The 576,716-nt window shown below is 39.8% G+C and overlaps 1 protein-coding gene across 7 annotated transcripts; it reads right to left on the bottom strand.

The window, feature by feature from the left end:
* Positions 1-138,405: 138,405 nt before the first annotated feature.
* LCLAT1 (lysocardiolipin acyltransferase 1) lies at positions 138,406-565,279 on the bottom strand. Of its 7 annotated transcripts, none has more exons than XM_049904968.1 (7): positions 564,912-565,108; positions 443,119-443,218; positions 409,973-410,141; positions 343,806-344,004; positions 294,122-294,268; positions 288,787-288,903; positions 138,406-142,715 (listed from the first exon to the last, which is right to left on the bottom strand). In XM_049904968.1, exons 3-7 carry the CDS (start codon positions 410,135-410,137, stop codon positions 142,213-142,215), a joined length of 1,131 nt encoding a protein of 376 aa, XP_049760925.1. In that variant the 5' UTR covers positions 410,138-410,141; positions 443,119-443,218; positions 564,912-565,108; the 3' UTR covers positions 138,406-142,212. The 7 variants fall into 7 exon arrangements, with proteins under 7 accessions (XP_049760925.1, XP_049760922.1, XP_049760924.1 ...); XM_049904972.1 differs by lacking the exons at positions 443,119-443,218; positions 564,912-565,108 and adding exons at positions 205,299-205,344; positions 565,115-565,279 and having other exon boundaries at positions 142,641-142,715; XM_049904965.1 differs by lacking the exons at positions 443,119-443,218; positions 564,912-565,108 and adding an exon at positions 565,115-565,279.
* Between the last annotated feature and the right edge of the window lie 11,437 nt (positions 565,280-576,716).

Genomic DNA, 576,716 nt, shown 5'->3' with positions numbered 1-576,716 from the left:
TTAATATTGCTACTCCTGCTATTTTTTGATTGTTGTTTGCTTGATATATTTTTTTTCCATTCTTTGAGTTTTAGTTTGTTTGTGTCTCTTAGACTAAGATGTGTCTCTTGTAGGCAGCATAGAGATGGATTTTTTTTTTTTTATTAATCCATTCTGCCACTCTGTGTCTCTTTATTGGTGCATTTAGTCCATTTACATTCAGGGTAATTATGGATAGGTATGAATTTAGTGCCACCATTTTGATGTCCTTTTGTGTGTGTTGTTGAGCCTTTCTTTCTCCCACTTAATTTTTTGTGCTAGGTAGTTTATCTTCATATATTGTCTTTACTTCATATTCATTGTTGTTGATTTTGTTTCTGCTGAGTCTCTATTTTTTTCTTGTATTTTATTTTGTTGTGTAGGATAGTTTGTCTCCTCTGTGGTTACCTTAATATCTATCCCTATTTTTCTAAATTTAACCTAACTTTTATTTCTTTGTGTTGCTTTGTCTTTCTCTCCATGTGAAAGATCTATGACTCCATTTCTTAGCCTCTCTTTACTGTTTTAATGTTGTCTTCTTTTACATAATAGCATCACTTTGTCCCTGTTTGGAGTGTTTTTTTATCTTGATTTATTTTTGTGATTTCCCTGTCTGGGTTAACATCTCATTGCTCTGTCCATTGTTCTAGTCTTGGGTTGCTACCTGATATTATTGATTTTCTAACCTAAGAACTCCCTTTTGTATTTCTTGTAGTTTTGGTTTGGTTTTTATGAATTCCCTAAACTTCTGTTTATCTGGAAATGTCCTAATTTCGCCTTTATGTGTGAGAGACAGTTTTGCTGGATACATGAGTCTTAGCTGCAATTTTTTTCCCTCAATGCTTAACATAAGTCATCCCATTTCCTCCTTGCCTGCAGGGTTTCTGCCGAGTAGTCCGAGCTTATTCTTCTTGGCTCTCCTTTGTATGTGACTCATCCCTAGGTGCTCTTAAAATTCTCTTTTTATCTTTGGTTTTGGCAAGTTTGATTATAACATGTCTTGGTGATGTTCTTTTAAAATCTACCTTATGTGGAGTTCAGTGAGCATCTTGGCTAGATATCCTCTCATATTTCACAATATCAGGCAAGTTTTCTGCCAACAAATCTTAAACAGTTTTCCCTGTATTTTCTGTTATCCCTCCCTGTTCTGGTATTCCAGTCACTCATAGGTTATTTCTCTTGATGGTTCTTAAGGTTCCTTCCTTTTTTTTGAATTTTTTAATCTGATTTTTCTTCAGATATATTGGTGCCAAGTGCTTTATCTTCAAGTTCAGAAATTCTGCCTTCCACTTGCTCAATTCTCCTCTGACTTTCTATTGAGTTGTCTACTTCTGTAATTTTATTTGTAATCTTCTGAATTTCTGATTGCTGTCTGTCTATGGATTTTTCCAGCTTATTAAATTTTTCATTATATTCCTGAATAAAAAAATAACCTTTCTAATTTCTTCAATTGATTTATCTGTGTGTTCCTTGGCTTGTTCTGCATATTGCCTCATTTCCTTCCTGATGTCGTGAAGGGTTCTGTATATTAATCTTTTGTACTCTGCATCTGGTAATTCCAGGAAGGCACTTTCATCCAGAATATCCCTTGGTTCTTTGTTTTGAGAGCTTGTTGCAGTGATCATGGTCTGTTTCTTTATGTGACTTGATATTCACTGACGTCTCTGAGCCATCTATAAGTTATTATATTAGTTTATGTTGCCTTACTGTATCTTAGCTTCTTGCTTTGTTTTGTTTTGATATGCACAAGTGGGTTGCTTGAGGGAGCTATCTTGATTATTTTCACCTTTGCAGCTCTGAGGTCCTCTCCCCAGATGGCTAGAGCTGTTATCAGTTATATCAGTCTAGGAGTCTATTCACTTTTCTTGTATGAATTCAGTTCATGTGTCCAGGTAGCCGACCATCAAGTGTGTGGTACAGGCTCTGTCCTGCAGTCTTAGAGGGGCAGGGGTGATTGGTTTAGGTACTGGTTTCGGGTTACAGCATGGGATCATACTCTGAACAAGGCAGGGGGCTGAAAATCATTCCCCACATGTCTCTGAGGAAAGCGTGTCCCTGTATCCTAGAGAATACAGGTAGGTGGCTTCTGCAGATAGACTATGGGCACCCATTGTCAATGGTTTTGGTGGTAAGGACTGGGAGGTACCAGTTATCCTTGGACCCCTGTCATGGGTGGCTGCATGACCTGAGTGGAGCCACCAGTCCTTAGGGCCCTGATGTGGGTTAGTGAGGATCCAGTTTAATAGGCAAAGCAGTGTCAAACATCAAACACCTACCTCTCCACCGCACAGCTGAAACAGTTGCAGTTTGCCAGCAAGGGCCTATTCTCCTGAAATAGGCCCACACAGGTCCGTGCACGGGGGAAAGGTACTCAAAGTCCATGGGCCGTTTATTCCTGGACAAGAGCTGCTTCTGTCCTAACCTCCACTGGTTAGCGGAGCTAGCAACTTGTCTTTTTCCCCTGTTGTGAATTTATTCCTTCTCCAAGTCCAGGGGCATGGCTCAGCACACTCAAATGGGGCCATCTCAGGCCCTGGAAAAATCAACAGCCACTGAAGCCAGCTTGGAGGCGGGCGGCACGGTAAATATATTTAGGTACTTAGCTTTTGCTGAAAGCACTGTTCTTCTCTGGTTCTGGAGGTGTGATTAGTCTGGCTGCTTCTCCCTGAGGAAACTGCAGCTGAACGCTAGTACCAGCCCACCACAGCTCTTCTCAGGAATGGTGCCTGAGGGCTCCCGGCGATTCAGGTCTGGTAACTCCTCTCTGCTTCTGAACCGTCTCTTCCTCACCCTGCCTCTCAGTTTGTTTTCTAACTTTGTCTTCGAATTTCAGGGCTCCTAGCTTGTCATAAATATAATTGTTTTACTTGTTTTTTCGGGTCTTTGTTGTAAAAGGGCTCACCAGAAAAGGCTGTCTATTATGCCATCTTGGTGCCACCACTCTCTTTTGATTTCTTCACCACTGCTTCTATGAGTGTTGATGGTGGATCCAAGTAAAATGAAATCCTTGACTACCTAAATCTTTTCTTCATTTATCATGATGTTGCTTATTGGTCCAGTTGTGAGGATTTTTGTTTTCTTTATGTTGAGGTGCAATCCATACTGAAGGCTGTGGTCTTCGATCTTCGTCGGTAAGTGCTTTAAGCCTTCTTCACTTTCAGCAAGCAACGTTGTGTCATCTGCATAACGCATGTTGTTAATGAATATTCATCCAATCCTGATGCCCTGTTTTCCTTCATATAGTCCACTTCTCAGATTATTTGCTCAGCATACAGAATAAATAGGTATGGTGAAAGGATACAACTCTGATGTACGCCTTTCCTGACTTTAAACTATGCAGTATCCCTTTGTTCTGTTCTAACAACTGCCTCTGGATCCATGTACAGATCTCTTATGAGCACAATTAAGTGTTCCAGAATTTCCATTCTCCACAATGTTATCCATACTTTGCTATGATCCACACAGTCGAATGCCTCAGCATAGTTAGTAAAACACAGGTAAACATATTTTTGGTATTCTCTGCTTTCAGCCAGGATCCCTCTGACATCAGCAATGATATGCCTGTTTCTGTGTCCTCTTGCAAATCTGGCTTGAATTTCTGGTAGTACTCTGTTGATATACTGCTGCAGCACTTTTGAATGATATTCAGCAAAATTTTGCTTGCATGTCATATTAATGATATTGCTAGATAATTTCCACATTAGGTTGGATCAGTTTTCTTGGAAATAGGAATAAATGTGGATCTTTTCCAGTCACTTGGCCAGGTAGCTGTCTTCCAAATTTCTTGGCATAGATGAGTGAGCACTTCCAGCACTGCACCCATTTGTTGAAACGGCTCAGTTTGTATTCCTTCAATTCCCAGAGCCTTGTTTTTTGCCTATGCCTTCAGTACAGCTTGGACTTCTTCCTTCAGTACCATCGGTTCCTGATCATATGCTACTTCCTAAAATCATTGAATATCGACCAATTCTTTTTGAAATAGTGACTCTGTTTATTTCTTCCATCTTCTTTTGATGCTTCCTGCATCATTTAATATTTTCCCAGTAGAATCCTTCTGTATTGCAACTCAAGGTTTGAATTTTTTCTTCAGTTCTTTCAGCTTGAGAAATGCTGAGCATGTTCTTCCCTTTTGGTTTTCTATCTCCAGGTCTTTGCACATGTCATCATAATACTTTACTTTGTCTTCTCCAGCCACCCTTTGAAATCTTGTGTTCAGCCCTTTTAGTTCATCATTTTTTCCTTTTTGCTTTAGCTACTCGACTTCAAGACCAAGTTTCAGAGTCTCTTCTAACATCCATTTAGGTCTTTCCCTCCTGTCTTTTTAATGATCTCTTGCTTTCTTCATGTTTGATGTCGTTGATGTCAGTCCACAACTCATCTGGCCTTTGGTCATTAGTGTTCAATGCATTAAATCTATTCTTGAGATGGTCTCTAAATTCAGGTGGGATATACTCAAGGTCATACTTTGGCTCCCATCAATTTGTTCTAATTTTCTTCAGTTTTTACGTGAACTTGTATATGAATAATTGATGGTCTGATTTGCAGTTGGCCCCGGCCTCGTTTCTGACTGATGATATTGAACTTTTCCATTATCTCTTTCCACAGATGTAGTTGATTTGATTCCTGTGCATTCCATCTGGCAAGGTTCATGTGTATAGTCACCATTTGTTTTGGTGAAAAAAGGTATTTGGAATGAAGAAGTCATTGGCCTTGCAAAAGTCAATCATGGGATCTCCACCAAGGCCATATTATCCAACTACTGATCCTTCTTTTTTTCCAACTTTTGCATTTCAATCACCAGTAATTATCACTGCATCTTGATTGCATGTTCGATCAATTTCAGACTGCAGAAGTTAGTAAAAATCTTCAATTTCTTCATCTCTGGCTGTAGTGGTTGGTGCATAGATTTGAATAATAGTCGTATTAACTGGTCTTCCTTGTAGGAGTATGGATATTATCTTATCACTGACAGCATTGTATTTCAGGATAGATCTTGAAATGTTCTTTTTGATGATGAATGCAATGCCATTCCTCTTCAAGTTAGCATTCCCAGCATAGTAGACCATATGGTTGTCCGATTCAAAATGACCAGTATCAGTCCATTTCAGTTCACCAATGCTTAGGATGTAGATCTTTGTGCATTCTATCTATTTCATTTTTATGATTTCTAATTTTCCTAGGTTCATACTTCCATGTTCCTATTATTAATGGATATTTGCAGCTGTTTCTTCTCATTTTTAGTCATGCCACATCAGCAAATGAAGGTCTCAAAAGCTGGACTCCACCCACATCATTAAGGTCGACTCTACTTTGAGGAAGCAGCTCTTCCCCAGTCATGTTTTTGAGTGCCTTTCAACTTGAGGAGCTCATCTTCCTGCACTATATGAGATGACGTTCTGCTGCTATTCATAAGGTTTTCACTGGCTAATTCTTTTCAGAAGTAGACTGCCAGGTCCTTCTTCCTAGTCTGTCTTAGTCTGGAAGCTCAGCTGAAACCTGTCCCCCATGGATGACCATGCTGGTATTTGAATACCATTGCCATAGCTTCCAGCATCACAGCAACACAGAAGCCTCTGCACTACGACAAACCGACAGATGCTTAGGGGCATTAGCCATTACAGTTGCATTCTAATGGCATTAGCCATTAGAGAAAAGCAAATCAAAACTATAAGAAGATACCATCTCACTCCAACTAACCCAAAAAACACAAAATAATAAATATTGGAGAGGTTGTAAAAAGATTGCAATGCTTATGCACTGCTGGTGGGAACGTAAAATGGTACAACCACTCTGGAAAATGATTTGGTGCTTCCTTAAAAGCTAGAAATAGAAGTACCATATGATCCAGCAATCTCACTTCTAGAAATGTGTCCTAGAGAAATAAGAGCCATCACACGAATAGACATATGCACACCCATGTTCATTGCAATTATTCACAATAGCAAAAAAAGACGGAAATAACCTAGGTGCCCATCAACAGACGAATGGATAAACAAATTATGGTACATACACACAATGTAATATTATGCAATGATAAACAACAATGATGAATTCATGAAATATCTCACAACATGGATAAATCTGGAGGGCACTGTGCTAAGTGAAATTAGTCAGTCACAAAAGGACATATATTGTATGAGACCACTATTATAAGAACTTAAGAAAAAGTTTAAACACAGAAAAAAGCATTCTTTGACGGTTATGAGGGTGGGGAGGGGAGGAGAGGGGAATTCACTAACTAGATAGTAGACAACAAGCTACTTCAGTGAAAGGAAGCACAACACAATACAGGTGGAGTCAGCACAACTGTATTGCAAAAGCTAAGAAGTTTCCTGGACACATCCAAACACTTTGAGGGACAGAGTAGCTGGGGCTGGGGCCTGATGACCATAGTTTTGGGGAACATCTATGTCAATTGGCATAACAGAGTTTATTAAAAGAATGTTCTGCATCCCACTTTGGAGAGTGGCGTGTGGGATCTTAAAAGCTTGCGAGCAGCCATCTAAGATGCATCAGCTGGTTCCATCCCACTTGGAGCAAAGGAGAATGAAGACACACCAAAGACACAGGTAAATATTAGCCCAAGAGACTAGTGGTCCCTATAAACCAGAGACTCTACCAGCCTGAGATCAGAAGAACTAGATGGTGCCCAGCTACCACCAATGACTGCCCTGACAGGGAATACAACAAAGAATCCCAAATGAAGTGGAAGAAAAGTGTGCAGCAAAACTCAGATTCACATAAAAAGACCAGACTTACTGGTCTGACAGAGACTGGAGGAACCCCTGAAACTATGGCCCCTGGATACTCTGTTAACCCAGAACTGAAATCATTCCTGAAGCCCACTCTTCAAAGATTAGATATGAGTATAAAACAAAAAATAATACATGTGAGAAGTGTGCTTCTTAGTTCAATCAGATACACGAAACCAAAAGGGTAGCTGCATTCCAGAGACAGGATGAGAAGGCAGGGAGGGACAGGAACTAGTTAAATGGACACAGGAAACCCAGGGTGGAAAGGGGAAGTGTGTTGTCATATTGTGGGGACTGCAACTAATGTTACCAAAAAAAGTGTATAAATTTTTGTGTGAGAAATTAACTTGAGCTGTAAATTTCACCTAAAGCACAATACAAGAAAAAGAAAAAAATAATTATATGGACAAAGAAACTAGAATACCCACAACAATTTTGAAAAAGAAGAGCAGAGTTGGAGGACTCACACTACTTGATTCCAAGAATCACAACAAAGCTGAAGTAATCAAGGCAACATGGTTTTGGAGAAAGGATAGGTATGTATAGAGCAGTTGTACATAATAAATAGTTCAGGAAGAGGTTTACACATTGTCTTAGGCCTAGTTCTCTAGAGAAGCAAAACCAGGGAAGTGTATAAATATATATGCATTTATACAGAGAGAGGGAAACCCTGGGGGCATAGTGGTTAAGTGTTACAGCTGCTAACCAAATGGTTGGCAGTTCAAATCCACCAGGTGCTCCTTGGAAACTTTATGGGGCAGTTGTACTCTGTCCTATAGGGTTGCTGTGAGTCAGAATTAACTCGACGGCACTGGGTGTGGTTGTTTTTTATACAGAGAGAGAGAAAGGAAGGTTTATCTCAGGGAAATGGCTCATGTGGTTGTAGAGTCTATCAACTCCCAAGTCCGTGGGTCAGTAGTCAGGCTTGACTACAGCCCGTGAATCAGTATACAGTCACACATCTAGCCATTTCTACTTCCAAGCAAAAGAACAACGAGCTGTATGCTCAAAGTTCTGCCCATTTGCTAGAATTTCCCTTCACCACGGCCCTTCAGGGAGGTCCCAGAAAAGGATTGCAATGCCACTGCTGTCCATTTTTGAGTCGTGCCTGCATATCATGAAGAATCATCTGGAGAGGAACAGCCAAGACGGTGGAATAGCCAGATGCTCCCGTTTACCCCTCTTACAACAAAGACCCAAAAAGACAAATGAAATGATTATATTTATGACAAGCTAGAAGCCCTGAACATCAAAGGCAAAGTTAGAAAATGGACTGAGCGGCAGGGGGAGGGAGAGACAGTTCAGAAGTGGAGAGGAGTTACCAGATCTGAATTGCTGGGAGCCCTCAGGCACCATTCCCAGGAGCGGCTGCAGTGGGATGCCAATAGCATTCAGTCACGGTTTCCTCAGGGAGAGCAGCCAGACAGACAGACTACTCACACCTCAGGAACCAGAGAAGAATGGTGCTTTCCGCAAAAGCTAAGTACTTGCATAGATTTTACCAAGCCCTCCTCCCCCAACCCGGTTTCAGAGGTTGTTGATTTCCCTGAGCCTGAGGTAGGCTCTGTGGAGCACTGGGAGCCATTCTCCCAGCCTTGGAGAAGGAATAAATTCACAACTGCAGGAAAAGATAATTTGCCAGCTCCGTTAACCTGAGGACCTCTGGACAGAAGCAGCTCCTCTCCAGGCATAAACATTCTGTGGACTTTGAATACCCTTCCACCCTGCATGGACTTGTATGGGCCTATTTCAGGAGAATAGGCCCATGTTAGCAGACTGCAACTGTTTCAGCTGTGTGGTGGAGAGGGGGTGTTTGATGTTTGACACTGCTTTGCCTATTAAACAGTGTCCTCACAAACCCACACCAGGGGTCTGAGGACTGGTGGCTCCACTCAGGTCACTTAGCCACCCATGACAGGGGTCCAAGGATAAATGGTACCACCCAGTCCTTACAACCAAAAGCATTGGGGGACCATGGCCCTTCTGCAGAACCCACCCTCCTATATGCTCTAGGGAAGAGGGACACGCTTTCCTCAGAGACACTTGGGGAATGATTCTCAGCCCTCTGCCTTGTTCAGAGCAAGACCCCCTGCTGCAACCAGATACCAGTACTTACACCAATCACCTCTGCACCTCTAAGACTGTAGGACAGAACCTGTACCACACACTTGATGATCAGCTACCTAGGCACCTGAGCTGAATCCGTACAAGAAAAGCAAATGGACACCTAGGCTGATATACCTGATGAAGCTCTAGCCATCTGGTGACAGTACCTCAGAGCTTCAAAGGCAAAAATAATCAAGCTAGCTCCCTCAAGCAACCCATTTGTGCATATCAAAACAAAACAAAGCAAGAAGGTACAACACAGCTAGCAAACATAAAATAAACCTTATACATGGCTCAAAGACAACAGTCAATATCAAATTGCATGAAGAAGCAGACCACGGTCTTTTCAGCAGATCTCAAAACAAAGAATCAAGGGATCTTCTGGATGGATGCAAAATACAAAAGATTAATATAGAGAACTCTTCAAGAAATCAGGAAGGACATCAGGCAATACATAGAACAAGCCAAGGAACACACAGATAAAGTAGTTGAAGAACTTAAAAAGGCTATTCAAGAACATAATGAAAAATTTAATAAGCTGCGAGAATCCATGGGGACACAGCAATCAGAAATTCAGAAGATTAACAATAAAATTACAGAATTAGACAACTTAATAGAAAGCCAGAGGAGAAAATTGAGCAAGGGCAAGGCAGAATTGGTGAGACTGAAAATAAAGTGCTTGGCGCCAATATATCTGAAGAAAAATCAGATAAAAAAATTAAAAAAAAATGAAGAAACCTTAAGAATCATGTGGGACTTTATCAAGAGAAATAACCTACGAGTAATTGGAATACCAGAACATGGGGGTTTTACAGGAAATACAGAGAGAATTGTTGAATATTTGTTGGCAGAAAAGCCCCTGATATTGTGAAAGATGTGAAGATCCCTATCCAAGATCCCCAACGAACTCCACATAAGATAGGTTTTAAAAGAAAGTCACCAAGGCATATAATCAAACTTGCCAAAACCAAAGATAGAGTTTTAAGAGCAGCTAGGGATAAATGAAAAGCCACCAACAAAGAAGAGCCAATAAGAATAAGCTCGGACAACTTGGCAGAAACCATGCAGGCAAGAAGGTAATAGGATGACTTATATAAAGCATCGAAGGAAAAAACCTGCCAGCCAAGAATCATATATCCAGCAAAACTGTCTCTCAAATATGAAGGTGAAATTAGAACATTTCCAGATAAACAGAAATTTAGGGAATTCGTAAAAACCAAACCAAAACTACAAGAAATATTAAAAGAAGTTCCTTGAATAGAAAATCAATAATATGAGGTATCAACCCAAGACGAAAACACTGGACAGAGCAATCAGATGTCAACCCAGACAAGTAAATCGCACAAATAAATCAAGATAAAAAACAGGGAAATAGCAATGTTATTATGTAAAAGAAGACAACATTAAAATAATAAAGAGGGACTAAGAAATGCAGTCATAGATCTTTCACATGGAGAGGGAGCAAGGCAATATAAAGAAATAAAAGTTAGGTTAAAATTTAGAAAAATAGGGATAAATATTAAGATAACCACAAAGGAGGCAAACTATCCTATACAACAAAATAAAATACAAAAAAAAAATAGAGACCCAGAAACAAAATCAACAAAAAATAAAAGGACAAGACAATATATAAACTACTGAGCACAAAAAATTAAGTGGGAAAAAGAGAGTCTCAACAACACACACAAAAAGACATCAAAATGATCGCAATAAATTCATACCTATCCATAATTAGGCTGAATGTAAATGGACTAAATGCACCAATAAAGAGACAGAGAGTGGCAGAATGGATTAAAAAAAAAAAAAAAAAAAAAAACATGATCCATCTCTATGTTGCCTACAAGAGACACATCTTAGTCTAAGAGACACAAACAAACTAAAACTCAAAGAATGGAAAAAATATATATCAAGCAAAAAACAATCAAAAAATAGCAGGAGTAGCAATATTAATTTCTAATAAAATAGACTTTAAAGTTAAATCCATCATAAAGGATAAGGAAGGATACTATGTAATGATTAAAGGGACAATACACCAAGAAGATATAACCATATTAAATATTTATGCACCCAATGACAGGGCTCCAAGATATATAAAACAAACACTATCAGCATTGAAAAGCGAGATAGACAGCTCCACAATAATAGTAGGAGACTTCCACACACCACTTTCAGTGAAGGACAGGACATCCACAAAGAAACTCAATAAAGACACAGAAGATCTAAATGCCACAATCAACCAACCTGACCTCGTAGACATATAGAGAACACTCCACCCAACAGCAGCCAAGTATAATTTCTTTTCCAGTGCACATGGAACATTATATAGAGTACACCACATATTAGGTCATAAAGCAAGCCTTAGCAGAATCCAAAACATCAAAATATTACAAAGCATCTTCTCTGACCATAAAGTCATAAAAGTAGAAATCAATATCAGTAAAAGCAGGGGGAAAAAAACCCAAATACTTGGAAACTGAACAATACCTGCTCAAAAAACTACTGGGTTATAGAAGACATGAAGGATGGAATAAAGAAATTCATAGAATTCAATGAGAATGAAAATCCTTCCTATCAGAACTTTTGGGACACAGTGAAAGCAGTGCTCAGAGGTCATTTTATATCAATAAATGCACACATACAAAGAGAAGAAAGGGCCAAAATCAAAGACTTATCCCTACAACTTGAACAAATAGAGAGCAACAAAAGAAACCCTAAGGCAACAGAAGACGGCAAATAATAAAAATCAGAGCAGAACTAAAAGAAATAGAAAACAGAAAAACAATTGAAGAATTAACAAGACCAAAAGCTGGTTCTTTGAAAAAATTAACAAAATTGATAAACCATTGGCTAAACTGACAAAAGAAAAACAGGACAGTAAGCAAATAACCCAAATAAGAAATGAGATGGGCAATATCACAACAGACCCAACTGAAATTAAAAAAAAAAAATCATATTACTACCAAAAATTGTACTCTAACAAATTTGAAAACCTAGAAGTAATGGGGGAATTTCTAGAAACACACTGCCTACCTAAAGTAACACCAACAGAGCTAGAACAATTAAATAGACCCATAACAAAAGAAGAGATTGAAAAGGTAATCAAAAAACTGTCAACAACGACAAAAAAGTCTTGGCCCCTACGGCTAAATTGCAGAGTTCTGCCAAAGTTTCAGACAAAAGTTAACACCACTACTACTAAAGGTACTTCAGAGCATAGAAAAGGATGGCATACTCCCAAACTCATTCTATGAAGCCAACATATCCCTAATACCAAAACCAGGTAAAGACATCACAAAATAAACAAAATTAGAGACCTATATCCCTCATGAACTTAGATTCAAAGATCCTCAACAAAATCTAGCCAAAAGAATTCAACAACATATCAAAAAAATAATTCACCACGACCAAGTGGGATTTATACCAGGTATGCAAGGCAGGCTGGTTTAATATTAGAAAAACCATTAATGTAATCCACCATACAAATAAAACAAAAGACAAAAACCACATGATCTTATCAATTGATGCAGAAAAGGCATTTGACAAAGTCCAACACCCATTTATGATAAAAACTCTCACCAAAATAGGAATTGAAGGAAAATTCCTCAACACAATAAAGTTTTTTATACAAAGCCAACAGCCAACATCACTCTAAATGGAGAGAGACTGAAAACATTTCCCTTGAGAACAAGAACCAGACAAGGATGCCCTTTATCACGGCTCTTATTCAACATTGTGCTAGAGGTCCTAGCCAGAGCAATTAGGCTAGACAAAGAAATAAAGGGCATCCAGATTAGCAAGGAGGAAGTAAAATTATCTCTATTTGCAGATGACATGATCTTATACACAGAAAACCCTAAGGAATCCTCCGGAAAACTACTGAAACTAATAGAAGAGTTTGGCAGAGTCTCAGGTTATAAGATAAACATACAAAAATCAGTTGGATTCCTCTACATCAACAAAAAGAACATCGAAGAAGAAATAACCAAATCAATACCATTCACAGTAGCCCCCAAGAAGATAAAATACTTAGGAATAAATCTTACCAAAGATGTAAAAGACCTATACAAAGAAAACTACAAAGCACTACCATAAGAAATTAAAAAGGACATACTTAAGTGGAAAAACATACCTTGCTCATGGATAGGAAGACTTAACATAGTAAAAATGTCTATTCTACCAAAAGCCATCTATACATACAATGCACTTCTGATCCAAATTCCAATGTCATTTTTTAATGTGATAGAGAAACAAATCACCAACTTCATATGGAAGGGAAAGAAGCCTCGGATAAGCAAAGCATTACTGAAAAAGAAGAAGAAAGTGGGAGGCCTCACTCTACCTGATTTCAGAACCTATTATACAGCCACAGTAGTCAAAACAGCCTGGTACTGGTACAACAACAGGCACATAGAACAATGGAACAGAATTGAGAACCCAGATATAAATCCATCCACCTATGAGCAGCTGATATTTGACAAAAGCCCAGGGTCAGTTAATTGGGGAAAAGATAGTCTTTTTAACAAATGGTGCTGGCATAACTGAATATCCATTTGCAAAAAAATGAAACAGGACCCATACCTCACACCATGCACAAAAACTAACTCCAAGTGGATCAAAGACCTAAACATAAAGACTAAAACGATAAAGATCATGGAAGAAAAAATAGGGACAACCTTAGGAGCCCTAATACAAGGCATAAACAGAATACAAAACATTACCAAAAATGACGAAGAGAGACCAGATAACTGGGAGCTCCTAAAAATCAACCACCTATGCTCATCTAAAGACTTCACTAAAAGAGTAAAAAGACCACCTACAGACTGGGAAAGAATTTTCAGCTATGACATCTCCAACCAGCGCCTGGTCTCTAAAATCTATATGATTCTGTCAAAACTCAACCACAAAAAGACAAACAACCCAATCAAAAAGTGGGCAAAGGATATGAACACGCACTTCACTAAAGAAGATATTCAGGCAGCTAACAGATACATGAGAAAACGCTCTCGATCATTAGCCATTAGAGAAATGCAAATTAAAACTACGATGAGATTCCATCTCACACCAGCAAGGCTGGCTTTAATCCAAAAAACACAAAATAATAAATGTTGGAGAGGCTGTGGAAAGATTGGAACTCTTATACACTGCTGGTGGGAATGTAAAATGGTACAACCACTTTGGAAATCTATCTGGCGTTATCTTAAACAGTTAGAAATAGAACTACCATACAACCCAGAAATCCCACTCCTGGGAATATACCCTAGAGATACAAGAGCCTTCACACAAACAGATATATGCACACCCATGTTTATTGCAGCTCTGTTTACAATAGCAAAAAGCTGGAAGCAACCAAGGTGTCCATCAACGGATGAATCGTTAAATAAATTGTGGTATATTCACACAATGGAATACTATGCATCGATAAAGAACAGTGATGAATCTGTGAGACATTTCATAATATGGAGGAACCTGGAAGGCATTATGCTGAGCGAAATGAGTCAGAGGCAAAAGGACAAATATTGTACAAGACCACTATTATAAGATCTTGAGAAATAGTATAAACTGAGAAGAACACATACTTTTGTGGTTACGAGGTGGGGAGGGGGGGTGGGAGAGGGTTTTTTACTGATTACTTAGTAGATAAGAACTGCTTTAGGTGAAGGGAAGGACAATACTCAATACATGGAAGGTCAGCTCAACTGGACTGGACCAAAAGCAAAGAAGTTTCCAGGATAAACTGAATGCTTCAAATGTCAGTGCAGCAAGGGCGGGGGTTTGGGGCCCATGGTTTGCGGGGACTTCTAAGTCAATTGGCAAAATAATTCTATTATGAAAACATTCTGCATCCCACTTTGAAATGTGGTGTCTGGGGTCTTAAATGCTAACAAGCGGCCATCTAAGATGCAGCAATTGGTCTCAAACCACCTGGATCAAAGGAGAATGAAGAACACCAAGGTCACACGACAACTAAGAGCCCAAGAGACAGAAAGGGCCACATGAATCAGAGACCTACATCATCCTGAGACCAGAAGAACTAGTTGGTGCCCGGCCACAATCGATGACTGCCCTGACAGGGAGCACAACAGAGAACCCCTGAGGGAGCAGGAGGTCAGTGGGATGCAGACCCCAAATTCTCACAAAAAGACCATACTTAATGGTCTGACTCAGACTAGAGGAATCCCGGCAGTCATGGTCCCCAAACCTTCTGTTGGCCCAGGACAGGAACCATTCCCGAAGACAACTCAGCAGACATGAAAGGGACTGGACAGTGGGGAGGAGAGAGATGCTGATGAAGAGTGAGCTATTTATATCAGGTGGACACTTGAGACTGTGTTGGCATCTCCTGTCTGGAGGGGGGATGGGAGGATAGAGAGAGTTGGAAGCTGGCAAAATTGTCACGAAAGGAGAGACTGGAAGGGCTGACTCATTAGGGGGAGAGCAAGTGGGAGTACGGAGTAAAGTGTGTATAAACGTATATGTGACAGTCTGACTTGATTTGTAAACGTTCACTTGAAGCTCAATAAAAGTTAACAAAAAAATAATAATAATTCACAATGACTAAGCAGGATTCATACCAGCTATGCGGGGATGGTTCAACCTTAGAAAAACAACTGATATAATCCATCATATAAATAAAACAAAAGACAATAATCACATGATCTTAGCAATTGATGCAGAAAAGTTATTTGACAAAGTTCAACACCCACTCATGATAAAAACTCAGCAAAATAGGAATAGAAGGAAAATTTCTCAACATAATAAAAGGCATTTCTATAAGGCAACAGCCAACATCATCCTAAATGGAGAGAGTCTGAAAGCATTCCCCTTGAGGCTGGGAACCAGACAAGGATGCCCTTTATCACCACTCTTATTCAGCACTTTGTTGGAGGTCCTAGCCAGAGCAATTTGCTAGATAAAGAAATAAAGGGCATCCAGATTGGCAAGAAAGAAGTAAAAGTATCTCTGTCTGCAGATGACAGGATCTTATACACAGAAAACCCTAAGGAATCGTCCAGAAAACTACTGAAACTAATACAAGAATTCAGCAGAGTATCAGGATACAAGATAAACATTCAAAAATCAATTGGATTCCTCTACACCAACAAAGAGAACATCCAAGAGGAAATCACCAAATCAATACCATTTACAGTAGCCTTCAAGAAGATAAAATACTTAGGAATAAATCTTACCAGAGATGTAAAAGACCTATACAAAGGTAACTACAAAATACTTCTGCAAGAAACCAAAAGAGACCTACATAATTGGAAAAACATACTTTGCTCATGGATAGGAAGACTTAACATTGTAAAAATGTCTATTCTACCAAAAGCCATCTATAGATTTAATGCAATTCCAATCCAAATTCCAATGACATTCTTTAATGAGATAGAGAAAAAAATCACTAACTTCATATGAAAGGTAAAGAATCCCTGGATAAGTAAAGCATTACTGAAAAAGAACAAAGTGGGAGGCCTCACTCTACCTGTTTTTAGAACCTATTATACAGCCACAGTAGTCAAAACAGCCTGGTACTGGTACAACAACAGATACATAGACCAATGGAATAGAATTGAGAATCCAGACATAAATCCATCCACATGTGATCAGTTGATATTTGACAAAGGCCCCAAAGCAGTTAAATGGGGAAAAGCAGTCTTTTAACAAATGGTGCTGGCGTAACTGGATATCCATCTGCAAAAAAATGAAACAAGACCAATACCTCACACCATGCACAAAAACTAACTCAAAATGGAGCAAAGGCCTAAATATAAAATCTGGAATGATAAAGATCATGGTTGAAAAAATAGGGACAACTTTAGAAGCCCTAATACATGGCATACATAGTATCTAAAACATTACAAACAATGCAGAAAAGAAACTAGATAACTGGGAGCTCCTAAAAATCAAACACCTATGCTCATCCAAAGACTTCACCAAAGAAGTAAAAAGATTACCTACAGACCGGGAAAAAGTTTTTAGCTATGACATTTCTGATCAGCACCTGATCTATAAAATCTAAATGATACCACAAAAACTCATCTACAAAAAAAGAAACAACCCAATTAAAAAATGGGTAAAGGTTATGAACAGGCACGTCACAAACGAAGACATTCAGGTAGCTAACAGATACATGAGGAAATGCTCACAATCATTAGCCATTAGAGAAATGCAAATCAAAACTACAATGAGATTCCATCCCACTCCCCAAGGCTGGCATTAATCCAAAAAACACAATATAATAAATGTTGAAAAGGATGTGGAGAGACTAGAACACTTGTACACTGCTGGTGGGAATGTCAAATGGTACAACCACTTTGGAAATCGATTTGGCATTTCCTTAAAAAGCCAGAAATATAACTATCATATAATCCAGCAATCCTACTCTTTGGAATATATCCTAGAGAAATAAGCCTTTACACGAACAGACATATGCACACCCATGTTCGTTGCATTACTGTTTACAATAGCAAAAAAATGGAAGCAACCAAGGTGCCCATCAATGGATGAATGGATAAATAAATTTTGGGATACTCACACAATGGAATACTATGCATCAATAAGAACAATGATAAAACCATGAATCATTTCATAGCATTGAGGAATCTGGAAGGCATCATGCTGAGTGATATTAGTCAGTTGCAAAAGGACAAATATTGTATAAGACCACTATTATAATAACTCGAGAAATAGTTTAAACAGAGAAGAAAATGTTCTTTAATGGTTATGAGAGTGGGGAGGGAGGGAGAGGATTATTCACTAATTAGATAGTAGATAAGAACTTTTTTAGGTGAAGGGAAAGACAACACACAATACAGGAGAGGTCAGCACAACTGGACTAAACCAAAAGCAAAGAAGTTTCCTGAATAAACTGAACACTTCGAAAGCCAGTGTAGCAGGGGGAGGGGTGTGGGGACCATGGTTTCAGGGGACATCTAAGTCAATTGGCATAATAAAATCTATTAAGAAATCATTCTGCATCCCACTTTGGAGAGTGGCATCTGGGGTCTTAAATGCTAGCAAGCAGCCATCTAAGATGCATCAATTGGTCTCAACTCAGCTGGAGTAAAGGAGAATGAAGAACACCAAAGACACAAGGTAATTATGACCCCAAGAGACAGAAAGGCCCACATAAACCAAAGACTACATCAGCCTGAGACCAGAAGAACTAGACAGTGCCTGGCTACAATGGATGACTGCTCTGACAGGGAACACAGCAGAGAACCCCTGAGGGAGCAGGAGAGCAGTGGGATGCAGACCTAAAATTCTCATAAAAAGACCAGACTTAATGGTCTGACTGAGACTAGATGGACCGCGGTGGTCACGGTCCCCAGACCTTCTGTTAGCCCAAGACAGGAACCATTCCCAAAGCCAACTCTCCAGACAGGGATTGGACTGGACAATGGGATAGAAAATGATACTGGTGAAGAATGAACTTCTTTGAGCAAGTAGACACATGAGACTATGTTGGCATCTCCTATCTGGAGGGGAGATGAGAGGGCAGAGGGGATTTGAAGATGGTGGAATGGACAGGAAAATAGACAGTGGAGGGAAGGAGTGTGTTGTCTCATTAGCGGGAGAGCAATTAGGAGTATATACCAAGGTGTATATAAATTTTGATACAAGAGACTGGCTTGACACGTAAACTTTCACTTAAAGCACAATAAAAATAAAAAAAAAAAGTCACATAATCCCTGTTCTTTTTTTTTTTTTTTTTAAAAAGAACCACCTGAAAACCTGGCAGGAATTCTCTCTTCTTCAGTCAACTGATCTTAAGGAACTTGTCATGAGGCTATAGGTGCAGATCGTGAGAGGGCAGGTAATGTAATAGGAGTGGAGACCATGAGCATTTGGACCAGTTCCTCAGGCAACTTGTTCCTTCAGGTCTTTCTCTGGCCCTATTTCACATACACTACTTCCATTTAATGATGGACCACTGCTATGCACATCCGACTTTATGGCTTTCTGGGTCAGACAACATTTAGTTCATGATGGGTAGCTCAGGCTGCGTGGCAACTTTGTGGCCGGTGATTAAGTGTTCAGTCTCTACTAAGGCTCAGTACCAAGCCAAAAGCTGTTTATCAAAGGGAGAGTAGTTATCTATAGAGAATGGCAGGGCTTTGCTAGAAAATCCTAAGGGTCTGAGCTGTGTTTCATAATGTGGGCCTGGCAAAGGCTCCAAACAGCATCTCTACCTGCTACTGACACTTCAAACACCATTGAATCAGCTGGATCATACACCCATATGACAGAGTTGCTTGCACAGAAAGCCTGAACCTGTTGCAGAGCCTTCCCTTGTTTTGGGCCCTACTCAAAACTGGCAGCTTTTTGAGTCACTGGATAAATAAGCCAGAGTAGCACATCCAAATGAGGAATACGTTGCCTCCGAAATGCAGAGGTCCACCAGGTGTTGTGTCTCCTTTTTAGTTGTGGGAGGGGCCAGATGCAATAACTTATCCCTCACTTTAGAAGGAATACTTGACTTTCCCCACACTACTGGGTCCTGAGAAATTACACTAAGGCAGAATGCACCTGGATGTTTGTGGGATTCATTTCCCACCCTCTAGCATGCAAATGTTTTACCAATAAGTCCAGAGTCATTGACATTTCTTCCTTACTAGGTTCAATCAGCATAATGTCTTCAATGAAATGGACCAGTGTGATATCTTGTTGAAGCAAAAGGCAATCAAGTGTCCTACAGACTGAATTATGATATAGGGCTAAAAAGTTGATATACCCCTGAGGTAGAACACTGAAGGTGTATTACTGGCCTTACCAGATGAAGGCAAACTGCTTCTGGTGTTCCTTTGAAACCAGAATTGAGAAAAAGGCATTGGCCAGATCAATAGTTGTGTACCAGGTGCCAGGAGACGTATTAATTTGTTCAAGCAATGAAATCACATCTGGAACAACAGCTGCAATTGGAGCCACCACCTGCTTAAGTTTTCGATAGTCCACTGTCATTCTCCAAGATCCATTTATTTTTTGCACAGGCCAAATACGTAAAATGAATAGGAATGTGGTGGGAATTACCACCCCTGCATCCTTCAAGTTCTTGATGGTAGCAATAATCTCTACAATACCTCCAGGAATGCAGTATTGCTTCAGTTCACTATTTTCCTAGGTAGGGGCAGTTCTAATGGCTTCCACTTGGTTTTTCCTACCATAACAGTCCTTACTCCACTTGTCAGGGATCCAATGTGTGGGTTCCACCAGTTAATGAGTATATCCATTCCAATTACGCATGCTGGAACTGGAAAAAATCACTACAGAATGGGATTGGGGACCCACTGGATGAATTGTGAGATAAAACTGAGCTAAGACTCCATTAATAATCTGACCTTCATACACACCCAGTCTGACTGGTGGCCTACAATGACATTTTGGGTCTCTTGGAATTAGTGTCAATTCAGAGCCAGTATCCAGCAATTCTGATTATTTTATTTTCCCCAATCAGCAGTCACTTTCATAAAAGGCCATAATTCCCTTTGGGGAAGGCTTGGAGAAAGATTAACAGCATAAAATTTTGACAGTGTTATGGGGTCCTTCTTCAAGGGGACCTGGCTCTCTGATCATTCAAGGGGTTGTGGGTCTGTAAACTGACTCAGGTCTGGGAATTGAGGGGCTGTGACTCTCTATTTTGGTGATTTGAGTTAGACTGCTGTTCACTTGGCCGAGAATTCTTCCACTTGTAAAGATCAAGTAAATATTTAGTAGATTTCCTATCTGTTTCACTCCTAGGGCCACCATGACTAAGTAGCCAATACCATAAGTTCATATGAGTCAGACTACTCAAGATTACTGCTTTGACTCTGTTGTCCTTTACAGTAACCATAGCCACCTTGTCTTTGTTGATTGAGTGCTGCCACTTTGTCACTACAACCACAAGATCTAATCAGCCCCATTGTAGTTAGGTGTCTTAATTTGGTTATGGCAGTTCCCACTGTCAAATCTGACTTACATAAAATAGCAATCATATCAGTCTTGAAGGATGCTGGAGCTCCCTTCACAAATGTGTTCCTCGCTGTTGTGGCAAAAGGTGTGTCTTCTGGGCACTCCATGTGTGGGTCTGTGGATCTAACCTGATAAATCCACTCTAACATGCCATTTTCCTTAAAGCATTTGGACACCTTCTTCTACAGTATGCCAAGGCAGGTCTGGTACTTCAACTTGATTTAGTGTTGGCCGCCTCGTAATCCATGCTTAAGCAAATCAACCAAATAAACGATTAGATCCTTTCCTAATCTCTCAAGCTGAAACATTGAATGAAGAATCTGTGCTTAGTGGGCCCATACCAAAAATTCAAACTGATCCAACTTTATTTTCCTTGCACCATTGTTCCGCATCCTTAATAACCATTCCTACACATATTCCCCAGATTTCTATTTGTACATATTAAAAAAGTCAAGCAGTTCTTGTGGAATGTAGTGTACCTTTCCTTGGTCACACTTTGTACGTCACCTTTTGGGGCTTGCTGGACTGAAGTTAGTTATAGATCTTGTCAAAGCTAAATAACATGCAAAGTAAATTATTTTAGAGGTTTTATTGAAGCACACAAGACACAACTTATAAATTGGGGAAGCACTGAACTCACAGAGTGAAGGCAAGTCTCACAAGTGAAATCAATGTTCCAAAGAATGGGAAACAGTATTAAGAAATTATACACTCAAAAAAAGGCACTAAATCATGGGTAGGGCAGATACAGGAAAATCAGTGAATATTGTAATAATCACACCTTGACTGGACATACAGCATACAGTTATGGTAAAAGTTATACATATTATAAGTAGCTTAAGTAAAGAAACCACAATGAGTTTGTATTTTGTCTCTGATTAGTTGATACCTTATAAGAAACCATAACTGAAGTCTAATTGCCTGATTATCTTGTAATAAAACACAAGTTGTGTTAAAAGTTTCCTTAGAACAAATTATAATATCCAATAAACATGTTTTTCAGAGACAGAAAAGTAGATTCCTGACAATGGTCAAGAGACAAGATGGACTCTTAACTTTATGTTAAGTTACAGGATGAAGTTAGAGTTCTAGCCATAAGTCACAGTTTTTCCACAAACTAAGTGCCCCAAATTTTATGCTGTTACTCAATCTAGAAGCAAAAATGGGTGGCGGGGTTGTATTCTGAGAACATTCAGCAATGTCCTGTCAGGCACTTACCTCAGGCAATGCCCCAGGCGATGACTCAGACATTGCCCCAGATGATATCTCAGTAAAAGGCTCTTCAGACACAGCTGGGTTAATCTCATCATATGGGGGTAGAGGGGATAATGGTTTTACTGGAAAACGGTGGCTTAGCAGACAAAGGTAGAGTGATCTCTTCAGATGGGAGTGAGACAACTGGTTCTGTTGGCAGGAATGATTCAACAAAATTTAGGGGCTAAGTGTCCCCAGCTTCTTGATTATCTGTCCATATGTCCCCATTCCAAATATCAGGATCCCATTTCTTCCCAGTCCGTGCCCTCACTTTAACTTCAGACGACACTGGATGTTGGGAATTCAATTGATGTTGTAATTCAGCCACTTTTATGATAAGACTCTGGGTTTGGTTTTCAGTAATATCAGCTCTATTATTACAAGAAATAAAGTTTTCTTTCAGGGCACAAGTGGCAAATTTGAGATCATTTATGTGATGCTTGAATTGTGACTCTGAAGCCCTAAACTCATTTTCTTCTTTCACGAGTTTGTCTAGTGAAAGTAGGACCAACCAACCAGCTTCCTTTTACTTTTCATTTTGATAAAATTGTAGAAAAGTATCAAACATGAGATCATCCAGAGCCTTGCCTCTCACCAATGTTTGATCTATTGGTGGTGATATTTTGCGTATTTTTATTGCCATCTCACGCCATGGATTAACAGTGCCCTCTTTGGTACTGGAAGCAGAGTCATTAACACCTTTAAGACTAACCAGACTTGAGATCCAATTTAGAAAACTCATCTTTACAGTTTTGTTTCTCCAGAACCACTCTTGGTAGTAAATGTCTTAGGTTGGGCTCTCTAGAGAAGCAAAAACAGGAAAGCATATACAAATACATATATATACGGAAACCCTGGCGGTGTAGTGGTTAAGCGCTATGGTTGCTAACCAAAGTGTCGGCAGTTCAAATCCGCCAGATGCTCCTTGGAAACTATGGGGCAGTTGTACTCTTTCCTATAGGGTCACTATGAGTCCAAATCAACTCTACAGCACTGGGTTTGGGTTTTTTTTGTATATATACATATATAGAGAGACAGAGAAATTTATCTTAAGGAAATGGTTCATGTGGCTGTAGAAACTGGCAAGTCTCAAGTTCATTGATCAGGCATGAGGCAGGAGGTTTCTACTGACCACGTAGCTGCACGGGCTGATGAACCAAGATTGGCAGGTAAGTCAGCAGGCTGCTGGTTCACAGGGTGCAGAGGCCAATGAGTCCCAAGATTGACAGGCAATACAGTGGCTGCTGGTGCAAGTCCCAAGAACTGGAGGTCAGATGATGACAAGCTGGATGCAGGATCTAGAGCAAGCAAAAGCCAGTGAGCTTTCCCAGAACATCCATATATATTGGATGCAGGCTACACCCCTGAGGAAACACCCCTTACAACTGACTGGGTGATCACATCAGATCACATCATGGAAGGGATTACATTATATCACAAAATGAAGGATAACCACATCATTATGTAACTGGCAAACTATATCATTACATAACTGCCACACCACTGAGAATCATGGCTCAGCCAAGCTGACACACAACCTTAACCATCACACACATATATAGTTGTCTCAGACTGGATTCCCCAGAGAAGCAAAACCAGTAAAATGTATAAATACATATATAGGGAGATTTACAACAAAGAAATGGCTCACCTGGTTGTAGAGGCTGGAAATTCCCAAGTCCATGGGTCAGACTGGAGGCTTCTCCTGATTCACAGGCTGCAGAGACCAATGAATCCTAAGCTTGGCAGGCAGGGTGACAGGTAAGCTGCTAGTTTAAGCCCCAAGAACTGGAGGTTAGACAAACAGGAGCCAGCTGCAGGATCCAGAGAAGCAAAAGTCCATGAACCTTGTCAGAAACCACACCCATATTGGATGCAGACCGCACTACCCCAAGGAAACTCCCTTTCAATTGATGGGCTACTCACAGTAGACCTCATCATGGAGGTGATCACATTGTATCAAATGTCATCATGGAAGTGATCACATCATCATAAGACTGCCAAACTACATCATGACTGCCAAACTACATCATAACTGCCAAACCACGGAGAATCAGGGCCCAGCCAAGTTTTCACACAACCTTAATGACCGTAATAGTCTTTTTTTGTTGTTGTTTACAAAAGTACAAATGCAAATCAATGGAGAGAGGACAGTCTTTTCAATAAATGGTGCTGAAACAACTGGATATTCATACATTTAAAAAAGGACTCATCGCTCCATATTTTGTACAAAAATTACCTCAAAATGATTCATAGACCTAAAGTTAAAACCCCAAATTATAAAACTTTGAAATGAAAATACTTATGACTTTCAGTTAGACAAAAATTTCTTAAACTGACTATCAAAAGCATGATCCAGAAAAAAATTGGTAAACTGTATTTCATCAAAATTAATAACTTCTGCTCTTTGAAAGACACTGATAAAAGAATAAAAAGACAAGCCACAGATTGCAGAAAATACTTACAAATCACATATCCAAAACCAATTTGTATCTAGAGTATATAAAGAACTCTCAAAACTCAATAATAAGAAAACAAGTAATCCAGCTTTTTGAAAAAGGGAATGAGGGGTGGGGGGCAAAACATTTGACACAAGTAGATATGCAGATGGCAAATAACTACTTGAAAAGATGTTCAACATCATTTATTAGAGAAGTGAATTAAAATCATAATGAGATACCACTATTAGAATGACTAGAATCATTCTGCCAATATCAAGTACTGGCGAAAACAAAAAGCAACTAAAATACTCATTCTGTGCCAGTAGGAATGCAAAATGCCCCAGCCACTTTGGAACATGGTGTGCCATTTCCTACAAACTTAAACATACATCTAACATATGACCCAGTCATTCTACTTTTAGGTATTTATCAAAGGGAAATCAAAATTTATGTTCACACAAACACATATATGTGATTGTCCGTATATGAATGCCTACATATAGGTTTATTCATAACCACCAAAACTGGAAACAATCCAAATGTCTCTCAATGGGGGGCTAAAAAAAAAAAATGGCAGACAAATTGTGATGTATCCATAAAGTACCATTCAGCAACAAAAAGAAAAAACTACTGATCCACGCAACAAAATGGATGAATGAATCTCAAAAGCATTATGCGTGGCTGCCAGGGGCTGGGTGTCAGGCAAGGGGTTGATCACAAAAGGGGACGTGGGAATATTTTGATGTGATGGAACTGTTCTATATCTTGATTGGGGTGGTGATTACACTACTGTATTCATTTTTCAAAACTCTTAAGAGTAAAGAGGCTGAATTTTACTTAGTAAACTAAACTTTAATTAAAAAAAAATAGTGAGAAAAACTCTAATATCTATTTATGTTCTAGGACCTGCCCATGGCCACACACATTTAGCATATAGGGGATATAACCAGGATTTCAACTTGTCTGTTAGACTTCAAGGAGCCCTGGTGGTGCAGTGGTTAAACGTTCAGCTGCTAAAACATCAGGAGTTCGATTCCACCAGCCCCTCCTTGGGGCAGTTCTCTTCTGTTCTGTATGGTCGCTATGGGTTGGAATCAAGTTGATGGCAATGAGTTTGGTTAGACTTCAAAGCCCATGTTTATTTTACATTACCCTTCCACTTTTTTTTTTAAGGAAAATAAAATTTCACTTGTATTGAGTTTTACAGTTGAGAAAGCACTTTTGCATGGCTCAGATCATTTGATCCTCACAAAAACCCTATGCACCCACCTCGACCGGGTGATTAAATGGTTATGTGCTCTACTACTAGCTGAAAGGTTAGCAGTTCCTGTCCACCAAGAAGCACCTAGGAATACAAACCTGGCAATCTGATTATGAAAAGTCACAGCCTTGAAAACCCTTTGGAAAAGTCCTACTCGGCACACATGGGGTCTCCATGAATTGGAATTGACTCGACAGCTACTACCAACAATGACATACAACAGACTCATAAACTGAGGCTCAGCGAGGCTAAGAGAACTGCCCACAGTCCCCCACCTAGTCAGTGGCAGACCTGGATCTTCTCACTCCAGTGCTTTCCTGCCCCACAGATATAAACCTCGAGGGCATTGTCTCCGGTGATAAATGTGGTACGTCTGCCCTCTGCAGCTTCCTTGAAGCCACAGAGCAAATTGTTTGCTCTGACCTGAGCTCCCAGCCCCTAGCCTTGGGAGTTGGGGGAGGAGGCTCTGGGACCTTTCCCTCTGCCCTCATCCAATTTCCCTTGCACTACACAAGCGTTCAGAGAATTTGGAAATAAAAAACCAAATGACCAAATCTGCAGCTTCCTCTGTGCTTTTTTTCTCTCTCTCCTCTGTCTGTCGCTTTCTGTCTGTCTAGCCATTATGCTAGACAGGCCTGAATCCACCAAAGAGAATCAAGGAGCAGTCGTTGTTGAACCAAGTGCCTGCCTTTCCCTGGGTAGGAGCACATGTGTGTGTGCGTGTGCATGAATGAGTGTGTTTGTGTGTGGATATGTGTGCACGTGTGTTTATACAGAAGCATGACGGAGACAGAAGCAGAGGCAGAGAAATGACTAGGAATAAGAAATCATTTTTCTTGAAGAGAAAGAACCTGAAATTACATCCGTTCAAAAATATCCTGCTTCACAGATGAACATAGCCATGTGAGTAGATGTGTCACTGAAAGATAACTTTCAAAACACGGGGGATGATCCAACAGGCAAGATAAGTGTGGCATAGTGAACATTTCCACATTTTTTCATCCATCAAAGATTCTGCTTCTAGATATGGCTGGCATCCGTCTCTCTCCCAACCTCACAGCTCCTTCCTACAGAATCAAAGCCTCTTTTCAAATTTATAATTCCTGACAGGGACAGATGACACAGTAAACAAGGTAAGCACGAGCTTACTTGTGCTTACTTACTAATCCTTAGTGAACAACTTCACATGGGTGTCACATCAAAGATAAAATTGGTGTGAAATTGTTCCCTTCAGATGATCTGATAAGCACCATGCTTACCCTGCCTATTGGATAATCCGCCCCTGTTTCAAAACAAATCTGGGAAGAGTCACTCAAAGAAGCTGTCACTGCTGACTCTCTCCCCTCGTTCCATGCACCCCACTCTGCGGGGGCTCCTGCGCCTTCCACCTCCAGACCACAGTCAGGGGGATGAGTGGGGAGGGAGAGCTTGCCCGTCTCCACCCTGAGCACATGGACAGGCGGGGGGGCAGGGGGCAGGGGAGCAGGAGCAATGGTGTTCCTTGAAAGGGCTGCAGGGCAGGGAGTCCGGGTGACCAGGTGTCTCCCCATAGGAAGAGCCAGAGAGGCCATTTCTCTCTGTTATAGTGGAGCAGGAGTTTAGAACAGGAGGCCAACTACACAGAAGCATATTTTCCAAGTGTGATGTTTGGAAGCAGGCAACTGGAGCTAAGTACAGCGTAGACAGAGTCCCTGGGTGGCACAAATGGTTAAGCACTAAACTACTAGTCAAAAGGTTGGTGATTCAAGCCCACCAGGAGATGTCTTGGAAGACAGGCCTTGTGATCTGCTTCTGAAAGGTCACAGCCTTGGAAGCCTTATGGAGTAGTTCTACTCTGCACACATGGGATCACCATGAGTCACTACCGACTCAACAGCAACTAACAGTAACGACAACACCACAGCACAGACACCTACCAGCCAGAATGGGGTAGCATAAACAATGGGGAGGTAGAGGGGCCATAGCACTGTGCACCAGCTGAGTATCAGCTCCTCTTAGACCAACACACGATAGGTCCTTCGCACAGCCCTCTGAGGTAGGTATCATCACCCCATTTTATGGAGGGGAAGACTGAAGACAGGAGTGATTCCATTATTTATCCAGGTTCCCACAATTGGTCATGGCAGAGCTGGGCTTTGTCTCTTCCCAGGGTGTCAAGGAAGGTCACCCTGCTCCCCAGCTCCTCCACATGAAGGACGCTAGGAGGAGTCCTGTCAGCACCCCATCCAACCCTGTTAGTCCCAGAAGCCTCAGCCAGCTATGGTTACTAAAGGGGCAGCTCGTGGGTCTTAATGCCTGTGGGAGCCAAGAGTGGTTGGGTTGGTCCTCAAGGAGGACACATTGGGGCCATTCCCCAGCTCTGGACTTCTCTGAGTCTAACAGCCCCTCACCTCTCACTCACGTGGAGGCTCCTCCATGCTTCAAGGTGAGGCCTAGCATGTGTTCCTCCAACTCTGCCACAGAACTGGGACACCCCTCTTAACTGGCCTAACCAGTGTCACCTTTTGCTTGTAGGCTCTGGGCTCTGCTGACATATTTCTTAACATCTCCTAGGCCTTTGGAGTCAGGGAGGCCTGGGTTCAAATGCCATTTTTGCCACCCACCCCTGGGCTAAAACCAAAGTGTGGGCAGAGCTGGTTCCATCTGGATGCTCTGGGGGAGAATTTGCTCCTGGCCTTTCCCAGCTTCTGGAGACCACCTGCCTTCCTTGGCTGCTGGCCCACATCACTCCCACCTCTGCTTCTGTTGACTCATCTTCTGACTCTGGCCTTCCTGCCTCCCTCTTATAAGGACCCTTGTGATTACACGGGGCCCACCAAGATATCCAGAATAATCTCCCAATCTCAAGATTTTTAACTTAATCAGTCTGCAAAATCCTTTTGCCGTGTCAGGTAACATATTCATAGGCTCCAGTGATTAGGATGTGGACATCTTTGGAAGGAAAAAGACAGTTTCCATCAAATTGACTCTGACGCATGTTGCCCCCATGTGTGTCAGAGTAGAGCTGTGCTCCACAGGGTTTTCAATGGCTGATTTTTGGAAGTAGATTGCCAGACCTTTCTTCCAAGGTGCCTCTGGGTGGACTTGGACCTCTGACCTTTCAGTGTAAGCAGAGCATGTTAACCTTTTGCACCAGGAGGGGACTTTATTCAGCTCACCACACCTCCATTTCTTCACTTATAAAAAGGGAGTTGGGAGGGGGGCTAATACATTACTAAGTGCCCAGCACAGTTTCTGGAATAAAGATGAAAACTAGGTCCTGAAAAAGCGGTCCCTGCCCTTCTCCCCTTCTGGGTCAAGTTCATTCTGGAATGGCCAGGGCCGGCTCTCAGTGGGACTTAAAGAATCTGTTGACATAAACACCCAATGATGACGGATGGTCTGACCTTCCAAATGCCCAGGCAGGGTTGTTTGCAAACACAAAGTCTTCTAGGCAACAGTGGGAGGGATTTGAGCAGAAACAACCAACAGTGTGTTCACAGACATAAATTCCAAGTTATTTGTGCTGGGAAATGGAACAGAAAATAGTTCCATCCACATTCCTCATGTCGGAACTACTCTCCCCGGTCAGCCTGAGCAGTGACCTGTTCCAGCATCTGGGCCTCCCTGGAGGCAGAGATGAGGCTATCTATGAGGAAGCAGAGCAGCCCCAGAGCTGGGCCCCTGTCTCTCTGCCTGCACCTGGCAGGAGTTGGAGCAGAAGGTGGTGAGTCGAGGAGCTGAGATTGGAAGACACTATTCTCTGGGAAGGAAGTCAGACTACTGACAGGGTTGTATTCTTAGTGAGGAGGAATGGGTGCAGATTGGGGGCCAGTTCCTCCAGGAAGCCCTCCCTGATACTCCTCCCGCCACAGGAGTTCCATCTGGCACATTTTAAAACCATTTTGATCCTATACCATTATTAGTAAAACATCTGTCAGCATGCCCCCAATAAATGTATATTTATTTCTAAGTTATCGGGCATGAATTATTGTACAAATATATTATGTCCATTAAAACTTAAAAAATATATAAACCTATTAAAATAAGAAGATATAAGAGATACGAATAGAAGTTCAGCATTTCATTCCTGTATCAGAACAAATGAATCCGTGGGCAAAGCTCACTTTGGAGACCGCTATGGTATAAACTACACTGGCATTCATTGCTCTTCTTTTTGTCTTAAATCATGCTTATTCATTTGTTCAATTTGTTCAATTCAGTTGTTCAATTCAGTGGGCAGGGCTGGTATCTTGTTTCTCTAACTGGAGAAGTTGCTGAAGACTAAGAGCATTTATGCCTTGCACTGTGCAACGTGTATGATAAGCAGCTTCTTGTTGTTGCTAGGTGATGTACTCTGTCTTATACGGTTGCTATGAGTCAGAATTGACTCAACAGCACTGGGTTACTGGGTAGGTGATGTTGAGTCAGTTCCCACTCACAGCCACCCTGTGTACAACAGGCCCAGTCCTGTACCATCCTTACGATCTTTGTTATGTTTGAAGCTATTGTTGCAGCCACTGTGTCAATCCATCTCACTGAAGGTCTTCCCCTGTTTCGATGACGCTCTACTTTACCAAACATAATGTCCTTCTCCAGGGACTGGTCCCTCCTGATAACATGTCCAAAGTGTGTGAGACATAGTCTCGCCATCCTTGCTTCTAAGGAACATTCTCATTGTACTTTTTCCAAGACAGATTTGCCATTCTTTTGGCAGTCCATTGTATATCTAATATTCTTCGCCAACACCACAGTTCAAAGGTGTTAATTCTTTTTCAGTCTTCCTTATTCATTGTCCAGTGTTTGCATGCATATGAGGCAATTAAAAACACCATGGCTTGGGTCAGGCGCACCTTAGTCTTCAAGGTGACATCTTTGCTTTTCAACACTTTAAAGAGGTCTTTTGCAGCAGATTTGCCCAATGCAACACAGCTGGTACCTAATACCCAAAATACAGTCATTTAATAAACATTTTTTGCACACCTACTGTTCACTCAGCTTTGGGGCAGGCGCTGGGTTTTCAGAGAACAAGACATGGTCCCCACCTTTGTGAAGCTGACCATCCCGGGTACGAGGCAAGCATGCACTCCCTGCATTGCTACTTGGTGTCAGGACCTCAGGGCAGAGGAATGTCCACCCTTCGGGGATACTGAGGAAGGGGCACTAATCTCTTTATGGTGCAAGAGGGAACTCCACAGACAAGCGGTGTTTGGTTGGACTTGAGGGACGGCTAGGCCATATGAGGCAGGTGAGCAAAAGGAGAGCATCTAAGCACAGGAGGATTACCGGCAAATGCCTGGGGGCATAAAGAAGCCTGGCATCTGGGGTGTGGTCATTGGGCAGTTGTGGTAGAACTCATGGGGAATAGGAGGGAAGGGAATGATGAGCAAAGAACCCGGGAAGCTGAGCACAGATGGGCCGTGAAAGTTTCTGGGTAGGAGAAGTTTATGGCCAGTCCTGCCTCTGTGGCTTTCGCACCCTCCAGGACATGGGAGGGTCCTTTGCTCCAGGCATCTTCAGGCCAGGGGAGGAAGGGGGCCAGAGGCTGGTGAGGAGGCCACTTGGACTGTATAGGAAAAGGCTCTCCCTCCCTTCTCCATCTCTACTACCAAAGGAAACAGATGGGCCAGACCACACCCAGAGCATCTGAGTGAGTCTGACCCACTGCCCTGCCAAAAAAAAAAAAAAAGCCCCACTCAAATTCCTTGTGATCCACTGGAGGACCCAGGCTCTGCTCTGCATGGGGGATTTGCTTCAGAGCCAGCACCCCTCCTCTACCTCACTCTCAGGTAAGGACATGGCCCGGAACCCCACTCCTGCTTCTTAAGGTAGGAGGCTTGCATTCTGACAGCTTGAGGCTTAGATCCCTGGGCAAACACCAGGCTCTTGGAGAGCTCCAAGATGAACCGGTCACATCTGCTTTCAGGTGAAGGAGCTTTAAATACTTTCCTGAGACTCAACCTCACAGGCCAGGGAAAGGAAGACATGAAGGCAGTGGCCCTTTGAAGTCAGAGGTGAGGGCTGTCCACAGGAAAAATTCCATAACAGCATGACAAAAACCAAAACCTGTTGCCATTGAGTCAATTTTGACTCATAGCGACCCTATGGGACAGAGTAGAACTACCCCCTAAGGTTTCCAAGGGGCGCCTAGTAGATTCTAACTGCCAACCTTTTGGTTAGCAGCTGTAGCTCTTAACCATGATGTCACCAGGGTTTTCAGGACAACAAGGGCCACCAAAATAATCTCCCATATTGACATTGGCCTGAAGAATTCACAAGCCCAACAATCTGCCTGGGGCCCCAGACCCTCCTGCTTCTAGACCTCAGTGTGGGGAGGGTATGGAGAGGAGCTGACTATAGAGGCTGGAAAAAGTCAAGAGAAAGGCCTGTTGTTCACCCCCAGATTTAAGGAGCAGTCACATAGTCTGATAGGGTTGCTATGAGTCAGAATCCACTCAATGGCAAGTTTGGCTTGGTTTTCACATAACCTGAAGAAGCAGGGAGAGGGCAGGAGTGAAGCCCCAGAGGGCTGGTCAGAATCAACAGTTTGCTCTGTGTCTTCGGCGAGGTGAGGTTGCAGAGAGTAGGCCTACTAAGACAGGGAGCAAAGGCCCTGAGTTTGGAGGGTGTCTGTTTGAGAAATAATGAAGAGGCTGGTGTGGTTAGAAGAGAAGCAAGTAAAAGAGAAATAGATCGTTGTAACAGGGTGGGTGTGGAACCTAGGGGCTTACTAAGACAAGGAACAGAGGGGCCCCCAAGTCTGCAAACAAAGTAACAAGAAGTGGGCCAGGGCACAGAAACAAACCCATTCCCCAGAACAATGGGGTAGGGTATCTAAAAATAGCCCGCAAACTTCTTTAAAGTTGCCTTTCAGAAGCAGCTGGAGAAAACCAGGCCCAGGGACATGTGCAGAACATCCACCTGTGACTGCTGCATGACCCTCCACCAGGGGCAGTGAGGGGCTACACCTCCAGCCACAGAATCGAACCAGGGGAGCAAGAGACTGCACAGGTGCGACACCCTATAATAAGTCCTGCTACGAATCCCAGAGACCTCCGGGACAGGAGCCATCTTGGAAAGCTGCTGCATGCTCACTTTAGTTAACATATCCTTGCCTGTACCTATGAATAAACATGAATCTTTTCCCACCCAAGAACTTTAAAAACTCAGGCCCATCTTTTGTTTTCTGAGATGGGGGTATGCATTGCTCTAGGTCCACCTCATCTCTGCTTGCAATCATTGCTCATGTGGAAAACTACATGCCTTATCTGCTCATTCTTGACCGGTGAGAAGCAAGAACCTTATTCCAATAACACCACCACATTTGCAGGTGATCCAAACAAAGCTGAAGTTTGGGGAGGGAACATCTTGTGTGAGAGAAATTCGTAGCAGAATTCACTAATCCATGCAAGCTTCAGAAACACAAGATGGAAAGGCCCATTCTTGGTGAACTTCAGGACACCCCCAACCTGTAGAGCCCCAGGGCGAACTTGTCCTTGGGAGTGGCTTACTTCTTCACCCCAACTCTGGGTGGTGCTGGGCAGGGAATGGTGTCATCAGGGTCAGACTGCCCACCAGGAATGGGATGCACCCAGAACCACCTTAGGAAGGCCCACCACTCACCATTGTAACGAAGGCCTGGAGGGGAGAGATCCTGAAGCCTTCCTTCAGGAGCTACTACACAGCCCAGGGGGTTCACTAAGTCCAGGGGTGGGACTGGGGAAGGAGGAAGGGGTCCCACCCAAAAATCCCAGCTCAGGTTGGGTCAAGGTGGAGGAGCAGGGGTAATGGCTGCTGATGTTGGTTCTGCCACAGGCCGCTGTGACGGGCTTCTGGCTCCTTCTCTGAGCATTGAGGAGTGGGGGCTGTATGCTCTCCAGGGTCCCTTTCAGCTTTCAGCTTCTTGGCTCTGTCTAGGCTCATCCAGGCCCTGCCTTGCCCTTTCCCATCCTCCAGCCTGAGCCAAGTACCAGGTAAATGGTAACGCTACCCAAGAGGTGATTGGGCACCATGTAGGGTTTCTGAGAAATTGCAAAGAACTGGCAGTTTCCTTCCTGAGCAGTAGGGGGGGCAAGGGTGAACCTTGCTCCACTACCCCAGGCTCAGGGAGAAAGCCCCACCTCCTCCTTGTCAGTCTTGGCCTCTGGAGGCGGGGGGTGCGGAAGGGGAGGTAGCAGGCATCCGGTGAATGAGTCTGAAAACAAATGATCCAAGGGAGGAAAAAATAAGCCACTCATCCCAAAATAGCTCTCCAAAGCTCTTCGGGCTTCCTAATCCCATCCCTCGGCTTTGCAATAGAGACGCTCTTGTTTTGAGAGAGCCAGCCACTGGGGGAGTGAGTTTGCAGTGGGCACATGAGGACAGACTTGGGTCAGCAGTAAGGGTTCTGGTCTTGGGGCTGTTGGGAGAATGTCACTAAAAACAAAATCTGCTCCCAACCCAGAAAACCTCCGCACAAAAACAAGAGAAATGAAAGTTTTATTATTGAATGAGCATTAAACCAGAATGTGATGCACCACAAGCAATCCACGAAAGCAAAAAAGAGAAAGAAGTCATCTCCTTTACAAAGCCGAGTGGATACACCCTTTGCATTCATGTTTTCAAGATAAAATGAGTAATTTTCTAGTATTTTTATGGCCGGGGATCCACTTCCAATTTGGGGCCTAGGCCCTCTGATGTCATGTAAATCTTCCAGGCAACTGGAAGGTAGGGGAGGATTATAGGAGCTCTGGTGCTCCAATGATTAGGTGCTTGGCTGCTAACGAAAAAGTTGGTGGTTCAAACCCACCAACTCTACTGGAGAAAAACCTGGCAAACTGCTTCCATAAAGATTACAACCTAGGAAACCCACCAACTCTACTGGAGAAAAACCTGGCAAACTGCTTCCATAAAGATTACAACCTAGCAAACCCTATGGGACAGTTCTACATTGTCACATGGGCTCACTATAAGTCGGAATCAACTCAACTGCTCCCAACAACAGTGGAGGATTACCTGAAATTACATTTCAAAGACTGTCTACCCGTCCCTTGAGTTATCACCTTAGATTTATATACTTGTCAAAGATACAAAAAATTTACAATTACGAGTTATCTAAAGTCAATTCTGAAAGAAAAGGTGAGGAGGGGAGCCTCTTCCCTTATTTTCAACATGGAGAACAGAAGCTTTTATTTTCAATTTGTGTTTATCCTTACAGGACAATGGATAAAACCAAATGGACCTGGGATGGAAACGCCAGACTTCCTTTGAGGCTTTCCCTAGTTGAGGGACTGGCACCAAGGCAGACTGAGGGCCAGAGCCATTTAGGCCATACTCCAGGTGAAGCCTCTGCCAAGACTTCCCCCAACTCCATCGCAGTTCCCCGCCCCTCCACCCCACAGCCCACCAAGCCACAGCTTCTAACTGCAGTTTGGCCCGACCATGCTGTGGCCATAACCACAGTTTGAATTTGGTGCCAGAATCCTGCACATGAGCAAACCAAGATTTTGGCACATGCGCAGGACCTGAAGAGCTGTGTCCTCAGTCTGTCCTTGGACCTGAACATCGCCTTCATGATTCAACTGCTGGAGCTCCAGATGTGGACATGGGAGGGCTAAGGGTGGAGAGTTCTGGGCAACAAACCCAACCCCCAGAAGCCATTGAAAATAAAAAGCACTCCAACCCCCTCAGACAGCAAGCATGTGGCCTTATGGTCGCCAGACCCCACGTTGCTCCTTGTCTACGCAGACAATAAATTTCCATTTTCTGTTTCCCTTACAACTGGTGGTGTGGCATCTGTCTTATTTTGATTGGCTAATAGGGCAGGACAAGAACCCTCATTTGGTTACACAGGTAGAATAGCTGTAGAGAATCGAAGTTCCTTCCTGCAAGAGAAGCCTTTTGTCTTCGTTATCTAGTGCTGCTATGACAGAAATACTACGAGTGGATGGCTTCAACAAAGAGAAGATTATTTTCTCACAGTAAAGTAGGCTAAAAGTCCAAATTCAGGGTGTCGGCTCCAGGGGAAGTTTTTCTCTCTCTGTTGTCCTTCTCATCAATCTTCCCCCAGACTAGAAGCTTCTCTGCACAGGGACCCCAAGTCCAAAGTGCTCTGCTCCTGGCACTGCTTTCTTGGTGGTATGAGGCCTCCCTGTCTCACTGCTCACTTCTTTCTTTTGTATCTCAAGAGATTGCCTCAAAGCACTATCCAATCTTGTAGGATGAGTCCTGCCTCACTAACACAACCGCTGCCTATCCTTCCTCATTAACATCATAGAGGCAGGATTTAGAACACATAGGAAAATCACAAAATACTGGGAATTATGGCCCAGCCCAATCAATACACACTTTTTTGGGGGGACATAATTCAACCCATGACAACTTTCTCTCCTGCCAGTCACCAGAACTTAGCAGAGGAGGCCTGCTGCCCATGTGTGTCAGAGTAGAGCGGTGCTCCACAGGGTTTTCAGTGGCTGATTTTTTGGAGGTCTTTCTTCCGAGGCGCCTTTCTGTAGACTCTAGACCAAATTAACTGTTTGCACCGCCCATGGACTTCATTGTACCAGCTACTCCAGAAGAAAATACTAACAATAGCAATAATAAGCAGTAATAATTTGAATGGCTAACATCTATTGTGCTAGGAGCAGTGTTAATGGATTTACATTAGAGGGCTGTGGGGACCATAAATGAAATTCAAGGGTCTGTGAACTTGGATGGGGAAAAATTTACATCTTATTTTCACTAACCTTCAACAGAAATTTAGCTTTTCCTGCTATCATGAATGTAGACAACAAATCTTTGACACTTCAGCAGCACCTGGGTTTTTTCACCACTAGAAACCACAGACACATTGATATCACACTACACTTGTTGCAGATCTCTTTTATTGTTTTGGCTTGTCTTAGTCATCTAGTGCTGTTATCACAGAAACACCACAAGGGGGTGGCTTTAACAAACAGAAATGTATTTTCCCACAGTTTAAAAACCAAAAACCAAACCCATTGCTGTTGAGTCGATTCCGACTCGCAGCGACCCACAGGACAGAGTAGAACTGCCCCATAATGTTTCCAAGAAGCGCCTGGTGGATCCAAACTGCCGACATTTTGGTTAACAGCTGTAGGTCTTGACCACTATGCCAGGGTTTCCTCCCACAGTTTCGGAGGCTAAAAATCTGAGTCCAGGGTGCCAGCTGTAGGGGAAGGTTTTCACTCTGTTAGATCTGGAGGAAGGCCCTTGTTTCTTCTGAGCTTCTGCTGCTGGGCAAACTTCATGTGGCTTGGGTCTCTCTTCCCCCATTGCTTATTTATTGCTTGTTTAAGCTCTTTTATATCTCAAAAGAGATTGACTCAAGACACACCCTTACACTAATCCTGCATCATTAACATAACAAAGATAACCAGATAACCTATTCTCCAATGGGATTATAGCCACAGGCATAGAGGTTAAGATTTACAATATGTATTCTTTGGGGACATAATTCAATCCATAACACAGCTCATCACTACTTAGGAATTGTAGGATGGTTAGACCTGTCAGGAGATGTGTTTAATGTGTTGACAAAGAAGAACATGCAATATGCTATCACACATTTGAGATTTTAGTAAATATTTTGTTAACTGTATTTCGGTGCAATTGGTTTCTTTTGCAATCCTGTACTATATTTTATGCATTTAAAAATACTGCAGGGAGGGAATTTTATAAGCTTCACCAGGCCGTCTTAACAAAGTTCATGCCGTGTTTTACCTTTGTAACCTCGAGTGATCTTCTCAACCAGCTGGTGGTGGGGCCGAGCTGAAAGGACCTGCCTATTCCTGCAAAAGTTTTTTGGGTACAGATCCCTTAGTTCAAACAAGAAGTTTATCAGGAAGTTCAACACGTCACTATATGTTAAAAAGCCTAAATGCACAGAGAAACACCAAAAATTAGGGTAAAGAATATGTTTATTGTGAGTAGATAGGATTCCAATCAGGCAGTGTCAAACTAAAAGTATCAGGAAGGATGTCTGAAGAGAGGTCCGTGAAAGCAGGTTGTGTAGGCAGGGTCTGGGCAGGGCTGGGAAACCCTGGTGGCGTAGTGGTTAAGATCTAGGCTGCTAACCAAAAGGTTGGCCGTTTGAATCCACCAGGTGCTCCTTGGAAGCCCTATGGGGCAGTTCTACTCTGTCCTATAGAGTTGCTATGAGTCAGAATCAACTAGACTGGCAGTGGGTTGGGCAGGGCGGACTCCTGAAGGTCACTGTAAATCCCTTCCATGTTGGTTTCTCAGGATTCAGACTCAGAGCACGTGCAGGGCCTCAGGGTCAGTCAGTTGTAGAAAGAGAGTCACTAAGAACATGCCCTATATCCTAAAAAACAGCTTCCAGTCAGACCCTGAATTCCTGCTTCTCAAAACTGGCTGCACTTAGGTGATTCTCCAAAAGCCCAACGCCTAAGGCAAAAGGTCTTTGCTAAACTGCTTACTAGGCTATTGTTTGACCTGAAGGTGACTCCAGGAAAACCAGTTCCTTCAAGATTCAAGATTCAAAAGGACACCTAAGGACAAATGGCCTGGGTGGGTCATCCTGACTCCATGAATGCAGAAATCTGGATTCCAGGAGAATTAAAACTCTTATATATAAAGATGGAGATGCTCCGGTTGAATTTTTTTTTTTTTTTGGTGGGGGTGATCCTTAGAGCTGTCTTGCCCTCTGTATCCACCCCTTTCCATCAGATTAGACCCCTTCCCTAAAGCTCCATGGATGTCTGGGTTTCCACAGAGCACATTTGCAAACCATCCTAATCCAAACCCTCCCCTCTCTGGGCACCAGAGGGCAGGTCCGAATCCAGATCACACCTCTTTGGTGGCACTGCCTCCCACTCTGCCTGCCCATTGGAGACCTAGGCCCAAAGGCCTCAGTACTGATGGTCTGGGGCAAGGGTGGGGGCAGAGGGATGTCATTTATAAACCCAGAGTGAGGCCTCCCTCATGTGAAAAAGACCAGAATTGACAGGGGTTCCTAGTCCAGAGCACTCTTCACCAGCAATTCGGGAGTTAAAAAATCACCTCCAAAGTCAGAGATTCAAATACCATTTCCACCACTTACTAGCCACAGGGTTCAGCTTTCTTGTGTTAATCAGGAATAGTAATAGAATCACCTTCAAAGTCTGTTTTGAGGATGAAGTGAAATAATGCATGAAAGGAGTTTAGAAGACACATAAACTCCGTAAATTGCTGCTGCTACCTGGCCCTTTCTCTGGGAAAGTGGTTTGTACCTGCTGGAGCCTCCGCCTTCCTATCCTCCCCTCTGGGATATCAACTTGGCAGGGGTGACTTCGGAGCTAACAGAGGCTAAACCTTGTTTTCACCCTCCAGGCTTGAAACAACCCTCCATCCTTTCCAAATGTGTCATTTGGCATTCCTGGGGCGGGTGCAGCAGCAGCTCACCCAGGCAGCACACACTGTAGCTATTATCTAATCATCTAATAATTAGCTTGACATTTATAAAGTGCCTCAAGGGACTTGGGATGACAGTGCTGTTTTCAAATGAGAAGATAATGCAATTGTGCACCTGTGCCAGGCAAGATGCTAGCAGAAGGGAAAAGTGACCCAAGGTTTCCAATGTCCTCAACAGTCCTTAGTGTGCTTAAAGTAGAGACAGATTACTGGCAAGCTTATGAAGCATAATCTTCAGGAACCCTCAATTGCACAGTCACATGTTTCTGTAAAATTTGCAAAAGTAATATGTTTGTGATTTTTTTCCCTAAAGAAATTGTATAAGCTTCAGGTTCTACAAAACCTAATCTCCCTCTGGGGTGAAGCCAAAATTGTCTCTTGGGCCTGCCCTGCCTGAAAGCTGACAGCTCCTACTGTTGCCTCTAAAGACTGGCAAAATGGATCTGGGGGTGCAAATCATTGGAGGGGGGGTCACTGGTGATTTGTTGGAACAGAATGGAGCCCGGGACTTGGCAGTCATCAAGGAGTCAGAGTTCCAGGCTTTGCCACCTACTGGCTGGGAAACTTGGATGCAGTCCTGTAATCTCAGCCTAGGATTCCTCCTCAGTAAAATGGAATTGGTGGGGGCAGTGGTGTGGAAGAATTTTCACCTTCCATGTGGGAGACCTGGGTTTGAGTCCAGGCCAATGCACCCCACACACAATCACCATCTGTTTATCAGTGGAGTCTTGTGTGTTTCAGTCAAGTTTCATCAGAGCTTCTAGACTAAGACAGATTAGCAAGAAAGGTCTGATGATCTACTTCCCAAAATCAGCTAAAGAAAACCTATCAATCACAATGGTTCAATCCCTAATTGATGAGAGATGGCACAGGACTGGGCAGGGTTTCGTTCCATTGCATATAGGGTTGCCATGAGTCAGGGGCTGACTCAGTGGGTGACTCAACAGGTAACTAACAAAAACAAAATGAAATTGAGAGACTTGACCCACAGCCCAAGGTCATTGATCCGATATTCATCAAGGTGTTGAGATGGTGATGTCAATGATGATTGGGGAAAAAAAAAAACAAAATCACAAAACGTTGAGTGAGGGATTAAAAGGCCAGAGGTGAACTTCCCAAATCCCTGCCTCAGCCCCTGGCAAGTCATGGAACAAGGTTCCTTGACTAAGAAACAAAATGGGGAAACACAAAATATTCCCCTCACCATCCTTAGTTAGCAACCATTAGCAGGAAGAGAGGGGTTGGGGAGGGAAAGGCAGCATCTGCTCTGAACACTTGCAGCATCTCGATTCTCCAACTTCTACGGGCTTGGACCTCTTGGAGTAGCTGCCAGAACTGATGACCAGGGAGAAGCATGTGGTGTCAACCAGGACATGGTGGAGAGAGCGAGAAGTGAAAGAAAATCTCCCACAGCAACAAGGATAGACTCCATCATTATTTCTGTCAATGGCAGAGCCATTGAACACTTCTCTCCCATTTCCCCATATCTAATCATTTGTTCCACCACTCATCTGTCAGCTTGTCATACTGTGGTGGCTTGTGCGTTACTGTGATGCTGGAAGCTATGCCACTAGTATACCAAATACCAGCAGGATCACCCACGGTAGACAGGTTTCAGCAGAGCTTCCAGACTAAAACAGTCCACGAAGAGGGACATGGCGATCTACCTCTAAAAAAGAAATTGGCCAGTGAAAACCTTATGAATAGCACCAGAGCATTGTCTGGTATAGTGCAGGAAGATGAGCCCCTCAGGTTGGAAGGCACTCAAAATACGACTGGGGGAGGACTGCCTCCTTAGAGTTGACCTTAATGACATAAGGATGTCACACAACTGGGCAGTGTTTTGTTCTGTTTGAAAGCACCTAATAACAACAACAATCCATTGTTAGGAGCCCTGGTGGTGCAGTGGTTAAGAGCTCAGATGCTAACCAAAATGTCGGCAATTGGAATCCACCAGCTGCTCCTTGGAAACCCTATGGGGCAGTTCTACTCTGTCCTGTAGGGTCACTGTGAGTCAGAATCCACTCCACAAAAAACAGCTGTTAAGATTACTAGTGGTGCAGCAGTTAAGCACATGGCTACAATCGAAAGGCTAGTGGTTTGAACTCAACTGTTACTGTTGAGGGCACGGAGGCCCTCCGGACTTAGTGGGTCCTTGTCTGTCTCTTCTAAGAATACAAAGAGGAGTCAATTTTGGATTTAACTCTAACAGGTTTATTTTACTTGTGACAAGTAAAAGGAGTCAGAGAGGGCTCATGCCACTCCAAAAGTCTGAAGTGGAAAAGGGGAGCAAGGCTAGGGCTTATATAGGTTGGGTGGAGACAATAATGAATGTTTAGTGGGTTTCTTTCAAGGGAAGAGTACTCCTCAGAATGGCAGTGCATACTAACAAGGTTGCACGCTCATCTGGAACCCTGCTGATATTCGAGATGGGGTCCTCTCAGCAGCCCTTGATGGGATCCTCTTGGCAGCCCTTGGCATCACTTATTATGGGATACAGTGCAAGTGCACTACATCGCCCTCTTTGGAAGGCTAAGGAAGGTCAAACAGCAGTCACACTTTGGTCCTCTGCACATGTGGAGCCTATAAATGGGGAAGGGACTAGAAAAACAGAAAAAAGGAGGTAGTAATTCATGGGTTGTTTCAACCTTATTTCATGTTGGCAGAGTGTGATTCCTGTTTACTCAACTTTTAGATGGTAATCTTTTAACAGCTCCTTTGTTCTGCCATCCCAGTTAACCCTATCTGTCTCACAACTAGTGGCTCTGTGTGAGAAAGACCTAGCAATCTGCCTCTGTAAAGATTACAGCCAAGAAAACCCTATGATGCAGTTCTACTCTGCCACCAGGGGTCGCTAGAGTCGGAATCAACTCAATGGCACCTAACAACAACAACAACAATCAGTTGTTAAATCCTAAAATCCCCACCCTCAATATCTGATGTTTTGTCCTCTCCTCTCTAGTCCTACACCCAAAAACTAAACCCACTGCCATTGAGCCAATTCCAACTCATAGCAAGCCTATAGGACAAGACGGCACTGCCCCACAGGGTTTCCAAGGCTGTAAATTTGAACCGCCAACCTTTTCATTAGCAGCCGAGCTCTTTTTTTTTAAATTGTACTTTAGATGAAGGTTTACAGAACAAACTAGTTTCTCATTCAACAGTTAGTACATATATTGTTTTATGATATTGGTTAACCACCCCATGACCCGTCAACACTCTACCTTCTCAAACTTAGGTTCCCTATTACCAGCTTTCTTGTACCCTCCTGCCTCCTAGTCCTTGGCTCTGGGTGGTATGGCCCTTTAGTCTTGTTTTGTTTTATGGGCCTGTCCAGTCTTCGGCTGAAGGGCGAACCACAGGAGTGACTTCATTACTGAGCTGAAAGGGTCTCTGGGGACCATACTCTCAGGATTTCTCCAGTCTCTGTCAGGCCAGCAAGACTGGTCTTTCTTTTGCTTTTTTTTAAAATAATTTTTATTGTGCTTTCAGTGAAAGTTTACAAATCAAGTCAGTCTCTCACATATAAACTTGTATACACCTTACTACATACTCTCACTTACTCTCCCCCAATGAGTCAGCCCGCTCCCTCCTTCCAGACTCTCCTTTCGTGACCGTTTTGCCAGTTTCTAACCCCCTATACCCTCCCATCTCCCCTCCAGACAGGAGATGCCAACACAGTCTCAAGTGTCCACCTCATGCAAGTAGCTCACTCCTCATCAGCATCTCTGTCCAACCCATTGTCCAGTCCAATCCATGTCTGATGAGGTGGCTTCGGGAATGGTTCCTGTCCTGGGCCAACAGAAGATTTGGGGACCATGACCACCAGGATTCTTCTAGTCTTAGTCAGGACATTAATTCTGGTCTTTTTGTGAGAATTTAGGGTTTGCATCCCACTGTTCTCCTGCTCCCTCAGGGGTTCTCTGTTGTGCTCCCTGTCAGAGCAGTCATCGATTGTGGCCGGGCACCATCTAGTTCTTCTGGTCTCAGGTTGATGTACTCTCTAGTTCATGCAGCCCTTTCTGTCTCTTGGGCTCATAATTACCTTGTGACCTTGTGTTCTTCATTCTCCTTTGATCCAGGTGGGTTGAGACTCATTGATGCATCTTAGATGGCCGTTTGTAGAGTTTAAGACCCCAGATGCCACAGTTCAAAGTGGGATGCAGAATGTTTTCTTAATAGAATTTATTTTGCCAGGTGACTTAGATGTCCCCTGAAGCCATAGTCCCCAAACCCCTGCCCTTGCTCTGCTGACCTTCGAAACTTTCAGTTTATTCAGGAAACTTCTTTGCTTTTGGTCCAGTCCAGTTGTGCTGACCTCCTCTGTATTGAGTGTTGTCCTTCCCTTCACCTAAAGTAGTTCTTATTGACTATCTAATTGGTAAATAACCCTCTTCCACTCTCCCTCCCTCCCCCTCTGGTAACCACAAAAGAATGTGTTCTTCTCAGTTTAAACTATTTCTCAAGATCTTATAATAGTGGCCTTATACAATATTTGTCCTTTTGCATCTAATTTCACTCAGCATAATGCCTTCCAGTTTCCTCCATGTTATGAAATGTTTCACACGTTCATCACTGCTCTTTATCAATGCGTAGTGTTCCATTGTGTGAATGTACCATAATATATTTATCCATTCGTCCGTTGATGGACACCTTGGTTGCTTCCATCTTTTTGCTATTGTAGACAGTGCTGCGATAAACATGGGTGTGCGTATATCTGTTTGTTTAAAGGCTCTTATTTCTCTAGGATATATTTTGAGGAGTGGGATTTCTGGGTCGTATGGTGTTCTATTTCTATCTTTTTTAAGGAAATGCCAGATCGATTTCCAAAGTGGTTGTACCATTTTACATTCCCACCACCAGTGTAGAAGTGTTCCAATCTCTCCACAGCCTCTCCAACATTTCTTATTTTGTGTTTTTTAGATTAATGCCAGCCTTGTTGGAGTGAGACGGAATCTCATCGTAGTTTTAATTTGCATTTCTCTAAAGGCTAATGATTGAGAGCATTTCCTCATGTACCTGTTAGCTGCCTGAATATCTCCTTTAGTGAAGTGCATGTTCATCTCCTCTGCACAATTTTTAATTGGGTTGTTTGTCTTTTTGTGGTTGAGTTTAGCAGAATCATATAGCTGAAAATTTTTTCCCAGCCTCTAGGAGGTCTTTTTACTCTTTTGGTGAAGTCTTTAGATGAGCATGGGTGTTTGATTTTTAGGAGCTCCCAGTTATCTGGTTTCTCTTCGTCATTTTTAGTAATGTTTTGTATTCTGTTTATGCCTTGTATTAGGGCTCCTAAGGTTGTCCCTATTTTTTCTTCCATGATCTTTATCATTTTAGACTTTATGTTTAGGTCTTTGATCCATTTTGAGTTAGTTTTTGTGCATGCAGTGAGGTATGGGTCCTTTTTAACTTTTTTGCAGATGGATATCCAGTTATGCCAGCACCATTTGTTAAAAAGGCTATCATTTCCCCAATTAACTGTCACTGGGCCTTTGTCAAATATCAGCTGCTCATATATGGATGGATTTATATCTGGGCTCTCAATTCTGCTCCATTGGTCTGTGTGTCTGTTGCTATACCATTACCAAGCTGTTTTGACTACTGTGGCTGTATAATATGTTCTAAAATCAGGTAGAGTGAGGAGGCCTCCCACTTTGTTCTTCTTTTTCAGTAATGCTTTACTTATCCGGGGATTCTTTCCCTTCCATATGAAGTTGGTGATTTGTTTCTCCATCACATTAAAAAATGTTGTCGGAATTTGGATTGGAAGTGCATTGTATATATAGATGGCTTTTGGTAGAATAGACATTTTTATTATGTTAAATCTTCCTATCCAAGAGCAAGGTATGTTTTTCCACTTGTGTAGGTCCCTTTTAGTTTCTTGCAGTAGTAAAAGCTTTGTAGTTTTCATTGTATAGATCTTTTATATCTTTGCTAAGATTTATTCCTAAGCATTTTATCTTCTTGGGGACTACTGTGAATGGTATTGATTTGGTGATTTCCTCTTTGATGCTCTTTTTGTTGATGTAGAGGAATCCAACTGATTTTTGTAGGCTTATCTTGTAACCTAAAACTCTGCGGAACTCTTCTATTAGTTTCAGTAGTTTTCTTGAGAATTCCTTAGGGTTTTCTGTGTATAAGATCATGTCATCCACAAATAGAGATAATTTTACTTCTTCCTTGCCAATCCGGATGCCCTTTATTTCTTCATCTAGCCTAATTGCTCTGGCTAGGACCTCCAACAGAATGCTGAATAAGAGTGGTGATAAAGGGCATCCTTGTGTGGTTCCTGTTCTCAAGAGGAATGCTTTCAGACTGTCTCCATTTAGGATGATGTTGGCTCTTGGCTTTGTATAAATGCCCTTTATTATGCTGAGGAATTTTCTTCCTATTCCTATTTTGCTTAGAGTTTTTATCACGAATGGGTGTTGGACTTTGTCAAATTCCTTTTCTGCATCAATTGATAAGATCATGTGGTTTTTGTCTTTTCTCTTATTTATATGGTGGATTACATTAATTGTTTTTCTAATATTGAACCAACCTTGCATACCTGGTATAAATCCCACTTTGTTGTGGTGGATTTTTTTTTTTTTTTTTGATATGTCGTTGAATTCTATTGGCTAGAATTTTGTTGAGGATTTTTGCATCTATGTTCATGTGGGATATAGGTCTGTAATTTTCTTTTCTTGTGGTGTCTTTACCTGGTTTTGGTATCAGGGATATGCTGGCTTCATAGAATGAGTTAGTATTCCATCCTTTTCTATGCTTTGAAATACCTTTAGTAGTAGTGGTGTTAATTCTTCTTTGAAAGTTTGGTAGAACTCTGCAGTGAAGCCATCCGGGCCAGGGTTTTTTTTGTTGGGAGTTTTTTTTTAATTACATTTTCAATCTCTTCTTTTGTTATGGGTCTATTTAGTTGTTCTACCTCTGTTTGTGTTAGTTTAGGTAGGTAGTGTGTTTCTAGGAATTCATCCATTTCTTTTAAGTTTACCAATTTGTTAGAGTATAATTTTTCATACTAATCTGATATGATTATTTTAATTTCATTTGGGTCTGTTGTGATATGGCCCATCTCATTTCTTATTTGGGTTATTTGTTTCCTTTCCTGTGTTTCTTTAGTTAGTCTGGCCAATGGTTTATCAATTTTGTTAATTTTTTCAAAGAATCAGCTCTTGGCTTTGTTAATTCTTTCAATTGTTTTTCTGTTCTCTAATTCATTTAATTCTGCTCTAATTTTTATTATTTGTTTTCTTCTGGTGCCTGATGGGTTCTTTTGTTGCTCATTTTCTATTTGTTCAAGTTGTAGGGACAGTTCTCTGATTTTGGCTCTTTCTTCTTTAGGTATGTGTGCATGTATTGATATAAACTGACCTCTGAGCACTGCCTTTGCTGTGTCCCAGAGGTTTTGATAGGAAGTGTTTTCAGTTTCCTTGCATTCTATCAATTTCTTTATTCCCTCCTTAATGTCTTCTGTAGCCCAGTCTTTTTTGAGCAGGGTATTGTTCAGTTTCCAAGTATTTGATTTCTTTTCCCTGATTTTTCTGTTATTGATTTCTACTTTTATGGCCTTATGGTCTGAGAAGATGCTTTGTAATATTTTGATGTGTTGGATTCTTCAAAGGTTTTATGACCTAATATGTGATCTCTTCTAGAGAATGTTCCTTGTGCACTAGAAAAAAAAATTATACTTTGTAGCTGTTGGGTGGAGTGTTCTGTATAAGTTTATGAGGTCAAGTTGGTTGATTGTAGCAATAAGATTGTCCGTGTCTCTATTGAGCTTCTTACTGGAAGTTCTATCCTCCTCTGAAAGTGGTGTGTTGAAGTCTCCTGCTATGATTGTGGATGTGTCTATCTCACTTTTCAACTCTCTTAAAGTTTGTTTTATGTATCTTGCAGCCCTGTCATTGGGTGCAAAAATATTTAATATGGGTATATCTTCCTGGTAAATTGTCCCTTTAATCATTATGCAGTGTTCTTCTTTATCCTTTGTGGGGGATTTAACTTTAAAGTCTATTTTGTCAGAAATTAATACTGCCACTCTTGCTTTTTTTGATTGTTGTTTGCTTGATATATTTTTTTCCATCCTTTGAGTTTTAGTTTGTTTGTGTGTCTAAGTCGAAGGTGTGTCTCTTGTAGGCAGCATATAGATGGATCATGTTTCTTTATCCAGTCTGAGACTCTCTGTCTCTTTATTGGTGCATTTAGTCCATTTACATTCAGCGTAATTATGGGTAAGTATGAGTTTAGTGCTTTCATTTTGATGCCTTTTTGTGTGTGTTGTTGACAATTTCATTTTTCCCCTTTTTTGCGCTGAGAAGTTTTCTTTGTAAATCCTGTGTTCCTCATTTTCATAGTAGTTGAATTTATTTTTTCTGAGTCATTATGCTTTTCTTGGTTTTTATTTTGAAGTATGGAATTGTTAGACCTCTTTGTAGTTACCTTAATATTTAACCCTATTTTTCTAAGTGAAAACCTAACTTGTGTCATCCTGTATGGTCTTGTTTTCCTCTCCATATGGAAGATCTATGTCTCCTGTATTTAGTCCCTCTTTTTTGATTATTGTAATCTTTTACATAATGACTTCAATGATTCCCTGTTTTGAGCATTTTTTTCTTTTTTAAATTGAACTTATTTTGTTTTTGTGATTTCCCTGTTTGAGTTGATATCAGGATGTTCTGTTCTGTGACCTTGTGTTGTGTTGGTATCTGATATTATCGATTTTCTGACCAAAGAATTTCCTTTAGTAATTCTTGTAGTTTTGGTTTGGTTTTTGAAAATTCTCTAAGCTTGTGTTTATCTGTAAATGTTTTAATTTCACCTTCATATTTGAGAGAGAGTTTTGCTGGATATGTGATCCTCGGCTGGCAGTTTTTCTCCTTCACTGTTCTATATATGTCATCCCATTGCCTTCTTGACTGCATGGTTTCTGCCGAGTAGTCTGAACGTATTGATTCTCCTTTGTAGGTGACTTTTCTTTTATCCCTGGCTGCTTTTAAAATTTTCTCTTTATCTTTGATTTTGGCATGTTTGATGATAATATGCTTTGGTGATTTTCTTTTTGGATCAATCTTGTTTGGGGTTTGATGAGCATCTTGGATAGATATCCTTTCATCTTTCATGATGCCAGGGAAGTTTTCTGCCAAAAGATCTTCAGCTATTCTCTCTGTATTTTCTGTCATCCCTCCCTGTTTTGGAACTCCAATCACACACAAGTTATTCTTCTTGATAGGGTCCCACATGTTTCTTAGGGCTTCTTCATTTTTTTTAATTCTTTTATCTGATTTTTCAACTATATTGGTTTCAATTGCCTTATCCTCCATCTCCCCCACTCTGCATTCCAATTGCTTGATTCTGCTCCTCTGACTTCCTATTGAATTGTCTAATTCTGTAATTTTACTGTTAATCTTTTGGATTTCTGAATGCTGTCTCTCTGTGGATTCTCACAGTGTATTAATTTTTCCACTATGTTCTTGAATAATCTTTTTGATTTCTTTAACTGCTTTATCAGCGTGTTCCTTGGCTTTTTCTGTAGCTTGCCTTATTTCATTTCTGAGGTCATCCTTGATGCCTTGAAGCATTCTGTATATTAGTTTTTTATATTTTGCATCTGGGAATTCCAGGATTGTATCTTCATGTGGGAAAGATCTGGATTCTTTAATTTGGGGATTTGTAGAAGGAATCATGGTCTGCTTCTTTATGTGATTTGATATGGACTGCTGTCTCCGAGCCATCTATAAGATATTGTAATGATTTATTTTATATTTGCTCAGTGAGTCTTATCTTCTTGTTTTGTTTTGTTTCAATATACCCAGATGGGCTACTAGATTGTGCTGTCTTGATTGTTGTTGCCTTTCAATCACTTGTGTCCTACTACCAGCTGGTTTAAGCTGTTACCAGATATATAAGCCTAAGGGTCCATTCACTATTCTTCAATTGAACCAGTTTAGGCATCCTGATTTTGGGTTAGCAAATGTGCGGTGTAGGCTGTCACCTATTAACTTAAAGGAGTAGTGGTGATAGTTGTATGCACCAGATTCTAATAGGGGCAGGGGGTCACACTCTGAGGAGGGCAGGATGTTGACAGCCTTCCCCCACATGCCAGTGAGGTAGGTGTGTCTCTATTCCTAGAGCACTTTGGTGGGTGGGCTCTGCAGCTGTACCTTAGGCACCCAATGCTTGTACCTCTAAAGATTGGTAGTCGTCACTATCCTCAGACCCCTTTAGGAGGTGGGTAGGTGGTTTGGGTGTGGTAGGTGGTTTGGGTGGAGCTTCAGCCCTCAGTTCCCTGCTGTGGATCAGTGAGGGCTCTGTTTACTAGGTAGAAAGGTATCGGACCTCGAAAACTTGTCTTTCCACTGCTCGCTAAAACATTTGCAATCAGATCTCTATCAGAATTGCCTTTGCATTATAATAGCTACCTTGTTCCCTGTAGGGATGAAAGCCAAAGACTGTGGATCTCTTATTCTTGGCTGGAGCCGGTTCAGTATTTTTATTCCAGTTTAAGGAAGTCAAGGAAGGATTTTCCCCCCTGGGCTGTTAATTGCTTCTTCTCTCAGGCCAGGAGAATGGGTTATGAAAAAAAAAACCTGCAGAGCGCTTCACTCCCTGGCCCAGGAAATTCCTATGTTAATGAAGCCACCTGGGGCAGGGAGGGGAGGGAGGGATCAGATAGATAGGAGAGAGTAGCCTGCAGCAACATAGACAAAGTTATTTATCTTGCTTGGTGATGACTGTTTTATCTGAGGTTCCAGAGGGGTGTGTAGGGTGTGTGGGCTCGCTGGGTCGAGATTGTCCCCGAGCGTCAGGCCTGAGGTCCTGTGCTTGGCCATCTCAGGAAGCCATGATCCGCTCCTCCACTCCTAGTCCAAAGCCCAGCGCCAAGGTTTTCTGGCCGGGATGCTGCACCTCCAGCTCCAAAACCAGTCGCTGCTTCCCCGTGATTTCTCCTCCTGTCAGCCGCATTGTTGTGCAGCCTGCGTGAGCTGACTGGGTTTCCACCGAGGTTACTTCAGGGGGCTAGGGCTGTGTCCCGTGCTTCTGCCATCTCAGAAAGCTGTGCTCAGCTCCTTTGCGCTTAGTCCAAAGCCTGGCGCCAAGGTTTTCTGGCTGGGACACTGGCTCCGGGCTCTGAAAACTGCCACTGCTTCCTCATGGTTGCTCGTTCTTTTGTTAGCCACGTCAGTGTGCAGCCTGCTTGTGCTGGCTGAGTCTCTACTGAGGTTACTCAGGGAGGTTAGGGGTTCGGGCGGCATGCCGTGCTTGCCCCGTCTCTGTAAACCGCAATCAGCCCCACCACTCTGGCACCAGGGAACCGTGAGGGCTCAAGGCTGTGGTGCAGAACGCCGGTTCCAGAAGCGGTCGCTGCCTCAGGGCACAGTTTTTCACTCCCCTGACACTCAGGTCAACTCCTTAGTTCTGTGTTTGACATCAGGGTTCGTAGATTGTCATATATGTGTTCTATTCACTTGTTTTTCTGAGTCTTTGTTGCAAGAGGGATCCGCGGTAGTTTCTACCCAGTCAGCCATCTTGGCACCGCCTTCTGCATCACCTGGTCTTTCTTTTTGAGTTAGAATTTTGTTCTACACTTTTCTCCAGCTCTGTCCAGGGACCCTCGTTTGTGATCCCTGTCAGAGCAGTCAGTCGTGGCAGCTGGGCACCATCTTGTACTGAACTCAATTTGGTGGAGGCCGTGGTAGATGTGGCCCATTAGTCCTTCGGACTAATCTTTCCATTGAATATTTAGTTTTCTTCATTCTTCCTTGCTCCTGAAGGGGTAGGATCAGTGGAGTATCCTAGTTAGCCACTCAAAGGCTTTTAAGACCCCAGATGCTACTCACCAAAGCAGAATGTAGAACATTTTCTTTATAGACTATGTTATGCCAATTGAGCTGGATGTCCCCAAAACCATGGTCCCCACAGCAATTTGGGCCCTCAGAGAGTTTGGATGTGTCTATGGAGCTTCCATTACCTTACCAACACTGTAAATCTTAATGGAAGTGGGCTGCCACATCTTTCTCCTGCAGAGTCACCGGTGGGTTTGAACCAAAGAACTTTTGGTTAGCAGCCAAGCACTTTAACCACTGCACCACGATAACTCGCTTCTACTCCTATAGGCCATCATTTATTTCTGATCTGGACTATAGCCAAAGACATCTAACACAGGGCTTTCAACCAAATGGCTACAGGTCTGTCAAGAGTTGCAGCTCCTCAGTCCTTGGGGTAGCCAGAGATCCCTGGGGAGGCTGGAGCCTCTAGAGGACATTTTGCAGCCTCAGGAAGTCTCATTTGTTAATCCCAGTGTGCAGTTCAAATGTAATCACTTTTATGTATGTTTGGATATTCTGTAAAGTTGCTGTGAATTCTGAAGTAGCAAACACTGAACCATTGCTCCCAGGAGAAATACAGGGTTATGTTTCTGTGAGCCTCTGGTCACAACATTTTCATCAATCAATACATAACTTTGTTTTATGTGTGTTTCTGTTTAAAGACACCTTATTTAATATATTTTTGGTTCATTAGCATTGAACTTCTGCCTGAACGAAGCTTATTGTCATGGATTGAATTATGTCCCCCCAAAAATGTGTGAATCAACTTGGCTAGGACATGATTCCCAGTATTCTGTGGTAGTCCTCTGTTTTGTGAATGTAATTTTATGTTAAAGAGGATTAGGGTGGGATTATAACACCCTTACCAGGTCACATCCCTTATCCAATGTAAAAGGAGTTTCCCTGGGGTGTGGCCTGCACCACCTTTTGTCTGTCAAGAGATAAAAGGAAAGGGAAGCAAGCAGAGAGTTGGGGATCTCACACCACGAAAAAAGCAATGCTTGGAGCAGAGAGCATCCTTTGGATTCAGAGTCCCTGTGCAGAGAAGCTCCTGGTCTGGGGGAAGATTGATGAGACGGCTGACAGACAAAGCCTTCCCCTGGAGCTGACACCCTGAATTTGGACTTTTAGGCTATTTTACTGTGAGAAAATAAACTTCTCTTTGTTACAGCCATCCACTTGTGGTATTTCTGTTATAGGAGCACTAGATGACTAAGACACTTATCTAATACATGTATTTTCTTTGCAAGGTGCCTTACAACCTTCTTGTACTTTGGAACACTAGACAGCAGGTCAGCACTATACTTCAGCAAAATCACCAACAAAAAATACACAAATGTGAAAAACATGGTACTGAATAGACTGCAAAAAGGACACTTTTTTTTTTTTTACAATCTGAGGCTGAAATAGGAAGGTAGAGCATTACCTTGTTCGACCTCCAGTGGGAGCCTCAGATTTTTTGCTGCTTTGCACACGTCCATGAATGACAGCAAAAGGGCTGCAAGTATTGATTTTGGGATTACAAGTAAATTTTAGCGAGTAGGTGACTTTGAAATATGGAATCTATGAATAATGAGGATTGATTGCATCTGAAAAACTTGGGGGCACACTGATCTCCCAGTGCCCCTCTCTCCCCACTCAGAACCATCCTAGGCGATGTGGGCAGATTCATTTTCATAGAGTCCAACTGCAACAGGGTAACTCACCTTCTCACAGTCACCACTGAATACAGAATGTTGATCAAGATTCTTCACGTTATATACTTCTAAGCTCTCTTAAGTCTTCCAATGGATACTATATGATATGGTCAAGCTGTACTACAGCTCTACTCCCCATGCCTTTGAATTCACAGTTCCTTGCCTTAGCTTATGCTCTTTCCTCTCCTGCAATGCTCTCCCAGCTTCTCTTTTTAATATTTTACACTTATGAAGACCCACCTTAAATGCCACCACCACTATGAAACCTTTCCTGAGTTCTTACACTAGAGACGCTCTGAATCCCAAATGCAAACTCTTCTTGCCATTTATTCCTGCTGGCATTTATTTTATTTGTGTCCTTGTCTCATTCCTCCTGCTAGGATACAAAGCAGAGGAATACGCTTTTATCACTCTATGTACCCCATCAACTGTCCCAGCACCTGGCAAACAGAAGATGCTCAGCCTGTGTTCATTGACTTGAACTGAGATGAACAATAACAAGTCTTATGACTGGTCAGTCCTTTGCTCAGAGCAGGTGCTGACAGTGCCAGGGTCAGTGGCTTAAGTCTCATGTGGATCACAGAACTTTGCTGCATTCCATGGCCATCACCTGCTTGTCACCAGGTATCCATTGTCACCAGTGGGCATACTGTAGGACAGATAGAAGGGAGGGTGGTTGGTTCAGTCCACCCCCATCACCACTAAGCATAGGCTTTCTCTACCAGGTCATCTTCCTCATCGAAGTCCACACTTTGGCTGCAGTAGAAGAGCCTACCCTACCCCATGGGCCCTCATGAAGCAGCCCAGTCCTCCAACCGGAATTAAGAAGGCTTTCAGAGAAACTACTGCCCACAGGCAGAGATTGATATCTGCTTCACCCTTTTCCAGGCATAAGTTGTCAGATGCAGTGAGTGGTGGGGACAGTCTTGTAGAACAACGAGGCATCTTTTCCATAAGTGTGAGGTTTCTACCTAGCCAGCCAATTCTCAGTAATGGAGAAAGCATAAAACTGTCTTAATTTCCTAGGGCTGCTGTAATAAAGTACCACAAGTTAGAGTCCTGGAGGCTAGGAGTCCAAAGGGGTACCAGCCATGTTGATTCCTTCTAAGGCTCTGAGGGACATCTGTCCCATGCCTCTCTCCTAGCTTCTGGTGATAACTACGGATGCTTGGCATGTAGCTCACTCCTATCTCTGCCTTCATCTTCACATGGCCACCTTCCTTTTATGTCTCTCTATATCTATTCTCCTCTTTCGCGAGGACACTACTCATACTGGATTCGAGCTCATCCTACTCTCCAGTATGACCTCATTTTAACCGATAACATTTTCAAAGGCCCTATTTCCAAACAACATCATATTCATAGGTACTAGGGTTAGGACTTCAAGAAGTCTTTTTGGGGGACAAGATTCAATCCATAACACTAACAAACTACTATTTACTGAGAACCTCCAAAGTGCCAGGCTTTACAGTTGTCCTCATCTAACCCACTCAGTCTTCTAGGAGGTAGGTATGAAAATCGCTTCACAAGACCACTGATTGTCTCGGCCATGTTCCTTCCACTGTCACACAGCCGCACTGCAGAGACTTCTTTCTGAAAGCCCTCAATTCTGGGGTGTCTGTAGCCAGTTATTTGAATCATCTTGCTCTTCTACAAACCTAGACGTCTGTGTTTTCTCTTGGCTTTCTACCCCACACAGAGTTAGAGTTTTCCCTAAACTCCTCTTGGTCACCAGGTATGCAGGGCTCTTCCATTTGTTTCTCTGGGTTCTTCCCCAGCCCACCTGTCAGGTGTAACCCTCACTGCTCTTCATGTTTGTCCAACTGCCTGGGACCCCTGACCTTGACACTAAGCCAGCAACAGGTCCAAACCCAGCCACTCACATGAAAGTTCCTGAAAACCACATCCTGGCTAAAGGGGCAGGCAAGAAGATCTAACCTTCTCACAGTACGGTACTACAAGTTGAGGAAATCTGTGAGGAAACATAGCCTTGAAGGACAACAATGAAGAACTGTCCCGTTCCTTCGCCTTGGACAGTAGTTCTCAAACTCCAGAGCGTCCAAGTATCACCTGCAGTGCTTGTTAAACAAGCAGATTCCAGGGTCCCCCTCCTACCACCCTGACAAAATTCTCAGTCAGTGGCTTCTCAATCAGTCTGCACTTTTAAAAAAGGCCCTAATTGCAGATGCAGGTTTTGCACAGACTTTACTTTTAGAAACAGTGTCCTGACAATCTCAGCGGATTTCACCTTAACCCTCCCCAGAAAATTCCAGTTGGCTTGGAAGATGATGTACCAGCATATGGGCAGGAATTTGCAGAAAAAAGCTGTGTTTCTGCCTAAAATTTCAAATCAAACACAGCACTTTGAAAAAATATATAAGAATAAGGGATTATCAAAACTGGAAAGTGATTGAAAGGAAGACCATCTGGGCCAACCAAAGCAGCTTTGGGGAACCCAAATAAATTACTTGAACCCAAGAACATTCTCCTAGAAAGTCAAAATACATAGAAAACATAAAATGTAGTCCTAAAAAAAAGTCTTGAAGTTGTAAAAACAAATTATTTATAAAAAATATAACCAAGGCAGCCTGTTTGACAGAAAAACACAGCAAACTGCTCTCTAATACGTGACAAGAGAGAAGTTACTCTGAAGATACCGAAGATATAGGTGGCCAAATGCTGAATGGCCAGGGAATAAATCCATTGCTGTTGAGTCATAGCAACCCTATTAGGTGATAACCCATTGCTGTCGAGTGGATTTCAACTCATAGCAACCATATACATAGACCTGTCTGATAAAGCAGCTGATGGATCCGAACTGTGGACCTTTTGGTTAGTAACCCAGCTCTTGCTGACACTGTTCCCTCCAAAGACACGTGGGACTTGCTGGTTTGCATCTCCTTGAGATCTCAGTGAACTGGATCACAACACAGCTTCAGGGGGGATGCTGTGAACCAGGGCGGGGAAGCAGTTAGAGAAGAAACATGTTTTTAACTTTTGTGTGAGGCATTATTTTTAACAAGGATAAATTATCTGTCAGGGAAAGAAATGCAAAAGGCTCAATGAGATCCTTTTAAAGGTGCATCGAATACACATCTTGGCCACAGGCGATTGGCCAAGTGTTAAAACGATCACTGAGCTGAAGCCATGTATCACCACCCGTGATATCCTTTGGGATACAATAATAAACCAAAACCAAATACGTTGCCATCGAATTGATTCCGACTCACAGCGTTTCCAAGGAGCTGCTATTGAATTCAGGCTCCACAATAGTAAAGTTTTATATTAAGTGAGTAATGCGTGTTGCACTTTCGTTGTTAAATGTTCAGTGGTTTCATTTTTAGTGCAGGGACAGTAAAGTCTGAGCGCTGACCACCGTGAAATGCTCCTGCCATCTCACTATGCTGCCCATTCGCAATACTCACTACACGCTCATCCTCACCAAGGTCAGCTCCCTCTGCCAAAACAGGCTGCTCTCATCAACAGCGTAGTTCCAGGTGACTAATGTGTTCCTCTCTCTTGAACTGTAACTGACTAAAATACTCACTCTTCAACTCCCAAATGTGAACAAGTCTCAACCAGGACTTCTTAAAGACTCGTGGTATATTCAGTTAAATAACTGAATAGTAAGTGTAGCTTGTCTCGTTTAATTTGTTTAGTATTATGAATGCCTATTATACCAAAGAATTTTACAAAGATCAGAATCGTAATATAACCTATTCTTGATTAGTCTGTCTTGTCTTATTACTTTATTGTCATAAACAGCACTACAGACACAACAGTCAAATTTGCCCTTCAAAATAAGTTCACCATGTGGGTGCTCGGGGAAGGAAGGGCACTGGGTGAAGCCTCAGTGTCAGAGTCTGTGTGCTGCGCTTGGGAGCACAGAGCCTCAATGTCTACCATGCTGTCTGGCACTGAGTAGGCCTTCAGCACATATTTGCCGAATGAATGAATGAATGAATGAAGAGGTGAGCAGCAGGACAAGCCAGAGTCAGGCTAAGAGGAGTTGGCACTAGGAGACCATACCTGCACTAGGTAAGGTGAGGCATGTGGGGCAGACCTAGAGCCAGTAATGGGACTAAATTCATCCTGTTAAGAAGCCACTGCATGTACAGAGAAGATGAGACAGTAAGGAGGCTGCAGCAGGGAGGTGGGCAGTGGGTGTCCTGGCAGGTGGGCTGAACAGAGCAGTAGAACTACATCAGGAGACACTGGAGGATGACACGGGGACTCCACACCCCAGCCAGGGTCAGTCATAGGAGAACCAAGACTGGGGCAGGATGTCAAGGCCCAGAAAGTTCAGAGGTTCCTAGGACTAAAGCCTGTTAGTGGACCTAAGATCAAGTTCAGGGAAGGACTCTAGTCAGATTTGCTCAAGGATAAATCCCCTGAGCCAATGGACTTTAAATTCTCCCCAGCTTAGGGCAGAATCTACCCAGAGATGGTGGCAGGGATGAGCCCACATAGAGGTCATCAGGTGGCCCCAGGGAAGGTGTGTAGGAGGCTGTAAAAGCATGAAGCCCATGGGCCATTGCACTCAGCAGAGAAGGGTTACAGAACTAATTCAAGCTTCAATTTGAATATGTAATCAGCTGCCCTGGGCCCTGAATACATCAACTGACCAACAATGATTTTGTGAGGCCTACTATATGCCTAGCATTGTGCTTCACCTTTTTAGGGATTCAAGGCACAAAAAAAAATTTTGGGGGGGTGAAAATATACACAACAAAACATATGCCATTTCAACAATCTCTACATGTACTATTCAGTGACATTGATGGCATTCTTCAAGTTGTACAACCATTCTAGCAGTCCTTTTCCAAATCATTCCACCACCATTAACACAAACTCAGTGCTCCCTAAGGAAAAACTCCCCCATTCCCTCTCCCTCCCACCCCTTTTAACCACTAATAGTCTTTGGTTTCTATATATTGATTTATTTTGTGTAAGTGGGATCATGCAGTATTTGTCCTCTTGTGACTGACTTATTTTCCCCAGCCTGATGTTTTGAAGGTTCATCCATGTTGTGGCATGCATCAGGACTTCTTTTCTCTCTACGGCTGAGTAGTAATTCATTACATATTTATATGTATGTAATTTTTTTTATTTTTATATATACATACCATATTTTATTTATTCATTCATGTTTGATGGACATTTCTGTTGCTTCCACATTTTGACTATCATGAAAAAGTGCTGCGGTGAGCACTGGGGTACAGATTTCTGTTTGTGTTCCTGCTGTCACTTCTTCTGGGTATATACCTAGGATTGGGATTGCTGGTTCAAATGGTAGTCTCAGTTCAGCTTTTCGAGGGACCACCAAATTGTTTTCCACAATGACTGTACCATTTTACATTCCCACCAGCAATGGATGAGGGTTCTAGTTTCTCCACAACCTCACCAACACCTACTATTTCCCTTTTTATTTTTTTGGATCATTTCCATCCTAATGGGGGTGAGGTGGTATCTCATTGTGGTTTTGATTTGCATCTCCTAATGGCTAATGGTGTTGGAGAAGAATACTGAATATGTCATGCACTGTCAGAAGAACAGACAAATCTGTCTCGGAAGAAGTGCAACCAGAATGCTCCTGGGAACAAGAATGGTAAGACTACGTCTCACGTACTTTGGAGATGTTGTCAGGAGGGTTCAATCTCTGGAGAAGGACATCACACTTGGTAAAGTAGAGGGTCAGCAAAAAAGAGGAAGACCCTCAATGAGATGGATGACACAGTGGCTGCAACAATGGGCTCAAGCATAACAACGATTGTGAGGATGATGCAGGACCAGGCAGTGTTTTGTTCTGTTGTATACAGGGTTGCTATGAGTTGGAATCGACTCAGCAGCACCTAACAACAACAACAATGGCTAATGGTGGAGCTTTGGTGGTGCAGTGGTTAGTGTTGAGGCTGCTAACCAAAGGCAAGGCAGTTTGAATCCACAAGCTGCTCCTTGGAAACTCTATGGGACAGTTCTACCTTCCTACGGGGTCACTATAGGTTGGAATCAACTCAACGGCACTTTTTTTTTTTTTTAATGGCTGAGGAGGAGCTCTGGTGGCATAGTGGTTAAGTGATTGGCTGCTAACTAAAAGGTCAGTGGTTTGAACCCACCAGCCAACTCCATGAGAGGAAGACATGGCGATCTGTTTTCCTAAAGATTATAGCCTTGGAAACCGCATGGGGCAGTTCTACTCTGTGTTGTTATTAGTTGGAATCCACTTGAGAGCAATGAGTTTGGCTTTTGGAAAGGCTAATGAAGGTCCTTGCGTGGCACAATGGTTTACACTCATCTACTAGCCAAAAGGTTGGCAGTTTGAAACACACTCAGAGGCACTACGGGAGAAAGGCCTTGTGTCTGCTTCTGTAAAGATTACAGCAAAGAAAACTCTATGGAGCTCAGTTTTATTCTGACACACGTGGGGCTGTATGTGTTGGAATCGATTTTACAGCAAAGGGTTTGGTTTGGAATGGCTAGTGATGTTGGATTGACACAGTGGCTGCAACAATGGGCTCAAGCATAGCAACAATTGTGAGGAAGGCGCAGGACCGGGCAGCATCTTGTTCTGTTGTACTTAGGATTGCTATGAGTCAGAACTGACTTGAAGCACCTGATAACAACAATGGTGTTGAGCATCTTTTCACATGCATATTGGCCACTCGAATATCCTCTTTGGTAAAATGTCTGTTCAAGTTCTTCGCCCATGTTTTGACTGGGTTGTTTGTCTTTTGTTGTTGTTAAAACAATTATTGAACAGTTGAGTATATACGAAATATGAATACTGTGTTACTCTAAGCAGGAAGAAAGTGCTGTAGTTGAGCATGTGCAGCAATGGTCAGGGAAGGCTTCCTGGAGGAGGTGAGACATGTAGGGTGTAGGTGATGACTAGATAGAGAAAAGAGAGCATTTACCACAAATGTTATTGCAATTCTGACTGTTTAGAACCAAGTAAGACAATTTACTAAACTACAAGACAGCTGAGAGAAGGTAGAGGGAATTAACTCTTGCCATATGGTGTTACTACATGTCCATCTTTCAGGTGAAGACCCTGAGGGGCAGCAAGGTTCCATGAATTGGCCAAGGACACAGTGTTAGCCAGTGGTAGAGTCTGGTAGGTATGGGCATGGCCTCCAATATGCCCTGCACCCCACTCTCTTTGATAGCACAAAGAAAACCAGTACAGTTGCCATTGAGTCAACTCCAATTCATGGGAACCCCACGTGTGTTGGAATAGAACTCTGCTCCAAAGAGTTTTCGAAGGCTGATTTTTCAGAACTAGATCTCCAGGCCTTTTTTCTGAGATGCCTCTGGGTGGATTCAAGTAACCAACCTTTCGGTTAGCAGCTGAGCACGTTAACTGTTTGCAACAGCCTGGGACTCCATAGCACAAAGAGCTGCCCTTCTTTCTCCTGCTAATTGGAGAGTTGGGTTTGGCTACCTATTGAACTTGATTTGTTTGGGGTTTTTCTTTGTTTTCTTTTGTTTGGAGTGGGGGGTTAGTGAAGGAGGGAAAGAGGAAGGAACATTTTTTTTTTTTCCCCTCCAGTGGTGGGACCAGTTTTGCCCTTAATTGCAGCAAAAAGCCCCTCTCCTGGGCCATTCGGCTGATGAGGACTCTCTCTGGCTCTCTATTGTCCACCATAATGGCATAAGTGTCAAGGTCAGAGAATAGGACATATTTTATTTAATGGTCTGTTGACTGGATTAGTAATTTTAAATATTTAGAAATACAGTGTGTGGCTTCCATTTGCCCTGGGCCCTACAAATATTGGGGTGTTCTGGTGGGGGCAGCAGCTGTCTCAAGGTGCAAATTGCTGCAGTAGCTGGCATGGAGAAGCACTGCATGCCCATCTTTGGCCAGCAGATCCCCCTCGGGACACAGTGTCCAAGGTGCCCCCAGCACGTGGGCCTAAGAGCAACATATCACTGTCGTCATCTCATCTCTGATTCAGACCCAGCTCACTTACTCCCAAGACTTTGTTCTCCTTACAGCTGCATTTCTCCCAAAGAAAGTGAATTCCTACTTTGTTTTGCTTTTTACTTTATGTAAAAAGAGTGAAGTAAGGGAAAAAACATCCAAGTCACCCACACCCTTCAGGAAACCAGAGCACGCTGCCCTCATCTTGCAGCAGTCGCTGAGCAACTGTGGGATCAATGTCTGTTTCCATGGAGATGTCACTTCAACACCATTCTCCAGGCAGAGCAGATAAGTGCATCTGGGGGGAATGAACATGCTGGGCTATGCCAGACAATAAGAAAACCTGTGGCCATGAGCAAAAAACTATAATCAAAGTGAAATGTTTATGAGAGAGAGCACTAGAATGAGAAAGAGGGAAGATGAGCCCTGGATGGGGCCTTGGGGGGATCACCAGCCAGAAGCAGACCAAGGTGAACATTACCTGGCCCACTTCTCTCACAGCACAAATGAGGACAGGGTCACTGAAAGAGGCCTCAGAGCTCCTGCCCAATCTCATACAATGGTTCACAGGCCAAGCTGGGGCCAGAACCCAAGCTTTGTGCCGCCCTGCCTAGGATTTGTCCCACTTTGAAGAAGGCACTAAGGAGCAATTACTCTTTCTCTTGTTAAACTATCAGCTGCCATCTAGTCATAGTGACCCCATGTGTGTCAGAGCAGAACTGTGCTCCATAGGGTTTTCAATGGCTAATTTTTTGGAAGTAGATTGCCTGGCCTTTCTTCCAAGGTGCCTCTGGGTGGACTCAAGTCTCCAACCTTTCAGTTAGCAGCTGAGCACATTAATTAACCATTTATATCACCCAGGGCCTTCTGTTAGTTCCACACAAAGATGACTCTTTCTCCTTTTGCTCTATCCCTTGCTTTGGCACTGTTTTTCCAGGGATGGCGATTCCCATCACCTAAGGTGAACCCTGTCACTCTAAGTTGTGGCTCTTTGAACTGGAGATGGTGGAGGGGAATTGAAGGAGACTAATGTTTTCTGAGCACTTTTTATGTGCCAGGCATATAACAAGGAACTGAGGTTCGAAGCGGTGAAACGGCTTATTCAATATGATGATAATAAAGATAACAAACACTTAAAAATCACATTGTCTTAAGCTCCATGCAAATATTAATTCATTTCATCCTCACACCAAATCTGTGAGGTGGTGCCATTATTCATTAGTAAGTGGCAGAGCCAGGCTTTGTAGCCTGGGTACCCTTTCCACTGTAGCACATTGACCACACCATCAGCCCTAAGGATGGTGTCTCAGGAAGCATGAGGTCAAGCACACAGGAGTGAGATGCTGGATTGGATTGAAATGGGATGCCGAGTGGGCCTTTTCTTGGGTCCCAGAATTGCAGCTGGGGGCCAAAGTTGAAAGTAAAGGTGCTGAGGACCCCATGTTCTGAGTTCAGCATACCACCTGCCATGGTGTCAGCCCCCCTTAGGACTCATGGAGAAAGGCCTTCCTCCAAACATCCACACTCCACCGGCCCACCCACAGATGGTTAGTATGGAAGAGGCCTTTGGCCTTCTGGGGCAGGCAGAGCGCGTGGTGAGAGGCTATTCCCCTGCAGTCTGGTGAGGGGCTCGGAGACTCACTTGTTCCTGGAGTGTCTGCCACAAAGAAAGCAGGTGGCTCATTCACAGGCGAGCACAATGTTTGCTGAGCCACGGACCTGGAGCTGACTGTGGGGTCGCTGCTGGAGAATGTATCTGTGTTCCGGGAGCATGTGTCTGACATATGTCCTCCTTCACTGTGGGAAAGAAAACGGTATGTGGCAGGTTCCCCTCAGACCCCAAGACCGGTGCCTACTACTGGTCTATAGATTTGTGAAGGTGAGGCCTGTGATATGGCCTTTGCCAGCAGGGCTTAGAGTCCCAAGGTGGAGTTCATGCCAGTGCTCATGGTCCTCAGAGAGTGCAGATAAACACCTAGAGGGCCCCAGGGGTCTACATAAAGAGCACAGAGGTTAGCAAAGGGGCAGGGGACATAGAGACACCTGAGACAAGTAATGGGGTGCCCAATCCGGAGTGGGGTTTGTGGTACATGCATTGCTGGCAGGGCCGATGGTAGGCACAGCTGCCTTCTGAAAGGGTTTGGGCCTTAGCTACAGTGGGGACTGGGAGGAATCAAGCACAGCCCCAGAAAACGTTGTGTCCCCTCTATGCAGAGCCCACCACATCATCAGCAACCACAAGCACTGGCCAGAACAACCAGAACCAGAGTGAAGCCAGGGACACCCTCCTCACCACTAGAGAGGGCTGGTCACATGACCAGAATCTCCTTGCCCTCCTGGTAGCCCTGGCCAGTAATGCCTGAGAGTAAGTCCTGTGGGATTAGGGTCTGAAGGGCAGAAGGGTGTTCAAAGAGAGAAAGAAAGGTGGAAGAGTATAAGGAGCAAACCCCTCCCCAATTTTCCAAATAACTAAGGCATACACAGTCCATCAGGCATGGGAAAGGGAGTTGAGCTCTAGATTAAGTCTGAGAGTAAAGTTTTAAAATAAACAGAATTGAGTCTAACACTAAGATGAATAAGAAAGACCAAAGAAGAGTTGACGCCTTTGAATTGTGGTGTTGGCGAGGAATATTGAATATACCATGGACTGCCAAAAGAATGAACAAATCTGTCTTGGAAGAAGTGTGGCCAGAATGCTCCTTAGAGGCAAGGATGGCGAGACTGTGTCTTACATACTTTGGACATGTTGTCAGGAGGGATCAGTACCTGGAGAAGGACATCATGCTTGGCAGAGTACAGGGTCAGCAGAAAAGAGGGAGACCCTCAACGAGGTGGACTGACACAGTGGCTGCAACAATGAGCTCAAGCATAACAACAATTGTAAGGATGGCGCAGGACTGGGCAGTGTTTCATTCTGTTGTGCATAGGGTCGCTGTGAGTCGGAAACGACTCGACGGCACCTAACAACAACGACAACTAAAATGAGACTGCTGTAGCAGTTAAAAGCCAAAACAAGACCTGTTGCTGTCGAGTTGATTCTGATTTATGGTGACCCCATGTTTTACAGAGTAGAACTGCTCCACAGGGCTTTCTTGGCTGTATCTTTTCACCAGGCCATTGTTAATTCCATGGAGCTGCTGGGTGGGTTCAAACTGCCAACCTTTAGCTTAGTAGTCAAGTGCAAACCATATTTGCATCACCAGGGATCCCTACTAATCCCAAGTGCCCGGAAAGTAAGGCCAAGATATCAATGAGAGACACACTGCTAACCAAAGAGAAAGAGGGTTTGATGAAGCCTAGGGGTGGGCAAATAATTACAGTCCGTGGGCCAGATCTGGATACCCTGGTGGCATAATGGTTAAGTGCTACGGCTGCTAACCAAAGGGTTGGCAGTTCAAATCCGCCAGGCACTCCTTGGAAACTCCAATGCGCAGCTCTACTCTGTCCTATAGGGTTGCTATGAGTCGGAATCGACTCAATGGCACTGGGTTTGGTTTTTTGGTTTGGGCCAGATCTGACATTTGGCCTGTTTTGGTACAGCCCACAGACTAAGAATGCTTATTACATTTTTAAAGGTTTATGAAACAAAAACAAACAAAACATGAAAAAGACCTATGTGGCCCTGAAATGTTTACTATCTGTCTCTTAATAGAAAAAGTTTGTCAGCCCCATTTGTAGCCTAATTGGGGAAGGGCGCAGCAATTGGAAAAGTAACACTTTTATGCTTTAAATTCTATATAAGCTGTTCTGTTACTTGCTTCTTTCTCTCAACATTGTGTTTTTAAGACTCAGCCTTGTTAAGAGTAGTACAGTTAATTTTTTTTTTTTTACTGATGTGTAGTATACTGTTTATGAATATCCTAATTTATCCATATTCTTGGTTATGAAGATTTAGGTTGGTTCCAATTTTTTTTGCAATAATGTTGCTAGGACCATTCCTGTTCATGTCTTCTTGTGCCCATGTGGTAAAGTTTCTTTGGGATAGATATATTTAGAAGTGGAATTGCTGAGTCAGAGCATATGCACAGCTTCAACTTTATATAGTGCCAAATTGCTCTCCAAAAATGTTGTATCAATTATACTCCCACCATTAATGCTTTTGAGTTGTTTTTGCTTCACATTTTCATTCACACTTGGTAGTATCACACTTTTTAATTTTTTGCTAATATAATGGTGAATACAGTCATGCATCACTTAACATCCATGATACATTCTGTGAAATAGGACATTATGTGATTTGGACTTTGTGTGGACATCATATTATATACTTTTTAAAGCTGTATGAGATACCTTTTGTTTCACTTCCAAATCAATACTTCTCCTTTGCTTCTTGCTGCTGCTATCACTATCACTGGTTTTCCTGCATTTGAGAGCCATGATGCATTTCACAGTGATATGTTCAAAAGAAAATTAAATAGAGAGATAACGGTACAACACTCAAGAGACACGAGATACACGAGATTGGATGTTGCTGCCCATAAGTCAAAGCGTACACTGTTATACAGTAAACTTTCTATTTGTAAGTAGGAAAGTTCACATCAAAATAACAATGCAAAGTACAGTACAGGACATTCATAAGCCAGTAACATAGGTGTTTATTATGACTATCAAGACATATATGTTATAGGTCATATATGTACTCTACCATAATACGTAGTGGTTAGGTGCTACAGTTGGTAACCAAAGGGTCAGCAGTTCGAATCTGCCGGTGCTCCTTGGAAACTCTATGGGCAGTTCTACTCTGCTCTACGGGGTCACTATGAATCGGAATCAACTCGAAGGCAATGGGGTGGGTTACCATAATACATCTGGCAGCATAATCACTTTGTATGGAAGAGATATGAGATACAGGTGTTGCATGTGGGAAGGTGTTGAGTTTGATACATGCATCGGTTATGTCTGCTACATCCCATTCTTCAATTTCTGAATTCTATTATAACCTTATAGGACCACAAATGTATAAGCAGTTGGACATTCCCGAAATGGATATTATGCAGTGTACCTCCTTGTGGTATTAATTGGCATTCCTCTGAATATAAAGAAGCTCAGTGGTTTTACACACACACACTGCTTATGACAATCTGCGTTTCCTCTTCGTACCTTTGCTCATTTGAAGTGGGAGGTATATTTCTCTTGGAGTCCCAGTGCAGTACAAACATTTAATGCACTTGGCTGCAAATTGAAAGGTTGGCGGTTCAAGTCCACCCAAACATGCCTCAGAAGAAAGCCGTGGTGATCTACTTCCAAAAAATCAACCATTGGAAATCCTAAGGAGCATAGTTCTACTCTGACATACATAAGGTCGCCAAGAGTTGGAATCAACTTGATAGTGATTGGTTTTCTATGTTTTCCTTATTGATTTATGGAACTTCTTTATGTAGTCTGGATATTAATTCTTTTTTTGGTTTCAAGGGTTGTAAATATCTTCTTCCAATGTGTGCCTTGCGCTTTGATTTGACTGTGGTGTTTTTTGATCAACAGAAATGTTTTATTTTAATGTTGTCAAAATTCTCAGTTTTTCTCTAAAGTTTGTACTCTCTGTGTCTTGTTCAAAACGTTCTTTTCTGTCTCAATTTCATATAAAATTATAACAAATTTTTAAGTTCTGCTTCTCACATTTGGATCTTCAAACCATCTAGAAATTATTTTTTGTGTGACAGAGAATAAATATTTTTTTCCATTCAGATAACCAAATGTGTTGGTGCTATTTCTTGCCTAGTTCACCTTTTGCCACCTATTTATAATGACACTTCTGAAATATATCAAGTTTTCAGTTGACTATTGATCTATCCATGTGCCAATACCACACTGATGTAATTACTATAACAGTGTAAGTGTTGATGTCTCGTTAGAAGAGCTCACTCATTTTTCTTCCAAGTGTCTTTGCAATTTTCAGCTCTTTGTTCATCCAATTAGAGTCTAGAATTGTCAGGTTTATTGAAAAAAGTGGAATTTTTCCTAGAATTATATTGAAAATATAATTAATTAGGAGATAATTAACATTCTTATGATATTGTCTTCTCCCACCTATGAATATGGTACATCTGTCCACTTATTTATGTCTTCTTTGGACCTTTCAAAAACATCTTATGCTTTTTATTAAGGTCTGGAAAAACTTTGGTTAGATTTATTTCCAGTTACCTTACTTTTATGCCATATGTAACAGAGAATGGATAACTATCCACCACAAATCTGTACATACTCTTCCATAGTGTGAAGTTGTTGGTGGAGGCAGCTGCACAGCCAAGGGCTGAATACTGCAACCTTCCTGGGTCAGAATCAACTTGACAGCATACAACAACACCAGGCAACCTAGTAGGTCATGTGACCAGTGCTCCCAATGTAATGTGATCAGAAGTGATATGTCTGAGTTTTTAAGACAAAAGTGTCCTCCCCGCCGTCCCCTCAACTGTCTGCCGGCTGGATACAGGGGACTCCAAGGTGCAATGGTGGGTGGAACCACAAGGTAGAAGGAGAGAAGCCCAAGTCTCTGAATCAACAACAGCCAAGAACACTCACTTTGAACTAAAATATGAACACTTAAGTCACTGAGAGTTAGAAGTTTGTCACAACAGTTGGTATTATCCTAACTAATAAACACTATTTGGGTAAGGTTTTAGCTCTTTTTAAATTAACTTTTCTACTCAGTGTTGCTGATGAAATATACATATAGTTGTTGTTGTTAGGGGTCACTGAGTTGGTTCTGATCATAGTGACCCTATGTAGTACAGAAGGAAACATGCCTGGTCTTTGCCATGCTCACAATCGTTATTACACTTAAGCCCATTGTTGCAGCCACTGTGTCAATCCATCTCGTTGAGGGTCTTCCTCTTTTTCACTGATCCTGTACTCTACCAAGCATGGTGTCCTTCTCCAGGGACTGATCCCTCCTGATAACACGTCCAAAGTACGTAAGACATAGTCTTGCCATCCTTGCTTCTAAGGATGAACTGGTATGGCAAAAGAATACAACCCCGATGCACAGCTTTCCTGACTTTAAACCACACAGTATCCCCTTGTACTGTTCGAATGACTTCCTCTTGGTTTATGTATAGGTTCCTTGTGAGCACAATTAAGTGTTCCGGAATTCCCATTCTTCACAATGTTATCCATACTTTCTTATGATCCACACAATCAAATGCCTTTGCATAGTCAATAAAACACAGGCAGATATCTCTCTGGTATTCTCTGCTTTCAGCCAAGATTCATCTGACATCAGTAATTATGTCCCTCATTCCACGTCCTCTTCTGAATCTAGCTTAAATTTCTGGCCATTCCCTGTCCATGTACTCCTGCAACCATTTCTGAATTATCTTTAGCAAAATTTTACTTGCATGTGATATTAATGATATTGTTAAGTAATTTCTGCATTCTGTTGCATCACCTTTCTTTGGAATGGGCACAAATATGGCCTAAAATATGAGTGACCGGATGCCACTAGAGAGCAGGAAAAAAAATCCCAACCATTTCCAGGACCAGTATTTTTTTTTTTTTTTTTTTTAAGAAAAAGCTTTAGGCCTCTGGGGGAAAGGCAGGAAACCTAGAGCCCAGGCAAAAATTCACTACTTCTGGAGGAAGGTAGAAGCAAAAGCCACTTGCCATTAGGAGATAGGTACAAAACCCTTCTGTTCTCTACCTAGTCCTGGTGAGTGGCAAGAAATCCATTCAGGCCCAGGATGCTGTACTGATACAAAACAGAGGTTTGCTATCACTGGAGTTTGGGTGTTGTGGTGAGGCAGGAAACTCTTTCCCACCCAAGACTCTATGACAGATACAAGGCAGAGTTCAACTGCCATAAAAGGGAGGGAAAGGAATAATGGGGCCCAGATTCACAGAATCTATTTAAGACTAACAATCAGGAGAACCAAGAATCCCACCTGCCCCCAACATGAGCCTCACACTGAGTAGTGAGCAGTAGCATCACTCATTGAGGAGTAATGAGGAGCTCCTCTACTACTTGAGGAGAGTGTAGAGAAAATCCTCTCTGTGGGCATGCAGGACCTTCTGAAAGATGATGGAGAAATAGGAACACTGAGAAAAACCTTCTGAAGCTGCAGATCATATACTAAATGTAAGGTAGCTGCAATTCACCACTGGAGGAATTCGAAGTCTGTATTGCACTAAACTATAACAACTACAAAAGTAAAACCCAGGGCAACTCCTGACTATAATTCAACCCCCCATGCTTTTAGCTGACATAGAAGAGGAGTCATACTCATTTTCTAGTGCAAACACTATTTATCTCAGTCTCTACTGTTCTTTAACGCACGATGTCTGGTAACTCAATCAAAAATTGCAAACACACTTGCTCAAAATTATAAGACACACAAAAAAGCAAGGAAATCAACCTACTGACAAGAGATAAAGCAATTCACAGAATCAGATTCAGAAATGGCATAGATGTTGGAGCTATCAGAGGTTTAAAAATAATTATGATTAATACGTTAAAAGATCTAGTGGAAAAGGTGGACTACATACATGAACAGATAGGGAATTGTAGCAGAGAGATGGGAATTATAAAAGAATGTCAAATAGAAAAGCTAAAATAAAAGGTGGAGATAAAGAATTCCTTTGATGGGCTTACAACCAGACTGGGCACAACTGAGGAAATAAACTATAAACTAAAAGATAGATCAACAGAAGTTATCCAAACTGAAACAAAGAAATGGGAACAACAACGGATGAGAGCATCTATGATCTCTGGGGCAATATCAGTATCAGTGGTCTCACATTGCAATCTGAGTATGAAAAGAGAACAGAGCAGAAGATATAATGTTCAAGGATTTCCCAAAATTAATAAAATGCAACAAACCACAGTTCCACAAATTTCAGAGAACCCCAAATAGGATTAATTGAAACAAAGGCACACAATAGTCAAACTGCTAACAAAGAGAAAGAAAAATCTTGAAGGCAGCTGGGCAGGGTGGGGAGACATAGATACAAGAATTAGAATTACAGGAAATTTCTCACTATGAACTATGCAAACCAGAAGATAGTGCAGCATCCTTTTAAGTACTGGGGTAAAAAAACTTGTCAGCTTATAATTTTATACCCAGTGAAAATATCTTGTGGAAACAAAGACAAAATAAAGACTTTTTCAGACAAACAAAAGCTGAGAGAATTCTTTACCTGCGGGACTGCACTACAAAAAAAAAATTTTTAAAGATTTTTAGGCAAAGTAATACGATATCATGGAAATTTAGATCTCAAAATGAAGAGTGCTAGAAATAGTAAGACTGATGGTAAATATAAAAAGACTTTTGTTCTTATTTTTAATCTCTTTACAAGAACTAAAATGTATAACAACAAATAATGAAATGGACAGGAGGGAGGAAATGGGAATACACTGTTGTGAGCCTCTTACACTGTATGTGTAATAGTATAATATTTTAGGGAAGCTGATTACCGTAAACCTTAGAACAATCACTACAAAATAACAAAAATGGAGAGTTGAGTGGTGGTGACAAAACAAAACATAAATAATAAATAGCCTGACAACATATAGTATTATTTTTAAGTGTAGCAGAGAGGTAAAAAGATTGAAAGTAGAGTAAGTTTGTTGACTGCCTCAGCTGTAATATCTGGTCATAAAAGATATTTCAAACCTGACAAATCAGGCAATGGATGTATGTGCATATTTAACATGGAAAAAAGACACATTAGTTCACCAATATAGGGTAGTAGAGGAAATACAGGAGAATAGGGATGAAGAGAAACTATGCCAATTTTATTCTTGTTCATAGATGGAAACTGATATATTCTGTCTAAATAAAGCCAAAGGTACTATACAAAGTTTTAATCATAAAGGTAAAAACTAGAACAAAACCACCTTCCTAATACAAGAAGAACTACCCAGGAGAAAAAAGGCCAAAAAATAAATAAAGAACTAAAAGAAAGAAGAGCACTTGTGGTAAAGTGGATAAAGAGCTCAGCTGCTAATCAAAAGGTCAGTGGTTCACCAGCTGCTCTGTGGGAGACAGATGTGGCTGTTTGCTCTGTTAAGATTACAACCTTGGAAACCCTATGAGGCAATTCTATTTTGATCTATAGGGTCGCTATGAGTCAGAATTGACTTGACAACAATGGGTTTGGTTTTTTGGCTTAAAAGAAAGAAAGTAAAGGCAAGAAACACTCTGAAAGACTAAAAGAAAAGGTAAAAACAAAAAAAAAACAATGTATAATTATATGACAAAACTCAACACAAATATATTTGTCGTTACCATGAATGTAAATAGGTTAAATTCACCTCTTCAAAAAAGTTTCGGACTGGCCCACAAAGCAAATCCCAACTCTGTGCTCTATACAAAAGACACACCTAAAGAAAAGTGATTCAGAAGTCTGAAAATAAAAGAATGGGCAAAAGTATGGCACACAAACACAAATAAGAGGAAATCAAGAGTCATAAAGTTAACGTAAGGAAAGGAAGAATCCAGAACAGAACATTAAACAAGGCAAAAAAAAAAAAAAGTCACTTCATAGACCAAGGAAACTGTGGTGGCATAGGGGTTAAGAACTATAGCTGCTAACCAAAAGGTGAGCAGTTGGAATCCACCAGTCGCTCCTTGGAAGCCCTATGGGATAGTCTACTCTGTCCTGTAGGGTCGCTATGAGTTGGAATCGACTTGATGGCAACAAGTTTGGTTTTTATAGACCAAATTTGTAATTCACTCAGAAGTAAGAATTATGAATGTATATATGCCAGTTAACATAGTAGTGGACCATACAGTATATATCAGAAGAAATAGACAAATATACACATTGGGAGATTTTAGTTTGTCTCTCTTAGCCCTGGGCAGATCAAGAAAACAAAACAAAAACAGAAATAGGTAAAGTCACAGTCAACCTAGTAAAATAATACAGCTGTTATGGTGGATACATCTTCAAACTCTGTACCCTAATAATAGAGAATGCACTTTTTTTTTCCAATGCCCAAATGAGTATGAAAATTGACCATATATTAAGTCACAAAGAAATCTCAATCATTAGTATAATGATTTTATTGAATCATGATGCAATACAAACTAGAAATTAACTATATCAGAAAAATCACTTTCCTCTGGCAATTAATGAACTCTCTTGCAAACCACTTTTAGGTCAAATAGTACATACAAACAGAAATAGAATTTCTAAAAAACAATGATAAAGCACACATATTAAATTCAATGGGTATATAAATAGTATTCCGAGTAAAATTAATAATCCTTGATGGCTATATCAGTAAAAAGATTTAAAAGAGATGTATTAAGATTCAGCTCAGGAAAATTAAAAAAAATAATAATAAGTTAATTAGAAGGAAGGAATAAAGCAGGAAGTAATTAATTCAATGATAGAAAAACAGTAGGACTAATGAATAAATCCAAAAGTGTGTTTTTAGAAAAGCACATATAAAATACATAAAATATTTAGCTAACCTAACTGAGAAATAAAAAAGGAGAAAACACAAAAACAAACAAAAATAAATAGGGGGAATAAATATAGGAAGAAGAGAAATTGGAATGATGTAAAAGTACTTTGATCAAGTATTAAGTAAATATACTGTCAATATCTTTTTCAACTACATAAATGTCTACTACACATACATGTGGACCTCACTGGATGGAATACACAGGAATCAAATTGACTACATCTGTGGAAAGAGATGATGGAAAAGCTCAGACCATCAATAGTTCATACGCAACTTCAAGTTGAAGCTGGTCCACAAAAGCCAAATCACGACCTTGACTATATCCCACCTGAATTTAGAGACCATCTCAAGAATGGATTTGATGCATTGAACACCATATCTGAAATTGACCAAATCTGCAATCAAAATGCACTGATAATTACATTGATAATTGGAATGCAAACGTTGGAAACAAAGAAGAAGGATCTATATTCGGAAGATATGGCCTTGGTGATAAAAACGATGCCAGAAATCAAACGATAGAATTTTGCAAGACCAACGACTTCTTCACTGAAGATACCTTTTTCAACAACATAAACAGCGACTATACAAATGCATCTCCTGGATGGAAAACACAAGAATCAAATTGACAAATCTGTGGAAAGAGATGATGGAAAAGCTCAACATCATCAGTCAGAACAAGGCCAGGGGCTGACTGCAGAACAGACCATCAGTTGCTCATATGCAAGTTTAAGTTGAAGCTGAAGAAAATTAAAACAAGTCCATGAGGACCAAAATACAGCCTTGAGTATATCCCACCTGAAGTTAGAGGCCAACTCAAGAACAGATTTGATGCACTGAACACTAATGACTGAAGACCAGATGAGTTGTGGGATGACATCGAGGACATCAGGAGGTAGCATATGACCAAGAATTGATGACATTGAAGGAAGAAGTCCAAGCTGCACTGAAGGCAGTAAGGAAAAACAAGGGTCCAGGAATTGACGGAAGACCAATTGACATGTTTCAACAAATGGATGCAGCACTGGAGGTGCTCACTCGTCTATGCCAAGAAATGTGGAAGACAGCTGCCTGGCCAACTGACTGGAAGAGATTGATATTTGTGCCCATTCCAAAGAAAGATGATGCAACAGAATGTGAAAATTATCAAACAATATCATTAATACCACATGCAAGTAAACTTTTGCTAAAAGATAATTAAAAAATGGTTGCAGCAGTACATTGACAGGGAACTGCCAGAAATTCAAGCCGGATTCAAGGAGAATGTGGAATGAGGGATATCATTGTGGATGTCAGATGGATCTTGGTTGAAAGCAGAGAGTACCAGAGAGATGTTTACCTGCGTTTTATTGACTGTGCAAAGGCATTCAACTGTGTGGTTCATAAGAAAGTATGGATAACATTGTGAAGAATGGGAATTCCCGAACACTTAATTGTGCTCATGAAGAACCTGTATATAGACCAAGAAGCAGATGTTCTAAAAGAACAAGGGGATGCTGAGTCATTTAAAATCAGAAAAGGTGTGTGTCAGGATTGTATCCTTTCACTGTAGTTATTCAATCTGTACACAGAGCAAATAATCCATAAACTGGACTATATGAAGAAAAACGTGGCGTCAGGATTGGAGGAAGACTCTTTAACAACTTATGGTATGCGGATGACAAAACCTTGCTTGCTGAAAGAGAATGTGAAGCACTTACTGATGAAGATCAAAGACTACAGCTTTCAGTATAGATTACACCTCAACATAAAGAAAACAAAAATTCTCACAACTGGACCAATAAGCAACATCATGATAAACGGAGAAAAGATTGAAGCAGCAGTTAAGAAATCAAACAACATAGTACATTGGGCAAATCTGCTGCAAAAACCCTTTTTAAGTGTTGAAAAGCAAATATGTCACTTTGAGGACTAAGGTACCCCTGACCCAAGCCATGGTACTTTCAATCACCTCACATGCATGTGAAAGCTGGACAATGAATAAGGAAGACCAAAGAAGAATTGATGTTTTGAATTATGGTGTTGGCAAAAAATATTGAATATACCATGGACTGCCAGAAGAATGGACAAATCTGTCTTGGAAGAAGTACAGCCAGAATCCTCCTTAGAAAAGAAGAAGGCAAGACTTCATCTCACATACTTTGGATATGTTATCAGGAGGGGCCAGTCTGGAGAAGGACATCATGCTTGGTGTAGTAGAAGGTCAGGGAAAAAGAGGAAGACCCTCAATGAGATGGATTTACACAGGGGCTGCAAAAATGGTCTCAAACAATGATTGTGAAAATAATGCAAGACCATGCAGTGATTCATGCTGTTGTACATAGGGTTGCTATGAGTCGGTACTGACTTGATAGCTCCTAACAACAGCAACAAACTACTGTGAATAATGAGAATCAACTGTGTCTTAAAACTTGATGCAATGGAAGTCAACTCGAGCTTAGAGTGCTTGTATGAGTAACTGGTAAAGTCAAGACTGCAGCCTAGTCTTGTGACCCCATGTCAGGGCTGTTCTACCATGTGCACACCTTTCTGCCTCCCCTAGGAACCTTAGCCAAAGGCTGGGGGGCCTGGGCCTGCATAGAGTCTGCAGGAGGGGAGACTGGCAGGAAAGGATGTGTCTGGATTCATAAAACAGTAAAACAAATCACCCGCAGTTAGCTGAAGGGCCCAAAAGGTCCAGCCAGGCAGGGCCTCCTTTTTTATGGAAGCCCCAGCCCTGCCCACCAGAATCAGCCAATCCACCTAGAAATGGAGGAAGACCCTGGCCTGCTCACAGTGCACCAAACACCACAGCTCTCTGGCACTCCATGACCCTAACCTCTCTCCTCTCCCTGTCCACTTAGCCATGACTGCCTCCACCATCTGGCCAGGTCCTCACTCCGGCACAACACACAACTCCCACTTCAAACCATTAGGTCCAGATGGCTATAGTGCAGCCTGTGTCTCCTCAAGAACCTGACAAGACACTCTTGATTGGAAGGGTTTTAGCAGGTCCTCAAACCTGAGCATGGAGTCCATACAACAACAGCACCCAGCCCCATAGGGGTGAAAACCAAGGCCATGTGAGCAGATACAGAAAGATACCCACCATGTGTTGCTGAGCTAGAGTGAGTTGTACAACGATAGAATAGTATGATCCATTTTCTAAACTTTGCTCATTGTGTGTATGCACGTGTGTGTATATTTGAGAGAAAAGAGAGACAGAAAGAGACACAGAGGATGAAGGTGAGGAAGAGAGACAGAGAAGGATAGAGAAGGAAAGAGAGAATACAGCGAAATAAAAGCATAGTGAACATAAATTTTCCTATCACCCCCGACTCCTGTTTCCAGCCTGTCTCCAGGAGACAAGCTCTATTATCAGTGTCTTGTAACTGGGTTTTTTTTTTGTGTGTGTGTTTGTGTGTGTATTCTTATCCTTCCAAAGATACTCCATATTCAGAATAGCATATATACATGTATAAATAGGTTACACAAACACAATCACACATTATGTTGTATTTTAATGCCAAATGGAGCCATTTGTTATTTACTCATTCAACCATTCATTTAGAATGTCCTAGATGATGATACAACAACAAGCAAAAACAAACCCCATCCTACTCTACCAGAGTCCAATGGCAGTGGATGCAATCTCCAAATGAAAGTATAATTAGAAACTGAGATCGAATGAGATAATAAGTGTAAGAGGCTGAACTGTGAGGCCCTGCACAGTGACAGCCGTCTGTCATTGTTTCACGCACAGTCGCTGGCAAGCTGGGCATCTGCCTGTGGACACATCCTTTCACAGGTTTCCCATCAGGCACCAGGGCTGTGACTCACTGTCCACCTCCTCAAGCCCCCTTCTCATTCCAGCCTCCTCCACCATCCGCTGCAAAAGGCCCACATGACTCACAGCCCCCCCACGCAGCCCCAGGATGGCTTCAGAGGAACAAGAGACACAATTATTCCATGTGACTCAGGCAGAGGGAGGAACAGCCTGCCTGGCTCGTGCCCACTGCTTCTTGTGTGCCTGAAAACCGGCAGTGGCAATTCCTCTGGCCTCGGAGTGACGCATCTATTTGTGTAAGGGGTGTGCTGATGGAGGAGGGCCTGCCCCTCTGAGCAGGGTCCTCAGAACACAAGACAAGGTTAGGTCCCAAAGCAGGAGTTGAGCTTGTCAGGGGAGCAGTGAGGAACCACGTTTAGCTCTACCTCTTGTCTCCCAAGGCTCGCTATGGTCCACCTGTCCCTGGCTGTCCTCTCTCTGCAGAGAATCCCAGCTCTCCTCAGTTCCCAGTCTTCTGGCGTGTGGGGACCAGCCAGCATATCCATGCATTTGTACAGGGCTGCCGCTCCCCAGCATCTCAGACACCACACGTTGATGAGTGCGCCCTTCTCTGCCACACTCCACCTCCTTGAGTCATTCCACCTTTCAACCCGTCTCTCGTCTTAAAATTCTGGACTTCACCTTAACTCCTCCCTTCCCCTCCCTCACCTAATTCACTGCCAAATCCAGTCATACTTCTGAAATCCCCCCAGTCTGTGCCTTCCTTCCATTCCCCTGCTTCTCCCTTCTCCTAGGTCCTCCTTCCTCCCCCAGGGACCCCTTCAGGCACCTCCCCACTGGCCTTGCTGACTCCACGCCAGGTATAGACTTCTCCTTACTGCAGTGACATCACTGGGGGGCAGGGCAGCAGGCGGTGCAGACTGTACCAGGTGAGATATTCAGAGGGGGTGATACCAAAATGTCTATAAAAATATCCGTGTAGTTATTATAACAAAAAATTTTTTTTCGTAAGCTCAGCTTGCATGTATCAGTACACCTACAAGGCTAAAACTCTATGGTAATTTACCTTTTGAACCTTTTAATACGCTCTGGTCTGAGCTGTCATATTACTCAATTACGATGATACTTCAAATCACGTGGTTTCATCTGCACCTGCTACAAGCACCAGCTGTTGTTTTTGTTGCTGCCAGTGTTTTTATTGTCCATGATTTTGTCAAATTTTCTGATGTTTTAGCTACAATATTGTGATACATAGTATTTGTGAACCTATATCAATAACTTTTTTGAGAATGAAGTGGTAACTAAAGGAACTGTGATTTACAAGTAACATTAATACAAAAATATTCCTAAGGATTCTGTATGGTCTGGTATGGGAGGAGGCCCATGTGGGGGTGGGGGATAGGGGGGAGGCGTGAAACCATGAGTTACTGCACTGGGTGACACCAACCCTAATGACACCACTGCCTCTCTGCCCTGAAGATATTTTCCTAAACCCAAATTCATGGCAATCTTCACCCACCCCCGCCCACCACTTGGCTCAGCAGCAGAGACCTCAAACTCACAGGTCCATGGAGGGCAGGCAGGTGAGAGAAATGAGGGAAGCAGACTGAGGGTGAGTTAATAAAGGGCCACAATCCTGTGTGGGGGCAGCCACCACTGTGCCACAGCTAAGTGTAGCCACAAGAGAATGAAGGCCTCAAATGGCCAGACCTTCCACATTTTCACAGGATACAAGGATTAAGCTTTATTTTTGAGATCTCTTAATTTATAAAAATTGGTAATTAATTCACATTTGAAACACTCTGTGAACAATGTCCTTATTCCTGCCATTTCAGGTCTTCCCCAGTTTGGGTCCCACCTACACTTCCAGTACCATCTCCCACAGCAGCACTCCTCCCTGTTTCTAGCTAAAGCCTTCCCAGACTCTAGTACAAGAGGCCGTTTGCTGCTCCCAGAACACATCTTGCATGCACACAGTCATGCTTTGCTTATGTTGTGCCCTTCAACATCCATTGAAATCCCACCCACCTATGAAGGACCACCTCACTGCCACCTCTTCCAAAGACTTTCCCTTCTCCCCCGGTCACAACCACTCTGTCCCTCTCCACCTTTGTGTTTCCCCAGTACATTGCACTGCTATCCTACAACAGGACACCGTCTGACTTGCATTCCCATCAGCTGTGTGCATGCCCAGGACTGGAGGCTCTAAGATACAGAAGCTGGGTCTGATTCACAGAGCCTGCATGTGGTCGCATCCCAGAGACAACTGAGGAATTGTACTAATTAAATGTGAGGAAAGTGGGCCAATGCCACAAGAGAGTGGAGGTTTGGAAACTTGGGGTGTACATGTCCCAAACCCACTCACCCCGAGTCTACCTCCTCGCACTAGCTTCCTGGCTGCATACTGATTTTCCTGGTACCTCCAGCCACAGCTCTAGCCCCGCATGTCATGCCATGGTGAGCAGCACCCTGCGGAAGTTCTGAGTCACTGTCTGAGCTTTGGCCTAATGCATTTTGCAGGTGTTGTCATTAGTAATCTGGCCCATTTCTTGCTTTTCAGTTCCCCCTATTTGTGGCTAAAAACATCTGTATGGAAGTGGGCCTCACCAAAGTGTTTGCAGCGCCTCCTCACCCTCCCTCTGCACCTGAAGTCAGGTCGCCTTCCTTCCGGCTGTTTTTGTCTGTTTGCTGTGGAAATGGCTGGATTCATGGTCCGGGAGGGAGCAGGTGTGGGGGCACTGGGAGAGCAAATGAGTCCATGTGTGTGGATGAGCCTAAGGAGTGGGGAGTGGGGTGGGCCAGCCAAGGGAGGTTGTGGAGCACCATAAAATGCACCTGGTTTTCTGTGAGTGTGAGCTGGATGCAGAATGGCCTCTAGATGTGGAGTGGTCCCCAAAAGTCTGAAGCTGAGCTTTTAACAGTGTCTCTGTGGGGAACCAGAGAGTCCTCAGGAGGAGACAGCTTGGTTTTTTTTGCCCACAGCCTACTGCTCATGGTCCCCACCACTGCACACAGCCACTAGGCCTTGTCCCTGCTGTTCACAGGGACTGAGGCCATTTAAACAGCAGCATCTGAAAGGGCATGGAGCTCCCCACCTGGGCAATTTCTTGTGTGGGCCTCTTTCACCCCCATGTTTAGTTAAGATTTAGATGAGAAGGATTGCTGTGAGGACCCAGTGAGCTAAGTATGCGGGAGGGATTGATGGACACTGTGGAGCACAATGCAAATGTAAATTATTAATTCACCAGTTATTATTAGTGGTGGAATTAATGGGCCAAAAAGTGATCAAGAAGAGAAAGACAGGAAACCAAAGTCTCAGAGAAGAAACTAGTGTACAGGGCTAATAGCTTACATGAGCCACAGCTTAATCTACCCTGAGACAAAAAGAACTGCATGGTGATGGCTACTATTACTGACCATTTTGATTAGGGACACATTAGATGAACCCTGTTAAACAGGAGAAAAACATGGAACAGAACTCAAATTCTTAAAAAGTCCAGACTTAATGGACCAGTTGTGACTACAGGACTTCTGGAGATTATGGCCCTGAGATACTTATTAAATCTTAAACCAGAACTATCCCCTGAGGTCACCTTTTAGAGAAATAACAGATTGGCACACAAAATAATGTTACCCATGAGTACGATGCTCCATTAAAAAAAAAAAAAAAATCTATACAAGACCAAAAGGTCAACAATTGCTCTAAAGCAAAGAAGAAAAGATAAGGGGGCAGGGAAACTAGAGTAATGGAAATGGAATAACCAGAACTCAGTTAAAGAGAAGGTTGGCATACATGAAAAATGTAACTAATGTCACTGAACAATTTGTGTATAAATTGTCAAATGGAACCTAATCTGCTGTGTAAACTTTCACCGAAAACACAATAAAATATTATTAAAAAGAAGAGAAAGACATAACCTAGTGTGTGCAGAGCATGGTACTAAGCTCTGCAGGAGATGTAAGTGCAACCCAGAGGTCGTGTTCGTAAAGTGCTTACAATCCACTAAACAACAGCAACAACAAAAAACCCAAATGAGTTGCCATGGAGCCAATTCCAACTCATGGCGACCCAGCATGTTTCAGAGTAGAACTACTCTCCCTAGGGTTTTCGGTGGCTGTAATCTTATAGAAGTAGATCACCAGGTATGTCTTCTGCAGCACTACTTGGTGAATTCAAACCATCAACCTTTTGATTAGTGTCTTAGTTATTTAGTGCTGCTATAACGGAAATACCATATGTGGATGGCTTTAACAGAAATTTATTCTCTCACAGTCTATAAGGCTAGAAGTCTAAATCAGGGTGCCAGCTCCAAGAGAAGTCTTTCTCTCTCTGTTGGTTCTGGGGGATGGTCCTTGTCATCAATCTTGCCCTGGTCTAGGGGCTTCTCAGCACTGGGACACTGGGTTCAAAGGACATGCTCCCCTCCTGGTTCTTCATTCTTGGTGGCATGAGGTCCCTCTCCTCTTGTTAGGGGACTCTGGAGGCTGAAGACACTGAAGACACCTAATTAATTAGTACTCCACCAGATATCAGGCCACTCCCAGTCACCTCCCCACCACGTCATTCACTGCCTCTGAGTTGTTTTTCAGACCCTCCAGAGAGCCCTGGAAGAGTCCAGACCTAACTGGCTCAGAGTAGCCTGACATGCGCAGAGCAGACCTCGATGACCGACAAATGACCCTGGGCTGCTACACAGGTTCAATAACCCAAGAGAAATGTCAAGGAACCAAAAGGCTCATGCCAAGTAACCAAAATCACCGGAAATGCATCATCGACAATAGTTGAGCCCATTTCAAAAGTGTTTGGTCCATCAGCCACTTCTGTGCCAAGTCTTAGCCCTGCCTGAAAATATATAATCAGTAGAAACTACAAATAGTAAAACCTCTGATCCTGCCTACCATTTCCCTCCACCTCTAAATGAATATAAGTATAAATTGTACATGGCTCACACAGATCAGGGTACTCAATCTGAGGTCGATACCTCTGAGTTCCTGCTTGCTAGCCTGCAAAATAAACTCTTTCTTCCTCTCAAAACCAGCATCTGAGAGATTTTGGCTTCTTGCACGCTTTCACTCTCTGCTCGATTCCCTCTTTTATATCACAAAAGAATTGACTCAAGATACTAACCTAATCCTGTAGATTAAGGCCTGCCTCAATAACATAACTGCCTCTAATCCTGTCTCGTTAACATCATAGAGATAGGATTTACAACCCTTAGGAAAATCACCTCAGATGACAAAATTGTAGACAATCACACAATACTAGGAACCATGGCCTAGACAAGTTGACACACATTTTTGGGGGAGGACACAATTCAGTTAATAACATTCCATCCTTTGGACCCAAAAACTTCATGTCCCTGCCTCGTGTAACACATTCACCCCATCATATCATAGCAAAAGTCTAAAATCAACTCAAAGTCCAAAATCTAAAAATTCTTCTTTATCTGTGATTGTGGATCCAAGTAAAACAAAATCCTGACAATGTCAGTATGTTTTCCGTTTATCATGATGTTGCTTAATGGTCCAGTTGTGAGGATTTTTGTTTTATTTACGTTGAGGTGTAATCTATACTGAAGGCTGTAGTCTTCGATCTTCATCAGTAAGTGCTTCAAACTCTCTTCCCTTTCAGCAAGCAATGTTTTGTCATCTGCATACTTGAAGCTGCCTCTTCAAAAATGCCTGGCCCATGGCTTCATATTTGTGGTAGCTGATGGGAGTCCAACTTTGTTGAATAGCCACAGACAGGAACTAGCCATTGATGAAGGAGATTGCTAATAAAACTGGGAGTCTCCCATTTCTGGGCCAAGAGGCTATTTCATTTGCTGACAGGAAATCACAACCCAGTCATGGACAAGGAAGAACTCAGATTCCATGAGTGGTGTGATTGTTAAGGTTGTGTAAAAACATGCCTGGGCCACTATCCTCAGTGGTTTGGCAATTATGATGTAGTTTGGCAGTTGTATAATGATGTAATCACCTCCATGATGAGATCTGATATAATATGATCACCTCCGTAACAGGATCTGGTGTGAGTAGCCAGTCAGTTGAAAGAGAGTTTCCTTGGGGGTGTGGACTGCATCCAGTATCGGTGGACTTGCTGGCAAGGCTCATGGGCTTTTGCTTGCTCTGGATCCTGCATCTGGCTCCTGTTCATCTGACCTCTCGTTCTTGGGACTTTACCTAGCAGCTTATCTGCTGTCTTGCTTGCTGATCTTGGGATTTGTCCATCTCCACAGCCTGTGGGCCAGAGGCCTGCTGTCTGACTTGCTGATCCTGGATTCCCTAGCCCCTGCAGCTATGTGAGTCAGGAGAAGTCTCCAGCCTGACCCATAGACTTGGAACTTTCCAGCCTCTAGAACTGCATGAGCTGTTTCCTTGATATAAATCTCTCTCTCTATATATACTTATATGCTTTTCTGGTATTTCTGCTCTAGAGACCCCAACCTCAGACATTGGGAACCAGGAGTGGTTCCAGAGAAACAAAATTGAAACCATGAGTTTTCTAAATTGGTTCTCAAGTCTGGTTAGTCTTCAAGATGTTGATGACTTTGCTTCTAGTAGTAAAGAGAGCACTGCTAATCCATGGCATGAGATGGCAATAGAAAATGCAAAATATCACCACCAATAGATTAGGTATTAGTGAGAGGAGAGGCTATGGGTGATAGCATGTTTGACACTTTTTTACAATTTTGTCAGAATGAGAAATATCAGGAAGCTGGTTGGCTACTCCTACTTTCACTAGACAAGGTAGTGAAAGAAAGAGATGAGCTCAGGGCTTCATAGTCAAAGCTCAAGCATCACATAAACTACCTCAGAGATTCTACTTGTACCTTGAAAGAAAGTCTTATTTCTTGCAGCTGTAGAGTTGATATTGCCAAAAAACAAAACCAGAGTCCTATCATAAAGTGGCTGAATTACAACACCAACTGAATTATCAACCTCAAGTGGTGTCTGAAGTTAAAGGAGGGCATTGATTGGGAAGAAATGGGATCCTGAAGCCTAGAATCGGGAAATACGAGCAGAAAATCAGGAAGCTGGGGACACTGAGCCCCTAAATTCTGTTGAATCACTCCTGCCAATAGAACCAGCCTTCTACTCCCATCTGAAGAGATTACTCCACCTTTGTCTGCTAAACCACTCTTCCCAGTAAAGTCATTAGCCCCTCCACCCCCATCTGATGAGATTAACCCAGTTGTGTCTGAAGAGCCTTTGTCCGAGTCATTGCCTAGGGCATTGCCTAAGGCAGATGACTTACAAGGAAATGCTGAATGTTCTCAAAACACATTCCCACCACCCATTTTGGCTTCTAAATCTATAACTAAAGTCCCAACCCATTGCCGTTGAGTTAATTCTGACTCATAGAGACTCTACAGGACAGAGTAGAACTGCCCCATAGTGTTTCCAAGGAGTGGCTGGTGGATTTGAACTGCCAACCATTTTGTTAGCCCAGTTCTTAACCACTGCACCAGTAGGGCCCCAGACTTAAGGCCCAGTGAGCTCCAAAAGGTAAAGTACAAAGTGTGACCCAGGAGGAGATATGCCATAATCCAAAAGAACTGCTTGACTTTTCTAATATGTACAAACAGAAACCTAGGGAATATGTGTGGGAATGGCTATTAAGGGTGTGGGATAATGTTGCAAGGAACATAAAGGTGGTTCAACCTGAGTTTATTGATATAGGCCACCAAGTCACCATGCAGCCTGAGCTGCCCATCATGAATTGTGTGTAGTCTGAACTATAGAGCTATAAAGTTGGATGTGCACAGCAGCACTCTATCATTATATGGAAGTAGTATATAAGAGATTGGGCCCAAGTAAAGCTCATGAGGAAGTGGTCCAAATGCCCGTGGTCTCCACTCCTATCACATTACCTTCCATCTCCCAGTCTGCACCTATGGCCTCATGGGGAGTTCCTTATGATCAGTTGACTGAGGAAGAGAAAATTAGTGCCTGGTTTACAGATGGCTCTGCATTATATGCAAGCAGCACTTGAAAGTGGATGGTGACAGCACTACAGCCCCTTTCTGGGAACTCCCTGAAGGACAGTGGTGAAGGGATATCTCCTCAATGGGCAGAACTTTGAGCAATGTACCTGGTTTTTCACTTTGCTTGGAAGCAGAAATGGCCAGAAGTGTCATTGTACACTGATTCATGGGCTGTGGCCAGTGGTCTGGCTGGATGGTCAAAGGCTTGGAAGGAACATGATTGGAAAATCGAAGACAAGAAGTTACGGTGAAGAGGTATGTGGATATACTTCTCTGAATGGGCCAAAATTGAAGATATTTGTGTTTCATGTCAATGCTCACCAAAGGATGACCTTGGCAAAGGAAGATTTTAACAATCCAGTGGGTAGGATGACATGTCCTATGGAAACCAGTGATCCTCTTTCCTCAGCCACTCCTGTCATTGCCCAATGGGCTCATGAACAAAGTGGTCATGGTGGCAGGGATGGAGGTTATGCAGAGGCCAAGACTGAATTCCCAATATGGTATCATTCTTTGAGGTGATCAGCCAGCAATCTGGTGGCAAGATCATTACATTGGACCGCTTCCGTCATGGAAAGGGCAGTGTTTTGTTCTTACTGGAATAGACATTTACTCTGGATATGGATTTGTCTTCCCTGCATGCAATACTTCTGCCACAACTACCATCTATGGACTTAAAGAATGCCTTATCCACCATCATATATCCCACACAGCATCACCTCAGATCAAGGGACTCACTTCACAGCAAATGAAATGTGGCAATGGGCCCATTGTCATAGAATTCAATGGTCTTACCATGTTCCTCACCATTTTGAAGCAGCTGTTTTGATAGAATGATGGAATGGCCTTCTAAAGACACAATTACAGTGCCAGCTAGGTGGGAATCCCTTACAGAGCAGGGGCAACGTTCTCCAGGAGGCTGTATATGCTCTAAACTAGTGCCTAATATATGGTGCTGTTTCTCCCATAGCCAGAATTGATGGGTTCAGGAATCAAGGGATTGAAATGGGAGTGGCATCATTCTCTATTACCCCTAGTGACCCACTCACTAAATTTTTGCATCTGTCCCTGTGACCCTATGCTCTGTGGGTCTAGCAGTCTTAGTTCCAAAGGGAAGAATGCTCCCACTTGATTCCATTGAACTGGAAGCTAAGAATGCCACCTGGCCACTTTGTACTCCTTATGCCTCTGGATCAACAGACAGAGAAGGGAGTTACCATACTGGCTGATGTGATCAATCCCAATTACCAGGAGGAAATCAGATTGATATTATATAATGAAAGTAAAGAAGAGTATGTGTGGAATGCAGGAGATCCCTTTGGGTGTCTCTTAGTACTACCATGCGCTGTGATTAAAGTCAATGGAAAACTACAGCAACCCAATTCCAAAATGATTCCTAATGGCCTAGGCCCTTCAGGAATGAAGGCTTGGGTTATCACACCGGGCAAAGAACCACGATCAGCTGAGGTGCCTGCTGAGGGCAAAGGGAAAACGGAATGGGTGGTGGAATTAGGTAGTTCTAAATACCAGTTATGACCATGCGACCAGTTGCAGAAAGAAACAAGGATTGTAATTGTTACAAGTATTTCTTCATAGTATATGTGCATCAAGTATTTTTGTTTTCTTCACTTATAAAGTATAAGATGTAGATCCCAACAAAGACTCTCGTACAGAGTGGAGAAAAACGCAAAACAGAATTCAAATTCAGAAAAAAAGACCAGAGTTACTGGTCTGACAGAAACTGAAGGAACCCTCAAAACTATGGTTCCCCGGGCACTCTGCTAACCCAGAACTGAAACCATTCCTGAAGCTCGCTTTTCAGGCAAAGATTAGACAGGCTTATAAAACAAAAAATTAACACAATCAAATATATGACACCAAATGGGCAACTCTTGTCCATAAGCAGGATGAGAAGGCAGAAAGGAACAAGAACTGGACAAATGGATACAGGGAACCTGGGGTGGAAAGGGGGAGCGTGATGTCACGTTGTGGGGATTGCAACTAATGTCACAAAACAATTTGTCTATAAATTTTTGAATGAGAAAAAAAGCGCCAAATTCTCTCACCTCTCCATAAATTCATGTTAGGTGCAAGTATTACTTTATAATTGTCTTTATTCAGAGATTATATATGGCTTAAGATGTGAATAGGTGTCAAATTGACAAGTGGTGGACTGTGATAGTTAAGACTGTATTTCAACTTGTCTGAGCCATCATCTTCAGTGGTTTGGCAGTTATGATGCAATTTGGCAGTCTGTGGTGCAGTGGTTAACAGCTACGGCTGCTCATCAAAAAGATTGGCAGTTCAAATCCACCAGGTGCTCCTTGGAAACCCTAAGGGGAAGTTCTACTCTGTCCTATAGGATCACTGTGAGTCAGAATTGACTTGATGGCAACGGATTTTTTTTTTTTTTTTGGTATAATGATGTAATTGCTTCCATGATGAGATTCGATATAACATGATCACATCCATGATGGGATCGGCTGTGAGTAGCCAATCAGTTGACAGGGAGCTTCCTTGGGGCTGTGACCTGCATTCAATATAGGTGAACTTTCTGGCAAGGTTCGCGGGCTTTTGCTTGCTCTAGATCCTGCATCTGGTTCCTGTTCATCTGACCTCTAGTTCTTGGGACTTTACCTAGCAGCTTACCTGCTGTCTTGTCTGCTGATCTTGGGATGGCCAGCCCCTGTGGCTAGGTGAGTCAGCAGAAGCCTCCAGCCTGATCCACGGACTTGGGACTTTTCAGCCTCTGCAATTGTGTGATCCATTTCCTTGATTATATATATATATATCTCGATGGCACTGGGTCTGGGTTATATATATATATATAAAATACATATATATATATATATATATATATGCTTTTTAGCACAATCTCCCATACCCTCAGAGAAGCCAAGTACACTGGGGTCTATATCCCCAGGTAGAGTTGTGTATGGCCAAGATTCTGGGAAGTGAGCACACTGCCCAGAGGAATTGGGGAGATCATCGGCCACCTCTTCCTCCTTCCCACCATTTGCACATTTGTTGCCAGGTGGACTTTTTCATGTCTGGGGCCTCTCTCCAGTTCAAATGAACCAAGCCCATAAATTGAAAGAACTGCACCCCTGCACTGGACCTTTAGCTGCCTGTCCCAGAATTCAATTTCTGGAATGATACCAAGGGTTGATTGTCCAACAACATAGGAACCTCAAATAAACGCAGCCATTCCTTATTTTTCTCAATGGAGAGCCAATGTTTGCTTTCTAGGAGCATTCAGAGTTTTGAGTCTGGCTTACTGTTTGGCATAATGGATTCCACGATTTTATTCTTCATCATGGAAAGTAGCCTTTACTTTTCAGGCTCTGGGGGATATGTTTTTAGAACATATGGATTTGTTAAACAAGTCCACACCCACCTTATCCAACCATACCTTTCATGACTTTTTTTTTCCACATCAACCATCAACTCCCTTGTCCTTCATCTTTCTCATTGCTAAAGCCTTAACGTCTCTGGTTGAGAAGATACTGATTGGAAGTTCTCTGTGAACATATTCTCTCAGGCTACCTGGATGGCCTTCGGATATCCCTCTTTATTCTGTCTCCACAGTTCTATCCACAGGACAGTCAGGGTGGGAATGAGACAGACTCCCAGCCAGAGGTGCCATGGCAGTTTGGAGGGGCAAAACACCTGGCACATGGTAGAAGCACCATGAAATCTACTGAGGTGTATAGCCGCAGGCAGACAGTTTATCGTCAGCTCTGACTTTCACTAATAATAATGACTGAGGAAGAGGAGGAAGAGGAGGGAAGAGGAAGAGAACAATAGAGGTGCATAAGAAAGAAAAGGTATTGCCAGAGGCTGGGAAAAAAAAGTAGGAGAGAGAGATGACAGAGAAGAAGAGAGGGAGGGAGAAGAGAGAGAGAAAGGAGAGAAACAAACTAAACATAAGAACATAAAGAAGAGGAAGACAAAGAAAAGGTTCCTAGCTTTATCTGCAGGGGCAGAGGAGTCCCACAAGGCACTCCTATATCAACAAGCTCCCTGAATTCCAAGTATTTGCTAAATGGCAAGAAAATTCCCAACCTTGTCCCTCCTTTAGCCCAACAACGAAACTTCGGGCCCTGGGAATGTGAGAGGGAAATTCAGAACTCTCCACTTTTGCCAGAAGAGGGGTTGGTGAGATTTAGGGTGGTGGGGACTTGGCCTAGTTCCCCCCACCCCCACCCCACCACCAATCACTAGATCTTTAAGGTCATTCTGATGGCGAGAGGTTGTGATCAACCCTCCGGCTCACAGGGCCAGATCCTAATCAACCCTTCCATTTGTAGATGGCTTTCAAGGCATGTCCACATTTATCACTTTTGGTGATTCACCCTGGGAAGTGGGTGTCATTGCCCCATTTTGCAGGTGACAAAGCTGAAGCTCCTTAAGGTTAACCAATTTGCTTGAGTCCCCAATGCTGCCTGCACTGGTTTTTCTCTCCTGTCTCCTTAGTGCATAGCTGAACTATTTCTCCATTACGAACTCTGCAATGACCAGGATATGTCATGCTCAAAGTGGCTAAAATTAGGTGTTGGTCTATGGCATGACAAAATTGATGCCTTCTAATCATCAAGGCCTAAATGATTCTTACACTGGTTCCTGGAGGTACTCTAGCTCCACGGAGACATTGGCTTCTGTCTTCTGGCTCCGTGCCTCGTCCCTCCCTGGAGAATTTTGGAGGAACCTGGAGCCTGGTACATGCCTATCTGATCAAGAGGAAGCAGGATATGTCCTAGGCTCTGAACCTTGGGATTTCATAACAGGCAGAGTCAGCACTTTGTGTGGTAATTTTTGTCTCAGAGTTTCCCTCACTCCATGGTCCAGGTGAATTCATTCCCCACTGATCTGGGGATTTTTGCATTAGGTGTCTTGGGATCTTGGATTCTGCTGAGGGGCTTTCTCCTCTGGTTTGGGCTGTGTGGGCTGGAGGCCCTGGAGCTTTGGCTACCAAAGTGCCAGGATCTTTTTATATTTGGATCTTCATGACACCAAAGTTTCTACCAGAGGTAATCCCATACCACAATGTAATAATCATAGCTTTCTCCCTTGTATTTCTACTGTGGTTATAGCCAACGAGGCGTTTTAACCTCTGCCATCTCTCTGAGCCTCACATCAGCCATTTGAAGTGTTTATGCCTCTATAAACTTACCCTTCCACTAGATGAATGCCATTTCCACAACTTATACTCTATCTCCCCATACCACTTCTCTGCCTGGAAAACAACTCTTCATCTTTCACGACACAACCCATTATCCCATCTACTTTTGCCTCCCAGGAGCACTGCAGACAAGAATAGTTACTCTCCACTTTGTGACCCCACAGCCTCTCGTCTCCTAGAGCTCTACTTCACTTACCAATCGGCATTTGTGGAAGCTTGTCTCTAGAGATGTCCCGAGCAATTCTATCCTTCCTACACATACTTGCATCCCTGTTACTCCCTCTATCAAGAGATAGAGTCTGTGTCTGCTCCCTTGAGTCTTGGACACTGTGCCAGCTCTGGATTTGGCCTTTAAGAAAACTGGTATCTTTCATTTCCTGCCTCTTGGAATATTTGTTTCAGGGACCCTTCTTCTCAGAATCCAGCCACCATGTTGTGAGAAGCCCAGGCTACATAGCAAGGCCACATCTAGGCATTCCTGTTGACAGCCACAGTTCAACTCTCTGCTGACAACCACCATCAACTGCTAGCTATCTTGGACGTTCAGCCCAGACAACAACACAGAGAGCAGAAGAACCACCAAGCTGAGCCCAGGCAATCCATGAAATCATAAGAGACAGTAAAATGACTATTGTTTGAAGCCACTAAGTTTCGGGGTAATTTGTTAGGAGCAATAGATAACTGAAAGAACATCCCGGTCGCTCCTACTAGACTATAAACTCCTCGAGGACAGGAGCCAGGCTTGTGGTAATATTTGCATTCCCAGCACCTCAAACAATCGCCTAGTTTAGTGGTTAAGAGCTCAGAGTCTGTGTTCAAAGAGCTCTGGTGTTTAGTCTAAGCTCCACCATTTACCAGTTATGTGGCTGTGCCAGTCAGGTTTCAGTAAGGGAAACAGAGACACTATGAGTATTATGGGGCCAAGGGGTTTATTCTAGAAATTAGAACTTAAACATATGTGAGAAGAGCTGGGGAAATGAAGGTCTGGAAAGGGGAGTCAGAGAATCAGAGACAGGCACTACCCAGTGGTCTTGAAGCAGACAAGTCAGAGCTTGCTGAGAAATCTGAGATGCCAGCATGCTCAGCAACTGCAGTGGGACCAAAAAGGGAACCTCATGGAAAGGCTTATTGAAAATCATTCTTTCTCTGGTTACCACCTCTGTGGGCCCACAGTCAGTCTTGTGGTTGAGGGTCTGGGGCTTCTATTGGTCACCAGGGCTAGCCATCAGGAAGGCAAGCTAATGGTGAAACAGAGGAGAACGAGGACAAACTGGAATCTCCCAGACAGCTTTGCATCTGTCCAACCATATGTATCCGTGATAAACTTCAGCAAGTAATGGCCACCGCTCTGCTTCCACCTTCCAAATCTCACACAAGTTGCATTTCTGGTCAACTCTATATCGTTCCTATAACCTGGAACAATATGAGGAAGGGGATTCTGGAAAATGTAGTTCTCAACCAAGTTGATATAGCACCATCTAGCACAGTGGTCTTCAGTAAATTACTTTCCCCTATGCCTCAATTTCTTTATCAGTAAAATGGGGAAACAATATTTATTGAACTCAGGATAGTTGAAAAGATTAAATGCACCAAAACAAACAAACAAAAACCCAAACCCAGTGCTGTCGAGTAAATTCCGACTCATAGCGACCCTATAGGACAGAGTAGAACTGCCTTATAGAGTTTCCAGGGAGTGTCTGGCGGATTTGAACTCCTGACCCTTTGGTTAGCAGCCATAGCACTTAACTGCTATGCCACCAGGGTTTCCGATTAAATGCACAGTCTGGAAAGTTCCAAGCTTTCAACGCATGTTGGCTATCTTAATTATTATAGAAAAAAAATTAGAAAGATCCTGTAAATGCTTGTTGGATGCATGAATTGGAGCTCTTTCGAGAGTTCTGAAGGGGCAGGAAGTATGTCATGAGCCAGAATTTTAAGACCAAGCTGTAGACATATAGACCTCTTGAGGAAAGCTTGAGACCAGAGTAGATATCATCTGAGCAGTGTGCACTGAGAGTCAGGTCAGGCTTGGAATTTCAGTCCCATGTCACTTGACACCATCAATTCAGCTCCTCCAAGTCCAGATAAAGGCTACCCAGGAGGCCACGATATCCAAGAATCATAAAATGAGTTCTAGTCCCAGATCTGCCACACTCACTGTGCAAATTCAGGTAAGTCCTTTATCTACCACAGACCTCTGCTTTCCCATCTGTGTCATGAAGCAGCTGGACAAGATGATCTAAGGGATTTCCCCTGCACTGCCCTTCCACAGTGTCCTCTTCATGGAGGTGACAAATAGAGCCACAGGCCCCTCTGGATGGGCTGATCATTACACCTACTGCTCAAAATGAGATCATTGCATAGAAGACTTAAACCAAACTAATCTATACGATGCATCCATTTGAAATTTTATTTGTATGAATAAATCTGAAATGCAAGATGGTTAACCTAGAGCCCATGTTAGCCATCCAAAGTTAGGGGCAAGAAGTGATATTTTTTCATCACCTACCATGTATTGTATGATTTGCATCCATCATTTTATCATCTTTATAATGCCCCTGAGCTGGTATTATCATCTCCATTTCCAGTTGAGGAAACCGAGGCTCAGGAAGGTGAAGCACTCTGTCCAATCTCAAGCAGCAAGCCAAACATGACACTGGAGTTGAGCACAGATTGGTTTGTGCCCGGAGCCTGTGCTCTGTCCATGACATCAGTCTGCACTTAAGAAAGTTCAGCGTTCAACAGACTCTTGTCTCTGTTGAAATTGAAGTTTTACTGACCACGCAGGGCAAGTGATGTTGGCCACAAGAGGTTAAGTTATGGTGTGTGGGGGGGGGTGTAAATGAGGGCAGAGAAGCAGAGCCCAGGAATAGCTCATCTATTGATAAATGAGCAGCAGTATTAGGGCTCCACAGAAGGGGGAGGAGCCCTTCACCTTCTATCTTTAATGGCTTCAGGAAGAATAGGGGGTAGGGGGCCAGCCCTGAAGCTGTCTCTACCACTACCCTGTGGCCTCCCTGAACGGTTTGTTCTATCTGTAACGGTAAGTCGTTTTTCTTTTTTTCTTTGAGCTTTAGGTGTAAGTGTACAGCTCAAGTTAATTTCTCATTCAAAAATTTATACACATATTGTTTTGTGACATTGGTTGTAATCCCCACAGTGTGACAACATGGTCCCTCTTTCCACCCAGTGTTCCTATGCTCGTTCATCCAGTTCCTGTCCCTTCCTGCCTTCTCATCCTGCTTTTGGACAGGAGGTGCCCATTTGGTCTCGTATATTCGATTGTGTTAATTTTTTGCTTTATAAGCCTGTCTAATCTTTGTCTGAAATGCAAGCTTCTGGAATTGTTTCAATTTTGGGTTAGCAAAGTGTCCAGAGGCCATAGTTTGGGGGCTTCCTCCACTCCCTGTCAGACCACTAAGTCTGATCTTTTTTCATGAATTTGAATTTTGCATTTTTCTCCCGCTCTGTTTAGGACTCTCTGTTGTGGTCACTGCCAGAGTGGTAATTGGTGGTAGCTGAGCACCATCTAGTTCATCTGGACTCAGGCTAGTGGAGTCTCTGGTTCTTGTGATCCTTTAGTCCTTTGGGCTAATATTTTCCCTGTGTCTTTGGATTTCTTCATCCTCCTTTGCTCCATATGGGATGGGGCAATATAGTATTTTAGATGTCTGTTCCCAAGCTTTTAAGACCCCCAGATGTTACTCACTAAGTGGGATGTAGAATATTTTCTTTATGAATTATGTTATACCAATTGACCTAGATGTCCCCCAAGACTATGGTTCCTAATCTCCAGACCCCAGCCCTAGTCACTCAGTCCCTCAAAGTGTCTGGATGTGTCTAGGAAACTTGTATGCTTTTGCTTTGGTCCAGTTGTGCTGACTTCCCCTATAGTGTGTTGTCCTTCCCTTCATCAAAGCTGACACTTGACTACTACCTAGTTAGTGATTTCTCCTTCCTCCTCCCTCCCCACCTTCCTGACCATCAAAGAATGCTTTTCTCTGTGTGTGAAACTTTTCTTGAGTCCTTATAATCATGGTCTCATACGACATTTGTCCTTTTGTGACTGACTTATGTCACTCAGCATAATGCCCTCCAGATTCATCCCTGTTGTGAGATGTTTTGTAAATTCATCATCATTCTTTATTGCTGCATAGTATTCCATTGTGTGTATGCACAATAATTTGTTTATCCATTCATCTGCTGATGGGCATTTAGGTTGTTTCCATCTTTTTGCTGTTGTGAACAGTGCTGTAATGAAAATGGGTGTGCTTATGTCTGTCTGACGGCTTTTGTTTCTCAGGGGTGCATTACTAGGAGTGGGATTGCTGTATCCTATAGTATTTTTATTTCTAGATTTTAAGGGGGCACGATATAATTTTCCAAAGTGATTGTATCTTTTTATATTCTCACCAGCAGTGTGTAAGAGTTCCAATCTCCCTACAACCTCTCCAAAATTTGCTATTTTGTGTTTTTTGAATTAGTGACTGAATTGTCAGGGTGAGATGGATATCTCAATGTAATTGTGATTTGCGTCTCTTCAATGGTTAACCAACTTATGCAGTCTGAAGTTGATTGAACATGCAATCAGGATGCATTGAAAATTACTGGTGATTGGAATGCAAAATTTGGAAACAAAGAAGAAGGATCAGTTGTTGGAAATAGGGCCTTGGTGATAGCTGGAGATCACATGATAGAATTTTGCAAGACCAATGACTTCGTCATTGCAAATACCTTTTTCTCACCAATATAAACAGGGACTATACACATCGACCTCACCAGATAGGACACACAGGAATCAAATTGACTTCATCTGTGGGAAGAGGCTATGGAAAAGCTCAATAGCATCAGTCAGAAAAAGGCCAGTGGCCGACTGCCAATCAGACCACCAATTACTCATATGCAAATTCAAGTAGAAACTGAAGAAAATTAGAACAAGTCCTTCCAGAGCCAAAATATGACCTTGAGTATATCCCACCTGAATTTAGAGACCACCTCAAAGATAGATTTGACACATTGAACACCAATGACTGAAGACCAGACAAATTGTGGAATGACATCATACATGAAAAAAGCAAAAGGTCTAACACCCTGCCCCCAAAATGACTGGATTATAGAAAACATTAGGGATGGAATAAAGAAATTCATAGAATCCAGTGAGAATGAAAACACTTCCTATCAGAACCTTTGGGATACAGCAAAAGCAGAGCTCAGAGGTCAACTTGTATCAGTTAATGCACACATACATAAAGAAGAAAGGGCCAAAATAAAAAAAATTACCCCTACAACTCAAACTAACAGAAAGACAGCAACAAAAGAAATACTCAGGCACTGAAGAAAGCAAATTATAAAAATTGGAGCAGAATTAAAAGGAATAGAGAACGGAAAAACAACTGAAAGGGTTAACAAGACCAAAAGTCATTCTTTGAAAAAATCAACAAAATTGATAAACTACTGGCCAAACTGACAAAAGAAAAACAGAAGAGGCAAAAAACCTGAATAAGAAATGAGATGGGAGATATTACAATAGACCTAACTGAAATTAAAAGAATCATACAGATTATGATGAAAAATTGTACTCTAAAAATTTGAAAACCTAGAAGAAACGGATGAACTCCTAGAAACACACTACCTACCTAAACTAACACAAACAGAGGTAGAAAAACTAAAAAAACCCATTGCAAAAGAAGAGATTGAAAAGGTAATTTAAAAACTCCCAACAAAAAAGAGCCCGGCCCTGACAGCTTCACTGCAGAGTTTTACCAAACTTTCAGAGAAGAGTTAACACCACTACTACTAAAGGTATTTAAGAGCATAGAAAAGGACGGAATACTCCCAAACTCATTCTATGAAGCCAGCATATCCCTAATACCAAAACCAGGTAAAGATAATCACAAAAAAAGAAAACTACAGACATACATACCTCATGAACATAGATGCAAAAATCCACAACAAAACTCTAGCCAACAGAATTCAACAATATATCAAAGAAATAATTCACTATGACCAAGTGGGATTCATACCAGGTATGCAGGAATGGTTCAACATTAGAAAAACAATTAATATAATCCATCACATACATAAAGCAAAAGACAAGAGCCACATGATCTTATCAATTGATGCAGAGAAGGCATTTGACAAAGTCCAACACCCATTCATGAAAAAAACTCTCAGCAAAATAGGAATAGAAGGAAAATTTCTCAACGTAATAAAAGGCATTTATACAAAGCCAATAGCAAACATCATCCTAAATGGAGAGTCTAAAAGCATTCCCTTGGGAAGAGGAACCAGACAAGGATGCCTATTATCACCACTCTTCTTTAACATTGTGTTGGAGGTCCTAGCCAGAGCTATTAGCCTAGAAAAAGAAAGAAGGTGCATCCCGATTGGTAAGGAAGAAGTAAAAGTATCTCTATCTGCAGATGACATGATCTTATACACAGAAAACCCTAAAGAATCTTCAAGAAAACTACTGAAACTAACAGAAGAGTTCAGCAGCATATCAGGATACAAGATAAACATTCAAAAATCAGTTGAAGTCCTCTACACCAATAAAAACAACATGGAAGAGGAAACCACCAAATCAATACCATTTACACTAGCCTCCAAGAAGATAAAATACTTAGGAATAAATCTAACCAGAGATGTAAAAGACCTATACAAAGAAAACTACAAGACACTACTGCAAGAAAGCAAAAGAGACCTATATAAGTGGAAAAACATACCTTGTTCATGGAAAGAAAGACTCAACATTGCAAAAATGTCAATTATACCAAAAGCAATTTATAAATACAATGCAGTTCCAATCCCAATTCCAATGACATTTTTTAATGAGATGGAGAAACAAGCCACCAACTTCATATGGAAAGGGAATAGGCCCTGGATAAGTAAAGCCTTACTGAAAAAGAAGAACAAAGTGGGAGGACTCACACTACCTGATTTTAAAACCTATAATACCGCCACAGTACTCAAAACAGCCTGGTACTGGTACAACAACAGATACATAGACCAATGCAACAGAATCGAGAATCCAGGCATAAATCTATCCACATATGAGGAGCTGATACTTGACAAAGGCCCAAAGTCAGTTAAATGGGAAAAAGACAGTCTCTTTAACGAATGGTGCTGGCATAACTGTATATCCATCTGCAAAAAAATGAAACAAGACCCATACCTCACGCCATGCACAACGACGAATTCAAAATGGATCAAAGACCTAAATATAAATTATGAAACAAGAAAGCTCATGGAACAAAAAACAGAGACAATGCTAGGAGCCTTAATACATGGCAAAAACAGTGTACAAAACATTACTAATAACGCACAAACACCAGAAGAGAAACTAGATAACTGGGAGCTCCTAAAAATCAAACACCTATGCTCATCCAACGACTCCACCAAAAGAGTAAAAAGATTACCTACAGACTGGGAAAAAGTTTTTAGCTATGACATTTCCCATCACCGTTTGATCTCTAAAATCTATATGATACTGCAAAAACTCAACAACAAAAAGACAAAAAACCCAATTAAAAAACGGGCAAAAGATATGAACAGGCACTTCAGCAAAGAAGACATTCAGGCAGCTGACAGATACATGAGGAAATGTTCACAATCATTAGCCATTACAGAAGTGCAAATCAAAACTGCAATGAGATACCATCTCACTCCAACAAGGTTGGCATTAATCCAAAAAACACAAAATAAGAAATGTTGGAGAGGTTGTGGAGAGACTGGAACACTTATACACCGCTGGTGGGAATGTAAAATGATACAACTACTTTGGAATTCGATTTGGCACTTCCTTAAAAAGCTAGAAACAGAACTACCGTATGATCCAGCAATTCCACTTCTTGGAATATATCCTAGAGAAATGAGAGCCTTTACACGAACAGATATATGCACACCCACGTTCACTGTAGCACTGTTTACAAAAGCAAAAAGATAGAAGCAACCAAGGTACCCACCAACGGATGAATGGATAAATAAATTATGGCATATTCATACAATGGAATACCACACATGGATAAAGAACAATGATGAATCCATGAAACATTTCATAACATGGAGGAATCTGGAAGGTATTATGCTGAATAGAATTAGTCAGTTGTAAAAGGACAAATACTATATGTGACAACTATTATAAGAAACTCGCAGAAAAAAAATTCTTTGATGGTTACAGGGTGGGGAGGGAGGGAGGAAGAGGGGTATTCACTAATCAGATAGGAGACAAGAACTATTTTAGGTGAAGGGAAAGACAACACACAATACAGGCGAGGTCAGCACAACTGGACTAAACCAAAAGCAAAGAAGTTTCCTGAATAAACTGAATGCTTCAGAGGCCAGAGTAGCAAGGGCAGGGGTCTGGGGACTATAGTTTCAGGGGGCATCTAGGTCATTTGGCATAATAAAATCTATTAAGAAAACATTCTGGATCCCACTTTGGTGTGTGGCATCTGGGGTCTTAAATGCTAGCAAGCGGCCATCTAAGATGCATCAATTTGTTTTAACCCACCTGGAACAAAGGAGAATGAAGAACACCAAAGACACAAGGTAATTATGAGTACAAGAGACAGAATGGGCCACATAAGTCAGAGACTACATCAGCCTAAGACCAGAAGAACTAGATAACACCCAGCTACAAGCGATGACTGCCCTGACAGGGAACACAACAGAGAATCCCTGATGGAATAGGAGAACAGGGGATGGAGACCTCAAATTCTCTTAAAAAGACTGGACTTAATGGTCTGACTGAGACTAGAAGGACTCCAGAGGTCATGATTCCCAGACCTTCTGTTAGCCCAAGACTGGAACCATTCCCAAAGCCGACTCTTCAGACAGGGATTGGACTAGAGTGTAAGATAGAAAATGATACTGGTGAGGAGTGAGCTTCTTGCCTCAAGAAGACACATGAGACTATGCGGGCAGCTCCTGTCTGGAAGGGAGATGAGAAGGCAGAGCAGGACAGAAGCTGCCTGAATGGACACAGGGAATACAGGGCAGAGAGAAGGAGTGTGCTATCTCATTAGAGGAAGAGTAACTTGTAGTATGTAGCAAGGTGCATATAACTTTTTGTATGATAGACTGACTTGATTTGTAAACTTTCACTTAAAACACACTCACACGAAAAAAGCAAGAGGTCATTAAAAAGACGGAAAGAAAGAAAAGACCAAAGCAAAAGGAAGAAACAGTGAAGTAAAAGAACTGAAGATTTCAAAGGGCAGCTTGAGAAGACAAGGTAAAGTATTATAATGACACGTACAAATAGCTGGTGATAAAAAACCAAAAGGTAAGACCAGGATCAGCATTTCTCAAGCTGAAAGAACTGAAGAAAATATTGAAGTCTTGAGTTGCAGTAGTGAAGGATTCTATGGGGAAAATATTAAACGACTCAGGAAGCATTATAAGAAGATGGAAGGAATACACAGAGTCATGATACCAAAAAGAACTCATCCACATTCAACTATTTCAGGAGGTAGCATATGCTCAGGAACCAACGGTACTGAACAAAGTCCAAGCTGCACTGAAGGCATTGGCGAAAAACAAGGCTCTGGGAATTGACGGAATATCAATTGAGATGTTTCAACAAACAGTTGCAGCCCTGGAAGTGCTTATTCGTCTATGTTAAGAAATTTGGATGACAGCCACCTGGCCAACCGACTGAAAGAGATCATATTTATGCCTATTTCCAAGAAAGGTGATCCAAGAGAATGCAGAAATTATTGAACAATATCATTAATATCACATGTAAGTAAAATTTTGCTGAAGATCATTCAAAAGCAGCTGCAGCAGTACATCAACAGGGAACTGCCGGAAATTCAGGCTGGATTCATAAGAGAATATGGAACGAGGGATATCATTGCTGATGTCAGATGGATCTTGGCTGAAAGCAGAGAATACCAGAAAGATGTTTACCTGTGTTTTATTGACTATGAAAAGGCATTGGATTGTGTGGATCATAACAAATTATGAACAACATTGTAAAGAATGGGAATTCCAGAAGACTTAATCATGCTCATGAGGAACATGTACATAGATCAAGAGGCAGTTGTTCGGACAGAACAAGGAAATACTGCGTGGTTTGAAGTCAGAAAAGGTGTGCATCAGGGTGGTATCCTTTCACCATACCTATTCAATCTGTATGCTGAGCAAATAATCTGAGAAGCTGGACTATATGAAAAAGAATGGGGCATCAGGATTGGTGGAAGACTTATTAACAACCTGCATTATGCAGATGGCACAACCTTGTTTGCTGCAAGTGAAGAGGACTTGAAGCACTTACTGATGAAGATCAAAGACCACAGCATATGGATGGATTGCACCTCAACATAAAAAAACAAAAATCCTCACAACTGGACCAATAAGCAACATTATGAGAACTGGAGAAAAGATTGAAATTGTCAAAGATTTCATTTTACTTGGATCCACAGTCAACACCCACGGAGGCAACAGTTGGGAAATCAAAAGGCACATTACATTGGGCAAATCTGCTGCAAAAGACCTCTTTAAAGTATTGAAAAGCAAAAATGTCACCTTGAAAACTAAGGCGCACCTGACCGAAGTCATGGTATTTTTCAGCTGCATTATATGCACGTGAAAGCTGGACAATGAATAAGGAAGACTGAAGAAAAATTGACACGTTTTATTGTATTGTTGGTGAAGAATATTGAATATACCATGGACTGCCAAAAGAAGGAACAAATCTGTCTTGGAAGAAGTACAACCAGAATGCTTCTTAGAAGCAAGGATGGTGAGACTACGTCTTATATACTTTGGACATGTTTTCAGGAGAGATCAGTCCTTGGAGAAGGACATCATGCTTGGTAAAGTATAGGGTCAACGAAAAAGAGGAAGACCCTCAATGACATGGATTGACACAGCGGCTGCAACAATGGGCTCAAGCATAACGATTGTGGGCATGGCACAGGACTGGGCCATGTTCGGTTCTGTTGTGCATAGGGTCACTACGAGTCGGAACAGATTCGATGGCACCTAACAACAACAATAATGGCTAATGATCATGAGCGTATTCTTATATGTCTGTTAGCCATCTGAACATCATCTTTGGTGAAGTCCTTTGCCCATTTTCTAATTGAATTATTTGTCTTCTTGTTTTTGAGGTGTTGAAATATCTTGTAGCTTTTACAGATTAGACCCCTGTCAGATATGTTGCAGCCAAATTTTTTTTCCCAGCCTGTAGGTTCTCTTTTTTACTCTTTTGGTGAGCATAAGTGTTTATTTATTTATTTAATGAAAACCAAAGATTTGTTTGGGAAAGGTCACAATGCAACAGTAGTTGGAGAATATCACTGGAAACCAAGAATGTAACAATAGTGGTATTGGGCAAAATGTGTTAACAAAGTAAAATATGTTTGCAACTGTGTAGCAAACTTGAATGAATTTAAAACTGCCGGAAAATGCGACTATCATACAATGCTAGTATTTACACAACTAATTAACATTGTTGGGGGAAAAGTGAATTTTGAGAAAACAGCACACATGTCTTTTAGGAAGTTGAGTGAGTTGCATCAAGTTTTATGAAAATGTGTGGTTCTAGAAAATAGTAGGCAGAAATCTTTGGCTAATTACCAGATACATAATGTTAATTTATTTCATCTCTCTCCTCACCCCCTTCCCTTTTTATTCCCCCTTCTCTGGATCTGTAAGTCGCCCTGTGGCACAATTATTAAGCACTTGTGGCTGGTAGTTCAAACCCACCTAGTGACCCTATGGTAGAAAAGACCTGGCAATCTGCTCCCATAAAGGTTACAGCCTAGACAACACCATGAGGCAGTTCTACTCTGTCATATGGGGTGCTGTGAGCTGGAGTGGACACAAGAGCACCTAACAACAACCACATGGACCTACATTATGATACAAGTAATTTAAGTTCCTCAACACTCTATCAGGACAAGGGTTATCCATGCCCCAGACTTTTCCTACTATCTCATTGTTACCTCTTCACCTACTGACACAAGGAACCCGGGTGGCACAATGGTTAAGCGCTTAACTGCTAACCAAAAGGTCCACCATCTGAACCCACCACCTACTCCATGGGAGAAAGATGTGGCAATCTGCTTCTATAAAGATTCACAGTCTTAAAAGCCCTACGGGGCAGTTCTACTCTGTCACGTGCAGTCACTATGAGTCAAAAATTGACTGAACCTAACAACAACAGCCTACTGACACACATGTTAAAGTTTTGTCCTCCTCTATCTCATTTTATCTGAGGCCAAACAATCCTTTTTCTAGTATTAACTCTGATTTTTGTGGCACATGTTTTTGAAATCCAAAGGCTGGATTCAATTCCCAGCTCTGCTGTGTAGTAGAAATGGACTCATAGCAAATCACAAATCCTTACTGCATTTATTTCCTCCAGTTAAGTGGAAATGATACAACGACGTTAACACCAAAGAGCTGTGGTAAAGATGACATGAGAAGGTAGATATGGAAAAAGTTTTCTGCCTATTAAATGTCAGTATTAATAGTGTGCTACCATGCTCAGCAATGGATGTCCATTACACATGATTCTAATTTGAAAATTTCAGGCATAGTAGTTAGTTAATAAATGAAATTCTTGTCAAACTTGAGAAGTTACATGTAGGCTTCCAGGACATTTTTACAGTGTTAATACAGATCCACAACACCTTCAGCATACCTGTGGAAAACAAAATGCAATAATCATGGTTACAGAAGACTGCCCGACACTTGCTTTGCTAGGTTTGGTTAATTTCTAGACTTATGAGTCAGCTTCCTCAAGGTAGAGAGTAGAAAACTGTTCAAGAACTTCCAATCAGAAGTGAAAAACTTCAGAATGTAGGCCCATCCAAAATTAATTTTGTCACGGAGGGTAGTATTGGCAGGGACAATGAATTATGATGGCAGCAGGGACCGCAAGTCCCTGAAACAGACTTATCTTCACTGAGGCAACAACGTCTATGGCGGCTTCTGATGTTGCTCCACAGGGTGGTAGCTGCATCAGTAATACCTCATTAGGTGAACTCTGCAGTAAAGATTTTGGCAATATTCCTGGAAAGTTAGCCTGAAGCTTAGTTCTCTCATGCCAAAATTTTTGTGAGCTACCTAATATTCTTTTTTTTTTTTTAATTTTTATTGTGCTTTAAGTGAAAGTTTACAAAACAAGTAATTCTCTCATACAAAAAATTATACACACTTTGCTATATACTCTGAGTTGCTCTCCTTCTAATGAGACAGCATACTCCTTCCCTCCATTCGCTATTTTTGTGTCCATTCGGCCAGCTTCTGACCCCTCTCATCTCTTCTCCAGACAGGAGCTGCCCAAATAGTGTCATGTGCCTACTTGATCCAAGAAGTTCACTCTTCACCAGTATCACTTTCTATCCCATAGTCCAGTCCAAGACCTGTCTGAAGAGTGGGCTTTGGGAATGGTTCCTGTCTTGGGCTAACAGAAGGTCTGGGGACCGTGACACCTGGGGTCCTTCTACTCTCAGTCAGATCATTAAGTCTGGTCTTTTTATAAGAATCTGGGGTCTGCATCCCACTGCTCTCCTGCTCCCTCAGGGGTTCTCCGTTGTGTTCCCTGTCAGGACAGTCATTGGTTGTAGCCAGGCACCATCCAGTTCTTCTGGTCTCAGGCTGATGTAGTCCCTGGTTTATGTGGCTCTTTCTGTCTCTTGGAGTCATAATTACCTTGTGTCTTTCGTGTTCTTCATTCTCCTTTGTTCCAGGTGGATTGACACCAACTGATACATCTTAGATGGCCACTTGCCAGCATTTAAGACCCCAGATACCACTCTCCAAAGTGGGATCCAGAATGTTTTCTTAATAGATTTTATTATGCCAATTGACTTAGATGTCCCCTGCAACCATGGTCCCCACATCCCTTTCCCTGCTACGCTGGCCTTTGAGGCATTCAGTTTATTCAGGAAACTTCTTCGCTTTTGGTTTAGTTCACTTGTGCTGACCTCTCCTGTATTGTGTGTTGTCTTTCCCTTCACCTAAAATAGTTCTTGTCTACTATCTCATTAGTGAATAACCCTCTCCCTCTCTCCCTCCCCACTCTCGTAACCATCAAAGAATATTTTCTTCTCTGTTTAAGCTATTTTTTGAGTTCTTAAAATAGTGGTCTCATACAATATTTCTCCTCTTGCGCCTGACTAATTTCACTCAGCATAATGCCTTCTAGATTCCTCCATGTCATGAAATGTTTCACAGATTCATCACTGTTCTGTATTGATGAGTAGTATTCCATTGTGTGAGTATACCATAATTTATTTATCCATTCATCCATTGATGGGCACCTTGGTTGCTTCCATCTTTTTGCCATTGTAAACTCTGCTGCAATGAACATGGGTGTGCATATATCTCTTAGTGTAAAGGCTCTTATTTCTCTAGGATATATTCTAAGGAGTGGGGTTGCTGGATTGTATGGTAGTTCTATTTCTAGCTTTTTAAGGAAGCACCAGATCAATTTTCAAAGTGCTTGTGCCATTTTACATTCCCACTAGCAGTGTATAAGTGTTCCAGTCTCTCCACAACCTCTCCAAAATATCGTACTTTGGGTTTTTTGGATTAATGCCAGCCTTGTTGGAGATGGAATCTCATTGTAGTTTTGATTTGCATTTCTTTAATGACTAATGATCATGAGCATTTCCTCATCTATCTGTTAGCTACCTGAATGTCTTCTTTAGTGAAGTGCCTGTTCATATCTTTTGCCTGTCTTTTAATTGGATTATTTGTCTTTTTGTACTTGAGTTGTTGCAGTATCATGTAGTTTTTAGAGATCAGGCGGTGATCGGAAATGTCACAGCTAAAAACTTTTTCCCAGTCTGTAGGTAATCTTTTTACTCTTTTGGTGGAGTCTTTGGATGAGCATAGGTGTTTGATTTTTAGGAGCTCCCAGTAATCTAGTTTCTCTTCTGCATTGTTAGTCATGTCTTGTGTATTGTTTATGCCATGTATTAGGGCTCCTAGCTTTGTCCCTATTTTTTCTTCCATGATCTTTATTGATTTAGAATTTATATTTAGGTATTTGATCCATTTTGAGTTGGTTTTTGTGTGCAGTGTAAGGTATGGGTCTTGTTTCATTTTTTTGCAGATGGATTCCCAGTTACGCCAGCACCGTTTGTTAAAGAGACTATCTTTTCCCCCATTTAACGGACTTTGGGCCTTTGTCAAATATCAGCTGCTCATATATGGATGGATTTTGGTCTGGATTCTCAATTCTGTTCCATTGGTCTATGTATCTGTTGTTGTACTAGTATCAGGCTGTTTTGACTACTGTGGCAGTATAATAGATTCTAAAATCAGGTAGAGTGAGGCCTCCCACTTTGTTCTTCTTTTTCAGCTATGTTTTACTTATCTGGGGTCTCTTTCCCTTCCATATGAAGTTGGCGATTTATTTCTCTGTCTCATTAAAAAAAGTCATTGGAATTTGGATCAAAATTGTGTTGTATCTATAGATGGCTTTTGGTAAAATAGACATTTTTAAAATGTTAAGTCTTCCTATGCATAAGCAAGGTATGTTTTGCCACTTATGTAGGTCTCTTTTGGTTTCTTGCAGTAGTGTTTTGTAATTTTGTTTGTATAAGTCTTTTACATCTGTGGTAAGATTTATTTCTAAGTGTTTTGTCTTCTTGGGGGTTAGTGTAAATGGTATTGATTTGGTGCCTTCCTCTTCGATGTTCTTTTTGTTGGTGTAGAGGAATCCAGCTGATTTTTGTATGTTCATCTTGTATCCTGATCCTCTGCTGAACTCTTCTATTACTTTCAGTAGTTTTCTTGAGGATTCCTTAGGGTTTTCTGTGTATACGATCATGACATCTGCAAATAGAGATACTTTTACTTCTTCCTTACCAATTGGGATGCCCTTTATTTCTTTATCTAGCCTAATTGCTCTGGCTAGGACCTCTAGCACAATGTTGAATAAGAGTGGTGATAAAGGGCATCCTTGTGTGGTTCCCGATCTCAAGAGGAATGCTTTCAGGCTCTCTCCATTTAGGATGATGTTGGCTATTGGCTTTGTATAAATGCCATTTATTATGTTCAGAAATTTTCCTTCTATTCCTATCTTGCCGAGAATTTTTATCACGAATGGATGTTGGACTTTGTCAAATGTCTTATCTGCATCAATTGATAAGATCATGTGATTCTTGTCTTTTGTTTTATCTATATGATGGATTACATTAATTGTTTTTCTAATGTTGAACAATACCTGCATACCTGGTATGAATCCTATTTGGTCATGGTGAAATTTTTTTTTTAATAATTTTTATTGTGCTTTAAGTGAAAGTTTCAAATCAAGTCAGTCTCTCACATAAAAACCCATATACACCTTGCTACATATTCCCATTTACTCTCCCCCTGCATGAGACAGTCCGCTCCCTCCTTCCACTCTCTCTTTTCATGTCCATTTTGTCAGCTTCTAAGCCCCTCTACCCTCCCATCTCCCCTCCAGGCAGGAGATGCCAACATGGTCTCAAGTGTCCACCTGATCCAAGTAGCTCATGCCTCACTAGCATCTCTCTATTGTCCAGTGTAATCCACGTCTAACATGTTGGCTTCAAGAATGGTTCCTGTTGTGGACCAATAGAAGGTCTGGGGGCCATGACCACCGGGGGCCTTCCAGTCTCAGTCAGACCATTAAGTCTGGTCTTTTTATGTGAATTTAGGGTCTGCACACCACTGCTCCCTTGCTCCCTCAGGGGTTCTCTGTTGTGTTCCCTGTCAGGGCAGTCATTGGTTGTAGCCAGGCACCATCTAGTTCTTCTGGTCTCAGGATGATGTAATCTCTGGTTCATGCAGCCCTTTCTGTCTCTTGGGCTCATTATTATCTTGTGTCCTTGTTGTTCTTCATTCTCCTTTGATCCAGGTGGGTTGAGACTCACTGATGCATCTTAGATGGCCGCTTGTTAGTGTTTAAGACTGCAAATGCCACTCTTCAAAGTGGGATGCAGAATGTTTTCTTAATAGATTTTATTATGTGAATTGACTTAGATGTCCCCTGATACCATGGTTCCCAAACCCCTGCCCCTGCTTCGCTGACCTTCAAAGCATTCAGTTTATTCAGGAAACTGCTTTGCTTTGGTTTAGTCCAGTTGTGCTGACCTCCACTGTGTTGAGTGTTGTCCTTCCCTTCACCTAAAGTAGTTCTTGTCTACTATCTATTTAGTAAATACCCTTCTCCCACAATTCCTCCCTCCCGCCTCTTGTAACCCCAAAACAGTGTGTTCTTCTCAGTTTAAACTATTTCTCAAGATCTTATAATAGTGGTCTTATACAATATTTGCCCTTTTGCAGTTGACTAATATCACTCAGGATAATGCCTTCCAGGTTTCTGATTCATCACTGTTCTTTATTTATGCGTAGTATTCCATTGTGTGACTATACCATAATTTATTAATCCTTTCATTCGTTGATGGGCACCTTGGTTGCTTTCATCTTTTTGCTATTGTAAACAGTGTTGCAATAAACATGGGTGTGCATATATCTGTTCATGTAAAGGCACTTATTTCTCTAGGATATATTCCAAGGAGTGGGATCGCTGGATTGTTAAAGAAGCGCCAAATCAATTTCCAAATTGGTTGTACCCTTCTACATTCCCATCAGCAGTGTATAAATGTTCCAATCTCTCCACAGCCTCTCCAACATTTATTGTTTTGTGTTTTTTGGATTAATGCCAGATGGATTCTTATTGTAGTTTTGATTTGCATTTCTCTAATGGCTAATGATCAAGAGCATTTCCTCATGTATCTGTTAGCCGTCTGAATGTCTTCTCTAGTGAAATGCCTGTTCATATCCTTTGCCCAATTTTTAATTGGGCTGTTTGTCTTTTTGTGGTTGAGTTTTAGCAGAATCATGTAGATTTTAGAGATCAGACACTGGTCAGAGATGTCGTAGCTGAAAATTTTCTCCCAGTCTGTACATGGTCTTTTTACTCTTTTGGTGAAGTCTTTAGATGAGCATAGGTGTTTGATTTTAGGAGCTCCCAGTTACCTGGTTTCTCTTCCGCATTTTTACTAATGTTTTGTATTCTGTTTATGCCATGTATTAGGGCTCCTAAAGGTTGTCCCTATTTTTTCTTCCATGATCTTTATCGTTTTAGACTTTATGTTTAGGTCTTTGATTCATTTGGATTTAGTTTTTTGCATGGCGTGAGGTATGGGTCCTGTTTCATTTTTTGCAGATGGAAATCCAGTTATGCCAGCACCATTTGTTAAAAAGATTATCTTTTCCTTAATTAACTGACACTGGGCCTTTGACAAATATCAGCTGCTCATACGTGGAAGGATTCTTATCTGGATTCTCAATTCTGTTCCATTGGTCTATGTGTCTGTTGTTGTACCAGTACTAGGCTATTTTGACTACTGTGGCAGTATAATAGGTTCTAAAATCAGGTAGAGTGAGTCCTCCCACTTTGTTCTTCTTTTGCAATACAGCTTTACTTACCTGGGGCTTCTTTCCCTTCCATATGAAGTTGATGATTTGTTTCTCCATCTCATTAATAAATGTCATCAGAATTTGGATCAGAACTGCATTGAATATATAGATGGCTTTTGGTAGTACAGACATTTTTACAATGTTAAGTCTTCCTATCCATGAACAAGGTATGTTTTTCCACTTATGTATGCCCCTTTTGATTTCTTGCAGTAGTACCTTGTAGTTTTCTCTGTATAGGTCTTTTACATCTTTGGTAAGATTTATTCCTAAGTATTTTATCTTCTTGGGGGCTACTGTGAATGGTATTGACTTGGTGATTTCCACTTCTATGTTCTCTTAGTTGCTACAGAGGAATCCAACTGATTTTTGTATGTTTATCTTGCAACCTGATACTCTGCTGAACTCTTCTATTAGTTTCAGTAGGTTTCTTGAGGTTTCCTTAGGATTTTCTGTGTATAAGACCGTGTCATCTGCAAATAGAGATACTTTTACTTCTTCCTTGCCAATCTGGATGCCCTTTATTTCTTTGTCTAGCCTAATTGTTCTGGCTAGAACCTCCAACACAATGTTGAATAAGAGCAGTGATAAAGGGCATCCTTGTCTGGTTCCCGTTCTTGAGGGAAATGCTTTCAGGCTCTCTCCATTTAGGATGATGTTGGCTGTTGGCTTTGTATAAATGCCCTTTATTATTTTGAGGGATTTTCCTTCTGTTCCTATTTTGCTGAGAGTTTTTATCATGAATGGGTGTTGGGCTTTGTCAAATGCCTTTTCTGCATCAATTGATAAGGTCATGTGGTTCTTGTCTTTTGTTTTATTTATGTGGTGGATTACATTAATTGTTTTTCTAATATTGAACCATTCTTGCATACTTGGTATAAATCCCACTTGGCTGTGGTGGATTATTTTTTTGATGTGTTGTTGAATTGTTGGCTAGAATTTTGTTATGAATTTTTGCATCTATGTTCATGAGGGATATAGGTCTCTAATTTTCTTTTTTTGTGCTGTCTGTAGCTGGTTTTTGTATCAGAGTTATGTTGGCTTCATAGAATGAATTAGGGCGTATTCCATCCTTTTCTACGCTTTGAAATACCTTTAGTATTAGTCGTGTTAACTCTTCTCTGAAAGTTTGGTAGGACTCTGTAGTGAAGCCGTCAGGGCCAGGGTTTTTTTTTTGTTGGGAGTGTTTTGACTACCTTTTGAATCTGTTTTTTTTTTGTTGTTCTTGTTATGGGTGTATTTAGTTGTTGTACCTCTGTTTGTATTAGTTTAGGTAGGTAGTGTGTTTCTAGGAATTCTTCCATTTCTTCTAGGTTTTCAAATTTGTAGGAGTACAATTTTTTGTGATACTCTGATATGCTTCTTTTAATTTCAGTTGGGTCTGTTTTGATATGGCCCATCTCAGTTCTTATCCATGTTATTTGCTCCTTTTCCTGTATTTCTTTAGTTAGTCTGGCCAATGATTTATCAATTTTGTTAATTTTTTCAAAGAACCAGCTTTTGCCATTGTTAACTCTTTCAATTGTTTTTCTGGTCTCTAGTTCATTTAATTCTGCTCTGATTTTTATTATTTATTTTCTTCTGCTGCCTGTGGGTTTCTTTTGTTGCTCTCTTTCTATTTGTTCAATTTGTTAGGGAAAGTTCTTTGATTTTGGCTCTTTCTTCTTTATGTATGTGTGCATTGATTGATATAAATTGACCTCTAAGCACTGCTTTCACTGTGTCCCAAAGGTTTTGATAGGAAGTGATTTCAGTCTCATTCAATTCTATGAATTTCTTTATTCCCTCCTTAATGTCTTCTATAACCCAGTCTTTTTTGAGCAGGGTATTGTTCAAAAAAAAAAAAAAATTTTTTTTTTTTTATTGTTCAGTTTCCAAGTATTTGATTTCTTTTCCCTGGTTTTTCTGTTATTAATTTCTACTTTTATGGCCTTATGGTCTGAGAAGATGCTTTGTAATATTTCAATGTTTTGGATTCTGCAAAGGCTTGTTTTATGACCTAATATGTGATCTATTTTTAAGACTGTTCCATGTGCACTAGAAAAGAAAGTATACTTTGCAGCTGTTGGGTGGAGTGTTCTGTATAAGTCTATGAGGTCAAGTTGGTTGATTGTAGTGATTAGATCTTCCGCGTCTCTATTGAGCTTCTTACTGGATGTCCTGTCTTTCACCAAAAGTGGTGTACTGAAGTCTCCTAGTATAATTGTGGAGGTGTCTATCTCATTTTTCAATTCTGTTAAAGTTTGTTTTATGTATCTTGCAGCCGTGTCACTGGGTGCATAAATATTTAATATGGTTGTATGTTCCTGGTAAATTGTCCCTTTAATCATTATGTAGTGTCCTTCTTTATCCTTTGTGGTGGATTTAACTTTAATGTCTATTTTGTCAGAAATTAATATTGCCACTCCTGCTTTTTTTGATTGTTGTTTGCTTGATACATTTTTTTCCATCCTTTGAGTTTTAGTTTGTGTCTCTAAGTCTAAGGTGTGTCTCTTGTAGGCAGCATATAGACGGATCGTGTTTTTTTAATCCACTTTGCAACTCTCTGTCTCTTTATTGGTGCATTTAGTCCATTTACATTCAGCGTAATTATAGATAAGTATGAGTTTAGAGTTGTCATTTTGATACCTTTTTTTGTGTGTTGTTGACAATGTCATTTTTCCACTTACTTTTTTGTGCTGAGAAGTTTTTCTTTGTAGATTGTGTGTTTTTGATTTTCATAGTAGTTGAATTTATTCTTGCTGAGTCATTATGTTTATCTTGGTTTTTATTTTGAAGTATGGAATTGTTAGACCTCTTTGTGGTTACCTTAATATTTACCCTCATTTGACTAAGTAAAAACCTAACTTGTGTCACTCTATATCGCCTTGTTTTCCTGTCCATATGGAAGATCTATGCCTCCTGTATTTAGTCCCTCTTTTTTGATTATTGTAGTCTTTTACATAACGGCTTCAATGATTCCCTGTTTTGAGCAATTTTTAAGAAAATTAATCTTATTTTCTTTTTGTGATTTCCCTATCTGAGTTGACATCAGGATGTTATGTTCTGTAACCTTCTGTTGAGTTAGTATCTGGTATTATTGATTTTCTGACTGAAGAATTTTCTTTAGTAATTCTTGTAGTTTTGGTTTGTTTTTTGGAAATTCTCTAAGTTTGTGTTTATCTGTAAATGTCTTAATTTCACCTTCATATTTGTGAGATAGTTTTGCTGCATATAGGATTCTTGGTTGGCAGTTTTTCTCCTTCAGTGCTCTATATATGTCATCCCATTGCCTTCTTGCCTGCATGGTTTCTGCTGAATAGTCCGAACTTATTGATTCTCCTTCGTAGGTGACTTTTTGTTCATCCTTGGCTGCTTTTAAAATTTTCTCTTTATCTCTGGTTTTGGCAAGTTTGGTGATAATATGTCTTGGTGATTTTCTTTTGGCATCTACCTTGTATGGGGTTTTATAAGCATTTTGGATAGATATCCTTTCATCTTTCACGATGCCAGGGACGTTTTCTGCCAACAGATCTTCAGCTATTCTCTCTGTATTTTCTGTTATCCCTCCCTGTTCTGGAACTCCAATCACACGCAAATTATTCTTCTTGATAGAGTCCCACATGATTCTTAGGGTTTCTTCATTTTTTTAAATTCTTTTATCTGATTTTTCTTCAAATATATTGGTGTCACTTGCCTTATCCTCCAACTCCCAAACTCTGCATTTTAATTCCTCAATTCTGCTCCACTGACTTCCTATTAAGTTGTCTAGTTCTGTAATTTTATTGTTAGTCTTTTGAATTTCTGAATGCTGTGTAAGGATTCTTGCATCTTATTAAATTTTTCACTATGTTCTTGAATAATCTTTTTGATTTCTTCAACTGCTTTATCTGTGTGTTCCTTGGCTTTTACTGTAGATTGCCTTATTTCATTTCTGAGGTCATCCCTGATGTCTTGAAGCATTCCGTATGTTAGTTTTTTATATTCTTCGTCTGGCAATTCCAGGAATGTATCTATATCTGGGAATCATTTAGATTCTTTGATTTGGGGGTTTGTAGAAGCAATCATGGTTTGTTTCTTTATGTGTTTTGATATGGACTGCTGTCTCCGAGCCATCTATAAGATATTGTAACAGTTTCTTTTATGTTTGCTCACTGAGTCTTATCTTCTCATTTTGTTTTGTTTCAATACACCCAGAGGGGCTCCTAGATTGGGCTATCTTGATTGTTGTAGCCTTTGAATCATTTATGTCCTGTTACCAGCTGGTCGGAGCTGTTACCAGGTATATGAGTCTATCAGTCCATTCACTATTCTTGAATAGAATCAGTTCAGGTGTCCTGATGGTAGGTCACCTAGTGTGTGGCGTAGGCGCTCACCTATTAACTTAGAGGAGTAGAGGTGATGGTTGTATGGGCCAGTTTCTAGTAGCCGCAGGCAGTCACACTCCAAGGAGGGTAGGATGCTGACAGCCTTCCCCCAAGTACCAGTGAAGTTGGTGTTCTCTATTCTTTAGAGAACTCTGGTAGGTGGGGTCTGCAGCTGTACCTTAGGCACCCAATGCTTGTACCTCTAAAGATTGGTAGGCATCACTATCCTCAGACCCCTTTTGCAGGTTTCTAGGTGGTGTGGGTGGAGCCTCAGCCCTCAGTTCCCTGGTGTGGATCAGTGAGGGCTCTGTTTAATAGGTAGAGAGGTATCTGACCTCCAGAACTTGCCTTTCCACTGCTCAGCTAAAACAATTACAGTCAGATCTCTATTTGAATTGCCTTTGGATTATAATAGCCACCTGGTTCCCTGTATGGATGAAAACCAAAGACTGTGGGTCTCTTATGCCTAGATGGAGCTGGTTCTGTATTGTTATTCCAGTTTAGGGAAGTCAGTGAAGGATTTTTCCCTTGATTGTTAAATGCTGCTTTTCTCAGGTGGGAGAATGGGTTAGAAAAGAAACCCCCCTGCCACCCCCTCCCGGCGCAGTGCACTTCACTCTCTGGCCTAGGGAATTCCAATGTTAATGAAGCCATCTGGGGCAAGGAGGGGAGGGATCAGATAGATAGAGAATCTCAGCAAGATAGACAAAGTAACTTATCTTCTTTGGTGAAGACTGTTTTTTCTGAGTTTCCAGAGGGGTGTGTAGCCTGTGTGCGCTGGCTGGATCCCCACTGAGATGGCCATGAAGGGTTAGGGCTACATTCTGTTTGCGCCATCTCAGGAAGCCACAACCAGCCCCTACAAGCTTAATCCAAAGCCCAGCAGCAAGGTTTCCTGGCTGGGACACTGCACTCCAGGCTCCAAAACCAGTTGATGTTTCCCCGTGGTTTCTCCTCCTGTGAGGCGCAGCAGTGTGCAGCCTGCCTGTGCTGTCTGGGTCTTCACCGAGCTTACTCTGGGGGGTTAGGGCTGCGTCCTGTGCTTGCACCATCTCAGAAAGCTGTGATCAGGTCCTCTGCACTTAGTCCAAAGCACAGTGGCTAGGTTTCCTTGCTGGGATGCTGCACTCCAGGCTCCAAAACCAGTGGCTGCTTCCCCGTGGTTTCTCGTTCGCCTGTCAGCCCTGTCAGTGTTCAGCCTGCGTGCGGTGGCTGGATCTCCACGGAGGTTGGTCCCAGGGGTTAGAGCTGCGTCTGGTGCTTGCCCCGTCTCAGTAAGCCGCAATCAGCCCCACCACTCTGGCACCAGGGAACCGTGAGGCCTCAAGGCTGCGGCAGGGCATGGCAGCTCCGAAAGTGGTCGCAGATTCAGGGCGTGGCTTTTCGTTCCCCTGTCACTCAGGTCAACTCCTTAGCTCTGTGTTTGATGGTCAGGTTTGTAGATTGTCCTGTATATAATCGATTCACTTGTTTTTTCAAGTCTTTGCTGCAAGAGGGATAAGCAAAAGCTTCTACCTAGTCAGCCATCTTGATCCCGCCTCTGCACGGTGAATTATTTTTTTGATATGTTGTTGAACTCTACTGGCTAGAATTTTGTTGAGGATTTTTGCATCTAAGTTCATGAGGGATGTATGTCTGTAATTTTTTTTTTTTTTTTTGTGGTGTCTTTACCTGGTTTTGGTATCAAGGATATGGTGGCTTCATAGAATGAGTTTGGGAGTATTCCATCCTTTTCTATGCTCTGAAATACCTTTAGTAGTAGTGGTGTTAACTCTTCTCTGAAAGTTTGTTAGAAGTGAAGCCATCGGGGCCAGGGCTTTTTTTTTGTTGTTGTTGGGAGTTTGTTCATTACCTTTTCAATCTCTTCTTTTATTACGGGTCTATTTAGTTGTTCTACCTCTGTTTGTGTTAGTTTAAGTAGGTAGTGTGTTTCTAGGAATTCATCCATTTCTCCTAGGTTTTCCAATTTGTTACAGTACAATTTTTCATAGTAATCTATGGGTCTCTTGTAATATCGCCCATCTCATTTCTTATTCAGGTTATTTGCTTCCTCTCCTGTTTTTCTTTTGTCAGTTTGGCCAATGGTTTATCAATTTTGTTGAGTTTTTCAAAGAACCAGCTTTTGGTCTTGTTAATTCTTTCAATTGTTTTTTTTGTTTTCTATTTCATTTAGTCTGCTCTAATTTTTATTATTTACTTTCTTCTAATATATTTTTTTTAATGCCTGAGGGTTTCTTTTGTTGCTCTCTATTTGTTCAAGTTGTAGGGATAGTTCTTTGCTTTTGGCCCTTTCTTCTTTTTGGATGTGTGCATTTATTGATATAAAGTGATCTCTGAGCACTGCTTTCTCTATGTCCCAAAGGTTCTGATAGGAAGTGATTTTATTGTCATTGGATTCTATGAATTTCTTTATTCCACCCTTAATGTCTTCTTTTTTTGTAATCCAGTCTTTTTTGAGCAGGGTATTGTTCAGTTTCCAAGTGTCTGATTTCTGTTCCCTGCTTTTTCTGGTATTGATTTCTGCTTTTATGACCTTATGGTCAGAGAAGATGCTTTGTAATATGTCAATGTTTTGGATTCTGCTAAGGCTTGCTTTATGATCTAATATGTGGTCTATTCTACAGAATGTTCCACGTGCACTAGAAAAGAAAGTACACTTGGTTGCTGTTGGATGGAGTGTTCTGTATATGTCTACTAGGTCAGGTTGGTTGATTGTGGCATTTAGATCTTCCGTGCCTTTATTGAGCTTCTTTCTGGATGTCCTGTCCTTCACTGAAAGTGGTGTGTTTAAAGTCTCCTACTATTATCTTGGAGCTATCTATCTCACTTTTCAATGCTGATAGTTTGTTTTACGTATCTTGCAGCCCTGTCATTGGGTGCATAAATATTTAATATGGTTATATCTTCTTGGTGTATTGTCCCTTTAATCATTATATAGTGTCCTTCCTTATCTTTTATGATGGATTTAACCTTAAGGTCTATTTTGTCAGAAATTAATATTGCCACTCCTGGTCTTTCTTGATTGTTTTTTTCCTGATATTTTTTTTCCATTCTTTAGTTTTAGTTTGTTTGTGTCTCTATGTCTAACATGTGTCTCTTGTAGGCAGCACATAGACGGATTGTGTTTTTTTATCCATCCTGCCACTCTCTGTCTTTTTTTTGGTGCATTTAGTCATTTACATTCAGCATAATTATGGATAGCTATGAACTTTTTTTTTATGAATTTAGTTCTATCATTTTGATGTCTTTTTTTGTGTGTTGTTAACAGTTTCTTTTTCCCACTTAATTTTATGTTCTGAGTAGATTATCTTTATGTATAGTCCTTTCCTCATATTCGTTGTTGTTGATTTTGTTTCTGCTGAGTCTCTATTTTTTTCTTGTATTTATTTTGATGTGTCAGATAGTTTGCCTCCTTTGTGGTTACCTTATTACTTACCCCTATTTTTCTAAATTTAAACCTAAGTTTTGTTTCTTTGCAGCGCCTTATCTTCATTTCCATATGGAAGATCTATGACTACATTCTTAGTCCCTCTTTATTGTTTTAATGTTGTCTTCTTTTACATAATAACATCACTGTTACCCTCTTGTGAGTATTTTTTTAATGTTGACTTATTTTTTTGATTTCCCTGTCTTAGTTGACTTCTGATTGCTCTGCCCAGTGTTCTAGTCTTGGGTTGATACCTGATATTATTGATTTCCTAAAGAAATAACTCCCTTTAGTATTTCTTGTAGTTTTGATTTGGGTTTTACAAATTCCCTAAACTTCTTTTTGTCTGGAAATGTCCTAATTTCACCTTCATATTTGAGAAGCAATTGTGCTGGATATATGATTCTTGGCTCACAATTTTTTTCCTTCAATATTTTATATAAGTCAGCCCATTGCCTTCTTGTTTGTATGGTTTCTGCCGAGTAGTTGGAATTTATTCTTATTGGCTCTCCATCGTAGGTGACTTTTCCTTTATCCCTAGCTGCTCTTAATAGTCTCTCATTATCTTTGGTTTTGGCAAGTTTGATTAGGTCTTGGTGACTTTCTTTTAACATCTACCTTATGTGGAGTTCGATGAGTATCTTGGATAGATATCTTCTCATCTTTCACAATATCAGGGAAGTTTTCTGCCAACAAATCTTCAACAATTCTCTCTATATTTTCTGTTATCCCTCCCTATTCTGCTACTCCATTCACTTGTAGGTTATTTCTCTTGATAGTGTCCCGCATGGTTCTTAAGGTTTCTTCATTTTTTTAAGTTCTTTTACCTGATTTTTCTTCAAATATATTAGTGCCAAACGCTTTATCTTCAAGTTCAGAAATTCTGCCTTCCACTTGCTCAATTCTGCTCCTCTGACTGTCAAGTTGTCTACTTTTGTAATTTTATTGTTAATCTTCTGAATTCTGATTGCTGTCTCTCTATGGATTCTTGCAGCTTATTAAATTTTTCATTATGTTTTTGAAGAACCTTTTGAATTTTTTCAACTGCTTTGTCTGTGTGTTCCTTGGCTTGTTCCGTGTATTGCCTGATCTCCTTCCAGATATTTCGAAGAGTTCTGTATATTAATCTTTTGTATTCTGCATCTGGTAATTCCAGGGAGGAACCTTCATCCAGAAGATCCCTTGATTCTTTGTTTTGAGAACTTGTTGAAGTGATCATGGTCTGCTTCTTAATGTGATTTGATATTGACTGTTGTCTCTATACGATCTGTAAGCTATTGTATTAATTTATTTTATGTTTGCTTACTGTATCCTAGCTTATTGCTTTGTTTTGTTTTGATATGTCCAAATAGGTTGCTTGAGTGAGCTAGCTTGATTATTTTTGCCTTTGAAGCTCTAATGTTCTGTCACCAGGTGGCTAGAGCTGTTATCACGTATATCAGCCTAGAAGTGTATTCATTTTTCTTGTGTGGATTCAGCTCAGGTGTCCACGTTGTTGGTCATCAAGTGTGTGGCACAGGCTCCTACAGTCTTAGAGGGGCAGGGTCATTAGTGTAGTTACCAGTATCTGGTTACAGCAAGAGGTCACACTCTGAACAAGGCAGGGTCTGACAACCGTCCCTTGAGTGTCTGTGAGGAAAGTGTGTCCCTGTTCCCTGGAGTGCACAGATGGGTGGGTTCTGCAGATGGATCTTGGGCACTCATTGCTTTTGGTTGTAAGGACTGGGAGGTACCAGTTATCCCTGGACCCCTGTCGTGGGTGGCTGGGTAACCTGAGTGGAGCCACCAGTCCTTAGGCCCCTGATGTGGGTAGGTGAGGACCCTGTTTAATAGGTAAAGGGGTGTCAAACATCAAACACCCACTTCTCCACCGCAAAGCTGAAACAGCTGCAGTCTGCCAACGAGTGCCTATTCTCCTGAAATAGGCCCACACAGGTCCACGCAGGGGAGAAAATGTGTTCAAAGTCCACAGATCATTTATGCCTGGACAGGAGCTTCCTCTATCCTGAACTTCCCAGGTTAGTGGAGCTGACAGATTTTCTTTTCCCCAGTTGTGAATTTATTCCTTCTCCAAGGCCAGGAGAATGGCTCAGGGAGTGCAACAGGACCTATTTCAGGCCGAGGGAAATTGACAGCCACTGAAGCTTGCTTGTGGGCTGGGGGTGCAGTAAAATATACGCAAGTACTTTGCTTTTGCTGACAGTGCTGTTCTTCTCTCGTGCTGGAGGTGTGAGTGGGCTGTGTGGCTGGCTGTTTCTCTCTGAGGAAGCTGCGGCTGAACGCTACCACCAGCCCACCGCAGCCTGAGGGTTCTCGGCGATTCGGGTCCGGCAACTCCTCTCCACTTCTGAACCTGTTTCTCCCTCCCCCTACTGCTCAGTCCATTTTCTAACTTGGCCTTTGATGTTCTGGTCTTCTAACTTGCCATATATGTAATCATTTCATTTGTCTTTTTTTTTTGGTCTTTGTTTTAAGAGGGTTCACCGAAAGCGTCTGACTACTCCACCGTCTTGGCCCTGCCCTCAGTGTTTAATTTTTGGGAACTTCTAGTTGTCTAGTTTCTTTTCTGGTGTTTGTGTATTGTTAGTTATGGTTTGTATCCTATTTATGTCATATATTAGGGCCCCTAGTGTGGTTCCTACTTTTTCTTCCGTGACCTTTATCATTTCAAGTTTTACATTTAGTTCTTCGATGCATTTTGAGTTAGTTTTTGTGTATGGCGTGAGGTATGGATCTTGTTTCTTTCTTTTCCCTTCTTTTTTTTTTTTAACAGATGGACATCTAGTTACACCCTCACCATTTAAAGAGACTGTCTTTTCCCCATTTAACAGACTTTGGCCCTTTGTCAAATATCAGCTGCTCATAGATGGATGGATTTATGTCTGGGTTCTCAATTCTGTTCCATTGATCTATGTGTCTGTTGTTGTACCCGTACCCGGCTGTTTTGACTCCTGAGGCTGTAGTATAGGCTCTAAACCAGATAGTGTGAGACCTCCCACTTTGTTCTTTTTTGGTATTGCTTTACTTATTTGGGGCCTCTTTCCTTTCCACACAAAGTTGGTGATTTGTTTCTCCATTGAAGAATGCTGTTGGAATTTGGATGAGGATTGCATTGTATATGTAGATTGCTTTTGGTAGGATTGACATTTTCACAATGTTGAGTCTTTCTATCCATGAGTGTGGTATGTTTTTCTACTTACATAAGTCTCTTTTGGTTTCTTGCAGTACTGTTTTGTAGTTTTCTTTGTATAGGTCTTTTATGTTCCCGGTTAGATTTTTCACTAAGTACTTTATCTTCTTGGGGCTATTGTAAATGGTATTGATTTAGTGATTTCCTTTTCGAAGTTCTCTTTGTTGGTGTAGAGGAATCCAGCTGATTTTTGTATGTTAATCTTGTATCCTGCTACTTTTGTAATCTTCTGTTAGTTCCAGTAGCTTTCTTGTGGGTTCTTTGAGGTTTTCTGTGTGTAAGATCGTATCATCTGTAAACAGGGATAGTTTTACCTCTTCCTTACCAATTTCGATGGCCTTTATTTCTTTTTCTTGCCTTATTGCTCTAGCTAGAACTTCCAGCACAATGTTGAATAAGAATGGTGATAAAGGACATCGTCGTCGGGTTCCTATTCTCAAGGAGGAATGCTTTCGGTTTCTCTCTGTTTAGCATGATGTTGGCTGTTGGCTTTGTATAAATACCCTTCATTATGTCAAGAAATTCCCCTTTTATTCCTATTTTGCTGAAAGTTTTTATCAGGAATGAGTGTTGGACTTTGTCAAATGTCTTTTCTGCATCTATTGATAAGATCATGTGATTGTTTTGTTTATGTGGTGGATTACACTGATTGATTTTCTAATGTTCAACCATCCTGCATACCTAGTACAAATCTCACTTGGTCTTGTTGTATTATTATTTGATATACTATTGAATTCTTTTGGCTAGAATTTTGTTGAGAATTTTTGCATCTATGTTCATGAGGGATATTGGTTTGTAGTTTTCTTTTTTATGGTATCTTTGTCTGGCTTTGGTGTCAGGGTTATGCTGGTTTGATAGACTGAGTCCAGGAGTATTCCTTCCTTTTCTATGCTCTGAAATAGCTTGAGTACTATTGGTGCTAACTCTTCTCTGAAAGTTTGGTAGAATTCTCCAGTGTAGCCATACAGACGACAGCTTTTTTTGTTGTTGTTGGGAGTTTTTTTTTTTTTGCAATTATTATCTCTTCAATCTGTTCTTTTTTTTATGGATCTGTTCAGTTTTTCTACCTCAGTTTGTGTTAGTTTGGGTAGCCAGTGTGTTTCTAGAAATTTGTCCATTTCCTCTAGGTTTTCAAATTTGTTGAAGTACAATTTTTCATAGTATTCTGTTATGATCCTTTTTATTTCAGTTGGGTCTGTTGTGATATCACCCATCTCTTTTCTTATTCGTGTTATTTGCTTCCTTTCCTGTTTTTCTTTTGTCTGTTTGACCAGTGATTTTTCAGTCTTTTCTTTTTTTTTTTTTTTTTCAAATAACCAGCTTCTGGGCTTATTGATTCTTCCTATTGTTTTTCTATTCTCTATTTCACTTATTTCTGCTTTAATCTTTATTATTTCCTTTCTCCTGCTGTCTGAAAGTGTCTTTGCTGCTCTTTATTTGTTCGAGTTGTAGTGCTCATGTTTTGATTTTGGTCCTTTCTTCTTTTTTGATGTGTGCATTTACTGCTATAAATAGATCTCCAAACATTGCTTTTGCTGTGTCCCAAAGGTTTTGGTAAGATATGTTTTCATTTTCATTTGATTCTATAATTTTTTTTTTTATTCCATCCTTGATTTCCTTTATTGCCCAGTGGTTTTAAGTAAGGCGTTTTTTTCCCCTTGCTCCTTCTGTTACTGATTTCTACTTCTATGGCATTATGATCAGAGAAGATGCTTTGTATTATTTTGACGTTTTGGATTTTGGTAAGGCTTGCTTTGTGACCTAAAATGTGACCTATTCTGGAGAATGTTCCATGTATATTGGAAAAGAATGTATACTTGGCTGCTGTTGGGTGGAGTGTTCTGTATATGTCTATGAGATTCAGCTAGCAGGACACCAGTTATCCAGCGATCTGTAATTCCCCATTTCTGCTGTTTTTGAATTGTCTCTCCTTCCACCAGCCACTCAGTGCAATTCTTCAGCTTTACCTTTGATGATTAGGGTTCCTAGATTGTCATATATGTCCAATTCACTTGTTTTTTTCTGAACTTTGTCGTAAGAGGGACGACACAAAGCATCTGACTATTCTGCCATCTTGATGCTGCTTCTTCTGTAATGAAAAGTTTTGCAGATGTGGAACACTTCTTTCCCCTTAAATTTTCCAAGGCAGCTTGGAATTACAAAAATACTAGCCACAGTGTGTCAACAATCATGGATGCGTGGAGGCCAGCTGTGGGTACGAGGGCTGAGTCTGGGCCTGAGGGTTCTGCTGACAGCATGTGTCTTTACGAGGTCTGCACCTGGTAGGTATTTGACATATAGCCAAGTGTTGGTTGGATGGTTTGGGTGGATGGATGAAATCATCAGGCCACAAAACAAAGGATGGAGTCCATCCATGTCTTCATCATTTCTTTGGCCCCCTGCAAGAACTTGGGCCTCTGATAGACTGTGATCCCACATGGAATGAAGTCAGGAGTCTGAGTGCCCAGGTTCTGCACTACTGCCTCTTGGCTAAGCCTGCATCCCTGATGCCTCCTGGGCCCTCTGAGGCCATCTGGAATCAGCCCCAAAGAGCAGGATATTTAAGCTCACTGTAAGGTGGGGTGAGAAAGATGGTTCTAGTGGCACCATTTCACATTTAGCCAAAGAAGGGAGTTACGGGAGTGGGTAAATGAGGAAAGGGGAATGCTGCAACAGCATGGGGCTTTGCAGGTATTACAACCCTTTAGTGGAGCCCTGGAGCAAAATCTACCTGAAATCCAGCCTCAGCTGTAACTCTGCCAATTAGTAACTCTGTGACCTTGTCCAAGTCACTTAACCCATCTAACCTCAGTTTCCTCCGCTGTAAAATGGGAATAGCAATAGTACCTATCTTCAGTAGACTTACTTGGTGGCCTCAATGAACCATGCTACTACCCTGTGTAGTCCCCTCCCACACTGACTCTGGGTGTGCCCCTGTGACAAGCTTTGGCCAAAGGCATATGGGTAAGTGTGATGCAAGTGGAGGTTAGGTGAGCACTTGCATGTTGGGGGTTGTCCTCTTGGAACATTTCTTAGAATACGGCCCCATGCTGTAAGAGGGCCCAAGAAACCACATGGAAAGGCCCATGTGGAGAATGAAGGTTCTGGTCAAGAGCCTCAGTTGAGCTCTCAGCTATCAGTCATCACTACCTACCAACCATGTCACCAAGGCCATTTTGGACCTTCCAGCTATTCCACATTCCCACTCAAAACCACATGTGCAAGATGAAATACCCAGTCAACTCACAGAATCATAAGAGATAATACATGGTTGTTATTTTAAGTAACTACATCTTTGTTACACAGCAATAGAAAACCCAAATGGCATCTGATGCAGTTATAGTGAAGATCGAAAAGATGACTCATGTAAAACATGCAGCACCCCCATGTCAGGTGTAGAGCAAACACTACATAAATGTAGCTATTATGTGTATTGTGGCCATTTGACAGTCACATCAAGCCATGGAATATTAACCCTTATTGCTAGCCCTACACAAATGTGAATAACTAATAGGCATGACAGTTTGTAGTTTACAAAGCATTTTCTCATATTTTACCCATATCATGACAACATGAACCCCAAAAGGGTTAAGTGTCATGCCCAAGATTACTCAGCTCCTAAGTGACTGAGCCACGATTCAAACCCACATCTCTATATTCTAAATATAATCCATTTAGTCCAAACACATGCCCTCACATGCAGCAATGATTTAGCCTTGGGTAGAAATGGAGCAGCATGGAGATTTCATGGTTCCCTAGAAAAGACAACTTGAGATTGTTTCCTAACTGTGTGATCTTAAGCAAAATACTTAAAGTAAGCTTCAGGTTCCACATCTGAGAAATGGAGGCAATGCCCTTGGCCCTGCTTTCTTCCATCACAGAATGTCATAGTCTCAAAGGAAAGAATGGGTGAAAAAGCATAGTGGATTTTAATCAGATTTTTGCAAGATTACCTGGACAGGCTCTGACCTCTCACAGTGGGTCTGCATTCTACACAGGAGAACAGAGGCACACATGAGGCCTTTGTGCCCTGCCCCTGATCCCTGGTGGGGGTGCTATTAGCCTCAGTCATTGGCCAAGGAGGGGGTGCTATTAGCCTCAGTCATTGGCCAAGGAGGGGGTGCTATTAGCCTCAGTCATTGGCCAGGCCTATTCTGGCCCTGAGCCCTGTGCAGGAGGAGTGGTGGGCAGAAGTGGTCCTTTGTCCTACCTAACAACATTCCCATTTGGACACTGTACAGGCCCCAGTCATTGCTCATACCCCTTGACCTTCTTTTCATCTGGCCGAGAAAGATGACTCATGAGTCCAGCCTTTCCCACCTACGTAATTTCCTTTCCAATCTCAATAAGAAGATTGTCAGGATGTTTCCCAAAAAGTGCATGGGGAGCACATGGCTTGGTTAAATGACATTCTCCTACAGTGGAAAAAAATGATGATATCTCAGGCCTCAGCCTGCAAGGGCATGTGAGTAAAGACACGAAGGAAATGAATGAGCCATCTATGTAGGCAGCTGGGGAAAGAGTGTTCTCTGCAGAAGGAACCACAAGGACAAAGGATCTTGAGACAGGAGTGTAACACTTCCCCCAGCTCTTCCAAAGGTTACCATTTTACATGACCAGAATACAGGTATCAAACCCAAGAAATTAACATTGACATAATAATACTGAGTTGTAGAATGTATTCACATTTTGCCAGGATCCAATTCAGGATCCCACATTGGATTTGGTTGTCATATTTCCTAGGTCTCCCCAATCTGTAACAGTTCCTCAGTCTTTCCTTGTCTTTCATGACCTTGAGATTTTAAAAAACCAGCCAGTTCTTTTGTAAAATATCCCTCAGTTTGGGGTTGTCTGATGTTTTCTCATGATTAGATTGAGGCTGAGCGTGATGTGGGGCACACGATGTTGATATGTCTTGTATTTAGTGATGTTAACCTTGCTCACTTGGTTATGGTAGTGTTTGCCAGACTTGTCCACTATAATTAATAATTATAGTCACAATTAATTATTAATCAATAACTAACTTTGAGACTAAGCAGGTATCCTGTTTTTCACTATATATTTTTACTTACTAAATTTTAGCATCAATGATTCTTTTTTAAATATTTTGTTGTATTTTTGTGATAATATACACAGCAAATCATGCTTCCTTTCAACAATTTCTATAGTGTTCAGTGACATTGGTTACATTCTTCACATTGTATCAACATTCTCATTATTTGTTCTAGTTGTTGCATTCCCATTAACTTAGTCTCACTGCCCCCCAAACTTCTCATCTATGTTTTAAAGTAACTGTTGTCCATTTGGTCTCACACAGATGATATTTTAAAAGGATGATACTCTGTACTTTTTAAAAATTTTTATTACTGTGCTTTAGATGCAGGTTTACAGAGCAAATTATTTTCTCATTAAGCAACTTATACACATATTGTTTTGTGACATTGGTTGCCAGCCCATGGCTGTTACTGTAAGGGAAAGTGATACTTTTCCGTTTATGTATGTATTCAATTACTTATTTTTATCAGTAAGAACTCATGGATATTTATTTTATTCTATGGGTTATAATCTATATCTCATTATTTATTTGTTACTCAAATCGGTCCAACTCCTTTAAGTTGGGTCACATATCTCTTCGCGTTCCACTTGGGAGCTTTGTAAAATACTGACACCTGGGCTTCAAAATCAGAAAATCTGATGTAGTTGGTATACTGGGGTTTGGATCTTGGATATTTTTATGGATCTCCAGGTGGTTCTATTGTGTAGCCAGGATTGAGATTCATCGATGTAGCTGAATGTCCTCAATTTATAGATGTGGCTCACTCAGAGGAGGGAAGGGGCGTACTCAGAGTTACAGCTCTTGAGTTGTCAGGGGAGCCTGAGCCACATGACTGTCTCCTGAGTCCAGGCCTAGGTCTCCCCACTCCTGTCCCTTCCATAGCCCTGGCTGACAAGTCATATGCCAGAGAAAACAGACATTTTGACAGGGGTTTTAAAGTGTGATCGAGGAACTCATGCTGGTCTCCAAGGTCCTTTCAAGGGGCCCATGAGGTCAAAACTATTTTCACAATAAATTAAGATGCTATTTGCCTAGGGAGAATTGAGTTAATGTTAATGGCGGTGGAATGATTTGGAAAAGGATAGAAAGAATGGTGGCACAACTTAAAGAATGTAATCAATGTCACTGAATTGTGTACATAAAAATTGTTGTGATTGCATTTGTTTTGTTATGCATATTTTCACAATAATAAAGAAAGATGCTATTTGCCTTTTTTGCTCTCATTCTTTTACAAGCATACGGTGGAGTTTTCTGGAAGCTATATGCTCTGTGATGTTGCAACAGATCGACTGCAGAAACAGATATATAATTTATGTTAACATGTAGTAAGTTTATTATTTGCTAATGAATTAATAAACATTTAGAATATTTCTTGCAGTTAAATTTTTTTAAATTGTACTTTAGATGAAGGTTTACAGAACAAACTAGCTTCTCATTAAACAGTACACATTGTTTTATGACATTGGGTAACAACCCCACGACACGTCAACACTTTCTCTTCTTGACCTTGGGTTCCTTATTACCAGCTTTCTTGTCCTGTCCTGCCTTCTAGTCCCTGCCCCTGGGCTGGTGTGTCCCTTTAGTCTCATTTGTTTTATGGGGCTGTCTAATCTTTGGCCGAAGGGTAAACCTCAGGAGTGACTTCATTACTGAGCTAAAAGTGTGTCCAAGGGGCCATACTCTCGGGGTTTCTCCAGTCTCAGGCCAGTAAGTCTGGTCTTTGTTTTCTGAGTTAGAATTTTGTTCTACATTTTTCTCCAGCTCTGTCAGGGACCTTCTATTGTGATCCCTGTCAGAGTAGTCAGTCAGTGGTGGTAGCCAGGAACCATCTAGTTGTACTGGACTCGATCTTGGGGAGGCTGTGGTAGTTGTGGTCCATTAGTCCCTAGGACTATCTTTCCCTTGTGTCTTCAGTTTTCTTCATTTTCCCTTGCTCCTGACAGGGTGAGACCAGTGGAATATCTTAGATGGCTGCTTACAGGCTTTTAAGATCTCAGACGCTACTTACCAAAGTAGAATGTAGAACATTTTATTTATAAATGATGTTATGCCAGTTGAGCTAGATGTTCCCCAAGACCATGGTTCCCACAGCCCTCAGCCCAGTAATTCGGTCCCTCAGGGAGTTTGGATATGGCTATGAAGCTTACATGACCTTGCCTTGTACAAGCTGTTCTGGCTTCCCCAGCATTGTGTACTGTCTTACCAAAGTTACCACTTATCCATTGTCTATTTAGTGTTTTTTAGTGTTTTTCCATCCCCACCCCTCCCCTCCCTCGTAACCATAAATGATTGTTCTTCTTGTGTAAAACTTTTCATGAGTTTTTATACTAGTGTCTCATACGATATTTTTCCTTTTGTAATTGACCTATTTCACTCAGCATAATGCCCTCCAGGTTCATCCATGTTGTGAGATATTTCACAGATTAATCATTGTTCTTTGTCGTTTAGTAGTACTACATTGTGTGCATGTACCATAGTTTGTTTATCCATTCTTCTGTTGATGGACGTCTAGGTTGTTTCCATCTCTTTGCTATTGTGAACAATGCCGCAATGAACATGGGTGTGTATGTCTTTTTGTGTGATGGCTCTTATTTCTCTAGAATATATTCCTAGGGGTGGGACTGCTGGATCATATGGTATTTCTATTTCTAGCATTCTAAAGAAGTGGCCTATCATTTTCCAAAATGGTTGTACTATTTTGCATTCCCACCAGCAGTGCATAAGAGTTCCAATCTTCCCATAGCCTCTCCAACATTTGGTATTTTCTATTTTTTTGATTCGTGCCAGTAAGGTTGGGGAAGATGGTATCTCATTGTGGTTTTGATTTGCATTTCTCTAATGGCTAGTGATCACAAGCATTTCCTCATGTGTCTGTTAGCCACTTGAATGCCTTCTTTGGTAAAGTGTCTGTTCATTTCCTTTGCCCATTTTTTAATTGGATTGTCTTTTCTATTTCTTTATCTTTGGCCTAAGCAGTTGGTGTGTAAATTTAAATAACAGTCGTATTAACTGGTCTTCCTCATAGGCATATGGATATTATCCTATCTCTGACAGCGTTGTACTTCAGGATAGATCTTGAAAAATTATTTTTGACAATGAACACAACACCATTCCTCTTCAAGCTGTCATTCCCAGCATAGTAGACTATATGATTGCCCAATTCAAAATGGCCAATATCAGTCCATTTCAGCTCACTAATGCCTAGGATATCGATGTTTATGCATTCCATTTCATTTTTGATGATTTCCAATTTTCCTAGATTCATACTTTGTACATTCCGGGTTCTGATTATTAATGGATGTGTGCAGCTGTTTCTTCCAATTTTGAGCCACGCCACATCAGCAAATGAAGGTCCTAAAAGCTTTACTCTATCCACGTCATTAAGGTTGACTCTACTTTGAGGAGGCAGCTCTTTCCCAGTCATCTTTTGAGTGCCTTCCAACCTGGGGGGCTCATCTTCTAGCACTATATCAGACAATGTTCCACTGCTATTCGTAAGTTTTTCACTGGCTAATGCTATTCAGAAGTAGACTGCTGGGTCCTTCTTCCTAGTCTGTCTTAGTCTGGAAGCTCAGCTGAAACCTGTCCTTCATGGGTGACCCTGCTGGTACCTGAATACCAGTGGCATAGCTTCCTGCATCACAACATGCAAGCCCTCACAGTACAAGCTGACAGACACGGCGGGGGGGGGGGCTTGATTTGACACACTGAACACTAGTGACAGAAGACCAGACGAGTTGTGGAATGACATCAAGGACATCATACATGAAAGCAAGAGGTCATTGAAAAGACAGGAAAGAAAGAAAAGACCAAGATGGATGTCAGAGGAGACTCTGAAACTTGCTCACGAATGTCAAGCAGCTAAAGCAAAAGGAAGAAATGATGAAGTAAAAGAACTGAACAGAAGATTTCAATGGGCAGCTTGAGAAGACAAAGTAAAGTATTATAATGACATGTGCAAAGAGCTGGAGATGGAAAACCAAAAGGGAAGAACATGCTCGGCGTTTCTCAAGCTGAAAGAACTGAAGAAAAAATTCAAGCCTTGACTTGCAGCAGTGAAGGATTCTATGGGGAAAATATTAAACGACGCAGGAAGCATCAAAAGAAGATGGAAGGAATATACAGAGTCATTATACGAAAAAGAATTAGTCGATGTTCAACCATTTCCAGAGGTAGCATATGACCAGGAACCGATGGTACTGAAGGAAGAAGTCCAAGCTGCTCTGAAGGCATTGGCAAAAAACAAGGCTCCAGGAATTGATGGAGTATCAATTGAGATGTTTCAACAAACAGATGCAACGCTGGAGGTGCCCACTCGTCTATGCCAGGAAATATGTAAGACAGCTTCCTGGCCAACTGACTGGAAGAGATCCATATTTATACCTATTCCCAAGAAAGGTGATCCAACCGAATGTGGAAATTATAGAACAATATCGTTAATACCACATGCAAGCAAAATTTTGCTGAAGATCATTCAAAAACAGCTGCAGCAGTATATCGACAGGGAACTGCCAGAAATTCAAGTTGGTTTCAGAAGAGGACGTGGAATCAGGAATATCAATGCTGATGTCAGATGGATCTTGGCTGAAAGCAGAGAATACCAGGATATTTACCTGTGTTTTATCGACTGTGCAAAGGCTTTGGATTGTGTGGATCATAACAAATTATGGATAACACTGTGAAGAATGGGAATTCCAGAACACTTAATTGTGCTCATGAGGAATCTTTACATAGATCAAGAGGCAGTTGTTTGGACTGAACAAGGGGATACGGATTGGTTTAAAGTCAGGAAAGGTGTACATCAGGGTTGTATCCTTCCACCATACCTATTCAATCTGTATGCTGAGCAAATAATACGAGAAGCTGGACTATATGAAGAATGAGGCATCAGGATTGGAGGAAGACTCATTAACAACCTGCGTTATGCAGATGACACAACCTCACTTGCTGAAAGTAAAGGGGACTTGAAGCACTTACTAATGACGATCAGAGACCACAGCCTTCAGTATGGATTGCACCTCAACATAAAGAAAACAAAAATCCTCAAAACTGGACCAATGAGCAACATCACGATACACGGAGAAAAGATTGAAGTTGTCAAGGATTTCATTTTACTTGGATCCACAATCAACAGCCATGGAAGCAGCAGTCAAGAAATCAAACGACACATTGCATTGGGTAAATGTGGAGAAAAGGACTTCTTTAAAGTGTTGAAAAGCAAAGATGTCACCTTGAAGACTAAAGTGTGTCTGACCCAAGCCATGGTATTTTCAATCTCATCATATGCATGTGAAAGCTGGCCAGTGAATAAGGAAGACCGAAGAAGAATTGACAACTTTGAATTGTGGTGTTGGGGAAGAATATTGAATGGACTGCCAAAAGAACGAACAAAATCTGTCTTGGAGGAAGTGCAACCAGAATGCTCCTTAGAAACAAAGATGGTGAGACTGCGTCTTACATACTTTGGACATGTTGTTGGGAGGGATCAGTCCCTGGAGAAGGACATCATGCTTGGCGAAGTACAGGGTCAGTGGAAAAGAGGAAGACCCTCAGTGAAGTGGATTGCCACAGTGGCTGCAACAACGAGCTCAAGCATAACAATGATTGTAAGGATGGCACAGGACTGGGCAGTGTTTCGTTCTGTTGTGCCTAGGGTTGCTTCGAGTTGGAAACTAACCTGGATGGCACCTAACAACAATTAATTTCTCTTTTTTTATAGAGGTTTTGGACTTTTCTGTAGATTTTAGAGATTAGACCTTTGATTTGTAACAGCCAAATTCCACCCCCCCTGCCCCCCACCGTAGGTTCTCTTTTTATTCTTTTGGTGAAATCTGTGGATGCGCACAAGTGTTAAATTTTTAGAAGATTCCGGCTATCTAGCTTATATTCTGGAGCTTGTGTGTTGTTAGCTATGGTTTGTATCCTGTTAATGCCATGTATTAGGGCCTCTAGTGTTGATCCTATTTTTCTTTTATGATCTTTACAGTTTTTGGTTTTATATTTAGCTCTTTGATCCATTTTGAATTAGTTTTTGTGTATGGTGTGAGGTATGGGTCTCCTGTTTCACGTTTTTTTTTTTTTTTGCAGATAGACATCCAGTTTTTCCAGCACCATTTGTTAAAAAGACTGTCTTTTCCTCATTTGATGGAATTTGGGCCCTTGCCGAAGATCAGGTGACCATGGGTGGATGGATTTACATCTGTGTTCTCAATTCTGTTCCATTGATTAATTGTATCTGTCATTGTGCCAGTACCAGGCTGTTTTGACTACCATAGCCGTATAGTAGGTTCTGAGGGCAGGTAGTGCAAGTCCTCCTACTTTATTCTTCTTCAGTAGTGCCTTACTTATCTGGGGCCTCTTCCCTTTCCACATAAAGTGAATGATTAGTTTTTCCATCTCTTTAAAGAATGTTGTTGGTGTCTGGATCAGGATTGCATTCTATTTGTAAATTGTTTTGGGTAGAATTGTCATTTTCACATGTTGAGTCTACCTGTCCATGAGCATAGTGTGTTTTTCCATTTATGTAGATCTCTTTTGGTTTCTTGCAGTTGTGTTTTTTAACTTTCTTTGTATAGTTCATGCACATCCCTGGTTAGATCAATTCCTAAGTATTTTATTTTTTTTAGGGGCTATTATAAATGGCCTTATTTTCCTTTTCTGGTGTATAGGAATCCAACTGATTTCTGTATGTTAATCTTGTATCCTGCTACTTTTGTAATCTATTAGTTCCTGTAGTTTTCTCATGGAGTCTTTTAGGTTTTCTATGTATAGTATCATATCATTTGCAATAGGGAGTTTTACTTCTTCCTTACCAATTTGGATGTCATTTCTTTTTCTTGTCTTATTGCTCTAGCTAGAGCTTCCAGCACAATGTTAAATAGGAGTGGTTATAACGGGCATCCTTGTCTTGTTCCTGTTTTCAGCCCCTATCCATTAACAGTGAAGTTGGCTGTTGGTTTTTTATAGATGCCCTTTATTATGTTGAAGAATTTCCCTTCTATGCCTATTTTATTGAGAGTTTTTATCAGGAATGGGTGTTTGACTGTCAAATGGCTTTTATGCGTTGATTGAGATGATCACGTGATTCTTTTATGTGGTGGATTATGTTGACTGATTTTCTAATCTTGCAGTAAATATTGATGGATATAATCCACTTAAAAACCTTTTCGGGTTCTCAATCTTTTTTTTTTTTAATTTTTATTGTTTTAGGTGGAAGTTTACATAGCAAATTAGTTTCCCATTCGATAGTTTGTACATAAGGTGTTCCATGACATTGGTTGCATTCCCCACAATGTGTTAGCACTCTCCCCATTTCTGCTCTGGGTTCCTGCCTGTTTCCTTTCATCTGGATTTTTTACCCCTTTCTGCCTTCTCATCTTTGCTTTTGGGCAAATGTTGTCCATTTGATTTCATATAATTGATTGTTCTAACGAACATGTTCCTCTTGGGTGTAATTGGTTATAGGCTTGTCTACTGTTTGGCTGAAAGGTGGTCTCTGGGAATGGCTTCAGTTCTAGGTCATAAGAGTGTATCTTAGGGTCATAGTCTTGGGAGTTTCTCCATTCTCAGACCAGTAGGTACGGTCTTTTATGTGAATTTGATTTTTTGTTCTGTAATTTTTCTCCCACTCAGTCTGGGACAGTGTTTTGTAATTCCAGCCAGGGTGGTCAGTATTCAATACTTTTTAAGAGTGTAAAGGGGTTCCTGGAGAAAAAAGTTTGAGAACCACTCTTCTAGAATATTCTTATCAAATGGGGTAAAAAACAACTTAAAAAAACAAACTACCACCTACCACCCTCACCCCCTACCTTTCACAGTGGACCCATTTCCGCCTCAACTGCTGACAGCAGTTTCCTCTCACTTTGAGGTAAACAGGCTCCCAATCTCTGATGACTTCCACAAAAGTAAACATAGAAGGACTGCCCAGTACTGTAGTGTTATGCAAATAATTCACACTTTCTACATTTGCTTGCCGACTGCACCCTCCCCTCTGTGAGGTATTTTCTTAAGCACCAGCTGGTTAAGCCAATTTTTTCTTTTTTTTTACACATTGCTGTAAAAAAATTAGCCTGGTGTGTTTACAAAAAATACTTTGGGTGGGGGAAGGGTTTGACTGGCAAGCAAACGTAGAAGGTGCATGTTATTTGTGTAAAAAGCAGTGCCCTTCACACACTCTGTGAATGGATATATCAAAAATAAACTTCAATATTTTATATATTTATGAAAAACAGTAGGCAACTAAATATCTGATAAGAACATTAGGTTTGGAAGGGGCAGTTATACAAATGTAATTCTCTAGTTGTCCAGTTGTCGCTGGATCTCATGGATGTTGTTGTTCTTAGTTGCCATCGAACTGATGCCAACGCACGGTGACCCCATGTGTGCAGAGTAGAACTGCTCCATAGGGTTTTCAAGGCTGCGACTTTTTGGAAGCAGATCACCAGGCCTGTCTTCCAAGGGGCCTCTGGGTGGATTTGAAATGCTAACCTTTCAGCTATTAGTCGAGAGCACTTACCATGCATGCCACCCAGGGACACAGGTCTGCCAAGTGAGAGCCTGGAAGGAGGCTCCAGAGGCTCAGCCAGGTGTTCTTGCAGGCGGCAAGCTTTTGAGAATCATTCCTGGAAACTAGTGTTCTCCAGCCTGCTGTGCCCCAGGGAATCACCTGGGGAGGGTTAACTCAACACTGAGGACTTTGCCCCTCTCCGTAGGCTGAAGGTAGAGGGGGGAAGAAAATGCCTACAGTTTTAAAAAGCATCCAGGTAATTTCCATGTGCAGCCAGGGCTGAGGACTACAATTCCACACCAGGCCTTCCCAGGTCTGGTACAGCTTCTGGCTAGGACCTGCTACTACGTAATTCACAGGGACCAGTGCCAAAGGAAAATGAGGCTGATTCGAAATTATTAAGAATTTCAAGACAGCAGGAGCAGAGCATTAAACCAAATGTGGGGCCCATCTGAGCACAGGGCCAGGTGAGTGCACATACAAGCCCAAAGTGGGCCCTGCCTCTGCCATTATTTCCCCAGTGAGTCCCTGTATGGCTCCCATGCAGCCAGCTGTGCAGTGTCACCTGCTGACCTCTCATCCTTGGTGACTCTTCCCAGTAGACTCATGGCTGGTCTACAAGGCCACCAGCTCTCCAGTAACGTGAACCCACTGGATGAATGGCCACCTCTAAAGGAAGAAGTAGAAAGGATCTTCTTGGCAGTTTGCACTTCTGACCTCCTTTTCTGAGTGATCTCATGCTTCCTCCAAACCCCTTCTGTGCTGTCATCTGGCTGAAGGCCAGCCGCACATCTGTCACTGTGCCCTCCCATCCTCAAGCAGTCCATCCCTCTCCCCGCTGTGTGTGTGCCCACAGGGAGCAATCAGAGAAACCAAATCTGCTGCTCGATTACCTGGCAAGCACTGGCCACAAATGAGTATTTACCCCTCTTGGTTGAGATCTGAGTTGAGTCAGTCCATGGGATGAAAAATTTCCATCATTAGTAAGTAAATAGTTACAGGGGGCAGACTGGTCATTTGTCATAATGGTTTCTAAGAATTATACTACCAGCTATTGTCCACAACCCCTACTGAGCCGCTGGACAGTAGACACAGCGGTTCAAGGCTGGGGCCCTCTGCCCACCAGCTGTGTTCTGGGAGAAGCCTCTAGCACTACCCACACCTACCTCTGGCACCATATTCAGGGCTCTGCCTTGGCACAGGACATAGTCTCTTATTTCTTCTCTTCGTTTTTGTCTGGTTGACTCCCCACCCGGAAGGGCCCTCTTCTTGGCCTGGTCCCCTGACAAGCAGGTCAGCTCATTTCCTGTCTTCCCAGGGGCCTGGCTTCTTGAACTGTTCCCTCTGCTCCATGTTATACAGCCCTGCAGGCCAAGACACCACTCTCCTGTCTGCTTAGTCTTAGCTCCTGACTAAGGCTGGGTGGCCCAGGCACCCCCTTACCTTGGAGAAAGCAGACAGGTACAGCATTACTCACACCTGTTCAGAAGGGGGCACTGTCTCAGTAATAAAAGCAGTGGAAACCATGGCAGCTACCATTTATTGCACTTCTATTATGTGCAGACACAGCAAAAGTAACATCACCCACATTATTTCATTTAATCTTTACAACCACCACAGAGGTATGACTTTAATCCCCATTTTTCAGAGAGGTCAAGCAGCCTGCCCAGGGTCACACAGCTGGCAAGCGGGATGGGCACCACCCACACCCAGGTGTGTCTGGTGCCAAAGCCCTCAATATTTCCACCGTGCCACACTGCCTCTCCAGGGGTGCTAATGCCCAGTCACTGTCGTTGCTTGGGTGCGAACTGAGGGCAGGCTCAGCAGGAAGCCTTTTATACCTGGCTAAATAAATGATGGCAGAAGGATGGAAATTCAGGTCTTACTCAGTATTACCTCCACCCTCAGATTTGAGACATCTCAGTTGTCATGGGCTCCTGAAAGCTTTCCTTGGGCTCTGGTCTGATGCTGAGCTCCTGCACAGCACCCATCACAGAAGCTGTCATCCTTTGTTTAACATGTGCTGTCAGTGGCCTGTTTACCACTGTATCCTCAAGGACCTAGCACAGTGCCTGGTATATAGGAGGTGCTTCATAAACAATGTTTGGGGAAGGAGAGAAGCGTGTGTGGTTGTGTGTTCACACATGTGCCCGGGAGGATGAGGAAGAAAGCTTAATTATCTTTGCTTCTTCCCACCTGGGGCCCTGAATTTAGTAAGTGGTTAATAAATGTTTACTGAATTAAATCCCTCCTAATCCACCTCAGGTCTTCCAGAACATCTGGGACCAAATGCACATTCTGTAGATGAGGAGATAGAGGCTAGAGAGTGAAAGTGGCTTCTCCAAGGTCTTAGAAGGGTGGACACATTGCAGCCCACTAGAATCACCTGGGAGCATTTAAACGTCCTGGTGTTCAGGCTGCACACGTGACCAGTTAAAGTGGGATGTCAGGGTGGGTATGGGGCCTGGCGCTGGCTAGTTTACAGCTTCACAGGTAATCCCATGTGCACCTGGTTTACAGCCTGCACCGACAGAGAGGTAAGGGCAGAGTCTACCCTCGTGGCCAGGCCAGAGAGAATGCTTCTGCATCCAGGACCCTGCTGCTCTTCAGAAGCAGGGTATCTGTGAGGTCATGGCAAGGGGGCTTCGAGGGAGAGTTTGCAGGAGGAGGCACCTCTGGAGAGACCCCACTGGTGGGAGAAGAGCCCAGTGTACTTAATGCGTGTTTATCTGGTACTCTTCTTGGCCCTTTATGGTGCCGGGGAAGAATATTGAATATACATGACTGCTAGAAGGACAAACAAATCAGTCCTGGAGGTAGCACAGCCAGAATATTCCTTAGAAGTGAGGATGGACTTTGTCTTGATTACTTTGGACACATAATCAGGAGGGACCAATCCCTGGAGAAGGACATCATGCTTAGTAAAATACAGTGTTAACCAAAAAAGAGGGAGACCCTCAATGAGATGGATTGACACAGGGGTTTCAACAGTGGGCTCAAACATAGTAATTTAATTGTGAGGATGGCGTAGGATCAGGAAATGTTTTGTTCTGTTGTACATGGGGTCACTATGAGCTGACTTGAAGGCATCTGACAACAACAGAAACCTGGCCCTGTTGAAGGCCTGGCACTCTGGCTGGAAGGCCCAGGCCTGGTTGAGGGGCAGAAGTTTGCCCTGAGAGGGTCCCTGAGCCCCCAAATGGTCCCCTGGCAGATGGCAATGATGGGATGGCCCTTTCCCCGTGTACTGGTCACCTGACCGGCCACTCAGCCATTCATGGATCTTAAAATCTCTTGAGGCCAATTACCTGGGAGCAATTTCTCTTAACACTGGACTACTCAAAGCTTCCACAAAGAGGAGTGATGTCCTCTCATGTACCTGTTGTGAAATACAGGTACTTCAGGGCTCTGCTTATCCATCTCCCACCTACTGCCCAATGAGACATCATATCACTTCCTCAGTAAATATCTTAGTGTGATTCTCTACAGCATATGAACTCCTTCAGAACAGAATCACAATACCAATCATACCTAAAAATGAATTCCTTAATATTATCAAATATACAGTCAGTGTAACCCACTGTCTCATAATGCTTTTTTAAAATCTGTTTATTCAAATAAGGACCCAAACAGAGTTTACACATTGCATTTGATTAATGTAACTCTGCAGTCACATTTAGTCTATAGTTTCATCATTTGGGAGCTAGCAAACTTCTATAGAGAGAAGCTTTCTGTCTTCAACTATTTACCTTGAGATACAGTTCTTCCAGGAAAAGGTTAAATGCTAACCCTTTGGTTGCCAGTTTCCAGAATTATGAGTTGGTTATCTAGCATCTTCTAAATGTGTCAATTATTAACTCATGGCTTTTATCATATTTGGCACATTTGTATACATTCCAGTTATCATTCTCATTAATGCTCAAGTTATCACTCTTTAGACAGTGGGAGCCTCTTTAAATTGGCTCCTGATCCTTTTGACATGACCTCAATTGTCTTTGAAAGCTTCCTTGCTTTTTGGTATCACATGATGTCTAGGCTCACCTTCTACCTGTCCTGCCCCAGATCTGAAATCAATCATTTGTCCAAGAACCTCTGGTTCATTCTGGTGGAAAATGATTTTCCATGATCTAATCGGGCACCAGGGTGCTCCCTGCTACTGGGTTGGTCATTGTTTCTGAGCATTTTTTATGGACAGAGCTAGCAAGTACTTTGTAAAAGAGAAAATATATCATGAATTCATACTGATATTTTGAATTCCAATTTACGATTTCAAGAATTTTTACTTAACGTCTTTAATTTATATACACATGTATGTATAATTTTTTACACTAAAAATCTTGGTTCCTAGCAACAGTATCATAATTGTTCAAATGCTTTATCTTATACTACAACAAATGTAATAGTTTCAGAAAATAAACCAAGAATATTATTAACAATATGACAAAAACTAACATTTTTTTTTTTTTTGTCTTTTGGTAATTCTTTTTGTGTCTAGGTTTGTACTATTAAAGATATACGTTATAACCACCTGAAATAATGTCGCACGCTTGACACAAGTTAGGGTTGTTTCATTTTCTTTTTGGTTTTCAGAGATTGCTTTCTCCATTTTTTAATTTCGTAATTATGTAAAACATGAACTTGGTTCCAAAGTCAACTGTATAAAATAAAATACATCCAGAGAAGTCTCTTTGTCCCATCTATCCTGTTCCTGCCCTCCTCTTGTATGCAGCCATTTTACTTTTATGATTAATATTTTTAAATTATTTTAACTAGTCTTTAATATAAGCATATGAGTGAATCTGTATGCCCCCCACCTTCTTAGATAAAAGACAGCGTAAGTATAGATGCTATTCCCCACCTTTCTTTCTAAGATTATATCCTGGGTATCACTCCCATAGCAGTTATGTGCAGATGTCCATCATTGCTCTGCACAACTGCACAGAACCCAATCCCCCAATTCCCCAATCCCCTGCCATCGAGTCAATTACGATCTGTAGCAAACCCTATAGGACACAGAAGAACTGCCGCATAGGGTTTCCAAGGCTGTAATCTTTATGGAATCAGACTGCCGCATCTTTCTCCCGTGGAGCAGCTGGTGGGTTCAAACCACAGACCTTTTGGTTAGCAGCTGAGAGCTTAATCATTGTGCCATCAGGGCTCCTTACTCCCCTAATTACAACATGGAGTATTCCACCTCTCCTCTACAGATGGGCGTTGGGTTGTTTCCAGAGTTTTATTTTTACAAATAGATCCACAATGAATAGCTGTGTGTACATATCTTGCAATTTTTTTCCAGTATTTGTGATACAGATTTCTAGAAGTGGGACTGTAGTTAAAGAGTAAATGCATAACAATTATTTTTTGGAACTAGATCACCAGGCCTTTCTTCTGAGGTGCCTCTGGGTGGACTTAACCTCCAACCTTTTTGATAGCACCTTAATGGTTTGTCCCACCCAGGGACTGCACAGTATTTATACTTCAACCGATTTCCCTTGATAGGAAAAAAGGTTTCAGTACTGCTTACGTCTCAGTGATCCTTGTGGTGGCAGTGACTGAAGAATTCATATGGACCCGGTTGTTGAGGAGACTGTGCACACACAACTATGGAGACTCCTTTGGTTTCCAGATATCCCCTGGTGTTGATGGAGAAGCTGTTGAGCCTCTTAGCATCTCACAGGGGTCAGGCAGCCTCTCTGGAAATCATGCTGATTTTCCCCAAACTTTGCTGGGAGGCTTGGGAAGTTGAATAGTTGTCAACAGTGGACATTTCATCCTATTCCCTGTAACAGTCCTTGATTTTTATCATAAAATTCATCTCTCTCCTGCCTTCGGTCCCTAGAGTCCAGGAGAAGACCCCATCTGTCTTCAAATACCCTGCTGGTATTTCAAATACCTTGCTGGTATCATATTTCCAGCATCATCACCCATGGTAGACAGGTTTCAGTAGAGCTTCCAGACTAATACAGACAAAGAAAAATGCCTGGTGATCTACTTCTGAAAATTAGCCAATGAAAACCTTATGGATGATGAAAGACCACTGTCTAACTCAGTTGCTTTGGACACATCAACAGGAGGGATCAACTGTTGAAGAAGGACATCATGTTTAGTGAAGCAGAGGGCCAACGAGAGCGAGGAGACCTTCAGTCAGATGACTGACACAATAGCCACAATGGTAGACTAGCAATTGGGATGATGACATAGGATCAGGCAACATTTTGTTCTGTTTTACGTAAGGTCGCTATGAGCTGCCTCAATGACAGCTAACAATAAGTGGTAAGATGGTAGGTGGGGGCGGGGGCATAGAGTCCCATTTACCTCTAGCAGCTGGCAGTGCTGATAATTCCCCGAAGAACCCCACACTTCTGGAATTATCCACCAAATTGCCTTCAACAGCAGGGCTGAACTGAGAGGTGGATGAAAATCAAGTTTTGATGACACTTGTGGAACCCTGAATCCAACTGTGACCTCTGGACGGTTTTAGTTACGCCATCCCTCCCACTCCCCGCCCCCACACATTTGCGAAAGAAAGGGTCCTACCTGATCAGCACTCCCTAAATTCTACATATTGTAAGGCTATAACAACGTTGGAAACCAAGTAGCACCATAACCTGTAGTTCTCCTCATTCCTGTGAAAATAGAAACGGAACACACATGTGAACCCTACTCAATTCACTTCATTTTATTCTGGGATGTGTATTACAGATAATACAACTCACAAACATACCAGTGGACACTGAAAACTAAGGCCATTCTGTGAGTTATTTTTTAAATTGGTGTTTTGCACATAATGCTTTTTTAAAAAATTAATTACCAAAACCAAGATTCTCTTATGAAATAAAAAATTAAGGTAGGTACAAGACAACTTTAGGGCCGTATCTGATCTGAAGCTCATCATGTGACAAAAATACCTTTGCTCTCTACAGCACGCATAAAGGTACAAGGCGAGCACTACCTCAGTGTCAAGCTCTCGTCTCCCTGTTTTCACCAAGTAGTGTTTACCCAGTACAGTCACCAGTGCTTACAAGCCATTTCCCTCCCAGTGAGTAGCAAAAAGTGACTTTTCCTAAGACACGCATTGCAGAATTCTTGGAACATGACAAGAAAGGGACCCGTAACTAAGGCACTGGAAGCACGTTATTTATATAAAGAAATGTAAACAATTTAAAACGAACAGGCTCCCTCCCTTACTCTTTACTGTAAAGGGGCACAAGGGCATAGTGGTTGAGCCAGAGCTTGAAGACAGGTGGAACATTCTCCCTCTTCAGAACTCAGTCTTGCCGAGTGCTCCAATATAAGATTTCTGAATGGTGCTCTTGAAGTAACTAATTTCAGTGACTCAAATGGCAGCTGCTACTTCCCCTTAATATGCACTGTAACAGCATAAAAACCAAGGAAGGGTTTCATTAGGAGCCTGAAATACGGGCTATGACATTTATTTTTTAGTCCTTTGCTATGTTTGTCTAATGAATTTTAAATTACTTTGGCTTGTTTCATCAAAGATGTCTGGTGAAAGAACTTGTTACCATAACAGGGCCCTTTCTTGTAGGTTCATATTTTAAGTATAATGGTTCATGTCCTATATAAACCACACTTGCTTTATTAAAACTTTACAGAATGGTAAATTAAAGATTTAACAATTGAACCTATTGCACTGTAAAAATTTCAAAGTCCATTGAGTTTGCCTTCAAAGGACTGAAAGAGCAGTAAGCAGGGATTGAGTTTCTGGCTATAGCTGGACCAGAGGTGGCTCTGGTTCTGCAGGGATGGGGAGAGAAGGTGCAGAAAGGGTAATTCCTAAGGACAATCACATTGGAAAGCTAACGTAATTCTTACTTGACATTTTGGCATCAATTTAATATAGCTCTCAGTTCTAAATCATTAACTGTGTATTTCTTTTAAAAGTTATTTATTCAAATAAAATTACAAAAAGTCTTTAACGCAAATACATGTGTAGAGAAATGCACAGTTTTGATTTAAAAGGAAGCCTGATCGCAAAAAGCTAAAACAAAACAAAACTGCCAAGAGGGACTTTTCTTTTTGATATTATCATTTCTAATTCTTAAAGCAAGTACAATGTCGGTATTAACCAGTTTTAGTACCTTATAATCATGAATTCCAGGTAGGTCAAATTAAGTTTGCATTCATGTTTCTAATTAGCAAAAAAAAAAAAAATCAAATCCCTTTAAAGATCTCAGAGGGTACAGGCAGGCACACCACCAGTGGAAGGTACAGCTTGAACAATGAGCCTTGTGACTTTGGAGGGAGGGCAGTAATCCACTGCAGCTTGGACCGGCTGCATTATAAACCCATTTGGGGTAGAAGGCACAGCTTTTTTCTTTTACCCAGGACAAATGTGATCCTAATTGTCAAACTATTTGTGTTTCCAAATATAACAAAAGGAAGTCTGAGAGAAACCTAAATTAGAAGCCTCTTTTATTAATGGAGGAAAAAAAAAAAAAAGTAGGGTAAAAACCCTTAAAAACCATGAGGTTAAACAGCTGGGTCTGGAGCAGATGTGCACAATAACTAATTAGTAACTCTCAGCAGGATTAAAAAATTAATCCAGGATTAAAAAATCGATGGCATTGGGTTTGATTGGGAGCAGGATTAAAAACAGCTTCTGAGGGGCAGTTAAATACAGGCTGGTGAGTTTCAGTAGGGGCACCAGTTAATACCCTTCTAATAAAAATGATGTGTCAACATTGTTCCGTCCCAACCAGTACTTTCTACAAGAATCTGCTCTGTAAGTTTAGCTCATGACATGTTTACTTTTCATGGCAATGTACGATTCAACTGTTGGGTAAAAGTCATTGTCAAGCAAAAATGACGTGTAATTAAAGAGAAGGCATTCATGCCAGAAGAGTACAGAAAGTAATAAGTAGCTTTTGAGGCTGACTGAACACAGCAATAAAGCTGACACGTTTGCTAACAGCTAACGACTTTTAATTGCCTCACATTTTCTGCTCCTCTAACCAGCATCCCTGTGATTGAAGTAAAAAGTAGGGCCTGGTTCCAATACAGTGGAAACAGTGAGGATGTATTTCTTTTGCCTCAGAAGGAGACTGATGCTGTTGGTTTGCTAGATTTTCCATTGACTCCAACTGACAGGGATATTTAGGTGAACAATTGGTCGAAAGTGGGTTTAAATATTAATATTGAAAGAAGATGCCTGGGGTTAAAAGACAGAGTGAGAGATACCTTGCTACTATTAAAAATGATTCATTTCTGTCCATCAGTTCGGTTTTAAGAGTAAACCCTGCTGAGGCTCCAGGGAATAGATAAACCATTACCGCCCTGTCACAAGCAATTTTGCTGTTGTTGTTTTAATAGCAGACGTTGGATACCCAACACATGTAGAAGACATAATAACCTTCCTTTTTTGATAGGTCTTAAAGAAATATTTCAAAAGACACACAACTTCAAAAGACAGTTTCTGACTGCATTAACAGAATATTCTTCTAAGCTTTCCTTTAAAAAAGTATGTGACTTCATGTTTACCATTTTTAATGCAAAAAAAGTTACACCTGCCAAGTTATAAGCAAACCAGCACTAAGCATGCAAGATTAAGTATGTGGGAAGAACAAAACCCTATTAATTCCTATCTTTAAAATTCAAGCTAAGGTTTCCAAGTGGAGAGCCTGTGGTTTCTCCCTGAGACACATCCAGGTCTTATTTTCCATGTGAAGAAAGGGCACAGGTTGTCTTCTGATGCCTGGGTCAGCATAAGGCTAAATGCCAAGATTTTAAGAACGATGAAGGGGCTCCTATCATAATGCCTGATTAGACATTTTGGCTTTCTGGTCTTCAGGAAGAAGGATGGAATGGGTTTGACTGGCATAGAAAAGAGTATGGGCCGTGCAGAGAGTGAGTCCTGGGCACCCTGTGCCATGGCTGCCAGGAGAAAGGGTGCTCACGTTGGTGAGGTGACCTGGGGCAGTCATGTACCGGCTCTTGATCTTGGCCCATGCTCAAAAGGTCCAGGTCTGCCTTCTCATCTAGGAGTTTGGCAGGTAATCAGATTGGGCCTGTAAGAAAAACTTGCGTGTACCTCTCTGTTACAAGCCTGATGATTGCTTAAAACTCTGGCTCGAGTTGCTTGACAGTGATAGCTCCCTGCTAAGCAGTATCGAAATTACATTCAGAGATTTAAAAAAAAACAAACTGTGTGTGTAGCAATATTTTTTCTCACAAAATATCTTTAACAAATAAGGACAGTAGTATGAAATACCTGACATCATCATGCAAAAATGCATCTCAGCTTACAAAAGCTTAGAACTTTTCCAAAATTTCCCCTAGGTTTTTTACATTGCCAACCATATAATCTCACTTATTTTTCTTTGAATTTAAATGTGGTTGCTTGTGTAAAAAACGGTAACATGCAAGTTCAATGACCTCTAGTCCTCCAAATATTCTCTCCTGCAGCACAAAAATTATAATGGTGATTATAAAATACCACCGAATCAGACTGTACAGATAGATGAGCAGGCACATGGAAGGGCTGAACAGGGTCCAGTACAGTATGGACAGCAATTTGACCACAAGGACCCTGAGCTCAGACTTACAAGGAGGAATTACACTCCGCCCAGTGAAGTAAAAATTCTTCTCCCCTTGATAGAAGGAACGGAGCCTCTCTTCTTTCTCTTCCCACCGCTTGTGGCACCAGAGCTGAAGGTCCTCCTTGGATGTAGGGAGGGTGTCGATTGGGTATCGGCGGACATGAAAGTGAATTTCCTTGGGAAAGTTGCCATTGAGGAGGTGCTTCTCTGTCTGAGGAATGCTGTGAGGATATGCCACAGTGATGTCATGGACAGCATCAAGGTTCTTACCTAGGTTTTGGGAAAGATAAAAATACAGATGTAGCAATGATCACTTGAGGTGGTGATGCTGATTCACACCGCAAGACAGAGCCCCAAACGCTAAAAATCAGGACACAGTGAACCACGATGAACAAACAAGGGCTATAAATACTGGTGCTCCTGGGCACTTGGATCAATATTTACCAGTCATTTTCAGTTTTTTCCTTTTTCTGCTTGCTGATTACCACAAAGACCTTTAGAAAGAAATTCTCTTCATTCGCAGAAACAGTAACCTGCCATTCTAAAACTCACTAGACAAGCACGTTCAGTCAGATTTAACTAGCAATCAAAGAGCACAGGACTAGCCCTTTTGTACCAACAGGATTCACTGTTGATAGCCCTTATTAATACTCCCTCCTCTCCAAATAAAAAGAACAAACCTCACCTTTAACCCATTACTACTACCATGGCAACTACTAGAAAGAAAAACTCCAGAATCAGACTTGATAAATTGGACAGAAACACATGATAACTTTCCTTTTTTTAAAACATATAAATTTGAAGTCTGAGTAAAACCCTAATCTGGTAAACCACCATCCTTAGCAACCTCATGAATAATTATTTTGGGGGTTAAGTGTTTTCAGCAAAGCCATATGCCAGATGCTGGAGATAGATGAGTAAAACAGAGTCCTTAACCTCGAGAGGATCACAACATAGCCAGGGAGACATGCATGTATAATGCCCTAACTAGCACCACAAGGGAACATATAAGGGACTATATGGGCACCAAGAAGGAAGTGGCCTCTGCTGCCTGAGGGGAAGGGGGCAAAAGAGGAGAGGAAGCTAGCTGCAAGGCAGTGGCCGAGCATTGCAGGCAGAGCACAGCCGGGACAGGTCATACAAGGAGGCTGGAGGTATATGGTAAAAGCCTTCACACTGTCATATTTCAGAACATAACTCTATTCTGTAGATGGTGAATCACCTTACACACTGGAGAGCCATTTAAGGATTTTAAACAAAGAAAGAACCAGAATGTTTCATTTTAGCAAGGATTACCTTTATGGGCTCCCTGGAGGCACAAATGATTAAGTGTTGGACTATTAGCTGAGAGGCTGGCAGTTTGAACTCATCCAGAGGCACCTCAGAAGACAGGCCTAGCAATCTTTTTCTCAAATGTCACAGCCTTGAAAACCCTGTGGAGTTCTATCTGTACACATGGGGTCACTGTGAGTGGTAACTGACTGGACAGCAACTAACAACAACAATCCTGGGGAAGTGAAAAGAATGGTTTGAAGAGGACCTGAGATGAGACAGAGTTGTTGCAGTTACTGCCACAGAGTTGGCCCCTGACTTACGGCAAGCTCATGCATAGTGAGATTGGACTGTTGCGATATGTAAGATTTTCACCGGCTGATTTTTCAGAAGTATTTTGCCAGGCCTTTCATCCTAGTCTGAAAGCCTCACTGAAACCTGTCCAGCATCATATCAACACGCAAACCTCCACCAATGGATGGGTGGCAGCTGCACTTTAGGCACAATGGCCAGGAATCAAACCCAGGTGTCCAGCACAGAAGGCGAGAATTCTACCACTGAACCGATACTGTCCCCAAGACAGAGCTAGGGTGAGTAACTGCATCACTACTGCAATATTGCAGGCAAGAAATGAAGAGGTGGTAGGAGCCAAAGGGAGAGACGTGCGCAGAAAAATTAAAAGGAAGGAGTGACATGACATAGTAGTCAACTGGATGTGGAAGGCTGAGGAGGACAGAGCAGGAAGGAATGAGCCCAGGTGTTTCTGGCTCAGGAGACTGAGTGGATTAGAAATGGAAAAGGATTTTAGATCTGGAAGGGACTATGGGGACTATTTAATCAAACCCTGCATATGAAGGCCCAGAGAAGTTGAGTATTTTGCCGAAGGGCATGCAGTGTGTTGATGCCTAGTCTGAATGTTGCTGTCTTCCATACCATGTTATCTTCAGTGGGAGACTTTTGATGTGGACTTTGATCTGTTACAGAACTACACGATATTGATGAAACTAATCTGTGGTGACAAAAATCAGAATAGTGGTTGCCTGTGGAGGTGGGAACTGACTGGAAGGGGGAATGAGGAAAACATCTGGGTGACATATGTTCTATATCTTGATTAGAGCGTGCATTACATGGTATTTACATTTGTCAAAATCATTAAAATGTACATTTAAAATCTGTGCATTTCACTCTATTTAAATTTTACCTCAGTAGTAATAACAATAAAGATCAGATCCAAGTCTCCCACCACACCCCATGTTGTACCCTTTCCAGTGAACCTATTAGGTTACACTCTTCCTTTTTAATGATTCTTTATGTCTTTTGTAAAAGGCTTATTGTCAGTCCCCAACACCTTGTGATTTACTTTAGGGTAATGACAATGTTTTGGTTTGGCTTCATAACTGTCTTGTAAAATAATCAGCACTTAATAACAGCTAAGATATAAAAAATAAAAATACCTACATCAGCAAGGCTTAGATTCAAATCTGAAGGGAAAGCTGAGAGGGCAGAGGGCAGAGGGCAGAGGAGGTGCACATGAAAGGCTGATGGGAGAAAGCTTTAGTAGCTGTATTGGAACATCTAGCAGAGAAGAGGCTGGGCCTATTTGGCTCCAAAGGAGAGACACGGGTCCAGTGATTGATTAGTAGCCACAGGGAAAAGCTTTCTAGCAGAGCTGTCAAGAGGTAACGCGTTCACCCTTTGAGAAAAGGCTGGTTGGCCACTTGCCTGGCATGCTCTGACAGGCATTTGTACACAGGAAAGTGGGTTGTCTGAACAAGCATCCAAAAAAGACTTACTCTTTCACTGATGCACCGAGCATGATTCACCTCTTAAACTGGTAGACCCTGCTAACTCATCTGCATTAAAAATGAAGCAACCTTTTCTCTATTGTCATTAGTCACTACTATCCTGCTCCACTAGAGAAAATTTTTCTTTGACTATACAAGCTAGTTTAATATTTTATTATACCCTCTATCCCCAGACCTCAGAGCCCCCATTCATTTATGCCCATGACCCCCATCACAATCCTTGTTCCAGTTGCCATACATCGACTCCATCTACCCCTTTCCCACTTCCTCTCACAATGGAGAAAATGATGTCTTCACCTTTTGTTACCTGTCATGGCAATTTTCCTCTGTGATTCCAGTGAGTTCACATTTCATTTACCTTCAAAACTCCTCTGCAATCAATATTCCTGCTTCCACCTTCTGCCCAAACCCTCCTGCTCAATCCAGGTCAATCAACATCACTTTTTCCACAGCCTTGACTAATCTCATTTCCCCATGTACTTTCTATCATCTTTCTACTTAGCCATTCTATACGGATTTCACATTTAATCTTAAAATCTGCTCACATGTCCCAGGCACTGTCCCACAAGTGGTTCTTAATGCTTATTAATTAAACACACACACATACACACACACAAACTAAATCAGCTGTTGTTGAGTCGATTCCAACTCATGGCGACCTCTTGTGTGTCAGTGTAGAAATGTACTTCACAGGGCTTTCAATGGCTGATTTTTCAGAAGTAGGCAGCCAAGTCTTCCAAGTTGCCTATGGGTGGACCTGAACCACTGACCTTTTGGTTAGCAGCCAAGCACTTAACTGTTTGTGCCATTCATGTATAACCTCATGTCAGTGGAACAAAATGATTCCCATTCCTTTACCATCCCCATGTTTGGTTGCAGACTGGACTATTGTGATCCTTAGGGTTTTCACTGGCTTACTTTTGGAAGTAGAATGCCAGGCCTTTCTTCCTAGTCTGGCTTAGTCTGCTCAGCATCACAGCAACACACAAATCTCCACTGACAAGTGGGTGTTGGCTGCATATGAGGTGCATGAACTGAAAATGGAACCTGGGTCTCCCTCATGGAGGTGAGAAGTCTACCACTGAATCACCAATGCCTACAGAGCTATATTTTAAGAAAGAGTACTGAAAGAAGTTCCTACAAAGGATTTATACTGCCTCAATATCTTTTGCTCTATAAATCAGTAAACTTTTAAATATGCAGACTATGATGGTTTCCATCAGTAAAGTCCATTTTAGAAAGATCTCAATGCTTTTTTGATCTCTTCAGACTACTGCTTTTTAGATGGCTTAAATTACAAAAGGAGATGTTATCCATTCACTTGTAACCTTCCTGTATATGGGGCCTAGAAAGTGGATTTGTTCTGTTTCAGATACTGTCTACTGGGAACATCCATACTTTATTATTTTATAAAGCTAGTACTCAATGTAGAATAGCCACACCCACTTAGACATACAGTTGTTTCTTTTTTCCCTGAAAGAATAGAAAAAACACATACTTAATACATTATATGCAAAAACCCAAACCAAACCCATTGCTGTTGGGTTGGTTCCGACTCACAGTGACCCTATAGGACAGAGCTGAATTGCCTTACAGGGTTTCCAAGGCTGTAAATCTTTATGGAATCAGACTGCCACATCTTTCTCCCGAGGAGCCCCTGGTGGGTTTGAACCTCCAACCTTTCGGTTAGCGGCCAAGTGCTTTAACCACCACATCACCAGGGCTCCTCTAATATTGCAAACCTAGGGTAAATTTTTAGTCTCAGACTGAGAATGAGAGAATTTTGAATACTTTACTCATGTTTAAGTAACCAAACCCCAAAAACCAAGCCCAGTGCTGTCGAGTTGATTCCGAATCATAGAGACCCTATAGGACAGAGGAGAACTGCCCCACAGAGTTTCCAAGGAGCGCCTGGCAGATTCGAACCGCCGACCGTTTGATTAGCAGCCATAGCACTTAACCACTACGCCATCAGGGTTTCCTTAATAACCAACAGAAGTTTAAAAGGTATGACTGGATTTTACAAATGCAATATCCAGAAGGAAGTGTCTCTAAGCACATCAAGTAGAGCCCATGGTTAGAAGCATCCTGCCCAACACAGTGTACAAGCTCAGTGGGAATGGGAGGGTGCCACCTCCTTATACACTGGTATGTTTAACCCGTTACAGTCGAGTTGATTCCAACTCATAGCAATCCTATAGTGACCCTATGTATGGTATGTTTAAAGAATGTTTAGAAGGACTAAATAAGGCCTTCGTCATCTCAAAATACACATTAGAGCAAGAAATCCTGGTTTGCCCATGGTTGCTGAAGTATCATATCCAGTTATGTAATTCAGTGGCAGAATAAACCAAAACAAGATTTTTTTTAAACTCAAAGTGATCTTTAATAGAAGCTATAGCTGAAATTTTCCCTTTCTTTCCTGACTCCATAAGCAAATATATTCAGAATATATAAAAATACAATTTATTTTAGATTTCATTTTAATACATTTAAAACAAAAAGAAAGGCTACTACATAAGTCTATTTTCTTTTAGCCAGATCTAAATCTATAAATCTAACTATGTATATTACAAAAACCCCCCAAAAAACAAACCCATTGCTATCGAATCGATTCCAACTCATAGCAACAGTATCAGACAGAGTAGAACTGCCCCACAGGGTTTCCAAGGAGTGGCTGGTGGATTTGAACTGCTGACTTTTTGGTTAGCAGCTGGCATCTTAACCACTGTGCCACCAGGGCTCCTAATTCTACATATATTAGAAAGTCTTAAAGTGGCCTGTCATCTAAGTTGAGTTTGCATTAAAAGAAAATGCTGAGGCTGCTGATTTTGTGCTTTGTTTTTCACACTAAAAAAAAAAAAAAAAAAATTACCCACAAGGCTAAAAGTTGCATTTAGGAACTAAGTAATCATTTATTCATTCACTGTGCCATGTTGGAAGTAATATGCAGTAGTACATGGCTGATGATAAGCAGGACAAATCGACACTAGTCAGTACACTTCGAAGAATGGTTTTGAATGGGCTGATGTGGATATATTTAGACTAAAAATACCAATAAATAAGGCACCTTTCAGCTTCAAAATAAAGGGCATGCATGAATCATTAAAAACCAATTGGTATTAAAGCTCAAACAGTATCACTTTCTTTGTTAGCGAAAATACTACTGTTTCCTACTAGGAACATTACTCATTTTTTCTTCTGTGTAAGTCTTTTTAATGCTCAAGGAACAAAGAAAGGTAGTAATCAGACAGCTTTTCACTGGAGTCGCAGCTCTGCCTCTTATCAGCTGTGTGACCTTGGCATGTTCTTAATCACAATCCTCCTCTGTATATGTAGACAATAACAGGAACTCAGGCTTTTGTGAACATCAATTGGATAAGGGCTGTAAAGTGCTTAGAGAAGTTTGTGGCACATGTATTTTCCATTCCCCTAGGTGGGATAATCACCTATAGCACTTGAAGTGAGTTTCAGTTTAGGATGCTACCCTTTAACCTCCTTCTTTCTCTGGATTTCTCCTTGCTTTATATTCCTCTCCATCCCCATTAGCTCATTCCTCAGACATTTTAAGCTAAGTATGGATATTAAATCCATGGATGGCATTCAGAATTAGGAGCTGATGATCTATGTTCTAGCATCATCACCCTCCTGCCTTGTCTTTTTTTTTTTTTTATGAGTCAAAGTTAGTACCTAAGCTTTTCCTAATAAAGTATCACCCTTGACTTAATATCAAACTTTCAGCGGGAAAGAGAACTAAAAATGGTATCCTTGTGGACAATCTTGCCTATCCAACCTGAATTCAGGTGGTTATAGATAATGTCATGGACACATATGTTCACACTCCTATCTGAAACAATCCTGTTGAATTTTCCATATTTTGTATAAATGGGTAAATCTTATCTGATGGGCACTGGTTCTCTAGATCTTCAAAACAAGTTAAAGTTTCTAGATGAAATGAAAACAGGTCAACATTTCCAGAATTTAACAACATTGGTACATTAACAGATCATGACATGAACAGCAAGATCTGAATAATAGTAAGTACTCACTGAAGCCTGAGAATAAACTGTCAAATTTAAATCACAGTTCATAGAACTCTGTGAAATAAAAAATGAATAAACCCAAGTGCTCATTTACAAATAGTACCTCTCTAACCCACTGCTGTAGAGTCAATTCTGACCCATAGTGACCCTGTAGGACAGAGTGGAACTGCCCCATAGGGTTTCTGAGGCTGTAATCTTTATGGAAGCAGACTGCCACATCTTTTTCCCACGGAGCAGCTGGTGGGCTCAAACTGCTGACCTTTCGGTTGGCAGCTGGGCTCTTAACCACTATACAGCCAGGGCTCCTTAGTACTTATCTATTATATCTTTATTTCACAAATAATGTCTAAAATTCAAAACCAAGTCAAGTCAAGGCTGATTCCAAGGTTCTTCAGTGAAAAAGTCTGAAATTTGCAGAATATTTTGTTTTTGTTGTGGTGGAAATATACATAATAAAACATATGCCAACTCAACAATTTCTATATGTACCATTCAGTGACACTGATTCCATTCTTCAAGTTGTGCATCCTGTTCCAAATCATTCCACCATTATGAACATAAACTTAATGCCCCCTAAGCAAAAAGTCGCTGCAGAGTATTTTTGATGCTCATAATGAATCAAAAGAAGAGTAAAAAATGATTTTGCTACTACATTGGGCTTTGCAGCAAGGGTTATAAACAATGACGTCTCCTGAACAAGGCAAGATCTTGTTACAAGGAGATTTTACAAATATTAATAGCATGGCACCTCAGCATCCTGAGCAGTTCTTTTGGAAGAAACACTAAGTCTGTGGTAGTGCATGCTATGGTTTATTCTCTAACAATCAGTCCACTCTTCTCCCATAGTATAGAAGCAAAGATGTTTAGAGAATTGACCCTGGCCTTTTCTTGGGGTGGGCTCTGATTCATTTAAGCCAATCACGGCAATCCCATTATCAGGGATTGATTCAGGAATGGGTATGTGACTCACTTCAGGGCAGTAAGATATGAGGGGTTATTTCCTTGCTCCTAAGACAGAGCCACAAGAAACCACCTATAGAATAAAGCTGATACCAGAAAGGTCAGAATGGAGAGATGGAGGGCACTCCAGGAACTTGTTGCAATGGTTGGGTGTCAAAATCCAACCTTGAAACATGTCCCACTGCTAGACTCTAGTTGTGTGTGCCACTACATTTCCTTACATTTCAACCTGGTTTGATTCAGATTTTCTGCCACAAGCAGCCAAAAATATTCTGATACAGTGGTGTATCAACTGGTATGAGTTAATCATCACTACTGTTTAAACAGAAATGTCATTTTTGGCACTTCCTTTTCTTGAGGAGGCTATTTCCTTATAGTGGTATATTTACCTTTTACTATTAGACTAATGGCACACAGTCTTTGATTTATACATATGTGCACCCTACAGGAACCATTTCTTACATATCATTTAAGTGATTCGTACTTTACCTCAAAGGCTATTTTGGCTCATGAGAACACAAGTACTTTTTTTTACAATAAATTAATGCCATTCATCCTGAAGAGTCAATGCTTCAAAACAGAGTGTCTTCTCAGGTGAACAGTCAGAGCTTATGAGGAATTCAAGATATTCCTGCATGTGAACCTTCAGGATTATGTGAAAAAAAAGTACAAGGTGTTTATTCTTTGGTTCTCATTTATAATCTTTTCAGAAGTAATTTTAAATTAATGTTTTCACAGGCTGACTTTTTTCAGGTGATAGTTTATTTCTTTGAATTAAATTTAAAAAACCTTTTTCCTTGTTTCAAAAATAATACAGACCTCTATAGATAAATGAAGAAAATGTAGGTAAGCCCACAGAAGAAAGAAATCAGTAATCATACATTTGGTTATCATTTTGGCAAATATTCTTCTATTCTTTTTTTTCAAGATAGATGTGATACACACACACATGTAAAACACATCTGGAGCTGGATATACATAAATAAAAATATATGTTGAAAAAAGGAGATGTGTGTGTATACATTTCAACTTTAAAAATGGGATCATATTACATCATTAAATGCAAGAGGAAAAACAATAAAAAATATATTGGACTTCACCAAAATTAAAAACTTTTGTGCAAAGGACTTTATCAACAAAGAGATGAGAGGCGGGGCCAAGATGGTGGAGTAGTCAGACGCTTCCAGTGATCCCTCTTACAATAAAGATGTGAAAAAACAAGTGAAACGATTATATTTATGATAAGCTAGGAGCTCTGAATATCAAAGACACAGTTAGAAAATGGACTGAGTAGCACGCAGAGGGAGAGACAGCTCAGAAGCAGAAGGAATTATTGGACCTGAATCACTGGACTCCTTCAGGCACCAACCCCAGGAGCGGCTGTGGCAGGCTGGTGGTAGCGTTCGGTTGCAGTTTCTTCAGGGAGAAACAGCCAGCTGTACAGCCTACTCACACCTCCGGAACCAGAGAAGAATGGCGCTCTCAGAAAAACCTAAGTACTTGTGTATCTTTTACCGTGCCCCCACCCCCAAGCCAACTTCAGTGGCTGTTGATTTCCCTAGGCCTGAGATAGGTCCTGCTTAGTGCCCTGAGCCATTCTCCCACCCTTGGAGAAGGAATAAATTCACACCTGGGAGAAAAGATAATCTGCCAGCTCTACAAAGCTGTGGAGCTCAGGACAGAGGCGGCTCCTGTCCAGGCTCCATGGACTGAATACCTTTCCCCCCTGCATGGACCTGTGTGGGCCCCTATCAGGAGAATAGGCCCTTGCTGGCAGACTGTAACTGTTTCAGCTGTGCGGTGAAGAGGTGCGTGTTTAATGTTTGACACTGCTTTGCTTATTAAACAGGGTCTTCACTTACCCACATTAGGGGCTTAAGGAGTGGTGGCTCTGCTCAGGTTACCCAGCTACCTGTGACAGGGGCCCAAAGACAACTGGTACCTCTGAGTTCTTAAAACCAATAGCATTGGGTGCCCATTGTCTGTCTGCAGAAACCCCCACCTGTACACTTTAGGGAACAGGGATGCGCTTTTCTCACAGACACTCGGGGGCCAGCTGTCAGGCCCCCACCCTGTTCAGAGCATGACCTCCTGCTGCAACCAGATACTAGTACCTACACCAATCACCCCTACCGCTCTAAGACTGTAGGACAGAGCCTGAACACACATTTGATGACCAGCTACCTGGACACCTGAGCTGAATCCATACAAGAAATGAATGGACTGGGCTGATATACCTGATAACAGTTCTAGCCATCTGGTGACAGAATGTCAGAGCTTCAAGGTGAAAATAATCAAGCTAGCTCACTCAAGCAACCCATTTGGGCGTATCAAAATAAAACAAAGCAAGAAGCTAGGATACAATAAACAAATATAAAATAAACTAATACAATAATTTATAGATGGCTCAGAGACAACAGTCAATATCAAATCACCTAAAGAAGCAGACCATGATCATTTCAACAAGCTCTCAGAACAAAGAATCAAGGGATCTTCTGGATGAAGGTGCTTTCCTAGAATTACAGGATGCAGAATACAAAAGATTAATATACAGAACTCTTCAAGACATCAGGAACGAGATTAAGAAGGAGATCAGGCAATACGTAGAACAAGCCAAGGAATACACAGATAAAGAAGTTGAAAAAATTACAAAGGTTATTCAAGAACATGATGAAAAATTTAACAAGCTGCAAGAATCCATAGAAAGACAGCAATCAGAAATTCAGAAGATTAACAATAAAATTACAAAATTAGACAACTCAATACAAAGTCAGAGGCGCAGAATTGAGCAAGTGGAAGGCAGAACTGGTGAGACTAAAGAGGAAGCACTTGGAACCAACATATCTGAAGAAAAATCAGATAAAAGAACTTCAAAAAATGCAGAAACCTTAAGAATCAAGTGGGACCCTATCAAGAGAAATAACCTATGAGTGATTGGTGTGCCAGAACAGGGAGAGATAACAGAAAATACAGAAAGAATTGTTAAAGATTTGCTGGCAGAAAATTTCTCTGATATCATGAAAGATGAGAAGGTATCTATCCAACATGCTCATGGAACTCTGCAAAAGCTAGATCTCAAAAGAAAGTCACCAAGACATATTATAATCAAACTTGCCAAAACCAAAGATAAAGAGAATTTTAAGAGCAGCTAGGGATAAAGGAAAAGTCACCTACAAAGGACAGCCAATAAGAATAAGCTCGGACTACTTGGCAGAAACCATGCAGACAAGAAGGCAATGGGATGACTTATATAAAGCACCGAAGGAAAAAAATTGCAGCCAAGAATCAGATATCCAGCAAAACTGTCTCTCAAATATGAAGATGAAATTAGGACATTTCCAGATAAATAGAAGTTTACAGAATTCATAAAAACCAAAACAAAACTACAAGAAATACTAAAGGGAGTTCTTTGGTTAGAAAATCAACACTATCAGGTATCAACCCAAGACCAGAACACCGGACAGAGAAATCAGATGTCTACCCAGATAGGGAAATCATAAAAATACATCAAGGAAAGAAAAAAACAAACCAAAAAAGAAATACTCGAAACAGAGAATCAGTGATGTCATTATGTAAAAGAAGACAACATTGAAACAATAAAGAGGGATTAAGAAATATAGTCAAAGGTCATTCATATGGAGAGGAACACAAGGCGGTGTAAAGAAATAAAAGTTAAGTTTAAACTTAAAAAAATAAGGGTAAATATTAAGGTAACCATAAAGGAGCCTAACAATAGTATTCATCAAAATAAAATACAAGAAAAAAATAGAGACTCAATAGAAACAAAATCAACAACAACGAATAAGAGGAAAAGAGAATATATAAAGATATGCTACTCAGCACAAAAAATTAAGTGGGAAAAAGAAACTGTCAACAACACACAAAAAAAGACATCAAAATGACAGCATTAAACGCATACCCATCCATAATTATGCTGAATGAAAACGGACTAAAAGCACCAATAGACAGAGAGTGGAGGAATAGATTAAAAAACACATTCCGTCTATATACTGCCTATAAGAGACACACCTTAGGCTTAGAGACAAAGACAAACTAAAACTCGAAGGATGGAAAAAAATATATCAAGCAAACAATAATCAAAAAGAGCAGGAGTGGCAATATTAATTTCTGACAAAACAGAATTTAAAGTTAAATCCACCACAAAGGATAAGGAAGGGCACTATATAATGATTAAACAGAAAATATACCACAAGGATATAACCATATTAAATATTTATGCACCCAATGACAGGGCTGCAAGATACATAAAGCAAACTCTAACAACACTGAAAAGTGAGATAGACAGTTCAACAATTATGGGAGGAGACTTTAACACACCACTTTCATTAAAGGACAGAACATCCAGAAAGAAGCTCAATAAAGACACCAAAGATCTAAATGTCACAAGCAACTGACTTGATCTCATGGACATATACAGAACACGCCACCCAACAGCAGCCATGTATACTTTCTTTTCTAGTGCACATGGAACGTTCTCTAGAACAGACCATGTATTAGGTCATAAAGCAAGCCTTAGCAGAGCCAAAAACATTGAAAAATTACCAAGCATCTTCTCTGACCATAAGGCCACAAAAGTAGAAATCAATAACAGAAAAAAGCAGGGAAAAGAAATCAAACACATGGGAACTGAAAAATACCCTGTTCAAAAATGACTTGGTTATAGAAGACATTAAGGATGGAATAAAGAAATTCATAGAATCCAGTAAGAACAAAAACATTTCCTATCAGAACCTTTGGGACACAGCGAAAGCAGTGCCCAGAGGTCAATTTATATCAATAAATGCACACATCCAAAAAGAAGAATGGGCCAAAATCAAAGAACTATCCCTACAACTTGAACAAATAGAAAGAGGGCAACAAAAGAAACCCTCAGGCACCAGGAGAAAGGAAATAATAAAAATCAGAGCAGATTTAAATGAAGTAGAAAATAGAAAAACAATTGAAAGAGTTAGCAAGATCAAAGGCTGGTTCTTTGAAAAAATTAACAAAATTGATAAATGACTTGCCAAACTGACAAAAAGAAAACAGCAGAGGAAGTAAATAACCAGAAAAAGAAATGAGATGGGCGATATTACAACAGACCCAACTGAAATTAAAAGAATCATATCAGATTACTATGAAAAATTGTACTATAACAAATTGGAAAACCTAGAAGAAATGGATGAATTCCTAGAAACACACTACCTACCTAAACTAACACAAACAAAGGTAGAACTAAATAGTCCCATAATAAAAGAAGAGATTGAAAAGGTAATCAAATAATTCCCAGCAAAAAAAAAAAAAAAAAAGCCCTGGCCCTGATGGCTTCACTGCAGAGTTCTACCAAACTATCAGAGAAGTGTTAACACCACTACTACTAAAGGTATTTCAGAGCACAGAAAAGGATATAATACTCCCAAACTCTTTCTATGAAGCCAGCATATCCCCGATACCAAAACCAGGTAAAGACACCACAAAAAAAAAAAAAAAAAAGAAAATTAGAGATCTATATTCCTCATGAATTTAGATAAAAAATTCTCAACAAAATTCTAGCCAATAGAATTCAACAACGTATCAAAAAAAAAAAAAAAATTCACCATGACCAAGTGGGATTCATACCAGGTACGCAGGGAATATTCAATATTAGAAAAACAACTAATGTAATCCATCGTATAAACAAAAAACAGGAACCACATGATTTTATCAATTGATGCAGAAAAGGCATTTGACAAAGTTCAACACCCATTCATGATAAAAACTCTCAGCAAAATAGGAATAGAAAGAAAATTCCTTAACAAAATAAAGGGCATTTATACAAAGACAAACCAATATCACCCTTAAAGGAGAGAGTCTGAAAGCATTCCCCCTGAAAATGGGAACCTGACAAGGATGCCTTTTATCACCAGTCTTATTCAACATTGTGCTGGAGGTCCTAGCCAGAGCAGTTAGGCTAGATAAAGACACAACGGGCATCCAAATTGGTAAGGAAGAAGTAAAAGTATCTCTATTTGCAGATGACATGATCTTATACACAGAAAACCCGTAGGAATCCTCAAGAAAACTACTGAAACTAATAGAAGAGTTCAGCAGAGCATCAGGATACAAGATAAACATACAAAAATCTGTTGGATTCCTCTATACCAACAAAAGGAACACTGAGGAGGAAATCACCAAATCTGTATCATTTACAGTAACCCCCAAGAAGATAAAATACTTAGGAATAAATCTTACCAGAGATATAAAAGATCTGTACAAAGAAAACTACAAGACATTACTGCAAGAAATCAAAAGAGACCTACATAAGTAGAAAAATATACCTTCCACATGGATGGGAAGACTCAAAATTGTAAAAATGTCTATTCTGCCAAAAGTGACCTACAGAAAAAATGTAATTGTGATCCAAATTCTAACAACATTTTTAAAAATAGGATGCAGAAAAAAATCAACAACTTCATATGGAAGGGAAAGAGGACCCAGGTAAGTAAAGCATTATTGAAAAAGAAGAAGAAAGCGGGAGGCCTTACTCTGCCACAGTAGTAAAAACAACCTCGTAGTGTACAACAAAAGATACATAAACCAATGGAACAGAATTGAGAATCCAGACCTAAATCCATCTGCATATGAGCAGGTGATATTTGACAAAGGCCCAAAGTAAGTTAAACGGGAAAAGATAGTCTCTTTAACAAACGGTGCTGGCATAACTGGATATCCATCTGCAAAAAAATGAAACCAGACCCACACCTCACACCATGCACAAAAACCAACTCAAAATGGATCGACGACCTAGATATAAAATCTAAAAGATAAAGATCATGGAAGAAAAAATAGGGACAACGCTAGGAGCCCTAATACAGGGCATAAACCGTATACAAAACATTACTAACGTTGCAAAAGAGAAACTACATAACTGGGAGTTTCTAAAAATCAAACACCTATGCTCATCCAAAGATTTCACCAAATGAGTAAAAAGATTACCTACAGAGTGGGAAAAAGTTTTTAGCTATGACATTTCCGATCAGCATCTGATCTCTAAAATCTACATGATACTGGAACAACTCAACTACAAAAAGACAAATAACCCAATTAAAAAATGGGCAAGAGATATGAACAGGCACTTCACTAAAGAAGACATTCACGTAGCTAACAGATACATGAGTAAATACTTACGATCATTAGCCATTAGAGAAATACAAACCAAAACTACAATGAGGTTCCAATCTCACTCCAGTAAGGCTGGCATTAATCCAAAAAACCCAAAGAAAGAAATGTTGGAGAGGTTATGGAGAGACTGGAGCACTTATACACTGCTGGTGGGAATGTAAAATGGTACAACCACTTTAAAAAGCTAGAAATAGAACTACCATACAATCCAGCAATCCTACTCCTTGGAATATATCCTAGAGAAATAAGAGCCTTTACACAAACAGATATATGCACATCTATGTTCACTGCAGCACTGTTTACAATAGCAAAAAGATGGAAGCAACCAAGGTGCCCATCAATGGATGAATGGATAAATATATTATGGTATATTCACACAATGGAATACTACACATCAATAAAGAACAATGATGAATCTGTGAAACATTTCATAACATGGAGGAATCTGGAAGGCATGATGCTGAGTGAAATTAGTCAGTTGCCAAAGGATAAATATTGTATGAAACCAGTATTATAAGAACTCTAGGAATAGTTTAAAGAGAAGAAAATATCCTTTGATGGTTAAGAGAGTTGGGAGGGAAGGAGAGGGTTTTCACTACTTAGATAGTAGATGAGAACTATTTTAGGTGAAGGGAAAGACAACACACAGTACAGGTGAAGTCAGCGCAACCGGACTAAACCAAAAGCATAGAAGTTTCCTAAATAAACTTGAGGCTTCGAAGACCAGCATAGCAGGGGCAGGGTTTTGGGGACCATGGTTTCAGGCAGCATCTAGGTCAATTGGCATAATAAAATCTGTTAGGAAAACACTCTGAATCCCCCTTTGGAGTATTGTGTCTGGGATCTCAAACGCTAGCAAGTGGCAATCCAAGATGCATCAATTGGTCTCAACTCACCTGCAGCAAAGCAGAATGAAGAACAAAGACACAAGGTAATTATAAGCCCAAGTGACAGAAAGGGACACATAAACCTGAGACTACATTAGCCTGAGACCAGAAGAACTAGATGGTGCCCGGCTACAACTGATGACTGCCCTGACAGGGAACATAACAGAGAACCCATGAGGGGATGCAGACCCCAAATTCTCGTAAAAGACCAGACTTAATGGTCTGACTGAGACTAGATGGACCCCAGAGGTCATGGTCCCCAGACCTTCTGTTAGCCCAAGACAGGAACCATTCCCAAAGCCAACTCTTCAGACAGGGATTGGACTGGACTGGACTATTAGGCATAGAAAGTGATACTGATGAAGAGTGTGCTTTTTGGATCAAGCAGACACATGAGGCTATGTGGGCATCTCGTGCCTGGAGCGGAGATGAGAGGGCAGAGGGGTCAGAAGCTTGCCGAACGAACACGAAAAGAGAGAGTGGAGGGAAGGAGTGTGCTGTCTCGTTAGGCAGAGAGCAACTAGGAGTATCTAGCAAAGTGTATATAGTTTTGTATGAGACTGAGTTGATTTGTGAACTTTCACTTAAAGCACAATAAAAATTAAAAAAAAATGAAAAATCCTTCGTTTTTAGATATTTATGTTGTTCCCATATAAGCAACACTTTAATCATTCCCATATAAACAACACTTTAATCAATATCATTGTAGTTAATGACAATGATTTTTTAGGATAAATATAATAAGCCAAATTGCTGGAGATATATATATATTCGGATCTGAGTCACGGCACCAGGAAATCCTGGTGGCGTAGCGATTAACAGCTACTGCTGCTAATCAAAAGGTCGGCAGTTTGAATCCACCACGTGTTCCTTGGAAACTCTGTGGGGCAGTTCTACTCTGTCTCATAGGGTAGCTGTCAGTCAGAATCGACTCAATGGTAGTAGGTTTATTAGGGTTTTGCTACCTGAGCCCCAGAAAGGTCAATTTCTGCTCAAATAAGAAATGTACAACATTGTTTGCTATCTTACACTTTTACTAATGCTTAGGAGTGTAATTTTTAGAAAGTTGGCAAAGAGTATCATTTAAAACATTTTTGCTTTTGATTAGATAAAACAAGTTTATTGGATATATCCATATGCTAATATCCTTTTCATATTTTGAAAATTCAGTTGTCTACCTCTTACAGATTTTGAAGAGCTCCTAATAAAGATATTTACCCACTATCATAAAAAAAAAAATACACGTAAATTTTTTCTAGTAATTTTATCACCTGGCCACTATAATGTTTATTTTGTTGGATTTGCTCCACTGTGATCATAATTTCATTTTCTTTGCCCATTTCCTATAGGATCTCTCTATTGCCTTTATTTACGGCATGTTTTTGTGTGTGTATGTATGCACGTGTGTTCAAATTCATTTATCTTTATGTTGTAGATTTTGAATCACTATTATCTCCCCTTCCCCTAGATTGTATACGTATGTTGTATTTTCTTGCAAGATAAAAAATATTTTTCCACTTAGGTTTATAATCCAGCTTGACTTTCTTTCAAACAGGCAATTAGTTTTCTACAATCCTCTATTAAATAACCCCTCTTTTCTTCACTAAACTGAAATATCAACTTGGTCATATATTAGATTCTCAAATATATAGACAGATAGTCTCCCTTCTCCTTCTGCAACACTGATCTGTGTTTATTCCTGCTCCAAGACCATACTGATTTCCTTTGCAACTTAATATCTGATAAAACAAGTCTGCCTCTATGTTCTTTTTTATACTATATGTGGCTTGTTCTGGCAACTACTTTGCAATATATACTTTAAGAACATTTAATTCAATTCCAAAACAAACACCACTCCCCCCAAACACAACCTGAAATTGCATGAGTACGATATTTATAATTTTGGAAGAATGGACATATTTTTATAATGTCTTTTCACTCAAGAAAAAGATATGTTTTTCCATTTGTTCCAGTCTTATTTTTTGTCTTCCAATAAGATTTTAGAGTTTTCTTCATATAAGTTCTACGGCTTTCTTATAAAATTCATTTCTAAATAATTCCATAACGTTTGTCAGTATTGTGAACAACTACATGTTCCTATTTCTGCTTTTAGGCATTCACTGCTAGAATAGAAAAAATCTATTGTTTGTTGTATTTTTACCTTACATGTATCCATATTAACAAATTTTCTTATTAATTCCAGTTGATTTTTTTACTACATTTCCTTTGACTTTCCAGATCTAATTAGCAGCAAAAACAGTTTTATTCTTAATTTTCCAGTTTTTAAGGAGTTATTTTCTTATTGCTATCATCAGCATTTAATTAATAATAAAAATGATAGCTCTTGAATTTACTTGAAATTTGATTTTTAGTGCTTTAGCATATAAGGTGGTATGTAACATTTTTGTTGTTAGGTGGCATCGAGTTTATTCTGACTCACAGAGACTTTGTGCACAAAAGAATGAAACACTGCCCGATCCCACACCATCCTCACAATTATTGCTATGCTTCAGAGCCCACTGTTGCAGCCACTGTTGTCAACCCATCTTGCTGAGGGTCTTCTTCTCCTTCGCTGAACCTCTACCAAGCATGATATCCTTTTCCAGGGACTGGTCCCTCCTGAAAAGATGTCTAAAGTATGTGAAATGAAGTCTTGCCATCCTTGCTTCTAAGAAACATTCTGGCTGTACTTCTTCCAAGACAGATTTGTTCGTTCTTCTGGCAGTCCATGGTATGTTCAATATTCTTCGCCAACACCATAATTCAAAGGTGTCAATTCTTTTCTGGTTTTCCTTATTCATCACCCAGCTTTTGTATGCATATGAGGATACTGAAAATATCATGGTTTGGATCAGGCGCACTTAGTCTCTAAACTGACATCCTTGCTTTTTAACACTTTAAAGAGGTCTTTTGCAGCAGATTTGCCTAATGCAATGTGTTCTTTGATTTCCTGAAAGCTGATTCCATGGGCGTTGATTGTGGATCCAAATAAATTGAAATCCTTGACAATTTCAATCTTTTCTCTGTTTATCATGATGTTGCTTATTGGTCTAGTTATGAAGATTTTTGTTTTTTATTATGTTGAGATGTAATCCATACTGAAGGCTGTACTTTGATCTTCATCAGTATGTGTTTCAAGTCCTCTTCACTTTCAGCAAGCAAGGTTGCGTCATCTGCATAATGCAGGTTGTTAATGTGTCTTCCTCCAATCTTGATGCCCCATTCTTCTTCATATAGTCCAGCTTCTTGGATTATTTGCTCAGCATACAGATTGAATAAGTATGGTGAAAGGATACAACCCTGACACACACATTTCCTGACCTTAAGCCATGCAGTATCCCCTTGTTCTGTTTGAATGACTGCCTCCATCTATGTAGAGGTTCCTCAAGAGCACAGTTAAGTGTTCTGGAATTCCCATTCTTTGCAATATTATCCATCAATTGTTATGATTCACACAGCCAAATGCCTTTGCATAGTCAATATAACACAGGTAAACATCTTCCTGGTATTCTCTGCTTTCAGCCAGGATCCATCTGACACCAGCAATGATATCCCTAGTTCCATATCCTCTTCTGATTCCAACAAGAACTTCTGGAGTTTTGGTAAAATAGTATTATATTTAAGTAGTTAATGTCTATTCTTATTTATCCTACAGTTTTTATTAGGAATGGGTTAAGGTTATTGAATATCTTTTCAGCATCTACTTCCAAAAAATCAGCCACTGTAAACTCTATGGAGCACAGTTCAACTCTGACACACATGGGGTCACCATGAGTTGGACTCTACTCCACAGCAACTGGTTTATGCTCCCCTTCCCCCAGATCTTATTATTTACTAAGTGGCAGGAAAATCAAAACACAGTATTGTAAAAATTGAAATTTTTACAAGCTATATTTTCTCATTGAAATTTGACACAAATAGAAATAAATAAAAAACACTTCTAAGATAATCCTTGGATAAAAGGTGAAATTAAAAAGAAAAGCGATAACTAAAATGCAATGAAAAAAAAAAAGAATATGAGACATAGTGAAGGCTGTACTCAAGAGAAAAATTTATGAGCCTAAATGCTTCATTATTAAAGAGGAAAAAGCAAGAATAGAGAAACTACTCACCTTGCATGTTAGGAACTAAAAAAAAAAAAAAACAAAAGGAAATATGAAGACAAAATTACTAAAGATAAAAAGCAGTCATTATGGTGGGGCCAAGATGGCTGACTAACTAGAAGCTACCATGGATCCCTTTTGCAACAAAGACTCAGAAAAACAAGTGACTTGATCACATACATGACAATCTATGAACCCTGACCATCAAACACAGAACTAAGGAGTTGACCTGAGCAACAAGGGCGTGAAAAGCCACGCCCTGAAGCAGCGACTCTTTCTGGAACCAGCGTCCTGCGCCACAGCCTTGAGCCCTCGCGGTTCCCTGGTGCCAGAGTGGTGGGGCTGATTGTGGCTTATGGAGACAGGGCAAGCACAGGATGCAACCCTAACCCCTAACCCCCTGGAATAACCTTGGTAGAGACTCAGCCAGTGCAAGCAGGCTGCACACTGATGATGCTGACAAGAGAACGAGCAACCACGAGGAAGCCACGACTGTTTTCGGAGCATGGAGCCAGCGTCCCAGTCAGAAAACCTTGGTGCCGTGCTTTAGACTAAGCACAGAGGAGCGGAGCACGGCTTCCTGAGACGGTGGAAGCACAGGACACAGCCCTAGCCCCCTGAAGTAACCTTAGTGGAAACCCAGCCAGCGCACGCAGGCTGCAAAACGATGTGGCTGACAGGAGGAGAAATCACGGGGAAAAAGTGACTGGTTTTGGAGCCTGGACTGCAGTGTCCCAGCCAGAAAACCTTGGCGCTGGGCTTTGGACTAGGAGCGGAGGGGCTGATCATGGCTTCCTAAGACAGCGAAAGCACAGGACCACAGGCCTGACCCTCAGGGTCAATCTCCACCCAGACAGCTCACACAGCCTACACGCCCCTCCAGAACCTCAGATAAAACAGTCATCACCAAGCAAGATAAGTAAATTTGTCTATATTACTGCAGGCTACTCTCTTCTATCTGTCTGATCGTTCCCCTTCCTGCCCCAGGCGGCTTCATTAACATTGGAATTTCCTGGGCCAGGGAGTGAAGTGCTTTGTGTGTGTGTGTGGGGGGGGGTTCCTAACCCATTCTTCTGGCCTGAGAGAAGCAGCAATTAACAACCCAAGGGAGAAAAACCCTTCCCCGACTTCCCTAAACTGGAATAAAAATATGGAACCAGCTCCTGCCAAGCATGAGATCCACAGTATTTGGCTTTCATCCCTACAGGGAACAGAGTGGCTATTATAATGCAAAGGCAATGCTGATAGAGATCTGACTGTAATTGTTTTAGTGGAGCAATGGAAAGACAAGTTTTCGAGGTCTGATGCCTCTCTACCTATTAAAGAGAGTCCTCACTGATCTGCAGTGTGGAACTGAGGGCTGAAGCTCCACCCAAACCACCTAGCCACCTCCTAAAGGGGTCTGAGGATAGTGACGGTACCAATCTTTAGAGGTACAAGCATTGGGTGCCTAAGGTACAGCTGCAGAGCCCGCTCACCAAAGTGCTTTAGGAATAGAGGCACACCTACCTCACTGGCACATGGAGGATGGCTGTAGGCATCCTGCCGTCCTCAGAGTGTGACCCCCTGCCACTACTAGAATCTGGTGCACACAACTATCACCACTACTCCTCTAAGTTAATAGGTGACAGTCTACACAACACACTTGGTGACCCAAAATCAGAACACCTAAGCTGGTTCTATTCAAGAATAGTGAATGGGCCCCTACGCATATATATCTGGTAACAGCTCAAACCAGCTGGTAATAGGACAGAAGTAATTGAAAGGCTACAACAATCAAGACAGCACAGTCTAGTACCCCATCTGGGTATATTGAAACAAAACAAAAAGACTCACTGAGCAAATATAAAATAAATCATTACAATATCTTATAGGCTCGGAGACAGCAGTCCATATCAAATCACATAAAGAAGCAGACCATGATTCCTTCTACAAATCCTCAAATTAAAGAATCCAGATCTTTCCCAAATGAAGATACAATCCTGGAATTCCCAGATGCAAAATATAAAAAACTAATATACAGAATGCTTCAAGGCATCAAGGATGACCTCAGAAATGAAATAAGGCCATCTATAGAAAAAGCCAAGGAACACACTGATAAAGCAGTTGAAGAAATCAAAAAGATTATTCAAGAACATAGTGGAAAAATCAATAAGCTCCAAGAATCCACACAGAGACAGCATTCAGCAATCCAAAAGATTAACAGTAAAATTACAGAATTAGACAACTCAATAGCAAGTCAGAGTAGCAGAATCGAGGAATTGGAATGCAGAGTGGGGGAGATGGAGGATGAGGCAATTGAAACCAATATAGTTGAAAAATCAGATAAAAGAATTAAAAAAAAATGAAGAAGCCCTAAGAAACATGTGGGACCCTATCAAGAAGAATAACTTGTGTGTGATTGGAGTTCCAAAACAGGGAGGGATGACAGAAAATACAGAGAGAATAGTTGAAGATCTGTTGGCAGAAAACTTCCCTGGCATCATGAAAGATGAAAGGATATCTATCCAAGATGCTCATCAAACCCCAAACAAGATTGATCCAAAAAGAAAATCACCAAGGCATATTATCACCAAACATGCCAAAACCAAAGATAAAGAGAAAATTTTAAAAGCAACCAGGGATAAAAGAAAAGTCACCTACAAAGGAGAATCAATAAGTTCAGACTACTTGGCAGAAACCATGCAGTCAAGAAAGCAATGGGATGACATATACAGAGCACTGAAGGAGAAAAACTGCCAGCCAAGGATCATATATCCAGCAAAACTCTCTCTCAAATATGAAGGTGAAATTAAAACATTTACAGATAAACACAAGCTTAGAGAATTTTCAAAAACCAAACCAAAACTACAAGAATTACTAAAGGAAATTGTTTGGTCAGAAAATCAATAATATCAGATACCAACACAACACAAGGTCACAGAACAGAACATCCTGATATCAACTCAAATAGGGAAATCACAAAAACAATACAAGTTTAATTTAAAAAAGAAAAAAACGCTCAAAACAGGGACTCATTGAAGTCATTATGTAAAAGATTACAATAATCAAAAAAGAGGGACTAAATACGGGAGGCATAGATCTTCCATATGGAGAGGAAAACAAGACCATACAAGATGATACAAGTTAGGTTTTCACTTAGAAAAATAGGGGTAAATATTAAGGTAACCACAAAGAGGTCTAACAATTCCATAATTCAAAATAAAAACCAGGAAAAACATAACGACTCAGCAAACATAAATTTGACTAGTATGAAAATGAGGAACACAGAATTTACAAAGAAAAACTTCTCAGGACAAAAAAGGGGAAAAATGAAATTGTGAACAACACACACAAAAGGCATCAAAATGAAAGCACTAAACTCATACTTATCCACAATTATGCTGAATGTAAATGGACTAAATGCACCAATAAAGAGACAGAGAGTCTCAGACTGGATAAAGAAACACGATCCGTCTATATGCTGCCTACAAGAGACACACCTTAGACTTAGACACACAAACAAACTAAAACTCAAAGGATGGAAAAAAATATATCAAGCAAACAACAATCAAAAAAGAGCAGGAGTGGCAATATTTAATTTCTGACAAAATAGACTTTAAAGTTAAATCCACCACAAAGGATAAAGAAGGACACTACATAATGATTAAAGGGACAATTTACCAGGAACATACAACCACATTAAACATTTATGCACCCAATGACAGGGCTGCAAGATACATAAAACAAACTTTAACAGAATTGAAAAGTGAGATAGACACTGCCACAATTATAGTAGGAGACTTCAACACACCACTTTCGGAGGAGGATAGGACTTCCAGTAAGAAGCTCAATAGAGACATGGAAAATCTAATTGCTACAATCAGCCAACTTGACCTCAGAGACTTATACAGAACACTCCACCCAACAGCTGCAAAGTATACTTTTTTTTCTAGTGCACATGCAACGTTCTCTAAAATAGATCACATATTAGGTCATAAAAAAAACCTTATCAGAATCCAAAACATCAAAATATTACAAAGCATCTTCTCAGACCATAAGGGCATAAGAGTAGAAACCAGTAAGAGAAAAATCAGGGAAAAGAAATCAAATACTTGGAAACTGAACAATACCCTGCTGAAAAAAGACTGGGTTATAGAAGACATTAAGGAGGAAATAAAGAAATTCATAGAATGCAAGGAGACTGAAAACACTTCCTATCAAAACCTCTGGGACACAGCAAAAGCAGCGCTCAGAGGTCAATTTATATCGATAAATGCACACATACATAAAGAAGAAAGAGCCAAAATCAGAAAACTGTCCCTTCAACTTGAACAAATAGAAAGCGAGCAATCAAAGAATCCGTCAGGCACCAAAAGAAAACGAATAATAAAAATTAGAACAGAATTAAATGAATTAGAGAACAGAAAAACAATTGAAAGAATTAAAAAAGCCAAAAGCTGGTTCTTTGAAAAAATTAACAAAGCTGATAAACCACTGGACAGACTGACTAAAGAAATACAGGAAAGGAAACAAATAACCCAAATATGAAATGAGATGGGCTATATCACAACAGACCCAACGGAAATTAAAAGAATCATATCAGATTACTACCGAAAAATTGTACTCTAACAAATTTGAAAACCTAGAAGAAATGGATGAATTCTTAGAAACACACTACCTACCTAAACTAACACAATCAAAGTAGAACTAAATAGACCCATAACAAAAGAAGGGATTGAAAAGGTAATAAAAAAATTCCCGATAAAAAAAAGCCCTGGTCCAGACGGCTTTACTGCAGAGTTCGACCAAACTTTCAGAGAAGAATTAACACCACTACTACTAAAGGTATTTCAAAGCATACAAAAGGATGGAATACTACCTAACTCATTCTATGAAGCCAGCATATCCCTGATACCAAAACCAGGTTAAAGACACCACAAAAAAAGAAAATTACAGAACTATATCCCACATGAACATAGATGTAAAAATCCTCAACAAAATTCTAGCCAATAGAATTGAACAACATATCAAAAAAATAATCCACCACGACCAAGCGGGATTTATACCAGGTATGCAAGGTTGGTTCAACATTAAAAAAACAATTAATGTAATCTAGCATATAAATAAAACAAAAGACGAAAACCACATGATCTTATCAATTGGTACAGGAAAGGCATTTGACAAAGTCCAACACCCATTCATGATAAAAACTCTCATCGAGTTAGGAATAGAAGGAAAATTCCTCAACATAATAAAGGGCATTTATTCAAAGCCAACAGCCAACACCATCCTAAATGGAGAGCCTGAAAGCATTTCCCTTGAGAACGGGAAGCAGACAAGGATGCCCTTTATCACCACTCTTATTCAACATTGTGTTGGAGGTCCTAGCCAGAGCAATTAGGCTAGACAAAGAAATAAAGAACATCAGGATTGGCAAGGAAGAAGTAAAATTATCTCTATCTGCACATGACAGGATCTTATACACAGAAAACCCTAAGGAAACCTCAAGAAAACTACAGAAACTAACAGAAGAGTTCGGCAGAGTTTCAGGTTACAAGATAAACATAAAAAAATCACTTGGATTCCTCTACATCAACAAAAAGAACACTGAAGAGGAAATCACTAAATCAATACCATTCACAGTAGCCCCCAAGAAGATAAAATACTTAGGAATAAATCTTACCAAAGATGTAAAAGACGTATACAAAGAAAACTACAAAGTACTACTACAAGAAACTAAAAGGGACCTACATAAGTGGAAAAACATACCTTGCTCATGGATAGGAAGACTTAACATTGTAAAAAGTTCTATTCTACCAAAAGCCATCTATATGTACAATGGCACTTCCGATTCAAATTCCCACGACATTTTTTAATATGGAGAAACAAATCACCAACTTCATTTGGGAGGGAAAGAAGCCCCGGATAAGTAAAGCATTACTGAAAAAGAAGAACAAAGTGGGAGGCCTCACTCTACCTGATTTTAGAACATATACAGCCACAGTAGTCAAAACAGCCTGGTACTGGTACAACAACAGGCACATAGACCAATGGAACAGAATTGAGAACCCAGATATAAATCCATCCACATATGAGCAGCTGATATTTGACAAAGGCCCAGTGTCAGTTAATTAGGAAAAAGATAGTCTTTTTAACAAATGGTGCTGCCGTAACTGGATTTCCATCTGCAAAAAAATGAAAACAGGACCCATACCTCACATCATGCACAAAAACTAACTCCAAGTGGATCAAAGACCTAAACATAAAGACTAAAACGATAAAGATCATGGAAGAAAAAATAGGGATAACGTTAGGAGCCCTAATACAAGGCATAAGCAGAATACAAAACATTACTAAAAAAGACGAAGAGAAACCAGATAACTGGGAGCTCCTAAAAATCAAACACCTGTGGTCACCTACAGACTTCAACAAAAGAGTAAAAAGACCTCCTACAGGCTGGGAAAAAATTTTCAGCTATGACATCTCCGACCAGCACCTGATCTCTAAAATCTATATGATTCTGTTAAAACTCAACCACGAAAAGACAAACAACCCAATTAAAAATTGGGCAAAGGAGATGAACTTGCACTTCACTAAAGAAGATATTCAAGTGGCTAACAGATACATGAGGAAATGCTCTCGATCATTAGCCATTAGAGAAATGCAAATTAAAAGTACGATGAGATTCCATCTCACTCCAACAAGGCTGGCATTAATCGAAAAAACATAAACTAATAAATGTTGGAGAGGCTGTGGAGAGACTGGAACACTTACACACTTCTGGCGGGAATGTAAAATCGTACAACCACTTTGGAAATCGATCTGGCGTTTCTTTAAAAAGCCAGAAATAGAACTACCATACCCAGTGACCCAGTGCCATCGAGTCGATTCCGACTCATAGCGACCCTATAGGACAGAGTAGAACTGCCCCATAGAGTTTCCAAGAAGCGCCTGGCAGATTCGAACTGCCAACCATTTGGTTAGCAGCCATACCATATGACCCAGAAATCCCACTCCTTGGAATATATCCTAGGGAAATAAGAGCCTTTACATGAACAGATATATGCACACCCATGTTTACTGCAGCACTGTTCACAATACAAAAAGCTGGAAGCAACCAAGGTGTCTATCAATGGAAGAATGGATAAATAAATTATGGTATATTCACACAATGGAATACTAGGCATCAATAAAGAACAGTGATGAATCTGTGAAACATTTCATAACATGAAGGAAGCTGGCAGGCATTATGCTGAGTGAAATTAGTCAGATGCAGAAGCACAAATATTACATAAGGCCACTATTATAAGATCTTGAGAAATAGTATAAACTGAGAAGAACACATTCTTTTGCGGTTACGAGAGGCGGACGGAGGGAGGGTGGAAGAGGGTTATTTACCAGTTAGACAGTAGATAAGAACTACTTTAGTTGTAGGGAAGGACAACACTCAATACAGGGGAGGTCAGCACAACTGGACTGGACCAAAAGCAAAGAAGTTTCCTGAATAAACTGAATGCTTCGAAGGTCAGTGGAGTAGCAGCGGGGGTTTGGGGACTATGGCTTCAGGGGACATCTAAGTCAATTGGCAAAATAAATTCTATTAAGAAAACATTCCGCATCCCACTTTGAAGTGTGGCGTCTGGGATCTTAAATGCTAACAAGCAGCCATCTAAGATGCACCAATGAGTCTCAATCCACCTGGATCAAAGGAGAATGAAGAACACCAAGGTCACAAGGTAATTATGAGCCCAAGAGACAGAAAAGGCTACGTGAACTAGAGAGTACATCATCCTGAGACCAGAAGAACTAGATGGTGCCCAGCAACAACCGATGACTGCTCTGGCAGGGAGCACAACAGAGACTCCCTGAGGGAACAGGAAAACAGTGGGATGCAGACCCCAAATTCTCATAAAAAGACCAGACGGCACTGGGTTAATGGTCTGACTAAGACTAGAAGAATCCCGGCGGTTGTGGTCCCCAAAGCTTCTGTTGGCCCAGGACAGGAACCAGTCCCGAAGCCAACTTATCAGACACGGATTGGACTGGACAATGGGTTGGCGAGAGATGCTGATGAGGAGTGAGCTACTTGCATCAGGTAGACACTTGAGACTATATTGGCATCTCCTGTCTGGAGGGGAGATGGGAGGGTAGAGGGGGTTAGAAACTGGCAAAATGGTCATGAAAGGAGAGACTGGAACGAGGGAGCGGGTTGACTCATTAGGGGGAGAGTTAGTGGGAGTATGTAGTAAGGTGTACTTAAGTTTATATGTGAGAGACTGACTTGAGTTGTAAACTTTCAGTTAAAGCACAATAAAAATTATTCAAAAAAAGCAGTCATTAATAAAAGAAACCTGAAAAACAGTAGAAAGAAAAAATAAATGTAAAAGCGATTTGACTAGATGAATAAAATACTGTATATACCTAATGGAAAAAAAGAGGGCAGAAGTATCTAAGATAACAGATAGTAAAGGAAACAAATCATAAATATGACTACCTACTATTGCTACTACACAGACACAGAGATTATACTGGGTTATGTCTTAGTGAGTTATTTTATAATTTACTCTCTAATTTATTTACTTTTTTTTCTGTATATTTACTTGTGGTATAAAATACAATTCTTGCCAGATATTTTATACTTTCCCAGATATACTAAAGATGGCAATACATATGCTTGATAAAAATTTGTGTTTAATTAAAAAATTGTGTCAAGCATTGGTATTAAAGTCTGTCTATTTTTTTAAATTTTCTTTAGAAATGCAAGCTGTTACACCATTAGTGTATAACAGGGACAATGGGCAGAGGTGCTAATTTTATAGGCAGAGCAACCTGGCAGCTGCACTCACATGCCATGTCTCTCCTCAATGCCACTGATTTCAGTGTATAAATTAGAAATCAAAACCGGAGAGTGATGAATAAAACAACATTGCCACTAAGGGAAAAGAGTAAGGGTATGAACTCCAAATAATTTTTATTCTCAGGGCCTGTTAAGCATAGCTGCCACTTAAAACATTGTGCATGAGTGTTGTATTATTTATGACACAGAATTATTTTGGCTATTGTTTCAAAAATTCTTCCTATTTTTCTTTATTCTCATTGTAACTCTTTCATAAAAGAAAGATGTGCTAAAATGATGTTAGGAGAGCAGATATTAAAAATCAGTGTGAAAAATAAGAGCAGTAACAAAATATAATTTATCTTATTATTGGGCTCAACAAATCTGTTTAGATGTGCCAGCATCCCTGGACATGAATCAGTAATGGATTAAAAGATTAGAAATGACAGCATGAGTACAATTTGCTGTTGTTTGAAATAGATCAGAGACAGCACATTATTATGGTCTCTATGCTCCGATGCCAAGAATGAGGAGGGCTAATGATGCACTAGTGCAATACTGTTTAATGAGTGCCAACTATGCCAGGGGCGCTGCTCACTCAAAAAACAACAACAAAAAAAAAACGTTGCTGTGGAGTCAATTCTGACACATAGTGACCCTACAGGACAAAGCAGAACTGCCCCTGTAGAGCTTCCAAGGCTGTATGTAATCTTTACATGACCTGAGCCGCGATATTTTCTATTGCCTTATATGCACGTGAAAGCTGGACCATGACTAAGGAAGACCAAAGAGGAATTGATGCCTTTGAATTATGGTAGTGGCAAAGACCACGGACTGCCAGAAAGAACGAACAAGTCTGTCTTGGAAGAAGTACAGCCAGAATGCTCCTTAGAAGGGAGGATGGTGAGACTTCATCTCAGGTACTTTGGACAGGTCCTGGAGAAGGACATCATGCTTGGTAAAGTAGACAGTCAGTGAAAAAGAAGATGGACTGACACAGTGGCTGCAACGATGGGCTTAAACATAGCAACAATTGTGAGATGGCACAGGACTAGGCAGTGTTTCTTTCTGTTGTGCATAGGGTTGCTATGAGTCAGAACCAACTGGACGGCACCTAACAACAACAACAACCTTTACAAAGCTGACTGCCACATCCTTCTTATGCAAAGCTGTAGGTGGGTTCAAACCACCAATCTTTCCCAATTCCGTTAGCAACCAAGCTCTTAACTATTGTGCCACCGGGGCTCCTTATCATTCACTCAACAAGTATCTCTTGTGTACCTACACAATGTGCCAGACACAGCTGTAGGCATTTGGGATACACCGATGAACAAAAGAAAGATACCTGTCCCTGTAGGCTTACCTGTTCAGAGCAGAGTCACTTTTGAATGTATAACAATCCTTGAGATACTATCCTTATTTTACAGTTGTAGAAATTGAGGTACAGAGAAGTTAACTTATTTGTTGAACATCAATTTGCAATCAGTTCCTTCTGTCTCCAAAGCCTCTCCATTATGCTATTCTAGCTTCTGAAAACCACATATGGAGTCAGACTGACCTGGTTTTGAATTCAGGCACAGTGACTTACTAATCATGTGACCTTCCACAAGTTACTAATACTCCCTGGGCCTCATGTTCCTCATCTGCAATATGGGAATGATGCTTACATTGGGGGCTACAAAAAATACATATAGATTGCCTAGCAAATTCCAGGTATTCACCAAAGATCATTGGGTATAAGATAAAGAAATCAGAAAAACAAACAAATAAGCGCTAACCCCTTCAAGAGAAAAAAAAAAAATAATAAAAGTGTATGTCATCCAGTTTGAAAAGGAAGTCTACAGTAACTTAGTAAAGAAGTCAATTTTATGCAGCAGAAGACCTTGGTGTTTACATTTCAAGTTTCTTTTAATCTTGTATTACATTATTTTCATCCTTTAAGCACATCAGGCATATACTCTGATTAATAGTTTTACTATAGTTTTATAGATGGTATAAATGATTGGATCATATGTAAATTTCTTTTCAGTTAATCACTCCCAGGCAAAGCTTAATTAAACCCCAAGCCAGGCCCCACAACTTTGTGGTAGGTATCTGAACTACAACAGAGTGTCTAAATCCTGATGTAAACAAAAAAAAAAAATTATGGTGATAACAATGTGGCTTAAATTGTAAAAACACGCCCTAAAGAAAGGTCTAATGTGACTGCACTCCCTACGTGATTTTGCATATAAAAGAGAAAGTTCTCTGCCATTTTCTCCTTTGAGAGAAGAAGTCTGGCTGGGGATGGGTTCTTTGTGGGGTCAAGTTCTTTCTTTTCTTCAGGAGTAAGACAACTGGAGAGTAGAAGGTGAATGTCATTGGTGGTGACAGCAGTTACGTAGTATCCTTGTCCCTGGCTCTGCATCGGGAACTACAATGGTCACAAGGCAGCTGCTAAACTGCCTAGGCTGTGCTCTACCTTCTGGTCTAGTCTTCTTAAACTATCCAAGAATAACGTAGCCTTATATTCTTTTCTTTTTTAAAAAGAATTTTATTGTACTTTGAAAGTTTCAGCTCAAGTTAATTTCTCGTACAAAAATTTATACACATATTGTCATGTGACACTAGCTGCAATCCCAATAATGTGACAGCATACTTCCCCTTTCCACCCAAGGTTTCTCATGTCCATCCAACCTGCTCCTGTCCCTTCCAGCTTTCTCATCCTGCTTCCGGACAGGAGCCGCCCATTTGATTGTGTGTATCTACTTGAACTAAGAAGTATGCTCTAATCTTTGTCTGAAGAGTGGGCTTCAAGAATGGTTTTAGTTCTGGGTTAACAAAGTATCTGGGAGCCAAGGCTTCGGGGGTTCCTCCAGTCTCGGTCAGACCATTAAGTCTGCTTTTTTTTTTTTTTAACGTGAATTTGGGTTCTGCTCCACACTTTTCTCCCTCTCCTTTAGGGACTCTCTGTTGTGTTCCCTGTCAGGGTGGTCATTTAGTGGTAGCCGGACAGCATCTAATTTTTCTGGTCTCAGGCTGATGGAGTCTGGTTTATGTGGCTCTTTTGTCTCTTGGGCTAATATTTTCCTTGTGCCTTTGGTGTTCTTCATTCTCCTTTGCTCCAAGTGGGTTGGGACCAATTGACGCATCTTAGATGGCTGCTCATAAGCTTTTAAGACCCCAGATGCCACTCGCCAAAGTGGGATGCAGAACATTTTCTTAATAAACTTTGTTATGCCAATTGACATAGATGTTCCCTGAAGCCGTGGTCCCCAGACCCCTCCCCCTTCTACTCTGTCCCTCAAAGTGTTTGGTTGTGTTCAGGAAACTTCTTAAGCTTTTGGTTTAGTCCAATGGTGCAGACTTCCCCTGTATTGTGTGTTGTCCTTCCCTTCACCTAAGATGATTCTTGTCTACTATCTAGTTAGTGAATTCCCTTCTCCTTCACTCTCCACTCTTGTAACCAACAAAGAATGTTTTCTTCTGTGTTTAAACCTTTTCTTCAGTTCTTATAGTAGTGGTCTCATACAATATTTGTCCTTTTGCGATTGACTAATTTCACTCAGCATGATGCCCTCCAGATTCATCAATGTTGTGAGATGTTATGTGGATTCATCACTGTTCTTTACTGTTGCTTAGTATTTCATTGTATGTTCCATGTTTATCCATTCATCTGTTGATGGGCACCTAGTTTCCATCTTTTTGCTATTGTCAACAGTGCTGCGATGAACACGGGTGTGTGTATATCTATTCATGTTACAGCCCTTATTTCTTTAATATATATTCCAAGGAGTGGGATTGCTGGACCTTATGGTGCTTCTATTTCCAGCTTTTTAAGGAAGCTCATGTCGTTTTCCAAAGTGGTTGTACCATTTTACATTCCCATCAGCAGTGCGTAAGTGTTCCAGTCTCTCCACAACCTTTCCAATATTTACTACTTTGTGTTTTTTGTATTAGTGCTAGCCTTGCTGGGGTGAGATGGTATCTCACTGCAGTTTTGATTTGCATTTCTCTAATGGCTAATGATCATGAGCATTTCATCATGTATCTGTTAGCTGCCTGAATGCCTTCTTTGGTGAAGTGCTTGTTCATATCATTTGCCCATTTTTTAACTGGGTTGTCTTTCTGTTGTTGAGGTGTTGCAGTATCTTGTAGATTTTAGAGATTAGACCCTTACTGGATAAGTCGTAGCCAAAAATTTTTTCCCAGTCTGTAGGTTGTGTTTTTACTCTTTTGGTGAAGTCTTTGGATGAGGTAAGTGTTTGATTTCAAGGAGCTCCCAGTTATCTAGTTTCTTTTCTGGTGTTTGTGCACTGTCACTTATGGTTTGTATACTGTTTAGGCTATGTATTAGGGGCTCCTAGTATCACCACTATTTTTTCTTGCATGATCTTTATCGTTTTAGATTTTATATTTAAGTATTTGATCTATTTTGAGTTAGTTTTTGTGCATGGTGTAAGGTATGGGTCTTTTTTCATTTTTTTGCAGATGTGTATCCAGTTATGCCAGTACCATTGTTAAAGAGACTGTCTTTTCCCATTTAAAAGACTTTGGGCCTTTGTCAAATTTCAGCTGTTTGTAGGTGGATGACTTTACCCCTGGATTCTCAATTCTGTTCCACTGGTCTATGTACCTGTTGTTGTAGTACGAGGCTGTTTTGACTACCACGGATGTATAATAGGTTCTAAAATCAGGCAGTGTGAGGCCCCCACTTTGTTCTTCAGTATTGCTTCATTTATCTGGGTTTTCTTCCCTTTCCATATGAAGTTGGTATTTGATTCTCTATCTCATTTAAAAATGTCATAGGAATTTGGGTTGGGACTGTATTGTATCTGTAGATCACTTTGGGTAGAACTGACATCTTCACGATGTTGGGTCTTCCTATCCATGAGAATGGAATGTTTTTCCATCCGTGCAAGTCTCTTTTGGTTTCTTGCAGTAGCGTCATGTAGTTTTCTTCGTATAGGTCTTTTACATCTCTGGCTAGGTTTATTCCTAAGTATTTTAGCTTCTTGGGGGCTATCGTAAATGGTACTGATTTGGTGATTTCCTCTGAGTTCTCTTTGTTGGTGGAGAGGAATCCAACTGATTTTTGTGTGTTTATCTTATATCCTGATACTTTGCTGAAATCTTCTGTTAGTTCCAGTAGTTCTCTTGTGGATTCTCTGGGGTTTTCTGTGTATAAGATCATATCATCTGTGAATAGGGATACTTTTATTGCCTTCCTTACCAATTTGGATGCCCTTTATTTCTTTTTTGTGCCTTACTGCTCTAGCTAGGACCTCCAGCACAATGTTGAATAGGAGTAGTGATAAAGGGCATCCTTGTCTCGTTCCCATTCTCAAGGAGAAATGCTTTCAGACTCTCTCCGTTTAGGATGATGTTGGCTGTTGGCTTTGTATAAATGCCCTTTATTATGTTGAAGAATTTTTCTTTTATTTCCATTTTGCTTAGAGTTTTTATTATGAATGGGTGTTGGACTTTCTCAAATGCCTTTTCTGCACTGATTGATAAGCTCATGTGGGTCTTATCTTTTATTTATGTGATGGAGTACACTGATTGTTTTTCTAACATTGAACCATCCCCGTATACCTGGTATGAATCCCACTTGGTCAGGATGAATTATTTTTTGATAGGCTGTTGAACTCCATTTACTAGAATTTTGTTGAGGATTTTTGCATCAACATTCATGAGGGATATTAGTCTGCAATTTTCTTTTTTTGTAGCATCTTTACTTGGTTTTGGTATCAGGGTTATGCTGGCTTCACTGAAGGAGTCTGGGAGTACTCTATCCTTTTCTATGCTCTGAAATACCTTTAGTAGTACTTGTGTTAACTCTTCTCTGAAAGTTTGGTAGAATTCTCCAGTGAAGCTATCAGGGCCAAGGCTTTTTTTCTGTTGGGAGTTTTTTAAATTACCTTTTCAATCTCTTTTTTTATAGGTTTATTTAGTTTTTATACTTTGATTTCTGTTAGTTTAAGAGATAGTGTTTCTAGAAATTTGCCCATTTCCTCTAGGTTTTCAAATTTGTTCAAGTAAAATTTTTCACAGTTTTTCATATAATTTTGTTATGATTCTTTTAATTTTAGTTGGGTCTGTTGTAATATCACCCATCTCATTTCCTATTTGGGTTGTTTCCTCTTCTGGTTTTCTTTTGTCAGTTTGGCCAACGGTTTATCGATTTTGTTGATTTTTTCAAAGAACCAGATTTTGATCTTATTAACTCTTTCAGGTGTCTTCTAGTCTCTGTTTCATTTAATTCTACTCTAATTTTTATTATTTCCTTTCTTCTCTTGCCCAAGGGCTTCTTTTGCTACTCTCTATTTGTTCGAGTCGTAGGGTTAATGTTTTGATTTTGGCCCTTTTGTCTTTTTAGATGTTTGCTTTTATTGCTATAAACTGACCTCTGAGCACTGTTTTGGCTGTGTCCCAAAGTTTTCTGGTAAGATGTGTTTTCATTCTCATTTGATTCTCTGAATTTCGTTATTGCGTCCTTGATTTCTTCTATAACCCAGTATTTTTTGAGCAACGTGTTGGTCAGTTTCCATATATTTGATTTTTTTTTCCCTTGCTTTTTCTGTTACCGATTTCTGCTTTTACAGCTTTACGGTCAGAAAAGATGCTTTGTAATATTTCAATGTTTTGGATTCTGTTAAGACTTGCTTTGTGGCCTAATATGTGGTCTACTCTGGACAATGTTCCACGTGTGCTGGAAAAGAAAGTATACTTGGCTGTTGTTGGGTGGAGTGTTCTGTAAATGTCTATGAGATCAAGTAGGTTGACTGTGGCATTTAGATTTTCCGTGTCTTTATTGAGCTTCTTTCTGGGTGTTCTGTTCTTCACCGAAAGTGATATCTCGAAGTCTCCTGATACTATTTTGGAGCTGTCTATTTCGCTTTTCAATGCTGTCAGAATTTGTTTGATGTACTTTGGAGCCCTGTTGTTGGGTGCGTAAATATGTATTATGGTTACGTCCTCCTGGTGTACGGACCCTTTAATCGTTATATAGTGTCCTTCCTTATCCTTTGTGGTGGATTTTAAAGTCTATTTTGTCAGAGATTAATATGGCCACTTCTGCTTTTTTTGATTGTCATTTGCTTGATATATTGTTTTCCATCCTTTGAGTTTTAGTTTGTTTGTATCTTTGAGTCTAAGGTGGGCCCCTTATAGGCAGCATATAGACGATCATGTTTTTTAAAAATCCATTCTGCCACTCTCTCTTTATTGGTGCATTTAGTCCATTTAAATTTAGTGTAATTACTGACAGGAATGAGTTTAGTGCTGTCATTTTGGTGTATCTTTTTTTTTTTTTTTTTGTGGTGCTGACAGCTTCTTTGTTCCACTTAATTTTCTGTGCTGTGTCGTTTTTAAGTATTTTCTTTTCATCTTTTTTGTTGTTGTTGATTTTGTATTTGCTGAGTCTTTATATATTTTTCTTCTTTTTTATTTTGATGTGTAGATTTGTTAGTTTCCTTTGTGGTTACCTTAAAATTTACCTCTATTTTTCTAAGTTTAAACCAATCTTCTGTTTTTTGGTATTGCCTTAACTTCCTCTCCATATGAAAGGTCTATGACTACACTATTTAGTCCCTCTGTTTTAATGCTGTCATCTTTTACATATTGACATCTCTGTTTCCCTATCTGCAGTGTTTTAGCTTTGAGTTATATTTGTGACTTCCCTATTGGGGTTGATACCTGGTTGTACTGTCCTGTGTTCCAGTCTTGGGTTGTTATCTGATATTATTGTTTCTCTAGCTGAAGGACTCTCTTTAGTATTTCTTGTAATTTTGGTTTGGTTTTTATAAGTTCCTTTAATTTCTGCTTCTGTAAAGGCCCTAATTTTGTCTTCACATTTGAGAAACAGCTCCGCTGAACAGATAATTCTTGGCTGACAATTTTTCTTCCTTCAAGGCTTTTTATATGTCATCCCATTTTCTTCTTGCCTAAATGGTTTCTTCTGAGTAGTCAAAGTTTATTCTTATTGACTCTCTTTTGTAGGTTACTTTTTGTTTATCCCTAGCCATTTTTAAGATTCTCTAACTTTGGTTTTGGCAAGTTTGATTATGTCTTGGTGACCTTCTTTTGGTATCTACCCAGTGTCGGGTTTGATAAGCTTCTTAGGTATCTTCTCGGCTTTAAAATATCAGGGAAGTGAGGGGGGGCCAAGATGGCTGACTAGGTAGACGCTACCTCAGATCCCTCTTGCAACAAAGACTTGGAAAAACAAGTGAATCGATCACATACATGACAATCTACAAACCCTGACCAACAAACACAGATTTAAAGAGTTGACCTGAGTGACAGAGACAGAGAACGAACAACTACGGGGAAGCAATGACTGTTTTCGGAGCCTGGAGCCAGCGTCCCAGTCAGGTAACCTTGGCGCCGGGCTTAGGTTTGGGCACAGAGGAGCTGAAAACAACATCTTATGAGGGCACAAACACGGGGCGCAGCCCTACCCCCCTGAACTGACCCCGGAAGGGGGCCCAGACGGTCCGCGTGGGCGGCGTGGTGATCCGGCTGGTGGGAGATGTCCCCGGGAGGCAGCGACTGGTTTTGGAGCCGGGAGTGCAGCGTCCCACCCGGGGAACCTTGGTGCCGGGCTTTGGACTGGGCACAGGGGAGCTGAACACGGCATCCGGCCATGGCACAAACACTGGGTGCAGCACTACCCCCCTGAACTGACCCTGGGAGGGGGCCCAGCCGGTCCGTGTGGGCGGCGCGGCGATGCAAGTGGCGGGAGAACTCCCTGGGAGGCAGTGACTGATTTTGGAGCCGGGAGGGCAGCATCCCAGCAGGGGAACCTTGATGCTGGGCTTTGGACTGGCAGCGGAGGATCTGACCATGGCTTGAGCGGGCCAGACCCTCGGGGGCAATCTCTACACAGTCAGCACACATAGGCGACATGCCCCTCGGGAATCTCAGATAGTCATCCCAAGCAAGATACGCAGCTTTGGCTGTATTCTGGGGTGCTACTCTCTCCTGTTTTTCTGAACCCTCCCCTCCCCTTCCCAGGCGGCTTCATTAACATTGGAATTTCCTGAGCCCAAGGGAGAACGGCTCTGGCTCCGTGGCTTTGCTTTTCCCCTTTTTTTTTTTTTTGGTCTTTTCCTAACCCATTCTTCTAGACTGAGAGAAGCAACCACAAAAAACCCAGGGACCAAAAACCCTTCCCTATTTGGACTAAAAACACAGAATCAGCTTCAACCAAGCATATATGATCCATATCTCAGGCTTTCATCCCTACATGGAACAAGGTGGCTGTTATAACGCAAAGACATTTCTGATAAGGATCTGACTGCATTTTTTTTTAGTGGATTTACTGGAAAGACAAGTTTCCCAGGTCTGATATCTCTGCTTATTCAACAGAGCCCTAACTGACCCGCAACAGGGAACTGAGGGCTGAAGCTCCCCCCAGACCACCTAGCCTCTTGCCTTAGGGGTCTAAGGAGGGTGACACCTACCAATCTGTAGAGGTACTTGCATTGAGGGCCTAAGGTAAAGCTGCAGAGCCCTCCCACCAAGGTGCTTTAGGAATAGAGACACACCTACCGCACTGACACTTGGGGAAAGCCTGTCAGCATCCTGCCCCCCCTGTAGTGTGAAGCCCAGCTGCTAACAGAATCTGGTGCACACAACTATCACCACTACTTCTCGAGGTGGATAGGTGTTAGGGTGCAGCACACACTTGATGACCCAAAATCAGATTCTGCTCAAGAATAGTGAATAGACTCAGGCATATATATCTGGCAACAGCCCAAACGAGCTGGTAATAGGTCATAAGAAAGTCAAGGGCTACAACAAACAAGACAGCACAATCTAGTAGCCCATCCACGTATATTGAAAGAAAACAAAACAAGATAAGACTCAGTGAGCAATTATAGAATAAACCACTACTATATCTTTTTTTTTTATATCTTAGTGATGGCTCAGAGACAGCAGTCGATATCGAACCACATAAAGAAGCAGACCATGACAGCTTCTACAACCCCCCAAACAAAAGAATCAAAATCTTTCCCAAAGGAAGATACAATCCTGGAATTATCAGATACAGAATATAAAAAACTAATTTACAGAATGCTTCAAGACATCAGAAACGAAATAAGGCAAACTGCAGAAAAAGCCAAGGAACACACTGATAAGACAGTTGAAGAACTCAAAAAGATTATTCAAGAACATAGTGGAAAAATTAATGAGTTGCAAGAATCCACAGAGAGACAGCATGCAGAAGTCCAAAAGATTAACAATAAAATTACAGAATTAGACAACGCAATAGGAAGTCAGAGGAGCAGACTCGAGCAATTAGAATGCAGACTGGGACATCTGGAGGACCAGGGAATTAACACCAACATAGCTGAAAAAAAATCAGATAAAAGAATTAAAAAAAATGAAGAAACCCTAAGAATCATGTGGGACTCTATCAAGAAGGATAACTTGAGTGTGATTGGAGTCCCAGAACAGGGAGAGAGGACAGAAAACACAGAGAAAATAGTTGAAGATCTGCTGACAGAAAACTTCCCTGACATCATGAAAGACGAAAGGATATCTATCCAAGATGCTCATCGAACCCCATTTAAGATTGATCCAAAAAGAAAAACACCAAGACATATTATCATCAAACTTGCCAAAACCAAAGATAAAGAGGAAATTTTAAAAGCAGCCAGGGAGAAAAGAAAGGTTTCCTTCAAGGGAGAATCAATAAGAATTAGTTCAGACTACTCAGCAGAAACCATGCAGGCAAGAAGGCAATGGGATGACATATATAGAGCACTGAAGGAGAAAAACTGCCAGCCAAGGATCATATATCCAGCAAAACTCTCTCTGAAATATGAAGGCAAAATTAAGATATTTACAGATAAACACAAGCTTAGAGAATTTGCAAAAACCAGACCAAAGCTACAAGAAATACTAAAGGAAATTGTTTGGTCAGAAAACCAATAATATCAGATACCAGCACAAGGTCACAGAACAGAACATCCTGATATCAACTCAAATAGGGAAATCACAAAAACAAATTAAGATTAATTAAAAAAAAATGCTCAAAACAGGGAATCACTGAAGTCAATATGTAAAAGATCACAATAATCAAAAAGAGGGACTAACTACAGGTGGCATAGAATTGCCATATGGAGAGGGATACAAGGTGATATAGGACAATACAAGTTAGGTTTTTACTTAGAAAAATAGGGGTAAATATTAAGGTAACCACAAAGAGGTACAACAACTCCATAACTCAAAATAAAAACCAAGAAAAACGTTTTTAACGACTCAGCAAACATAAAGTCAAATACTATGAAAATGAGGATCTCACAATTTACAACGAAAAACGTCTCAGCACAAAAAAGTAAGTGGAAAAATGAAATTGTCACACACACATAAAAAGGCATCAAAATGACAACACTAAACACATACTTATCTATAATTACGCTGAATGTAAATGAACTAAATGCACCAATAAAGAGACAGAGAGTCTCGGACTGGATAAAGAAACACCATCCATCTATATGCTGCCTAGAAGAGACACACCTTAGACTTAGAGACACAAACAAACTAAAACTCAAAGGATGGAAAAAAATATATCAAGCAAACAATAAGTAAAAAAGAAGAGGAGTAGCAATATTAATTTCTGACAAAATAGACTTTAAACTTAAATCCACCACAAAGGATAAAGAAGGACACTACATAATGATAAAAGGGACAATTGATCAGGAAGACATAACCATATTAAATATTTATGCACCCAATGACAGGGCTGCAAGATACATAAATCACATTTTAACAGAACTGAAAAGTGAGATAGACACCTCCACAATTATAATAGGAGACTTCAACACACCACTTTCAGAGAAGGACAGGACATCCAGTAAGAAGCTCAATAGAGACACGGAAGACCTAATTACAACAATCAACCAACTTGACCTCATTGAGTTATACAGAACTCTCCACCCAACTGCTCCAAAAAAAAATAATAGGAGACTTCAACACACCACTTTCAGAGAAGGACAGGACATCCAGTAAGAAGCTCAATAGAGACACGGAAGACCTAATTACAACAATCAACCAACTTGACCTCATTGAGTTATACAGAACTCTCCACCCAAGTGCTCCAAAGTATACCTTTTTTTCTAGCGCACACAGAACATTCTCTAGAATAAACCACATATTAGGTCATAAAACAAACCTTTGCAGAGTCCAAAACATCGAAATATTACAAAGCATCTTCTCAGACCACAAGGCCAAAAAAGTGGAAATCAGTAACTGAAAAATTAGGGAAAAGAAATCAAATACTTGGAAAATGAACAATACCCTCCTGAAAAAAGACTGGGTTATAGAAGACATCAAGGAGGGAATAAGGAAATTCATAGAATGCAACGAGAATGAAAATACTTCCTATCAAAACTTCTGGGACACAGCAAAAGCAGTACTCAGAGGCCAATTTATATCGATAAATGCACACATACAAAAAGAAGAAAGAGCCAAAATCAGAGAACTGTCTCTACAACTTGAACAAATAGAAAGTGAGCAAGAAAAGAATCCATCAGGCACCAGAAGAAAACAAATAATAAAAATTAGAGCTGAACTAAATGAATTAGAGGACAGAAAAACAATTGAAAGAATTAACAAAGCCAAAAGCTGGTTCTTTGAAAAAATTAACGAAATTGATAAACCGTTGGCTAGACTGACTAAAGAAATACAGGAAACAAATAACCCGAATAAGAAATGAGAAGGGCCACATCACAACAGACCCAACTGAAATTAAAAGAATCATATCAGATTATTACGAAAAATTGTACTCTAACAAATTTGCAAACCTAGAAGAAATGGATGAATTCCTAGAAAAACACTACCTACCTAAACTAACACAATCAGAATTAGAACAACTAAATAGACCCATAACAAAAAAAAAGATTGAAACGGTAATCAAAAAACTTCCAACAAAAAAAAGCCCTGGCCCGGATGGCTTTACTGCAGAGTTCTACCAAACTTTCAGAGAAGAGTTAACACCACTTCTACTAAAGGTATTTCAAAGCATAGAAAATGACGGAATACTACCCAACTCATTTCATGAAGCCACCATCTCCCTGATACCAAAACCAGGAAAAGACATCACAAAAAAAGAAAATTACAGACCTATGTCCCTCATGAACATAGATGCAAAAATCCTCAACAAAATTCTAGCCAATAGAATTCAACAACATATCAAAAAAATAATTCACCATGACCAAGTGGGACTTATACCAGGTATGCAAGGCTGGTTTAATATTAGAAAAACTGTTAATGTAACCACCATATAAATAAAACAAAAGACAAAAACCACATGATCTTATCAATTGATGCAGAAAAGGCATTTGACAAAATCCAACACCGATGTATGATAAAAACTCTCACCAACATAGGAATTGAAGGAAAATTCCTCAACATAATAAAGGGCATCTTATGCAAAGCCAACAGCCAAAATCACTCTAAATGAGAGAGCCTGAAAGCATTTCCCTTGAGAACGGGAACCAGACAAGGATGCCCTTTATCACCACTCTTATTCAACATTGTGCTAGAGGTCCTAGCCAGAGCAATTAGGCTAGACAAAGAAATAAAGGGCATCCGGATTGGCAAAGAGGAAGTAAAATTATCTCTATTTGCAGATGACATGATCTTATACACAGAAAACCGTAAGGAATCCTCCAGAAAACTACTGAAACTAATAGAAGTGTTTGGCAGAGTCTCAGGTTATAAGATAAACATACAAAAATCAGTTGGATTCCTCTACATCAACAAAAAGAACATCGAAGAGGAAATCACCAAATCAATACCATTCACAGGAGCCCCCAAGAGGATAAAATACTTAGGAATAAATCTTACCAAGGATGTAAAAGACCTATACAAACAAAACTACAAAGCTCTACTACAAGAAATTCAAAAGGACGTACTTAAGTGGAAAAACATACCTTGCTCATGGATAGGAAGACTTAACATAGTAAAAATGTCTATTCTACCAAAAGCCGTCTATACATACAATGCACTTCCGATCCAAATTCCAATGTCATTTTTTAATGTGATAGAGAAACAAATCACCAACTTCATATGGAAGGGCAAGAAGCCTCGGATAAGCAAAGCATTACTGAAAAAGAAGAAGAAAGTGGGAGGCCTCACTCTACCTGATTTCAGAAGCTATTATACAGCCACAGTAGTCAAAACAGCGTGGTAGTGGTACAACAGATACATAGACTAGTGGAACAGAATTGAGAACCCAGATATAAATCCATCCACATATGAGCAGCTGATATTTGACAAAGGCCCACAGTCAGTTAATTGGGGAAAAGATAGTCTTTTTAACAAATGGTGCTGGCATAACTGGATATCCATTTGCAAAAAAACGAAATAGGACCCATACCTCACACCAAGCACAAAAACTAACTCCAAGTGGATCAAAGACCTAAACATAAAGACTAAAATGATAAAGATCATGGAAGAAAAAATAGGGACAACCTTAGGAGCCCTAATACAAGGCATAAACAGAATACAAAACATTACCAAAAATGACGAAGAGAAACCAGATAACTGGGAGCTCCTAAAAATCAAACACCTATGCTCATCTAAAGACTTCACCAAAAGAGAAAAAAGACCACCTACAGACTGGGAAAGAATTTTCAGCTATGACATCTCCGACCAGCGCCTGATCTCTAAAATCTATATGATTTTGTCAAAACTCAACCACAAAAAGACAAACAACCCAATCAAGAAGTGGGCAAAGGATATGAACACACACTTCACTAAAGAAGATATTCAGGCAGCTAACAGACACATGAGAAAATGTTCTCGATCATTAGCCATTAGAGAAATGCAAATGAAAACTACGATGAGATTCCATCTCACTCCAACAAGGCTGGCATTAATCCAAAAAACACAAAATAATAAATGTTGGAGAGGCTGCGGAGAGATTGGAACTCTTATACATTGCTGGTGGGAATGTAAAATGGTACAAGCACTTTGGAAATCTATCTGGCGTTATCTTAAACAGTTAGAAATAGAACTACCATACAACCCAGAAATCCCACTCCTCGGAATATACCCTAGAGAAATAAGAGCCTTCACACAAACAGATATATGCACACCCATGTTTATTGCAGCTCTGTTTACAATAGGAAAAAGCTGGAAGCAACCAAGGTGTCCATCAACGGATGAATGGTTAAATAAATTGTGGTATATTCACACAATGGAATACTACAGATCGATAAAGAACAGTGACGAATCTGTGAAACATTTCATAACATGGAGGAACCTGGAAGGCATTATGTTGAGCGAAATTAGTCAGAGGCAAAAGGACAAATATTGTATAAGACCACTATTATAAGATCTTTAGAAATAGTATAAACTGAGAAGAACACATACTTTTGTGGTTACGAGGGGGGGGGGCGGGAGGGAGGATGGGAGAGGGTTTTTTACTCATTAATTAGTAGATAAGAACTGCTTTAGGTGAAGGGAAGGACAATACTCAATACATGGAAGGTCAGCTCAATTGGACTGGACCAAAAGCAGAGAAGTTTCCGGGACAAACCGAATGCTTCAAAGGTCAGCGAACCAAGGGTGGGGGTTTGGGGACCATGGTTTATGGGGACTTCTAAGTCAATTGACAAAATAATTTTATTATGAAAACATTCTGCATCCCACTTTGAAATGTGGCGTCTGGGGTCTTAAATGCTAACAAGCGGCCATCTAAGATGCAGCAATTGGGCTCAACCCACCTGGAGCAAAGGAGAATGAAGAACACCAAGGCCACACAACAACTAAGAGCCCAAGAGACAGAAAGGGCCACATGAACCAGAGACCTACATCATCCTGAGACCAGAAGAACTAGTTGGTGCCCAGACAGAATCGATGACTGCCCTGACAGGGAGCACAACAGAGAACCCCTGAGGTAGCAGGAGATCAGTGGGATGCAGACTCCAAATTCTCACAAAAAGACCATACTTAATGGTCTGACTGTGACTAGAGGAATCCCGGCAGTCATGGTCCCCAAACCTTCTGTTGGCCCAGGACAGGAACCATTCCCGAAGACAACTCAGCAGACATGAAAGGGACTGGACAGTGGGTAGGAGAGAGATGGTGATGAAGAGTGAGCTAATTATATCAGATGGACACTTGAGACTGTGTTGGAGTCTCCTGTCTGGAGGGGGGATGGGAGGATAGAGAAAGTTGGAAGCTGGCAAAATTGTTACGAAAGGAGAGACTGGAAGGGCTGACTCATTAGGGGGAGAGCAAGTGGGAGTATGGAGTAAGATGTATATAAACTTATATGTGACAGTCTGACTTGATTTGTAAATGTTCACTTGAAGCTCAATAAAAGTTAATAAAAAAAAAATATATCAGGGAAGTTCTCTGCCATCAAATCTTCAACAATTCTCTCTGTATTTTCTGTTCCCCCCACCTTGTTCTGGTACTCTAATCACTGTAGGTTATTCCTCTTGATAGAGTCCCACAGAATTCTTAGGTTTCCTGCATTTTTAAAAATTCTTTTATCTGACTTCCCTCAAATAAATTGGTATCAAGCACTTTATCTTCAATCTCAGTAATTCTGAATTTCATTGCCTCAATTCTGCTCCTATGACTTTGTATTGAATTGTCTAATTCTGGAATTTTATTGTTAATCTTTTGGATTTCTGTTTGCTGTCTCTCTATGGCTTACTGGAGCCTGTTAAATTCATCATTATGCTGTTGTACAACCATCATAAGTTCCTCTATTGCTTTATGTGTGTGTTCCTTGGCTTGGTCTGAGTTTTGCCTGATCTTCTTCGTAATCTCTTGAAGAGCTCTGTATATTAATCTTTTGAATTCTACCTCTGCTAATTCCAAGATCTTCTCTTCTTCCAGGAGGTTTCCTTGTTCTTTGTTTTGGTTGCTTCCTGAATCATCACAGTCTGCCTCTTTATGTGATTTGATGTTGACTGTTGTCTCAGCCATCGTAAGTTATTATATTTATTTATTGTATGTATGTTTACTATGTCCTAGCTTCTTTTGTTTTGTTTTGGTATGCCCTAATGTGAGCTACTTTGGTTATTGGTGTCTTTGTAACTCTCATGTCCTCTCACCAGGTGGTTAAAGCTGCTATTAGGTGTGTGAGCCCAGGAGTCCACTTACTTTTCTTGTGTGGATTTAGCTCAGGTGTCCGGGTTGTTGGTCACCGAGTGTATCATGCAGGCTCTCACCCACAGCCCCAGATGGGCACGGCTATGAAGGGATGATTGGAGCAGCCACAGATATCTGCCTTCAGTAGGGCTTATGTGCTGAGGAAGTTAGGGGGCTCATGGCTGCCCCTGAGTGCCCAGGTGGAAGGCATGTCCCTGTCCCCTAGAGCACGTAGGTGGATGGGTTTTGCAGCTAGGCTTTGGGTGACCAGTGCTGTTGGCTGTAAGGGCTGGGAGGCATCACTTATTCTCAGACTCACATCATGGGTGGCGAGGTGGAATGGGTGAAGCCACCAGTCCTCTCAGACCCCTGATGTGGGTTGGTGAGGACCTTGCTTAATGGGCAGGGCAGTGTCAAATGTCACAAACCTGCCACTCCCCCTTAGCTACTGTAGTTGAAAATAGGCTTCAGGTATATACCCAGTAGTACTATGCTAATGAGGGCCTACACTGTTGAATGGGCTCACACAGGTCTGTGCAGGGGTAAAAGGCATTCGATGTCCGTTGACCCCTTATGCCTGTGCCTAGGCAAAGGGGAAGTGCCTGCCCTGAGTTCCCGCCTTGGGGGGCGTGGTGAAAAAGCCACGAGACTGGTTTGGGTACAGTTAGTCCATAGCTCCCAGCTTAGGGAAGCTGACAGTTTTTTTGTTTGTTCACTTGCCCCCCACCCCCAAGCCAGGAGATTGGCTCGTGTGCAACAGGTCCACTTCCAGCCTAGGGGGTGTGGCAACCACTGAACACTGCTAGACCAGCAGCAGAGCACAGCGGGGAGGAGGTAGGTGAGGGAAAGAGAGGCATATCAATCTTTTGGAAGTCCCAGAGGGGAAAGGGTTATTTTGATCACACACAGTAGGTTAGATGCTTGCATTTAACGTTCACAGATCCAGCGGGGCTTCCCCGATTCTGGAGGCTTGTGCAGACTCTCTGCTGCTTGGTTTCTCCTGAAACAATAAAACGTGTCCTGAGCGCTACTGCTTGCCGTAACCCTTGTGTGCCAAACGATCCAGGCTGCAGGGTGCCAGGTAGGTCAGGTCTGGCACTTCCTCGCTACTTCTGAACTGTCTCTCCCTCCCCCTGCTGCTCAGTCCAACTCAACTTTGTTCTTGATGCTCAGGGCTCCTAGGTAGTCATACATAATCTATTCACTTGTTGTTCTGGGCGTTTGTTTTAAGAGGGACCACAGGAAGCATCTATTTCACCATCTTGGCCCTGCATCCCTAAGTAGCCTTATTTTCAACTGGCACAGTGGCTAAGAGCTCAGGTGCTCACCAAAAGGTCAGCAGTTTGAATTTACCAGATGCTCCTTGGAAACCGTATGGGACAGTTATACTCTGACCACAGGGTTGCTATGAGTCAGAATCAACTGGATGGCAACAGGTTTGGTTTTGTTTTCAATTACTCAGAAATTAGAATTCCCATTCAGTAAGCTTGACCTCAGTTGGACTGAGAATTGAAGATCTTATTAAAACAAGATTTTCTTCATCAGCCAGGAGAAATCCAACCACAGCTGTATGTTTTCTCACATAGGGGCTTGTTAATCCAAAAGACTCTCAGGTTAATGGAAGGCATAAAAACAAAAAAGCCAAACCCAGTGCCGTGGAGTTGATTCTGACTCGTAGCGACCCTATAGGACAGAGTGGAACCGCCCCTTAGAGTTTCCAAGGAGCGCCTGGTGGACTTGAACTGCCCACCCTTTGGTTAGCAGCTGTAGCACTTAACCACTATGCCACCAGGGTTTCCATGGAAGGCATACAGGGAGATATTTCTATGCAGGAAAATGAAGAACAGTTTCCCTACTTCTCTCCACCACCATCTGCTTATACCACCCCTGTCCAAACGATCAAATAAATATTCCACCAGGGTATACGTTTCATGGTCTTCGCACTCTTTAATTGAAACAGTCATCATTCACTTTCTTTTATCTTGGCACTTTACATTTTACCTTACAAACTGAATAAAGCAAAGTCAGGTGGTGGTGATGGTGGTAAAGAGTATGGATCAGCACAGGGAATACTCAAAACTTCAAACAGTGAATTCCCCAGTGTAGGTCTTTGGTATGTCTAGTTCTTCATTTGTGAAAAGGTGCCACTGTGGGAGTGAATGGGTAATGTGATGGACCTGGAAATTCTTTTCTATTGAGAGGATGTAGAGTCAGGGTACGTGTACCTTAACTGAAAAGCAAATGTCTCAGGTTCTTCCAAGATGCAAAAGAACAGTAGACTCTACTCTCCAAGAATATATGGGATGTCTTCAGAAGTTTAAAAAAAAAAAAATTAGAAAAAGAAAATGTGCTTTATGTAGCTCAGAAACAAGTATTTTCAAAGAACAGAGTAGATGTACTGATAATAACATACACCATTTTGATACTTCTGGTCAAAATAGGTTATATTTTCCTGCTTTTTCTTTTCTTTTTTTATTATATGTGGACAAAATTCAAAGATAGATGCTAACATTACTCCATACTGGAAACAACCAAAGCACTCTGTCTTTTAAAATAAACAAAATACCATACAGATGGCAGTCTACATTTGCAGATTTTAGTTCCTGGTTTTGAATAGCTGTGGCCTGCTGTATAGGAGATAACTCATTATTTTCTTGTATTCTGAGGAGTCTAGAATGGATTGCTAATACAAGGGAGGGTACACTACATAACAATGTTCTTTCTCTGTATTTTATTCCTTGGATTGGACAGAAGCACAAGAAAAGAAGGACTCTTCTAAATATTTTCCAAACTTCACCAACTAGAAATTCCTCAGTGTTGACAAACTTCTCAAAGCAAATCTCCCTAAAAGCATCTATGGACACTGTGGTAGAGGGTATTAGAGATTAATTTATTTTCTAGTAATTTTTGTCAACTTTCAGAAAAAAGCAGAGGCCAGGGCTGATAATGTAGCCCAATTATTTATAAATAACTCTGCTACATTTTAGCAGTAGGAGGGGTGGAGTCAGGGTTTGGGGAACCCGTGAGGTAAACCAAGTGTTAAGCAGTAGATGATGTCTACTTTGCAAATATTCACAAGGAGGCAGAAAATAGAGGGAAAAAGTGCTTCCATCTAGGAATAATTTCTTATGGACTGGCACAAAAACAGTCTCATTAGATTAGTAAGAGTTGAACTCTCTGTTTAATTTCAGTTAGAAACATAGTGAGAGCCAACATCTGGATGAGTGGCTACCTGTCCTCTCCTATTCTACGAACAGTTAAGAACTGAAATACTAACAAGGCAGTACGAAAGGGAACAGAATTTAAGCTGGGAGAATAACATACATTAGGGAAGCAAATCAGTATACATTAAGAAATATCAAATAGTCAAAGAGTGTTTCTTTTGGTCTTGATTTTTGAGAAGGAGTGGGTAAACAAACTGGTATATTTCATACAATAGAATACCAATCAAAAACATCATGCTAAGCACAAGAAACCAGACACAAAGGCCACATATTGTATAATTCCATTTATATGAAAATCTAAAAAATGCAAAACTATAGCGATAGCTGCTAACCAAAAGGTTGGCAGTTCGAATCAACTAGCCACTCCTTGGAAACCCTGTGGGGCAGTTCTACTCTGTCCTATAGGGTTTCTACGAGTCGGAATCAACTCCACGGCACCAGGTTTGGTTTGTTTTCTACAGTGACAGAAAGAAGACCAATGGTTTTCCAGGTACGGGGGTTCAGGGGACAGGCTTGATTGCAAAGGGACATGAGAAAACTTTTGGGGTGACAGGAATACTCTATCATGGTGGTAGTTACATGACTCTAATCATTTATCAAAACTCATCTGACTGTACACTTAAAATGAGTAAATTTTAAAGTAAGTAAAATACACCTCTAAAAGCTGTTCCCCTGTGTGTCTGTCAGTTTGTCCTACTGTGGGGGCTTGTGTGTTGCTGTGAGGCTGGAAACTATGCCACCAGTATTCAAGTACAGCAAGGTCACCCATGGGGGACAGGTTTCAGCTAAGCTTCCAGACTAAGACAGACTAGGAAGAAGGACCTGGTGTTCTACTTCTGAAAAAAATTAGCCAGTAAAAACCTTATGAATAGCAGTGGAACACTGTCTGCTACAGTGACAGAAGATGAGCCCCTCAGGTTGGAAGGTACTCAAAATGCAACTGGGGAAGAGCTGCCTCCTCAAAGTAGAGTAGACCTTAATGACGTGGATAGAGTTGAACTTCTGGGACCTTCATTTGCTGATGTGGCATGACTCAAAACAAGAACAGCTGCAAATATCCATTAATAACTGGAACATGAAATGTACAAAGTATGAATCTAGGAAAATTGGAAATTGTCCAAAGTGAAATGGAACAGGTAAACATCGATATCCTAGGCATTAGTAAGCTGAAATGGATTGGTATTAGCTATTTTGAATCAGACAATCATATGGTCTGCTATGCCAGGAATGCAAACTGAAGAGGAATGGCGTTCCATTCATCATCAAAAAGAACATTTCATCATCTATCCTGAAGTACAGCGCTGTTAGTGATAGGATAATAATGAAAAACTGAAGATTTTCACCAATTTCTGCCGTCTGAATCTGATCAAACATGCAATCAGGATGCATTGATAATTACTGGTGATTAGAATGCAAAAGTTGGAAACAAAGAAGAGTAATCGGTAGTTAGAAAATATGGCCTTGGAGATAGAAATGATTCTGGAGATCACATGAAAGAACTTCACAAGGCCAATGATTTCTTTATTGCAAATATCTTTTTTCAACAACATAAACAGCAACTATACATGTCGACCTCACTGGATAGAATACACAGGAATCAAATCGACTATAGCTAAATCAACTACATCTGTGGAAAGAGACAATAGAAAATTTCAATATCAACAGTCAGAACTTGGCTCATGTGCAAGTTCAAGTTGAAGCTGAAGAAAATGAGAACAAGTCCATGACAGCCAAAGAATGACCTTGAGTATATCCCACCTGAATTTAGAGACCATCTCAAGAACAGATTTGACTCACTGAAGGCTAATGACTGAAGACCAGATGAGTTGTGGAATGACATCAAGGACATTATACTTGACAAAAGCAAGAAGTCATTAGAAACAGAAAAGACCAAAATGGATGTCAGAAGTAACTCTGAAACTTGCTGTTGTACGTAGAGTAGCTAAAGCAAATGGAAGAAATGATGAAGTAAAAGAGCTGAACAGAAGAAATCAAAGGTGTGTGTCAGGGTTGTAGCCTTTCACCATACTTATTCAATCTGTATGCTGAACAAATAATCCAAGAAGCTGAACTATATGAAGAAGAACAGGGCATCAAGATTGGAGAAGACTCATTAACAGCCTGCATTATGCAGATGACACAATCTTCCTTGCTGGAAGTGAAGAGGACTTGAAGCACTTATTGATGAAGACCAAAGACCACAGCCTTCAGTATGGATTATACCTCAACATAAAGAAAACAAAAATCCTCATAACTGGAGCAATAAGCAACATCATGATAAATGGAGAAAAGACTGAAGTTGTCAAGGATTTCATTTTACTTGGATCCACAATCAACACCCATGGAAGCAGCAGTCAAGAAATCAAAGGACACGTTGCATTGGGCAAATATGCTGCAAAAGACCTCTTTAAAGTGTTAAAAAGCAAAGATGCCACTTTAAAGACTAAGATGCACCTGACCCAAGCCATGGTGTTTTCAATGGCCTCATATGCAATTGAAAGCTGGGCAGTGAATAAGGAAGAACGAAGAAGAACTGACGCCTTTGAATTGTGGTGCTGGTGAAGAATACTGAATATATCTCGGACTGTCAAAAAAAAAAACGAACAAATCTGTCTTAGAAGAAGTACAGCCAGAATGCTCCTTAGAAGTGAGGATGCGGAGACTTTGTCTCACATACTTTGAACATGTTATCAGGAAGGATCAGTCCCTGGACAAGGCCATCATGCTTGGTAAAGTAGAGGGTCAGTGAGAAAGGGGAAGACCCTCAACATGATGGATTGATACAGTGGCTGCAACTATGGGCCCAAGCATAACAGTGATCACATGGGGATGATGCAGGACCAGGCAGTGCTTGGTCTGTTGTACATAGGGTCGCTAAGAGTTGGAAGTGACTCAGGGCACCTAACAACAACGACAAAAGCTATTGTTTTAAAGCATCTCAAATATTGTTTTAATTAAAAAAATTAAAGGGATGCAATAAATTTGTAATATTCGCAGTAGTATAAATGAAATGACTTGATGGCAATGGGTTGGATTGGTTGTTGGTTATAAATGAAAAAGCTTTACGAAAGGTCACTTGAAGTCTCATCAAACCAAAATATTAGAAAATAAAGCACTTAATGTTAGAAACAAAAAATGCATTTGTATCTACTCATTTTTAGTAATATTTTTTGGTATCAGCACTTTATTCAAAACAGAATGGTTTCCTATTCATTCAAATAAACATAAACATGCCTACAAGCTTTGCATAATTGTTTTACAGCATTTTTTCCTTTCCTGGCTAATGTACTATCAGACATACATATAATTCCCTAATTAAGGGGTAATTCTAAGTTCAACCTTACCTTTTAAAATTTCTACTGCCCTAATTTCTGTCACGGTCATGAATAATACCTACAATGGTTTTTTGCCATTATCTAGAAAGGAAACAAGTTTATTCAATACCTCTCTGAAGCAGTTTCAGAACATTCAATTAGAATTGTCAAAGAAATGAGTAAAGATAAGAAAAATGGGTGACAATATGTGCCTTGGGATCAATATTTTATAAGCAGGTATCTCTAATCTATTAGATTACCACAATGGTAGCAAGACTCCAGGTTTATCAAACAAAGCAAACACACACACACACCTTGCAATGTTTCATATAAAACTCAGAGTCAATATGACAATGATGGTGTGGCATCTAATCTGTTTAACAGTTCTGACTCGGAGGATATACATTTTTGCTTTTAATCAATGCTGTGATACAGGAATTAACAAAACATTTGGGGACTGGTTTAACATATCCACTGTAACCACCTCCTGCCAAATACTCCTTCCACAACTACCAGAAACAACAAAAACCTAAACAACAAATGCACCCTCACGCACCTCATTAAACCACACTATTCTCTATCCGCTCTGCACATGGTACGGCAGCCTGTGCCAAAATCACCTCTGCACAGCTTCTAATCACTCATGTACAGTACTCTGTAGTCTAGCAACCTTTCCTTGTTTCCAAAACAGAGAAGGGTCTCTATTCACTCCTTTATACAAGCTGATCAATGATAATGCTTTGGTGTGAACAGATTTCAAAGTCTTAACTATTCAACTGGATAAGTCTTAAGACGTAACAGAAAGTTATCTGATTTAGTCCTCTTCATGCATGTTTTGCAACATATAATATACCTTTTATAGCAAAAATTCTCCACCACAGACACATAAACCAAATTAAACAAACTGAGTTTGAATGTTCAGTTCCCAGGGTTTTACACCCTTTTACTGCACACATTTATTTATATTGCCCCTCTGGCTGCTGAAGGCACTTCAGTTTGCTGCATCTCCTCCTTCCCAGAAACTCATTAAACCCGTTGGATGGGTACACATTTTGGTGGGAGGATTTGATTTTGTTGGCTGGGAATGGATACTAGGTGGGAGTCCATGGTAAATTCCTGACCATTAGCCAAAAGTGCCAATTACATATATTTCCTTAGTCCATTCTGTTTCCCATTCGCCTGTATTTGAGCATTTCATGCCTTTGCTTTTCTCTTCAAACTCCAACACCTCCCACCATCCTTCATCCTATTTTTCTGAGAAAAGTGGATCCTAAGAAACCTCCACAAGCTCTTGCCATGCCATCTACATATCTACCTGGTTTCTCTTCTTTATATGGATGATATGTCCACATTCATATTTAGAGCCAAACCCTCCACTGAGGTGCTCTTCCTATCCTTTCTTGTCCACTCAATGATACTGCTCTGGCAACTTCCCCTCTCTCCTGCATCATCCATTTCCCCTTTTAGTTAATCATTTCTGTCTTGCCAACCAGCATGCTATAATGCCTCCCATCATTCCCTCTTTACCCACATCACCTTCCAGCTACCACTCATTTCTCTGCTTACCTGTTCAGCCAAAATTCTTGAGTTCTCTACACTACTCTCTTCAGTCGTTCCACTTCTCTCTTGAACCCATAACAGTCAAGCTTTTCCCCCATCACCCTACCAAAACTGCTTTTATAAACCTGATACACTACATGCAAGCAAATTCAATGACTTCCTCTCTCCTTGAAACACTTTTTAAACCTGGATTCCTGGTAACATGACTCTCCTGGTTTTTCTCCAACCTCACCAAGCCACTCTCAAGTCTCCTTTGCAGGTCGCTCCTCAGCTCTCTGATCTCCAAATATTGGAGTGTCCTAGGGCTTGGATTTTACTCTTCTCTATCTACACTCATTCCCTACATGATCTCTTCCAGTCTTAAAGCTTTAAGTCCCAAATATGTGCTGATGTCCCCCAGTTTTGTTATCCTCAGCCTGTGTCTCTCTCTTCCAGACTCATATTTAACTACGACCTTGACATTAACTCTTGTATGTCTAGTGAGTTTCTCAAACTTAACATTGTCTAAACTGAACTTCCTGATCTTTCCCCTAAAACCTGTGCTTCTCAGTCTTTGTCTCAGTTGAAGGCAAAACCGTCCTTCCTCTAGCTCAGGATAAAAGTCTTGTAGTCATCTTTCATTCCTCTCCTTCTCTTATATTTCATATCTAATCCATCACAAAATGCTGTTGCTTCTACCTTCAAAATAATATCCAGAACCCAATTATTTCTTACAACTCACCAATTCCACCTCCAACTACCACAATAATCTCACCTGGATTATTGCAAATACCTATCTAAGTGGTCTCCCTATTTGCCCACTCTTCCTCCTACAAACTTTTCTCAGTATAACAGCCAGAGTAATCCTTTTATAGTGCAGGTCAATACAGTGTAACAACCCCCTGTCCCCCCCGCCCCATGACTGCCATCTCAGTCAGAGAGAATGCCAGTAGATAAAGCCTGACAGAGCCCTACACGATCTGGCAACCTGTTACCTTTCTGACCTCATTTCCTACTACTATTCACCTAGCTCACTCTGCTCCATCTGTGCTCCCATTTCAGGATCTTTGGTGTTCCCACTCATGGAGATGTTCTTCTTCCAAAGGCTTACCTTCTCAAGATTACCCTATTTAAAATGACAGGGTTCCCTCTTCCATGATTTATTTTTCTCCAAAGACCTTATCAACCTCTGACGTACTATGTATTTTACTTATGTGTTTACTGTTTCCAACCTGCAAAAATGTAAGTAACACAAGGGCAGGGATTTTTTTTCTCTTTTATTCACTGGTATATCCACATTTTCTTCAATGTGCTCAGTAAATACCTGCTGAATGCATAAATTAAGCAAAAAGGGGAAACTGAGCTGAGCTTCCCTCTCTAGGATTGTTTCTGCTTGAGTAAGAACCTGAGCATAGAGCCTGTCTAATAGCCTGCAATAGAAAGGGGCACTACAGGAGACTGTAGCTGGAGAATAATTGTGATTAACGATCCTCCAGGCCATAAGGAGAGAAAGTGGCCAGAAATTCATGCTTCTGCCCTTCTGTGTGCCTCAGACATTCTCTGTTAAGCCCTAGATACCCTGCAGTTCTCCATTCTCTCTATGCAATCTCTGCTACATATTGCTAAAACACTGCTCTTCATGTGTTATCAGGCAATCTGAAATAATAAGAGCTTTCGGACCACAAGCTGGGAAGTCAAGGTCACATGTGTGTGGTGGTAACAATAAGTCAATGGAGCTAATTACCAATACTAGGACATCTACAGGGTGCTATAACAATGGGAAGCTAGGGATCTGTCTACAGTGGATAGGGGCCTGTTGTAGGTTTTAAGAGCTAAGTGAATTTCATATCATATATTTCCCTCCTTCTCTTCTACACTTAAGCCCACTGATGAATATTTCTTTGTTTATGGTTTATTTGACAATATTAAGTATGGAATGCTATTTTTAAATTTCAAGCCTTCTTTCCTGAAATTCTGGAAGGTACTCCTCTATGCTTTCTGTATAAGAACAGAACTTCATTAAACATGCTGGGATGCAGCCTCTGCATTAATTGAGGTATTATACTAGAAATGTTGGTTTCCTAATCAATTATCAAGAATATATCTTTACCAGGATTGCTTCAACAAACTCCCAAAACAATGAATCAAGGACTCTCCTGGATGAAGATGTATTCCTGGAATGACCAGATGTAGAATACAAAAGATTAATATACAGACCTGTTCAAGACATCAGGAACGACATTAGGAACGAGATCAGGCAAAACGCAGAACAGGCGTAAGGAAGACACAGATAAAACAGTTGAAGTTATTAAAAAGATCATTCAAGAACATAATGAAAAATTTAATAAGCTGCAAGAATCCACAGAGAGACAGCAATAATAAATTCAGAGGATTAACAACAAAATTACAGAATTAGACAACTCAATACAAAGTCAGAGGAGCAGAACTGAGCAAGTGGAAGGCAGAATTAGTGAGATGGAAGATAAAATACTTGGCAACAATATAGTTGAAGAAAATTCAGATAAAACCAAAAACCAAACCCAGTGTCATCGAGTCTATTCTGACCCATAGCGACCCTATAGGACAGAGTAGAACTGCCCCATGGAGTTTCCAAGGAGCACCTGGCAGATTCAAACTGCCGACTCTTTGGCTAGCAGCCATAGCATTTAACCACTAAGCCACAAAAGAATTTAAAAAAGTGAAGAACCGTTAGAGTCCCATGTGGGACTCTATCAAGAAGAATAACTTGTGAGTGATTGGAATACCAGAACAGGGAGGGATAACAGGAAATACAGAGAGAACTGTTGAAGATTTGTTGGCAGAAAACTTCCCTGATATCGTGAAAGATGAAAGGGTATCTATCCAAGATGCTCACTGAACCCCACACAAGGCAGATCTCAAAAGAAAGTCACCAAGACATATTATAATCAAACTTGCCAAAACCAAATATAAGGAGAAAATTTTAAGAGCAGCCAGGGATAAGTGCAAAGTCACCTACAAAGGAGAATCAATAAGAATAAGTGCGGACTACTCAGCAGAAACCATGCAGGCAAGAAGGCAATGAAATGACATATATAAAGCACTGAAGGAGAAAAATTGCCAGTCAAGACTCATATATCCAGCAAAGCTGTCTCTCAAATATGAAGGTGAAATTAAGACATTTCCAGATAAACAGAAGCTTAGGGAATTTGCAAAAACCAAACCAAAACTACAAGAAATACTAAAGGGAATTCTCTGGTTAGAAAATCAATAATATCAGATATCAACCCTACACCAGAACACAGGACAGAGCAACCAGGGATCAACCCAGATAGGGAATTCACAAAACTAAATCAAGATTTAAAAAAAATGCCCCCAACAGGGAATCAGTGATATCATTATGTAAAAGATGACAACATTAAATCAATAAAGAGGGACTAGATAAAGTAGGCATAGATCTTCCATATGGAGAGGAAATCAAGGTGATATATAGGGAGATACAAGTTAGGTATAAACTTAGAAAAAAAGGGGCAAATATTAAGGTAACCACAAAGAAGACTAACAATTCTACACATCAAAACAAAAAACAAGAAAAACATAAACACTCAACAAAAACAAAATCAACTACAATGAAAAAGAGGAACACACAATTTACAAAGAAAAACTACCCAGTACAAAAAAATAAGTGGAAAAACGAAACTGTCAACAACATACAAAAAAAGGCACGAAAATGACAGCACTAAACTCGTACCTATCTATTATAACAATGAATGTAAATAGACCAAGTGCACCAATAAAGAGACAGAGAGCTGCAGGATGGATAAAAAAACATGATGCATCTACATGCTGCCTACAAGAGACACACCTTAGACTTAAAGACAAACAATCTAACTCTAAGGATGGAAAAAAATGTATCAAACAACAATCAAAAAAGAGCAGGAGTGGTTATACTAATTTCTGACAAAACAGCCTCCGAACTTAAATCTACCACAAAGGATAAGGAAGGACACTATATAATGATTTAAGGGACATTATATGAGGAGGGTATTACTATATTAAATATTTAGGCACCCAATGACAGGGCTTCAAGATACATAAAACAAACTCTAACAGCACTGAAAAGTAAGAAAAACAGCTCCGCAATAGTAGGAGACTTCGACATACCATATTCAATGAAGGACAGGACATCCAGGAAGAAGCTCAGTAAAGACAAGGAAGAGCTAAATGTCACAACTAACCAATGTGACCTCACAGACATACACAGAACTCTCCACCCAACAGCAGCCAAGTATACTTTGTTTTCAAATGCACATGGAACATTCTCTAGAATAGACCACATATTAGGTCATAAAGCAAGCCTTAACAGAATCCAAAACATGGAAAAACTTCAAATCATCTTCTCTGACCATAAAGCCATAAAACTAGAAGTCAGTTACAAAAAAATCAGGGAAAACAAATTAAACACATGGAAACTTAACAACACTTTGCTCAAAAACGACTGGATTATAAAACAAATTAAAGACAGAATAAATTCATAGAATCCAACGAGAATGAAAACACTTCCTATTAGAACCTTTGGGACACAGCTAAAGCAGTGCTCAGAGGTCAATTTGTATCAATAAAGGCACACATACAAAAAGAAGAAAGGGCCAAAAGGAAGAATTACCTCTACAACTTGAACAAACAGAAAGACAGCAACAAAAGAAACCTTCAGGTACCAGAAGAAAGCAAATAATAAAAATTAGAGCATAATTAAATGAAACAGAAAAACAACTGAAAGAGTTAACAAGACCAAAAGCTGGTTCTTTGAAAAGATTAACAAAATCAATAAACCACTGGACAGACTGACAACAGAAAAACAGGAGACGAAGCACATAACCTGAATAAGAAACAAAATGGGTGATATCACAACAGGCCCAACTGAAATTAAAAGAATCATAACAGAGTACTACGAAAAGTTGTACTTTTAACAAATTAAAAAATCTAAAGGAAATGGACAAATTTCTAGAAACACATTACCTATCTAAACTAACACAAAAGCAGAACAACTAAATAAACCCATAACAAAAGAAGGGATTGAAAAAGTAATTTAAAAACTCCCAACAAAGAAAAGCCCTGGCCCAGATGGCTTCACTGGAGAGTTCTACAAAACTTTCACAGAAGAGTTAGCACCACCACTACTAAAGATATTTCAGAGCATAGAAAAGGATGGAATACTCCCAAACTCATTCTGTGAAGCCAGCATAACCCTGATACCAAAATGAGGTAAAGACTCCACAAATGAAATTACAGACCAATATCCCTCATGAACTTAGATGCAAAAATCTTCAACAAAATTCTAGCCAATAGAATTCAACAACATATCAAAAACATAATTGACCATAACCAAGTGGAATTCATACCAGGTATTCAGGGATGGTTCAACATAGGAAAAAAAAATAAATGTAATCTACTACATAAATAAAACAGAAGACAAGAACCACATGATCTTATCAATTGATGCAGAAAAGGCACTTGAGAAAGTCCAACACCAATTCACGATAAAAACTCTCAGCAAAATAGGAATAGAAGGAAAATTCCTCAAAATAATAAAGGGCATTAATACAAAGTCACCAGTCAACCTCATCCTAAATGGAGAGAGACTGAAAGCACTCCACTTGAGAACAGGAACCAGACAAGGATGTGCTTTATCACTGCTCTTATTCAACATTGTGCTGGAGGTAAAATAGGCTAGATAAAGAAATAAAGGGCATCCAAAGTGGCAAAAAAGAAGTAAAAGTATCTCTGTTTGCACTAAAGAATCCTGAAGAAAACTACTGAAACTAATAGAAGAGTTCAGCAGGGTATCAGGATACAAGATAAACATGCATAAATCAGTTGGATTCCTCTACACCAACGGAGAGCGCTGAAGAAGGAATCACCAAAACAATACCATTTACCAGCGCCCCAAGAAGATAAAATACTTAGGAATAAATCTAACCAGAGACGTAAAAGACCTACACAAAGAAAACTGTAAGACGCTACTGCAAGAAACCAAAAGAGACCTACATAAGTTGAAAGACATACCTTGCTCATGGATAGGAAGACTTAAGAGCATAAAACATCTATTCTACCAAAAGCATCTATAGATTTAATGCAATTCCAAACCATATTCCAATGACATTCTTTAATGAGATGGAGAAACAAATCACTAACTTCACATGGAAGCGAAAGAGGCCCCAGATAAGCAAAGCATTACTGAAAAAGAAGAACAGAGTGGGGGGCCTCACTCTACTTCATTTTAGAACCTATTATACCGCCACAGTAGTCAAAACAGCCTGGTACTGGTACAACAACAGATACATAGACCAGTGGAATATAACTGAGAATCCAGACATAAATCCATCTACATATGAGCAGCTGATACTCGACAAAGGCCCCAAAACTGTTAAATGGGGAAAAGACAGTCTTTTTAACAAATGGTGCTGGCATAACCAGATATCCATCTGCAAAAAAAAAAAAAAAAAAAAGAAACAGGACCCATACCTCACTCCATACACAAAAACGAGCTCAAAATGGACCAAAGACCTAAATATAAAATCTAAAACGATAAAGATCATGGAAGAAAAAATAGGGACACACTAGGAGCTGTAATGCATAGCATCAACAGTATACAACACATTACTAAAAATATACAAACACCAGAAAAGAAATTAGATAACTGGGAGTTTCTAAAAGTCAAATACCTATGCTCATCCAAAGACTTGACCAATAGAATAAAAAGATTACCTACCGATTTGGGAAAAGTTTTTAGCTATGACATTTCTGATCAGTGTTTGATCTCTAAAATCTACATGTTACTGCAAAAACTCAGCTACAAAAAGACAAATAGCCCAATTAAAAAATGGGCAAAGAATATGAACAGACACTTCACTAGACATTCAGGTAGCTAACAGATACATATGAAATGCTCACGATAATTAGAGAAATATAAATCAAAACTACAATGAGATTCCATCTCACTCCAACAAGGCTGACATTAATCCTAAAAACACAAAATAAGAAATGCTGGACAGTTTGTGGAGAGACTGGAACACTTATATACTGCTAGTGGGAATGAAAAATGGTACAACCACCTTAGAAATCGATTTGGTGCTTCCTTAAAAAGCTAGAAATAGAACTACCACATGATCCAGCAATCCCACTCCTTGGATTATATCCTAGAGAAATAAAAGCCTTTACACAAACGGATATATGCACACCCATGTTCACTGCAGCACTGTTTACAGTAGCAAAAAGACAGAAGCAACCAAGGTGCCCATCAACAGATGAATGGATAAGTAAATATGGTATATTCACAAGATGGAATACCATGCATCGATAAAGAACAATGATGAATCTGTGAAACATTTCTTAACATGGAGGAATCTGGAAGGCATTATGCTGAGTGAAATTAGTCAGCTGCAAAAGGACAAATATTGTATGAGACCACTATTATAAGAACTGAAGAAATAGCTTAAACAGAAGAAACTATTTTTTGACGGTTACGAGAGGGGAGAGGGAAGGAGAGAGGGAAAGAGGTATTCACTAATTAGATAGTAGACAAGAACTAATTTAGGTGAAGGGAAAGACAACACACAATACAGGAGAGGTCAGCACAACTGGACTAAGCCAAACGTGAAGATGTTTCCTGAATAAACCGAAGGTTTCGAAGACCAGAGTAGCAGAGGTGGGGGTTTAGTTCAATTGGCATGATAAAATCTATTGAGAAAACACTCTGCATCCCATTTTGGAGAGTGGCGTCTGGGGTCTTAAAGCCTAGCAAGTGGCCACCTAAGATGCATCAATTGGTCTCAACTCATGGAACAAAGGAGAGTGAAGAACACTAAAGACACAAGGTAATTATGAGCCCAAGAGACAGAAAGGGACACATAAATCAGAGACTACATCAGCCTGAGACCAGAAGAACTAGATTGCTCCCGGGTACAACCTATGACTGCCGTGACAGGGAACACAACAGAGAATCCCTGAAGGAGCAGGAGAATAGTGGGATGCAGACTTCAAATTCTTATAAAAAGACCAGACTTAATGGTCTGACTGAGAGCAGAAGGACCCCAGAAGTCATGGTCCCCAGACCTTCTGTTAGCCCAAGTACAGGAGCCATTCCCAAAGCCAACTCTTCAGACAGGGAGTGGACTGGAGTATAAGATAGAAAATGATGCTGGTGAGGAGTGAGCCTCTTGGATCAAGTAGACAGATGAGACTACGTGGAGAGCTCCTGTGTGGAGGGGAGATGTGAAGGCTGAGGGGGACAGAAGCTGGATGAACGGACATGGAAATACAGGGTGAAGAGAAGGAGTGTGCTGTCTCATTAGGTGGAGAGCAACGAGGAGTATATAGCAAGGTGTGTATAAGTTTTTGTGTGAGAGACTGACTTGATTTGTAAACTTACACTTAAAGCACAATAAAAATTAAAAAAAAATGTCTTTAAACAGAACCAACAACTTCCTCACAGCAAAGCCTATAATTCTCTACTGTACTATTTTTTTTTTCTTCCTACCCATAAAACACATTGGATTCCCATTAGCCTGAAAAAAATCTCTTCGAGCTGGCATTTCCACCAGTGCAGACATTATTCTGAAACCAGTAATTGCCACCTTACTTACCCGACACTCCCATGTTGACTCTGACCTCTTCCCAGGAGGAGCTCTTCTGCAAATGACCACAGTATTTCAACGGAGTTAGAGATTACCATCCTATTAGTTCATGTGGCCTCCTAATTGGTTCTTCAGCCACCCACCTATCTCTGGTGACCCAGCGAGGTAACCCCTTTTCTGCTGCTATGGTGCTTCCCGTCCCTCAAACCATGCCCAGACCTGTCAGAATCTTTTCCTGACTTGGCCTGTGATCCCTCAAATTCAAGTCCTCACTCCAAGACACCTTCTTTCTATCAGACTTGGCCAATATCACTGTTGTCAAACAGAGCAGTTCAAGTGGGCAAACAAGGGTGAGGACAGACAGGGAAGGCAGTGCTGGCCTCTTGGAACAGTAACTTCTAAGAACCAGATGACCAAGGAGACAAGGCTGGAACTGGGACCTCAAAAGCCCAGCATGCTAGAATCCCTTTCTTTTCCCCCTCATCCTCAACAGAGTGTATACATACACACACACATGCACATACTCACCTGAGACTTCCTAAAACTGGAGCTAAATTATGATCAGGGCAAATCATTTAGTTTGCTTCATCACGGACTTTTCTTGATATATAAAATGACAGTATTTTCAGGATTTTTTGGCTGTAGCAAATTAGAATGTATGCTTTGGCTCTATCTGATCAATTCATGTAGTTTTAGTCATATTCACATGCAGACAGCAATACAAACTTTCTCATGCACACATAGTGGTGGAAGAGAAAACTAAAATGACAAGAAAACAAAAAAGCTGGACAAAAAGGGCTGAAGAAAAAGGCCAAAAGTATGTGAACAGGTGGTGAGGTCAAACTTTAACAAAGTGAAGGAGGAATGTTGGGGGGAAAGATGACCAAGAAAGAAATAAGTAAAACGACTCAAAACAAAATTAAATTCAATATTGAGTGTCTATGAAGTACTCAGCATTGAGAAATAGAAGAAAACCAAAAGGACGGTAAAGGGGGAGGAAACGCTAACGATTGAGCAGAAGAAATAATAATAATAATAAAAGGACAAGTTACATTCATGTTCACGGAGGCCCTTAAGTCAGAATATTTATCCATGATCCACTTGTTTCTAATAATGCTGAACTTCTGGTAAAACAGAAAAAGCATACTAAGTGTGCTGAACCAAGCTGTTGGAGTAAAAATCAATTCCCAAACCCAAGTAACACAAGAATGTTCTAAGAGTCAACATTTTAATATAAACCAGAATCAGGGTATTGTTTCCAATGATGGCCTGTTACAGCACCGTGATACTCTTGAATTTAGCAGAGTGGCATCAGACCCACATTTACATAACTATTCAAACAACAAGTTCTTAAATACCTGAGAAATCTGTGAATGTAAATATGATCTTAATATTCCTAATCCTCTGGTGTTAAAAACAATTTCCACCAGACCTTGACACTCAAGTAGATAACACATGTTAAATCAAATCAGTCTGTACTTGAGGAGCTATCTTAATCAGAGAGATTTAATGAAAAACCTTAGCTTAGATGAACACTCTAATTATGACAGGCTAATATTTGTCCACAAAGAAGAATTTGTTTCAGGATTAGTCAGAGACCAGGAGAAGCCAGAGACACCAATTTAATAACTGAATGGCTAATTAAATGAAAAGGGAATTCTAATTATAATGCATTGCTTTGCTGTGCATATGATTTATTTAGCACAATTGCTTTTCACTGGGTTCATTAAGGAAACTTAAATAAAATGCAATTACTTAAACAGAGAAAGAAAAAAGATTTGGTAAATCAAAATTTTATATTTAAAACGGAGAGTCAAATGTAACAAAAAGTCTAATGGATTAAAAAAAAAAAACACCACCTGCTTCAGAAGGTATAACTCTGTTAAATTAGTGGATGCAGAAACTGTATACTTGTCTTATTATCTTTCATTTCCCTTATTACAAAGATGTACATCCATCAAATCAAAAGTACTACCAAGAGTCTATTAAATGCTTACTATATTTTTTTATAACATAATTACGATGCTAACTACAGGTCCTGTGCAAGCTGCAGCTACTAGGGGAGATTCAATGGCATGGAAGCAATTGTGCCTTCTGGAAGTTTATATTTTAATTGAAATACAAGATATAAACATGTACCAGGTAGTGTGATGGTTAATATTGTGTGTCAACTTGGCTGGGCCATGATTCTCAGTGTTTATATGTAATCACTCCTATGATTTGAATTTGCCTTGAGGGAGTTTCCTTGGCCGTGTGGCCTGCATCCAAATATAAGCAGACGTTTGTCTTTTTTGCTCACTCTGGATCCTTCGCTGCCTCTTGTTTGTCTGACCTGCGGCTCTTGGGGCTTGAGCTATCAGCTTATCTGCAGATCTTGGAATTCCTCAATCTTCACAGCCTGAGAGCAGAAGCTCTGCTCTCCAACCTGCCAATCTTGGGTTCACCAGCCCCTGCGGCTATGTGAATTGACAGAAGCCTCTATTCTGATACAAGGATTCGGGATATTTCAGCCTCTACAATCGCGTGAGCTGTTTCCTTGATATAAATCTCTCTCTGTATATATTTATATGCTTTACTGTTTTTGCTTCTCTAGAGAACCCAGCCTAAGACAAGTAGTAATACAGGGAAGGAATAGAAGTTAAATCAAAATTTTAAGAGAAGGGAAGTGAGTGTAATAGAAAATGAGTACTATGAATGAGTTCAAAGGAGGAGAAGATAACCACGGGACAAAATGTGTAATCAGTTCTGAAAACAAGAAAGCTAGTTCTGATATAACACATGCATGAGCTAGCTCCTTGAGATTTAGAAGAAACTGGGTCTTCAATATTGAAAATAGATGGATTAAAGACTTAAATGTAAAAGGTAGAGTTATATAATTAATAGATTAAAATGGAGAATATTTTTCTTACCTAGTGGCAAGGAAGGTTTTCTTAAAACAATAAAAAACCCCCACACTTTAGAAGCATAAATCACAAGAAAAAAATTATGAACTTGATTATGTTAGGGATTTTTGTTCAACAGATACATAATGGAGTATGATAACACATCTGCAATCTCTAAAACCGAATAATGAATTAATACCTAGAATCTAAAAAGAAAAAGTATGAGTCAACAACAGTCACTATTTAGTAATCGCAAAAGAAAAATAGTAAGAAGTTATAAACAAGCAATTAATAGAAGAGGAAACCCAGAAAACTAACAAGCATATGCAATTCATTTGTAATCAGAAAAAAGCAAATTAAAGTAACAATAAGGTGTCACTTCACACCTATTTGGCTGGCTAAAAGTAGAAAGCTGGAGAAGACCAATTGTTGGTAGGGATGAGAGGATACTGGTACCCTCTTGCATGTATTTCCAGTGGGAGTGTAGAGGGGAGTAAATATTTCGGGAAGCCCTGGTGGTGCAGCGGTTAGGTGCTTGGCAACTAACCGAAAAGCCAGGGGTTTGAACTCACCAGCCGCTCCACTGGAGAAAGATATGGCAGTCTGTTTCCGTAAAGATTTATTGCCTTGGAAACCCTATGGGGCAGTTGTACTCTGTCCTATAGAGTTGCTATGAGTCAGAATCAACTCACTGGCAATGCGTTTGGTTTTGGGTTTTAACCATTCTGGAGTGCAATCTGGAGCTAGTCAAAGTTAGAATGTTGTTGTTTGTTGCTGTGACTCAACTTCAACTCTTGGAGACCCCATGTGTGCCGAGTAGAACCGCTCTATTAGGGTTTTCAAGGCTGTGACCTCTCAGAAGCAGATCACCAGGACTGTCTTCTGAGGTGTCTCTGGGTGGATTCAAACTGCCAACCTTTCAACTAGTTTAACTGTCTGTGCCTCCCAGGAACGCCGAAGTAAGGAGACTCAAGCCTAAACCAAAAACCCAAAACAAACCAGCTGCTGTCAATTTCACCAACTCTACTCTTGGGTATATAACCTAAAGAAATTTCCACACGTTTTTCTCCCAGAGCTGCTGGTACATTAGCAGCCGAGCACTTAACTGCTGCATTACCAGGGTGCCTCACTCAAATAATAGCATGTTATTATTTAGAAGAGAAGAATAACAACAACAAAAAAAAAACTTTGAAGTGGGATTTAAAAGTCAGCCTCCATTGCCATGGAACACTATAATTTCAATGCATATTACAGGATGAAGGAGAAGAGGTTTGTTTTGGCCAGTAGAACCTATTCTAAGCTGGAGTACTGTAAACTCTGTGGACAAGATTATTTAGATTGCTTTGGTTTCTATGTACATCAGTTTAGTTTTGGGTTGTAGGTCAACTGAAACCTGTCAAAATATTTCTAAATTTAGGAAAGCCTTTGCTGAGACCTCTCAGCTCCCTACAATTCTCACATATAAATCTAAGACAGATCTTGAGCTGTGTTAATCTATGAAGGATTTACACTATATAGAAGAGACCATTGTTTCTTTTTTTAAAGTTTTTAGTTTGAAATACTTTAGACTTATAAAAATGTTGCAAAATGGCAAAAGAATTTCAGTGAACTTTTCATCCAGCTTCCCAAATGTTAACATATTACACAGCCATAGTACAATTAAACCAGGGCTTTGAGCCCCTGCTGAGAACTTGCATTTCCATCCCAGATATACTGACTCAGAATCTACGGTTTGACAAGATCCCCAGGTGATTCTTATCTATGATAAATTTTGAGAACCACTGATCTACTAGTGGTTTGCAGAACTGGTCCCTAACCAGCAGCCTGGGAACTTGTTAGAAATGCAAATTCTCAGCAGGGGTTTGAACCAGAACCAACTGAATTAAATAAAACCAGAGATTAACAGATACTTCACTATTAGCTAATCTACAGATTCCATTCAAATTTTGCCAATAATCCCACTAATGTGCTTTTTCTGGTCCAATATCCAATTCAGCAACCTGCATTGTTATTTTGTGGAATGTCTCTTAATTTTGGTTTGTCTGATGTTTTCTTGCAATTAAATTCAAGTGATACATTTTTGGCACAAGATAACTCAGTAGTGATGTGCCTTTCTCAGTCATCATATCAACATCTATTATCTCTTTAATACAAATTGATGTAAGTTGATGCAACTTAGGATGGGCAATGTATACATGACTACTGTTTGTATTAATCCTTGATAACATCCCATAACATTCAAATATGTTTAATTTTATCCCAAAGTCATCAGAACTGTGGTATTTGATAATTATGTTCACAATGTCTTCATTCTCTAAATCCGAGTTCTTTGTATGGGTTTCTCTTATAGTACTTAATCACTTTTCTAGTTCATATTAAGTGTTTATGTCAAAATAGTGTTTCTTGGAATAGATTATATATTCCTCAAGGAAAGGCTGAATGTCTTTCTCGCCTTTATATCCTCCACATTGTTTGGAACATATTGTTCATGCAAATACATTTTAGAGGACTGATTCCTCTGTATTAAGAAGACTAAGGAGAGGTGGAGAAGAAAGAAACACACTGAATGTCAAACCATTGTGCCATCAGGGCTCTTTTCATACTACAAAATAATATTAGGAAAGAGAAGAAATTATAAATCAAATTTTGTTTAGCACCACTTATTTCTGTTTTCTTGTATGTTATTACTTTTTTGGAGGGGAGTTTCCACTTATTTTTAATTTTTTTATTGTGCATTTGGTGAAAGTTTACGTAGCAGATTAGTTTCCCATGCGATGGTTTGTACATAAAGTGTTCCAAGACGCTGGTTTCATTCCAGATGATGTGTCAGCACTTTCCCCGTTCCCATCCTAGGTTCCCTGTTTCCCTTCATCCTGATTTTCCACCCCTTCCTGCCTTCTCATCTTTGCTTTGGGGCAAATGTTCTCCTTTTGATCTCGTATAACGCATTGTTCTAAGGAGCACATTCCTCTAGGGTGTTACTGTTTATTTTATGGGCCTGTCTAAAGGTTGACTGAAAGGTGGTCTCTGGGAATGGCTTCAGTTTCACTCAGAAGGGTGTTGGGGGTTCCTCTAGTCACTGTAAGGCCAGTAAGTCTGTTCTTTTTTGTGAATTCGATTTTTTGTTCTACAATTTTTCTCCAGCTCTGTCTGGGACCCTCTGTTGTGATCCTAGTCAGAGTGGTAGGAAGTGCTAGCTGGGCACCATCTGGCTCTTCTGATGTCAAGGTCATGTAGGCTGTGGTTCATTTGATCCATTAGTCTTATGGACTAATTGCTCCCTTGAATCTTTGGTTTTCTTCACTCTTCTTTGTTCCAGACAGGAAGAGACCAATGGTTGGATCTTGGATGGCTGCTCCCAAGCTTTTAAGACCTTAGATGCTACTCATCAAAGTAGGATGCCTAACTTTGTTTTTATGAACAATATTGTGCCAAATGACACTGATGTCTCCGGTGTCTTGGGTCTGTGGTCCTTGCTGTCAAGCCTAGGAACTCTGTCCTGCGAGATGTTTGATAATGTCTAAGAGGTTTCCCTGTCTGTGCCCCTGTGTGCTCTACTGTCTATATTAACATATAAGGAGCACTTACAGTTATGTATGTAGAAATATCCACCACGAAACTTATATCTGCAGGTGAGCATGTTCCCTTACACCCTACCACATCTCTTGGCATATCCAGCTACCTATGAATCCATTTGTAAATAAGCGTTTGTTAATACTATTGTTGTAGGATTGTCTATCCTATAGTAATTAGCATTGTTGCTTTTGTTCTTGCTTTCCTCTCAGTTTCCTCCCATGCCTTGGTCATGTTTTGCTCACTTTTCCCATATTGTGTATTGCTTTTCTCTTCACCAATATTAATATGTGTCTTCTACGAATTTGGTAATTTTCCCTCCCTTCCCTCCCATACCTGGTAACCATCAAAGATTTTTTTTTCCTAAGCGTAAACCTTTTTTGTTCTTTATAATAGTGGTCTCATACAATATTTGTCCTTTTGCGACTGACTTATTTCACTCAGCATAATGTCCTCCAGATACATCCATGTTTTATGGGTTTGTCATTATTGTTTATTGTTGCATAGTATTCCACTGTGTATGTACCATACTTTGTTAACCAATTCATCTGCTCATGGGCACTCAGGTTGTTTCCATCTTTTTGCTATTGTGAATAATGCTGCAACGAACGTGGATGTGCATATGTCTATTCATGTCATGGTTCTTAATTCCTTTAGGGTATATACCTAGAAGTGAAATTGTTGGGTCATATGGTATTCCTAGTTCTAGCTTTTCAAGGAAGTGCCAAATCGTTTTTGATAGTGGTTGTACCAGTTTACATTCCCAACAGCAGTGTGTAAGAGATTCAATCTCCCAACAACCTCTCCAACATTTGTTATCTTCTGTTTTTTGATTAGTACCAGTAATTGTGGGCTGAGATGGTTATCTCATCATAGATTTGATTTGCATCTCTCTAATGGCTAATGATCATGAACATTTCTTCATGTGTTTGTTAATTGTCTAAATGTCTTGTTTGGTGAACTGTCTGTTCATATTCTTTGCCCATTTTTTAACTGGATTGTCTTTTTGTCGTTGAGGTGTTGAAGTTCTCTGTAAATTTTAGAGATTAGATCCTTGTTGGGTATGTTGTAGCCAAAATTTTTATTCCCAATCTATAGGTTCTCTTTTTACTCTTTTGGATAAGTCCTTTGATAAGCACAAGTGTATAATTTTTAGAAGGTCCCATTTATCTAGTTCATTTGCTGTTTGTACATTTTTAGTTATGTTTCGTATCTATTTATGCCATATATTAGAGCCCCTAGCATTGTCCCTATTTCTTCTCCCATGATCTTTATCATTTTAGGTTTTATATTTAGATCTTTGATCCATTTTGAGTTAATTTTTGTGTATAGTGTGAGATATGGGTTCTGTTTCATTTTTTTTTTTTTACAAGTGGACATCCAGTTTTGCCAACACCATTTGTTAAAGACTGTTTTCCCTATTTACTGGACTTTGGCCCTTTGTCAAAGATCAGCTGTCCATACGTGAATACATTTACATTAGGGTTCTCAATTCTTTCCCATTGATCTATGCATCTGTTGTTGTACCAGTACCATGCTGTTTTGACTACCATGGCTACATAGTAGGATCTAAGATCAGGTAGTGTGAGTCCTCCTACTTCGTTCTTCTTCAATAATGCTTTACTTATCTGGGGCCACTTTCCTTTCCATATAAAACTGGTAGTAAGTTTTTCCATCTTGTTAAAGAATGCTGTTGGAATTTGGGTTGGGATTGCATTATATATGTAGATCATTTTGGGTAGTATTGATATTTTCACAAGGTTGAGTCTGCCAATCCATGATCATGGTATGTTTTTCCATTTATGTAGGTCTCTTTTGGTTTCTTGCAGTAGTGTTTTGTAGTTTTCTTTGTATGGGTCTTTTATGTCCCTGGCTAGATTTATTACTAAGTATTTTATCTTTTGGGGGGCTATTGTAAAATGGATTGTTTTCCTGATTTCCTTTTCTAAGTTCTCTTTGTTGGTCTAGAGGAATCCTACTGATCTGTGTATGTTGATCTGGTATCCTGCTACTTTGCTGAATCCTTCTATTAGTTCCAGTAGCTTTCTTGTGGAATCTTTGGGGTTTTCTACATGTAGGATCATATCATCTGTGAATATGGACAATTTTACTTCTTCCTTACTAATTTGGATGCCCTTTATTTCCTTTTCTCGCCTTACTGCTCTAGCTAGGACTTCCAGCACAATGTTGAATGAGAGTGATGATAAAGGACATCCTTGTCTGATTCCTGTTCTCAAGGGGAATGCTTTCAGTCTCTTTGCAATATGGATTAAGCAATAAGCATTAAGAATAATGCTGGCTGTGGGTATTGTATAAATGCCCTTATTATGTTCAGGAATTCCCTTCTATTCCTATTTTGCTAAGTGTTTTTATCAAGAATGGGCGTTGGACTTTATCAAATGCCTTTTCATCATTGCTTGAAATGATCAGTGACTCTTTTGTTATATTTAAGTGGTGGATTACACCACTGATTGATTTCCTAATATTGAACCATCTTCACATACCTTGTATGAGTCCCACTTGATCTTGATGTACTATTTTTTTTTTTTTAACTATGTGTTGAATTCCATTGGCTAGAATTTTGTTGAGAATTTTTGTACCTGTATTCATGAAGGATATTGGTCTGTGATTTTCTTTTTTTTGTGGTGTCTTTGCCTGGCTTTGGTATCAGAGTTATGTTGGCTTCATAGAATGAGTTCAGGAGTATTCCTTTTCTACACTATGAAATAATTTGAGTGGTACCAGTGAATGTTTGGTAGAATTCTCAAGTGAAGCAGTCTAGGCCAGGGCTTTTGTTGTTGGGAGTTTTTTTTTTTTTTTTTAAATTCCTCTTCAATCTCTTCTTTTGTTATGGGTCTATTCAGTTTTCTACCTCAATTTGTGTTAGTTTAGGTAGGTAGTATGTTTTCTAGAAATCTGTCTGTTTCCTCTAGGCTTTCAAATTTGTTGGAGTACAATTTTTCATGGTATTCTGTTATGATTCTTTTTATTTCAATTGGTTCTGTTATCATGTCACCCATCCCATTTCTTATTTGGGTTATTTGCTTCCTCTCCTACTTTTCTTTTGTCAATTTGGCCAATGGTTTGTCAATTTTATTGATCCTTTCAAAGAACCAACTTCTGGTCTTGTTGGTTCTTTTTCTGTTCTCTATTTCATTTATTTCTGCTTTAACCTTTATTATTTCCTTTCTTCTGGTGACTGTGGGCTTCTTTTGCTGCTCTTGTTTGAGTTGCAGGGTTAATGTTTTGATTTTGGCCCTTTCTTCTTTTTCAGTGTATGTTCACTGCTATAATTGACCCGAGCACTGCTTTTGCTGTGTCTCCAAGGTTTTGTTAAGATGTGTTTTCATTTTCTTCTAGGAATTTTTTAATTCCATCTTTGATTTCTTCTATTACCTAGTGGTTTTGAAGCAAGGTGTTACTCAGTTCCCATGTATATGATTTTTTCCCCTTGCTATTTCTGTTATTGACTTCTATTTTTATGGCGTTGTGATCAGAAAAATACGTTTTGTATTATTTTGATGTTTTGGATTTTGGTAAGGCTTGCTTTGTGAGCTAAAATGTGGTCTATTCTGGAGAATATTCCATGTGTGTTGGAAAAGAATGTATACTTTGCTGCTGTTGGGTGGAGTGTTCTATAGTGTCAATGAGGTTGAGTTGGTTGACTGGCATTTAGATTTTCTGTATGTTTGCTGAGTTTCTTTCTAGATGTTCTGCCCTTCAAAGCAGTGTGTTGAAGTCTCCTACTATTATTGTGGAACTGTCTCTTTTCAGTGCTGTTAGAGTTTGTTTTGTGTATTTTGAAGCCCTGTCATTGGGTGTGTATATATTTGTTATGGTTACGTCTTCCTGATGGACTGACCATTTGGTCATTATATAATGTCCTTCCTCATCTTTTATGGTATATTTTGCTTTAAAGCTTACTTTATCAGAGATTAATATTGCCACTCCTGCTTTTTTGTTTATTGTTTGCTCGAATACATAATTTTACATTCTTTGAGTTTTAGTTTACATCTTTGCATCTAAGGTATGTCTCTTGTAGAAAGCATATTGATGGGTCATGTTTTTCATCCATTCTGCCACTTTGTCTCTTTACTTGTGTGTTTAAGCCATTTACATTCAGTGTGATTACTGATACGTATAAGATTACTACTGTCATTTTGTGATACTATTTTTTTTTTTGGTGTTGAGGGTTTCTTTGTTCCACTTAATATTCTGTGCTTATTTCTTTTTGTGGATTTTCTTTTCACTACTTTCGTTGCTGTTGATTTTATGTTCATTGAATCTTTTTATTTTGATGAGTAGGCTTGTTAGCATTCTTTGTGGTTACTGTGAAATTTACCTTTATTATTCTAAGTTTAAACCAGTCTTTTATTTCTTGATACCACTTTGACTTCATCTCCGTATGAAAGCTTTATACCTACACTGTTTATTCCCTCTTTTTTGTTTTGACATTGTCATCATTTACAGATTGATGTCTCTGGTTCCCTGTTTTCAGTCTTCTAGCTTTGTTTTATTTTTGAGGATTCTTTATCTGGGTTATTATCTGGCTGATGTTGTCCTGTGTCCTAATCTCAGGTTGCTGTCTGATGTTGCTGGTTCTCTGTCTGAAGGACTCCCTTTAATAATTCTTGTGTTTGGTCTGGTTTTTACAAATTCCCTTAATTTCTGTTTATCTGGAAATGTCCAATTTTTCCATTGTATTGAGAGACAGTTTTACTGTACATATAATTCTTGGTTGGCGATTTTTTCTTTCAAGTTTTTATATATGTCATCCCATTGCCTTCTTGCCTGAATGGTTTCTGCTGAGTAGTCAGAAGTTTGTCTTATTGGTTTCCCCTTTTAGATGACTTTTTGTCTTTCTCAAGCTGCTCTCAGGATTCTTTCTTTCTTTTGGTTTTAGCAAGTTTGATTACGTTATGTTTTGGTGACTTTCTTCTGGGGTTTATCCTCTATGGGGTTCGCTGAGCTTCTTGGATGGATATCTTCTCGTTCTCTCACAATATTTGGGAAGTTTTCTGCCAGCCAATCTTTGACAATTCTGTGTTTATCCATTGTCTCCTTCTGTTCTGGAACTTTAATCATGTGCAAATTTTCCTTCTTGAGAGTGTCCCACATAATTCTTAGGCTGTCTTCATTTTTCCTTATCCTTCTTCCTGATTTTTCCTGAAATAAATTGGTGTCAAGGAATTTGTCTCCAAATTCTCTAAGTATACCCTTCATTGTTTCAATTCTGTTCTTATGTCCATCTATCGAGTTGTCCATTTCTGAAATTTTATTGTTAATCTTTTGGATTTTGAGTTTTTTTTATGGCTTCTAATTGTCTGTTTTTTCATTTTTTTCTTGTATTGTCTCCTCAATTCATTCATTGCTTTGTCTGTGTTTTCCTTGGTTTTGTGTTTTCCTTGATCTTTTGGAGAACCCTATATATTATTAGTCTTCTGAGTTCTTTATTGAGTAGTTCCAATCCCACTGTTTCCTCTGGAAGGTTTTCTGGTTCATTATTTAGGTCACTTGCTGGAGCCACATTTCCCTGCTTCTTTATGTGATTTGATATTTTCTGTTGTCTTTGAAGCCTCAAGAAGTTATTTATTTATCGTATGTTTGTTTTATACACCCTGAATTTTTGGTTTTGTTTTGATATATTCGAGTGGGCTGGGCACGTGTGCTACTCTGGTTCTAAATCTGGCTGCATTGAAGCTCTCACCTCCTGTCTCCAGGTGGGTGGGGCAGCCACTGGGTGTGTTAGCACGGGTCTCTGATCACTGCTCTTGCAGAGCTATTGAGGATGTAGCTGGCATTTCTGGTGAGGTGATGTATTTGTACAGCTGATCACCTAGGCATGGGTGAAAGCGGTATTCTACCCATTCACTGAACTGAGTGCTGTGTGGGTGATCTGTCAACTGCCAGGTGGTTGGGATGAGGGTGCTTGGGTTATTGGTCACTGGGTGGGTGGTTTGAAACCTCTCACCAACAGTCCTGGGCAGGGCTGCACGGGAGAATTTGGGGTGTGCACTAGCCTCCAGTTACAGGCGGATGAAGTTAGGGGCGAGGGAGGGGGGATATCGCCTTTCCACGGATGCCTGGTAGGAGGGCATGCCCCTATTCACTAAAGTGCATCATGGAGAAGGTTGTGCAGCTGGTCCTTGGGCCCCTGGTGCACTGGCTGTAGACAATAGGAGGCACTGCTGGCCCTATGGTCCCTGGCATAGGTGACTGGATGGAGTGGGAGGCACTGCTGGCCCTCAAGCTGTTGGCACAGGTGGCTGGACGGAGTGGAGGAAACTGTTGGCCCTCAGGCCCTGTCATGGGTGGCCAGAAGAAGGGGGCACCACTGGACTGAAGGCCCCCTTGCTGGTGGCTGGAGGGAACCGGAGGCACAGCTGGCCCTCAGGCCCTTGGCGTGGGCAGCTGGAAGGAGTGGGAGGCACCACTGGCCCTCAGGCCCTAGGCACAAGTGGCCGGAAGGAGTAGGGGGCACCACTGGACTTCAGGCCCCCAGTGCTGATGGCTGGAAGGAGTAGGGGGCACTGCCGGACTTCAGGCCCACAGTGCAGGTGACTGAAGGGAATAGCAGGCACTTTAGGTCCATGGGCCCCTGACACCAGTGGCTGAGCAAAGGGGTAGGCACCTCCAGTATATGGGCTCCCAGTTTAGGGGGCAGGGCGGTGGTAGTGCCACCAAAATGCGATCGCGTGTGGGGAGGGGAATGGGAAGGAGAATGGGGGGACCCCACAGGCCACAAACTGCATGGGGCGCTGGAGTGGGTGTGGCGGGTGGGGTACATGCACTTAACTTTTGCAGGGCAGGAAGCACTCCAGCCTGGCTCTGGATGGGACTGCAGAGTTGCTACTGCTTGGCTGCACTAGTTGATGGGGTTTTGGCTGGGAATGCTGCTTGCTTTGTCTCAATAGGTCTGTGCTGTACAGGTTTGGCTAAGCAGGGCTCCAGCAGTCCGTAATCCTCTGTAGCCATTGTTTTTATACTGTCTCTTCTTCTACTTGGTGCGCGATCCAAATCTTCAGCCTTGTCTTTGATGCTCAGGGTTCCAAAGTTGTCATCTATATCTGATTCCCTTGTTTATTCAGTCTTTATTGTAAAAGGGACATTATGAAGTGTCTCACTAGTCCACCACCTTGGACCACCTCCTATTTTCTTGTATGTTATTACTTTGGCATCCTACTCTTAGAAAATTTAAATTAGATAATAAGCCTATTTTATACATATAAAAAGCTTAAAATATTACAAGAGCACTTCTCGGAACTTTAGGACTTCAAAAGATAAGTTAAAGCATCAAAGTCTGGGCACCACAAAGGCCCGTATCTTCAGATCTTAGGATTTTAAGTTCAGTACAGTTAATCTCTATTTATAGTTTCCCTAGAGTGCTATTCTATTTCTGAGAAATTTTATAATAACAAATATAGTTACTAAAAATAATCTCTCTAAAATTACAGCAACTGTATGAAAGATGTCACATTCTGTAGTCTCAACATTAAAAAAAAGAACAGGACTACCAAGTTGAAATGCCCACAAATTGCCTAGAAGTTTTATAAACAAAGACAACTAAAGATTCCAGAAATCATCAAATCTTAGAAAAGGAAGAGACTGAAGAAGTCATCTAGTTCTATCCTGTTCATCAATTTTCCCATCTTTTTTTTTTTTTTATCCCCTACAGCTGGTAGTACAGAAGCCAAGGACAGAGAATGTTTCTAGGAGGAGGGAGTGTCCACCAGGGGCAAAGGTTGGTGGGAAGGCAAGTAAAAAGAAGAGACCAAACCAAACCAACCCCTTTGCCACTGAGTTGATTCCAACTCACAGCAACCCTATAGGACAGAGTAGAACTGCCCCATAGGGTTTCCAAAGAGCAGCTGGTGGTTTCGAACTGCTGACCTTTTGGTTAGCAGCCGTTGCTCTTAACCACTGCGCAATAAGGGTGCCAAAAAAAAAAAAAAAAAATAGGTGGTGGGGGGAGGGACAAGACCTGGATTTTACAACAAGGCAGTTGCTTAAGGAACTGTTCAGGTTCAGTGAAACACAAGGGGTGGAAGACTGACTACAGAGGGTTGTGAAGTTATTAGGAAATGCGGATGTGGTAACAGAACGTGAACAGCTCTTCCAAGAAGCTTATGTTTAAAGGGGAAGAAAGAGGTAGAGCAGAAGCTGGAGTAGGGGTATGGTGGTGCATAAAGTTAAAAAAAAAGTCTGTAGTTGCACACTTTTTTTTCCTTCTTTTTCATTTGTAAAGACATTTGAACAATTTATAGTATGAAGAGAAGGAGCATTAGTAAGGTAGAGCTTAATGATATATTAAAAAAAAAAAAAGGCATAAAGCAGGGTCACTCATGGAGGACAGGTTTCAGTTGAGCTTCCAGACTAATACAGACTAGGAAGAAGGACCCGACAGTCTACTTCTGAAAAGCATTAGCCAGTGAAAACCTTATGAATAGCAGCGGAACGTTGTCTGATATAGTGCTGGAAGATGAGCCGCCCAGGTTGGAAGGCACTCAAAAGATGACTGCGGAAGAGCTGCCTCCTCAAAGTAGAGTCGACCTTAATGACGTGGATGGAGTAAAGCTTCCGGGACCTTCATATGCTGATGTGGCATGACTCAAAATGAGAAGAAACAGCTGCAAACATCCAATAATAATCAGAAACTGGAATGCACGAAGTATGAATCTAGGAAAATTGGAAATCATCAAAAATGAAATGGAACGCATAAACATTGATATCCTGAAATGGACTGGTATTGGCCATTTTGAATCAGACAATCATGTAGTCTACTATGCTGGGAATGACAATTCGAAGAGGAATGGTGCTGCATTCATCGTCAAAAAGAACGTTTCAAGATCGATCCTGAAGTACAGCGCTGTCAGTGATAGGATAATATCCATATGCCTACAAGGAAGACCAGTTTATACGACTATTATTCAAATTTAGGCAACAACCACTGGGGCCAAAGATGAAGAAATAGAAGAAGATTTTTATCAGCTGCTGCAGTCTGAAATTGATCGAACACGCAATCAAGATGCATTGATAATTACTGGCGATTGGAATGTGAAAGTTGGAAACGAAGAAGGATCAGTAGTTGGAAAATATGGCCTTGGTGATAGAAACAATGCTGGAGACCGAATGATAGAATTTTGCAAAACCAACAACTTCTTCACTGCAAATATCTTCTTTCACCAACTTAAACGGTGACTATAGACATGGACCTTGCCAGATGGAACACACAGAAATCAAACTGACTACATCTGTGGAAAGAGACGATGGAAAAGCTCAAATCATCAGTCAGAACAAGGCCAGGGGCCAACTGTAGAACAGACCATCAATTGTTCAAGCTGAAACTGAAGAAAATCAGAGCAAGTCCACGAAAGCCAAAATATAACCCTTAGTATATCCCACCTGAATTCAGAGACCATCTCAAGAATAGAGGTGAGGCATTGAACACTAGTGACCAAAGACCAGATGAGTTGTGGAATGACATCAAGGACATCATCCATGAAGAAAGCAAGAGGTCACTGAAAAGACAGGAAAGAAAGAAAAGACCAAGATGGATGTCAGAGGAGACTCTGAAACTTGCTCTTGAGTGTCGAGCAGCTAAAGCAAAGGAAGAATTGATGAAGTAAAAGAACTGAAGATTTCAAAGGGCCTCTAGAGAAGACAAAGTAAGGTATTATAATGACATTTGCAAACAGCTGGAGATGGAAAACCAAAAGGGAAGAACATGTTCGGTTTTTCTCAAGCTAAAGAACTGAAGAAAAAATTCAAGCCTCGAGTTGCAATAGTGAAGGATTCCATGGGGAAAATATTAAATGATGCAGGAAGCATCAAAAGGAGATGGAAGGAATAGACAGAGTCATTATACCAAAAAGAATTAGTCAATACTCAACCATTTCAAGAGGTGGCATATGATCAGGAACTGACGGTACTGAAGGAAGAAGTCCAAGCTACTCTGAAGGCATTGGCGAAAAACAAGGCTCCAGAAACTGATGGAATATCAGTTGAGATGTTTCAATTAACAGATGCAGCGCTGGAGATGCTCACTCGTCTATGACAAGAAATATGGAAGACAGCTTCCTGGCCAACTGACTGGAAAAGATCCATATTTATGCCTATTCCCAAGAAAGGTGATCCAACCAAATGCAGAAATTATAGAACAATATCGTTAATATCACATGCAAGCAAGTTTTTGCTGAAGATCATTCAAAAACGGCTGCGGCAGTATGTCGACAGGGAACTGCCAGAAATTCAGGCTGGTTTCAGAAGAGGATGTGGAACCAGGGATATCATTGCTGATGTCAGGTGGATCCTGGCTGAAAGCAGAGAATACCAGAAGGATGTTTACCTGTGTTTTATTGACTATGCAAAGGCATTCGACTGTGTGGATCATAAACTATGGATAACACTGCGAACAATGGGAATTCCAGAACACTTAATTGTGCTCTTAAGGAAACTTTACATAGATCAAGAGGCAGTTGTTCAGACAGAACAAGGGGATACTAATTGGTTTAAAGTCAGGAAAGGTGTGCGTCAGGGTTGTATTCTTTCACCATACCTATTTAATCCGTATGCTGAAGAAATAATCCGAGAACCTGGACTATATGAAGAACAGGGCATCAGGATTGGAGGAAGACTCATTAACAACCTGTGTTATGCAGATGACACAACCTTCCTTGCTGAAAGGGAAGAGGACTTGAAGCACTTACTAATGAAGATCAAAGACCACAGCCTTTAGTATGGATTACACCTCAACATAAAGAAAACAAAAATCCTCACAACTGGACCAACGAGCAACATCATGATAAACGGAGAAAAGATTGAAGTTGTCAAGGATTTCATTTTACTTGGATCCACAATCAACAGCCATGGAAGCAGCAGCCAAGAAATCAAAAGACGCATTGCATTGTGGAAATCTGCTGCAAAGGACCTCTTCAAAGTGTTCAAGAGCAAAGATGTCACCCTGAGGACTAAGGTGCATCTGACCCGAGCCATGGTATTTTCAATTGCTTCATATGCATGTGAAAGCTGGACAATGAATAAGGAAGACCGAAGAAGAGTTGACGCCTTTGAATTGTGGTGTTGGCGAAGAATGTTGAATATACCATGGACTGCCAAAAGAACGAACAAATCTGTCTTGGAAGAAGTGTGGCCAGAACGCTCCTTATAGACAAGGATGACGAGACTGCATCTTACATACTTTGGACATGTTGTCAGGAGGGATGAGTCCCTGGAGAAGGACATCATGCTTGGCAGAGTACAGGGTCAGCGGAAAAGAGGAAGGCCCTCAACGAGGTGGATTGACACGGTGGCTACAACAATGAGCTCAAGCATAACAACGAGTGTGAGGATGGCGCAGGACTGGGCAGTGTTTCGTTCTGTTCTGCATAGGGTCACTATGAGTCGGAACCGACTCAACGGCACCTAAGAATAACAACAACAACAAAGACATTTGAACAACTTACAGTATGAAGAGAAGGAGCATTAGTAAGATAGAGCGTAATGATACATTAATTAAAAAAAAAAAGGCATAAAGTTTAGAGTGAGGTTTCCTGAAGGGCCAAGAGGGTATAGGATCCAGTGCAGAGGTGAGAAAAATGTTGTTTTGGGCGGAAGGACAATCTTTGATTATTACAGAAAGAAATAATGCAGATTCAGGTAAATCTGTAGATTTGATGAAAGTAAGATGAAAGGGTTCAAGTTTGATGGTTTCTAATTTCTTTATAAAAGTAGCTGAAAGGAATGGTGGTAGGGCTGGAGTTTTGAGGACAAGGAGGGAGGCTTGAAACTGCTGCTGTAGAGAATGGGAAAGCTGACTAGGGAAGAGAAAAATCATCAGCCAGCGTGGAGGGTCCCGTTGAGATTGGGAACCAAGAATTTATGTTGGCAGTAATCTGCATGGTTTGGGAATTTTCTTCAGCTGAGTACAAAGACAGTGCAGGTACACAGAAGGCAGATAGCTGGCAAGACACAAGACTTTACCTCTGCCAGGTTCGTGCCACTCAAGGGCAATAGGGATAAGGTGTTGAGGACAGTGGCAAGAGTATGGTTGAAAGGATGGACGACAGAATATAACTGGATGGGAGAAAAGGGTGAAGGGAGGAGGAGGCTTATGTTTAGAAAAACAATAAGGCATTACAGGAACAGAGAACAGAATGATCTTGACGAGAGTGAAGAACAGCTGTACGAGGAATAACTTACTGACAGTAGACAACATAAGAGATTGTGGTCAGAGAGTTAGACCTTTGAACTTAACATTTCCACTTAATAGGTGGAGCGGCTCCAAAAGACAATACCCAAAGTATGAGAAATTTTACAATAACAAATACATTATATGGATAATGAGATCAAGGAACTGGGCTGAATGAGTCATCCATGTAAACAGTGAAGTTACCTAAAAGGACCGATACACCAGACATGTGACAGAAGATGGAGCCATGTGTAAACTCCCCAGTGAAACAAGGCAAAAGAAATAGAGAAGGGTTGACTGACAGCTGAGAGGTGTAAAGTCTGCTATATGTGGGTGGCAGAAGTCTCAAAGAAAACAGGATTTTTTTTAAACTCCAGGGTGGATAACTCATAGGTAAATTAAGAACACTGTAAAGTAGCGACATATTAGATAATGAACAGCCTTCTCTCGAGAGAGTAACAATGAAGAAGCACAGGGTCAGGAGATAGCTATGTTTCAATGAAGCAATAAGGCAGACAGAATGGCCAATGGAGAGATGGCTATTTAAAAAATGAGCCAATCACACTGTTGGTGAAGATAATTTACTTACCACCTATTTCTCTTACAGAGATTGTAACATGGCTGTTACAAAGTCACTCTGATATCTAAGACTTTACCTTTATTCCTGTCCTTTAAGGAAATCAAGCGTTTCTGAAATCCTGTGATACTGGTTCCTTATCAGCAATTGGTTCTTCCTTTGGCAAACTTTAGCAATCCCCCAGTTCACAAGCACCAAGTAACACTGTCGGAAAGATCACTGATGCTTCATGATGTGCTTGAGAGGCAAAGAACAAAATGGAGACATGAAATCTTTACATTAGAGTCTAGAATACAGCCATTTTTTATGGATTCTAATTATTATGGAGGTCTGATGATACTAAAGAAGATAAAAGTCAGACTACCTACCATTACAGAAATTTTGCATCAGCAACTATGACAAATTTCTGCCACCTTGGAAGGATAACAAACTAGAAAATTACAGCAAGAAATCCAGAGAACCTTACAGGATGTTGTTAGAGTATGGCAATATGCCATCAAGCTCTACACCATATGAAGCAGTGATCTTTAACCTTCTTTAAAGCTGTGGCATCTGTATCTGCCAAACACGTATCTTGAATAGATTCATTATATCACCAAAGAGCCCTCCTTAATAACAGTCATTCTAGATGTGAAGTAGCTAGCCTTAATAATTATCAACTGCAACAACAACAAACCTATTTTTGCCAAATGAACTGAGGACCAAATAAAAAAAGAAGAGCAGGGTAGCCAGGTTTATAAGGTAGAAAGGAGAGGATCATGTATGAACTCCAATATAAAGTGGTGTGTCTTAATAGAACTGTAGTTAAAATGCTGACAGGATCACAGAAAGCTTCATGGAGATGGGTATAACTAGCAATGACCCTTCATTTCTCATCTCAAATAGACCTACCTAATAATTTTAGCAAGAAAAAAACCAAAAACAAAACTATAATCCCAAGTGGCAACCACACAAACACCATACAACACATTGTAGGGTAATGCTATTCAGCTATATGCATCCTCTCCTAATGGAATCAGCTTTGCTCTTCCCTGAAGCATACTGGGGATGAACTCGGGATGGACTCAGGCTAAGGTACAACGCTGGGAGTGGCGTGACCGGGCCAGTGGCCAGGGCCAAGGAATGCCTTAGCAACAGGATGGAAAACATCTGGGCCTGGACGTGAAGTCCCTGGGAACACTGACTGCCCAAGGATGTGGGAGAAAAACAATGAGCCTTGGTCCCTGCTGGAATGGTATATAAGCTTGTGTCCCTTGCTACGTGGTTGTGGAGTGCTAAACTGGTCCAGCTACCACCCTGGGCCACGGTCCTGTAAGTAAGCTTCCCAAATAAGCCACACATACATTATGATTGCTGGTTCCAGAGTCTTTCTTCAGTCTCTTGGAGATGCAGCTGACCTTGGGTTCAGGTGCCGCTGGGTTGTTACCCAACATGCATGTACCATAAATACGAACTGAAAAGGTACAATGGGTAGGAACTTAACAGTATAGGGAGAAACTGACCTCGAAATAAATGGCAGTGGGCTTGGAAAAATTTATTTCTCCTTTTCTCTGCAATTTATTCACTTCACTTGATAATACGCTGGCCTTCTCAGGACAACTTCAACAGCAAGACCCAGAAGTTGAGGGTTTTATCTCTTCTGACCACCCTTCCTCAAGATGAGTGTAATGTTTTAGCAATATCTTGCCAAAGACTGCACTGACAGTCGATATGGAAAAACCTGACATGAGTAGATGGACAAGTATCACCGAAACAAGGAAAAAAAAAAAAAAAGGACAGCTCAAGTGCATGCTCTATAAGCCTTGGGTAAGGGGCAATGGCAAAGCATACAACTGTTATGTGGTTATACAGAAGACTGTTTTTAGATTGCACTTCAATGAAATAATAAAGCACATGATCCTGTAGTTTACAACAGGAACAAAACAAAAAATCTTTTATTAATGTTTTAGGTGAATGTTTTCAGCACAAATTAGTTTCCCTCTCAAAAATTTCTACACAAAATATTTTGTGACATTGATTTCAATCCCCGTAATGTGTCAGCACTCTCCTCCTTTCCCTTTACACCCCGCGTTCCCCCTGTCCATTCTTTGTCCATGTTTCCTGTCCCCTCCTGCCTTCTCATCTTTGCTTTCGGGCAGGTGTTGCCCATTTTGTCTCATAAACTAAGAAGCACGTTCCTCACGTGTGTTCTTGTTTTATAGGCCTGTCTAATCTTCGGCTGTAAGGTGGACTTTGGGAGTGGCTTCAGTTCTGAGTTAACAGGCTGCCGGGGCCATAGTCTCAGGGGCTCTTCCAGTCTCTGCCAGATCAGTAAGTTTGGCCTTTTTATGTGAATTTGAATTTTATTCTATATTTTTCTCCTGCTCTGTTTGGAATCCTCTATTCTGATCCTTGTCAGAGCAGTTGGTGGTGGTAGCCCTCCAGATTCATCCATGTTGTGAGATGTTTCCCAAATTCATCATTGTTCTTTATTATTGTGGAGTATTCAATTGTGTGTATATACCATAGTTTGTTCATCCATTCATCTGTTGACGGATACTTATGTTGTTTCCATCTTCTTGCTGTTGTGAATGCTGCTGCAATGAACATGGGTGTGCATATGTTTATTTGTGTGATGGATCTTATTTCTCTAAGATATATTCCTAGGAGTGAGACTGCTGGATCATATGGTATTTCTAACTTTTAAGGAGGCACCATATTGTTTTCCAAAGTAGTTGTACCATTTTACATTCCCACCAGCAGTGCATAACAGTTCTAATCTCCCTGCAACTTCTCCAACTTTTGTTATTTTCTGTTTTGATTTGTGCTAGTAACATCAGGGTGAGATGGTATCTTGTAGTTTTGATTTGCATTTCTCTAATGGCTAGTGATTGTGATCTGTTAGCCACCTGAATGTCATCTTTGGTGAAGTGTCTGTTCATATCCTTTGTCCATTTTTAATTGGATTATTTGTCTGTTACTGAGGTATTGAAGTATCTTATAGATTTTAGAGATTAGATTTTATTGGGTATGTCTTAGCCAAAATTTTTTCCCCAGTGTGTAGGTTCTCTTTCAACTCCTTTGGTGAAGTCTTTTGATGAGTGTGTTTAATTTTTAGGAGCACCCAGTTATCTAGTTTATCTTCTCGTGTTTGTGCATTGTTATGGTTTGTATTGAATTTATGCCATGTATTAGGGTCCCCAGAGTTGTCCCTATTTTCTTTTCCATGATCTTTATTGTTTTAGGTTTTATATTTAGGTCTTTGATGCATTTTGAGTTAGTTTTTGTGTATGGTGTGAGGTATAGGTCCTGTTTTATTTTTTACAAATGGACAAGCAGTTTTGCCAGCACCATTTGTTAAAAAGGCTGTCTTTTCCCCATTTAATGGACTTTCATTCTTTGTCAAAGATCAGGGGACCATAGGTAGATGGATTTACATCTGGGTCCTTGATTCTGTTCCATTGGTCAATGTGTCTGTTGTACCAGTACCAGACTGTTTTCACTACCATGGCAGTGTAGTACATTCTCAGATCAGGTCGTGTGAGGACAGAAACAAAACTTGAGTTATGATTGCTATCTGTGTCTTTATATCCCAAATGGCAAAAGAGTCCTTAGAAACATCTGAGTAAGTTCTAATTTAGCTCCTCAAATGAGTAATGCCAAATAAAGTTCTATAAATGCAAATTAAGATCTAAATATGAAATTTTATTTTACTAATATGGTATAATATCGTTCTAATTAATACATCTGTTGACTAATTTAGCTGTATCTTAAATTTGTATGAGCTAACATTTTAGGTAAAAACTCAAAGAGCTAATTAGAGTATAAAAGAAAATGAACTGGCACATATGGCAGAAAAATGGTCAGCAGAACACAAAGTTTTGAATTATTAAAAATTCTGAAGTCATATAAAAGAGGACGGCCCTTATAAAAGAATAGAAATCTTCAATTTATGGAAATAAGCTATGAGCTATTTAATAGGTAATAGGGCTCAAGGCTGAACAAAGTGAAGAATTCTCAGATGTGCTCCATCATACTTTGCTATGACTAACATTTCCATTTTCTGTAATTTCTGCCTCTTTGATGTTTTCATCAGGTATATTCCTCTCCCAGCCAAACCTTGCAGGAACAATAGTATAAGATGCTGAAGTGGGTACACAAAGTTCTTTCAGCGTAGCATAGTGACTCAGTGAGTGAGAAACAAACAAAACCGAAATTTAAAACAGAAGCCTAACCTAGGGGGTTTATGGTACATTTTGGCATTAGCATCCTACTGTTAAAAAAGTCAAGATAAAAGCTGCATAATAGGCAAAGCTGGACATGAGAGAGGTTCTGCTTGGAGTGAGTTCTTAATGGCTAGAAGAATACAAATAAATAAACTAAATAATAAGCCACCAAGTTAGAACGATCACTTACAAATAAAACATATCTCAGATATTATGAAAGACAGTTACACGTACACATAAAATAATATTCTCCTAGTTGATGTCTGTGGGTTGTTAGCCTGGCAAAGAATTCTGACAAACTTTGTCTTCTTATAGAGGTACCTGCTATCTTATATAATTTGGTCGTAGATGATTGGCTTCATTCATTAATTTATTCTTTCAGTATTTACTGGAACAATATAGCAGCACTGCCCCAGCAAAGAAAAATGGAGAGAGAGAGAGTGATAGAGGAGGGGAGAGAGAGAGAGACGGAGAAGGAAGAGAGAGAGAGAGAGAAGCATGGAGGAAGAGGAGGGGGAGGGAGAGACGGAGAGAGAGACAGCGAGCAATGGTGAAGGAGGAGAGGGAGACAAAGGCAGGTAAAAGCAGTGACTGACAGACACATGATTCTTGCCCTAAAGTAACTCGAAATCTTGTAAAAAAAAAAGATAAAATGTATTTATAAATTATATGTGATTTCTAACAGTAGTCCAAGTGCAGAAGGCTGAGGGGGACTGACAGCACTTCCAACTGAAGAGATCAAAAATGACCTATCTGAGCTGGACATAAAAGAATAGGTAGAAATTGATCAAAGGCAGAAGGAGACCTAGGTGTTGCAGGTGGTGGGGCAGAGAATGTGCAGGGAATGTGAAGTCATCCACTTTGAATAGAGCTTAGAGCAGCAGCAGGAGCTCAGACTGGGCCTGGACCCTGAGATCAAATAGTTTAGCAATGCTTTCACTTGATTTTGGTCAGGTTCCTTTTCTTCTTTCCACAGCAACTATTCCAAACTCTCATCAATCAGCTCCACTTCCTACCCACCCTACCATCATCATCATGAGATTACTTAACCTCTAATATGACAGAGAGAAGAGCTCCTTCCATCAAAGCATCTCTGGCTTTCTCATCATGTACTCCCCAAACCAAAATGTATATTGATACTCAACCGTGCCTCCTGCATCAGAAAACGAGAACTCCCCTTAAATTTGTTTCTGCTCCTATCCCCGCCCGATTTCTCAGAAATTTTGCTCCATCATAAATCCTTCACCTTCAACTTTTCCTCTGTTGAATCTTCTTAGCCTTTAAAGATACTCAAATCCTGTATTCATCTTTTGGTGTACAGAATTTAACATTACCTAAAATAACGTGGTCTTGCCCTTGTTTCTTGAGCAATAACTCTAAACCTCAGGAGTTTCCTGAGTAATTGAGGTATCCTGGTAAATCTAAACACCACCTGATAATTTCAGCTAATGAGCAGGGGCTGGCCAGACCAGAAAGACCAGCTGGTATCAACTCCCTGCAGGAGGCATGGGTTACACTATCATTCATATGCAATGAGGCTTCAATCATGACTATATTTATGACTTAGGCCAATAAAGGCTCTGGCGGTGAGGCACTCTCTTTGAGATTCAGAAGCTCCTCATTGAGAACCCTCGCAGATCCCACTCATGCTTCTCTTCCTTTCGACAATCCAGATTAGTAACCTTTTGCTATAATAAACCTGTAATTTTAAGTACAGTACTTTCTGTGAGTTCTGTGAGTTGTTCCAGTAGATTATCAAACCCAAAGAAGTAGTGGGAGCCAGCAGATGAAAGTGAGGGAGCCCAGGGAGTTCAAGCCCTTGAACTTGCAACTGGCATGCTGAAGGGGTAACGGGAAAACTCCACATCTGTGGCCAGGAGGTCAAAAATAAATGTGTTATGTAGACTCCCAAGTTTGTGGCTGGTGTCTGCCTATTTTACTATCTGAAAGGCAGCATCCTTTTAAATTGTGAGCTCTCACCTAACTCCGGGTGGCAGATTCAGAGAAATAGGAAAGTGGAGATTTGATTAATCTTCACATTTTGGGGACTGGATTTATGTTGATTCTTATCCACGGAATTTATGATGTGGCCTTCCTTCCGTCCTATAGGATCGGTATGAGTTGGAATCGACTCGAGGGCACTGGGTTTTGGGTTTTTCCTTCTGTTGGTTACCCCAGCATTCTCCTCTTGATCAGCAAAATCATGCAGGAGTCATTTGAACTTGCTATCTCCTCATACTCACATCAGTCTTTACTCCACCCCAATATGGTTTCTGTCAACCTCATTCCAGTGAAACTACTGTATCTAAGGTCACCAGGTACATTATAATGCTACACTCAAAGGACTCTTCTCAGATTTTATTTCCAAAGATTCTATTGGCACTCCAAATTCTAGACAAGTTGCTAACGTTTTAGAGAATGTATATGCATTAAAGTCCATGAGCCTTCAACCTTGCAAACTACTGCTGAAAAATATCTGCAAATATAAAATTATGACCATTTACATCTGTAAGTAGAAAAGGGAAGATTTTAAAAAGCCTCAAAGCCATTTGTGAAAGCACACATAAGACATTTTTCCAGTGATTCTTTCCTTGGAAACATCTTTATAATTAGGAAGAATTATACTCTTTTCCTACTTGCTATATGCCATCATACAGTCTGTAAATACCTCATCTGTGGATCAAAGGATATGCAAAAACCATGAGGTGTAATTACTTTTACTGAATTTTCCTTTAAATTGCATATAATGCAGAAATCTCAAAATAAGACACTATTCTGGGATAACTATAATGATGATAGATCTTACTTTATTTGATAATAGTAGTAAATTCCTTAGAAAGATAATAAACTTTCATAGAACACTAAGAAGGGAATGAATCATTTGCTATTCTTAGAGTATTTATAAAGTCATAAATACTACCTTCACAACTCCCATTATTCTGATTCTTTTATTTTCTACTTTCTTAAGAGTGAAACTTCATGACAACTAAGACTACCCCTCTAACTTTAGATCTTACGATTTAAAAAAATGAACTCTGGGCTCCAGTAAGGGCAGTCTATGTACCCGCCAACACAGCAACCTATCTCCACTGCTGGACCTCCAACTCTGTACTCTCCCAATTTCTTTACCAGTTCAAACCCTACCACTTCTCAAGGTCCAATTCGCCTGAACTCTCTCTCTCCCTCTGCTACCCTACCATGGCCCTTCTCTATGCTGCACTCCTATAGTTCTTGTCTGGCACCTGATTTTACACGAACTTTCCAAATGTATGCACAGGGATATGCTCATCGTAACTTTTTATTCTGATGTTGCCTCCAGCATGTCTTGATAACTTGGTATTAATTATAAGACACAGGCCTTGCCTAAGATTCAGATTGCATGCATTTACAAAAAAGCCATTGTCTTCAGAATATTTAAATAAAAACAACTTTAATAAACACGACATTAAATAATCCTTTCTGGGCAAGATTTTTTATGTTTCCGTTTGCCTAAACTCTATTCACATCTGTTAAGTCTGAACAAAAATCAGTTTTTCCTATCAAGTCTTTCCTAACTATTTTCAGTTCTTATCAACGTCCATCCCTAAAGTATTAAAATATAAGCCTTCAATATGACTGATTTAGCAACACAAGAGGTGGCTACATTCTACCTGAATTACTAAGGAAACTAATATTGGAACCAAAATATTGAAAGATTATTTTTTACTGAAGAAAGGTTGTTAGTAACTTTTATAACTCAAATTAATTGGTAAACTAATTGGAAACCTCATTTGGAGTTAATATTATGTATGATTCCATTGTGGTTGTAAAGATATTGATGTGGATAGAAACAAGTGAAGTTCATGACTGAGAAAAGAATTTTCAATTCCTTTTAGATAATAGATAAGTAATTATGTACTCACACCAGAAAGAATATGAAGTTCCTCTCCTAAATGGAAGCATCTCACAGTCAAGTGGTATATCTTTTACAATAATGATGTCTAAGACCAGTCTGCAAAAATAGGAAGAGCTTGTTGTCCAGCTTTGAGGAATGCTGGTTAAATTAACTCAGTTGGATCTGTTACACAAGAGTAGTGATAACTGTGCCTAGAAAAGGCATTGACTAACTTGTCTTTTTCTGCTGTAAGTTAGCTAATTACTGTTAAAAATAACCAAACACTCAATGCAATGAGAAAACTACAGAATGACCCCTTACGACTTACTTACAGAAAGGTCACTGCCAAGGTTGGTTTAGAGTGGCTTCTCTTGGCTTGGATAACAATTACATATACATTCCCCCAAGTCCTATGCACACATATACTCTATTATCTGACTTTGGCAGGTAATAATTTTATTATTTTATCTTCTGCTATAGGTCATTTCAAATTCTATGAGGAAACAGGGACAATGCAACTAATAAATTAGTAATAAAAGATTCTAAAACTTTTGTACAACAATCTTAAATCGTCTGTCAGAGTTACCACATGGAACCCCAAATTACTTTTATTTCAGACTACATTTACACAATGCAAAGTTCATCTGCAGAATTAAGAGATTTGGAGCTTATTTATCACTTCAAAGAAAGCAGCTGTTCACCTACAGACAAGACAAAAAACTCTCAACATAAATTTCACACATTTAACATCTAAGAAATTGTATAAACCAAAAAACCCAAACCCGCTGCCCTCAAGTCGATTCCAACTCATACCCACCCTATAAGACAGAGTAGAACTGCCCCATAGAGTTTCCAAGGAGCGCCCAGTGGATTTGAACTGCTGGCCTTTTGGTTAGCAGCTGTTGCTCTTACCACTACACCACCAGGATTTCCAATTTGTATACTGCCCTCACATTATCAAAGGCTAGTTGTTTAAAAGTTTACAATATGCAAGTTATATGAATTCTTTTAAAATATGTCATGTGGTTCTATATAATAATAATAAACAAGGAACAAATATTTACCTAAGAATACCCAGGTGTTAGAGAAAAGTATTTTAGTTACCACAATCAGGTATGAGACATGAGCAATAAAGAAAATGGTTATCTTCAAAGTGAAGAACAGCAAAAACATGAGGCTTGCTGTCAAGAGATTTAAGAGAGCAATTTTTTTCAAGTAAAATATTAGAGCGAAAAGAATCCAACACATGGTAGATTACTGTTTGTTAGTTTATTAAAACCAAATGAAATTATGATTGGGGAGGTAGTTCATAAAATGAAGCTCAAGGAATGTAAAATGGTGGTTTGATTATTTTTACTTCTCTTTCAATCAGTGTTCCCTATGAAAAAAGGGGGACTGAGCCACAATGAAAAATATTTTCATTAAGTTACTGTTGTTGTTAGGTGCCATCAAGTCCGGTCTGACTCATATCGACCCTATGTAAAACAGAAGGAGGCTGCCTGGTCCTGAACCATCCTCACAATTGTTATGTTTGAGCCCACTGTTGCAGCCACTGTATAAATCCATCTCATCATGGGTCTTCCTCTTTTTTGCTGACCTTCTACTTTAGCAAGCATGATGTCCTTCTCTAGGGACTGGTCCCTCCTGACAACATGTCCAAAGTACATGAGACTAAGTCTTGCCATCCTAGTTTCCAAGGAGTATTCTGGCTGTATTTCTTCCAAGGCAGATTTATTCATTTTTCTGGCAGTCTGTGGCATATTCAATATTCTTCATCAACACCATAATTCAAAGTTATCAATTCTTCTTTGATCTTTCTTATTCATTGTGCAGCTTTCACATGCATACGAGGCTACTGAAAATATCATGGCTTGGGCCAGGCACACCTTACTCCTGAAAGTGAAACTTTTTGTTCTTGAACACTTTAAAGGGATCTTTTGCAGCAGATTTGCCCAACGCAATGCCTTGTTTGATTTCCTGACTGCTGTTTCCATGGATGTTGATTGTGGATCCAAGTAAAATGAAATGCCTGACAATATCAATCTTCTCTCCCTCATGATGTTGCTTATTGGTCCAGCTGTGGGGATTTTTGTTCTCTTTATGTTGAAGTGTAATCCATACCAAAGACTGCAGTCTTTGATCTTCATCAGTAAGTGCTTCAAGTCCTCTTCGCTATCAGCAAGGTTGCGTCACCTGCATATTGCAGGTTGTTAATGAGTCTTCCACCAATCCTGATAACATATTCTTCTTGATATAGTCCAGCTTCTTGGATTGTCTCCTCAGCATACAGACTAAGTATGGTGAAAGGATGCAACCCTGACACACGCCTTTCCTGATTTTAAATCATGCAGTGTTCCCTTGCTCTGTCTGAATGACTGCCTCTTGGTCTATGTGCAGGTTCTGCATGAGCACAATTAAGTGTTCTGCAATTCCTGTTCTTCACAATGTTATACATATGTTATGATCCACACAGTTGAATGTCTGCATAAAAAAAAAAAAACAACCCACAGATAAACATCTTTCTGGTATTCTCTGCTTTCAGCCAAGATCCATCTGACATCAGTGATGATATCCCTCGTTCCATACCCTCTTCTGAATCCGGTCTGAATTTCTGGCAGTTCCCTGTTGACGTACTGCTGCAACCGCTTTTGAATGATATTCAGCAAAATTTTACCTGTGTGTGATATAAATGATATCGTTCGATCATTTCTGCATTTTGTTAGACAGCCTTTCTTTGGAATGGGCACAAATATGAATCTCTTCCAGTGGGTTGGCCGGACAGCTGTCTTCCAAATTTCTTGACACAGGCGAGTGAGTACTTCCAGCGCTGCATCCATTTGTTGAAACAACTGAAATGGTATTCCTCAATTCCTGAAGCCTTGTTTTTTGTTAATGCCTTCAGTACAGCTTGGACTTCTTCCGTCAACACTATCGATTCTTAGTCATATGCTACCTCCTGAAATGGGTGAATGTCAGCCAATTCTTTTTGATACAGTGACTCTGTGTACTTGCTACATCTGCTTTTTGTTTTTAATAATTTTTATTGTGCTTTAAGTGAAAGTTTACAAATCAAGTCAGTCTCTCACACAAAAACCCATACATACCTTGCTACACGCTCCCAATTACTCTCCCCCTAACGAGACAGCCCCCTCTCTCCCTCCACTCTCTCTTTTCGTGTCCATTTTGCCAGCTTCTAACCCCCTCCACCTTCTCATCTCCCCTCCAGGCAGAAGATGTCAACATAGTCTCAAGTGTCCACTTGATCCAAGAAGCTCATTCCTCACCAGCATCCCTCTCCAACCCATTGTCCAGTCCAATCCATGTCTGAAGAGTTGGCTGCGGGAATGGTTCCTGTCCTGGGCCAACAGAAGGTCTGGGGGCCATGACCATCGGGGTCCTTCCAGTCTCAGTCAGACCATTAACTCTGGTCTTATGAGAATTTGGGGTCTGCATCCCACTGCTCTCCTGCTCCCTCAGGGGTTCTCTGTTGTGTTCTCTGTCAGGGCAGTCATCGGTTGTAGCCGGGCAACATCTAGTTCTTCTGGTCTCAGGATGATGTAGTCTCTGGTTCATGTGGCCCTTTCTGTCTCTTGGGCGCATAATCGCCTTGTGTCCTTGGTGTTCTTCATTGTCCTTTGATCCAGGTGGTTGAGACCAATTGATGCATCTTATATGGCTGCTTGCTAGTGTTTAAGACCCCAGACATCACTGTTCAAAGTGGGATGCAGAAGGCTTTCTTAATAGAATTTATTATGCCAATTGACTTAGATGTCCCCTGAAACCATGGTCCCCAGACCCCTGCCCCTGCTATGCTGGCCTTTGAAGCGTTCAATTTATTCAGGAAACTTCTTTGCTTTTGGTTTAGTCCAATTGTGCTGATCTTCACTGTATTGTGTGCTGTCTTTCCCTTCACCTGAAGTAGTTCATATCTACTATCTAATTAGTGAATGCCCCTCTCCCACCCTCCCTCCCTCCCCCCTCTCGCAACCACAAAAGAATGTTTTCTTCTCAGTTTAAACTATTTCTCAAGTTCTTAGAATAGTGGTCTTATACACCATTTGTCCTTTTGCAACTGACTAATTTCACTCGGCATAATGACTTCCAGGTTCGTCCATGTTAGGAAATGTTTCACAGAATCCTCACTGTTCTTCATCGATGCATAGTATTACATTGTCTGAATATACCATAATTTATTTATCCATTCATCCATTCATGGGCACCTTGGTTGCTTCCATCTTTTTGCTATTGTAAACAGTGGTGCAATCAACATGGGTGTGCATATATCTGTTTGTGTAAAGGCTCTTATTTCTCTAGGATATATTCCCAGGCGTGAGATTGCTGAATTGTACGGTAGTTCTATTTCTAGCTTCTTAAGGAAGCACCAAATCGACTTCCAAAGTGGTTTACCTTTTACATTCCCACCACCAGTGTAGAAGTGTTCCAATCTCTCCACATCCTCTCCAACATTTATTATTTTGTGTGTTTTGGATTAATGCCAGCCTTCTTGGAGTGAGATGAAATCGCATTGTAGTTTTGATCTGCATTTCTCTAATGGCTAATGATCGTGAACATTTCCTCATATATCTGTTAGCTACCTGAATGTCTTCTTTAGTGAAGTGTCTAGTCATATCTTTTGCCCATTTTTTAATTGGGTTATTTGTCTTTTTGCAGTTGAGCTTTTGCAGTATCATGTAGATTTCAGAGATCATGCACTGATCAGAAATGTCATAGCTAAAAACTTCTTCCAGTCTATAGGTAATCTTTTTACTCTTTTGGTGAAGTCTTTGGATGAGCAGAGGTGTTTGATTTTCAGCAGCTCCCAGTTATCTAGTTTTTTTTCCTACATTTGTTATAATATTTTGTATACTGTTTATGCCATGTATTAGGGCTCCTAACGTTGTCCCTAGTTTTTCTTCCATGATTTTATCATTTTAGATTTTATATTTAGGTCCTTGATCCATTTTGAGTTAGTTTTTGTATCCAGTTATGCCAGCACCATTTGTTAAAAAGACTGTCTTTTCCCCATTTAACTGATTTGGGGCCTTTGTCAAATATCAATTGCTCATATGTGGATGGATTTATGTCTGGATTCTCAATTCTGTTCAACTGGTCTATGTATCTGTTGTTGTACCAGTACCAGGCTGTTTTGACTACTGTGGCGGTGTAATAGGTTCTAAAATCAGGTAAAGTAAGGCCTCCCACTTTGTTCTTCTTTTTCAGTAATGCCTTATTTATCCGGGTCCTCTTTCCCTTCCATATGAAATTGGTGATTTGTTTCTCCATCTCATTAAAGAATGTCATTGGGATTTGGATCGGAATTGCATTAAATGTATAGATCGCTTTTGGTAGAATAGACATTTTTATAATGTTAAGTCTTCCTATCCATGAGCAAGTATGTTCTTCCACTTATGTAAGTCCCTTTTGGTTTCTTGCAGAAGTGTACTGTAGTTTTCTTTGTATAAGTCTTTTACATCTCTGGTAAGATTTATTCCTAAGTATTTTATCTTCTTTGGGGCTACTGTAAATGGCAATGATTTGGTGATTTCCTCTTCGATGTTCTTTTTGTTGGTGTAGAGGAATCCAACTGATTTTTGTATGTTTATCTTGTATCCCATACTCTACTGAACTCTTCTATTAGTTTCAGTAGTTTTCTGGAGGATTCCTTAGGGTTTTCTGGGTATAAGATCTGCAAATAGAGATACTTTTACTTCTTCCTTGCCAATCTGGATGCCCTTTATTTCTTCATCTAGCCTAATTGCTAGGGTAGGACTTCCAGCACAATGGTGAATAAGAGCGGTGATAAAGGGCATCTTTGTCTGGTTCCTGATCTCAACGGGAATGTTTTCAGGCTCTCTCCATTTAGGGTGATGTTGGCTGTTGGCTTTGTATAACTGTCCTTTATTATGCTGAGAAATTTTCCTTCTATTCCTATTTTGCTGAGAGTTTTTATCATTAATCAGTGTTTAACTTTGTCAAATGCCTTTTCTGCATCAATTGATAAAATCATGTGATTCTTGTCTTTTGTTTCATTTGTGTGGTGGATTACATTAATTGTTTGTCTAATGTTGAACCATCCCTGCATACCTGGTATGAATCCCACTTGGTCATGGTGAATTATTTTGTTGATATGTTGTTGAATTCTATTGGCTAGAATTTTGTTGAGAATTTTTGCATCTACATTCGTGAGGGGTCAAAAAAAAAAGGGGTATAGGTCTATAATTTTCTTGTGGTGTCTTTACCTGGTTTTGGTATCAGGGATATGGTGGCTTCATAGAATGAGTTTGGTAGTATTCTGTCCTTTTCTACGCTCTGAAATACCTTTAGTAGTAGTAGTGTTGACTCTTCTCTGAAAGTTTCATGGAACTCCTCAGTGAAGCCATCCCTCCCAGGGCTTTTTTTTTTTTGTTGGGAGTTTTTTGATTACCTTTTCAATCTCTTCTTTTGTTATGGGTCTATTTAGTTGTTCCACCTCTGTTTGTGTTAGTTTAGGTAGGTAGTATGTTTCTAGGAATTCAACCATTTCTTTTAGGTTTTCAAGTTTGTTTGAGTATAGTTTTTCATAGTAATCTGATATGATTCTTTTAATTTCTGTTGGGTCTGTTGTAATATCGCCCATCTCATTTCTTATTCAGGTTATGTGCTTTCCCTCCTGTTTTTCTTTTATCAGTTTGGCCAGTGGTTTATCAATTTTGTTGATTTTTTTTTTTTTTTAAAAAAAAACAGCTTTTGTTCTTGTTTATTCTTTCAATTGTTTTTCTGTTTTCTATTTCATTTAGTTCAGCTCTCATTTTTATTATTTGTTTTCTTCTGGTGCCTGTGGGTTTCTTTTGTTGCTCTCTTTCTATTTGTTCAAGTTGTAGGGATAATTCTTTGATTTTGGCCCTTTCTTCTTTTTGCATGTGTGCATTTATTGATATAAACTGGCCTCTGAGCACTGCTTTTGCTGTGTCCCAAAGGTTCTTATAGAAAGTGTTTTCATTCTCATTAGATCCTATGAAATTTCCTTATTCCATCCTTAATGTTTTCTATAGTCCAGTCTTTTTTGAGCAGGGTATTGTTCAGCTTTCAAGTGTTTGATACCTTTTCCCTGCTTTTCCTGTTATTGATTTCCACTTTTATGGCCTTATGGTCAGAGAAGATGTTTTGTAATATTTTGATGTTTTAGATTCTGCTAAGGCTTGCTTTATGACCAAATAATGCTATATCTACTTTTGATACTCCCTGTAGTATCAATATTTTGCCCATAGAATCCTTCAGAATTGCAACTCGAGAATCGAATTTTTTTTCTTCAGTTCTTTCAGCTTGGGAAATGCCGAGTATGTTTTTCCTTTTTGGTTTTCTATCACCAGGTCTTTGCACATGTCATTGTAATATTTTACTTTGTCTTCTCGAGCTGCCCTTTGAAATCTTCTGCTCAGCTCTTTGACTTTATCATTTCTTCCATTCGCTTTAGCTACTCTATGTTCAAGAGCAAGTTTTAGAATCTCTTCTGACATCCATTTTGGTCTTTTCTTTCTTTCCTGTCTTTTTAATGACCTTTTGCTTTCTTCATGTACAGGATGTTCTTCCCACAACTTACGTGTCAAATCTATTCTTGAGATGGTCTCCAAATTTAGGTGGGATATACTCAAGGTCATATTTTGGCTCTCCTGGACTTGTTTTGATTTTCTTCAGCTTTAACTTGACTTCGCATATGAACAACTGATAGTCTGTTCCACAGTCAGTCTCTGGCCTTGTTCTGACTGATGATATCGAGCTTTTCCATCGTAGTTGTAGCTGATTTCATTCCTGTGTTTTCTGTTTCTGGACCTCGGTGAGCTCCACGTGTATAGTCACCGTTTATGTTGCTGAAAAAAGGTATCTGCAATGAAGAAGTTGTTGGTCTTGCAAAAATCTACCATGTGATCTCTGGCATTGTTTCTATCACCAAGGCCATATTTTCCAACTACCAAACCTTCTTCTTTGTTTACAACTTCTGCGTTCCAATCACCAGTAATTATCAATGCATCTTGATTACCAGTTCGACCAATTTCACACTGCAGAAGTTGGTAAAAATGTTCAGTTTCCTCATCTTTAGCATTAGTGGTTGGTGTGTAAATTTGAGTAATAGTCATATTAAGTGGTCTTCCTTGTAGGCGTGTGGATATTATCCTATCACTGACAGTGCTGTACTTCAGGATAGATCTTAAAATGTTCTTTTTGACGACGAATGTGATGCCATTTCACTTCAATTTGTCATTTACGGCATAGTAGACCATATGATTAACTGTCTGATTGAGCGTGGCCAATACCAGTCCATTTCAGCTCACTAATACCTAGGATATCGATCTTTATGTGTTCCGTTTCATCTGTGGCAACTTCTAGTTTTCCCAGGTTCATACTTCATACATTCCAGGTTCCAATTATTAATGGATGTTTGCAGTTGTTTCTTCTCACTTTATTACCATAAAATAAAGCATATACAATAGACATTCTGTGTGTATATGCATTTTCTGACAGATTCCCAAAGTCAGTAATCTCACCAAGTAGGAGGATACCTGGGATTTACTTCATGTGGTCAAATGTAATACTCTTGTCCAGGAGAGAATGGAAGTCATCGAGGACATGTATGCTTCATTCTCCTATATCACTTGGTTAGGAGAAAGCCAGTGAATTAGAATGTTACTGAAATTCTTTCAACGTCTTATGCTTCATGCACTAGAGGAGCTAGCTTATGGCAACTTTACCAGGACCAGTTTTGCTCAGCCCGTACTCTATGACAAAGTAAGTTTGGGTGCTTTTGGCAATCTAATGACAAGTACAGACTGCCTGTGTTACAAAATACACAGTAATAATCGATGCAGAATAAAATGGAGAAAACTCATCTGCCATTCAGACAATTTTCAACCTTAATAAGCTAATAATTTCTGGATTTAGTTTCATGTTCTTGTGGGACTTTGTTTCATGATCAGAATGCTATTTTTAAAAAGTAAAGGCACATCAACTTATTTTACATGTGCATGTCACACACACACACACACAAAGTCGGTATTGTTATAACAATAGCTTTGCAATGCTCAAAACAAAATCAATTTATTAAGAAATAATAAAACAAGAAAAATAACTGAGAAACAATTCAGAAAGAATATTGCAAATAAGGGAGAAAAATTTAAAGCTAAAAGAGAGAAGGCACAACCTTCATAAATAATGAAATGGACACATGCCTTGAACAGAGGAGAGTTTTTTGGACAATCACCCAAAGAAATATAACACATCCACAACGAAGTTATATGGTGTATAAATCCAAAAGGCAGGCATAAGTTCCTGTTGAGATGAAATTTCTGGATTCAAGGATCCACAGGGTTTAGATTCAAGCTAAGGACTCACCTTCAGTGAGAATAAATTTTGATTTTCATATGAACAGGAAGCTAAAGTATATTGTCACATATGTTTTCCATACTCATCTGAAACTCTTTTACATTTTGTTTCAGTTCAAGCAACTTTATGATTTAGTGCATATCTGTCACACAGTGAGTTAACAGTGATGGCATAGCTACTCTTGCCATCTGCTGTTGTTTCAGATTTCTCATACTCGCCCTCGGTTGGAAAACTGACAGAACATTTCAATGTATGTAACAATATTCTTTACAGTCAACCTACAGTCTACGGAAAGTTATCAATTAAAGGCAATTCCACACAACTTACTTACAAAGCTTCTTCCACAATTCTGAATTTTAAAATAAACAATTTATAAGTGTCGGTAAACAGTATTTTTCATCAGTGTGCCACCCTTAAGAAAATAAAAACATTATAGAAGGGCATCAATATTTAGGCACAGATGCACCCTTTAAATGAGTAAAACACAACACATATATATGCTGTTGTTAGGTGTGTCAAGTTGGTTCTGACTCACAGCGACCTTATGTACAACCAAATAAAACACTGCCAGGTACAAATTATATGTATATAATTTGCAATCATCCACGAAAATGATCATCTTCAAACCAATAACAGGATAAATACTTTGAGAATTTTTAATTTAATGGTCCGGTAAGACATGTACTCATTATAGCCCAGGTCTGCCTTTCACAATGGCAGGCGTTTACCATAGCTGACGGGTATTTGAGATATAGTATACAGCCCCAGGACAACATTCTTCTTTCGAAGTCAAGTGGTACAGAGAGGCACAAGCCTACAATGAGTGTATCTTTAGCACTATCTCAGAGTTTGAAATTCACTAAACAGAAATACTAATAAGCCATAGAAACATTTAATTAATAATCGCATTTCCATACTGACTTTTACATGGTCAAATGCTAAGACCTGTTCATTTAAGTTACAAGTAACATGTTCCTGTATTTCCCTTCTAATAGTGGTACCATCAGTATGACCTGAAATAGCCTAGTTTACACAAAGCTTGCTAAGAACAAAACAGCAACTCCCTGTTAAACTTTCAGAACAATAAGCACAAGAGGCCAACTGTCCAATATTAACCCTTGCACCAGAACCTTGAGCCCAAAGGTCAGAAAACAGTTCATTAATGTAGTAAAAATCACTCTCCCAGGTGGACACTTAACAGGATACTGAGATATGCTAACACTATAATGAGGTTAGGACTGTATTGCGCTTGTGTAGTACATTAGAAAATATAGAAACCTATAATTGTATAACTTGTTAAGAACTTCTTTCTCAGAGTATAAAAGATCTGACCTGTGTAACCCAAGCCAGGCAGAATCTGAGGACTGCATTCCTCTCTGCCTCAGCTTGTGCACAAAAAAGTGCACAGCTTGGAATAAATCCTCTCTTTGTTCTTCACTCTGGTGTTGTCTTTATTGATGAAGGCCACACCAGGCCTAAACCCAGAACTTGAGCAGGGTTAACAATAGCGCATTATAATCTGAAAAAAATCACCCTTACTTTTGTGTGTGTGTGTTAGAACTGTTTTCTTTTCTTGTACTTTAAGTGAAAGTTTACAAATCAAGTCAGTCTCTCACACAAAAACTTATATACACCTTGCTACATACTCCCAATTGCTCTCCCCCTAATGAGACACATCGCTTCCTCCCTCCACTCTCTCTTTTCGTGTCCATTTTGCCAGCTTCCAACCCCCTCTACCCTCTCATCTCCCCTCCAGGCAGGAGATGTCAACACCGTCTCATGTGTCCACCTGATCCAAGAAGCTCACTCCTCATCAGCATCCCTCTCCAACCAGATTGTCCAGTCCAATCCCTGTCTGAAGAGTTGGCTTTGGGAATGGTTCCTGTCCTGGGCGAAGAGAAGGTCTGGGGGCCATGACCAGCAGGGTCCTTCTAGTCTCAGTCAGACCATTAAGTCTGGTCTTTTTATGAGAATTTTAGGTCTGCATCCCACTGCTCTCCTGCTCCCTCAGGGGTTCTCTGTTGTGTTCCCTGTCAGGGGAGTCATTGGTTGTAGCTGGGCACCATCTAGTTCTTCTGGTCTCAGGCTGATGTCTCTGGTTTATGTGGCCCTTTCTGTCTCTTGGGCTTGTAATTACCTTGTGTCCTTGGTGTTCTTCATTCTCCGTTGCCCCAGGTGGGCTGAGACCAATTGATGCATTTTAGATAGCCGCTTGCTAGCGTTTAAGACCGCAGACGCCATGCTCCAAAGTGGGATGCAGAATGTTTTCTAAATAGATTTTATTATGCCAATTGACTTAGATGTCCCCTAAAACCATGGTCCCCAAACCCCCACCACTGCTACACTGGCCTTCGAAGAATTCAGTTTATTCAGGAAACTTCTTTGCTTTTGGTTTAGTCCAGTTGTGCAGAATCAGCCTTACCTTTATCCTTCAGTAGTTAAAAAAGAGGAGACCGTCTTAGGATAGCTTTTATTATTAGCTGTGGATCTGCCTCACATGGCCTTCTGGTACTTCCATAAATCTGACTTCTGTTGCCATGAAGGGGTCCATGTGAATTAATATCAGCTCAGTGTCTGATCTCTAGACTGGAGGTAATAGCGGGCATTACTAATAGAGGTGCTAAGTAAGTAAGCACATGAGGGGCATAAATGTACATAAGGTGCTGAACACAGGTCATCTATGAATTGTAGAAAACAATAAATTTACTGGTACTTACAATATTCCTGGGACTGTACTAGGGCCTTAGATAGAAAAATAAATAAGGTATAGTAGCTACTCTAAAGGACCTCACTGTTTAGTGGGGGGAGGTAAGACTAAAAAACATCATTGGTTATGAAACAGTATGAAAAAAGTGATTAAGACAAATGCACAGAGTATGATGAGAGCAGGAAGAGGGGACCCCAACAGCCTGGAGAGGTCGTGAAATTGTTAAAAGTGAAAAAGCCTCTTGAATTGTCTTGAAGGACCAACAGAAGCGTACCAGATGACTAGGAACTTTTTAGGGGAAGGAACTTCATGACAAGCGGGATGGTAACATTTAAATGTGAGTGTATTCCATGTGGCTGACATGAAGAGAAGATATGAAGTCATGGCAAGAAATAAGAGCAGAAAGGTCACACAGACAGGGACCTGAGCTTTGGACAAGGGTCCACTTATTATGTGCACTGTATTTTTAAGTCTTGTGGAAGACTCAAGAACACATAAACCCCAACTGTTTTCTAAGGAATATACTGGCCAGTCTCAGTTTAGAGGTAGGGTAGCCTTAGATTCACGCATGAAATTTCTTTTGACTCTTCAACTTCCTTAAGAGAATGTCAATCCTACTCCCAGTTCCATCTACTATTAAACTTGGATTTGCACTCAATGTATGACACAAAATTATCCGTGGAACAGATGATTTTACAAGGAGTAATCAAACTCAGTGTGAAGCAATTCCCATCCAAATCTCCAGGAGTGAAATATTATTTATGGAGAATGGTTTGGAGAACTTTCAGCCTATTCATATCTTTTGAGCTGAGACACTGTAAACTAATATGTAGTCCAAATATTTTGATCTCTTGTTGGGACTGCTTTTACTGTTCTTTCTCATAACATCAGACAACACAAACAGGCATTATGAGACTATGTGGAATGGACCTAAAAGTTTTGTTATATTCAATTTAAAGACGTTGCTGAGGATCCTGGTCATGATGTTGCACAATGTCCTCTTTGTGAGGTGCCATGGGAGATATTTCTCTCATGTCTTTCACAAATTCTCATGTTTTTTCTGAGCATGTGGATTGCTTTCATCTTATAGACCTTGTCAGTGATACCATTCAGTTTCCCTTGGTAGAACCTGCCAGAAAACTCAGGCACAATTTTTGGACTAATATTTTATAGAAATACAGAATCTGACGACATATGTTTTATGTACTAACCTCACACCTAGTTTTTAAAATTTTTCCCTTTACCTCAGTTTATTTCTTAGTTATGTTTTGGTACTGCTGTGATTATGCTGTACATATTTATGTTTGCCACTTTAAATCTTCACTGGAACACAGCAGGATACAAAATTTTATCAACCATTAGTTGATCTGTGTGAAGATTATATATGCCTGTTTCTGTACTGAATGCTAAGGATAAGAGCAGTCAATAGGATAGATTTGATTCTTATGATCAGGAAACTGAGAATTAATGGACAAAACAGACAAACAAATGGTTATAATACAGTAGGAAAAACACTTATAAAATAGAGTACAGAAGAAAAAGCATTCATATCAGGAACAAAGAGTAAGGAACCTAGCCAAGTCTAAGATGCTGCTGCTGTTGTTTTTAGGCACCACTGAACTGATTTCAATTCATGGTTATCCCATATGACACAGCAGAACTGCCCCTTAGGGTTTTTTTTTTTAATTGTACTTTAGATGAAGGTTTACAGAACTAGTTTGTCATCAGTTAGTACACACATTGTTCTATGGCACTGGTTAACAACCCCACGATATATCAATACTCTCCCTTCTCAATCCTGGGTTCCCTATTACCAGCTTTCCTGTTCCCTTCTGCCTTCCAGGCCCTGCCCCAGGGCTGGTACACCTGAAGTAGTGAAAATGCATTTTCTTTAGTGTTTTAATATTAGAGAAAATATATTTTCTCATTTGTTTTAGCATAGCTGTAAGCTGTAATTAATCTCTAGTCCTTAGAAAATGGTACAGGCTCTGTTCAAAATATAACTGAGCAACCTGTTCCACTCTTAAACATAACAAACACCCTAATACCTTACAACATGTTTTCCCCTATTCAAAATAGATAATTAAGAACTTGACATGACTAATGCCATAATAATACTCTAAGTAATCTCTAAACATTTTTTTAATTACACCAGCTACACCGGTCTCTTCCAAAGGGGTGCGGAGCTATCTCAGCTCCTGTGGCCTTAGTCTCTTTTCTTCTTTGTTCTCTTGAAAAATGGCCTTCAGTCTGCAAACCGACAGGAAGGCTTTCTTTCTTGCTCCCTATCCACAGTAGACTTGGCAAAACAGCTCCACTAGCTGGAAGATTCTTATGAGAGTTTTTCAGCCTGTTACAAATATACTAATTAGAGTACAGATGCCTGACATGTTTATCTTTAGTTTAACAAAGAGTTTTTGTAGTTGTTTTGTGATGTGTAAGACCATCTGTAGACTACCGCTCAAAACATCAGGTAACCCTGATCTTTCCCATATAAAGCCCTCCCATCAACCCTTTAGGGCAGACAGAATTTGAAAAGAATTTGACCCCCTCTGGTGTAGTGGTTAAGTGCTATGGCTGCTAACCAAAGGGTCGGCAGTTCGAATCCACCAAGCGCTCCCTGGAAACTCTATGGGGCAGTTCTACTCTGTCCAATAGGGTCGCTATGGGTCAGAATTGACTCGACGGCAATGGGTTTGGTTTTTTTTTTTTTGGTCTCTTGAATACTGGTATTCAATAGAACCTTCTTACTGCTTACCTCCTCCTGTCTCAGTACTAACTCTGCAACAGGCGGCTCGAACCCACAATTTACAGTAACATACCCCTTCAGTCTTGTTTTGTTCCATGGGCCTGTTCAATCTTCAGCTGAACGATGAACCTCAGGAGTGACCTCATTACTGAGCCATGAGGGTGTCTGGGGACCATACTCTCAGGGTTTCTCCAGTCTCTGTCAGGTCAGCAAGTCTGGTCTTTCTCTTTGAGTTAGAATTTTGTTCTAAATTTCTCTCCAGCTCTGTCCAGGACCCTCTATTGTGATCCCTGTCAGAGCAGTCAGTTGTGGTAGCTGGGCACCATCTAGTTTTATTGGGCTCAGTCTGATTGAGGCCGTGGTAGATGTGGTCCATTAGTCCTTTGAACTTATCTTTCCCCTTAGGGTTTTCTTGACTGTAATCTTTACAGAAGCAGATGCCAGGTCTTTCTCCTGCAGAGCTGCTGGTTGGGTTCAAACTGCCACCCTTTCAGTTAGCAGCCGAGTTCTTAACTGTTTGTGCCACCAGGGCTCCTTTAAGTATATGATACTTGGAAAGAATTCCTGGAAGAACAGTTACCTACTCTGAGGAAGATACACTATGGCTATAGTGTAAAAGGCTCAGAATACTGTGCACTCTGGCAAAGAAAAGCAGTTCACTAATGCTAGACCAAATGACATGGTGTGGAGATAGGAGACAAGGTCAGAGAGGTAAGCAAAAAAAAAAAACAAAACAGGTAAATCATGGTTAAAAAAAAAAAATAGATTCAACCTTGGAGCACTGTGAAAACAAAAAATCGTTTAGGCCAAGAAAAATAAGAAAAAGATGGATAGGTATTCACTGGATTTAAAGATAAAGTCTTCACCCTTAATGATCTAGATGACATGGCCTTTTCCATCCTTTTAAGAAGATAAGATGTTTTATAATAGCCATTAATATAAGGTTCACTGTACTGAATCCCATTAGAGAGAAACAAAGATATTCAATCCAGATGGCTGCCAGCTGGCGGAACTAGGGATGGACCCTTGGAAGCAGATCCTTAAAGGAAGAATAGTATTTGAAGAGGTTACGGATGAGAGACAGGCACTGTAGGTTCTAGCCTGGACAGATATAAGCAGAGGCAAAATTCAGAAAGCATAAAGCGAAGTCAGGAATGACCAATTAATCCAAACAAGTGGGCTCTCATTACGTGAAGGGGAGTTGCGAGTGGTAAAACGTAAAAGTAGATTGGAGCCATATTATAGAAAGTCTTGACCAAGGTGTATGGAAGTAAAACAAATATCTAAATGCCTTTCCTCCCTGGAAAATGTCTATGTATTCTTCAATTCTCATCTCATATGCTACCTCTTCAGTAGTCTCTATAGACAACATAGGCTCTCCTTTCTTTTTTTTTTTCATTAACTTTTATTAAACTTCAAGTGAACGTTTACAAATCCAATCAGTTTGTCACATATAAGATTACATACATCTCACTCCCTACTCCCACTTGCTCTCCCCCTCTTGAGTCAGCCCTTTCAGTCTCTCCTTTCGTGACAATTTTGCCGGTTTCCCTCTCTCTCTATCCTCCCATCCCCCCTCCAGACAAGAGTTGCCAACACAATCTCAAGTGTCCACCTGATATAATTAGTTCACTCTTCATCAGCGTCTCTCTCCCACCCGCTGACCAGTCCCTTTCATGTCTGATGAGTTTCTTCGGGGATGGTTCCTGTCCTGTGCCAACAGAAGGTCTGGGGACCATGGCTGCCGGGATTCCTCTAGTCTCGGTCAGACCATTAAGTTTGGTCTTTTTATGAGAATTTGGGGTCTGCATCCCACTGATCTCCTGCTCCCTCAGGGGTCCTCTGCTGTGCTCCCTGTCAGGGCAGTCATCTATTGTGGCCGGGCACCAACTAGTTCTTCTGGTCTCAGGATGATGTAGGTCTCTGGTTCATGTGGCCCCTTCTGTCTCCTGGGCTCTTAGTTGTCGTGTGGCCTTGGTGTTCTTCATTTTCCTTTGATCCAGGTGGGTTGAGACCAATTGATGCATCTTAGATGGCCGCTTGTTAGTATTTAAGACCCCAGACGCCACATTTCAAAGTGGGATGCATAATGATTTCATAATAGAATTATTTTGCCAATTGACTTAGAAGTCCCTGCAAACCATGTTCCCCAGACCCCCGCCCTTACTCTGCTGACCTTTGAAGCATTCATTTTATCCCGGAAACTTCTTTGCTTTTGGTCCAGTCCAGTGGAGCTGACCTTCCATTTATTGAGTGTTGTCCTTCCGATCACCTAAAGCAGTTATTATCTACTGATTAATCAATAAAAAACCCTCTCCCACCCTCCCTCCCTCCCCACCTCGTAACCACAAAAGTATGTGTTCTTCTCAGGTTTACTATTTCTCAAGATCTTATAATAGTGGTCTTATACAATATTTGTCCTTTTGCCTCTGACTCATTTCGCTCAGCATAATGCCTTCCAGGTTCCTCCATGTTATGAAATGTTTCACAGATTCGTCACTGTTCTTTATCGATGCGTAGTATTCCATTGTGTGAATATACCACAATTTATTTACCCATTCATCCATTGACGGACACCTTGGTTGCTTCCAACTTTTTGCTATTGTAAACAGAGCTGCAATAAACATGGGTGTGCATATATCTGTTTGTGTGAAGGCTCTTGTATCTCTAGGGTATATTCCGAGGAGTGGGATTTCTGGGTTGTATGGTAGTTCTATTTCTAACTGTTTAAGATAACGTCAGATAGATTTCCAAAGTGGTTGTACCATTTTACATTCCCACCAGCAGTATATAAGAGTTCCAATCTCTCCACAGCCTCTCCAACATTTATTATTTTGTGTTTTCTGGATTAATGCCAGCCTTGTTGGAGTGAGATGGAATCTCATCGTAGTTTTAATTTGCATTTCTCTAATGGCTAATGATCGAGAGCATTTTCTCATGTATCTGTTGGCTGCCTGAATATCTTCTTTAGTGAAATGTGTGTTCATATCCTTTGCCCACTTTTTGATTGGGTTGTTTGTCTTTTTGTGGTTGAGTTTTGACAGAATCATGTAGATTTTAGAGATCAGGCGCTGGTCGGAGATGTCATAGCTGAAAATTCTTTCCCAGTCTGCACGTGGTCTTTTTACTCTTTTGGTGAAGTCTTTAGATGAGCATAGGTGTTTGATTTTTAGGAGCTCCCAGTTATCGGGTTTCTCTTCATCATTTTTGGTAATGTTTTGTATTCTGTTGATGCCTTGTATTAGGGCTCCTAGGGTTGTCCCAATTTTTTCTTCCATGATCTTTATCGTTTTAGTCTTTATGTTTAGGTCTTTGATCCACTTGGAGTTAGTTTTTGTGCATGGTGTAAGGTGTGGGTCCTGTTTCATTTTTTTGCAAATGGATATCCAATTATGCCAGCACCATTTGTTAAAAAGGCTATCTTTTCCCCAATTAATTGACACTGGTCCTTTGTCAAATATCAGCTGCTCATACGTGGATGGATCTATGTCTGGGTTCTCAATTCTGTTCCATTGGTCTATGTGCCTGTTGTTGTACCAGTACCAGGCTGTTTTGACTACTGTGGCTGTATAATAGGTTCTGAAATCAGGTAGAGTGAGGCCTCCCACTTTCTTCTTCTTTTTCAGTAGTGCTTTGCTTATCCGGGCCTTCTTTCCCTTCCATATGAAATTGGTGATTTGTTTCTCTATCCCCTTAAAATATGACATTGGAATTTGGATCAGAAGTGCGTTAAATGTATAGATGGCTTTTGGTAGAATAGACATTTTTACTATGTTAAGTCTTCCTATCCATGAGCAAGGTATGTTTTTCCACTTAAGTATGTCCTTTTGAATTTCTTGTAGTAGAGCTTTGTAGTTTTCTTTGTATAGGTCTTTTACATCCTTGGTAAGATTTATTCCTAAGTATTTTATCTTCTTGGGGGCTACTGTGAATGGTATTGATTTGGTTATTTCCTCTTCGGTGTTCTTTTTGTTGATGTAGAGGAATCCAAGTGATTTTTGTATGTTTATTTTATAACCTGAGACTCTGCCAAACTCTTCTATTAGTTTCAGTAGTTTTCTGGAGGATTCCTTAGGGTTTTCTGTGTATATAATCATGTCATCTGCAAATAGTGATAACTTTACTTCTTCCTGGCCAATCCGGATACCTTTTATTTCTTTGTCTAGCCTAATTGCCCTGGCTAGGAGTTCCAGCACGATGTTGAATAAGAGCTGTGATAAAGGGCATCCTTGTCTGGTTCCCGTTCTCAAGGGAAATGCTTTCAGGTTCTTTCCATTTAGAGTGATATTGGCTGTTGGCTTTGCATAGATGCCCTTTATTATGTTGAGGAATTTTCCTTCAATTCCTATTTTGGTAAGAGTTTTTATCATAAATTGGTGCTGGACTTTGTCAAATGCCTTTTCTGCATCAATTGATAAGATCATGTGGTTTTTGTCTTTTGTTTTATTTATGTGTTGGATTACATTAATGGTTTTTCTGATATTAAACCAGCCTTGCATACCTGGTATAAATCCCACTTGATCATGGTGAATTATTTTTTTGATGTGTTGTTGGATTCTATTGGCTAGAATTTTGTTGAGGATTTTTGCATCTATGTTCATGAGGGATATAGGTCTATAATTTTCTTTTTTTGTAATGTCTTTACTTGGTTTGGTATCAGGGAGATGGTGGCTTCAGAGAATGAGTTGGGTAGTATTCCGTCCTTTTCTGTGCTTTGGAATACCTTCAGAAGTAGTGGTGTTAATTCTTCTCTGAAAGTTTGGTAGAACTCTGCAGTGAAGCCGACCGGGCCAGGGCTTTTTTTTGTTGGGAGTTTTTTGATTACCATTTCAATCTCTTTTTTTGTTATGGGTCTATTTAGTTGTTCTACTTCTGAATGTGTTAGTTTAGGTAGGTAGTGTTTTTCCAAGAATTCATCCATTTCTTCTAGGTTTTCAAATTTGTTAGAGTACAATTTTTCATAATAATCTGAAATGATTCTTTTAATTTCATTTGGTTCTGTTGTGATGTGGTCCTTCTCGTTTCTTATTCGGGTTATTTGTTTCCTTTCCTGTATTTCTTTAGTCAGTCTAGCCAATGGTTTATCAATTTTGTTAATTTTTTCAAAGAACCAGCTTTTGGCTTTGTTAATTCTTTCAACTGTTTTTCTGTTCTCTAATTCATTTAGTTCAGCTCTAATTATTATTTGTTTTCTTCTGGTGCCTGATGGATTCTTTTGTTGCTCACTTTCTTTTTGTTCAAGTTGTAGGGACAGTTCTCTGATTTTGGCTCTTTCTTCTTTTTGTATGTGTGCATTTATCGATATAAATTGGCCTCTGAGCACTGCTTTTGCTGTGTCCCAGAGGTTTTGATAGGAAGTATTTTCATTCTCGTTGCTTTCTATGAATTTCCTTATTCCCTCCTTGATGTCTTCTATAACCCAGTCTTTTTTCAGTAGGGTATTGTTCATTTTCCAAGAATTCGATTTCTTTTCCCTAGTTTTTCTGTTATTGATCTCTAGTTTTATTGCCTTGTGGTCTGAGAAGATGCTTTGTAATATTTCGATGTTTTGGACTCTGCAAAGGTTTGTTTTATGACCTAATATGTGGTCTATTCTAGAGAATGTTCCATGTGTGCTAGAAAAAAAAGTATATTTTGCAGCAGTTGGGTGGAGAGTTCTGTATAAGTCAATGAGGTCAAGTTGGTTGATTGTTGTAAGTAGGTCTTCCGTGTCTCTATTGAGCTTCTTACTGGATGTCCTGTCCTTCTCTGAAAGTGGTGTGTTGAAGTCTCCTACTATAATTGTGGAGGTATCTATCTCACTTTTCAATTCTGTTAAAATTTGATTTATGTATCTTGCAGCCCTGTCACTGGGTGCATAAATATTTAATATGGTTATGTCTTCCTGATCGATTGTCCCTTTTATCATTATATAGTGTCCTTCTTTATCCTTTGTGGTGGATTTAAGTCTAAAGTCTATTTTGTCAGAAATTAATATTGCTACTCCTCTTCTTTTTTGCTTATTGTTTGCTTGATATATTTTTTTCCATCCTTTGAGTTTTAGTTTGTTTGTGTCTCTAAGTCTAAGGTGTGTCTCTTGTAGGCAGCATATAGATGGATCGTGTTTCTTTATCCAGTCCGTGACTCTCTGTCTCTTTGTTGGTGCATTTAGTTCATTTACATTCAGGGTAATTATAGATAAATAAGTTTTTAGTGCTGTCATTTTGATGCCTTTTTATGTGTGTTGTTGACAATTTCATTTTTCCACATTTTTGTGTTGAGATGTTTTTCTTAGTAAATTGTGAGATCCTCATTTTCATAGTGTTTGACTTTATGTTAGTTGAGTCGTTTCATTTTTTTTTGGCTTTTATCTTGAGTTATAGAGTTGTTATACATTTTTGTGGTTACCTTATTATTTACCCCTATTTTTCTAAGTAAAAACCTAACTTGTATTGTTCTATATCGCCTTGTATCACTCTCCATATGGCAGTTCTATGCCACCTGTATTTAGTCCCTCTTTTTGATTATTGTGATCTTTTACCTATTGACTTCCATGATTCTCTGTTATGTGTATTGTTTTTTTTTTTTTTTAATTAATCTTAATTTGTCTGTTTTTGTGATTTCCCTATTTGAGTTGATATCAGGATGTTCTGTTTTGTGACCTTGTGTTGTCCTGATACGTGATATTATTGGTTCTCTGACCAAACAATACCCTTCAGTATTTCTTGTAGCTTTGGTTTGGTTTTTGCAAATTCTCTAAACTTGTGTTTATCTGTAAATATCTTAATTTCGCCTTCATATTTCGAGAGAGTTTTGCTGGATATATGATCCTTGGCTGGCAGTTTTTCTCCTTCAGTGTTCTGTATATGTCGTCCCATTCCCCTCTTGCCTGCATGGTTTCTGCTGAGTAGTCTGAACTTATTCTTATTGATTCTCCCTTGAAGGAAACCTTTCTTTTCTCCCTGGCTGCTTTTAAAATTTTCTCTTTATCTTTGGTTTTGGCGAGTTTGATGATAATATGTCTTGGTGTTTTTCTTTTTGGATCTATCTTAAATGGGGTTCGATGAGCATCTTGGATAGATATCCTTTCGTTTCTCATGATGTCAGGGAAGTTTTCTGCCAGCAGCTCTTCAACTATTTTCTCTGTGTTTTCTGTCCCCCCTCCCTGTTCTGGGACTCCAATCACCCGCAGGTTATCCTTCTTGATAGAGTCCCACATGATTCTTAGGGTTTCTTCATTTTTTTTAATTCTTTTATCTGATTTTTTTTCAGCTATGTTGGTGTTGATTCCCTGGTCCTCCAGATGTCCCAGTCTGCATTCTAATTGCTCGAGTCTGCTCCTCTGACTTCCTATTGCATTGTCTAATTCTGTAATATTATTGTTAGTTTTTTGGATTTCTACATGCTGTCTCTCAATGGATTCTTGCAACTTATTAATTTTTCCACTATGTTCTTGAATAATCTTTTTGAGTTCTTCAACAGTTTTATCAGTGTGTTCCTTGGCTGTTTCTGCAGTTTGCCTTATTTCAGTTGTGATATCTTGAAGCATTCTGTAAATTAGTTTTTTATATTCTGTATCTGATAATTCTAGGATTGTATCTTCATTTGGGAAAGATTTTGATTCTTTTGTTTGGAGGGTTGGAGAAGCTGTCATGGTCTGCTTCTTTAAGTGGTTTGATATGGATTGTTGTCTCCGAGCTATCTCTAGAAAACTAGTTTTTCCAGAAAATCCGCTAAAAAAAAAAATGCAGTCAGATCCCTATCAGAGTTCTCCCTCTGGCTCAGGCTATTCGGATGTTAATGAAGCCGCCTGGGGAGGGTAGAGGAGGGGACAGAGAGATAGGAGAGTAGCACCTCAGAATATAGCCAGAGTTGCTTGTCTTGCTTGGAATGACTATTATATCTGAGATTCCCGTGGGGCGTGTCGCCTATGTGTGCTGGCTGTGTGGAGATTGCCCCCGGGGGGTCTGGCCCGCTGGAGTCATGGTCAGATCCTCTGCTTCCAGCCCCATGCCCAGCGTCAAGGCTCCCCTGCTGGGACGGTGCACTCTCGACTCCAAAATCAGTCGCTGCCTCCCGGGGACTTCTCGTCCCGCCAGCCGCGTTGCCGTGTCGCCCCCGAGAACCGGTTGGGCCCCCTCCCGGGGTTAGTTCAGGTGGGTGGAGCAGCTCCCCGTGGTTGTGCCGTGACCAAATGTCCCGGCTGGGACGCTGTTCTCCCCGCTCCAATACCAGTCGCTGCCTCCCGGGGACTTCTCCTACCGGCTGCGTCCCACGCCGCCCGCCCGAACCAGCTGGGCCCCCTCCCGGGGTTAGTTCAGGGGGGTGGAGCAGCTCTCCGTGTTTATGCCGTACCTGCGTCCAGTCCAAATCCCGGCAGAATGGTTCCCTGGCTGGGACGCTGCTCTCCCCGTTCCAAGACCAGACACTGCCTCCCGGGGACTTCTCCTACTGGCTGCGTCCCACGCCGCCCACGGAACCAGCTGGTCCCCCTCCCGGGGTTAGTTCAGGGGGGTGGAGCAGCGCTCTGTGCTTGTGCCGTACCTGACTGGTACACTGGCTTCAGGCTCTGAAAACAATCGCTGCTTCCCCGTATTAGTTCGTTCTCCGTCTCTAAATCTGTGTTTGTTGTTCAGGGTGCGTAGATTGTTATGTATGTGATCGATTCACTTGTTTTTCCGTGTCTTTGTTGTAAGAGGGATCCGAGGTAGCGTCTGCCTAGTCCGTCATCTTGGCTCCGCCTCCCTCTCCTTTCTTGATGTACTTAAAAAAAAAAAATTTTTTTTTTTTGTACTTAAGATATATTCTATTCATGTCTCTCATGATATTGCATTATAATTATGTTTTCTTGGGTTGTATCTTGTTATTTCAGCAAGATGAACAATACAGGTGTCTAACAAATTTTTCCCTGAACAAATGGCAATATATATGATTGCATGAAAGTTATACTTTATGAAGACTGGCTGTTAGTAGTATGCAATTATGGAGTAGCAAAGGAGAAACCAGAGGCATACCAGTCACAAAGTCAGAAATAGTGAAAAGGAGTAGTAGTAACAGAAATCCAGGCCACTGTAGTCACTATGGAAATACAGGAAGGTGGGGGAGACTATGAAATGTTTCCAAGGCAATATTAATAGAACTCAGTGACTGACTGACATTGGACAGGGCATAAGATTTTTGAAAACCTTTAAATAATTTATACCTTTTGACTTAGTTACTATACTTAGAAATTTATCCTGTGGAAATAATCACAGATTTATGCATACTTTGGGAACCTGGTGGTGAGGGGCTAAGAGCTTGGCTGCTAACCAAAAGGTTGGCAATTTGAATCCACCTGGCTCCTTGGAAACCCCATAGGGGTGTTCTACTCTGTCCTGTAGGGTCACTATGAGTCGGGAATTGACTCGATGGCAACGGGTACAGGTTTTTGGCATTATTTATAAGGATGAAAATTAAAAACAACTCTGTACAATAGCAGTTAAATAAAGAGTGGTCTTTCTATCTGATAGAATACCATGTACATATTAACATATCATATATATAGTGTACATGTAGAAACACAGAAAAATATACATGTCAAAAGATGGGCATTGGATATTTCTGAGAGGTGGTTGGCAAGGCTATGAATGCTTTTATTTTCTTAATTAATTTTCCATATTTTTTAAAATAAAATATTCTGATTTTATAATAAAAAACAAATGTTATTATCTTTCTCTCACAGAGAAGTGAGCTAGTGTTGAGAAAAAAATCAAGTCATCAGGCTATACATTTTAGACTTAGTGGCAAAAAAAAGAGGAAAAAGATAGACCTACAATTTGAAAAGGACAGATTTTTTTGTTTGCGTGCTTTAAGAATTAGAAAAATGGAGCAAGTTTGCAGGAAAGAGCTGGCAAATATAGGGATCAGAAAAACAAAAACAGGTGTTTACAAAAAGAAAATCCTTTTTATGTTTTTCTGTTTTAACAAAACTCACAGTATAGCCAATGAAATCAGGGAGAAGGCTTAGAAAAAGAAAACAACAACAACAAGAAGTTACAAAGAATTTATTTTTGTAGCATTTGGAATAGAAAATCTGTAAGTTTATTACCCAGTGGGAAGAACACACGGGGTTTGGCATGAAACAGACCTGTCTTTAAATCATGGTCACTCCACCCAGCAGCCCTGTGACCCTGGGCTAGTTGCTACTGTTAGCCAGTCTCCTCGGGTGTAACACAAGGCAAACTACCACCTGGGAAAAGTGGTATGTATGAAAGTGGCTAGTGGGGTAGCTATGATCCTAGGACCCCACTACCAGACTTCCAGATCCAGCAGGTCTGAGCCTAGATCTGAATACCTGTATTTTAAGGTGCTAGGTGCCATGGGTGTTTCTACTGCATAGGCAGGGCAAAGACAAACGTGCCTAACTCAATGCCTGGCGTATGCTAGGTACTTGGTAAATGACAGATGGTTGTTTTATGCATAAAATATGGGGTTTCTATCGTTTTTCATTAAGGCTGTCATAATTTTGTTCATTAAACACAATGAGAAGATCTGTCCTAAATAAGCAGCTCAGATTTTCCGCTACATGAGAGAGAGAAGTGAGAGAATGATAAAATGAGCAAAGAAACAACGTAAAAGCCACTTGTGATCTTGGCATTTAAAGATTCAGCATAAGAAATCCCAAAGGCACTTGACATGTGGTCATATGTAATTTTGCTGAGGAACATCTAATCATTTCTGCTTCATGATGTGTAGGGCAAAGTCACTTAGTTTATCTGTGAATTTACTCATGATCTGCGTCTAAATCACGTTCATGTTTTGTTGTACTGTATCACCATAAATAGATAAAAGCTTTGTTTCTTTGTAAAAAGATCTCAAAATAAAGTCAACTGCTGTACTATAGCGATATTTACAAATGTGGCGAAATGGTAAAAGGTCTCAGCAAATGTCAAAGGTCTACTGCACAATTACATTTTTTTGGCATAAGGAAAGGCCTTATCCTATTTCATAAGTAGTTTCTAGCAATAAAAAGCCACATGAAAAGGTCAGAATTCATGGGGTATAATGCCCCCAGTATTTCAAGTTTGTCTATCTGCCTTTCTTCCTCGCCTTCTGAAACATGCTGGCTTGTTAGGAAGGGTAAAATGCAATCTTGGGTGAGGTCCGAAGACTAAGATAAATAAATGTGAACCACAGACAGTGCTGGCTACTGCCTGGCATCTTTAGTCCCCCACTGTACACAGCTACTGTAGGTGAGAAACAGACTGGATTGCAGATAGGGAGTAATACACTTAGTAAATTAAAATGGTCTAACAGCACTGCAGAAGACTGAGCTGTCAATGACTTCTTTTGCTTCCTAGGTAACTACCAACTTTTTCAGGGCAAATGATAACTACTGTGGACCAAAATGAGGGAGCCACACATAACTATGAGGTACTGTATGTGTAAACTGGTGTTAAGTCAGCGAGTCTCCATCCCTGGAAGAGTTCTGTGCAGGCTTACTGATCCAAACTATCTACCAGTTGCCATTTAGTGGATTCCTATCCATGGTGACCACGTGTTGCAGAGTGGAACTGCTCCATAGGGTTTTCAAGGCTGTGACCTTTTGCAAGCAGATCACCAGGCTTTTCTTTCACGGTGCCTCTGTTGTAGTTAGGTGCCGTCGGGTCAGTTCTGACTCAGTGACCCTATATACCACAAAACAAAACACTGCCTGGTCCTGTGCCGTGGTCACAATTGTTGTTATGCTTGAGCCCATTGTTGCAGCCACTGTGTCAATCCATCTCATCGAGGGTCTTCCTCTTTTCTGCTGACCCTCTACTTTACCAAGCATGATGTTCTTCTCCAGGGACTGATCCCTCCTGACAACATGTCCAAAGTATGTAAGACACAGTCTCGTCATCCTTGCTTCTACAGGGCATTCTGGTTGTACTTCTTCCAAGACAGATTTGTTCGTTCTTTTGGCAGTCCGTGGTATATTCAGTATTCTTTGCCAATACCACAATTTGAAGGTGTCAAGCCTTCTTCAGTCTTCCTTATTCACTGTCCAACTTTGATATGCATATGATGTGACTGAAAATATCCACGGCTGGGGTCAGGTGCATCTTAAGTCTTCAAGGTGACATCTTTGCTTTTCAAAACTTTAAAGAGGCCCTTTGCAGCAGATTTGCCCAATGCAGTGCATCTTTCAATTTCTTGACTGTTGCTTCCATGGGTGCTGATTGTGGATCTAAGTAAAACGAAATCCTTGACAACTTCAATCTTTTCTCCATTTATTATGATGTGGTTTATTGGTCCAGTTGTGAGGATTTTAGTTTTCTTTATGTTGAGGTGTAACCCATACTGAAGGCTGTGGTCTTTGATCTTTATCAGTAGGTGCTTCAAGTACTCTTCGCTTTTAGCAAGCAGGGTTGTGTCATCTGCATAATGCAGTTTGTTAATGAGTCTTCCTTAAATCCCAATGCCTCGATCTTCTTCATATATCAGATTATCTCCTCAGCAAAGGTGCCTCTGAGCGGGTTTAAATTGCCAACCTTTCAGTTAGTAGTTGAGTGCTTAACTGTTTGTGCCACCCAGAGACTCCAAATTATCTATTGGGATTTTTTTTTTCTTTAGTGGTTGACCCTGTATACCCCAATTAGTGGAAAGACAGCATCCTTCATATTTGGAATTCAGGCATCTGGGCTAAATATGGATTGTTTTACCTTGAATTCTAAAACATTTTATTTCAAGCCTGAAACTTAAATGTACCTATGTGATGTTTTAGAGTGTTAACACATGAACTGATTTGCTTGAAAGACTTGGTTTAGAAACTGACAACTTAATAACATGATTATTTGGGGGCAGGAATTAAGTTTTTTAATGATAATGGCTCAAAATAATCTTTTAAAATATTGTCTATCACTCTACAACACAAGTATCCAGCCCAATCAGGCTGGTTTTCCTAGATGACTGCTCAGGCCCACACTGGTCCAAACTGTGTGGCCCTTCCTTTCTTGTAATCTTCCTATTCTGCCCTTTGCCATCATCCTTTTTTTTTGGCCCGTCCAAGTCATAGACAATCTCTGATCCAAATGAAATTCAGCTTCTTGATGAAGCCTTACCCCAGTATTTCAACACTCCATGTTGAACACTCCATTTACTTTACTGAACACTCCTGTAATTATTCTGTATAACATCTACATGCTATATACCATAAAAATGAGTACTTTTGTATTTCCTTATATAATTCCCTAGGGTTTTTCATGTGTGTTATTCTCATCTATCCACGAAGACCATAAACTTCTTAAGTGAAGGTCGTATTTTGAATGAGACACATCCTCACAAATATACCCCACCTCCAACTACTTGAACCTAATTTCAAGTTGTTTCAAATGTGCACACTTGTGCCGCCTAATGGTGAAAGTAATTATTGCATGGTTACAAATGGGTTAATGGCTTATTAACCAAAACAAACAAACTCATTGCCCTTGAGTCAATTCTGACTCATATGAACCCTATAGGACAGAGCAAAATTTCCCCACTGGGTTCCCAAGGAGCACCTGGTGGATTCAAACTGCTGCCCTTCTGGTTAGCAGCCATAGCACTTAACCACTATGCCATCAGGGTTTCCATGGCTTATAAAGCAACAAAAGGTATCACAAAATCAAGTAACAGTTGGACCAAATCATTGTTGATTTGCAATCAAAGAAGAATAAGGCTATTATTGTTAAAAATGATGACGCACTGGAGATGATAAATATACATAATTGTTGGTGCAATAAGGACTTAAATGTTTAAAACTACAAGGTAAATTTACTGTAGCTGTTGGAGCCCTGGTGGTGCAGTGGTTAAGAGCTTGGCTGCTAACCAAAAGGTCAGCAGTTTGAATTCACCAGTGGCTCCCTGGAAACCCTTTGGGGCAGTTTTCCTCTGTCTTACAGGGTCGCTATGAGTCGACCCTCTAAGATTCTCTTTACCTGTGATCCTAGATAAAACTTTTCCTCTCTCTAGCTGCCCTAACTCTCCAACTGATGTGTTCTTAGCTTGCTCCACCCGTCATCTCAGCAGCATAACCACCACCTACCTGCCTTGGGATTACCATCTCTCCATCTCTGGCCACCTGGCCTATTTTTTTCCTTTCTTTTAAATTTCTTCCTTGAAGAAAATCACCCAGCTCACTGCTGTTATGGTTTGGAAGCTTTGTTGACTAAAATTACACTATAAACATAAAAGGCAACAAGTTATAGTAAAAACAACATGGGCTATTCAGTCAGACAAACTATTTCAGTAATTCTGATGAGCTTCTTTACCTCAATTTCTTCTAAGTTTAAATCTTAACAATGGTAACCACTCTTTAGAACTGTAGTGAGGATTAACTGACCTCATCCATGTAAAGCACTTAGCATAATGCCTGTTATTTAGTAGATGCTCAATAAATGTTAGCTGCTACTGTTACTATAATTATCAGCATCATCATATTTCTTATTTTTATAGTATACAGGTCCCACTCTATTTTCCCAACTGAAACAAATTCAAATTCATCTAACTCTTTTTTTAGTCATATACAGACGGGGAAAACCAGTTGCCAGTTCTGGCAGGAAAAATTACATATTGTGGTTGTCACTATGAGTTGGAAGCGACTCAATGACAACAACTTTTGGTTTTGACTAGTATTCTGGGTGATAACTAAGCAATATACATTCCTCAAAGTAATGAGTCAGTTCAATACTACGATATTTCCCAAATTTCAGAACAGAGAGTTCTATACATACATCCTTATCCACTGTATAGTTATCTCTCAATTATGCTGCTTACATTTAGAGGAAGATCTTTATTAAGAAAACAATGTGTTCCAACAGCATATTTGTGTTGTTAGAAACTTCATCACCAGAGATATCCGGCAGATAAATATGCTCTATGATGTCAGAAATACCTTTAAATAAATCAGTAAATACTATAAAATATCAGATTATAGAAGGAAGTATAAAGCATATATTGGTGAATGAGAAGTAGGAGTCTAAACTGGATGCAGTAAGTGGTACCATATTAAAAAACAAAAAAATCTACCCTACTCCGTAGAGATTGAACTGTGTTCTCCATGAGCTTATATGGGTAGATGGCTATTCACTATACATATACGATATGACAATCAAGTCCGCAAGTCCGCTTCATGTTATTTATAACTGCAGAATTTCAAAAGCAAACCAAACTATGGGGACAACGTATTTAGTTTACCATATGTGATGCACTGAATTGCATCTCCCCCAAAATTTGTGTTATAAATCCTAACCCCTATATTTGTGAATGTGATCCCATTTGGGAACAGGGTTTTCTTATGTTAATGAGGCCATGTCAGTGGAGGCTGTGTTTTAAGCCAATCGCTTTTGCGACAGACACAGAGAAGCAAGCAGAGACAGATGGGGGAAGACAGATGCCACGCCTCATGGAGACTGCCAAGGAACCAAGGATCAGAAGCTGAAAAAAGATAACGACATTCCCCCAGAGCCAACAGAGAGAAAAAGTCTTTCCCTAGAGCCCGTGTCCTGAATTCAGATGTCTAGCCTCCTAAACTGAGTAAATAAATTTGCTTGTTAAAGCCACCAATCTGTGGTATTTCTGTTACAGCAGCATTAGATTACTAAGACACCATACCAGTGTGACTGATTATGAATATTTCTTCAAAATTATGATTACCTAGTTGGGAAGGTTCATTAGCTAGGTTGTATCTTAAAGCACATCAAACCTAAAAGGAACAAAAGTGGTGCCATGTAAGGAAAGAAGTAAAAAATTTACACTTATATAATGGTTCAAGAACTTTCACATTAGGCACAAGCAGTTTTATGACAACTTAGCAACTACCAGATGAACGTGATAATTTGTCACAGATGTCACCATTACACAATACACTTGTTAGAAATCAGAGTGGAGAGAAGAACCACTTGAACAAGATTATTCTGCTAGGTAACTATGGACTGTGAATTGTTCTTATAAAATTAATAAAACTTCAGCAATGTTTCTGGATAATTTCTCCTTCATATATAGCCATATGTGTGTTTATCTTTATGTATACTTACGTCTACAGACATATAAAACATAAATATGCAGAGCTATGATAAAAAGTACAATTGTGAGTAAGACCATGTAAACTGAGGAACTTCACTGAAGTAAAAATGCCTGCTTTAGAGTTTGAGGCCCTACTCCATCTTGCTTTTCTTTTAATATATATAAACTCCTGACTTATTCTTTAAGGGCTGTGACTAAATGCAAAGTAGAGAAAGTTTTCTCATTTTCTCTGTGGTTAGGCTGAGAGAATAACAATACACTGTTTCACATGAGTTACCAAGGCCTTTCCTTAAACAATGCCTCAGGAAGAAGGCCTTGGTGCTGACTCTTATCTAGGTCTCCTAGACAACTGCTGACAAAAAAATTTCACTTAAGCAAGCTGTTTTTAAGACAGAAATGTCCTGTAACTACCTCACAGCCCCCACTTCTTGTAATTTACCTTGTGTTAATCTAAGTTTGTAATGTCTAATCAAAATAGCACATCTCAACTTTTCTGTTTTCACCTTTTAAAAGGTCTCCACAGCTTGGCCATTTTGGAAGCATTTGTTCACTCTGTAAAATCAGATGTTTCTCCAGTTCAGACTGTTATCAAACCTTCAAAAAATCTCCTGCCTTTACTTTAACAGAATAGGCATTTATTACTCTTAGACATTTCTTGGGGACCCAGATGGGACCCAAAGGAGAATTTGCCTTCGTAATAACCAAGATTCCAGGTATTTTGGGGTAATAGCACCGAGCTGGATCATTTTGGGGCCTTCCATCTCCATGGCGGATTTGGGAGTGCAACAAGGTAAAGCCCTCTCGGGTCCGAGCTTTGGCTCTTTTTACATAGATGCTCCCTCCTCAGATTTATTGTAGGATTTGTTGTTTATATGTCTGTCTCTTTGTTCACAGGTGAATTTGGATATACTGACCAAGATGTTGGTTCAGGTATCTAACTTTATCACTGCCTAGGAATCTCAGCCTTGTAAACATTTGGCTGACTCTGGGAAGCTGTTATCAAACAATATCATTAATATCACATGCAAGCAAAATTTTGCTGAAGATCATTCAAAAGCTGCTGCAACAGTATACTGACGGGGAACTGCCAGAAATTCAGGCCGGATTCAGAAGAGGACATGGAACCAGGGATATCATTACTGATGTCAGATGGATCCTGGCTGAAAGCAGAGAATACCAGAAGGATGTTTACCTGTGTTTTATTAACTATGCAAAGGCATTTGACTGTGTGAATGATAACAAATTATGGATATCATTGCGAAGAACGGGAATTCCAGAACATTTAATTGTGCTCATGAGGAACCTGTACATAGATCAAGAGGCAGTTGTTCAGATAGAACAAGTGGATACTGAGTGGTTTAAAGTAAGGAAAGGTGTATGTCAGTATTGTATCCTTTCACCGTACTTATTCAGTCAGTATACTGAGCAAATAATCTGAGCAGCTGGAGTATATATAGAATGGGAAATCAGGATTGCAAGATAACTCATTAACAGCCTGAGTTGCCCAAATGACACAACCTTGTTTGCTAAAAGTGAAGAGGACTTGAAGCACTTACTGATTAAGATCAAAGGCCACAGCCTTCAGTATGGATTACACTTCAACATAAAGAAAACAAAAATCCTCACAACTGGACCAATAAGCCACATCATGATAACTGGAGAAAAGACTGAAGTTGTCAAGGATTTCATTTTACTTGGATCCACAATCAACACCCACGGAAGGAGCAGTCAAGAAATCAAAAGACGCATCGTACTGGGCAAATCTGCTGCAAAGGACCTCTTCAAAGTGTTGAAAAACAAAGGTGTCACCTTGAAGACTAAGGTGCACCTGACCCATGCCATGGGTATTTTCAATCGCATCATCTGCATGTGAAAGCTGGACAATGAATAAGGAAGAATTAGGCACCTGTACAAAACCAACAGCCAACATCATTCTTAATGGAGAGAAGCTGAAAGTATTCGCCTTTGAGAACATGAAAAAGACAAGGTTGCCCTTTATCACCACTCATATTTAACACTGTGCTGGAAGTCCTAGCTAGAGCAATACAACAAGAAAAGGAAGTAAAAGGCATCCAAATTGGTAAGTAAGAAGTAAAACTATCCCTATTTGCAGATGATATGATATTACACACAGAAAGCCCAAAACACTCCAGGAGAACACTACTAGAATTAATAGAAAGATTCAAAAGTGTAGCAGGATGCAAGACAAATGTAAAAAACCAGGTGGACTCCTATACATCAATAAAAAAAGAAGAAACTGACAAAAAGGAAATCAGGGAAACAATACCATTTATGATAACCCCTAAAAAATGAAGTACTTAGGAATAAATTCAACCACGGATGTAAAACACCTATACAAAGAAAACTACAAAATACTACTGCAAGAAACCAAGAGATCTGCATAAATGGAAAACCATACCGTGCTCGTGGATAGGTAGACTCAACATTGTGAAAATGTCAATTCTACTCAAAAAAAAGCAGTCTACAAATACAATGCAATCCCGATCCAAATACAAACAGCATTCTTTAAAGAGATGGAAAAACTAATCAGTAACTTCACAGGGAAAGGGAAGAGGCTCCAGATAAGTAAAGCACTATTGAAAAAGAATAAAGTAGGAGGACTCACACTACCTGACCTCAGAACCTACTATACAGCTATTAGTCAAAACAGCCTGGTACTGGTACAACGACAGATACATTGACCAATGTAAATTTAGCTATGACGAATCCAACAAAGGTCTAATTTCTAAACTTTGTAAGAAAACCCAACACTTCTACAACAAAAAGACAAATAATCCAATTTAAAAATGGGCAAAGGAAATGAACAAGACACTTCACCAAAGAAGACACTCAAGCGGCTAACAGACACATGAGGAAACGCTCACCATCTCTAGCCATTAGAGAAATGCAAATCAAAACCACAATGTGATACAATCTCACCCCAGCATTACTGGCACAAAAAAGCAGAAAATAACAAATGTTGGAGAGGCTGCGGGGAGACTGGAATTCTTGTGCATTGTGGGTGAGGATGTAAAATGGTACAATCACTTTGGAAAATGATACAGTCCCTCTTTAAAAAGCTAGAAATAGAAATACCATCCCAGAAAAACCCAGTGTTGTCGAGAAATACCATATGATCTAGCAATTCCACTCCTAGGAATATATCCTAGAGAAATAAGATCCATCACATGAATACACATGTGCATACCCACGTTCATTGCAGCATTTTCCACAACAGCAAAAAGATGCAAATAACCTAGATGACCCTCAACAGATGAATGGATAAACAAACTATGGTACATACACACAATGGAATACTAAATGGTGATAAAGAAAACCAATGAATCTGTGAAGCACCTCATAACATGGATGAATCTGCAGGGCTTTATGCTGAGTGAAATAAGTTAATCATAAAAAGACAGATATTGTGTGACAACACTACTACAAAAATTCACGAAAAGGTTTATACACAAAAAGAAACAATCTTTGATAGTTACGGGGGCGGGGAGGTAGGGATTAAAAAACACTAAATAGGCAGTAGATGGTTGGTAACTTTGGTGAAGTGTAAGACAGTACGCAATACTGGAGAAGCCAGCATGACTTGTCCAGGGCAAGGTCACGGATAATCCATGAACACATCCAAATTCCCTGAGGGACCGAATTGCTGGGATGGGGGGGGCTGTGGGGACCATGGTCTCAGGGAACGTCTAGCTCAACTGGCATAACATAGTTTATAAAAAAAAATGTTCTACATCCTCCTTTGGTCAGTAGCGTCTAGGGTCTTAAAAGCGGTGAGTGGCCATCAAACATACTCCACTGGCCTCACCCCACCTAGACCAAAGGAGAATTAAGAAAACCAAAGACACAGGGAAAAATCAGTCCAAGGACCAATGGACTACAACTACCACAGCATTCACCAAACTGAGTCCAGGGCAACTAGATGGTGCCCAGCTACCACCACTGACTGCTCTGACAGTGATCACAATGGAGGGTTCTGGATAGAGTTGGAGAAAAATATAGATTATAATCCTTTTGTGTGTGTGTGTGTGTGTGTGTGTGTGTGTGTGTGTGTGTGCTTTAGGTGAAAGCTTACAGCTCAAGTTAATATCTCATACAAAAATTTATTTATATGAGATCCTAGCTGCAATCCTCACAATGTGACAGCACACTTCACCTTTCCATCCCAGGTTTCCCCTGTGCATTCAACCAGCTCCTATTCCTTTTGGCCCTCCCATGCTGCCTCTGGACAGAAGCCATTCATCTAGTCTTGTGCATTTACTTGAACTAAGATGTACGTTCCTCACAAATATTATTTTATGTTTTACAGTCCAATCTTTGAAGAGTTGTCTTTGGGAATGAGCTCAGTTCTGGGTTAAGAGAGACTCCAGGGGGTATGTCTTCTGGGGTTCCTCTAGTATCAGTCAGACCATTAAGTGTAGTCTTTCTACATGAATCTGAGTTCTGTACATTTTTCTCCTGCTCCGTCAGGAATTCTATGTTATATTACCGGTCATGGTGCTCATTGGTGGTAGCCAAGCACCATCTAATTCTTCTAGTCTCGGGCTGATGAAGTCTCTGGTTTATGTGGCCCTTTTGTCTTTTGGGCTAATATTTTCCTTGTGTCTTTGGTGTTCTTGATTCTCCTTTGCTCCACGTGGGTTAGGACCAACTAATGCATCTTAGATGGCCATTTGCTAGCTTTTTAGATCCCAGATGCCACTCACCAAAGTGGGATGCTAAACATTTTAATTAACTTTATTATACCAATTGACCTAGATGTCACATGAAACCATGGTCCCCAGAACCCTGGCCCTGCAATTCTGTCCCTCAAAGTGTTTGGTTATGTTCAGGAAACTTCTTAGCTTTTAGTTTAGTCCAGTGGTGCTGACTTACCCTGTATTGTGTATTGTTCCTCCCTTCACCTAAGACGATTCTTCTCTACTATCTAGTTAGTGAATTCTTCTCTCCCTCCCTCCCTAGTCTCCTGTCTTAGTTATTTAGTGCTGCCATAACAGAAATACCACATGTGGATGGCTTTAACAAAGAGAAATTTATTTTCTCACAGTCGGTGGGTTATAAGTCCGAATTCAGGGCATTGGCTCCAGGTGAAGGCTTTCTCTCTCTGTTGGCTCTGGAGGAAGGTCCTTGTTCTCAATCTTCTCGTGGTCAAGGAGCTTCTCAGGCTCAGGGACCCCAGGTACAAAGGACACACTCTGCTCCTGGTGCTGCTTTCTTGGTGGTATGAGGTCCCCAACTGTCTGCTTGCTTCCCTTTCATCTCTTGAGGTGACCTGAGTAAGGATGGTGTTACAATCCCACCCTAATCCTCTCAACACAAAATTACAATCACATAATGGAGGCTGACCACTTGATACTGGGAAGCATGGCCTAACCAAGTTGATACACACAATTTTGGGGGGACATAATTCAATCCATGATATCCCACCCTTTGGCCCCCACAAAATTACATCTTTGTAACATGCAGAACATATTCACCCCATCATATCATAGCAAAAGTCTTAACTCTAAGTCCAAAATCCAAAAATTCCTCTTCATCTGTGAACTCTAGAATACAAGTTATCTGTTTCCATAGGTACAACGACAGAACAGGCACAAGCTAGACATTTCCATTACAAATGGGAGAAACTGGAGGGAAAGAAAGCATAACATGCACCAAGCAAGTCAGCACAATGAACACATTACACTAGCCCTCAAAGCTTTGAAAATAATATTCTGTTCTCTGAGACAATTTACACAATGGGCCCTGATTTCCAGATTCTAGGTATTGGCCACACTCTCCAAATTCTGAGTGGAGGCCCCTCGGCCCTGGGCTTCAACTCTGCCTTCCAGGCCCACTTGGGACAGCTACTCTGCTCCCTCGTCTTTAGGTACACAATTCTCCTAGTCCATCTGAGCGGCAATTCCACCCTTAGAAACACCAGAGGTTCTACCCTTTGAAACCCCTGAGGTCCTGGCCATACCTTTTGAGACTGAGGCAGCTCAACTTCTTATGTTCCTTGTCTCTTCACCTTCTGTTTCCTGGTTTCTTGGCCTCTCAGCTACTCTGGCCTCATGCCCCCATCCGCACTTCTGGGATAAGTGTTCCAAAGCTCTGTGGCTCCACTGATAAGTTCCTAGAGGTACCCCACTCCGCCAGGAAGCATCCTGCACACAGACCCTCAGCTCTGTGGCTCTGTGTGTTGGCAGGCCTAGCTTCACCGATAACTGCCCGGAGGCACCGCATTCTGCCAGGAGGCCTCCTGCGCACAGGCACTCAGCTCTCTTACTCTGTGGGTTGGTCTCCTGCTGGTCTCCTGCTTCTGCTGCTGCTGGTACTCTGCTGTTGCTGCTTCTCTGCCACTGCAGGTTCTCTGTTGTGTTAATAAATGGTAATAGGGAAAAACTGGTAATAGGGAACTCAAGGCTGAGAAGGGGAGAGTGTTGACATGTTGTGGGGTTGGTATCCTATGTAACAAAATAGTATGTGTACTAATTGTTGAATGAGAAGTTAGTTTGTTCTGTAAAGGTTCATCTAAAGTACAATAATAAAAAAAAAGGAGAAGAAAAAAAGCAAAGCTTCTGACTTTCAAAATTAATTACCAGGTAGCTGAACAAGCTGTTTCTCCCAAATCTGTCTATTGGTGGGTTTAATTGTTATGAAAAAAAAAAAAAAAATAGAGCCATTAATAAACACTTTTTTTAATGACCCCCAAGCGTCTGTCAGTTTGCCATACTGTGGGGGCTTGCACGTTGCCATGATGCTGCCATCAGTATTCAAATACCAGCAAGGTCACCCATGGGGACAGGTTTCAGATGAGCTTCCACACTAAGAAAGACTAGGAAAAGGACCTGGTGGTCTACTTCTGAAGAAAATTAGCCAACAAAAACCTTATAAATAGCAGAACACTGGTTAGGTGATGGAAAAGGAGGCCCTCAGGTTGGAAGGTACTCAAAATATGACTGGGAAAGAGCTGTCTCCTAAAAGTAGAGTTCACCTTAACAATGTGGATGGAGCTGAGCTTTGGGGATCCTCATTTGCTGATGTAGCAATGACTTGAAATGAGAAGAAACAGCTGCAAACATCCATTAATAATAGGAAGGTAGAATGTATGAAGTATGAATCTAGGAAAATTGGAAATCATCAAAAATGAAACGGCACACATAAACATTTATATTCTAGGTTTTAATGTGCTGAAATGGACATGTACTGGTCATTTTGAAACAATCATATGGTCTGATATGCTGGGAATAACAAGTTGATGGGAAATGGCACCGCATTCATCATCAAAAAGAACATTTCAAGATCTATCCTGAAGTACAACATTGTCAGTGACAGGATAAAACCCATACACCTGCAACAAAGACCAGTTATTACAACTATTATTCAAATTTACACCTAACACTAAGGCCAACGATGAAGAAATTGAAGATTTTTACAAATTCCTACAGTGTGAAATTGATCAAACATGCAATCAGGATGCATTGATAATTACTGGCAATTGGAGTTCAAAAGTTGGAAGGATTGGTAGTTGGAAAATATACCCTTGGTGATTGAAATGGTGCCAGATAGCAGCATGATAGAATTTCACAATACCAACGACCTCTTCATTGCAAATACCTTTTAACAACATGAACAGCAACTATACACATGGACTTCACCAGATGGAATACACAGGAATCAAATTGACTACATCTATGGAAAGAAATGATGGAAAAGCTCAGTATCATCAGCCAGAACAAGGCTAGGGACAGACCATCAATTGCTTACATGAAAATTCAATATGAAGTTGAAGAAAATTAGAACAAGTCCACGAGAGCCAAAGTACAACTTTGAGTGTATGCCATCTGAATTTACAGACCACCTCAAGAATAGATCTGATGCACTGAACACTAATAACCGAAGACCAGATGAGTTGTAGGATGACATCAAGGACATTATACATAAAGAAACCACGAAGTCATTAAAAAGACAGTAAAGAAAGAAAAGATGAAAATGGGTGTCAGAAGAGACTCTGAACCTTGCTCTTGAACATACTGTAGCTAAAGCGAAAGGAAGAAATGAAGTCAAAGAGCTGAACAGAAGATTTCAAAGGGGTGGCTCAAGAAGACAAAGTATTATAATGACATGCAAAGACCTGGGGATAGAAAACCAAAAGGGAAGAACACGCTCAGCATTTTTCAAGCTGAAAGAACTGAGGAAAAAAATTCAAGTCTTGAATTGCAATATTGAAAGATTTTATGGGGAAAATACTAAAATGACACAGGAGCATCAAAAGAAGATGGAAGTAATACACAAAGTCACTGTACCAAAAAGAACTGGTCAACTTCAACCATTTCAGGAGGCAGCATATGATCAAAAACTGATGGTACTAAAGGAAGAGGTCCAAGCTGCACTGAAAACATTGGTGAAAACAAGGCTCCAGGGATTGATGGAATTATCAGTTGAGATGTTTCAACGAACACATGCACTGCTGGAAGTGCTCACTTTTCTGTGCTAAGAAATTTGGAAGACAGCTACATGGCCAACCAACTGGAAGAGATCCATATTTGTGCCCATTACAAAGAATGGTGATCCAACTGAATGTTGAAATTATTGAACAGTATCAATATCACAGACAAGTAAAATTTTGACGAAGATCATTCAAAAGCAGTTGCAGCAATAATATATCTACAGGGAACTCCCAGAAATTCAAGCCGATTCAAAAGAGGATATGGAATAAGGTATATCACTGCTGATGTCATATGGATCATGGCTGAAAGTAGAGAATACCAGAAAGATGTTTGTTTACCAGTGTTTTATTGACAAAACCAAGGCATTCGACTGTGTGGATCATACCAAATTATGAATAACATTGGGAAGAATGGGAATTCCAGAACACTTAATTGTGTTCACAAGGAACCTGTCCATGGATGCAGAGGCAGTCATTCAAACAGAAGAAGGATATACAGCGTGGTTTACAGTCAGGCAAGGCGTGCATCAGGGTTGTATCCTTTCACCATTCTTATTCAATCTGTATGCTGAGCAAATAATCCAAGAACCTGGACTATATGAAGAAGAATGCAGCATTAGGATCGAAGGCAGGCTCATTAACATCCTGGGATATGCAGATGACACAGCTTTATGTGCTGAAAGTGAAGAGGACTTGAAGCATTTACTGATGATGAAGATCAAAGACTATAGCCCTCAGTATGGATTACACATTAACATAAAAAAACAAACAAAAATCCTCACAACTGGACCACTAAGCAACAAGATGATAAACAGAGAAAAGATTGAAGTTGTAAAGGATTTCATTTAACTTGGATCCACAACACATGTGTGTGGAAGGAACAATCAAGAAATCAAAGGACACATTGCATTAGGCAAATCTGCTGCAAAAGCTCTCTTTAAAGTGTTAAAAATGTGCCACTTTAAGGACTAAGATGTGCCTGTCCCAAGCCATGACCTTTTCAATCACCTCGTATGCATGTGAAAGATGGACAATGAATAAGGAAGATTGAAGAAGAATCCACACCTTTGAATTATGCTGTTGGTGAAGAATACCATGGACTGCCAGAAGGACAAACAAATCTGTCTCGGAAGAAGCACAGCCAGAATGCTCCTTAGAAGCAAGGATGGCGAGACTTCATCTGACATACTTTGGATATGTTATCAGCAGGCACAGTCCCTGGAGAAAGATATCATGCTTGGTAAAGCAGAGGGTCAGTAAAAAAGAGGAAGACCCTCAATGAGATGGAATGACACAGTGGCTGCAAGGATGCGCTAGAGCCCAGGGATTGTGAAGATGGCACAGGACTGGTCAGTGTTTCCTTCCACATAGAGAGGGTTGCTATGAGTTGGAATCGACTGGACAGCACTTAACAACAACAACAACAGGAGGCTGATCTAAAGTTCATGCTTAAAAATAACTACAAGCAGAATATAGCTGGAAGCAATTTAGAATCTCAGTGATGCTAAGAAACTAAATTACTTATGTTGTATAGTATTATATAAGCCTGATTCTAGAGCAGGTCCCACAAATTGCTAGATTTCTGTTGTTTTATTAATTTTTTTTTTATTAAATTAGATTATGATAGTTCTTCAAAGAACTTACTCTAATTAATTTAATGATAAATAAATAGTCCTAATATTCTCAGGAATTAATAAAAGTAAATCCATCCCAGTAAAGTTTTTATGTTTTATAACAGATAAACATAAAATAATTTCCAAAATCTTTTTGGACAACTTAAGCTGAATTAAATATATAAACTATGTTTGGTTAGGAAAAAAAAAAAGTAATTATGTCCTAAAATGAAAGATACTGGTTGTTCCAAAATAAGGAAAAAAAATTAAATATAAAAATAAAAACCGGTCACAGGAAAATGTGTATGTTTGCATACAATAATAAATGTGTCTGCCAATAAGAATTATCCTATGAAAAACATATAACAAAGAGTATAGAAAGTTTGTTAAAAATATTTCTTTTAAATATTATTGTGCTTTAGACGAAAGTTTACAGCACCAAGTAGTTTCTCATTCAAAAATTTATACACAAATGTTTTGTGACATTGGTTCTAATCCTGGAAATGTATCAACACTCTCCCCATTTCCCTTTACACCACAGGTTCCCCGTGTCCATTCATCCAGTTTTCCTGTCTCTTCCTGCCTTTTTGTCTTTGCTTTTGGGCAAGTGCTGCCCATTTCGTCTTGCATACTTGAATGAACTGAGAAGCACATTTCTCACATGTGTTATTGTTTGCTTTATAGGACTGTCTAATCTTTGGCTGAAAGATGGGCTTTGGGAGTTCAGTTCTGAGTCCGCAGGGTGTCCGGGGGCCATCGTCTTGGGGGTTCCTGCAGTCTCTATCAGACCAGTAAGCCTGGTCTTTTTTTTTTTTGGGAATTTCATATTTGTTCTACATTTTTCTCCTGCTCTATCCAGGACTCACTATTATGATCCCTGTCAGTGTGGTCAGTGGTGGTAGCCAGGTACCATTTAGTTCTTCTGGGCTTGGGCTGGTAGAGGTTCTGGTTCATGTGGTCCCTCAGTCCTTTGGACTAACATTTTCCTTGTGTCTTTGGTTTTATTCATTCTCCTTTGCTCCAAACATGGCCATTCACAAGCTTTTAAGACCCCAGATGCTACTCATCAAAGAATGATGTAGAGCTTTTTTTTATGAACTATTATTATGCCAATTGATCTAGATGTCCCCTGAGATTACACCCCTAGTGCTAAGCCCAGTAATTTGGTCCTTCAAGGTGTCTGTATGTGTCTAAGAAGCTTCTATGACTTTGCCTTTGTCAAGATGTGCTGATTTCCCCTATATTGTGTGTTGTCTTTCCCTCCACCAAAGTTAACACTTGTTCCTGAATATCCATCTGCAAAAAATGAAACAAGACCCATATCTCACACCATGCACAAAAGCTAATTCAAAATGATCAAAGACTTAACGGTGAAATCTAAAACTATAAAGACCATGGAAGAAAAAAAATAGGGACAACTCTGAGTCATAATACATGGTATAAACAGTATACAAAACATTACTAACAACGCTCAAACACCAGAAGAGAAATAACTGGGAGCTCCTAAAAATCAAACACTTATACTCATCCAAAGACTTCACTGAAAGAGTAAAAAGACTACCTACAGACTGGGAAAAAGGTTTTAGCTATGACATTTCCGATCACCATTCGATCTCTAAAATCTACATGATACTGCAAAACCTCAACAACAAAAAGACAAATAACCCAATTAAAAAACAGGCAAAGGATATGAACAGGCTCTTCACCAAAGAACACATGCAGGCAGCTAATGGATACATGAGGAAATGCTCATGATCATTAGCCATTACAGAAATGCAAATCAAAGCTACAATGAGATACCATCTCACTCCATCAAGGCTGGTATTAATTCAAAAAACCCAAAATAAGAAATGTTGGAGAGGTTGTGGAAAGACTGGAACACTTATACACTGCTGTTAGGAATGTAAAATGGTACAATCACTTCGGAAATCAATTTGGCACTTCCTTAAAAAGCTAGAAGTAGAAGTTCCATAAGATCCAGCAATCCCAGTCCTTGGAATATATCCTAGAGAAATAAGAGTCTTTCCGTGAACCGATATATGCACACCCATGTTTGCTGCGGCACTGTTTACAATAGCAAAAAGATGGAAGCAACCAAGGTGCCTGTCAATGGATGAATGGACAATGGAATAAATAAACTATGGTATATTCACACTATGGAATACTACCCATAGATAAAGAACAATAATGAATCCGTTAAACATTTCATAACATGGAGGAATCTGGAAGGCATGCTGAGTGAAATTAGTCAGTTGCAAAAGGACAAATATTATATGATACCACTATTATAAGAACTCAAGAAATAGTTAAAACACAGAAGAAAATATTCTTTGATGGTTACAAAGGTGGGGAGGGAGGAAGGGAGGGGGTATTCACTAATTAGGTAGTAGATAAGAACTATTTTAGGTGAAAGGAAAGACAACATGCAATACAGGAGAGGTCACCACAAGTGGACTAAACCAAAAGCAAAGAAGTTCCCTGAATAAACCGAATGCTTCGAAGACCATTGTAGCAGGGGCGGGGGTCTAGGGACCATGGTTTCAGAGGTCATCTAGGTCAATTGGCATAATAAGATCTATTAAGAAAACATTCTGCATCTCACTTTGGTGAGTGGCATCGGGGGTCTTAAATGCTAGCAAGCAGCCATCTAAGATGCATCAATTGGTCTGAACCAACCTGGAGCAAAGGAGAATGAAGAACACCAAAGACACAAGGTAATTTATGAGCTTGAGAGACAGAAAGGGCCGCATAAATCAGAGACTACATCAGCCTAAGACCGGAAGAACTAGATGGTGCACAGCTACAAGCGATGACTGCCCTGACAGGGAACACAACAGAGAATCCCTGATAGAGCAGGAAAACAGTGGGATGCAGACCTCAAATTCTCGTAAAAACACCAGACTTCACGGTCTGGGACTAGAAGGACCCAGAGGTCATGATCCCCTAACCTTCTGTTAGCCCATGACTGGAACCATTCCCAAAGCTGACTCTTCAGATAGGGATTGGACTGGACTATAAGATAGGAAATGCTACTGCTGAGGAGTGATGAGTTTCTTGGCTCAAGTAGACGCATGGTGATTAATTTTTCCATCTTGTTACAGAATGTTGCTGGCATTTGGATTGGGATGGCATCATATATGTAGGTTGCTTTGGGTACAACTGAGATTTTCACAATGCCGAGTCTTCCTATCAATGAGCAGGGTATATTTCTCCATTCATGTAGTCTCTTGCTTTGTTGAGGTAGTGTTTTGCAGTTTTCTTTGTATAGATCTTTTATGTCCCTGGTTAGATTTATTCCTAAGTATTTTATCTCTTTAGGGGTTATTATAAATGATAGTTTTCCTAATTTCTTTTTCTAAGTTCTCTGTGTTGGTATATAGGAATCCAACTGATTTTTGTGTGCTTATCATATATCCTGTTACTCTGCTGAATCTTTCTCAAACTACTTTCAGTAGTTTTCTTGTGGAATCTTTTGAGTTCTCTAAAACCCAGTGCCGTCGAATCGATTCCAACTCATAGAGACCCTGTAGGATGGAGTAGGACTGCCCCACAGTTTCTCTGTGACGTCATATGTGAGTAGCGATAGTTTTACTTTTTCCTTTCCAGTTTGGATGCCCTTTACTTCTTTTTCTTGCCTTACTGCTCTAGCTAGGACCTCCAGCACAATGTTAAACAGGAGTGGTGATCATGGGCATCCTAGTCTTGTTCCCGTTTTCAGGGGGAATGCTTTTGGCTTCTCTCCATTGAGAATGATGTGGGCTGTTGGCTTTGTACAGATACCCTTTATTATGTTGAGGAATTTCCACTCTATTCCTATCTTATTGAGAGTTTTTATCAGGAATGGGTGTTAGACTTTATCGAATGTCTTTTCTGCGTTGACTGACATGATCATGTGATTCTTTTCTTTTGTTCTCCTTACGTGGTGGATTACATTGACTGATTTTCTATGTTGAACCATCCTTGCATACCAGGTATGAACCACTTGGTAATAGTGTATAATTTTTTAGCTATGATGCTGAATTCTACTGGCTATAATTTTGCTGAGAATTTTTGCATCTATATTCATGAAAGATATTGGTCTGTAATTTTCTTTTTTTGTGGTGTCTTTGTCTGGTTTTGCTATCAGGGTTATGCTGGTGTCTTAGTTGTCTAGGGTTGCTATAAAAAGTGATACCACAAATGGACGGCTTTAACAAAGAAAAGTTTATTTCCTCACTTTAAAGTAGGCTAAAAGTCCAAATTCAGGGCATCAGCTTTAGGCCAAGGCAATCTTCCCCCAGACTAGGAGCTTCTCCAGCAGGAACCCGGGTCCAAAGGACATGCTCTGCTCCAAGCACTGCTTTCTTGGTGGTATGAGGTCCCCCTGTCTCTCTGCTCACTTCTCTCTTTTATATTTTAAGAGATTGCTTTAAGACACAATCCAATCTCGTAAATTGAGTCCTGCCTCACTAACACAACTGCAGCCCATTCTCCCTCATTAACATCATAGAGGCAGGATTTTCAACATATAGGAAAATTACACAATACTGGGAATCATAGCCCAGCCAAATTGATACACACATTTTGGGGAGGACACAATTCAATCCATGACATCCAGCTTCATAGAACAGTAGGGAGTATTCCTTCCTTTTCTATGTTCTGAAATAGTGTGAGTAGTAATGGTGTGAGCTCTTCTCTCAATGTTTGGTAGAATTCTCCAGTGAAGCCGTCCACGCCACACTTCTTTCTGTTGCAAGTTTTTTTTTATTACCACTTCAATCTCTTCTCTTGTTATAGGTCTGTTCAGATTTTCTATCTCAGTTTGTGTTAGCTTAGGGAAGTACTGTGTTTCTATAAATTTGTTCATTTCTTCAGGTTTTCATATTTGTTTGGGTACAATTTTCCATATTATTCTGTTACGACCCTTTTTATTTCATATGGGTCTACTGCGCTGTTAAAAGATTTTTGTTTAATATAGTCAAAGATCTAATTTATTACAACTAAAAGTTTAATGAGTTAAATCATAAGAATTTTTAAAAACCTTAATATCAAATAATATAGAAACAATGAATTAGGCTTCTCACTGTTAAATAAGAAAATTTCCTTTAATTACTAAGCTAAAGTGTTAATTATTCTTTATGCAATCCGTCTTAAAAACAAGGGCTCAGTTTCTCATTAAAATAAAATTCCTGAGCTAAAACCAAGCTATGCGGTTTTAAAAACTGAGGTTTTTACCTTTAAAATCTTTGCTTTAAATAACCTAAGTATTGTTTCTTGTTATCTATAATAAACTCCTGACAACTTTAAAACTTCATAGATAGCTGCACAGGATTCGTTTTGTTTTATATATTAAAAACAAAAACAAAAAAAGTGTCAAATTTTCTTTAAATTAAAAAATATATATGAATAACAGTTACATAATACTAAACAAACAAGCACATGATAGTCTGTCTTAATTTTATTATTTCAATTGCTAACTTGGTCATCTTAATTTCTTTAAATCTAGCATCATCAAGCCAATGGTTTCTCTAGAGAAATTAACTTTGTTTTAGATGCGTGGATTTATGATAATCTTAGTAAAGATAAATCTTACTATGCTGATTTGCTGAGAATGCTTGTACATGGTATTTCAACAGAAAATGGACTATATCAACTTATAAAAAGGACTATAATATTTCAGACATAGATTCTATTGGACTAGATCAGGACTTTCTTAGAATTCTTGTGTAAAAATTGATGAAGTTTTTCAATTTGCTGCTAATACAGAATAATATGGAGCCTAGAGTATCTACATTAGACTTTGTAAATGAATTACCATGGTTTTTATGATGATATTGCTGATGTCCCATGTTCTATTTTTTAGATAGATGAAACCATTTTTATTTTCTTTTCCCTCTTTTAATATAAAAATCAGTTATTTCAGTAACTAATAACATGTTGGTTACAAAATATCCTATAAATTAAAAGATGTTATAACACATATTTAAGTTATAATTAAGTATATTCAGAATGTTTTAAATGATTCCACTTATAGACTCCAGGAATGAAATACTGAAGTGACTACAATGAGAAAAATAGTTCTTCACGTAAAACAGCCCTGTCTTATGTTACCTCTAAACTAAAAAACAAACCCACTGCCATCAAGTCGATTCTGACTCATGCTGACCCTATACTAACTCTAATATTGTTAAACATTATCAATCTTTAATCCAGTACTGTAATTAGTTATCTAGTGATGCTGTAACAGAAACACCACAAACGGATGGCTTCAACAAAGAGAAATTTATTCTCTCACAGTCTAGTAGGCTATAAGTTCAAATTCAGAGCTCCAGCTCCAGGGGAAAGCTTTCTCTCCCTGGCAGCTCTGGAGGAAGATCCTCGTCATCAGCCTTCCCATCTGGGATCATCTCAGCACAGTAACCTCAGGTCCAAAGGACACACTCTGCTTCCAGCACGGCTTTCTTGGTGGTATGAGGTCGCCACGTCTCTCTTTTCACTTTTCTTTTTTATATCACAAAAGAGATTAGCTTAAGACACTACCTAATCTTGTAAACCGCATCAATATAATCTCTCCACAGCCTCTCCAACATTTATTATTTTGTGTGTTTTGGATTAATGCCAGCCTTGTTGGAGTGAGATGAAATCTCATGAGATGAAATCTCATTGCAGTTTTGATCTGCATTTCTCTAATGGCTAATGATCGTGAACATTTCCTCACATATCTGTTAGCTACCTGAATGTTTTCTCTAGTGAAGTGTCTATTCATATCTTTTGCCCATTTTTTAATTGGGTTATTTGTCTTTTTGCAGTTGAGTTTTTGGAGTATTATGTACATTTTACAGATCAAGCGCTGATCAAAAATGTCATAGCTAAAAACTCTTTCCCAGTCTGTAGGTGGTCTTTTTACTCTTTTGGTGAAGTCTTTGGATGAGCACAAATGCTTGATTTTTAGGAGCTCCCAGTTATATAGTTTTTCTTCTATGTGCTTTATAATGTTTTCTATACTGTTTATGCCATGTATTAGGGCTCCTAACATTGTGCCTAGTTTTTCTTCCACCATCTTTATCATTTAGATTTTATATTTAGGTCTTTGATCCATTTTGAGTTAGTTTTTGTGCATGCAGTGAGGTATGGGTCTTGTTTTATTTTTTTGCAGATGGATATCCAGTTATGCCAGCACCATTTGTTAAAAAGACTGCCTTTTCCCCATTTAACTGTATTGGGGCCTTTGTCAAATATCAGCAGCTCATATGTGGATGGATTTATGTCTGGATTCTCAATTCTGTTCCATTGGTCCATGTATCTGTTGTTGTACCAGTACCAGGCTGCTTTGACTACTGTGGCGGTATAATAGGTTCTAAAATCAGGTAAAGTAAGGCCTCCTACTTTGTTATTTTTCAATAATGCCTTATTTATCTGGGGCTTCTTTCCCTTCCATATGAAATTGGTGATTTGTTTTTCCATCTCATTAAAGAATGTCATTGGGATTTGGATCGGAATTGCATTAAATGTATAGATCGCTTTTGGTAGAATAGACATTTTTATAATGTTAAGTCTTCCTATCCATGAGCAAGTATGTTCCTCCACTTATGCAAGTCACTCTCTTTTGGTTTCTTGCAGAAGTGTACTGTAGTTTTCTTTGTATAAGTATTTTACACCTCCGGTAAGATTTACTCCTAAGTACTGTACCTTCTTTGGGGCTACTATAAATGGCATTGATTTGATGATTCCCTCGTCGATGTTCTTTTTGTTGGTGTAGAGGAATCCATCTGATTTTTGTATGTTTATCTTGTATCCCCATACTCTGCTGAACTCTTCTATTAGTTTCAGTAGTTTTCTTGAGGGTTCCTTAGGGTTTTCTGTGTATAAGACCATGTCATCTGCAAATAGAGATACTTTTACTTCTTCCTTGCCAATCTGGATGCCCTTTATTTCTTCATCTAGTCTACTTGCTCTGGCTAGGACTTCCAGTACCAGGTTGAATAAGAGTGGTGATAAAGGGCATCCTTGTCTGGTTCTTGATCTCAATGGGAATGTTTCCAGGCTCTCTCCATTTAGAGAGATGTTGGCTATTGACTTTGTATAAATGTCCTTTGTTATGCTGAGAAATTTTCCTTCTATTCGTATTATGCTGAGAGTTTTTATCATGAATGAGTGTTGAACTTTGTCAAATGCCTTTTCTGCATCAATTGATAAAATCATGTGATTCTTTTGATTTACATGTGTGGTGGATTACATTAGTTGTTTTTCTAATGTTGAACCATCCCTGCATACCTGGTATGAATCCCACTTGGTCATGGTGAATTATTTTGTTGATACATTGTTGAATTCTATTGGCTAGAATTTTGTTGAGGATTTTTGCATCTACATTCATGAGGGATACGAGTCTATAATTTTCTTTTCTTGTGGTGTCTTTACCTGGTTTTGGTATTAGGGATATGGTGGCTTCATAGAATGAATTTGGTAGTATTCCATCCTTTTCTATGCTCTGAAATACCTTCAGTAGTAGTGGTGTTAACTCTTCTCTGAAAGTTTGGTAGAGCTCTGCAGTGAAGCCGACTGGACCAGGGCTTTTTTTTGTTGGGAGTTTTTTGATTTCCTTTTCAATCTCTTTTTTTGTTAAGGGTCTATTTAGCTGTTCTACCTCTGTTTATGTTAGTTTAGGTAGGTAGTATGTTTCTAGGAATTCATCCATTTCTTCTACGTTTTCAAATTTGTTTTGGCATAGATTTTCATAGTAATCTGATATGATTCTTTAAATTTCAGTTGGGTCTGTGTAATATCACCCATCTCATTTCCTGTTTGGGTTATTTGCTTCCTCTCCTGTTTTTCTTTTGTCAGTCTGGCCACCGGTTTATCAATTTTGTTGAGTTTTTCAAAAAACCAGCTTTTGTTCTTGTTAATTTTTTAATTGTTTTTCTGTTTTCTATTTCATTTAATTCAGCTCTGATTTTTATTATTTGTTTTCTTTTGGTGCCTGTGGGTTTCTTTTGTTGGTCTCTTTCTATTTCTTCAAGTTGTAGGGATAGTTCTTTGATTTTGGCCCTTTCTTCTTTTTGGATGTGTGCATTTATTGATATAAACTGGCCTCTGAGCACTGCTTTTGCTATGTCCCAAAGGTTCTGATAGGAAGGGTTTTCATTCTCATTGGATTCTATGAATTTCTTTATTCCATCCTTAATGTCTTCTATAATCCAGTCTTTTTTGAGCAGGGTATTCTTCAGTTTTCAAGTGTTTGATTTCTGTTCCCTGCTTTTCCTGTTATTGCTTTCCACTTTTATGGCCTTATGGTCAGAGAAGATGCTTTGTAATATTTCAATGTTTTGGATTCTGCTAAGGCTTGCTTTATGACCTAATATGTGGTCTATTCTAGAGAATGTTCTACATGCACTAGAAAAGAAAGTATACTTGGTTGCTGTTGGGTGCAGTGTTCTGTGTATGTCTACGAGGTCAAGTTGGTTGACTGTGGCATTTAGATCTTCTGTGTCTTTATTGAGCTTCTTTCTGGATGTCCTGTCCTTCACCAAAAGTGGTGTGTCTCCTACTCTTATTGTGGAGCTGTCTATATCACTTTTCAATGCTGATAGAGTTTATGTATCTTGCAGCCCTGTCATTCGGTGCATAAATACTTAATATGGTTATATCTTCTTGGTGTATTGTCCCTTTAATCATGATATAGTGTCCTTCCTTATCCTTTCTGATGGATTTAACTTTAAAGCCCATTTTGTAAGAAATTAATATTGCCACTCCTGCTCTTTTTTGATTGTTGTTTGCTTGATATATTTTTTTCCACCCTTTGAGTTTTAGTTTGTGTCTCTAAGTCTAAGGTATGTCTCTTGTAGGCAGCATATAGACGGATCTTGTTTTTTCATCCATTTTGCCACTCTCTGTCTCTTTATTGGTGCATTTAGTCCATTCACATTCAGGGTAATTAAGGACAGGTATGAATTTAGTGCTATCATTTTGATGTCTTTTTTTGTGTGTTGACAGCTTCTTTTTCCCACTTGATTTTATGTGCTGAGTAGATTTTCTTTATATGTTGTCCTTTCCTCGTATTTGTTGTTGTGGATTTTGTTTCTGCTGTGTATTTTTCCCTTGTATTTTATTTTGATGAGTAGGATAGTTTGTCTCCTTTGTGGTTACCTTATTATTTACCCCTGTCTTTCTAAATTTATAACTAACTTTCATTTCTTTGTATCGCCGTATCTTCCCCTCTCCATATGGAAGGTGTATGATTACATTTCTTAGTCCCTCTTTATTATTTTAATGTTGTCTTCTTTTAAATAATAACATCACCAATACCCTCTGTTGGGTTTTTTTTTTTTTTTAATCTTGCTTTGTTTTTTTTTTGGATTTTCCTGTCTGGCTTCACTTCTGGTTGCTCTGCCCCGCATTCTAGTCTTGGGTCGATACCTGATATTACTGATTTTCTAACCAAAGAACTCCCTTTAGTATTTCTTGTAGTTTTGGTTCAGTTTTTACAAATTCCCTCAACTTGTGTTTATCTGGAAATGTCTTAATTTCACCTTCACATTTGAGAGACAGTTTTGATGGATATATGATTCCTGGTAGGCAAATTTTTTACTTCAATTTTTGAAATACGTCATCCCATTGCCTTCTTGCCTGCATGGTTTCTGCCAAGTAGTCCGAGCTTATTCTTGTTGGCTCTCCCTTGTAGGTGACTTTTCTTTTATCCCTCACTGCTCTTAAAATTGTCTCCTTATCTTTGGTTTTGACAAGCTTGATTATAATATGTCTTGGTGACTTTCTTTTCAGATCTACCTTATGTGGAGTTCGATGAATATCTTGGACAGATATATTCTCATCTTTCACAATATCAAGGAAGTTTTCTGCCAACAAACTCTCAACAATTTTCTCTGTATTTTCTGTTATCTCTCCCTGTTCTGGTACTCCAGTCACTTGTAGGTTATTTCTCTTGATAGAGTCCCACGTGATTCTTAAGGTTTCTTCATTTAATTCTTTTATCTGATTTTTCTTCAAATATATTAGTGCCAAGTGATTTATCTTCGAGTTCAGAAATTCTAGCTTCTACTTGCTCAATTCTGCTCCTCTGACTTTCTACTGAGTTATCTAATTCTGTAATTTTATTGTTAATCTTCTGAATTTCTGATTGCTGTCTATGGATTTTTCCAGCTTATTAAACTTTTCATTATGTTCCTGAATAATCTTTCTGAGTTGTTCAGTTGCTTTATCTGTGTGTTCCTTGGCTTGTTCTGCATATTGCCTCATTTCCTTCCTGATGTCTTGAAGGGTTCTGTATATTACACTTTTGTATTCTGCATCTGGTAATTCCAGGAATGCACTTTCATCTAGAAGATCCCTGGATTCTTTGTTTTGAGAGCCTGTTGAGGTGATCATGGCCTGTTTCTTTATGTGACTTGGTACTGACAGTTGTCTCCGAGCCATCTATACGTTATTGTATTAGTTTATGCTTGTTTACTATGTCGTAGCTGCTTGCTTTGTTTTGTTTTGGTATACCCCTATGGGTTGCTCGAGTGAGCTAGCTTGATTATTTTCGCCTTTGGAGCTCTGGTGTCCTGTCCCCACCTGGCTAGAGCTGTTATCAGATATATCAGTCTAGAAGTCCATTCAGTTTTCTTGTATGAATTCAGCTCAGGTTTCCAGCTAGCTGATATTAAGTGTGTAGTACAGGCTCTGTCCTACAGTCTTAGAGGGGCAGGGGTGATTGGCGTATATACCCGTATCTGATTGCAGCAGGGGTCACACTCTGAACAAGGCAGGGGGCTGAGAACTGACCCCCAAGTGTCTCTGAAGAAAGCATATCTCTGTTCCCTATAGCACGCTGGTGGGTGGGCTCTGCAGAGGGACCATGGGCACCCAAAGATTTTATGGTAAGGACTGGGAGGAACCAGTTATCCCTGGGTCCCTGTCGCGGGTGGTTGGGCGACCTAAGGGGAGCCACCAGTCCTTAGGTCCCTGTTGTGGGTAGGTGAGGACCTTGTTTAATAGACAAAGCAATGTCAAACGTCAAACACACACCTCTCCACCGCACCACTGAAATGGTTGGAGTTTGCCAACAAGGGCCTATTCTCCCGAAATAGGCCCACACAGGTCCATGCAGAAGGGAAAGGTGTTCAAGGTCCATGGACGGTTTATTGCCTGGACAGGAGCTGCTTCTGTCCTGAGCTTCCCCAGTTAATAGAGCTAGCAAATTATCTTTTCCCCCTAGTTGGAATTTTTTTCCTTCCTGAAGGCCGGGTGGATGGCTCCAGGTGCTCACCAGGGTCTATCTCAGGCCTAGGGATTGAGCCGCTGAAGCTGGGTTGGGGGTGGGTGGGTACAATAAAATATACGCAAGTACTCAGCTTTTGCCGAGAGCGCCCTTCTGCTCAGGTTCCCGAGGTGTGAGTGGTCTGTGTGGCTGGCTGCTTTTCCCTGAGGAAACTGCAGCCGAACGCTAGGACCAGCCCGCCGCTGCTGCCGCCAACGCAGCCGCGCCGGGAATGGTGCCTGAGGGCTCCCCGCAATTCAGGTCCGGCAATTCCTCTCCGCTTCTGAACGGTCTCTTCCTTCCCCTGCCCCTCAGTTCGTTGTCTAAGCTTGCCTTTTATGCTCAGGGCTACCAGCTTGTCACAGATATACTCATTTCACTTGTTTTTTCGGGTCTTTGTTGTAAAGAGGGCTCGATGGAAGCGTCTGTCTATTCCGCCATCTTGGCTCCGCCTCTCTAGGTATACCTTTTAAAGTAACTTTGTTTTATTGACTTAGACTATAGGATGATAATTTATTTGTTTCCCCAATGAATAATTGGTGAAATGATTAGTCATTTCTCACTCATGCATAAATTCTTAGAATTTTAACAGCATTGATAGTTCTTATGGAGTTACATTTAAGCTGCCCTATCCCTGTGTTTTGTTATCCCTACGTCAAGAGATTTCACTCCCTGTGTTTTGTTATCCCTACGTCAAGAGATTTCACTCCATATAGTCAGTTTTTCATATCCTCACTAGAGGTCATTATCCCCTGTCTAATACTTAAAACCTGTGAAGCTATTTTCCTCTATAAACTGGACTTCATAAATTAATTTAAACTTACTGCTTTCGTGCTAGAATTACTAGGTAATATTGCATTAATCATCATTATTTTACTAATTATAATAGCAAGAACTGTATAAAACCTGTCGCTCTCAAGTCGATTCTTATTCATAGCGACCCTGTAGGACAGAGCAGAACTGCCCCATAGGGTTTCCAAGGCACAGCTGGTAGATTTAGAACTGCCGATATTTTGGCTAGCAGCCAAGCTCTTAATCACTGTGTATGCCTTCAAATGAGAGAAGAATTTATTTTGAAATTGATACAATTTTTATAACCCTTGCCTTATTATACTCTTTTTGATTAATATTTTTTCATTATAGAGTTTTCTTTAAATATTCTTCTGCTGGCTCTCACAGCCCCCACTGAAACCTAGCATTAGAAAGCCAGAAAACTTAACGTTGCAGTTCTAACCTCTTTCACCCACAAAAGATTCAAGGTAAAATCTCTAAATGTTTAGTTTTACTCACTCTGTGTTCCCAAAGTATTGTTAAAACCTTTCCATAGAATATGCCGGAAATACTTCTGATTTTTCTAACAAATTAAGGAATCTAATTAAATGAAGAAAAAAAGAAAATTAAATGAAGACAGTTTCCCCTTAACATTCATGTCCTAGCTGAAGATTAGCTTCAGCTGGTAAACAAGTCCATTCCATATTCTGATAAAATGACTGAGAACTGGATGTTATGTATGCCGTCTAAGTATGTATTTTTATACAGATGCCATGCCACTAATATATACAGAAGAAGCTACCCATCTCTACAACCAAATAGAGGGACACCGTGCCCTGGATTAACCATTCAAAGTAGTGAAGTTGTTCCTCTAATATGACCTTGCTCTTTACCAACTCACCTCCATGAGATCACAGAAGTTGAATGTCAAGCTATAGCACGGTGAGGAGGTCTAGTGATAGCCAACTACTGAAAAGCAACAAAGCAGTGCAAAGACTTGTCATAACCAAAAGCCACTTAATAAGGACAATGTAAAAGCTCACAAAACTTAAACAGCCACCAAAGAAAAACAAACCATCAAGTCCATGCAGAAGAAACATTCCTTCAAAAAGTGATCAAAGGATGTTCATAGATATCTTTGATGAAAAGGAGGGAATGAATAAGAGCAAGTAAACTGATGCACTTGACTCAAGTAAAAATGACTGCTTTAGAGTTTGGGACCCTATTCCATCTTGCTTTTCTTTTAATACATCCAAACCCCTAACTTATCCTTTAAGGTCTGTGACTAAAAGTAAACTAAAGGAAGTCATCTTCTTTTCTCTGTGGTTAAGCTGACAGAATAACAATAAACGGTTTCACAGGAGCTATCAAGACCCTTCCTTACACAATGTCTCAGGAAGGGTAAGTTCCCACTTCCAGTAACCCACCTTGTGTTAATCTAAGTTTACAATGTCCAATCAAAACAGTACATCACAAGTTTTTTGTTTTCACCCTTTAAAAGGTCTCTGTAGCTTCGCCATTTTGGAAGCTTTTGTTCACTCTGTAAAATCAGATGTTTTTCCCAGACTGGACTTTTATCGAACCTTCAATAAATCTTTTTGCTTTACTTTAACAGAGTGTCTATCACTCTTAGACAACTGGTTTTTTTATGTAACAAAAATATCAAAACTTAAACATTTAAACGGATGCACTATCTTCAGTGGATCACCTTGTCCTCATATGTCCTTCAATATACACAGAGAGAAGTGTGACATAGTATTATGAGACACACATGAGGAAGCGGAAGAATGAGGTTGTATACCTGACTACTGTGACCTGTGGATGCCATTTCTGTTCACCTATAAAATGGAGACAACAGTACTTGCCTTCCTACTAACTAGAGTCATATGGTTGAGTGAATGGAATAATAAATGTAAAAATATTTTTTAAGCTATAAAGAACTATGAATCTAAGATAGCAAGAGAATAATATATTCTTAAATTCTAAGAGCCAAATTAAGTATAAATGAGAGTATACTTTCAAGACAGTTTTGTTGCCTTAAGAAACATTTAAAAATGACATTCTAATCTAAATTCATGTATTATTTATTGTCTGTTCCAAAAAAGAAGAAATGTTTTTAACAAAGATAGCATTTATATTTCTAAATACATAGTGAAACATTTTAGTGCATGTGGTCAACTTAGTATAAAAATACAGTTAAATATATCTTATTTCTTGAGATAAAGTATGAAAAATGTTTTATACATTTTAAATGGCTATATGTAAAAGTTAGCAATTTTTGCCACATATAAAAAAATACATTTTGAGATGGATGTTTACCTTCTCTTAGACGGTCTACTACAAAAGTAAAGCCTGTAGTTCTTGGGTGTAGGACATATTCATATTTCTGAAGTCCATTCTGTTCAGCAAAATCATTACTTCGAGCCTTGCTGTTTTCTAAACAAAACAATAGACCATCAGAAGTCATAAAATAAATGAAGTAAGGAAATAAGTGCAGAATTTCTTTGATAATTAACTGTTCTGTAATTACTGAATGCAGTAGAGTCAAAAGAGAAGACATGAACAATTCAGTTAGTCCCTTACAAAGATCCTTGAGTTATCTACTTATTAGAATTTTTGAAAATTATTAATAACAGTGTTCTGAAATTCATATTCAAATCTTCAAAATTCTTTTTAAATATTTCATAGAACCGTCAACATACAATGAAAACTGAAATGCAAATAAAATACTAATAAGAATTTCATAAAATAGTTCCTTCAATTTTTATTATGTAAAACTAAAATATAAAACACTAAAAAATAAAACTAAAATGCTAATAAAACATGGTAGATGGTTAATAAAACATAAAGATTATATATCCAAAAGAAATTATCAGCAATTTGCCAAATATATCAGATTAACTTTTTTTTTTACCCAACAATTTAGGCCCTCAATTCGAAGTAAAATATCAGCCTTGCTCAGGCACAGAGCATGCTAATATTACTAACCACAACCATTCCACAACAGAATGAGAACATGATTAGCACATCATGTACAAACATCTGAACATGGTTTGGCTGAATATAGTTACTGAGTCAAGTATATATTCCAATTGTTGGCAAAAACCTCTTTTTCCATTCCATGAGGTAACTTTACAAGTTCCAAGAAGAACCAAACCCATTATTCAGCAAATACTTTTGGAAAAAGTAAAGTGATCAGAAATTATTTGGCCTCAGCTGCTGGAGATCATGAATTAGCTCCTGATGACAGCAGATGTTAGAACCTGCAATCCTCAGCTACATCCTAAAATTTATACACTATTCCAAGTCACAAGAAAAATACCTATATTAACGTAATTTTCCTAGGATTAAATTTAAGATCACTGAGTCCTCAAAATTTCAACAACAAAAACAATCCACAACATTAAAATAATTCAAAGGACACTTACAAAAGGTGGTTCATCATTTTATAATCGAGGAAGCTGAATCCAAGAATTAAAAATACCCACAGATCCCCAGCAAGTCAAAATAAAGGCCCTAAATATAATAAATAACAAGCCCCTCTCCATTTTTTCTCTCCAATTATTCCAGAATATTCTGGGCATGGAACAACAAAATAATATTTTATAGACAGGTGAGAGGATCTCAGGGATACCATGAAGATGAATAGTAACTAAATACTCTTCAGTTTGCTCTTCTAGTTTGATATTGACTTTGGGCATTCTGAAGACGAAACTGAACTCTGTTGTTGAATGTGCATACAAGTATGAGTAGGTCTAAAAAGTACATCCACAATGGAGGAAGACAGAAGTAATCAGAGATACAGAATAATTAGAGATACAGATTTTTCCTTCCATCTACCCACTTCATCTACCCACCTACCTTAGACTCTGCTAATATTAATGACTGTACTAGCATCCCACTTTCTGATAACTTGCTCTTGTCAGCTTACTCCCTGTAATACCCCAAGGCCAGCACTCCTTCCACCTCAATGGGACTACAAACCAGGCAGGCTTGCCACCACTGCAGGGTCTTGTGCAGTTGCTCTTCCCTCTACTCAGGATGCCCTTCACCCAGATTTCTGCATGGTTTGTCTGCTTTGTTCCTTTGGTCGAGGCTGTCCCTAAGCACCTTACAAAAATAGCACTCCTACCCCCTTTCTGCTACTATTCTCTACCTCCTTACACTGCTTTAATATTCTTCTTATGACTACCTGACATATTTTTACCACTTACTAGTTTATTAACTATCTTTTGTAATACAATGTAAGCTTAAGCTCCAGGCACTCATAATATATATTAAATAAAGAAGTACCAAAAAAAAAAAAAAAACAAAAACCTGCTGCCATTGAGTCAATTCCGACTCATAGTGACCCTACAGGACAGAGTAGAACTGCCCCATATGGTTTCCAAGGAGCACCTGGTGGATTCAAACTGCCGACCTTTTGGTTAGCAGCCATAGCTCTTAACCACTATGCTACCAGGGTTTCCAAAGAAGTAAAAGAGTGTTTAATTGTGTATAATATTATAATTGTAAAAACCTGGAAACAGTTTTCCTTTCCAAGTAACAGAAATGGAACTCAAAATTAAAGTAGACTAACATAAAACTATCCAACTTTAAAACACACATTTTCAACAATAATGATATGAAAGAATGCTTACCGTAAGTGGGAAAAAGTACAAAATAAAGTCTAATCCCCATTTTCCAGTTTTGTTTAAAACTATATATGTATGCATGCACATATATGTATATGGATGTGTGTGTGTATGAAAATGACCAAAAGACTATGGGGTTGGAAAATCTGGCAACAGAAGTAGGTGACAGTGGCACAACTTGATTGGTGCAATTGGTTTTACTGAATTGTACACGTGAAAACCTTTGAATTGGCAAATGTGTTCTTTATATTTTTACAACAATAAAAATACAAAAAAAAAAAAAAAGACCAAGAGCAATAGACCAAAATTAGAATAGTGTTTATTTATGGGCAGTGGGGTTAAAGCAGTATTTGTGCTTCCTTCTACATTTCTCAAAATAAACATACATTATTTCCAAAACCAGTGCTGTTGAGTTGCTTCTGACCCATAGCGACCCCGTAGGGTTTCCAAGGTTGTAATCTTCACAGAAGCAGACTGTCGCTTCTTTCTCCCTCAGAGCAGCTGGTGGTTTCGAAGCACCAATATTTTGGTTAGCAGTCGATCATTTTAACCACTATGCCACCAGAGCTCTGTCCATAAGCAAGAAAAAAAATTATAACCAACAATAATATATGAAGATAGAATATATGTAAAGTTACATTAAATTGCACTAGTTTGAAAATGTGCAAGCAAGCTGAATTTAGAATTTAAAACAAAAACAAAACAAAACAAAACAAATCTGTTGCCATTTGAGTCGATTCCGACTCATCAGAATTTAAAGTGGATTATAAAACATTCTCCTTGGGATTAAAAATCTGCATTTTAAAGGCAACTGTGGTAACTAAAAACACCTTTAAATTAATATATGTTTCCAAAATTAAAGATATTTTGCCAGTCTACTTAAAAAAAAATCTCCCCCCATCAATAAAACTGTATAATCCTGTAAAAAAAAAAAAAAATTTTTTTTTTTAAGCTTCAGAATCGTTCTGTTTTCTCTATTTGGCAAATAGTGTAGCTTTTGAAAGTTGGTGTTAAAATGTAAACATCATTTTAACTTAGAAAATATTCAACTATAGCATGTAATGGTGAGTACTCTGGACTCTAAAAATGTGAAAACAGATGTTAAATTTATCACCTAAAAGGGAAACCTGAGGAAAAAGATATATAATGAAAAAGTTAAAAAATATATTTTAGAGGCTCTGAAGGTCCAACGTATGAACATTTTAACATTAATGTACCAGAAGATCAGCAGCCCATGAGCTTTTTTTTTCCCCATTAGATTTAGTTACTAAATAACTTCCAAAGCTGCCTTTCTAATGTGCATTTTGCTATTCCAAAATGAGATCAGTCTATCATTTCAGTAAATGGCTTTTTGCACTCTAAACTAGCTGATATTCAATATATAAACTCAAATATTATACATTCTAAGTATTATAAAATTTAAATATTGCTGTCCTTTTTTAAAAAAATATTTTATTGTGTTTTAGGTAAAAGTTTATAGAGCAAATTTGTTTGTTGAACAAATTTATTATTTCCAGAAATGGCTGCAGTTCCAAGTCGGAGGGGTGTGTTGGGGCCATAGTCTCACAGGTTCCTCCAGTCTCTATCAGGCCAGTAAGTCTGGGTTTTTTTATGAATTTGATTTTTCATTCTACATTTTTCTTCCACTCTAAGGGTTTCTACTGTGATCTCAGTCAGAGCAGTCAGAATGGTAGCTGGGCACCATCTAGTTCTTCTGGTCTGGGGTTGGGCAGGCTGTGGTGCATGTGGTCTGTTAGTTCTTTGGACTAATTGCTCCCTTGAGTCTTTGGTTTTCTTCATTCTCCTTTACTCTGGATGGGAGGAGACCACCAAGTTGCATCTTAGATGGCTGCTCACAAACTTCTAAGACCCCAGACACCACTCACCAAAGTAGGATGCAGAACATTGTTTTTAATGTACTATGTTCCACCAATTGACATAGATGTCCCATGAGTTTGTGGTCCTTTAGTTTCGAGCCTAGTATGCTCATCCTGGGAGGTATTCTGTTGTGCCTAAGAATGCTGTCTTTTTTTACATTACAATTTCCTAATGGTAGTTTAGCTCTGGGAATCAATCAATTTAAAATTATATATTTTCAAGCTTAATCAGTATGTGGCAGATATTAACCTCAGATAATACTCTTTGTCCAACTATTCTTGGAATTTTAACTTTAAAAATTAAACACATACTGTATAGTAAGCATATATGTTTAGAGACTTGCTTAGTACGTAAAAATTGCCACAGTTCATTTAGCTTAGTTCTGTCTGCAACAGATGAGTTAAAGATCTCCCCCTTGGTATCAATGGTAAATCTTTGCCTAAATACCTTAACTTCCTTTATCAATCTCTTAAAAAAAAAAAAAAAAGGGCTCATTTATTAAACGTTTGTAAAATTTGCATTTTTCATCTTTAACTTTCTTTTGGGGTAATGGGTTCCATAAATTACTATGTATACAGTATGAATTTGTATGTCCTTCTCTCTTTAGCATTAAGGCTTGCCCCTCTTAATCTAGTATTGAGGATTTGGAAGACAAATTTGCATTCTGCCTCTCCATACCATTTGTGATTTTTATATTTCAGTTCTGTTCTGCTTTAGTTTGTCTTCCCTTATATAGCAAACCTTTATCTACTGGATCCTTTTCAAATCCCACTGGATCTTTCTTGAAGTAATCAGGGTATTAAAAGGTTTTAAAACTTTGCTTTTTTGAGTCCAAAGATTCTACAGAATGCTCACTGTCCAAGCTCCTCCTCCATATTCAATCAGTATTATTAAAATATGGAACTCTGGGACGATGAGTATGAATAATAATGGCTTCCTGGGATTTCCCATTATAAATTCAATGGGCGGGGAACCAAGGAGTTTTGGGTTCTCTGTGTGTTATTGATTAACCAAGTGCCCTTAGGGTGGGTCATTAGTCTTGGTGGTGCTGAGTTGCTTTATCTGAGGAATAAATTTAGACTAGATTACTTTTAAGTTTCTTCATGTTTTAAAATTTGGTGATCTAAACCTAGGCACCTTACCTGTGAGATCAGTCCCTTCTGGGAATATGAGGAGTTGAAGAGGTTCACGGATATGACAAAAATAATTAATCATGTCTTCAAAATGATTCTTGTCATCCTTCCATTTCCTATGAATGAAGACATAGGCAGCAGCCTGCATAGCCCAACCTAGGATCAATTTAACAAGTATTTAAACACAATTTTACCTGCCAATATCAACGTTATCACTGAACACAATATTTGCTTTTTTTGGCTTTACTATGAATTATTTATTATCATTTTACCACAAATTATTTATCATCATAATAAACATCTCATGATATACCTTAAAATCAGCACTGAATTTGGGTCAAATGACACATATGCCAGAGAATATTCTTAAAGGGATTTGGTAAATTCTGGGGTTTACAACAATCTCAAAAAAGCTCTTTTCAAGTCCAACCTATTTCTTATAACATCAAGGAAAAAAAATATTCCTCATGTTTCTCAGTAACTCATCCAAGATTTAAAGGGTCCTGGTTAAAAAAAAAAAAAAAAAAAATTATTATTATTTTTTTTTTTTTTAACTAAACAGACACTTTAACCAAGCTACTTAGAAGACATACAACAGTATGTTGTCAGGTTTATTGGCAGGTTTGTAAGCAAAGGTCTATTATCGAGTCATACATATAAGCAGAGGTGGATTATCCAATAAACAAGGTAAACACAGGCTTAATTGTGCTTTTTTACTAGCCTGTAGTGAACAATTTAACAGGTGAAATTGTTTACTACAGATTACTAAGTAAGTACAAGTAATCCCGTGAGTAAGTACAAGTAATCTCGTATTATGGATTGAATTGTGTCCCCCCAAAATGTTTGTCAATTTGGTTAGGCCATGATTCCTAGTATTGTGTGGCTGTCCTCCAATCTGTGATCTGATGTAATTTTCCTGTGTGTTGTAAATACTAATCTCTGCCTGTGGTTAATAAGGCAAAATCAGGTTATGTTAAAGAGGATTAGGGTGGGATGCAACACCCTCACTCAGGTCCCAGCTCTGACTCAACGTGAGGGAAGTTTCCCTGAGGGGTGGCCTGTATCACCTTTTATCTTACAAGAGATAAAAGGAGAGAAAAGCAAGCAGAGAAAAGGGACTTTCTATCACCAAGTAAGAAGCAGCAAGAGTGGAGTGCACCCTATGGTCCCAGGATCCTTATGCTGAGAAGCTCCTAGACCAGGAGAAGACTGAGAACCGGGACCTTCCCCCAGGGCTGACACAAAAAAAAAGCCTTCCCCTGGAAGCTGGCACCCTGACCTCCTAAACTGTGAGAGGATAAATTTCTGTTTGTTAAAGCCATCCACTTGTGGTATTTCCATTATAGCAGCACTAGATGACCCAGACACCTTGCTTATTGGGTCATCTGCCCCTGTCAGGGATTGTAAATCTGAAAAGAGGCTTTGATTCTGTAGAAAGGTATTGTGGGGTAGGGAGAGCCGGATGCCACCCATATCTAGAAGCTGAATCTTTGATGTGGTAAAAACACGTGAAATTGCTCACTACAGATGATCTGGTAAGAAAGGTAAGCATTCTGCTTACCTTGCTTATTTGACAATCCATCCCTGTACCTAAGCATTCTCTTTCGTATTTCCGTTTCTGTACTAATCAATCTCTAAATGCAACTGCTAGTTTCAATGCCAGCCAGTTCTTTAGATTTTATTTAAAAGGGAAAAGATGCAATGGCTACTGAACACATTAATCAGAGTGTACACTCTGGACACATTTGCTGTCTTTAGGGGCAAATTAACCCTACTGCTAAAGAGGTAGTTCAAGACAGACATGTTTTACATCACCACGCATTCCTCCCTGGACACAAAAGACTATAACCACTGTGGGAGATATCTGCTTAAGGGAGCCAATTCATTGTTTGTTCAATAGCCTATGAAGCATGGAAAGCTTTGCCCAAACATAGTAATTCTCTAGGCCAATGAAATGTTCTCCCTTAGAAATTTTACCTGGGACCAAGGAGAAGACACATAATTGACATTATGAAATCAAATAGATGGACATAAAGCAGATACAGAGACAGTAGCAGCTGAGAAAAGTTAAAGATAGCATCCTGTAATGGTATTTTACAAACTCTTGCTGCTGAGGCACCTAAAGCTGATTTTCATTCAGAACACAAGTCAGTTTTAGAATCCACAAGTTGTGGCCTGCGTATGGATCAACTTCTTGGATATCCACAAGAGTCTATCTCCCTTACTGCCACGTGCATCTTTATAATATGTTTTCATTATTTCAGCTAGTAAGGACAAGTGGTGGTTTCTTACAAACAACACAAGTAAAATAACTATCATCATTTAGTAAATATAGCAGTACTCCTGAGAATATACTGAGTGATTATAAAATCATTTACGATTTAAAACAAAAATTGCAGGACTTCATTTGCTTTGAATCAATTCAGAACTATAATACTATATTCTACTCATTTAAATAAGCAGGTACCAAAAAATCCTCTTTAGTGTAGGTCTTGCTGATAACCATCCAATTACTACTTATCAGCTATATCATCAGTCATATCCACCAACACTGGACTTGATCCCAAACTTGTCTCTTCCCGTATATCTTTCCTCCTTCACCTCAGGACACTTAGGCCCACAGCATAGTACACGTAGGCACTGTGGCTCTGGAATGAGATTGTCTGAGATAGAATCATAGCTGTAACCACACGCCAGCTGTTTGGCCTTAAGTCTTTGTTCCTCATTGCCCCCAAATATAAAATAAGCAATGATGCTGTAATAGTATTTATGCACTAAGGGTTGTAGCAAGAAGTAAATAATGTAAGAGGACTTAACACAGTGTTCAATAAATAATAGCTATTATCATATTTTTTTCAGGAGGTACCAAAACCGATGGTACTGAAGGAAAAAGTCAAAGCTGCACTGGAGGAACCGGCAAAAAACAAAGCTCCAGGAACTGATGGAATACCAATTGAGATGTTTCAACAAATAGATGTGATGCTGGCAGCACTCATTTGTTGATGCCAGGAAATTTGGAAGACAGCTACCTGGTCAACCGACTGGAAGAGATCCATACCTGTGGACATTCCAAAGAAAGGTGATCCAACAGAATGCAGAAATTATCAAACATTAGTATCAGATGCAAGTAAAATTTTGCTAAAGATCATTCAAAAGTGGCTGCAGCAGTACATAGACAGGGAACTGCCAGAAATTCAAGCCAGATTTTGAAGAGGACATGGAATAAGGGATATTATTGCTGATGTCAGATGGATCTTGGCTGAAAGCAGAGAATACCAGGAAGATGTTTACCTGTGTTTTATGGACTACACAAAGGCATTCGACTGGGTGGATCATAACAAATTATGGATAACACTGGGAAGAATGGGAATCCCAGAACACTTAATTGTGCTCACGTGGAATCTGTATACAGACCAAGAGGCAGTCTTTCGAACAGTAAGAAGGGATACTGAGTGGTTTAAAATCAGAAAAGGTGTGTGATAGTACTGTATCCTTTCACCATACTTATTCAATCTATACGCTTAGCAAGTAACCCAAGAAGATGGACTACATGAAAAAGAAAATGCATCAGGACTGGCAGAAGACTCATTAACAAACTGTGTTACACAGATGACATAACCTTACTTACTGAAAGTGAAGAGGACTTGAAGCACTTATTGATGAAGATCAAAGGCTATAGCCTTCAGTACGGATTGACACTCCAACATAAAGACAACAAAAATCCTCACAAATGGACCAAGAAGCAATATCACTATGAATGGGGAAAATAATGAAGTTGTCAAGGACTTCATTATACTTGGGTCCACAATCAACACCCATGGAAGCCTCAGTCAAGAAATCAAGTGTCGTATTGCACTGACCAAATCCGCTGCAAAACAACTCTTTCAAGTGTTGAAAAGCAAAGATGTCACTTTGAGGACTAAGGTAGACCTGATCCAAACGGTGGTATTTTCAATCGCCTCATACACTTGTGAAGGCTGGACGGTGAATAAGGAAGACAGAAGAATTGGTACCTTCGAATTATGGTGTTTGCGAACATTACTGAATATCATGGATTGCCAGAAGAACGAACAAATTTGTTTTGGAAGAAGTACAGCAGGATGCTCCTTAGAAGGGGGAATGGTGAGACTTCATCTCACATACTTTGGACATGTTATCAGGAGAAGGATATCATGCTTGGTAAAGTAGAGCGTAAGCAAAAAAGAGAAAGACCCTCAATGAGATGGACTGACACAGAGGCTGCAACAATGGGCTCAAACATAGCAACGATTGTGAGGATGGCACAGGACCAGGTAGTGTTTTGTTCTGTTGTACATAGGGCTGCTGTGAGTCAGAACCAACTTGATAGCACCTAACAACAACATTATTATTATTTATGGTTATCAAGTTATAATAAAATCAAGGATATTATATCAAGGATCATAAAAATGTAACAAAGAAAGTCCCACTCACAATAGAAAACCAAAAGTGTGTAAAAATAAACTTAGTAAATTTGCAGGAACCACATGAAGACAACTATGAAACTGAGAAGAAATGGAGAGACAGACATGTAATGTTTCTGAACTCAACTCCGATGCCAATGATCTCCAAATTTACAATTCATTAGTTTCATGTAATTCCAATCAAAATTCCAATGGTACGAAGGTGTGCAAGAATTTGACTATTTGATTCTAAAGATTATAATTATAAAAAGGTAAGAATATTCAAGATAACTTTGGAATAGAAGAATAAATAGGAAAGACTTGTACTATTAAACATTAAATGTATTCTGAAACAAAAATGACTAAATCAGAGTAGTATAATGGCAAAAATAGAAGAAGGGATGGAAAGCAATGCAAGGCCTAGAAAAAGGTCCTTGAATAATTTAGAATTTGGTATATAACAATGGCAGAATTTCAAATCAGTGAGTAAAGAATAAGCTGGGCTTTTCTGTTTGTTCTACTTTTTTTTTTTATTGAGGTATAACTTACAGTAAAGTGTGCAGACACTGCAGATGTTAACTGTGTAGGCGTACAACTTAAAGAATTGTGACATATATCTACATGTGTGTGGCCACCATCCAGAGTAGGACGCAGGCATGCCTCAGAGACATAGTGGGCTTGGTTCCAGACCACTGCAATAAAACAGGTATTACAATAAACTGAGTCAGATGAATTTTTTGTTTTCCCAGTGCATATATTTCTTTTTTTTTTCATTATACTATAGTCTATTAAGTGTACAACAGCATTATGTCTAAAAAAAAATGTACATATCTTAGTTAAAAGACACTTTATTGCTAAAAAACAATAACCACCATCTGATCCTTTAGCAAGTCATAATCTTTTTGCTGGTGGAGGGTCTTGCCTCAAGGTTGATGGCTGCTGACTGCTCATGGTGGTGGTTGCTGAAGGTTGGGGAGGCTGTGGCAATTTCTTAAAATAAGACAACAATGAAGTTTGGTGCATCGATTGACTGTTTCTTTCACAAAAAATCTCCCTGTAGCATGTGGTGCTGTTTGACAGCATTTTACCCACAGTAGAACTGTTTTCAGAATTCAAGTCAATCTTCTCAAACCCTGCTGATACTTTATCAACTAAGTTTATGTAACATTCTAAATCCTTTATTGTCATTTCAACAATGTTCATGGCATCTTCACCAGGAGCAGATTTCATCTCAAGAAACCACTTTCTTTGCTCATCCATAAGAATCAACTCCTCATCCATTAAAGGTTTTATCATGAGACTTCAGCAATTCAGTCACATCTTCAGGCTCTACCTTCTGATTCTAGTTCCCCTGCTATTTCCACTGCATCTGTAGTTGCTTCCTCCACTGAAGTCTTGAACCCCTCGAAGTCATCCATGAGGGTTAGAATCTTCTTCTAAACTCCTGTCAATGTTGATATTTTAACCTCCTCCCTAGAATCACAAATGTTCTTAATGGAATGGAGAATGATGACTCCTTTCCAGAAGGTTTTCAATTTATTCTGCCCAGATCCATCAGAGAAATCACTATCTATGACAGCTATAAAAAGCCTTATGAAATGTATTTCTTAAATAATAAGACTTGAAAATTGGCATAAAAGAGTTCATAAAGAAAATGTTCTACATCTTACTTTGGTGAGTAGCATCTGGAGTCTTAAAAGATTGCGAATGACCTAAGATACATCTATTGATTCCAGCACACTCGGAGCAAAGGAGAATGAAGAAAACCAAAAACACAAGGAAAATATTACTTCAAAGGACTAATAGAACCTCCACCAGCCTGAGCTCAGAAGAACTAAATGGTGCCTGGCTACCACCACCAACTGCTCTGACAGGGATCACAATAGAGTGTCCTGGAGAGATGGAAGAAGTGAATAAATATGAAATTCACACACACACACACACAAAAACCCACCAGACTTGCTGGTCTGACAAGAGGCTGGAGGAAAGCTGAAGATGATGGCCCCTGGACACCCTGCTAACTCACAGCTGAACCCACTCCCGAAGCCAACCTTTCAGCCAAAGGTTAGACAGTCCTATAAAACAAACAATAACACAGGTGAGTTTGATCAATTACGTTGTTGTTGTTAGGTGCCCTTGACTTGGACTCGACTCACAGCAAACGTATGCACAACAGAACGAAACACAGCCTGGTCCTGTGCCACCCTCAAAACTGTTGCTATGCTTGAGCCCATTGTTGCACCCACTGTGTCAATCTATCTCATTGAGGGTCTTCCTTTTTTTTGCTGACTCTCTACCAAGCACTATGTCCTTCTCCAGGGATTGACCCCTCCTGATGCTACGTCCAAAGTATATGAGACATAGTCTCACTGTTCGTGCTTCGAAGGAGCATTCTGGTTATACTTCTTCCACGGCAGATTTGTTCGTTCTTTTGGCAGTCCATGGTATATTCAATATCCTTTGCCAATACCACAATTCAAAGGTATCAATTCTTTGGTCTTCCTTATTCACTGTCCAGCATTTGCATCCAAACGAGGCAAGTGAAAATACCGTGGCTTGGGTCAGGTGCACTTTAGTCCTCAAGGTGATATCTTTGTCTTTTAACACATTAAAGAGATCTCTTACAGTCGGTTTGCCCAATGCAATGTGTCTTTTGATTTCTTGACTGCTGTTTCCATGGATGTTAACTGTGGATCCAAGTAAAATGAAATCCTTGAACACCTCAGGCTTTTCTTCATTTATCATGATGTTGCTTATCGGTCCAGTTGTGAGTATTTTTCTTTTCTTTATGTTGAGGTGTAATCCATACTGTGGTCTTTGACCTTCACCAGTAAGTGCTTCAAGTCCTCTCCACTTTGAGCAAGCAAGGTTGCGTCATCTGTGTAACACAGGCTGTTAATGAGTCTTCCTCCAATTCTGATGCCTCATTCTTCTTTAGATAATCCAGCTTCTTGGATTATTTGCTCCGCATACAGATTTACTAGGTATGGTGATATGATACAACCCTGACAAATACCTTTCCTGATTTCAATCCATGCAGCATTCCCTTGTTCTGTTCAAATGACTGCTTCTTGATCCATGTACAAATTCCTCATAAGCACAATTGACTGTTCTGGAATTCCATTCTCTGCAACGTTATCCATAATTTGTTATGATCCACACAGTTGAATGCCTTAGCATAATCAATAAAACACAGGTAAACATCTTCCTGGTATTCTCTGCTTTCATATGACATCAGCAATGATACTTCTGGTTCCACGTCCTCTTCCAAATCCGGCTTGAATTTCTGGTAGTTCCCTGTCGATACACCGCTGCAGCCACTTTTGGATGATTGTCAGAAAAATTTTACTTGCATGTGGTATTAATGATATTGTTCGTTAATTTCTGCATTTGGTTGGATCACCTTTTTTGGGAATAGGCTAAATATGGATCTCATCCAGTCAGTTCACCAGGTAGCTGTCTTCCACATCCTCTTGGCATAAACGAGTGACCACCTCCAGTTCTGCATCCATTTGCTGAAACATCTCAATTGGTATTCTATCAATTCCTAGAGTCCTGTTTTTCGCCAATACGTTTAATGCAGCTTGGATTTCTTCCTTCAGTACCATTGGTTCCTGATCATATGCTACCTTCTGAAATGGCTGAACATCAACCAATTCTTTTTGGTATAGTAAGACTCTGTGTGTTCCTTCCATCTTCTTTTGATGCTTCCTGTGTCATAAAATATTTTTCCCATAGAACCCTTCAGAATCGCAATTCATGGCTTGAATTATTTCTTCAGTTTCAGCTGCAAAAATGCTAAGTGTGTTCTTTCCTTTCGGTTTTCTATCTCCAGGTCTTTGCACGTGTCATCATAACACTTTACTTTGTCTTCTTGAGCCACCCTTTGAAATCTTCTGTTCAGCTCTTTATGTCATCATTTTTTCCTTTTGCTTTAGCTACTCAACATTCAAGAGCAAGTTTCAGAGTCTCTTCTTTCTTGCCTGTCTTTCTAATGACCTCTTCCTTTATTCATGTATGATGTCCTTCCACAACTCATCTGGTCTTCGGTCACTAGTGTTCAACATGTCAAATCTATTCTTAGGATGGTCTCTAAATTCAAGTGGGGTATATTCAAGGTTGTACTTTGGATCTCGTGGATTTGTTCTAATTTTCATCGGTTTCAACGTGAACTTGCATATGAGTAAGTGGTGGTCTGATCCGCATTTGTTCCCTGGCCATGTTCTGAATGATGATATTGAGCTTTTCCATTGTCTCTTTCCACAGATGGAGTTGGTTTGATTCCTGTGTATTCCATCTGGTGGGGTCCACGTATACAGCCGCTGTTTACGTTGGTGAAAAAATGTATTTGCAATGAAGATGTCGTTGGTCTTGCAAAATTCAATCATGTGATCTCTCACATCGTTTATATCATCAAGGACATATTTTCCAACTACCAGTCCTTTCATCGTTGTTTCCAACTTTTGCATCCCATTCACCAGTAATAATTGGTGCATCCTGATTGCATGTTTGATCAATTTCGGACTGCAGAAGTTGGTAAAAATCTTCAGTTTCTTCATCTTTGGCCTTAGTAGTTTTTGCATAAATTTGAATAACAGTCATATTAACTGGTCTTCCTTATAGGCGTATGGATATTATCCTATCACTGACAGCATTGTACTTCAGGGTAGAATTTGAAATGTTCTTTTTGACAATGAATGCAACACCATTCCTCTTCAAGTTGTCATTCCTAGCACAGTAGACCATGTGATTTTCTGATTCCAAATGGCCAATACCAAGACCCCAGATAAGTAAAGCATTACTGAAAAGAAGAATAAAGTGGGGAGCCTCGCACTACCTCATTTTAGAACATATTATATCACCACAGTAGTCAAAACAGCCTGGTACTGGTCCAACTACAGATACATAGACCAGTGGAACAGAATTGAGAATCCAGACATAAATCTATCCACACATGAGCAGCAGCTGATATTTGACAAAGGCCCATAATTCTGTTAAATGGGGAAAAGACTGTCTCTTCAACAAATGGTACTGACATAACTGGATATCCATCTGCAAAAAAATGAAACAAGACCCATTCCTCACACCATGCACAAAAACTAATCCAAAATGGATCAAAGACCTAAGTATAAAATTTAAAATGACAAACGTCATGGACAAAAATTAGGGACAAAGCTAGGAGTCCTAATACATGGCACAAACAGTATACATGACATTACTAACAATGCACAAACACAGGAAGAGAAACTAGATAACTGGAAGTTCCTAAAAAACAAATACTTATGCTTATTCAAAGATTTCCCCAAAAAGTAAAAAGATTACCTACAGACTGGGAAGAAGTTTTTGGCTATAACAAATTTGATTAGCATCTGGTCTCCAAAATCTACATGATACTGCAAAAACTCAACAACAAAAAGACAAATCACCCAATTAAAAAATGGACAAAGGATATGAACGGGCACTTCACCAAACAACACATTCAGGCAGCTAACAGATACCTGAGGAAATACAATCATTAGCCATTAGAGAAATATAAATCAAAACTACAATGAGATACCATCTCACTCCACCAAGGCTGGCGTTGATCCAAAAAACACAAAATAATAAATGTTGAAGAGGCTGTGGAGAGACTGGAGCACTTATACAATGCTGGTGGAAACATAAAATGGTACAACCACTTTGGAAATCAATTTGGTGCTTCCTTAAAAAGCTACAAATAAAACCACCATATGATCCAGCAATCCCACTCCTCAGAATATATCCTAGAGAAATAAGACCTTTTAAACGAACAGAGATATGCACAGCCATGTTCACTGTAGCACTGTTTACAACAGCAAAAAGATGGAAGCAACCAAGGTGCCCGTCAATGGATGAATGGATAAATAAATTATGGTATATTCATACAATAGAATACTACGCATCGATAAAGATCAATGATGAATCCGTGAAACATTTCAGAACGTGGAGGAATCTGGAAGGCATTATGCTGAGTGAAATTAGTCAGTCGCAAAAGCACAAATATTGTATGAGAACTAGAGAAAAAGCTTAAACACAGAAGAAAATATTCTTTGGCGGTTACAAATGTGGGAAGGGAGAGAGACAGGTATTCACTAATTAGATAGTAGACAAGAACTATTTTAAGTGAAGGGAAAGACAACACACAATAAAGGAGAGGTCAGCACAACTGGACTAAACCAAAAGTAAAGAAGTTGCGTGAACACAACCAAATGCTTCAAAGGCCAGAGTAGCAGGGATGGGGGTCTGGGGACCATAGTTTCAAGGGACATCTAGGTCAAAAGGCATAACAAAATGTATTAAGAAAATGTTCTGCATCCACTTTGGTGAGTGGCATTTAGGGTCTTAAACGCTGGCAAGCAGCCATCTAAGATCCATCAACTGGTCTCAGCCCACCTGGAGTAAAGGAGAATAAAGAACACCAAAGACACAAGGTAAATATGAGCCCAGGAGACAGAAAGGGCCACATAAACCAGAGACTACATCAGCCTGAGACCAGAAGAACTAGATGGTGCCTGGCTATAATCAATGGCTGCCCTGACAGGGAACACAACAGAGAATCCCTAATGGAGCAGGAGAGCAGTAGCAGTAGGATGCAGACCTTCAATTCTTGTATAAAGACCAGACTTAATGGTCTGACTGAGACTAGAGGGACCCCAGAGGTCATGGCTCCCAGACCTTCTGTTAGCCCAAGACTGGAACCATTCCTGAAGCCAACTCTTCAGACAGGGATTGGATTGGGCTATAAGACCGGAAATGATACTGGTGAGGTGTGAGCTTCTTGGCTCAAGTAGAGTCATGAGACTATGTGGGCAGCTCCTGTCTGGAGGCAAGATAAGATGACAGAGGGGGACAGGAGCTAGCTTAATAGGCACAGGGGATATAGGGTGGAGAGGAAGAATGTGCTATCTCATTAGTGGGAGAGCAGCTAGGAGTACATATCAAGGTGTACAAAAGTTTTTGTATGAGAGACTGACTTGATTTGTAAACTTTCACTTATAGCACAATAAAAAAAAAATTGTATTTTAATACTTACCAAACATGATTTGTGAATACCTGAACTGTTTGTGCTTTAATAAAACCTTTTATAACTCAAAAAAAAAAAAAAAAAAAGACCAATACCAGTCCGTTTCAGCTCAGTTTAATGCCTAGGATATTGATCTTTATGCACTCCATTTCATTTCTGACAATTTCCAATTTTCCTAGATTCATACTTCATACATTCCACCTTCCTATTATCATTGGATGTTTGTAGCTGTTTCTTCTCATTTTGAGTTGTCCCACATCAGCAAATGTAGGTACCAAGAGCTTAATCCATCCACATCATTAAGGGGGACTCTACTTTCAGGAGGCAGCTCTGCCCTGGTCATATTCTTAGTGCCCTCTATCCTGAGGAGGTCATCTTCTGGCAGTATATCAGAAAATGTTCTACTACTACCCATAAGGTTTTTACTTGCTAATTCTTTTCAGAAATAGACTGCTGGGTCCTTCTTCCTAGTCTGTTTTTGTCTGGAAGCTCAGCTGAAACCTGTCTGCCATGGGTGACCCTGCTAGTATTTGAATACTGGTGGGACAGCTTCCAGCAACACGGCAACACAGAAGCCCCCACAGTGCGACAAACCAACGGAATCATCAGTCAAGTATAGGAGTCCAAATGGGCAACACCTGCCCACGAGCAAAAAGGAGAAGGCAGGAAGAGACAAGAAAACTGGACGAATGGACACGGGGAAGCTGGAGTGTAAAGGGAAAAGAGAAGAGTGCTGATACATTTCGGGGATTGCAACCAATGTCACAAAACAATATGTGTATAAATTCTTGAGTGAGAAACTACTTTGCGCTGTACACTTTCACCTAAACCACAATAAAAAAAGTAATAATGAGACTTGAAAGTCAAAATTACTCCTTGATCCATGGGCTGCAAAATGCAGTTTTGTTAGCAGGCATGAAAACAACATTAATCTTCTTCTATATCTCCATCAGAGCTCTTGTGATGATCAGGTGCTCTGTAAATATGCAGTAATATTCTGAGAGGAATCTTTTCTTCTGAACAGTAGGTCTCAACAGTGGGCTTAAAATATTCCATAAACCATGTTGTAAACTGATGTGCTGTCATCCAGGAATAACAATTCCATTACGGAGCACAGGGAGAGTAGATTTAGCATAATTCTTTAGGGCCCTAGCATTTTGGGGATGGTAAATAAGCACTGGCTTCAAATTAAAGTCACCGTCTGCATTAGTCCTTAACAATAAAATCAGCTTGTCCTTTGAAGCTTTGAAGCCAGGCACTGACCTTTCCTCTTTAGCTATGAAAGTCCTAGATGGCAACTTCTTCCAACATAAGGCTACGTCACCTACATCGAAAATCTATTGTTTAGTGTAGCCACCTTCATTAGTTATCTGAGCTAGATCTTCTAGAAAACTTGCTGTAGCCTCTGCATCAGCACTTGCTGCTTCTCCTCATACTTTTATGTTATGGAGACAGTTTCTTTCCTTAAACTTCATTTAATTTCCTTCACGAACTTTTCCTTTGCATTCACAATGTGGCCAAATGTTTGGCGAAAGAGGGCTAGCTTCTGGCCTATCTTGGCCGTCGACATGCCTTCCTCACTAAGCTTGATCATTTCTAGGTTTTGATTTCAAGTGAGAGATGTGCAACTCTTCCTTTCAACTGAAAACTTAGATGGCACTGTAGGGTTATTAACTGGCCTAATTTCAATATTATGGTATTGGGGATACCGGGGATAGCAAGGAATGAGGAGAGGGAAAAAGACAGGCGAACAGCCGGTCAGTGGAGCAGTAAAAACACACAGGACAGTTAATGATTAAGTGAGCCATCTTACATGGGCGTGGCTCACGATGCCCCCAAACAATTATGATAGTAACATAAAGATCACTGATCACAGGCCACCATAACAGATATAATAAAAAAGTTTTAAATCTTGTGAGAATTATCAAAATGTGACACAGACATGAATGAACACATGCTGTTGGAAAAGTGGCACTGAGACTTGCTCCATGCACAGTTGTAGCAAATCTTCAATTTGTAAAAGTCACAATATCTGTAAAGTGCAATAAAACAAGGAAGCCTGTATAAAAACATTTCTAGTATCCCAAAATGCTCTGGTGGGCCCTCCTCTAAGTCAGTACTCCCTACATCCAAAAAGAAACCACTGTTTTGACTTCTATCACATAAAGCATGTAAATGATCACACAGTAGGTTCTTTTGTCTTTGGCTCCTCTTGAATAATATTTTGTCTGTGAGATTATCCATGCTGCGTAACACTATTTCCTTCTTTGCATTGTTGTGTAGTCAACTGTATGAACATGCCACAATTTATTTATACTGTTGATGGAGATTCCTAGGTCATTAGGAATAAAACGTGAGTATTCTTGTACCTGTTTTGTTGAACACAGGCACTCAATTCTGCTGAGTAAATATGCAGTAGTAGAACTCCTGCATCATAGGGTTTATGTATGTTCAGTAGACACTGCCAGTTTTTCAGGGTACCACTGGATGATCCTACCAGAAATAGATAAGAGTCCCAATTGCTCTATCTACATCGTCACCAACACTTGGTCTTAGGAATCGTTTCAATTTTAGCCATTTGGATAGCTTTAATTTGTGTGTTGTTGTTAGATGCCGTCGAGTCGGTTCCAACTCAGAGGGACCCTATGCACAACAGAACGAAACACTGCCCGGTCCTGCGCCATCCTTACAATTGTTGTTATGCTTCAGCTCATTGTTGGAACCACTGTGTCAATCCACCTTATTGAGGGTCTTCCTCTTTTCCGCTGACCCTGTACTCTGCCAAGCATTATGTCCTTCTCCAGGGACTGATCCCGCCTGACAACATGTCCAAAGTATGTAAGACGCAGTCTCGCCATCTTTGCCTCTAAGGAGCATTCTAGCCGCACTTCTTCCAAGACAAATACGTTCGTTCTTTTGGCAGAACATGGTATATTCAATGTTCTTCGCCAACACCAATATTCAAAGGCGTCAACTCTTCTTCGGTCTTCCTTATTCATTGTCCAGCTTTCACATGCTTATGATGCGACTGAAAATACCATGGCTTGGTCAGGCGCACCTTAGTCTTCAGGGTGACATCTTTGTTCCTCAACACCTTAAAGAGGTCCTTTGCAGCAGATTTCCACAATGCAATGCATCTTTTGATTTCTTGACTGCTGCTTCCATGGCTGTTGATTGTAGATCCAAGTAAAATGAAACTCCTGACAACTTCAATCTTTTCTCTCTTTATCATGATATTGCTCATTGGTACAGTGGTGAGGAATTTTGTTTTCTTTATGTTGAGGTGTAATCCATACTGAAGGCTGTGTTTTTGATCTTCATTAGTAAGTGCTTCAAGTCCTCTTCACTTTCAGCAAGCAAGGTTGTGTTATCACATAATGCAGGTTGTTAATGAGTCTTCCTCCAGTCCTGATGCCCTGTTCTTCTTCATATAGTCCAGCTTCTCGAGTTATTTGTTCAGCATACAGATTAAATAGGTATGGTGAAAGAATACAACCCTGATGCACACCTCTCCTGACTTTAAACCAATCAATATCCCCTTGTTCTGTACGAACAACTGCCTCTTGGTCTATGTAAAGTTTCCTCACGAGCACAATTAAGTGTTCTGAAATTCCCATTGTTCGCAGTGTTATCCATAGTTTGTTATGATCCACAGAGTCGAATGCCTTTGTATAGTCAATAAAACACAGGTAAACATTCTTCTCGTATTCTCTGCTTTCAGCCAGGATCCATCTGACATCAGCAATGATATCCCTGGTTCCACGTCCTTTTCTGAAACCAGCCTGAATTTCTGGCAGTTCCCTGTTGATATACGGCTGCAGCCGTTTTTGAATGATCTTCAGCAAAATTTTGTTTGTGTGTGATATTAATGATATTGTTCTATAATTTCCACATTCGGTTGGATCACCTTTCTTGGGAATAGGCATAAATATGGATTTCTTCCAGTCAGTTGGCCAGGAAGCTGTCTTCCATATTTCTTGGCATAGACGAGTGAGCACCTCCAGCACTACATCTGTTTGTTGAAACATCTCAATTGATATTCCATCAATTCCTGGAGCCTTCTTTTTCGCCAATGCCTTCAGAGCAGCTTGGACTTCTTCCCTTCAGCACCATCGGTTCCTGATTATATGCCACCTCTTGAAATGGTTGAACATCGACTAATTCTTTTTGGTATAATGACTCTGTGTATTCCTTCCATCTTCTTTTGATGCTTCCGGCATCATTTAATATTTTCCCCATGGAATCCTTCACTATTGCAACTCAAGGCTTGAATTTTTTCTTCAATTCTTTCAGCTTGAGAAAAGCCGAGTGTGTTCTTCCCTTTTGGTTTCCCATCTCCAGCTCTTTGCACATGTCATTATAATACTTTACTTTGTTTTCTCGAGAGGCCCTTTGAAATTTTCTGTTCAGTTCTTTTACTTCATCAGTTCTTCCTTTTGCTTTAGCTGCTCGACACTCAAGAGCAAGTTTCAGAGTCTCCTCTGACATCCATCTTGGTCTTTTCTTTCTTTCCTGTCTTTTCAGTGACCTCTTGCTTTCTTCATGGATGATGTCCTTGATGTCATTCCACAACTCGTCTGGTCTTCGGTCACTAGTGTTCAATGCATCAAATCTATTCTTGAGATGGTCTCTAAATTCAGGTGGGACATATGCGAGGTCATATTTTGGCTCTTGTGGACTTGTTCTGATTTTCTTCAGTTTCAGCTTGAACTTGCATAGGAGCAATTGATGGTCTGTTCCACAGTCGGCCCCTGGCCTTGTTCTGACTGATGATATTGAGCTTTTCCACTGTCTCTTTCCACAGATGGAGTCAATTTGATTTCCGTGTGTTCCATCTGGCAAGGTCCGTGTGTACAGTTGCTGTTTATGTTGGTGAAAGATGGTATTTGCAATGAAGAAGTTGTTGGCCTTGCAAAATTCTATCATTCGATCTCCAGCATTGTTTCTAGCACCAAAGCCATATTTTCCAACTACTGATCCTTCTTGTTTCCAACTTTCACATTCCAATCATCAATAATTGTCAATACATCTTGATTGCATGTTCGATCCATTTCAGACTGTAGCAGCTGATAAAAATCTTCTATTTCTTCACCTTTGGCCCTAGTGGTTGGTGCATAAATTTGAATAATAGTTGTATTAACTGGTCTTCCTTGTAGGCATATGGATATTATCCAATCACTGACAGTGTTGTACTTCAGGATAGATCTTGAAATGTTCTTTTTGATGACGAATGCAACACCATTCCTCTTCGAGTTGTCCTTCCCAGCATAGTAGACTATAGGATTGTCTGATTCAAAATGGCCAATACCAGTCCATTTCAGCTCACTAATGCCTAGGATATCAATGTTTATGTGTTCCATTTCATTTTTGATGATTTCCAATTTTCCTAGATTCGTTCTTCATACATTCCATGTTGCAATTATTAATGGATGTTTGCAGCTGTTTCTTCTCATTTTGAGTCGTGCCACATCAGCAAATGAAGGTCCTGGAAGCTTTACTCCATCCACGTCATTAAGGTCAACTCTACTTTGAGGAGGCAGCTCTTCCCCAGTCATCTTCTGAGCGCCTTCCAACCTGGGCGGTTCATCTTCCAGCACTATATCAGACAATGTTCCACTGCTATTCATAAGGTTTTCACTGGCTAATGCTTTTCAAATGTAGAGTGTTGGGTCCTTCTTCCTAGTCTGTCTTAGTCTGGAAGCTCAGCTGAAACCTGTCCTCAATGGGTGACCCTGCTGGTATCTGAATACCAGTGGCATAGCTTCCAGCATCACAACAACACACAAGCCTCCATAGTAGGACAAACTTACAGACACGTGGGGGTTAATGTGTGCAGTAGTTTTAATTTGCAATTCCCATATGATTGATGTTGAGCAGGCTTTCATATGCTAATTTGAACAGATACAACACAAAGAAGATATTCAGAAATTTTCTTTGTTCTGTCTCACCCTTATTCTCTAGTGTCAGGGTCAGCACTGCTGCCTGTTTTTTTATGGCCAAAAGTTAAAAAGAATAGTATTTCATGATCTGTGAAAATTATATGAAATTTAAATTTCAGTGTGTATAAATAAAGCTTTATTGGAACTCAGCCACACTCATTTGCCTATGTATCGTTTATGGATACTTCTGTGCTACAGTGGCACAGTGAGGTAGCTACAACAGAGGCTGTATGGCCAGGGAAGCCTGAAGTATTTACAATCTGTTCCTTTATAAAAAAAAGTCTGCCAACCCCTATTCTAGTTGTTTGGAAATCGTACACTCCATTTTGTTCTTTTAGTGGTCACTCTTAATTTTTTTCACCCTTCCATTTTTGACAAATATATTTAAACAGATAATTCTATCAACATTGACTTGACAATAAACAATCCTCTACCCAAAAATGCATGCTTTCCTCCTGCTCCCTGCCTAGATTTGCAGAAATCATCTACAGTCCCAAATTACTATTATTATAAGAAACACATTTCTTACGCTTCACAAAAACTTTTTTAGCTATTTAGACCTGACTTTAAGTTTGCCAGTTTCTTTGCTTATCAATGTTTCTTGTATCCTGTGTCATTCCCTTCTTTTAGTCTTCTTCAAAGGATTTTTTTTTTTTTAATTTTGATTCTTTGCTTTTTTTGTTTTATTCTCAATTTCGGAGGCTACGTTAGGTAAAAACAGAATTTTAGGTTCCAAATCATTTACCACTCAGAATTTTGAAGCTATGTTTCTATCACCTATCATCTAACATGGCTGTAAGAAGTCTGATGGCAATATGCTTCATATTCCATTGTAGAACCTACACCACCCAAAACCTGTGCAAGCTTCTATGTTTTTCTCTTCATCCTTGGTTTTATGGAATTTCACTAGTATGAGTCTAGGTATGAAACTTTTTTTCATTAAATCTGCTCAGGAGTTGGTAAACTCTTCCAAAATTTGAGACTTTCTTTACCACTGGGAATATTTCTTCCATTATTTAAAAATATTTACCCCTCTTCTTTTGTCTTTTCTGATGATACATGTTAAAACTTGTGGATCTCTACTATTATACTTTTCATCTTCTCATTTGATATTGTGTTCAAGAAAAATCCCTTGGCTCTATCATTCAACCCACTAATTTAATCTTCAATTCTCTGTTCTACTAATTAAGTTTAACTTGGCGATCATAGTTTTAAATTTCAAGATTTACAATTGGTAAATTTTCACAGCAGCTGGTTTTACTGATAAATAATAAAATTATAGTAAATAATAACAGAGTAATAATTATAATAATAAATTTATCAAATGTTTACTATGTGCTTGGTATTGGGTCTAAGTATTTTTTCATGAATTAATTCAATTAATTCTCAAGACAATCTTATGCATTAGGTAAACGTAGTATCCTCACTTTACAGACAAGAAAACTGAAGCACAGTGAGGTTCACAGAACTACTAAGCAGTAAAAATAGGTTTCAAACACAGGCAGTCTGGCCCTAAAGTCAATGTTCTTAACGCTATACTAACTGGCCTCTCGGCAAGATATACTTGAATCTAAGGATGTTAGTTACACTTGGTTTACATTCTCTTCAGAAAATTATTTATTCCTAAGAGGTAAGTCCTTCCATTTTTGCAGTGCTAGACTCTCTTTAAAGCTGTGTGCTTTCTTCGAATATCAAATTCTGTGTTATCCTCATATTTTAGATTGAACAATACTGAATGGCAGAATATATTTCTCCATTCCAAGTGAGAACACCCAGTGCTCCCCTGGGGGAAGGGGATGGTGTCAATATCTGTGGGGTTTTGCCATTAAATTTTTCTAATATTCTATATTTCTTTTCAGAAATTCCAGAAAAGAAGGTAAAATGGTTGAGTCAGTCAGCCTCTCCGACTTCTTCCCTGTAGATCTGAGTTTTTTCTTTGTGCCTCTGGCTTCTCAGGTTCCATTTACACATTACTAATGGGGGGCAGGTGTAATTGTGGCACAGTGGTTAAATCACTCAGCTGCTAACTAAAAGGACAGCGGTTTGAACCCACCAGCTGCTCCATGGGAGAAAGGTGTGGCAGTCTGATGCCCTAAAGATTGACAACCTTGGAAATCCTATGGGGCAGTTCTACTCTGACCTATCAGGTTGCTATGAGTCAGAACTGTGATGGAAGCGGGTTTGGGTTTTGGTTTATTAATGAGGGACAATGTCTCATGTTTTTGAGTCTTTTTTAATTCCTTTAGTATAAATGTTTGTCTACCTATTTTTCTCATAAAATCACAGAACAGCTTCAATTGAAAGCATAGACTCAGAGATCTGTACACCAAAATTCACTGCAGCACTATTCATAATAGCCAACAGGTGGAAAAAACCTAAATGCTCACCAACAGATGAATGGATAAATAAAACGTGCTAAATACATACATACAATCAGATACTGCTCAGCCAGTAGGAGAAATGAAGTCTAGATACGTGCTACAATACGGAGGGAACTGGACCACATTATACTGAGTAAAGAAAGTCAATCACAGAAGGACAAATATTGTTATGACCTCACTTATATAAAAAGAGAAGAATAGGCAAATGCATAGAGAACAAAGAGCAGAAGGGAGGGGAGAAAGGGGAGGTTAACAGTGATGGAAATATCACAGTGATAAAGGGTAGGGTTGCAAGCCGATTACTGTTAATTTCTGTAAGTTGTACACCTGTCAGAAGTTGAATGGGCAAAAGTTATGTGACAGATACATTTACAACAATGACAGAAAAAAAAAAATGTAACTGTCGAAGATGCTCATATACAACCAAAAACCTCATGGGATTTGGTTTCTTCGTTTGGAGTCACGGTTTCGTAAGACATCCCAGTTAATTGGCCTAATAACATATTCAGTGCTTTTGTTCTACCTCCTAGTTCAATGTGTAGAGCTTGGGGTCTTAAAAGCTTGCAAGCAGCTATCTAAGGCACTACTGGTTTCTATTTGCCTGGAACAACAGAGGAAGGAGAGTCAGGAATAGGAGGAGGACATGGAATGTGTGGCTAATTGCCTTAATGAATAAACTGCCTCCTCTACAGTGAGACCAGAAGAGCTGAATGATGTCAGTCTACAATTACTGAACATTTTGATCAAAGACTCCATACTGATCAAAAGGGGGTGGTGGGAAGAAAGCAGAACAGAGTTTCAAATTCTCATTAACTCTAGACTTCCTGTAGCCATGAAGGTTGGATGAACCCCTGAAACTACTGCCCTGAGATAATCTTTAAATGTAAAACCAAAAATATTTCCTGAAGTCTTCTTAGAATGATAGTTTAGCTTAACTAGTAAAAATGTCTGCCTTGAGTATTATGTTTTCTTAAGATCTATAGGGGATTCAATTGACAATGGCAACCCGAAAGATTACATAGGAACCTTAGGGGCCAGTGAATTTATGTTAACGGAGGAGGAACAACTTAGAAAAGGAGTGTGAGAATGGTTACTACAATTTGAAGAATGTAATCAATATCACTAAACGGTACACGTAGGAACTGTTGAATTGGTGTATGTTTTGCTGTGTATATTCTCAACAACAAAATAAATACAACTATAAACAAACAAACAAACAAAAAAACAGATCAACCATTCTAAATGTAAGGAAACTGAGACTCAGAGAAGCTAAGTAATCTGTCCACAGTACAACTACTTTGTCAAACAGTTTTGCATTGACTCAACTATACTAATCCCAGGTGTTTGTCCAAGGAAACAAAACATACGCCCTTACAAAAACTTATATGTAAAGATGAACAGATATATGCACACCCATATTTATTGCAGCTCTGTTTACAACAGCAAAAAGCTGGAAGCAACCGAGGTGTCCATCAACGGATGAATGGTTAAGTAAATTATGGTATATTCACACAATGGAATACTATGCGTCGATAAAGAACAGTGATGAATCTATGAAACATTTCATAACATGGAGGAACCTGGAAGACATTATGCTGAGTGAAATTAGTCAGAGGCAAAAGGACAAATATTGTATAAGACCGCTATTATAAGATCTTGAGAAATAGTATAAACTGAGAAGAACGCATACTTTTGTGGTTACGAGGGGGAGAGGGAGGGAGGGTGGGAGAGGGTTATTTACTAATTAGATAGTAGGTAAGAACGACTTTAGGTGAAGGGAAGGACAATACTCAATACACGGAAGGTCAGCTCAACTGGACTGGACCAAAAGCAAAGAAGTTTCCGGGATAAACTGAATGCTTTGAAGGTCAGCGGAGCAAGGGCTGGGGTTTGGGGACCATGGTTTAAGGGGACTTCTAAGTCAATTGGCAAAATAATTCTATTATGAAAACATTCTGCATCCCACTTTGAAGTGTGGCGTCTAGGGTCTTAAATGCTAACAAACGGCCATCTAAGATGCAGCAATTGGTCTCAAACTACCTGGATCAAAGGAGAATGAAGAACACCAAGGTCACACGATAACTATGAGCCCAAGAGACAGAAAAGGCCACATGAACCAGAGACCTACATCATCCTGAGACCAGAAGAACTAGATGGTGCCCGGCCACAACCGATGACTGCCCTGGCAGGGAGCACAACAGAGAATCCCCTGAGGGAGCAGGAGATCAGTGGGATGCAGACCCCAAATTCTCATAAAAAGACCAGACTTAATGGTCTGACTGAGACTAGAAGAATCCTGGCGGTCATGGTCCCCAAACCTTCTGTTGGCCCAGGACAGGAACCATTCCCGAAGACAACTCATCAGACATGGAAGGGACTGGACAATGGGTTGGACATAGATGCTGATGAAGAGTGAGCTAATTATATCAGGTGGACACTTGAGACTGTGTTGGCATCTCCTGTCTGGAGGGGAGATAGGAGGGTAGAGAGGGTTAGAAACTGGCAAAATCGTCACAAAAGGAGAGACTGGAAGGAGGGAGCGGGCTGAATGGTCTGACTGAGACTAGAAGAATCCTGGTGGTCATGGTCCCCAAACCTTCTGTTGGCCCAGGACAGGAACCATTCCCGAAGACAACTCATCAGACATGGAAGGGACTGGACAATGGGTTGGACAGAGATGCTGATGAAGAGTGAGCTAATTATATCAGGTGGACACTTGAGACTGTGTTGGCATCTCCTGTCTGGAGGGGAGATAGGAGGGTAGAGAGGGTTAGAAACTGGCAAAATCGTCACGAAAGGAGAGACTGGAAGGAGGGAGCGGGCTGACTCATTAGGGGGAGAGTAAGTGGGAGTATGGAGTAAGGTGTATATAAGCTAATATGTGACAGACTGACTTGATCTGTAAACTTTCACTTAAAGCACAATAAAAATTATTAAAAAAAATGTGCAGAGGTCATAGCAGTATTATTTGTAATAGCCAAAAACTGTGGTATATCCAAATAATATTGTTTCTGTTGCCATAGAGTCAGTTTTGACTCACAGAGACCCTATGTACGATGGAACGGAACACTGCTCAGTCCTGTGCCATCCTCACAATCACTGCTATATTTGAGATCATTATTGCAGCCACTGTGTCTTTTTCGCTGACCCTCTGCTTTACCAAGCACGATATCCTTCTCCAGGGACTGGAGACAAAGTCCAAGGAGCACTCTGGCTGTACTTCTTCTAAGACAGACTTATTTGTTCTTTTGGCACTCCATGGCATATTCAATATTCTTCAACAACACCATAATTTAAAGATATCAATTCTTCTTCAGTCTTCCTTATTCACTACCAGCTTTCCTACGCATATGAAGTGATTAAAAATACCGTAGTTTGTTCTGTTCAAATGACTGCCTCTTGGTCTATGTACAGGTTCTGCACGAGCACAATTAAGTGTTCTGGAATTCCCATTCTTCTCAATGTTATCCATAATTTCTTATGATTCACACAGTCGAATGCCTTTGCATAGTCAATAAAACACAGGTAAACATCCTTCTGGTATTCTCTGCTTTCAGCTAAGATCCATCTGACATCAGCAACAGGATATTACTCAGCTATAAAAGGGGATGAACTGTTGAAACAACATGGTGAATCTCAAAATAATTAAGCTGACTAAAAGGAGCCAGACAAAAAAAAAAGTCATACTATATGCTTCTGTTTATTTAAAATTCTAAAAAATGCAAGCTAACCTGTAGTGACAGAAAATAGATCACTGCCTTCCTTCACATACATTTTCCAATTCCGTATCTGTGCCTCACACAGATACAGAATTGGAAAATGGAAAAAATATTTTAACAGTCTTTTCAGATAATTTTGAATATTTTTCTTTCACACATCATCAAAACTTTAAATGGGAGGCGGAGCCAACACGGCACTATAGACAGAAGCACTATGTTGTCCCTCCAGAGCAAAGACCCGAAAAACTAAGTAAAACGGAGACAAATGTCAATCCTGGAACCCTAAGTGTCAAATGAAGAAATAAAGAACTCAGCCAAGCACCAAATGAAATGAGCAACTGAGAGAAAACAGAGTGAGGAGAGATACATGTAGAGGTCCCCTATCAGCTAACGTAGCACACATTTGCCACCTTGGACTCCTGCCAGAGATCGGCGGATAGGAAGTACGGGAAAGCAGCTTCACAGAGCTCACAGCAGGAGACACAGCACCTGGTAACCAGTGATATACACTTTCCTACCCGCCATCCTTCTCCCCCCTGCTGCTTGGCCTCTGCCACTTCTTAGCTGGCTGCACTCACTTGGTCAGCCTGGAAGAGCAGGGTCTGTGCCGCCTGGATTCACCCTGCCCACATCAGAGATCGGAAGACAGAGAGTATGGGAAAGCAGCTTCACAGAGCTCCCACCAGGAGACAGAACACCTGCTCCACACATCATAATCTCCCCCCTCCTTCCTGCCTACCTGCACTGTGTCCTGAACATCACACTTCCAAGCAGCAAAGGCACAGCCTACTGGAACCTGCCCTGCACTGATTCCTGACCCACCCTGTTGGCCCTAGTATATGCCACAAACAACCCATCCCAGCCCCTCCCCTTCAGCTGGACCTACCCTGCTGCACCACAGCTGATTGACTGGCCCTGCCCACTGGACAAGGAGGTGAAAAGTATTGTGCTCACAGACAAGCAAACAACAAAGAACACACAGCCTGCCTGCTATGACACAACCAAAGAAAACAAAAAAGCAGGATGAAATAAACACATCTACAATCAATAAACTAAGAAAATAACTACTGAATGTACCAAAGACAGGAGACAATATCAAAACAAATTAAAAAAAAAAGACAGGACAGGGTGATCAGGATTGAAAAACACTAAATAGATAAGTGGTAACTCTGGTGAAGGGTAAGACAGTACACAATACTGGAGAAGCCAACACAACTTGTACAAGCCAAGGTCATGGAAGCTCCACAGACACATCCAAACTCCCTGAGGGACCGAATTGCTGAGGCTGAGGGCTGTGGGGACCATGGTCTCAGGGAACATCTAGCTCATTGACATGACATCGTTTACAAATAAAATGTTCTACATTCCACTTCGGTGAGTAGTGTCTGGGGTCCTAAAAGCCTGTGAGCAGCCATCTAAGATACTCCACTGGTCTCACCCCTTCAGGAGCAAGGGAAAATGAAGAAAACTAAACATACAAGGGAAAGAGTAGTCCAAAGGACTAATGGACCACATCTACCATGGCCTCCATCAGACTGAATCCAGTATAGTTAGATAGTGCCTGGCTACCACCACTGGCTGCTCTTACAGGGATCACAATAGAGCATCCCAGACAGACATGGAGAAAGCTGTGGAACAAAATTCTAATTCAGAAAAAGAAGACCAGACTTACTGGCCTGACAGAGACTGGAGAAACCCCAAGAGTATGCTTCCCCCACTCACACACACCCTTTTATCTCAGTAATGAAGTCACCCCCTCAACCAAAGATTAGACAGGCCCATAAAACAAAATGAGACTAAAGGGACGAAGGCAGGAGGGGACAGGAAAGCTGGTAATAGGGAACCTAAGGCCAAGAAGGGAAAGTGTTGATATGTTGTGGGGTTGTTAACCAATAATATAAAATAATACGTCTACTAAGTGTTTATTGATAAACTAGTTTGTTCTGTAAACCTTCTTCTAAAGTACATTAAAAAAGAAAAAATAACTTTCAATGGTAGTTTCTTAAAAACTGAGTGCAATGTGGGATCAGAAATACCAATAACATTTTGTATTGTTATATTAAAATCAACTATATTGAAGGATTCTATATGGGAAATATTAAAAGACACAAGAAGCATCAAAAGAAGATGGGAGGAATACAGAGAGTCACTACACCAAGAAGAATTGCCTGATGTTCAACCATTTCAGAAGGTAGCATACGATTAGGAACCCACGGTACTAAAGTAAGAGGTCTAAGCTGCACTGAAGGTAGTGGCAAAAAACAAGGCTCCAGGAATTGATGGAATACCAACTGAGATGTTTCAACAAACGGATGCAGTGCTGAAGTGCTCTCTCATCGATGCCAAGAAATGTGGAAGGCCAACCAACTGGAAGAGATTCCTATTTATGCCTATTCCCACCAAAGGTGATCCAACTGAATGCGGAAATTAATGAACAGTATCATTAATATCACATGCAAGTAAAATTTTGCTTTCAAAAGCAGATGCAGCAGTACATCCACAGGGAACCGCAAGAAATTCAAGCTGGATTCAGAAGAGGGGGCATGGAACAAGGGATATTATAGCTGATGTCAGATGGATTCTCAGTCCTTTTACCTAGAAAGAGTTTTAACACAGTTTTGGGCAACTGAAGTGACAAATTCATCAATTACGAGAACTTATTTTCAAGTAATAGAAGAGCTGTTAAAAATGTATTGCTTCCGTTTTACCTCTTTTTATGTATTATGGAAGTTTCAGGAGGAGGAAAAAAAATCAGGAAAATATTTTGAAGAACTAATGACAGAAAACTCCCCTAATATCACAAAAGATAAGAAATTTTACAACCAAGCTCAATGTACTCCATGTAGGATAAGAGAAACACACCAGAACATATCATAAACTCCCCAGAACCAAGGACAAAGAATTTTGAGAGCAGCACAAGAAAAACAAAATATCACATAAAAGCGACCTTAATAAGATTAAGTGCTGATTTCTCATTAGAGAGCATGCAATCAAGAAATAAATGGGACAACATATTCAAACTCATAAAAGAACTGTCAACCAAGAATAATAAACCCATCAAAACTGTCACTAAAAAAAAAAAAAAAAAAGGCAAAATTAGGACATTCCCAGATAAACAAAAATAAAGGAAATTTGTAACAACCAGATAGCACTACAAGAAATATTGAAGGGGTTCTCCAAAAAAGTAAAACACCACCACCAGGAAACAACCTGAAGTGATCATACAGCAGGGAACTCCTTTAAAAGGAAAGCAGTGACGATACAAAGATTAAACCTATATTGTCCCAGTTGGTAAATACAATGGGCAGGTCTTTCATACTCTACAATGACAAAATTACAGGGGAAAAAAATAAAAGAGATAATAATAACTAATTACTCATAACAATAAAACAAAATTAAATTGGTATTAAAAGAAAGCTGATATACAAAGATGCAACACATAACATCCACATAAAAGGAAGAGGGTCTAGGGTAGATACAGACTTTTGTGTATGTTAAGGAAGTCAAACTCGTATCAAGATACAGCAGGCAGCTTTAATTACAAGATATTTAATGTAATTCAAACGATAACCACGAAGAAAGTAAATAATAAAATTACGAATCAAAATAAAGAAATAAAACCAAAAATCTCAGTACCTACAGAAAAAGAATAATTAACAAGAGACAAAAGTTACAGATAAAAAGAATTTAGCACTGGAGAAAAAGAAAAAGATCCTAGTTTAGTTATCTAGTGCTGTTATAATAGAAATACCACAAGTAGATGGCTTTAACAAACAAATTTATTCTCTCACAGTTTAGGAGACTAGAAGCCTTGAATTCAGGGTCCCAGCTGCAGAGGAAGGCTTTCTCAATCTGTTGGCCCTGAGAGATGGTCCTTGTTATCAATCTTTCCCCGGTTTAAAAGCTTCTCCATGCAGGAAACCAAGTCTAAAGGATGAGCTCTGCTCCTGGCACTGCCTTCTTGGTGGTATGAGGTCCTGATGTCTCTCTGTTCGCTTCACTCTTTTATATCTCAAAGATCAGCTTAAGACACAATCTAATCTTATAGACTGAATCCTGCCTCATTAACCTAACTAGCTCTAAGCCTGCCTCATTAGCATCATAGAGATAACATTTACAATACATAGGAAAACCACATCAGATGATGAAATGGTGAACAATCACACAATACTGGGAATCATGGCCTAGCCAAATTGATACACATATTTTTGGTGGACACAATTCCATCCATGACAGACCCAGAAATCTAAAAATCAACATACAATAAAATGGCAGAGTTAAATCCCCCTCTATCAATAATTACCCTGAAAATAATTGGATTAAACACTCCAGTCAAAAAGCAGAGAGTGGCATATGGATAAAAAAACATGACCCATCCATGTGGTGTCTACAAGAGACATGTCTTAGACCCACAGACAAAAACAGGCTGAAGGTGAGTAGATGGAAAAGGATATTCCATGCAAATAGTAACTAAAGGAAAGCAGGGGATGTCATACTGATCTTAGACAAAATAAATTTTAAATCAAAGTCTATCATAAGAGATAAAGAAGGACATTATATATTAATAAAAGTGACAATTCATCAAGAAAAATAACAATCATAAATATATACACACTCCATAGCAATGCATCAAAACATATAAAATGGTGACAAAACTGAAATGAGCTATACAACCCCCACCAAAAAAAATAAATAAGTAAAACCATTGTCATTGAGTTGATCCTGACTCACAGGAACCCTACAGGGCAGAGCAGAACTGACCCATAATGTTTCCAAGGAAGCAGGATGCCACATCTTTCTCCTACAGAGGGGCTGGTGGGTTAGAACTGCTGACCTTTTGGTTAGCAGCTGAGTGTTTAGCCACTGCATCACCAGGACTCCTTGAAATGAGCTATAAAAAAAATCAACTTGTGTTGAGTCGATTCCAATTCACAATGACCCTACAGGACAGAGTAGAAGTGCCCTGTAGGGTTTCCAAGGAGCGCCTGGTGGTTTCGAACTGCCGAACTTTTGGTTAGCAGCCATAGCTCTTAACCACTATGCCACCAGGGTTTCTGAAATGAGCTATAGACAACTCTAAAATAATAGCTAGAGACTTCAATACCATTGTCAACGCTGGAGAGAACTTCCAGAAAGGAGATTACTAAAAAAAAATAGAGGGCCTGAACAACACCATAATACGAACAATATACATTCTTCTCTAGTACAACAGCATAGATGATATGCTAGGTCAAGAAATAAGCCTCAGCAAACTTAAAAAGACTGAAACAATTCAAAGTATTTTCTCCTACCATAAAGGAAGAAAACTAGAAATTAATAATAAAGAAAAATAAATACATGGAAACTAAACTACACACTACTAAACCTTTTTTCAGGAAAGAAATCATGAACATAATTTAAAACAAAAACACTTGAAACTATATGAAAATGAAAACATGGTGTACCAAGACCTATGAGATGCAGCAAAGGCAGTCATCAGAGGAAAATTTATAGCAGTAAATGCTTACATCAAAAAAAAAAAAAAAAGAAAAATCTCAAGTCAGCAACCTAATTCTACAATTTGAGGAATCAGAACAGCAAACTAAGTCCAGAACCATGAGAAGAAAGAAAATAATAAAAATCAGAGTAGAAATAAATGAACTAGAGAACAGAAAAATAGAGAATCAACAAAACCAAAAATTGGCTCTTTGAGAAGATCAATAAAATTACCAACCTTTAACTAAACTAACAAAGAAAAAAAAAATGAGAGAACGCAAATAACTACAATCATGAACAAAAGTGGAGACATTACAATGGATCCAACAAAATAAAAAAGTTAATAACAGAATATTAAAGAGCCCTGGTGGTACAGTGGTTAAGTGCTCATCTGATAACCAAAAGCTCAGTGGTTCAAACCTACCAGCTGCTTTATGGGAGAAAGAGATGGTAGTCTGCTCCCTTAAAGATTATAGCCTTGGAAACCATATAAAGCAGTTCTACCCTGTCCTACAAGGCTGCTATGAGTCAGAATTGACTCCACAAGAATGGGTGGGTTTTAACAGATTATGAAAAGCTGTACTCCAACAAAGCCTGATAATTTAAAATAAAATGGACAAATTCTTAAAAGCATATAACCTACGTACACTAACAAAAAGAAGTAGAAAACCTCAACAACCTATAACTAGAAAAGAGACTGAATTAGTAGTGAGAAATCTTCCAAGGAAAAAAAGTTCTGTACCAGATGGCTTCACTGGGAAATTTTATCAAAAATTCAGAGGAAAATTGACAACAATCCTGCTCAAAATCTTTGAAAATATAGAAAAGGAAAGAATACTCCCTAATTCACTTTACAAAACCAACACTACTCTGATACCCAAACCAGACAAACACATCACAAGAAAACCATAGACCAATATCCCTCATGAACATAGATGCAGAAAACCTCAACAAAATACTAGCTAATAAAAAACCCGGTACCCAGTCCTGTCGAGTCGATTCCGACTCATAGCGACCCTATATAGAATCCAACAAAATATTAAAAGGTTTATATACCATAATCACGTGGGATTTATTCCAGGAATGCAAGCATGGTTTAACATTAGAAAATCTATCTTTAAATTATCGCATTAACAGAGCAATGGAAAATAACCATATGATCATTTCAATAGACACAGAAAAAGCGTTTGATAAAATTCAGTGCCCTGTCCTGATAAACACTCTCAACAAAATAGGAATAGAAAGGAATTTCTTCAACATGATTAAGGGCATCTATTTTTTTTTTTTTTAATGAAAAACCAATAGCCAACATTATACTCAATGGAGAAAGACTGACTGCCTTTACCTTAAGAATGGGAACAAGACAAGGATGCCCACTTTCACCATTTCTATTCAAAACATTGTACTGGAAATCCTAGCCAAAGCAATAAGGCAGGGAAAAAAAAAAAAAAAAGGAGTTCAATTTGGAAAAGAATACGTAAAAGTACCTCTACTTGCAGATGACCAAAAAAAAAAAAAAAAAAAAAAGCAAAGCCAAACCTGTTGCTGTAGAGTTGACTCCGACTCACAGTGACCCTGTAGGACAGAGTAGAACTGCCCCACAGGGTTTTCAAGGAGTGCCTGGTCGATTCAAACTGCCGACCTTTTGGTTAGCAGCCATAGCGCTTAATCATTACGCCACTAGGGTTTCCTCACAGATGACATGAACCTATATGTAGGGTGCAGATGACATGAACCTATATAGAAAAAAAATCACGAAGAATCTACAAGAAAGCTTCTAAAACTAATAGAAGAATTCAGCAAAGTTGCAGGGTACAAGATTAATACACAAAGATCAGCTGGTTTACTATACACTAAAAAACCTAGCAAGGAGAAATCTGAAAAAAAAAATCAAGGGTAAAAAAAAAATTTACAGTAGCACTTAAAAGAATTAATTGTTGTTGTTAGGTGTCACTGAGTCGCTTCCCACCCATTGCGACCCTGTATACAACAGAATAAAACACTGACCGGTCCTGTGCCATCCTCAAAATTGTTGCTATGTTTGCACCCACTATGTCAGTCTATCTCACTGAGAGTCTTCCTCTTTTTCGGTGATCTACTTTATCAAGCATGGTATCTGTCATACACTGGGTTCTCCAGAGAAGCAAAACTAGTGAAGTATATGTATGTGTGTATATATATAGACAGAGAGAGGGAGAGAGAGAATGAGAGGCAGAAAGACAGGAGGATTTATATCAAGGAAACAGCTCATGCGGTTGTAGAGGCTCTAAAGTCCCAAGTCTGTGGGTCAGGTTGAAGGCTTCTCCTGACTCATGTAGCTGCAGAGGCAGACAAACCCATGATCAGCAGGTCAGGCAGCAGCCCTCTGGCTCAGAGGCTGCAAAGGCTGAAGAGTCCCAACAGAGGCAGGTAAGGAGCTACCTCAAGCCTCAAAACCAGGGGTCAGATGAGGATCTAGAGTGAACAAAAGTCAGCGAGGCTAGCCACATATATTGGATACAGGCCATACCACCAAAGAAACGCCCTTCTAATTGACTGGCTGCTCATAGCAGATCTCATCATGCAGGTGATTACATTACATCAGATCTCATCAAGGAGGTGATTACATAATTACATAGCTACCAAGCTACATCATAACTGCCAACCACTGAGAATCATGGCCCAGCCAAGTTGACACACAACCTTAACCATCACAATGTCCTTCTCCAGGGACTGGTCCCTCCTGATAACATGTCCAAAGTAAGTGAGACAAAGTCTTCCCATCCTCACTTCTAAGGAACATGCTGGCTGTACTTCTCTCAAAACAGATTTGTTTGTGTAGTCCGTGGTATATTCAACATTCTTCACCAACACCATAATTCAAAGGCATGGATTCTTCTTCTGTCTTCCTTATTCATTGCCCAGCTTTCACATGCAAATGACGTGACTGAAAATACCATGGCTTGGGTCAAGCACACCCTGTACTCAAAGTGACAGCTTTGCTTTTCAATGCTTTAAAGACGTTTTGACGCAGGTCTACTCAATGCAATACATCATTTTATTTCTTGACTGCTGCTTCCATGGGTGTTGATCACGGATCCAAGTAAAATGAAATCCCTGACAATATTTGTATTTTCTCCACTTATCATGATGTTGCTTATTGTTCCAGTGCAAGGATTTTTGTTTTCTTTATATTGAAGTGAAATCCATACTGAAGGCTGTAGTCTTTAATTATTATTAGTAAGTGCTTCATTAATGGATGTTTGCAGCTGTTTCTTCTCGTTCTGTGTCGTGCCATATCAGCAAATGAATGTCGCGAAAGGTTTACTCCATCCACATCAAGACTGACTCTAATTTAAGGAGACAGCTCACCCTTAGTTGTATTTTGAGTACCTTCCAACCTGAAGGGCTCATTTTACAGCACTATATTAGACAATGTTCCGCTGCTATCATAAGGTTTTCACGGCCAATTTTTCTTTGGAAGTAGATCACCAGGTCATTCTTCTTAGACTGTCTTGGTCTGGAAGCTCTGCTGAAACCTGTCCACCATTAAGTGACTCTTCTGTTATTTGAAATACCGGTGGCATAGCTTTAACATCACAGCAACACGCAAGCCACCACGGTACAACAAGCTGACAGACAAGTGGTGGAAAAGAATTAAATACCTAGGAATAAACCCACCCAGAGATGTAAAGGAAACCTTGGTAGCGTGAAAACCCTGGTGGTGTAGTGGTTAAGTGCTATAGATGCTAATCAAAGGGTCAGCAGTTCGAATCCACCAGGCGCTCCTTGGAAACTCTATGGGGCAGTTCCACTCTGTCCTATAGGGTTGTGATGAGTCGGAATCGACTCAACGGCACTGGGTTTGTTTTTTTTTTTTGGTTTAGAGATGTAAAGGACCCATACAATGAAAACTATAAAACACTACTGCAAGAGACCAAAACAAAATTAAATAAATAAAAAGATACTTGGTGCTCACGGATTAGAAGATTTAATATTGTGAAGATGTCAATACTACCTTAAGCAATACACAGATTCAAAGCAATTGCAATAAAAAATCCAACAGCATTTTTTTTTTTTTTACAGAAATGGCAACATTAATCTTTAAATTTATAGGGAAAGACAAGAGGCCTTGGGTAACCAAAGCAGCTTTGAAGATGAGGAACAAAATAAAACTCCTCAAGCTTCCTGATTTCAAAATATACTCTATGGCTACAGTAATCAAAACTGGTACTGTCAATGATAAACACATAGAACAATGGAATAGAATCGATGGTCAACCAATTTTTGACAAGGGTGCTAAGTGCATTCAATGGGGAAGGAACAGTGTCTTCAATAAATGGTGCTGGGAAAACTGGATCTGCACATGCAGAAAAATGAAGCAAGATCCATACCTCATGCCATACACAAAAAGTAATTCAAAATGGGTCTAGGATATAAAATGTTAAACCTAAACCCAAAAAAGTTCTTGGAAGAAAATATAAGTGTGAAGCTATGGGACCTACTTTTTTTTTTAATCATAAGCTATCAAATACAACAAATGAATGAGGAGCAGAAGAGAAAATAGATAAATAGGACCTCATAAAAGTTAAATACTTACGTTCATCAAAATCTTTATCAAAAGAATAAAAAGATAAAGTACAGACTTGGAAAAAATCTTTGGGAACCCCATATCCAATAAGTCTAATATCTAAAATATATACAAAATTTCTACATCTTAACAACAAAAAGACAAATAACCTGCAGTGCAATGAATTACTTAATATGGTTCTTCTAGCCATGCTTGGTCTTAGGACTCCCACAATATGACTGGGTGGGACTATATAAATAAGGTGCTTGTGGTCCACCAAGAGGATTGAACAGCCTCCTAATAATACAAATAAGGTGCATGGAACCTTTTTGGAGTGTGGGACCATGCAAATAAGGACTACGGAACTCTAATGAGGGGATTGGTCAGTTTTTCAATCCCTCTAGGCTTAAAATGAGCTCATCCCAGAGGTGAGAAGGGGATCTCATCAAGAAAGAAGAGCCAGGAGCGGAGCATGTGTTTTGGTTCCAGGGTCCCTGTGCTGAGAACCAACTAGACTCAGGAGACAGAGCCGTAACACCGGAGATGGTATGAGACTGTAAGAAGCAGTGGCAAGCGCAGCCAAGAAATGGCAGCGGCAGAACCAGGAGACTGATTGGAGTCAGCATAGTGGGCTTCCAGCCCATGGAGTAAGGTGGCTATGATGGGCGTGCTGACCCACGGGAAGAGAGAGCTGAGCGCCTTCAGGCAGAAGCCTTGCTGGCTGAGCAGAGTTCCTCTGGGCCCTTGGCAGAATGAGGTTCACTGACCCACAGGGCAAGAGAGCTGAGTACCTCCAGGCAGGAGGCTTCCTGGCAGTGAGGTGCCTTTGGGTACTTAATGGAGGAGCTAAAGAGCTTTTTAACACTTGACTGACCAGAACAGAGGCCGACAGCCAAGAGAGGCAGCCATCCTCAGGGGGCTGAGAGAAGCCTGTCATGAAAGGACTGAAAGGAGCCTGTCCTGAGGGGGCTGAGAGGAGTCCTGCGTGGCTGAGAGGATCTGAGAGAGCTTTTCTGCACTGAAGACGGGGGACTTTGCCTACGTGCTTCCTGATCCCGAGTTGTAACCTGTTCCTTCCCTAACAGGAGTTCTGTTGTGTCCACTGCAATGGATTACTGAACCCAGCTGAACAGCAGAGAGTGCTGTGAGAGGGACAGCTGGTGACAGAATTAGTAAAGAGTTGGAAAGAGGATGTATGTCTGACCTCCACCTTAAAGGAATCAGCCTTCGGCTGTTTATCTTGATTCTTGCTCCTCCTCCTTGTGAAGTTAGACAAGGTCAGATGCAACGCTGCCATTTTTGCATAATGCCAAACAAAAAATGGTCAAATGATATGAATAAACGCTTCAGCAAAAAGGATATCCAAGTAGCCAACAAACTCATGAAAACATGCTCATTGTCATTAAAAAAAAAAAAAAAAATGCTCATTGTCATTAAAAAAAAAAAAAATTAGAGAGATGCAAATTAAAACTACAATGCGATATCACCTAACCCTTATTAAAATGACAAAGATTAAAAAAAAAAACAGAAAATAAATGTTGGAAAGGATGTGGGGAGAATGGATCTCTTATCCATTGCTGGTGGGAATGTAAAATGGTACAACCGTTGTGGAAAACTGCATTTCGATACCTCAAAAGATTAAAAACAGAACTACCATATGATTTAGCAATTCCATTTCTAGGTATATATCCTAGGGATCTAAAACTAGCAACACGAACAGACACATGCACACCTATGTTCATTACAGGACTATTTACAATAACAAAAAGATGGGAACAACCCACGTGCCCATCGAAGGATGAATGGATAAGCAAAATGCAGTACATACATACGATGGAATACTACCCAGTCATAAAGAAAAATGAGGTCCTGGTACATGCTGCAGCAGGGATTAACCTTGAAGGCATTATGCTGGTCATTCACAAAAAGACAAATATTGTATGATCTCATTTTTACGAAATGACAAGAATAAGTAACAATATAAAAAAAAAATAGGGAGCAATTATTATTAGTGGTCACGAGGGGTGGTGGGGAAGAGGTGGAATCATTCTCTAGGTAGTAGTTACTTTTTGTCTATGGTGATGGGAAAGGTGGGATCGAAGGTGGGTGAAAACCACACCACTTGACTAATGAGAGTGATATCACTAACCTATATGCAAGAAAAAGGACAAACTGAAATAAGTTATGTTATATAATTTTGAAACAATAACAACCAAAAAAAAAGAAAAAAAAAGCTACAGCTGCTGATACTACTTAGACATAATCAAAGGATTAGGATCATGGTCTCCTGGGACAATCCAGTGAACCGTCATACTGGTTTAAAAGGCTCTGTTCTGCCTCCCCAGTTTGGTTAAGTAGTGTCTACAGTCTTAAAAGCTTGCCAGCGGCCATCCAAGATACAACAATTAGTCTCTAGTCACCTGGAGCAACAGAGGAAGAAGGAAACCTAAGAATCAGAGAAGCGACTGGACTATAGGACTAACTGCCTCCACGAACCACTGTTCCCTCTAAATGAGACAAGAACTGGAGGGTATGCAGATACAAATACTGAACATTTCGATCAGGGACACAATAGATGGATCCTGATAGAAAGGAAAAAATGGGGAACAGACCCTCAAATGTCCAGAGTCCAGACTTACTGGACTCACTGAGGCTGGAGGAACCCCCAAGACTACTGCCTTATGATACTCTTCAAACCTTGAAGCGCAACTATACCCTGAAGTCATCTTGAAACAAAATAAGCAGTTTAGCTCAAAAAGTAAAGAATGTCACCCTTAAGTATTGCATTCTTTTAAAAAATTATCTATATGAGACTAAAAGGACAGCTGTAACTCTAAGCACAGATGAGAAGTTTACGGGGCAATGAGTCTAAGTTACTGGTGGTGAAACAGCTACAGCAGAAATAACAAGAATGTTGACACAATGTGAAGAATGTAACAAATGTCACTTAACAATGCGTATAACCCACTGCCATCAAGTTGATTCCAATTCATAGTGACCCTGTCAGACAGAGTACAACTGCCCTACAAGGTTTCTAAGGCCGGGAATCTTTACAGAAGCAGACTGCCACATCTTTCTAACGCAGAGTGGCTGGTGGGTTCAAACCACGGACCTTTTGGTTAGCAACTGAATGCTTAACCAAATTAGTGGAGCAAGTTATGCATGTTTTAATGTGTATATTTTTTGCCAAAAATAAAATAAAATGTTTAAAAATGAAATAAAATTAAAAAGTCAGCCCCTCAATCAGACTAAGCCAAATCTCATAAGCTCAATAACTCCATGTGGCTAATGGCTACCACACTAGAGAGGATAGAGAACTTTTCTACCATTTCAGAAACTTCTATCGGACAGCACTGTGAGCGAAGTCCATTTGAGTGCGTACATGAAGAAAAATACATTGTTCTTCAATAGTCTGTTCCCAGTAAGGACCCTGAGAATATGGAAGACAGCTGCGCTACTGAGAGTCAGGGACCCAGGGAACTGTTCTCCTGGATGACTTAAGCAGAGCACACACAAAGGTCACTTTACATCCCTGGGTGCCACGCCACAGGTTCTGGCAGCTTACAACCACTTCTTCATGGTCCACAGGTGACTGCTGTCTTCTGTCCTTACCATGTGCTTGGGAATGTGGGCTGCTGACCACTTGCTCCAGAAGGAGGAAAGGTGAAAGGATCCAAACATCAAAATGTATTACTGGAACTTCGAAGTTTTAAGTAAGAGTGAAAAAAACTAAGATTTTGCATTCTTGTTTTGAAAGGCTGTTTGGTCTCTCCTTTTTTTTTTTGAGTGTACACCTACACAGACAACTCATTTCATATTTATCTAAAAACAGACAAAATACTTGAAATTAAACAGAGATAACTGTTTAACAGAACTATTTGAAGGATAACCATTTTATGTATTTCCCATGTAAACATTTAATGTTAGTAAGCACCTTTGCCTAAAAAAATAAAAATCTGTATTAATATAAAATATACTTGGAATTTTTAGAGTGATGGAACTGTTTGGTACTGGGGTGGTAGACACGTAACTCTTTGCATTTGTCAAGACCTGTACAGAGTCAATATTAAAAAAAAAAAAAAATCCATCTCATTGCCATTGAGTCGATTCTGACTCATAGTGATCCTACAGGACACAGCAGAGCTACCCCATAGGGTTTCTAAGGCTGTGATCTTTACGGATGCAGACTGCCACATCTTTCTCCCAAGGAGCGACTTTGGTTTCAAACCACCGACCTTTCAGTTAGCAGCTGAGTGCTTTAACCACTACACTACCAGGCTCCTGAGTCAACATTACTATATGTAAATTTAAAAAACCAAAAACAACGAAGATGTCGGGGGAGTCCAGGATGGAATGTAGACTGTGACAAATGAAACAACACTATTTCTGATGTATGATACAACCTCAACAAAGGGGATAGGGTAATCTACTAATCAAAAAAACACCAAGCCTGTTGCCATCGAGTTAATTCTGACTCATAGAGAACCTACGAGACACAGCAGAACTGTCCCATAGGGTTTCCAAGGAACGGTTGGTGGATTCGAACTGCTGACCTTTGGGTTGGCAGCTGAGCTCTTAAGCACTGCACCACCAGGGCTCCTACATGTATACTAAAAAAAAAAAAATTTTTTTTTTTTTAGAGTTGAACAAATAAGTAAATAAACTGTAGATAATAGAAATCAGATTTCTCACTGTCAGAAAGAAGTTACAAATAAATAAGTGGGAAAGACTAAATGAATCCTCTGGTGCTATATAAGAGTTGGAGATATCAGTATAAACTCATGTTAATTTTATATACATAAGTAGATACAGAACTAATTATAAATATTTACGTATGCATGAATATATTACTAGCTCTGTCTGCTTAGTAGAATAATGCCCCTACCCCAACAGTGTCCATATTCTAATTCCCAGGACCTGTGAATGTTATTTACATAGGAAAGGAGAATCAAGGCTGCTGATCAGTTGAATAAAATAGGGAGATTATCTTGGTGGGTCCAATCCGATGACGAAGGGAAGCAGAAGGCTCACTGCCAGAGTGATGCCACATGAGAAGGACTAGACCATCCATTGCTGACTTTAAAGGAGGAAGGGGTCATGGGCCAAAGAACATGGGCATCCACTAGAAGCTGGGAAAGCTAAGAAAGTGGATACTACAGACAGCCTATGGAAAGGAAACAGCCTTGCCGAGACCTTGATTTTAGCCCAGTAAGACCTGTGTCAGACACTGACTTACAGAAGTATAAGTTAATAAATCTATGTTATTCAAGCCACTCAGGTTATGGTACTTTGTTAAAGCAGCAATAAGACACTAAAACAGAGCACAACCAATCCTCATATCTTACTTTCTAATACCATTATTCAAGAAAAAGCAACGAGGACTCCTGAGGAGAAATGCTGATTCTAGGGCTGGGGCAGGGAAACTATAAGATGATCCTGGAGAATAAATAAGTGATGAAAAGAAAAGAAAGATAGGGCATGTCAAAAGGACACAGGACTCAACCTGAAAGGACTTCCAATGGCCAAAGCTGGAAAACTTAGAGCAACAAAATAAATAAGAACATACTAGATTATAGCCACCCCCCCCCCCAACTTGTCTCTCAGTTTCTCCTACTGTGGGGGCTTGCATGTTGCTGTGATGCTGGAAGCTACGCCACCGGTGTTCAGATAACAGCAGGATCACTCACACAGGACAGGTTTCAGGTGAGCTTTCAGACTAAGACAGACTAGGAAAAAGGACCCAGCAGGTTACTTCTGAAAAGCATTAGCCAGTGAAAACCTTATGAATAGCAGCGGAACACTGTCTGATATAGTGCTGGAAGATGAGCCCCCCCAGGTTGGAAGGCACTCAAAAAATGACTGGGGAAGAGCTGCCTCCTCAAAGTCGTGTCGACCTTAATGATGTGGATGGAGTAAAGCTTTCAGGACATTCATTTGCTGATCTGGCATGACTCAAAATGAGAAGAAACAGCTGTAAACATCCATTAATAATCGGAACCTGGAATGTACAAAGTATGAATCTAGGAAAATTAGAAATCGTCAAAAGTGAAACGGAATGCATAAACATCAATACCCTAGGCATTAGTGAGCTGAAATGGACTGGTATTGGCCACTTTGAATCGGACAATCCTATAGTCTACTATGCTGGGAAGGACAACTCGAAGAGGAATGGTGTTGCATTCATTGTCAAAAAGAATGTTTCAAGATCTATCCTGAAATACAATGCTATCAGTGATAGGATAATATCCATACGCCTACAAGGAAGACCAGTTAATACGACTATTATTCAAATTTACCCACCAACCACTAGGGCCAAAGATGAAGAAATGGAAGATTTTTATCAGCTGCTACAGTCTGAAACTGATCAAACATGCAATCAAGATGCATTGATAATTACTGGTGAATGGAATGCGAAAGTTGGAAACGAAGAAGGATCAGTAGTTGAAAAATATGGCTTTGGTGATACAAACAATGCCAGAGATCAAATGATAGAATAAATCTTACCAGAGACGTAAAAGACTTATACAAAGAAAACTACAGTACACTTCTCCAAGAAACCAAAACAGACTCATATAAGTGGAAGAACATACCTTGCTCGTGGCTAGGAAGACTTAACATTATAAAAATGTCTATTCTACCAGAAGCGATCTATACATTTAATGCAATTCTGATCCAAATCCCAATGACATTCTTTAATGAGATGGAGAAACAAATCACCTACTTCATATGGAACGGAAAGAGGCCCCGGATAAATAAGGCATTACTGTAAAAGAAGAATAAAGTGGGAGGACTTACTCTACCTGATTTTATGACCTATTATACTGCCACAGTAGTCAAAACAGCCTGGTACTGGTACGACAACATATACATAGTCCAATGAAACAGAACTGAGAATCCAGGTATAAATCCATCCATATATGAGCAGTTGATATTTGACAAAGGCCCCAAAACAGTTAAATGGGGAAAACGCAGTCTTTTTAACAAACGCTGCTGGCATTAACTGGATATCCATCTGCAAGAAAATGAAATAAGAACTATACCTCACTCCATGCATAAAAACGAGCTCAAAATGGATCAAAGACCTAAATATAAAATCTAAAATGATAAAGATCATGGAAGAAAAAATAGGGACAATGTTACGAGTCCTGATACACAGCATAAACAGTATACAAAACATTACTAACAATGCAGAAAAAAAATTAGATAACTGGGAACTCCTAAAAATCAAACACCTATGCTCATCCAAAGACTTCACCAAAAGAGTAAAAAGATTACCTACAGACTGGCATTTCTGATCAGCGCCTGATCTCTAAAATCTACATGCTACTGCAAAAACTGACCTACAAAAGACAAATAACCCAATTAAAAAACGGGCAAAAGATATGAATACGCACTTCACTAAAGAAGACATTCAGGTAGCTAACATATATATGAGGAAATGTTCACAATCATTAGCCATTAGAGAAATGTGGATCAAAAACTACAATGAGATTTCATCTCACTCCAACAAGGCTGGCATTAATCCAAAAAAAAAAAAAAAACACAAAATCATAAATGTTGGAGAGGATGTGGAGAGATTGGAACCCTTATATACTGCTAGTGGGAATGTCAAATGGTACAACCACTTTGGAAATCAATTTGGCGCTTCCTTAAAAAGCTAAAAGCTAGAAATAGAACTACCATACGATCCAGCAATCCCACTCCTTGGAATATATCCTAGAGAAATAAGAGCCTTTACATGAACAGATATATGCACACCCATGTTCACTGCAGCACTGTTCACAATAGCAAAAAGATGGAAGCAGCCAAGGTTCCATCAATGGAAGAATGGATAAATAAATCATGGTATGTTCACACAATGGAATATTACGCATCGATGAAGAACAGTGAGGAATCTGTGAAACATTTCATAACATGGAGGAACCTGGAAGGCATTATGCTGAGTGAAATCAGTCAGTTGCAAAAGGCCAAATATTGTATAAGACCACTATTATAAGAACTTGAGAAATAGTTTAAACTGAGAAGAAAACATTCTTTTGTGGTTACGAGAGGGGGGAGGGAGGGAGGGTGGGAGAGGGGCATTCACTAATTAGATAGTAGATAAGAACTACTTTAGGTGAAGGGAAAGACAGCACACAATACAGGGGAGGTTAGCACAATTGGACTAAACCAAAAGCAAAGAAGTTTCCTGAATAAACTGAATGCTTCGAAGGCGAGCGTAGCAGGGGCAGGGGTCTGGGGACCATGGGTTCAGGGGATGTCTAAGTCAATTGGCATAATAAAACCTATTAACAAAACATTCTGCATCCCACTTTGAAGAGTGGCATCTGGGGTCTTAAATGCTAGCAAGCAGCCATCTAAGGTGCATCAATTGGTCTCAACCCACCTGGATCAAAGGAAAATGAAGAACACCAAGGACACAAGGTGATTATGAGCCCAAGAGACAGAAAGGGCCACATGAACCAGCGACTACATTATCCTGAGACCAGAAGAACTAGATGGTGGCCGGCTGATGACTGCCCTGACAGGGAACACAATAGAGAGCCCCTGAGGGAGCAGGAAAGCAGTAGGATGCAGACCTCAAATTGTCAAAAAAAGACCAGACTTAATGGTCTGACTGAGACTAGAAGATGCCCGGTGGTCATGGCCCCTAGACCTTCTGTTGGCCCAGGACAGGAACCATTCCCAAAGCCAACTCTTCAGACAGGGATTTGACTGGACAATGGGTTGGAGAGGGATGCTGGTGAGGAGTGAGCTTCTTGGATCAGGTGAACAGGTGAGACTATGTTGGTATCTCCTCCCTGGAGGGGAGATGAAAGGGTAGAGGGGGTTAGAAGCTGGCAAAATGGACAGGAAAAGTGAGAGTGGAGCGAGGGGTGAGCAACTGGGGGTATGTAGCAAGATTTATATAAGTTTTTATGTGAGAGACTGACTTGATTTATAAACTTTCACTTAAAGCACAATAAAAATTTTTTTTTTTTAATTTCAGGACTTTCTGTTTAGCTTTTGGATTTCCTCTTTTGCCAAAGATGTCTTTAATCAAGGGTTTTTTGTTTGTTTTAGTTTTAAATTTCCAGGTGGAAGGGCCTTTTCATATTTTGGATTCATTTTCTAGTTTTTAGTAAATGTTTGCATTGCAATCAAAGCGTGCTGCTTGTAACGTTTGTTTTATGAAATCGGCTGATGTCTTTTTGGTATGACAAACACGCTAAGTTTTAGGGAATCCTCTGTGTGCACTTGAGATAATTATTGTTTTCTATTATCAGGCACCTAATGGAAACCCTGGTGGCGTAGTGGTTAAGTGTTATGGCTGCTAACCAAGAGGCTGGCAGTTCGAATCTGCCAGGTGCTCCTTGGAAACTCTATCGGGCAGTTCTACTCTGTCCCATAGGGTCGCTATGAGTTGGATTCGACTCAATGGCAGTGGGTTTTGGTTGGAACAACATAATCAGGGTGTAGTATCTGATATATACACACAAGATCTACCTTACTGATTATGTTGTTTACATCTTATATATGCTTATTTATTTTTTGTCCACTGGACCTCCCCTGTACTGAGGTTGCTGTGTTAAAATCTCATAATATTAGTGTTCTTATTTTCCCTCACATCTCCTGTAGTTTCTGTTTTACACAAAAGTCGTGTGTATTACTTGGTTATCTGTGATAGATATGCACTGTATTTATATGTGATTCTCTGTCTTCCCTGATAAGCAAGCAAATTGGGTTATGGCTTTATAAAGTGTCCTCCAGTGTCTTGTTTAATGCTTTTTGGTTTCAGTCCTATTTTGTCTGGTGTTAGAATCACAACCCCTGCTTTCTTTTTTTTTTTTTTTTTGCATCTGCCTGATAAATCTCTATCCATACCTTTCTTTTTAGACTTTTTGAATCACTGAATTTTAGGCGTGTCTTTTAAAAACATTATAGCTTGGTTTTTGCTTTATAGTTTGAAAATCTTTTTTTTTGTTGTTTAATTAATGGATGAGCTAAACCAATTCTCATTTACTAATACAACTGATATTTTAGAACCCAAATTGTGTTATAATTAGTGGGTATATTACATAATATTTACTATATTCCTTTCTCTATGTGATTGTTATTAAGCTTTTTAATTTTTTGATTTCTATTTTTGTTTTAGGGTTATTTTTGTATTAGCACTTTTCATAATGCCCTTAATCCTCTTTTTTCATTAGTTTTAAATCTGCTGTCAGTTGTAAATGGTATAGACACCTATTTATTACCTATACAATAATAACTTCTACTTTTACCTTAATTCTCTCTTATGCTGACTTATTTTGTCTCTTCTTGTCAGAAAATATTAATGTATTATTCTTCTATACTTGCTCTTGTCTTTGTTTTAGTCTTAGCACTAGGATTAAATATAAGGAAAGCTCACTATCAGTCCTCTCGTCAAAATTTCCCCATTCCTATCGCTTGGGTGGCTGATGTTCATCCTGTCTTAGATTTCTTCAGGAAAAGTATAAATACAGTATATCCTGAGTTCTTACACATTCAGAACTGTTCTTCTGTATCTTCAATACATGAAGGACAGGTTAGTTGGATACAGTATCTTTAATTCACACATTGTATATATTTCTTGAAAATGCTACTCCACTGTTGCTATATTGCTTTTGAGACTTTGATTCTAATCTAATTCTTGTCTTTTTATTTGATTTTTTGCCTGGAGAATTGGGTATTTCTTCTTTATCTTTAAAGCCTGCTAAGTTTTACTGGAATACTTCCTGGAGTTTCATTGTTGGTCAATTTTCCCTGGCAGGGGGGCCTTTTAAACGTGCCCATTCAGGTCTTCATCTTTTTATTTTCTAATAAATAGCTTTACAATTCACATACAATTCATGTGTACAATTAAAAATATAATTCAATACAGGTATGTGCAACCATTCAGCACAGTCAAATTAAGAACATTAACATCTCCACAAGAAGAAAGACAGCTATCACACCCCTACCATACTGTCCCCTGCTTTAGCCCTAAGCAAACACTAACCTACTGTTTCTATAGATTTACCTATTCTGGACATTTCATATAGACAGAATGATATAACGTGGTATTTTTTAACTGTTTCTTTCACTGAGCGTGTTTTCAAGGGTCATGTATGTTGCAGCATGTATCAGTACTTCATCCTTTTATACAGCCATATAAATAGTTCATTGTATGGATATACAATTTATTTTCCATTTATCAGCTGATAAATATTTGCATTGTTCCTACTTTTTGGCTATTACGAATAATGCTGCTATGAACATACAAGTTTTTGTGTGAACACATGTTTTCATGTAGTTGGTGCAATTAGAATTGCTGGGTCATAATGACTTTTTTTTTTTTTTTAATGACTTAAGGGACTGCCAGGTGGTTTTCTAAAGCAGTATACGAGGGTTCCAATTTCTCCAAATCCTTGCCAACACTTGTTATTACACTGACTTTTTGACCCTACTCATCCTAGTGGGTGTGAATATCTCTTTATGCTTCTGATTTGCACTTCCCTAATGACTAATGATGTTGAACATCTTTTCATATGCTTCTTGCCTATTTGTGCATCTTCCTTGGAGAAACATCTATTCAGATTTTTGCCCATTTTTTATCAGATTATTGGTCTTATTATTGAGTTGTAAGAGTTTTTTATATATCCAAGACACAAGTACCTTATCAGATACATGATTTGCAAATATCTTCCATTCTGTGAGGTGTCTTCTAATTTTCTTGATAATGTTCTTTGAAGCATAAAACTTAAAATTGTGATTACATTCCATATCTTTTTTTTTTTTTTCCCTCTTTTTGCTTATGCTCTTGGTATTATATCCAAGAATCCATTAAAAAAATCCAAGGTCACCAACCCCTATATTTTCTACTTTTTTATACTTGTAGATCTTACATTTCATTTTACTTGGATCCACAATCAGCAGCCATGGAAGCAGCAATCAAGAAATCAAAAGACACATTGCATTGGGTAAAAGTGCTGCAAAGGACCTCTTCAAAGTGTTGAAGAGCAAAGACGTCACCCTGAAGACTAAGGTGCGCCTGACCCAAGCCATGGTATTTTCAATTGCATCATATCCATGTGAAAGCTGGACAATGAATAAGGAAGACCGAAGAAGAATTGATGCCTTTGAATTGTGGTGCTGGCGAAGAATGTTGAATACACCATGGACTGCCAAAACAACGAACAAATTGTCTTAGAAGAAGTACAGCCAGAATGCTCCTTAGAAGCAAGGATGGTGAGGCTGCGTCTTACGTACTTTGGACATATTGTCAGGAGGGATCAGTCCCTAGAGAAGGACATCATGCTTGGCAGAGTACAGGGTCAGCGGAAAAGAGGAAGACCCTCAACGAGGTGGACTGACACAGTGGTTCCAACAATGAGCTCAAGCATAACAACAATTTTAAGGATGGCTCAGGACCAGGCAGCGTTTCGTTCTGTTGTGCATAGGGTCACTATGAGTCAGAACCGACTCGACCGCACGTAACTACAGATCTTACATTTAGGTATTTGATCCATATTGATTCATTTTTGTATACTGTATGAGCTTAGGGTCCAATTTCCATCTTTTGCATGTGGCTATCCAGTTGATCCAGTACCATTTGTTAAAAAGACTATTCTTTCCTCCATTGAATGGTCATCGCACCCCTGTCATACATCATTTGACCATAGATGATTGATGCTTTTATTTCTTGACTTGCAATTCTCTTCCACTGATCTATATGCCTATCCTTATGGCAGGAGCACACTGTCTTGATTACTGTTGATATACAGAAGTTTTGAAACTGGGAAGTGTGAGTATACTTACATTGTTCTTTTTCAAGGTTATTATGTCCACTCTAGGTCACTTGAAATTCCATATGAACTTCAGAATCATTTTGGCAATCTCTACAAAAACATCAGTGAGATCTGACAGGGATTGCACTGAATCTATAGATTAATATGGGGAGTACTGCCATTCTGACAATATTAATTCTTCCAATTCAAATAGATGAGATGATTTTCCAATTAATTATATCTTCTTTAATTTCTTTCAACAATCTTTTGTAAATGCCATTTAATTTTTTGTTTTCAGTGTATCTTATGTCTTGTTTGCCTCTCCTTTGCTGATTTCATTTGCATTAAGTGAGTACCTTCTAATGTAGCATTTAAATTCCTTCAATGATTTTTTCACTATATACTTTTTTAGTTAATTCCTTAGTGGTTGATTTAAGACTCATCACACAACCCTTAACTAATCAGAATCAGCTTCAGATTTATACTAACTTAATTTCAGTGAGATAGGTTAACATCATCGCTATATAGCTCTGTTCTCTTTCCCCCTTTTTGTGGAATTATTGTTATATATACCAAAAATATATATATACCAAAAAAAAAACCCTGTTACCATCAAGTCGATTCTGACTTATGATGACCTCATATGTCACAGAGCAGAACTGGTGCATAGGGTCTCCTTGGCTGTAATCCGTATAGAAGCAGACTGCCAGGCCTTTTTTCCATGGCCCCATTGGGTGGGTCCAAACAGCCAACCTTTAGGTTAGTCAAAACCTATTGCTGTTGAGTCAATTCCGACTCATAGCGACACTACAGGACAGAGTAGAATTGTTCCATAGGGTTTCCAAGGAGTGGCTGGTGGATTCGAACTGCTGACCTTTTGGTTAGCGTATCTCTTAACCACTGCCACACTAGGGCTCTAGATGAGCACAAGCACAAGCAGGTAAGGCAACCTCCCTCCCAAAAAAAAGTAAGGATGAAAAAGATTTGAAGAATACAATAACAAGTATGATATATACACATATGTAGAAACCCTGCACCCAACTAAGAATATACATTATTTTCAAGCACACATGGAATATTCACAAAAATGACCACACAGTAGGCCAGAAGGAAACAGCAGAAAATTCTAAAGTCTCATTATCTACACACTATGTTCTCAGACTGCAATTAAATTATATTAGAAATCAATAGTTTGAAAAAAAAAGTATTAATAGCCAGGAAAATCACTTGTTTTTTGAAATTAAGAAGAATAATCCCAAATACTTGGAGTCAAAGAATAAACCACAATATGTTACAATAAATTTGAGAACTCAACGACAGTAAAACATACTGCACATCAAAACTTAAGAAATAATACTGAAGAGAAACTTAGGAGAAAAAACTGCAGAAATTATAGGAATTTCTTATAAAAATAACACTAATAATTAATGAACTTAGCATATAGCTCAAGAAATTGGACAAAGAACAGAGTAAATCAAAGAAAATAGACAGAAAAACATATAGATAAAAGCAAGAATCAATGAAAAAAGAAAACAAAATAAGATCAACAAAGACAAAGTTGATTCTTTGAAAAAACAAACACGTGGGAAGACCGATTTTTTTCAGGATGATAGAAATAAACCACATTTAGAATGCAAAGGGGAAAATATCTATAGACTTAGTAAAGTAGAGACCTAAAAATCCTAAGAAAATATCATGAACTCCTTGGAAACCCCATGGGGCAGTTCTACTCTATCCTATAGGGGTTGCTACGAGTCAGAATCAACTTGATGGCAATAGGTGTAGGTTTTTTTGATTTATACCTATATCTGATGGCATTCTTAACTGATTCAGATGTAATCTTTGAAAATGGCTGATCAAAATAAATGCCAGTATTGGTGTGCCTAAAACAAATTTTTGCTGTGCCCTTCTTGGTAAATACTGCTTGCTAAATCTTCATCACTATATACAGTGCTCTGAATGATGCATTCAGATCTGCCAATAATTGAGTGGCACAGTAGTTAAGAGCTATGGCTGCTAACCAAAAGGCTGGCAGTTCGAATCCACCAGCTGCTCCTTGGAAACCGTATGGGGCAGTTCTACTCTGTCCTATAGGGTCGCTATGAGTCGGAATCAACTCAAGGGCAATGGGTTCAGTTTTTTAGGGTTTTTTTTTGTGTGTGTGTGTGTGTGTATGTGTAAGTGTAGACTAGGGATCAATACTATTATTTACTTATCACTCATGCCATGCTTATTGGTACTAGCCCAAAATATTAGATAGTGTTAAATTTATTTAACAACACATGGAAAGTTCCTACAGGGTTCATACATCAAAGCATGTATAAGCCTTCTTTATTAGAAGATACATAGGCAAATCTCTCAACTCTGATCTCTGGCACAAGTGGCAATGGGAAAGACAAAAGTATAGGACAAAGGCAAGCAAAATACAAACACACCTAGTAAATAAACTACAAACCTCCTTACTAGTCTATCCTGAGGACAACACCTGCCCGTAGATACTTCTTCAAAGTCACTTTGGATCACTGATAAGAACATGATTTTAATGTGGTTTGGGTGGCAAAAAAAGTTCAAATTAGAAATGTTACATACGGAAATCAGAGAAGTATAGATGTAATATATATGTATACATCTACACTATATCATATCAGGAAGTGTGGTGGGTACTTCATAACCTATATGCAAATAACCGGTTTGAATATATTTTTAGATTGCTCTTCATACTCATTTCACATTAACTTTTAAGTTGGGTGGCTGGGAAATTTAGCTTTAACAAGCAATGCTGAAATATTCCTATTTCAACACCACACGATCAACATGTTGCATTCCTAACTATTTAAAGTAAACATTAATATAATGGTACTTTAATATGGACCTTTAATGTTGTGGTACCTAAGCACAATGAAAAGACCTTTTAAAAGAAAAAACTATGGGTTAGGGAAGCTCAGAAAATACCTGCACCTAGTGAAATGCTTGGAACCAACAGGCGCTCAATGAATATTAGGTGAATGTCAAAGAATCAGTTCATTTCAAGCACCTTATCAGCACAGACCAGCATCTGGCCGAGATTACTAAAAGCATGACATGGAAAAAAAGGTTACTGAGTTATTAATTTATATTCTTTAAAGTGCTGTCCCTCAGGAAATATATCTACCTCCTTAAAAATAGTTTATTCTCCCTTTCAGTGTAAGATATTTCAAAAAAAGAGGTTAAAATAAAATCATCTGTTATGACTCACTAAGGAAGAAGAAACTGGTGATTATTTTTAGACTAGTTAGAAAAAAATGGAAAAGGCCTTAACACTTAAATGGAGCTTACCAAGTTATCCTGTAAAGTTTTAGAGTAGATACATTATATATAAAATGAATGAACCACTTAAAGTAATTTGTGAATAACCTACCAAATCCAGGAATACTTTTAAGACTGGCTTTGAGGCAAATTTTTTCCAATCTGAGGTAGCTGTATCTCATCAGACAATTCCACAGAAACATCCAATCCATTCTTGTCCGATGGTTCATTATAATGACACTTCTTTCTCCAGGAATAAATGCATCACCTGTTATAATGACTTTTACACCAAACATGGTCTCCAGCAATGCCTAAGGAAAAAAAAAAAACAACATATATATTTTGCAATTTAAAGCTATGGTTTCCCACAGATAAATTTTATCACGTCTTGTAAGTAAATCTTATGATTTCCAATAAAGAAATCAAAGGCATAGTGCTTCCCTTGATTTTTACTTCTATAATAAGTCAGGAAAAAGAGGTTAACCTAGAAGAATGAAAATAGGAAGGCACTGCTTCTGTTTTTAGTTCTTTACTAATTCAAGTTTCTGGCAGTTTTCTAATGAATATTGCTAACTCTACTTGAAAACTTCAAGGTACGTTATCAAAGTTAAAAAGAAAAAAGTGCAAAAGTTGTACAGCAAGATTCCACTGTGTAAGTTTTTAAGAACATAGATATGTAAGATTATTACATTTTTTCTTGAAAGGCTGGTCAAGAGCTTTAACACTATGGGTAGAGCTGAGAGAACAGAAAGTCAAACTTTTCATTCTATACTTTTCTGTACTATCATTTTTTTAAAAGAAATAGATGTATCTACTTTATTTTAATAATCTATAAAGAATAAAATAACTACATGTTACTAAAATGCTGTAGCCTTAATGCCAACAATAGTGCCTGCCACGTAGCAATTGCTCAAATATTTGCTGAATTTAACTAACATTTCTGAGAGCCAGGCATATAATATATATGAAATATTTAGAAGAAATATTTCTAATTTTAAGAACCAGAGTTCTTAAAAGTGAAATGATACATAATAAAAATCGTTGGTTATTAATTTCATTTATTTAAAATTTCAAATTATTAACATGTAATGAATTTACTCGTCAACATTTAACTTCACTATTAATGGAGAGATAACTTGTCCAACGGAAGATAAAATAACAAAAAAAAACAAACCCAAACCCATTGTCATCAAGTTCATTTCAACTCACAGTGGCCCTATAAGGCAGGGTAGAACTGCCCCATAGGGTTTTTTAAGGAGCAACTGGTAGATTCAAACTGCTGACCTTTTGGTTAGTATACTAGCCAAGCTCTTAATCACTATATCAGCAGGGACTCCAAGGTAAATATAAGGTAAGGAAATCAAAAGCTCTCTGAGGCAAATATCATCATAGCCTTGATCAAGGTATAGCAAATAAACAGTGGTACAGTCATTCAATGGAATACCATATAATAATGAAAATAAACTCCAGGTATCTACAGCAACAAGGATGACACACACAAGCAGAATGTTGAGAAACAAGCAAAACAAAGAAAATATACAATAAGTATCCACATGTAAAAATTTCTAAAACAGTAATTAGAATATTTGAGGGATAAATACATGAACGTGCTGCCATCAAGTTGATTCCGACTCATAGCAACCATATAAGACAGAATAGAACTGCCCCATAGGGTTTCCAAGGCTATAATCTTTATGGAAGCAGACTGCCACATCTTCTCCTAGGGAGCGTCTGGTGGGTTCAATTACCAGCCGAGTACTGAACCACTGCACCACCAGGGCTCCTTGGATAAATACATAGGTGGTGAAATTATAAAGAACAGCAAAGAATTGACAATCTTAAGAGTCAAGTTAATGGCTTCTTTTGTTTAAAAAAAAAAAAAAAGAGGGGACTGGGATTGGGAGGCTAGGTAGCTTATTGGAGAAGTGGCAACGTTCTACCTCTTGACCTGATTGACAGTTAAACTTTAAAAAATTACTCATTAAACTATGCACTTATGGATCCCTGGTGGTAAAGTGGTTAAGACCTCAGGCTGGCTAATCAAAAGGTCGGCAGTTGGAATCCACCAGCCACTCCTTGGAAATCCTACGGGGCAGTTCTACTCTGTCCTGTAGGGTTAGTATAAGTTGGGATCGACTGGACGGCATACAATATGCATTTAGGTATTATTAACATTTCAGTAAGTTTATTTCACAATAATTTTTTTTTTTTTAAGAATATGATACAATAAAACTTCAAAAATGTAAGAATAAACATGATCAAGAAAAAACAAGTTAAAAGCAGTATTAGCTAAAGAAATATACTAGAAAAGTGAAGAAAAGGAAGAAATGCTATATGCCCCCAAAATTACAGATTCAAAAATGTTAACATCTCGTCAGAGGAAAACAGAATCATTTGGGATAGAGCTGCTATAGATATCCCACAGTCCCCATAAAGTTACCTTCCCAGGGCTGAGGTTCACTTTCCCTGTTGCTGTCTAGCCCGATTCTGACTCTGGGGTATGGATATCTATCATGCCTTGGAAGGACAACTTTCAAAAGGTCAATAAATACCCACCCTCTTGAATTGTATGCAAATACATGTGAATGCACGTACTTTGCTGGGCAAAATGCCTGGTGTTTTCACCAAATTCGCCAAAGGGTCCATAACTGCTCTAATAATTATAATCCCTACACCAAAAAGTCTCTAGGGGAATTTAAGTCGATCATGGCAGAGTCCTCTAAGCTTGAATCCACAGCAAGGAAGATCTTTTTTTTTCTACTTCTAAGTATAAAAGGGCATCAAATACCAAAACATATCACTGAATTATATGCCTTGGTCCAATGGATATGTGAAGTCACCATCCAAGGTTAATTATGATTAGCTCCACTCTGCTTTTCATATATGATATACTTTCAGTTTTTCCAAACATCTGAAATGCAGGATGCCCTTCCCCTAATTGGTGGAAAGCAGAAGTTCACTATTACTTTTGTGTAGTACTAAAAAGGGGATAAAATCTTAAGCCTAAATCCTAAACCTCAATTACAAATTATAATTTCTAATATATGTTTCTTACAGGTTAAAAAATAATCTTATTTTTCATTATGGAAAAAGTCAAAATAAAAAACCCTACACTGTTTGTCTAGGGGCATCTCATAAGTCTTTCCCTCCTTTGCCATTTAACATTCTATCAGAATGTGCCAGAAAGTTATACAACCTTTTGGGAAGCCTAGATCTGAAACTCACATTAATCATTTTTATATCAGAGAAGACATATCTACCTAACATGTTTTACAGCTCCTGCAAAGGCAGAATAACAAATACATTATGCAGAAATAAAGACGTAATGTCTACGAAGAACTCCAGAATTCATACAACCCAGATTAAAAGACTGGAAAAGAAAACACTATTCTCATATTTCTCATATTTGTCCTATCTCTTGTAACAGGAGAGTTTCAGCATTAAGCTACAATAAATCCTACGAAATCTTAGAATGCTTTATTTCTTGTAGTGAAAAAAAAGCTATATTTTTCATGATCTAATTGATCCAATATTGCTCCTAGAATTAGAAACATAAAAGCAATTGTTGAGGATCTTTTACATACCACTATTTACCATCTCCAAGTGTTCCACTGTGGATGAAAACACAAAGATGAGAGGTTTCCCTCATCATTATGGATACCAGTTTTGCCATCATGCCTCATGCTCTCATTTATCATTCCAGTGGATCTTTATTTCTCAGAATGAAGAACAACCTCATGACATTACTGATCAAATCAAAGCTTTTCAGGCTTGGTTTAGGCCTGGCTCCCCAAATCCCTAGCTATTTAAGGCCTTGCAGCCCCAAGTCATTCATCAAACAGAGTGCTCCTTTTCTTAAGAGCAGCAGTCTAGACAGAAATTATACTCAATAATCTGTATTTATTGACCACCTGTTTTGTTCTTAGACTGAGATGGTATCAGCAGGCTGTAGAGGAGGCTTGTGCTCTGGGTGGCAAGTTGGAAGATGACCTCTAACTTTCTAAGTCATGACTTATGGTGAAACAATACAACTTCAAATAATTTTCATAATCCCAGGTAATTAAGTACTAACTATCGGATTAGGATTGTTGGTAGGGCTTGTAATTTTGAGAAGCAAAATATGCTCTGGGCACACTCAAAGTCTGATCCTAATATTATTAATGATGTTGAATAGAACTGTCCAAAAATGAAAGGAATGGATCAGACTTACCAGTCCGACAGAGACTGGAGAAACCCTGAGAGTATGGCCCCCAGACACCCTTTTAATTCAATACTAAAGTCACTCCTGAGGTTCACCCTTCAGCGAAAGATTAGGCAGGCCCGTAAAGCAAAAAATAATGCACGTAGCCCAACCATGTATATGAGACTAAATGGCCACATCAGTCAAGGGGCAAGGAAGAGAAGGCAGGAAGGGACAGGAAATTTGAACATCTGGAAATGGGGAACCCAAGGTTGAGAAGGGGAGAGTGTTGACATGTCACAGGGTTGGCAACCGATGTCACAAAACAACGTTAATTGTTTATTGAGAAACCAATTTGCTTTGTAAACCTTCACCTAAGGCACAATAAGAAAAAAGTTATCGATGAACAAAAAAGAAAACAAAGGAACAAAGACATGCACTCCCCATTATAGAAATGTTTAAAGAGACACTGAATGACCAACCCACAGGCTGATCTATAAGGGATTCTTGCACACAGAGGTGGGTTAAACTAGGTAACCTCAAAGACTCATCTAACTCTAAGACTCCAAAGGGTTTTATGGATATAATTCATTTAAAACAGAAATTGTGCTCCTTAAAAACAGTAAGGCAGGAAAAATCTGCCAATGAAATTATTTTAATGCATAAGAGAAGCTTATAAAAGAAAAGATCATTTTATGATTATATCTGTGAAGCAATAATTACTTTAAGGACATTTATCTCAATTTCTTTTTAGTTGAAATGGTTTTTAACCGCCTGAGATTGCTCAAAATAAAGTACACCTATAGGAGAAAAGTCCATTTTTAGACTAATTTCTTTCTGAATAAAAATGATCTGTATTTCCATAAAATACTCGTTTAGCACTTTGTACAAGTATGGGATAAAAGGTCAGAAAAAGACACTCTGACATTTTTTCTCCATTTCTTTTTTCAGAGATGCTTACTATTTCAAAACTGAAACATCAGTTTTCTGTAACCTAGCTATAAGGGGTTCAACTTCTATAAATTCCTTAACTGAAAGATTCTCTGGTTGGTATGTCATTCCTAGTGAACAAGGCAGTGATTTAAACATAAACCAATTTAATAGTACAGTGGTAGCGGAACCTTATCTATGTGTTCAATTCTAAAGTCAGCCAAAAATGCTAAAGTCAAGAATAGCTGAATTATCCTTGAAAATTCCATAGGAAGGTGCTTCATAAAAGATCAGCATATATCAATAAGTTCAGCTCATTTTTTTCTCCCAAAGTTGGACCAGATTGCTATTTCTCTAGCTGACTATCAGACAAAGTGGCTGGTTTGCATGTTGTTTAAAAATTATATATCTTTAATCACAAGATACACACTCATCACAGAAACAGTCACATTTTCCATTTCACCTTGAAGGTAAGAAAAAGAAAAACCTATTTTTAAAATTTCATTCTCCCCTCTCTTTTCCCTCCCCCATTTCCACTACATGTAATTGAAGTTCTATAAATGGGTGTATGATATAATTCTGCTGTAATAGTTAAAGGTACTAGCAGTAATGGCAATAGAAAGAAGCAGCTGTGGAGGAATTTGTCCAGTAAAATCCAGCCTTTCTTCCAGAGTAATATAGTTTAATTGTGTACATGACTGCCCAGACAAAAGACTACATTTGTTTCACACCAACGGAATAAGCAGGAGAGCCACGTACGACTTGCAAGTCGCTGGTCTAAAAGAAATGTGCTTATTCTGGACGTCCTCCCTCACCACTTCCTGCAGAGTGGGGTAAAAAAAGTGGTAGTGACTCAGTCTTGATCATACAAAACAGGACATTAGCCAGGCTGCGTCCCAGGCTGGGTAGAATAACAAGTTGGAAGTAATATGAGTCCTTAAATGACATCAGGTAGCAGAGCTACTCTGTCAACCTGGACCTGAGACTGAATAAAGTTCTACCTTAGTTTCAGCTACTTTATTTTGAAGCTTCTGTGATATGGTACCTTAGTCTATCTCTTAAAACTAATATAACTTTAATATAGCTGCCAACATTTACTACATACTTACCAAATGCCAGCAATTATATTAAAATGTACTATCTCATTTAGTCATCATAATAATGTTAGGAGATAGGCAGGCGGTAGTGTAAAGTATTCTCAGAAGTATAGAGAGGCTAAGTGGTTTAGTCAAGCTCAAATGACTAGAAAGTGTTACACCAAATACTGATACCGAATGTCTATCTCCAATGTTTATGCTGTAAGTACTCTGCCTATATTGGCTCTCCAAAGAAATAAGATTTATGGGACACTGTAAAGCATTATGGAAACCCTGGTGGCATAGTGGTTAAGTGCTACGGCTGTTAACCAAAAGGTCAGCAGTTCGAATCCATCATGAGCTTCTTGAAAATTCTATGGGGCAACTTCTACTCTGTCCTATACAGTCGCTACGAGTCGGAGTCGACTCGACGGCAACGGGTTTTGTTTTTTTGGCTTGGTAAAGTGTTACAACTGCAATTTCTACCAATGCAGTAGTTACAAGAAGTTGATCAACTACCTCAAGGTTTTGGCAGAGAGATTTAGCAAAAAACACGTGATTCATAATCAAAAATACTATATACTATAAAAAGTTGATGGTTTTACCGTGATAAAAAATACATAACTAAGCTGACAAAATTAAAGAAAACGAAGTGTTGTGACAGTACATGACTGTCCCAAAAAACATTTTCCTCTACATCAAGGAATACATTATATCTAAATACAGGTAGTGTCTGATTTATGACGGTTCCGTTCCAACAACTCCATCATAAGTCAGTTCTAATATAAGTCGAATTCTTTTTTAGTTTTCATTATTATTGCCTTTTATTATCAGTATCTTTATAAATTTGATCTTTGGTTGTCTTTGGGGTTGGAAACATTACATGTAAATACCTGCAAGTAAACGTCTGACAATGATAACATTAGCGAATTACACAGTGCAATTTTATGTAGTACATATTACTAACAATAAGATGTACAAAAATGAACAGATGGTCATTAAGTGTGGTTCACTGTAACTCAAATACATTGTAAGTAGGTGACTACCTATACCTAAATGATCATATATACAATGCTGAATCTAGAATGGATCTCAAAGATGATCTACTCCAACTTCCTTATTTTACAGATGATGAAACAAAAACCTATAAAAACATACACAATTTGAAAAGAGTTAAATATTTCCTACAGAACATGTCTGTTTTTACAATGATTATAATTGGAATTATTTAATACAAAGACAGTTTGTAGGTAACTTTTTGAAACTATCTACTCATATGGAACAGTATGGTTTTTTTTACTAATATGATATTTTGTGGAGAAATGCTCCTTTTATAAATAAGAAGGTGACAGTCGTTAAGCGACACTACAAAATGAATATTTTATATTAAATAGTATGTTTATTTGATGGAAGATGGAATACACAGAGTCTTATACCAAAAAGAATTAGTCGATGTTCAACCATTTCAAGAGGTGCCATACGATCAGGAACTGACGGTAATGAAGGAAGAGGTCCAAGCTGAACTGAAGGCATTGGAGAAACATAAGGCTCCAGCAACTGACAGAATAACAATTGAGATGTTTCAACAAACGGGTGCAGCGCTGGAGGCGCTCACTCGTCTATGCAAAGAAACATGGAAGACAGCTTCCTGGCCAAATGACTGGAAGAGATCCATATTTATGCCTATTCCCAAGAAAAGTGATCCGACCAAACGCGGAAATTATAGAACAATATCATTAAATCACACGCAAGCAAAATTTTGCTGAAGATCATTCAAAAATGGCTGCAGCAGTATATCGACAGGCAACTGCCAGAAATTCAGGCCAGTTTCAGAAGAGGACATGGAACCAGGGATATCATTGCTGATGTCAGGTGGGTCCTGGCTGAAAGCAGAGAATACCAGAAGGATGTTTACCTGTGTTTTATTGACTACGCAAAGGCTTTCGACTGTGTGGATCATAACAAACTACGGATAACATTGCAAAGAATGGGAATTCCAGAATACTTAATTGTGCTCATGAGGAACTTTTACATAGATCAAGAGGCAGTTGTTCAGATAGAACAAGGGGATACTCATTGGTTTAAAGCCAGGAAATGTGTGCATCAGGGTGGTATCCTTTCACCATACCAATTCAATCTGTATGCTGAGCAAATAATCCGAGAAGCTGGACTATATGAAGAAGAACGGGGCATCAGGAGTGGAGGAAGACTCATTAACAACCTGCGTTACGCAGATGACACAACCTTGCTTGCTGAAAGTGAAAAGGACTTGAAGCACTTACTAATGAAGATCAAAGACCACAACCTTCAGTATGGATTGCACCTCAACATAAAGAAAACAAAAGTCCTCACAACTGGACCAGTGAGCAACATCACGATAAACAGAGAAAAGATTAAGTTGTCAAGGATTTCATTTTAATGGATCCACCATCAACACCCATAGAAGCAGCGGTCAAGAAATCAAACGATGCTTTGCATTGGGCAAATGTGCTGCAAAGGACCTCTTTAAAGTATTGAAAAGTAAAGGTGTCACCTTGAAGACTCAGGTGCGCTGATCCAAGCCATGGTATTTTCAACAGCGTCACATGCATGTGAAAGCTGGACAATGAATAAGGAAGACCAAGAACTGAAGTCTTTGAATAGTGGTGTTGAGGAAGAATACTGAAAATATCATGGACTGCCAAAAGAACGAACAAATCTATCTTGGAAGAAGTACCACCAGAATGCTCCTTAGAAGCAAGGATGGCAAGACTGCATCTTACATACTTTGGACATGTTGTTAGGAGGGATCAGTCCCTGGAGAGGGACATCATGCTTGGTAAAGTACAGGGTCAGTGGAAAAAAGGAAGACCCTCCATGACATAAGCTCAAACATAACAATGATTGTGAGAATGGCACAGGACTGGGCAGTGTTTCTTTCTGTTGTGTATCGGGTCGCTATGAGTCGGAGCCGACTCGACGGCACCTACCAACAACAATAGTATGTTTGAGGGCTGCAGTGAAACACTGGAGTTCACATCCATAAAGGAATTTACAAAATCCAATTCTAAAAATTCTTGACCTAGGAAGTCAACTTCTGTCCTCTAATAAAAGAAGAAGCAGTCTTTCAGGCTCCTCCCTGCGTGTGCGTGTGTGTGCGCGTGCGCATGTGTGTGTGTGTGTGTGGTGAGGTGAGGACTGTGGCAGAGGTCAATGCACTGGTAGAAGACGGCAAACTGCACAGCCTTTGTTTTTTTCTGCAGACTACTGTGACTGTCTCTTCACATCTGTTTGGAGGCTGCCTGAAGGACTGAGGAGGCAATACTCCCCAGTTCAGCCAGGCTTCATGCTCCCATAGGACTCAAAGGAGAAACACCATGCAGTGCATGCAGGCTGTGCTGCACATAGTTGCATGAGATCGATCAGTGTGACTGAATCATACCTAGGCAAAGATTCAGCTTCTAAGGGGATGAAGATGAATGGCTAGTATGAGAATACCTTGCAGAATTTAGAAACATGTAATTATGCAAAAAATGCAGAGTATGAAGTTCTAGAGATCCATCCCTCCACCAAAATAGCAACTGCACTGTAAAAAGCAACTGGAGCCAACTATTTTGGAACTCTGGAACCAGATCAGATACTTAATTCAACCTTGGAAGTGCTTAAAGAAGGGAGAAGCTACTGATATTTCCTAGATGAACCATGTTCACCAACCAGCTACCACCCGTTCCTCACTCCTGCTTATGTGAAGGGGACAGTGGCCCATGTCCCTAGAGAGGCTGGCTGGTGCCGTGGCAGGCAGTAGGGAACTAAAAACTGCATGGATTTTGGGGTTGCACAGTTTACACAGTTGGGTTGGTCTCCTGGTACAGACCACTGCATTGATTACAGGCCTACTGCAGAAACAGATACAAAGGGTCAGCACACCCTTTGGAGAAATCTGTCAGCCACTGACTGCAGAGACAATAGAAGTGGAACACACAATCTGTACAAATTAGCTTGGAAAAATTACTAAACAATAAGTAAATTGCAGCTTTAATTAAGAAACAACAAGAATCTTGGGTAAAAGAATCATATATTTGTGTTTTTTACTGTTCATTTTCTCCCTGGAGTACTAGAAAATCTCCTTTAAAACACCAGTTGCACATAGGCCACAGAAAGGAAGCCACTGTCCACACACATTTTGGAGGAGACTATTTGCAAAAGTAGTCAGGGGAGGTTGCTAAGCAAACAGAATATTACAGATTCCAATGATCAAAAAAACAAAACACCACAAAAAACTCATAATCCCTGGGGAATGGGAAGAATCTGAGTTCCAGAGTTACTACATTATAATATTCAAATGTCCCAGTTTCAACAAATAGTAACAAGACATACATACAAAGAAACTGAAAAAGATGGCCCAACTGAAAGATCAATACAAAAAGGTAGAAATCAGAAGCCCAGATAATGGATAGATTATAAGACTTTAAATCAATAACATTAATATGCTTAAGAAACTAAAGGAATACATGGACAATAAACTAAAGAAAATCAGAAAAAAAGATACTAAAACAAAATGGAAATTTTAATAACGACATAGAAACCATAAAAAAAGAAACTGAAATAAAGGAGCTGAAAAGTTAATTAACTGAAACAAAACACTCATTGGAAGGATTTAACAGCAGAATAGCACTAGTAAAAGAATCCATGAACTACAGGATAAAACGACTGAAATTTCATAAAAGACTTCACCAAAAGAGTTAAAAAAAGAATCTATAGACTACTGCTACGACATATCCAACAAGGGTTCAATCTCTAAAATCTATTTAAAAAAAAAAAAAAAAACTAAAATCTATAGAGTACTTCAATACCTCAGTAACAAAAACATAAATGAACCAATCCAAAAATAGGCAAAGGATATGAACATACAGTTCACCAAAGAAGACATTCAGGCAGCTAAAAAACACATGACGAAATGTTCGCAAACATTAGCCATCAGAGAAATGCCAGTCAAAACTGCAATGAGTTACTATCTGACCTCGATATTCCCAGAATGAATTAAAAAAAAAATTACAAATGCTGGAGAGGATGCAGGGAGACTGGAACTCTTATGCACTGCTGGTGGGAATGGAAAATGGTACAACCATTATGAAAAACGATATGGCACCTTTTTAAAAAAGCTAGAAATAGACATACCATATGAACCAGCAATTTCACTCCTAGAAATATATCCTAGAGAAATAAGAGCCATCATATGAACATATGCACTCCCGTGTTGACTGCATCACTGCCGACAACAGCAAAAAGATGGAATAAACCTAAGTGCCCATCAACAGATGAATGGACTAACAAATTATGGTACATATACACAATGGAATACTGCCCAACAATAAAGAACAAAGATGAATCCACAAAACATCTAGCAACATGAATGAATCTGGAGGGCATTACGCTGAGTGAAATAAGTCAATCACAAAACGACAAATATTGTATGAGACCACTATTATAAAAGTCCAAGATAAGTTTTACACACAGGAACAATCTTTGATGGTTATGAGGGAGGGGAGAGGTGGGGAGGAGAAATCCCAACTAGATAGTAGACAAGTGTTACCTTTAATGAAGGGAAAGACAACATACAATACAGGGGAAACCAGCACAACTTGACCAAGGCAAAGTCATAGAAGCTTCCTAGGCACATCCAAACACCCTTATGAATCAAGTTACTGAGGATGAGGGCTGGGGACCATGGTCTCAGTATATCTGGTAAACTGGCATAACATAATTCATAAAGAAAATGTTTTACATCCTATTTTGGTGAGTAGCGTCTGGGGTCTTAAAAGCTTTCAAGTGGCCATCTAAGATACATCTATTGGTCCCATTCCATTCAGACAAAGGAGAATGAAGAAAACCAATGACACAAGGGAAACAGTATGGACCACATGGACCACAGCCTCCACCGGCCTTAGCCCAGAAGACCTAGATGGTACCCGACTATTACCAATGACTGCTCTGACAGGGATCACAATACAGGGTCCTGGAGAGAGTGGGGAAAAAAATGTAGAACAAAATTCAAATTCAGAAAAAAAGACCAAACTTACTGGTCTGACAGAGACTGGAGGAACCCTCAAGACTATGGCACCCAGACACCCTGTTAACTCAGAACTGAAGCCACTCTCAAAGTCTACTTTTTTAGTCAAAGATTAGAGACCTGTAAAACAAACAATAATACACATGAGGAATGTGCTTCTTAGTTCAACCACATATACAAGATCATATGAGCAACATCTGTCCAAATGCAAAGAGAGAAGACAGGAAAACTGGATGGATGGACATGGGAAACCTGGAAAAGAAGGAGAGTGATGACCCATTTCAGGGATTGCAACCAATGTCACAAACATTTTGTGTATACATTTTTGAATGAGAAAAAAAAAACTATAAATGGGCTGTAAAATTTAAAAACAAACAAAAACAATGCAATACCATGTCAAAACCACTTGAATGGCTAAAATTTAAATGTTGCTAGAGGATGTAGAATAACTGTAACTCCCATACATGGCCGGTAGGAATATAAAACGATACAAAGCCATTTCTTATAAACATATACCCATACCTATCTTACGATCCAGCAAATGATTTGTACAATAATGTTTGTAACAACTTTATTTATAACAGTCAAACACAGGAAACATCCACATATCCATCAACAAATCCATTTGGTAGTTATGATGTTGTTTTGCAGTCTTACAATGATGTAATCAGCTCTATGATAAGATCTGTTATAAAGTGATCACCTCTATGATGGGATGGATAAACAAATTATTGCATAGTTTTAAAATGGAATACTGCTTGTCTTAGGCTGGGATCTCCAGAGAAGCAAAACCGGTTAAGCATATATATAAAATAAAACAAAACAAAAAAAACCAAACCCATTGCCATCAAGTCGATTCCGACTCCTAGTGACCCTACTGGACAGAGCAGAACTGCCCCACAGGGTTTCCAAGGAATAGCTGGTGGATTTGAACTGCCAACCTTTTGGTTAGCAGCCAAGGTTCTTAACCACTGCACCAATATATTTTAGATAGAGAGAGAAATTTATCTCAAAGAAATGACTCATGCAGTTGTAGAGGCTTGCAAGTCCCAAGTTTGTGGGCCAGGCATCAAGCATCAGGCTGAAGGCTTCTCCTGACTCACAGAGCTGCAGGGCCTGACAAATCCAAGATTACCAGGTAAGAGGGCAGGCTGCTGGCCCAAGTCCCAAGAACTGGAGGTCAGATGCTGACCCAGATCAAAGCAAAAGCCAGTGAGCTTTGCCAGAAAGGCCACATATATTGGATGCAGGCCAGAGCCCCAAGTTAACTCACTAACTGGTTATTCACAGCAGATCCCATCATAGAGGTGATCACTTTATAACAGATCTCATCACAGAGCTTATTACATCATTGTAAGACTGCAAAACAACATCATAACTACCAAACCACTGAGAATCATGGCCCAGCCAAGCTGACACACAACCTTAACCATCACGGTCCACATCTTGTCAACTCAGCAACTGCACATATCTCCTTAAACCACACATAATCTCTGAATAAAGACAGTTCTAAAGTCATACTTGCACATAACATGATTCAACTAACATGCATACAACTGCAAATGCACTACCCCTGTTTATACCTTACATTTTATAAAAAAACAAAAATATTTGACTCAAGCATATAAGGAAGATAACAATTACAGGTATCATTTCTGCAACTAGTCATGTGGTTCTAAATGATATTTAAAACTATCTTCCAACACACATTCCATATACCCTTTGCCCTCAGCAAGCACCTCAGCTGGTCATGGTTCTTTGCCTGGTGGGATGACCCAAACGTTCATTCCTGGCAGGTTGGACATTCAGCAGTAGCTGTAACCAAGTCAGCCTTGGTGAGTGAAAGTCCTTGTTGCTTATCCCATGCACAACCTTCATCCCTGCCACCATAGCTACTATGTTCATGAGCCCACTGGGCAATGACAGGAGTGGCTAGGCAAAGAGAATAACTGATTTCCACAGAACACATAATCCCATCCACTTGTTAAAATCCTCTGCTGCTTAGGTCACCCTTTGGTGAGATTTCACATGAGACACAAATATCTTCACTTCTATCACCCATTCAGAGAGGTCTATCTACATACCTCTTCTCCATACCTGCTTCTCTCCAAGTTTCCAATCATGTTCCTTCTAAGTCCCTGACACCCGGCTATACCATTGGCTACAGCCCATGTATCAGTATACACTCACACATCGGGCCTTTTCTCCTTCCAAGCAAAGTGAAAAACTAGATATGCTGCTCATAGTTCTGCCCATTGGGAAGATTTCCCTTCACCGCTGTCCTTCAGGGAGGTCCCAAAAAAGGGCTGTGGTGCTGCTGCTGTCCACTTTTGAGTGCTGCCTGCATATTGTGCAGAACCATCTGTAAACCAGGTATGACTTTTCTCTTCCTCAGTCAAGTGATCATAAAGAACTCTCGATGAGGCCACAGGTGCAGACTGGGAGATGGAAGGTAATGTGACAGGCATGGAGACCATGGGCATTTGGGCCACTTTCTCATGCCTTCAGGTCCTGCTCACGCCCCGCCTTGCATATACCACCTCCATCTAATGATGGAGTGCTGCTGTGCATGTCTGACTTTATGGCTCTGTGGGTCAGACAACATCCAGTTCATGATGGGAAGCTCAGGCCACATGGTGACTTGGTGGCCCATGATTAAATGTTCAGTCTTTACTAATGCCCAGTAACCAGCAAAAAGCTGTTTCTCAAGAGGAAAGTCGTTATCTACAGACAACGGCAGGACTCTGCTACAAAATCCTAAGGGTCTGCATTGTGATTCACCAATAGGGGCCTGCCAAAGACTCCAAACAGAATCTCTATCTGGCACTGCCACTTTAAGCATCATTGGATCAGCTGGATCATATGGCCCAAGTGGCAGAACCACTGGCATGGCAGCCTCAACCTGTTGTAGAGCCTTCTCTTGGTCTGGGCCCCACTCAAAACTAGAAGCTATTTGAGTTACTTGATAAATAGGCCAGACTAGCACACCCAAATGAGGGACATGTTGCCTCCAAAATCCAAAGAGGCTTTTTTAGTTGTGGGTAGGGCCAGATGCAGTAACTTATCCTTTGCATTAGGAGGACTATCTTGACATGCTCCACACCACTGCACCCCTAGAAACTTCAGTGAGGTGAAAGCCACCTGAATTTTCATTGGATTAATCTCCCACCCTCTAGCGTGTAAATGTTTTATCAATAACTCCAGAGTCACTGACACTTCTTCCTTACTAGGTCCAATTAGCATAATGTCATCAATGTAATGGACCAGTGTGACGTCTTGTGAAAAGGAAAGGCAATTAACTTACCTGTAGACTAAATTATGACATAGGGCTGGAGAGTTAGTATATCTCTGAGGTAGAACACTGAAGGTGTATTGCTGGCCTTGATAGTTAGAGGCAAACTGCTTCTGGTGGTCCTTCGAAACATGAAGGGATTTCATACCACCCAGAAAGATGGACCAGGAGAGGAGTGTGTCTTTGCACTGAGGTCCCTGCAGTAAGAAACTCCTAGACCAGGGGAAGATTGATGACAAGGACCTACCTCCAGGGCCAACACAGAGAGTGAAAGCCTTCCTCTGGAGCTGGCATCCTGAGTTTGGACTTCTAGCCTCCTGAACTGTGAGAAAATAAATTTCTCTTTGTTAAAGCCATCCACTAGTGGTACTTCTGTTATAGAAGCACTAGAAAACTAAGACATTACTGAACCATAAAAAAGAATGATAAATACAAAAATGTGAATGAATACCAAAAAAAGTGCTTATTGAAAAAAAACGCCAAGACTACATATTGAATGAATCCATTTATATGAAATTCAAGAACAGCCAAAACTAATATGTGATGATAGGAATCATAACAATAGTTCCCCATGTGGAGCAAAAATTGAGTGGAAGAATGAACAAGGGAATAGCCTATGGTAAGGGAAATGTTCTAAGTCTTAAAATGGGATATGATTACATGGGTGTCTACATTTATCAAAACACTGAGTTGTATACACTTAGGATCTATGTATACACTTAGGATCTATGCACTCACTACATGTCATTTTACCTCAACTGAAAAAAAATGGAAATTATTAAGACTGAAGAGCATGAAGAAAAAGATGAAGAAAATGGAGAAAAATCTAATGAAATGGTGGGACACTTATGAGCGAGCCAACATACACATCACGGGACTCCTGAAAGAGCAGAGAAAGCAAGAGAAACAATACATGAAGAAATAATTTCAAAAAACTTTCCAGATGGGGCCAAGATGCCTGACTAGGTAGAAACTACTGCGGATCCCTCTTGCAACAAAGACTTGGAAAGACAAGCCAATCGATCACATACACGACAATCTACGAACCCTGACCATCAAACACAGAACTAAGGAGTTGACCTGAGTGACACTGGAGCGAAAAGCTGCGCCCTGAAGCAGCGGCCGCTTCTGGAACCGGCGTCCCATGCAACAGCCTTGAGCCCTCGCGGTTCGCTGGTGCCAGAGTGGTGGGGCTCATCTCAGCTTACTGAGATGGGGCAAGCACGGGACACAGCCCTAACCCCTAACCCCCTGGAGTAACCTTGGCGAAGACTCAGCCAGCACGAACAGGCTGCAGAGAATGAGCAACCACGGGGAAGCAGCGACTGTTTTCAGAGCCTGGAGCCAGCGTCCCAGTCAGAAAACCTTGGCGCCGGGCTTTGGACTGAGCACAGAGGAGCTGAGCACGGCTTCCTGAGATGGCGCAAGCACAGTACGCAGCCCTCGCCCCGATGTAACCTTGGCGGAAACCCAACCAGTGCAAACAGGATGCACAAAGACGCGGCTAAAAGGAAAAGGAGAAATCACAAGGAAGGAGCAACTGGTTTTGGAGCCTGGAATGCAGCATCTCAGGCAGAAACTCTTGGCGCTGAGCTTTGGACTAGGAGCAGAGGAGCTAATCACGGATTCCTGAGAAGGCGCAAGCACGGACCGCACCGCAGGCCTGACCCTCGGGGACAATCTCCAGCCAGCCAGTGCACACAGGCTATAGGCCCCACTGGAATCTCAGATAAAACAGTCATGACCAAGCAAGATAAGCAACTTTGTCTATATTGCCTCATGCTACTCTCTCCTATCTATCTGATGCCTCCCCTCCCCGCCCCAGGCAGCTTCATTAACACTGGAATTTCCTGGGCCAGGGAGTGAAGTGTTCCGCAGAGTTTTTTTTTTTTTTTTTCTTCCCTAACCCATTCTCCTGGCCTGAGAGAAGCAGCAATTAACAACCCAAGGGGGAAAAACCTTTCCCTGACTTCCCTAAACTGGAATAAAAATATGGAACCAGCTCCAGCCAAGAACAAGAGATCCACATACTTTGCTTTCATCCCTACAGGGAACAAGGTGGCTACTATAATGCAAAGGCAATTCTGATAGAGATCTGCCTGTGATTGTTTTAGCAGAGCAGTGGAAAGACAACTTTTGGAGGTCTGATACCTCTCTACCTAGTAAACAGAGCCCTCACTGATCCACAGCAGGGAACAGAGGGCAGAAGCTCCACCCAAACCACCTAGCCACATGCTACAGAGGTCTGAGGATAGTGACGATTACCAATCTCTAGAGGTACAAGCATTGGGTGCCTAAGGTACAGCTGCAGAGCCCACTCACCAAAGTGCTCTAGGAATAGAGACACGCCTACCTCATTGGCATATCGGAGAAGGCTGTCAGCATCCTGCCCTCCTTGGAGTGTGACCCCTGCCCCCATTAGAATCTGGTGCATACAACTATTACCACTACTCCTCTAATAGGTGACAGTCTACACCACACACTTAGTGACCCAAAACCAGGACACCTAAGCTAGATTCTATTCAAGAACAGTGAATGGACTTTTAGGCTTATATATCTGGTAACAACTCAAATCAGCTGGTAACAAGACATAAGTGATTCAAAGGCTACAACAATCAAGACAGCGCAATCTAGTAGCCCGTTTGCGTATATTGAAAGAAAACAAAACAAGAAGATAAGACTCGGTGAGCAAATATAAAATAAATCATTACAATATCTTACAGATGGCTCGGACACAGCAGTCCGTATCAATCCCATAAAGAAGCAGACCATGATTGCTTCTACAAATCCCCAAATTAAAGAATCCAAATCTTTCCTAAATGAAGATACAATCCTGGAATTGCCAGATGCAGAATATAAAAAACTAATACACAGAATGCTTCAAGACATCAGGGATGACCTCAGAAATGAAACAAGGCAATCTCAGAAAAAGACAAGGAACACACTGATAAAGCAGTTGAAGAAATAAAAAAGATTATTCAAGAACACAGTGGAAAAATTAGTAAGCTGTAAGAATCCACAGAGAGACAGGATTCAAAAACCAAAGTTTAACAATAAAATTACAGTTAGACAATGCAACAGGAAGTCAAAAGAGCAGAACTGAGGAATGGAATGTAGAACGGGGGATTTGGAGGATAAGGCAATTGACACCAAAAGATTTGAAGAAAAATCAGATAAAAGAATTAAAAAAAAAACCAAGAAACACTATGAATCATGTGGGACTCTATCAAGAAGAATAACTTGAGTGGGATTGGAGCTCCTGAAGAGGGAGGGATAACAGAAAATTCAGAGAGAATAACTGAAGATCTGTTAGCAGAAAGCTTCCCTGGCATCGTGAAAGATGAAAGGACATCTATTCAAGATCCTCATCAAACCCCATACAAGATTGATCAAAAAAATAAATAAATAAATAATAACCAAGGCATATTATCATCAAACTTGCCAAAACCAGAGATAAAGAGAAAATTTTAAAAGCAGCCAGGGATAAGAAAAAAGTCACCTACAAAGGAGAATCAGTAAGAATAAGTTCAGACTACTACGCAGAAACCATGCAGGCAAGAAGGCAATGGAATGACATGTATAGAGCACTGAAGGAGAAAAACTGCCAGCCAAGAATCATATAGCCAGCAAAACTTTCTCTCAAATATAAAGGTGAAATTAAAACATTCACAGATAAACACAAGCTTAGAGGATTTGCAAAAACCAAACAAAAGCTACAAGAATTACTAAAGGAAATTGTTTGGTCAGAAAATCAATAATATCAGACACCAACACAACACAACGTCACAGAAGAGAACATCCTGACATCAACTCAAATAGGGAAATCACAAAAACAAAAGATTTAAAAAGGAAAAAAATGCTCAAAACAGGGAACCATTGAAGTCATTATGTAAAAGATTACAATAACCAAAAAAGAGGGACTAAATACAGGAGGCATAGATCTTCCATATGGAGAGGAAAACAAGGCGATATAGGACCACAGAAGTTAAGTTTTCACTTAGAAAAATAGGGGTAAATATTAAGGTAACCACAAAGAGATGTAACAATTCCATACTTCATAACAAAACCCAAGAAAAACGTAATGACTCAGCAAAAAAAAATTCAACTACTATGAAAATGAGGAACACACAATCTACAAAGAAAAACTTCTCAGAACAAAAAAGTAAGTGGAAAAATGAAATCGTCAACACACAAAAAAGGCAGCAAAATGACAGCACTAAACTCATACCCAGTAACCCAGTGCCCTCGAGTCGATTCCGACTCATAACTAAACTCATACTTATCTATAATTACACTGCATGTAAATGGACTAAATGCACCAATAAAGAGACAGAGAGTCTCAGGCTGGATAAAAAAACACGATCCATCTATATGCTCCCTACAAGAGACACACCTTAGACTCACAGACACAAACTAAAACTCAAAGGTTGGAAAAAAATATATTAACCAAACAACAATCAAAAAAGAGCAGGAGTAGCAATATTAATTTCTGACAAAATAGACTTTAAAGATAAATCTACCACAAAGGATAAAGAAGGACACTACATAATGATTAAAGGGACAATTGACCAGGAAGATATAACCATATTAAACATTTATACACCCAATGACATGGCTGCAAGATACATAAAACGAACTTTAACAGAATTGAAAAGTGAGATACACACCTCCACAGTTATAACAGGAGACTTCAACATGCCACTTTCAGAGAAGGATAGGACTTCGAGTAAAAAGCTCAAGAAAGACATGGAAGATCTAACTGCCACAATCAACCAACTTGACCTCATAGACTTATACAGAACACTCCACCCAAAAGCTGCAAAGTATACTTTTTTTTCTAGTGCACATGGAACATTCTCTAGAATAGATCACATATTAGGTCATAAAACAAACCTTTGCAGAATCCAAAACATTACAAAGCATCTTCTCAGACTATAAGGCCATAAAAGTAGAAATCAATAAAAGAAAAATCAAGGAAAAGAAATCAAATACACGGAAACTGAACAAAAAAGACTGGGTTATAGAAGACATCAAGGAGGGAATAAAAAAATTCATAGCATGCAAGGAGACTGAAAACACTTCCTATCAAAACCTCTGGGACACAGCAAAAGCAGTGCTCAGAGGCCAATTTATATCGATAAATGCACACATACATAAAGAAGAAAGAGCCAAAATCAGAGAACTGTCCCTACAACTTGAACAAACAGAAAGTGAGCAACAAAAGAATCCATCAGGCACCAGAAGAAAACAAATAATAAAAATTAGAGCAGAAGTAACTGAATTAGAGAACAGAAAAACATTTGTAAGAATTAACAAAGCCAAAACCTGGCTCTTTGAAAAAATTAACAAAATTGGTAAACCACTGGCCAGAATGACTAAAGAAACACAGGAAAGGAAACAAATAACCACAATAGGAAATTAGATGGGCCATATCACAACAGATTCAACTGAAATTAAAAGAATCACATTAGATTGCCATGAAAATCATACTCCAACAACTTTGAAAACCTAGAAGAAATGGATGAATTCCAAGAAACACGCTACCTACCTAAACTAACACATTCAGAAGTAGAACAACTAAATAGACCCACAACAAAAGAAGAGATTGAAAAGGTAATCAAAAAACTCCCAACAAAAGAAAACCCTGGCCCAGATGGTTTCAATGCAGAGTTCTACCAAACATTCAGAGAAGAGTTAACACCACTACTACTAAAGGTATTTCAAAGCATAGAAAAGGATGGAACACTACCCAACTCATTCTATGAAGCCACCATATACCTGATACCAAAACCAGGCAAACACATGACAAAAAAAAATTACAGACCTATATACCTCATGACCATAGATGCAAAAATCCTCAACAAAATTCTAGCCAATAGAATTCAACAACATATCAAAAAAATAATCCACCATGACCAAGTGGGATTTATACCAAGTATGCATGGTTGGTTCAATATTAGAAAAACAATGAATGTAATCCACCATATAAATAAAACAAAAGACAAAAACCACATGATCTCATCAATTGAGGCAGAAAAGGCATTTGACGAAGTCCAACACCCATTCATGATAAAAACTCTCAGCAAAATAGGAATAGAAGGAAAATTCCTCAACATAATAAAGGGCATTTGTACAAAGCCAATAGCCAACATCATCCTAAATGGGGAGAGCCTGAAGGCATTTCCCTTGAGAACAGGAACCAGACAAAGATGCCCTTTATCACCGCTATTATTCAACATTGTGTTGTAGGTCCTAGCCAGAGCAATTAGGCTAGACAAAGAAATAAAAGGCATCCAGACTGGGAAGGAAGAAGTAAAATTATCTATATTTGCAAATGACATGATCTTATACACATAAAACACTAAAGAATCCTCAACAAAACTACTGAAAGTAATACAAGAGTTCCACAGAGTTTCAGGTTATAATATAAACATACAAAAATCCGTTGGATTCCTCTACATCACCAAAAAGAACATCAAAGGGGAAATCACTAAATCAATACCATTCACAGTAGCCCCCATGAAGATATAATACTTAGGAATAAATCTTACCAAAGATGTAAAAGACCTATACAAAGAAAACTACAAGGTATTACTGCAAGAAACTAAAGTGGAAAACATAAGTGGAAAAACATACCTTGCTCATGGATAGGAAGACTTAACATAGTAAAAATGTCTATTCTACCAAAAGCCGTCTATATATACAGCGCACTTCTGATCCAAATTCCAACATTTTTTAATGTGATGGAGAAACAAATCATCAACTTCATATGGAAGGGAAAGAAGCCCCAGATAAGGAAAGCATTGCTGAAAAAGAAGAACAAAGTGGGAGGCCTTACTCTACCTAGTTTTAGAACATATTATACAGCCACAGTAGTCAAAACAGCCTGGTATTGGTACAGCAACAGACACACAGACCAATGGAACAGAATTGAGAACCCAGATATAAATCCATCCTCATATGAGCAGCTGCTATTTGACAAAGACCCAGGATCAGTTAATTGGGGAAATGACAGTCTTTTTAACAAATGGTGCTGGCATAACTGGATTTCCATTTGCAAAAAACATGAAACAGGACCCACCTCACACGATGCACAAAAACTAACTCCAAATGGATCAAAGACCTAAACATAAAGTCTAAAACTGTAAAGACCATGGAAGAAAAAATAGGGACAACGTTAGGAGCTCTAATACAAGGCATAAACAGAATACAAAACATTACTAAAAATGATGAAGAGAAACCAGATAACTGGGAGTTCCTAAAAATCAAACACCTATGCTCATCGAAAGACGACGCAAAAAAAGTAAAAAGACCACCTACAGACTGGGAAAAAATTTTCAGCTGTGACATCTCCGACCAGCACCTGATCTCTAAAAACTACATGATTCTGCTAAAACTCAACCACAAAAAGACAAACAACCCAATTAAAAATTGGGCAAAGGAGATGAACACACACTTCATTAAAGAAGATATTCAGGCGGCTAACAGATACATGAGAAAATGCTCTCGATCATTAGCCATTAGAGGAATGCAAATTAAAACTACGATAAGATTCCATCTCCAACAAGGCTGACATTAATCCAAAAAACACAAAATAAGAAATGTTGGAGAGGCTGTGGAGAGATTGGAACACTTCTACACTGCTGTTGGGAATGTCAAATGGTACAACCACTTTGGTTATTGATCTGGCATTTCCTTAAAATGCTAGAAATAGAACTACCATACAACCCAGTAATCCCACTCCTGAGAATATTCTAGAGAAATAAGAGCCTTTACACGAACAGATATATGCACACCCATGTTTATTGCAGCACTGTTTACAACAGCAAAAAGATGGAAGCAACCAAGGTGTCCATCAATGGATCAATGGATAAATCAATTATGGTATATTCATACAATGGAATACTACACATGGATACAGAACAGTGATGAACCTGTGAAACATTTCATAACATGGAGGAACCTGGAAGGCATTATGCTGAGTGAAATTAGTCAGATGCGAAAGGATAAATATTGTATAAGACCACTATTGTAAGATCTTGAGAAACAGTTGAAACTGAGAACACATTCTTTTGTGGTTATGGGGGGGTGGGCGGGAGGGAGGGTGGAAGAGGGTTATTTACTGATTAGATAGTAGATAGGAACTACTTTAGGTGAAGGGAAGGACAACACTCAATACAGGGGAGGTCAGCACAACTGGACTGGACCAAAAGCAAAGAAGTTTCCTGAAGAAACCGAATGCTGCAAAGGTCAGTGGAGCAGGGGCAGGGGTTTGGGGACTATGGCTTCGGGGACATCTAAGTCAATTGGCAAAATAAATTCTATTAAGAAAACATTCTGCATCCCACTTTGAACTGTGGCGTCTGGGGTCTTCAACGCTACCAAGCAGCCATCTAAGATGCATCAATGATTCTCAACCCACCTGGATCAAAGGAGAATGAAGAACACCAAGGTCACAAGATAATTATAAGCCCAAGAGACAGAAAAGGCTACATGAACTAGAGAGGACATCATCTGGAGACCAGAAGAATTAGATGTTGCCCGGCCACAACCGATGACTGCCCTGACAGGGAGCACAACACAGAACCCCTGAGGGAGCAGAACAGTGGGATGCAGACCCCAAATTCTCATAAAAAGACCAGAGTTAACGGTCTGACTAAGGCTAGAAGAATCCTGGTGGTTGTAGTCCCCAAAGCTTTTGTTGGCCCAGGACAGGAACCATTCCTGAAGCCAACTCATCAGACATGGATTGGACTGTAGGACGGGTTGGAGAGAGAAGCTGATGAGGAGTGAGCTATCTGCATCAGGTGGACACTTGAGACTATGTTGGCATCTCCTGTCTGGAGGGGAGATGGGAGGGTAGAGGGGGTTAGAAACTGGCAAAACGGTCATGAAAGGAGAGACTGGGAGGAGGGATCACACTGACTCACTGTGGGAGAGTAAGTGGGAGTATGTAGTAAGGTGTAGATAAGTTTATATGTGAGAGACTGACTTGATTTGTAAACTTTCACTTAAAGCACAATGAAATTAAAAAAAAAAAAAAAACTTTCAAGATTTGAATAACAACTAGAATCTACAAACCCAAGAATCTCCAGGTAAGAAAAACACGAAGAGATCCCCACCAAGGTATTTTATAATCAAACTCATGAAAACCAAAAAACAGAGACCCCTGAAAGCAGCAAGACAGAAGTGAATAGTCACAGAGAAGGGATCATAAATAAGATTAAGTGCCAACTTCTCCTCAGAAACCTTGAAGGTCAGAGACAATGGAATGGTATATTTAAAGTACTGAAAGAAAACTGCCTACCAAGAATTCTATATCCAGCAAAACTCTTTTTCAAAAATGAGGGCACAATTAAGATATGCCCAGATAAACAAAAGCTGAGGTAAGAGGTGAGGACTAGACCTGAGCTACAAGAAATGCTAGAGAATTCTTCAGATAGATCTGAAAGAACACCAGATAATAACTTGAAGACATATGTAGAAAAAAAAGAATCTTTAGTAAAATAATCTCATGTTCAAACTGTTGTTGCTGTTAGGTGCCGTCGCACTGGTTGCAACCCATAGCAACCCCATGTAAAACAGAATGAAACACTGCCCCATCCTGCACCATCCCCACGATCCTTGTTACACTTAGGCCCATTGTTGCGGCCACTGTGTCAATCCATCTCATTGAGGGTCTTACTCTTTTTCACTGACTTTCTCCTTTACCAAGCATGATGTTCTTCTCCAGGGACGGATCCTTCCTGATACCATGTCCAAAGTATGTGAGACAGTCTTGCCATCCTCTTGCTTCTAAAGAGCATTCTGGTGGTATTTCTTCCAAGACAGATTTGTTACTTCTTTTGGCAGTCCACGGTATATTCAATATTCTTTGCCAACACCACAATTCAAAGGTGTCAATTTTTTTTCGGTCTTCCTTATTCATGGTCCAGCTTTCACATACATATGAGGTGACTGAAAACATCATGGCTTTGGGTCAGGTGCACCTTAGTGTTTAAGGTGACCATCTTTGCTTTTCAACACTTTAACAAGGTCTTTTGTAGCAGATTTGTCCAATGCAAGGTGTCATTAAATTTCTTGATTTTTGCTTCCATGGACATTGATTGTGGATCCAAGTAAAATGAGATCCTTGACAGCTTTAATCTTTTCTCCATTTATCATGATGTTGCTTACTAGTTCAGTTGTGAGGATTTTTGTTTTATTTATGTTGAGGTGCAATCCATACTGAAGGCTGTGGTCTTTGATCTTCATCAGTGCTTCAAGTCCTCTTCACTTTCAGGAGGCAAGGTTGTGTCATCTGCATAAAGCAGGTTGCTAATGAGTCTTCCTCCAATCCTGATGCCCTGTTCTTCTTCATATAGTCCACCTTCTCGGACTATGTGCTCAGCATACAGACTGAATAGGTATGGTGAAAGGAAACAACACTGACGCACACCTTTCCTGACTTTAAACCACACAGTATCCCCTTGTTCTGTTCAAATGACTGCCTCTTGATCTATGTACGGTTTCCACACAAGCACAATTAAGTTTTCTGGAATTCCCATTGTTTGCAAGTTATCCATAATTCGTTATGATCTACACAGCTGAACGCCTTTGCATAGTCAATAAAACAAAGGTAAACATCTTTCTCGTATTCTCTGCTTTCAGCCAGGATCCATCTAACATCAGCAATCATACCCCTGGTTCCCTGTCCTCTTCTGAATCTGGTTTGAATTTCTGATCGTTTCCTGTCAATATACTTGTGTAGCTGCTTTTGAATGATTTTCAGCAAAAAAATTTTTTTAATTGTTTATGCATTCCATTTCATTTTTGACGATTTCCAATTTTCCTGGATTCATACTTTGTACATTCCACATTCTTTTTATTAAGGGATGTTTGCAGCTGTTTCTTCTCATTTTGAGTCATGCCACATGAGCAAATAAAGGTCCTGAAAGCTTGACTCCATTAAGGTCGACTCTACTTTGAGGAGACAGCTCTTCCCCAGTCATAGTTTGAGCGCCTTCCAACCTAAGGGGCTCATCTTCTGGCACTGTATCAATGTTTCCCTGCTATTCATAAGGTTTTCATTGGCTAATTCTCTTCAGAAGTAGATCGCCAGGTCCTTTCTCCTAGTCTGGAAACTCAGCTGAAACCTGTATCCCATGGGTGACCCTGCCGGTATTTGAATACAGGTGGCATAGCTTCCAGCATTAAAGCAACACGCAAGCCCTCACAGTACGACAAACTGGCAGACGTGTAGGGGCATGCGCAAATCGCAAATATGAGGGCCAGTATTATGGTATTTTTTTTCCTTTTTACTATTGTGCATTAGGTGAAAGTTTACATAGCAAATGAGATTTCTGTTCAATGGTCTGTACTTAAAAGTATTTCATGGCCTTCATTTCATTCTCCACAATGTGTCAACACTCTCCCCATTTTGGCCCTGGGATCCCCGTTTCCTTTCATCCTGATTTTCCACCCCTTCCCATCTTCTCATCTTTGCTTTTGGGCAAATATTGCCCTTTTGATCTCTTATAATTGCTTGTTCTAAGGAGTAAGTTTCTCTTGGATGTTACTGTTTATTTTATGAGCTTGTCTATTGTATGGCTGGAAGGTGGTCTGTGGGAATGGCTTTAGTTCCAGGTCGGAAGGGTGTCTTAGGGCCACAGTCTTGGGGGTTCTACCATTCTCTGTCAGACCAGCAAGTCTAGTCTTTTTTGTAAATTTGATCTGTGGTCCATTCGTCCTTTGGACTAATTGCTTCCTTGAGTCTTTGGTTTTGTTTTGTTTTTTTTACTTTCCTTTGCTCTGGAATAGAAGAGACCAATAGTTGTATCTTAGGTGGCCTCTCGCAAGCTTTTAAGACCCCAGGTGCTACTCACTTAAATAGGATGTAGAGCATTGTCTTTAAGAACTGCGTTGTGCCAACTGACACAGATGTCTCCCAAGTCTATAGACCTTTGCCTTCGATCCTGGGAACATCATCTTGTGAAGGTATTTAGTTATGTCTAAAAAGGTTTCCCTGACTATGCCACTTGAGTGCCCTATTGTCTATATTAATATATGAGAAGCACCTACAGTCAAGTATTTAGAAATTTCTGCCACCAAACCTGCATCTGCTGGTGGGTTTGCTCCCTTACACCCGTCCTCACCTCTTGCCATATCTATGTAAATTACTGTTTGTTAATACTATTGTTGCAGTATTGTCTATGCTACAATAATTACTGTAGTTGTCCTTTATTCCTGCATTCCTCAATGTCCTCACGTGCCTTGATCATTTTGTGCTGACTTCTCCCATTTTGCGTATTGCTTGTCCCTTCACCAATATTCACATCTGTCTATTATCTATTTGGTAGTTTTCCCTCTCTCCCCCTGACATCCTTGGTAACCATCAAAGAATATTTTATTTTCTGTGTATAAACCTTTCAAGTTTTATAATAGTGGTCTCATACAATATTTGTTCTTTAGTGATTGACTTATTTCACTCAGCATAATGCCCTCCAGATTCATCCATGTTATGAGGTGTTTCACAGAATTGTCATTATTCTTTATTGCTGCACACTATTTCATTGTGTGTATGTACCACACTTTGTTAACCCAATCATCTGTTGATGGGCACTTTAGGTTGCTCCCATCTTTTTGCTATTGTGAATAATCTGCAATGAACATAGCCGTACATATGTCTATTCATGTCATAGCTCTCATTTTTATAGGGTAGATACCAAGGATGCGATTGCTGGATTATATGCTATTTCTATTTCTAGCTTTTTGAGGAAGCCCCAAACCATTTCCCATAGTGGTTGTAGCATATTACATTCTCTCCAGCAATGCATAAGAGTTCCAGTCTCCTCACAACCTTGCTGACATTTGTTACGTTCTGTTTTGATTAGTGCCAGTAATATTGGGGTCAGACGGTGTCATGGATTGAATTGTGTCCCCCCCAAATATCTGTCAAATTGGCTAGGTCATGATTCCCAGTATTGAATGACTCTGTATCATTTTATCATCTGATGTGATTTCCCTATGTGTTGTAAATCCTATCACTATGATGTAATGGATGGATTATCAGCAGTTATACTGATGAGATCTACAAGATTAGGTTATGTCTTAAGCCAATCTCTGTTGAAATGTAAAAGAGATGAGCAAGCAGAGAGATATAGGGACCTCATACTGCCAAGAACGTAGCACCGGAAGCAGAGCGCGTCCTTTGGACCCGAGATTCCCACGCAGAAGCTCCCAAACCAAGGGAAGACTGATGACAAGGATCTTTCTCCAGAGCCAACAGAGAGCAAAAGTCTTCCCCTGGAGTTGATGCCCTGAATTTGGACTTGTAGCCTACTAGACTGTGAAAGAATGAACTTCTCTTTGTTAAAGCCATCCACCTGTGGTATTTCTGTTAAAGCAGCACTAGATGATCGAGACAGATGGTATCTCATTTCAGTTTTGATTTGCATCTCTCAAATTGCTCATGATAGTGAGCATTTCTTCATATGTTTGTTAGCAGCCTGAATGTCTTCTTTAGTGACATATCTGTTCATATCCTTTGCTCATTTTTTATTGGGATTATGTCTTTTTTTGTTCTTGAGGTGTTGAAGTTTCCTATAAATTTTAGGTATCAGACTGTCGTTAGATGTGTCATGGCCAAAATTTTTTCCCAATCTATAGGTTCTCTTTTTACTCTTTTAGAGAAATCTCTTGTTGAGTGTAAGTGGTTAATTTTTAGCAAGTCCCATTTATCTAGTTCATCTTCTTCTGTGTGTGCATTTTTAGTTATGTTTGACATTCTATTTCTGCTATATATTAGGACTCCTAATGTTGTCCTTATTTCTTCCCCCATGATCTTTATAGTTCTAGGTTTTATATTTAGGTTTTTCATCCATTTTGGGTTAGTTTTATGTATGGTATGAGGTATGCATCCAGTTTCATTTCTCTACAGACAGATGTCCAGTTTTTCCAGCACCACTTGTTGAAGGGACTGTCTCTTCCCCATTCAAAAGACTGGTCCTTTGTCGAACATCAGCTGTTTGTAAGTGGATGCATTTATATCGGGGTTCTCAATTCTGTTCCATTGGCCTGTGGGTCTATGGTTATACCAGTACCAGATTGTTTTGACTATCATGACTGTATAGTAGATTCTGCGACTAGGTAGTGTGAGGCCTCCTACTTTGTTCTTCTTCTTTAATAAACCTATACTTATTCACGGCATCTTTCCCTTCTATTTACGGTATTATTTGTTTCGAACTTTATACTTTGTCCTAATTACAAAAGACAAATACATAAAATGTAATTATAAATTTATGTTATTAGGCATATGATGCATGAAGATGTAATTTATGGTAATAACTACATAAAGGGGAGGGGAGGAGTGGTATTAGGAATAGAGTTTTTGTATGTTACTGAAGCTATGTTAGTATCCATTTAGACTAGGGTGTTACAAATTCAAGATATTTCTAATAACTCATGGTAAGCAGAAAGAAAATATCTAAAAAATACATACAGAAGAAAAGGAGAAGGAATCAAAATCATTCAACATGAAAACTCAGCTAAACAAAAATAATCACAGTATCAGAGGAAATAAGGGACAAAGTACATATAAGACACGCAAAAAGCAAACATGAAAATGGCAAAAGTTCTTCTTTATTGGTAATTAGCTTAAATATAAATCAATTAAACTCTTCAAACAAGAGACACGGGGAGGCAGAGCCAAGATGGTGGAATAGACAAACACTTCCGTCAAGCCCTTTTTATAACAAAGACATAAAAAAACAAGAGAAAAAAGTGTATTTGTGACAAGCTGGGAGCCCTGAGGAACAAAGGCAAAATTACACAACGAACTGAGGGGCAGGGGGAGGAAGAAGCCGTTCAGAAGGGAAGAGGAGTTACTGGACCTGAATCGTGGGGAGCCCTCAGGCACCATTCCCAGAGTGGCGGCGGCAGCGGAGGGCCGGTACTAGCATTCGGCCGCAGTTTCCACAGGGAGAAGCAGCCAGCCACACAGTGTGCTCACACATCCAGAACATGAGAAAGGCACTATCAGCAAAAGCTAAGCACTTGCATATATTTTACCGCACACCCCCCCTCATCTCCAAGCCGGCTTCACTGGCTGAATCCTTGGGCCTGAGATAGACCCTGGGGAGCACCTAAACGCATCCTCCTGGCGTTGGGGAAGGAAAAAATTTGCAAATGGGGGAAAAGATAATTTGCTAGCTCCATGAACTGGGGGAGCTCAGGACACAAGCGGCTCCAGTCCAGGCGTAAACGGTCCGGGGACCTTGAACACCTTCCCTTTCTGCATGGACCTGTGTGGGCCTATTTCAGGAGAATAGGCCTTTGTTGGCAAACTTCAACCATTTCAGCGGTGCGGTTGGAGAGGTGGGTGTTTAATGTTTGACATTGCTTTGCTTATTAAACAAGGTCCTCACCTACCCACATCAGGGACCTAAGGACTGGTAACTTCACTCAGGTCACCCAGCCACCCATGACAGGGGTCCAAAGAAAACTGGTACCTGCCAATCCTTACAAGCAAAAACTTTAGGTGCCCAGGGTCCCTCTGCAGAGCCCACCCACCAGCATGCTCTAGGGAACAGAGATGTGTTTTCCTCAGAGACACTTGGGAGTCAGTTCTCACCCCCTACCTTGTACAGAGCGTGGCCTCCTGCTGCAATCAGATACCGGTATATACGCCAATCACCCCTGCCCCTCTAAGACTGTAGGACAGAGCCTGTACCACACAATTGATGATCACCTACCTGGAAAAATGAGCTGAATTCATACAAGAAAACTGAAGGGACTCCTAGACGGATATACCTGATAACAGATCTAGCCAGCTGGGGACAGGACACCGGAACTCCAAAGGTGAAAATAATCAAGCCAGCTCACTAAAGCAACCCATGGGGGTATACAAAAACAAAACGAAACAAGCAGCTACAACACAGTAAGCAAGCATCAACTAATATAATAACTTACACATAGCTCGGAGACGACAGTCAATATCAAGTCACATAAAGAAACAGGCCATGATCACCTCAACACGCTCTCAAAACAAAGAGTCCAGGGATCTTCTAGATAAAAGTGCATTCCTGGAATTACCAGATGCAGAATACAAAAGTTTAATATACAGAATCCTTCAAGATATAAGGAAGGAAATGAGGCAATAGGCAGAACATGCCAAGGAACACACAGATAAAACAACTGAAGGAATTAGAAAGATTATTCAGGAACATAATGAAAAGTTTAATAAGCTAGAAAAATCCATAGACAGCAATCAGAAATTCAAAAGACTAAAAATAAAATTACAGAATTAGATAACTCAACAGAAAGTCAGAGGAGCAGAACTGAGCAAGCAGAAGCTAGAATTCCTGAACTCGAAGATAAATCACTTGACACTAATATATTTGAAGAAAAATTAGATAAAAGAATGTGAAAAAATGAAGAAAACTTAAGAATCACGTGGGACTCTATCAAGAAAAATAACCTATTAGTGATTGGAGTGCCAAAACACGGAGGGATAACAGAAAACACTGAGAAAATTGTTGAAGATTTGTTGGTAGAAAACTTCCCTGATATTGTAAAAGATGAGAACATATCTATCCAAGATGCTCATCGAACTCCACATAAAGTAGATCTGAAAAGAAAGTCACCAAGATATATCACAATCAAGCTTGACAAAACAAAACATCAAGAGACAATTACAAGAGCAGCGAGGGATAAAAAAAAAAAGTCACCTACAAAGGAGAGCCAATTAGAATAAGCTCGGACTGCTCAGCAAAAACCATGCAGGCAAGAAGGCAATGGGATGACATATTTAAAAAATTGAAGGAGGAGGGGGGCCAAGGTGGCTGACTAGGTAGACGCTACATTGGATCCCTCTTGCAACAAAGACTCGGAAAAACAAGTGAATCGATCACATACACGACAATCTACGAACCCTGAACAACAAACACAGATTTAAAGAGTTGACCTGAGTGAAAAAGACGGAGAACGAACAACTACGGGGAAGCAGAGACTGTTTTCGGAGCCTGGAGCCAGCGTCCCAATCAGGTAACCTTGGCGCCGGGCTTAGGACTGGGTGCAGGGAAGCTGAACACAACATCTTGTGATGGCACAAACACGGGGCGTAGCACTACCCCCCTGAACTGACCCCGGGAGGGGGCCCAGCCGGTCCTCGCAGGCGGCGCGGAGACAAGGCTGCCGGGAGGAGAAGTCGCCGGGAGGCAGTGACTGGTTTTGGAGCTGGGAGTGCAGCGTCCCAGCCGGGGAACCTTGACACTGGGCTTTGGACTGGCAGCGGAGGAACTGACCCCAGCTTCTGCAGGCCAGACCCTCGGGGGCAATCTCTACCCAGCCAGCACACATAGGCTACATGCCCCTCGAGAATCTCACATGAAATAGTCATCCCAAGCAAGATAAGCAACTTTGGCTATATCCCGGTGTGCTACTCTCTCCTGTTTTTCTGAACCCTCCCCTCCGCTTTCCAGGCGGATTCATTAACATCGGAATTTCCTGAGCCAGAGGGAGAACAGCTCCGGCTCCGCGGCATTCCTTTACCCTTTTTTTTTTTTGGTCTTTTCCTAACCCATTTTTAGGGCCTGAGAGAATCAACCACAAAAAACCCAGGGACCAAAAATCCTTCGCTAACTGGACTGAAAACACAGAACCAGCTCCAGCCAAGCAAATATAATCCATATCTCAGGCTTTCATCCCTACAGGGAACAAGGTGGCTGTTATAATGCAAAGGCATTTCTGATACGGATCTGACTATATTTTTTTTTAGCGGGTTGAGAAGAAAAACAAGTTTCCCAAGTCTGCTATCTCTGCTTATTCAACAGAGCCCTAACTGACCCACAACAGGGAACTGAGGGATGAAGTTCCCCCCACACACCATCTAGCCTCTTGCCTTAGGGGTCTAAGGAGGGTGACACCTACCAATCTGTAGAGGTACTTGCATTGGGGGCCTAAGACACAGCTGCAGAATCCCTCCCACCAAGGTGCTTTAGGAATAGAGACACACCTACCTCACTGACACCTGGGGGAAGCCTGCCAGCATCCTGCCCCCCCAGGAGTGTGAACCCCAGCTGCTAATAGAATCTGGTGCACACAACTATCACCACTACTTCTCGAGGTGGATAGGTGTTAGGGTGCAGCACACACTTGATGACCCAAAATCAGATTCTACACAAGAATAGTGAACGGACTCAGGCGTATATATCTGCCAACAGCCCAAACCAGCTGGTAATAGGTCCTAAGTATGTCAAGGGCTACAACAATCAAGACGGCATAATCTAGTAGCCCATCCACATATATTGAAAGAAAACAAAACAAGATAAGACTCAGTGAGCAAATATACAATAAAAATCACTGCAATCTCTTACTGATGGCTCGCAGACAGCAGTCGATATCAAACCACATAAAGAAGAAGACAATGACAGCTTCTCCAACCCCCCAAACAAAAAAATCAAAATCTTCCCCAAATGAACATACAATCCTGGAATTATCACATACACAATATAAAAAACTAATTTACAGAATGCTTCAAGACATCAGGGATGACCTCAGAAATGAAATAAGGCAAACAGCAGAAAAAGCCAAGGAACACACTGATAAAACAGTTGAAGAACTCAAAAAGATTATTCAAGAACATAGTGGAAAAATTAATAAGTTGCAAGAATCCACAGAAAGACAGCATGCAGAAATCCAAAAGATTAACAATAAAATTACAGAATTAGACAACGCAATAGGAAGTCAGAGGAGCAGACTCGAGCAATTAGAATGCAGACTGGGACATCTGGAGGACCAGGGAATTAACACCAACATAGCTGAAAAAAAATCAGATAAAAGAATTAAAAAAAATGAAGAAACCCTAAGAATCACGCGGGACTCTATCAAGAAGGATAATTTGCGTGTGATTGAAGTCCCAGAACAGGGAGGGAGGACAGAAAACACAGAGAAAATAGTTGAAGATCTGCTGACAGAAAACTTCCCTGACATCATGAAAGACGAAAGGATATCTATCCAAGATGCTCATCGAAACCCATTTAAGATTGATCCAAAAAGAAAAACACCAACACATATTATCATCAAACTTCCCAAAACCAAAGATAAAGAGAAAATTTTAAAAGCAGCCAGAGATAAAAGAAAACTCACCTACAAAGGAGAATCAATAAGAATAAGTTCAGACTACTCAGCAGAAACCATGCAGGCAAGAAGGCAATGGGATGACATACACAGAGCACTGAAGGAGAAAAACTGCCAGCCAAGGACCATATATCCAGCAAAACTCTCTCTGAAATATGAAGGCGAAATTAAGATATTTACAGATAAACACAAACTTAGAGAATTTGCAAAAACCAAACCAAAGCTACAAGAAATACTAAAGGATATTGTTTGGTCAAAAAACCAATAATATCAGATACCAGCACAACACAAGGTCACAAAACAGAACATCCTGATATCAACTCAAATAGGGAAATCACAAAAACAAATTAAGATTAATTAAAAAAAAATGCTCAAAACAGGGAATCATTGAAGTCAATATGTAAAAGATCACAATAATCAAAAAGAGGGACTAAATACAGGTGGCATAGAACTACCATATGGAGAGGGATGCAAAGCGATATAGGACAACACAAGTTAGGTTTTTACTTAGAAAAATAGGGGTAAATATTAAGGTAACCATAAAGAGGTATAACAACTCCATAACTCAAAATAAAAACCAAGAAAAACGTAACGACTCAGCAAACATAAAGTCAAATATTATGAAAATGAGGAACACACAATTTACAAAGAAAAACATCACAGCACAAAACAGTAAGTGGAAAAATGAAACTGTCAACAACACACATAAAAAGGCATCAAGATGACAACACTAAACACTTATCTATAATTACGCTGAATGTAACTGGGCTAAATGCACCAATAAAGAGACAGAGAGTTTCAGACTGGATAAAGAAACACGATCCGTCTATATGCTGCCTACAAGAGACACACCTTAGACTTAGAGACACAAACAAACTAAAACCCAAAGGATGGAAAACAATATATCAAGCAAACAATAAGCAAAAAAGAAGAGGAGTAGCAATATTAATTTCTGACACAATAGACTTTAAAGTTAAATCCACCACAAAGGATAAAGAAGGACACTACGTAATGATAAAAGGGACAATTGATCAGGAAGATATAACCATATTAAATATTTATGCACCCAATGACAGGGCTGCAAGATACATAAATCAAATTTTAATAGAACTGAAAAGTGAGATAGACACCTCCACAATTATAGTCGGAGACTTCAACACACCACTTTCGGAGAAGGACAGGACATCCAGTAAGAAGCTCAATAGAGACACGGAAGACCTAATTACCACAATCAACCAACTTGACCTCATTGACTTATACAGAACTCTCCACCCAACTGCTGCAAAGTGTACTTTTTTTTTCTAGCGCACATGGAACATTCCCTAGAATAGACCACATGTTATGTTATAAAACAAACCTTTGCAGAATCCAAAACATCGAAATATTACAAAGCATCTTCTCAAACCACAAGGCCATAAAAGTGGAAAACAATAACAGAAAAATTAGGGAAAAGACATCCAATACTTGGAATACCCTCCTGAAAAAAGACTGGGTTATAGACGACATTAAGGAGGGAATAAGGAAATTCATAGCATGCAACGAGAATGAAAATACTTCCTATCAAAACCTCTGGGACACAGCAAAAGCAGTGCTCAGAGGCCAATTTATATCGATAAACGTACACATACAAAAAGAAGAGCCAAAATCAAAGAACTGTCCGTACAACTTGAACAAATACAAAGTGAACAACAAAAGAATCCATCAGGCACCAGAAAGAAACAAATAATAAAAATTAGAGCTGAACTAAATGAATTAGAGAACAGAAAAACAATTGAAACAATTAACAAAGCCAAAAGCTGGTTCTTTGAAAAAGTTAACAAAATTGATAAACCATTGGCTAGACTGACTAAAGAAATACAGGAAAGGAAACAAATAACCCGAATAAGAAATGAGAAGGGCCACATCACACCACACCCAACTGAAATTAAAAGAATCGTATCAGATTATTACGAAAAATTGTACTCTAACAAATTTGAAAACCTAGAAGAAATGGATGAACTCCTGGAAAAACAATACCTACCTAAACTAACACAATCAGAAGTAGAACAACTAAATAGACGCATAACAAAAAAAGAGATTGAAACGATAATCAAAAAACTCCCTACAAAAAGAATCCCTGGCCTGGATGGCTAAACTGCAGAGATCTACCAAACTTTCAGACAAGAGTTATCACCACTACTACTAAAGGTACTTCAAAGCAGAGAAAACGACGGAATACTGCCTAACTCATTCTATGAATCCACAATCTCCCTAATACCAAAACCAGGAAAAGACACCACGAAAAAAGAAAATTACAGACCTATATCCCTCAGGAACATAGATGCAAAAAACCTCAACAAAATTCTAGCCAATAGAATTCAACAACACATCGAAAAAATAATTCACCCTGATCAAGTGGGATTTATACCAGGTATGCAAGGCTTGTTTAATATTAGAAAAACCATTTAAGTAATCCACCATATAAATAAAACAAAAGACAAAAACGACATGATCTTCTCAATTGATGCAGAAAAGGCATTTGACAAAGTCCAACACCCATTTATGATAAAAACTCTCACCAAAATAGGAATTGAAGGAAAATTCCTCAAGATAATAAAGGGCATCTAGGCAAAGCCAATAGCCAACATCACTCTAAATGGAGAGAGCCTGAAAACATTTCCCTTGAGAACAGGAACCAGACAAGGATGCCCTTTATCACCACTCTTATTCAACATTGTGCGAGAAGTCCTAGCCAGAGCAATTTGGCTAGACAAAGAAATAAAGGGCATCTGGATTCGCAAAGAGGAAGTAAAATTATCTCTGTTTGCAGATGACATGATCTTATACACAGAAAACCCTAAGGAATTGTCCAGAAAACTACTGAAACTAATAGAAGAGTTTGGCAGAATCTCAGATTATAAGATAAACACACAAAAATCACTTGGATTCCTCTACATCAACAAAAAAAACATCAAAGAGGAAATAACCAAATCAATAACATTCACAGTAGCCCCCAAGAAGATAAAATACTTAGGAATAAATCTTACCAAAGATGTAAAAGACCTATACAAAGAAAACTACAAAGCTCTACCACAAGAAATTCAAAAGGACATACTTAAGTGGAAAAACATACCCTACTCATGGATGGGAAGACTTAACATAGTAAAAATGTCTACCCTACCAAAAGCCATCTATACATACAATGCACTTCCGATCCTAATTAAAATGTCATTTTCTAAGGTGATAGAGAAACAAATCATCAACTTCATATGGAAGGGAAAGAAGCCTCGGATAAGCAAAGCATTCCTGAAAAAGAAGAAGAAAGTGGGAGGCCTCACTCTACCTGATTTCAGAACCTATTATACAGCCACCGTAGTCAAAACAGCCTGGTACTAGTACAACAACAGACACATATACCAGTGGAACAGAATTGAGAACCCACAGATAAATCCATCCACGTATGAGCAGCTGATATTTGACAAAGGCCCACTGTCAGTTAACTGGGGAAAAGATAGTCTTTTTAACACATGGTGCTGGCATAACTTGATATGCATTTGCAAAAGAATGAAACAGGACCCATACCTCACACCATGCACAAAAACTACCTCCAAGTGGATCAAAGACCTAAAGATAAAGACTGAAACGATAAAGATCATGGAAGAAAAAATAGGGACAAGCCTAGGAGCCCTAATACAAGGCATCAACAGAATACAAAACATTACCAAAAACGACGAAGAAAAACCAGATAACTGGGAGCTCCTAAAAATCAAACACCTATGCTCATCTAAAGACTTCACCAAAAGCGTAAAAAGACCACCTACAGACTACGAAAGAATTTTCAGCTATGACATCTCGGACCAGCGCCTGATCTCTAAAATTTATATGATTCTGTCAAACTCAACCACAAAAAGACAAACAACCCAATCAAGAAGTGGGCAAAGGATATGAACACGCACTTCACTGAAGAAGATATTCAGGCAGCTAACGGTTACATGAGAAAATGCTCTCGATCATTAGCCATTAGAGAAATGCAAATTAAAACTACGATGAGATTCCATCTCACTCCAACAAGGCTGGCATTAATCCAAAAAACACAAAATAATAAATGTTGGAGAGGCTGCGGAGAGATTGGAACTCTCATACACTGCTGGTGGGAATGTAAAATGGTACAAGCACTTTGGAAATCTATCTGGCGTTATCTTAAACAGTTAGAAATAGAACTACTATACAACCCAGAAATCCCACTCCTCGGAATATACCCTAGAGATACAAGAGCCTTCACACAAACAGATATATGCACACCCATGCTTATTGCAGCTCTGTTTACAATAGCAAAAAGCACGAAGCAACCAAGGTGTCCATCAACGGATGAATGGGTAAATAAATTGTGGTATATTCACACAATGGAATACTACGCATCGGTAAAGAACAGTGACGAATCTCTGAAACATTTCATAACATGGAGGAACCTGGAAGGCATTATGCTGAGCGAAATTAGTCAGAGGCAAAAGGACAAATATTGTATAAGACCACTATTTTAAGATCTTGAGAAATAGTAAACCTGAGAAGAACACATACTTTTGTGGTTATGAGGGGGGGAGGGAGGGAGGGTAGGAGAGGGTTTTTTATTGATTACTCAGTAGATAAGAACTGCTTTAGGTGAAGGGAAAGACAACACTCAATACATGGAAGGTCAGCTCAATTGGACTGGACCAAAAGCAAAGAAGTTTCCGGGATAAAATGAATGCTTCAAAGGTCAGCGGAGCAAGGGCGGGGGTCTGGGGAACATGGTTTGTGGGGACTTCTAAGTCAATTGGCAAAATAATTCTATTATGAAATCATTCTGCATCCCACTTTGAAATGTGGCGTCTGGGGTCTTAAATACTAACAAGCTGCCATCTAAGATGCAGCAATTGGTCTCAACCCACCTGGAACAAAGGAAAATGAAGAACACCAAGGCCACACTACAACTAAGAGCCCAAGAGACAGAAAGGGCCACATGAACCAGAGACCTACATCATCCTGAGACCAGAAGAACTAGTTGGTGCCCGGCCACAACAGATGTCTGCCCTGACAGGGAGCACAGCAGAGGACCCCTGAGTGAGCAGGAGATCAGTGGGATACAGACCCCAAATTCTCATAAAATGACCAAACTTAATGGTCTGACTGAGACTAGAGGAATCCCGGCAGCCATGGTCCCGAGACCTTCTGTTGGCACAGGACAGGAACCATGCCCGTAGACAACTCATCAGACATGAAAGGGACTGGTCAGCGGGTAGGAGAGAGACGCTGATGAAGAGTGAGCTAATTATATCAGGTGGACACTTCAGATTGTGTTGGCAACTCTTGTCTGGAGGGGGGATGGGAGGATAGAGAAAAAGGGAAGCCGGCAAAATTGTCACGAAAGGAGAGACTGAAAGGGCTGACTCAAGAAGGGGAGAGCAAGTGGGAGTAGGGAGAGAGATGTATGTAAACTTATATGTGACAGACTGATTGGATTTGTAAACGTTCACTTGAAGCTTAATAAAAGTTAATTAAAAAAAAAAAAAAACCTCTGGGACACAGCAAAAGGAGTGCTCAGAAGCCAATTTATATCAATAAATGCACACATAACAAAAAGAAGAAAGAGCCAAAAGCAGAGAACTGTCTCGACAACTTGAACAAATAGAAAGTGAACAACAAAAGAACCCATCAGGCACCAGAACAAAACAAATAATAAAAATTAGAGCTGAACTAAATGAATTAGAGAACAGAAAAACAATTGAAACAATTAACAAAGCCAAAAGCTGGTTCTTTGAAAAAATTAACAAAATTGATAAACCATTGGCTAGACTGACTAAAGAAATACAGGAAAGGAAACAAATAACCCGAATAAGAAACGAGAAGGACCACATTCCAACAGAACCAAATGAAATTAAAAGAATCATTTCAGATTACTACGAAAAATTGTACTCTAACAAATTTGAAAACCTAGAAGAAATGGATGAATTATTGGAAAAACACTACCTACCTAAACTAACACATTCAGAAGTAGAACAACTAAATAGACCCATAACAAAAAAAGAGATTGAAACAGTAATGAAAAAACTTCCAACAAAAAAAAGCCCTGGCCCGGACAGCTTCACTGCAGAGTTCTACCAAACTTTCAGAGAAGAGTTAACACCACTACTACTGAAGGTATTTCAAAGCATAGAAAAGGACGGAATACTACCCAACTCATTCTATGAAGCTACCATCTCCCTGATACCAAAACCAGGTAAAGACTTTACAAGAAAAGTATAGACCTATATCCCTCATGTACATAGATGCAAAAATCCTCAACAAAATTCTAGCCAATAGAATCCAACAACACATCAAAAAAAAAAAAATTCACCATGATCAAGTGGGATTTATACCAGGTATGCAAGGCTTGTTTAATATCAGAAAAACCATTAATCTAATCCATCACATAAATAAAATAAAAGATAAAAACCACATGATCTTATCAATTGATGCAGAAAAGGCATTTGAAAAAGTCCAACTGGCATAATAAAATCTATTAAGAAAACATTCTGCATCCCACTTTGAAGAGTGAGGTCTGGGGTCTTAAACACAAGCAAGCAGCCATCTAAGATGTATCAATTGGTCTCAACCCACCTGGATCAAAGGAGAATGAAGAACAGCAAGGACTCAAGGCGAATATGAGCCCAAGAGACAGAAAGGGCCACATGAACCACAGACTACATCATCCTGAGCCCAGAAGAACTAGATGGTGCCCGGCTACAACCGATGACTGCCCTGACAGGGAACACAACAGAGAAACCCTGAGGGAACAGGAGAGCAGTGGGATGCAGACCCCAAATTCTCATAAGACCAGACTTAATGGTCTGAGACTAGAAGGATGCCGGTGGTCATGGCCCCCAGACCTTCTGTTGGCCCAGGACAGGAACCGTTCCCGCAGCCAACTCTTCAGACATGGATTGGACTGGACAATGGGTTGGAGAGGGATGCTGGTGAGGAGTGAGCTTCTTGGATCAGGTAGACACTTGAGACTACGTTGGCATCTCCTGCCTAAAGGGGAGATGAGAGGGTGGAGGGGGTTAGAAGCTGGCAAAATGGACACGAAAAGAGAGTGGAGGGAGAGAGCGTGCTGTCTCATTAGGGGGAGAGTTCTTGGGAGTGTGTGGCCAGGTGTATATAGGTTTTTGTGTGAGAGGCTGACTTGATTTGTAAACTTTCACTTAAAGCACAATAAAAATTATTTAAAAAAGAAAAAAAAAAGAGACAGAGGGGTACAATGGATAAAAAAGACATGATCCATCTATATGCTGTCTACAAGAGATACATCTTAGACCCAAAGACTCAAATAGGTTAGAACTGAGAGGATGGAATAATATTCCATGCAAACAGTAACCAACAGAGAGCTGGAATAGCTATATTGCTATCAAAGAAAATAGACTTTAAGTCAAAATCTGATATAAGGGACAAAAAATGGGATTATATAATGACAAAAAGTAAATTTAACAAAAAGATATAATAATTGTAACTATATATGATATATGCACCTACTATCAGAACACCACAACATATGACGCAAACACTGAGACAGGTGAAGGGAGAGATAGAAAGTTCCACGGTAACAGCCGGAAACTGCTCAATACAGCATTTTCAATAATGGAAAGAAAGTACAGAAAGAAGATCAATAAGAAAATAGAGGATTTGATCAACAGTATAAATCAACAAGACCTAACAGACGTATATAGAACACTGTACCCAACATGGGAAACACTGTTGGCGTAGTGGTTAAGTGTCATGGCTGCTAAACGAAAGGTCAACAGTTCAAATCCACAGGCACTCCTTCAAAACCCTATGGGGCAGTTCTACTCTGTCCTATAGGTTTGCTACGAGTCAGAATTGACTCGATGGCAGCAGGTTTGGTTTTTCTTAGGTTTATACCCAACATCAGAATAATATACCTTCTTCTCCAATGACCGTATGCTGTGTCACAAAACAAGTCTCTATACATTTTGAAAGACTGAAATCATATAAAGTATCTTCTCTAACCACAATGGAATGAAACTAGAAACTAATAACCAAGGGAGAAATCAGAAAATAATTAGTCAAATGAAAATGAAAACACAACATACTAAAACTGACGGGATGTTGAGAAGGCAGTGCTCAGAGAGAAATTTATAGCAGTAAACACCTACATTAAAAAAAAGAACAACTTGAAATCAATAACTTAACTATACAAGTTGAGGAGCTAGAAAAAGATGAGCAAGCTAAGCCCAAAGCTACCAAAAGAAAGGAAATAACAAAGGTCAGAGCCAAAATAAGTAAAATAGAAAAATAACAGAACAAAGAAAACTAGAAGTTGGTTCATTAAAAAGATCAACAAAATCGAAAAACCTGACAAAGAAAAAGAGAAAAGATGTAAATACCTAACATCAGAAATAGAGTGGGGACATTAAAACAGATTCTACAGAAATAAATAAGATCCTAAGAAAAACTATGAACTATTGTCTGCCAACAAATTATATAACTTAGATTACAAAGACAAATTCCTAAAAAATAAATAAACTACCTAAAATGGCTCAAGAAGAAATAGAAAATCTCAACAAAACCATAACAAGTGAAGAGATTGAATAAGTAATTTGACAACAAAGGCATCCTGTACCACATAGCTCTACTCGAAAACCCTATAAAACATTTAAATAAGAATTGACACCAAATCTTTCTAAACTGTTCCAAAAATGGAAAAGAAATACTCTATAAGGTTAGCATTACCCCGATACCAAAGCCAGAAAAAACACCACAAGAAAAGTACAACCAATTTACTCTATGAATACAGATGCAAAAACCCTCAACAAAATACTGCCAAATCAAATCCAACACTATATTAAAGGGTTTATACACTGTGACCAAGTGGAATTTATTTCAGGAATGCAAGGATGGTTCAACATTCATTAGAAAATCAATCCATGAAATACACTATATTAATAAAATAAAGGAAAAAACCACATGATCCTCTCAAACAACAGAGAAAATGCACATGACAAAATCCAGCAGCTTTGCAGGATAAAAACATCTACCAAGTAAGGAACAGGAGGCAAATTCCCAAGTATAATAAAGCACATTTATGAAAAATTCACAGCTAATATCATACTCAATGGAGATATTCTGAGAGTTCTACCATTAAGATCAAGACCAAGACAAAGACACCAGCTCTCATTCCTACCATTCATTATTGTACTGGAAGTCCTAGCCAGCTGACTGAAAGGATATAAAAAGTATACAAGAAAAGGATACAAAAGGCATCCAAATCAAGAAGCAAAAGTAAAACTATTCCTATACGTACATGACACAATCCTATAGAGAGAGGAAATTTCAAAGAATCCACAAAAAAGCTACTACAGCTAATAATTCAGTAAAACTGCAGGGTACAAGGTAAACACACAAAATCAGTTGGGTTTCTATATACCAGCAAGGCATATTCTGAAAAGATAATTAAGAACACAATTCCATTTAAAAGAGCATGTAAGGCGGGGCCAAGATGGCGGACTAGGTGGACCTACCGCGGATCCCTCTTGCAACAAAGACTTGGAAAAACAAGTGAATTGATCACATACATAACAATCTACGAACTCTGAACAACAAGCACAGACTTAGAGACGGAAAACAAATACAGGCAGACAGCGACCGTTTTCAGAACTAGGAGCCAGCATACCAGGCAGGTGACCTTCGGAGCCCAATCTGGGGCAGAGCCCAGGGGGGCAGACGGCACAGACAAGGGGCCCAGCCCTACAGCCCCAAACCCATCCTGGGAGAGAGTCTAGCTGGTTGGCGCAGGCGGCGTAGTGGCACAGCCGGAGGGAGAAGCACCTGGAAGGCAGTGACTGATCTTGGAGTGGGGAGAGCAGCGTCCCAGGCGGGGAGCCGTCCTGCCGGGAGTTTGGCGGGAAACAGGCGGGGCACAAACGGGGGGGGGGGTTCAGCTATATTTCCCTAAAGCGACCCCAGGGCGGGGCCCACACGTTTGTGCGGGGGAACGCCCACCCTGTTGGCACGTGTGACGCGGCGCACCGGAGGGAGGAGTCCCCGGGAGGAAGTGACGGGTCTTGGAGCGGGGAGAGCAGCGTCCCAGCTGGGGAGCTGTCCCGCCGGGAGTTTGGGGGGAAGCGGGCGGGGTGCGAGCAAGGGGGGACAGCTATATTTCCCTAAAGCGACCCCGAGGCAGGGCCCACACGTTCGTGAAGGGGGACGCCCACCCAGTTCATGCGTGTGGCGCGGCGCACCGGAGGGAGAAGTCCCCGGGAAGAAGTGACAGGTCTTGGAGCAGGGAGAGCAGTGTCCCAACCGGGGAGCCGTCCCGCCGGGAGTTTGGCGGGAAGCAGGCAGGGCGTGAGCACGGGGTCCGATTATAGTCCCCTGAACTGACCCAGGGGGCGGGCCCACCTGGTCGTGCGGGTGACGCCCACTCAGATCGCGTGAGCGGTGCCGCGCACCGGAGGGAGAAGTCCCCGGCAGGAAGTGACAGGTCTCGGAGTGGGGAGAGTAGTGTCCAAAACGGGGAGCCGTCCCGCCTGGATTTTGGCAGACGGGGGCGAAGCGTGAACGCGGTGATCAGCTCTATATTCTGTGGTGCTACACTCCTAGCTCTCTGATCCCTCCCCCACCCTCCCCAGGTGGCTCCATTAACATCCGAATACCTGGAGCCAGAGGGAGAATTCAGATAGGGATTTGACTACATTTTTTTTTAGCTGATTACCTGGAAAATCTAGTTTCCCAGTGATGGCTCGGAGACAGCAGTCCATATCAAACCACATAAAGAAGCAGACCATGACAGCTTCTCCAACCCCCCAAACAAAAGAATCAAAATCTTTCCCAAATGAAGATTCAATCCTGGAATTATCAGATACAGAATACAAAAAACTAATTTACAGAATGCTTAAAGATATCACAAATGAAATTAGGATAACTGCAGAAAAAGCCAAGGAACACACTGATAAAACTGTTGAAGAACTCAAAAAGATTATTCAAGAACATAGTGGAAAAAAAAATAACTTCCAAGAATCCATAGAGAGACAGCATGTAGAAATCCAAAAGATTAACAATAAAATTACAGAATTTGACAACACAATAGAAAGTCAAAGGAGCAGACTCGAGCAATTAGAATGTAGATTGGGACTTCTGGAGGACCAGGGAATCAACACCAACATAGCTGAGAAAAAATCAGATAAAAGAATTAAAAAAAATGAAGAAACCCTAAGAATCATGTGGGACTCTATCAAGAAGGATAACTTGCGAGTGATTGGAGTCCCAGAACAGGGAGAGGGGACACAAAACACAGAGAAAATAGTTGAAGAGCTGCTGACAGAAAACTTCCCTGACATCCTGAAAGACGAAAGGATATCTATCCAAGATGCTCTCGAACCCCATTTAAGATTGATCCAAAAAGAAAAACACCAAGACATATTATCATCAAACTTGCCAAAACCAAAGATAAACAGAAAATTTTAAAAGCAGCCAGGGAGAAAAGAAAGGTTTCCTTCAAGGGAGAATCAATAAGAATAAGTTCAGACTACTCAGCAGAAACCATGCAGGCAAGAAGGGAATGGGACGACGTATACAGAGCACTGAAGGAGAAAAACTGCCAACCAAGGATCATATATACAGCAAAAAACTCTCTGAAATATGAAGGAGAAATTAAGATATTTACAAAATAAACACAAATTTAGAGAATTTGCAAAAACTAAACCAAGACTGCAAGAAATGCTAAAGGAGATAGTTTGGCCTGATGACCAATAATATCAGGTACCAGCACAAACAAGGTCACAAAACAGAACGCCCCGATATCAACGCAACTCAAATAGGGAAAGCACAAAAACAAAGACTAATTCTAAAAAATAAATAAATAAACAAAATAATACACATAACAGGAAATCATGGAAATCAATAGATAAAAGATCACAATAATCAAAAAGAGGGACTAAATATAGGAGGCATTGAACTGCCAGATGGAGAGTGATACAAGGCGATATAGAAGGATACAAGTTAGATTTTTACTTAGAAAAATAGGGGTAAATAATAAGGTAACCACAAAAAGGAATATCAATTCCATAACTCAAGAAAAAAGCCAAGAAAAACGTAACGACTCAACAAACACAAAGTTAAACATTATGAAAATGAGAATCTCACAAGCTACTAAGAAAAACGTCTCAGCACAAAAAAGCATGTGGAAAAATGAAATGGCGAACAACACACATGAAAGGCATCAAAATGACAGCACTAAAAACTTATTTATCTGTAATTACGCTGAATGTAAATGGACTAAATGCACCAATAAACAGACAGAGAGTCTCGGACTGGATAAAGAAACACCATCCATCTATATGCTGCCTACAAGAGACACACATTAGACTTAGAGACACAAACAAACTAAAACTCAAAGGATGGAAAAAAATATATCAAGCAAACAATAAGCCAAAAAGAAGACAAGTAGCAATATTAATTTCTGACAAAATAGACTTTAGACTTAAATCCACCACAAAGGATAAAGAAGGACACTACATAATGATAAAAGGGACAATTGATCAGGAAGACATAACCATATTAAATATTTATGCACCTAATGACAGGGCTGCAAGATACATAAATCACATTTTAACAGAACTGAAAAGTGAGATAGACACCTCCACAATTATAATAGGAGACTTCAACACACCACTTTCAGAGAAGGACAGGACATCCAGTAAGAAGCTCAATACAGACACGGAAGACCTACTTACAACAATCAACCAACTTGACCTCATTGACTTATACAGAACTCTCCACCCAACTGCTGCAAAATATACTTTTTTTTCTAGCGCACATGGAACATTCTCTACAATAGACCACATATTAGGTCATAAAACAAATCTTTGCAAAATCGAAAACATCGCAATATTACAAAGCATCTTCTCAGACCACAAGGCAATGAAGCTAGAAATCAATAACAGAAAAATTAGGGAAAAGAAATCAAATACTTGGAAAATGAACAATACCCTCCTGAAAAAAGACTGGGTTATACAAGACATCCAGGAGGAAATAAGGAAATTCTTAGAAAGCAACGAGAAGGAAAATACTTCCTATCAAAACCTCTGGGACACAGCAAAAGCAGTGCTCAGAAGCCAATTTATATCGATAAATGCACATATACAAAAAGAAGAAAGAGCCAAAAGCAGAGAACTGTCCCGACAACTTGAACAAATAGAAAGTGAACAACAAAAGAACCCATCAGGCACCAGAAGAAAACAAATAATAAAAATTAGAGCTAACTAAATGAATTAGAGAACAGAAAAACAATTGAAACAATTAACAAAGCCAAAAGCTGGTTCTTTGAAAAAATTAACAAAATTGATAAACCATTGGCTAGACTGACTAAAGAAATACAGGAAAGGAAACAAATAACCCGAATAAGAAACGAGAAGGACCATATCACAACAGAGCCAAATGAAATTAAAAGAATCATTTCAGATTACTACGAAAAATTGTACTCTAACAAATTTGAAAACCTAGAAGAAATGGATAAATTCTTGGAACAATACTACCTACCTAAACTAACACATTCAGAAGTATAACAACTAAATAGACCCATAACAAAAATAGAGATTGAAACGGTAATCAAAAAATTTCCAACAAAAAAAAGTCCTGGGCCAGACGGCTTCACTGCAGAGTTCTACCAAACCTTCAGAGAAGACTTAACACCATTACTATTGAAGGTATTTCAAAGCATAAAAAAAGACGGAATACTACCCAACTCATTCTATGAAGCTACCATCTCCCTGATACCAAAACCAGGTAAAGACATTACAAAAAAAGAAAATTTTAGACCTATATCCCTCATGAACATAGATGCAAAAAACCTCAACAAAATTCTAGCCAATAGAATCCAACAACACATCAAAAAAATAATTCACCCTGATCAAGTGGGATTTATACCAGGTATGCAAGGCTGGTTTAATATCAGAAAAACCATTAATCTAATCCATCACATAAATAAAACAAAAGATAAAAACCACATGATCTTATCAATAGATGCAGAAAAGGCATGTGACAAAGTTCAACACTCATTTATGATAAAAACTCTTACGAAAATAGGAATTGAAGGAAAATTCCTCAACATAATAAAGGGCATCTATGCAAAGCCAACAGCCAATATCAATCTAAATGGAGAGAAACTGAAAGCATTTCCCTTGAGAACGGGAACCAGACAAGGATGCCCTTTATCACTGCTCTTATTCAACATCGTACTTGAAGTCCTAGCCAGGGCAATTAGGCTAGAAAAAGAAATAAAGGGTATCCAGATTGGTAAGGAGGAAGTAAGGCTATCACTATTTGCAGATGACATGATCGTATACATGGAAAACCCTAAGGAATCCTCCAGAAAACTACTGAAAGTAATAGAAGAGTTTGGAAGAGTCTCAGGTTATAAAATAAACATACAAAAATCACTTGGATTCCTCTACATGAACAAAAACAACACTGAAGAGGAAATAACCAAATCAATACCATTCACAGTAGCCCCCAAGAAGGTAAAATACTTAGGAATAAATCTTACCAAGGATGTAAAAGACCTATACAAAGAAAACTATAAAACTCTGCTACAAGAAATTCAAAAGGACATACTTAAGTGGAAAAACATACCCTGCTCATGGATAGGAAGACTTAACATAGTAAAAATGTCTATTCTACCAAAAGCCATCTATACATATAACGCACTTCCAATCCAAATACCAATGTCATATTTTAAGGGGATAGAGAAACAAATCACCAATTTCATATGGAAGGGAAAGAACCCCCGGATAAGCAAAGCATTACTGAAAAAGAAGAAGAAAGTGGGAGGCCTCACTCTACCTGATTTCAGAACCTATTATACAGGTACAGTAGTCAAAACAGCCTGGTACTGGTACAACAACAGGCACATAGACCAATGGAACAGAATTGAGAACCCAGACATAGATCCATCCACGTATGAGCAGCCGATATTTGACAAAGGACCAGTGTCAGTCAATTGGGGAAATGATAGTCTTTTTAACAAATGGTGCTGGCATAACTGGATATCCATTTGCAAAAGAATGAAACAAGACCCATACCTCACACCATGCACAAAAACTAACTCCAAGTGGATCAAAGACCTAAACATAAAGACTAAAACGATAAAGATCATGGAAGAAAAAATAGGATCAACCCTAGGAGCCCTAATACAGGGCATAAACAGAATACAAAACATTACCAAAAATGATGAAGAGAAACCAGATAACTGGGAGCTCCTAAAAATCAAACACCTATGCTCATCTAAAAAAAAAAAAAAAAGACTTCACCAAAAGAGTAAAAAGACCACCTACAGACTGGGAAAGAATATTCCGCTACGACATCTCAGACCAGCGCCTGATCTCTAAAATCTACATGATTCTGTCAAAACTCAACCACAAAAAGACAAACAACCCAATCAAGAAGTGGGCAAAGGATATGAACACACATTTCACTAAAGAAGATATTCAGGCAGCCAACAGATACATGAGAAAATGCTCCCGATCATTAGCCATTAGAGAAATGCAAATTAAAACTACGATGAGATTCCATCTCACACCAACTAGACTGATATTAATCCAAAAAACACAAAATAATAAATGTTGGAGAGGCTGCGGAGAGATTGGAACTCTTATACACTGCTGGTGGGATTGTAAAATGGTACAACCACTTTGGAAATCCATCTGGCGTTATCTTAAACAGTTAGAAATAGAACTACCATACAACCCAGAAATCCCACTCCTCGGAATATACCCTAGAGATACAAGAGCCTTCACACAAACAGATATATGCACACCCATGTTTATTGCAGCTCTGTTTACAATAGCAAAAAGCTGGAAGCAACCAAGATGTCCGTCAACGGATGAATGGGTAAATAAATTGTGGTATATTCACACAATGGAATACTACGCATCGATAAAGAACAGTGACGAATCTGTGAAACATTTCGTAACACGGAGGAATCTGGAAGGCATTATGCTGAGCGAAATGAGTCAGAGGCAAAAGGACAAATATTGTATAAGACCGCTATTATAAGATCTTGAGAAATAGAAAAAACGGAGAAGAACACATACTTTTCTGGTTACAAAGGGGGGAGGGAGGGAGGGAGGGAGAGGGCTTTTTATTGATCAATCTGTAGATAAGAACTGCTTTGGGTGAAGGGAAAGACAACATTCAACACAAGGAAGGTCAGCCTAATTGGACTGGACTATAAGTAAAGAGGTTTCCGGGATAAAATGAAAGCTTCAAAGGTCAGCGGAGCAGGGGCTGGGGTCTGGGGAACTTGGTTTGAGGGGACTTCTAAGTCAATGGGCAAAATAATTCTATTATGAAAACATCCTGCATCCCACTTTGAATAGTGGCGCCTGGGGTCCTAAATCCCAACAAGCGGCCATCTAAGATACATCAATTGGTCTCAACCCACCTGGAGCAAAGGCAAAGGAAGAACACCAAGGTCACAGGACAACTAAGAACCCAAGAGACAGAAAGGGCCACATGAACCAGAGACCTACATTATCCTGAGACCAGAAGAACTAGTTGGTGCCCGGCCACAATCGATGTCTGCCCTGTCAGGGAGCACAACAGACAACTCCTGAGGGAGCAGGAGACCAATGGGATACAGACCCCAAATTCTCATGAAAAGACCATACTTAATGGTATGACTGCGACTAGCGGAATCCCAGAAACAATGCTCCCCAGAACTTCTGATGGCACAGGACAGGAACCATCCCCAAAGACAAATCATCAGGCATGAAAAGGACTGGTCAGTGGCGGGGAGAGAGATGCTGATGAACAGTGAGCTAATTAAATCAGGTGGACACTGGAGAGTGTGTTGGCAACTCTTGACTGGAGGGGGGATGGGAAGATAGAGAGAGAGGGAAGATGGCAAAGTTGGCACGAAACGAGAGACTGAAAGGGCTGACTCAATAGGGGGAGAGCAAGTGGGAGAAGGGAGCAAGATATGTAAACCTACATGTGACAGACTGAAATGGTAAATGTTCACTTGAAGCTTAATAAAAATTAATTAAAAAAAAAAAAGAGCATGTAAAAAGAAGAAAACTACGAAAGAATTTAACCAAGCACATGAAATACCTGCACTGAAAACATAAAGCACTGCTGAAAAAAATTAAAGACCTCAATAAATAGAAGGTCATACCATGCTCATGGAATGAAAGACTTAATATTGTTAAAAAGTCAATTATACGAGGAGAAGCCAAAATGGCGGAATAGATGCTTCCAGCAGGGCCTCTTTACAAAAGACCCGAAAAACAAGCGAAAAAACTATATGACAAGCGAGGAGCCCTGAGCATCAAAGGCAAGCTCAGAAAATGAACTAAGGGGCAGGGGGAGGAAGAGACCATTCAGAAGCGCAGAGGACTTAGCGGACCTGAATCGTAGGGAGTCCTCAGGCACTATTCCTGGTGACGAGGCAGCGGGCTATTACTAGTGTTTGGCTGCACTTTCCTTACACAAAAGCAGCCAGACACACAGCCTACTCACAGCTCCGGAACCTGAGAAGAACGGCGCTCTCAGCAAAAGCTATGTACTTGTCTGTATTTTACCACGCCCCCCAGCCCCAAGCAGGCCTCAGTGGCTGAACTCCCTGGGCCTGAGGTAGGCCCTGTTGAGTGCCTAGAGCCATCCTCCTGGCCTAGAAGAAAGGAAAACTTTCAATTTGTGAGAAAAGATAATTTGCCAGGTCTACTAACCAGGGCAGCTCAGAACAGAAGCAGCTGCTACCCAGGCTGGAACGGTCTGTGGACTCTGAGCACCTTTCCCCTCTGCACGAACCTCTGTGGGTCTATTTCAGGAGAATATGCCCTTGTTGACAGACACCAATCGTTTCAGCTGTGTGGTGCAGAGGTGGGTGTTTGATGTTTTACATTGCTTTGCCTATTAAGCAAGGGTCCTCACCTACCCACATCAGGGGCCTAAGGACTGGTAGCTCCACTCAGGTCACCCAGCCACTCACGACAGGAGCCCAAGGATAACTAACTGGTACCTACCAGTCCTTACAACCAAAAACATTGGGTGTCCATTGTACGTATGCAGAACCCACCTACCTGCACGTTCTAGGGAACAAGGAAACACTTTCCTCACAGACACTCGGGGGTTGGTTCTCCAACCCCTGCCTTGTTCAGAGCGTGACCCCCTGTGGCAACCATATACTAGTACCTGCGCCAATCACCCCTGCGCCTCTGAGACTGTACAACAGAGCCTGTACCACATACTTGACGATAAGCTACCTGGACACCTGAGCTGAATTCATACAAGGAAAGTGAATGGACTCCTAGAATGATATACCTGATAACAGCTCTAGCCACCTGGGGACAGGACGTCAGAGATACAAAGGCAAAAATAATCAACCTAGCTCACTCAAGCAACCCATTTGGGCATATCAAAACAAAACAAACAAAGAAGCCAAGACACAGTAATAAAAAAAAAAAAACTGATACAATAACTTACAGATGGCTCAGAGACAATAGTCAATATCAAGTCACATAAAGAAACAGACCATGATCACCTCAATGAGCTCACAAAACAAAGAATCCACAGATCTTCTAGATGAAAGTCCATTCCTGGAATTTCCAGAGCCAGAATACGAAAGTTTAATATACAGAACCCTTCAAGACATCAGGAAGGAAATGAGGCAACACAAAGAACAAGCCAAGGAACTCAGAAAAAAAGCAACTGAACAAATTAGAAAGGTTATTCAGGAACATAATGAAAAATTTATTAACCTTGAAAAATCCACAGACAGACAGCAATCAGAAATTCAGAAGATTAAAAATAAAATTACAGAAGTAGACAACTCAATAGAAAGTAAGAGCTGCAGAACCGAGCAAGTAGAAGCCAGAATTTCTGAACCTGAAGATAAATCACTTGCCACTAATATATTTGAAGAAAATTCAGATAAAAGAATTTAAAAAAATGAAGAAAACTTAAGAATCATGTGGGCCTCTATCAAGAGAAATAACCTACGAGTGGTTAGAGTACGAAAACAGGGAGGGATAACAGAAAATACAGAGAGAATTGTTGAAGATTTGTTGGCAGAAAACTTCCCTTATATTGTGAAAGATGATCATCGAACTCCACATATGGTAGATGTTAGAAGAAAGTTACCAAAACATATTATAATCAAACTTGCCAAAAACACAGATAAAGAAAGAACTTTAAGAGCAGTTAGAGATAAACGAAAAGTCACCTACAAAGGACAGCCAGTAAGAAGAAGTCCAGATTACTCGGCAGAAACCATGCAGGTAAGAAGGCAACAGGATGACTTATTTAAAAATTGAAGGGAAAAAATTGCCACCCAAGAATCATATATGCAAAACTGTCTTAAATATGAAGGTGAAAATAGGACATTTCCAGATAAACAGAAGTATAGGGAATTCGTAAAAACCAAACCAAAACTACAAGAAATAATAAAGAGAATTCTTCGGTTAGAAAATCAATGATATCTGGTACCAACTAAAGACTAGAACACTGGGCAGAACAATAGAAATCACCCTAGAAAGGGAAAACAAAACAAAACAAAAAGCTCAAAACGGTAACAGCAATGTTATTATATGAAAGAAGACAGCATTAAAACAACAAAGACAGGTTAGGAAATGTAATCATACAGCTTCCATGTGGAGAGGAAGATACGGTGATACAAAGAAAAAAAATTAGGTTTAAATTTAGAAAAATACAGGTAAATAATAAGGTAACCAAGAAGGAGGCAAACTATTCTACTAATTAAAATAAAATACAAGAAAAAATAGAGTCTCAGCAGAAATAAAATCAACAACAATGAATATGAGGAAAGGACAATACATAAGATAATCTACTCAGCACATAACATTAAGTGGGAAAAAGAAACTGTCAACAATGCACAAAAAAAGACATCAAAATAATAGCACTAAATTCATACCTATCCATAATTATGCTGAATATAAATGGACTAAATGCACCAATAAATAGAGAGTGGCAGAATGGATTAAAAAACAAGATCCACCTATATGCTGCCTACAAGAGACACATCTTAGACTTAGAGATACAAACTAAAACTCAAAGGATGGAAAAAAATATATGAAGCAAACAACAACCAAAAAACAGCAGAAGTGGCAATATTAATTTCTGACAAAACCGGCTTTAAAGTTAAATCCACCACAAAGCCTAAGGAAGGACACTATATAATGATTAAAGGGGAAATATACCAAGAAGATATAACACCCAGTGAGAGGGCTGCAAGATACATAAAACAAACTCTGTCAGCATTGAAAAGTGAGCTAGACCATCTCCACAATAGTAGTACGAGACTTCAACACACCACTTTCGGTGAAGGACAGGACACCCAGAAAGAAACTCAATAAAGACACGGAAGATCTAAATGTCACCATCAGCCAACTTTACCTCATAGACATATACAGAACACTCCACCCAAAAGCTACAAAGTGTACTTTCTTTTCTAGTGCACATGGAACATTCTCTAGAATAGACCACATATTAGCTCATAAAGCAAAACTTAGCAGAATCGAAAACACTGCAATATCACAAAGCATCTTCTCTGACCATAAGGCCATAAAAGTAGAAATCAATAACAGAAAAATAAGGGAAAAGAAATCAAACACTTGGAAACTGAACAATACCATGCTCAAAACAGACTGGAATATTGAAGACATTAAAGATGGAATAAAGAAATTCATTGAATCCAATGAGAATGAAACATTTCCTATCAAAACCTTTTGGACACAGCGAAAGCAGTGCTCAGAGGTCAATTTATATCAATAAATGCACACATACAAAAAGAAAAAGGGACCAAAATCAAAGAATTATCCCTACAACTTGAACAAACAGAAAGACACCAACAAAAAAAACCCCACAAGAACCAAAGGAAAACAAATAATAAAAATTACAGCAGAACTACATGAAATAGAAGACAGAAAAACAACTGAAACAATTAACGGGACCAAAAGCTGGTTCTTTTAAAAAATCAACAAAATTGATAAACCACTGGCCAAACTGAAAAAAGAAAAACAGGAGAGGAAGCAAATAACTCGAATAAGAAAAGAGACGGGCGATATTACAGCAGACCCAACTGAAATTAAAAGAATCATATCGGATTACTATGAAAAACTGTACTCTAACAAACTTGAAAATCTAGAAGAAAAGGACGATTTCCTACAAACACAGTACTTACCTAAACTAACACAAACAGAGGTAGAACAACTAAATAGACCCATAACAAAAGAAGAGATTGAAAAGGTAATCAAAAACTCCCAACACAAAAAAAGCCCTGGCCCGGATGGCTTCACTGCAGAGTTCTAACACACTTTCAGAGAAGAGTTAACACCACTAGTAGTAAAGGTATTTCAGAGCATAGAAAAGAAAGGAATACTCCCAAACTCATTCTATTAAGTCACCATATCCCTGATACCAAAACCAGGTAAAAAGACACCACAAAAAAAGAAAATTACAGACCTATATCCCTCATGAACTTAGATGCAAAAACCCTCTAACAAAATTCTAGCCAATAGAATTCAACAACATATCAAAAACAGTAACTCAACATGACCAACTGGGATTCATACCAGGTATGCAGGGATGGTTCAACATTAGAAAAACAATTAACATAATCCATCACATAAAGAAAGCAAAAGAATCACATGATTTTATCAATTGATGCAGAAAAGGCATTTGACAAGGTTCAACACTCATTCATGATAAAAACTCTCAGCAAAATAGGAATAGAAGGAAAATTCCTCAATATAATAAAGGGCATTTATACAGAGCCAACAGCCAACATCATCTTAAATGCAGAGAGCCTGAAAGCATTTCCCTTGAGAAAAGAAACCAGACAAGGACGCCCTTTATCACCACTCTTGTTCAACATTGTGTTGGAGGTCCTAGCCAGAGCAATTAGGCAAGACAAAGAAATAAAAGGCATACAGATTGGCAAGGAAGATGTAAAATTATCTCTATGTACAGACAACATGATCTTATATACAGAAAACCCTAAGGAATCCTCAAGAAAACTACGGAAACTAATAGAAGAGTTCTGCAGAGTATCACGATATAAGATAAACATACAAAAATCACGTGGATTCCTCTACACCAACAAAAAGAATATCCAAGAGGAAATCACTAAATCAACAGCATTGACGGTAGCCCCCAAGAAGATGAAATACATAGGAATAAATCTTACCAGAGATGTAAAAGACTTATACAAAGAAAACTACAATACCCTTCTGCAAGAAACCAAAGAGACCGGCATAAGTGGAAAACATACCTTGCTCACGGTTAGGAACACGTAACATTATAAAACGACTTGACAGCACTGGGTTTTTTGGGATTCTACCAAAAGCGATCTATACATTTAACAAAATTCAAATCCAAATTCCAACAACATTCTTTAATGAGATGGAGAAACAAATCACCAAATTCATATGGAAGGGAAGGAGGACCCAGATAAGTAAAGCATTACTGAAAAAGAAGAACAAAGTGGGAGGCCTTACTCTTCCTGATTTTAGAACCTATTATACCGCCACAGTAGTCAAAACAGCCTGGTACTGGTACAACAACAGGTACACAGACCAATGGAATACGATTGGGAACCCAGACGTAAATCCACCCACACCTGAGCAGTTGATACTTGACAAAGGCCCAAAACAGTTAAATGGGAAAAAGACAGTCCTTTTAAAAAATGGTGCTATGGTCTGACTGAGACTAGAGGAATCCCGGCGGTCACGGTCCCTAAACCTTCCGTTGGCCCAGGACAGGAACCATTCCCGAAGACAACTCATCAGACATGAAAGGGACTGGACAGTGGGTAGGAGAGAGATGCTGATGCAGAGTGAGCTATCTGTATCAGGTGGACACTTGAGACTGTGTTGGCATCTCCTGTCTGGAGGCGGGATGGGAAGATAGAGTTAGAAGCTGGCAAAATCGTCACGAAAGGAGAGACTGGAAGGGCTGACTCATTAGGGGGAGAGCAAGTGGGAGTATGGAGTAAGGTGTATATAAACTTATATGTGACAGACTGACTTGATTTGTAAACGTTCCCTTGAAGCTCAGTAAAAATCAAAAAAAATTAAAAAAAAATGGTGCTAGCATAAGTGGATATGCATCTGCAAAAAAATGAAACAAGACCCGTACCTCACTCCATGCACAAAAATGAGCTCAAAATGGATCAAAGACCTAACTATAAAATCTAAAATGATAAAGATCATGGAAGAAAAAATAGGGACAATGTTAGAGCCCTAATACATGGCATAATCAGTATACAAAACATTACTAACAATGCAGAAGAAAAACTAGATAAGTGGGAGCTCCTAAAAATCAAACACCTCTGCTCATCCAAAGATTTCACCAAAAGGGTAAAAAGATTACCTATAGACTAGAAAAAAGTTTTTAGCTACGACATTTCTGATCAGCGCCTGATCACTAAAATCTACATGATACTGCAAAAACTCAACTGCAAAAAGAAAAATAACCCAATTAAAAAATGGGCAAAAGATATGGATAGACACTTCACTAAAGAAAACATTCACGTAGCTAACAGATACATGAGGAAAATGCTCACGATCATTAGTCATTAGAGAAATGCAAATCAAAACTACAATGAGATTCCATCTCACTCCAACAAGGCTGGCATTAATCCAAAAAACACAAAACAATAAATGTTGGAGAGGCTGTGGAGAGATTGAAACACTTATACACTGCTGGTGGGAATGTAAAATGGTACAACCACTTTGGAAATTGACCTGGCGTTTCCTTAAAAAGCTAGAAATAGAACTACTACAGGATCCAGCAATCCCACCACTTGGAATATATTCTAGAGAAATAAGAGCCTTTACACGAACAGATGTATGTACACCCATGTTCATTGCAGCACTGTTTACAATAGCAAAAAGACGGAAGCAACCAAGGTGCCCATCAACGGATGAATGGATAAAGAAATTATCGTATTTTCATGCAAGGGAATACTACGCTTCAATAAAGATCAGTGAGGAATCCATGAAACATTTGATAACACGGAGGAATCTGGAAGGCATAATGCTGAGTGAAATTAGTTGCAAAAGGACAAATATTGTATAAGACCACTATTACAAGAACTCAGGAAATAGTTTAAACAGAGAAGAAAATATTCTTTGATGGTTACAAGAGGGGGTAGGTAAGGGGGTGGGAGAGCTGTATTCACTAGTTAGATAGTAGATAAGAACTACTTTAGATGACGAGAAAGACAACACATAATATAGGCAAGGTCAGCACAACTGGACTAAACCAAAAGCAAAGAAGTTTCCTGAATAAACTGAATGCTTCGAAGGCCAGCGTAGCAGGGGCGGGGGTTGGGGTCCATGGTTGCAGGGGACATCTAAGTCAATTGGCATAATAAAATCTATTTAGAAAACATTCTGCATCCCACTTTGGAGAGAGGCGTCTGGGGTCTTAAATGCTGGCAAGCAGCCATCTAAGATGCATCAATTGGTCTCAATCCACCTGGTGCAAAGGAGAATGAAGAACACCAAGGACACAAGGTAATTACAAGCCCAAGAGACAGAAAGGGCTACATAAACCAGAGACTACAGTAGCCTGAGACCAAAAGAACTAGATGGTGCCCGGCTACAACCGATGACTGCCCTGAAAGGGAACACAACAGAGAAACCCTGAGGGAGCAGGAGACCACTGGGATGCAGACCCCAAATTCTTTCAAAAAGACCAGACTTAATGGTCTGACTGAGACTAGAAGGACCCTGGTGGTCATGGCCCCCAGACTTTCTGTCGGCCTAGGACAGGAACCATTCCCAAAGCCAACTCTTCAGACAGGGATTCGACTGGACAATGGGTTGGAGAGGGATGCTGGTGAGGAGTGAGCTTCTTGGATCAGGTGGACACTTGAGACTACGTTGGCATCTCCTGTCTGGAGGGGAGATGAGCGGGTAGAGGGGGTTTGAAGGTGACAAAATGGACACGAAAAGAGTGAGTGGAGGGAGTGAGCAGGTTGTCTCATTAGGGGGAGAGCAATTGGGAGTATGCAGTAAGGTGTATATAAGTTTTTGTGTGAGAGACTGACTTGATTTGTTAGCTTTCACTTAAAGCACAATAAAGGTTAAAAATTAAAAAAAAAATTCAATTATATTCAAAGCAATCTATAGATTCAACACAATACCTATTAAAATTCCAACAGCCTTCTTAGCCAATGCTGAAATTAATATGGAACTGCAAGCAGCCATGAATAGCCAAAGTCATCTTCAAAAAGAAGAACAATGGAGGAGGACTCACACTTCACAATTTCAAAGAATACTATAAAGCTACCATAATCAAAACAGTCTAGTACTGGCATGAAAAGAGACACGGCCAATTGATTTTGACAAGGGTTCTAAGTCATATACAATGGAGAATAAATTTTCTCTTTAACAGATGGTCCTGGAACAACTGGATCTCCACAAACAAAAGAATGAAGCTGGGCTCATACCTCAAAGAATATTATGAAAATTAACTCAAAATGGATTATGGACCTAAATGTACAAACTAAAACCATAAAACTATTAGAAGAAAACATAGGACTAGTGCTTCAGTACCTAGTTTTTAGCAATGAATTCTTTGATATGACACCAAAAGCAGCAGCAAAAAAAAAAAGACAAAATAGATGAACTGGACTTCATCAAAATTAAAAACTTTTGTTCAACAACAAAGTGAAGAGACAACACACAGAATGGGAGGAAATTTGGGGTAACCATATGCTGGGCAAGTGTTTAATATCACAAATATATAAAGAATTCCTACAACTTATCAACAAAGAGAAAAACAACATAATCAAAAAATAGGCAAAGTAACTGAACAGACATTTCTCCAAAGAAGATACACAACTGGCCATCAAGTACATGAAAAGATGCTCAATACCACTAGCCACTGGGAAATGCAAATCAAAACTACAATGAGAACCAGTTCATCTCCACTAGGCTGACTAACATACAACAGAACACTATTCAACCATAAAGAGAAATGAAGTCCTGATACACGCTATGTATCATGGATGTACCTGGAAAACATTATGCCGAGTGAAGTAAGTCAATCATAAAAGGACAAATTTTCTATGATCTTGCTCATCTGAAATATCTAGAGTAGGCAAATGAATAGAGGACAAAGTTTATTAGTGGTCACCACAGGAAGGAGGGATGGGGAAAAAGGGAGTCATTGTTTAGGGAGCGTTGTTAATGGTGATGAGAAATTAGTCAACGAATGCTGGTGATGGTTGCACAATATGATTAATATAATTGGTGTCACTGAATTGTACATGTAAGAAATGTTGAACTGGACAAAAATAGAAAAAAAAATACATACACACATATATTTTTTCTACCTGCCTGCTCCCTCCCCACACCCTCACACACATACCAAAAAAGAGATACCACTTCACACTTACTAGGTTGACTATGATCAGAAAAGCAGAAAATGACAAGCATTGGTAAGGATGTGGAGAAACTGGAAGTGTCATCCACTGCTGCCGGGATTGTAAAATAATAGTGTAGCTGTTGCAGAAAACAGTATCAGTGGTTCATCAAAAACTAAACATACAACTACCTTATGACCCAGCAGTTCTACTCCTACATATATACCCAAAAGAATTGAAAGGAGGAACTCAAATATATACTTGTATACCAGTGTTCATTGCGGCACTATCCACAATAGCCAAGAGGTGGAAACAACCTAAATATCCATTAACAGATAAACTGATAAATAAAATGTGGTGTATATATATATATGTCATGAAATATTATTCAGCCATAAAGAAAAATAAAGTTGATACATTCTACACTGTCATAGATTGAATTATGTGTCCCCAAAAATGTGTGTATCAACTTAAGTAGACCATAGTCCCAGTATTCTGTGGTTGCACTCCATTTTGTGATTGTAACTTTATGTTAAAGAAGATCAGGTGGGATTGTAACACCCGTATCAGGTCATATCCCTAATCCAATGTAAAGGGAGTCTCCCTGGGCTGTGATCTGGACCACCTTTTATCTCTCAGGAGATAAAAGGAAACAGAAGCTAGCAGAGAATGGGGACCTCATACCACCAAGAAAGCAGTGCTGGGAGCAGAGTGCGTCCTTGGACCTGGGGTCCCAGCGTGGAGAAGCTCCTAGTCCAGGGGAAGATTAATAAGAAGGCTGACAGAGAGAGAAAGCCTTCCCCTGGAGCTGACTTCCTGAATTTGGACTTTTAGCCTACTTTACCGTGAGAAAACAAACTTTTCTTTGCTAAAGCCATCCATCTGTGGTATTTCTGTTACAGCACCACTAGATGACTAACACATACAGCACGGATGAACCTTGAAAACGTTATGCTGAGTGATGTAAGTCAATCATGAAAAGACGAATATTGTATGATCACACTTACATGAAATACCTAGAACAGGCAAATGTACAGAGACCAAAGTCTATTACTAGTTACCAGGCGGAGGTAGGAGGGGAAATGGAGGAGGTATTTCTTAAGGGGTGCCAGTTTCTATTAAGGGTGATGAAAAAATTTGGAAAGGGATAGTGGTGATGGTTATACAACATGGAGAATGTAATTAAAGTTACTGAATTGTACACTTAAAAATGGTTTAAATTGGCAAATGTTTCATTATATATATATTTAACCGTAATAGAACAAATACAAGAGACATATGAACTAACCAACCAAACTGTCACAGTGGATTAAAAAGCAAGATCCTCTACAAGAAGACACACTTTAAAGACCAGATAAGTTGAAAGCAAAACGAGGAAAAAGTAAGGCCATGTGAACAGTAAGTATAAGAAAGCTGCTTATATTAACATTAGACAAATGTTTTCGAAGGAGACATCAGGAAGGAATATTATCAGAGAATAAAAAGAAACATTTCACAAGGAAAAAAAGGTCAGTTTATCAGAAGAGCTCACAATCATAAATGTGTACAAGCCTAAAGGCTGGGCTTAAAAAATACCTGAACCAAAAATGACTAAAGTAAAGGAAGTAAGAGATAAAACATAATTATAGTTGAAGACATTGACACAGCTTTCTCAATAAGCTGTATTACCTTACTGAAATTATTAATGATATAATAAGAAGGGTACAGAGGGAAGGATTAAACAAAGTCACAGATGTGCTGAACACCATTAACAACAAACATTTTTAGCCTCACTGACATATATTGCACATTATATCCAACAACTCCAAAATACACATTCTATGCAAGTACTCATGGCACGATGGGTCATAAAAAAAAAAAATCTCAGTTTGCTTCAAAAGACTGACTTCTTATATTCTCTGACCACAAAGTAATTAACTAGATATCAGTAACAATAAAACAGCTATAAAGGCCCCAAATTTTTGGCAGTTAAGCAGTATACTTCTAAATAACCCACAGATCAATAATTTCAAACTAAATGATAATGAAAATACAACATATCAAAATTTGTGGGATGAAGCTAACACACTGCTTAAAGGGAAATAAATATTTTTAAAGTTCGTATTAGAAAGGAAGAAATATTTTAAATGGATGATCTAAGTTGGTACCTTAAGAGCAAATTAAATGCAAAGTAACCAGAAAGAACAAAATAACAGCAGAAATCAATGGAAGAACACAAACAATAGGAAAAAAAAAAATAAAGCTGAAAGTTGGTTCTTTGAAAAGGTTAATAAAACTGACAAACTCATAGTAAGACTGATCAAGAAAAAAAGAGAAAAGGCACAAATTAGAAACATCAGAACTAAACAAAAGGGTATATCGCTACAGATCTTACAGATATTGGTTAAAATTGAAGTATTATAAACAAATTTACGCCAATAAATTCAACAACTAAGATAATATGGACAAATTCCTTGAAAAACACAACTTACCAAAACAAATAAAATATGAAATGGAAAATTTGAATAGCCCTATTATCTACTGAAGAAAGTAAATTTGTTATCAAAAATCTTCCTATAAAGAAAATTCCAGACCTAACGGTTCATCTGGTGAATTCTATCAAATCTCAGGGGGAAAAATGCCAATCTTACACACACTCTTTCAAAAATAGAGGAGGAAGGAGCACTGTACGACTCATTCTATGAGGCCAGCCTAACCCTGATAACAAGTTTTGGGCTAGTCTGACCTTTAGACTGCTATATGTTTGTTCCCTTATCCAACACAACCTGTCCCTTTGGCTTCTCTAGTAAAGGAAAAAGCTTTCTATGACCACTTTTTGCCAACTCTCCTCTTTCAGTGTGAGGGAAATATTACACTATTGACAGTGACTTCATTATTACCTATCAATTTCTCAGACTACCTGGGTGGTGCAAATGATTAACTGAAAGGTTAGAGGTTCCAGACTACCCAAAGATGCCTCAGAAAAAAAAGCCTGGTTATCTACGTACAAAAAAATCAACCGCTGAAAACCTACGGAGCACAGTTCTACTCTGACACACATAGGGTCGCCACAAGTCAGAATCTACTGAACGGCAACTGATTAACTGTTATCAATTTCTCAGATATTTTGTCCTCAAGACAAGCCTTCCCTAGCTTGAAAGTACTCCGGACTTTGATTTTAAACACTCATGAAATAACAACCAACTTCTCATTACCAGGAGCTATGAGGACCCCATATGACTCTGACCAATCTGTGAAGATTTTCCTAACACCTAAGGCTCTTAAAAAAAAAAAAAGAAAAAGAAAACCAAACCCGTTGCTGTCAAGTTGGTTCCAACTCATAAAAAAAAAAAAAAAACATAGTGACCCTATAATCAGACAAATTGAGTTTAATCTCAGCTTAAATAATTTGGTTATGTTTGTGACATCGGGCAAGTTATTTAATTTCTCAAAACTTCTATTTCTTCTTCTGTAAAATAGGGATAATACTGGCACCTGAAACGAGGCCAAGCTCATAAACCACTTAGCACAGTATCTGCCACACAAGTGCACAACAGCTAGTATCATTACCCCCAGGTTTTTTATTTGATTTTCCTTTTAACAAATCTCCAGATTCTTCTCCCTATTATCAAATTAAATACGCAAACCATGCCAGTTAACTACTAATATGCCAAAGTCCCTTTCCTGATTCCTGTAAAAATGACAATTTTAAGTGCAAATATAGAAAATATGGGGAAAGTGTAAAGTGAGGAGGGAGAAAGGGAAGGAAGAGGGGAGGAAGGGAGTGGACTACTTTTAGTTTAACATTATCAACGTTTCACAGGAAAAAGTCATAACTAAATAAAATTTTAAAAACAAATTAACTTTGTAACATGGAATAAATACAATTTATAAAATTATTCATCACAAGATTTCTTTTTAAAATATGAAAGGAAGGGTACATTGTAAATGATTTATTAAAATTCAATTTATAGGGAACTTTTCAGAAACATTCTACTCTACAAAGGTGGGTATAACTATACCAACCACTGTTTCTAGAAATATTTTCCAATCAACTTCCACCTAAGAGGTCTATATTATTAACATACTTTCCTTTCTACAAACATAACATGGGCAATCTACCTGCTGCTTGGGGTAGGGGTTGGGGAGAGACAAATTAATTCAAAAGAAACAGGTAAAGGAAGAGTAGTCTCGTTTCTCTTTTCTGATATTATACTTACCACCTCTCTATCCTGACAGGTCAATAAACCCACTAACATTAAGTTGTAGGTGCTGCTCAGGAAAAGGAAGGAACAGAACATTTTGGGGAAATATAACCTAACCGAAGTAAACACAGACAGCTGTACACACATCACTCAGTTTTTGGAGAAGGCCCTGCTGGTTAGCAGCAACAGGGAGGAATTGGAGCCTCTTCAGTTCTTAAGGGAGAAGGAGTCTGGACTAGAATCCCACAGGAAGACATCAACTCAGGGTCAGAGAATGCGTGCTTACAGCAGCGTGCATTGACTTTATAGAGAATACCTGGTGCTCCAAGAATCTACTACACGTATTGTTATGTACTGTTACTTTACAGATGATCTAGCCCAACACATAGGCAATCACTTTTATTTCTACATTTTGTGGTTACTGGAAAGAGTTAAATAACATCACTGTCCACAATTAAAAAAAAAAATTTTATTATCTGATGTAAATTTCCATCATTGTTTTGTAAAATAAAGCAATGGGAATACAAAATAAAATTAATGATGTAAAAATTCTTCAATCTGTACCTTTAAGATTCATGCATTTTATAGATGTAAAGTATACATCAATAAAGGAAAAGAAAATTCATGAAGAATATGAAAAAAAACCTCTTAATTTTATAATATGGCTCTTAATTACGTATTTTCTTTCAAGAGCATCAATCATTTTTCTTTCTTTCTACTTCTGTATTTTCCCCTTTAAATCCGAAAGTGTCTCTTACGTAACATGAAGGACTTGCGTTTCTTCTACAGCCCAAATCTGACTCTTATAAAATAAAAACAGGTTAAAAAACAACAAAACCCAGTGCCATAGAGTTGATTCCGACTCATAGCGACCCTATAGGACAGAGTAGAACTGCCCCATAGAGTTTCCAAGGAGCGCCTGGCGGATTTGAACTGCCGACCCTTTGGTTAGCAGCCGTATCACTTTAACCACTACACCACCAGGGCTTCCAAAAATAGGCTGGGCCACTTTAATGCAAGCACTCTCCTGCTCTGGTGTAGAACTTACCACAGGTAGTGTGAGCCAGGTTGCCACAAGACGGTTGTTGATCCAGCGATACCAAGATGGGTTTAGAAACATCAAGGGTAAAAAGGGACCCAGCATGAAAATGCTTCCAAAAAAGCTTCCCCAAAACAGACTGAGAATAAAATAAATCCCTTTCCATGACACCATGATTCTGAAAGATAAAAAAAAAAGGATATATTTTGTTACTATACATTTTACATTTAACTTAAATTCAATTTTAGAATGATGCATATGATTTTTTTTTAATTATAAGCCAAATTTAGTTTATAATCTTTTGGAGTTGGAGGGTAGAGAGACAAACTTGAGAGGATAAAAGGAGAAGGGAATTATCACTAGATATTTTTTTTTTTTATATATAGATAGGTGGATAAGATAGATGATGGCCAAGTATAGTGCTATATGTTTTTCATTCATTACATCATTTAAGATGACAACCTTATGAATTAGATATTAGTAGCTGCAGTTTAGAGATGAGGAAGCAACGCTTGAAGTTTATGACTTCTCCAAGGCAAAAAAGCTAGCAAGCAGAAGAAATGAGTTTCTCAACCCAGGGCTGTCCATGTTTTAAGTATGAGGAAACAGTTAAATGCAGTGTTTCCCAAACTTATACAACTCTAAGAATGACTTGGCATTCTTGTTAAAAATATATTACTAGCTTATTTTTTTTTTTTTTTTTTAATTCCCAGAAGCATCTGTTCAGTTAATCTAGAGAAGGGCAAGGGAATCTACATTTAACAAATATTTCTGATGAGTCTTATGATCAAGTGAGTTCGGGAAACACACGTTTGTGTAAGGGAGCCAAGAGATCAGGAGGTAGAGTCCATTGTTCTGGTTTTTGCCTTATCATTAACAGCTGTGGATGCTGGACAAGTCCTTCAATTGTTTAGAGTTTTGTAAGATAGTATCTGCCCCAACCGGTTTAACCCTCATTCCAGCATAAGACAACGCTTTCCTCAAAGCACCCCTGAGAGTGTAACCTGTATCCTCTGTACCCGCCATTCACAGAGAATCAATACAAATGGGAGTATGCTGCACATGTGAACCGGATACACAAAGTTTGAGACTCCCTGACCAAGATGATCCATAATGGTCCTTCCAGAAGTTTAAAAAAAAAGTATCTACAAATGCTTTTGATAATATTTCTGACACTTCTATGATTTTAAGTCAGTGGTATGCAAACTTTTTCTTTAAGGGCCAAACAGTAAATATTTTCCGCTTTGCTGGCAATATACTCTCTGTTGCACTTCTCTATCATTCTTGCGTAAAAGCAGACATAGACAATGCATAAACCAATTGGCACGGCTGTACTTCAAAAAATCTTTATGTACAAAAACACAGTGTACCAGATTTGGCCTGCTAGCTGTAATTTGCCAATCTCATTCTAAGTTGTTGCAGAAAAATGATCTAGATCAGGTTAACCAGTACCATCCTAACAATCAAGAAATGTTTATGAGACTATATAACTATCCATGTTTGCAGGTATATAATTTATGTCATGTTCAAGATATCCTGATACTTCATTTTCAGATTGGACCCACCCAGTAACCCGGTTGTAGAGAGTCCTATAAATCAGTTTGCCCCCAATAAACACATTTCACAACCTCTAATTTAACTTCCCCTATCTTCAGAGGAATCATTTATGTTCTCTAACCTTAGCTGAGCCTTCAAGATTTATCTACAATTCTTCTAATTTCCAATTCTCATGTCCTTCACAGCAGTTTGTCTAAATTTTTTACTAAATTTATATCCCTAGAGTATATAGGGTCGCTATGAGTCAGAACTGACTCAACGGCACTGGGTTCTGGGAGAGTATATGAACTGAGTTCAAAGCCAAAGCATGTGGAAAGGAAAGATTGGAAGAAGCAAGAAGATGCTTCAAGGGATGTTTCTGGTACTGGGAGGCAGCATAGCACAGTGTGGTCTACAAGCTCTACAACTAACTAGCTACACAATGAAATAAGTTTATATAAACGAAGTGTTTAGACAGTACCCAGTATATAGTAAGCACTAAAGCACTAAATACTAATAAATGTTACTATTATTCCTATTAATATATTTAAAATCAAGAGGAATTTATCATGTTTTAGGTGAGGGAGAAGCTAGTTGAGAATGAAAGTTTGAGGATGTCTAAAATCAATGGAATAACTGACCAAGAAAAAGGGGCAGGGGTAGTTTTCAAGAAAAATTGAAGACAATAACACAAGTAAGACTAGCTCTGAACAGTAGCTAGGAATCATTCTCAGAGAAAGGTGAGAAGGACATAACGATAGAATGGGTATAAAATACCAGAAAGGGGTAGAGGGTAAATAAATACAGTAATACAACCTGATAGCCTCTATTTTTCGCTTCAGGAGAAGGTAAGCTCATCAACTTTACTCTCCTGATTCTCTAAGAGGACAGTGTTCATCAGTACGTCCTGCTGACATGAAACACTATGCACACAGGAGATACTTGATGTTTACTGCATTGAATATATACAGACATTTTCCAAACTGTACATTTGCTGTCACACAGATCTCATCACTAATGTATATTCATAGGCATAAATGTAGAGCTTCACACTCAGCAGATGGAAGAAATTATGGAATTTTTTTTTTGTTTTCCTCCTAGGAAGTATTTACTCCTTTCAAAAGTCAATAAAGATTAAAGAAAAGGACGACAGGAAAGGCTATGATAAAAGACACAAGAGTGTGAACATCATAAAGGTGACCCTCTTACGTCCTACAGGTCTAACAAGTTGCCAGTACATCAGACATTTATATTCTCAACACAGCAAACATCTGACCTCCAAAAAAATTGTCTAGTCTAATAAAAGTCTTTGTGTTTTATATACTTAGTAGTATTTAACATAAAACTGGATATTTTCTTTTCCAGGGTGTTATCTGACACAAAATCTTATTAAAATATTCCAAAGTTTTTTTATACCCAAAAGTAGATTTAATGGACTAAGGACTGCAGAACAGCTTCCTAAGAGTGACTATACCTAAAAGCCATGACAATTTAACAGAGTGCACCGAAATGTAAAAAAAAAAAAAAAAATCTAGAGATGTTAAATCTTTACATTAAAAAACATTTTTTTTTTTTTTTTTTTAGAATCTAAAAATAACATCTTTGGGCACTTACTCTTAAACTGGCTTTTTATGAGCTGAAAGGTTATGCTGAAGTCAGATTCTTCACTCTCTTTACTATTTTGCCAAAGAATTTCTTTAGGAGGTCCTCATAACCAGGAAAACATAATATTGATATTTAAAAATAAACTGTTGGAAGCAAATCTAAAATGAATAATCAAGTATTTGATTTTATGATCTAGGCTGTATTAGGGTACAAAATATATTTTGCCTCATGATAATAAAACTGTTGGAAACATTAAACACAACTATGAAAACAACAATGGTCTTAAAATCTGTACATATTAAAAAAAAAGTATTCTACCAACTAAAACCTATAATTATTTCAAAATTATCACAACAGGAAACAAAATTTCAAATGTCATGGTGCCTTTTAAAATAAATGTCAGACAAGACAGGTCAAATCCTTTAAACAAAATCTGATTTATCTGAATACTGAATACATATTTTAAATCTCTACCAACACCTGACATGCAGTGTGTGCACAAAATCTTTCAAAGTACAAATAGAATATCTGCTGAGAACTGGTTTTTTGCCAAACTCTCCATCTGAACTTAGCTATTTGCCATTAGCAATTTGCTCTATGCTTAGACACTTACCCCTAAACTCCCCACAGAGCTAAACTTAACATTGTGTCCATTCACAACTGTTTACCCCGATTGAAGCTCTGCACTGCTTCTTCCTCACTTATCAAATTATTTATGATTTCATATAATTAAAAGAAAAATAAATTATAGTTCAAAGACCTTAAAACAAAACCAAACCCTTTGCTGTCGGATCAATTCCAACTTGCAGCAAGCCCATGTGTTACACAGAACTGCTCCATGGGGTTTTCTTGGGAGATTGCCAGGCCATTCTTCCACAGGGCTGCTCAGTGGGTTCAAACTGCCAACCTTCAGGTTAGCAGTTGAGCACAACCATTTGTACCACCCAGGGACAGGAGCTTGGAAATCATCAAATAAAATATTTATACACACACACACACACTTTAAAGGGATGGGGCTATGAAATTAAGAAGTGTCACAATTATAAGCCAAATTTTAGTATCTCATGTAAAAATTATTCTCAATTTTAGAGGAGCTTAGTTGCACTGAAGAGACCTAATGTCTTTCCTAATGTTCCCTAGTACCTAGCATAACGCACAGCATTTGATAAACACACAAAGAAACAAGTTTGCTCCCTCAAGTCCAAATGAACAGTACAGCACATCAAAACTTGTGGGAGGAGGCGGTGGTTGCCAGCTTCCACTGAAAGAAAGTCTGGTTAAATAAATGGTAAACACCTAATCTTTCAAAATACTTTTCAATAAAAAAATAAAAGGCTTATCATTGAAAAGTAGTTATGAACAATGCAATTAAATATCATTTTTGTGCATTCTTTGTACAATACTGACAGTTTTCCCCAAAAAACATAAAAAGCTATTTGAGAAAGATGTAAGTACAGTTTTAAAATGGTATGTCCATTTTACTGCTAAATACAGGGATACAGAACAAAACCATAAGTCATCTTGAAAAACTGAACCTATTTCAGTATAACCCAACAACTTTTTCCTGTAAGATCACTTCCCCTTCAGTGAATTGATACAATATTCTCTCACCTCACTGATTTACTAGTTTATAATATAATCCTGATTCTGATGCTTGTCCATGCTGCCTAACCACCTCTGGTTAAAACATTTGCAATACCAAACAAAAAGTAAAATATAGCCCACCTACACACCTTACTCAGTTCCATGTATTATTCCTGGACTATAACAACTTGGGGAAATACTACTCCATAAATATGAATGCGACCCATTAGAAATACCTAATGGGTTACATTCAGGAAGGAAACTTAGTTCACAGAATCTTCTTAGTTATTTTATTCACGTAACAATTTAAATGTTAACAACTCAGATTGCTTTCAGTCTGATGGGGAAGCTAAATTGGCAAACAAATGATTGCAAGTCAATGTAATACATGCTGTAATAGAAGTAGAAGGGAGGCATGCAACAGTGTTAAAGGCAGATCAAAGCAGGGCAGGATCCACTGTGCTAAAACAGATTAAAGAAGGCATTAGACTCTTTGAGGTAAGTGGGTTGAGGGGAGAGAGGTCAGTCTAGGCAGTGGCCCAAAACATCCAAATTCACAGAACTTTGAAACAGCATGGCTTAATCAGGGAACTGTAGCTCATTAGATATTACTGAGGTATGGGCTACATGGGCTTCAAGAAACCACAAGGGCACAGGGCACAGGCCCTAGGGAGAAAGTAAACCAAACCCAAGCAAGAATAGCCAAAACCACCACCTTTATCATGTTGTCACCACAAAGCCTCAGGTATATGAATCATGTTTTAGGATAAATGTTAAAGTGATGTAGTACATATAAGCATGAATTTGATCAGTACACTAATTCTGTTAAAAGTGTTATAAGCCAAGAGGTTCTCTGCACTTTAGAACCGATTGTGCATATGGCTTGTTGGCATAAATCCCGGGATCAATAGATGTTCATTCCAAACACAGGCATGTGAGCCAGGAGCACCTGATCCAGCTCTGCCATTCAACAGCATGATGATCAAGACATCACTTAACCTGGATACCTGACCCGTAAAGTGGAGGTTGGGAAAAATGCTAAGGCTGCTACTAATTCTGACATTCTGCATATTGCTGCCTTTTGAGCACTTAATATTTGCCAGGTATTTCACAGATGGCTTTTGGTATTTACATACGTAGCACCCAGAGATTCAACTATTCATCAATAACCTAAAGGTGACATGTAAGTAATCTGTAATTTTGCTGAAACTTAAAATTGAATTATATACTTTACAAAGCTGGTATCAAAAAACAAATTATTTAGGTAGCAATGGCTCTGACCAATTATACAATAACCTAATCTTAGTGGCCTTTATTCTGTTCTATTTAGCCCATATGCATTTGGTGGGGATGGTGATATCCTATAGTGGATTTGTTAAATTTGAGATTTTAAAACTACGAACGGTTAATGTGCTCTGTTAACCCAAAGGTTGGAGGTTTGACTACACCCAGAGGCACCACAGGAGAAAAGCCTGGTAGTCTACTTCCAAAAACTCAGCCATTGAAAACCATAGGTAGCACAGTTCTACTCTGACACACATGAGGTCTCCATGAGTAGGAATAAACTCAACAACTAGTTTTCATATTCCTTGATAATGTCAAACGTGCCCTAAAATAGGCATTTTACAAACACTCTCATCTAATCCAAACAAAAGTCCAAAAGTTACATATTATATCAGTGATATTTACAGGTAAAGAAGCTAAAAGCCTGGCTCTCTTAACTACAAGCCCCTGATAGTGTTTATACTAACAGAGGTGAGTTAAAAAACCTATAACCAAGGACCTCCCCAGAAAATGCAGTAGACAGTTCAGAATTGGGAACAGTGAAAGATTCAAAGATGAAAAAGTAAATGAGTAATAAAAATAAGTGATAAATTGAGCATAGTGTTTAATCCACTGTAAATTCATTTATTCACAAGAGGAAGAAAAAAAAAAAACTAAACCAGCTCTCATGGAGTTGATTCTGATTCATGGTGACCCCATTTGTGTCAGAGTAGACCTGTACTCCACGGGGTTTTCAATGGCTGTGATCTTTCAGAAGCAGATTGTCAGGCCTTTCTTCTAAGGAGCCTCTGGGTAGATTCAAACCCCCAACCTTTCAATTGGTAGCCAAGCGTTTAACCGTTTGCACCACTCAGGGATTCCAGTCATAAGAAAAGGAGTTAATAATACTCACAAAACCAAAGTACCACATTACTTTGAAGCTACACTTCTCACATTCCACAGAACTGAGGAGACCTAGGAATTTCCCCTATTTCTTCATAAAAAGTAGGAAAATAAAAATGAAGTTGTTTTTGTACACTAAACTATTAATATAAATCTAAACTCAGATTCAGCAACCTTTTTAATAAGAACCCAAATAAAATGACATTTGTGAAATACGCTCACTAGTGTTGAGAGAAATAAAAACTAAAATGAGAGGTCATTTGCCTTCTATTGGATTATAAAAAATAAAAATATTGATAATATTCAGTATTAGCAAGGTGATACAGGATATAAAGGTACTTTTTGTTCTGCTGATAAACTGTAAATTAGTACAATTTTTAGGAAAGTGGTATGGCACTGTTTATCAAAGTAGAAATATGCATATTTAATTAATAAAAAATTATATTTCAAGAACTGTAGCATCCAGAAATAAGGTGCCCTGGTAGCACAATGGTTAAGTGCTCGGCTGCTAACCAAAAGGTTGGCAGTTCGAACCCACCTGGTGGCTCCATGGAAGAAAGACGTGGCAATCTGTTTCTGTAAAGATTACAGCCAAGAAAACCCTATGGGGCAGTTCTACTTTGTCACATGGGATTGCTATGAGTCGGAACAGACTTAATAGCACCCAACAACAACATCATGCAGAAATAATCACAGCGTGAACAAAGATATAGGCACAAGGTAGTTCACTGAAGTATAATTTTTAACACTAACAATGGAAGACGATAAATTTTACCAATAAGGAAAGGAGTGAACATTTTCTAGCACTTCTATACTATAGAAAACTAAGGAACCATTTAAGAGAACAAGGTAAGTCACACTGCCTAACATGAAAGGATATATGTGCAATTCTGTGCGTCTGTGTGTAAGTCCATGTATTTATAGGTATATTAAAAGGACTGTTTCAACAAGAGCTTGATAAGCCCAAGTTTACTCCACAGGGAGGCTGCCTGGAGATAAATATCCTGTCCTCAATCTCTTTCCATCGTCTTATCTCCTTCAAGAACGTCCCCTTGTCCAAACCTAACTGGAAGCCTAAGGACAGTGTTGCCCCACAGGTCAGCCTCCTGGGGCAGAAAGCTGGATGGAGAAGGGTGGAGAGTAGATCCAGAGGCCAAACAGAAGCCATTAAACAGAAGACATCCAACTGAACAATACAGTTATGCAAAATGAGTAGGTTACAAAACAATATCTGTGATTACTGTATTTATTCATATGTATATTACGGTGGTATACCTAGGTTGTAATATTACATTACAGTTGATTTTTATATATTTTGTGTTCATTTGTATTTGTTAAATGTGATAGAATATTATGAAAAGAAAAGAATTTTAAAAATTAAAAAAAAAAGGTCTGCAGAGGTTCCATGTCAAGACAGCACAATGAACAGAAATATCTAATTTTGCTCTCTCAAAAAACACTACTAAAATCATACTGAAAGTAGTTTTTTTAAGTCACACACCTACAAAGACAGAAATAACAAGAGAAGGACAACAGCAACAATATTTTAAAAGCTGGAAAGCAGGAAGCCAAATGTTGATTATCTTGGGAGACCTGAAAAAGGCAAAGGGTAAGCCAACAGATGAAACAGCAGAACACAAACCTGCAGACTCCACAAGGGCTCAGGAACTGGCAGCATCAGGTATATCCGGAACCAAAAGGGGATAAATTGGAGTTGACTAAAATAAAAAGAGGTGGGCAAAAACTGAGAAGCAGCTCTCCTTCTGAGCTCTCCTTCTCTCCGCACACCCTTGGGGGACTGTCCCTCCTGTGAGCACAGCGTAAGTCTGGAAGTGTATTCTTTTTTTTTAATGAATACATAATAATTGTATTCTGTGCTATAGTTTGGGTTTGGGTTTTATGATTTCTCTTGAACAGTCTACAGGTCTGTGACTGCAAATGCTGTCCAGAAAGGCTTCGTGGAAGAGGTAGCATGTACACCCTGGCCTTGGAGGAGAAGAAAAGCCATCTGTGGGGTGGGAAGCCAGCCGAAGGACAGAAAAGATTCATCTTCCTCTGCGATGGATGGGCCAGGGGGCTGATGACAGGCTGATGATAGTTCACCTATGGGAGTCTATTCTCTGGAGAAGGTAAAACAGGATTTCCTGACTATGGAATGCACAATTGAAGGCATGGTTATCTGAGAACAGGAGATTAAGCGGCCATAACCAAACGCATTACCATCGAGTCAATTCTGACTCATAGAGACCCTATAGGACAGAACAGAACTCCCCCATAGGGTTTCCAAGGAGTGGCTGGTGGATTCCAACTGCTGACATTTTGGTTAGCAGCCAAGCTCTTAACCACTGCACCACCAGGCTCCATGTGACCATATACATATTAAATCCGGAATACTGAGACCTCAGATCTGCTGTCCTCACTGGGCTCTCAGATGGTTGGCAAGCAAATCTTTAGTTCTAGGTCAGAGCTGTGCAACAGAACTTTCTGTGATGTTGGAAATGTTCCACAGTTGTGCTGTGCAATACAGTAGCCCCTAGTACCATGTGGCTATTGAGCACTCAAAACGTGGCCGGTACAACTGAAGAAACAAATTTTAAACTAGTTTTATTTAAATTAAAAGAGCCACATATGGCTAGTGGCTACTGTACAGTACAGGCAGAAGACTGGAACATACTTCTGGGACTCAGATCAGTCCATGAAGAAAAACGCAAATATACAAACACTGGGTGTAACCAAAATACAGCCCACTTAAGCTACCCCAGTGAAGCCCAAAGTCTGCAAGTCTCACCTACATGGCAAGCTTGTAATTGGTTTTTTAAGCCCAGCCCCTCCCATTTTCTATTATGAACAGACAAAACATCTGAGGAAAAGATTCTAACATGAAATTAGAGCCGAAAATAAACAGAAGAAAAAAAAAGTATACTCGAAGGAAACAAGCTATTCAGGAAAAAGAAAAACTTCAAAAAAAAAAAAAAACTATACCATTCTCAGAAAGACAAGAAATACTACACCCAGGAAACAAGAACAACATGTTCTTGCAGGGAACAAATAGAAAAGAAAGGAAATACTCAGAGACTAAAAGAGCTTTTGAAGTTAAATAACAAGCTAGCAAAAAATAAAAACGAAGTAGAAAATAAAGCTGAGGAAATCCCCTAAAAAGTGAAGCAAAATAAAGACATAGAAATTAGAAAAAAATGTTAGAAAATTCAGGAGGAGGTCCTATATGCAAGTAATTCAAGTTCCAAAAAGAGAGAACTGAGTAACTGAAGGGAAAGAAATCATAAAAAAATTTTTAAATCCCCCAGAACTGGAGAAGATGACAGTCCCATAAGCAGGGCAAACTAACAACCAGGATAAAAGATGAAAACATATGCTCACCAAGGCACATCACCGTGAACCTCAAAAAAACAACAGAGACAAAAAAAATTTTACAAAACTTCTAGACGGGAAAAAAAACAGGTCACATACAAGGGATCAAAAATTAGATTAGCTTTGGACTTCTCAACAGTGACAATGAAAGCAAGAAGAAAGTACAAGAATGCCTATAAAATTCTCCAAGAAAATTATTTTCCAAGCAGTCACTTTATCAATCATGTGTAAGGGCAGTAAAAAATATTTTCATACATGCAAGGTCTCAAAGTTACCTCTCATACACCTTTTTACCAAAACAAACCTGTTGCTGTCAAGTCAATTCCCAGCAATGAAAGACTCCGGGAGACTTGAAATACAGGAAATCAAGAGATCCAACCTAGGTGAGAGGTGAAGGGGAACGCCAAGATGATCATAAAGGGAGGCTCCTGGATTACAGCCCTGCAAAAACAGAGAAGGTGTCCGGTCCAAATTGGAGGAGTGTGGCTCAAGAGACAGGCTCTTTGAAAGCTGTTATCACCAAAGACCTTGCTGCTAACAAATCATCTTCTTGAGCTTAAGAACAGAATGCCCAGGTGAGCCTGGCCAGATTCTAATCAGCACTTGCCTTGTCTGACTATGTGCTGATTAAGTTCCTGCTCTCCTTTCCATATCCTGCTGCCTGATCAGCTGGTGACATTCATTTTACCTATTATAAGTACTCTGCTTTGACCTACTCCTGAGAGACTTGGGGACGACAAAGTGAACTTAGAAAATATATTCCTAACTGGACAGCCAACACCTTCAGAGTCCTGTCAGATGCCCTGAGTGTGGTGAGCCCTGTTTTCCAGGACTCATTTATGCATGAACTTACCTACCGCCTTCCTCAGAAAGAGATAGGGTCAACCCTCTGGGAAGCTTAGGTCAGAGAGAGACTGTGTACCCATGTCCCTGGGAGCCTTCATCTTAATAGTGGAGGTGCTAGACTATGCTTGCTTGCTCCTCAATTCTTCAAAAAAAAAAAAAAAACATATATATACATATAGTCTAGGGATATATAGCGTCGTGGACTGAATTATGTCCCCCCAAAAGATGCGTATATCAATTTGGCTGGGCCATGATTCCCAGAGTATTGTGTGGTTGTCCTCCATTTTATGATTGTAATTTTATGTTAAAGAGGATTAGGGTGGGATTGTATCACCCTTACCCAGGTCACATCCCTGATCCAATGTAAAGGGAGTTTCCCTGGGTTGTGGCCTGCACTACCTTTTATCTCTCAAGAGATAAAAAGGAAAGGGAAGCCAGCAGAGAATGGGGACTTCATACTACCAAAAAAGCAGTGCCAGGAGCAGACTGTGTCCTTTGGACCGGGGTCCTTGCGCAGAGAAGCGCCTAGTCCAGGGGATGATTGATGAGAAGGCGGACAGAGAGACAAAGTCCCCTGAAGCTGACACTCTGAATTTGGACTTTTAGCCTACTTTACTGGGAAGAAATAAGTTTCTCTTTGTTAAAGCCATCCTCTTGTGGTATTTCTGTTATAGCAGCACTAGATGACTAAGACAGATACGCAGGTAGTAAAGTTATTTTAAAAAGCAAGAAAATGATAGTTTGCACCCTAAGTGGTACAAACGAATAAGTGCTCAACTATTATTCGAAAGGTTGGTGGTTGGAACCCAGCCACACGTGCATGGAAAGACAGGCCTGGTGATCTGCTTCCAAAAGGTCACAGCCTTGAAAATCCTATTAGGCAGTTCTACTCTGCACTCAGAGGGTTGCCATGAGTCAGAATCAAATCGATGGCAACTAACAACAACAGTTTGTAGAGTGGAAAAAACACTGGAGGATTTTAAAGGTACTAGTACATGGTTTTTTGGGGGGGGGCGGTTAGTATATGTTTGGAGCCCTAGTGGCGCAGTGGTTAAGCATTCAGCTGCTAACCAGAAGGTCCCTAGTTCAAATCCACCAGCTGCTCCTTAAAAACCCTATGGGACAGTGCTATTCTGTCCTATAGGGTAGCTATGAGTTGGAATCAACTCGACAGCAATAGGTTTTTTTTTTTTGGAGTATATGTTCAGAGCCCTGGTGGCACAGTGGTTAAGACGCCAGGCTGCTAACCAAAAGGTCAGCATTTTGAATCCACCAGGCGCTCCTTGGAAACTCTATGGGGCAGTTCTACTCTGTCCTGTAGGGTAGCTATGAGTTGGGATCGACTCGACAGCAACGGGTAGTATATGTTCAGGAGCCCTGGTGTTGCAGTAGTTAACAGCTTGGCTGCTAACCAAAAGGTCAGCAGTTGGAATCCACCAGCCTCTCCTTGGAAACCCTATGGGGCCGTTCTACTCTGTCCTATAGGGTCACTATGAGTCAGAATTGACTCGACGGCAACAGGCTTATTATAAGTTCTATTTCTTAAGGATGTTTACCAACAATGATTTTGAAAATATCAAAGGATTAACTTAGAGATTTTTGTCAATCTAAGCACATACCACATATTATACACTCTTTTAATTATATGGTATATTAGCAACAACAGCAAAAATATTTTTAATGGTTACCAACCTTGGTGAAAACAGGGAAGGACCAGAGCTTCCACTTTGTAATTCATGTATTTTTTACTACTTCTAGTATCTTTTAAGAACAAGTATGTACTACTTTTACAATTAAAAATATTTTAATTATAAAAGAAATTTTAAAACATTAATTCAGGTAATAATTACTTCTTTGTTACAATCACTAGATAAACAATCCTCAGAAGCCAGTTGAAACAAAAATATTGGATGGATTTATAATTTTTCCAGATTAGTCTAAAATAAACAAGCAACATGCTGACCTTGATTCAAATGACAAAATCAAATACATAAAATAAAAACTGGTACACTAATGTGAGTCATTTTTAGAAAACGATCACTTAGCAGTGAAAATAAAAATGATATAACGCATAGCTAAAACAATCATTGCCTGATTACTGAAGAGATAAGTCCACAATCTGAAAAAATTTAACTATGTTCATTATTTAAATAATTTAAGGCAAACACTCTTGACACACTATTCTTGTAAGCTAGGTGAATACTTCACACCAGTCACACTCAATTTGTTTTTCACAAACATTAATAAAGTATCTATGAGCCAATTAATTTCTTCTAAACCTGTTAAAACTCTTGTTACATGCTAAGGAGCCCTGGTGGTACAATGGTTAAGTGCTTGGCTGCTAACCAAAAGGTAGGTGGTTGGAACCCACTCAGCGGCTCTGCAGAAGAAAGACCTGGCAATCTGCTTCTGTGAAGATTACAGCCTAGGAAACCCAATGGAGCAGTTCTACTCTTTTCTATGAGGTTGTTAGGAGCCGGAATCAACTTGACAGCACACAACAGTAACATATGCATGTTAATATGCATGGCTGCATTCTTATGAACATTTCTGCATTTTCTTTGTAACTGCTGTTAAAGACTTTGTGCATCCTACAAGGATCCACATAAATGCAGCCTACAAGGATCCACATAAATTCTCCTCAGAATTCAGTAGCATGAACACATCTGCCTCCCCTGAGGAAATGGTTTGCTGCCTTTAGTCCCTAGTGAGAATTGTGTTTGTTTTCCTTTCAAGCCTCAGAGAACAGAAAGTTCACAGTTAAATTTAACATTCAATTCTAGCAACTAAGATTAAGAATATGGATCCCTTTCTCCTCTAATAATCCTGATCATTATTATTATTCTTAATGACATGATCTTATATATCTTTTATGGTCACTTTAAATTCTTTTTGGAAGCAGACATTAATTAAAAATAAATTCAACAGAATGTCACCACTAGCGATCTTATTCTATCACTTTAAAAAACACAAGCTGCTACAAAAGTATGGTGTCAGAAACCACTAGGAATTTTTATTTATGTTAGAAATGTTCTGAAGAAAAAAAGGTATACTCCCTTAATACACAAATTTCCAAAAGAAACAAATTATGAACATAAGCCAAAAACACAGAATTTAAAACATCTTTCCATGTCAATTAAGCATTCAGAAGTCCAGGCAGAAGAAGCTGAAAGGATAATATATAAAGTTTGCTCTGGTACCTTTACTTATTTGGGAAAAAGGCACAGACAGTAGTAGGAAAGGGACAAACTACACAGTTTCATTCTTCCTGAAGTGGTACAAGAGAATAATACTTTCCAGATACAAAAAAAGTGAAATATAATAAAAGGTACAAGGTAGGCAGGCATTCTAGTTAGAGAACATTTACTCAGAAGAGAATAAGACCAGGGTTTGCCAAGACAGTCAAAGGGCAGAACAAGATCAAACCTCACTAGATCTGCCCACAATGAGCGGGGAAAAACCTACAACAATCAGGTGGAGTGCAATCAAGAAGTCTGTTAACTCCCTGGGCGGAATCCAGGCTCTGGGTTCTTCTTACAACTGGGTAAGGGCACCTACGATTAAGTTAAAATGACACCATTGTTGTTGGTGTTAGGTGCCATCAAGTTGGCTCTGAATCATAGTGACATTATATATATCAGAACAAAATGTTGCCCATCCTGCACCATCTTCATCAACTTTGGTACGTTTGAGCCCTTTGTTATGTCTATTGTGTCAATCATCTCATGGAAGGTTTCCTTCATTTGTGCTGACCTCTACTTCATCTACTCGATGCCCTTTTCTACCAAAGTAAGAGACAAACTTTTGCCATCCTTGCTTCTAAGGAGCATTCTGATTATATTTCTTCTAAGACTGATTTGTTCAATCCTCTCGCAGTACATGGTATGTTCAATATTCTTTACCAATAACACAGTTTTAATGCATCAATTCTTCTGTCTTCTTTTTTCATTGTACAGCTTTTGCATGCATATGCAGCCATTGAAAATACCATGGCTTGAGTCAGGCACACCTTAGTCCTCAAACTGACATCTGGTGGTGCAGTGGTTGAGCATTTGGCTGCTAACCAAAAGGCCAGTGGTTTGAATCCACCAGCCGCTTCTTGGAAACCTTATGGGCCAGTTCTACTTTGTCCCACGGGGTCGCTATGAGTCAGAAAGGACTCGACAGCAGTGGGTTTGGTTTTTTTGTCTGTTTTTGCAGCAGATTTGCCCAATGCAATATGTTGTTTGGTATCTTGACTGCTGCTTCCATGGGTGTAAGTAAAATAAACCCTGGACAACTTCAATATTTTCTCTGATTATCATGATGAGGGTTATTGGTCCAGTTGTGAAGATTTTTGTTTTCTTTACATTGAGGTATAATCCATACGAAAGGCTGTAGTCTTTAATTTTCATCAAGTCCTCTTCACTTTCAGCAAGCACAGTTGTCACCTGCATATCACAGGTTGTTAATAAGTTTTCTTCCAATCCTGATGCCCCACTCTTCTTCATATAATCCAGCTTCTTGGGTTATTTGTTTAGTGTAAAGATTGAATAAGCATGGTGAAAGGATACAACCCCGATGCACACCGTTCCTGATTTTAAACCACACAGTATCCCCTTGTTCTGTTCGAAAGACTGCTTCCAGATGCATGTACAGGTTACACATGAGCACAATTCAATGTCCTGGAATTCCCATTTTTGTAATGTTTCCATAATTTATTATGATCTACACAGTTGAATGCCTTCACGTAGTTGATCAAACACAGGTAAACATTTTTTCTGGTATTCACTACTTTTGACCAAGAGCCACCTGACATCAGCAATGATTACCTTTTATAGTTTATCTCTTTAAATTTCGTGAGAGAATAATGAATATAAATATCATCATTCTCTGAACGCTTATGCAATTCCTTTATTTAAAATGTACTCAGAAATTGATATATAGATATAAAGCAGTGAGTATATACTGCGTGATTTCATTTAAATAAAGTTCAAAAAAGATAAACTAATCTATAAGGTGAGAAGTCAGGTTAGTGTATTAAAAATAAAATAATATTAAGCCAATAGTAGAAATTGATTTGAAGTTCAATATATTATTTGCAAATCAGGACACTTCTGACCAGAGAGTCAAAAAGTTTCAAAGAAGAAAGATCTTTCACAGAATTTTATACTCCATTCTATTCCTAGTAATTATACATTTGTGGTTCATGTTCCTTTCTAAATGCATATTTCTATATTTACCAAAAAATTAAAAGTTGCATACAGATAATAATTTAAACTAGATACTTTATAAATAATTCAATTACAGATACGTAGGTAGAAAAGAAATAGCCAATAAACATTAAAAAAAATCTTCAATCTCAATATTTTGAGAAAAATACAGATTTAAACAACAAAACATCATTTTTTCCTCACCAGATGGGAAAAAATTTCAAAGTCTTGCCACTGATATTCTAAAAATCACTGTTGGTGTCCTCTCCGTCACAGCTGGAGGGAGTATTAAGTGGTATAGTCACTTCAGAAGGCAATCTGATAAGTAAGTTTGAATATGTATAACACCAGGAATTCCTTCTCAGTATAGACCATAGAGAAACATTCACTGCAATACAAAGAGGCTTCATTACAGCTTTATCTACAATGGAAAAATCAGACATGTATGTCTATTGTTGTGTGAAGGAGTAATGTGGTACATCCATACTATGAAATACAACGCAGCACTGAGAAAGTATGAGGTCAAGCTCTATGTTTTGAAATGAACAGCTCTCCAAGATGTCCTGCTAAAAAAAAAAAAAGAAATACTGTAATACCATTTTTGGAAGAAGGAACCAGAGGACCTCCCCAAAAGAAAATCTCAATGTTGTGTGGTTTTGTCGTTTTTAGGTTCCGACTCATACTGAACCTGTGTACAACAGCATGAAACACAGCCCAGTCCTGTGCCATCCATACAATCATTGCCACGTTTGAGCCTATTGTTGTAGCCACTGTGCCAGTCCGTCTCGTTGAGAGTCTTTCTCTTTTTTGCTGACCCTCTACTTTACCATGATGTCCTCCAGGAACTAGTCCCTTCTGATAACATGTCCAAAATATGTGAGGCAAAGTCTCATCATCCTCGCTTCTAAGAAGCATTCTGGCTGTATTTCTCCCATGACAGATCTGTTCATCCTTCTGACAACTCATGGCATATTCAATATTCTTTGCCAACACCATAATTCAAAGGCATCAATTTTTCTACTGGTCCAGTTGTGAGAATTTTTGTTTTCTTTTTGTTGAAGGTAATCCATACAGAATGTACTTCAGTAAGTGCTCCAAATCCTCTTCGCTTTCATCAAACAAGGTTGTGTCATTTGCATATCTCAGGCTGTTAATGAGTCTTCCTCCAATCCTGATGCGAGTTTTTCTTCATGTGGTCAAGCTTCTCAGATTATCTGCTTAACATACAAGTTGAATAAGTATGATGCAAGGATACAACCCTGAAGCACACTTTTCCTGATTTTAAACCATACACTATCCCCTTGTTCTTCGTCTATGTACAGGTTCCACACGAGCACAAGTAAGTGTTCTAGAATTCCCATTCTTCCCAATGTTATCTATAAGCTGTTATGATTCACACAGTCCAATGCCTCTGCATAGTCAGTAAAACACAGGTAAACATCTTTCTGGTATTCTCTGCTTTCAGCCAAGATTCATCTGACATCAGCAATGAAATCCCTCGTTCCATGTCCTCTTCTGAATCTGGCTTGAATTTCTGGCAGTTCCCTTTCGATGCTGCTGTAAACATCGTTTATATTATCTTGAGTAAAATTTTGCTTGCATATAATATTAATGTTATTGTTTGATAACTTCTGCATTGTGTTAGATCACATTTCTTTGGAATGGTTTATACAGAAAACATATGTAAATGCATAGAAATTCTGTCTAGAAGGATGGATGCCAGCATTATATGTGGTTGCCTCTACAAGGATGGGAGAGGCTGTGATTGGGGAATGTGGTCAAAAATGAATTGAACCTTTGTGTTACATTTTAAAAAGTGAACATTTTCATTCATTGCTTACATATAATAGGAAGCAAGCAAAAGAGGGAAGGAAGGAGGACGGAGAAACAAAGAACAGCCAAAACAAGTTGGTTTGTCAGTAATCCCCATTTTTTGCCTGCACTCATAATCAAAGCAAAAATGATTAAATCCTGAAGAATAAATCACCAGTACCTCTTAACCAAAATACTGTTTGCCATACTTTAAGCTCAAAGTAAATTTTTATTGACAAATTAAAAACCACTGAAAACAAAAGTTGAGACAGGAATAATAAAAGTACTCTGGATAAACTATAATTATACAGGCACCAACAAGGGTTGTTAGCTTAACAAAGGTCATACAAAATCACCATTTAATTTACTTCATAACATTTATGTTCATTCACTTAAGATCAAGTTTTACTTTTCCCTTCATGAGACAGAGCCAACCAATAAAATATATAATTACAGATTTATAGCCAGGAGGCATACAGATGCTCAGAAAGCGAGTAAGCAAGCAAGCAAATAGTTTACTGAAACTAAATCCACACGCACAAAACATAAGTCCATGGATATATGGAAAAGTCTCATAAAGATAAATAAAGTTCTAGCCGAAAAGCTATTTGAAAAATTGTTAAATTGAATGATCATTCCTAACTATAGCCATATCTACTTTAGTCAAAAGCCTACTCTTAAAAAGAGGGGAAAAAAAATTAAAACACCTAATTATTCCAAATTATTACAATCATTTCATTTCAACAGAGATTATGCACACATTAGAGTCATTTTCCAGTCTTAAAACAAAAAATAAAAGGCTATAACCTTTACAAAAGCAGACTGCAACATCTTTCTCCCACGAAGCAGCTGGTGAGTTCGAACCATCGACCTTTAGGTTGTAAGACTAGCACTTAACTGCTATGCCACCAGGGCTCCTTATTCCCCAGTCTGAGAAACATACATATATATACACACACATATACCAAAAAAAGAAAAGGAGAAAACAAAAAACTACTGTTAACAATTGCGACTCACAGCCACCCTACAGAACAAAGCACAACTGGTCTACAGGGTTTCCAAGGGTATAATCTTTACGGAAGCAGATGGCCACATCTTTCTCCTGTGGAGCAGTTGGTAGGTTCAAACTTCCAACTTTTCAATTAGCAGCCAAGCACTTAACCTCTGTACCACAAGGACTCCTCATATACACATACACATATAAAACCAAAAAAACCCACTGTCATTGAGTTGATTCCAACTCATAGCAGCCCTACAGGGCAGAGTAGAACTGCCCCATAGGGTTTCCAAGGCTGTAAATCTTCATGGAAGCAGACTGCACCATCTTTCGCCCACACAGCAGCTGGTAGGTTCGAACCACCGACCTTTCAATTAGCAGTCAAGTGCTTTAACCACTGCGTCACTAGTACTCCACACATATATGTATATATGAATATATATATGATCTAGGTGGAGAGAGAGGTTCAAATTTGGGGGGAAAAAAGCAATACAAGAAAATTAATATTTAAATGCCAAATTCATGAAAAATCAGTGTGACAATCAAATCACCAAGCTTTAAAGTCCTTTGGTTTCACAGATGATCCTCTCATTATACCAATAAAGAAAGTGAACAGCAGAAAGTTTTAGGAGCTTGAAATGTGCTCCTAGTGGCCCAGGTAGCTGTGATAGGGCCAGGATGAGACCTCCCATCTGCAATTACCACTAGACTTCATCCCATTAGAAAGGGGCCACAGAAGGTTAAGGCAATCAACAAAAACATTAAAAAGAAATTAGGATGAAAACAAGGCCTGGGCCTAGAGGGAAGATAGTAATCAGGCAGAAGAGAAATGCATAAAGAAAAGGAGTAACAACATAAAAAACAGTAGAAACGCACAGAGGTATGACCACATAGGATGTGCGCAAAGAACGAAGTACACAGTAGTTACTTAGCATGGAGAAGATTTCTAAAGGGGAGTAAGAAGATGAAAAACTTGGCAGCAGAAGGGAGCCTAGGTTTGGGATCAAATGTGGGATCAAACACCAGTTGTGCTATTTTTACCTGTTAACTGTGAGATACACTGGAAACCCTGGTGGTGTAGTGGGTAAGTGCTATGTTTGCTAACCAAAGGGTCAGCAGTTCAAATCCACCAGGTACTCCTTGGAAACTCTATGGGGCAGTTCTACTCTGTCCTGTAGGGTCGCTATGAGTCGGAATCAACTCCACGGCACTGGGTTTGATTTGGTTTTTGGTGAGATACACTATTTAACCCCTACAAAACTCAGTTGTTCCATTTGCAAATGAGATAATTCATTGGGCTGTTTTGGTAATCAAATAAGATAAATGAAGTGGCTAGTATCTGTACTATAGTACACCTACAATAAATGGTAGACTGTTAATATTACTGAATGTCCCATAAAAAACTTTAAGGTTTTATTTGATAAAAAATGGCAAAAGAGTTTTTAAGCAGGACCCAAATAGTTATATTTGCGAACCTGTGCTTTACAACTACTAATTTGGAAACAATCGGTAGAATGTGTTGGTGAGAACTTGATGATTAGGTCAACTGATTAAGCTTAAATTGATTAAGCTTGAAGAAATGAGGATCTGGACCAGGCAAGAGGAAATTTTTCAAATGTTAGGGCTACAAGAAAGGAAGAATTGGTAGGGCTCATTAGCTAATATAATATACAGAGAAAGAAAAAAAGATAAATGCGAGTTTTCAAGTTTCATGTCACTAGGTAAACAATGGTTTCCATTCACACCAAAGTGGAAACTGGCTTAAGGAAAGTTAAATTTGGTTTCAGAAATGCTGACTCGGTTATAATTATACTCCCTAGAATCCAACTGGTTTTTGGGTTAGAATCCAATAAAACTAAAATTTTTTCTTAACTAAAAACCTGAAGTGAAGTTTAGTAAATTATATTCATCTATTCAACAAACATTAAACAATGTGTGTGAGGTGCTGGGAACATGGAACATAAGTCTTTGTATTTGTGGAGCTCACAGCCTGATGGGGAAAGGGGTAAAAACAGACAAGCAAATTAACAATTACAATACTGACTGATAATTTCTCTGACAAAATATCCAAGAAATGTTGTGAGCGTTTTGTGTCACTAATCCTGGAACATGGACTGGTGAAACTGAGGATGTCACAAAGAAGTTGGGCTGAGTGCTAAAGGACCAGTGGGAACCAGCCAGGTAGCAAGATAGACATTCTGCTTTCAGAAGAAACAGTATGTCCAAAAGAACACATGGCACATCTGTGGGAAAATCAATCAGAATAATTGGAGAATGAGATGTAAAACTAGAGGTAAAAAACCAATGGCAAACGAGGCAGGAACTTCATAAATAGTTCAATGAATGTTTAAAGTATAAACTTCCCACACTTTTGAAAGCCTGATCACCTTCATAATATTAGATAGTCATATACACATCTACAGGGAGAAATACATACATAATGTGATTAGGAATGGACAGATAACTAAATTAAAGGATAGCCTGAGATATGGTGGATATAAAAAAGGTGAAAAACACTGCGGCAGTAATACAAATGCTTCAAAGCTATAATGAAAACGGCTGCCAAGCTGTACATTCTCAGCTCGGTGCAAAGTGATCTGGTATGAAAGTAACTCAAGGTTGTGTTGTTGTTGTGGTTAGGTGCTGTTGAGTTGGATCCAACTCATAGCAACCCTATGTACAACAGAACGGAACACTGCCCCTTCCTGTGCCATCCTCACAATCATTGCTGTGTTTGAGCCCACTATTGGAGTCACTGTTTTTTGCTGACACTCTGCACTACCAAGCATGGTATCTTTCTCCAGGGACTGGTGCCTCCTGATAACATATCCAAGATATGAGAGACTAAGTCTTGTCATCCTTGCTTCTAAGGAGCATTCTGGCTGTAAATTCTTCCAAGATAGACTTGTTCATTCTTCTGGCAGTCCATGGTATATTCAGTATTCTTTGACAACACCATAATTCAAAGTCATCAATTCTTCTTTGGTCTTCTTTATTCATTGTCCAGATTTCACATGCATATGAGGCAACTGAAAATCCCATGGCTTGGGTTAGGCACACCTTAGTCCTCAAAGTGACATCTTTGCTTTAGAACACTTTAAAGAGATCTTTTGCAGCAGATTTGCCCAATGTAATACGCAGACTGATTTCTTGACTGCTGCTTCCATGAGTGTTGATTGTGGATCCAAGTAAAATGAAAACCTTGACAACTTCAATCTTTTCTCTGTTTATCATAATGTTGTTTACTGGTCTAGTTGTGAGGATTGTGTTTTCTTTATGTTAAGGTGTAATGCATACTGAAAGCTGTAGTCTTTGATCTTCATCAATGTTTCAAGTCCTCTTCACTTTCCACTAGCAAGACTCTGTCATCTGCATATCACAGGCTGTCAATGAGTCTTCCTCCAATCCTAATGCTCTGGTCTACTTCATATAGTCCAGCTTCTTGGATTATGTGATCAGCATACAGATGGAGTAAGTATGGTGAAAGAATACAACCCTGACACACAATTCTGATTTTAAACCATGCAGTAGTATCTCCTTGTTCTGTTCCAATGAATGCCTCTTGGTTTAGGTATAAGTTCTGCATGAGCACAATTAAGTGTTCTGGAATTCCCATTCTTCATGATGTCACCCATAATTTGTTATGATCCACACAGTCAAATGCCTTTGCACAGTCAACAAAACACTGGTAAACATCCTTCTGGTATTCTCTGCTTTCAGCCAGGATCGATCTGAAATCGGCAATGGTATCGCTGGTTCCATGTCCTCTTCTGAATCTGGCTTGAATTTCTGGCAGTTAACTGTCGATGTACTGCTGCAACCATTTTTTAATAATCTTCAGCAAAATTTTACTTGTGTGTGATATTAATGATACTGTTCGATAATTTCAGCATTCTGTCACATCATCTTTCTTTGGAATGGGCACAAATATGGATCTCTTCTAGTCAGTTGGCCAGGTAGCTGTCTTCCAAATCTCTTGGCAAAAATGAGTAAACACCTCCAGAACTGCATCCGATTGTTGAAATATCTCAGTTGGTATTCCATCAGTGCCTGGAGCCTTGTTTTTCACCAACCCCTTTGGTGCAGTTTGGACTTCTTCCTGCAATACCATCAATTCTTGATCATATGCTACTTTCTGAAATGGCTGTATTCCTTCCATTTTCTTTTGACGATTTCCTGCATACTTCAGTATTTTGCCGGTAGAATCAAAGTTATAACTCGAGGCTTGAAGTTTTTCTTTAGTTCTTTCAACTTAAGAAATGCCGAGCGTGTTCTTCCTTTTTAGTTACTTTAAAATGTTTCATTTATAAGGCCGTTTTAGTCTGAATGTAAACACTTTCCTCAAAAACAGTAAAATTCCCTGGTTCCTTCTTCTCTCCATCAATTATAAAAACGTTTAAATACCTGGCAAGAATTATAAAAAATATATTCAACACCATTAAGATGAAAATGGCAGCTGTCATGCTGAAGCAGCCTATCATTTTTCAGAGCACCAGTGCTTTCTTGAATAAAACAAGCACCAGAGTTGCCATCAAGTCAATTCTGATTCATAGCAACCTCTTGTGTGTCATAGTAGAACTGTGCTTCCTAGCGTTTTCGATGGCCAATTTTTTGGAAGTAGATCACCAGGCCTTTTTTCCAAGCTGCCTCTGGGTGAACTCAAACCTCTAACCTTATGGTTAGCAGCCCAGCACATTAACCATTTGCATACCCAGAGATCCTTTCTTTGAATAGCCCCTATTTACTAACCATGGTCAAAAGACAACATCAAAGGTTAAATTGTAAACATTTTCTAAGAATAGCGTTTAGTGACCTAACCCCAAGTTACAGAGCCCTGGTGGTACAGTGGTTAAGCATTCAGCTATTGACCGAAAGGTCAACAGTTAGAAACCATCAGCCTGCTTATAGGAGAATGATGTGGCAGTCTGCTTCAGTAAAGACTTGGAAGCCCTATGGAGCAGTTCTACTCTGTCCTGTAGGGTTGCTATCAGTAGAAAACGATTTGATAGAAATGGGTTTAGTTTTGATTGGAGCCCCAAGTTTAGCAATTTTGTAAGACTACCTTTTTAATAATTTATACTACCAACAATCTGTTTTATTACCATAATTAAGTATTTAACAGGCATTTAAAATTCGTGTTAGTTGTTTAAATGTAGTTACCTTTAGAAAGCTAATGATACTTTCATACTTAGGTATCTAAATACCATTTCCCTAAGCCCAACACATTTAATCCTTGATACTCATCCAAAGTTGGTATCTTGATTCTCATATTACAGATGAAAAAACTGAGACCTGAAGATTTCACTGAAGGCCACTGTGGAATAGGACACAAATCCAATCTGTCTGGCTCTGAAGAAGCCTGCGCTCTTTTCACTACTCAAATAACAATATGAAATACATCATGAAAAACACTATGAGATATCTTCAAGCAATCAGTTTTCTAGAAAGTTACCAAGAGAAAAACTATACAGGAATAATTCAAATTACCGAGTTTAATTTTTTTTGTATTTGGCATCAGTGAATGTATAATTTGTCACAAAAACTAAACGACAATTAAAAATGTATTTTTGTTTGAAGAGTGAAATGGGGGGGATTTGAAAAGAGAAGACAGAAGATGTCTGTGTGACTACATTTAAAGGACTGAACACAGTGTTTTAAGGTATTAACTTAGGAACAGATAGTTAATGGATTTCTTCATCAAATTAGCTAACTGCTACCTTGGGAGGAACGGAAAGTTCCAGATCTATGGGTATAAGATAGTTTATATAATTTTAGTGAAAGAAAGGGAGGTAGAGCATAGCAGACTAGCCTTAGAACAGCAAACATTAATTACTTCACAATTTTATGTATAAACACCTGAATATACACTCTCAATCTCTTCCTCCTTCCCTCTAATCCTATGATACACATTTCCAATTGAAATAAATTATTTTTTTAAAATAACTGTGAAATCAGCATTTATTAAGTGTAAAACATTGTTAGGCGATGTACAGCTAACAAATAAAAATGACAGTCAATGTCAGAAAGCTGGTAACATACTATAAAGATTTTTGTAAACAGATAGAAATTTGAGAATTAGTTAAGCTTATAAAAGTAATGCCAAGTCCCCAACCAAAAACCAAACTAAACCCACTGCCGTCGAGTCAATTCCAACTCATAGCAACCCTACAGGACAGAGTAGAACTGCCCCATAGAGTTCCCAAGGAGCACCTGGCGATTTGAACTGCCGACTTCTTGGTTAGCAGCTGTAGCACCTAACCACTACTCCACCAGGGTTTCCACCAAGTCCCCAGCACCCCCCCAAAAAAAATTCTCAAAAAAATGTACTCTCCTAACTTTCTATAAAATAATTTTGAATACTGTTTTTCAATAAAATCGTTTTTTTTTTTTTTTAATATTCTAATCATAACTCCTTGCAGGCTCCTGATAATTCTCAAGTTGTATAGCTGTACTAAAAAAAAAAAAAATTGCTGTCAAGTCAATTCCGACTCATAGAGACCCCACAGGACAGAGGAGAACTTTCCCTTAGGGTTTCCAATGAGCAGATGGTGGATTCAAACTGCCAACCTCTTGGTTGGCAGCTGAGCTCTTAATCACTGCTTCACCAGCGCCCCACCACTTTAAAATTTCCCACCAAGGTATTTTGAGGACTACGGTGTGCCTGACCCAAGCCATGGTATTTTCAATGGCCTCATATGTGTGTAAACACTGGATAATGAATAAGGAAGACTGAAGAAGAATTAATGCTTCTGAATTATGGTCCTGGCAAAGAATATTGAATACACCATGGACTGCCAGAAGAATGAACAAATCTGTCTTGGAAGAACAGCCAAAATGCTCCTTAGAAGCAAGGATGGCCAGATGTTATCTCAGGAGTACTCTGGATATGTTATAAGCAGTGGCCAGTCCCTGGAGGAGGACATCATGCTTAGTAAACTAGAGGGTCAGCGAAAATGAGGAAGACCCTCAACGAGATGGATCGACACAGGGGCTGCACCAATAGGCTCAAACCTAGCTAAGGCTGTAAGGATGGTACAGAACTGGGCAGTGTTTCGTTCTATTGTACACAGGGTCAAATGACTCGACAACACTGAACAACAACAATACACTTCTTAAACTATGTTAATGCATTGACAATAATGGGAATACTCCAGAGGATAAGTAAGGTTTTTCCCAAGATCACTAATCTTTCTTGGCTATGACAAAAGGAACAAAATTGCTACCACTTCCATGAGTTATCCCTAGAATGATTTCTATATACATGGTTAATCTGAGCCAAAGATGCCATTCCCACAGTCCTCCTCAATACAACAGAAACCACCAGTTTACTTTTTTCCCCAGGGGAAAGTGGGCTACACAGAAGAAGGAGAGATATAAAAGAGGGGCAAGAAGTAAAGGATGCAGTACAATATTAAATATCAAAAGAGAGTTACTTTGGAATCATCTTCTCCAACCAGCTTTAAAAATAGAAAAGTGTCAATAATTAATTGTGATATTGCTTGCAACCAGGAAGATTACATGACCTTTTAAGATCCTTCTTTCAAAATCATGAATCTCATGTTGTCTCTGAATAAGTTATTGCTCCTCTAGACCTTTACACAATATGTGATATAATAGGTTTATCTAGAATTACAATCAATCTAATGCAGAAAAAGTCTGTGAACAGAGAAAGTACTGAGAACTAGCAGTATGAATTAAGCATTCATTTTAACGTATTAATTCCCAAACAATGCTGTAAAAATATGAACTTTTCTTTTACCAAACAGCATGTGCTCCTTACATTTATTTCATCCCTAAGCCCTAGTCAAATTAGAGGAAATTTTCATTTTTTTACCTTATTTCTGTAATGTTTAAAATTTATAAGGGCCCTGGTGGCACAGTGGTTAAGGGCTACTAACCAAAAGGTCAGCAGTTCAAATCCACCAGCTGCTCCTTGGAAACCCTATGGGACAGTTCTACTCTGTCTATAGGGTCACTACGAGTCAGAATCAACTCAACGGAAACAGGTTTAGTTTGTTTATACAAAAAAAAAAAAAAAACCCACTGCCAGCAAGTAGATTCCGACTCATAGCAACCCTATAGGACAGAGTAGAACTGCCCCATAGAGTTTCCAAGGAGTGCTGGGTGGATTCGAACTGCTGACTGCTTGGTTAGTAGCTGTACCACTTAACCACTACACCACCAGGGTTTCCAGTTTGTTTACATTACTTTTAAAAGTGGGAAAAAAGGTATTTTGGGTTTTTGATTAAGTCTCTTGGAATTCAGCTCCAACGATGTATTACCTGGGTTCAAATGAGCATTTAAAAAAACTTAACAATTGTAAACAGAATTTATGAATATAAGTGAATACTGAAATATTTCAAATTGAATTGAAGATTTCCTTTGAAGTGTAAAACTAAAAATAAGAAATAAAGCTGGATCTCCCCCGTCCTCTGTGTCTACAAATAACCAAATAAGGAAAAAACCTAAGAAGTTAATCATCACCAAAAGATCATTAAAACTATGGAAACAACCTAAGTACCTATCAACAGATGAATGGATAAGTAAAATGTGGTACATATACACAATGGTGTTACAGATTGAATTGTGTCCCCCCAAAATATATATGAACTCGGCTAGGCCATGATTCCCAGTATTCTGTGACTGTCCACCATTCTGCCATCTGATGTGATTTTCCTATGCGTTGTAAATCCTATCTCTATGATGTTGATGAGGTAGGACTACCAGCAGTTATGTTATTGAGGCAGGACTCAATCTACAAGATTAGGTTGTGTCTTTAGCAAATCTCTTTTGAGATACAAAAGAAAGAAGTGAGCAGAAAGACATGAGGGACTTCATATCACCAAGAAACAAGAGCCCAGCATCCCTGCGCTGAGAATCTCCTCCACTGGGGAAGACTGATGATGAGGACTTTCCTCCAGAGCCAACAGAGAAGACTTCCCCTGGAGCTGATGCCCTGAATTCAGACTTCTAGCCTCCTACACTGTGAGAGAATAAACTTCTCTTTGTTAAAGCTACCCACTTGTGGTATTTCTGTTATAGCAGTACTAGATAACGAAGACAAATGAAATATTTCTCAGAGATAAAGAAAAATTAGTTTCCCAAACATCCTGGAACATGGATGAACCTGGAGGATGTTATGTTGGGCCAAGTAAGTCAATCACAAAAAAACAAATACTGTATGTTCTCATTTTTATGAAATGACACGAAGAGGTAAATATACAAAAACTAATGTTCATAACCCCCACATGTCTGTCAGTTTGTCACACTGTGGGGGCTTCCGTGTTGCTGTGATGCTGGAAGCTATGCCACCGGTACTCAGATACCAGCAGAGTCACCCATGGATCAAAGGACAGAATTTTGCAAGACCAACAACTTCTTCATTGCACATACCTTCTTTCACCAACATAAACAGCGACTATACACATGGACCTCGCCAGATGGAACACACAGAAATCATATTGACTACATCTGTGGAAAGAGATGATGGACAAGCTCAATATCATCAGTCAGAACAAGGCCAGGGGCCAACTGTGGAACAGACCATCAATTGCTCCTATGCAAGTTCAAGCTGAAACCAAAGAAAATCAGAGCAAGTCCACGAGAGCCAAAATATGACCTTGAGTATAACCCACCTGAATTTAGAGACCATCTGAAGAATAGATTTGATGCATTGAACACTGGTGACTGAAGACCGGACAAGCTGTGGAGTGACATAAAGGACATTATACATGAAGAAAGCAAGAGGTCACTGAAAAGACAGGAAAGAAAGAAAAGACCAAGGTGGATATCGGAGGAGACTCTGAAACTTGCTCTCGAATGCCAAGCAGCTAAAGCAAAAGGAAGAATTGATGAAGTAAAAGAACTGAACAGAAGATTTCAAAGGGCATCTCAAGAAGACAAAGTAAAGTATTATAATGACATGTGCAAAGAGCTGGAAATGGAAAACCAAAAGGGAAGAATACGCTTGGTGTTTCTCAAGCTGAAAGAACTGAAGAAAAAATTCAAGCCTCGAGTTGCAATAGTGAAGGATTCTATGAGGAAAATATTAAATGAGCCGGGAAGCATCAAAACAAGATGGAAGAAATACACACAGTAATTATACCAAAAAGAATTAGTCTATGTTCAACCATTTCAAGAGGTGGCATATGATCAGGAACCGATGGTACTGAAGGAAGAAGTCCAAGCTGCTCTGAAGGCATTGCCGAAAAACAAGGCTCCAGAAACTGATGGAATATCAATTGAGATGTTTCAACAAACAGATGCAATGCTGGAGATGCTCACTCGTGTATGCCAAGAAATATGGAAGACAGCTTCCTGGCCAACTGACTGGAAGAGATCCATATTTATGCCTATTCCCAAGAAAGGTGATCCAACCGAATGTGGAAATTATAGAACGGTATCATTAATATCATACATAAGCAAAATTTTGCTGAAGATCATTCAAAAACGGCTGCAGCAATATATCAACAGAGAACTGCCAGAAATTCAGGCTGGTTTTAGAAGAGGGCATGAAACCAGGGATATCATTGCTGATGTCAGATGGATCCTGGCTGGAAGCAGAGAATACCAGAAGGATGTTTACCTGTGTTTTACTGACTATGCAAAGGCATTCGACTGTGTGGCTCAAAACAAATTACGGGTAACATTGCGAAGAATGGGAATTCCAGAACACTTAATTGTGCTCATGGGGAACCTTTACATAGATCAAGAGGCAGTTGTTCAGACAGAACAAGGGGATACTGATTGGTTTAAAGTCAGGAAAGGTGTGCACCAGGGTTTTATTCTTTCACCATACCTATTCAATCTGTATGCTGAGCAAATAATCCGAGAACCTGCACTATATGAAGAAGAACGGGGCATCGGGATTGGAGGAAGACTCACTAACAACCTCCATTATGCAGATGACACAACCTTGCTTGCTGGAAGTGAAGAGAACCTGAAGCACTTACTAATGAAGATCAAAGACCACAGCCTTCAGTATGGATTGCACCTCAACATAAAGAAAACAAAAATCCTCACAGCTGGACCAACGAGCAACATCATGATAAATGGAGAAAAGATTGAAGCTGTCAAGGGTTTCATTTTACTCGGATCCACAATCAACAGCCATGGAAGCGGCAGTCAAGAAATCAAAAGACACATTGCATTGGGGAAATCTGCTGCAAAGGACCTCTTTAAAGTGTTGAAGAGCAAAGATGTCACCTTGAAGACTAAGGTGCGCCTGACCCAAGCCATGGTATTTTCAATCGCATCATATGCATGTGAAAGCTGGACAATGAATAAGGAAGACTGAAGAAGAACTGATGCCTTTGAGCTGTGGTGTTGGCAAAGAATATTGAATATACCACGGACTGCCAGAAGAATGAATAAATCTGTCTTGGAAGAAGTACAACCAGAAGGCTCCTTAGAAGCAAGGATGGCAAGGCTGCCTCTTGCATACTTTGGACATGTTGTCAGGAGGGATCAGTCTCTGGAGAAGGACATCATGCTTGGCAGAGTACAGGGTCAGCAGAAAGGCGAAGACCCTCAACGAGGTGGAATGACACAGTGGCTTGAACAATGGGCTCAAGCATAACAACGATTGTAATGATGGTGCAGGATCGGGCGGGGTTTCGTTCTGTTGTACACAGGGTCGCTATGAGTTGGAACCAACTTGACGGCACCTAACAACAACAACATTCATAAAGGTTACCAGGGATGGAGAGGAGCGAACACGGGAACTCATTCTCTAGATAGTAGACGTTTGTTATTTTTGGTGATGGGAAAGGTTTAACACTGATTGAACTTGAAGTGTACACAGCTTGATGAAGGTAAACAATGTCACTAAAATGTACACAAGAAAAAAGGATCTACTAATAATTGCTATGGCATATATAATTTTGAAACAACCAAAAAATATATGTGAGGGCTTATATGTATGTAGACATGTATGTGTATAGGTATAAATATATATGTGTGTGTGTGTGCATACGTACATGCAGCTATGTGACTACATGCACATATATTCATAGACAAAATAAAGCACACAGGGGGCACAGTTACAGATATCTCTTAGATATAACCAAACACCTCGCAAGATTGATTTTCTGGGTTTAAAGAGTTAAGGACCACAGTTTCATGGAACATCTTGGTCAACTGTCATAATATAGTTCACAAATTTATGCTCTTCATCCTAGTTCGGTGACTAATATTTGGGGTCTTAAAAGCTTACAAGCGGCCATCTAAGATACAGCTATTGGTCTCTACCTGTCCGGAGCAAAAGAGAAGAAAATCAAAGACTCAGAAATAAACTACAAATGGAAATAATGAAAGTGTTGTCACATTGTGAAAAATGTAACTAATGTCATGGAACACTTTGTATAAAAACTGTTAAATGAGAACCTAATTTGCTATGGAAACTTTCACCTAAAACATAATATTTCCCAAAAAAAAAAAAAAAAATTTATTGGGATTTCCAAAAACCAAAAAGAAACTAGTCTACGGGACAAACAGTCTACCCTGAGATCAGATGAACTAGATGGCGCCTGGATACCACTACCAACAATTCCAATCATGGCCACAATGGATGGACCCTGATAGAATGGGTGAAAATTTTGGAATAGAACCTAAAATTCTAAAAACAAAAAACAGACTTACTGGACTGGTTGAGACTGGAGGACTCCTCAAGACCATCGCCCTGATGTACCTTTCAAACCTTGAATAAAAACTAACCCAAGTTCACCTTGTAGCTAAGTAACATACTGGCTCACAAAATAATGAATATCACACATAAGTACTGTGCTCCTTTAAAAAATCACTTATATGAGACCAAACAGTCAAAAATTACTTTAAAACAAAGATGAGAATGTAACAGGGCAGGGAAACCAGGGTATGGAAATGGAACAATCAGAACACAAACAATGAGAAGGTTCAGGCATTGTGAAGAATGAAGCCAATGTCAATGAACAACTTGTGTAGAAATTGTTGAATGGAAACCTAAAACTGCTGTGTGGACCTTCATTTAAAATACCATACAATATTTAAAAAATAAAGACTATTAAATTAATTAACAAGTTCAGTAAGGTTGCAGGATAAAAAAATCAACTATGAAAATCAATTATATTTCTAAATTCTTGAATAAACAGTCTAAAAATGAAAACTTAAGAAATTCCACGAAAAACAGCATCAAAAATAGTAAAGTTGTTAGAAATAAATTTAACAAAAGAAGCGTAAAACTTATACTCTGAAAATTATAAACATTGTTAGAAGAAAGTAAGGACCTAAATAAACGAAAATGCATCCCATGTTCATAGATCAGAAAACTTAGTATTAAGATGGCAATGAAAACCTGTGGCTTTTCAGTTGATTCTGACTCATAGTGATCCTATAGGACAGAGTATAACTACCCCACAGGGCTTCGAAGGAGTGCCTGGTAGATTCGAACTGCTGACCTTTTGGTTAGCAGCCAAACTCTGAACCACTGTGCCAGCAAGGATCCAAGATGGCAAAACATACCAGATTATCTACAGAACAACGCAATTCCTATCAAAATTCCAGGTACCATTTTACAGAAACTGAAAAGCTGATACTAAAATCCATATGGAAAGGCAAGGGACCAGAACAGCCAAAACAATCTTGAGAAAGAACAAAGTTGGAGGACTCAAACTTCCAGATTTCAATACTATAACACTACAGTAATTAAGATAATACGGTACTGACATAAAGACATATATAGAACAGTGGAAGAGAATGGACAGTTCAAAATATTCCCTTACATTTTATAGTTAATTAAACTGTGATAACAAGGCTAAGAACAACTGAATGTGGAAAGAACATTCTTTTCAATAAATCACGTGGGGAAAGTACCATGGATTGAACTGTGTCCGCCCAGAATATGTGTCAACATAGGTAGGCAATGATTTCCAGTACTGTGTGGTTTTCCTCCATTTTGTGATTTTCCTATGTGTTATAAATCATTAGCTCTGCATGTGGTTAAAGAGAATTAGGGAAGGATGTAACACTCTTGCTCAGGGCCCCACCCCTGATCCAATGTAAAGGAAGTTTACCTGTGGTATGGCCTGCACAACCTTAAAGGACAGGGAAGGAGGTGGAGCCAAGTTGTCGGAATACACAGAGGCTTCCAGAGACACCTGTTACAACAAAGACCTGAAAAAACAAGTGAAATAAGTATCTTTATGACAAGCTAGGAGCCCCGAACACCAAAGTCAAACTTAGAAAACGAACTGAGGAGCACAGGGAGGAAGAGACGGTTCAGAAGCAGAGAGGAGTTACCAGAACTGAATCGCAGGGAATCCTAAGGCACCATTCCTAGGAGCAGTGGTGGCAGGCTGGAACTAGCATTTCGCTGCAGTTTCCTCAGGGAGAAGCAGCTGCCCACACAGCCTACTCACATCTACGGAATCAGAGAACGGCGCTCTTGGCAAAAGCTAAGTACGTGCTTATATTTTACCGCGCCCTGGCCCCATCCCAAGCCAGCTAAAGCGGGTGATTTCCCCAGGCCTGAGACAGTCCCAGTGAGCACCTAGAGCCATCCTCCTAGCATTGGAGAAGGAATAAGTCCGCAACTGGGGGAAAAGATAATTTGTCAGCTCCACTAACCAGTGGAGATCAGGGAGGAAGTGGATCCTATCCAGGCATAAATGGTCTGTGGACTTTGAATACCTTTTCCCTCTGCATGGACATGTGGGCTTGTTTCAGGGGAATAGGCCCTTGCTGGCAGGCTCCAATTGTTTTAGCTGTGCGGCGGAGAGGTGAGTATTTGATGATTGACATTGCTTTGCCTATTAAACAGGGTCCTCACCTACCCACATCAGGGACCTAAGGACTGGTGGCTCCACTCAGATAGCCCAGTCACCGACGCCAGGGGTCCAAGTATAACTGGTACCTCCCAGTTCTTACAACGAAAAACACTGGGTGCCCGTGGTCTGTCTGCATAACCCACCCACCTGTACGCTCTAGGGAACAGAGACACATTTTCCTCAGAGACACTTGGGGGTCGGTTCTCAGCCCCCTGCCTTGTTCAGAGCGTGACACCCTTCTGTAACCAGATACTGGTACCTGCAACAATCACCCCTGCACCTCTAAGACTGTAGGAAAGGGCCCGTACCACACACTTGATGATCAGCTACCTGGACACCTCAGCTGAATTCATACAAGAAAAGTGAATGGGCTCCTAGACTCAGGCACCTGATAACAGCTCTAGCCATCTGGGGAAAGGACGTCAGAGCTACAAAGGAGAAAATAATCAAGGTAGCTCACTCAAGCAACCCATCTGGGCATACCAAAACAAAACCATTAAAGAAGCTACGACACAGTAAGCAAATATAAAATAAACTAATACAATAACATATACATGTCTCAGAGACAACAGTCAATATCAAGTCAAATAAAGAAACAGACCATGATCACCTCAACAACTCTGAAAACAAAGAATCAAGGGATCTTCTAGACGAAAGTGCACTCCTGGAATTACCAGAGGCGGAATACAAAACACTAATACAGACCCCTTCAAGACATCAGGAAGGAAATGAGACAATAGGCAGAACAAACCAAGGAACACACAGATAGAGCAACTGAAGATATTAAAAAGATCATTCAGGAACATAATGAAAAATTTAATAAGATGGAAAAATCCATAGACAGCAATCAGAAATTCAGAAGATTAACAATAAAATTACAGAAGTAGACAACTCAACAGAAAGTCAGAGGAGCAGAACCGAGCAAGTGGAAGACAGAATTTCTGAATTTAAAGATAAAGCACGTGGTACTAATATATTTAAAGAAAAATCAGATAAAAGAATTTAAAAAAAAAAATGAAGAAACCTTAACAATCACGCGGGACTCTATCGAGAGAAATAACCTACGAGTGAATGGAGTACCAGGAGAGGGGGGGATAAGAGAAAATAGAGAGAATTGTTGAAGCTTTGTTGGCAGAAAACTTCCTTGGTATCGTGAAAGATGGGAAGACACCTAACCAAAATGCTCATCAAACTCCACATAACGTAGATTTTAAATGAAAGTCACCAAGACATATTAAAATCAAACTTACCAGAACCAAAGATAAAGAGAGAATTTTAAGACCAGCCAGGGATAAACAAAAAGTCACCTCCAAGAGAGAGCCAATAAGAATAAATTCAGACAACTCGGAATAAACCATGCACACAAGAAGGCAAGGGGATGACGTACATAAAGCATTAATGGAAAAAAATGCAAACTAAGAATCATATACCCAGCAATACTGTCTCTCAAATATGAAGGTGAAATTAGGACATTTCAAAATAAACAAAAGTTTAGGGAATTCGGAAAAACCAAACCAAAACTACAAGAAATACTAAAGGGAGTTCTTTGGTTAGAAAATCAATAATATCAGGTATCAACCCAAGACTAGAACACTGGACAGAGCAAACAGAACTCAACCCAAAAAGGGAAATCACCAATGTAAATTAAGGTAAGAAAAACACTCAAAACAGTAAAACAGCAATGTTATTTTGTAAAAGAAGACAACATTTAAACAATAAAGAAGGACTAAGAAATGATGTCATAGATCTTCCATATGGAGAGGAAAACAAGATGATGCAAAGAAATAAAAGTTAGGTTTAAATATAGAAAACTAGGGTAAATAATAAGGTAACCAAAAAAGACGCAAACTATCCTACACATCAAAATAAAACACAAGAAAAAAATACAGACTCAGCAAAAACAAAATCAACAACAATAAATGTGAGGAAAGAAAAATATATAAACATAATCTACGCAGCACATAAAATTAAGTGGGAAAAAGAAACTCAAAAACAGATATCAAAATGATAGCACTAAATTCATATATATCCATAATTACGCTGAATGTAAATGGAGTAAAAGCACCAATAAAGAGACAGAGACTGGCAGAATGGACTAAAAACCACGATCCGTCTATATGCTGCCTACAAGAGACACACCTTAGACTTAGAGACACAAACAAACTAAAACTTAAAGGATGGAAAAAAAATATATCAAGCAAACAACAATCAAAAAAGTGCAGAAGTGGCAATATTAATTTCTGACAAAAGAGACTTTAAAGTTAAATCCATCTTAAAGGATAAGGAAGGACACTATATAATGATTAAAGGGACAATATACCAAGAAGATATAACCATATTAAATATTTATGCACCCAATGACAGGGCTGCAAGATACAAAAAACAAAATAATAGCATTGAAAAGTGAGACAGACAGCAGCACAATAACAGTAGCAAACTTCAACACACCACTTTCGGAGAAGGGCAGGACACCCATAGAGAAGCTCAATAAAGACAGGGAAGATCTAAATGCCACAATCAATCAACTAGACCTCATAAACATATACAGAACACTCCACCCAACAGCAACCAAGTATACCTTCTTTTCTAGTGCACATGGAACATTCTCTAGAATAGACCACATATTAGGTCATAAAGCAAGCCTTAGCAGAATCCAAAACACTGAAATATTACAAAGCATCTTCCCTGACCATAATGCCATAAAATTGGAAATCAGTAACAAAAAAAGCAGGGAAAAGAAATCAAACACTTCAAAGCTTAACAATTCCCTGCTCAAAAAAGACAGGATTATACAAGACATTAATTATAAAGAAATTCATAGAATCCAATGAGAAAGAAAACACTTCCTATCAGAACCTTTGGGACACACAGAAAACAGTGCTCAGAGGTTAATTTATATCAATAAACACACACATCCAAAAAGAAGAAAAGGCCAAAATCAAAGAATTATCCCTACAACTTGAATAAATAAAAAGAGAGCAACAAAAGAAACCCTCAGGCACGAGAAGAAAACAAATAATAAAAATTAGAGCTGAACTAAATCAAATATAAAACAGAAAAACAATTCAAAAAAAGAATTGACAAGACCAAAAGCTGATTCTAAAACTAACAGAAGAGTTCGGCAGGGCATCCGGATACAAGATAAACATACAAAAATCAGTTGGATTCATCTACACCAACAAAAAGAACATCGAAGAGGATACCACCAAATCAATACCATTTACAATAGCCCCCAAGAAGATAAATATTTAGGAATAAATCTTACCAGAGATTTAAAAGACTTATGCAAAGAGAACTACAAAACACTTCTGCAAGAAACCAAAAGAGACGTACATAAGTGGAAAAACATACCTTGCTCAAGGATAGAAAGACTTAACATTATAAAAATACCTATTCTACCAAAAGAGATCTATAGATTTAATGCAATTTCATTCCAAATTCCAATGACATTTGTTAATGAGATGGAGAAACAAATCACCAATTTCATACAGAAAGGAAAGAGGCCCTGGATAAGTAAAGCATTACTGAAACAGAAGAACAAAGTGGGAGACATTACTCTACCTGATTTTAGAACCTATTATACCACCACAGTAGTCAACATAGCCTGGTACTGATACAACAACAGATACATAGGCCCATGGAACAGAATTGAGAATCCAGACATAAATCTATCCACATATGAACAGTTGATAACTTGACAAAGGCCCCAAAGCAGTTAAATGGGGAAAATATAGTCTTTTTAACAAATGGTGCTGGCATAACTAGATATCCACCTGCAAATGAACGGAACAAGACCCATATCTCACACCATGCAAAAAAACCGTGCTTAAAATGGATCAAAGACCTAACTGTGAAATCTAAAACGATAAAGATCATGGAAGAAAAAATAAGGACAAAGTTAGGAACCCTAACACATGGCATAAACAGTATACAAAACATTACTAACAATGCAGAAGAAAAACTAGGTAAAAAAAAAAAAACTGAGAGCTCCTAAAAATCAAACACCTATGCTCATCCAAAGACTCCACCAAAAGAGTAAAAAGATTACCTACAGGCTGGGAAAAAGTCTTTAGCTATGACATATTCGATTAGCATCTGATCTCTAAAATCTACATGATACTGCAAAAACTCAACTACAAAAGGACAAATAATCCAATTAAAAAATGGGCAAAAGATATGAACAGACACATCACTAAAGAAGACATTCAGGTAGCTAACAGATACATGAGGAAATGCTCACGATCATTAGCCATTAGAGAAATGCAAATCAAAACTAGAGTTAGATTCCATCTCACTCCAACAAGTCTGGCATTAGTCCAAAAACCACAAAATAATAAATGTTGCAGAGACTGTGGAGAGACTGAAACACATACACTGCTGGTGGGAATGTAAAATGGTACAACCACCTTGGAAATCGATTTGGCGCTTCCTTAAAAAGCTAGAAATAAAACTAGCATATGATCTGGCAATCCCACTCCCTGGAATATATCCTAGAGAAATAAGAGCCTTTACACAAACATGTATGCACACCCATGTTCACTGCAGCACTGTTTACAACAGCAAAAAGATGGAAGCAACCAAGGTGCCCATTAACGGGTGAATGCATAAATAAATTATGGTATATTCACACAATGGAATACGACCAATTGATAAAGAACAGTGAAGAATATGTGAAACATTTCATAACATGGAGGAATTTGGAAGGCATCATGCTGAGTGAAATTAGTCAGTTGAAAAAGGACCAATATTCTATAAGACCACTATTATAAGAACTCAGGAAATAGTTTAAACAGAGAAGAACATATTCTTTGATGGTTCCGAGAGTGGGGAGGGAGGAAGGGTGGGAGAGGGGTATTCACAAACTAGATGGTAGATAAGAACTACTTTAAGTGACGAGGAAAACATACAATACAGGCAAGGTCAGCACAACTGGACTAAACCAAAAGAAAAGAAGTTTCCTGAATAAACTGAATGGTTCAAAGGCCAGCGTAGAAGGGGCGGTGGTATTGGGACCATGGTTTCAGGGGACATCTAAGTCAATTGGCATAATAAAATCTATTAAGAAAACTTTCTGCATCACACTTTGGAGAGTGGCGTCTGGGATCTTAAACGCTGGCAAGTGGCCATCTAAGATGCATCAGTTGATCTCAACCCACCTGGAGCAAAGGAGAATGAAGAACACCAAGGACACAAGGTAATTTACAAGCCCAAGAGACAGAAAGGGCCACATGAACTAGAGACTACATCAGCCTGAGACCAGAAGAACCAGATGGTGCCTGGCTACAATCGATGACTGCCCTGACAGGGAACACAACAGAGAACCCCTGAGGGAGCAGGAGACCACTGGGATGCAGACCCCAAATTCTCATAAAAAGACCAGACTTAATGGTCTGACTAAGACTGCAAAGGTCCCAGTGTTCATGGCCCCCAGACCTTCTGTTCACCCAGGACAGGAACCATTCCCAAAGCCAACTCTTCAGACAGGGATTCGACTGGACATTGGGTTGGAGAAGGATGCTGGTAAGGAGTGAGCTTCTTGGATCAGGTGGACAGTTGAGATTATGTTGGCATCTTCTACCTGGAGGGGAGATGAGAGGGTAGAGGGGCTTAGAAGCTGGCGAAATGGACACAAAAAGAGAGAGTGGAGGGAGGGAGTGGGCTGTCTCATTAGGAGAGCAACTGGGAGTATGTAGCAAGGTGTATGTAAGTTTTTGTGTGAGAGACTTACTTGATTTGTAAACTTTCACTTAAAGCACAATAAAAACTAAAAAAAAAAAAAAAAAAAAAAGGAAAGCAATCAGAGAGTGAGAGACCTTATACTACCACGAAAGCAGTGCCGGGAAGAAAGTATATCCTTTGGACCCGAGGTGCATGTGTTGAGATGCTCCCAGACCAAGGGAAGACTGATGACAAAGACCTTCTTTCAGAGCCAACAGACAGAGAAAGCTTTACCCTGGAACTGGCACCCTAAATTTGGACTTCTAGCCTACTGGAGTGTGAGTGAAAAAACTTCTCTTTGTTTTTTTTTTTTTGTTCATGCCACCCACTTGTGGTATTTCTGTTACAGCAGCACTAGGTAACAGAGACAGACAACTAGATGTTCCCCTCCAAAGGTCTTTTTTAAAAATGAAGTTGGGTCAATTCTGTCTTAGTTATCCACATAGATACAACATAAAAAGTAAAAGTCATAAAAGAAAAAACGGATAAACTGGACTTCCATCAGAATTAATATGTTTCAAAGAATACTGTTGAAAAAGTGAAAAGACAACTCACAAAATGGGAGTGATTCTTATTAGCCATTAGGGAAATGCAAATACGAGTCTTATGTCTGATGGAGGATTTGTACCTGGAATATGTAAAGAACTCTTAAAACTCGATAATAAAAAATAGTAATAATCTAATTAAAAACGGGCGAAGAGTCTTAATAACACATTTCTTCAAAGAGGATATATAAATAGCCAAAAAGCACATAGGAAGATGTTCAACATTATTGCCCACTGCCATTGTTCACTGCCACTGAGTTGGCCCCCAACTCATGGCAATCCCAGGCGCAACAGCATAAAATACTCCTCAGTCCTGCGCCATCCATATGGATCAGCTGCAGACCAGACTGCTGTGATCCACAGGTTTTCCTGGGCTGATTCTCAGAAGTAAATTGCCAGGCCTTTAGTCTGGAAGCTCCACTGAAACCTACTCAGCATTACAGCAACATACAATCTACTACTGATAGACATGTGATGGTTGCTCACGACGTGCACCGGCCAAAATTAAACCCAAGTCTCCCATATACAAGGTGAGAATTCTACCACTGAACCACCAATGCTTCAAACCAGCAGTCACTGAGTAGATTTCAGTTCTTGATGACTCCATGTTCTCCACAATTTTCAATGGGTGATTTTTCTGTAGATTGCAAGGCCTTTCTTCTGAGGCACCTCTGTAGACTTAAACCAACAATATTTTGGTTAAGAGCCAACCCATTTGTACCACCCTGTGACCCCTCATTATCCATTAGGAAAATGCAAATCAAAACCACAATAAGACACGACTTCACACCCACTCAGATGGCTATAATTAAAAAGACAATAAAAGTGTTCGTGAGGATGCAGAGAACCCGTATACACTGTTGGTGGGAACGTAAAACGGTGCAGCTCCTTAGAAAATAGCTTGGCTGTTGTTGTTGTTTAGGCACCGTCGAGTGGATTCTGACTCATAGCGACCCTGCGTACCACAGAATGAAACGCTGCCCAGTCCTGCGCCATCCTTAAAATTGTTGTTATGCTTGAGCCCACTGTCGCGGCCACTGTGTCAGTCCATCTCATTGAGGGTCTTCCTGTTTTTGCTGACCCTCTACTTTACCAAGCATGATGTCCTTCTCCAGGGACTGATCCCTCCTGACAACATGCCCAAAGTATGTAAGACATAGTCTCACCATCCATGCTTCTAAGGAGCATTCTGGTTGTACTTTTTCCAGGACGGATTTGTTCGTTCTTTTGGCAGTACGTGGTATACTCAATGTTCTTTGCCAAAACCACAATTCAAAGGCGTCAATTCTTCTTCCATCTTCCTTATTTATTCATTGTCCAGCTATCACATGCACGTAATGCATTTGAAAATACCACGGCTTGGGTCAGGTGCACCTGAGTCTTCAAGATGGCATCTTTGCTTTTCAACACTTTAAAGAGGTCCTTTGCAGGAGATTTACCAATGCAATGTGTTATTTGATTTTTTGACTGCTGCTTCCATGGGTGCTGACTGTGGATCCAAGTAAAATGAAATCCTTGACAAGTTCAATCTTTTTTCCATTTATCATGATGTTGCTTAGTGGTCCAGGTATGAGGATTTTTGTTTTCTTTATATTGAGGTGTAATCCACACTGAAGACTGCGGTCTTTGATCTTCATCAGTAAGTGCTTCAAGTCCTCTTCACTTTCAGCAAGCAGGGTTGTGTCATCTGCATAACGCAGGTTGTTAGTAAGTCTTCCTCCAATCTTGATGCCCTGTTCTTCTTCATATAGTCCAGCTTCTTAGATTATTTGCTCAGCATACAGATTGAACAGGTATGGTGAAAGGATACTACCCTAATGCACATCTTTCCTGAGTTTAAACCACTCATCATCGCCTTTTGCTGTCCAAACAACTTCCTCTTGATCTTCGTACAGGTTCCTCATGAGCACAGTTAAGTGTTCTGGAATTCCCATTCTTCACAGAGTTATCCATAATTTGTTATGATCCACACAGTTGAATGCCTTTTCATAGTCAATAAACCACAGGTATACATCCTTCTGGTATTCTCTGCTTTCAGCCAGGATCCATTTGACATCAGCAATGATATCCCTGGTTCCACGTCCTCTTCTGAATCTGGACTGAATTTCTGGCAGTTCCCTGTCAATATACTGCTGCAGCAGCTTTTGAACGATCTTCAGCAAAATTTTCTTTGCGTGTGATATTAATGATATTGTTTGATAATTTCCGCATTCAGGTTGATCACCTTTCTTGGGAACAGGCATAAATATGGATCTCTTCCAATTGGTTGGCCAGGCAGCTGTCTTCCAGATTTCTTGGCATAGATGAGTGAGCACTTCCAGCACTCCATCCATTTGTTGAAACATCTCCATTGATATTCTGTCAATTCCTGGAGCTTTGTTTTTCGCCAATGCCTTCAGGGCAGCTTGGACTTCTTCCTTCAGTACCGTCAGTTCCTGATTATATGCCACCTCTTGAAATGGCTGAATATTGACTAATTCTTTTTGGTATGTTCTGTATGTTCCTTCCATCTTCTTTTGATGCTTCCTGCGTCGTTTAATATTTTCCCCATAGAACCCTTCACTATTGCAACTTGAGGCTTGAATTTTTTCTTTAGTTCATTCAGCTTGAGAAAAGCCGAATGTGTTCTTCCTTTTCGTTTTCTGTCTCCAGCTTTTTGCACATGTCATTATAATACTTTCACTTTGTCTTTTCTAGCCGCCCTTTGAAATCTTCTGTTCAGCTCTCTTCATCATTTCTTTCTTTTGCTTTAGCTGCTGGACATTCAAGGGCAAGTTTCAGAGTCTCCCCTGACATCCATCTTGGTCTTTTCTTTCTTTCCTGTGTTTTCAGTGACCTCTTGCTTTCTTCATGGATGATGTCATTCCACAACTCATCTGGTCTTCGGTCATCAGTGTTTGACGCGTCAAATCTATTTTTGAAATGGTCTCTAAATTCATGGGGGATATACTCAAAGTCATATTTTGGCTCTCATGGGCTTGCTCTGATTTTCTTCAGTTTCAACTTGAATTTGCTTATGAGCAATTGATGGTTTGCTCCGCAGTCAGCCCCTGGCCTTGTTTTGACTGATGATATTGAGCTTTTCCATCGTCTCTTTCCACACATGTAGTCGATTTGATTCCCGTGTATTCCATCTGACAAGGTCCATATAGTCACCGTTTGTGTTGATGAAAAAAGGTATTTGCAATGAAGAAGTCATCGGTCTTGCAAAATTCTACCACTCAATCTCCAGCATTGTTTATATCACCAAGGCCATATTTTCTAACTACCAATCCTTCTTCTTTGTTTCCAGCTTTGGCGTTCCCATCTCCAGTAGTTATCAATGCATCCTGATTGCATGTTTGATCAATTTCAGACTACAGAAGGTGATAATATTCTTCAATTTCTTCATCTTTGGCCCTAGTGGTTGGTGCATAAATTTGAATAATTGTCATATTAACTGGTCGTCCTTGTAGGTGTATGGATATTATCCTATCACTGACAGCGTTGTACTTCAGGATAGATCTTGAAATGTTCTTTTTGACTATGAATGCAACAGCATTCCTCTTCAAGTTGTCATTCCCAGCAGAGTAGAGTATATGGCTGTCTGATTCAAAATAGCCAATACCAGACCATTTGGGCTCACTAATGCCTATGATATCAAAGTTTACGCATTCCATTTCTTTTTTGATGATTTCCAATTTTCCTAGATTCATACTTCGTACATTCCAGGTTCCGATTATTAATGGATATTTCCAGCTGTTTCTTCTCATTTTGAGTTGTGCCACACAATGGCAAATGAAGGTCCCAAAAGCTTTACCCAATCCATGTAATTAAGGTCGACTCCACTTTGAGGAGGCAGCTCTTCCCTAGTCATCTTTTGAGTGCCTTCCAACCTGGGGGGCTCATCTTCCAGCACTGTATCAGACAATGTTCTATTGCTTCATAAGGTTTTCACTGGCTCATTCTTTTCAGAAGTAGACTGCCAGGTTCTTCTTCCTAGTCTTAGTCTGAAAGCTCAGCTGAAACCTGTCTTCTATGGGTGACCCTGCTGGTATCTGAATACCGGTGGCATAGCTTCCACAGCATCACAGCAACATGTAAGCCCCCACAGTATGACAAACTGACAAAATCGTGCAGCACTTTAGAAAACAATTCGGCAGTTCATCAAAACACTAACTAAAGAGTTATTACAAGCCCCATAAAAATCCATTGCCATTGAGTTGATGCCAACTCATAGCAACCCTATAGGACAGAGGAGAACTGCCCCATATGGTTTTCAAACAGCACCTGGTGGATTCGAACTGCCGACTCTTTGGTTAGCAGCTGTAGCTCTTAACCACTATGCCACCAGGGTTTCCAAGAGTTATTATATGACCCAGCAATTTCACTCCTAGATATACACCCAAGTGAAATGAAAACATACGTCTACCCAAAAACGTGTACACAACCATTCATAGAAGCATTATTCATAATAGCCAAAAAGTGGAAACAGCTTAAATGTCTATCAATTGATGAGGAGATAAACAGAAGTGGTAAACAATGGATATTATTCAAAAAAAGGAATAAAGTATTGTTACATAACGCAACATGGACAAACCTTGAAAACAATATGTTAAGTGAAAGAAGACAGTTACAAAAGTCCACATTTTATATGACTCCATTTATACAAAATTTCCAGAACAGGCAAATTTATAGAAACAGAAATTACATGTCAACTCCATGGCTATGTGTATGGGTAGAGACGAGGGGTGGTGGGGAAAATAGGGAGTAACTCCCTTGTTTCGGGGGTGATGAAAAAGTTCCTCAATTAAACAGTAGTGATGGCTGCACAACTCTATGAATAGTCTAAAAACCACTGAAATGTATAAATTGCATGGTATGTGAATTATATCTTTTTAAAAAATTAATTAGCTGGGAGGTTTCCAAGACATAACCCTAATGAACTCCATCCTGCAAGTCATGAATGCTGAAGGAAAAAAAGAAATTATAAGGATAACTACCACCTGGAAATTAGAAACAAGAATATATGCATATAAAGCCAGAGTACAAAATAGACCAAAATATAAAGCCAGAGTACAAAATAGACCAAAAACTAGATATACTGAAATCACTCAACAGGAAAAAGGGTAGACAGAAACACATAAAAATGTTATCAATGGCTGTCCCTGAGTAGTCAGACTAGGGTTGTTTGGCTTTTCTTTGTTTTTTTCCTTTCTTCTACGTAACTTTATCTTCCAAATTGTGTACACAGAGGTTTACTTAAAAAAAAACACACACACACACGTACATTTCAAGGAGAAAAATCAGGAGCCAGTATTTCTTACACTAGGAGCTAGACAAAACCCAACAGTAACAAATCATTGATAGTGGAGTTAACCACTAATGAAAAGTATAAAATCTGAATTACACAATATTACACAGTGTTTTACACATACAAAAAGAAAATATTTTGACAGCAATTTTTTTCTAATATAAAATTACTGCTATTCACTAAAAACCAAAAATCAAACCTGTTGCCACCAAGTCAATTCCAACTCATAGCAACCCTATAAGGACCGAGTAGAACATAGGGTTTCCAAGGAGCAGCTGGTGGATTCAAACTGCCAACGTTTTGGTTAGCAGTCAAGCTCTTAAGCACTGTGCCACCAGTGGTATTCACTAGGAGGCACAAATCTCATTGCTTCTGACAGAGTATCTGACAAATGTTCTGACTGGGCAAGGAATAAAATGCTTTCCTTCGTGTTTCATAATTCTTCAAAACAATACAACCATATTACTTTTAAATTAATAGTTACGCATGATCTTTAATAAGTCTTTCAAAAAGCTGCAGGTTAATATAAACTGAATGAAAATGCTACTATTTTCTCAAATAAAGCATAATTTATAGTACTTTTTCTTTTTTTTTTTTTTTTTTATAATAACTTTTATTAAGCTTCAAGTGAACGTTTACAAATCCAATCAGTCTGTCACATATAAGTTTACATACATCTCACTCCCTACTCCCACTTACTCTCCCCGTCTTGAGTCAGCCCTTTCAGTCTCTCCTTTCTTGACAATTTTGCCGGCTTCCCTCTCTCTCTATCCTCCCATCCCCCCTCCAGACAAGAGTTGCCAACACAATCTCAAGTGTACACCTGATATAATTAGCTCACTCTTCATCAGCGTCTCTCTCCCACCCGCTGACCAGTCCCTTTCATGTCTGATGAGTTGTCTTCAGGGATGGTTCCTGTCCTGTGTCAACAGAAGGTCTGGAGAGCATGGCCGCCGGGATTCCTCCAGTCTCAGTCAGACCATTAAGTTTGGTCTTCTTATGAGAATTTGGGGTCTGCATCCCACTGCTCTCCTGCTCCCTCAGGGGTCCTCTGCTGAGCTCCCTGTCAGGGCAGTCATCGATTGTGGCCGGGCACCAACTAGTTCTTCTGGTCTCAGGATGATGTAGGTCTCTTGTTCATGTGGCCCTTTCTGTCTCTTGGGCTCTTAGTTGTCATGTGGGCTTGGTGTTCTTCATTTTCCTTTGCTCCAGGAGGGTTGAGACCAATTGCTGCATCTTAGATGGCTGCTTGTTAGCATTTAAGACCCCAGACGCCACATTTCAAAGTGGGATGCAGAATGATTTCATAATAGAATTATTTTGCCAATTGACTTAGAAGTCCCCGCAAACCATGTTCCCCAGACCCCCGTGCTTGCTCCGCTGAGCTTTGAAGCATTCATTTTATCCCGGAAACTTCTTTGCTTTTGGTCCAGTCCAGTTGAGCTGACCTTCCATGTATTGAGTGTTGTCTTTCCCTTCACCTAAAGCAGTTCTTATCTACTGATTAATCAATAAAAAAACCCTCTCCCACCCTCCCTCCCTCCCCCCCTCGTAACCACAAAAGTATGTGTTCTTCTCAGGTTTACTATTTCTCAAGATCTTATAATAGTGGTCTTATACAGTATTTGTCCTTTTGCCTCTGACTCATTTTGCTCAGCATAATGCCTTCCAGGTTCCTCCATGTTATGAAATGTTTCAGAGATTCGTCACTGTTCTTTATCGATGCGTAGTATTCCATTGTGTGAATATACCACAATTTATTTACCCATTCATCCGTTGATGGACACCTTGGTTGCTTCCAACTTTTTGCTATTGTAAACAGAGCTGCAATAAACATGGGTGTGCATATATCTGTTTGTATGAAGGCTCTTGTATCTCTAGGGTATATTCCCAGGAGTGGGATTTCTGGGTTGTATGGTAGTTCTATTTCTAACTGTTTAAGATAACGCCAGATAGATTTCCAAAGTGGTTGTACCATTTTACATTCCCACCAGCAGTGTATGAGAGTTCCAATCTCTCCGCAGCCTCTCCAACATTTATTATTTTGTGTTTTTTGGATTAATGCCAGCCTTGCTGGTGTGAGATGGAATCTCATCGTAGTTTTAATTTGCATTTCTCTAATGGCTAATGATCGAGAGCATTTTCTCATGTATCTGTTGGCTGCCTGAATATCTTCTTTAGAGAAATGTGTGTTCATATCCTTTGCCCACTTCTTGATTGGGTTGTTTGTCTTTTTGTGGTTGAGTTTTGACAGAATCATGTAGATTTTAGAGATCAGGCGCTGGTCGGAGATGTCATAGCTGAAAATTCTTTCCCAATCTGTAGGTGGTCTTTTTACTCTTTTGGTGAAGTCTTTAGATGAGCATAGGTGTTTGATTTTTAGGAGCTCCCAGTTATCGGGTTTCTCTTCATCATTTTTGGTAATGTTTTGTATTCTGTTTATACCTTGTATTAGGGCTCCTAGGGTTGTCCCAATTTTTTCTTCCATGATCTTTATCGTTTTAGTCTTTATGTTTAGGTCTTTGATCCACTTGGAGTTAGTTTTTGTGCATGGTGTGAGGTATGGGTCCTGTTTCATTTTTTTGCAAATGGATATCCAGTTATGCCAGCACCATTTGTTAAAAAGGCTGTCTTTTCCCCAGTTAATTGACACTGGTCCTTTGTCAAATATCAGCTGCTCATACGTGGATGGATCTATGTCTGGGTTCTCAATTCTGTTCCATTGGTCTATGTGTCTGTTGTTGTACCAATACCAGGCTGTTTTGACTACTGTGGCTGTATAATAGGTTCTGAAGTCAGGTAAGGTGAGGCCTCCCACTTTCTTCTTCTTTTTCAGTAGTGCTTTGCTTATCCGGGGCTTCTTTCCCTTCCATATGAAATTGGTGATTTGTTTCTCTATCCCCTTAAAATATGACATTGGAATTTGGATCGGAAGTGCGTTAAATGTATAGATGGCTTTTGGTAGAATAGACATTTTTACTATGTTAAGTCTTCCTATCCATGAGCAAGGTATGTTTTTCCACTTAAGTATGTCCTTTTGAATTTCTTGTAGTAGAGCTTTGTAGTTTTCTTTGTATAGGTCTTTTACATCCTTGGTAAGATTTATTCCTAAGTATCTTATCTTCTTGGGGGCTACCGTGAATGGTATTGATTTGGTTATTTCCTCTTCGGTGTTCTTTTTGTTGATGTAGAGGAATCCAAGTGATTTTTGTATGTTTATTTTATAACCTGAGACTCTGCCAAACTCTTCTATTAGTTTCAGTAGTTTTCTGGAGGATTCCTTAGGGTTTTCTGTGTATATAATCATGTCATCTGCAAATAGTGATAACTTTACTTCTTCCTTGCCAATCCGGATACCTTTTATTTCTTTGTCTAGCCTGATTGCCCTGGCTAAGACTTCCAACACGATGTTGAATAAGAGCGGTGATAAAGGGCATCCTTGTCTGGTTCCCGTTCTCAAGGGAAATGCTTTCAGGTTCTCTCCATTTAGAGTGATATTGGCTGTTGGCTTTGCATAGATGCCCTTTATTATGTTGAGGAATTTTCCTTCAATTCCTATTTTGGTAAGAGTTTTTATCATAAATGGGTGTTGGACTTTGTCAAATGCCTTTTCTGCATCAATTGATAAGATCATGTGGTTTTTGTCTTTTGTTTTATTTATGTGATGGATTACATTAATGGTTTTTCTGATATTAAACCAGCCTTGCATACCTGGTATAAATCCCACTTGATCAGGGTGAATTATTTTTTTGATGTGTTGTTGGATTCTATTGGCTAGAATTTTGTTGAGGATTTTTGCATCAATGTTCATGAGGGATATAGGTCTATAATTTTCTTTTTTTGTAATGTCTTTACCTGGTTTTGGTATCAGGGAGATGGTGGCTTCATAGAATGAGTTGGGTAGTATTCCGTCATTTTCTATGCTTTGGAATACCTTTAGTAGTAGTGGTGTTAACTCTTCTCTGAAAATTTGGTAGAACTCTGCAGTGAAGCCGTCCGGGCCAGGACTTTTTTTTGTTGGGAGTTTTTTGATTACCGTTTCAATCTCTTTTTTTGTTATGGGTCTATTTAGTTGTTCTGCTTCTGAATGTGTTAGTTTAGGTAGGTAGTGTTTTTCAAGGAATTCATCCATTTCTTCTAGGTTTTCAAATTTGTTAGAGTACAATTTTTCATAATAATCTGAAATGATTCTTTTAATTTCATTTGGTTCTGTTGTGATGTGGTCCTTCTCATTTCTTATTCGGGTTATTTGTTTCCTTTCCTGTATTTCTTTAGTCAGTCTAGCCAATGGTTTATCAATTTTGTTAATTTTTTCAAAGAACCAGCTTTTGGCTTTGTTAATTCTTTCAATTGTTTTTCTGTTCTCTAATTCATTTAGTTCAGCTCTAATTTTTATTATTTGTTTTCTTCTGGTGCCTGATGGATTCTTTTGTTGCTCACTTTCTATTTGTTCAAGTTGTAGGGACAGTTCTCTGATTTTGGCTCTTTCTTCTTTTTGTATGTGTGCATTTATTGATATAAATTGGCCTCTGAGCACTGCTTTTGCTGTGTCCCAGAGGTTTTGATAGGAAGTATTTTCATTCTCGTTGCTTTCTATGAATTTCCTTATTCCCTCCTTGATGTCTTCTATAACCCAGTCTTTTTTCAGGAGGGTATTGTTCATTTTCCAAGTATTTGATTTCTTTTCCCTCGTTCTTCTGTTATTGATCTCTAGTTTTATTGCCTTGTGGTCTGAGAAGATGCTTTGTAATATTTCGATGTTTTGGACTCTGCAAAGGTTTGTTTTATGACCTAATATGTGGTCTATTCTAGAGAATGTTCCATGTGCGCTAGAAAAAAAAGTATATTTTGCAGCAGTTGGGTGGAGAGTTCTGTATAAGTCAATGAGGTCAAGTTGGTTGATTGTTGTAATTAGATCTTCCGTGTCTCTGTTGAGCTTCTTACTGGATGTCCTGTCCTTCTCCGAAAGGGGTGTGTTGAAGTCTCCTACTATAATTGTGGAGGTATCTATCTCGCTTTTCAGTTCTGTTAAAATTTGATTTATATATCTTGCAGCCCTGTCATTGGGTGCGTAAATATTTAATATGGTTATGTCTTCCTGATAGATTGTCCCTTTTATCATTATATAGTGTCCTTCTTTATCCTTTGTGGTGGATTTAAGTCTAAAGTCTATTTTGTCAGAAATTAATATTGCTACTCCTCTTCTTTTTTGCTTATTGTTTGCTTGATATACTTTTTTCCATCCTTTGAGTTTTAGTTTGTTTGTGTCTCTAAGTCTAAGGTGTGTCTCTTGTAGGCAGCATATAGATGGATCGTGTTTCTTTATCCAGTCTGTGACTCTCTGTCTCTTTATTGGTGCATTTAGTCCATTTACATTCAGGGTAATTATAGATAAATAAGTTTTTAGTGCTGTCATTTTGATGCCTTTTTATGTGTGTTGTTGACAATTTCATTTTTCCACATACTTTTTTGTGCTGAGGCGTTTTTCTTAGTAAATTGTGAGATCCTCACTTTCATAGTGTTTGACTTTATGTTAGTTGAGTCGTTACGTTTTTCTTGGTTTTTGTCTTGAGTTATAGAGTTGTTATACCTTTTTGTGGTTACCTCATTATATACCCCTATTTTTCTAAGTAAAAACCTAACTTGTATTGTTCTATATCGCCTTGTATCACTCTCCATATGGCAGTTCAATGCCTCCTGTATTTAGTCCCTCTTTTTGATTATTGTGATCTTTTACCTATTGACTTCCATGATTCCCTGTTATGTGTATTTTTTTTTTAATTAATCTTAATTTGTTTGTTTTTGTGATTTCCCTATTTGAGTTGATATCAGGACGTTCTGTTTTGTGACCTTGTGTTGTGCTGATATCTGATATTATTGGTTCTCTGACCAAACAATATCCTTTAGTATTTCTTGTAGCTTTGGTTTGGTTTTTGCAAATTCTCTAAACTTGTGTTTGTCTGTAAATATCTTAATTTCGCCTTCATATTTCAGAGAGAGTTTTGCTGGATATATGATCCTTGGTTGGCAGTTCTTCTCCTTCAGTGTTCTGTATATGTCGTCCCATTCCCTTCTTGCCTGCATGGTTTCTGCTGAGTAGTCAGAACATATTCTTATTGATTCTCCCTTGAAGGAAACCTTTCTTTTCTCCCTGGCTGCTTTTAAAATTTTCTGTTTATCTTTGGTTTTGGTGAGTTTGATGATAATATGTCTTGGTGTTTTTCTTTTTGGATCAATCTTAAATGGGGTTCGATGAGCATCTTGGATAGATATCCTTTCGTCTTTCATGATGTCAGGGAAGTTTTCTGTCAGAAGTTCTTCAACTATTTTCTCTGTGTTTTCTGTCCCCCCTCCCTGTTCTGGGACTCCAATCACCCGCAGGTTATCCTTCTTGATAGAGTCCCACATAATTCTTAGGGTTTCTTCATTTTTTTTAATTCTTTTATCTGATTTTTTTTCAGCTATGTTGGTGTTGATTCCCTGGTCCTCCAGATGTCCCAGTCTGCATTCTAATTGCTCGAGTCTGCTCCTCTGACTTCCTAGTGTGTTGTCTAATTCTGTTATTTTATTGTTAATCTTTTGGATTTCTACATGTTGTCTCTCTATGGATTCTTGCAACTTATTAATTTTTCCAGTATGTTCTTGAATAATCTTTTTGAGTTCTTCAACAGTTTTATCAGTGTGTTCCTTGGCTTTTTCTGCAGATATCCTAATTTCATTTGTGATATCATTAAGCATTCTGTAAATTAGTTTTTTATATTCTGTATCTGATAATTCCATAATTGTATCTTCATTTGGGAAAGATTTTGATTCTTTTGTTTGGGGAGTTGGAGAAGCTGTCACGGTCTGCTTCTTTAAGTGGTTTGATATGGATTGTTGTCTCCGAGCCATCACTGGGAAACTAGTTTTTCCAGAAAATCCGCTAAAAAAAAACTGCAGTCAGATCCCTATCAGAGTTCTCCCTCTGGCTCAGGCTATTCAGATGTTAATGAAGCCGCCTGGGGAGGGTGGGGGAGGGAACAGAGAGATAGGAGAGTAGCACCTCAGAATATAGCCAGAGTTGCTTGTCTTGCTTGGAATGACTCTTATATCTGAGATTCCCGCGGGCGCGTCGCCTATGTGTGCTGTCTGTGTGGAGATTGCCCCCGGGGGGTCTGGCCCGCTGGAGTCACGGTCAGATCCTCCGCTTCCAGCCCCACGCCCAGCGTCAAGGCTCCCCTACTGGGACGGTGCACTCTCGACTCCAAAATCAGTCACTGCCTCCCGGGGACTTCTCGTCCCTCCAGCCGCGTGGCCGTGCCGCCCCCGTGAACCAGGTGGGCCCCCTCCCGGGGTTAGTTCAGATGGGTGGAGTAGCTCCCCGTGCTTGTGCCGCGACCAAGTGTCCCGGCTGGAACGCTGTTCTCCCCGCTCCAATACCAGTCGCTGCCTCCCGGGGACTTCTCCTACCGGCTGCGTCCCACGCCGCCCGCGCGACCCAGATGGTCACCTTCCCGGGGTTAGTTCAGGGGGTGGAGCAACTCTCCGTGTTTATGGCGTACCTGCGTGCAGTCCAAATCCCTGTGGGACGGTTCCCCGGCTCGGATGCTACTCTTTCTGCTCCAAGATCAGTCACTGCCTCCCGGGGACTTCTCCTAACGGCTGCGTCCCACGCCGCCCGTGGAACCGGCTAGTCCCCCTCCCGGGGTTAGTTCAGGGGGGTGGAGCAGGTCTCTGTGCTTGTGCCGTACCTGACTGGTATGCTGGCTCCAGGCTCTGGAAACAATCGCTGCTTCCCCGTATTAGTTCGTTCTCCGTCTCTAAATCTGTGTTTGTTGTTCAGGGTTCGTAGATTGTTATGTATGTGATCGATTCACTTGTTTTTCCGTGTCTTTGTTGTAAGAGGGATCCGAGGTAGCGTCTGCCTAGTCCGCCATCTTGGCTCCGCCCCCCAGTACTTTTTCTTTTAATAGATACAAGCAAAATGAATAAAATATTTAAATCAATTTCCCCCCTACAATCTATTCTCTACACAACAGGGTAGTTTACTCACAGATGATATGTGCAATATATATAAGGATTCATAAAATTGTATGCTAAGTTAAAAATATATATGCAAAAGTTAGAGAATCTCTATAACTTTTATCATGGTACCGGAAGGGTTTATAACTCAAAAAGACTTAAGACATTATTGCTTTAGAAAAATAATAGAACAGGAGCCTAAAATGGTCTTCTGATGGAAAAAAAACTCTGGAAAAGCTATTAACAAGCTCAAAAATCTACGCAGTATGATTTTCACTCATAAAACACCTTTATCAAATACCTAGACAATGAGTTAGAACCAAGGATAAATCATGTATAGTCACTAACTTCTAGAAAATAACTAAGTTGGGGAGTCAAAAAACTCACAAATTATTCTAAGAAAAGACAGAACTAAGAATATATGTCTTACTCATCTAGTGCTGCTATAACAGAAATACGACAAGTGGATGGCTTTAACAAAGAGAAATTTATTTTTTCACAGTTGAGTACGCTAGAAGTCCAAAATTCAGGGTGCCAGCTCCAGGGGAAGGCTTTTTCTCTGTCGGCTCTGGAGGAAGGTCTTTCTCACCAATCTTCCCCTGGACTAGGAGCTTCTCTGTGCAGGCACCCCAGGTCTAAAGGACACACTGCTCCCGGTGCTTCTTTCTTGGTGGTATGAGGTCCACCTGTCTCTCTTCTCGCTTTTCTGCTTCTCTCTTTTACACCTCAAGAGATTGCCTCAAGACACAATGCAATCTTGTAGACTGAGTCCTGCCTCACTAACACAACTGCAGCCCATCCTCCCTCATTAACATCATAAAGGCAGAATTTATAACATGCAGAAAAATCACAAAATACTGGGAATCATGGCCCAGCCAAGTTGATACATACGTTTGGGGGGGGGAGGGGACATAATTCAATCCATGACAATGTATTACTTAAACAATATTATAATATTTGTATTTATTTGTACTAGGCTTTGTTTTAAAATATGTGAGCTATCTTAATTACGGCGTTGGCAAAGTATATTGAATACACTATTGTCATGATTCAATTGTGTTCCCCAAAAATATGTGTATCAATTTGGCTAGGCCATGATTCCCAGTATTACGTGATTGTCCACCATTTTGTCATCTGATGAGATTTTCCTGTGTGTTTAAATCCCATCTCTATGATGTCGATGAGGTGGGATTAGCAGCAGTTATATTAATGAGACAGGACTCAATCTACAAGATAAGACTGTGTCTTAAATCAATCTTTTTTGAGATATAAGAGAGGGAAGCAAGCAGAGAGATGGGGGGACCTCATACCACCAAGAAAGTAGAGCTAGGAGTGCATGTCCTTTGGACCCAGGGTCCCTGCACTGAGAAGCTCCTAGAAGCTGGGGAAGATTGACGACAAGGACCTTCCTCTAGAGCCAACAGAGAAAGAAACCCTTCCGCTGGAGTTGTCACCCTGAATTTGGACTTCTAGCCTCCTAGGCTGTGAGAAAATGAATTTTTCTTTGTTAAAGCAATCTACTTGTGGTATTTGTGTTACAGCAGCACTAGATAACTAAGACAGAATTTGGTACCAGGAGTGTGATGCTGCTCTAACATATACCTAAAATGTGGAGGCACTTTTGAAACTGTGAATTGATAAAGGACTCAGAAGGAAACGAGGAAAGCTGTTACACTGGAGATGACACAGACAGTGAGAAGCAGCAGCAGAGAACCAGCAGCAGCAGAACCAGGAGACCAGCACAAGATAGACCTGGAGCTGGCCCATGGAGCAAGGAAGCTGAGTGCCTTTGCACAGGAGGCTTCCTGTTGGAGTGGGATACCTCCGAGCACTCATCGGTGGAGCTAGGCTTGTCAACCCACAGAGAAGAGCTGAGTGCCTTCCAGCCGAAGTTTACTGGCAGAGTGGGGTGCCTCCAGGCACTTATCAGTGGAGCTAAAGAGCTTTGGAACACTTTCCCCAGCAGGGTAGACGGGCGTGGTGGGGGGAGAGGTGGGTTAGGCCCAGGGGCCAAGAGACGAAGGAACCAGAAAGTAGAAGCTGAAGAGACATGGCACAGGAAGCAGACCCGCCTCAGTCTCAAACAGTGGAGTTGCCACTCAGATGGACTAGGAGAGGGGGCCACTCAAAGCCAAGGGAGCAGAGTTGCTGTCCCATTGGGCCTGGAAGGCAGAGCTGAAGCCCAGAGCCAAGAGGCCTCTACGAGAAATCTGGACAGTGTGGCCAATACCTAGAGTCCGGAGGGCAGGGCCATTATGTAAACAGTCTCAGAGACCAGAGGATTATTTTCAAGCCGTGAGAGCTAATGTAATGTGTTCTGCTGACCTGCTTGGTGCCTGTTATCCCTTTTTTCCCTCCAATTTCTCACATTTGTAATGGAAATGTCTAGCTTGTGCCTGTTCCACCACTGTACTTTGGACGCAGATAATCTGTGCTCCAGATTTCATAGATGAAGAAGAATTTTTGGATTCTGGACTTTGAGTTGATCTAAGACTTTTGCCACAATACGATGGGGTGAATGTGTTGCACATGTGCCAAGGGCATGAATTGGGGGGGGCGGGGCACAAGAGTAGAATGTCATGGATTGAACTGTGTCCCCAAAATATATGTGAAATCAATTTGGCTAGGCCATGATTCCCAGTATTGTGTGACTGTCCACCATTTTGTCATCTGATGTGATTTTCCTGTGTGTTGTAAATCCTATCTCCATGATGTTGATGAGGTGAGATTAGCAGTAGTATTGTTACTGAGGCAGGACCCAATCTACAAGATGAGATTGTGTCTTCAATCAATCTTTTTTGAGATATAAAAGAGAGAAGCAAGCAGAGAGACGGGGGGAACTCATACCACCCAAGAAAGTAGAGCCAGGAGCATGCATCCTTTGGATCCAAGGTCCCTGAATTGAGAAGCTCCTAGAAGCCGGGGAAGATTGATGACAGGGACCTTCCTCCAGAGCCAACAGAGAAAGAAAGCCTTCCCCTGGAGCTGGCACCCTGAATTCAGAGTTCTAGCCTCCTAGACTGTGAGAGAATAAATTTCTCTATGTGAAAGCCACCCACTTGTGATATTTCTGTTACAGCAGCACTGGATGACTAAGACAACCATGGACTGTCAGAATAATGAACAAATCTGTCTTGGAAGAACGGACAAAATGCTCCTTAGAAGCGAGGATGGCGAGACATCATCTCACGTACTTTGGCCATGTTATCAGGAGCAACCAGTTCCTGGAGAAGGACATCATGCTTGGCAAAGCAGAGGGTCAGTGAAAAAGGGGAAGACCTTCAATGAGACGGACTGACACAGTGGCTCCAACACTGGGCTCATGTACACCAATGATCATGAGGATGGCACAGGACCAAACAGTGTTTTGTTTTGTTGTACACTGAGTTGCTATAAGTTGGAACCAACTCAATGGCACCTAACAACAACACATCTTAATTCTTATTTAATAGATCATAATACGAATTTAACCAACAAATCATTTTTTATTCTAAGCATTTCAGACTGAATCCCATTAATACTGCTGTTATTCACACTGCACGGAATTCTGTGTAAATGTTAACAACTACCACAAAACATTTTTTTCTAACTGGTTCTCAAAGACCATATTGGATTTTGGTTCATGTATAAAAGTATATTTTGTACAAAAAAATAACAGGGTTTAGTATCTGGAACATCTGCTTTGCTATTAAAACATTACTTCTGTGACCCCCTTTTTTTTCTCCTAGACTTGCAAAAAATCAAAATAAATAACAGATGGAGAACGACCCTAGAACTTATTTCATGTATTTAAAAATGTTTCATACATAGCATGTTCTTGCTATTAATGAATAAAAACATAGGTGGAGAAATTAATATAAATGCCAATAAAAAATCTCATTTGGTAACCAAAGCTCATTAGGACTTAAAAAAGGAAATTGATATTAACAGTATTTTTTAAAAATTATGTATAGAACCTAAAAATATAACTGCACTATCTGATGGGCCAAAGAAGGTTGTTTTTAGAACTTTATAATGCAACCATTAAAATACTATGAAAGAATGTGATTCAAGGTAGCAGCCTAATCAGATGCACCACGCCATCCCTCTACAGCAAAGACCCGGGAAGAAAAAAGAAACAGATACAGATGACAACCTGGAATCCTGAGCATCAAATGAAAGGATACAGAATTAGATCAAACATGAATGGAAAAAGGAACTGAATGACAGCAGCAAACAGGGAGAGATATGGAGTAGAGATGCCCTGCCAGACAGCCCAGCATAGCAGGGGCAATTTGAAACAAACCCAGCAACAACCCTGGGTCAGGAGCACAGGAAGACAATATTACAGAACCCCCAACAGGAGATAGAGAATCTGTGTCTACATACCCAGGGTGAAGCAAACTGAGCAGGATGTGATCTGGAGCTAAGGAGGGAAAGTATAGGAAGGAGGACAAGACTCCAGGGATCCCAGCATACAACAAGCAGGGAGGGAGCCAGGACTCAGAGACAGGACAAATCTCCAGCAGTGATAACTGACTGATACTGTGGATGGCAAGCAAAGAGCAGTAAAGAAACCACACCACCCTTTCGTCTCTCTCCCCACCTCGCTGGCAGCCCACCCCACCCCTTCTCCACTGGACAGAGCATCGGTGTACCCCACGGCTGACCACCCTGCCCCCCCCCAGTGGAGGAAGCACCTCAGTTAACACCCCTGTGCTGCTAGACAAGTGATCAGTGAAGTATCTCCAACCCACACACACTGATAAATCAAATCAAAATGACACAAATTACAAAATAAATGACGCACTTTAATGGCTCAGAGACAGCAGACGATATAAAGTCATACAAAGAAACAACACAAGATGGATCAAACAAATAGACAAAATAAAAGGGCAGAAAACCTTTCTGAGGAAAAGATGGTAATAGAACTGCCTACTAAGGAATTCAAAAGGCTTATGTATACAGTCCTCAAAGAGATCAAGAAAAACAGACAAAACCCCAGAAAACTTCAGGAAAACAATACAAAAGCAAAATGACAAATTAAATAAACAATTAGAAATCGCACAAAAACAGCAACTAGGAATCCAGAAGATTAACAATAAAATATCAAAAATAGTACCTCAATCAAAGGACAAAGAAGTAGACTTGAAACAAAGAAAGAAAGATTAGTGAAACAGAGGATAACTCTCATGATACCAATTTGTATGAAGAACAATCAGAAAAAAGAATGAAAAAAAAATGAAGGAAGTCTAAGAGTTACGTAAGACACTACGAAGAGGAATAATTTACACACAATGAGAATCCCAGAACAGGAAGAGACAAAAAAAAGAAAAAGCACAGAGAAAATTCTTGAAGGTTCGCTGATATAAAACTTTCCCAATATGAAAGATGAGATTTCCACCCAAGAAGCTCAATGAACCCCATAACAATAAACCCCAAAAGAAAGTCAACAAGACATATCACAATTAAACTTCTCAAAACCAAAAACAAAGAAAGAATCCTGAGAGCAGTTTGGGAAAAATGAAAAATCACCCTCAAAGGGAATCCAACAAGACTAAGCTCTGACTTCTTGGCAGAGACCATGAAGGCAAGAAGGGATGACATATATAAAACCCTGAAAGAAAAGAACTGCCAACCAAGTATTATATAACCAGCAAAACAGTCTCTCAAATACAATGGTGAAATTAAAACATTCCCAAACCAAAAAAAAAAAATGAAGAGAATTTGTAACTGATGACAAGTTAATTTGCCCTGTAAACTTTCACCTGAAGTACAATAAAAATATCATTCTGGTTCAAACCCCTGCTGAAAATTTATATTTCCACCCCAGATATACTCAATCAGAATCTACATTCTAATAAGATCCCCAGGTGATTCTTGTTGTTGTCAGGTGCCTTAGAATTGGTTCTGACTCATAGCAACCCTATGTAAAACAGAACGAAACACTGCCCAGTTCTGAGCCATCCTTATTACGCTTGAGCCCACTTTTGCAGCCACTGCATCAATCCATCTCACTGAGGGTTTTCCTCTTTTTCACAGACCCTCTACTTTACCAAGCACGATAGCCTTCTCCAGGGACGGGTTCCTCCTGATAACATGTCCAAAGTACGTGAGACAAAGTCTCGCCATCGTCACTTTTAAGGAGCATTCTGGCTGTACCTCTTCCAAGACACATGTATTCATTCTTCTGGCAACCACAGTATATTCAATATTCTTCACCAACACCGTAACTCAGAGCCATCAATTCTTCTTTGGTCTTCCTTATTCACTGTCCAGCTTTCACATGCATTATGAGGTGACTGAAAACACCATGGCTTGGCTCCAGCACACCATACTCCTTAAAGTGACATCTTTCCTTTTTAACACTTTAAAGCGGTCTTTTGCAGCAGATTTGCCCAATGCAATGCATCGTTTGATTTCTTGACTACTGCTTCCATGGGTGTTGACTGTGGATCCAAGTAAAATGAAATCCTTGACAACTTCAGTCTTTTCTCTGTTTATCATGATGTTGCTTATTGGTCCAGTTTTGAGAATTTTTGTTTTCTTTACGTTGAGTGTAATCCATACTGAAGGCTGTATTCTTTTATCTTCATCAGTAAGTTCTTCAAGTCCTCTTCATTTTCAGCAAGCAAGGTTGTCATCTGCATATTGAAGGTTGTTAACGAGTCTTCCTCCAATCCTGATAATGCTTTCTTCTTCATATAGTCCAACCTCTTGGATTATTTGCTGAGCAAACAGAATGAGTATGATGAAAGAATACAACCCTGACACACAACCTCCTTGACTTTAAACCACGCAGTATCCCCTTATTCTTTCTGAACAACTGCCTCTTGGCCTATGTACAAGTTCCGCATGAGTAGAATTAAGTGTTCTGGAATTCCCATTCTTCACAATATTATCCATAATTTGTTATGATCTACACAGTCTAATGCCTTTTCATAGTCAATAAAACACAAGTAAACATCTTTCTGGTATTCTCTGCTTTCAGCCAAGATCCATCTGACATCAGAAACGATATCCCTCTTCCATGTCCTCTTCTGAATTAGCTTGAATTTCTAGCAGTTCCCTGTCAATGTACTGCTGCAACCGTGGTTGCCGGTGATTCTTAGGTATAAATTTTGGTAACCACTGCTCTGCTAGTGGTTTTCAGAATTGGTCCTTAAGCAGCAGCATTAGCTTTGCCTGGGAACTTGTTAGAAATGAAAATTCTCAGCAGGGGTTCAAATCTGAATGAACCTGTTCAAAGCCCTGCTGAAAACTCAATCGAAAAACCACAATGCCTATAATAAAATCATGTATCATGGAAAGTTGAGCTGAAAGGGGCTTCAGAGGCAGCAGTTGTTTGCAAATCCATTTGCCCATGGAACCCTTTATCCAAAACCAAGAACTCTCATATGTAAAAACGAATAAAAACACAGCAAATCTGATTAAAGCTCCTCACTCCCACCACCAGAAGCCATCTCACCTCTTCCTGGATCTCCCTTTCTTAAGGGAGTTTTTAAAGAACATCATTTGAAGCCAGTGGCTCAGGCAAACTCACATTACAGATGAGGCAACAAAGACCCACACTCACTTTTGATAGCATTTCTTTTCCTTACTGCTAAGAGAATTCTGTATCTAGATTTCTTGATAGTTTGCTTACTCCTCTTGTATAATATTCACGTGAAGTAGTCACAAACTCACATTATTTTGAAGACAGAAGGGGCTGCAGGAAAGCCCAGTGTGAGCTCTTTCTAACCCAACTCTGTGCCTCTACTAAAACTGCTTTGGGAAGAGATAGACTACTCAAAGGGGCAATGGACAGGGTTTGATGAAGGGTCTTAATCTAATCTGTAAAGAAGCTGGGCAGGCTAAGGGATGGAGGGGAGCCCAGCGATTAGCAAGAGCGGGAAGCCCTCAACACCCATGGTCTAGAAAAGGAATGGTGAAATAGCAGCTGCAAGAGAAGCTACAGGATAGGAGCTCGGCAGGGAGGAGACAGCACGGACATTAAATACACCAAACCCTCTTCAAAAAAAAAAAAAGTTGGTTAAAAGAATGAATCTTTTTTCAGAGATCATTAAAAGTCATGAGAGAGAGAAATACACTGTAAAAAGCAGTTTACATATAATATTCCTAATCTCACAACTCTGCAAACTAGGTAAAATTACACCCATTTTACAGCTGAAGAAAGTGAGCTCAGAAACATTCAAACATGTCTGGACCACATAACTGGCAGGTAGTAGAGCCAGGATTCAACTCCATTTAACTCCATCCATTTAATGCCAAAGCCTGTGCTCCTTCCAATAAACCACTTTACATTTCTATAGCAAAAATGAGACTATAAAAGAAAGCGAAATCCATGGTGCAGGTACAGAAAAACACCCACATGTTCTCCAAAATAGTATCACAGTCTTGAACACCTATTAACATGAGAATCCTAAACTAGCATAGCTGAAATGGTATTGTGAAGAGTATGGTCAACAATGCATTAAGAAAGAGATGAAATGAAGTAACCTTAAGACCAACAAGGCAAAGCCAGGTTTAAATTAATGAGGCATAGCTGCTGCATGTAAAGACAGTTTAATAAACACATACTCAGGCAAACAACAATAAAAATGGATTCAAAGAAGAGTCAAGATGGAGGAGTACTCAAACGCTTCCTGTGGTCCCCCTTACAACAAATACCCGAAAAAACAAGTGAACTGATTATATATGACAATCTAGAAGTGCTAAACATCAAAGACAAAGTTGAAGAATCAGACTGAGTGGCAGAGGGAGGGAGAGGCAGTTCAGAAGCGAGGAGTTGCCAGACCTGACCTGGCCAGTACCAGCACGTGCACCCCGCAGACTGGATCCGCTGGCACACTAAGTGACATAAATAGTAGCACTCCATACATGTTTTCCGCATAAGGAGAGACGAAGCAGTGGAGAGTCTGCTCAAGCCTCCAGAATGAGCAAGAAACAGCTCTCGATGGTTAAAAAATAAGCACTAGCATCTAACCTACCGCTCAGATCAACCCCCCCCCCCTTTGAGGAATCCCTCTCTCCCATTTACGTGCCCCCTCCCCACTCTGCTCTGGGTCTCCTTACAGCTTCAGCAACTGCTGCGCTACCTGGGCCAGAAGTAGAACCCATCCCACTCCCTGAATCACTCCCCCAGTTTTGGAGTGGGAACAAATTAACAAAGAGGAAAAAATAATTTGCCAGCTCCCCTAAGCCAGGAACTAAGGGCAGGCACAGCCCTTTGCCTAGGCATTGGCATAATGGGTCCACAGACATTGAATGCTTTGACCCCAATCTGAAAAGATCAAAAAAATCCATAAGCCATCAGCCAAACTGACAAAAGAAAAACAGGAGAGGAAGCAAATAACCCAAATAAGAAATGAGATGGGCTATATCACAAGGGACCCAAATGAAATTAAAAGAATCATAATAGAATACTATGAAAAACTGCATTCCAACAAATCTGAAAACATAAAGGGAATGGACAAATCTCTAGAAACACACTACATACCTAAACTAACACAAACGGAGCTAGAACAACTAAATAAACCCATAACAAAAGAAGATACTGAAAAGGTAATTAAAAAACTCCCAACAAAAAAAAGCCCTGGCCCTGATGAGATGAGAATTCTCCCAAACTTTCAGAGAAGAGTTAACACCATTACTACTAAGGGTATTTCAGAGCATAGGAAAAGATGGGATACTCCCAAACTCATTCTATGAAGCCAGCAAAACCCTGCTACCAAAACCAGATAAAGGCATCACACACACACGCACACACGCACACAATACAGACCAATATCCCTCATGAACATAGATGTAAAAATCCTCAACAAAATCCTAGCCAATAGAATTCAACAACATATCAAAACACTATTTTTTATATATTTTTTCTGTGTGTGTGTGTGTGTGTGTGTGTATCAAAACACTAATTCACCATGATCAACTGGGATTCGTTCCAGGTATGCAGGGATGGTTCAACATTAGAAAAACAATCAAAGTAATTCATCACATAAATAAAACAGAAGACAAAAATCACGTGAACTTCAACTGATGCAGAAAAGGCATTTGACAAAGTTCGACACCCACTCCTGATAAAAACTCTCAGCAAGATAGGAATAGAAGGGAAATTCCTCAACATAATAAAGAGGATTTATACAAAGTCAACAGTCAACATCATCCTAACTGGAAAGAGTCTGAAAGCATTCTCCTAGAGAACAAGAACCAGACAAGGATGCCTTTTATCATCACTCTTACTCAACACTGCACTGGAGGTCCTAGCCAGAGCTATTAGCTATTAGGCTAGAAAAAGAACTAAAGTACATCCAGATTGGTAAGGATGAAGTGAAAGTATCTCTATTTGCAGATGATATGATCTTATACACAGAAAAACCCAAAAAAACCACAAGAAAACTACTGGAACTAATAGAAGATTTCAGGAAAGTATCATGATACAAGATAAACATAAAAAAAAATCAGTTGAACTCCTCTACACCAACAAAGAGAACTTCAAAGAGGAAATCACCAAATCAATACCATTTACAATACCCTCCAAGAAGATAAAATACTTAGGAATAAATCTAACCAGACACGTAAAAGACCTATACAAAGAAAACTACAAGACACGTAAAAGACCTATACAAAGAAAACTACAAGACACTACCGGAAGAAACCAAAAGAGACCTACATAACTGGAAAAACATACCTTGCTCATCGATAGGAAGACTCAACATTGTGAGAATGTCTATTCTACTCAAAGCCATCTACAGATACAATGCAATCCCGATCCAAATTCCAATGACATTTTTTAAAGAGATGGAGAAAAAAATCACCAACTTCATGTGGAAAGGGAAGAGGCCCCAGATAAGTAAAGCATTACTGAAGAAGAACAAGGTGAAAGGCCTCATACTACCTGATTTTAGAACCTATTATACCACCACAGTAGTCAAAACAGCCTGGTACTGGTACAACAGATACACAGACCAGTGGAACAGAATGGAGAATCCAGACATAAATTCACCCACCTATGAGCAGCTGAAACTTGACAAAGGCCCAAATTCATTAAGTGGGGAAAAGACAGTCTCTTTAACAAACAGTGCTGGCATAACTGGATATACAATCGGAAAAAAATGAAACAAGGCCCATACCTTACACCATGCACGAAAACTAATTCAAAATGGATCAAAGACCTAAATATAAAAAAAAAAACTGAAATGATAATGATCATGGAAGAAAAAACAGGGACAACGCTAGGAGCCCTAATACATGGTATAAACAGAATACAAAACATAACTAACTATGCACAAACACCAGAAGAGAAACTAGATTAACTGGGAGCTCCTAAAAATCAAACACTTATGCTTATCAAGTTTATTTACTCATCAAAAGAGTAAAGGCACAACCTACAGACTGGGAAAAAACTTTGGCTATGACAAATCCAATCAGCATCTAATCTCTAAAATCTGCAAGATACTGCAAAACTTCAACAACAAAAAGGACATGAACAGACACTTCACCAAAGAAGACATTCAGGGGGCTAACAGATACATGAGGAAATGCCCATGATCATTAGCCATTAGAGGAATGCAAATCAAAACTACAATGAGATACATTCTCACCCCAACAATCCTGGCACTAATCCAAAAAACACAAAATAATAAATGTTGGAGAGCTTGTGGAGAGACTGGAGTACTTAGACTACTGGTTGGAATGTAAAATGGTACAACCACTTTAGAAATCTATTTGGCACTTCCTTAAAAAGCTAGAAACAGAAGTACTAGACAATACAGCAATCTCACTTCTTGGAATATATCCTAGAGAAATAAGAGCTGTCACACGAATAGACATATGCACACCCATGTTCACTGCAGCACTGTTCACAATAGCAAAAATAGGGAAACAACCTAGGGGCCCATTAATGGACAAATGGATGAAGAAATTATGGTATATTCACATAATGGAATACCACACAACGATAAAGAACAATGACGAATCCCTGAAACATCTCTCATAACATGGATGAATCTGGAAGGCATAATGCTGAGTGTTATTAGTCAGTCGCAGAAGGCCAAATATTGTTGAGACCACTGTTGTAAGAACTCAAGAGAAAACTTAAACACAGAAGAAAATATTCTTTGAGGGTTACGAGGGTGGGGAGGGAGAGAGAGGGGAATTCACTAACTAGATAGTAGACAAGAATTATCTCAGGTGAAGGGAAGGACAACACACAATACAGGGGAAGTCAGCACCACTGGACTAAACCAAAACCTAAGAAGTTTCCTGAATACAACCAAACACTTCGAGGGACAGAGTAGCAGGGGCAGGGGTCTGGGGACCATGGTTTCAGGGGACATCTAGGTCAACTGGTATAACAAAGTTAATTAAGAAAATGTTCTGCATCCCACTTTGGTTGAGTGGCATCTGGGGTCTTAAAAGCTAAGATGCATCAATTGGTCCCAACCCACCTGAAGCAAAGGAGAATGAAAAACACCAAACACAGAAGGAAAATATCAGCCCAAGACACAAAAGGTACCACATAAACCAGAGACTCCAACAGCCTGAGACCAGAAGAACTAGATGGTGCCAGACTACCACCAATGACAGTCCTGACAAGGAACACAACAGAGAGTTCTTGACGAAGAAGAGGAAAGTATAGTGCAGAACTCAAATTCTAGTAAAAAGATCAGACTTAATGGTCTGACTGAGACTGGAGGAACCCCAGAAGACAAGGTCCCCAGACCTTCTGTTAGCCCAGAATCTAAAAGAGCGAAATCCAGAAAGTAGCCTAAAACAGCTAAGCTGTTTTGAGTATAAACCATTAAAAGGAAAGAAAGCATGATTCCAAGGTCAATGCTATCAGGCAGTTACCACGTTGGTGAGAGATGTGGCTGCAAAGTCAGCACAGTCTCTATCCCAAATCGGTCATTACTGAGCACAAAGTCAACATTACCTTTTTTTCCCCAAATTATAAATGGACAATTATCTACTGTGACTTTAGCAATAAGCTATGAAGATTATACACACATGACCAGATTTTAGTGTTGGAATTAAAAAACTGACAGCCAAAGTAATCTGATACACATTTACTAATATTTGTAATTGGCTACTCTGCTTCATAGTATCTGGGCCTAACTAGAGCGTAATTAGTGTGATTTACTGTAATAACTACTACTATACAGCTGAAGTTGCATATCAGTAATTGACTGTCTGTTCCAAAGTTAGCCCCTGGCTTTGTTCTGACTGATGATACTGAGCTTCGCCATCATCTCATTCCACAGATGTAGTCAATTTGATTCCTGTATATTCCATCTGGCAAGGTCCACATGTATGCCACTTATGTTGAAAAAAGGTATTTACACTGAAGTTATTGATCTTGTGAAATTCTATCACGCACTCTCTGGCATCATTTCTATCACCCAGGCCATATCTTCCAACTATCAATCCTTCTTTTTTCCAACTTTTGCATTCTAATCACCAATAATTATCAATGCATCTTGACTGCATGTTTGATCAATTTCAGAAAGCAGAAGCTGGTAAATATGTTCAATTTCTTCATCTCTGGCATTAATGGCTGGCGCATAAACTTGAATAACAGTGGTATTAACTGGTCTTCCCTATGGGCATATGGATATTATTCTATTACTGACAGCATTATACTTCGATTGATCTTGAAATGTTCTTTTTGACAATGAATGTGACATGCTTCCTCTTTATTTTGTCATTCCTGGCATAGTAGACTATAAAAAAAAAAAGATTGTCTAATTCAAAACGGCCGTTACCAGTCCATTTTAGCCGCTAATGTCTAGGATATTGATTGTCAAGAGTTCCATTTCATTTTTGATAAATTCCAATTTTTCTAGATTCATACTTGGTATATTCCAAGTTCCAATTATTAATGGACGCTTGCAGCTATTTCTTCTCATTTTGAGTTGTGCCTCATCACCAAATGAAGGTCCCAAAAGCTTGACTCCATCCACGTCATTAAGGAATCTACTTTGAGGAGGTAGCTCTTCCCCAGTCCCATTTTGACTATCTTCCAACCAGAGAGGCTCAACTTCTGGCATTACATCAATGTCCCACTGCTATTCATAAGGTTTTCACTGGTCGATTTTTTCAGAAGTAGGCCCTAGGTCCTTCTTCCAAGTCTTAACCTGGAAGTTCCACTGAAATCTGTTCACCATGGGTGACCCCACTGATATGTGAAACACCAGTGGCACAGCTTCTAGCATCACAGCAACACACAACCACCAGAGTATGACAGAGGGGTAGATGAGTGGTGGTCATATGTAAGTTCAATTGTTCAAATGCAAGTTCAAATTGAAGCTGGAGAAAATTGGAGCAAGTCCACAAGGGCCAAAATATGACCTTAAATATATCCCACTTAAATTTAGAGACCATCTCAAAAACAGATTTAATGCATTGAACACTAATTACCAAAGATCAGACAAGTTGTAGAATGATATCAAGAATATCATACATGAAGAAAGTAAAAGATCGTTAAAAAGACAGGAAAGAAAGCAAAGATCAAAATGGATGTCAGAAGAGACTCTGAAACTTGCTCTTGAACTTGGAGCAGCTACAGCGAATGGAAGATACGAAGAAGTAAAAGAGCTGAACCCAAGATTTCAAAGGGCAGCTAGAGAAAACAAAGTAAAGTATTATAATGAAGCTTGCAAAGACTAGAAGGTAGAAAACCAAAAGGGAAGAACATGCTTGGCATTTCTCAACCTGAAGGAACTAAAGAAAAAATTCCCGCCTCACGCTGCAATACTGAAGGATTCTACAGGGAAAACACTGAACGACACAGGATGCATCAAAAGAAGATGGGAGGAACACACAGAGTTGCTGTACCAAAAAGAATTGGTTGAAGTTAAACCATTTCAGGAGGTAGCATATGATCAAGAACCAATGCTAATGAAGGAAGAAGTCCAAGCTGCACTGAAGACACTGGCAAAAAACAAGGCTCTGGGAATTGACATAATGCCAATTGAGATGTTTAAACAAACAGATGCAGCGCTGGAAGCATTCACTTGTCTATACCAAGAAACCTGGAAGATAGATACCTGGCTAACCGACTGGAAGAGATCCATATTTGTGTCCATTCCAAAAAAAGGTGATCCAACTGAATGTGGAAATTCTCGAACAATATCATTAAAATCACACTCAAGTAAAATTTTGCTGAAGATAATTGAAGAGCAGTTGCAGCAGTACATTGACAGGGAACTGCCAGAAATTCAAACCAAATTCAGAAGAGGATGTCGAATGAGGGATATCAACGTTGATGTCAGATGGATTTTGGCTGAAAGCTGAGAATCCAAGAAAGATGTTTACTTGTATTTTACTGACTATGAAAAGGCGTTCAACTGTGTGGATAACAAATTACAGATAACATTGCAAAGAATGGGAATTGCAAAACACTTAACTGTACACATTCAGAAACTGTAAATAGACCAAAAGGCAGTCTCTTCTACAGAACAAGGGGATGCTGTGTGGTTTAACATCAGGAAAGGTATGCTTCAGGGCTGTATTCTTTCACCATACTTATTCAATCTGTACACTGAGCAAACAAACCGAGAAGCTGGGCTGTATCAAGAAGAATGTGGCATCAGGACTGCAGACAGACTCATTAACAACCTGTGACATGCAGATGACACTGCCTTGCTTGCTGAGAGCGAAGAGGACTTGAAGCATTTACTGATGAAGATCAGAGATCACAGCCTTCAGTATGGATTACACCTTAACATAAAACAAAAATCCTCACAACTGGACCAACAAGCAACACCATGATAAATGAAGAAAACATTGAAGTTGTCAAGGGTTTCATTTTACTTGGATCCACAATCAACGCCCATGGACACAACAGTCAGGAAATCAAATGGCATATTGCATTGGAAAAATCTGCTGCAAAAGGCCTCTTTAAAGTGTTAAAAAGCAAAGATATCACTTTGAGGACTAACGTGCACCTGACCCATGCTGTGGTATTTTTCAATTGCCTCATATGCATGCAAAAGCTGGACAATGAATAAGGAAGACCTTGGAATCATCCTTGATGCATGTCTCACATTCCACTTTCAAAGTATAGACAAATATATTTTGACAGCTCCTCCCTCAGAACACAAATGCTCATACCCTGTCCACTGCTGCCACTCTGATCCAGGCCACCATCATCTCTCACCTGTGTTATTATAACAATGTCCTAACTGCTTTTATCACTTCCTCTACACACTCTACTCTCTATTCTCAACATAACGGTCAGTGACCCTTTGAAAAATGCAAATAAAACCACCAGCCACTCTGCTCAAAATCCTCCAAAGGCTTCCCATATAATAGCAATGAAAAAATAAAGCTTTACAAAGGTCTTACAAGGTTCTATCCCTTCTGTATTTCTAGCCTCATCTCCTATACTTCTCTCCTCTTGGCCACACTGGCCTCCCTGCTGAAACTTAAACAAGCGAAGCACACTCACACTCAGGGAGAGCACCTGTGGTCCCCTCTACTTAACAGCTCTTTGCCGGTTTGCATGGTTTCTAGTCACCTCAAAGCTCATTTTCTCAGAGAGGGCTTCCCTGTTCACCAACTTAAAACACCAACCCATGTAACACATCAAGCACATCCATACAGACTGCCCCCCTCACATTCCTAATCCCCCACTTATTCTTTTCCCAGATACTGATCATATTTAGTATTCCAAATATTTTACATGTTTGTTGTCTGTAAGCTCCAAGAGGACAATGATTTTTGTCTGTTTTATTTATGCTGTACCCCCAAGGTCCAGAACATGACATGTGGTAAAAGTTTAATGCTTGTGGAAGGGAGAAAGGGAGGGAGGGGAGGGAAGAAGTGTCTTCACTACCACTTCAAATTTCACTAGCTTGTAAGATCTTTGTTCTACTTTATTATAGGTTTTCTATAGCATTTTTCTCCTTTAGAATGAAGAAAGCTTAACCAGAGAAAGCTATAATATAAATGAAATGTTAACCAAATTTAACACCATCGCAGACTCCAATCTATGCCTTATTTTAAAATATTTGTTTCGAACTTCTCATTCCTTCATGTCTTTATGAGTGGCTAAGCTGTGTGCCTTGGGGAGTACAAAAGAAAAACAAGACAAAGTCACTTTTTTCCAAGACTACAGTCTATTTGAGCAAGATATGCACAAATCAAATGCGTATTGCCCTTGCTTTATTTTTTTTTTTAAGTTAACAGACAATACCTAGGGAGTACCATATAATGTTGGGAGAAAAAATGATAATCAAAGTGAACTGGAATAGTAATGAACTGCCTCCTAGAGTTAACAGCATTATTTGAGCAGGTAAAACTGAAGTAACAAATACAGTCAACCATGTAATGGCTTAACACAATAGTTTATTTCTTGCACATGTAACAGTAATGGGGTGGGGAGGAAGGTTCAGGCTGGTGGGGGAACTGTCTTCCACAGTTTTTCAGGTACCCAGGCTGCTGCCATTGTGGCGCCACAATTCCCTAGTTCCATATCATTATATGCATCCAGCCAAGCAGAGAGGAAAGAACACAAAGGAATACAGCATTATCGTTTCCACTCACATTTCATTGGCTAGAACTCGTTCATAAGGGAAAAGGGCTAGGTTCAGGCTCAGGAAGAAGAGGAGAACAAATTTCGGTGGACAGTTAGTAGTCTCTGACACAAGGAAGATTTGAAATGAACTGTGAATGACAGAATACAGCCAAGAACGGGAGAACCACATGAACAAAAACAAGCAAGTCAAAGCAAAGCAAGAGGATGACATAAAAGTAAGACGACAAGACAGGACACTATATATACAGTATATTCTGAGGGATATTGAGAGAAAATAAGGTTGGTTAGGTCAGTGCTTTTCAAATACTAAACTGAAAACCAATACCAATATGTGTCAAAGTTTCTATCAGTTTACAATGAGGTGAGCAAAATATGTGTAAGCTGGTATTGTTAATAATGCCAAATTAATTGTATTGTTACTATTTCATATACTTATAATTCAATTTTCTATGTCTCACAATGTAATATCATAACAGTTTCATGATTTTTTTTTATATTCAAAAATGTTCTTAAATATGTCTGTTAAGGCTGCCAACAGTTCTATGATACCCTTTCCTAATTATAACAAATTCAGTCTTTGTACTGTACGCAATGTTGATTTTATTTTCACTTTCAATTTACTGTATATTTTTAATTCTTTAATATTTTCTACCAAGTCTGTAATGCTTTAGAAAATAGAAAAGACTTAGTCCTAAATAGTCAAAAGGATTCAAATATAAGAAACAAGAGTTACCTGAGTGGGCAAAAACTCTTACCAACACGCATACATACACTCCACTCAAAGTGTATGTTCAAAAGACTGAAGAAATATTTGAACCCTCCTGAACGCGTGGAAAACATCTGCTGATAATTTCTAATTAATGGTTTCCAAAAGTAGTATATATCTCTTATCATAATGCTGTCCATGGAAAATATTCAAGTCATCACTGGTGAAAGAGCAGCCTGAGTTAAGCGGTATTATCAAAAACCACTTCCACCACATAGCAGTCTCTTAATGTTTGGATAATTTAACTAGCCAGGTTCTAAAGAACTTTCTGCTTAAGTGAGTCACTGTTTTTTCAAAATTTAACACACTCATACATACCACAGTAAAAGATTTAAAAAGTTATTTCTACAAAAAAAAAAAAAATTTCGGGTCACTAAAATTCAATTTACCATACATTTGGGAAAATGAAATAGTATTTGATAAATAGTTCAATTATTTTTAAAAATTTTAAAATGAATTTAAAAAAAAGAAATGTCTGACAAACATGTCACTAAATGTTCCACTTTTCTACGAATATATACATAATTATACACTGTGATCATACCAATTTTAGTTATATTAAAATGTGATGGCTAAGATTTATAAAACATAAAGACAAGCTTTAGCTTGTTCCCCTAAGCTTTGGACAAAGAAATAGAAACTAGATCTGCATTAGGGATTTTATTCTGCACAACATAGGTCTTGCCCACATTATTTTTCCAGTGCTATTACCCTAAAATTACAAAAAAAAATTATTAATGTCAAAACCAAGAGTTAAATGACACTGAGGAAACACTAAAAATTTAAAATAAAAGCCTCAAATTTGAGTCACAAAGCACAATGGGAAGTCCTAGAAGGTAAATCAATTGAAAATATATATATACCAGAATTCATTGTTTCCAAACTAGGCCCATACCCTTCAAAATGACAGACGAGAGGCTACAATGCTTGCTCACACCGACAATGCTATCGGTACTTACAATATTTTTAGAATATTTTAGAATTCCTTTTCTGGAAATCCTTGTGTAACTTCTAGCACACACTGTTGATTATCCTCAATAAATGGTGATGAATCTTTAAACTTGGAAAGCATACTTAATTTCTGAAGCAGCCAGAGTCGCATGGGACCTACTATAAAGAACACAATGAATCATCAAGCTGGGTAATCTGTATTTGTCAAAAACGAGATGTAAGTATAGGACAGTGAGACTACTTTTATTGAGGTAACCATGGAAAGGTAAGGGCTCCCAAAGTGACTGTTATAACTAAAATAACATCCAGTCCAACTCTCTTGTTTGAACAAACAGTAAACTTGATCTCTAAGAGGGGAAAGAAATGACCCCAAATCACCTATTTAGTGGCAAAACTGGGGACTAAAACAAACAAAAAAGTGGAGATTAAAAGGCAGGTCTCCTAATTCCTAATTCGACATTCCTTCCCATATGCCACAATGCCTCCTGTGTGGTCTTCAAAAACAAAGAGCTAACATTCACTGAACACCCATTATCTTCAAAAGACCATGTCATATTAAATAATCCCCAAGAAGGAGGAGCATGAAAACTTTATCTACAGGCAGACAACCGTGAGCAAGTTTGTTGGGTTAGAAAAATAAACTCAGCAGCAACTGTTGGGAGATTTTTTTTTTTTTTTTAATGACCAAAGCTTGCGAAAAGTAGAATTGCCTTTAAAATCTATTAGGGTTTTAGTTTTAAATTCACATTAAGGCAACTGGGAATCTCCAAAACTCTGTAAGAATGTGACATTTCACTTTCAAACACACACACAGAGTGACTGATGCCAATTCCAACTACTATCTGGAGGAGGCCAAGACAAACTGCAGAAAAATCAACCAAGATGACAGATGATACCATAGTTCAGGTTCAAAGAAGTTAGGCCCCAGACTAAGTCTGGTTTGGCATAGTCTACACCTCTCACAAAACATACAATAAACCAAACTTCTTACAACTAATCAAAATGTATGGATATGTTTTTCTTTCTTGTGCAACATTTGAAAAAAACCTTAAAGATCAGCGTTGTCATTATCGTTCAAAAGCATTTATTGAGCATTTACTATGCCAGAAATTTTGCTTGCATTAGCTCATTTAATCCTCACAACATTCCTATTTTAAAGATAAGGAAACTGAGACTCACAAAGGTTAAATAATTTACCTAAATTCACAAAGTGTGGCAGAATGTATTTTCCAAAGATGGTCACAACAATATCTCCAATCCCACGTTCTTTTTTCTTAATTCTATTTTAGAATAGTTTTACATAGTACAGAATTCCCACATACCCCAGGCTCAGTTTCCCCAATTACTGCCATCTTACATTAGTATGGTACACTTGTCACAATTAATGAACCAACACTGATGCATTTTTATCCAAGTCCACACTTTATTTGGATTTCCTTAGTTTTTACTCAACGTCCTCTTTCTGTTCCAGGATTCCATCCAGGATACTAGCATTACACTCAGTCATCACATCTCATTAAGCTCCTCTTAACTGTGACAAGTTTCTTAGACTTTGTTTCTAATGATCCAGAAGCTGAAAAGCCGATACGGTGCTCTTAACCACTCTCCTAAACAAGTTCCTCTAATCCAAAATGCTTAGCCTTAGATTAAAAAGGTCTATGTGTTGGTCAGAGCAGCACACCTAAACTGGCAGACCAAAGACATTTGGAAAGTAGATCCCACAGTAGCACTCACTCTTTTTTTCCAGGTAATTGCATTTCTACATAATATATTCAAAAAGAATTTACGAATGAGCTGATATGGTATATAGGACCATATGACTCCAAAATATAAGTGACATCATTCTCAGGGATAGGACCAAACAAGCTATGTATTAATCTCTTCTTTAGCAGTTATGCATGCTTTCAGAATTTTTCAATATTAAAATAATTTCTATTTGTTTCATTTAATCACAGAAGTATTTATAAAATATTATTAGATTATACAGACTTTAGGATTAAATTGTAGACAGTGCTAATTACAACACGTCAGAAAAAAAAATATTTAGCCTACACTGATTACAATTCTATTTACAAAGGAAAAATCTAAACCACAGAAACAGCGCTTAGTTTAGAACAAGAACATGTACATAACTGCCAAATGAAATCCCTGTTTAGATGTCTGTCTTAACTGAAATACTGCAATTACAAAAAATCAAAATGAATTACTAAGTGTTTCAAGATGAAATAGTCCTTGTATGATTCTGAAGGCTTATAATTACTTTCCTGAAAAGGCAAATACCCCCAAGTTTTAACTTAATACTGACTCAAGAAGTTAACACACATTGAACAATCAATTTTACTGTAGAAAGGAAGCCAACTTATGGAACTCAGAATGGTTTAACAACCAGATGCTAACCAAAGAAAAATTACTGGGAGTCAAAGGCCAATGCTAACTTCTTACAGCCATTTATGTATGATGCAAAGCTCCAAACTTATTGAAATAGATTTTTAAGAATCCTTATATGGATTAGGGTAACAAATCATATATCTAAGTGACTGTCTTCCAACAGAGAAATGCACCATTAACTACACACAGTCTCTACTTTCTCACCTCCCATTCCCTCTCCAATCAACCAGTTGGGCTTTTTGCCTCTACCATTTCATTGAAACCACTTTGGGGGCAGGGGGAAATTCACTTTCATGTTGACAAATTCAATGGCCACTTCTCTGTCCTCATTCTACTCTACCTCTTGGCAGCATTCCACACGAATGACCACGTCCTCCTGGAAATGCCACCCTCTCTTAGCTTTTGTGACACCATTCTCTCCAGGTTTAGTTCCTACCTCATGGGTCCCTCTCTGGCCTCCTTGGTGCACTCTTCCTCCTCTACTACTTCTAAATGCTGAGGCTTCCTACCACTCAGAAATAGTTCTCTTCCCTTCTCCTCCTCCCTCCACCCTGTATACTATCTTTATCCTGAACTTCTAAAATGTATCCTTTCCTTTGAGCTCCAGGCTCACAGAGTTTGTTTATTACCTAATAGCTGCATATATATATAGTTCCAACAAACTTAACATGTCCAGAATCTTTTGATTTTCCTTCTATACCTGTTCCATGTCCCCCATCCAGCCGTCCTCTTTCTCCATCTCTGAAAATGACATTAGCATCCACCTAGATTCTCAACCAAGAAACCTAGGAGTCATCTTTGATTCTTCCCTTTCCCTCACTCCTAAAATCCAATAAAATCAGCGAGAGGCCTGACAACTTCATTTCCAAAAAAAAAAAAAAAACCATTGCCGCTGAGTTGATTCTGACTCACAGCAACCCCATAGCACAGAGTAGAACTGCCCTAAATCGAACATTTTCCACCCACTTTCAATGTCACCACCTTAATCCAAGCCTTCATGATCCCTTCTTGGACTACTTGCCTTCCTCTTTCACTCTTGGCCAAACCCTTCCTCCTTCCCTCCTCTCTCCCAGGTCCTTTCTCCATATTGTGGCAAAAATAATTTATTGGCAAAGTGATTGTGTCACTTCTCTGTTTAAAAACCTCTTAATGGCTTTCCATTGAACCTAGAGTAAAAAACAAATTCTCACCAAAACCTGAATCCTGCATGAGTTAGCCTCCCATCTATCTTTCCAAATGTGTCTTCTACCATTCCCCTTCACCTACATTACAACCACCCTCCTCTTCTGTCAGGTTTTCCAACAGGCCACTTCCTGCCTCAGGGCTTTGGTGAAATTGTCCAGGCTGCACTGGAATGGTCTTCTCAAAGTTTCTGCTTAACTACCTTCTTTTCTTCCTTTGGAGCCCTGGTGGCGCAGTTGGTTAAGGGCTCGGCTGCTAACCAACAGGTCGGCAGTTCGAATCCACCAGCAGCTCCTCGGAAACCATATAGGGCAGTTCTAGTCTGTCCTACAGGGTTGCTATGAGTCGGAATCAACTCGACAGCAGCGGGTTTGGTTTTTTGGTTTCTTACTTTAGGTGCCAACTTAATGGCACCTCCTTTAAAAAGCTTCTACTACGGCTGACCACTATTTAAAGTAAGTTCCCCTCAGAAGTTATCCTCTGCCTCAATCCTGATTGCTTCCTTTATGGCACTTATTACAACGTGCAGCTAGCTATTCAATCATTTGTCTGTTTTCTTGCCTTCACCTCTAGAATTTCAGTTCTATGAGTGCGAGAACCATGTTAAGATTGTTCACTATCATATCCTAAGCACAAGGCCTAATACAGGTGGAAAGAGCTCCGTTACTATTCGTTGAATGGCTTGGTATAAAGAAGGGGGAAAGCCAGATAAAGTGCTACTACCATTTTATATTTTCTCAGAAATTCTAAGATAGTTATAAACAAATACAGTTCAGTTGATCAAAACATCTTTCAATTATCCATTCTTACTATTTTTTAATATACATGGAGTTTTTTCTATTTCAAAGAGTAACAATAAAACAAATATAAAAATAATGTCAATTTAAATTCAGGGAGTATTTGACAGTCTCCAGTGTGCTTTCAAATATTTACCTAAAATGAAATACAGAAGGCAGTTATTACTTCCGTTTTACAAACACAGCCAGAAAGGCTCAGAGAGGTCCATAAGCTGCTTAAAAATCATAGTTTGTTAGTGGTATAGCTGAGGTTTGAACCCAAGCCTCCTGGCTCCCAATCCAGTCAGTGCTTTCTTTTTTTTTTCTTTTTAGCGTTTTGTTTTGGTGCATGTTTTCAGCCTTTTTTAAAGTGATGTATGCAATAAAATGTACAAATCCTAAGTGTATAGGTTGGTGAATTTTCCCCAAGTGAGTATACTCATGTAACTACCACCCAGATCAAGATATGCAATTATGCGCAACCCAGAAACCTCCTTCATGCCCCCCCAACCATTAATTACCCCCAATGGTACCCACTATTTGTAGTTAGTCCTACTTGCTTTTTAACTTTATCTAAATAGAACCAATGCATATATACTCATCGGTATCTTTCACTTACTCAATATTTTGCATGTGACATTCATCCATATTAATTAAGTGGGGAATGATTTGTTCTTTTCCATTACTATATAATATTTCATTGTAAAAATATGCCAAAATTTATTTATCCATTCCACTGTTACACATTTGGGTATTTCCCAACACTTTTGGCTATTATGAATAATGCCATTATGAACACTCTCATTTTGTACATGAAGAAATTTAGGTCCAGAGAGGGAAAAATGACTTACTTAAAGAAACATTGCAATTGGGCAACCTAACCAGATTCAAGGCAGCCTGATTTTCCCTTCACTGCTAACGCAAGTCAGCAGTCAAAAGTCATTTTGAATCTTAAGATAAAGATTTTTTAAATAATTACACAATACCAAACTAAGTCTTCAGCTATAAATACTATAACAAGTATTACTGTAGTTTCTGTTTACCAACATCACCTCATTAAAAACTTTTTAAGTAAGTGAAATCTCCCCTAACTGTGACATTCAATGAGATTACGATGACTGGAGCAGAAATAATTTATCCTATAGGGTCTGTCCTATAGGGTCGCTATGAGTCGGAATCGACTCGAGGGCACTGAGAGTTTTTTTTTTTTTATAGAGGTGCTACTACTTTAAAAAAAAAAAAACTACTTTACAATCAGGTAAAATTTGGTTCCCTGATTATGGTGGGAATACTACCAAGCTATGCACACCAGACAATAGTTCCAACTTATGAGCATACAGTATTCCAAAACTTTCTATTTAAGTCAGCTGTCTGGAATTCAGAGTGCATTTTCTCGTAAACTATATTATACATAATGATCACATTTTTCAGATCAGCCCACAAAAGCCAACATCACTCAAAATATACCTGAAAATAACAATAAGAACATAACTTTAATCATTATAAATAAAAACTAATTTGGAATAATGATTTATAAAACTCTCTCCCAATCTAACATTAACGCTCATGAACAGTGGAAGGCCCACTTTATCTTTTCTTCCAAGTGCCTGTTTTTTAATTTCTCACCAGCATTAAACCCTTTATGTTCCCAGATTCTGGGCCACAGAACTCAGATCACAATGCACCCCATAGCTCCCATTCCTAAAATAACCCTCAGAGGTTATCACTGCTAGAAAAACCTTGGGAGGAGAAAGACAAAAAGAAATGGAAAAAAGGAGGAAAATCACAAGAAATCTTAAAAAGAAGTTGTTCTCTTTTCACCATAAGTCAAATGGAGTCAAGTGGGATTTTTCTAAGCTCCTACTTTCACTAAAATACTCTCCTCTAAAAGCCCTGCTTAACGCTTCAAGACTATTTTAAATCCTAGGCTGAGTGTTCCTGAATATCTCCCCTTCCATTAGGAAAACTTTCTATTTCGTGTCTTCTCACGTTCCCTCTTATTTCTCACTTAGAACCTAAATGGAAAGGCAAAAGGGTATGTTGATAATATAAAGTCTTTAGTACCTACAGAATTGAAATAAGGAAGAGAAAGTGCTTAAAGGGTGGTCAGGCCATCAGGGTTCCTATTAACTTAGTCATGTACAAGTTATGGACTATATACAAATGCTTGGTAGAAAAGAAGTAGTTTCATAAACGGATACCAGGGATTTCTAAGAATAAAAAAAAATTCCCTATATATCACAACCTAACAGCCCTTTGCTCTTTAAGGCTCATCTTTTCTTTCCAACAATTAGACTGAAGATGTATACTACATTCTCTCCAAACTACAAACCCTGACTTTGTTGCTGTTTTTAGGTGCCGTCGAGTCAGTTCCAACCCATAACGACCCTATGTACAACAGAACAAAACCCTGCCCAGTCCTGTGCCATTCTCATATTTGTTGTTATGCTTGAGCCCACTGTTACAGCCACTGTGTCAATCCATCTCGTTGAGGGTCTTCTTCTTTTTCACTGACCCTCCATATTACCAAACAAAACATCCTTCTCCAGGGACTGGTCCCTCCTGATAACGTGTTCAAAGAATGTGCAATGAAGTCTTGCCATCCTTGCTTCTAAAGAGTATGCTGGTTGTACTTCTTGCAAGACAGATTTGGTCATTCTTCTGGCCCACAACAGTCTATGGTATATTCAATATTCTTTGACAACGCTGTAATTCAAAGGCATCAATTCTTCTTCGGTCTTCTTTATTTGTTATCTAGTTTTCACATGCATATGAGGCAACTGGAAACACCATGGTTTCATTCAGGTGTGCCTTAAAGTGACATCTTTGCTTTTTAACACTTTAAAGAGGTCTTCTGCAGATTGGCTCAATGCAGCATGCCATTTGATTTCTCGACTGATGCTTCCATGGGAGCTGATTGTAGATAAAAATAAAATGAAACTCTTGACAAATTGAATCTTTTCTCTATTTATTATTGGTCCAGTTGTGAGGACTTTTGTTTTCTTTATGTTAAGATGTAATCCATACTGAAGGCTGTAGTATTTGATCTACATCAGTAAGTGCTTCAAATCCTCTTCACTTTCAGCAAGCAAGGTTGTGTCATCTGTGTATCACAGGTTGTTAATGAGTCTTCCTCCAATCCCGATGCTGCAATCTTCCTCATATAGTCCAGCTTCTCTGATTATTTGCTCAGCATACAGATTGAGTAAGTACAGTGAAAGGATACAACCCTAAGGCACACTTTTTCTGATTTTAAACCACACAGTGTCCCCTTGCTCTGTTCGAATAACTGCTTCTTGGTGTATGTACGGGTTCCGCAGGAGCACAATTAAGTGTTCTGGATTCACATTCTTTGTAATGTTATGATCCCCATAGTTGAATGCCTCGGCATAGTCCATAAAACACAGGTAAACATCTTTCTGTCATTCCCTGCTTTCAGCCAAGATCCATCTGACATCAGCGATGATATCCCTCATTCCACGTCCTCTTCTGAATCTGGCTTGAATTTTTGGCAGTTTCCTGTCGGTGGGCTGCTGCAACCGCTTTTGAATAATCTTCAGCAAAATTTTACTGATGTTAATGATACTGCTCAGAATTTCTGCATTTGGCTGGATCACCTTTCTTTGGAATGGGCATAAATATGGATCTCTTCCAGTCAGTTGGCCAGGTACCTATCTTTCAGATTTCTTGGTATATACAAGTGAATGCTTCCAGAGCTGCATCCTTTTGTTGAAACATCTCAATTGGTATTCTGTCAATTCCCAGAGCTTCGTTTCTGCCAGTGCCTTCAGTGTAGCTTGGACTTCTTCCTTCAGTACCATTGGTTTTTGATCATATGCTACCTCCTGAAATGGCTGAAAGTCAACCAATTCTTTTTGGTACAATGGCTCTGTGTATTCCTTCCATGTTCTTTTGATGCTTCTTGCGTCATTCAATATTTTGGCTATAGAATCCTTCAAAATTGCAACTCGAGGCTTGAATTTTCTCTTCTGTTCTTTCAGCTCGAGAGGTGTCAAGCGTGTTCTTCCCTTTTGGTCTTCTACCTTCAAATCTCTGCACATTTCATTATAATACTTTGTCTTCCTGAGCTGTCCTTTGAAATCTTGTATTCAGCGTTTTTACTTCGACATGTCTTCCATTTGCTTTAGCTGCTTCAAGAGCAAGTTTCAGAGTTTCTTCTGATATCCATTTTGGTCTTTTCCTTCTGTCCTGTCTTTTTAACAACCTTTTGCTTTTTTCCATCATTTCTTTCCACAGATGTAGTCAACTTGATTCCTCTGTTTTCTATCCAGTAAGGTCCACATGTATAGTTGCCATTTATGTTGCTGAAAAAAGGTATTTGCAATGAAAAAGCCATTGGTGTTGTAAAAGTCTATCATGCAATATCTAGCATCATTTCTTTCACCAAGGCCATAATTTCCAACTACCAATCCTCGTTTCCAACTTTCACATTCCAATCACCAGTAATTATCAATGTATCTTGACTGTAAGTCCAAAAAATTTCAGACTGCAGAAGCTGGTAAAAATCTTCAATTTCCTTTTCTTTGGCATTAGTGGTTGGTGCATAAATATGAATGACAGTAGTATTAACTGGTCTTACTTGTAGGTGTATGGATATTATTTTATCACGAACAGCGTTGTACTTCAGGAAAGATTTTGGAATGTTCTTTTTGATGATGAATGCCACACCATTACTCTTCAATTTGTCATTCCAGGAATAGTAGGGTATCACATAGTAAAAGAAATAGTACCAGAAAGAAACTTTAAAAAGAGAATCATTCGACATTTATTCTGGTTAACAGAGAAATACTGCTTGCAGCTGGATAAAACACGTACGTGTCACTTTTTAAATTATTCTGTTCAAACATGTATTAAAATGTTCAGAAGGAATTAAAAGTAAGGTTCTGATCAGTTAGGCTAGAAAATCATAATACTTACATGTTCTGGTGTGTAAGGTAAGTAATCCAGATTATCATAATACCTGGGCTCTTCCAAACCCATCATACAGTCTCCCAGTAATTTTATATAATTTTAATAATCATGTTTATAAGAGAAAAGCATACAAAAGTAGATTACACTTATTATTGGTACCTACAGCCATACTCCAAATCACCACAAGCTATCCAAAAAAGACTCAATGCCAAAAAGAAAATTATCAGCCTTATAAGAATAGCAGGGGAAATCCAAACCTGGGTCTATGTAAAACCTATTAGTTAAAATATTAAAAACTAAATTATTTTAAAATGTCCATTCATTAACAAGGTTCATGGATAAAAATAAGCATGAACCCAATCTCTAAAACGTGGAGACTGATCCAGGCCCCACTTTCCCACTTCTCAATCATTGTTGACACCAAGTGCCCACGTGGCACACGCTGACTCTACCCACCCAGAGCTAGGGCGGATCTCACAGGTCAAAAGGACTCTGAACTTTAGACTGCCAAATGGTGAGGCGCCAACCACAAGTTTGGGAGTCCACATGACACCCGCACTTTCACCTGCTGGCTCTTCCTTCTCCCTTGGGTTCGAAAATTCACTGGAACAACTCACAGAGCTCACAGAAAACACTATACTTACGATTATAAATTTACTATAGCGCACGGACACAAACCAGGATTGTCATAGAAAGAGGCACATGGGTGAGTTCTGGGAGGATCCCCAATGCGAAGCTTCCATGTCTCAAAGAGGGTGTGTCACTTTCCCTTCCACAGAAAGCTCTCTGAATCTGTGTGTTCTGGACTTTTACTGAACACTCTAACATAATAGGCTAAATCATGCCTTCTGAGGCTAGCTGATACCAACTTCCAAGGTGAGTCTTTTCTGGTCTGGCTGGCCCCCCACTTGCCAGCACAAATTATCGGGTGTGGCCTGGATGTCCCAGACCAAGGCACTTCAATTACTCCAGGGGTTATTTCTCCAGAACCAGGGACAAAAACCACCTTACTCTGGGTAAAGCTAAATTCTTTACCCCACACAAGGTAATGGGTAGAACCATAAAGGTATTATCAGGCTCCGTGAAAACCAAACCAGCTGTTGCCAAGCTGATTCCACCTCATGGCAACTATGGGTGCAGGGTAGAACTTCACTCTATAGGTTGTTCAAGGCTGTGATCTTTCAGAAGTAGATCACCAGGCTTTTCTTCCAAGGCACCTCTGGATGGGTCTGAACTGCCAACTTTTTGGTCAGTAGTTGAGCACTTAAATGTTTGTGCAACCCACGGACTCCTCAGACTCCTTGAGAGTCCAGAAAAACTGTCCTTAAGTATCCTCAAACTCCCACTCATTCTGATTCACATTGACATGCTGAGAAAAATGTGTACTTCCATGAAAAGCTAGCACTGCTTATAGCACACTCTTCCACCTTATCAGATTACAGGAGCTAATTTATAACTGGTGGAAGTTATGTCACCAGTATGTCACATACCAGCAGGGTCGCCCCTGGTGGACAGGTTTCAGTGAAGCTTCCAAACTAACACAGACTAGGAAGAAAGGCTGGCAATCTACTCTCAAAAATTAGCCAATGACAAGAGTTTGGCCCCCAAAACACCCTTTTAATTCAGTACCCCAGTCACTCCTGAGGTTTACCCTTCAGCCAAATATAAGTCAGGCCCATGAAACAATACGAGACTAAACGGGCACACCTGCACCAGGGGCAAAGCTAAGAAGGCAAGAGGGGCCAGGAAAGCTGGTAATAGGGAACCCAAGTAGAGAAGGGGAGAGTACTGACATGTGGAGGTGGTGGCAACCAATGCCACAAAACAATACGTGTGTTAATTCTTTAATGAGAAACTAATCTGCTCTGTAAACCTTCATCTAAACCACAATGAAAAAAAAAATTAGCCAATGATAACCCTATGGATCATCACAAAATATTTTCCAATACAGACCTGCAAATAACAACGAATTGTAGGTAACTTAGACATGCAAAATCAGTCCTCACCTGACTTCCTTCCCCTCTTCTCCTTAAAGAACCCCCAAACCAGTCTATTTCATATGCAACTGAACATTCCTTTACTCCATATATTTCTGTGTTTTTGTTTCTTTTTTATTTATTGTGCTTTAAGTGAAAGTTTACAAATCAAGTCAGTCTCTCATACAAAAACTTACATACACCTTGTTATGTTAGACACTCCTCCTCTCCACCCTGTATTCCCTCTGTCCATTCAACCAGCTCCAGTCCACATCTGCCATCTCATCTGGCCTCCAGAAAGGAGTTGCTCACATGGTCTCATATGTCTTGAACCAAGAAGCTCACTCCTTACCAGGATCGTTTTCTGGCTTATATTCACTCCAATCCCTGTTTGAAGAGCTGGCTTTGGGAATAGTTCCAGTACTGGGCTAACAGAAGGTCTGGGGACCATGACCTCCAAGGTCCCGCTAATCTCAGACCATTAAGTCTGGTCTTTTTACGAAAATTTGAGGTCTGCATCCCACTGTTCTCCTGCTCCATCAAGGATTCTCTGTTGTGTTCCCTGTCAGGGAAGTCATTGGTTGTTGCTGGGCACCATCTAGTTCTTCCAGTCTCAGGCTGATAGAGTCTCTGGTTTATGTGACCCCTTCTGTCTCTTGGGCTCATATTTACCTTGTGTCTTTGGTGTTTTTCATTCTCCTTTACTCCAGGTGGGCTGAGGACAAATGATGCATCTTAGACAGCGACTTGCTAGCGTTTAACACCCCCAGATGCCACTCACCAATATGGGATACAGAATGTTTTAATACGTTTTATATGCCAACTGACTTACATGTCCCCTGAAACCATGGTCCCCAGACCCCTGTCCCGGCTACTCTGGCCTTTGAAGAGTTCAGTTTATTCAGGGAACTTCTTTGCTTTTGGTTTATTCCAGCTGTGCTGCCCTCTCCTGTACTGAGTCTTGTCTTTCCCTTCACCTATAATAGTTCATGTCTACTATCTAATTAGTGAATACCCCCCCCTCCCTCCGTCCCTCCGCCCCTCCCTCCACACTCTAGTAACCATCAAAGAATATTTTCTTCTGTGTTTAAACTATTTTGTGAGTTCTCATAATAGTGGTCTCATACAATATCTGTCCTTTTATAACTGACTAATTTCACCTTTTTTTTTCTTTTTTATTGTGCTTTAAGTGAAAGTTTACACTTAGTTTCCCATACAAAAATTTATACATTGTTATTGTGACCCTAGTTGCTCTCCCTATAATGTGACAGTACACTCCTCCTCTCCACCCTGTATCTCCCATGTTCATTCAACCAGCTCCTGTCCCTTTCTACCTTCTCATCTCGCCTCTAGACATGAACTACCCATTTAATCTCATGTAAAAAAAAAAAAAAAATTTTTTTTTTTTTTAATCTAGTTAAGCTAAGAAGCATACTCTTCACAAGCATCATTTTATGTCTTATACTCCAGTCTAATCTTTATCTGAAGAGTTGGCTTCAGGAATGATTTCACTTTTGGGCTAACAGAGACTTCAGGGGCCATGTCTTCCCTCCAGTCTCAGTCAGACCATTACATCTGGTCTTTTGACTAGAATTTGAGCGCTACACCCTGCTTTTCTCCTGCTCCATCATGGATGCTCTGTTGTATTCCCTGTCAGGATGGCCACTGGTAGTAGTCAGGCACCATGAAGTTCTTCCAGTCTCAGGCTGATGGAATCTCTGGTTTATGTGGCCCTTTCTGTCTCTTGGGCTCATAGTTTCCCTGTATCTTTGGTGTTCTTCATTCTCTTTACTCCAACTACACAGGGACCAATTGATAGACCTTAAATGGCCGTTGCTAGCTTTTAAGACCCCAGACACCACTCACCAAAGTGAGATGCAGAGTATTTTCTTTTCTTTTCTTTTTTTTTTTTGGAGCTTTCAATGAAGGTTTACAGAACAGACTATTTTCTCATCAAACAGTTAATACACATGGAACCGGACAAGGATGCCCTTTATCACCGTTCTTATTCAACACTGAGCTGGAGGTCCTAGCCAGAGCAATTAGGCTAGATAAAGAAATAAAGGGCATCCAGATTGGTAAGAAGTAAAAGTATCTCTATTTGCAGATGACATGATCTAATACACAGAAAACCCTAAAGAATCCTCACGATAACTACTAAAACTAACTGAAAAGTTCAGCAGAGTATCAGGATACAAGATAAACATACAAAAATTAGTTAGATTCCTCTACACCAAAAAAAGAACATCAAAGAGGAAATCACCAAATCAATGCCATTTACAGTAGCCCCCAAGAAGATAAAATACTTAGGAATAAATCTTACCAGAGATGTAAAAGACTTATACAAAGAAAACTACAAGACACTACCACAAGAAACAAAAAGAGACCTACGTAAGTAGAAAAACATACCTTGCTCACGGCTAGGAAGGCTTAACATTTTAAAAATACCTATTCTACAAAAAGCAATCTATAGATACAATGCAATTCCCATTCAAATTACGATTTTTTTTTAATGAGATGGAGAAACAAATCACCAACTTCACATGGAAGGAAAGAGGCCCCAGATAAGTAAAGCATTACTGAAAAAGGAGAACAAAGTGGGAAGCCTCACTCCACTTGACTTTAGAACCTATTATACCACTACAGTCAAAACAGCCTGGTACTGGTACAACAACAGATACATAGACCAATGGAACAGAGCTGAGAATCCAGACATAAATCCATCCACATATGAACAGCTTATATTTGACAAAGGCCCAAAGTAAGCTAAATGGGGAAAAGACAGTCTTTTTAACAAATCATACTCGTTTATGGGATATCCACCTGCAAAAAATGAAACAAGACCCATACCTCACACCATGCACAAAAACTAACTCCAAACAGATCAAAGACCTAAATATAAATCTAAAACAATACGGATTATAGAAGAAAAAATAGGGACAACGTTAGGAGCCCTAATACATGGCATAAACAGTATACAAAACATTACTAACAATGCAGAAGAGAAACGAGATAACTGGGAGCTCCTAAAAATCAAACACCTATGCTCATCCAAAGACTTCACCAAAAGAGTAAAAAGACTACCTACAGACTGGGAAAAAGTTTTTAGCTATGACATTTCTGATCAGCGCCTGATCTCTAAAATCTACATGATACTATAAAAACTCAAAAACAATAAGGCAATTAAAAAATGAGCAAAGGATATGAACAGGCACTTCACTAAAGAAGACATTCAGGTAGCTAACAGATACATGAGGAAATGCTCATGATCATTACTCATCAGAGAAATGCAGATCAAAACTACTATGAGATTCCATCTCACTCCAACAAGGCTGACATTAATCCAAAAAACACAAAATAATAACTGTTGGAGAGGCTGTGCACAGACTAGAACACTTATACACTGCTGGTGGGAATGTAAAATAGTACAGCCACTTTGGAAATCAATCTGGCACTTCCTTAAAAAACTAGAAATAGACCTACCACACAATCCAGCAATCCCACTCCTTGGAATATATCCTAGAGCAGTAACAGCCTTTATAAGAACAGTTACATGCACACTCATGTTCACTGCAACACTGTTAACAATAGGAAAAAGATGGAAGCAACCAAGGTGCCCATCAATGGATGAATGTATAAATTATGGTACATTCACACAATGGAATACTATGCATCAATAAAGAACAATGATGAATCCCTGAAACATTTTCCTAACATGGAGGAATCTGGAAGGCATTATGCTGAGTGAAATTAGTCAATTGCAAAAGGACAAATATTGTATGAGACCACTATTATAAGAACTCGAAAAATAGCTTAAAACAAGAAGAAAAGATTCTTTGATAGTTACAAGAATGGGAGAGAGGGAGAGAGAGGGGTTTTCACTAACTAGATAGTAGATAAGAACTATTTTAGGTGAAGGGAAAGACAACACACAATACAGGAGACTTCAGCACAACCGCACTAAACCAAAAGCAAAGAAGCTTCCTGAATAAACTCAATGCTTTGAAGACCAGTGTAGCAGGGGCGGGGGTGTAGAAACCATGGTTTCAGGGGACATTTGAGTCAACTGGCATAATAAAAACTATTAAGAAAACATTCAGCATCCCACTTTGGAGAGTGGCATCTGGGGTCTTAAATGCTAGTAAGCAGCCATCTAAGATGCACGGATTGCTCTCAACCCACCTAGAGCAAAGGAGAATGAAGGACACCAGACATGAGGTAATTATGAGCCCAAGAGACAGAAAGGGCCACATAAACCAGAGACTACATCATCCTGAGACCACAAGAACTAGATGGTGCCTGGCTACAACCGATGACTACCCTGACAGGGACCAGAATAGAGAACCTCTGAGGGAGCAGGACAGCATTGGGAAGCAGACCTCAAATTCTCGTAAAAAGACCAGACTTAGTGATCCGACTGAGACTAGCAGGACCCTGGAGGTCATGATCCCCAGACCTTCTGTTAGACCAAGACAGGAACCATTCCCAAAGTCAACTCTTCAGACAGGAATTGGACTGAACTAAGGGGCAGAAAAAGATACTGGTGAAGAGTGAGCTTCTTGGATCAAGTAGACACATGAGACTATGTAGGCAGCTCCTGTCTAGAAGGGCAGAGGGGGTCAGAAGCTGGCCAAATGGACACGAAAACAGAGAGTGGAGGGAAGGAGTGTGCTGTCTCATTGGGGGGAGAACAACTAGGAGCATATATCAAGGTGTGTATAAATTTTTGTATGAGAGACTAACTTGATTTGTAAACTTTCACTTAAAGTATAAAAAAAAATTAATAAGAAAACAAAAACAATTAGTACACATATTGTTGTACGACACTGGTTAACAACCCCATGACGTGTCAACACTCTCCCTTCTCAACCCTGCATTCCCTATTACCAGCTTTCCTGTTCCCTCCTACATTCTAGTCCCTACCCCAAGGCTGGTGCACCATTTTAATCTTGCTGTCTTCCGTGTGCCTGTTCCATCTTGGGCTGAAGGGTGAACCTCAGGAGTGACTACATTACTGAGCTGAAAGGGTGTCCAGGGGCCATACTCTCAGAGTTTCTCCAGTCTCTTTCAGGCCAGCAAGCCTGGTCTTCCCTTTTGAGTTAGAATTGTGTGCTACATTTTCTCCAGCTCTGTCTGGGAGCCTCTATTATAATCCCTGTCAGAGCAATCAGTGGTGGTACCTGGGCACCATCTAGTTGTACTGGACTCTGTCTGGTGGAAGCCGTGGTAGATGTGGTCCATTAGTCCTCTGGACTAATCTTTCCCTTGTGTCTTTAGTTTTCTTCATTCGTCCTTGCTCCCAAAGGGATAAGACCAGTGGAGTATCCTAGAAGGCCACTCATGGGCTTTTAAGGCCTCAGACACTACTTACCAAAGTAGAACGTAGAACACTTTCTTTATAAACTGTGTTATGCCAATCGAGCTAGGTGTTCCCCGAGATCATAGTCCCCATAGCCCTCAGCTCAGCAATGCATTCCCCCCAAGGAGTTGAGATGTGTCTACGGAGCTACCACGTACAGGTTGTATTGGCTTTCCCAGTATCATTTACTGTTCTACCCTTCACCAAAGTTACCACTTATCTATTGCCTATTAAGTGTTTTTCCATTCCCACCCCTCCCTTCCCTCGTAACCATTAAAGATTGTTTCTTTTTGTATGTAAACCTTTTTATGAGTTTCTACAGTAGTGGTCTCATACAATATTTGTCCTTTTGCGATTGACTTTATTTCACTAAGCATAACGCCCTCCAGATTCATCCATCTTAGGAGATGCTTCACAGATTCATCATTGCTCTTCATCGTTACGTAATACTCCATTGTGTGTACGTACCACAGTTTATCCGTTCACCTTTGATGGACATCTAGGTTGTTTCTATCTTTCTGCTATTGTGAACAATGCTGCAATGAACATGGGTGTACATGTATCTATTTGTATGATGACTCCTATTTCTCTAGGATATATTCCTAGGAGTGGAATTGCTGGATCATATAGTATTTCTATTTCTTGCTTTCTAAGGAAATGCCATATCATTTTCCAAAATGGTTGTACCATTTTGCATTCCCACCAGCAATGCATGAAAGTTCCAATCTCCCTGCAGCCTCTCCAACATTTATTATTTTTTGTTCTATTGATTGGTACTAGTAGGTATCTCACTGTGGTTTTGATATACATTTCTCTGATGGCTACAGATCATGAGCATTTCCACGTGTCTGTTGATCGCCTGAATGTCGTTTGAAGTGTCTGTTCATTACCTTTGCCCATTTTTTAACTGCACTGTCTTTTTGTTGTAGAGGTGTTGGATTTTCTTGTAGATTTTAGAGATTAGACCTTTTTCTGATTTTCTAATACCCAAATATTTTTTCCCAGTCTGTATATTCTCTTTTTACTGTTTTGGTGAAGTCTTTTGATGAGTATAACTCTTTAATTATTAGAAGATCCCAGTTATCTAGCTTATCCTCTGGAGCTTGTGTGTTGTTGGTTGTGGTTTGTATCCTGTTAATGCTGTGTATTATGGCCTATAGTGCTGATACTATTTTTTCTTCCATGAACTTCATAGTTTCTGGCTTTATATTTAGGTCTTGGATCCATTTTGAATTAGTTTTTGTATATGGTGTGAGGTATGGGTCCTGTTTCATTTTTTTGCAGGTGGATATCCAGATTTGCCAGCATCATTTGTTAAAAAGACTGCCTTTTCCCCGTTTGATGGGACTTTGGACCCTTGTGGAAGATCTGGTGACCACAGGTGGATGGATTTACATCTGGCATCTCAATTCTGTTCCACTGGTCAGTGTATCTGTCATTGTACCAGTACCAAGCTGTTTTGACTACTGCAGCTATATAGTAGATTCCGAGGTCAGGTAGTGCGAGTCGTCCTACTTTGTTCTTCTTCAGTAGTGTTTTACTTATCCAGGGCTTCTTCTCTTTCCATACAAAGTTGATGATAAGTTTTTCCATCTCTTTAAAAAATGTTGTTGGTATCTGGATCAGTATTGCATTGTATTTGTAAATCGTTTTGGGTAGAATTGTCACGTTCACAATGTTGAGTCTACCTATCCATGAACATGGTATGCTTTTCCATTTATGTAGCTCTCTTTTGGTTTCTTGCAGTAGTGTTTTATAGTTTTCTTTGTATAGGCCTTTTACATCCCTGCTTAGATTTATTCCCAAGTATTTTACTTTTTAGGGGGTTTGGGTATTATAAATGGTATTCTTTTCATGATTTCCTTTTCATCATTCTCTTTATTGGTATACAGGAATCCGGCTGATTTTTTTATGTTTATCTTGTATCCTGCTTCTCTGCTGAATCTATTAGTTCCAGTAGTTTTCTCGTGGAGTCTTTTGGATTTTCTATGTATAGTAGCGTATCATCTGCAAATAGGGATAGTTTAACTTCTTCATTACCAATTTGGATGACCTTTATTTCTGTTTCTTGCTTTACTGCTCTAGCTAGGACTTCCAACACAATGTTAAATAGGATTGGTGACAAAGGGCATCCTTGTCTTGTTCCTGTTTTCAAGGGGAATGTTTTCAGGCTCTCTCCATTAAGAATGATGTTGATCATTGGTTTTGCATAAGTACCCTTTATTATGTTGAGAAATTTCCCATTTATACCTATTTTATTGAGAGCTTTTATCAGGAATGGCTATTGGGCTTTGTCAAATGCCTTTTCTGCATCGATTGAGATGATCATGTCATTCTTTCTTTCCTTTTATTTATGAGGTGGATTACGTTGATTGATTTTCTAATGTTGAACCATCCTTGCATACCTGGTATGAATCCTACTTGGGGATGGTGTATTTTTTTTTTTTTTTATATGATGCTGTGTTCTATTGCCTAAAATTTTGTTAAGAATTTTTACATCTATTCATGAGAGATACTGGTCTGTAATTTTCTCTTTGGGGGGCAGTTGTCTTTGCCTGGTATTGGTATCAGGGTTATGCTGGCTTCATAGAATGAATTTCGAAGTATTGCTTCCTTTTCTATGTTCCAAAATAGTTTGAGTTGTACTGGTGTAAGTTATTCTCTGAATGTTTGGTAGAATTCTCTAGTGAAGCCATCTGGGCTAGGGCTTTTTTTGGTTGGGAGTTTTTTTTTATTACCATTTCAATCTCTTCTCTTGCTATGGATCTGTGCAGATTTTCAACATCATTTTGTGTTAGTGTGGGTAGGTAGTGTGTTTCTAGAAATTTGTCTATTTCCTCTAGGTTTTCAAATTTGTTGGAGTATAGTTGTTCATAATATTCTCGTTATGTTTCTTTTTATTTCAGTTGGGTCTGTTGTAATGTCCCTCATTTCATTTCTTATTTGGGTTATTTTTGTTCTCTTCTGTTTTTCTTTTGTCAATTTGGCCAGTGGTTTGCCAATTTTGTTGATCCTTTCAAAGAACCAACTTCTGGTTTTGTTGATTCTATTGTTTTTCTATTCTCCATTTCATTTATTTCTGCTCTGATCTTTATTATTTCCTTTCTTCAGGTGGCTGTGGGCTTCTTTTGCTGTTCTCTTTCTATTTGTTCAAGTTACATACTTAATGTTTTGACTTTGTCCCTTTCTTCTTTTTTAATGTGTGCATCTGTTGCTGTAAACTGACCTCTAAGGACTGCCGTTGCTGTGTCCAAAAAGTTTTTATATGATGTGTTTTCACTCTTGTTTGATTCTAGGAATTTTTTTATTCCATCTTTGGTTTCTTCTATTACCCAGTGGTTTTTCAGCTGGGTGTTATTCGGTTTCCATATAACTGATTTATTTTTCTTACTCTTCCTGTTGTGAATTTCTATTTTGAACTTAACTGTTGTGGTCAGAGAAGATACTCTGCATTATCCCAATGTCTTGGATTTTGTTCATGGTTGCTCTGTGACCTAAGATGTGGTCTAAACTAGAGAACATTCCAGGTGCATTGGAAAAGAATGTGTACTTTGCAGCTGTTGGGTGGAGTGTTCTATATATGTCTATGAGGTCAAGTTGGCTGACTGTGCTCGTTAGCTCTTCTGTATCTCTGCTGAGTTTCCTTCTAGATGCTCTGTCCTTCATCGAGAGTGGTGTGGTTGAAGTCTCCTATTATTACTGTGGAGCTGTCAATTTATCTTTTCAGTGTTAAGAGTTTGTTGTATGTATTTTGGAGCCCTGTCACTAGGTACATAGGTGTTTATTATGGTTAAGTCTTCATGATGGATCATCCCTTTAATCATTATATAGGGCCCTTCTTTGTCTTTTATGGTGAATTTTGTTTTAAAGTATATTTGATCTGAGATTAGTATTGCCACTCCCGCTCTTTTTTGGTAGTTATTTGCTTGATATATTTTCTTCCATCCTTTAATTTTTAAAACATTTATGTCTTTGTTTCTAAGGTGTGTCCCTTGTAGACAGTATATTGATGGACCCTGTTTTTTAATCCATTCTGTCACTCTGTGTTTCTTTATGGGTGCATTGAGGCCATTCACATTCAGTGTAATTATTCATAGGTGTGGGTTTATTATTGACATTTTATAGTGCCTTTTTGTGTGTGTGTGTGTGGTGCTAACATTTTCTTTGTTCCTCTTACTCTCCTGTGCTGAGTTCCTTTTGTTTGGGGATTTCTTTTTCATTTATTTGTTTTTGTAGATTTTGTTTTTATTGAGCCTTTACGTTTTTCTTCTTTACTTTGATGAGTACATTTGTTAACTTTCTTTGTGGTTACCCTGAAATTATCCTTATCTTCCTCGGTTTGAACCAGCCTATTATTACTTGGTATCACCTTGCCTTCCTCTCTATTACAAAGTTCTATACCTATACTGTTTATTCCCTCTTTCATTGTTCTGATGTTGTTGTCATTTACACATTAACCTCTCTGATTCCCTGTTGCAATTCTTTTGGTTTTGGATTATCCTTGAGAGTTCATTTCCTAGGATGGTATCTGGCTGGTACAATCTTGCCTCCTATGTTCAGGCTGTGGTCTGATATTGTTTGTTTTCAGACCGAAGGACTCCCTTTAATAATTCTTTCAAGTTTGGTTTGGTTTTTATGTATTCCCTTAACTTCTGTTTATCTGGAACTGTCCTAATTTCACTATCATATTTGAATGAAAGTTTTGCAGGATATTTTACTCTTGGTTGGCAATTTTTTTCCCCAAGGTTTTATATATGTCATCCTATTGTCTTCTTGCCTGCATAAAAAAAATAGTTTCTGCTAAATAATCAGAGCTTTGTCTTATTGTTTCTCCTCTGTATGTGACTTTTTCTTTTTCTCAAGCTGCCCTCAGGATTTCTTCTTCATCTTTAGTTTTAGGGAGTGTGATTATGATATGCCTCGGTGTTTTTCTTTTGGGGTCTATCCTACATGGGGTTCATTGAGCTTCTTGGATGGTCAGCTTTTCACCATTCATATTAGGGAAGCTCTCTGTCAGCAATTCTTCAATTATCCTCTCTGTGTTTTCCATTTTCTCTCCCTGTTCTGGAACTCCGATCACTCGCCAATTTTTGCTTTTGATCGTATCCCACATAATTCTCAGGGTTTCTTTATTTTTCTTTGTTCTTTTTTCTGATTTTTCCTCAGAGTTGTATCCAAGTGTTTGTCTTCAATTTCACTGATCATGTCTTCCATCATTTCAAACCTGCTCCTCAGCTCTTCTATGACACTGTACATTTCTGAAATCTTATTTATGTTTTGGATTTCTAATTGTTGTTTTTGTATGATTTCTAGTGGTGAATTTATTTTGGCAATTTATTCGTGTATTATTTTTCTGAATTCTTCCAATTTTTTTCTGCATTTTCCATGAATTTGTCTGTCTCTTCCATAAATTTGTCTATTTTTTCCTTATTTTTGACTGCTTTTTGCTTCAACTCTTAGATTGCTCTGAATAGTAGAGATCTGAATTCCCTGTCAGGTAGTTATAGTGTCTTTTCTTCTACTGGAATGTCATCTGGTGCTTTATTTTGGATGCCTACTGCAACCATCCTTCCTGTTTTTTATACGTTTTGATATCGTATGCTGTATTCAGGTCAGTAGTTATTTTCTTCATTTCTTGATTGTAGATTTGTTTGCTTCGGCCTGCGTTTTTGTTTTATTTGGTTATGTCTGAGCAGGCGGGCTGTGCATTTGTTGTTTGCTCATGTATAGCCACAATACTTTTCACCTCCTTGTCCAATGGGCATGGCCAGTCATTCAGCTATGGTGCAGCAGGGCAGGTTTGGCAGGTGCTCTGTCTCCTGCTGGGAATTTCATGTAGCTGCTTTTCCATACTCCCTCTAGGCTGATCTCTGATAAGGGTGGGGCAAATCCAAGCAGCACAGATGCTGCACTTCCCAGCCGGCTGAGCCACTATAGCCAGCCAGAAAGCTCAGAGTTAGAGCAGTGGGGAGAGGATGGGGGGTGGGAAAGTGTGTATCGCTGGTTACCAGGTGCTCCGTCTCCTGCTGGGAGCTCCACGAAGCTACTTTCCCATGCTCCCTGTCCGCTGATCCCCAACAGGGGTCCAGGATGGCAGATCCATGATGCGTTAGCTGGCAGGGGCCCTCTGCAGATCTCTCTCCTCGCTCTCTCTCCTCTGTCAGTTTCTTATTCCATTCAGGGTTTGACTGAGTCCTTTATCTCTTCATATGACACTTCAGGTTCCAGGAATGACGTTTGTCTCTGTTTGACTTAGTTTTTCAGGTCTTTGCTGTGGAGAGACAGTGTGTTGCTTCTGCCTATGGTGCCATGTTGGCCGTAAGTATATATTTGTCCCTTCTGGACTTCTTTCAACAAGTTTTAATATTTGCCTGATTCTCTCATTGATTATGACTTAAATGAAATCTTTAACACGTGCTTATTTTCATATCTGTATAGGTCATGATTTTACCTTTTTCTGAAAGTTATCTTTTAATACACTAGTCAACCTTCTGAGTACTAGTAAGATGCCGTTCAGTACCTAGCTATCAGCACAAAGAGATACTTCAAGCAGCTCATGTGAACTGGACTGGAAAGGTCCACCTCCCAATGGAAATTAATAAAAAGACCTACTTTTGAAAAATCAATCCCTTGCGAATTTCACTGGCATGAATTAAGTCATGAGCACTGGATGAAGGGAGGATATCAAGTTCAGAACCTGCAAAGTCGACATCCAGACTGTTGACAACGGTGAAGACGCTGAACTCTAGCAGCCACAGCAATCGCTGCCCACTCGTCTTCACTATCCAGTTACTGATTCCCTTTAAACAGTCAAAACGCTGAACAAAAGCATCAACTGAACTGCAGAATTAACTTCAGAAGACAAAAAAATAAGTTTGTTAGTCTCTGCTCTATAAGAGGTTCTTAAGATCTCCCATCACCTTGTATGCTTCCACATTCATCTACCCATCCACAAAAGAAGGCAAATTTTTATGTTACTGAAGATAAATTCAAGGCAAATACCTTTAATTTCATAAATTATCAAGGGTATAATTATGGAGAATTGTAAAAAGTGAAAGGACAAGAAACTTGTTGATGACAGTGAAAGAGGGGTCTTTGACTCAAATCAGGTAAGCTGGGTGGCTTCTAAACCCACCATCAGGTTCTCCCTGGCACATCTCCTCTTTATGCCAAAGATCCTAACTAAAAAACTATGATCATAATAAATTTTGATTTCTCTTATTACCAAGAGGGACACATCCCGCACTTGTTCAGAACTGTATTTACATAGTCAAGGCAAACTATTTTCCAAGGGGAAATACCTGTTCTCCATTGACTGGTGAGGCCATGGATATTCTGTACACAAATACCAAATATATTCAGAGAAAACAAATCATTATTTTTGAAACTCCAGAGGGATGGAAAGAAAGATATAATTATAATAATTTGTTTTATGCAAAAAGAAGTTTCAGGCGACATAATGATCCACAGCTAATCTTTTCTGCCTTTTCCTCTCATCTCTGTAACTTAAAAGGCCCATATGATGCATTAAACAAATACGGCACAAAAGATTCCCTTAAAAGACGACTGCGTAGGACTAAGACTTAAAGAAGTAAAATTATTCTTTTAGGGCTCCTAATTTTTTTCCTAAAAATATTTAGGAAAAGAGGAAACTTCTGAAATGAGTATGAAAAATAATTATCTCCTGCCTCCCCACAAAAAACAAACAAAAAAAATACATCTAAGACCTGGTGTCCTAGTTATCTAGTGCTGCTATAACAAGTGCCACGAGGTGGTTGGCTTTAATGAATAGAGTTGTATTTTCTCTGATCATTAAAGAAAACTGTACTCACCATTTAGGAGGCTAGAAGTTCAAATTTAGAGCACCAGTTTTAGTGGAAAGCTTTCTCTCTGTGGGCTCTCAAGGAAGGTTCTTGTCTCTTCAGCTTCTGCTTCTTGGTTCCTTGGAGATTTTCATGTGTCTTGGCATCTATGTTACCCTATCTCTGCTTCTTAGCTTGCTTGTTGAATCCCTTTTAGATCTCAAAAGATTCATTCAAGATACACTCTATACTAATCCTGCCTCATTAACATAACAGAGACAACCCATTCCCAAATGGGATTATAACCATAAGCAGCAGTTAGGATTTACAACACATATTTTTGAGGAACACAACTCAATTCATAAACCTGGTCAACCAGAAATATTTTGTATAAAATTATCTGAATGTCATTAAAATACCTGTAAAGAAGACAAGTAACAGAACAGCTTAGCAAATGCAAGAACAATGTACATTCTGACTCTTAGGGTCCTTCCATTTCTATAAGAAAAAAGGTTTCCATTGCTACTGAGCAACTATGATGCAGCCATTAGTAGCCATGACTCTTTCCTCCTATATAAAGCTCAGAAAAAGAAAATGGCTGATGTTTATAAACATGTATTTCAAATCAAAAAAGAAATTAACACGTGAAAAGATTTTTTTTAAAGGCTGAATAATGATAAGCGAAGCCTTAGAAGGAGTTCCAACTGCCAACTGCCAACACTTCAGAGTAAAACTTAATGAACAAAGTGGAATGCTGTATTCGGTGATGCTATGGATTGAATTGTGTCCTCCAAAAATGTGTATCAACTTGGTTAAACCATGATTCCCAGTAGTGTGTGACTGTCTACCATTGTGTCATTTGATATAATTTTCCTATGTGTTGTAAATCCTATCTCTATGATGTTAGTGAGGTGGGATTAGCAGCAGTTATATTAATGAGGCAGGGCTCAATCTACAAGATCAGGTTGTATCTTAAATCAATCTCTTTTGAGATATAAAAGAGAGAAGCAATAGGGACCTCATAACAAACCCAAAAACCACCAAGAAATTAGCACCAGGAGCAGAGTGCATCCTTTGGACGCGGGGACCCTGTGCTGAAAAGCTCCAAGGCTAGGGAAAGGTTGATGAAAAGGACCTTTCTCCAGAGTCGACAGAGAAAGTCCCTGGAGCTGACACCCTGAATTCAGACTTCTAGCCTACTAGATTTTAAGAGAATAAACTTCCATTTATTGAAGCCATCCACTTGTGGTATTTTTGTTATAGCAGCATGAGATTACTAAGACAAATGGAGTCTGCATGTCCTGTCCCTTTTTTTCCCTTTTTCCATAAATACTTTCTCTATATTCTTCTTTTGGTTGTCTAGTTTTTGTTTTTTAGGGGTGTGTGTGTGTGTGTGTGTTTTGTTTTGTTTTGTTTTGTTTTTGGTATATTCTCTTGAGGCTTCTGTATATCCTTGGGCATGAAAGCACTAAGTTCAAAAAGTAAAACCATGTTGAAAATTTCTTCTGTTCTCAGTTTTGAGACTACTTCCTATAACTGGCAAAAAAAAATTAAATTAGCTTCTTCATAGCTTGGCAAAGATAAGGGCATTTATGAAAAACCTACAGCTAACATCATACTCAAAGGTGAAAGACTGAAAGCTTCCCCTCTACAATCAGGAACAAGACAAGGATATCTGCTATTCAACATACTACTACCTACCTACTGCCGTAGAGTGTCACAATCCAGACTCACACGAGGTTGCCGTGAGTCGGATATAGACTCCACGGCAACTGGTTTGGTTTGGTTTATTCAACAGTGAGAATCAATAAATGATTGTCATTAGCAAATAAGTAGCTCAGAGTCAAGTGTTATTAGTAATAATTAATACAGGGTAAATAAAATGTAATTGTCTTCGGACATAAAGGAAGGCAGTTGACCCTGCCCTCCCCTTAGTGTGCGTATTAGTTTCCTACGGCTGGTGTAACAAATTACTTGGTGGTTAAAAACAGCAGACATTTATTCTGTCACAGTTCTGGAAGCCAGATGTCCAATATCACTCAACCAAAATCATGATTTCAGCAGGGCAGCATTCCCTCCAGAGGCTCTAGGGGTAAATCCCTTCCTTGCCTCTTCCAACATCTGGCAGCTGAGGGCATTTCTTGACTTGTGGCTGCATCACTACAATCTCTGCCTCCATGGTCACATGGCCTCCTTCTCGTCCGTGCATGACATGCTGGTAGTTCAGTGGTAGAATTCTCACCTTCCAGGTGGGAGACACAGTTTCAATTCCCAGCCAATGCACCTTATGTGCAGCCAACATCCATCTGTCAGTGGGGGCATGCGTCTTGCTATGATGCTGAACAGGTTTCTGGAGAGATTACAGACTAAGATGAACTAGGAAGAAAGGCCTGGTGATCTATTTCTGAAAACCAGCTAATGAAACCCTGTGGGTCACAATGGTCCAATCTACAACCAATCATGGGGATGATGTAGAACCAGGCAGCATTTCATACCACTGTGCATAAGATCGCCATGAATCAGGGGCCAGCTTGATGGCACCGAGCAACAACAACTTCTGTGTATCCGAAATCTCCCTCTACTCCCTCTAATATGTGATTACAGATGTGACTGCATTTCAGTTCCAGCTAAATATTCCATGATAATCGCCCCACCTCAAAAACTTTAACATTATCACATGCACAAAAAATTTTTTTTTTTTTTTTTTTGCCATATAAGGTAATATTCACAAGTTACAAGGATTGGGACTTGGACACCTCCTAGATGTCTATTTTTCAGCCTAGGAATGGTTATCTCCTTAAAAATATGGCAGGCCAAACATGAAAGGAATTAGATAATCTTAGTCTCCAAGTTTTACAGTGTAAGGTCTTCTGGCCCTTGGAACTATAAAACCGTAACTCTGAAGTTAACTCAGGAGTCTCTCATAAGGTATACAGGAGATGATTAAAAGGTGTATACATTTGCTTCTCAAGGACATGAGATGTTTTAACTGTCTACCATAAAAATGTGTGAAACTTTGCTCATATTTTATAATCGCTCCTAAACTACCTACCTGCATGTAATCTAACCTGCATACTCAATAATTAATCATGTTTCTCTCTCTTCTATATTGATAAGGAGGGGTCTTTGTTGGAAAGATTTTCTTATTTCCCCAACACATTTTATAGAATTACATCATAATAAACTAAGTTTTTACATGAATTTGAGATGAACTACTTTCCAAAGGCAGCAAAATTTATTTTTATCCTCTAAATTTTTCCACACACATAATTTCAAGGCCCACTAACTCTTGAACCTCCTCCAAAATTAAGCAGTTTTCAGTCCATAAAATCAAAATAAATTCCAGATGAATTACAGAGTTATATGTAAAATATGAAAACATTAAAGAATTAGAGCAAAATATAGCAATAGAAAAAATGAACAAAGATTCAAAAGAGTAACACATGGATATATTCAAAACAAAAAAAAGAGGGGTGGAGCCAACACAGCACTGTAGACAAACACACCATGCCGTCCCTCTGCAGCAAAGACCTGAAAAACTAAGTCAAACAGACACAAACAGGAATCCTGGAACCCTAGGCATCAAATGAAGGAATAAAGAACTAGATCAAACACCAAATGGAAGAAGAAAGTGAAGGAAAACAAAGAACAACGATAGAAGAAGTGGAGATTCCCTGCCAAATACCAAAGCACAGCGTTGCCCTCTCGGAACACAGCCACCAATGAACCACAACAGGGAGTACTGAAGGCAACTTCACAGAGCTCCTAACAGGAGACAGAGAACCCGGTAACCAGAGAAACTCACTTTGGTGAGTGGTGTCTGGGGTCTTAAAAGCTAGCAAGCAGCCATCTAAGATGTATCAATTGGTCCCAACCCACCTCTGGCAAAGGAGAATGAAGAAAACCAAATGCACAAGGAAAATATTAGCCCAAAAGACAAAAAGGGCCATATAAACCTGAAACTCCATCAGCCTGAGACAAGAAGAACTAGACGGTGCCTGGCTACCACCAATGACCTCCCTGACAGGGAACACAACAAAGAGCCCCTGGTGGAGCAGCAGAAAACTGGGGTGTGGAACTCAAGTTCTAGTAAAAAGACCAGACTTAATGGTCTGACTGAGACAAGAGGAATCCCAGATGACATGGCCCCAGACTCTGTTAACTCAGAACTAAACCCATTCCCAAAGCCAACGCTTCAGACAAAGAATAGACTGGTCTATAAGGCATAAAATGATACTCGTGAGGAGTGTTCTTCTTAATTCAAGTAGATGCCAAAGACTAAATGGGTAGCTCCCGTCCGGAGGCAGATGAGAGGGCAGAAGGGGATAGAAGCTGGTTGAATGGACATGGGAGATCGGGGGTGGAAAGGAAGAATGTGCCATCACATTATAGGGATGGCAACTAGGGTCACATAACAATGTGTGTATGCATCTTTGTATCAGAGACTAACTTGACCTGTAAACTTGCACCTAAAGCAGAAGGAGGAACATAGAAGAAAAAAAAAAGAATCCCATTCCCATTGCGACAGTCTCTACCACAGGGTCCACAATACGAAATCTCCCTCCCCCCACTGGGCCTACCACACCCCTCCTACCAAGCACCTTTTTTTCCCTTATCCTTCCTTTCATTCTCCCTCCCACCTAGCCCCATAAACCACTCTTCCTCCTTCCCGCTGGCCCCTGCTACACAGCCCTGGCCAGAAAGCCACCACCCTGCCACCATCCTGGCTCCACCCAATCCCACCCATCGCTTCCCACCGCACCACCATTTTTTAACCTTTTTATTCTTTCTCTTCTTTCTTTTCCTTCTCCCTCCCACCTAGACCCATACATCACCACCTCTTCCTTCACACCAACCCCCACATCCACCACACCCCCACTCACTGGCCCTACCAAGCGGCCATTTTCTTTTTATTATTTTTTTCTTTTTTTCTCTGTCTTCCTAGTGGAGACGGGAAAGGGAAGAGTATTGACACACTGCAGGGGATCACAACCAATGTCACAAAACAATTTGTGTATAAACGTTTTAATGAAAAACTAATTTGCACTGTAAAATTTCACCTAAAGCACAATAAAATTTTTTTAAAAATCAATTACAGCAATGTGATACCATGTTTCCAACTACTATGCTATGGATCTTTTTCATATTTGACAGTGATAATATCTAGCAAAAGTCATGGTGTGAGCAACAGGGACTCTTAAACATATTATTGAGTGTATAAACTGGTACAATCCTTTTAAAAAGCAATGGAGGCAAAACTTAGGACACATACACATTTTTAACCAATAATTTCACTTCTAAGCTTCTATGCTACAAAAGTACTCACAAAAGTGAGAAAAAAGGTGCGTACAAAATGCTCACTGAATCACTATTTGCATGAGAAAATTAGAACTAGTAGTGCAAATATCCATCAAATAGCTCAATTATGGCATAACCATATAAAGGAACACTATGCAGCCAGTAAAAAAGAATAAATTAGACCATTGTAAGCTATCATTTAGAACGCTAGCTATGATGTATTAAGTAAAAAAAAAACAAAAACCAACTTATAAAACAGTAAGTATATAATTCTATTCTTACTTTAAAAAAAAAAAACTATGTGTATGATGTTTTATATTAACAGAAGCCATGTTTAAAAAAAAAAATTATGACTTGGGAAAATCCTCACAACAGTAAGTGAAATGAGCAGGCTGCATAACTGTACAAGCAATCGCATAAAGGCGGGGCCAAGATGGCTGACTAGGTAGACGCTACCTCGGATCCCTCTTGCAACAAAGACTAAGAAAAACAAGTGAATCGATCACATACATGACAATCCATGAACCCTGACAAAAAAAAAACACAGATTTAAAGACTTGACCTGAGTGACAGACGCTGAGAACAAACAACCACGGGGAAGCAGCGACTGTTTTCGGAGCCTGGAGCCAGTGTCCCAATCAGGAAACGTTGGCGCCGGGCTTTGGACTGGGTGCAGGAGAGCTGAGCATGGCATCCTGAGACGGCGCAAACACGGGGCGCAGCCCTAGCCCCCTGAACTGACCTCGGGGGAAGACCGGCCAGTGCACGCAGGCAGCGCAGCGATGCGGCTGACAGGAGGAGAACTCACCAGGAGGCAGCGACTGGTTTTGGAGCCGGGAGTGCAGCGTCCCAGCAGGGGGAACCTTGGCGCTGGGCTTTGGACTGGGAGCAGAGGAACTAACCGCGGCTTCTGAGACAGCGCAAGCACGGGATGCGGGCCTGACCCTCAGGGGCAATCTCTACCCAGCCAGTGCACACAGTCGACGCGCCGCTCAGGAATCTCAGATAAAACAGACATCCCGAGCAAGATAAGTACCTTTGTCTATATTCCGGGGTGCTACCCTCTCCTATTTATCTGAACCCTCACCTCCCCTTCCCAGACAGCCTCATTAACATTGGAATTTCCTGAGCCAGAGAGTGAACTGCTCTGCATTTTTCTTTTTCTCTTTTCCCTTTTTTTTTTTTTTTTTTGGTCTTTTCCTAACCCATTCTCCTGGCCTGAGAGAAGAAACTACAAAAAACCCAGGGACCCAAAATACTTCCCTAATTGGGCCCAAAACACAGAACCAGCTCCACCCAGGCATATGTGATCCACAGTCTTGAGCTTTCATCCCCACAGGGAACGAGGTGGCTATTAAAATGCAAAAGAATTTCTGATAGGGATCTGACTGCAATTGTTTTAGCGGATTTACTAGAAAGACAAGTTTCCCAGGTCTGATATCTCTGCATATTCAACAGAGCCCTCACTGACCCACAACAGGGAACTGAGGGCTGAAGCTCCCCCCAGACCACCTAGCCTCCTGCCTTAGGAGTCTAAAGAGGGTGACACCTACCAATCTGTAGCGGTACTTGCACTGGGGGCCTAAGGTACAGCTGCAGAGCCCACCCACCAAGGTGCTTTAGGAATAGGGACATACCTACCTTACTGACACTTGGGGGAAGCCTGTCAGCATCCTGCCTCCCTGGAGGGTGAACCCAAGCTGCTACTAGAATCTGGTGCACACAACTATCACCACTTCTTCTCTAGGTGGATAGGTGACAGTCTGCATCACACACTTGATGACCCAAAATCAGATTCTACTCAAGAATAGTGAATGGACTCAGGCTTATATATCTGGTAACAGCCCAAACCAGCTGGTAATAGGACGTAAGTAAGTCAAGGGCTACAACAATCAAGACAGTGCCATCGAGTAGCCCATCTATGTATACTGAAAGAAAACAAAACAAGATAAGACTCAGGGAGCAAATATACAATAAATCACTATAATATGTTAGTGATGGCTCGGAGACAGCAGTCGATATCGAACCACATAAAGAAGCAGACCATGACTGCTTCTATAACTCCCCAAATTAAAGGATCAAAATCTTTCCCAAATGAAGATACAATCCTGGAATTGCCAGATACAGAATATAAAAAACTAATTTACAGAATGCTTCAAGACATCAGGGATGACCTCAGAAATGAAATAAGACAATCTACAGAAAAAGCCAAGGAACACACTGATAAAGCAGTTGAAGAACTCAAAAAGATTATTCAAGAACATAGTGGAAAAATTAATAAGTTGCAAGAATCCATAGAGAGACAGCATGCAGAAATCCAAAAGATTAACAATAAAATTACAGAATTAGACAATGCAATAGGAAGTCAGAGGAGCAGACTGAAGCAATTAGAATGCAGACTGGGAAATCTGGAGGACCAGGAAATTAACACCAATATACCTGAAAAAAAATCAGATAAAAGAACTCAAAAAATGAAGAAACCCTAAGAATCATGTGGGACTCTATCAAGAAGGATAACTTGCGTGTGATTGGAGTCCCAGAACAGGGAGGGATAACAGAAAATACAGAGAGAATAGTTGAAGATCTGTTGGCAGAAAACTTCCCTGACACCATGAAAGACGAAAGGATATCTATCCAAGATGCTCATCGAACCCCATTTAAGACTGATCCAAAAAGAAAATCACCCAAGACATATTAACATCAAACTTGCCAAAACCAAAGATGAAGAGAAAATTTTAAAAGCAGCCAGGGATAAAAGAAAGGTCTCCTACAAGGGAGAATCAATAAGTTCAGACTACTCAGCAGAAACCATGCAGGCAAGAAGGCAATGGGATGACATATACAGAGCACTGAGGGAGAAAAACTCCCAGGCAAGGATCATATATCCAGCAAAACTCTCTCTCAAATATGAAGGTGAAATGAAGACATTTACAGATAAACACAAGCTTAGAGAATTTGCAAAAACCAAACTAAAGCTACAAGAAATACTAAAGGAAATTGGTCAGAAAACCAATAATATCAGATACTAGCACAACACAAGGTCACAGAACACAGCATCCTGATATCAACTCAAATAGGGAAATCACAAAAACAAATCAAGATTAATAAAAAAAAAAAAAAACACTCAAAAAAGGGAATCATTGAAGTCAATATGTAAAAGATCACAATAATCAAAAAGAGGGAATAATAAAGGTGGAATAGAACTGCCATATGGAGAGGGATACAAGGCGATATACCACAATACAAGTTAGGTTTTTACTTAGAAAAATAGGGGTAAATATTAAGGTAACCACAAAGAGGTATAACAACTCCATAACTCAAAATAAAAACCAAGAAAAACGTAACGACTCAGCAAACATAAAGTCAAATACTATGAAAATGAGAAGCACACAATTTACAATGAAAAAAGTCTCAGCATAAAAAAGTAAGTGGAAAAATGAAATTCTCAACAACACACAGAAACAGGCATCAAAATGACAGCACTAAACACATACTTATCTATAATTACACTGAATGTAATGGACTGAATGCACCAAAAAAGAGACAGAGATTCTCGGACTGGATAAAGAAACACGATCCATCTATATGCTCCCTACAAGAGACACACCTTAGACTTAGAGACACAAACAAACTAAAACTCAAAGGATGGAAAAAATATATCAAGCAAAAAAGAAGAGGAGTAGCAATATTAATTTCTGACAAAATAGACTTTAAACTTAAATCCACCACAAAGGATAAAGAAGGACACTACATAATCATAAAAGGGACAATTGACCAGGAAGATATAACCATATTAAATATTTATGCACCCAATGACGGGGCTGCAAGATACATAAAACAAATTTTAACAGAACTGAAAAGTCAGATAGACACATTCACAATTATAGTAGGAGACTTCAACACACCACTTTCAGAGAAGGACAGGACATCCAGTAAGAAGCTCAATAGAGACACGGAAGACCTAATTACTACAATCAACCAACTTGACCTCATTGACTTATACAGAACTCTCCACCCAACGGCTGCAAAGTATACTTTTTTTTCTAGCACAAATGGAACATTCTCCAGAATAGACCACATATTAGGTCATAAAACAAACCTTTGCAGAATTCAAAACATCAAAATATTACAAAGCATCTTCTCAGACCACAAGGCCATAAAAGTGGAAATCAATAACAGAAAAATTGAGGAAAAGAAATCCAATACTTGGAAACTGAACAATACCCTGCTCAAAAAAGACTGGGTTATAGAAGACATTAAGGAGGGAATAAAGAAATTCATAGAATGCAACGAGAATGAAAATACTTCCTATCAAAACCTCTGAGACACAGCAAAAGCAGTGCTCAGAGGCCAATTTATATCGATAAATGCACACATACAAAAAGAAGAAAGAGCCAAAATCAGAGAACTGTCCCTACAACTTGAACAAATAGAAAGTGAGCAACAAAAGAATCCATCAGGCACCAGAAGAAAACAAATAATAAAAATTAGAGCTGAACTAAATGAATTAGAGAACAGAAAAACAATTGTAACAATTAACAAAGCCAAACCCTGGTTCTCTGAAAAAAAATTAACACAACTGATAAACCATTGGCCAGACTGACTAAAGAAATATAGGAAAGGAAACAAATAACCCGAATAAGAAACGAGACGGGCCACATCACAACAGACCCAACTGAAATTAAAAGAATCATATCAGATTATTATGAAAAATTGTACTCTAACAAATTTGAAAACCTAGAAGAAATGGAGGAATTCCTGGAAAAACACTACCTACCTAAACTAACACAATCAGAAGTAGAACAATTACATAGACCCATAACAAAAAAAGAGATTGAAACGGCAATCAAAAAACTCCCAACAAAAAAAAGCCCTGGCCCAGATGGCTATACTGCAGAGTTCTACCAAACATTCAGGGAAGAGTTAACACCACTACTACTGAAGGTATTTCAAAGCATAGAAAATGACAGAATACTGCCTAACTCATTCTATGAAGCCACCATATCCCTGATACCAAAACCAGGTAAAGACATCACAAAAAAAGAAAATTACAGACCTATATCCCTCATGAACATAGATGCAAAAATCCTCAACAAAATTCTAGCCAATAGAATTCAACAACATATCAAAAAAATAATCCACCACGACAAAGTGGGATTTATACCAGGTACCCAAGGCTGGTTTAATATTAGAAAAACCATTAATGTAATCCACCATATAAATAAAACAAAAGGCAAAAACCACATGATCTTATCAATTGATGCAGAAAAGGCATTGGACAAAGCCCATCACCCATTCATGATAAAAACTCTCAGAAAAATAGGAATTGAAGGAAAATTCCTCAACATAATAAAGGGCATCTAGATATACAAAGCCAACAACCAACATCACTCTAAATGGAGAAAGCCTGAAAGCATTTCCCTTGAGAACGGGAACCAGATAAGGATGTCCTTTATCACCGCTCCTATTCAACATTGTGCTACAGGTTCTAGCCAGAGTAATTAGGCTAGACAAAGAAATAAAGGGCATCCGGATTGGCAAGGAGGAAGTAAAATTATCTCTATTTGCAGATGACATGATCTTATACACAGAAAACCCTAAGGAATCCTACAGAAAACTACTGAAACTAATAGAAGAGTTTGGCAGAGTCTCAGGTTATAAGATAAACATACAAAAGTCACTTGGATTCCTCTACATCAACAAAACGAACATCGAAGAGGAAATCACCAAATCAGTACCATTCACAGTAGCCCCCAAGAAGATAAAATACTTAGGAATAAATCTTACCAAAGATGTAAAAGACCTATATAAAGAAAACTACAAAGTACTACTACAAGAAACTAAAAAGGACCTACTTAAGTGGAAACACATACCTTGCTCATGGATAGGAAGACTTAACATAGTAAAAATGTCTATTCTACCAAAAGCCATCTATACATACAATGCTCTTCCGATCCAAATTCCAATAACGGTTTTTAATGTGATGGAGAAACAAATCACCAACTTCATATGGAAGGGAAAGAAGCCTCGGATAAGTAAAGCATTACTGAAAAAGAAGAAGAAAGTGGGAGGCCTCACTCTACCTGATTTTAGACCCTATTATACAGCCACAGTAGTAAAAACAGCCTGGCACTGAAACAACAACAGGCATATAGACCAATGGAACAGAATTGAGAACCCAGATATAAATCCATCCACATATGAGCAGCTGATATTTGACAAAGGCCCAGTGTCAGTTAATTGGGGAAAAGACAGTCTTTTTAACAAATGGTGCTGGCATAACTGGATATCCATTTGCAAAAAAATGAAACAGGACCCATACCTCACACCATGCACAAAAACTAACTCCAAGCGGATGAAAGACCTAAACATAAAGACTAAAATGATAAAGATCATGAAAGAAAAAACAGGGACAACTTTAGGAGCCCTAATACAAGGCATAAACAGAATACAAAACATTACCAAAAATAACGAAGAGAAACCAGATAACTGGGAGCTCCTAAAAATCAAACACCTATGCTCATCTAAAGACTTCACCCAAAAGAGAAAAAAGACCACCTACAGACTGGGAAAGAATTTTGACAACTCCGACCAGCGCCTGATCTCAAAAATCTATATGATTCTGTCAAAACTCAACCACAAAAAGACAAACAACCCAATCAAGAAGTGGGCAAAGGATATGAACACACACTTCACTAAAGAAAATATTCAGGCAGCTAACAGATTCATGAGAAAATGCTCTCGATCATTAGCCATTAGAGAAGTGCAAATTAAAACTATGATGAAATTCCATCTCACGCCAACAAGGCTGGCATTAATCCAAAAAACACAAAATAATAAATGTTGGAGAGGCTGTGGAGAGATTGGAACTCTTATACACTGCTGGTGGGAATGTAAAATGGTACAACCACTTTGGAAATCTATCTGGCGTTTTCTTAAACAGTTAGAAATAGAACTACCATACAACCCAGAAATCCCACTCCTCGGAATATACCCTAGAGAAACAAGAGCCTTCACACGAACAGATACATGCAGACCCATGTTTATTGCAGCTCTGTTTACAATAGCAAAAAGCTGGAAGCAACCAAGGTGTCCATCAATGGATGAATGGGTAAATAAATTGTGGTATATTCACACAGTGGAATACTACGCATCGATAAAGAACAGTGACGAATCTGTGAAACATTTCATAATATGGAGGAACCTGGAAGACATTATGTTGAGCGAAATTAGTCAGAGGCAAAAGGACAAATATTGTATAAAACCACTATTATAAGATCTTGAGAAATAGTATAAACTGAGAAGAACACATACTTTTGTGGTTACGAGGGGGGGAGGGAGGGAGGGTGGGAGAGGCTTATTTACTGATTAGTTAGTAGATAAGAACTACTTTATGTGAAGGGAAGGACAATACTCAATACACAGAAGGTCAGCTCCACTGGACTGGACCAAAAGCAAAGAAGTTTCCTGAATAAACTGAATGCTTCAAAGGTCAGCGGAGCAAGGGCAGGGGTTTGGGGACTACGGCTTAAGGGGACTTCTAAGTCAATTGGCAAAATAATTCTATCATGAAAACATTCTGCATCCCACTTTGAAATGTGGCGTCTGGGGTCTTAAATGCTAACAAGTGGCCATCTAAGATGCATCAATTGGTCTCAACCCACCTGGATCAAAGGAGAATGAAGAACACCAAGGTCACACGATAACTATGAGCCCAAGAGACAGAAAGGGCCACATGAACCAGAGACTTACATCATCCTGAGACCAGAAGAACTAGATGGTGCCTGGCCACAACCAATGACTGCCCTGACAGGGAGCACAACAGAGAACCCCTGAGGGAGCAGGAGATCAGTGGGATGCAGACCCCAAATTCTCATAAAAAGACCAGACTTAATGGTCTGACTGAGACTAGAGGAATCCTGGCGGTCATGGTCCCCAAGCCTTCTGTTGGCCCAGGAACCAATCCCAAAGACAACTCATTAGACATGGAAGGGACTGGACAATGGGTAGGAGAGAGATGCTGATGAAGAGTGAGCTAATAATATCAGGTGGACACTTGAGGCTGTGTTGGCATCTCCTGTCTGGAGGGGAGATAGGAGGGTAGAGAGGGTTAGAAACTGACAAAATTGTCACGAAAGGAGAGACTGGAAGGTCTGACTCATTAGGGGGAGAGTAAGCGGGAATATGGAGTAAGGTAATTATAAGCTTATATGTGACAGACTGACTTGCTTTGTAAACGTTCACTTAAAGCTCAATAAAAATTATAAAAAAAAAAAAGTAATTCAGTATAAAGGTTTGAAATTACCTGAGTAAAATGATTTTGATCAGTTCTTTATACAGTCCTTATTTTCCAAAATGCTTAAGTGTTACTTATAAATCAATTTAAGCTTAAAGAGAAAAACAGGGGCCCAGATGACCAATAAGTTGTTATGCTCTCGGGATTCAGGAAAGATTCGGTCTCTACACCCAATATCAGGAGGTTGGCTATGAAGGTTTTTAGAAAATACGTATTTACTGAAATTTATCCAACCTAAAGAATGGAAACCCTGGTGGTGTAGCGGCTAAGTACTATGGCTGCTAACCAAATGGTCGGCAGTTCAAGTCTGCCAGGCGCTCTTAAGAAACCCTATGCGGCGTTGCATAGGGTTGCTATGAGTCGGAAACGACTCGATAGCACTTTTTCTTTTTTTTTAAAGAATGTTAGTTTTATTTTGAATAGCTGTATGTTTATTTCAATGTTTCACTATTAAAAACACTTTTGAACTTTTATACTTTGAAATTACCACTGGTCTGCTCAAGTGACACATAAAAAAGTCATTCTCAATTTTATTTCACACCTGATTTTTAAGTAGAACTGCTATTAACCAACTTGATCACCCACCTTATCACTTATGTTGACCCATTACAAACAGGAAGTCTAGCTGCAAATAACAAGGTCAACTAGTCAAAACAATGTGCTACAGCTTTTCAAGCCATGTTCTGTGAAAGCGGGTAGACGATGGCTTCAGAAAAGGTTCCTCCAGATAATCTAAAGTACTCACTGACATCAGCACCAACTTTCACTACATGCGCAACAACCACTTCCATTCCTTTTCACTCACGAAGTGTCCTCCCAGCAGCCAGGACAATTGTCTATATCCTATCATCTCTTCGAGACCAAATTAAATCCATTACTGTCGAGTCAATATAGGGTCACTATGTCATATATCTTCAAGGCAAAGCCCAAAAGACGCCTCCTCTACGAAGCTGTTCCTCTGTTGAACTCCAAAAGTATTTAATTATCTGCACTGTTCACTTGGCCAGCAGGCGTAATTTTTATATTGACATTCTTTTACTATATTCTGACTTCCTAACTATAGAATGAACTGGAAGACACAAGTTTCATCTCCAATGCAGTTCACTGGAGATATGCACTGAGCGGCCCATCCAAGAAACATGATAGGTGTTTGTTTTCTTTTCTTCCATATAAAGATTGGGATATTATTATTATTTTGAACCTAGTGGGCTCTGGTTGGCCTTGAATAGCTGCATAAGGAGTGTGGGCTTTATAATGCATTAAGAGAGAACAGTTTTTCAGCCCCAAAATGACAAAATAAAAACGTATTTAAGAAAGAGCAGTACTTAATCACAGCTGTCAAATTAGATGGGGGCAGGTAGCAATATCTAGGAACAAGGAAGGCAGTTGGTTCATTATAAATGGTTAAGTAAGAGCTTTAAAGTTAGCAAGTACTGGGTTCTCCAACACTTCCTAGCTTTGTGACCCTGAGCAAATTATATGACTTCTGAACATCTCTACTTTCCTAATCTGTAAAACAAGAATTATAAACCAGAACCTCCTTCACAGAACTGTGGTATAGATAAAATAATGAATGTAGAACACATACATACCGTAATACCCAGCAAAGGGTAAGCACGCAGTAAGTGAAAGCTATTATTTTAGGAAACAACTAGTAAGCTGCTAAAGTAATATAAGCATAAAGATAAGAGGAAAAAAAATTGAAAAGCATTACAAAAGAAGCAACAGAAAAATTAAAGGGGAAGGGGTCAAAATTGACTGAAATTCAAGTGCAGGTGGGGCTGAGAATGAATTTTGTTTTAACAAACGTTTGAGGCTGAAGGCAATGTCCAGGGATTTCAAATGAACATTGAACAGATGGAGATAATGAGCCTAGAGATAGAATACATGGCCGGTATCAGTATTAGAGTTATCCACATATATAAGATTCCAACTCTCCTCCCCCCAAAGAGGAGCCCTGGTGGTGCACCAGTTAAGCACTTGGCTGCTATGGGAAGGGTTGACAGTTACAACCCACCAGCCACTCCACCGGAAAAAGATGTGGCAGTCTGCTCCCATAAAGATTACAGCCTTGGAAACCCTATGGGACTTTTCTAGTCTATATTACACGGTCACTATGAGCTGAATCAACTCAACAGCAATGGGTTTGGGTGGCTTCCCCCACAAATGCCTTCACTGTTCCAAAAGGAGGATGTCAGCTAATGGTGTCGCAAAAGCATCTCCCCAAGTCAAATAAAAGCAAGTTACCTAATACAGCCACCCATCTGTCAGTTTGTCTAATGTGGTGACTTGTGTACTCTTATAAAGCTGGAAGCTATGTCAATAGTATCAAATACCAGAAGGGTCATCCATGTGCATATGTTTCAGTACAGCTTCCACACTAAGAATTGTTGTTGTTAGATGCAGTCAAGTCACTCCACCCTGTGTACAACAGAACAAAACACTGCCCAGTTCTTCATCATCCTCACAATCGTTACTATGTTTGAGCCCACTGTTGCAGCCACTGTTGTCAATTCATCTTGCCAAGAGTCTTCCTCTTTTTCGCTGATCCTCAATCTTACCAAGCATGATATCCTTCTCTAGGGACTGGTCGGTCCCTCCTAATAACATGTTCAAAGTATGTGTGATGAAATTACACCATCTGTGCTTCCAAGGAGCCATCTGGCTGTATTTCTTCCAAGACAGACTTGTTCATTCTTTTGGCAGTCCAGGGTACATCCAATATTCTCTGCCAACACCGCAATTCAAAGGCATCAATTTTAATTTGGTCTTCCTTATTCATTACCCAGCTTTCGCATGTATATGAGGCGAATGAAAATACCATGGCTTGGACCACGCACACCTTAGTCCTCAAAGTGACATCTTTGCTTTTTAACACCTTAAAGAGGTTCTCTGCAGCAGATTTCCCCAATGCAATACACAGCTTGATTTCCTGACTGCTGCTTCCATAGATGTTGATTGTGGATACAAGTCAAATGAAATTCTTGATACCGTCAATCGTTTCTCCACTATCATGATGGTGCTTATTGGTCAAGACTAAGAGAGTATAAAAACACGCCTGGCAATCTACCTCTAAAAATTAGCCAATAGAAACTTTATGGTTAGGTGAACACAGGGCAAAAACGGTGTGGGAGACCCTCAGTGAAATGGGCTGACACAATAGCCAAAGGACTCAAACATGCCAGCAATCATGAGGATGATGCAGAACAGGGCAATTTTTCGTTCTCTTGTACATAAGACATAGATTACCAGGGGTCAGAGACTGCTCAACGGCATCTATCTATCTATACACAGCAGAAAATTTAAGGTCTGGATCTAGAACATATTCAAGATTTTCTCATCAATATTTTGGCCTCTAAAAAAATGACACCTAATTTTTGACATAAAAATTCAAAAAGAGTGAGGTGGGCCCACAAGATGGCAGACCAGACAGACGCTTCCAGCGAGCCCTCTTACAACAAAGACCGGAAAAAAACAAGTGAAACGAGTATATTTATGACAAGCTACGAGCCCTGAACATCAAAGGCAAAGTCAGAAAACGAACTGAGCTGCAGGGGGAGGAAGAGATGGTTCAGACGTGAAGAGGAGTTACTGTACCTGAATCACCGGGAGCCCTCCGGCACCATTCCTGGGAGCAGCTGAGGCAGGCTGATACTACCATTCCACCACAGTTTCCACAGGGAGAAGCAGCCAGCCACACAGCCTACTCACACCTCCGGAACCAGAAAAGAACAGCGCTTTCGGCAAAAGCTAAGTACTCACATATAATTTACTGCGATCCCCACACCCTCAAGCCGGCTTAAGTGGCTGTTGATTTCCCTAGGCCTGAGGATAGACCCTGTTCAGCACCTAGAGCCATCCTCCTAGCCTTGGGGAAGGAAAAAATTCACAGTTGGGGGGAAAAGATAATTTGCCAACTCCTCTAACAGGGGGAGCTCAGGACAGAAGCAGCTCCTGTCCAGGCATAAACATTCCATGGATTTTGAGTACCTATCCACTCTGCATGCACCTGTGTGGGCCTATTTCAGTAGAATACACCCTTGTTGGCAGACTATAGCTGTTTCAGCTGTGCAGTGGAGAGGTGGGTCTTTGATATTTGACACTGCTTTGCCTATTAAACAGGGTCCTCACCTACCCACATCAGGGACCTAAGGACTGGTGGCTCCACTCAGGTGACCAGCCACCTGTGACACAAGTCCAAGGATAACTGGTACCTCCCAGTCCTTACAACCAAAAACATTGCATGCCCATGGTCCATATACAGAATCCACCCACCTTTATGCTCTAAAGAACAGGGACATGCTTTCTTCAGAGGTACTTGGGGGACGATTCACAGCCCCCTGCCTTGTTCAGAGTGTGACCCTCTGCTGCAACCAAATACCAATACCAATGCCAATCACCCTTGCCCCTCAAAGACTGTAGGACAGAGCCTGTACCACACACTTGATGATCAGCTACCTGGAAAGCTGAGCTGAATTCATATAAGAAAAGTGAATGGGCTCCTAGACTCATACACCTGATAACAGCTCTAGCCATATGCGGACAAGACATCAGAGCTACAAAGGCGAAAATAATCAAGCTAGCTCACTCAAGCAACCCATCTGGGCATATCAAAACGAAACGAAGCAAGAAGCTATGATACACTCCCCACCCACCCCCAGTGCCATCAATAAGCAAACATAAAATGAACTAACACAATAATGTGTACATGGCTCAGAGACAAGAGTAAATATCAAACCACATAAAGAAACAGACCATGATTGCCTCAATAAACTCTCAAAACAAAGAATCTAGGGATCTTTTACATGAGAGTGCCTACCTGGAAATACCGGATGCAGAGTACAAAAGATTAATATACAGAACCTTTCAAGACATCGGGAAAGAAATCAAGCAATACGCGGAACAAGCCAAGGAATACAGAGATAAATCACTTGAAGAAATTAAAAAGATTATTCAGAAACACAATGAAAAATTTAATAAGCTCGGAAAATCCATACACAGACAGCAATCAGAAATACGGAAGATTAACAATAAAATTACAAAATTAGACAGCTCAATAGAAAGTCACAGGAGCAGAACTCAGCAAGTGGAAGGCAGAATTTGTGAACTAGAAGATTAAGCACTTGGCACCAATATATTTGAAGAAAAATCACATAACAGAATTTTTAAAAATGAAGAAACCTTAAGAATCATGTGGGACTCTATATCAAGAGAAATAACCTACGAGTGATTGGAGTAGCAGCACAGGGAGAGATAAGAGAAAATACAGAGAGAATTGTTGAAGACTTGTTGGCAGAAAACTTCCCTGATATCATTAAAGACGACAAGATGTCTATCCCAGATGCTCATTGAACTCCACATAAGGCAGATCTCAAAAGAAAGTCACCAAAATGTATTATAACCAAGCTTGCCAAAACCAAAGATAAGAGAGAATTTTAAGAGCAGCTAGGGATAAACGAAAAGTCACCTACAAAGGACAGGCAATAAGAATAAGCTTGGACTGCTCAGCAGAAACCATGCAGGCAAGAAGGCAGTGGGATGACTTACATAAAGCATTAACGGAAAAAAAACTGAAAACTAAGAATCATACATCCAGCAAAACTGTCTCTCAGATATAACGGTGAAATTAAGACATTTCCAGATAAACAGAAGTTTAGGGAATTTGTAAAAACCAAACCAAAACTTCAGGAAATACTAAAGGGAGTTCTTTGGTTACAAAATCAAAAATATCAGGTTATCAACCCAAGACTAGAACACTGGACAGAGCAATCAGATGTTAACCAAGACAGGGAAATCACAAAAATAAATCAAAATAAAAAAATGCTCAAAACAGGGAAACAGCAATGCTATTATGTAAAAGAAGGCAACATTAAAATAATGAACACAGACTAAGAAATATAGTCACATACCTTGCATACGGAGGGGAAGACAAGACGATACAAAGAAATAAAACTTAGGTTGAAATTTGGAAAAAGAGGGGTAAATAACAAGGTAACCATAAAGGAGACAAACTGACCTACACATCAAAATAAAATACAAGTAAAAAAGAGACTCAGCAGAAACGAAATTAAAAAAAAAAAAAATGAATATGAGGAAAAGACAATATATAAACTACTCAGCACAAAAAAAAACTGGGAAGAAGAAACTGTCAACAACACACAGAAAAGGACATCAAAATGATAGCACTAAATTCACACATATTCATAATTACACTGAATATAAATGGACTAAATGCACCAATAAAGAGACAAGAGAGTGGCAGAATGGATTAAAAAACAAGATCCGTCTATACACTGCCTACAGTAGACACACCTTAGAGATACAAACAAAATAAAACTCAAAGGATGGAAAAAAAAATATCAAGCACACAACAATCAAAAAAGAGCAGGAGTGGCAATATTAATTTCTGACAAAATAGACTTAAAAGTAAAATCCATCAGAAAGGATAAGGAAGGACACTATAAAATTATTAAAGGGACAATATACCAGGCAGATATAACCACATTAAATATTTATGCACCCAATGACAGGGCTGCAAGATACATAAAACAAACTCTATCAGCACTGAAAAGTGAGACAGACAGCTCCACAGTGATAGTAGAAGACTTCAATACACGACTTTTGGTGAAGGACAGGACATCCAGAAAGCAGCTCAATAAACACACGAAAAATCTAAATGCCACAATCATCCAACTTGACCTCATACACATATACAGAAGACTCCACCCAACAGTAGCCATGTATCCTTTCTTTTCTAGTGCACATAGAATACTCTCTAGAACAAACCACATATTAGGTCATAGCAAGCCTTAGCAGAATCCAAAACACTGAAATATTATAAACCATCTTCTCTGACCATAAGGACATAAAAGTAGAAATCAATAACAAAAAAAAGACGGGAAAAGAAATCAAACACTTAGAAACTGAGCAATTTCCTGCTCAAAAAAGACTGACTATACAAAACATTAAGGATAAAAAAAGAAAGAAATTCATAGAATCCAATCAGAATGAAAACACTTCCTATCAGAACCCTTGGGACACAGCAAAAGCACTATTCAGAGGTCAATTTATATCAATAAATGCACACATCCAAAAAGAGGAAAAGGCCAAAATCAAAGAATTATCCCTACTACTTGAATAGAAAGAGAACAACAAAAGATACCCCCAGGCACCAGAAGAAAGCAAATAATAAAAATTAGAGCAGAATTAAATGAAGTAGAGAAAAGAAAAACAATTCAAAGAATTAACAAGACCAAAGCCTGGTTCTTTGAAAAAAATCAACAAAATTGATAACCATTGGCCAAACTGACAAAAGAAAAACAGGAGAGGGAGCAAATAACCAAACAAAAAATGAGATGGGTGATATTACAACAGACCCTACTGAAATTAAAAGAATCATATCAGGTTACTATAAAAAACTGTACTCTAACAAATTTGAAAACCTAGAAGAAATGGATGAATTCCTAGAAACACACTACCTACCTAAACTAACACAATCAGAAGCAGAACAACTAAATAGACCCATAACAAGAGATTGAAAAGGTAATCAAAAAACTCCCAACAAAAGAAAACCCTGGCCCAGATGGTTTTGCTGCAGAGTTCTAAAGTTTCAGAGAAGAGTTAACACCAATACTACTAAAGATATTTCAGAGCATAGAAAAGGACAGAATACTCCCAAACTCATTCTATGAAGCCAACATATCCCTGATACCAAAACCAGGTAAAGACACCACAAAAAAACAAAATTACAGACGTATATCCCTCATGAACTTAGATGCAAAAATCCTAACAAAATTCTAGCCGATAGAATTCAACAATATATCAAAAAAAATAACTCACCATGACCAAGCGGGATTTATACCAGGTATGCAGGGATGGTTGAGCATTAGAAAAATAATTAACATAATCCATCATAAAAATAAAACAAAAGACAAGAACCACAGGGTCTTACCAATTGATGCAGAAAAGGCATTTGACAAAGTTTAACACCCATTCATGATAAAAACTCTCAGCAAAATAGGAATAGAAAGAAAATTCCTCAGCATAATAAAGGGCATTTATACAAACTCAATAGCCAACATCATCCTAAATGGACAAAGTCTGAAAGCATTCCCTTTGAGATCAGGAACCAGACAAGGATGCCCTTTATCACCACTCATATTCAACATTGTGCTGGAGGTCTTAGCCAGAGCAATTAGGCTAGATAAAGAAATAAAAGGGCATTGAGATTGGCAAGGAAGAAGTAAAAGTGTCTCTATCTGCAAATGACATGATCTTATACACAGAAAACCCTATGGAATCCTCCAGAAAACTACTGAAACTAATAGAAGAGTTCAGCACAGGATCAGGATACAAGATAAACATACAAAAATCAGCTGAATTCCTCTACACCAACATAAAGAACATCGAAGAAGAAATTACCAAATCAATACCATTTACAGTAGCCCCCAAAAAGAAAATATACTTACAAATAAATCTTACCAGAGATGTAAAAGAAAACTACAAAACACTTCTACCAGAAACCAAAAGAGACCTACATAAATGGAAAAACATACCTTGTTCACGGATAGGAAGGCTTAACATTGTAAAAGCATCTATTCTACAAAAAGCGACCTATAGATACAATGCAATTCCGATCGAAATTCAAAGGACATTTTTTAATGAGATGGAGAAACCAGTCACCAAATTCATATGGAAGGGAAAGAGGCCCCGGAGAAGTAAAGCATTCCTGAAAAAGAAGAACAAAGGGGGAGGCCTCACTCTACCTGATTTCAGAAACTATTCTACTGCCACAGTAGTTAAAACAGCCTGGTACTGGTACAACAACAGGCACATAGACCAAAGGAACAGAATTGGGAACGCAGACATAAATCCATCCACTTAGGAGCAGGTGATATTTGACAAAGGCCCCAAAACAGTTAAATGGGGAAAAGATAGTCTCTTTAACGAATAATGCTGGCATAACTGGATATCCATCTGCAAAAAAATGAAACAAGACCCATACCTCACTCCATGCACAAAAACTAACTCAAAATGGATCAAAGACCTAAATATAAAATCTAAAACAATAAAGATCATGGAAGAAAAAATAGGGACATGTTAGGAGCCCTAATATATGGCATAAACAGTATACAAAACATTACTAACAATGCAGAAGAAAAAACTAGATAACTGCGAGCTCCTAAAAATCTTATGTCTATGCTCATCCAAAGACTTCACCAAAAGAGTAAAAAGATTACCTACAGACCGGGAAAAAGTTTTTAGCTATGACATTTCCACTTAGCACCTCATCTCTAAAATCTACATGATACTGCAAAAACTCAACTACAAAAATACAAATAACCCAATTAAAAAATGGGCAAGAGATATGAACAGACACTTCACTAAAGAAGACATTCAGGTAGCTAACGGACACATGGGGAAATGCTCATGGTCATTAGCCATTACAGAAATGCAAATCAAAACTACAATGAGATTCCATCTCACTCCAACAACAACAAAAAAAAAACAACAATAAGGCTGGCATTAATCCACAAAACACAAAATAAGAAATGCCGGAGAGTTTGTGGAGAGACTGGAACACTTATACACTGCTGGTGGGAATGTAAAATGCTACAACCACCTTGGAAATCGATTTGGCGCTTCCTTAAAAAGCTAGAAATAGAACCACCATAAGATCCAGCAATCCCACTCCTTGGAATATATCCTAGAGAAATAAGAGCCTTTACACAAACAGATAACATGCACATCCATGTTCACTGCAGCACTATTTACAATTGCAAAAAGATGGAAGCAACCAAGATGTCCATCAACGGATGAATGAAAAAACAAATTATAGTATATTCACACAATGGAATACTACGCACCGATAAAGAACAGTGATGAATCTGTGAAACATTTCATAACATGGAAGAATCTGGAAGACAATATGCTGAGTGAAATTAGTCAGTTGCAAAAGGACAAATATTGTATAAGACCACTATTATAAGAACTTGAGAAATAGTTTAAACAGAGAAGAAAATATTCTTTGATGGTTATGAGAGGGGGGAGGGAGGGAGGGAGGGAGGGAGAGGGGTATTCACTAATTAGACAGTAGATAAGAACTACTTTAGGTGAAGGGAAAGACAACACACAATACATGAGAAGTCAGCACTACTGGACTAAACCAAAAGAGAGGTTTCCTGAATAAACTGAATGTTTCAAAGGCCAGCGTTGCAGGGGCAGGGGTGTGGGGACCATGGTTTCAGGGGACATCTAATTCAACTGACATAATAAAATCTATTAAGAAAACATTCTGCATCCCACTTTGGAGAGTGGCATCTGGGGTCTTAAATGCTAGCAAGCGGCCATTTAAGATGCATCAATTGGTCTCAATCCACCTGGAGCAAAGGAGAATGAAGAACACCAAAAACACAAGGTAATTATAAGCCCAAGAGACACAAAGGGCCCCATAAACCAGAGACCAGAAGAACTAGTTGGTGCCCAGCTACAACCGATGACTGTCCTGACAGGGAACACAAAAGAGAACGCCTGAGGGAGCAGGACAGCAGTGAGATGCAGACCCAAATTCTTGTGAAAAGACCAGGCTTAATGGTCTGACTGAGATTAGAAGAATCCCGTTGTTCACGGTCCCCAGACCTTCTGTTAGCCCAAGACAGGAACCACTCCCAATGCGAACTCTTCAGACAGGGATTGGACTAGACAATGGGATAGAAAAAGATGCTGGTGAAGAATGAGCTTCCCGGATCAAGTAGACACTTGAGACTATGTTGGCATCTCCTACCTGTAGGAGAAATGTGAGGGCAGAGGGGGCCAGAAGCTGGCGGAATGGACACAAAAAAAGAGAGAAGGAGCGGGCTGTCTCATTAGGGGGAGGCCAATTAGGAGTATGTAGCAAGAAAGATGTAGGAAGTTGTATATAAATTTTTGTATGAGACTGATCTGACTTGTAAACTTTCACTTAAAGCACAATTAAAAAAAAAAAAAAAATCCAAAAGGAATCACTGGACCAAATTCCAACCAGAAATGATGGATTTTGTTTTTCGACAGAAATGTACCATTTTATTTTCTTATCAAGAGGAAATTTATAATGCATCTCTCTAAGCGAAACAAATTTCTATTTTCAAGGAAAAGGCTATAAAGCAAACATAGAACATTTCAACAACACAACATAAACAGGAACTACAATCAATTAAAAAAAAATTTTTTTTTTTTTACAATCAATTCAGAAAAGCTAAAGCATGTGTCATGGATTGAATTGTGCCCCCCAAAATTACGTGTCAACTTGGTTAGGCCATGATTCCCAGTATTGTGTGGCTGTCCTCTATTTTGTGATTAACGTAATTTTTCTATGCGCTATCCTAATCACTGCCTTCAATTAATGAGGCAAGATTAGATTATGTTAGGATTAGGGTGGGATGTTAACACCCTTACTCAAGTCACATCCCAGATCCAAAGTAAAGGGAGTTTCCCTGGGGTGTGGTTTGCATCACTGTTTATCTTACAAGAGATAAAAGAAAAGGGAAGCAAGGGGGGAGGGGGCGCCTCATACCACCAAGAAAGCAGTGCCTGGAGCAGAGCCGGTCCTTTGAAACCACAGTTCCGGAGCAGAGCCGGTCCTCTGAAACCACGGTTCCTGAGCAGAGAAGTTCCTAGACCATGGGAAGATTGAGGACAAGGACCTTCCTTCAGAGTCGACAGAGAGAAGAGGCCTTACCCTGGAGGTGGTGCCCTGCATTTGGACTTCTAGCCTCCTAAACTGCGAGAGAATGAACATCTGTTTGTTAAAGCCATCCCTTTGTTGTATTTCTGTTACAGCAGCACTAGATAACTAAGACGCATGGAAGCCATTAAACAGACTTTCCCAAAGCTTTTACAGTCCTGCTTTTAAGAAAGTACCTCCAGTTACTAGAAACTGCCTTGTTAATGCCCATGGGTTCAGAATCTTCACAATTTATTTTTCCCCGGAATGCACATATCATCTTATCCTTTTGGCACCAGCTTCCCAGCTCTTTGTTTTTCAGCTTGGCAATGTGAGGAATGCGAGCAGAAAGGGAAAGCAGAGTTTGGGGACAGCGCATTGGGCTAGTCAGATGGCTCACAATATAAAAAGGCTACGCTGGGCCTCTGGAATTGAAACATTCAAGTACTGACTGGATGAGGGCTCTGGAAGCCTGCAGCTGTGCTGGTCTAGTGCTTAGGATAGGAGGGCCAGAAGAGGGCGAGAGGAGCTCAGTATGTGCCCCCAGCCCAGGCTCCAGAGAGAGAGGGAGGCTAAAATGCTAAAACTGACCTGGTCCTTAGACGTTCTGCTTCTCCCTGACAGCGACAGTCCTAGGCAGAACATTGACAGCAAGGGCAAAATCTGCACCTAGGTTCCAGCCCCCAAAAGCAGAGGGGTGAGGAACAGTTCCCCTCCCCACACTCCCTAACACCTGGGGGTATTCAAGTTTCAATGCAGGCTAAACCTTCCCAAAGAAAAAACAGGCGTGGCTGTGCTCTCCCCACTTTCTAAACCCTGATGCTAATGCCAAATTACAAGGATCATTTTATTTTGCATAAAACTTTAAAAATGTGTTTGTACTAAATAGACTACTGCTTTTACTTATAATGGTACTTAATTGTTATATCAGAATGAATGTTACTCAGTTCTAAGTATTGGTATTAGGGTTCTCTAAAGAAGCTAGAAAGAGAAAGAGAAATTGAGATTGCATTTAAGGAACTGGCTCACACAATTGTGGAAGCTGGCAAGTCCAAGATCTATAGGTCCAGTGACAAGCTGGAGATTCCATCAGTCTTGTGTCCCAAAATCCACAGATCAGGCAACAAGGAAGAGATTCCTGCAGTCTTGTGTCCCAGAATCCTTAGATCATGTGACTGGAAGAGTGGAGGAGTTCTGGATTCAGAACACACCTTAGAGAAAACTCCCTTTTTGCTCTTAAGGCCATCAACTGATTAAATGAAGCCCACTCACTAAATTTTTTTTTTTTTTTTTTTACTCACATTATGAAGGGTAACCTTCTTCACTTAAGGCCAATTGATTTAATCGCATGTACCTACTTCACAGGAGCCCTGGTGGCACAGTGGTTAAGCACTTGGCTACTAACCAAAAGGTTGGCAGTTCAAACCCACCAGCCACTCCTGGGGAGAAAGATGTGGCAGTCTGCTTCTGTGAAGATTTACAGCCTTGGAAACTCTATGGGGCAATTCTAATCCATCCTATAGCATTACAATGAGTCAGAATCCACTCAACAGCACACAAAGACAACCTACTTCATTAATAGCATCTAGACTTGTTTTTGGTCAAACAACTGGGCACCACGGCCTAGCCAAGTTGACACATAAACTCAACCATCAGAGGTATAAAACCCGTTGCTGTCAAGTCAATTCCAACTCACTGCGACGCCGTGTGTTACAAAGAATTGCTCCACAGGGTTCTCTTGGCTATAATCTTTACAGAAGCTGATCTCAGGTCTTTTTTTCCATGGTGCCACTGAACTACCAACCTTAAGGTTAATAATCAAGTGCAAACCATTTGCATCACCCAGGGACCTGTCACAAGTTTATACTTATGGATAAACTCATTCATGTGGTACGCTTTGCATTGAAACTTATTTTCATTATCTTAACATAATATTAAGGAATCCTGGTGGCACAGTGGATAAAGAGATGGACTGCTAACTGAAAGGTCAGAGGTTCAAAACCACCAGCAGCTCCTCGGGAGAAAATGTGGCAGTTTCCCTCCATAGAGATTTACAGCCTTGGAAACCCTATGAGGTCGCTATGAGTCGGAATCATATTGACAACAGTGGGGTTGGTGGGTGTGGAATGTAATACTGACTGCGGAAGCGCTGGCTTCAACCCTCCAACATGCTCCAGTTACACAACCCACAGAAGGCCAAGATCCTCTCCAGACTACTGCTAACTTCTGGATAGCTCAAATTCTCTCAGCCTGCAAGGATTTCCTCACTCAATCAACTGACCAATTTTACCCCATTCCTACCCACCTTCACTATTCCCTCACCCCACCCTCACAAAAAAAGAAACTTCTGAGTAAAACATCTGTAAATAACGAGGGCCAGAGGGAAAGGTCAACTTAGATACATCCTTGAACCATCCTACCAGCTACTCTCTCCTCTACACCTCCTGACTCACGCAAAAATTGCCCTTGGAACTCCAAATTGTTATGCCTGGATCAGGCAAGTTCAGCCTTCTCCAGCATGTACTCCCTGACGAGTATACCCAAATCTATCAAGATGCCTAGCTGACCTTTAATCTATCAAGCTCCAATCTCTGGGGTTTTCTTTTTTTTTTTAAGGTAAAAAGATAGTTATCATTCTGTCACCCTGTTAAGCCACATTTACAGCCCTAATATGATACTTCTTCCCAGTACAAAGCCAGGCAAAGCAGGGTCTCAATGCTTACTAAAACTGAATTACCAGGTTGCTGTTCTAACTAATTGCTCACCAGATCAAAGCTGAATTTCTCCTTCTCAGAGCAGGAAGGTCATCTGTATGCTGAATATGTCCTCCCTTCCAAAAGCAACTCATAGTCAGTTATGTTGTTCCATTCTTTCCAGTTGCTGCCAGTGAATCTTACAACCTAACAACCAAGTGAAAAATCCCCTCATTTACTTATTTTAATTTATATAATATTTACAGATTAGGAAACTAAATCTCAGGGAGGTAAAATGAGTCACCCACAGCCCTCTAATAATGAAAAAAGTAGAGTTCTTACAATGGTAACGCTTGAGGTACTACATGAACTCGTTACTGGCATCACCTCTTTTAATCCTTAAAACAATCCTTACAGCATGAAAATAACACTGTAACTCCTCTTTACAGGTGAGTAAACAGACTTCAGCCAAAAAAAATTAAATTCCCTGGCCCAAACCACGATAGTAATCAGTGCTACAGCTGGGATTCAAGCCTGGTCAGGCTGAATTCAAAGTTCAATCTGTTAAAGAACAATTAAAAAAAAAAAAACAAAACCGTAACATTTGTCTCTCTCATACAAATATAAAATGACCTCGTCTATTATTTTATTAGTTCACTAATTATTTAGGGAATTCATAAGATGTTACAACTGGCTTGAATGAGAACACAAAGAGCAGATACATACAATATATGGGCACTCAGTAATGCTGAAATGAATTTGCTTGAGAGATACAAAAGTGGCTTCTTCCCAAAAGGGAGGGAGGAAAAAATGGCACTTGCAAGCAACTAAACTTATTTGCATGTCTGTGGACAAGAATAATTTGCATTGCTATCAGTATTCACAATTTACATAGTTGTAAAATAACTCAAAAACAATGAAAGGCGTAGACCCCACAGAATTAGATAAGCACTTAGACAGCTTTTCCACTGAAAACACCATGGAATCTTTTTGGTCCATTTTGAAGACTTTCACAAATTTTCCTTACATAGCTCTTAACTATTATGTATAATATCTTTTTTCTTCTTTTAGAGAAGAATCTACAGCTTCAATATACTTGACTATGAAAACTGAGTTGTCCCTCTGTCGCTAGGATTAATTTGTCACTATGAGTCCAAACCGACTCGATAGCACCTAACAACAATCACCACCACATACTAAGTCAGAAATTCAGATTTATTATGAATTTATATTTAAATGCAGGAATAAATTAACTCACTGAATTGTCAAGTCTCATAAGAGATCTCAAATTATCGAGGCGCTGATTTTACGGAACAATGATCGACAGACTTACTCTCTGGAGAAATAAAAGCATAAACTGTCACTTTGAAGTAAATGACTCAAAATTAAGTGTCTTATTGGCCAAGTTCTTCATATTAATTTCCATCCTGTCTTTTCTTCCATAAAAAGTAACTCTACTTCTGCTTCCAAGAAAATGGAGAAATACTTTTTTCTATTGTTCCAGCTAAGTACAACTAAAAATCCTGGACATTATATACGAGACAACATCAGAAGACTCTGAAGGTGGAGAGAAGGCAGATCAGATAGGGATCCATGGAACAACATGGTGATAAATTCACTGGTGTCTTATTTACCTAGTGCTGCTATAACAGAAATACCACAAGTGGATGGCTTTAACAAACAGTTTATTCTCTCACAGTCTAGGAGGCTAGAAGACCAAATTCAGGGCACCAGCTTCAGGGGAAGTCTTTTTCTGCCGGCTCTGAAGGAAGGTCCTTGTCATCAATCATCCACTGATCTAGGAGCTTTTCAGCACAAGGACCCTGGGTCCAAAGGACACACACTCCTTGCTCTTCTTGTTTGGTGGTAATGAGGTCTCCCTGTCTCTCTGCTTGCTTCTCTCTTTTATATCTCAAAAAAGACTGACTTAAGATACAACCTAATCTTGTAGATTGTCCTGCCTTATTAACATAACTGCCTCTAATCCTGCCTTATCAATATCATAGAGACAGGATTTACAACACACAGGAAAATCACATCAGATAACAAAACGGTGGACAACCACACAATACTGGGAATCATGGCCTAGCCAAGTTGACACACATTTTTGGGAGACGCAATTCAATCCGTAACAACTGGGTTTTTTTTTTTACCTCATATCACAGACATGGGGCTGATAAAGTTGGCAATCCAGAAACACCAATGAAAGCAGGAAAAAAAAAGCCCCAACAAAAATCTGCTCTCTCAAGCCAAAGCACCAGGAAGGAGCAGCAAGACAGAAAAATTACAGATGATAACACGTAAACTTACAGACAATAACTACTTTACGTCAGCCAAAAAACAGAAAAAAACTGTGGCTACCCCCACCCACAATAGCAAAGGCTAAGTGGGGAACTAGACTTCCACCTTTGCCAGGCTGTGATGAGGTGCCCAACTTGCCCCCTTGGCCTACCCAGTTGCCCCCTACATCAACTCCCAAGTCCAGCTGGGTGGTATCAGAGAAGGCTGGACTTTCTTTCCTAATGTGGCCACTCAGTGGCTGCAGAGACCACCCCAAGAGCCTAGACTTCTATTCCCACCTAACAGTAATGAGGTGCCCTTTCTGGTCCCCATTAGGGTGGCACTATCAGGAGGCCTAGTGGAGTCAAGACTCTGAACACCACCCAGGGTAAGAAGGCCACCCTCTCCACCTAGTGGTATCAGTGGAGGTCATGTGGGGAACAGTGATGAGATGCTCCTACCCTTCCCAGGCAGGACAGTATCAGTGGAGGCTGACAGAGGAGCTGAAACTCCCTCCCGTACCCAGGAGTAATGAGTTCTTGCTACTCTAAGGGTCAGCAGACTAATTTCTCAAAAACCACAAAGTAGCACACTCACCAAAACTGAAACAGATAATTTGAATAGCCCAGTAATTTTTAAGGAAATTGAATTTGTAATTAAAAGCCTCCAGAAAAAGAAATCTCCAGGCCCCAATGGTTTCACTAGAGAATTCTATCAAATAGTTAAAAAAGAATTACAAACAATTCTACACAATCTCGTACAGAAAACAGAACACTTCCTAATTCATTTTATGAAGCTACCAAAACCAAAGACAATATAAAAAAGAAAACTGCAGACCAATACCCTCACACAACAAACTTTAACAAGTATTAGCAAATAGAATTAAACAATACATATAAAAAAATTATACACCATGACCATGCAGAATTTAATCCAGGGAAGTAAGGCTAGCTCAATATTGAAAAACCAATCAGTGTAATCCACAGAACAGGCTAAAAAAAAAAAAAATCACATGATCATATTAATCAAAACAAAAAAAGCATTTAGCAAGAGAATACCCATTCACAGAAAAACTTTCAGAAAATATACGAATAAAGGGGGGACCTCCTCAACTTTGTAACACCAAGCATCTACAAAAAACCTACAACTTTGGAGTCACTGGATGATACAAACAGTTAAGTCCTCAGCTACTGACCGAAAGGTTGGTGTTTCAAATTCACCCACAGGTGCTGGAGAAGGAAAGCTTGGTGATCTGCTTACAAAAGATCACAATCTCTGAAAACCCTATGGAGCACAGTTCTACTCTGACACACATGGGGTCACCACGAATTGGAACTGACTCAATGGTAACTGGTTAACATTATTACACTTAATGATGAAAGACCAAATGCATTTCCCAACATCAGGAACCAGGCAATAATGTACACTCTCACCACTCTTATTCAATGTAGTACTGGAATTCTAGCTGATGCAAAAAAGTAAGAAAGAAAATAAAAGGCATAGAGATCAGGAAAAAAGAAACTCTCCCTACTTGCAGGTAACGTGAAGAAAATCCAAAAAAACCTACCAAAAAAACCCTTCTAGAACTATTAAACCTCACGTGTCTGACAGTTTGTTGTACTGTGGGGGTTTGCGTGTTGCTGTGATGCTGGAAGCTATGCCACCGGTATTCAGATACCAACAGGGGCACACATGGTAGACAGGTTTCAGCTGAGTTTCCAGACTAAGACAGACTAGGAAGAAGGACCTGGAAGTCTACTTCTGAAAAGAATTAGCCAGTGTAAACATTATGAACAGCAGCAGAACACTCTCTGATATAGTGCCAGAAGATGAGCACCCCAGGTGGGAAGGCACTCAAAAGACAACTGGAGAAAAGCTGCCTCCTCAAAATAGAGTTGACCTTAATTATGTGGATAGAGTTAGGCTTTCGGGACCTTCATCTGCTGATGTGGCTCGACTCAAAATGAGAAGAAACAGCTGCAAACATCCATTAATAATCAGAACCTGGAATGTAGGAAGTATGAATCTAGGAAAATTGGAAATCGTCAAAAAAGAAATGGAATGCATAAACATCGATATCCTAGGCATTAGTGCGCTGACATGGACTGGTATTGGCCGTTTTGAATCAGACAATCACATAGTCTACTATGCCGGGAATGACAACTTGAAGAGGAGTGGCACTGCATTCATCGTCAAAAGAACACTTCAAGATATACCCTGAGGTACAACGCTGTCAGTGATAGGATAATATCCATACACCTACAAGAAAGACCAGTTAATATGACTATTATTCAAATTTACTCACCAACTACTAAGGCCACAGATGAAGAAACTGAAGATTTTTACCAGCTTCTGCAGTCTGAAATTGATCAAACATGCAATCACGATGCACTGATAATTACTGGTGATTGGAATGTGAAAGTTGGACGTAAAGCAGGATTGGTAGTTAGAAAATAGGGCCTTGGTGATATTTATTATTTATAATGCCAGAGATTGAATGGTAGAATTTTGCAAGACCAATGACTTCTTCATTGCAAATACCTTTTTTCACCAACATAAACGGCAACTATACATGTGGACCTTGCCAGATGCAATACACAGGAATCAAATCCACGACATGTGTGGACAGAGACGATGGAAAAACTCAATATCACCCATCAGTCAGAATAAGGCCAGGGCCAACTGCGGAACAGAACATCAACTGCTCATATCCAAGTTCAAGCTGAAACTGAAGAAAATCAGAACATGTTCACGAGAGCCAAAGTACAACCTTAAGTATATCCCACCTGAATTTAAAGACCATCTCAAGAATAGATCTGACACACTGAACACTGATGACCGAAGGCCAGACAAGATGTACAATGACATCAAGGACATCATCCATGAAGAAAGCAAGAGGTCGCTGAAAAGACAGGAAAGAAAGAAAAGACCAAATGGATGTCAGAAGAGGCTCTGAAACTTGCTCTTGAATATCGAGTAGCTAAAGCAAAAAGGAAGAAATGATGAAGTAAAAGAAATGAACAGAAGATTTCAAAGGGTGGCTTGAGAAGACAAAGTATTATAATGACATGTGCAAAGGGCTGGAGATAGAAAACCAAAAGGGAAGAACATGCTCAGCATTTCTCAAGCTGACAGAATTGAAGAAAAAATTCAAGCCTCAAGTTGCAACAGTGAAGGATTCCATGGGGAAAACATTAAAAAACACAGGGAGCACCAAAAGAAGATGAAAGGAATACACAGAGTCATTATACCAAAAAGAATTGAACAACCTTCAGCCATTTCAATAAGTAGCATATGATCAGGAACTGATGGTGCCCTGAAAGAAGAAATTCAAGCTGCACTGAAGACACTGACAAAAAACAAAGCTCCAGGGCCTGACAGAGTATCAACTGAGACGTTTCAGCAAATGGATGCAGTACTAGAAGTGTTCACTTGTCTATTGCAACAAATTTGGAAGGCAGCTACCTGGCCAAGTGACTGGAAGAGATCCATATTTATGCCTATTCCCAAGAAAGGTGGCCCAACCAAATGGGGAGATTATCAAACAGTATCATAAATATTACACACAAGTAAAATTTTGCTGAAGATCATTCAAAAGCGACTGCAGCAGTGTACCTACAGGGAACGGCCAGAAATTCAGGCCAGATTCAGAAGAGGAGGTGGAATGAGGGTTATCATTTCTGATGTCAGATGATATCCTGGCTGAAAGCAAAGAATACCTGAAAGACATTTACCTGTGTTTTATTTACTATGAAAAGGCATTCAACTGTGTGGATCATAACAAACTATGGATAACACTGCGAAGAATGGGAATTCCAGAATGCTTAATTGTGCTCATGAGGAACCTGTTCTGCACATAGATCAAGAGGCAGTTGTTCAGACAGAACAAGGGGATACTGCATGGTTTAAAGTCAGGAAAGGTGTGCATCAGTCTATACAATGAGCAAATAATACGAGAAGCTGGACTGTATGAACAAGAACAGGGCATCAGGACTGGAGGAAGACTCACTAACAACCTGCGTTATGCAGATGACACAACATTCCTTGCTGAAAGTGAAGAGAACTTGAAGCACTTACTGATGAAGATCAAAGACCACAGCCTTCAGTATGGATGTGTACCTCAACATAAAGGTGTACCTCAACATAAAGGTGTACCTCAACATAAAGGTGTACCTCAACATAAAGAAAACAAAAATCCTCACAACTGGACCAATAAGCAACATGATGATAAACAGAGAAAAGATTGAAGTTGTCAAGGATTTCGTATCACGTGGATCCACAATCAACAGCCATGGAAGCAGCAGTCAAGAAATCAAAAGACGTGTTGCGCTGGGCAAAACTGCTATGAAAGGTCTCTTTAAAAGTGTTGAAAATCAAAGATGTCATCTTGAAGACTAAGGTGTGCCTGACACAAGGCATGGTATTTTCAAATGCATCCTATGCATGTGAAAGCTGGACAATGAATAAGACTGAATTAGAATTGACGCCTTTGAATTGTGGTGTTGGCAAAGAATACTGTACATACCATCTACTGCCAAAAGAACAAACAAATCCGTCTTGGAAGAAGTACAACCAGACTGCTCCTTAGAAGCAAGGATGGCGAGACTACGTCTTACATATTTTGGACGTGTTATCAGGAGGGATCAGTCCCTGGAGAAGGACATCATGCTTGGTAAAGGAGAGGTTCAGCAAAAAAAGAGGAAGACCCTCAACGAGATGGATTGACACAGTGGCTGCAACAATGCGCCCAAGCATAACAATTCTGAGTGTGGCACAGGACCGGGCAGTGTTTCATTCTGTAGTGCACAGGGTTGCTATGAGTTGGAACTAACTCAACGGCACCTAACAATAACAGCAACAGAACTAATAAGTGTGTTTCAGCAGGAGATAGAAAATAAACATTAAAAAACCAAATGTATTTCGAGTGAAAAGAAAATCCACAAAATGGCAGAAAAAATTTGTAAATCATATAAAAATCTGATAAGGGCTTGCCACCTAGAGTATTTTTAAAACCCCTACAATTCAATAATAAGAACGTAAATAACCCAATTTAAAAATGGGCAAAGGATCTGAATAGACATTTCTTCAAAGAAGATACATAAATGGCCAATAAAACAAAAAAACCTGTTGCTGTTGAGTCAATTTTGACTCATAGCGACCCTACAGTTAAGAACATGAAAGTATGGTCAACATCATCTGCCATCAGAAAAATGTTAATGAAAACAATCAGATATTACTTTGTACCCACTGGAGTTCCATGGTAGCTCAAACAGTTAAGTGCTTGGATGCTAAACAAAAGGCTGGCGGTTCAAGACCACCCAGAGGCACCTGGGAAGAACACCCTGGCAATGTACTTCCGAAAAACCAGTCATTGAAAACGTCATGGAGCACAGTTCTACTGTGACACACATGGGGTTCGCCATGAGTCAAAGTCGACTCAACAGCAGCTGGTTGTTTTATTTTAACATGTGATTATAACTTCACTAAAACAGTCCTGCTGGCAAAGTAGATAAGCACTTGGCTGCTAACCAAAAGGTCAGTAGTTCAAACTCACCAGCTGCTCCACAGGAAAAAGATGTGGCAGTCTGCTTCTGCAAAAGATTATAGCCTGGGAAGCCCTACTCTGTCCCATAAATTCTACTCATGGAAATTGATTCGACAGCAACAGGTTCAGTTTGGTTTATAACTTCACTAGAACGGCTATAATCAAAAAGACTGATAATACAAAGTGTTGTTGAGGATGTAGAAAAATGGGAACTGTTACACACTGCTGGTGGGATTGTAAAATAGTCTGCACTGTGTAAAACAGGCTAGTAGTTCCTCAAAAGAATAACCATTGAGTTACCATATGTTTCACTCCCAGGTATAGACCCAAGAAAATGAAAACATACATCTACACAAAAACCTGTATATGAATGTTCACAGCAGCACTATTGATAATAACCAAGAAGTAGAAACAACCCAAATGTCCATCAACTGATGAGTGGATAAATAAAATGTGGAATATTATTTGGCCATAAAAAAGGAATGAAGTCTTTGAAGAGTGGTGTCTAGGGTCTTAAACGCTAGCAACCAGCCATCTAAGATACATCAATTGGTCTCAACCCACCTGGATCAGAGGAGAATGAAGAACACCAAGGACACAAGGCAATTACGAGCCCAAGAGACAGAAAGGGCCACATGAACCAGAGACTACATCATCCTGAGACCTGAAGAACTAGATGGTGCCTGGCTACACCCGATGACCACCCCGACAGGGAACACAACAGAGAACCCCTGAGGGAGCAGGAGAGCAGTGGGATGCAGACCCCAAATTCTCATAAGACCAGACTTAATGGTCTGACTGAGACTAGAAGGACCCCGGTGGTCATGGCCCCCAGACCTTCTGCTGGCCCAGGACAGGAACCACTCCTGAAGCCAACTTTTCAGACATGGATTGGACTGGACAATGGGCTGGAGAGGGATGATGGTGAGGAGTGAGCTTCTTGGATCAGGTGGACACTTGAGACTATGTTGGCATCTCCTGCCTGGAGGGGAGATGAGAGGGTGGAGGGGGTTAGAAGCTGGCAAAATGGACACGAAAAGAGAGAGCGGAGGGAGACAGCGGGCTGTCTCATTAGAGGAAGAGTAATTGGAAGTGTGTAGCAAGGTGTACATGGGTTTATGTGTGTGAGACTGACTTGATTTGTAAACTTTCACTTAAAGCACAATAAAAATTATTTTTAAAAAAAAGGAATGATTATTGTATGCTACAACATGGATAAACCTGGAATCTTTAGGATTTAGGGCTATGTGAAGAGTTCTCAGAACTGGCATGAAAAGAATGATGTTGTTATTAGGTGCCATCGAGTTGGTTCCAACTCATAGCCACCATATGTCCAACATGACGAAACACTGTCCAGTCCTGTGCCATTCTCACAACCTTTGCTAGGTTTGAGGCCACTGCTGCAGCAGCTGTGTCAATCCATCACATAGAGGATCTTCTAAAGCATGGTTCATAAATTAACAAATAAATAATTGATAAACTGAACTTCATCAAATTACAAATATTTCCTCTACAAAAAACTCTGTTAAAACGGCGAAAAGGCAACCTACCGACTGGGAGAAAATATTTGCAAAGCACGTTTGACAGAGGACTAATATCTAGAGTATGCTGGTGCTGTTCTTAGGCCCCGTCAAGTCGGTTCCCACTCATAGCCACCCAACGCACAACAGGACGGAACACTGCCCAGTCCTGAGCCATCCTTACAATCATTGTTATGCTTGAGCTCATTGTTGCAGCCACTGTGTCAATCCCTCTCGTTGAGGGTCCTCCTCTTTTCCGCTAACCCTGTACTCTACCAAGCATGATGTCCTTCTCCAGGGATGGAACCCTCATGACAACATATACAAAGTATATAAGATGCAGTCTCGCCATCCCTGCTTCTAAGGACCATTCTGGTTATACTTCTTCTAAGACAGATTTGTTCGTTCATTTGACAGTCCAGGGTATATTCAATATTCTTCACCAACACCAGGGGTCAAAGGCATCAATTCTTCTTCGGTCTTCCTTATTCATTGTCCAGCTTTCACATGTATATGATGAGATTGAAAATACCATGGCTTGGGTCAGGCGCACCTTAATCTTCAAGGTGACATCTTTGCTCTTCAACACTTTGAAGAGGTCCTTTGCAGCATATTTACCTAATGCAATGTGTCTTCTGCTTTCTTGACTGCTCATTCCATGGCTGTTGATTGTGCATCCAAGTAAAATGAAATCCCTGACAACTTCAATCTTTTCTCCATATATCATGATGTTCCTCACTGGTCCAGTTGTGAGGATTTTTGTTTTCTTTATGTTGAGGTGTAATCCATACTGAAGGCTGTGGTCTTTGATCTTCATTAGTAAGTGCTTGAAGTCCTCTTCACTTTCAGCAAGCAAGGTTGCGTCATCTGCATAACACAGGTTGTTAATGAGTCTTCCTCCAATCCTGATGCCCCATTCTTCTTCATATAGTCCAGCGTCTCGGATTATTTGTTCAGCATACAGATTAAATAGGTATGGTGAAAGAATACAACCCTGATGCACACCTTTCCTGACTTTAAACCAATCAGTATCCCCTTGTTCTGTCTGAACAACTGCCTGTTGATCTATGTACAGAACAGGTTCCTCATGAGCACAATTAAGTGTTCTGGAATTCCCATTCTTCGCAGTGTTATCCATAGTTTGTTATGATCCACACAGTCAAATGCCTTTGCAAAATCAATAAAACACAGGTAAACATCCTTCTGGTATTCTCTGCTTTCAGCCAGGATATCATCTGACATCAGCAATGATATCCCTGGTTCCACATCCTCTTCTGAAACCAGCCTGAATTTCTGGGAGTTCCCTGTCGATATACTGCTGCAGCCGTTTTTGAATGATCTTCAGCAGAATTTTGCTTGCATGTGATATTAACGATATTGTTCTATAATTTCCACATTCGGTTGGATCACCTTTCTTGGGAATAGGCATAAATATGGATCTCTTCCAGTCAGTTGGCCAGGAAGCTGTCTTCCATATTTCTTGGCATAGACGAGTGAGCACCTCCAGCACTGCATCTGTTTGTTGAAACATCTCAATTGATATTCCATCAATTCCTGGAGCCTTCTTTTTTGCCAATGCCTTCAGAGCAGCTTGAACTTCTTCCTTCAGTACCATCGGTTCCTGATCATATGCCACCTCTTCATATGCCACCTCTTGAAATGGTTGAACATCGACTAACTCTTTTTGGTATAACGACTCTGTGTATTCCTTCCATCTTCTTTTGATGCTTCCTGCATCATTTCATATTTTCCCCATGGAATCCTTCACTGTTGCAACTCGAGGCTTGAATTTTTTCTTCAGGTCTTTCAGCTTGAGAAAAGCCGAGCGTGTTCTTCCCTTTTGGTTTTCCATCTCCAGCTCTTTGCACATGTCATTATAATACTTTACTTTGTCTTCTTGGGAGGCCCTTTGAAATATTCTGTTCGTTCTTTTACTTCACGAATTCTTCCTCTTGCTTTAGCTGCTCGATGCTCAAGAGCAAGTTTCAGAGTCTTCTCTGACATCCACCTTGGTCTTTTCTTTCCTTCCTGTCTTTTCAGTGACCCCTTGCTTTCTTCATGGTTGATGTCCTTGATGTCCTTCCACAGCTCGTCTGGTCTGCAGTCACTAGCGTTCAATGCATCAAATCTATTCTTGAGATGGTCTCTAAATTCAGGTGGGACATATTCAAGGTCATATTTTGGCTCTCGTGGACTTGCTCTGATTTTCTTCAGTTTCAGCTTGAACTTGCATAGGAGCAATTGATGGTCTGTTCCACAGTTGGCCCCTGGCCTTGTTCTGACTGACGATATTGAGCTCGTCCATCGTCTTTTTCCACAGATGGAGTCAATTTGATTTCTGTGTGTTCCATCTGGCGAGGTCCATGTGTATAGTCGTCGTTTATGTTGGTGAAAGAAGGTATCTGCAATGAAGAAGTCATTGGTCTTGCAAAATTCTATCATTCGATCTCCGGCATCGTTTCTATCACCAAGGCCATATTTTGCAACTACTGACCCTTCTTCTTTGTTTCCAACTTTCAAAAGTTGGTTTCAATACTACCATAAATAAACTTGGCAAACGAGGTCACTCTGTCATTCCCTTGACTACTGTAAGGTATTTTTAATCCTTCTTCTCCACTTCCTTCGCATTCTTATAAAGAACAAAGCAAACATAATTCTTCCTTTAAATTAATCAATCGGTCTTAACCATGTTTACAACAAATTTAAATCTGTCATTACACTAACAAGTATATCATTCCAATAATTCACAAATCTTCCAGTCTGATCACTATATAGTAAAATTCATTATGTATATGTTTATAACACAAAAAATAAACCCAGTAAAATATTTTTACTGAATGACAGAATGATGTAATAGAAGATGCGAGAGGGTTAAGAGAATGACAAAACAATCATGATAATACAGGAAGGGGAAAGGGTAAAAATAGGGTGTCTCATTTCAAACTCCCACAGTACAGACACACTCACTCTAAACAGCTACAGTGAGTTACACTCAGCATGGATATTCAAAAACTTGAGCCTATCTTGTACTATGAAGCATGTTGTTGTGTGCTGTCAAGTCGATTCTGATTCGTAGTGACCCTACATGACAGAATAGGGTTTTCTAGACTGCGTAATCTTTATGAGAGCAGATTGCCAGGTCTTTTCTCCCACAGAGTTGCCATTAAAACCATGTAAGTACAGTGTATTTTAAATTTAAACTGGAGTAAAACAGACATTCTAACACAGCAGTTAAGAGCACAGACTTTGGAACTAGACTGTCAAGGTTCAAATCCACATTACTTAACCTCTATAGACCTCAGTTTCCTCATAGGTAAAATGAGGATAATAACAGCACTTACTTCATAGGGGAAGTTATAAGTCTTAAAAGAGTTAAAAACTTAAGGCACTTAAAATAGAAGCCAGTATGCAGTAAGCACTCAATAAATGTTTTTAAATGTTAATAAGTTATAATTGCTATTGTTATTATTACCCATAACCTCACAATACTTCACAGCTACCTTATCTTTCATCAGAAAAATCTATGGATGACACAATCTCCATGAACTCTGCACTGAAGTCATGAACTTGTTTATTTATCTCCCCTCTTGACACTAAGCTCAAGGACAGGAACCATGTCTTATTCAAGTCTGTCCCCATCACCAAGTTCAGGGTGTCCGAAAGTGTTCAAGTAGCTAAAAATCTTCTGGTTTTCAATCACTCCTAACTTCTATCATTTTCCTCCCTAAGCCTACGCAGACAAAATTTTATTTAAAGGCTACACAATACAAAGAAAAAATAATTCTAAGTAAGTATTTGTATTACAACAACAGAACAACCGAAAAAGTTGAGAGCCAAAGCTGCGTCCCCCAAAATATCTAAGCATTCCAATGGGGCAAGAGTCTCTGTCAGAGTTAAAAAAAAAAAAAAATTCCTCCCACCACACTCTCGGCCCCAAAGAGGCAACATTTATTGAGTGCTTACTGTATGCTGGGTACTATTCTAAGAACGGCTGCCACCACTCATTTCTCTTCCCTAATCACTCTCTTATTCCTATCTTTCATCTATCATTTCCTTTCTTTGTGACACCACTACTAGATACCAGCTCACTAATATGCAATCTCCCTATTCCATGAAAGGATTAAACTATATACTTACAAACATAAAACAGATATGATCTCTTATTTGAGATGGAAAACTAAGGCTGGCATAAGACTTCCCTTTATCTTCCCTAGAACAGTAGTCCACTTCCTCTGAGGAAGTAAACAATTTAAATTTTCAGAAATCTCAACTGTGAAAGACTGGTGATAAAGTGGTCAACAATCTACCATCAGCTTTCGCTGATGATTGCCCCCAGATGTCCCTTCCATATTACAGTAGGATACTCATCCATCACCCCACTGCCAGACAGACAGGACTAGGTAGAAGTGCGAAGAACACTTTCAGTCAAATCTCACTGAAGCTCATAAAGGGTTTTTTTGAGCTTTTTCTTATCTTACTGTTACAAAGAACACACCAAAGGCTTTTACTGCACTCAAAACCCTGCAGCCAAAGGAATTACAGCCCATCCTCATTAAAAAAAAGAAAATTTTAATTACCCAAGAACAATTCCAAAAAACCAAACCCCCTGCCGTCAAGATGATTCCAACCCATAGCAACCCTAAATGGGAGGAAAAAAAGCCACACGGTGATTTACCTTAAGCAGGGACCAAATTTTACAATGATGAAAAATAGATGTGATTGGAATTTTTCCCCAAAAAAAAGAAACAAAAAAAAATTTACCTTCATAATTTATTTTATATTTACCAACATGTAGGTTACACTTAAATTCTGCATTAATTCTTAGAACAAGGAATTGATGAATTGGTGGAGGGTTGGAGCATAATTTTTTGACAGACTGTAAAATAGCATGATACGAGAGCCTTCATTACAACATCTGCCATTTGCAAGACAATCCTATAAAAGGATCGTTTTTGCAAAAAAAAATCTAGATATCATTTTTTCCCTGGGACCTCGCACACTCCTTTCAAATTCTTTTAAAACACCTCTCATCATCATCTCTTCTGATCGTCCTCATCAAACATCAACTGGTCGAACTGTCATATTCTCACTAAAAAAAAAAACCCACTGCTGTCACGTTGATTCCAACTCATAGCGACCTCATCATGCCTCTTCAATTAAAGTATATACAGTTAAGTGCAGAAATCTTGGGTATATAGCCTGAATTTCACTCTATATATAACATCCATGTAACTGCTACCCATGTCAAAATATAGAACATTTCCAACACCACAGAACCCTTGTGACCCCTCCTAGTCATTACAATCACCAATCTGGAGTAACCACTATTCTCGCTTCTATCACAGGGAGTAGTTGTGCCTGTTTTTGAACTTCATTTACATGAAATCACACTGTTATGGATTGAATTGTGTTCCCCAGTTGTTGATAAACTGTTATATCGTATGTCCCACTGATTCACAATTCGATATCACACGCACTACACACGCAGATGTTCAACATTTCACGGCACATAAACAAAGTTATGAGGAAAACTGGACCACCACAAGCAGAGATGTTACAGAACGCATGGTTTTGACAGGGAGAGCCATGATGAGGGAGCCATTTTCTCTAAGAAACAATTTTACTAAAGAACATGGAAATGGAAGTAATTTAAAATGTTGAAGACATATAAATGCATGACTGCAACTCCAAATTGCTATTAAGGATGCTTTGTATTATGGGATATAAAAACTGCCAACCCATCTTGTGGAATATTACGTTGACACCCAAGACTGTCAAACCTTCCACAATTCAACATCCCCCTATTTTCTGACTATATCAAAAGGAGAGAAAAAAGGCCAACAAATGATTTCACCTCTTTAAAAAAAAAAATTTACCCTTAAAAAATGGGATGAAGTGGGATTTCCTACTCCTTAAAAATGTTTCTACAGCTATGAAACAAGCTTGCATTTACAAAATAGTTGATAAAAATATTCCTTTGGGTTGTACAAGGGGATACAGGGACACTGATAAGATATGGCAGGCAAACACTCAGCAGACTTGGCTGCTTTCTCTCCTGTTCTTCAGAGGCTGGACTCTCCTTGCTGTTAGTTTCTCCATTTAGTTTCTTGTTGGCCACTTCAGGTGTTTTTCCTTTGCTCCCCTTTTCCCTTTTGTTTGCACTTTTTTTGTCTGAAGCTATATCCCTTCCTGCTGCCTTTTCAGCTTGGTCTCCACTTTTGTAGGAACAGGTTTAGCTGACAACCTTGCAGATCTCCTCTTGGCCTCCTCTTTCACCACGCCTTCAGCTGAGATGATCTTCCTCTTGGGCATGTTGGTGGCAAAAAGGGCGTTTGCCGGGTGCCTGCAGGCCACAGTGAGCCAAGAGCCTTCACGAAGCTAGGCTGCCTGGCCAATGCCACTCCCCTCACTGGTACGTCAAATTTTCAATATAACAGGCTTTACAGTTTCTAACTACAAGGTTGTCTGTAAGCTGGGCGCTCATAATCCAGGGACTGCCTGTAGATAATATGGTGTTCGCACAACATCCAAATCACATAATGTCCTATTTCACAGAACGTATCACAGACATTAAGCAACGCATGACTGTATACTAAAATCATAATGCAAAATAAAAGAGAAAAAAAAAAAACGCTAACATCCATTATTCCAGCGTTTCACCCCAAAGGCACCTCAGTTATCTACTGCTGCTGTGACAGAAATACACAAGTGAATGGCTTTAACAGAAATTTATTCTCTCACAGTTTAGGAAGCTAGAAGTCCAAATTCAGGGCACCGGCTCCAGAGGAGGGCTTTCTCTCTCTAGAGGAGGATCCTTGTCTCCTCTCAACATCTGTGAACTTGGTGTTCCTTGGAGATCTACATGTGTCTTGGTGTCAATCTTCCCCTGGGTCTGGAAGATTCTCAGCGCAGGAGAAAAAAATTCTAACTACGTGGCTTTTTAGATTTTTGGTATGTACATGAAGTATTGTATACAAATTGTTCATAATGTCTCTGTACTGATCTTCAAAACAACCAATAAAATACTAATTATGAAAGAAAAGGAAAAAAATCAAAGTACATACAATGGCTCTTCTGTGAGTGGCTCTCCTGCAATGGAGCCACCACTACACTAGGAAAAAAAAAAAAAAACACTAGACCCTGCTGATATTTAAGGGTATAATTACATTTTATGTAGTCTCAGAAATCAGAGGCCTGGAGGAAGTTAAATGCCTGGTCCTGTTACATTTATTATAACCCAACAACTTCAGAGGGTTTATAATCTGAAATCCAGGCGCAAACTCCCCCTAAGAACCCCCTTGCCCTACCCTTTTTCCTAAATCAGTTAATATCTCCAATTTCCAACTATATAGTTACTAAAACAAGCAACCCATACCCATTGCGGTCTAGTCAATTCCGACTCATAATGTTCCTATAGGACAGAGTAGAACTGCACCATAGAGTTTCCAAGGCCATTATCTTTACTGAAGCAGACTGCCACATCTTTCTTCTTCCGAGCAGTTGGTGGGTTCAAACCACTAACCTTTCAGTTTGCAACTGAGCACTTTAACTACTGTGCCACCAGAGCTCCTTAAAACAAAAAAAAAAAAGCAAAAACAATCTTACAGTCTTCTACTAGCCCAGCCGTGCTGTTTCCCTCCCCACCCTGTTATTCTTCACCCCCAGTCAATCTCCCATTTTGCTTTCAAAATGCGTGTGGAATCTGAGCTTTGCTCTGCCATTACCAATGCCACGTGCACTCCCTCACCATCTCACATAGGGAGTATGAAAACTGTCCTTCAGCCTCTCCTCCTTACATTCTTTCACCTGTCACCTCTTCAGATCATGTAACTCACCTGATTCAGATCCTTCTAAAGATCCCCACTGCCCCACAGGATGAGGTCACTCTCTTAGCTGAGAACTTTTAGTATGGCTCTAACCTTTCCTGGTTTCATTCCTGGTCCCTCCTGCAATACTCAAGTTTGACCCCTGGACACCCACGCACTCTTACTCATCCCGACTTTGCAATGCTTCCTCCTACAGCAAAATTCTCTTTCTCCGTTTATCCAGCAGCAGTCAGCTCCCTTCCTCTCTAGGCAAAGCCCACCATAACAATAGTAACCAGGCCCTTCTATGTGTCCTGCAGCTCGATGTGCTCATCACAACTACATTTGAGTACTTATCACACTGCATTAGTGTTACAGATTGAATTGTGTCCCCTCAAAATATGTGCTGTAAATCCTAACCTCTGTGCCTGTGGTGGAAACCCTGATGGCATAGTGGTTAAGTGCCACAGCTGCTAACCAAGAGGTCAGCAGTTTGAATCTACCAGGCGTTCCTTGGAAACTAGCAGTGCGTTTTGTTTGGTTTTATGCCTGTGGTTATAATCTCATTTGGGAATGGGTTTCCTTTGTTACGTTAATAAGGCTTTTTTAGTATAGGGTGTGTCTTGATTCAATCTGTTCTGTTATATAAAAGAGATTAAATAAGCAAGCTAAGGAAGGGGAGATGTGGGAAGAGAAATGCCAAGCCACATGAAGGCTGCCCCAGAGCAGAAGCTCAAAGAGACAAGGATTTTCCTTCAGAGCCAACAGAGGAAAAAAAGCCTTTCCTAGAGCTGGCACCCTAAATTTGGACTTCTAGCCTCCTAAACTGTGAGAAAATAAATTTCTGCCAGTTAAAGTCACCTATTTGTGGTACTTCTGTTACGGCAGCACTAGATGACTAAGACAGGATTTGATACTGGAAGAGTGGGGTGCTGCTCTAACAGATACCTCAAATGTGGAAGCAGTTTTGAAATTGGGTAATGGGTAGAGGTTAGAAGAGTTTCAGAGTGCCTGTCATAGACTGAATTGTGTCCCCCAAAAATACATGCACCAATTTGGCTGGGCCGTGATTGCCAGTATTGTGTGACTGTCCACCATTTTGTCATCTAATGTGATTTTCCTATGTTATAAATCCTATTTCTATGATGTTGATGAGGTGGGATTAGCTGCAGTTATGTTAATACAGATGGAATACACACGAATCAAATCTACTACATCTGTGGAAAGAGACACTAGAAAAGCTCAATATCCTCAGTCAGAATAAGGCCAGGGACCGACTGTGGAACAGACCATCAATTGCTCATATGCAAGTTCAAGTTGAAATTGAAGAAAAGGAGAGCAAGACCACGAGAGCCACAGCACAACACTGAGTATATCCCACCTGAATTTAGAGACCATCTGAAGAACAGATTTGACACACTGAATACCAATGACCAAAGACCAGATGAGTTACGGAAGGGCATCATCCACGAACAAAGCAAGAGGTCACCAAAAAGGCAGGAAAGAAAGAAAAGACCAAATGGATGTCAGAAGAGACCCTGAAACTTGCTCTTGAATATCAAGCCCCTAAAGCAAAAGGGGAAAGCCTGGTGGAGTGGTGCTTAAGTGCTACGGCTGCTAACCAAAGGGACGGCAGTTCAAATCCGCCAGGCGCTCCTTGGAAACTCTATGGGGCAGTTCTACTCTGCCCTATAGGGTCAATATGAGTCGAAATTGACTCCACGGCACTGGGTTTGGTTTGGTTTTTTTAAAGCAAAAGGAAGAAGCAATGAAGTAAAAAAAATGAACAGAAGGTTTCAAAGGGCTACTCAAGAAGACAAAGTAAATTATAATGACATGTGCCAAGAGCTGAAGATAGAAAACCAAAAGGGAAGAGCACGCCCAGCATTTCTCAAGCTGAAAGAAACGGAGAAAAAATTCAAGCCTCGAGTTGCAATAGTGAAGGATGTCATGGGGAAAACATTAAACAACATAGGAAGCATCAAAAGAAGATGGAAAGAATACACAGATTCACTATACCAAAAAGAACTGGTAGACATTCAACCATTTCAGGAGGTAGCATATGATCAGGCACCAACAGTGCTGAAGGAAGAAGTTCAAGCTGCACCAAAGGCATTGGCAAAAAACAAGGCTCCAGGAACTGATGGAATATCAATTGAGATGTTTCAACAAATGGATGCAGCACTAGAAGTGCTCACTCGTATATGCCAAGAAATTTGGAAGACAGCTCCCCGGCCAAGCGACTGGAAGAGATCCATATTTATGGCTATTCCCAAGAAAAGTGACCCAACAACCAAATGCAGAGATTATTGAACAGAATCATTAATATCACACAGAAGCAAAATTTTGCCGAAGATCATTCAAAAGCGACTGCAGCAGTATACCGACAGGGAACGGCCAGAAATTCAGGCCAGATTCAGAAGAGGACATGGAATGAGGGTTATCATTGCTGATGTCAGATGGATCCTGGCTGAAAGCGGAGAATACCAGAAAGATGTTTACCTGTGTTTTACTGACTATGAAAAGGCATTCAACTGTGTGGATCATAACAAACTATGGATAACACTGCAAAGAATGGGAATTCCAGAATACTTAATTATGCTCATGAGGAACCTATACATAGATGAAGAGGCAGTTGTTCAGACAGAACAAGGAGATACTGTTTGGTTTAAAGTCAGGAAAGGTGTGCATCAGGGTTGTAGTATCCTTTCACCATACCTATTCAATCTGTTAGAATCTGATAACAATTGATAATAATCTGAGAAGCTGGACTATATGAAGAACTATATGAAGAACAGTGCATCAGGATTGGGGGAAGACTCATCACCCACCTGCGTTATGCAGATAACACAACTTTGCTTGCTGAAAGTGAGGAGGACTTGAAGCACTTACTGATGAAGATCAAAGACCACTGCCTTCAGTATGGATTACAGCTCAACATAAAGAAAACAAAAATCCTCACAACTGGACCAATAAGCAACATCATGATAAACGGAGAAAAGACTGTAGTTGTTAACGATTTCATTTTACTTGAATCCACAATCAACACCCACGGAAGCAGCAGTCAAATCAAAAGACACATTGCACTGGGTAAATATGCTGCAATGGACCTCTTTAAAGTATTGAAAAGCAAAGTTGTCACCTTGAATACTAAGGTGCGCCTGACCCAAGACATGGTATTTTCACCGCATCATATGCATGTGAAAGCTGGACAAAGAGAATAAGAAGACCAAAGAAGAATTGACGCCTTTCAATTGTGGTGTTGGCGAAGAATACTGAATATACTGCAGACTGCCAAAAGAATGAACAACTCTGTCTTGGACGAAGTACAACCAGAATGCTCCACAGAAGCAAGGATGGCAAGACTGCATCTTACATACTTTGGACATGTTGTCAGGAGGGATCAGTCCCTGGAGGACACCATGCTTCGTAAAGAACAGGGTTGGCAGAAAAGAGGAAGACCCTCAAAGAGATGGACTGACACAGTGGCTGCAACAAGGGGCTCAAACATAACGATTGTGAGCATAGCGCAGGACCAGGCAGTGTTTCGTTCTATGGCACACGGGGTCGCTAGGAGTTGGAACGGACTCGACAGCACCTAACAACAACAATGTTAATGAGGCAAGACTCAATGTACAAGACTGTATTATATCTGGAGCCAATTTCTTTTGAGCTATAAGAGAAGCAAGCAGAGAGACATGGGGACCTCATACCACCAAGATACAAGAGCTGAAAGAGTGTATCCTTTGGACCTGGGGTCCCTGCACTGAAAAGCTCCTCAACTGGGCAAGCTTGATGACAAGGACCTTTCCCCAGAGCTGACAGAGACAGAAAGCCTTCTCCTGACTTCTAGTCTCCTAGACTACAAGAGAATAAATTTCTCTTTGTTAAAACCATACACTTGTGCTATTTCTGCTGTAGCAGCCCGAGATAACTAAGACAGTGCCCTGGTGGCACAGTGGTTATTAGCTCGGCTGCTAACCAAAACATTGGCAGTATCAATGCACCAGCTGCTCCTTGGAAACCCTATAGGGTAGTTCTACTCAGTCCTATAGGGTCATTAGCATTTGGACTCAACTCAATGGTTAACGGGTTTGTGGTTTAACCACTAAAAGCCTAAATTGCCTTGAAAAGGCTGCTGAAGAGACTGCTGGTAGAATTATGGACGTTTAAGGCAATTCTGGTGCAGGCTCAGAAGGAGTGTGCAGGCTCAGAAAGTCTCTGTTACGGAATGAATTATGTCTCTCAAAAAGGTAGGTCAACTTGGCTAGGGCTATGACTGCCAGTATTGTGTGATTGTCTACCATTCTGTTATTTAATGTGATTTTGCTATGTGTTGTAAATCTTATCTCTATGATGTTAATGAGGAAGAATTAGAGGCAGTTATGTTAAGGAGACAGGACTCATTAACAAGATTAGGTTGTACCTTGAATCAATCTCTTCTGAGACATAAAAGGGAGAAGCGAGTAGAGACACAGGGGACTTCATGCCATCAAGAACAAGAACAAGGACAAGGAGGGAAGCACATCCTTTGGAACCAGCATGCCTGAGCTGAAAAGCTTCTAGACCAGGCAAAGATTGATGACAAGGACCTTCCCCCAGGGCAGATAAAGACAGAAAGCCTTCCCCTAGAACTGGCACCCTGAATTTGGACTTCTAGCCTCCTAGACTGTGAGAGGCTAAATTTCTCTTTGTTAAAGCCATCCGCTTGCAATATTTCTGCTATAGCAACATTTAATGACTAAGAAAGTCTCTATCATCTTAGAGAATACGTATGGCACCAGCAGTAGAATGTTGCTAGAAATGTGGATGTTAAATGTGCTTCTGGTGTGGCTTTAAAAGAAAACGAGCATATGATTGGACAATGGACAAAGGGTGATGCTTTTTATGCAGTGGCAAAGAACTTGCCTGAATTATGTTCAATATTTGGTGGAAGTGCAGAACTTCCAAGTGATCAATTTGGATATCTGGCTGATGAGATTTCTAAGATCTTAAAGGGGCCGCATGGTTTCTCCATACTGCTTATAGTAAAATGTAAGAGGAAGGAGATGGATGTAAAAATTAACTACGTAAAATTGAAAACAGAACTTAAAGATTTGGAAAATTTTGCTGTACGAACTAAGGACACGTGCCCTAGAATGTTCACCAATGATGTGGTTCACAATCTTTTGTTAAAGAGAGGAAGCCTGTGACTTGTGACTCCAACCAACTACCACCGCAGAAAATTCATCAGCTTAGACTCAAAGAGACAGAGAAAGAATGAAAGTACAGAAAAAAATGTCTGCTTCTCGGAATTCTACATGAAAAAACCAGGCCAAGGGAGCTACACCTGTGTCCTCCAAGAAAAGAAAAGGATCATCCCTGGAGCAGCTTGGAGATCAGCAGAAATGCTGGAAGGAAAACAGGAAGCAGAACCTTCTTGGTTTCAAAGGGTTGGGCTACGGTCTCCTGGATCTCAAAGGGTGGGGGCCACAGCCTGCCATGTATTAAAGAGTTGGGTCTTCGCTGTCTTAGTTATCTGTTGTTGTTGTTGTTAGGTGCCGTCGAGTCAGTTCCGACTCATAGCGACCCTATCCATAACAGAACGAAACACTGCCCGGTCCTGCGCCATCCTTACAATTGTTGTTATGCTTGAGCTCACTGTTCCGGCCACTGTGTCAATCCACCTCATTGAGGGTCTTCCTCTTTTCCGCTGACCCTGTACTCTGCCAAGCATGATGTCCTTCTCCAGGGATGGAACCCTCCTGACAACATGTCCAAAGTATGTCAGACGTAGTCTCGCCATCCTTGTTTCTAAGGAGCATCCTGGCCACACTTCTTCCAAGAGAGATTTGTTCGTTCTTTTGGCAGTCCATGGTATATTCAATGTTCTTCCCCAACGCCACAATTAAAAGGCGTCAACACTTCTTCGGTCTTCCTTATTCATTGTCCAGCTTTCACATGCATATGATGCAATTGGAAATACCATGGCTTGGGTGGGGTGCCCCGTAAGTCTTCAGGGTGACATCTTTGCTCTTCAACACTTTAAAGAGGTCCTTTGCAGCAGATTTGCCCAGTGCAATGCATCTTTTGATTTCTTGACTGCTCCTTCCATGGGTGTTGATTGTGGATCCAAGTAAAATAAAATCCTTGACAACTTCAATCTTTTCTCCGTTTATCATGATGCTGCTCATTGGTCCAGTTGTGAGGATTTTTGTTTTCTTTATGTTGAGGTGTAATCCATACTGAAGGCTGTGGTCTTTGATCTTCATTAGTAAGTGCTTCAAGTCCTCTTCACTTTCAGCAAGCACGGTTGTGTCATCTCCAATCCTGATGCCCCATCCTTCTTCATATAGTCCAGCTTTTCAGGTTATTTGTTCAGCATACAGATTAAATAGGTATGGTGAAAGAATACAACCCAGACGCACACCTTTCCTGACTTTACACCAATCAGTATACCCTTGTTCTCTCCGAAAAACTGCGTCTTGATCTATGTAAAGGTTCCTCATGAGCACAACTAAGTATTCTGGAATTCCCATTCTTCACAGTGTTATCCATAGTTTCTTACGATCCACACAGTTGAATGCCTTTGCATAGTTAATAAAACACAGGTAAACATCCCTTTGGTATTCTCTGCTTTCAGCCAGGATATCATCTGACATCAGCAATGACACCCCTGGTTCCACGTCCTCTTCTGAAACCAGCCTGAATTTCTGGGAGTTCCCTGTCGATATACTGCTGCAGCCGCTTTTCAACGATCTTCAGCAAAATTTTGCTTGCATGTGATATTAACGATATTGTTCTATGATTTCCATTCGGTTGGATCACTTTTCTTGGGAATAGGCATAAATATGGATCTCTTCCAGTCAGTTGGCCAGGAAGCTGTCTTCCATATTTCTTGGCATGGACAAGTGAGCACCTTCAGCGCCGCATCTGTTTGTTGAAACATCTCAATTGATATTCCATCAATTCCTGGAGCCTTGTTTTTCGCCAATGCCTTCAGAGCAGCTTGGACTTCTTCCTTCAGTACCATCGGTTCCTGATCATATGCCACCTCTTGAAATGGTTGAACATCGACTAACTCTTTTCGGTATAACGACTCTGTGTATTCCTTCCATCTTCTTTTGATGCTTCCTGCATCATTTCATATTTTCCCCATGGAATCCTTCACTGTTGCAACTCGAGGCTTGAATTTTTTCTTCAGGTCTTTCAGCTTGAGAAAAGCCGAGCGTGTTCTTCCCTTTTGGTTTTCCATCTCCAGCTCTTTGCACATGTCATTATAATACTTTACTTTGTCTTCTTGAGAGGCCCTTTGAAATATTGTGTTCCGTTCTTTTACCTCATCAATTCTTCCTTTTGCTTTAGTTGCTCGATGCTCAAGAGCAAGTTTCAGAGTCTTCTCTGACATCCACCTTAGTCTTTTCTCTCCTTCCTGTCTTTTCAGTGACCTCTTGCTTTCTTCATGGTTGATGTCCTTGGTGTCCTTCCACAGCTCGTCTGGTCTGCAGTCACTAGCGTTCAATGCAACAAATCTATTCTTGAGATGGTCTCTAAATTCAGGTGGGACATATTCAAGGTCATATTTTGGCTCTCGTGGACTTGCTCTGATTTTCTTCAGTTTCAGCTTGAACTTGCATAGGAGCAATTGATGGTCTGTTCCACAGTTGGCCCCTGGCCTTGTTCTGACTGACGATATTGAGCTCGTCCATCGTCTTTTTCCACAGATGGAGTCAATTTGATTTCTGTGTGTTCCATCTGGCGAGGCCCATGTGTATAGTCGTCGTTTATGTTGGTGAAAGAAGGTATCTGCAATGAAGAAGTCATTGGTCTTGCAAAATTCTTTCATTCAATCTCCAGCATTGTTTCTATCACCAAAGCCATATTTTCCAACTACTGATCCTTCTTCTTTGTTTCCAACTTTCACATTCCAATCGCCAATAATTATCAATGCATCTTGATTATATGTTTGATCAATTTCAGACTGCAACATCTGATAAAAATCTTCTATTTCTTCATCTTTGGCCCTAGTGGTTGGTGTGTAAATTTGAATAACAGTCGTATTAACTGGTCTTCCTTGTAGGCGTATGGATATTATCCTATTACTGACAGCACTGTACTTCAGGATGAAGGACCCGGCAGTCTACTTCTGAAAAGCATCAGCCAGTGAAAACCTTATGAATAGCAGCGGAACATTGTCTGATACAGTGCTGGAAGATGAGCCCCCCAGGTTGGAAGGCACTCAAAAGATGACTGAGAAAGAGCTGCCTCCTCAAAGTAGAGTCGACCTTAATGACGTGGATGGAGTAAAGCTTCCGGGACCTTCATTTGCTGATGTGGCATGACTCAAAATGAGAAGAAATAGCTGCAAACATCCATTAATAATCAGAACCTGGGATGTACGAAGTATGAATATAGGAAAATTGGAAATCGTCAAAAATGAAATGGAACGCATAAACATCGATATCCTAGGCATCAATATCCTAGGCATTAGTGAGCTGAAATGGACTGGTATTGGCCATTTTGAATCAGACAATCATATAGTCTACTATGCTGGGAATGACAACTCGAAGAGGAACGGTGTTGCATTCATCTTAGTTATCTAGTGCTGCTATAACAGAAATACCATAACTGGATGGCTTTATTAACAAAGAGAAATCTATTCTCTCACAGTCTGGGAGGCTAGAAGTCCAAATTCAGAGCGCCAGCTCTAGGAGAAGGCTTTCTCTCTCTGTCGGTTCTGGAGGAAAGTCCTTGTCATCAATCATCCCTTGGTCAAAGAGCTTCTCAGAGCAGGAACTTGGGGTCCAAAGGCCGTATTCTGTTCCTGGCATTTGCTTTCTTGGTGGCATGAGTTCCCCATGTCTCTCTGATTGCTTTTCTCTTTTATATCTTAAAAGAGACTGGCTCAAGACACAATCCAATCTTGTAGATTGAGTCTTGCCTCATTAACACAACTGCTGCTAATGCCATCTCATCAACATCATAGAGATTGGATTTATAAAACATAGAAAAATTTACATTAGATGACAAAATGATGGACAATCACAAAATACCAGGAATCATGGCCTAGCCAAGTTGACAGACATCCTGGAGGGACACAATTCAATCCATGACATTTGCCAACTCAGCTCTAGAGTGTGGGGTTGCTCTTAAGATGTATCAGCGGATGGGGCCGCCGCCCAAAGCCAAGGAGGCAGGGCTGCCATGCCCACGGGGCAGAACAACAGGGCCTGACACGGCCAAGGGGGTTGGATCACCACTCAGATGGACTAGGAGAATGGGGCTGCCTAAAGCAGAGGGAGCAGAGTTGCCATCTCAGAGGGCCTGGAAGGAGGAGCTGAAGCCCAGGGCCAGGGGCCTCTGCCCAGAATCCAGAGGGCCTAGCCAACACCCAGAATCTGAAGGGTGGGGCCATTGCCTATATATATGGTCTCAGAGATCAGAGGATTATTTTCAAGCCTTGAGGTCTAATGTAAATTGTTCTGCTGCATTTTGGACTTGCTTGGTGCCTGTTATCCCTTTTTGCCCCCTAATTTCTCCCGTTTGTAACAGAAACATCTACCTTGTACGTATAACTTATATTCTAGATTTCACAGGTTCACAAATGAAGATGAATTTTCCCCAGGATGGAACTTGGACTTGAAGTTGATTGAAGACTTTTGGGGTGATGTGATGGAGTGAATGTGTTTTGCACGTGAAAGGACATGAATTTTGGGGGGCCAACGGGTAGAATGTTATGGATTGAATCATGTCCCCCTAAGATATGTGCTATGAGTCGCTATGAGTCAGAATTGACTCGATGGCACTGGGGTTGGGGTGATATATGTGCTGTATATAAAGCCTAACCTCTATGCCTGTGATTATAAGCCCATTTGGGAATGAGTTGTCTTTGTTATGTTAATGAGATAGGATTACTGTTGGATTTTGAGATATATAAGAGATTAAACAAGCAAGCCAGAGAGATGGGGGAATAGAGATGCCAAACCACATGAAGATCACCCAGGAGCAGAAGTTCAAAGAGACAAGGACCTTCCTCCAGAGCCTACATAGAAAGAAAGCCTTCCCCTAGAGATAGCACCTTAAATATGGACTTCTAGCCTCCTAAACTGTGAGAAAATTATTCTGTTTGTTAAAGCCACTCATTTGTGGTATTTCTGTTATAGCAGCACTAGATAACTAACACAATTAATCATTTATTTGTCTGTCTCATTCACTAATCTATAAACTTCTCAACCCTAGACTCCTCAAGGATAAGGTTAGGAATTAATCTTTACATCTTAAGGACTTGGCAGGGCTATTCCATAAAGAGTCAATGAAAGAATGAAAGCCCCCAGCCACTTTTTGTGTCATTTTTTTTCTACAAATAAAGACTTCAAAATTAGTAGAAGTATTTCAAAGCAATGAAACTAACACAAGTCACCAAGCAAATTATTCTTCTTTTAAAGAATTTAATAAAAACTAAAATCTTCCATAATTATTGATCTGTTCTTCCTTTGGAGATTAGTCACAACTCTTTGTTTTAAAATGCCTTTTCAAATAATGGACATCAAAGATAAGATGAATATATCACTCAACCAAAGTAACTGTAATCATCACCACACAAATCACTCTTGGTTACCAAAGGAATAAATCATGGTTATTATTTACACAACTAAAAGGTCACAAACCATATAAGCTAAAAATTCTGTTCATATATTTTCCCTTAAGACGTAACATCTATATGATACAGGAAGGTAGTAACAGTGTGCTGTTTAGGAACACAAGCTCAGTAATCAGAACACCAGTTGTGTGACTTTAGACAAACTACTTAAACCTCTCTAAGCCTTACTTTACTCATCAAAAAAGCAAAGATGATAAAACCACCCACCTCACAATGCTGTTGGATGACTAAAGTAGCATATATAATGACCTTGGTATACAGTGCCTGGTAGAATAAATGCATAGTAATAAATGCCAGCTATTATCACTGTGTTTTTTAATTTTTTAAAGCCCTTTTCCCATGATACAATGAGACTATTTGGACAAGAAATGCTATTCCCTCTTTAGAGATAAAGCACAAAGAGACAAATAAACACAAACCACAGCGACCTATAGGACAGAGTAGAACTGCCCCACAGGATTTCCAAAGAGCAGCTGGTGGATTCAAACTGCCAACCTTTTGGTTAGCAGCTAAACTCTTAACTGCTTTGCCACCAAGGCTCCAAGCAAAAAGAGGTTATATAATTTTCTTAAGATATTTTAAGTGGCAGAGTTGAAACTATAAACTACACATAACCCCAGACCCAGGCCAAAATGACTAAATCTTCATAGATTCACTGTAGAAGATTCTTTTCAGCTTCCCCTATTATTTCCTCATAATTGGCGGCAACGGCCAGCTTCAGGACCTAGTCAGAACAAATGAACCACCCCCATTTGCTCAAGTTAAGAGGCAAGAGAAGCCTCACTTTCACAGTGCCTGACACATAGTGGGCATTCCAGAGACATCGACTACTGATGACTGAAACATAAAGTGCTACTGGGCTCTCTCAATAACAAAACAAGGGACTCCACCAAAAAGTCTGCTATCCAAAAAAAAGAAAGGTTATGCTTATTTATCCATCATATCAAAGTACCATGTGGCAATAAAAAACTTCAAAAATTTTTTTAAATAATTTTCTTTTACTAATATAAAATAGCTTTGCAAAAAGGACAGTTTTTTGAAAATTTGCCCAAATGGCAGTGGGTTTTTTTGTAGTTATGTTTCAGAAACCCTGGTGGCATAGTGGTTAAGTGCTACAGTGCAGTTCGAATCCACAAGACGCTTCTTGGAAACCCTATGCAGCAGTTCTACTCTGTTCCATAGGGTTGCTATCAGTAGGAATCGACTCGACAGCAACTGGTTTGTTTTTTTGTTGTTGTTTGTTTTTTTTTAGTTATCTTTAATGAGGTGATGTTTATGTGAGATGATATGAATAAATAACATGTCATCTTTCTAAGGCCTTCACCAATACTTCAATACTTCCAATCACCAGTCTTACTGATCTACAACCACACGCGTATCGAATACTGGTATATGAACTCGAAAAACAAATGAAATGCTTCCAGGGAATCAATCTGCCTTAGGAACGAACAATTAAGAAAATGTCTCCATGATGACACTTAAGTGCCCTATCTATGTTCTCTTCAAATGGGCAACTAAAAAAAAAAAAAAAAAAAAACCCGTTGCCCTCGAGTCATTCCGATTCCTAGCGACCCTAAAGGACAGTGTAGGACTGCCCCAGGAGCTTCCAGGGAGCGCCTGGTGGACTCAACCACTACGCCACCAGGGTTTCCAGTATAAACTAAGACACATCTTAAAGGCCAGACGACATCAGCCTCTAGCTAGGGCCTACCTTTCTTTGTGACACTGCTATTCTGGCACCTACAGACACGACTCTGGAGGCCGAAGGATACTCAGACAAGGTATACCAGCCCCTGCCCTTAACAGCTCACGTCCAAGCCGCGCACGTGGTGGACACTTTATATGTTTTTGCACATCTCATTTAATACTTTGTCCAGGGACGGCGCAGCTCCCAGACCGGTCGGGAGCCCGGAGGCCTTGGTGCTCAGTCTGCACACAGGACCCGGCACCCGACCCCTCCTCCTTTAGAGTCCACCTAGCGCTAACCAACCCTTCCCCGCGACCTCTTGGCTCCCGACGCCTCCGTCAGACGCTTCCGCGCGCCTCCTCTCACCTGAGCGGGAGACGCCGCCACCTGCGTTGGTTCCCAAATTCCTAATTAAGTGGCCGTTACCTGGGGCCGCAGCCGGGAGAGGCCCGTGGCTCAGGAGGAACAGCGCACACTGCTACTTCCACGCCACCGATTCGGGGATCCCCCGGCCGCCGCCGCCATTTTCCCAGCGCTGTAACCCCAACCTGACAATTCTAGCCTCCCACCTGTGACGGCAGAGGACGACGCGCGACAACGTGGGGATCGCAGAGGCCAGCTGGGGAACCTGCAGGGGTCACAACCTCCGGGAAGAACCCGCCGCTAATTTACTCCTAAGCACAGAGGCGTCCGGACCGTCGCCCTAGTAATGCGTCCCGTCAAGCTCTATCCTGATTGGCTGAGAGCGGCCATGACGCAACGGCGTCCCCGGCTGCGTGGGAAGCCCGGGTCCCCGGCGCCCCGCCCCTGCTCCCCGGCGCCCCGCCCCTGCTCCCCGGCCCGGAGGATCCCAGGGCTCCAGCCTTTGAGGGGTAATTTAAAGGACCCGCTCTCATTTCCTGCTCTGGCCTCTTGGAAAGGAAAGACCGAAGCAGGAATGGGATGTAGACGCAGAAAAACAATGCAACTAGGAGATCGACGGATGTCATTGTCCCAGGAAACCTAATGATTCGTCCAATTCCTAGAGTTTCGGGATGGAAAACAGAAATCTGAGCAGGTTAATTTGCAAGCCTAGTTTTTCTTTCTGCGGTCTCAAGGTAAATTAACAGTAGAACTACTACTACTGCTCCTGCTACAGCTCGGGTTCCTAGTAACGAACGTGAAGCTCTTCCTAGCTCGCAGCATTTCCCCATCCTGGGTAAATGTTCCTTCCCCCTGAGCAACCATAGCACTTTTATTATACCCCTCTTAAAAGGCGTTCATCACTTTTCTACCGTGGTGTGTCTGTCCCATAACCTTCTAGACGCTAAGCTCCTTAATGGTGGAGACTGCGGTTAAACCTCTTTTCATTTCTCCTACACAGTGTGTTGGCCTTCAATAGAATATTACCCACGGAATCAAAATCTTAAAAATAATAAAGCAGTGCTATACATATTTTTTATACATCACACACATAGCCACTCATCCATCATTCATATGTGTTTATGTATTCTTTATTCAAAAAGGGGAATGAATATAAAAAAGTCCAAGATCCCTGTCATCACAGGATTTATAGAGTAGTAATTAATGAACATCTAGGTTTGGGATGCACAGCTTTAATATAGCTAAATTATACACCAGATTCTCTGCGAACCAAAAGCTCTTGATGCTCTTCTCCTAAATCAGCCTCACATTTTCTCTAATTTTGTTAAAATGTATTTAAATATTTAAGATGTGCTAAAATTGTGTTACAAAATGAAGATACACAACTGAGGGAAACATCAGTACAAGAACCAAGAAGCCTAGCTTTTATTTCCACTCCACCAATGAACACTCATTTTTTTCTCTTTAGAATAAGATGCCTAGAATAAAAGAGGTTTAAATTCTATTTTTCCCCATCCTACAAATTTTTAAGCTTCCTGAGGTCAGAGACCAGGGGAAAAAAAATCCTGAAGGTGCTAGAGATGGGTTTTGAAAACAGGGAATATGTAATAGTTTATTTTTGTCTCCATAAGTCTTAGAACAGACCAAGCTACCTGAGAAAGAGAACTGTAGTTATTTGAATATAACGACTGTGAAATAAAGGTTGACTAACTTGAATTAATTATCCTGGTTTTCTCATTTAACCTCCCAGCCTTGGGTCTTTCTTGGGGGTGGAACAGTGGAACCTGAAGGCTTGTGGGGAAAGGATCAAAACTGGAGTCCAAGAGCACAAGGAAAGACTGCAGGGCAAACCCAAGGAGCATGGCACTAAAGCACCCTGGTTAGGTCTCGCTGAAAGTGTGACAAAACACAGATCCAAACCATCTCCCTGCAACTGGGATAAACTTGACAGTAAGATCACCCAGGAGATTGGGTAGAGGGGAAGTCTCACCTCCAAAAAGCGGATTCCCATGGCTCACAACTGACCTTCCAGACATTTCCTACCGTGTGCCTCTGCCCAAACTTGCCACGAACACTATATCACTCTCATACTGCGTGTTCAACCGGCTATTTAAAATACATAACCATATGGTACAATTGGAAACCCTAGTGGCGTAGTGGTTAAGAGCTATGTCTGCTAACCAAGAGGTCGGCAGTTTGAATCCACCAGGCACTCCATGGAAGCTCCATGGGGCAGTTGTACTCTGTCCTATAGGGTCACTATGAGTCAGAATCGACTCGACAGCAATGGGTATGGAGAATACAATTGGATCAGGACGTCTCTGATCACAAACTTTACCAGTTACGTAAATACCAAGTAAGCGAAGAGTTCAAATTGTACAGAAGGCACTTTTGCCCCACTTCAGAATCTAACTCTATTAGTAACTCTCACTGACTCTTAGTAAGAAAGGTCCTTCAGACTAGAACTGAGGTCCACTCTAGGTCCTAGGCTAAAAGTGTTCTCCTTGAGCTGCCCACCACCCCCTCGCAAGAAAAAAACCAAACCCATTGTGGTCAAGTCCATTCTGACTCACAGCAACCCGTAGGAGAGAGTAGAACTGCCCCACAGGGCTTCCAAGAGCAGCTGGTGGATTCAAACTGACGACCTTTTGTTTAGCAGTCAAGCTCTTAACCGTTGTGCCACCAGGGCTCCCTTGAACACAAGCCCTGATGTAATAATAGTTTTCTTATATTCTCCCCATAGAATTTTCCTGAAGTGAGGTCCCACTAAGTCTGACCTAGTAAAAGAACATTTAAGTAGTACGGGGACAGTAGCTCAAATCCTAACTTCTTTCATTTACTCGTTCTGTGGCCTTGGAAAAGTCATGTAATCTTTCTGAGTCTCTAGTTTCTTCATCTGTAAAATAGGGGGAATAATCTTTCCCTCCAGAACTGTTATAAAGAAAAAAGAGAATTTATCTTGTAGCAAGTCTTTGTCTTGGATCCCACTTTTAGTGTAGCTCCTCCAAAGCAATATGGTAAAGTTATTAAAGCCATGCATAGGCTGGCTTGGGAGCCAAACAAATCTTAATTTTAACACTGTTTCTGACACTTTGTAAACTGAAATTCTGGTTAGGCCACTTAATCTCGCTGAGCCCCAGTATTCTTATCTGCAAGACTTTGCTATTAATGTCTTAGGATTGTTAAGCACATAGAATGGAATAATAATCATAACTACCTGCCATTTATTGAGTACTCACAGTGCGCCTGGTACCATGTAAACCCTTTACCCACATCTTTTAATTCTCAAAACATCCTCTTTACGGATGGGGATGATGAGACCTAGAAAGGGTATGCTACTTGCCCAAGGTCTCACAGTCAGTATGTGGCAGAGTCAGGGATTTGAATCCAGGTCTCTCTGATACTGATGCCCTTTTGCCTAACTATTCTACCAAGTTGTATCAAATCCTCTTTGGGGGTTATTAGCGTATGATACACAGATCCTCACACTTAGTGCCCACTCCCACAGATCTCTTCTCCAGACTTTCTTGTCTCTAATCTTCTAAGCTTGATCCTTCCAGGCCCCTGACCAGCCAGCTAAGCCATTTGTCACTGCCAGTTTGTATATGTTTCCCTTGAGCCAGTTCTGTAGCACACAAAATGGATGGCCAGGGACACTGCCCTAAACTTTGCTCATAGGAAATACTGCACTCACCCCTGTTTCAGGGCCACTTTTGAGAAGGGCTGAGGTGAAGTCTCAGTTCATTTTTAGCTCACATTCACAGACCAAACCTATTCATCTTCAGCAAAGCTCAGACTCTTTCCTCCTTTGTTATCTAGTCAAGGAGAACTCCCTGTGAATTAGGAAGCGGTGTTGGTGTGACAGTGTTAGGAAACATAGGGGTCTAGGCCATCTGTTTGTGCAGCTTTCTTGTATCCTCTGGACTTGGTCAAACTTAATCCTAGATGCACCACTTTTAGTTTAAAGGATTGTTGCTGGACCCACCCAAACATATAACTTGGCGGGCCTGATACTATCCAATTCATGAAGCACAATTTGGGTTGCATGGTCACCTGATGCCCATGGTGGGATGCTGAGTCTCTATCAGGGCTAGTAGTGTGCCAAGATAGGCTTTTCAATTGTGTAGAGCACTGTCCCACCTTGGCATGACCATGCTCTACAACCCTAGAAGCTGAACTGTGATTCTTCTTTTGGGACTTGCTAGAGACTCCACATGACATTTTATCTACCACAGATGCCTCTAGTATCATAGGATCTGTTGTCTGGTATGGACCAAGTGGCAGAGCTTCTCGCACCACAGGCTGGACATGCTGCTGAGCCCTTTCTTTATATGAACCCTACTCAAAGCTAGCTGTCTTCCCCATCAACTGCTAAACGGGTAGGGACAGTATTTTCAAGTGCAGAATATGCTGATTCCTAAACCTGAAGAGATCTACCAAGTAGTACACGTCTTTCTTAGTGGTAGGAGGCACAAAGTACCGTAACTTGTCCTTTACCTTGAAGGGAATATCCTTATATGACCTAGGCTACTGGATCCCTTCACCATCCAAATAAGGTCTGTACTTTTATTAATAGTATTGCATCAAGGTTATTTTCTTTGTTTTTATGTATCTTTATTCTTATAATATGATATTAACATATGGGGAAGCTGGGTAAAGGGTGTGTGGAAAATCTCTGTACAATTTTTGCAAATCTTCTGTAAGTCTATAATTATCTCAAATTTTTTTTAGGAAACAACTGTTATTAAAAAAGAAAAAAAAAAAAAAGCTCATCAGTGTAGCAGTCCCCTGAATTTTCGTGGGGTTTATCCACCCTCTGGAAGTTATATGTCTTATCGAAGCACCTAGAATACTTACATTTCTTGCTCATCAAGTCAGATTAACATGATATTATCAATATGGTGGATGAATGTGATGTGTTGTGGAATGACCAGATGGTCCGGGCCTCTTTGGAATATATTATGACAGAAAACAGGAAAATCAGCATAGCCCTGGAGCAAGACTTTAAATGCGTCCTGTTGTCTGTCCCATGTGAATATTATTTTCCTCTGGATGTGATATTGGTTTTGTTTACTATGTTGGTTGAAGAAGGTGGGAGGGGGCAGTTCCAGGGCTTCCACTTGACCTTTCCTACTACAATATCTCTTTTTCTGTAAATGAAGGAATCATCAATGTGAGGGTTCTGTCAACAGCACAGTATGTCCATTCCAATTATGCATTCGGGAATCAGGGAAATGACCACCAGGTTAGTAAGAGGACCCAGTGAGACAGACTGGACCAGGACTCAATTTACTGTCTGACTATACCTCCACTCTAATAGGGTCATGATGGTGCTTTGGATCCCTGGATATTCCCATTAACTTAGACCCTGTATCCCTCAAAAAATCAGGGTATTCTTGTTTTCTTCCCGGTACATGGTTGCCCAAGGAGATAACCATAAATCACTTGGGAGAAGGACTGAAGAAATCACTACTGTATATATTTGCCATGGTGTTCGGGGTCCTTCCTCATGGACACCCAGTATCTCCTTTAGTCCATGGGTTCTAGGCCTGAGAATTGGCTCAGGTCTCGAAATTCAGTAAGGGATTATGACTTTCCATTGGAGTAATGTCTGATGCGAGCCTTCTACTCATCCTTTCTTGATCTCTTCTGAATATATATTAAGCAGTACCCTTTTTGGCTGCCCATCTATCTTGTCCCTAGAAAGACTATGTTTTATTAGCCATCTCCATAGGCTCCTGGCTGCTTTCAACTTTGTTATCCATTATGGTAATTAGGTCCTCATTGCTTCTCACAGTTTAGTCTTGGCTGTTCTGGGATCCTGTCATCCCCACTGCTACTTGTGGATCTTGTTCTGTAACAGTATCAGCCCTGGCATACAGAGGACAGACAGCACTGAGCTTCTCGATGCTGGTGCTCCTCATCAGGGAATTTATCATCACCTTGATAGACAGAGTGTCATCCAGGCCCTCAAGAGGAACATAGTCTTAATCAGTAGATGCATTTTAGCATGCTCACCTCTCTGAGCCTTTTGACTTCCAAATTCACATCCTGCCATGGTAGATCTGGCATCTCTATTTTATTTAAAGTGGCTATTTCTTTCCCCAGCTTCCAAGAACCGTCCCAGCAATTATTAGACCTGGACCCCAGGTCTCTGCCGTGGTATTAAATACTGTACCATAGGAAGGTGCCGTTATTGACATATTCCCCCTAATCAGCTTTATACTCTGCTCCACTTAATCCAGCACCCTCGGGGTCTGTGCCCAGCCATACTACCCCTGCTATGAGCTAGGTTCTGTAGCCCTGTGCCATATAATCCATCCTGCCGCCCCACCCCCTTTCAGCCCAAGAAATTTCCCAGTCAGGTCTAGATGATATTTGACGTAACTAGGGATGCTAACAGCTGATCCTGAAGAGGACAAGCATTATCTTGTAAGGATGTGTTTCATCTGAGGCCTCTCCTAGTTTTCAGTAAGGATGGCCTCTATCTTCCAATGAGAGGGAGAGGACCACTTTTGCAGGCCCAGAAAGTTCAGGGGAATTTGAAGGTTCAAGGTTCTCAAGTATATCTACCCAGATATTCCAATCCCAAGTCACAAATTTCTACCCCTTTCCTATCAAGGCCCTGACCCTGGCATTGGAGCCTTGCCAAGGCTGAGAATATGGCCTTCTCTAAAGTTCTGCCACACTCACAGTTAAGGCCAGTGCCTGGTCTTCACCTCAGTCTGACTTCCAGCTGCAGAAAATGATAATCCCCTTAAATCCTGCCCAAAAGTCTTCTGACTCTCACATAGTGCTTGCATAGCCACCCAATTCCATATAATTCTTATAGCTACTCATTTCTCCCATACTTCTCAAACACCAGAGACATTACATCAGCTAGTGTATCTCCTTTCACCTGTATCCTTTCCTGGTTCACCAGAGGTAATCTGTACCAAAGACTGCCAATACTACCATTAGCAATGGGATTCATTGCCATCCTACCCGTCAAATGATCCAACATCAGAATCCCATCCTTAGAACAGGCTTCCTAGGACCAATTGCCTTAGCAGAGCTTTCTAGAAGCAGAGTCTGAAACTGAGATTCCTGTGCAAATGATTTTTTGAGGAGGTGCTCTTAAGAGAAGGGAAGTAAATAAAGCAGAATGAGGTAGGAGAGAAAAATTAAGTAAGGATGGTGTCAGCTGGAGACTACCTTCTGCCTGATCCCACAAGGAGCTCTGGAGCATGAATTATATACCACAAGGTTGTTAAACCTTGAAGCAAGGAGGCCAGCCTCTTGTATTGCTGTATCAATCCGTTATTGACTGCAGGCTGCCAGAGGGTGGGAGAGCTAAACCACGTGGGCAAGGCAGTTCCCACTTGGCTAAGGGTGATCCTCTGGAGAAATGGGGACTGTGAGCCATTAGCAGCCAACACTCAAGCAGCAGGGGGCAGGCGCGCCATCTGGGAGGGGGACACCATCAGCATTTACTACAGATGCACAGTAAATGCTAAGTAAATGTTAGCTTTTTAAAAGAATACGTATATGACTTTACAAGCCTAGAATATCTGCGAAAGGCTGCTCAAGATCCTTTGCAGTAGTTGCCCCTGGGAAGAGGAATCAGCGACCAGTAAGCTGACACATGATTGACTTTTGTACGTCTAAATTTTAACTAGGTGTATGTACTACCTTTTTAATTTTTTTTTAAAGTGCATTCCTGAAGAAAAAAACAATTGAAGCCTCTTCTTTGTGCCTCTGAGCTTAAGAAATGGTGTTAGCCTGCTCTGCTGCCCAGAAGCGTAATTTTCCCCCAAGTTTCTGGATGCTTCCTGACTCCTACGACAGCGTATCATGGCTGATGAGTTGCTCAACCTCATGAGCCATTGATTTGATAGTCACATTTAATAGGACACTCTCTGCAATGCTCGGGGGCACTATGACAACCAGGAAATCCCAAGTCCTAGTTTTTATTGTACTTTCATTATTATTAGGGTTTCTCTAAGCCCATGTGACTGCTTCCTCCTCTTCAAAACGTGGTCATAATGAGGCAAATATGTACACAATAACAGACCTCAGAAACTGCTGTCAATAAAATCAGAACAATTCTTTTCAATGATAGTAAGTAGAAGGAACATGCCACCTGATCAGTTCTGGTAGAGTTCACAGATACTTAACTGGGGACCTAGAGCTGCTCATCCCTTATGGCTCATAAAGTTTCCCTGTTTGCAAAAATCCCTGTAATTGAGACATAGGATAGTCTCAGCCATCCAATGATATTTTGGAACTCAAAAGGCATTTGAAATCAAAGATTTTTATTTCCTGAGAAACCGTGTCTTCAAGTATTTCAGGAGTCTTAAAGGTAGTGTGAGTAACTTAAAAGTGATGGATTTATGTCAACAGAGACCAGGGGTGGACTCTAATTGTGATTATTCTCTTTTTCCCCTCCAGATCCGCTCTTCCCTCCACTTTATGCTGACTTCTGTAGCTTGGATCTCCTGGATCCCTAGCCTCTTGTCTCTGGCAGGGTTCAACCAATGGGAGCCAAGATGCATACCCAACTCAGTCCATCTGACGCTGAAGCCTGTGCCTCTCTTCTGGCAGGAGCCTGCAGGGTGGGCAGAGAAAGAGGTCGAAGTATTGCTTCTTTGGTTTCCTCCCTGGGAGTTTGTAGGGTGACTAAAAAAAAAAAAAAAAAATTTTTTTTTTTTTTTTAGTGGCTTCATATTCCACATAAGGCCATAAACCCTCCCCTTGTCCCTTTCAAGCCAGGGCCAACTACGTGGCAGCCTAGCTTACTGTATCTAGCCCCAAGGTGCTTCACCATCTTCTGTTAATTTCCCATAACCCCACTGCACCTTTGTAATGGTCACTTCACTCAACTCTCTTGAATCATTCCTTCCAAATGTGCCATTGATTTCTTGCCATAACCCTGACTGATACACTGCTTGACCAAAAAATTCATGTAGCTAAAAAAGATAAAAATGCCGGGAAGTAAATTTAGAACTCTGGTGATGAGCCACTCATCCAACATAGACATAAACATTTCTCCTGCTACTACTCAGTGCAAACCCTCTGTATCAGCTGCAAATAACAGCAAACTGAACTATCAATGGTTTAAAACACAGGACGTTTATTGTTACTTAAAGTGTCAAGGTAGGCAGTCTTGGAATTGGTTCAGTAACTCAAGGATGACATCAAAGACCCAGGCTCTTTCCATCCTTCTCTGATGTCCTTAGCATGTTGGCTTTACATTTTCATGCTTGTTGTCCTGTGGCCACAAGATGGTTGCCATAACTCTGGGCATCACAGTCATATCTAAAGGCAGGAGACAGTGAACAGGGGGAATGGTGCTCTCCTTTGTGAGGCTTTGTCTTTCCAACCAGGAAGAAAAATCTTTCCCAAAATCTCCTCAACAGATGTCCTCTATTGTCCCATTGGCCAGGCTTAGTCACTTGGCCACTTTTAGCTATAAGGAGTGTAGGAAAGGAAGTATCTGATTTTCTAGACCCTGTAGTGGGAGGTGGCAAAAAAAAAGAAAAGGTAGTAGAAGAGCAATTAAGTAGCCAACTAACAGTGTCTGCCACATCCTATGCTGCAGTTGAACCCTTAGCCCGATTGTTCCTCTCTGAGAGTTACCTATGCTGTCTTCCCGTTAGGAATGGCTGTTATTTCTTCCCTGTTGTTTCTCTAAATTGTAGTCACCTTTAAGGCTTAATTCAAATTCCTTAAACATCTATTTGTGAACACTGTGGAATCACCTTTGATGTCCACATAGTCTGTCTGGGTAAGCCATCCTGAAACCCTTCTTCCCTACCAACTTCCATTGGTGGTTTTCTATCCCTTTTCCCTCTCCACCCCAGCTCTGTGGGGTTGTCAGTTCTGGCCTATAATCAGTTGTATCTTGCTGTCCTCTAGAATAGGCTCATACCTTCCATAGTCTTCCCACCAGAATATCTATAAGACATACAAACCATTCCCTGCTCATGTTAGCCACCTCCAGAAGAATAACTTGAGTTATACCAAAGGCTATGCTTTCAGGATTAAGGAGAAAGGATTAAGAGAGGTTGTTTAGAGCTCTAACTTCACCTGCTGCAAACAAAATTATTTGATTTTACAATAATCCCATAAGTATTATATTATTATCTTCATTTTACAGTTGTAAAACTGAAACTCAGTATATTAGCTTCCTAAGTGGCACAGTGGTTAAGAGTATGGATGTTAACCAAAAGTTCAGCAATGCAAATCTACCAGCTGCTCCTTGGAAACCCTATGGGGCAGTTCTACACTGTCCTATAGGGTCACCATGAGCTGGAATCGACCTGATAGCCATGGTATTTTTTTTTTTCATTTGTTTGTTTTTGTTTTTAACACTGCTGTGACAAGTTAACACAGGTTTTCCCAAAACCAAACCCATTGCTGTCAAGTTGATTCTGACTCATGGTGACCCTATAGGACAGAGTAGGACTGCCCTATAGGGTTTCCAAGTCTGTAAATCTTTACTGAAGCAGGTTGCCACATCTTTCTCCCACAGAGCAGCTGGTGGATTTGAGCCTCAGACCTTTTAGTTAGCAGCCAAGTGCTTTAACCACTGTGCCACCAGGTCTCCTGTAACACAAACTTAGTGGCTTAAAACAACACAAATTCATTCTCTTACAGGTCTGGAGGTCAGAAGTCCAAAATCAGTTCCACCAGGCTAAAGTCAAAGTTTGGGCAACACTGGTCCCTTCTGGAGGCTCTGAGAGAACTCGTTTCCCTGCCTTTTTCAGCTTCTGGCGGCCACCTGAATTCCTTGACTTGTGGCCCCTTTCTCCATCTCGAAAGGGTATCTCTCCAATTTCTGCTTCCAACATAATATTGCCTTCTTTTCAGTTGGCAAAGCTCCCTCTGCCTCCTTCTCATGAGGACACTCATGATTACATTTAGGGCTCACCTGGTAATTCAGGATAATCTCATCTCACAATCCTTAATTTAACCACAACTGCAAAGTCCACATTGCCATGTAAGGTAACACTTATAGGTTACAGGGATTAGGACCTGCACATAAGAGTCACCATGAGTCGGAATCAACCCAACAGCCACTAACAATAACAATATTCGGCCTACTGCAGTGGGGTTCACCCGGCTACAGTTAAGGTGTGGGCAAGGCCGCATTCCTTTTGGAGACTCTGGGGGAGAACATGTTTCCTTGTCTTTTCTGGCTTCTAGAAGTTCCTGCATTCCTTGGTCCATGGCTCCTACCTACTTCTATAAAGCCAGCAGTGTAGCATCTTCAAATCTCTGTAACTCCAACCACTTCTTCTATAGTCGCATCTCCTTCTCTGACTGTGGCCCTCCTCCTCCCTCTTTCCTTTATAAGGACCCTTATGATTACATGAGGCTTACCCACATAATCCTAGACAATCTCATCTGCATTTCCCTTTTGCCGTAAGGTAACATTCTCAGACTCTGGGGATTAGGATGTGGACCTCCTTAACGAAACCAAACTAAACCTGTTGCCCCATAGGGTTTCAAAGGAGTGGATAGTGGATTCAAACTGCTGACTTTTTGGTTAGCAGCCAAGCTCTTAACCACTCTGCCACTGGAGCTCCATGGACCTCTTTCTATAAAAGGTCATTATTCTGTCTACCACACTCAGACAGAAAGCACATCAGGAGACATAAGTGGATAGGGGTAAACGGCAGGAAGAAATTTGGAGGGTAATGTGGTGATCTTGATAGTGGTAACGGTTTTGTGGGTGTATACATACATCAAAACTTGTACACTTTAAATATGTTCAGAGTATGGCATGTCAATTGTTGTTGGGTGCCATCGAATGGATTTCAACTC

The sequence above is a fragment of the Elephas maximus genome, chromosome 12 (assembly GCF_024166365.1).
Source record: "Elephas maximus indicus isolate mEleMax1 chromosome 12, mEleMax1 primary haplotype, whole genome shotgun sequence".
Lineage (NCBI taxonomy): Eukaryota > Metazoa > Chordata > Mammalia > Proboscidea > Elephantidae > Elephas > Elephas maximus.
Note: the sequence above shows the minus strand (reverse complement) of the source record. Positions and strands in the feature narration are given on the sequence as shown.

Excerpts from the sequence above, each read along its gene's own strand:
- LCLAT1 (XM_049904965.1), bottom strand. The coding sequence starts at position 410,137 with ATGGTGTCATGGAAAGGGATTTATTTTATTCTCAGTCTGTTTTGGGGA. Across the intron at positions 344,005-409,972 it reads CCTGGCTCACACTACCTGTG|GCATTGCTGGAGACCATGTT; the intron begins GTAAGTTCTACA and ends TTTTTTCCTTAG. Across the intron at positions 294,269-343,805 it reads TAAAAGTATTCCTGGATTTG|GTTGGGCTATGCAGGCTGCT; the intron begins GTAGGTTATTCA and ends AATTGATCCTAG.